At 39.2% G+C, this 487,550-nt stretch overlaps 5 protein-coding genes across 12 annotated transcripts in view; 4 read left to right on the top strand and 1 right to left on the bottom strand.

The window, feature by feature from the left end:
• The window catches only part of YAE1 (YAE1 maturation factor of ABCE1), a 5,618-nt gene extending 785 nt beyond the window's left edge, over positions 1-4,833 (top strand). For both annotated transcript variants that reach the window (XM_042834257.1, XM_042834256.1), the window contains exons 2-4: positions 371-674; positions 1,926-2,047; positions 2,904-4,833. In XM_042834257.1, coding sequence (XP_042690191.1) covers positions 477-674; positions 1,926-2,047; positions 2,904-3,333 — 750 coding nt within the window. In that variant the 5' untranslated portion in view covers positions 371-476 and the 3' untranslated portion in view covers positions 3,334-4,833. The remainder of the gene's footprint in view (positions 1-370; positions 675-1,925; positions 2,048-2,903) is intronic.
• A 26,732-nt stretch (positions 4,834-31,565) lies between these two features.
• On the top strand, positions 31,566-58,340 carry RALA (RAS like proto-oncogene A). The gene is made up of 5 exons (XM_042834234.1): positions 31,566-31,626; positions 48,361-48,513; positions 49,510-49,718; positions 53,006-53,180; positions 56,397-58,340. Exons 2-5 carry the CDS (start codon positions 48,400-48,402, stop codon positions 56,517-56,519), a joined length of 621 nt encoding a protein of 206 aa, XP_042690168.1. The 5' UTR covers positions 31,566-31,626; positions 48,361-48,399; the 3' UTR covers positions 56,520-58,340.
• A 16,835-nt stretch (positions 58,341-75,175) lies between these two features.
• CDK13 (cyclin dependent kinase 13) lies at positions 75,176-129,021 on the top strand. The gene is made up of 14 exons (XM_042834208.1): positions 75,176-76,380; positions 86,991-87,596; positions 94,152-94,322; positions 94,625-94,764; positions 98,856-99,026; positions 108,863-109,052; positions 110,408-110,464; positions 113,472-113,573; positions 113,686-113,763; positions 115,827-115,943; positions 116,948-117,079; positions 119,371-119,576; positions 122,508-123,062; positions 124,240-129,021. Exons 1-14 carry the CDS (start codon positions 75,176-75,178, stop codon positions 125,097-125,099), a joined length of 4,590 nt encoding a protein of 1,529 aa, XP_042690142.1. The 3' UTR covers positions 125,100-129,021.
• Positions 129,022-143,132: 14,111 nt separating this feature from the next.
• On the bottom strand, positions 143,133-150,757 carry LOC122168702 (M-phase specific PLK1 interacting protein). The gene is made up of 2 exons (XM_042834242.1): positions 150,291-150,757; positions 143,133-145,961 (listed from the first exon to the last, which is right to left on the bottom strand). Exons 1-2 carry the CDS (start codon positions 150,660-150,662, stop codon positions 145,758-145,760), a joined length of 576 nt encoding a protein of 191 aa, XP_042690176.1. The 5' UTR covers positions 150,663-150,757; the 3' UTR covers positions 143,133-145,757.
• Positions 150,758-152,407: 1,650 nt separating this feature from the next.
• Positions 152,408-479,606, top strand: SUGCT (succinyl-CoA:glutarate-CoA transferase). Of its 7 annotated transcripts, XM_042834223.1 has the most exons (15): positions 152,408-152,598; positions 154,589-154,640; positions 154,728-154,801; positions 157,707-157,792; positions 158,717-158,767; positions 163,789-163,909; positions 191,939-192,030; positions 196,844-196,987; positions 212,978-213,073; positions 270,935-271,006; positions 275,620-275,717; positions 286,678-286,780; positions 425,334-425,397; positions 446,369-446,414; positions 479,269-479,326. In XM_042834223.1, the coding sequence occupies exons 1-14, from the start codon at positions 152,478-152,480 to the stop codon at positions 446,392-446,394; spliced, it is 1,200 nt and encodes a 399-aa protein (XP_042690157.1). In that variant the 5' UTR covers positions 152,408-152,477; the 3' UTR covers positions 446,395-446,414; positions 479,269-479,326. The 7 variants fall into 7 exon arrangements, with proteins under 7 accessions (XP_042690157.1, XP_042690153.1, XP_042690155.1 ...); XM_042834219.1 differs by lacking the exon at positions 446,369-446,414 and having other exon boundaries at positions 286,678-286,762; positions 479,269-479,606; XM_042834221.1 differs by lacking the exons at positions 425,334-425,397; positions 446,369-446,414; positions 479,269-479,326 and adding exons at positions 340,186-340,271; positions 344,003-344,579.
• Positions 479,607-487,550: the final 7,944 nt, after the last annotated feature.

Genomic DNA, 487,550 nt, shown 5'->3' with positions numbered 1-487,550 from the left:
AAAGCAATGGTTTTTTAGTCAAGATTTATAAGGCTACGTTAAGCACCTGGCAAAGTGGGAAACTGAAAATCAAAGGTGGAAGTCATCATCAGTTATCAAGGTCAGAATATTGCTGGCAATTAGATACGCATATAATTTAGTGCACTGCTGAGAAGCTGTTTGGGACTGTTTGTTGGCTGCTATCAAAATTTTATAGCTCTGGATTGTTTCTGTCTGCTCTTCATGTAACTAGCAACATTTAGAAATGCTTATTTGGTGTGCGTCTGTTTGTTACTGATGTAAGAAGTAAAGAAGGGAAGAAATTAGCCTTAAATTGTCCTTGTAAATCACATAGGGTGCTTTACCTGTGGTGATTTGTCTCCTTTGACAGATGAGCTCCAGTGGTGAACAGCATCCAGTTTACACGTGGAAACAAATGTACAGGTTGAATAATCACCTCTTCAGAACTCGTGTTGCTTACTTTTGTTTCTAATCTGATGCTTAGCTGGGAGACTGCTGAGAGTTTCTCAGTATTTGCTTTACACCATCAACAAAAGTTAAGTGTTATCGCTGCTGCTATGTCCTGGGTACAAGTCGTAGCCAGTCGATCCAGTGAGGACGTATTTGATGAAGATGCAGACGAGATGTATCCAGTACAGAAAGAATGGAACAGCACCATGAAAAAGAGATTGAAGGTATTTCTCTAAGCATGATTTTTAGAGTCTTTTTAAGGTTTTTAGATTTGCCGATAACATCTTGCTATACATGTGGCTGGTTTAAGTGGGAAAACTAAGAATGGCTGTACAAAAGTTACTGTGGCTTGGTTTCTTCTGAATGTTAAGAAAATTTAGCAGGGAGTTACTGTCTTAGTAGCCTGTCAGGACAAAGTAATGTTTTACCAAAAAAGATATTGATTCCCTCTACACAACCATGTGATTTCTAAAAGGCAGTGTTACATTCTCATGTAACCCATTTGCTTCATACTTGCAGGTTAATCAGTGCTAACAAAGAATACAGGGTATTTGTTGGTGGGTTGGTTTGTTGTTGTTTTTAATATTTGGTGTGAACTACTAAGGGTCTGAGTAGATCTTTGGCTTATTTATTCACTTAGTGGAAAACACATTTTGTGAAAGCAGAGAACAAAACAAATACATAAAGCTGGGTTTCTCAGACATGTTTTCATTCAGACTGGGCCCACTAGGGCTTATCTTGTGGGTGAACAACAGAAGGCTGAAGAACATAAATGGAAGCTTTTGTGCATGCTGTTGGTGAGGAAGTATATAACAACTTTCGTATTATTCTCCAAGGAAGAATTTCCTGCATCTCTGTCCCTTATAAAGGCTGGCTTTTTTAAGGGGCTGCTTATCATTCTTAAATTAATTTCCCTGGTATTTTTTGAGTAGATACTACAAAAATCATAAAATCTCTTGAAGACAGAGCTGTATGTTGGCAAAATAATGTTCTTGGCTATTTCTGTAGCAAGGCCACCACTTTTATTTTCTCATGATCAAATAGAAGTTTTCTGTCTTATAACTTGAAAAGAGTTGGGAATTATTCTACTTTGGATGGTAAGGTGATTAGAGGATGAAGAAATAAATTTGAATTCTCCAAGGAAAGTTTTTTAAGGGAGTTGGGCATTGCAAAAAAGTAAGAGTGCTTTCCTGTAGACTTGTCTACAGCACTTTCCTTATTTTCTGACCTAGATGGAGATGTGTTTAGAAAATAACTCCATGTTAACAGATCAGCAGCATTAACAGTAAATGATTCTGTGCACTGCAAAAAATGTGTTTTGGTTTGGCAGTGGCGTAGCTGAGTGGGATGTTCAAATCAAAAAAAGCTGTGATTTAAGAGACTGGGTGCTTGTTTTGGGTTTTTTACTGTTGTGAAATGTTCATTGGTTCAATTCTGCACAATGTGAAAAGCCTACTTCACCACTTCTGTTATAGGAGGGCTATAGAGATGGTGTTGAGGCTGGGAAAGAACTTGCACTCCAAGAAGGCTTCAATCAAGGTTATAGACAAGGTGCTGAGCTGATGGCTACATGTGGCCAATTCAGAGGGACCCTGAAGTAAGTTATAAATCTCTTAGGAGTCTGTCCATGTGGAAGGTATGTGTGGAGGGTGCGTGTTCATATGTGGTTGTGCTTGGGTTTGTTTTTTAATGTGAAAAAGTGCTTTGTAAGTCAATCCAAAGCAAGCAGCGTGAGAAGTCTGAGCTCAGCTTTTGAATACAGGGAATACAAATGCAGGAAGGTGTATATCCTCAGTGTACAGGCAGGCTGGTAATAACAGGTGAGGAGAAGGTTGAGGTACTCAACAATTTCCTTGCCTCAGTCTTCACTGTCAGCTGCTCTTCACACACCCTTTGAGTGGATGGATTGGAAGGTGGGGACTGGAGGAGCAATCTCCCTCCCACTGTTAGCAAAGATCAAGTTTGCAACCACTTGAGGAATCTGAACATCCAAAAAGTGCACGGGTTCCCTTTGAGATGCATTCCAGAGTCCTTTGGGAATTGGCTGATGTAGTTGACAAGCCACTCTTAATGATAATGAGGGTGTTACTGGAGGATGTCAAGCTGTACTTGAACCAGCAGTGTGTCCTCACAGCCCAGAAAGCCAACTGTATCCTGGGCTGCCTCAAAATAAGCGTTGCGAGCAGGTTGAGAGTTTTGTTGTCTTAGAGTTGGCCTCAGCTCATTGATTCAACTTGTCCAGATCCTTCTGTAGGACCTTCCTCCCCTCAGGCAGATGAATGCTTCCCCTCAAGGAAATTCATTTCATCTACACAATTTTCCCAAGAAATGGAAATGAAGTGTTCAGAAGTTTCTGTATAGTGCAGATTTCTTGTCACATTGCTCTCTCCCTTCAACAGCTGGAAATGTGTGTGACTACATGCACTGACTTTATTTTCTTCTTCACTTTTCAGTGCTCTCTTATCCTGGTGTCATCTTAACGGACATGATTCTGCTCTAAGAAAGATAAATAACCTTCTAGAGGTTGTTGGAAAGCATGAAGAAGACCTACTTAACTCTCTGACTTCTATTCAACTACAACCAAACATTGGAGACATTTTAGATTCTGTTCAGGACATGGACCTTAGTCACACAGCTCCAGCTGGAACAGAGTGCAGGGAAGTTAATGCTGAAAAATATGAACATGTTGGCGGATGTGGTGAAAACTGTTGTAGAAATAATGGTGAGGATGGTTCCTTGTGGTCTGACTGCAGCAGGGAGAAACTCTTTACAGATCCTGACAAGTCAACTCTTGCTTGGGTTAAAAAGCAAACTGTTGGGTTGGTAGAACAACTGGGCTTATCACTGGATGTACTCCATCACATCCAGCAACTGGAACATTAGTTCTTCTGCCTCATGCTATTTCAAGTTATCTCAGCTGGATTGGATTCGCACTCTGTGGGTCCAGGCTTCACTTTAGGGAAGTTCGATCTGATACTTCCAAGCAGAGGTTGTAAGTGTTACCATGCTTTGTTTCTTGGCCCAAAAACAGCTGGTTGCAGTCAGAAATGTATCTTCCACAGAAAAGGGAGCTGATGTTTAAAGCTCTGCAGTGATTTACTATCATGTCTCTCATCTACGTCAAAATCTGTCCTTTCACCTCATTTTATCTATTGGTATCTGAAAACAGATCAGGACCTCAAGCAACATCTTCTACTATACAAATAAAACAAACAAACAAACAAACAAAAAGCAACCAACTGACCAGTGCTGGGGACAAGCTAGTCTTGCAAAATGGTCTGCTGTTGATTACATGCTAACCAAACAAAACAGGCTCTGCTAATTTCCAGTGTGCCAGGAGTTTCCTTTGTTACTATATTAAGAAAAAAAAAAAGTTCATCTTTTGCCAGATTTCTTCTCTCACCTTTTATAATCACTGTGCAGTGCACTTTCACAGTGGCTTTTTTTCCCCCTCTTCTTACAGTTCTATTTATTTTGCTTTTGCTGAAAGCACACCACTCTTTTCAAACATCAAACTTGCGTTGCTGTTCTAACAGAAAACTGGCTACTCTTACCCTTTCAAACCACATCACACATTTCTAGTCTAATGAATGCCCTTTTGTTAGTTTAGTATTTATTTGCGAGTCCCTTAATCTTGAACTCTCTCTTGTTTACAGTTTATTTCTCCAGCTCTAGAAGGAAGCCAGGTTTATTCACCATCTCTTGAAAACATGATTAGCCAAACACGTATCTAACAACTTAGTATTTCTGTTCCAACATTCTGTATTTGATTTCTTTTCCTTTTATTTGCTGTAAGGATAGGAGGCAGCAGATATAGTTACTTTAAACCAGTTTTGGATCACCCAAAAAAGGTAGCAGTAATAAAAAAGGAACCCCTTACCTTTTTCTGAGGATCAGGGCTCACCAAGCATTCCAAAGGGTGATGCTTCCCTTGGGGCTGCCAACCCTTAAAGAAAGTTAGGTAGGGCTGGACCCTTATGATCAACCCCTTCCAGTCACTCAGATGAATTGCTTCCAGCTGTGCTCCCAGGGCTGGCTATACCCCTTCACCATGACCTAATGGTTCCTATAGAAATGCCTAAACTGTAGCTGCAAATTCCTATGGTTAGATATTCACAAAGAAAAGATTTCCTCTCTCTGTTTTATAGTAATTAATCACTGAGTCAAGAATTTGTGTACTTTATTTTGCTTTTAAATTTCTTCTACAAAGTAGGTCTACACAGAGAAAACTTAAGTTTTGAACAACTGACTTAATTAGAACAACAACAACAATGGCACAGAGTGGTTTTACACTTTGAAGCCACAACCAAGAAGCAAGAATTAAGAACCGATTGTTTGGAAAAAAATAATGTAAATTTTTTAATAAAAGCTGTTATCCTGCCATGGAGTTGTTATGCTTTAAGTTTGGTTGCAATTCAGTATCACTTTCTGCATTAGATGAACAACAACAAAAATTAACTATGCAATTAAAAATCTCATACTGAAGTTGTTACTGAAATAGTGGAATTGAATAAGGCTATTTGCACATGTTATACATGACAGAATTGCTCAAACAGCTTTTTCTCAATTTATTTAACATAATACTGACACTGATAAATACTTTGTTTGTAGTGCATTCGTTATGTTATAACCTGCATCGCATAAATCAAACAGAATTTTTTTTCTATCCTGTAGTAGAATGTGATGAAACAAAACCAATGGTTACCAAGGAAAAAGTGCAAGTTGAAGAGTATTATTTGGATGCAGGTAGTAGTGCATAAACAGGAAACTCCATTCAGAAATTAAGTAGACAGCAGGCTTGCCAAGTTCTCTCCATCTACTACTGCAAAAGCAAGTTATGTTTGGGAACATATTGCTCTCTTGCTTGATTATTGAACAATAGATTTCGTGATGCATTTCACTTATCTTTCCTTGCAGCTTCTGTGCTAGCTGTGGAATTACTTCCTTCCACTCCGGACAAAGTTTCTGTGCTGACTGTAGTGTTACTTTTTTCCATCTCATCACCCAGAGTTTCCAGTTTGGCTGTAGAGAGTCTTTGTTCTGGGCTGTCTGGAACACTTTCCTTTTTTGTCTTAACCAGATCTTGCTGTCCAGCTACAGAAGGTCTTTCTTCAAGACTATCAGAATCAATAATTTGCTCACGCTGCAGTTCAGGTTTTTGTTTTGTGTCTACTTCTGTGCCATGTGTTTCACTATCAGCTCCCACCTTGGCAGCGTTCCTGAAAATAGCTCTCATGACAACTGGGACTGACATGCAGCTAAAGGAGGAAATGAAACATAATCACTACTACAGACTTCATCCATTCTTCAAATTAGTACTTCTTTTTTTAAGCTGTGGCTGACACGTAAACCATATGCTTTGTGAAAGAAGCTGCTTTTTGCATTGTGCAGCCTGATAGGCATTGCAGTGTAACTACAACATACCTGCATATGCCATACTGGAAACCTGTGCTGACGCAACAAATTCAAGAGATTCATCTTTCATGTTTACCAGTGCAAAGAGGTTTTGATTAAAAAAATAAATAAATAAATAAAAGTCAATAAATAAAAGGTCAAAAAAAAATGAAAAATGAAAACCTGAAGTAATGATATTGAAATATATTCATATTCACTGAGGTTTTTTTTAATTGTAGCTTTTTGTGTTTTGTATGAGATGGCTACAGAGCCTTTCTCTAAATCAGCATCTCTACTAACAGGTCTTTGTGTTTTTTTCCCCATTCTATCAGTGGAGGTATGCAGTTCCAAGAACAGTATCTAGTGTCTTATGACAAGGCAGACTAACTACACAAATCCAAAATGCAGGCTGCATTGATCTTGCTGTCATTAAATGTTTCATAGTTGTGTGCTAACCAATGCAAAACGAATGAGTGCTCTTAGCCCTTTGTGTTGCATGTGTTCATACACCACATCAACTGGCCTTTCCTGGAATTTTAACTTCAGGAAGCAAGCCAGAGACAGTGTTGTAGCCTTATCTTTTGAAAAAAGAAGCACTGTTTGATATTAGGTAGATGTTATTCTGTCCATTACACCACACACAAATTTTCTACTAGAAAGAAACACTTTTCATCATTACTTTTTTAAAATTTGTGTAAGAAAGACTTAAAAAACTGAAGTAACTCATTCTCACTCTTAAAACTCATTCTTACAGGGAATTTTTCTGATCAGCTGAGTCTATGGTATTGTTAATGCACATGATATTTGCATGGACTTGGTTATATGTCCACTAAAGGAACATCTAGCCTTTACTCTAAGTAGTAAGAAATAAAACTTTACCACTTCACAGATCTCGATATAAAGCCATCACTAGAATTTAGAGTTGGATCTTCGGGATGTAAATGAAGGCTGCATTGGACTTCTCTGGAGGTTACAACATCAATAGTCACTAAGCGAGAACAGCATATGAGTATTTCAAAATATACATACATATTTTTTTTTAACTAAAAATGATCTTACCTGGTTTGGAAACATCAAGAGAGTCAATTCTGAAACCAGTAGGTAGGGGGCCTGCAGCAACGCTCTTGCTTAAGACTTGTTTTTCCTTATATACTAATGATCAGTAATAAATGTCAAAGTTTATTAATTAACTGCAGGTCAAGACAGAATAAGGAAGAATAAGACAGAATTTGAATTTACTTTCCCTTTTATCCTGAATACAGAACACTTAAGACAACTACAAACAAATGCTACTTCATATTTTCCAAGGGTTTGCACACCATCAAGGGCAGCCCACAGAGTTTGTAACTGAGAAGCACAGTGCAGGAGCTGTGATAAAACCAAGCTCCTAGTCAGCCAAATAAAAAGGATAATACAAATTATTCCTCACATACCACAGGCTAAATTCTCTCTCGTCGGATGAATGAAGAAGACAGAAAAGCTGGTGTTCTTGTGTGGTGTCACTTCAAAGTAAAGCAGTTCTGAATCATCTGGAAATAGAATTACTATTTAGTGGTATTTCCTCATTAAGTCTGGACTCTCAGCAGAATTACCTGTCAGAATTTTACAAATACTGGTGCAACAGAATGGAATTACTCATTACATCAGCAACATATTTTATCCTTCCAGGAGATTTAAATATATATATTATATTTTTAATATTCAGAGTACATTATTAGAATTAAGGACTTTTGATCATTTAAAATGCTCTGCAAGAAATGACAGCTTTAGCAAGGGAGTAGTAAATCTGTTGACAACCAGTTTAGAAGTTAGTTCCTCTCGTATTCTGTCATTACTTCCAACTTACCTTCACTTAGACACTTGTCAGAGACACAGCTGCTAATAAGACTGTTATATGCCACCTGGTGTCGAAGAATCTCTATCACAGCAGGCACACACTTCGGGTGGGTAAATGGGATTTTACTCAGCAAGGCTCCTGCTAAATTTGATTTTTCGGGGCCCTTGTTTATGAAATAACAGTGCTTTGGGCAATCTGGAAGAGACTGAACAACAAATACGGCGACATTTGAAACACTGAAAATAAGGAAACAAAGAAATTAAGGCCCAACACTGCCAAGCAATTGCATGATCTGACAGCAAAGGTACTTTTGGAAGGCATGCTTATAGCAAGTTCATCACGTGTCTCTGCATTTCAACAGAAGTATAATCTATAGACAGAAGCTAAATGAGATCATTTTGCAAAAGTATATAAGTGCAATATATCCAAAGCTACAAGTCAAGTACTCAGGAGTTCAAGTCCAATTCTTCATAGCAGCCCTAGAGACTATAGAAATGTTTAACAACCAAAATCTTTGCTCCCAGGAGCAAAGCAGTGCTGGCAGTGATTTTAGGATCAATTAGAAGTGGAATATTATGTTGCCTACTTCAGGATACCAACTGGGGAGCTGTCATTTTAAGAACAGGGCTGGTCTGTTAATTAGCAAGGTCTAAATTAAGAAGAGCTGGATAAGAAAATAGAAGAGCTTTTCTGTGCATGTCTGTGTAACAGAAGGATTTCCACTGCATTTTTTTTATAGGGTTAGAACTCTATTTCTAGAAATGAATCAGTAAATAAAGTCTTAAAACTCAGAAGCAAAACAATCATCAGGTATTTTAGAGAACTGCTGAACAGTTAGGACCTGTCATGTGTCCTTAATGGAAATGAAAACTTCTGGATCTTGTAGACAAGAACTTCACTACTTGATTCTAATGTGGTGTAAGTTCACTACTGCTATCTTCTGTAGCAAAGTCACAAGTAACCCAAAGTCCAAGAACATAGGCAGTAAGCTTGGTGATAACAGAAGGGAAAGAAGTATTCTCTTGTTGCCATGAATTGCAAAAAATAGTGCTTCCAAGCAAGGAGATCTTTGAAGCTTGTCTTGTACACACATTTTGAGACACAGCATCTTAGCCACCATTTTCAATTCTAAAACAGCCTAAATGAAATATTTTTCTAATAAGATATCTTGAAAAGGAAGCCATCTGCAGTCAAATGGCCGTGGCTCTAAATAGCAACCGACATCACGGTGGTAATGCTTTACACTTCTCTTCCTGCCAGTCCCTCTAAAAGGAATCTGTATTTTCAGTGTTATTCAATCAAGGAGCCTGTTTCTATTACAGAGTTTTGCTGCATGTTTATCACCAAGTGCTGATCTGAGACGTGCTCCTCACACCAGACAGTAAGTTTCCTTCTTTTTAAAGCAGTAATGAGAAAGTTTTGAACAATAGTTTAAAGAGTAAGCATTTGGATTGCACAAAGACAAATTAGTATGACTTCAGCAGCCATGAATACAGTGCCTCATTAACACAGATGACGAGTTTGCTTACTTCAAAGAATCTGTTATTTCTTAAGCTATTTGAACTATTTCCTAAAGAGTACTGAAATCCTGTTGGGGTTCTGGGAAGCCCGTGTTGTTTACTATGGAGAAATATATTTCAGTATATTCACTGCACAAGGGCAACATCTGTCAAACACGCAGTATACTCACCACAATGAAACAGGAGTTGTGTGTGGACAAATCTTCTCTGCCTTTTTCTTTAAGGGCAGATTGAATAATCAGCTCATACAAAGGAGCTAGTTTCAAGGCAGTAATCTGAATTCCTGAAACCAGAAGATGTTTTTTATTAGCTTTTAGATTGTACATGAAAACTAATTTTTACAAACTAAAGAAAACATAAACACGTTAGCCTTCCTTCTTTCCTTTTTTGCTGATGGCAATCAACAACTTCAAGATATTTTAGATAGTGTTTAACAACTTTGCCTTGGCTTTAAAAATTGATGTACAGGTTGATATAGTACAGAAGATTTTCTACCCCAGAATCCAGTTTTAACTTGTACTACATTACCATGAGTGGTCACAAATTACTTAGTCTTAAAAACAATCGTAACGTGCCTGTGAGCATCTGTATCTCTTCAATGCTGGATAAGGACAGAGGAATAGGCTGATGAAACTTCAACAAAAAATAAGCTGACAAATCCATGCTGAGTTCATTGGTCAGTGGCAAAAAAGTAGGGTTGCTGGTGAGAAGAGACAAAAAATATTTTTATATATAAAACAAAGACTTCTAGAGCAAGGCCATAATCACGTCTCTAGTGGTTTACTCTCACCTGTACTCTTCTTCTTCAAGAAAAGTTTTGCATTCTAAGCACAACTACAACCCCTGTGTGCTAAAACAAGTTTAACGTGAACACTGGCAGAAGGGAAAAATGAGCTGTGGGGAAACTGAGGAACAGGGCATAAGAAGATTTGCTCTCAATCAGTCCGTAGTGACTTATTTTGGAGAATGACTTCAGGTTTTCCCTCCTGGCTCATACCGAAGTAATGAAATATGGTGTCAGTGTCTATGGTGGGCTGACAAACTACTTTGCATGATTTAGGTATAAATACACCTTAATGCATGCATCATTTATTCTAGAAATGTATTGCTTGTTGAATAGTAGGATGGTAAGTAATATCAGAGTGGCTTCTTCTGGCTTCAAATCTGTGAATAAACCCATAACTCTGTGCAGTTGACAGCTAAATAGCGACATAATAATTTTAAAGTTCATTTGGGAAAACAGTAAAAGCCACAGGTATGCAAGTTATAGCTTATAAGGGATAAAGACATCACAGCACAGAGCTTCCTCAGCAAGCTGTGTATCCATTCTATTAGCAGACTCTAAATGCAAGTTATGCTGGGGTCCACGCCAGCAATTTGTAAATCCATTGCCACATTCAGAAGCACTCTGAACCTCACCCATCTTCTCCAGCTTGAGAGTCTACAACCAGTGGAGAAAGAGGAAGCTTGTGGAGCACATCTGTGCCTTCAACAGTTACAACTGCTTTTGTTCCACACACCAGAGAACCTGTGGGAGAAAGGAAACTGACTTCCCCCATTTTAGAGTAGATTAATCCTATGCACACAAAACACTCATCAGTAAGGAAAGCTGAGATTCAACTGACAGCAGCTGGGCAGAAAAGAGAAGCTCAGACTGCGCACACTGCATGGCCAGAGCTGCCCACTGGTGGTTTCAGCAGTAGCTGGGCTATGCCATGGAACAGCTCAACCCACCACTTTGTTGGAGTTGTTGTTTCATGCTGGCTAGGTATTTGTTCTGTTTGATACCACTCTCGCTTCAATTTGCATCAGTAGGCAAGAAATGGGAAAGCAGTTTGCTGATGAACATTGCAACTGTGCTGGGCCGCATCACATAAATCTTTCACTTAACAGGAAATGATAGCAAAACAAACATCCTAGGTTTTCCAGTAAGAAACTTTCAATGCAGGGTGGGGACACAGTAACAATTCTGACTTATTTTTGAGTTTCATTAATGTCTTTTACTTAATTAAAAGGGTAATTATGAAAAAAATTGCCCCATTATATAATTATTTCCAGTTTCCTAGCTTTACCAGGATTGAGCTCTGCTTCCAAAATTTGATATGGAGAAATGTAAAATTCGATGTTCATAGGAGTTCCTGGGAAATTAAAAACAACCATGAAAACCATCAGTATACATGTCAATACAGAACATTTGTTAGGTATCTTGATGCAAAGGGGAAAAAAAAGAAAAGTACAGGATGGGCAGAAAGGATACCTCGTAAGAGGTATCTCTAATTACAGCAGATGTCCAAATCACAACGTTTTCTCAGTGTTTAACAGCTTAGTCCCCAATACACAAAGTCATCAGACATCTTTCAAAGGTTTTATCTTGCACAATAACCTTTTGTTGTGCCTTAAGAGATATTAGCTGAACTTCCAGCTTTTAGCAACTAGTCTGAAGTATAAGAAGAATTCATATAGCTGCTGTGCAACAGCATAATGTTAGCACTTACTAGAAGTACTTTTATGAACCGTGACTCACAATTGAAGCTCACTACTGATGAGGCATAAAAATTTACTGTATTTGCCTTTCATGCAACATCAGTATTATCTGGGCTGCTGCCATTGCCATCTCACAGTTACTCCCAAAATGTGGCTTCCCACATAACCTCAAAGTTTTGTGGCTTTGCTTTTAGGCAGCGGCAAAGGCAATGCTACAGTAGCTGATAAGCCACCTGGCCTCCTTGTCTTTCCTCCTTGGCTGTGTGTCCCTACAGTATCAGAGAGCGGAGAACCAGTGAGTCCATAAAGCACATGCACTTAAAACAGAGAATCTTTTCTATTAAAAAAAAAGAAATTAAAAAAAAATACAACAAGATCAGTGCAGTGGGGTGTTTCATTACAGTATTTTTGAACTATTGAAGGAAATAATAATAATAATCACCTCCAGTTCTTGGCACCAGGTGTCCTACTTTTCCATGAAGTACTTCAGTAACTCTGTTTACATCCTGTGATCTAGTTCAAAACATCTTGATTAGTGTTTCCTAAGTTGCAGTGCTGCTGAGGTTGATGTAAAGGATAATTTGCACTCTTAATCAAACAGACAGTGCTTTCTTGGGAAGTGGATATGTTTCCATTTGTTACGTCAGCTTCCAAAATACTGTCATTCCACTCATGCATTACTTAGGCTTCCAGCTTTAGCCCTGTACCTCAGTTTTTTCAGGTTGAAATTTGTTGAGTTGTTTACCAGAAATGAAGTGAACAAAAATACAGGCATGACTGGTTGAGCAAAGAGTGGCAAAATAACCTGGACAAACTGAAATAAATGGAGCCGATCTCAAATCTCAGATATGATTGTAAATGTACAGTTATGTAGGTGTGCATTAAAGCTCTGCAGTGCATTGACTGATCTCATAAAAGGGACAAATAATCTATTTAACTGAAGTAATATTAGCAAGGATGTGATGTCAAGAAGGAAAGCACTGCCTTCAACTCTGCTTTTCTGAACAGAATGAAAAAAAAAAAAAATCACTGTTGAATAACCAGAAGGTTTAGGGAAATCTGTTCACATCCATCTGTAAGCCTGCTCCTCAAAAGGAGAAATGAGAAAAGGAAGGATGGAGGGAAAGATACTGCACCCATTCTCCTCTCTAGAGCTTGAAGAGAAAAATGAGATACCCAAAAAAGCAGGACTACCAAAGGCATATTCTAGTGCTGCAAAAATAGATGGGATTATTAAAAAAAATGATTGACTAAAAAAATAAAATGATCAATGACTCTACAACATTCTGTCTTCTCGCAGCAGCTGTTTTCACACACACACACACACACACACACCCCCAGGCTGGGTGGCTAACCAGTTTCACTGCAAGCCTCTGAGATAAAGCTCAGGAGTTCAGCAGCTGATCTTGTTTGGTGTCCCTGAGGCTGGCAAACCACAAGAAGTCTTCCAGCTTTCCAGTGAGAGAAAACTCATTAGTTTTCCACATCCTGCTCTATAATTAGATCAGCTGCCTTGTTTTTTTTTTTTTTTTTTTTTTTTTTTAGCAAAATGCAGGGCTGGAGGTAGAAGTAAAGGGAAAGGAAGGAAGGAGTAGACTTCAAGTTACCTGTGTAGAAGAGACATTGAATAAAGATCTTTTTCAAGGGATTGCAATGCAAGGTAACCCTTAGCTTTCATTTCACTGGGAGAGAGAGAAGATGCATTACTGTGCTTGTAAGTACACGGAAGCTAAATTATGGATTTTAAGTCTTTCAAGTAACAATTAGTTGCAACCTGTTTCCTGGAATTTGATACAGATTTGACAGGTCTTCTAGAATCTTTCCAAATGCGTCATAGTTCTTCATCCTAACAATAAAAAGCAGTTAGTACCACGCCACTTAATGAGATGGATAGTAGGTTTTTCATACCTAACTTGTTAGAAAAGGCATCATTTGAAAGAATGACACAGTCTCCCTTCTTATCAGATCTGGCATGTAACAGTACTGTTTTGAGTTTTCTTAGAAGATACCAGGAAATGTAAATCCTTGGCTCTGCTGCAGAAAGCAATGTAAATATAGTTGACACTATTTAAATATGCATTACTGAAAGCAATAAATGTGCATGATACACAAATCTGACAACTCAAGACGCAGCTCATCAGCTGCAAGCACTCTCCTGATGTCCCAATGAATCTAGTCATCTAGTAACACTTCCCCAACACCGTGCACTCATACAATGTTCTTTTCATCAAAATATCAAGGACTGTATTAACAGTGCACTTCACAGCACCCTGCTGAACTCTCCATGCTGCAGTCACACTGATGGCCATGCTCAAGGCTTACCTCCACTCTCTGCGTGCAGGTAGGGCTGCACTGCGTGGCCACAGACAGACCAAGTAAAACCTGCTGGACTTTCACAATGGGACAAATCTTCCCACAGAGAAATGTAAGCAGGTTGCTCTACTTCATTTATGACTTTCCAACTGGACTGTTTGGGAAGTGGGGGAAAGAGAGGGGAAGCAGGCACGCAGGTACGGGCACACATATGGTGCCAACCTGTGCCTTAGGACCAACTGAAATATTGCACTAGGCTCTGTAGAAGTGATATTTGCCCTATATGTCATACCCTCACAAAAACAAGAATGCTGCCAAGTAGTTACCACTGGCACTGTGAGTGCTATCTACCATCACTCAGAACAGAACTGCTGGCAGTTAACGCCTCTAGGAGTCAAAAACCTACGAAAATGCAAGTTAAAGCTCCAAGACAGCAGTTTACACCTACAGAAACAAACGTAACTTCATTTATGAGGAAAGAGGACTAGAAAAAAAAAAATGATGAGTAAGGTGCAGGCCTGTTTTGTGTTTTTTTTTTTTTTTTTTCCTGAAGCCAACAAAAATACCAGTATTGAACAGCTCCATTCAGCTGGCAGCTAGAGCCCACGTACCGCTGTACAACGTTGCCCTCTACCACCCACAGGAGCAGATGCAATTTAGCTGTTTTCAATGAAGTGACTTGTGAAAAACAGTAAAGTTCAGATCATCTTTTTAAAATTCTATGTTATCCTTGAAGTTACAGATTGTGATCTGGAAATAACAGTGTCAACCTTCAAATGCAGAGCACTGAAACCAGCCTCCCACATAAAATCCCATAAAAGCCATCAGTCGGTTGTTTTCCCAACTCCAATTATCGTTTCCAGATTCTTGCATTGTTCTGTTACACAAATATTTGTGTTACTACACCCAAACCATCCTAGCCTTGACTTCTCCACAGCATTCAGGGAAACAAGACTCAGGAATTCCTTTCCATTCAAATGAGACTCCACACACAGTTCTTTACCTTAGGTGCTGCACCAAGTCATCACAGATCTACAACAGGAGAGAACAGTTTCATGTTTCTGATCATCACTCGTGAAACATCTCAGAGAACACACTGATAACAATAAGCTTATTCCTTATTGCTTTAAATTATAAATTATTAAAAATATTAAGTTAACATCATTATATTGTTTTATTATCGTAACTACAAGAGCTCTGTGGAAGAGGATATAATTAGCTGAAATCACTTGTTGGTATATTAGTTTCAGGGAAGAAAAAAAAAAAAAAAAAAGCACCTTTGCCAGTTTTTTCCTTTAATAGGCAGTTACTGTGCTAAAATTCCTGGCTATGCATTTCCCTAGTAATACTGCCCAGCATCAAGTGATTTTTATCAGTAAGCATTTGTGCTTTACATTAATTTGCAGTTAGTTTGGTCCCTTTTTTCCCAGGAATTTCAAGTTATTCTGTTTAACTAGCACAGGGCTATTGATCATAGCTTATGCTTCCACCCACAGACAATTAGTCTGCAGCAGCTAGTTGTTTTAACTGTGATCCAAATGCTCACTTGTAACACCAAACAACTGCACAAGATGTTATGTGAACTGCAGTGGTATTTTGCCAATACCTTAAATGTTTTGCAGGAAAAAAAAAAAAGATCCTTATTAGCAGGAATGCATATACTTAAAAAGAAGGAAGAAGGAAAAACAATCTCTGGTAACAGCTCCAAGACATTCAAAGACATCTGCACTGGTAAGGTATATTGCACTACATCCTGGGTTGGAGACTATTTTATAACCCTATATTTATGCAGGGTACCAGAAACTTCTTGGAAATTGGGCACGTCAGCCGAGTTTCACCTCGATATTTGAGGTGCAGTAATTAACATCTGTGCTGAGTTTAGGTGAGTTTAGGTGAGTTTAGTTTAGTTTAGGTGAGAGATTCAGATGCTTAATGGGGCACCCAGTGTCATGCAGAGACTGCCAGGTGTGACAAAAGCTTTCTGACATCATAGCTGAAAGCCAGGTGAGAGACTACAGGGAGGTGACAGCCAGAAAATTAACTTTACCACAGGAGCCTCTCCAAGGTGAGCCAGCTTTACATCCATCACCCTTCCATCCTTCTCCAGCTGTACTTCTATATAAAACATGTCTGAGGTTATGTAGCACGCAGTCCCACTGGGGCTAACATGAGAGTTAAGCCTAAGGAAAGAGGGGAAAAAAAATTCTGTATCTGAATGTCACTTGAAAAAAGGAAATGAGTGTAGTTTATTTGGTCGTGGGAAGAGACACCAAGGATGCTTTAAAAATAACTTCTCCTTGGCTCAGCTTATAAAAAATATCCAACCAGGCAATATAACCTTTCTCTGTTTCTTTATGCTGTTGTGTCAGCTTGCTGGAAACTGTTTATCTCAGTTTGCAGCTTTGGGACCTAGATATGAATTCCTTCTCTTCACTCAACCTCCCCCATAACTGCCACTTCCAATTAGCCTGTTAAGTCCACTCCAAGTGATGCATCTCAGAAAAACACCATGCTAAAAACGTAGTTGATAAGCCATCCAGATGGTATTCCTCACTGGACACGGGGCCCTGCTTGCTCATTTGCATTTTTTAATAAACAAACTTACCCTTTTTGTCTGGCTAAAGATTCCAATCTGTTCATCACAGAAAACAAAGATTTATCTGTAATAAGGGAAACGTTATTTAATTAAGTTGCAATGATTAAAAAGGAGAAACATTATTATCCTGCTCTAAACGGGGTGATTTAGGTAATAAAAAAATGATATCTCTTGCATGACTTCTTGTTATTAATGACAACTGTGATTAATGAGCGTTGTGCTGAGTAGAGCTGCTTCTCAGGCTTCAAGAGTAGCTGTAGCCTGAAGGCTTAGCCCAAAGATGAGTCACAAGTATTGTAACACATCCACCTCTGTGTTTGCACGTTTGGCTTCGTCGTGCAGAATATTGCCAGCAGAGACAATCATACAGTTGTCTGAACTGGGAAGGAATGCTAAAAAAATAGACTTTGAGATAACTGACAGTTTGTTACCATTCAGAGTCCTCTGCAACTTCTCCATGCATGAGAGCAGCGGAGCACCTGGAGCATTACTGGCAGGAGATGGACGTGGCTTATCCTAGCACATGGGGGAAAACGAGAGACAAAGACCCTTAAATAGCAGCCACAGAAGCACATCACTGCCTGCAAGTTTCAGCACTCTGACGCGCAGTCCAACGACACAGTACTTCTCTTTATCAAGCACAGAGGTGAGCTGTGATTGTGGCTCTCTCCAAAGGGGCAGTCCAGAGTGGATTCATGAAAACTCCACTGTGCAGTAATCATGCACTGGAGGCCTTTGGCGCAGAAAACCACTTTCCATTCCCTTTGCTTTTAGGCTGAGTAAAGGCTGTGGCTCCTAACATAAGCTGTTTTCATAGGTTTATGTTTTAGAAGGAATGAGTGAAAGTGAGAGCTCAGTAGGCACTATGGGGTGACTTGGTTAGAGTCAGGGTGTAAGCTGTAGCTGAACTGGCAAGTAAACTCCCCATATTCTTCTCTGAAAACTCTGTCACACTTCAAGTAACAAAGAACAGCCAGTGCTGAAACGCTTTCAGCATTGTCAAAGTCAGGACATCACTTTCAGAGGAACACTGAAGCATTAATTTAAGCATTAAAAATGAAGAAGCATGGAAACAAGTTTTTACATCACGCTGATAGCGCTTGCAGTAAGCTGCCGTTTACAGAGATGATTCTTATATATCACGAGCCACTGGAAAGGCAAGAAGCATGTACTGATTTAAGGTATATCACAGCAGAAAGAATTCCAAATAGCAGCTTAAGCACATCAGGATAGTTTTGCAAAAATAGCATTTTTTCCCAATTCTATAAATAAGAAGTTGTCTCTACACACTACAGATAAACCAATGATAACGAATGGAAATTCATTATCAAAGTATCATACTATGAGTACTAATTCCAGAAAAGTTAAAGTAATGCAAGAAACAACTACTAGGGTATCAAATCTGTGCTTTTTATTACTGTTAAGTCAGAAGCCAGGCTTTAATAGGCGCTTAAAATTTTTGTTGCTGTTGTTTTTGTAAGACAAGCAGTTATTGAGTTGTCTTGGCAACTTGCTCCAATGCGAGTTATCCTTCTCTCACCTAATCTGAGGTCCTTACCATGCAAAAATGGACAAGTTTCAGAGTTTCAGTCCATGGTCTTTGTTGATATTTTAGATACAACTGTTCCATTAAAGCATTTGTAGAAATAACTGCCACAGCACCTAAAAAATACGTCAAAATGTTCTAAATATAATTCTATGTATTTACATAAGCAACTAGAAAAGTTGGAGAAAGAAAATTATAAAATTTACTAAGATCATAGGTGTTATGTTTCAAAAGAGGAGGAAAGAAAACAATGGTTTAATTCTCAACAAATTTTGCATACAGATATCTAAATTTTGCAAGATTTCTGACAGAAGAAAGGAAGTTGAGGGCATAGGCAAGTAATCTCCATACTAAATACAGAGATGCTGCAAGACCTTCAGCTTGTTAAACAGCTTGACTTTCTTTACCTAAGCACGCTCTCATATGTGCAATATTGAGAAACACTACAGCCTTGAATGTGCCATGGGATTCAGGCATTGAGATTTCTGTACCCACCTGGAGTTCACTAAAACAAAACTTGCTGAGGGGGTAATCCCAAAATGCAGTGAGTTGCAATTTCCCCACTGACAGAGACCAGCTCAAGATGTCTGGAACAGTCTTCCTCACCCCATTAGAATAGGGAGAAGAGAAAATGAGGCCAGGAGAAACAATGTTTTCAGCCTATCACTGGTCTCTTTATAAACATTCATCCAGAAATTAAAGACTCAAATGAAGTTCTTTGGTTGAGATTTGGTTCATCCACGACCACTCATTGCTCAGGAATTAACCAGGAGCGAACTTCCTAATAAACCAGCCTGAGACAAACAGTGAGACTTCAGACTGATCAGTCAATGGCAATGAAAGCCCTGCAGCTTGTCCCACGCTGCACTGTACTCCTTAGTACCAGAAGCATAGCAAAGTGCTTCTGTGACAAAGAGGACACAGCTGCTACATTAGAACCATCCTCAGAAGCAGGCTGGATGGAGAGGACACTGCTGCACCTACTGCATACAGCAAGCAAGGGTGGTGAGCGGGGCCTGATAGTATCTTTCTCCTAGCAGAAGAAGAACAGAAATCCCAACTCACTAAAAAGAAGGCAATCTCATTCAGCTGGAGAAAGGAACAGAAACAGACCCCAAAAAGCTCTTGCAAACACCCTTACCAAGGGAAAATTCCCACTCACTCATGCCTTGAGGCCTGCAGAAGGGGAAAAGCAGGAATGGCTGCTGCCCACCCTGCTCCTCCATCTCAACCCACAGGAAACCAGGGCTCCTACTTGAAGCAGCTGCACCAGAGCACCCACAGGTGCTGTGCAATGCAGGTAGCTTGCTCCCTCACAGGGTGGGTCCCAGGAGCTGGCAGGCACTTTGTAAAGGCACTCACTTGACATTTGGTTACTGTTAAATGCTAGGTCTAGAGCAAGAAAAGCATGTCTCCTACATAAAACCCTGTATGGCTGTGTTTCAAATTGTCTTACAGCATGCCTTCTGTTTTCAGCTGCATCATCAGTTGCGCTGCAGTGCCTAACATAGCCTGATAATGAGATGGTCTGGGGCTTGTTTGTATGTACCTGAGTAAAAAGTAAATAGCCAGATGGCCTCTTTGAGATTACAGAAAAAATGGGCATGGAAATCTCAGGAGAGCTATAAAGTACATGTAAAAAAGCAGGTATTTGTCTCCAAACAGAAAGCTGTTCTGCAGGTCCTACTAGAAAAAGCCACTATGTCCCTGTTAAGAATCTAGTGCTTCACTCTTAGAGAAAAACATTACATTTTTAGAACTATTGTACACAGAATGTTTCTAACCAATGGAATCACAACCAAAATACTAGAACCATTGCTTCTACTTCCTTTCGAGAGGCAAAATAGAGATTCGCTCTGAGATTTCACCATTAAATGAATGAATGGATGACTAAAAGGACCTGACAACAGAGAAGATTTATTACTCAGACTTCTTTCCAGAATTATCTATGGCCTCTCAACTTATGAACTTGTAATTGGTGCTGCTGTCCCTGCTGTCTACAGAGGGTCCCATGCTAGGGTGCTGGTCCATGCCCTGCATGTGCCCGGTGAGCTGTAGGTGCAATTGGGGCAGTACGGGGCTGTCCTACTGGTGGCATCAGCATGGCTGCTGTCAGCACAGCCATTGCAAGCGATGAGGTAAGGAAAGCCCAAGGAGCCTGCTGCTCAGGTGTCTGTGGGTGCCAGGGAAGCTCCTGCTGTGGGGGATCAGTTGTAAACCTGGGTCCCACGTGAGGTGGAGGAGCAGGAGTGGCTGCTCAGTGGCAGCAGGGTGGGGGCCAAAGGCTGGCAGGGCTGGAGCAGCACTGGTTTGGGTGGTGGCTTTCTTCAAGCACTTGAATGGTGGGGCCTGTGGGTGCCACTTTCTCTGTGCCTTCTTCCTTGGCATGTCACCAAGGCAGTCATGGTGTATCTTGCTGAATCCACAAGATTAAGCTGATGGATGAAGCTTTTCATAGAATCAGAATTACAAAGGACATCCTCCAAGACCATCAACCTCCAAGATCATCCAGTTCAACCATCCATCTACCACCAATATTTAAGTACTAAACCACATCCTTTAATACAACATCTAAATGTTTCTTGAACACCTCCCTGAGCAGCCCATTCCAGCACTTCACAACGCTTTCGGAGAAGAAATTTTTCCTAATGTCCAACCTGAATCTCCACTGGCACAAATCGAGGCCAGTCCCTCTAGTCCTGCCATTAGGAGACTCTAGTCCTGTCACAGGAGAAGCAGCCAACCTCCACCTCACCACAACCTCTTCTCAGGTAGTTGTAGAGAGCAATAAGGTCAGGCCCCAGTATCGACCCCTGGGGAACACCACCTGTGACCGGTTACCAGTTGGATTTAAGTCCATTCACCACTTTTCTCTGGGCCCAGCCTTCCAGCCAATTCTTTATCCAGCAAAGTACCTGTCTAAGCCACGGGCTGCCAGCTCCTCTAGTAGAATACTGTGGGAGATATGTTTTCAGATTGAAAATTCTCAAATATCCATTCCTTCCCAGTATTTCAAGCTTAAAAATTCATTCATCGATGACAAAATAGTTTCCACCGTGACCCCACCAAATGATATTAAATTCGTCACTTTCAACCAGCCACAGAATTTCTGTGGAAAGCTGAGGACTGGGGAGATACGGCTATCTTAGTTTCAGCTGGGATGGATTTTCCTTCAGAGTGTGTGGTATGATGCTGCGTTTTTGGTTCTAGGAGAAAAACAATGTTGGTAACACACCAATGTTTATAGTTGCTGCTAAGCAGTTCTGTACAGAGCCAAGGCCATTCTCAGCAAAGGGCCCAAGGAGCTGAGAGGGAACAGAATTAGGACAGCTGACTTAAACTGGCCAAAAGGATATTCCATACCATATGCCATCACAGGAAAGGAATTTTGAAGGAGGTAGGAGCTCCCTGGCTCTTCCATTGCTCGGGGGGCTAGCTGAGCATTGGTTTGGAGGTGCTTGTGCATCGCGTGTTATATACCTGTATATGTATAGTCATAAGTCTTATCCTTTTCCTTTCCTGTATCTTAGTAAACAGTTTTCTCTCAACCCATGTATTCTACTCGGTTGTTTTTTTTTTCAATTCTCTCCCCCCAACTGGAAAGAGGGGAGTGAACAAACAACTGTATGGTGCTGAAACACCTGCCAGGTTACACCACAGTACTGACTTTGCTCTCCTCAGAAGAAATGTGAGGTAAACTTTTGGTTTCCTCGTCATCAGAAAAAGTTAGTGAGTCCTTTTCTTTCAGTATCCATGCTGCAGAAGCATCCCAGGCTGTTCCTTAATCCTGTACTGGAAGATCAGGAGGAGAGCCTGAGGACTCAACCAGCTCCTCTGGATCAGAAACAGAAAATGTTTCTGGTTCAGGTGGCTCAATTTTAATTATTCTTGTTTCAGTTTCACTTTAGTTTTCAGGTGCAGGCATTTCTGTCATGAGCCAATTTTTGCCCTGCCAATCGGCAGGTGAAATCCAAGAGCTGTCTGGGCGTTCCACTGAGAGATGCTCAAATGTCACCATGAGACCCACATGTCATCACAGTGACATCTCTGTGTGGCTCCCAAGGCCTGGCTGCCTGCAGCAACTAGAGCAGATGTCACTGACCAGCACTTGTTGCTGGTCCTGCACAGAGCCATGAGTGTTTGAACTATAGTAAGGAAGTGCATTTTATTTAAAGGGGATCAGTCCCCACCTAGGGGTTGCTCTGTCTTCCCTGTGTGGTCCCCTTCTGGCCCTTCTGGTTTCCCAACCAATGTTAACAAAAGAAAATAGCAATTTCCTCACAGTTTCTCTCCATTGCATTCAGATTTCAATAGCAAGGCTTCTGCAAGGCAGTAGCTGTGTATCCAGGTGATGCTCTGCAACATCAGCAGTCTCCCAGAGGCTGCTCTGTAGGTCCAACTAGAAAAAGGCACAAAGTGTATTTTGCTGATGGCATAAACAGGAGATGCCTAATTCCTATTTGGTTCCTACAATTTTATTTCATATTTTAGAGATTTAGAAAGCAAGCTAACAAAATCAGTGATGTTCTTTAAGCCTTTTAAATCACACCCCTCTCTGCAGGATCAAGTGCTTAATCTGTCAAGGTAAGGCTTGGTCTGGAGATGGTGTCTGGATGCAGGATGCAAATGTTTGAGGACAACACTAAGCTGGAGGAGCTGTTCTCTCCCTCCAGGGCAGAGGGGCCTTGCAGAGAGATCTTGACAAATGTGAGGGCTGGGCAGCCACCAAGTGCATGAAACTGTACAAGAGCAAGTGCCAAATTCTGCACAAATTCTATAACTCTATGAATATGTTGGCATTTCAGCCTTTACAAAGGAGGTGAAAGGTGATTAAGTAAATTGATGATGTAGTTGCACACTTGTGATAGATGTCACATCCCTAAATTTAGCTTGGCTTATGCTTTTACATATTCATCTGTTTTTAAAACTGTCATTAAAATCACTACAGGTGTAATCATGAGCTTTCACTGTGAGTTAAATGTGCATCCTTTTAAAAATACTTTCAGCAACTCTAGGGAAGCATTTTTGCTTATTTTTGCTTAAAAAAAAAACACCAAACAAGTATTGAAATGTTCTCTGCTAAGCAAGATCAGATATCATGGCCAATACAAAATAAGTAGGTTTCCTCAGTCCAGAACATGAGATCATGTGCACTGCCATACCACAGTATTTGGAGTATTTGGTATTTTGGGGGTTATTTTCATAATTTCATATTTTCATAATAATATGTTCATAATTGTTTTCAAACGTAAAAGCCCAGGTCCAGAGTCTCTGTGAATGTGACAACGACTCCTGTGGTTTGATCATGTTCTGAGTAAGGAGAAAAGTGAATTATTTGTTCTTGAAAAGACTGATCCCAAAGTAATGGAGGGGAGCAGAGTCATTCATGCTTTGTGTGCACAGTAGCTGTCCTGCAAACAAACAAGGACCTGAAGTGTAAGTAGTCACAGTTTGGCATGGTTGATAAGCCTAAGGTTCACTTTTAAAATATGCAATATTTTCCGCTGTGCTCAGCTGTATGTATTTAGGTAAACAATCTGAAATAGTTTTGCCACAGTAGGGATAGTGCCATTTTTTCATAACAAGACAAATATTCCAAGACAAGTAGAGCCCTTCACACCAACACAAAACTGCAACATTGAATAAGATCTTATGTGAGAAACAACTAAAGCACTGTCAGAAAGCTCCTCAGACCACGGTGTTCCAGTATTCAGAACTACCATATCGAATTTCCATGCTCCAGAGAAGAGTTAGACCTTAAATAATTAAGGGTGTTCTAAGTATAGCATCTCAGGGCTATTAGATACAATAATCCTTAACTGGGTCAGTTAATGGATTAAAAAAAAGAGCAATTGGCTAAGCAGCCAATAGCAGATAAGAGGAACTACGGCATGAATCCTGCATGCCCACCTGCTCTAGATTACTATCAGCTCATGCGTTCAGCAAAAACTGCTTCTAAGAGAAACTTTGATGTGCGCAGTTCCAAAATAATTTTCCCCAGATAAAGCTTCTGTCAGATAATGAGAGGTTATCTTACCCTCTTTGTACTAAAATTTATATGTTTCCTTAGAAACCTCCCGAGAATTCCATGATTATTGCCACTTTGTTTACTTTTTGTCATTTCTTTTCTGCATCTTGCTATATTCCTGGCACAGCAATAAGCTTGACAGCACGCACCGTGGGAACATTGGGATTAGTGTGAAAACATTTTCAGTAATTTCATACTTCATTCATTTCTGATGCTGTTTCCATTTCAGTGACTGGTACTTTGTTCTGCTGAGAAAGGATCAATAGATTTTCAAGTCATATTCCTGTATTCCAGTTAATTGTTTCCAGGAAGATGCTCTAGGTTTTCTACAGAAAAGGGAAAATGTTGCAGATTGTTGATCCTTTTTAAGGTTAACAATTTGGAAGATATTCTGTGAATACAATATTCAGAGCAACATGCATTTTGTGTTTTCATTTGTTTTTTTGCGGGGGGGGGGGGAAAGGGAAAAGGCACTTTCTTTATTAACCTTTCCTCCAGTGTTGACTTTGTGGTTTTTTTTTCAGCTAAGGAGTTAAATAATAAAGAATAAAAAAATCACAGCAGTATCTTGACTGGCCCACTTCCAGCAGTGTACTGGAATCACATATTTCCAGAAGCCCTCAGCTGAACTGTCCATCAGAGAAGAGAACGGCCCGCAGTAAGCTGAAATACAGAACTGGGACACAGAGCTGTAAGTGGAAACCAGTGTTTCCAGTTAGAAGTGCAGGATGTGTGAGGTATCGCTGCGATCATCTGAACTGATGCTTGGTCAGATCAGAGGTAATACTGTGTTTTTTCACAAAGTGCCGTGGGATTTGACAGCAATAAGCAGTGACATGGTTACAAAACGAGCATGCAGCAGGAACATGAGTCAGTGTTTATCAAAAATAATGATGCATTCAGTTCTTTCACCTATCCTAACTGTTCTTCCATCCAACCTTAGCTAAATCCGATGCTGCTTAGCTTTTATGAAGCAACAAGTTCATAGCCTAGCCTGATATGGTCTATAGTTTATAGCTATCATAATCCATAAATGCTACAGGATGTTTTTTCACCTTTCCTTAACTCTCTACATCATCTCCACAGTTACGGAGTGTAAATATTTTGTCCCTGACAGTAACATCAGAATACTTTATGTTTTATTTCACTACAGCCATATAGACTGAGCCAGTTCAGATCACAGCTTACTGGATACATTTCTGGCACCGCAGACTGAGGCATGTAACGCTGACAAGCTTTGACTGCTTCCTCCTTTCACTGAAAATGATTAAGATCTTTTTGTGCCAGATGTATAGACAGATATCAAAAAATTGGTTCCTAGCAAATGGTCATGGATGTTGAAATGCACTGACTCTGAAAGTGCATATCTTTTCCTCAGAGCAGTCTTGCACTTGGTTTCTGATTGATGCTAGCACTATACTCTCCAAGTATTCACTGCCTGAGTCTTTTCCCAAAGGTACAAGGGACATGTGACTGTGACTTAAACTAACCTCATGAGCTGGACACAGGATGGCTGGCTTCACACACAAACATTTTCCACTTACAGGGTTATAAAAGACAGCGTAAGTGATATTCATAACTGGGCATTCTTTGCTCATCCCACAACTCCCGTCTTTCTATGAGTTCTCATCATTTTTATAGCCAGAAGCAGAAATTGCACCATTATTGAAGTTCTTTGGTGACCGGAGCTGAAATCGGTGGAACCATTTATTTATAAGCTGCTCCAGTACTCCTTCAAAATAAAGACAAAGTGCATGTGAAGGGCAAATAGCCCGTAGGTTATGGCAAAATCAGTAATACATTGATATGTTGGAGATCCGCATTGAAAATGTTACTGCTATAAGGGGGGAGGAGGGAGAATGGGAGCTAAGAGCTAGTTGAGGAGCTGAAAATCATGAAAAGCATTGAGAAGGCAATTGAGGCAGAGAAGAGGTGAAATAGAGAAAGACAGAGCAACTGCGCAAAGGAGAGTTTTCCATTAGTAGGTCTCAAAGGTCGGGAGACAAAGTTGATTATCTCGTTTTTCCAGACTGGGAAAAAAGGAGATGGGGGAGAGAAAGTGACAGCTGAAGTCTGGATCAGAAACTAAGCTGCTTAACTGGCTCCACTGTAACAAACCTCCAACTGAAGTAAGGAGGAAGCCCTCAAAGGAAAAAAGAAAGGGATGAAGAAAGAGGCTGCAGAAACACAAGAGGAAAGACTCCGAAGAAGCACATAAAAATTGTGAAGAAGCAGAACTATGAAGAATGGGAGCAAGAGAAGAGGAGGGGTATGGAAAGCAGAAAAGGCATTAAAGGAAAAAGATGGAAGAAATATTGATATAGACATCTCTAAGATTAGGAAAAAAAAAAAACAACAATATTTTTGTGTTATTTTTTATACACAAGTGCAAAATGACTTCTACTTCAAGCTATTCTGAACCAGTATTGGTCAGGAGGTGATTGTGAGGTCTAAGTGTTCTGAATGAATATATATCAGGAACTGGGCTATATAATATGCAGACTGAAAAAGAATCAGCACTCAGTGGAAAATACTGGTTTCAGTAAAATAGTGTATGTGGGAGAAACACATTTTTCAGGAAATACGATACCATAATGGAGCTCAGTCCCAGCTACGTATTGTGTATCATTCTGTTTGGATTAAGCATCCTCTCCTCTCCTATTTTGTAAAATCAAGCTAATTAAACTATAAATACATGCAGCAAGCACTATAACATATTTTAGTGCGAATATGTAATTAGAAATTTGGTAATTCCTTAACTACGTTCCTAGTAATGTTTGTGTTTGTCCTCACATCCCATAAGCCATAGTGCTGCAACTGAATCTCAGATTTCCAGATTCCCAGTCACCAACTAAAGTTATGGCATTTCTCACTGCTCTGCTGAACAATGGCATGAATGACCAGAAACTCATTACTCTCACATTTGTTATTATTCAAGGCACTTCAAAGAATTTCTTCTATAGAGGCAAGGCTAAGAAAGCTGTGAGCTGTGAGCGCCAAGTGCCATGACTAGCCTAGATGGAGAACTAAGAATAACATCATTTGGAAAGCAAAGAGAGTTAGTAAAGGCAGGTATCTCATCAGCCTGCAGTTTATTACAGTAATTCCACTACCTTGTTTTTAGGTTGTATGTGCCTGCTTGCAAGTGTAGGGGGATACATGTGACAGGACTGGAAGTGCTCACTGATGATGGAAAGCCCCTCAGTCAGGTGACACTGAAATGCCCTTGCACTGAGTCAGTGTAGTAAGAGCAGCTGCCCACACAAACTTCCCATGTGTGTATGTCGATGTTTAGTGTTCAGAATCTGAACTGGATTGCTTCATTTTGTTAGCAGCTTGCATTTATCTGTGCACATCATAAATACATTCCCTGTACATGCTGTACAAGTTTCAAAAACGAAAATGAAGACCATCTCTGCCCTGTAGAGTTCAACTTCTACATATAGAAGGCAGACGAAAGCTGAGATGGAAGAGGGGCAGACAGTGGACTAGTCAAGAGCAGAGTCACTTACAAAGTGAGATTAAAATGAAAATTACCTGAATTCCAATTCAGTAGGCTGTCCACTAAACCCTGCAGCTGTAGAACCTGGCACCAGGCACGAAAATAAACTTGATCACAGAAGTATATAGTCCAGACATATGTCTACAGCTCCATCCTCTCTGTAATGTACAATTTCTTGTAACTGGCACAAGATGAAAGCTTCTAGCTCTTTCCTTTTGTTGGTGGGTGATTTTTCCCAGAATACACGGTGGATTTGAGCCTGGGTTTTTTTCTTCAGTCCTGCTACTTTTTGAAGCTCCATTAAATCACAAATACGTTTCTCACATCCTTTTGCATTGGTAATGAAATGTTTTCTAATAAATTCTAATACAGCTGTGCAGGCAGCATAAAAGAGAAGAAATTACCCGTAATACCAAGAAATCCTACCAACTCTGTACTGATTTTAGCTCAGGAGCTCAACACAAAGGCCTCCACACCCACAGACACTGCAGATGCCAGCCTAATTGATCTGCGTTGAAATTGGAGGGTATCCACAAAAACCAGTAGGTGGTTTTGTTTCTTTTCCATTTTGTTCTCAGCAAAATGAAGTCTCTCTCACCCTGGAAGATTTCTTGAGATTCCGAAGGAAGAACAGATGTTTTACGTGTGGCATGGTGCTGAAGACTGCACTTCCCAAAGATCAGGGTTCATTCGTTCATATCAATAGAAATCTAAGATAGAATGATAGTGTTACATTTGTTATGCTGTAGATACACACTGTGCAATGAAATGCATGCTATTGTAATGGGAACATGCATGTTTTGTTCTTAATTTTGTCACCTACGTAAGGAAGCTGCACATCACTGTTTTTTTCTGAAAGATTTGGAAGTATTTTCTGTATTCCATCTATTCTCAGCTTTCTGAAATAGCTGATATTCTTCTGTAAGTCGATTTCTTAGTTTATTATGGTGAATAACGAAAATGCTAGTGGCACATAATTAAATTTCTGCTTAATTACAGTTTGTAATTTTTCTCTGCAAGTATCTGATGTGCAGAACTGCTCTCGCACATACAGTAATACATCTAAAAACAACAAGAAAGGGCAATTACTACGTATATCCTTAGAGCTACACACAAATATCTGCCACACTGCCTACATGGCTTTGGGTGTCCACTGTGTAGCATTTAAAGAGCAGAAAGCATTGATGAGTTCAGACCTGCAATTACCTTCTGCAGCCCAACCCAAAGTTCTGATGCAGTCAACGGAGAGGAAGAGTTACAACGTCACTCTGACACTCCAATTGCTTTCTGACACTGAAAAGGCAGAATAATGTCCTAAAGTATCACAGGTTCTGTACAAATGCTTTCACTACAGTCACTTGTTAGCAAGCAAATGGGAGATATTCATGTAACACATTTCCATGGAAATGTTTATGCTAGTTTGAGGTCGAAGAGCTGATTTTTTTCCACTTGGTTTAGGCAAGGTGCCAGGGCACACATAAAGGTTGAAGGATTTACTATAAACTGTTCTTTATTGCATTATAATATGCAGTTTGGGCCATGGGAAAAACTCAGAATAGATAATCATTTGCTGTCTCAAACAAGATACCTATAAAGGGAGTTCAAAAGGAGAAAGGCTGTGCTTACGTTATCAAGCAGAGTGGTGCAGAAGAAGCGTATCTGTAGCATGAAACAGTTGGATTAAGGATCTGGTAACCACAATCACAGTGTGTGTGTTACAGAGGGAAGGTTATTCTGGAACAGCTCAACCAGCCTTGGTCTGCTCCCCTGGACAGAATGCTCAGTAGCAGTGTAAGTGAATCACGTGCACTCCTGTAGTGCACCTTAGCATCTCCTAAGCAAACCCTTTTTGTGTGCTCTCAGACTACTCTTCAATGCAAATCAAAGCAGAGTAAAGCAGGATAATCCACAGCTCAGTTTCAGTTTCACTCCTGATCTAACCACCATAATGCTAGTGACCAAAAGAATTTATTTATTTGTTCAGGTTTTGTTTGTTTGTTTTTGTTATGATGCAAACAGCTATTAAAGCAATACAAAGACTTTGTCAGTGTCAATAGTGGAGCTTCCTTCCTCCATGCAATGGAAGGGGTATGATTACTGATCAATAAAAGGTGAAGGGAGCAGGAAAGGGAAGACAACACTGACTGCACATACATTTTGTTAGCCATAAGTGACATCTTTCCCACAATTAACGATCCCTAAAACTGCATGATTTCAGGTGAATGTGGATGCTAAGGACAGAATAATCATTGGAGGCAAAATTAACATGTTAATTTTGGCTGCTTGGCACACTAGGAAGTATTGAACAGTATTAATGCCACTTGAACTACGACTCTTTCAACCGAGGAGCGCTGCAAATAAGCATTTATAAATGAATACAGTGTGTAAATATGCAGAGATGCTAAATTTGGACCAGAATTTCTTAAAGGCTCCTGAGCCAGAATGTATAGAGTCATGCTATCACTCCTCAACATTTTTATGGTCTCATTAAGAGACTAAGCCTAATTAGTATGGAGATGTTCCCCTGTGGTGAAATACCCAAAATGTGTCTCTTTTTCACTGTTCCGTTGACTTGGTATTATCAGCATTCCTTCTCTAGTTAACAGGATCCATAATTTCTTTGTGTAAATGAGTTTATTCTGGTAATAAATCCGAAAGAACTGCATCTGCATTGCTCTTTTATTGCTAACAGTTTCTTAAACTCTGAGGAGCGTGCAGAAATTAGCTCATACTGAAATGTGAGGCCAAAGAAACTAAAGCCAAAGGGAGGTGGCCTAAACACTGGCTAAACGTCTAAGATGTCAGAACCTGCACAAAGCTGAGCACAGAGAACAGCACAGAAGGTCTTAAAGTGCACCTGTACTGCAAACTGCACACAAAGGCTGCATTGTGCTAGCACGGAGGTGGAAGATTTCCATCAGAGCTGATAAAAACTCCAACTACCAAACCTGGAAACCACACACAGCCATTGTGGGGAGGAGGAAAGTGCTCAAAACAGCCTGTGTAGTTTCTGCTCATGTTTTTCCCCCATTCTCACCAGTATTCTGAAAAAAAAAAAAAAGCCCAGCTGGCTGAAGCTGTGATTGCCAGCTGTGTCTCCAGTGAGGCGAACACCAGAATGGCTGCAGCCTCATAAAATACAAATATGTACTTAGCAGCCCATTTTTATCATCAGGTTACTCTGCATTGCTCACGCCGTGTTTACACAAAGCTCCCATTTAAGCTGCTGGCTTTATACTGAAGGATGCAGACACCGGGGAGCTGCTATTTGAATTTTTATTATGAACATGGGAACTCTCCTTTTTCAGCCCCGTTTTGGTTGGGGGCTATAAAACCCTTCACGCATGGATGTTAATATCCTTGGATATTAAAAATAATAATAATGTAGGAATCTCGGTGCTTCATGCCCGTTGTGGAAATGGTAATAGTCATTATGCTCTACACTGAGCTGAATGCTGAGTGAATGCTGGTGTGGCCTGCACCGGCCCCTCAGGGAAGGCTCTTTTTGTTTTCCACGCCAAAAACCATGGCTGACAAATTCATCGACAGATGTCTGCGAATTATCTCCTTATTATTATTATTATTAAGCGAATTATCTCGCTTAAAAGATAAGGCCGGAACAGGCGGGAAAGGCGAGTCACCGGGCGCGTCACGGCAGCACACAGCCGGCTGCAGACCTCCGCCCGCCTCACCACACGGCCGCACCCCAATCCCCGCCCCGCCCGCAGATGAAGCCACGCCCCCTGCGCGCTCTCCCAACCGGAAGTCGCTCTCCCCTTTCCCGGAAGCGGGTTCCGCCCGCCGTTCCCCGCCGGCTCCTCTCACTCCGCAGCCCGCCCGGCCCCGCCCCTCGTCCCGCCGCTGGCCGAGCGCGGGGGCGGTGCCAGGGCTCCGCTCCGCGCCCCGCCCGGCCCCGCCCGCCTCACTCGCTCCTCCGGCGGGCAGCCCGGCCGCAGGTGAGCCGGGAGAAGCGAACGGGAAGGGTGGGGGGAGCTGCGGTCCGGCAGGGGCCGGCGCCTGTTCCTAGCGGCGGCGGGGGAGCGCCGCGGCCCGGCCCCTTAGCTGCGTCCTCTTGGGCTCGGCGCGGCCGTGGAGAGAGGCCTGGGGGCCGCCGGGTGCTGCGGGTGCTCGGCTCGTGTTGCCGCCCTGCGGCTGGGGGCGTCGGGAGGAGCGCTGCGAGGGCCGGGAGACGCGGTTTTCTGTCAGACGAAAGGTGCGGAGCGAGTTCCCCAAATCAAGGCGGCTCTCGGCTCCTCGGGTTGATCGGGAGTTTGGGATTTTAGTGGCGACTGGTGGCTCCCACGCCTTCCCTCTGGTTGAGCGTCTTTCGGAATGAAGGTGTGAAGTGGGCCGTGTCTGCCCCTGGAGTCACCCGTGGAGATGTCTGCGTCCGAGCCGCGTGTCTGCCTTGTGGCATCGCTGTGTTGCCCTGGCAGAAAGCACTCGTTGGTTCCCTGGCTCGAAGTGACCCTAAGCTTTACCTCTTCTTCTTAGCCTGCTTACTCATCTAATAGCTCAATATTTGGGTTCTGGGAACTTGTGAGCATTCATGGAAGGGCTGTGTAATCTATAGGTTCTTGCTGCAGGGTTTAATCCCTTTCATCCATGCTCGTGAGAGTTAAGCTTTTTTGTTGTTTTCTTTTCCCACCGACATTCAAGTGATAAAAATTAAAAATAAAGTGGCTTGATCTCACACAGAACAGTCCAAAAAGCATCCAGACCTCTGCATGAGAAGTGAGTTGTGGGATTAAATATGCTGTGTTACTGAATGGCAGACCACAGTCAGGTTTACTTCTCTAAACACAGTTGTGTTCTTAACCACCACTAAGCCATACATCGACATCCTTGCAAATATCTTTAAAGGGGGTTTCCCTGAAACAGGAATGTTCTGTCCACGGTGAGCCTTTACTCCTGTTAGATTTCGAATGCATCTGACTTGGAGGATAAAATTGCTGAAGCAGAGGATGTTCCTGCTTAGAACCTGGTGTATTCCAGTCACTGGGAGTCTCAAACAGTAATATAGGTATGGTGTCTTGTTACATAAAAAGTTGTTGAGGCAAACATCTCGGCTAGTTGCCACCAGCATTGTTTGCCCTGCAGCTTCTCAATTGGAGAAAAAAATAATTGTATAAAGAAAAAAAGTCTTGTAGCTCCTTGATTGGGTTTGTTTGTTTTGCCAACCAGGAGAGTGCTATAGGATAGGGTGGGCCTGGGAGTAAGCTACTGATCCCATGCATGGTGTGTTCTGGGCAGGAAGCTCCTCACCCCCTCAGGAGTGTTTACAGCCAAATTCCAGTGAACTCCTAGTACCTCCCAGCTATTGAAATTACTTAGAATCTAAATTGAGATGTTTTTTAAGTGAACGAGGCAGTGTGGTATGCTAGAGACAGTATTCTAATGAATACATTACAACCTGCCCACATCACACATTCAATTACCAGGTGGCTGTTTTAAGGCTCTTTCCTTTGTAATGAAGAATGGATGTGATGAAGGAAGGAAATAGAACAGTTGGTATAATTAGTGCAAATCTACTGGACATTCTGCAAAATGTTGTATGAATTTCTAAGGGAAGAAATTGTTATATGTTGTTATTCTACCTGTTGCAGAAAACCAGCTCAGGATAGTTGTGAAATGTTACTGGTGAAGTATGTGGAATCTGAAGTGTCCAGTCCTTGTGGATGTGAAGAGCTCAGAGTCGCTTAAACTGGAGCAAATCTGGTTTGCAGACAGACCAAGGAATTGTTAAATCCTGTTTTGCTTCTTAGCACGTTTCCTTAACAAGTTGGAGTTGGAGCGAGCACCTGCCAACCAAGGGTTTGTTGGTGGTCACTGCTGTGTGTCCAGGATTTTTGGTAGGCGTGAACCCATGTATCCAAAGGGCTGGGCAAGAAGGCTGAGTCTTAGGAGCTTTCCACAACAGTAAAATCTATTTTAGAACTTCCTACAGAAACAAACAAAACAGTACTGGACTTAGGGGTGGATGCAGATGGGAAAGAAATGCCATATAAGCTAAGTAATGCTGCTCTAGAACTTCTTGATGAAAGAGAATTGGTTGCACATAGGGTGACTTAGTCATTATTGCTAATGTTTTGCTTAGGATTAGTTTGGCGTCATCAAAATCCCCAGCACCGCTGGGGCATAGAATGGTGTGCTGTGCACAAAGGGGAAAGATGGAGAAACAGGTGTGTAGGAGATGGTAGACAATGTAAAGAGGAAGTATAATGAAAAAGTCACTGTAGAGAATTCAAAAGAAGCTATGCTGTAAGCAGTTTATAATGGTAATGCAGAGGGGAGCCAAGGATGCAGAAAAGGTAGCACACACAAGACAGAGTGGGTTGTATAGTAACTCAGCAGTCATTACCTAGTGGAATAGATGATGCTTATTCTGTGATATTGGCTCCTTAGTTCAAGTGATTACATTATAGATGAAATTCCTACCCGTACAGCTCATTTAATACGCTGTATTTTTTTCTCCAACAGAAAGTTTATTACCTCATCATTTGATGTGTCACTGTGGGAATGCTTGGTGCAGAGTGGCCCACACAATTTCATTAAAAACTGGCATGTAAATACACTGTATGACCAAATGAGTACTTCTGGAAATCAAAAAAAATGTGGTTCTGCAAAGGAGCTTTGCACCTGTGCTTAGTGGGTGGGTAGCAAGGAGCTGCCATGCACTCAGGCCCTGCTTCATGCATTGTTTTACTCCAAAGTCCTCTTGTCCTCTTCTGTGTCACTGTTAGACTCAATCTTTAACTCTGATTCTTGTCTCCCGCTGTCTGAGAATACTTATGTGTAACACCCACATGTAGGCAAGCAGAAATGTTTCCATCAACATTAAGTAGAGTGTGGTAAACATGGAATTCTTCCAAACGTGGAGGTCCTACTCAAAACAAGGAAAGCCATCTATGCACTGTGTTGTCCTTTTGCTAGTTCTCCTCTTGAATGAAGCACATCCAGCAGCACAGAGGAAAGCTAACCTGGCATTTCAAGCCTGTAGCAGGGTAGTCTGGTATCCAGCTTGGTACAGTAGACCTGTGCTCTCCTTAAAGGGCATTTGTTTAGCTGGAATTAACAACTTCCATACCTTTCCCTATGGAATTTATTTCAGACTTCAAAATGAAGTAACTGGTACAGACAGGAAAGCAGCATTACTGAGCAGTGCAATGTGCCCAGTGATGTCTGTCACGTTGGAAACACCGCTGGCTTGTCAAGTGGTGCCGTGGAGAGTGTTTGAGATGATGAACATGGAGGCTCAACTTGAAGCATGGGTGGGAGAAGCTTGTTCTTAACTATATCAGTATTACTGCAGAGGTCAAAGTAAGCAAATTCAGGAGCTGAATAAAAGTAATTACTGTGTGGCTGAGCTTTTTTTGGTAGCATAGTACCTTTTTACACAGTTTTTAGGCAGTTGACCACTTAATTCCACTTTTGCATATAACGTGCAAATTAAACTTCATTCCAAGCACCAGGTTTCTTGGATTTTAAGGAATAATGCTTTAAATCACACGTTCTAACATCTGGTTTCTATAAGGTCAAAATCTGTACTTAACAACAGCTAACTTGAGAGTTCGTTGCAGTGCTTCAGTGACTGGTCCTGTGTGGCCATCACCAGTGGCTCATTGGACCTTCTTGTACCTTCAGTCCTCTGACTTCTACATTTTTGAAATGGTCACTGCTTTTTAACTGTATAATACATCTTTTGGATTTTTTTTAGCTAAGGAAATTCATGCTGCAATATCAATGGTGCAGCACTAGTCTGTGTGAGTTTGAATTGCTAAAGGCTCCTTTCTTTCTGCTCCTGTTGTGTGTTTTTTCCCTGCTGCTGATCAGGCATAATGGCCGTGAGATTCCAGCTCATTCATATGCACTGCAGTTATGGTATATAATAACACAAAAGAACTTAGCCTGGGAAGAAAGCATGAGAGTCTGGATTTTGGGCTGCGTGGTCATTCAGAATTTGAAGAGCAGGTGCTTTTGGGCTAAGTACCAGGAATGGCTTTCTTTTGAGCAAGTTCACCTTCTAAAATTATTAAGAACTTCGTGTTGCAGTGAAAAGGGACGTCTGCATGTAACTTCAGTAGTGAAATTGTGTGGTCTGTGATGTTTTGGAGTACCAGAGAAGGAAGATGTGCAGCACGACTTGTTGAGATGCATAAAATGGTATTACTGGATTGTTTTTCCCTGTTAATTGAAGATTGCAGTAAGAACAATAATAGGTTTAAGAAAGCTGCTAGTCTGAATTACTACTTTGGTTTGTGTCATTACTAATTTAGTTTTAACTATAGTGCGATGTAAGGAACCATTTTTAGAACAGTCCATTTAGAAATACAGTGGCATTTATTTCAGGGATACTTAAAAAGTTACCTGAATGATGTCTTTCAGCTGCTGCACTCTTTCAGAGAAGAACTTGTCTTGCAGTCGTGGCTGTGTGCTGGAGCTGTTGCTGCCCTTTGGACTTGGCAGGGTTGTGTTCTAAACCTTAATTCAAGTTATATCTCAGTCTTCTTGTTTAAATCTTGTTGTGATAACAACTTAGATCTTAAGTTGTGATCTCTGCTGTTTACCCTTCTGCTACCGCTTTGAAGAAGGAAGAAGCCTGCTTTTAACCAGCACGTCTTCACCATCTCTAAGGACCCTATGCAGACATTGCTAACCAGCATTTCCTGCGTTCAGAACTAGGTGGGTTATGAGCAGTAGATGGATGATGTGCTGAGGCCCACAGGTGGTGATGCACGAAGTATTTTACACAAACCTATCCGTGTATTACCATGCAACTGGCTTCCTGTCAGCCACAAACTTTGAGTGGGCATCTATAGTTATTAGCTTTACTGGTGGGTTTATGGTCACAGTTACACCTAAAAATAATTTTGTAGGGCAATCACTGATCACCAAAATGCTGCTGTTTCTCAGCAGCTCTTTGTTCAGCTACCAGAGACTGGGATATGAACTGCTTTTTTTTTTTTTGATGGTGGCTTTGTTTGCTTTGCTTTTGGGAAACTTTGCTAGCCTGTTAACATACTTGGTCTTGCCAGGTAATTGTTGACTTGGTGCATGTGGAACTTTTGTAGGAGGAAAGCTTATGTGACTGTGTTCTGCTTTTAAATTGAATGAAGGTTAACCAACATCTGTTTTATTTTCTGTGTTGCAAGTGTTTGTGCTTAACAGCTTTAGGAGTCAAAAGGGGTAGAAGAATGAAATTATCCAGTAAAGACATTCTGTATAAGACATAGAAGTTAGAAATGAGCTCACATGTGCAGCATGCACAGTTTGAGTATTTTGAAGAACGTTGTGAAACGATATAAGCACAAGTGATTCTGTCTGCAGTTTGGCCAACTGGAAGAAAATAATCTTCTGTTTGATAAACAAAGTTTTGTATTGTAGTCTTTCTAAGTTGTTTTTTGTTTGTTTTTAACAAACTGAGGAAGAAGTAGTTATTGGAGGAGAAACTGAAGGAGGAACAATTTTGTAACCAAATGCTGGTGTTTTATGTTTAACAGAAATGTGAGCAGTGAGGTACAACATAATACAGCACTGAAAAGGCTATGGCTAACTCAGGCTGCTGTAGTTACTCTTGGATTTGTCAGCAATTTGAAGGAAAGATTTTCAGGGAAGTGTTTTTGTCAACAGATTTAGGTCCTTCCTGCTGGCTGCTATCTGGCAACGACAGGAGTGAGTTATAACACAAGAAACTTGTCCAGAGTTTGGGCAATATTCAGCCTGTACGTGTATTAAGGAAAAAGGCTGTGGAGTTAGATTCTGACTCTGCAGACCTGACACTATTGGAGATTACTGCAGCTGAATTGAAAGCATTCAAATGATCAGCTAGAAGTACAATGTTTTTGTAAGTCGTCAGTAGTGAAGGTTTTTCAGGCCAGGGGAAATCCTATATTACGCTGTGCTGTATTGAGAGGATGTTAGGTCACATACTGCCGACTGGAATTTACAAGTTCAAGGAAATGCAATTCACACTCGGGCAGTGTTTAGTGTTGCAACGTGTGTAGAATTAATTTGGTTAAATGTAGATGAAGATACCAGATTTCACCATAGGCAGACTTCTCTGGTACTTCTCTGGAAAGGCTGACCTTGAAAATAGGCTGGGTATAGCCTGTGGCTGCTACTGGAATGCCATGTACCTTTAATGTTGTGTGGCTGACCTGAGGAAGAGAGCCTGAGACCCACCTAGAGATGTATACCATCTTCACTGGTGGCTTTTCTAAGGTTTCTTGAATTTGGGATGTGACTGCAAAATTAATTCTACACTGGCACTTTGTGTGGAAAGTGGCAAATTGACCTGAATACTTAAAACTTCATCAGAAGTTCATGAACCAGACGCTGTATTTCTAGTGGCTGAGTGCTTTGTGATATGTTAAATAGCCATTAGCTGCCGTGTGTCATACAACTGGCAAGCATATATCGACCAAAAAGCAATTAGTTGGGTCTTTTAAATCTACTGGATGGATTCTTGCTGAGTTTTCAAATGGTAGACCTAATAGTTGTAGAATAAACGATATCTATAATTGGAAGGGATCAGACTCAGTGGTGTTTCAACTTCGTGAATGCTGGATTAACATGCAGCATCAGGTCTGTAACTGCTTTGTATTTGAATCACCTGCTCGAAAGGTTAATTGCAAGTCCTCGTGTGTTTGTCTCTTTGAGTCATGCATATCAAATCCTTCTGCCATGAATAAAACAGAAAAACGATCAGGATTTTAGGAAGAGCAAGTTGCACAGTGTGGAGTGTTAACAGGAGGGGGAGAAGATACTGAAGAAAATATGGCTGCAAAATTAACGCTTTTACTGTATCATCAGGAAAGAATATGTGCATGTTTGTAAATGAGTGATACCACATGTGACCAAGCCATGAAAGGACTGAAGTTACTTATTTTGCCAAGTCAGATTTCACCAGTAACATTTATTTACTGCAGCTGGATGATTCCTTGGAGGAGTAAAAGGAATGTGGAGTCTTGAAATGCAAAATGCAGCATACTCTTCTTTTGTTCGGTTCGGTTTGGCTGGTGTGCTGGCACAGCTTTCCACGAGGAAACTTGCTTCTTGCAGGTGCCACTTATTTCAAGACTTCTCTTTATCAAGTTGACTTTTCTGCTTAGAGAGCAGTGAAGCTGGCTGGAGCATCAGGCTTAGTGAGTGGGGATTTCACATTGTCTTTTTGGGCCTTAAAAAAGGCTGTACTGATAACTGCTTTTTCTAGAAAATGAACATCTGATGTTCTGAACATCTGAATAAAGAAGTACTGGATTGTTAACAACAAATGCGACACTTATGGTAGAGAAAATGTGTATTTATGGACCCGTACTAGCAAACCTGTATATTTCAAATACATCTTGTGGAAGCTTTCTTCAGACTTTGTTTAAACTCTTTACTTTGTCACGCCAAGTCAAAATGCTTGCATTTAAATCTTTTTAAAATACATTCAATAGATATTGAAGGGTAAATGTACAAGGACAAGAAAGGCACACTGTTGTGATTTGAGATTTCTTTTGAAATATGGTTGGAAAAAAAAGCTTTTTAAAAAGTACTGAACATGCTGTGAGCAACTTCCTGAAGCAGAGCTCTTTAACTGCTTTTCAAAGTGTACTGCTCATGCTGCACATTCTGGCGTGGTGCCTTTGAGAGAACTCCATTTTTGCTTTCCAGAATAGCTGAAAAGCAGCAGTTCTTTGCAAGTGTGTATGATGTATTGACTTGTCCCAGTCAAAATCTTGGCTTTTTAGCACGCTTTATTGCACCTGAAATGCATGGTGAAAATACCCCTGGTGAAAATACCCCTACCCAAACCCCCTGTTTTGGGTGGCACTAATCAAACGATGCTCACTAAGTGTTTCCCTTGGTTGGCCTTCAGTTGTTGATTCTGTTAGTAAAATCTATCCATGTAGGCTATGCCTTGTCACTTATGTTTATCTCAAGGTGGGAAAAGTTGTCTTTATTTGCTGTGGAAATGCTGAGTACAGTTCAATATTAGCAGCTGTTCTACATAGCGTCTCCCATGATTGAAAATTGGCTTCTGTTGAGATACTTAATTACAAGTATTTGGTATGGAAAGCTGCTTCTCTTTATGTCCCCATCTTCAGTCTTACCCTTTTCTTCCTCCTCAGTTCTTGCTTATGCTAGGAAATCTTGTGCATCGTCTTTCCTGGATTAACCTCTGCAAGTTCTCTAACCATAGCATGGATGAGTGTGAGAGCCTAGTTAGCAAAATGTCTGTGCCGTCTTGTACCATGACTGCTGTTGCAGTTTAAGCTCTTCTTGTGGTAAATTAAATTATATCAGAACAAGTACCTTAATACTCTAAATTAAACATGCAAAAGTGTGGGTTTGTATTGCCCAGGTAGCCAAAAAGTCTAACGGCCTCCTGACTTGTCTCACAAACAGTGTTGCATTGAAGGAATGACCACTGGTGAGGCTGCACCTGGAGTGCCGTGTTCACGTTGAGGTCCCTCACTGCAAGAAAGACATTGAGGCCCTGGAGTGTGTCCAGAGAAGAGCAGTGAAGCTGATGAAGGGTCTGGAGCACGGGTCTTGTGAGGAGCAGCTGAGGGAGCTGGGATTGTTCAGTCTGGAGAAGAGGAAGGAGACCGTAGCACTCTTTACAGATACGTGAAGGGAGGTTGTGGGAGATAGAGGTCAACCTCTTCCCTTGTGTAATTAGTGATAGGACTAGAAGGGGTGGCCTCAAGTTGTGCCAGGGGAGGTTCAGGAAAAATTAGGATAAGTTTCTTCTCTGAAAGAGTGGTAAGATGCTGGAAAGGGCTGCTCAGGGAGATGGGTGAATTACTGTCCCTGAGAGCACTCAAGAAACATTTAGATGTAGTGCTTAGGAACATGGCTTATATGGGGGAATATTGTTGGTAGGTGTGTGGTTGGACTAGCAGATGATCTTGGAGGTCTTTTCCAGCACTGGAGATTCTAAGGGAAGGCAGGGCATTTACATTTCATGTTAAAGCAGCTCTTCAGTGCTGTTCCCTCAGTGATTGGAATAGGGTACCAGCCAGGTACTGAACTGGAATCTGTTGTAAATATGTATTTTATTACAATTACTTCACAGCGTAACTTCAATTGTAGTATGAAAACGAGCCTGCTCTTAGGTTTCACCTAGGCTTGAGTCTGCTTTTTTTCCCTCTGATCTTTGGATCTGTCCAAGTAAACTATTCCAGATGTTCCATGGTAGCCATTACATAGCTTATAGAAGATGAGGAATCTTCAGCAGGTACTAAATAGCTGAGGAGCCCTGTAACACTTGCATTGTTCTTCAGTGACGTTTGTAGGCTGGAGCAAACAGTCCAGCTTTTCCCTTGTGCGTGTTTTCTCAGCTGTGATTGGTGCCAGCAAGCTTGTTTAGATCTGTCCTAAAGCCTGTGGAGGTTGGTTTTTGTCCAGACAGACTTCTGAGCTGCTTTCTCACCTAGTTGTTTCTAACATCAGTGCTGTCAGAAAGGTGAGGATGGGAATACTGGTCATACATAGCAGCGCTGCAGCCGTGCAGTTGGGTTCATTTGTGTGTTTTGTTAGCAGTTTATGTGGATGGTGATACAGCTTCATTTTCAGTACTCCGGAAGGTTTAAAATTTGATTGTGTTCCAGAATGTTTCTGCTGTTCAGTCCATCAAGGCTTTTCTGTGCCGTTCCATATCGGTTTCAAGGAGTGTTTGTGGAGATGCCCCCTGAGAAATCTACTTGCAGGATGCCTAGAGGGATTTTGGGAACAAAATGCTGAAGTTCAGAAATGTGGTATGCATATCTAGTCTCACTGTAGAAGCTGCTGCTCAATTCCCAGCTGTGGCTGAAGCTGGCAGCAAGGCTTGGTGGGAGCCGTGGCTGCAGCAAGGCTGTGAGCTTGGTCACTGCCTGCTTGTGGTTGAGTGACTGCTTGGGGGGATCTGGATGCGGGTGGTGATGCCTTTAAGCATAGTGCTGCTGCCATGTGAGGGGCTGCTGTTCTCTATAGCAGCCCGATATAATTTTTGGAATGGATTGGGCCTCAGTTACTTGATGAGGAGTTGTTGATAACGAAGTTGACTCTCCTGTTTTCAGTGTCTGAGTGTAGTTACAGCTCTAAGCTATCGGGAAGCTGGGAAATACGGGTCTCTTGCCTGAGGATGTTTCCTACTGCTGAGAGATTGATCTGAAATCAGTTTTCTGTTCTTCACTGTCCTTAGTAGAAGTATTAGGAACCTCAGTAAGTTTGTTTTGTGGGTGTGGGGGAGATTCGTGCCTCTTATGGTGAGCATTAGGCAGCTTTGGAAAGAAGGGTTCTTACTGAAACTTGAATATGGCTTGGCTGCTCGTTGAAGTCATGGGAAACTGAATCCAAATTCTCAGTTTGTGTCAAAGGATTATTTTTAGGAGAGGACTTACTGTGGCAGTGTTTCTAACTTCTTCTGAGGTACAGGCTCGGAATACCTGTTTTTTTGTCTAACGGAGCTAGTTATTTCCAGGGTTTGATAGAAAATTTGAGTTTGATTTCCTCTTTCTTTAAGCTGCTACTAAGAGTTTAGAGTGATGATTTAATTTTTGAAGTACTTGTTCCACCTTAATACGATACTGACGTTACTTTGTGCTGAGCTGAACAGATGTTGCATGTTTAAACTGCAATAAAAACACAAATCAAACTTGAGACATGGGGTGTTGCTTATTAGAGTAATGCTGATCTAACCTAAAAAGACTCCTTGCTCTCCAGGTCTTAAAACAGCTGGCAATGTGCTACATCCTCATGTGTCTTGCCTGTTCCTAGGTCGTGGGGTGTTTCTGCTGATGTGGTTTGAATATTGTAATTACAACCAGCTGTTGGGAGGGATGACTGACTAGGCTCTGTTTGCCTGGATTTGCCTCCTTCCTTGTCAAGGAACAATTTTGTTGCAGGAATATCTCAGTCATTCCTGAGTTGTCTTCCAGATGATCTGCATCCAGTACCCTAGTCAGTGCTTGATCCTTTTTGACCCATTCGTTTTGAAGTGTGATTTTGCTGCTGTTAACTGAGCTGAAGCTACTGGACTCGATAAGAAACGAAGTAACTGGATGAAAGCGTGATGTTTTAATAATAAATAAGACTAAATTTCTTGATGGTCCCTAAGGAAATAAAATATATTCAGTCTTTTTTATCATTGCTTTTCTGTTTTTTCCCCAGAATCTGAACTTTTGTCACTTGTAAGGCATATGAAACAACAGATTTGTGAGTCACTTTGCAGGAGAATTTGAGAAACTGGACCATATTGACATTTACTTTAGGACTGTTGAGTCGCAGTCGATTTTCACTTTAGAGGGAAATAAAGAAGTTACAGCTAATGTTTCTGGTGTGATACTTTAAACGAAGCTTAAAGTACATAATTACATAATAATAGGTCTTAGTTTAGAAAAGAGACGTTAGTTCAGGAGATCATAGGTTTCCATTATTACTGTTCAGTAAGCAATTGGTAAATATTTTGCCTTTCGGGAGGTATTCCAGGCAAAGCATTCTAATTGTAGTTCTTGATATCATACCCATAGCTCGTGTATTTCAGTGAAATCACTTGTGTTCCTCCAAATTTGTTGAATTTTAGAGGAATGGGTGGGAAAACAACAAAATCAGGTGCTGTGATGTGTAAGTTGTTATTGATGCTCTCTATGTGAAACAGTCCTCAGTGCTCATCATAGAAGTAAGGGTAATAAACTTAATGTTACCATCCTGCAAATCTTTACATAATTTTCCCTTAAAGAGAACAGAAGCAAAAGAATTGGGAGTTCAGTTTTGATGTCACAGCGTTATGAAGGCTATACTACTAATATAAAACTACTAATATAAAACTACTAATAGTAAGAAACTGTTTTGTAGTTGAAGGAAGACACCACTATCCCTTCTTATTAACTGGAATCTAGTATGCTAACTGTACCAATTATCTTCAAACACAGAGCTGTGTTGAACCAGTCTCCTTCACACAAATGCCTGCAGCAAATGAAAGTTCTCCCGTTAAGGACAAGTGCATTTTCACAAAGCCTGCATTCAGCCTTATGTACAGCACTGCAGAAATTGCCAGCTGAATTCGTGCCTGTGATGACGTGACTTAGTGTAATGTTTCTCCTTCCCTGGTCTGCGCTCATTGAGATTGCGTTCATGAGACTCCAGAGGGATCAAAATGGACAGCGTAACTTCTTGACCCCTTTTAGTCAGTTTCCCTTGAAAATCAGGCCAACTGATCATATAATCTACTCTTCCTTAATTTTTGGATTGTTGGCCAGGGTCAGGTACATTCTGGCAGGAGTAGACGCCTTGGATCTGATTGTTCACTAAGTTTGCTGAGTATTTGCTGCTAGCTAAAGGGAGATCTGTATCAGTGCTCCTTGTGAAGGAAAAGATGCAATGTGAGCTAGACATCCATTTATTTAAGCTGGTACACAGTAGGCCGTGTTTGCACATCTGTAAGAATGCTTTGCATAGTTGTTTTGGAGCACATTATTCTGTAAGAATTAATTTCCAAAGAGAATCTGAGAATTTGGATGACAGATACTTGCACCGGGGAGATCAGAAATTACTACTTGTTTTTTTTTCCACTGTCAGACATTTGCAAAGATATTTGGCCATTTAATCTTGTCCCTGGAGTTGAAAACCTCTCTTTGTACTGGTACCTCATCGTCCTACTTGTGCTTGTGAATCTGGATAGCTGCTCCATGCTTCAAGACTTTATACAAGAGTTAACATGATGCAAACACACTTAGCTTCCTTGTTCGGGTCCCTCTACAGGAACACTCTCCCGTCTGTTCCTCTGGTGGCTGGAGCTGCCTGCCATGTTTAGATCCAGTGGGCACACAGTGTTTCTTCAACAGAGGGCCTGCTGTGCAAGGTGTGCAGCTCTGGGAGAGTTAGCATTACGACAGGTAGCTGGTCGCTTGAGAGAGACACATTTTACACATCCAGCTACAAGTTCTTTTTGCTAAGCCGAGTGATCTTAGGTTGTTTTTCTCCCTACTCTTCATCCTTTGGAATAGATTTCTGCAGCTGGACTTTGTGGCTGATGCTAACACGAATTCTAGTTGGTTCTCCTTTAGTTCCTCTGTAATCTAAGCCCACCCTAACGTGGTCTACATCAATGATCCTGGCTCCAGCTGGAAGCCTGCCATGAGGAGCACAGAACTGGGGTGAGCACTTGTCTGCATGCAGATAATGAGCAGCTGTAGGGGTTTGCAGAACTCACTTCAGCTGAGCAGCCACTGGGACACATCTGTTTGTGCATTTCTGTGCTCGTACATGTTGTGAAGGGCAGTTTCCTAGGAGCTTATCTGCAGAATAGGTGAGGAGAGATCCATGGTGGTGGTTAGACAGCTCTCGCCCTTCAAGTGAAGATATGGGAGTACATTGTCGGGCCAGTTAAGCTTTCACTTCTCTTATGACTTGTTAGACTACGCAAAGAACTGTTTAAAAATAAACTGGTATATCTCATCAGCTTTATTGCTGGGTGGGGATTACCAGTGGGTGTGGTAAACAGCTGACCTGTATGGATGGATTACACAGCTGTTGACAACACCCTGCTTATCTCTGTGAGCTCCGCTGCTGTGTCGTAACGTGGGGCTCTGCTGCAGGTCAGCCTGTTTGTCTTTGGAACTCAAAACAATTTTTTAGTGTCAAGATGGAAAAAATAAATCGCACTACAACAAAATATGAGAGTGTGCTTTTTTGACCTACACACAACAGCATTCCTGCCACGCTCTGCCAGTTTTATCAGAGTAGAACAACCAAGAAAACAGATATGAACAAAACTTGTATTTTTTTATGAACACAAAGAAGGCTACATGAATTAAGGATAGGAAAATTTGCTTTGCATCTTGCGTATTTTACTGTTAAAATTGGAAGCTATGATCCGCTCTGCTTTAAAAGGCAGACTGGAAAAGGTAGGTATGTGGCAGTAACATCACTTTTGAGGTCTGCGTTCTCTCAAGTGCTGTATGTGCTGTAGGGCAGTCTCTGGATTGAATGCCACTTGCACAGAATCCTGCTCAGTTTGTAGGTTATTTCTTGGTCTTTTCTACTTTCCCATTCAGCAGGCCTGAATTTGCCAGTCTTGTATCTTTGTTGGATTGTGAAGAACTTGAAAGCAAACTGACCTCACCGAGCCTCCTCCCACCACAAAGTGGGGTGGAGTATTGGTGACAAGCTTATCTTTCAGATTTGAAATGGAGTAGCATGAAGTGTAGCTCTCTTTGATATCTCACTGGGATGCTGTCCACTGATGGTTATTGATGTCCTGATGACTGGTTGGGTCAGGTTTTTCTTAATACTGGGTTTTTCTTTTCTTTTGTCTCTTATGCTTCTTTGAAAAGATGTTATCAGGGCTTCTGAAAATGATCACCTGCCACAAGATCTTAGAAGAACGTTCAGTGGAAAGAAGCATCTTCACTAACTTGACTGCTTATAAGGATCTTTCTGTTTTGAAAGCAGTTTGTCAGCTGGACAGAGAACAAATGGCAGCTAATTGTATGCTGGAATCCTGCTGGCTGAATTGGAGCTTCTCATAGAATAGGAACATTCCCATTGATCAGTCTACCTAAAGATTACAGGTTAATTTACAACAAGTGTAACGGTGAAACATGACTCATATATTAGAGCAAATGGTGGTATTGATCTTGCAGAGACACATCTGACAGCGGTCCTGCTGAACTCATTTGAATTTCCTGCACTGTTGGCATACATGTGGAAGAATACTCTGCTTTGTTGCTCAGTAGAATTGGTGTGGCCATACCTGTGTGTGCTGGTGCTTCAGTATTTGTGCATCCGAGGGTATTTATTGCAATGTAAACTTGTCAAAATTAGCTCTGGTCAGTTGCTGGTTCAGAGGAGTGCTTCTACGTATTATTTGTATGAAACACATGTTACAAAGAAAGGCACAACTTTTGGTATACGTTCTTTTCTCTCTAGAGAAAAATGCAAAAGCAGAACGATATGGAGTAGTTCAAAATGTGCTGTAGTGGGTTGAAAATGTACCCAGCTTGGAGTTATTTTCATGTTCTCATGCTCCTTCTTGAGTAAAAAGCAAGCACTGGTTCTTCTTAAGCTTCAATGACCCAAAGCCAGTTTTGTTTTGTTCTTGTGCTCCTTTTAAAAAAACAAACTGTAATGTAACGTTAGTTATGTTTCTCTGCTACGTGTCTGTAATTAGTGCAGCAGCTCATTTGTGCTCATTTCACTTGGATAACCCTTTTGGAAGAAACAAGTTAAGCCATTCAGTGCATTTTCAGAGTTTTTTGACAGCGTAATAGGCAGCGTTACTGTTGTGATCCAGAGTTCTTCATGTAGATTTCTTCTGTGTTTATCTTTAATTGCAGGAAGGATTGGTTCAGTCTTTAATGACATTTCAGTCAGTATGCTTTTCTATGTGAGTGCCTCACAAAAACATGTTCTCAGTTAAGGGCTTTGGTGTAAGTTTCAAGGAAATTGTTGTTCTTGATGTTCCAGTTGTTTGATTTGCACGCAGTGGTGATTCACAGTGCAGGAGAACGTAATTTCAGTGTGAGATTGTCAGAAGTAAAGGCATCTTATTAGTGAGCTGTGTTATTGTCTGATGGTTCTGTGTGTAACCTGCGTTGCCATGTGAGTGCTTTCTGAGCTTTCTTGTCAACTGTTTGGTTCTGTTGCTGTTGTAGATGTGCTGTGTATTTACATCCTCTGTAACACAGAAGTCATTTTGGACATTAGAGCTTTTGACCTTAATCTCTGGAGGAAGAGGATGCTGATGAGATTTTAAGCATTCTTGTAAATCTACGCAGAGACTTTCCTGCATTTTTAAGACAGAATGTTTTGCCTTCCTTTAAACACAAATACAGTAATGCTGTTATTGGGATAGGGAAGGAATGAAAGGAAGGCGAGGGATGAGAACAGTTGGGGTTCTGCTAAAAACCATGTGATTTAAAAACAGAAAACCCAAAATCTAACGGGATTGTTTCCTGTATACGTGCACATGCACATTAGAGTGTGTGTGGGAATGAACTGTGACAGAGCCCTACAACATTGCCAAGGTGCAGAGACCTGTGTTTGACCAAGCAGCTGTGGGACTAGAAGAGCTGTTGTAGTACGTTGGGTAACTGTTTGTAGTCTGCAGAGACAAGTTGATTCTTTGCACTCTGCCTCAACTAGATTGTTCTTTCAGTTCCTGATTGACCTGCAGAAACAGGTTGTTTTTAGGATTGAAATGACACACTTGCCTGGTTTTCTCTGAAAAGTGCACGAAACCAATCCTTGTTGATGCTACTGTAGTCCCAGTGCCTGCTATTTGAGCTGGAAATTCCTTCAAATGTCTGTTTTTTTTCCCTGCAGCTGCCATATCTCACGCTTTCTTGTGTTGACTCACTGTGGTTTCCTTTCTACAATTCTTTCTTAGTAAACTAAGAGGAATTCCTGCCAAATGCCATGTCTGTAACAGAAACCATCACGTACCAAAATGTAAATCTTTCTCCCTAATTGTTGTTGGATGCTGTGAACCTGTGCCCTTTGCAGATGGTGATGGCTTTCTTGCCACCAAAAAAAAGAATGATGAGCTTGTTGTAATTTGCAGAATGATTTCCAGTAAGAAGTGGTTTTCAGTGAAGGTAACAGAACTGAAACCTAACTATCTCTAAATCTGAGCTGTGCAGGGATTTGAAATGACTGCATTTAAAACACTGTATGTGGGAAGGGGAGAACTAATGAAGTGATGTTTTTTCTTCTAGGTTTTCGTTTTATACCTGTGAATTTTCTGTAATCCAAAGATGGCAGCAAATAAGCCTAAGGGGCAGAATTCTCTGGCTTTACATAAAGTCATCATGGTGGGAAGTGGTGGTGTAGGAAAATCTGCTTTAACACTACAGTTTATGTATGATGAGGTAAGAATGTCCCCTATAAATTATCCCGTGTGACGTCTGTTATGTAGTGTTGTTACTTAAGCATTAATTGGCACAGTTATTTTCTGGAAAGGTCTAAATGTATATGATGTACAAATGTCAACTATTAAATTGAGCACAAATATTTTTGCACTGGCACAGGCTGTCCAGAGTGTGGGCACCTCATCCCTGCAAGTGTTCAAGGCCAGGTTGAATGGGGCCACGGGCAACCTAGTTTATTGGGAGGTGTCCCTGCCCTCAGCGTGGGGATTGGAACAGGGTGGGCTTTTTAAGGTCCCCTCCAACCCAAACTGACTTTGAAATTCTGAGTTTTTTCCTTTAGAGACACCTGTCAATATGTAAATATGCCTTTTTTTTCCTCCCCCTTGATTTTTAGGCAATTAGTGATTGTAGAGCTTGCTCCTTTAGAATATATTTTCACATTGGCTACTAGACCTGTTAAAGCTTCAGTACTGAAACTTAAAGCTTCTTTGCTTCAGGAAGTTGCTTGATGCTTGAGGTGACCAATTTTTTTCCTTTTTTTATGTTGCTGTTGAAGAAGAAAAAATCTTTTCTCATTTCCCTGCTTTTTTCTGTCAGTGAAAGTCATTCTTTTTGACTAAGAAATGGAAGCTGTGCCTTCGGTGTCCCTTAAAAATCAATACTAAATATACTCAGAAATGTCTGCTACTATAATGAAATGCAGCCAGATGCTGTGCTTAACCAAAAGTGGACACTTGGTGCACGGCCACTGATGTTTTTCAGTTCCTTTTAAAATTCCCTTGTAATGGCTGAAAAAAATAAAATCCCGTAAGTGGTTTGGGTTGATGGGGAGCCTGCTTTTAGCTATGTTGAATAACTTGAGTATTTCATGTAGTCTAAATACATGGGCTTACTTATTATTGTGACCATGTGAAATGTTTGTTATATCCATAAAGAAAATTGATGCATTTGCCCTGCGCAGACCTGGTTTTCAAACAGTAACATTTTTGGTTCTAGTTTGTAGAAGATTATGAGCCCACCAAAGCTGACAGCTACAGGAAAAAGGTGGTTCTGGATGGGGAAGAGGTCCAAATTGATATATTGGACACAGCAGGGCAGGAGGACTATGCTGCAATTAGAGACAACTACTTCCGAAGTGGAGAAGGCTTTCTTTGCGTTTTCTCTATTACAGAGCTGGAGTCATTTGCAGCTACTGCAGATTTCAGGTAGGTTACAAGGCAAGTTATTGTAACTATAGTGAGGTTCTTACAATTTTTTTTTTTTTTTTTTGCAGTATCATTGGTAGTCCAGAATAGATGACTGTAGTCACGTTACTTTGAATAGATGCCTAACCATACCTTTATTATCTTTGTGCCGCTTCAGATATCTTTGCTGCTCTGCTTCTGAATGCCAGAGAGATGACTGCAACAGAGCAGATGCCTTTTGTAAATCAGTGTTGCTTTACACTTACACTACAGTGCAAAGAATCATGTTTGTGAATAGGCAGCCTCTCCAGTGCTGAGTACTGATGGACAGCCATCTCCTAATGCTGCTGACTGCACTGTTACAAGCCAGATGCCACTGGTTTCTTGGCCACCTGGGCGCACACTGCTTGTTCATATTCAGCCCGCTGTCAGCTAACATGCTTGAATCCTTTTGGCCCATGTGGCTTTTGCCAGCCACTCTGCTCCAAGTCTGTAGTGATGCACGGGATTACTGTTACTGAAATGCTGGACCTGGTCTTTTCGATCTCATGCGATAGGCCTCAGCTCATCCAGCCACCTCTGTGGCACCTTCCAGCTCTCAGGAAGATCGACTCTTCCTCCCAGCTTGATGTCATCTGCAAACTTACTGTGGATGCACTCGATCTCCTTGTCCAGATTGTTAATAAAGACATTAAACAAGGCTGGCTCCAGCACTGACTGCTCTGGAACGTCACTCATTCTGGTCGCCGGTTGGATTTAGCTCCATTCACCACCACTCTCTGGGCCTGGCCCTCCAACCAGTTTTATTCAGCCAGCAAAGAGTGTACCTGTCCAAAGCACAGCTTCTGCAGGAGGGTACAGAGGGAGGCAGAGTCAAAGGCTTTAACAAAATCTTTGTAGATCACATCCACAGCCTCTCTCCTTTGTCAGCTAGGTGTGGATGAGGATTTAATAGGCCAGTTGTTTTCTTTATTTTTCAAGTGTTTTTCAAGCATGCAAGGTATTAAGACCCTTGTAATGGTAAGAGATTTGGACAGCATCATATTATGTGTATTTAAATTTGCTTGAGAGCCTGTTTAAAACACTTATCCCTCCACGTATCTACAAAGAAAAAAAATCTCATTGCTATATGATATTACAGTAAAAAAAGTCACCACTCCCCCAAAATTTTAGCAGTTCAAAGTTAAGCAAAATTGGAGGGAGATAATATAAAAGGAAATGATCTGCATCTCATTGAAATAAGCGTTCTTAGAGATGTTATCATAGCTCAGGTTAATTAGGACTAAGTATAGAATACATTTAAAATCTTCTGTAAGGGTGGAGGAGGAGTTATGCAGAGAGGAGAAAGAAAGCTTGTCCCCTTCTGGTGTGTGTTTGTTTTCTTAGTTTCCTTTTCTCAGTATGTGAGTGTATGTATTTGTGTCTTTAAAGAGAGAGAGAGGAGTCCAGACTGATTTACAGGCTTATGCTACTTATGGCAGTCCTGGAGGGCTGGTTAGTATAGCTGAGCTCTGGAGTGCAAAATGGCTTCTTCAGATGCCCTCTTCCATCTTCTATGAATCTAGAAAGAAGTCCTGTTTTTTAAGCCAGGGTGAGTGCTGACAGTATGTATGCTGAAACAGGAAAGAAGTGGAAGAAAAAAAAGCCCTTTGATGCAGAGATTAAAACTCTGCCCAGTACAGTTCTTACAGTGCTTTTGAGGTTGTTTTTGAAACTACTGAAGCCTAAGTGCTACAATAGGCCTCATAACAATGTATTCTTCCTGCTCTGTGTGAAAATACCCTGTGTCTCCTGAAAGGTTCAGTTAAAATACCTTTGGCATTGTTGACTAGCCTGAGATGATACCACCTAAGAGACGGATGCAAAAGAAAATGACTAAAGAGGAATTTGGACATTTTAGTGTTTCCATAGAATTTCGTCCTTGAGTGGCATCAGCAGAGCTGTTCCCTATTGCTATCTTCGATGGGTTTTCCAGGGGGCTCTGAAATGCCATCGTTCTTTTAGGTAATTTTTTTTCCAATAGAAGGCACATCTGCTAGGACTACATTTTTAAATGTTTGAAAGGCGATTTGATAAAATGTGTTCTTGCTTTGAGAAGAGGCTCCAGAGAATTTAAGTCTTAGGCTTCAATCTGGTGTATCTAGTCTTTTATCTGAAAGTCTTATTCTAACGGATTCTGTCATTGTTGCACTGAATCCTGGTGTTTTCACTCATCCTAATCCACTGGCTATTCAAGCTACTTAATATCTGCAAGCACAGGTGCAACACTTGCTCTATTTAGCAGGGAGGGAAGGAATGTTACTTTAATTACTTTAATCATTCTGAGAGATGAATGTGGTGTTACAGGCTGCCTCCAATGCATATCTGTTGGTTTAAAAGAAAAGAGAAGCTAACTTAACAAAACTAAATGCTACAAAAAGGAAAACATCTCACAGCAACAAGAGGATTCTGATGTGTGCCCAATCAAAGGATAGTTACAGGATCAGTTGACTCTTCCCACTTTCTTTCTGTTCCACGTGAAATCTGCTAATAGGCTTCACCTCAGCCAGAAAAAGGAATGTGGTTCTTTGTGCTTCTTGTTGATCTTCAGAAACTGTTCCACGATGGAGGGCTAAATTTCATTGCTAACTTTGTACAGCTTTCTGAGGCAAAAGAGAGAATGCTTGTCTTCCAGGAGCAATGTTCTTCAGATGGATGTACCAAAGCATTTGTAGTACTTGGCTCTGTTTATAAATTTAAACTCTTCATTGGAGTGGTTCAGACAGGATCTTTCCTTAAACATCTGATGTGCAACTTGTTATCCTTACACTGGCTTATAACTGCATTAAGATCTTTGTAGGGGCTGCATATAAGTGACTTCAGAAAGATTCCTGAAAGGAGATTTTTCTCTTGTTAAGCTTACTACCTAATTACTTAATTTCATCAGCTTTAGAAGTGGAACAAAAAAAAAAGTCGAGTGTAAGAATGTAGTCTGGGTATATTAAAAAATGTGATTGCTAATAATAATAAAATGCAGTGAGAAATAGTGTCAAGTAATATCTTTAATAAAAGGAGAACTTTATTAGTTTAAATTCTCACCTGTTCTACTTTGCTTAATCTGTTACTGATTCATCTTCCTGGAAAACCAATAGTCTGTCTTGGTTTAAGATGTTGCTGCTATGTAAGCTTCATAAAAAGAGTGAGCGAGTATAAAAGGAAAAGGATGGAGGAGTGTTTAAATCCACATTCTTATTCTTGTGTTCTAAGAACAGTACTCCAGAAAATACTCCATAAAGTAATTTATTTTTTGCTTTTCTATTTTTCTCTAGGGAGCAGATCTTAAGAGTAAAAGAAGATGAGAATGTTCCTTTTTTGCTAGTAGGTAACAAATCAGATTTGGAAGATAAAAGGCAAGTTTCTATAGAAGAAGCAAAAAACAGAGCTGACCAGTGGAATGTTAACTATGTGGAAACTTCTGCAAAAACACGAGCCAATGTTGACAAGGTAATGACTTGCCTCGTAACTCACCTAATAATAAACAATCTCTGTCAGTTTTTACTTTATATTTGTCTTCTATGGGTCATAGCCTACACGTTCAAGTTATTTTAGCCTCTTTACTTGGGGGGGTTGGATCTTAAAACAAATGCTTTTCTCCTGTAGCTTGTGATGAGTGCGTGACTAAGTTGCTTAATATGAAACAGTGAAACGGTGAGCGTGCATTAGGCATAGCAAGTTATCACATCCTAAACTGTGATGGGTTAAGTCATTAGACAAGACCTTTTATTGTTAAAAAGTTACTGAGGCAATTGTATTAGCCTTGTCGTCTTGTGTTTTCTGTAACTGGAAGATAAAACTGCTTCTAGACAGTGAGAATGCTGTCTGAGGAATAAAATGGCTTAGAAAACCAAGGGAGGGATTGGAATCCTGTCTACCCTCGTCTAACCACGTGCCTGTGTGTTGTGTTGATGAAGAATGGATTTACTCTTTTAGGTTCTAAATGGCCCAGAAGTGCCTCCAGAGCTATTTGGGATAAAGCCTGGATCAGAAGGTTATAAGAAAGCACAAAGATAATAAATTACTGATTAGTTCTAAGTATTTAACTTGCATCTTGAGAAGGCAGGACTTCTTGAAACACAGCAGTTGGAATAGCTGTCAGCCTTGTAGACTGAAAAAGTAATAGGTATCTGGCAAAAGTGAGAAGCTTAGTTTGAAGTGCAGATTTTTTTTCTTTCAGACCTCTTGACAGACTTGATGACCCAGAAATTTTCTAATGTAAATGCTTACATATGAGTAGTTGAAGCATAAAGCAGTAATAGGAGTACTGTTTTGCAATAACTTAAACTTTACTGTTGTCATCTGCCAGTTGTCATTGTGAACAAATGGATTGTTCAGTGCTAAAGTAAAAATGTCATGCTGTTCTGCAGGGAACATTAAGTCAATTAAATGTAGAGCAGTGCAGTTGCTTTTAGTTTTGGTGCATAATTGCAGTTAACATCCACCTGTTTCAGTCTTGCAGAAATTCAGAGGTCGTCCAAATCTGTTTCATCACCCTTTAGCAGCAGGGGGGCAAAAAGTGAATATTTTTAAGATATATAACCAATAACTTTTGCATTCACATGATAGGCTACTAAAGAGCTCAAGGCTTCTTTTTGGAGCAGGTGGCATTACGGACCCAGATTGATATGTATTACATAGAGTTCTGATCTGAAGATCTGTAAATGAGCCATAGAATGGCTTGGGTTGGAAGGGACCTCAAAGATCATGTGGCTCCCATCCCCTTCCTACAGGCAGGTTTGCCAGCCGTTAAATCGGGCACTAGGTCAGGCTGCCCATCCAAAGTGGCTGTGAACACCTCCAGGGATTGGGCATCTGCAACTTCTCTGGGCAACCTTTTCCAGCACCTCTTCACCCTCTGGTTAAAAAATTTCTCCCTGATATCTAATCCTTCTTCCTTCTTTTAGTTTAAAACCATTCCTCCTTGTCCTACCGCTGTCTGCCCATGCAAAAAGTTGATTGCCCTCCTGTTCATAAGCTCCCTTTAAGTATTGAAAGGCCACAGTGAGTTCTCCCCTGATCCATCTCTTCTCTAGGCTGAATAAGCCCAGCTTCTTTAACCTATCTTCCTCAGAGAGATGCTCCGGCCCTTTGATCATCTTCATGGCCTCCCTCTGGACCTGTATCAAAATGTCCACATCTTTCTTGAGCTGTGGGCCCCGGACCTGGATGTGGTGCTCAAGATGGGGTCTCATAAGAGCAGAGTAGGAAGGCACCCTCACCCTGCTGGACACTCCTCTTTTGATGCAGCCCAGGAGATACCATTGGCCTTCTGGGCTGCAAGCACACACTGCTGACTCTGTTAGGTTTTTTATCTACCAAAACCCTGAAGTCCTCAGCAGGGCTGCTCCCAAGGAGGCTTTGTTGGCCCTAGTGAATACCAGGTATTAGTTACTAGTTTTCTTAAAGCATCTGAAGTTACAGGGTTAATTATATGAACTTACGTTAGTATTCTATAAAAAATTGTTCTTTTCTAAATTCCAGAAGGGTGGGCTTGAGCTTTCACTCACTCTGGTAACAACAGTAAGCAAAGGAAGATTTTCTCACACTAGGTTACGTATCCCAGATGCTGTGATACAGTGCCAGGCTGAAGCAAGCTGACAGTTGCAGCTTACCATTAATAGAGGTTTACGTAAAGCAAGCAATTTCAACATGTAATATCCTAAAGGCACTTGTATTTTTTGATGGAGACACATAGTTGCATTGATTTTCCTCATATCCTCTGTAATGGAAGTTCATGCTTTTGCTGCGGTCAATATGAGATTAGTGTGATTGCAGATAAAAATACCTGCTGTGTTCTTACAGAAGAGATTTTCAGTCCTTGCACTGTCTGTGCTGCATAGAAATGGATCAAGCCCCCTGACAGATCAGGAGGGGAGTCTTCCTGGTGGAGAAGTTTTAGAACTGTTCAAATGATCTCCTATGATAACAAAGATGAAACAGTTCTTTTCTGTAGCCCTCTCTAAGGCAAGATTGTCTTAATGAATGAAGTAATTTAAGGCTCCTGTCATAGGCCTTAGCTTACAGTCTTTCCTCACTTAAATGAGTCATTGATACGTCTCCAACTTCTGTTTCCTACTTGATAATAATGTTTATGCACACTTTGAGATACCTAATCTGAAAATAGCTTATGTAGTTGTATGGTTGATAACCCGTGTTTAAAGGGAATGCTAATTCATTTTTTCTGCACTTTTTGTTTAAATTTGCATCAAGGGGCACAGTGACTGGGAAATGTTTAGTGTGTGCTACTAGAACTAATGGTAGCAGTGCTTCAATCTTTGCAGTTCATCACTGAATAGTCTCAAAATGTAAACTGATTTCCCTGAGTCTCCTCAGGGTGAGATGTAAGATGTAGATAGGAAATGGGAAAAAAAATAATACCCCAGATAGCAATATGAGTCTTGCTTTAATTCTTCTGACAAGGTTCATAAGCAAACAGCAGAAGCTAGTTGAACTACAGGTACCATGAAAGAAGCAGATGTGCATCACTTGAACTTGGCCTTGAAAACCAGTGAGAGATTTGTTGGGTTAGTCTTTGTTTGCTCAGACTGATGATGTGTAACTGATTGTATTCTCACCACCAGAAGTAGATGTCATCAGTGATAACCTGAAGTAACTCAGAGGTCTGATGGTGTTTTGGCATTTACGTTCTTCCATCTTTTCCAGGTGTTTTTTGATTTGATGAGAGAAATTAGAGCCAGAAAAATGGAGGACAGCAAAGAGAAGAATGGAAAGAAGAAAAGAAAAAGCCTAGCTAAGAGGATCAGAGAAAGATGTTGCATTTTATAATCAAAACCCCGAATTCCTTTCCTACTTTGACCATACTAATAAAAAACCATAATTTATCAGCATGCCATTGAAGGCTCAAGTGACTGAAATTACTCTAACATGTTGGAAATTGTAATGTACCACTAAAAGCATGAATTGGAGCTGCACTGAAAGTCAAATTCACTGAAAAAGATTGATGTGGCTTCAAGAGAAGCAAACCATTTCATGATCGCCTACCTTCTCACATTTCTTCTGAATGTAGTGTTTCATGGGGAGTCTTTTCTTTATTAGTAAACGGGGGGAAATATTACTTTGTGGTTTCTTGTAAAGCATACTTTTTTATCATTGATAATTGTCACTTTGTCTTGTCTTTCGTTGCCTTGAAAATTCCAGTTGTGAACGTGATACCTAACAGGAGGTGGTTTTGCCATGGAGTTGTGCAGAGCAGGAAAGAATAATGTACATGCCAACAGTTATGCTGAGGAAAATTCTACGTGGCTCCGCATTACCTGATTAACCTACAAGAGTGATGTAATCTTCTACATTGAAGCATTTGAACATGCCTTAATTTTAAAACCTAAAATAGCAGGTTGCTTAGTCAAGGGTGTATTTTCAGCTTGTTGCATGGAGATCTCCCTGTGCATCAGTGCGAGCCTGCCCTCTCAGTAGAGTGCAGTTCCATGAGTGATCTCGCTAACTAGCTGTCTGCTAGCGGTGTCTGTTCTTCAGATGTGTGCCATCCTATGGTTTTGTGAATAATACAGAGCATATTCAGTCATCTGTAGCTTGGTGAACTATATGGCATCTTATAGCTGAAAGGTCAGAATACGTGTAAGATGGAAGTCAAAAGCCTGTGGCACATCCGAGCCTGGAATGGTTGCTTAGAACTTAACGTACTGATACCTTGAAGCTTCCCTGTGCGAGTAGGTGTTTGTCTAGGTGTTCCTTGGGTTTAAACTCCCTGGAGTAGGGTGGGGTGGAGCTGATTCAGTAGCACTGCTGTATTTTGAGTTAAGATGTTGTCTGGGAAATTCCAGTGCCATCAGTTAATTTCTTTTGTGCTCCTGACACTCAGCTGCAGGAACACAGTGTGTTATGCTGAAGCTCGCTGCAGGTTTTGTACTGTTTAGTCTACTTTATGTTGATTTTAAAATGGGGAACATTGTAGCTACTTTTTCTAGTTAACGTTGATATTAAACAATCAAAGATGCTTTTGCAATACAGAAACATTTACCGTGGACATCCAAAATCCCCAAACAAAATGTACTGCCTCAGTTGCTTCAGAATAGCAGGAATACCTGCACGTGGTGAGTGAGTGTGCTGCATCTTAACTAAAAATATACCAGAAGGTTTGAGGGTTTTGGACTCCTCTGGGGCCAGGTGGGCTGGATCAATTCCACAAACTGTTACACTTTTTATACATGTGTAAGCCTATAACTGACAGTTTAAAATGTGCTCAAGCAAACTAGGTAACAAATATTTAACTTTCATGCTAACAGACATTCTAGGGGCTCAAGTCTTAGAAGTTATCTTTGTCACGTTAAATATTTATCAGTAGGAATTTTGTATGTGTGTTAGTAGACTGCCAAGTGCAGAATTAAAGTTACTCATGTAACTATGGCAAATGAGCCAGACATCATCTTCCTGTGTACTCATTTTGGTCTACTTAGCCAGGGAGTCTAACCACTAACATTGTGACTTTGCTTTGGGATCTGTCTGCTGGGAGCTGAGGTGTTATGAAGCCACCAGACATATGAAACTTGTCTCGGCTGATGCCTTACCCTGTCCTTTTCTTTGCTATTTGAGCCATTCAAAGATGAATAAACTTCCACTTTTTTTAAATACTCGTGCAGTGTTTATTGATGAGCACCGTGTGTGTTATGTCACTTTGCTGTAGTTGAGAGCAGTTGTCAAGCAGTCAAACTGAAATATTCCAGAGGTCTTTTTAGTGTATGCGAACAAAACAAAATTGTAGATTGCATTTAACTAGTCTGATTAAAAAATCCACTTTGTGAAAGCTGAGACTACGCATGTGCTCCCTTCTATCCAGTGCTAATTGGACCCTGCTTGCTATACCAGGGAATGTCAGAAAGCAGACAGACAAAATTGAGGTAAGTGTGTTCCAGAAGGACCTTTCCATAAGAATGGCAAGAGTTTGGCTTTTTTTGTTTTGGTGGGTTGTATTTTTTTTGTTGCTTTTTTTCTTTAAAGGAAATCCGGTATAAATCTAAGGGGGGAAAAAAAAAAAAAAAAAAAGTGCTCCTGAAGCTGTGTCTTCCAGCATTTTCTGGGATGATGTAAATTTGCTTCTCCAGCTTGCAGGGAAAATAAGTTGAACTGTGTGTAATAGGATTTGGTACATCCTGAGAGAGCCATCCAGTATGTGATCCATTTGCATCATGAACTCATGCTTTAGCCTACTTCTGTGCCTCACACTGCTAGGTTTACCTGCTTAAAGTGCTTCTTCAGTGAGCATTTTCTCTCCTCTTTCTCCTCCAAGAAGTCGAAGATGCTTTCTTACATTGGCAGGATTAAAGCTTTCCATGGGATTTCACTCCCCAGTTAGCTTAACATGCTGGTAATCCTACTGCCACCTTTTGTGTAATATGCTGTGTTATAAAACTGCAGGCCAGACAGATTTATACCAAGCTATAAAGTTGTCTTCCATTGCGTACGAAACTAATATTGAATTATGCTAACTCACTTTTTTCTTTTAGAGCTTTATAAACCCAAGGGACTTTCAAAAATATTGGGTAAGGGCTCAGCGGTCTGTTTGGTAGCTTCTGAAGCCTCCTGATGAGCACAGCTTAACAAAGGCAACTTCCAACAGTTTTCTTTGATTCTGAAAAAGCATCGTGGTGTGCAGGAAGTGCTTTCCCATTCAGAGGGACATCAGCGTCAGTGCAGTGCAGAGAATAAACACTGCAAGTTCAACTGGCAGTCGTAATACACTAACACACAAGCTGTATCTGAGCCTTACAGTCATATTAATCTGCAGGAATATTTTATCTATGTATGAAACTGGCTTACTGATAATCTTGGGTTCCTCTTGGGGACACTGAGCTTTGCCACTCTGACTTTGCATTTTACTAACACTGGTAGGAAAGGCACCAATGCTGTCAGTGCAGAGTTCAAGCTAATTTTTGCTCTAAACACATTGACCAAACTGGAATATTTCTGACTGAAGCTTCTATGTCAATAAAGTTCAAACTCTGAGATCTGCCCAGGGTCAGGCACATGATAAGACTTCTGATTTTCACAGGATCTTACTAACCACTGGTACAATCCATTTAGGGAGAATATTCAGAAGATCCATTTTTGGTACTGCTTGCTAGGGTTTTTTTTTTTTTCTTAACCTTTTCTTTCTTCCATGTATAATGGAAAAATACCAAAGCTTACGTTGTTGGAAAAAACCTTAACAGGGTTTTTGTTCTGCTTTCCACAGTTACTGGAGTGGTTTGCTATCACTGATTCAAAACAAGGTTGCCTTCTATCAAGATCCTGGATTTTCTTACTAGATGGAAGTTGCTGGTTTTGTAGCTGCCTTCAAGCAGCTGCACAGCTGTAGTTTTGCTGTGTGCTCCTGTTCGTGCAGACAAACCTCCTGTATATAAAATAAAAGAGTTTGGAACAACTCACCCTTGTGAGGAGTTAAGAGGGGAATGATGTAAGACAAATCTGAGAAGAACGAGAGCAGTGGTGGTTGCATCTCAGACCCATAACAATGATGTGCAGTGTGGGTGCTTGTTGGGTCCGTGCTTTGATTTGTGCAACACTGTTCTGCGATATCGAGGGTTGTTTTGGTTTTGTTTTGTTTTGGGCTTTTTTTGCCTGATTTCTGCTTTACTTAATATGACAGGGTGTTATAAATAAGGAATGGAAGGAGGGATAATTTACAACATAAAACTATGTGCTAGTGGTAAGCAGGCTCCAGAATGCTATTACAATGTCTGGAAAATCCTTCATTGCTCCACTGTTCCCTTTGCTCTTAGCTAACAGAGGTGAGGAGGAGGATGTGTGTTTGATAATGCCCAGCGACAGGAACTACTTTGGAACTTTTCTTGGAAGGAGAATCCAGCCTGTAGCAGACAGTCTGTTAGAATTATTTTTTCAATCATTTTTGTGTGCTTGATGCTAGAAGCTTCAGAAATTTGAGTTCCTACGTGGTTTGGCATTAGCTGCAGTTTAACTTAGTTTTCCTTAATTGCTGATATTCTAAGAAAATGTTGGTTGTTTCCTTGTAGTCCAGCAACACAGCATTCATTTTAAAGCGTGTTCAGAGGGCAAGAGCTCATCTCAGTGTTTATGGGTGGAGTTTTTAAGTGAACCAGGGGAATGGCGAGAGCCTTGTTGGATCTGGGAATAAAATCTGCTCTTTGCTAATAAAGCACAGTAAGGAGGCTGTCCCCACCGGGGCAAATGTGTAACAGAGGTGGCTGTAACTGCATGGGGAGAGGCAGATGTGCGTTCATCTCCTGAGCCAGTGTCTCTGGGTTGCCTGAGGATGTGTGACTTTGGAGGCTGATTCTTTAGGAAACAGTTGTTTCCAGTGGAAATGGCTGTATATATATACGTGTATGTGTGTATATATATATATATATATACATATATTATCAGAATGCAGATTTAGAATTATGCAGGTTCTCCACTTAATGAGCTTGCTTGCAGTCATGTTTTTCCTCCCAGTCTATCTTTCTTCTTTATGGCAGATAGCAAAGAGGGTGGAGGAAGCTGCTTTCTTCTAGGAGCCAACTGATGGGATGCAGCCTTCCAGGGGCACGTAGTTGGAAAAGGAAGAAATGGGAAGGCTTGTGCCTCATGGGTGTCCTAGCTAACTGGTGACAGCCAGGATTTTTAATGCTGTACTTTAGACGGGGACTGCAATTCTGGAGATGATGAATTGGTATTTGCCTTCAACCACTTTCAGCATGTCTGGTATGCTTCTGGTACTTTTATTTTTGGTTTTCTCTTGTCTGTTTTGAAGACTGCAAAAAATGGGAGACCTGCTCTGTAGAAGGCCGCTAGACTAATGTATTTAATATTAGTCATTCCTTTTGTTTTGTTTTGTTTTTTTAAATAAGCTTGAAACAGTAATCTTCTTTGGTAAGTACCAAAATGCCTACCGGAATGGCCTGGGGGAGTGTAAAAAAGTGATAAACACCATACCATTTCTACAGGTACCTGTGGGCTGTTGTAGCTGCTGCAAGTGTCAGAAGGGCCTTGAGAAGACAGGGCCACCTGCTCATAGATGCTGGTGGCAGACACACACTGCATGTGGTGGGCGAGAGGCTTGGAGAACTTGACTGCCCCTGTTCTGTTAGGTGAGGACTAAGTAGATAAAAATGAGGCTGTGGCACTGCTTCTGTTTTGCAGCGTTAACTAAATCTGCAAGGCAACAAGGGTATTTTTCATCAACTTCCCAAAAACTTCATAAATGTGAAGCATTCTTATGCCTAGCTGAAGGATCTAGATTGGGGGTGCTAGTGAACACACAACAAACCTCTCCACGTGGTCCTACCCTGAGGACAGGGGTCCACAGGCACGGCTGCAGAGCTGCCCTAATACTAGGACACTGCTGTCAGTGTATACTTTCTTTCAGTATCCAAAGGGGATCTCTAAGAAAGAAGGGAACAGACTCTACTAGAGTCTATTGTGACAGGACAAGGGGAAACTGTCTCAAACTGAAACAGGGCAGATTTAGGTTGGATGTAAGAAAGGAGTTGTTTATAGTAAGGGTGGTGAAGCACTGGAACAGGTTGCCTCTGATGTGGCGAATGCCACGTCCTTGGAAACACTTAAGGTTGGGCCTTTAGGGATCCCTTCCAACTCAGGGATTCTATGATTCTAGCTCCTGTCACTGCATTACAGAGAGGTTGCAGCATGGTGCTTCCCATGTCAGGAACAGCTGCTGCACTCACCGGGGCAATACCCAAGTCCAAATGGGACAGTGCTGTTGGCTCCTTAAATGCTTCTGTTTGCTGATGTATCAGCAGGCAGAAGAAACCATGTTTAGAACGAGCTCCTTGCTGTATTTTCTTAAATAATTTATAATCCTCTAGTCACATGAGTGCACTTATGACGATGGAGTGCAGAAGAAAATGTACAAATGTTTTTCATTACCTTGCATTATATTTTGATGTTAAGATCTTGATCCTTCTGTGTGAAAGTGAGATTAAAAACGAAAGTATTTCATCTTTCCATAATGCAACTAGATTATCCCTCTTGCACTCAGAAATGCTTATCGTAGTCGGCTGCGGTTATTTTTTAAGCAAAATCAGAAAAGAAGCAGCAAGAAGAAACCACAGAGTTAGGTGTTTCCACTGATTACCTTTGTTCTTCCTTCTCTTAGATGCTGCAGGTAGCATCTCTTGCAGCTAACACATGGCTCACGTAAGTGTGCTACACCAGCCAGGCAGTGCTGCCATAATCCAGTGGAGGTTTCAAGTCAGGTGCTTTTATTTGAAGGTAGAAATGAATGATGTTCCTTCAGCTGACAGTTCCTTTCCCCCCACTATGTGCCTGGAAGCACAGTGCTGACATCTGACGTGGGAATGGCAGAGACCAGACCTGACCCTCCTGGATCTGTGGCTGTTGGTCTTTCCAAGCAGCAAGCTGAGTGCTGTGCTTGGTTGCATCGGTAACGCCACAAACTGCTGAAAATTTCATATTTGCACCCAGCTCACTCACATCAGAGCTGTTTGACTGTAACAGGGGTGCTGTGGTAACACCAAGCAGCAGATCTGGTACCTGCGTCAGGACTAAAATGAGACAGCCCTGAGAAATGGAATGGAAAGTCCGATAACAGAGCAAAATACTTCTCAGGACCATTATGGAACTTGGAATAATGTATATGCTTGGAAATATTACGGCTTAATTTCACAAAGTCACAAAGTGACAGAAGACCTCAGAAGGACCTGTGTAACTTCTGTTACCTTGGTGTCCAACTGATGGTCGGATCAGGCAAGTTCTGCTGCTCACAGTGTTGGTACGCACGTAGATAAGCAGAATTCATCTTGGTTTGAAGTGACTGTGTCCAAAGGCACTGCTACCTGTGTAAAGCTGATTTTTCTGTGATGATGCATTTCACAGAGAGAAGAGGCTGAGATCAAGGACCACGTTGTAGTGACTTATTCCAGCCTTACAGAAAAAGGAAGCACTGTGAGTAAACTGAAGCAAGTGCCTTTTTTGAACAGAGGAAAGTTAGCTGAAATCAAATTGTCACAGCCGCCAGGCGCAAGGCACGGCAGCGTGCATCGCAGGGGGTTTTGCTGCACACACGGCACAGAGCTTGCTCAGTGCCCATCTGAACAGTGATACAGCCACAAATGGGGCTCTCTAGAGCACAGCACGTTGATGCACCATGGAATGTGTAGCGTGAGATTGATTCCCTTTCACCTAAAGCTGGAGCCTCTGCTTCTGCACCGCCCCTTCTGTGGTTTTCCCACTTGCAGTCACTGGTGAGGGACTCTTGAGACTTGGTAAGTACAGTGGAGATATTAATTTTTATCTTAATCTCTGCATTTGTTCTGTTGCAACTTCCTACATCTCTTTACTTTTTGACACATAAAATGTTACTGTTTTAGCATTCTGTTAGTGCTGGATGGCTGCAGGCCATTCTATATGTGGCTCTTCATTCATAATTAATGCAGTCAAAAAACTGAAATGGGCTTTTGCTTCGGGTTGCAGACTGAGGATTCTGACTGCCTTTGAAATGAAACTTGAATAAATGGTGTCTGCAAATCTATGTAGTGTTTTGTTGGCGAAGCCTCTGAAGGCTCCTGTACGTAATACAGGATGTCTGCTGTAAAGCTAGAAATGTCTTTATGGTTCTGCACCTTCATTTATAAAGCTGAATGCTTAACACCTCTGAAAATTAGCCTCCCAGCTTCTGAGGCAGAAGTCTGTATTTTAGAGTAGGATTCTCACCTTCCCAGTAAGTCTCAAGTTGTTCAAAATGTTACTTTTCATCCCTGAGACTGAGAGGGAGATCAGTGTGAATGGTGTTAGTTTGCCTCGAGAGCTGGGGGCAATGAATCTGAGGCAATACCTACAAGAATTCTTGGAGGATAAACAGACTTTTTGCAGCACAGATACTGCTGTTAACTCAGGCTCCAAACTTTGTCTTCTTTGCTACTTTGACCTAAGGAAGCTTTTCCTGTTTGCAAAACGATCTGCCAAAGCATTTGTATAAGGAACTAGCATGGCTCAAAACAGTCACTGCCCTTTTTGTTTAGGGCTTCACCCTGATGCCAAATGAGAAGCTGCAGGCTGTTTGCTGCTCCCTCTGCTGGTCCCAACACGTTTGAGTGAGTCAAGGTCTTGGTACGTTTGGACAGAGCTCAGTCAGCAGAGAAAGCACATCCTGTGTTAAGAAGTGACACAGAACTTTGAATATTTGAATAGGACTCTGCGTTTTGAGTCTGGGTAGAAGGAGGGTGGCACACAGTTTTCAGAGTGCTTCAGCAACAGATCAAATTGGTATCAACCAGTTCCAGTCCGAAAGCTTTGTAAAGAATAGCTTGCTTTCTCAAAGTAGTTCAGGCAAAAGCGACTATGCACATGCCTCCCACCAGCAGATAATATGTCTGTTCCAGAAGGGACTTTTCATGTGCTGAAAAGCCACAAAGCTCTGCTCAGTTTGTTGTTAGTTAGCAATGGTGCCTGCAGAAAGGAAATAGACGACAAAGCTTTGAAGAGATTCTGTTTGTTTCAAGTGAACTGCTTTAAAGCAAAGAGAAGAGATTTAGAGAGATCAATGTGCATACTGTATAGGAAAATGATTCTATTAATCCATAAAAAGCCTTGGGATATCTTGTTTCTTGTTCTCCTCATTATCTGACTGAGAAAATGTGCTGTGGGTCAGGAGCATTTTCCGTCTAGATGCAAGAGGGTGAAAGCGAGTCCCTGCTAATGAGCGTTGTTCAAGAGCAGAGAAACGTTTCTCAATTAACCTGCTTCAGTTCAGTCAGTCAGAACTCCATCCCAGTGTGGAATGTTTGGTACTGAACACTTACAAAAGCCAAAAACCTAACAGCAATTGACTAGCTGAAGATGTACAGTAGAAGTACTTCTTGTTTTCCACCAAGTTCACGGCCCTCCTATTACAGGCAGCCACATCACTCTTTCATTAACAGTGAAATCCCTTCCTTAAACTGATCAAGGCTGCTGGGCTTCACTGTTAGGTTTCTTCTACTAGGCCCCCAAAACCCCATTGTTTTCATAAGTAATAAATGCCCATTTGCAGGCTGCACTATGACTGTTTATAACTGCCTGCACTAACTCTGTCTTTTAGTGCAACTAGTTCTTCTTTCTGGCATTTTTCTTTTCCTTTTCTACTCTCAAACTAATTTACAAAACCGTACAACTTCCTCCCTGTCTTTGTTATGCTAGACTAACCATGCTCTGCCAGTCTCTCCCAAAAATAGGAACTTGGTACCACTGATCTTCATAGCCTTTTCTGCACCTGCTGTACATTCGTCATGCTCTGAGTAGAATGAAAGCAATGACTGACTGAAATAAGGCATTAATCTTAACTCTTTCTTGGTATACAGGTTGCATTGGCCATTTTCTATGGTAAATTCATTCGTGCCATGATCAGTTAAGGTCCTCATCCTTCTGTCTTTTCCAACTGTGGATATCCCAATTCACAGAAGTGTTCCTCTGGTTGGAAGAACAAAACAAAACACAAAACAACCTAACATTGTAATTCTGAACGTTGCTAGCTTTTCCATGGTGCATAGTCTTCCATGGTTTTCCATGGTGCACTTCAGTCTAGACTGACTGTCAGACTAGACAATCTTAGCACAAGGTACAAGTAAAACAGCAGTCAAGAAATAGCAGAGGTATTAGCAACTACAAAAAGAAAGCACAGTTGGACCTCTTACTACCTTTTTAAAATGGTAAGAAGAAATTTGCATATTTATTTCTTCAGGGAGTAAAAATAATGCCTGTCTTCTAAGATTCCACGCTAAGCAAAAAAACAGACACCCCACAAGCCCCCTAAGATAATAAACTAACTGAATTCATGGCAGGTATTAGAGACATTATAAGAGACTCCATTAAAAATAATAAATAAATAAAAAATTCCAGCTCTCCATATGCTTGGGAGAACAGTATTATTTTTGTAAGAAGAATCATAATAGCAGGGTGACATGGAAGACTAGAAACAAAACTTCAAAGATCTCTAGACAACTGTAGGAAAAGAATCATAGATACCAGGTTGCAGCTTTGGAGATGTTTGTTGTTTTGCTTTTTATTTCCAGTGTTTGCCACTGTTTTCATCTGCTGGGCACACAGTAACACTTTGCAGAATAACAGGTAGCTGCAAACACTATTCCTGAGGTGTAAGTTTTTGTCTTTGTTATGGAGCATCAGGCCAGACCTACCCAGAGTGCTGATTTCCACACCACTGCAGCAAACGCTGCTAAAATGAATCTTCCAATTTGATTCTCTTTTCCCCTCCTATTTACTCCTCACCACCAAGCCTTGTGAAAACAAGTCCTGATGAACCCTACACTTCCCAGTTCCTCACGAAGCAAGCAGTTGGCACTATGCTATCAATCAGTGCCTGCGATGCTTCCAAGGAAATTCATTTTATGGATTCTTTTCAGAAATGCTTTATGTCAGAATGCATAGATTTTTATAAGTTTTCACTGTCAGATCCTTAGCCTCCGCTGCTTGCTGGCTAAGAGCTGCTGACACTGGCATGACCACTGTTGGTAAATCATTCTGTAATCTGGCATAGCTACTTTCAAGGCGGAATAAACTCAATGTCATCAGAAACTTCGCTGCTGTAGGAAGCTTCTCTGTAAAGTCACGAGGCACATTCCACATGCAAAAACACCAGCTCACTACTGCTAATCACACAACTCTTCCAAATAATACATTCGTGCTCCAGAAATGCCATCAAATGCTCGGGAGTAAATTGGAAATTGCAGCCTGTGTTGAATTCCCCAGATCTGTCCTATGTAATTATCCACACTCTCCGCATCTGGCTCTGTGATGTATGGTTGTTGGCTTTATGGGCTTTGTTTTTGTTGCCTTTAATGTGCTAGCAGCCTGATGGGGTACTGGTTTGGTTGAGTGTGCTTGGGTGTGTGTCACACCATGCACTGAATGACCTCTTCATAGTTGTTGAATATTCACGAATGCTGTCAGCAAGAATGAACACCGGCAAAGCTACAACCAACCTCCAGGTCACTGCTTTCAGGCTCAACCTGGAAGAGCTCCACTCACAACAGCGGGCAAGAGATAAAGTGTGCTGCTGCCGAGCCCAGAACTGCACAGAGTTTTGATAATGCTGAGTGTCTTCATAAACAAACAGTTCTACTAAAAATAAATGCAGCACTGTCCTGGTTTCAAAAATCTTTCTTTGACAGCCATGTTCTGTGCTGAAATGGCAGTGTGTCAGCTGTTTCCATCGCCACCCTGTGGGACGCTGCTACAGAAAAGAAAAATGAACGAGATGTTCTCCACAAGAGAAAACCTGAAGTCAGTGTGTCTGAGTAGAGAGACACGTAATGAATGCTCTGAGGATAGTAAGAAATACCAAGTGGAACAGAGGTGAAGACTGGAGTTAAATATACCTGTAAAAGAAGGCTCACAGAACTCAGACAGGAGGATTACTTCAGCTTGGCTTAGGAAAAGAGGAGACTATCATTTTTGCATTCCAGGTATCAAAATACAACAGTGGAAAGTAGGTGCTTTTGTGGTTTGTTGTTTCTTTTGTGTGTGTTTGGCAGAGCAGATACGTAAGTAGCATGTATGTAGGCTAGGTAAAACCAATTAGATAACAGTGTGGCTAGAAAACTACCACAGCCATAAGAACAGATAACAAATTCTGCTTTCAAAGCACTTGGAATGGCATTCAAGATTATATGGCAGATACACCTAACAAAACCAAATCACCTGAAGAAACTGGTGTTGAGTTGAAGGCAGTAAAGTGGCAGCTCCAGTGAGGAAATTCAAAGTAATCATGTAAAATAAAAGGTAAGAAGGACAGAAAAAAAAAAAAGGTAAAACCACAGAGCTTGAGACCCCATTAGATTCTGAAATCAAGAGTCAAGAAGCTTGGAGGAAAAAATTAATGCACAAAATTGAAATTAATTTTAGTAGTGTAAGAGAACAGAATGCTTATTTTTCAGGAAGTCATAGCACTGCTTTATGTGTCACCTGTTTAACAGTCACCTGGCCTTAGACTTTTGTACACTGCTTTCTGGAGCTCCCTTTTAAGCCTGTCCAGCAATCACTCCTTAATTGCACTGTGAATTATGTTTCTCTTGTGACTGTTTTGACAAAAGCAAGTCAGCATAGCAGATAAGCAATCATTTACCTTGCAAAGCCCTCCTAAGTAATATTAAACATTACAAACATTTAGCATTATAGGAGATGTGATCAGTCTGACTGAACTTTCTAATGTGGTCATTATCTGCCCTCACCAAAAAGCAGGCAAAGTGCTGAGTGTCCCAAGCCTGGGGTGTGGGTTCAGCTTTGCAGCATCTCTGCTGGTCTGTGCACTCTTTAAGGAGGAAATCAGGCTGTGTGCTACCCATGAGAAACATTCACTTGCAATGTGATGGCTGGATAGATTTGTGTGTATTTTGGATGTTTTGTAGGTTTTCTAAATTGAAGCAAGCACAAACAGCAAATCAGTAGTTCCAACTACAGTTCAAGGTGCCAGCTGAGCCTTAGGAAGTCCAGATAAATAAACCAGATTCTGATCAACACAGCTGTTTTGAAAGTGTTGAGAATGGGAAAGGAAAATGAAAGGCTGTGTGAAATATTTAAGAATTGCTTCTCTCTGAATATGAAACATTCCTTTATCAGCAAGACAAAAAACTTCTTGGATTTCTAAAACCAGGATCTAAGGGGGCTCTTTGAATGGGGGAAGATGAATGATCCTGTCATAAAGAAGCTGCAGCTTCTAGGAAGGAGCAGAGATGTGGAATCCATGAACCTCTTAGAATGATGCAGAGCTCACTGAATGTGGATCTCCTCCAGATGTCACACAAGCAATGATATTGGATCCATCTTCATCAGGGCTGAGTGGTCACCACAATGGTATCAGGCAGCCTGCAGAGACCTCTCCCCAACCATCAAAGGGTGCTGGGGTCTGTACACCTTTCCCAGCCAGCTCACATCAACCATGAACATCCTGTGATTTTACTGTGAGTGCAACAGACCGACTGCAGCACCAACCTATGTGCTCACGTGGAGCACTCTTTTCCTGCAATCCTTCTATTGGTGGCCAAGGCTTGTATGAGCCCTGCTTTCCCATTTCCCACCCTCATCTCCCCTAAAGAGTTTGCATCAACTCTACTCTGAGCTCTGAGGAAAAGAGGAGGACAGAGATGAACCTGAGCGATGAGACCCTACGCATGAAACGAAAAGGAGGCCGGAGACCCAACATGGACCTGTGCTCAAAGAGCAGATGTTCCCTTTGGCAAGATAAAAGGCATCAGGAAGCCATTCCCAGGAAAGGGCTACTGAGCACCTCTGCCATTCCTCTGCCTTCAAAACTGGGAAGCTCTCCTGCCATAGGTCTCAGCTCCCCAGAATGCCACATTTTTGTCACCATGAGAAAGTATCACATTACCGTGGCGTCTCAATGTAACAAACCACTTCACTGCCTTATCTGCTAAGCCTGGGGTGAGAGCACAAGTTGCTGAGCAAATTGGTTTCCCAATACAAACAGAACTTTGTAGAAGTAGGTCGAACAGAAAACACTGATGTCTGATAACAGTGTGAACAACAGTAATAATTCATCCAGAGAAGAAGGATGGAACCTCTCTAGAAGAAGAAGTGCTGGCTGATGGGGAGCAGCAGTGCAATCAAGTCAATGTAGACATGCCTGAAAGAGAGAGAAAGCCCTTGAAGGTGGATTGACATCAAATGGAAGAATGGATTGAACTGGAGCCACCTGCAGCAGGGCAGGCCCACTACAGGCACACTGCTTTTAGGCAGCTAGGACAGAAATATTTTCCAGAACCATCAAGGAGGTTTGAGGTCAATTCTCCTACCTGAGCTCTTTTTGCAAGTGAGACTTGCGTTCTTTCTTCTTAAAGGTCTTGACTGATCCTCCTAACAAGAAGTGGCAGCTGACAGGGAGGCTCTGTAACAACATGCCCATATACCTGGCCCTTCCTGACAGCGATGGAGAGCCCATGGATGTAGATCCACAACTGGAAGAAGAACTGATTGAATTGGAATCACCTGCAAGAGCTTAAGCTGTAGCTGAATCACAGGCTCACTGCTCTCAGGCAGTCAGTAAACAAACAAAGAAAAAAAACCCTTTCTCTAAACATTGAAGGAGGGCTGAGCTCAGTCCTCTTCCCTCAAATGGCCATCCTGCTTCCACAAGGGAAAATCCCATGATCAGCTGATACAGCCCCAACTGCAAGATTGTCCCACAGGCTCACATGGTGCATCCGTTCCCTGATAATTCTTCCACTGACCCACGAAGCTTGAATGATCCTTGCTTTCTCATTCTTCCCCTCATCCCTCTCAGAGAGTTGATGTCAATTCTGCACCAAGCCTTCAGTAAGAGAACAGGCTTGGGACTGGCATCCACAATGCTGAACAGTGTCCACAGGAAGGACCCCAGCATTCCCGGAGCTTCCAAGTAGTGTCCTTTTCCTTTGGATAAAGGGAAGATTAATCAGGACAGGAAGAAGTACTGAATGTCAACATGGAGAGCCATTATCCTTGGTATCAAGTGTTTTTTTTTTCAAAACTGAGCAACAAACTTTTTTCTTTTTCTTTTTAAGTTAGAAAATAAGAGAAGAAAAATAATTCAAATATCAAACAAAGAAAAACAGTCATGCCTTAGATATTTTTCAACACTTGTCTATATTTGCATTGCCATGTGTCTTCCTGATTTCCCCAATAAAGAAATGTCTTTGCTGTGTGTTGTGTGGACCTGGCCCAGCTCTTCAGGACTGGGTAGGGGCTCACTCACATGGCATTTCAGGGCAGGTTTAGGGAATTACCTTTGTTTGGTGTCAAGACAAGAAGGTGGAGGGGGATCAGGACAGAAGCGGTGCTTCCTCGTTATACTTCATTGGCAGGAGTGAGGAAAGGGAAGGAGAGAAAGTCAACAACTTTTTAGTGTTTGTGGTTGAGTTTTTTGCAAAAGTGTGTGCAAGGAAGGCACTATCAGTCTGCCACTTCAAATAGCAGCTATCACCCACATCCAGCAGAAAGCCATGTCCTCTGCACCCCTGTGCCCTCTCCAGCCATAGGAGCCAATACAGCTACACAGACAGAGCTGCCTAGGGAACATGTGGCCATCCCAGCCTCAGGCTGCAGGGTGTGCCCAAGCTTTCTGTCTGTCTGTTCCAATTGCATGCATTAAACCTTTGGGGCCCAATGGGATTCATCCCAGGTTAATCAAAGTGCTGGCTGATGTCATCATGAGAAGTCTCTCAATGATTTTTCAATGCTCTTGGAAATCTGGAGGGGTTCTACTTTACTGGAAACTGGCAAATATTATCCAATTTTTTCAGAAGGGTAAAAAAGAAGGCCCCACGGATTACAGGACTGTCAGTTTCCACTTGGTGCCTGGCAAAATTATGGATAAGATCTAGGAATTATTTAAAAACACCTGAAAAACACTGCAGTCACTGGTCACAGCTAATACAGTTTCATGAGAGGAAAGTCCTGTTTAACCACATTAATGTCCTGGTCTGCACAATCACCAACTGCATGAGAATTAAAAACATAATTTTCTAGATTCTGCTTCTAGGACAGGGCAACCCATACAGACTGGGGTACAGGAGGCAGGAGAGCAGCTCAATGAAAAGAGATCTGGGGGTTGTAGTAGGCAGCAATCTGAGTCAGCAATGTGTCCCGGCAGCCCAAAGGGCCAACCATACCCAGGGGTGGTGCATCAGGAACAGGTTGCCCAAGGAGGCTGTGGATGCTCCATCCCTGCAGGCATTCAAGGCCAGGCTGGATGTGGCTCTGGGCAGCCTGGGCTGCTGGTTGGCGACCTGCACACAGCAGGGGGTTGGAACTGGATGAACATTGTGGTCCTTTTCAACTCAGGCCATTCTATGATTCTATAATCAGGGCCACACTGCCAGCCAGGCGAGAGGAAGGGGTTGTCCTGCTGTGCTCTGTGCTATGCAGCCTCACCTTGAGAACAATGTGCAGGTTAGGGCATTGCAGTAAGAAAACATAAAACTACAGGAGAACATCCAAACGAGGGCTACAAAGACGATGAAGGGTCTGGAGGGCAAAGTGTATGAGGAGCAGCTGAGGTCCCTTGGTCTGTTCAGCCCAGAGCAGAGGAACTGAGGGGAGGCCTGATGGCGGCTGCTCTGTGTGACAGTGACAGGGCTGAGGGAACAGCGTGGAGCTGTGTCAGGGGAGGGGCAGGTTAGAGAGTAGGAAGCTGTTTCTGATGGAATTCTAGAAGGGTCTCCAAAATATTGTTAAATTTCTGGTTAGTCCTGTGTGGAGCCAGGAGTTAGACTCAATGATCCTTGTGGGTCCCTTCCAACTTGAGATACTCTATGATTATTATTTAGTAATATTTAGTATTCTGGATAAAATGGGAATAGCAAAGAGAACTGTTCTCATGTACATACAGAAAAAGTACAGAATGTGTAAATTTTATGATATTTTGCTAAAGCAAGCAACAACACAGAAACAAACAAACAAAGAAGACCACAAACAAAACCCCACTTCAATTCACTACTTTAAAACTCTTATTTTTGTGTAGTCTCCCCTTTGGTTTCACCTAATTGCAGTTGTACAAATTGTTACGCAATTTCTTAATTCTGGTAAGCAGTTATTCAAGTTTCTCTGTGGAACAAAGCAGCAACAGACAGGATAACTGCTTGCATGAGATTCTCTGCACTATACAGATTTTGCTGTAAAACAAAGGATATGGAGATGATAATCCTAAATCTGCCTTGTACTTCTTGTTCTTAAGTGATCAGGCTGAGGAAATACCTGGCCTGAATTGCTTTAGTAATACCACGCAGAAGGAGTTTCATTCCCTTAGACACGTGGCAAGTAGCTGGACTCTCCTCAAAGAACAGGCACTGCCTGGATGTTTGCCTATGTTGTGCTTGAGTAGAGTAAAAGATTTGCTACCAATAGAATTAACACGTGAAATAATAATATGTGAAAAATTTTAGTTGGGACAAATGATTTAGCTAGGTAGTAGAGAGCTTAGAGCTGCTTCTTTGTAGTTGTGGCCCAAGTCTTTGTATACGTACAGAGCTGAAGAAACTCATTTTCTAATACAACTCTCTTACCAACAGCTTCAATAAGTCTCCTCTGCTGAGCTTCAGCTCCTCCTGGCTGAAATCTTATGTCTTTCAGTACAGACATATGCACAGAACTAACTCACTTAATTCAATAACTACTCTTCTAAAGACATTATAAACCACAGCTGTTCACGCCTATGAGAACTAACTCCCCTGTAATGCCGGTATCCACCACAGCATCTCGCTTTAAAGTTTCCCAGAACTGCTGGAGCTTGACAGCGAAGCTTTTTAAATTCTTATGCTTTTGACATTTATTTCAACTCGCCAGAAGATAGCAGCACGGAGGGAAGAACGGAGGGAGGCGCATCCCTCAGACACCGCGTGCCCCCATCGGATCGCACCACTGCTTCAGCACAGAGCTCTCACCAAAAGCCCCTACAGAAACACGAACAGGCTTTGCGTCCTACCCTGCTCACACACGTTAACTGAACGGCGCAGGTACAGACCACGGGAAATCTCGAGGCCGAATCCAGCATCAGGATTTTTAAGCTTTCCAGCTGTATGTACTTTCCCCGTGGCAAACCGCCAGAGCAGCAGCGATGCACTCTGCCCTCAGAAGAAGCACCGCGCCGAAGCTGACAGGACCCACATCCCTCCCTCGCGCCACCTTGCTCTCGCGAGAAGAAAAACCCCGCGAGAGCGCGGCGGTGGGAGGGATGAGGGCTCACGAGAGCCAGCCGGAGGAGAAGGGAAGGAAGATCTCGCGAGAGCGAGGCGGTGCGCCCGGCTCCGGGCATGCGGGTGAGGAAGGCGGCCTGGCGCGCGATTGGCGGGGCGCGGCTTCCTCTCGTCGCCGGCCTCGCGCATGCGCCGCGCTCCGCCGGGCCGTGTCCCCGGTGCGTGTGTATGCGTGTGTCAGCCGCGGGCAGCGCTCCCGGCCGGCGGCCACACGGCGCCCGAGAACCGCCGCGCAGGGTAAGCGGGCTCGGGGCCAGCGCAGGGCCGCGTGCCGCTCCGGACGCATCGCCGAGAGGCGGCCCGGCTTCGGCCTGACCCCGCCGCCCGGCCGGGGAGCGGGTGCGTGCGGGAGGAGAAGGAGGAGGAGGAGGAGGCGGAGGCGGAGGCGGCGGCCCGCGGGCGGCCTAACCCCGCGCAGCGCGGTCTGGAGCCGGGCGAGGCCGCGGCGGCCCGGGATGGAGTGAGGCGGAGGAGGCCTCCCAGGAGACACTTCCGCGTTGCGGGAGGGCCCCGCCGCCCCGCCGGCCGGCCTGCGACCCGGCCCCGGGCTCCCATGTGAGGCGGGCGGCGGGCGGGCGCCGGAGGCAGCAGCAAGCTAGCGAGGCTCGGCGGGCGGCCCGGGGCGGGCGCGGCGCCGCGTCTCCATGGCGCCCTGAAGGCGGCGGCGGCGGCGGCGGCGGAGTCCCTAGGCCGCGTCCTCGTCCTCGGCCGCGAGTGATCTCGATGCCGAGCACCTCGGAGGCGGCGGCCGGCGGGAGTGGGGGAAGCCGGGGCTGGGGGAGCGGCGGCGGCGCGGCGGCAGAGGCGGCCGCCGAGAAGAAGCGGCTGCATCACCGGAGACGGAAGCGCTTCGCGGCCCAGCCGCAGCCTCCCCCCCCGCCGCCGGCCCCGCACCCGCTGCTCTTCCCGCTCCTGCAGCCGCCCCTCCTGCAGCCCCCGCTCCTGCAGCCGCCGCTGCCGCCACAGTCCCTGCTCTTCCTGGCGGCCACCGGCGCCTCCTCCTGCTGCGGGGACGGGGGGGAGCGAAAGCGGCCGCGGGGCAAGCGGCGCTCGGGATCCCGGCACAAGCGGCGGCGGGGCCGCGGCGGAGGCGGCGGCGGCGGCGGGACCCAGGAGGCGGAGAAGCGGCGCGGTAGCGGGGGGCTGAGCACGCTGGTGGAGGAGTACGACGACGTGAGCTCCCAGTCCGAGGGGCTGGTGGGCGGCGGCGCGGCCGGCGGCGGAGCGGGCAGCGGCGCGGGGAGCCCGGCCTCGTCCCCGGGCGGCGGCGGAGGCGGGAGTCAGCGGCTGCGGGGCGAGGCGGAGAGGAGTGGGCGATCCCGCCGGGAGCATCGCAGCGGCAGCGGCCGCTCGAAGGAGCGGCACCGGGAGCACCGGCGGCGGGGGGAGGAGAAGGCGCAGCAGGAGGGGGCGGCGGCGGGCCGCGGGGGGAGCGAGGCCGCCTCGTCCTCCTCCTCCAAGTCCCGCAGCCGCCACAACCACGCCGGGGGCCAGGACCGGGAGGGACTCAAGAGCGGCGGCGACGGCCGCAGGAAGGGCTCCCTTGCCTCGCCCGGTAGCGGCAGGAAAGAGCGGGAGAGTAAAGCGCACCGCAGCCGGACTAAAGCGGCCAAAGAGCCGCCGTCGGCTTACAAGGACCCGCCGAAGGCCTACCGTGACGACAAGCCCGAGCCCAAGGCTTACCGGCGGCAGCGTTCGTCCCCCAGCCCTGGCCGGGATGACAGTCCACCGCTGCATCGCTCCTCGCAGAGCCTGCGGAGCCGCAAGTCGCTGAGCCCCGCGGGCGGCCGCTCGCCCCTCAGCCCCTACAGCCGCCGCCGATCCCCCAGCTACAGCCGGCACAGCTCCTACGAGCGCGGCGGAGATGTGTCGCCCAGTCCCTACAGCAGCTGGCGGCGGTCGCGGAGCCCCTACAGCCCCGTTATCCGGTGAGTGCGGGCTGCGGGAGGGGGGAAGAGAAGGGGGCGGTGGGTGGAGGAGAGGGTCCTGGACCGTGCGGGTCAGCAGGTGTCTGGTGACAAAAGCCCTGCTGCTGCTTCTGGGCTTAGAGAAAGGGGGTAAGTGGAGAATCCTCCTGCCCAGGCCTGGAGAGAAAGGAGATGCGGGCAGCACTTCTCTCCTGCGGCTGTTTCATGTGTCGGGAAGGCCACGTAGCTGGCAAGAACACTTTCTAAATACTGAGGGCTCTGTACTTTTTCCAATGTGAATGACAGTGGAAATACTTCTCAGAGAACAAGTTTTCCGAAGGACTGGTTTGATGTTTTAAATATTAAGAAATACGGGTATTCTCAGGTACATGCTTGTGTATTTTCTCTTCCAGGGTACAGGTTGTATCAAATGTTCACCAGCATATTCATAATCTAAAAAGAAACCAAGCTGGTGGGTAATTCCTGTTGCTAGTATTTCTTGATTTAGGATTTTTTTTTTTTTTTTTAGGGGTTTACACAAAGATTTAGTCTTTGTTTCACTAGGAGAAGAAGCCAGTGTCAAACTGTAGATAAACTGATTTCCCACTGTGTTATTCAGTGTGGGCTTGCAAATCATCCTCTTTGTGCAAACTTAGATTGCGAAGGTCAGTCTTGCTGTGACTTCGTGTTTTATGTAGAGAAGAAATGAGTGCTTTACCTCTATAATCACACGCGAGCAACACCACAGCATTAAAGCATTGCAAAATATTTTCACTTACTGAAATCCACTTACTGAATTTGGAGCATTTAGTTAGCATGTACTTATCACTGAAGACTTGCATTTCTCATATTGGAATTGTACTCTTGCCACATTGTGTATAACTTTATTTCAATTCACATCTGAAGTTAGCTTTTTAAATGTATCGAGTGATATGTTGGCAAGTGTTTTGTTTGCACCGCATTACCCGGAAGGTTGTCTGAGAACCATTCTCTGATGTTTCTAACGAGCACCTTGTGTCAGCTACCATTGAGATGTCCAGTGAAGATGCTGAAGCCATTGCTGTGTTTTGGTGGCTGTTGGTAGGGCATCCTGTCTGAGGCGTGTGTCAAATGCTGTTGAAAGAGTGAAGTAACAGCACTATGCCCTAACGTATCCTGGGCAGAACAAAGGTGCTCTTGGAATGAAGCAGAAACAGAAAACCAATCATTTTAAGGTACAGTTGTATGGAAAAGTTTTGTTAACAATAGATTGTTTCAAGCAGAAAGCACTGTGAGTGCTCAGAAAAGGAGCACGTTGTTGTTCTGTGAGAGCCTGTTCCAAGTAGTTAAGGATTCTTTTTTCAGGATGATTTGCGTAGTAGAATAGCAGGAACGTTTCTGGAATATCTTTATCTAAATGTTCTAGAAAAACAGTGTTTTCTGTCAATACTGATGTCTTGGAATGAGAAAGCTATTGATGATAGAGCTGCATGCAGTAGGCTTGTGCTTATGAGCAGCTGTATTAGGCAGCTTAACAGTCGAGTTAGTTTGAGAACCTTCCGAATGTGCTGGCTGGTAATAGAAGGTACAGGAGGTCTTGTAGGATAGTTACAGGGGAGATCTGTAGGAGTGTTTTGTTTACTTGGTTCTGTTGGTATTGGGCCTGTGGTTTGAAGCATGACAGCTTGTTTCCTGATTCTTGTGTTGCCTTTCTTCTAAGTGTATAAATCTTACTTGAGTTGCAGACCTGTTTCCAGGAGTTAGCTTTGTGACTTCATTCCTTCCTTCCTCCAGTTAAACTTCAATTTGCATCCTGTCTTTTATCTGCGCACAGATTAATTGTTATGTTAACTACTGCACGTGGTCAGATTTACTTGGGAGAGGCTGGAATGGCTGAGTGGAAGAGGAGGTTGCTCTGCAGAGAATATGAAGTTAGTCTGCTCAAACGTGGCATTAGTAATAATAATAAAAAAGACATTTTCACAGAAAAAGAAAGAAACTCGAGAAGAGTGAAGATAACCTTTGTTATATTTGCCTGTTGTGAAGAAATGCGAGTTGGTGTTTTCTTCACTTCGTTATGTGCACTCTGGTTGTCAGGAAAGGTGGAAGACAGCTGTATTGCTGTGTTAGCCATTCAGAGCTGTCATGCTTGTTTTTGTTGCTTGACTGTATGATATTGTGCTCAATGTGCTGGAAACTGTTGCTGTGTTGTTTAGATATCAATATAGCACCCGAAGTCTGGATAGAATATAGTGATTTCATGAAGGCAGCAGCTTCTTAGAGCACCTGTCTTGATCCAGGTGATTTAAAAATGAAATTCTGGGGTTGCATCTATCTGTGATGTCAGAATAGTAACAACTGTGTATGTTCCTTTGCATTCCAGTCTGTGAGTCTTTTTGTATTTCATGTATGAATCTTCAGCAGCGTTTTATTACTTATCTCTCTATTTTAGTATGTAGAAGGTGAGAAAGAAGTAATTCCAGCAAGGTTGGTCAGCTCCTGTCTGGAGTCCTGATTTTTTTTCGTCTGTATCTGAGCTGCTTAGGGAGGAAGTTCTGATAAACAGTAGGAGAGAAACAAGTGAAGTCAGCTTCACTCATATGAATTCCTGGTTTTCTCAAGCAGCAGTAACAGCATAATTATGTGAGTTGTGAATTACAGAAGTCGCTGACTAGTATCTCTCATTGTAGATGCCTGGAGATTGCTTCTGCTCAGAAGCAAAGACAAAAATACATGTTTTATGCTTGGAAAATTGTTTGAATGGTAGACTAATTGCTTTTGCCATTATAATTGCAGTAAACATTTATATTTTGTGCACACTGATTGCTTGAGCTATTTTCACTTCATGGAGAAAACTTCACTTGCTGTTTGTGGATCTGTATTATGTTTCTTTGTACATTGTAACATGCACTTGTTCTTAAGTGCGTGCACACTTTTGGTAATGAGAATCCTTCGATATTACAAAAAGCATGAGGAAGTTATTTCTCTACTGATAAATGGACTCTTATCTTTGTAGGACTTAGAAAATAATCAAAAAGAAACAAAACAAACAAAAAACTCAGCCCAAACCAAACAACAAAAATCCACCGTAAATGACAAAATAAGGAGAGCCTTTTGGAAACGAGCTTAGGATGAAATTGTGGGGAGTGATGCTTTTCTTCATTTCAGTCAGATCATATGCTATGTGATCACACATTTAATTCGGTTAGCTGTATATATGAGTAATTGCATTTTCCAAATTTGGATACACCTACCCATCTGCCTGGATGGAAGTAAGTAGGTGAGGCACTACTAGCATAGTAATACGGCGTGGTGTGTGGATGTCGCTTATAGGAAAGGAAAAATACACCATTTCTTTCCTTACTTGAACTCTGAAGCCATCCCTTTTTTTTTCTGTGGTAGCTAATGTAGCACTGAGGCTCTGTGAAATACAGATCGCTTCTGTGCAAAAGCAAAACCAGCACAGGGAAAATGGTAAAATATTTGTTGAGCGAGTAACAGCAATTCTACTTCATGCAGAATCCATGGTTTCATACGCCATGTAAAAAAAGCTTTGCAAGCAGTGATCTCAATGCTTTTGGATTTAAAGCGTTTTCAGATGTTTTGTCTTTTCTTTGGGGAAAGATTTTCTTTATAAAACTTTCACTCTTGTTCAGTAAAACTGTATTTTGGAAAACATTGGAAGTAAAGCTGTGTTTTCACTGTTGGAATAGCTAATTCTTCCAGCATGTTTGAGACTTGTTACCTGGCTGTGGATTTGACCTTTTGTGCGAAAGATGTTTTGCTGATTTGCTTTTACCTTGATGATGTGCCTTTCAGTTTCCTTGTTGATCTGTTTTGTTTTGTTTTTCCTTATTGTGGGAATTATTTAAAAAATGAACCTTGTAATGTGTTTATAATACAAAATTTGAGTTGGCATTGTTTTTTGCTGATTGATTTCTTTGTATGCAGAGTTTCCATCTGAGAGCACAGGGCTATAAAGCAGATTTAAGAAACAAAACATGTTTAGAATTTTTCAATGTTCTTACACTGTATGTATTGCAAACCCTTTTACAGATTTCTGGTTTGAAATGGTTAAGCAAGTTATGTAGTCTTCGTGTACAAAGCAGAATAAGATGTTGGTTGCAGGGCTGCTTAGAATATAAGGCTGAACTAAGAGCTTGAGAAAATAAAGAGATGTAAGATATTAAGGGGGAGCACCAATACTGTTAGGTGGAGAAGAGAAGGCTGCAAGGAGAGCTCATGGTGGCCTTCCAGTGCTTGAAGGGAGCGGATAAACAGGAGGGAATGGCTGTTTGTGAGGGTGACAGGACAAGGGGAATGGTTTTAAAGTGAGACAGAGGAGGTTTAGGTTGGATATGAGGAGGAAGTTTTTCATCAGAGGGTGGTGAGGCACTGGAACAGGTTGCCCAAGGAGGCTGTGGATGCCCCATCCCTGCAGGCATTCAAGGCCAGGCTGGATGTGGCTCTGGGCAGCCTGGGCTGCTGGTTGGTGACCCTGCACACAGCAGGGGGTTGGAACTGGATGAGCATTGTGGTCCTTTTCAACCCAGGCCATTCCATGATTTGCCTGCTGTTGCAACATGAAATAGCTGTACTACCAGCTGTAATGTTTTGTCGAGGAGGTTTATGTTACTGAATGATTATAAATGTCTTGGAAGATGTGTGGTGAAGTCAACGGATTAAATTTAGGTTTCCCCTCTCGAATACACCTTACCATGAACTGGAAGATGGCAGTGCCTGCTCCTTAATGCAGCTCACTGGTTGTTGATGGCAGATCGTGGCTGCGGAGGGTGTTTTAGCCCCGGTTGGCTCTATTTGCCTTCTCAGTATTCAGCTCTATATTCTGATGAATCCCTTTGTGTTCTGTCTTGTCTAAAACTATAGGACATAGGACAAGAATCAGTTTCATTGTTTCACTCTGTAGGCCTGATATGTTTGGGTAAAGTATTGTTTGTGCTTAGGTAACACATCTGGCTGCTGGCGCGTTTCATGTAGCCTACGCAGTTAAGAAGAGAGGTTTTCAAGTTTACAAACAGGAGAAGATAACACGTGGCTGTTCTGATTTGTTAATAAAATGTAGTTCTTTTTTTGATAAATACATGAGAGTGGAATGGGGAACAGAGAAGAAATCCAGATCCAAAGAAATGTAACACTGTGTTTAATTGCTAGAAAGAGGAACGTTGTGACAGTTTCAAAACTTGCAACTAATAACACTTAGATATTTTGAGTGTTTTTATACAGTGAACAAGAGTTGTGTTGAGCAACAACTGTTTTTTTTCTTGGTGGAAGAGAAGTGTACTTTCTTTTTGTCTTCTGAGATACACAGGAAAGCAGTGCCAAGTTCTGCTTTGGGATGAATTCCTTACTAGTGCTTTCTTCCTTTGTTTTATTTCATACGCCTATTCTCTGTATGATTTTTAGGTAACGTCTTGAAAATTTCTTTCTGGTTTCATATTTTAGCTAGACATAATATTATGCAATTACTGCAATTTTCCCTCTGCAGCTAATGAGGTTGTGCTCCTGGTCTCCTTTGTTGCTGTCTCCAGGGGAAGAAAAAAGCAGCTGTATGTAAAGAACTTCTTTTAATGCAGGGTAGTCCTACTGTTACTTATAGTTTTTAGGCAAATCAGTTTTCTTTTCCTTTTTTTTTTTTTTTCCTCTGTATATAAGAAATACCGAAACGTGTAGATGGTTCAGAAGTGGTTTTATGGGGGTGAGTTTGGCAGTTCCTCTCTCCAGGGATGTACATCTGTGTGGGGTGCATTCACAGTGCTTGTAGAAAGCTGCTGATGGATAAGCACAACACAAGTACCTGTAAATGGGGCAAAACTTAGGGGTGCTCTGCTGGCAGATGCCAGTGCTTTCACTGGCTGGGTTAGCTATGACTCTTACCTTCAGTTTGGTTCCTAATCTCTGCAGATTTGGGTGAGAAAATCTGGGTTGCTTCGTTGGGTTTGTTGGTTGTTTGCAACACAATTCCTAGTCTTCATAGCCACTGTCCTTTTGTTCTTGGTTACCATGTTAAAAACAAACCGTGCTAACTAACAACGAAACAATTGGTGGCAAATGTCAGATGAGGCATTTGATTATGCATGTGTGTATGCTTGTGTGTTTAAGTCCGGTGGAATATACAGAGAATACTGTGTAGTTCAGGTGCATCTCCTGCTGTTTTCCCAAGGTCCCGGCCAAATGTTAGTGTCTTGTTAAAACGGCAGGCAGTAGCTATGGTGTGAGCCTGGTGCTGTGGTGCTGGGGCTTTGTCATTTATTTGAAACGAGTGTTAGCTCTGAACAGCGTGAGTTGACTGGCCCTGTGTATAGGGTGGCATTTCACCATTCTCAGAGTTCTGTGTGAGCTTGTGAGAGAAAGCTTGTAAACATCCATAGCTTTGTTTTTGTGGCATTTAGAAGGTGGGAACTTGCATGTAAGTTTTGTCTAGACTGGGAGGTTTTCTTGGGACTTTGGAACTAATGCTGATGAAAGAAAATGGTAGTTAAATATTTGAAAAGATCACTGAACTTAGGGAAACAGCACTTTTGTTATGGACTCAGGTCACACTGAAATTAATGCCTCCTATTTATTTCTGTGAAAACCACAACAGATACAAAGAGCACGGCAACGCTTGATAGAACACAGTAGAACAAACTCTTAGCTATAAAACACTGTTTTTCAATGTAGTCACCATCATTAGTCAGTTTGCACAGATCAGCTGATTGAAATGCTCTTCATCTCATGGTGTAACAGCTGTGCATGGCAAATGAGATTTGTCTTTCACTTTGCCATTACCATTGCTGAAGCACACTGCTTACCACCTCACTGTGTTCAGATCTGCTGTGTGGTCCCCATAAATGTTCAGCAAGAGTCAATGAATGTCAGTGGATGCTTTTTTTTTCCAAATGGAGAAATTCAGAGACACACCTTTGCTTCCACGTCAGATACCATTTGGTCAGACTGTCCCTCTGCCGCCACTGTTGCACTACAACAAAATGGAACAGAATAGTGGTGGGGAGGTTCAGTCACTAGTGCCATGCAATCAGCATCTGCCTCTGATGTCATGGGCCAGCATAATAAAGTAGGAGGCATTACTTTCAGAGCAGCTCTTGTAACTTGAATTACTAGTGCTCTGACAGAGCTGTCTTTTACTTGTGGTTCCTTCTGTTCAGCTGAAGTTATTTGTGTTTCCTATAACTCTTGCCTGGTGGACAAGGTACAGCAAGATGTTGTGACAAAGGTCTTTGGGATGCCAGTGGAAGAGTTGGTTTATTATTAGCTTGGGAATGCATTCTGTAATGCAACTTGAACATCTCTTGCTGATATAAATAATGAAAAACTCAGATTAAAGCAGTGTAGTCAGCTTGTTGCATAACCATAGTTTTGATCTGATACCGAGGGCTGCATAATACAGTGGAACCGAATCCTGAATGTTTGAGTGCCTGTGTTTCTGCTCCTTTCCCTATGGATATAGTTCTGACATGACAAAGTTATGCCATTTGAGGTGTCATACCTGGGCGGGGGAACTTAGTGGGTATTTGTTGTTGTTGTTGGTTTTTCTGACTTGTGTGAGCAGCTTTCAGAGCTTATGTAAATCCTTGTTCATGTTCTCAGCTCTTTGCTGGTGTTGATAAAATATGCACCTCAAGCCACTGTCGATGCTTAGCTTGCCTATATGTCTCTTTTTGAAGGCAGTATATAGATTTACTGGCTCTTCCTTAGCAAAGTGTTGGTAGCTGACCAGATGAGTGTTTCTGGTTACTGTAATTCAAACAGATTTTCTGATTTCGTCCTTGGTAGTGATATGAATGAACTTATTTTATTTTGAGCTAATGAACTGGAACGGCCTTGTGATCAGACATGCAGTCTCAGGAACTGTAGTGTTTTAAGCTGCTGCTTCTGTTTTCAAGCGAATGTGGAATTCAACCTGTTCCTTTTGTTGACACGGATTTCTTTCTTCACGTTGGGCACCTTTCTAAATAAAATAACAAAAAGCATAGGAAAGAAAAAGGCTTGATACCCTAGGACGTGTTTTATGGTTAAAAATTGAATACAACTGAGGCTTGCAGATTGCAGTGGGTTCTTTGAAGGTGGGAGTGGCGTTGTACAGGTAATGGACCAAGTTAGAGATAGCTAATCCAGGAATGAGGTGTGCAAGCAGGTGTTTTCCTAGGCAGGTCAGTGACATTCTGGAAAATGATGCATCAGTGTGAGGGGTCAGTTTAGGACTCATAATGCTTATTAGCTTGTACTTGATGCTGGAGACATGGAATTATACTGATTCTATTTCCAGTGCAGATCTGCAGGCAGGATCCCTCCTTGAGATATCTCCTCAGAAAGGGAGATAAATGTGACAAGTGCTCTGGCCTTGCAGTCTGTGATGTGTTTTATTGTCTGCATAATCTCAGCCCCTTCTTATAATGACTTGTTGTTACAGAACTTCACCTATTTTTTTTAATTTATTTTTTTGGTTTTTTTTCCCCAGTTTGGGAAAAAATAGAAAAAAAAAATTAGAAAATGTTTTAAGTCCAAAATACAGGATGGAATTAGTTGGACCTGCAAAGTGACAATGAGAAGAATAACTACGGTGGCATTTCATAGTGGAGCAGAAATGCACTTCCAGGGGATTTTTTCTGAATAATACTGTTTTCATTTGGCTTTTGGTGGACATAGACATTAATATCTCTTCACCAAATTGTGATTTAACTGACAAGACTCAAGTAGTGATTTAGTATTAAGGGGCAGAGGGGAAGCAAAGTAATCAGTTACCCCAAATCCAAGTGCTACTTAGTGCATTCTTTTGCTAAAATCATTTTTCTCCCTTCTTTTTACTAACCCCCAAATTGAAATTGTAGTTGAAAATTCACAGAATTGAATTCTCAATATTTTACTTTCATTTCCTTTCATTTTACTTTAGTCTTATTACTTCATAGTGCTTCATAGTTACTTCGCAATTTTGCACCACCAGAAAATCCTGTAAGGTACCTTCTTGGCACAGAATTTTACTGTGTTTATTTCCAGGCTTTGTCTTCTCATGAGGTTTGAACTTTTAATGGTCTCTTGTAGCCATTTGATTCAATAACAGTTTTACCTGCTGAATGTGAAGCTTGTGATGCAGTATTCAGTGTGTTCTCCTACACGTTGGTTTGGAGTCTCCTGCACAATCTTGATTGGTTTGAGGAAAGTCTATTTTTAATAACGCAGGAAAAAAGTGTGTACACATGGGAAGTAACAAATACTGCCCATAACATAATAATGGTTTTATTCTGCATTAAGTATTTCTTCAGTTGAAGGGTTGTTATGTGATTTTAAGTTGATAATTAAAACTGCATTGATTATTCTTGAAATTAAATTTGACACAGTGGCGATTAGGCCTGACCACAATGATTGTGATTGGCTTTATTTTTATTTGCCTTAAACTTTGGGAAACTTCTACACGTTGATGCTATCTTTTGAACTGTGAAGTTTCTAGCTCCCCAGACAGTTCATTATTTTCACTACTCATTACATTTTACATTGTCTAGCGCATGGATTTTTTTTTTTTCTTGACTTAATTTCATTCTCCTCTGCAAGTGATGTGCCCAGGAAAAATAGATTTCTACCAGTCCTGAATCAAGATCATACTTGTAAATATTGTGAATTTGCTATTTTTTGTATTGTCCAATGAATTAAATTTTAGATGTTTGTTGTGGCAATAGACTTCACTAGTTGTTCTCATGCCCTGTGTCTCAGTTTCTTTCATTTGTTTTTTAATGAAGAATTGAATCAAAATTACTAGGAAATGAATGAACAATTTCATTAGATTGTATTTTTGTACAGCTGAAGTTTGCTTCTTAATTGTTAAGGTTCTTTCCCTCCTTCCCTGCCTGCATTCTGGTTTGTTTCTTTGCTAAGATTTTGTAGACAACTTCGATATTTTTTTTCCCTCTGTCTCATAGGCGTTTTTATCTGACTTATCTGATGTGGATGTGGCGTATTGCTACTTGTAGGTAATCAATTACCTTCAGTAGGTAAATAAATACGGAGTACGTTACTTCTGGAGAGGCAGGGGGAATGTACCTTTAAATTTTGGGAAAGGAAAGCTAAGGCTTATTGTTTTTTAGCTAGCAGCATTGCAACCTTTAGCATTCCAGTTGTTTTTTAACATTTTTATGGCAGTTGTAAAAGTGAAACAATTTATTTTTTTACAGTTCAGTGTTGTGTTTAGAAGCTTCTTGTGATGCTACAACGTGAATTTCATTATGCTAAATTCTGGTTGTGTAGGCAGCTGAATTTTTCTGTAATACTGCAGATACTAGATGCGTTGGCACACGAAACATAGCATCAAGTTTTCTTTAAAGGAGAATTACCATTTCTGAAAGGAGAATACCATTTCTGGTATGCAGTGAGGAAGCACGTTTGTCCTATGGGTGCATACAGTTGTATTTTGCAGTGCCTTACTGGGAGAAGCTGTATTTAAGAAAGCTTTAGTGTTTTCTAACAACCTGTTTAGATGTAGAATCTTGATTATTGCGTATTCCAAATAATTTTGGCAGGGCACTGCCTTTTCTGTTTTGTGGCTTTTTTTATTCTATAAACATGGTGAGAATGGTTGGTTTAAAAGAGAGTGAAACTGCACAACTTTTTACCTGAGTAAATATTTACTGTTTTTGAAACAGGCGGTCAGCAAAATCTCGAAGCAGAAGTCCATATTCATCAAGGCACTCAAGATCTCGTAGCAGACACAGGTTGTCCAGGTCGAGAAGTCGTCATTCAAGTATTTCTCCTAGCACATTAACTCTGAAGAGTAGCCTGGCTGCTGAGCTGAACAAAAACAAAAAAGCAAGAGCAGCTGAGGCAGCTAAAGCCAGTGCAAAAGCTTCCAACACTTCAACGCCGACGAAGGGAAACACTGACACTGCTGCAAGCGCACCTCAATTGAACAATGTAAAGGACCTGAAGAAAGTAAAAATTGAGCATACACCTTCTCCTACGAGCAGCGTAACTGTGAAGAATGACAAGGCAAAAGCAAAGGTCTCACTTCCAGAAACTAAAGGAGAAAATAATCTGATCGCAGACAAAAGTACTAAACAGAAAGCTACAGCGGTAAAAGAGGACAAAGCAACTGTTGTAAAACAGCAACCGGTCACTGTAAAAGAGAAAACCAAACCGAGCACACCGAGCGTAGTAACAAAGGAGAAGGAGAGAATTGTTGCACTACCAGCCTCCACACTGCCACCCTTGCCTTTGCCTCCCACGCTGCCTGAAGATAACGAAACTGATAGGTGAGTTGTGATGTAAATTTGCTTTTTGGGGATTGTCTCTTGGTTTTATTTATTTATTTCTGCTTTGGAAAACTAATGGTAACCAAGGCATGTCCAGCCTGTGGGCTGCACGCTACCTGGCACAGCTCACCATGCAGCTTACCCGCTGCTGCTGCACTCAGCCTGCCTAGGCCAGCTGTCACTCAGCACCAACAAAACATTGGTGTGCTCTTAACTCTATCTGGCCTGAAAGCAAGGCACAAGAAGGATGCAGTACAGGGTTAACTCAAGTTACAGCAAGTAGTTGTATGCAGTTTGATACACTGGCTAAACACTATTCTGTGAACAGCAGAATATATGCAGCTATCCTTTCTGTTATGATAAGGGAATTTGAAAATAAATTTCAAGGTTGCTTAAAAAAAAAGAAATGATCGTTTCTTTGGTACACTTGCATCTTCATTTGTGATCAGTATAAGTGTGTGACCTGCAGCTTTTCAGATGAAATGTGGGGAGTTGCACTCGGACATTAAACTGAAAACTTTCATCGTGTGTCTCTACTGAACTTTTATAAGCCCTGTTTTAGCAAGAGAGCAGTACCCCTCACTTCATGGTCATGCCTTGTTCATCTGATTGCTTTTCATTTGTGAACAACTGTTTTCAAGGGTAAAGCACAGGAATAATAAAACTTCATCAAAAATGTTTGATGAGCACCTTGAGAACTCACTGAGAGCTGCAGCCACTGCCACCAAACCAGACTGAGGCATTAATTTCACAGAAACGAGGCCCAATATCCCACTAGTTTATGATTTTGTTCCTTTCCTTTTTTTGTTTTAACAAAAGAAAAAATATATGTATACATGCTAACTATATTGTATAATTTATGGAGGCTGCTCCATAAGTAGTGCTTCCTAATTTACTATGTTGGCCCACAATGTCAGAGGCAGATGTTGGTATGACAGAGTAGGGATTGAAGCTTCCTGCCAATATTCCATTACATTTTGTTGCCCTGTGAGGAATGGCATTAGTGGGGCAGTCTGACCAAGTCTGGCATGAAGTTTGCCTGAAGCAGAGGCATTGTTGAATTCATCCACATGGGGGAAAAATGGCAACCACTTGCTTTCATCAACTCTTGCTGAACGTTTATGGAAACCTAACAGTGAATGTGAGCACGGTGAGGTGGTGGTGAGTGGTGCGTTTCAGCAGTGGCGACAGCAACAGTGGGTCACCTCCACTGGTGCAGGTGTTTGTAAGCTTGATATGCAGGCTTTTGTTCATCACTGATGAATATACATTGCTAATGGTGGTGAATATGTCAAACAGTAGTGTTTTGTAGCTGAGAATTTGTTCTATCATCTGCTGTATCTGTGCTTATTGTATCGATTGTAGTTTCCATGGAAATAAATAGGAGGCGTTACTTTCAGAGCAGCCTACATATATGTGGCCCAAGACAATTCCTCTTCACTCAGTGTGACCAAGGCAAGTCAAAAGGTTGAATGCCCTCTTTGCTAGATCAGGAGCACCCATGGGGTTAGTCTATTTGCTAGATCAGGCTGATGTAATTTGTTCTTGCTCCTTGGTTGCTTAAGGTGGTGATTATGAGTAAAGGGGAATGCAATGTTAAAAGTAATTTATCTGAGATGTATTGTAGAAGGAATCTTTCAATAAACTACACTAAAGAGATTACTTAAAATTGTAGATGGATAAGAACTTTGGGGATAATGCACATACGTAATTTTCAAGATCTCGAGTTCATTGCAAATGTAGGCATAGTTCTGGGGAAAAGATTAATTCAGTAACAGTATCTGAAAATCTTTCAGTAAGTTGGAATTTGACTTTAATTTTTATAGATCTCTTATTTTCAGTTAATTCATTTTGCAGATCACTATTATTTTAAGTATGTGTAACTGAGGTGTGATGTTCATAACTTTTAATCTGTGCTGACTTTTGAAGTGCTAGAGATTGGTCTGTAGCAAGGAAACTTGGGTCTGTACCCGAAGTGTAATCTGAATTTAGGCTGTGCTAAGTTTCTTTTTGGTCCAAACAGAATACTTGCTGTGATATGAATTGGAAAATGACGCTACTGAGCTGTCACTTATTATTTTTCTTTTGGTTTTGGTAGTGTGAGAAAAGTTGCTTTTGGTGTTACTCTTATTACTGGTCTTGTGCTATCCGAGAGATCAACTTCTCACAAGTAAAACCAAATTTCTTAGTACTGAATTAATAACTGATTTAGGTGTGATACATCTTTGTAAGAAATAAAAACTGTAAAAGAGAAATTCCAAACCTTTTAAACATTCATATATTTTGTATCTGTGAAAGTAATGTTTTCTCTTGCACTTGGAAAATTGCACTATTTAATTAGTGCAAGTTGTTACAACTAGTGGTGTAAATGTTTCTATTAGCGATTCAATGCAGTGTTACCTGTAAGAACACACAGGGCTTGGTGAGTCAGTATTACTTAATGAGATGGTAGATTTCTTTTTGAGCAGTAAAAGAGAATGTTCAGCACTCTAGCAAATGCCATTCCAGTTATCCAGAATCACACCTGTGTGGTGAATGTACAGTTGCATTTGACTTTGACAGAGCCATCCTCCATGGGTAAACAGGATTACTGACACCTATCTGAGGGATATCCACTGTTTTAACAGGCTTTGTTTGCAGGGTTAAATGTGATAAAATGATATGTGATTCTATCCTGAAGCTGTCTCATCACTTCTCATTATGAGTATTTTTTAATTTAATGTCTGTTTTAAGTATACCTAAACAGTTCTACTAGCACTGGGCTCATTTCCTTAAAAAAAACAAACAAACAAAAAATAACCAAACAACGAAACAAAAGACAAAAAAACCCCGACGTAATACTTGCAAACAAACTGCATCAGAAAGATTAGTGACAGGAAATAGAATGTCTTTTATGCTTCACTTTGTTTCACTTTTGGGATGTGACCGTAATCATTCTGATGTGAAGTCTGTAACAAGTCAGGTTAAACCATGAGTCATTAGAGGAAAATGATCTGTGTTTTTTGGGAGGAAGAAGGACCAAGGTTCAGATGTATTCAGTTACTGTAGGAAATTGTGCCAGCTCAGAAGGCTTGGTACTGCGCAGAACTTGCTTACTCCTAATGTAGTGTCAGTTGACGTTCAGTAGGAATCTGGTAAAATCACAAACAGGCACCCTAAAGAAATAGTGCTGCTGGGAAACTAATGACAAGGTTAGCTGAAAGAGAAGACTGTTCTGGTAGCCAGCAGTGTGTGATTTAGCAAACCTGAAAAGTGGCTGCTCTTGGCTGCCTCTATTTTCACGTACTGCTTTTGAAACTTGTTTCAGAACTTCTCATATATTGTACTTCCACTAATACTGAAAGTTTGAGGGCGAAATTGTGAGAGAAATGCAAATACTTGAACTTCAAAATTGAGGTCTTCATTATGATAACTACTTGCTGTGTTCATGCTAACATGAACAGAACGATGAGGGCAGTACATGCTTCCTCGAGGTGCCTCTTTGAATTGTGGCAGTGGCAGCTTCATAGGTGGTCTAAGATTCTTGAGGGTTCTGATTTTGTAGTGAAGGGACAGGCATAGTCAAAATGCTGGAATGCTTTATTAAATGTATAAAATTTGCTGATTGCAGTGAATTTATGAACGAACGTGTGCGTTCTCCATGATGGAAGATAGCAAGGTCTTTCCATTTATAGAAGTTCCTACTTTATCTGTGCAACTGGGTAGATAGAAAGTTGCAGGAAAAACACCTTTCCAGAAGAGTTTTTTTGAGAGGGATGTTGAGAATGGAACAGTGATGATTTTTGCAGATGTCGCTACCTTGGCAAATGTACACTGAGAGCATGACAAAAGATTTTCTTTATGCAATGATGGAAAAAACTTGATGAGAGAGTACTATCTGAGAGTCCTATCAGGAAGAAAGCCATGTCATTATTTAAGCAACAATCATGGGTTTACTTGTTATATTATATCTGCCAAAATGCAGCTGAAGGAAGAAGTTGGACAAAACAGAATCATGAGTTTTAAGAAAAAAAAATTATCTTGCAGGAAGCATTGCATGTTCAGAATTTACCCACTAGACTGTGAAGAGCATCTCTAGAATAAAAATACATTGCTGTGTATTCGGGGGGTTCTTCTCAAGACAGACTGTCACTGTCCCCTAAAAAAAAAAGTTAATCATTTAAAATAATAAATAAAAATGCCAGTTACCCATGGCAGAAGAAATCAATTTTCCACTTGATTTGTATTCTGATAACTAGAAACACATGGAAACTGGAGTGTGTCTGCAAATCTGTGAGTTTGGAATCTGCAAGTAGCGTGGTATGGACTGCCTTTCAGTGCTTTGCAGTAGCTGTAACCATGAAGTTAGTTTTCTCTGATGATCAAAACTGAAGTGAATTAGATTAGAATAATCTTTTATACGTGGTGTCAGTCAGACTAAGTGCTATACTTGTGATATCTGGCGGCACCTGATCTCTAAATAATACTAGTCTGGGCCCTAAGTGTTTGGGGCGGGATAGAAGGAGGGAAGAGGAGTAGTTGAGATGAATAGCAGAAGCCTAACCTGAAGCCCAGGTAGGTTTGTTCTGGCTGGTGAGGCTTGCTATAGAGTTATAGAATTCCTTAGGTTGGAAAAGACCTTAATGATCATCAAGTCCAACCACAGCCCATCTATACTGCTCTAACTCTAACAACCCTCTGCTAAATCATGTCCGTGAGCACTGCGTACAAACGGTTCTTAAACACATCCAGGGATGGTGACTCAACCACCTCTCTGGGGAGCCTATTCCAGTGCTTAACAGCCCTTTCTGTAAAGAAGTTTTTCCTGAGATCCAACCTAAACTGGTGCAACTTGAGGCCATTTCCCCTCATCCTGTCAACTGTCACCAGTGAGAAGAGACCAACCCCACTAAGCACCTTACAGATACTGGAAGAGAGCCCCCAGACTGAACAGCCCCAGTTCCTTCAGTCTCTCCTCATAGGCCGTATTCTCCAAGCCTTTCCCCAGCCTTGTTGCCCTTCTTTGCACCTGCTCCAGCACCTCCATGTCCTTATTGCATTGAAGTGCCCAAAACTGAGCACAGCACTCAAGGTGAGGCCTCACCAGTGCTGAGTGCAGGGCAGGATGACTTCCCTGGTCCTGCTCACCACAGCACTCCTGATCCAAGCCAGGATACCATTGGCCTTCTTGGCCACCTGGGCACACTGCTGGCTCATGTTCAGCCCACTGTCCATCACTACACCAAGGTCCCTTTCCATCAGGCAGCTTTCCAGCCACTCCTCCCCAAGCCTGCAGGGTTGCCTGGGGTTGTTGTGACCAAAATGCAGGACCTGACACTTGGCCCTATTGAAACCCATACAGTAACCTTGGCCCATCGATGCAGTCTGTCCAGGTCCCTCTGCAGTGCTTTTCTCCCCTCTGGCAGATCAGCTCTTCCTCCCAGCTTGGTGTTGTCTGCAAACTTACTGAGGGTGCACTCAATCCCTCATCAAGATGGTTAATAAAGATGTTAAATAGAAACAGCCCCAGTACCGAGCCCTGGGGGACACTGCTTGTGACTGATTGCCAACTGCATTTAACTCCACTGACCACAACTCCTTGGGCCCAGCCAGTGTTTCACCCAGCAAAGCGTCTGCCCATCCAAACCGTGGGCAGCCAGCTTCTCCATAAGGATGCTGTGGGGGGACAGTGTGAAAGGTTTTCATCAAAGTCCAGGTAGACCACATTGACAGCCTTGCCTTCATTCACTAAGCGGGTCACCTTGTCATAGGACGAAACGAGGTTGGTTAAACAGGATCTACCATTCATGAACCCATGCTGACTGGGCCTGTTCCCCTGGTTGACCTTTAATTGATCCATGATGGCTCCTGTTACAATTGGAAAGATAAACACAGCAGAAAGGCAATAGAGGAGTGCAACAGCAAAGGGGCTAGCATGGATGGAATGATCTTACAAAGGACGAGTGCTCACACACCTGTGAAGATCTAGGGGCACAGGAAAGACTCCATGAGTGAGGGAACTCCAATCAGAGATCTTTCCACAGGACAGTCAGCCCTTAAATGGGGTCTAAGAGAGGTGGAGCCAGGTTCCACCCCTTCTGGTTGCACAGCTGAATTGCCTTCACCTGTGTTCCCATGGCTGGCGGGAGTTCTTTCCTGAGGTGCTCATTCAGTGGTTTAGGCCATGACTCAACATTACCTACAGCTCCCGAGATTATCCATTCCATATCCTTCCTGGCACCAAGGTGAGACTGATAGGTCTGTAGCTAGCAGGATCATCTTTATGGCCCCTTGAAGATGGGCAATGTCATCCAGCATCAGCTTTCGTCAGAAATATGACATCTTACCATCTGATGTCGTTTTCTGCAGAATTTTGATCATCAGCTGTGCATTCGTCTGAGCTGTTTGCAACTCATTTGTAAAGCTTAAATTGAGTTTCTGTCAATTCTGGGAGCAATATTAGTGTATCAGCAGCTTAGAATGTACTAACAACAACAACAAAAAGAATTCCAGTAAGTTTTTTTTTTTGTTTTAATACCTGTGTTCAATGTCCGAGCAAAATTGTTTCTTTTTTAGTAGCTTGAGAGAGAATATTACAGTGAAGTCAGTTAAAGAAACAGAGAAGAAACTTCGCCATCTGCTTGCAGACTTGCCACTTCCACCTGAGTTGCCGGGAGGAGCTGAGTTAGGCAAAAGTCCTGAAGAAAAGAAACCAACAGTTCAGTTACACAGCAAGAGGAGACCAAAGTATGTTTATTACTTTTTTTTTTTTTTAATTTATTTTAAAGTCTGTCATGGGAGCAGAAGTGAGAATAGTTTCCTAAAAATGTATTCTGTTTGAAGTATTTCTGCTTTTTTGTAACAGCTTCCTTCATACTACATAGTCTTAAATCAGACTGCATCGTTTGTAGTAGTAGCTGCTGGTTAGTGGTAGTAAGGTTGTTATCTAATAATGTCTCATGAATATTTAGTGTTGAATTACTTTTATCCTTGTATATGTTAGCTGCATTTTTAAAAGAGCTGTATTCTTTAAAATCCTTGTTTTCTAGAATATGTGGACCACGACATGGTGAAACAAAAGAAAAAGAAATAGACTGGGGAAAACGCTGTGTGGATAAATTTGATATCATTGGTATTATTGGTGAAGGCACTTATGGACAAGTTTACAAAGCCAGGGATAAAGACACAGGTAGGTTAAAAAAAGTGAACTTACTCCTGCAATTCTGAAGTCAGTGGGTTTGGGTTTTGTTTGTTTTTATAATTGAATAAAATCTGTGTATTCTTTGTTTTTAATCTAGCTTTTGTCCATCTTTTGCTGCCTTAAAAATTATCTATTTGTAAAGCTGTAACTGAAAGTACATGCTGAGTAGTCTTAATCTCTATTTGAACTTGTATTTCTTAAACTTTGATGCTCAGTACACAGTTTGAGGTAGTGAAGAAAAAAGGCTAAGTACTCTGGGGAAACAAAATGGTACCACTGATAGAATGATAAAAAAATAATGAAGTTTGTAAAGAGGCTGCAAAGATGAATGAAGGTAGGTGTGAGATTTAGCCATTTTCCTTCTTTGTACTCTGATTGCCATTAGCTGCTAGTAGGAAGAAAACATATCTCAGTGCACTGCAGTCCTGAAGTGTTGCATATCAGGTATTTTTCTTACAGTATAGCTGGCTGCACAGCAGAGACATAACTTCTAGATCTCACCTTAACTATTGCTGAATTGAGCAAGCAATCACCATTATGGTATGCAGGAATGTTGTCACTGCTTCTAAATAGATAATAGTCAAATCTGTTTCCACAGCTGTGCTGTACCTTGCTTGATGGTTTTAAGTTCAGTCAGTAGTTCTTGTGACTCCTTGCCCTTCTGACTTATGTGCGTGCCTTCAGTACTGTCTAATTCCCTTCTTCAGCAGTAGCTGAAGCACGTACGATCACATAGCAGCCTTCTTTCTGATCTCCAGAAGAATGAACAGTATAATTGTTCTTTTTCCATTCTTGTCTGAATTTTCAAACCTTAGTTTTTCGAGTTGAACGGTCACAAATCAAATCTTCTTAAGTCCTACCTTTGGAGCCATTGCAAATCATTGCTAGCAGCTTCTTCCAGCCTTCCTGGTATTGTGGTCTTTGTACATTTAGCTTTCTTATTCAATTACTACCATATTGTCCTCTTTGGCAAGCTTCTGGTTGTTTGTCTGTGGCAGTCATTTTCTAACCTCTTGCAGAAGTTATTGCTCTCTATACTGGGTGGGCCTGTATGGTTAGAGCAGACCTTCCACCCTTCCAAACCTTCCAGCCTTGAATTCAAATTCTGTGTAAAGAGTGGCATTACAGCCTTCAAGCTGTCATATAATAGGCTCTGCAGTGGGTTTTTCAAGGCAAGATTGAAGAGAGTGCACAACTGCTCTTTCAGATACCAGTTCAAGCTGATGCCACATCTTTAAAGTGTGACTTTTGAGAGCAGAGGTGGTTTGAATTCATGTCCTTAGTGAATACTTCTGATGCTAACAGGAGAATTTACTTTTTTTATAATGGTGCCTGTCCTGCCTCTTTGTTGCAACAGCTACCAATAATTCAGTCAAAGCAGCAGTTTTTGCAGCAATTCAGTCAAAGCAGCAATTTTTTAACAACTAGTTTGCTCAAAATGAAGGACAGTTAATCAGTTTTCTCTTGTTTTTGCAGCTTTTGATGTTAGAGTGATCTCTAGTACCTGCACCACTGTCTTTTCTGGAGCTGATCTTATGGTGCATGGAAAACTGCATAATTATTCTTATATAAATTCAAAAGATAAAAAGATTTCATTAGATCCTGTGTTATTCCCATTTTCCTTACAGTTTTATATATCATCCCATCTTTTTGGCGTGATCTGAGAGGCAGTATCTTTTGAAGTTTAAGAACAGGTTGATATACTTAGGAAGACATAAGCTGCAACATTAGCATCTATCTCACTCCTATATCACAATCCTAGTTTTTGTCATACCTACTTTGAGTTGTGAGGTATCCTGTTATACTTTTCCTGTCTGAAGGATTGCTGTAAATCTAAGAGTATGCAAGTAACACTTGGGCCCCTTGAGGTCCAATGGTAACCTCTATTTTCCATCTCTGAGGGAAGGACTTGACTGTGCATCCTTATGGTCTGTGGGCCCTCTGCATTAAGGGACTGCCACAGTGTAAACTTGAATGTCCACTGTTTATCTCCACTTTAGAGATGTCACAAGTTATTATCCCTGATGACTCGTGTGCTGTTGCTTTGTTTCCAGCTGAATTTATCTTGAATCATAGTGGAACATGATATGTTGCATATGTTCAATACACAGAGGTGTGGAATAAGGTCTTATTAGATTTAACAGATTTGAGCTCAATAAATCTACTAAAAAAAAAAAAAAACCAAAATGATTGAGCTGATGCACATTCTTTAGATATGTGTCTTCCATTATGGCTACGTAATGCTCCTGCCGATTTGCAGAATCTAGCTTCATCCAGCTCAGCCTGCAATAAAGCAAATAAGGGAAATTTCTCTTCACTGTAAACACGACAGTGCCACTTCTGCGCATAGTAAGTGTACTGATAAATATTAGGTCTCTTCAGTTGTTTGCCTTGCATCTTGAACTATGTAGTATTTCTCTGTAGATACACGTGTGAGAATTCTAACTAAACTGTCATGTCTCACATTGCCTTCCTAAGGATTTTATTATAACACAGTAATAGCCTTTATTAGTAAAGATGTGATTTTTTCAGAACCACCATGATTGTGGTTTTGAAGCTTACTCAGTGAGAGTCGGTATACAGTATAAGATCTTCCCTTTGATGGAAAACATCTTCAGATACATTGAGTTTAGAGGAAAACTCTCTGGAAGGTCTTTTCCATGACTCGCGGAAAGAAACAAATGCTACCTACTTCAGAGTAGATGCTTCTATTGCTACTAAGTGTTTTAGTTCTTTTACTGGCCAGAGGAACTTCTGGTAAAGATACTGTACTCTCCTGGTGGCCAGCGTTCCTCAGTGCTGTGCCTCCTGCCATTTTAATTGAGCCTTCTGAAAATGCACCTCAGAGGCCTCTAACCCTGCACATCCATTCAGTCAGGATGTGCCTTCTGTGCCTCTTCCATCCAGATTAAGCTATTCTGCAAGTCACAGTATGTCCACAGTAATCTTTCTGACACTACTTTTTGCCTTTCTGAGTGTTGGTATCATCTGTGCCTTTCTTCTCAGCCTTGTGCTATATACAGATCAACTATTTTACTTGAATTTCTGCTCCTCTCATGAAGAACAAAGAGACCCTTTGTCCTCCCTTTTCTGGTAGCTGTCCCCTTACTGAACTTGCTAATGAGTGAGAAATGTTTCATATTCTGCCATCTTAAAGCCGAATAAGCTTTGCAGATCTTTATCAACAATAGTTCTTCAATAGGACCTAAACCAGTTCATATCATCTGGATGGGTAAATGATTTGAACTGATGGTTGCTTCTTCACTCCTTCGTTTTTGATGATGTTTTCTGGAGGTGGTAAGTGTAACAGCAGAGTTCCTTCAGAGCCTCTTCTGAATCAATAACTCAGTTTGCACTTGTCTTTGTCTTTGTCCCAGCAACTTTTTTCCTGAAACTTTGTTCTTGTACTTGCAGTATTTTGTATTTGTTCTTCAACATGCAAGGCACATTCTTGTTGTCAACAGGCTGAAAGTATTCAGGAAGGCTTACCTTATTTATTGGATTGATTGAAAAAGGGACTGTTTTGGAATCCAACTTCTACTTAATCTAGTTACAAGACAGCAAAGGAGGTTGTGACTTTGCATTGCTATTGGTGGCCTCCTTGTAGAACATCTCCATTCCCAAGGTACACACCAGTCTTTGTTTTCCTTTCTGATCAAACCCTTGGGAGAGCAGTTCCCTTTCTTGTATGTTCTCACCTGTGGTGGTATAAAAGCAATAAAACCATAGCAAACAAAGGTCTCTGTCTGTAAAGCTGCTGTTGATAACCACTCTTACATAGGGGTTTATTGGTAGACCTGGTGTGGAAGATCAGGACACGAGTGAGGTGTACATGTGGAAGATGGTTATTATAGAGGTTAGCTAAAAATTCTCATTTATAACTGTTTCTCTGTATCTTTGTTTCCCAGCACTAATTAATTTTGTTTCTGTTTGGCACAATGCATGAACCAAAATCTTAACTATTTCTGAGTGGAGATTATAAAACTAAACAGTAACAAATGGGATGGATTTTTAAAACAAAGCAATCTGAAGTCCCATAGTTTGGTTGCTAATCTTTTTCAATTTTCATTTTCTCCTAGGAGAATTGGTAGCACTAAAGAAAGTACGACTGGATAATGAAAAGGAAGGGTTTCCAATTACAGCTATTCGGGAGATTAAAATTCTTCGACAGCTGAATCACCAAAGCATTATCAACATGAAGGAAATAGTGACAGATAAGGAAGATGCTTTGGATTTCAAGAAGGACAAAGGTATGTGTGTGAACACTAGGGTGGCTCTTTCTGGTCATGTTCTTAATACAGTAGCCTACTTTCTCTGCAGCTGAAGTTTCATTTTTAAAAGTTTGAAACAGTGACACTTGGTACTTACTAACAGAAGTCCTTTACTTAGATCAGCTGTGCCTCTTGTTGATGGAAACATTTCTGTAAATATTTTGGGTGGCTTTTACAAAAACAAACTTGATTTTAGTTTGGCTGGAACAATTTCGAAGAATAGGTGTTTAATTTGACACTCATGGATTGGGGAGGCCAGTAACGAGGGGAAGTTCTTACATACTGGATGGGTTGCATGGTTTTGCTGCTTTTTTTTTTTTTGCCTTTTAATTTTCTCATAGTATTTTCTCATCATTTGGAATGTTGCAGGCCAAACACTGAAGAGGTTACTATTATTCTTTTTACTGCGTGTCAGTCTTGTTTGGATTGTGTTTGATTATTTTCTTTTTATAGTTGGGTACGTGTGTGTGTTGAAGGCTAGAAGGATAAATGTTGCTTTTTGCCAAATGCAAGGCCTACAGACATCTACTGTTTTGGTTCCTTCAGTGTTAAATCTGGTTTGTCTGAGATGCTGCAGCCTCTTTTTCTTGGAGAATCAAGGAAACAAAAGGAAAAGCATGCACTTTTGCTGTTTAGGACTTTTGGTACCAAATACTTGTTTGAAAATGTAGTCACTTTGTCTTTGGAGGCCATGTCCTCTCAGCTACAAGTCTTATAAACGTATCAGTTTGGAGTATTTTAGTGCCCTGTGGCACTAAAGGTAGGTAGATATATATGATCTGGTAGAGGAGGAAGTTTGAAGTCTGGAACCTGTACTTGTCTCCCTGTCCTCCTGAGTGTCTATACAGCATGTCTGGCACTAGTATGGAAAGGAAACAGTTAATGTCCTGCATAGCCAGCAGAACCAACATGTGATGTTGTGGTGACTCTGAAGATGAGTGTCAGAATTAGGCAGGAAAGAAGTTCTTTCTCTAATTTCTTCAGAAAGTGTAGTACCTCGAGGGGTGTATATATGGACAACATTTATTTGTTGTTTAAAAGCAGGAAATGTGTAGCAAAGCAGTTCCTCTAGATACATGTATGCAGTTTCAGTGGTCAGCATCCACTTTAAACTCTGATCTGCAACAGCCAGCTTAGGCTTTTCTTGTGAGTCTTGTATGAAGTTTTAATTAGGCCTAACCTTGGCTAATGAGACCATGTTGAGCCCTGAATAAGTTTATATTCATTAGTTAATTTTCTCCATTTCTACTTGGAGCCATGTGTAAGGTTGAATTGTAAATTTTTTGGTTTACTTCTCTATATTTTCAGAAGACTGCAAGGGAAGGACTTCTCTAGAGATACTAGAATAAAATAAATTTTTGAAATAGTCTCTTGGAAAGCATTAGCGTGATAATAAGTCTGCTATTATGGTTTGTTTCTGAAAGGATGGAATTTTATTTTTTCCAGGCTACTGCAATCTGCATCTAATGAGGAGATGGAGATTTGTAGCTGAGAAGTATTGGGCAAGTTGTAGTCTATGCAGAGAGCAAAAGCAAATGGGAAGTTCAGTGATTTTCATGGTAAACCATGGCAAATATTGACGTGGTAGTGGCATACATTATCGAAGCAAAAGTTACAGTTGAATCAAAGTGTTTGCCTTCTGATGAATATGCTTATGCTTAATGTATGTTATGATTGTCTTAACTTTGGAATATAGCTGTTAAAAATCCCTTACTGCTGAAATCTCATTTGTGAAATTAGGGAATGAGAAAATTCCTGCCAACATACGTTCCTTTAGTTGTACGTGTAAAAGTAATTTTTGTCTGAGACTGCCTATTATCTCCTGACCTGTTACTCATCTACTCATTCACTTTGGTTTTTAATTGGGATTTCAGAAGTTTAAAATGCATCAAATGGAGAGTCCTGGCAATTCAATAAATGTTCGTCACGTTTTATACAGTACTGACTTTAAGGATGTTTTTGAAGATAGTAACATTGGCCTGCAAACATCAGTGGCTTTACTTGTACCATGTTTTCCTGATGCTTTTGAACTGTTACGTGTTTTTAGTGGCCTAAGCTTACTGACTTAGGAGTAAAGTGTTGTTGAGTATATTAAACTACAGAGAGTGCAAGAAAAGTTTCTTACAGTGTTTTACCTCAGCCAGCTTGGGTTGTTATCTCAACAATAGCTTCTACAGAAGGAATTTGTTTTAATTCTGTCTAGACCAAACATTTGAAAAAGAAATGCAATACATCAAGTATCGAGTTGCAGATGTAAAGAGCATTTCCTTTGGTGGTAAAGCAGCATAACATCTTGATTCTGATGCATGAGTGATGTTGGGTTTGCAGAGAAGGAGTATCTGTTCTGTGCCTTTCTCTAGTAGCTCATCTGAATATAGGCTTTTTCTCTTCCTTCCAATCATTCAGAGCTTATACATAAAGTTAGGAATGGGGCACCTGACTCAGTTTGTGTGCTGTCTTCTGCATTTATCTGCGTAACAGTTTATTTTAATAGGTAAAAAACAACTGAACATACTGTTAAATCTTCCTTTGCTTCTCTGAAAACATAAAGCTTTATTTGGCTTGATCATACTGGTGAGCTATAGATGCCACTCAGTATTTTCCTAAAATATCAGAGCTGTGGTTATTTTTGAAGATGTTTTCTCCCAGTGAGCTAGTGCAGGAATTGCAGGTGTCAGCTTTTTGTGTTACCAGAAGCATTTTGATACTGTTTGTGCTTGTGACCAAGACTGCTGCTATTTGTGTTTTCCTTCACTCTTCCTTTTTTTTTGTCTGAGAAAATTTGTGGGTTTACCTATGCAGCTGTAATTGAAGGAAACGAGATGGGATTAAAACAAACCTAGAGTTATTTTTCAGATGTAGTAAAATCCATAGTTCTTTGCAAGATTAGTTGAGCCATTTTATCTAAGTTTGCAAGAAAAGTATTGGGAAGACCATCCCTCTTACTTTTATCTTTTATCATCTCTGGTTTGTTCTCTTTATTTTTCTTGGGACTCTCCCTTGTGCGCCCGAGATGGTCCTCTAGTTCTCCATCACCTATTTATTAACTGTGAGCTGTTTGTAAATGATCAACAATCTAATTATGGAACTGCCATGATTGCTTTTTGCTAAACTCTCTTAAGTGCCTGGTTTACCTTTTGTTGCACTGAATGTAAAGCTGCATGAGTATGGACTGGCTCCTCTTCCTTTCAACTGGAAGAGGCAATTGATATCCCAAGAGGTATCCCAAGGGATAATGTGGATGTTTGCTTGGGAGACTCTAATAAAAAAGAGGTATAATTAAAACAGGAACTTATTTGGTCTTGGTGTGTGTGAATTTCTTGTTTAGGTTTGTATGCTTGTTTCTGTAACTCATTCTAAAATCTAAGGTTACTTTAGGAAGGTTCAATTTTGAATTCAGTTGCTGTACAAGAGTTAATGGATTTTTTTATGCAGGAAGCCAGTATCTACCACAGTACTGTAATATACTTGTGAAGAGGACTCTGAGTCTGTGGAATGTTTTTGTATAACCTAGCTAGCTATTTTCCTGTATCCATCATGGAGTACTTTGTCTGAAAGCTTGTTTTTTGGAAGGAGTCCTTACCAGCAATCATGCAGTCATCAGAGAGTACTTCACTACAGGATTCTGTTCCTATGGTAGGTAGTTTTATCTGGATTTCCCGGGAACTCCAGTCAGAAATGGAAAATTCAGTAAATACTGGCTGCTTTGAGCCATTCAGAAAAAACAAGCATTAGCATTTTGATTTTGTTTTGACCTTACAGTTGGAATAAATTACTGAAGAGGTGCTGCCTAAATATGCATCTAAGCAGATAATCAAGTATTTTTCCTTTTATTTTCTTGCTGGTAAGTGACATTAGGTGAATGCTGGCCCAGCCATGGGGATCTCTCTTTTAGAAATATAAGGAGAGATGTCTCTAGAAGAAGGAATGTTTCTTCCTGTAGCCCTTTGATCAGGATGTCTCTTCTTCATTGACTAATGAGTCGTGCTCAGCTTGCAAGCATCTATGATGGAATCAGGAGTTCACATCTTCTCTGTCAAGTTTAAGGATTTGTCACTGTATTCATGCATGTTTGCAGGTATAAAAGGGTCTTTAGACGTTATGCTAGTTACTCTATTTCCATGTTGTTTTCCTCTCCTGCTTAAGCAATCTCAACTTCCAGTTATCCCTCCTGCCTCCTCTCTGATCCTCTTGCTGCAAAGCAGCTTGTTAGAGCTTAGGCTGTTAAATTCAATGCTTACAAAACAAAAGTCTCTGAATTTCCGAAGCCTCCAGATTGTCTTGCTGCTCCTGAAGTAGCTGATAGAAACTTGTTACCCAAACAGGCTGCCCAGAGAGGTTGTGGAGTCTCCTTTGGTGATATTCAGGACCCACTAGGTCACTTGCACTTTTCTGTGCAACCATCTGTAGAGAACCTGCTTTAGCAGGGCCTTGGACTTGATGATCACCAGAGGTCTCTTCAAGCACAGACCCTGTGATTCTGTATAACAGTCTTTATGCTACAGCTAAGTTATCAGGATTAGTGAATGTCTGTGAGTGGTTCTTTCCATTTCTGCACGTGTTACTGAAGGCTGGTTTGGAACGAGTATAGGAAAGTTATGGTTCTATTAGGCTAAGTTTGTCTTAAGCAGAAAAAATTGTTCTGTCTTGTGATACCTGAGTGGAAAGACAAGTATGGCAGTGATGCCTTATTTAGTCTTAAGATGATTAATTCATAGGCTATGTCTTTGGTGTTTCTCAAATTAGAAAATAGGTTTGTGTGACTTAAGTAGAAAGAAAAGATGAGCGTCTGTCTTCTTAAAAGCACTGTAACTTCAAGGAATTGGAAAATGTCATCTTAAATTTTGAAGCTCTGCTTGACAAGACTGTGTTTAGAACTGTCTTGGAATCTGGTGTATCATGAGTCCTGGAGGAGAAATGTTAAGGAAATGGAAGATTAAGTATAATCCAATTATCTCTAATCAATCAAGCAAAAATATTATCTATATACAACATAGAAGGAGCTGAGGGAGATTTATTAGTGAAATGAGAGTGTGCTCAGCAGCTCAGCGCTCTGTATGCCATTCATAGAATGAGACAAGGTTCCTTTTTTAGAGCATTTTTATTTATAGGATACTGTTGTAATGCATATATATACAAGGATTGAATTAAATTTTTTACATAATATGGCATCCCTAGATCCTCAGTGGCCGGATTGTCTGAACTGTAGCAATCAGATAATTTTAGGAACCCCAAAAACTTTTCTCATGAAACTACATTTGGAAAAATTGTCTTAAAAGCTGCCATTAGGTTAAGTTTTTGGATTATTTCCCTTCCCCCTCTGCCCAAAGAACTTGTATCTTAGTTTAGGAACAAAGGCATAACTTTATGTCTTGCCATACTGAGTCTGTGCTGACGACTGTCCAAAAACCAGACTGCTCATGTCACACAAATTGTTTTGTCACCTGAAAATCGTGTATTGTAGAGTTAGTAATTCTATCTACATAGCACAGTCACGTTATAGTCAAGCTTATTTAGTGTTTTCATCGAGGAAACTTGAATGCTGTTAGAGCTGCACAAAATGCATGTAGAGGAGATGTGTTAATCCTTCAGTTATTCTAAACCAGTACCTTACTTTCTGACCCTTTTCAATCTTCACTGACATAATGATTTAACAGATGAGTTTTCCTAAGCACAGAGCAAAGAAGTAAGGCTAGAACTGCTTCCCCACAAGTCTACTTTGTTTGTCATGTACCTCCCTAACAGATTCAGCTGCTGTTATCCCATATTCAGAACTAGGCTACCTTTCAGCTGTTCCCACTGTTGTTCTGCATGTGTGCACTGACAATAAGGAATCTTACAGTCTCAGAAGATGAAGAAATGAGGGATCAGCTGTATGCATTAGCAATGAAAAACAGGAGAAAATGCAACCCCCATCAGTGCTTTTTTGCAGCATGTGGAAATTGACTATAGGCTTCCTCCTGCCCCATAGGTACTTATCAGGGAGTGCAGGCCTTTAATAGAACAGCAGTAAGAAGAGCAGCATTAAAATCAGATAAGTAATTCTGGGTTCATTTGAATTGAATATACTGTACTGAAACAGAGCTGTAAGTGATTTTAGGATATTGCTTAGAGATATGTGGATATTGGGCAAAGCTAGCACAAAACAAAAGTGTGTCATTTTGGGATGTAACTTCCCATTATTAACTTCCCATTAACTCATGGCATCATAAAGGAAATGGTGATTCTTTTGTACGTAATGTTTTCCTTTTTGAGAAATGAATACTTGTGATATTTGTATAGCGTAAACTAAAGGGTGCCATAAAATCAGACAATGGTGTAATGAACAAACTTTTATCTATACACAGTTTACTTCTTGAATACCTACAGCTTATTTTCTTATTACAAAAAACTAAGTGTCAGACCTCCTGATCTAAAACCCATGGAAATTTGAAATGATCAAGTGCAATAAAGCAATTTTGTTTTTGTTGACTGAAATTACAGACATCAGAAAGTGGCACCACAGTTCTCTCAAATTAAACTAGCAGAAGTTTCACTTCAGTTTGCCTAGCAACTGTTTTGCAGCTATGATATAATAATACTGAAAATCAGGTTTGTAATATACTGCCAAAGCTAGTAGACTGATTTTAATAGTTTCTCATAACCTGTGAAGAAGGTTGAACTCTGACAGATCATAGAATGGCTTAGGTAGGAGGGGACCTTTAAAGATCATCTGGTTCCAACCCCCCTGCCACAAGCAGAGTTGCCAACCACTAGATCAGGCTGCCAGGATCCCATCCATCTGAGCCTTGAATGCCTCCGGAGATGAGCATCCACAACCTCTTTGGGCAACTGTCTCACCATCCTCTAAATAAAAAATGTCTTCCTAACATTTAATCTAAATCTACCCTCTTTACGTTTAAAGCCATTCCTCCTTGTTCTGTCACTATCAGACCATGTGAAAACTTGTTTTCCTTCCTGCTTGCAAGGCTCCCTTCAATCCTGGAAGACCGCAATGAGGTGTCCCTGGAGTCTTCTCCAGGCTGAACAAGCCCAGCTCCCTCAACCTTTTCTTTGTAGCAGGGGTGCTCTAGCCCTTTGATCATCATCAGGCCCTCTCTGGACCTGCTCCAACAGATCTGCATCCTTTCTGTACTGGGGGCTCCACTCTTGGACACGATACTTCAGATGGTTCCCCATAAGATGCAATAGGTTAGGGGCATCTTACTAGCACCTTGTCCCTTGAACTTAGTTATTCTATCCCACACCTTGCCATGGGTAGGCTTGCTATCACACCTTTCCCCCTTCAAACCAAGTTTAACAACCTTCAGTGAATCCAGCATGAATTCTTTCCCCAGTGACTTAGGTGGTTGATGCCATCAGCAGCCATCAAGCTAGGTGCCAAGGAAACTGCTCCATGGTTAAAATAATAATAATAATAAATTCCTGCACCAGCCTCTTAGCCATGTATTTTTTTTCAGATGGATTTTCCTGCTCCTCTCAGTATCCCTGCCACTGAAGGGATAGAGGAAAACACCACAATGTACTCCTGCTCCATCCACCAACTGTCACAGTTCACTGAAGTCCCTTTTGATGATAGCCCTCAGGCTTTTCTCAGTGACTTCACTTACTGTCAGTAAGGGAGAACAATCAGAAGGGTGAACTGGACTAAGGTGCCTCCTAGTAATGTCTCTGACCTGGGCCTTAGGGAGGCAGCACACTGCAGGTAGGAATACAAATGGGATACCCTACCATATGGTAGGTATATGGAATACAGTAAGTCAGGTCTGGCTGATGTATGTATGGAGACCTCAGAAGGGAATTGTACTTAATTCTTTCTTGGTTGAGGCAGTCTTGAGGCGTGGAGTTGACCTCCTTGCCCTAGGCAGCCTCTTGGGTGAACTTTCCACCACATTCTCACTTACTGTCCCTTGAGTTCCAGAACCTCAAACCTATTGCATAAGGGCATCTGAGAAGGTGAGGGGGAGTGTTTTCCTGTGATGCCAAGCAGGGGCCTGCTTCCATTCCTTCCCATCTCATAGGTCCTTTGCCTTGATGGTGACAGGGCAGGGGCTCTGCCACTTTTTGGGGTGCATCACAGTGCCTTTCTTGTAGATATGGCAGGGAGTTGCTCTATCAGTCTTGTCTCCTGCGCACATTCCCTGTTGCTCCTTAATCTCTCTACCTCGTCCTTGAGCTCTGCCACCAGGCTGAGCAGATCTTCCACCTTCTCACACCTCATGCAGGTGGTATCTCTACCATCCTGCCGGGGTAGCAACAGGCTCAGGCACTTGCTGCAGCCAGAGACCTGAACCTCGGCATTTCTGAGCGGGCACTCGGTCTGGGTAGGCTATTGGTATTCAGTTTTGTTGAGCTGACATCTGAAAGAGACATGTAGATTATTCTGGCACTGCTGCATTAGTATCACATGTCAGCCAAGCAGAACTAACACCAGTTGCTAGCTGTCCAGTTTTCAAAGGCCAAGATTAGGAGCCTCTGTGCTTTGCTATGTAGAACTGGTGAGCTGCACTGGTGAATGGTTTAGGTAGATACTAACTCAGCAGGCTTCTGTTGTTGTATGGCTCTCAATGCTTTTCTTTCCTTTGTTTTATTGAAGTGGTGGACTGTGTTGCATCTGAGTGATTTATCTTCCGCTCCACCTCCTCTGTGCACCCAGATGGGTATTTTATGAATGGTATCTTATTTCCTCCATCCTACTGTCCATAGCAGGACAAGAAGAGATGGATTAAAAGCCATGAACCTCAGTCTCTTGGGCAGTGGTCCATAGTTTAGCTGCTTTTCACTGATCTTTGTCTCAAGTTTTGCACTTAATGTGTAATTTTTACCTGTTTGTTTAAATACTAAATACTAGACACAATTTAAACTTGACAGCACTTTTCCCTTTCATTTTCAGCCACTGTGCAAGAAAGCACATCAGTTTGCCAAAATCTGGCTGTGAATGTATATCTTAGCAAGCTGAATTCCCCTTGCTGCTACAGGACATTAACTAGCTTCTGAATTGGAAGTTCTCATTTGGAAGCTAGAACCGTAGTGAATTCTTGTTGGGCAGAAGTTTCTTCCGCTGTAAAGTGGTAGCTTTGAAATCTCTTGGGGAGATATTTGAAAGTGGAAGATAGACAGATCCCACTAATGTAGGTTCTGCATTGCACCCAGTGCTCTGCAGGGTCTGCATTGTCTCTGCCCTAGAGTTAGTGCTAAACATAACATTGTGCTGGAGGTTGTCTGTTGCTGCATCAGGTGTATGTAACATTTCCTCTTTAGGAATACTTGTGTTTATGAAAGGCCTGTGGCTTTAATGGGTTTATCTGTGAAATAAGATGAGCTAAGGTGAGGTATGGCCAGGTACTGAGAGAGTGGTGAGGTGCTGGAACAGGTTGCCCAGGGAGGATGCTCCATCCCTGAAGGTGTTTAAGGCCAGGTCAGATGGGGCCCTGGGCAGTCTGATCTGGCACTTGATTTAGTGGCTGGCATCTCTGCCTTGTGGCATGTTTTTGATGAGTAGCCATAGGAAGAACTTGTGTTTATGTAAGATAAAGCACTGCATTGTAGAATTATTTGTTTTCGCAAGCGTTTAATGACTGGAATAATTATTTCCATGGAAAAGCAATATTATGAAAACACTTCATTACATTATTTTATTGCCATTGTAGGAAATGAGGTATAACGTATAGTTATACGTTATACCTCATAAACGTTGCAAAAACACATAAATAGTTGTGTGGAAAACAATTCCCACTTTCGAAAGTAGGGAGCAACAGTGTTTTTGGACTGCTGATAAACCAGCCTCTCTTCTGTTTCCTGTTTCTCCTTTCTAGGTGCATTCTATCTGGTATTTGAATATATGGACCATGATTTGATGGGACTGCTGGAATCTGGTTTGGTTCATTTTAACGAAAATCATATAAAATCATTTATGAGACAGCTGATGGAGGGTTTGGCCTACTGCCACAAGAAGAACTTTTTGCACAGAGATATAAAATGTTCAAATATTCTACTAAATAACAGGTATGAATAACACTTCTAGTATGTAAATGTTGTACGTTGGGATCATATTTAAATCTTTTTTATAATCTTTACAGTTCACCTGCTTTAATCCATGAGCCAAAGTTTTTTTTATAGATTGCCTAGCTGATTTAGAAATTAACTGGTAATAATCTGGTAACATTTCTGCTTGATACTGGATCTGGCAGTTTTCTTTTAAACTTGCATGTTAAAATAGCAAGGTTAAAACTTGTGTCTATTAAGTGAGAGGATGGGGAAGTTACCTGAGTTGAATTAAAACAGAGATTTTAGGAAATCTGTTTGTGTATTCTTTTTATCATCATTTCAAAATGAAGTGTGGATAGGCTGCTTCTTTGTGCCAGAATTCAGAAGCCTTCACTCTTATTAATCAGGATAATGCTTTACAACAATATTTGATTAGGTATTTTCAATCATGTTTTGGCTTGCAATTACAGCCACGATCAAAGGGAGAGAAGAATTTATAATCATAAGTAGTTTAAAAAAACCCCATATTTGTAAACATGCTGTTGCTGAATGTTATGTTGTCACATATCTGTTGTCACATATCTGCAAGTCTTGCTGTAATTTGAAATAGACAAAACTTTCATTTATTTGAAAGTCGCTCATAATTACAGGGAAACCAAATCAAAGCAAAGAATCCATGTAACATTGCCAAGTGTTTTCCATGTATGCACATTGCTTTATGTTTAAATCATCTCAGCTTTGTGGATGTAGGGGTTTCTCATTGAGTAGTGAAAGTGTTTGTGGTAAAAGCAAATGAAGAAAGCCGGGCAAAGCTCTGTATCATCCATATTTCTTCTCATGTATGGGAAAACTCAAGGGCTTAGGGCTTGTATAATTCAGCAAATTGGCTGCTGGCAAAAATAGAAGCCCTTATCTGGTTGGTTATCCTGTTTTGAAGGCCATATTTAAGCTTCAGAAGAACAAAAGAGTGCTTAGACTTGCTAGAAGGAAGTAGGGTTGCTGCTAGGTTTTTGTTGTTGTTGTTTTAGCTGTACAAATCCTTATGCTAGCAGTACTTCAACTATCAAAGCATCAAAAAATAAAGAAGTTTCCTCCATCAGTTTTTTTTTCCTGCAGTGTTGTTGGTTTGAATGTTTTAACAGTATGCACCCTAAATCTTGAGTAGCATTCACTGGTGTAAATTCCGCTTCGTCACTGTATGTAATTTTGCTTGCTTTCCTTTGGCAGTGAGTAGGTTAGTGTATTTATTAATTGAAGAGAGACGTGATTTGTAAGGTGTTTCCTGAAGCTCAGTTGCAGTTGTCTGAAAACCTGAAACTTGAACTAGTTTTAGCAGGGTTAACTCCTAAATAATTCTTTCCTTTTCCCACCAGAGGGCAGATAAAGCTTGCAGATTTTGGGCTTGCTCGGCTGTACAACTCGGAAGAAAGGTAAGATATGATTGTACTGTGAAAAAGCATTGACAGGTATGTCTTCTTTCATAACTCTTGAGTGTTGTGAGGGCTGGAAAAAAAACTATTTATTTGTCTGGAGATGTTATTGTACTGTAAGATAAGTAGCATTGCTTAGGAAATTGCAAGAAGTGCGTGTTATCTCACACAGCATACAAACACAAAGCTCCCTTTGTACAAGTGATTGCCCTTATGACTATTGAGGGTAAATAACTGTAGAGAGGAGCTGTATATTGTTTGGGAATTAAGAGTTGCAGTTTTAAATAGGTTACATCCTGCAGACATTTACTAAATGTTAGTTTATGGTCTTGTAAACTTATGTTCTTTCTGTTGATGTACCTAGGAGAGGTTTATTTAGGAACAGTGACATTTATTCTGACATAAATCCAATCCATTTACTGTCTTTTTTTTTTTTCTTTTTTTTTAAGCATTACTTTTGTGTAAGATTTAATCTTAAATTTGAGGAGGTTTATTGTATTCTTTAGGCAGTCAGTCCTGTTACATCTGTTGGAAACAGAGATACAAGTTTAAATAAAAGCTCTTCTGAAACCTCTTGTGACTTGTGCTTCTGTTGTTGATGGCTCTGTTACAATTGTACTCCAGGAAACAGGTGCACAGCCTTTATGATTAAGAATTTTAATATATATATTGTGGTGTTATGTATTTGTTACTTGGACTGAGATTTTCAAAGACAAGGTTGAATGTTAATTACATCGATATGTACGACGGATGGCTGGATATTGAGAATGTTAGGTACTTAAGCTTACTTTGAGTTCTGTGTGCCCAACTTGGGAAACTGTGTCTGCATAATAAGTTTTGAGTTTATTTTCTCACAGACCTCTGACGTTCTTCAGTGCAACAGTGTTATTTTCACTGTCTTCTGAGCTGTTATTTCAGGAAAGTATGCTCAAGTAACAATTAGGGAAACTGTTTGGAGTACAGTATTGGGGTAAGATCATTTGTAGCAGCTGGCAGGCAGTTAGCAGTAGAACTGGAGGGAATGGTCTCAAGTTATGCCAAGGGAAGTTCAGGTTGGATGTTAGGAAATTTTTTTCCTCTGGAAGAGTGATCAGAAGCTGGCATGGACTGCCAAGGGAGGTGGTTGACTTTCCGTTCCTAGAGGTGTTCAAGAAGCGTTCAGATGTTGTCCCAAGGGACACGGTGTAGTGGGAAATATTGGTGGTTGGTGGACAGCTGGACTGGATGATCTCGGAGGTCTTTTCCAACCTTGTTGATTCTGTGGTTCTAATTCACTTTCATTTTGGATGTACTTATAACTAAAGAGATGATGCCATCCTACCTAGCTACTTTAATCTTCCCCAGGCTGACTTCTTGTTGGTTTACTGTCATTATCTTTAATATCTTTTTAAATTTAGATGTTGGTTATAGAACTAAATGTTAAGAATTGAAAGAGTGGAAGTTCAACATCCTTATAATGCAAATAAGGTTTTACTGAATGTGAAAACAACATCACCTCATTATAGATAAATTAAACAAGACTAAAATGTACTTACTGTTGCTAATAAAATTGCTAATTGAGCTTGGGAAGATTATTAGAATCTCATGAGTATATTTTTTGCAATTCTTTTGGCATTCATTTTCCTTCTGAATAGCTTCTGACCTGCAGTAACGTCAGTACTTGATGTACACCAACAAACATATAAGTGATGATTAGGTTTGTGTATTTTACTCTTGTTTTACTGTTGTTGGAATGACACGCTTTTCAAAAGGTTACGGAGTTTAGTAGGAGCATGATGGAGAGGAAGTAAAATTGTAATGGAATTCCTATCAGTTATTCTAGTTTCTTCTTTAGGTGTTATTTTGGAGGCTTTAATATGTTTAGAGTAGAGCTATGACAGATTGTGTGAGAAAACAGCTGTTCAAACAAGAATGACAGTATACCAATATATGTATGTGAGTGGCTTATCTGTAGAGGAAGTCCATACCATGTAAATATTTTGAACATGGATGTTTGCTTCAGAGATAAATATATGCTGGAACTACTTCCAAAAAAAAAAACACGCCGTGTTAATTTTAATAAACCAAAATTAGGGGGCTTTATGAAAAAAGCTGGGACAATTTTGCAGAAATGATACCTGTAGTGCTAAGCACGTTGTAAGAGCTTGTAAAAACACTGCACTTAATGCTGCTCTGCTTTTTCTTTGGAGTTACTTAGTATTGGTAAACTCATGATCTTAAAACTGGAAGGATGTTTTTTACCACTCTTAAGAACCATCCTACTGTTGTCCCAGCCCATCCCCCTTCTTTAAAAACAAAGCAAAAACTAAGTGGAAAACAGCCCAACCCTACCATCTGCTATGACTCCTGTTCTGAACTGTTGGTGCTCTGTGTTGGCCACTGCACAGAAGATGCACGTCTGAAGTAGTGGAATCCTTGTGTTAGTGTGAGGATGGAAAGGATTATTCACGATGACCAGAACTTCTGGTTAGAGCTGTAAAGAATTAAAAATGTTGAAATAAAGGAATATATTAGAAATGGTCCAGACTTAGAATTCAAAGTTGTTGAAGGACATAGTTTGAGAGAAAGGCTTTGTTTCTTTCTTTCCAGAGAGGAGAGTGACTGATTTTCCCCTTTTTAAAACGTTTGTAGAAATCCTGTCTTCAGTATTCTAATAATTAGCAGTTATCGAGAAATCACTTTTTTATCAAAGCAGATCTTTTTCCTGAAGTGGCTAGCAGTGTGATAAGTGAACTGTTTGATTATCTGAAATACAGGATGCACATAGCATCAAGATGGCTTGCTGATTACTTGTGTATCTCTGAGGTCTCGTTTCAGACTGTTCAATAGCCTTGGTCAGATGGATGCGTTGCTTTTTTGCAGTTGTAACTTTGTAGAACTGAAAAGAAGGAAGGCAACGCTGTCCTTAAATAACACCATAGAATTATACCCCTCAAAATATCACTTTTTTCAGAAATGAGATTGTAGCAAAATGATAGTCCTCTTTTTTTCTTGCTCCCTCCAACAGCCGACCATATACCAACAAAGTTATTACATTATGGTATCGGCCTCCTGAACTTCTGCTTGGAGAAGAAAGATACACGCCAGCTATCGATGTCTGGAGCTGTGGGTAAGAGTTTGGTACAGAAGTGTAGCAAGCACAACAAGAAGCCAGCAGTGCATATTTCTGTCAGTCTGTACTGGAAGCCATAATGATGAAATTGTATGAAACTGTTTTACAGCTGCATCCTGGGTGAACTTTTTACAAAAAAGCCAATATTTCAAGCAAATCAAGAACTTGCTCAGCTGGAACTTATAAGGTAACTAGCAGGCACTACAGTGTGGTAGGTGCCTGGTAAACTGCCTATCTTTTTCACATTAAAAACAAAGGTAACACACTGCTGACAATTACAAGTACTTCATTATCATCCTGAGTGAGATATCAGTGGTTTTCAGGGGCATGTAGAATAAGTGTCTTATGTGTGGATGTGGGGAGGTGTTTCAGAATGCAGCTGGAGCTTTTCCTATTACTGAAGTTGTAAAAGAATGTAATTCCTTTTCAAGATGGCATCACAAATTCTTTACAGCAAATCAAAAGAAAACATGGTCAGTAAGGACAGCAGGTTTAGGAGCAGTGGGTGCTTTGTATGCTGCTTGCCTTAAGATCTTGCATTGAGTTTTCCCACATGTGCACCTGGGCTTTCATTTTTTTATATATTTCTCTTCCCTTACAAACTGCCAGATACTTTATGGAGGTGAATATTTTGTTTACTACATTATCTCAGTAAATTTTAGGATGGCCTGTATATAACTCCATGGAACCAGTGCATCTTGTTTTCCTCTTTATTTTGCAAGCAGAAATTGCTCTTGATTCTGATATCATAGGTGACCTCATAAGTGAGCAGACACCCTCTTCCTAAAAACAAGGGGGAAGGAGGGTGAGTCCTGTAGAACTTACAGCACCAGAAGAGGAAATAGTAAAATTATTTTTAAAATCAAAGTATTTTAAAATGTAAGTTATATACTGAAATGTTTTTCAAGATATATTAAATGTCAGTATGCTTCTGTGTAATATTTTTCTAGCTGATGAGGAGAAATAAAGTTTTTAGGAGGTGCAATACTACCAGTGATCATTCTTGGTAGAACGAAGTTCTAGATTTTGGAAGTCTTTGCTTTTGTCCACTAGATGGCAGTGAGAGGGCAGGCGTCAGAAATTTTACCTCCTGGTACAGCAAATCCAGATTTTGAGATTTCTTTCTGCTGGAAGAATGCTGGCAGCCAGCTGCTTGTAGCTATTTTTCCTCTCCATTTTATTCAGTACCATGCATTTGGAGACTGTTTAGGTGTAATATATCAGTTTTAGTTTATAATTTTATACACAATCTCTGTAACCGTCATGTTACAGTCAACAGTTGTACATTTTATTCTTTCTAGCTTTAATGCTCAAATATAGAACTGAAGTAAATTCTGTTAGGAAAAAAACAGAATTTATTTTCTTCCTGAAAGTAATGTACTCCAAACATAGGGATGTAATTAATTAATATTTAGGTCTCTTGCACAAGCAATTTAAATCAAATGAATGGAGAAGGGTGAAGTAGGGAAATACATTTCTTCAGCAAGTTCTTTTATTGACTGCCTTCATCAGAGGTCTTAAACATTGCAGGGTAAATTACCACTCCCATTGTCCTGCTGAGAAGCATGGTGTTAGGCTGTGCTGCCATCCTTGATGGGAAAAAACAGGCATGGATGGAGAGGGAGGACCGAGGCTAAGGACAATTCCATATATGGAAATAGATTAGGCCCAACACAGAAGACTAATAACTGTAATGAAAAAGTAAAGATAAAAATAAACAAGATTGAGCTGCTAAAAGCTTGTATTTACCCCTAGGACTTAAAGGGTCGGTTGTTTTGTGTTTTTTTTTTTCCTCCAAGAGCATCTTCTGTGTCAACTAAATTCTTGTTAAAGTTAATACTTCTTCAGGCCTTTGGTATTTCTTTCTTCGCTGCAATTAGGAGCTAACAGCCCAGCATCCTAGATCTGGGTTATCCACTTCTCCAGATCAAATACGTGAATGGTGTCCAGGCATAGTTAGTTGACTTTCAGAATGTAACCTTTTGTGCAGAAGATGCTTTAGAGTGGTTGGGGCACAGAAATAGTGGATTTCATGAAGTTTAGTTTGTGAAGGGTGGTTACCTTTCCTAGATAATTAACCATTCCTTAATGGTGTCGGGCCTTTCTGTAGAGAAATTTTAGCTAAATGAAACTGAATGTTAACATTAGATAATGAGTTTTGTATTTACTGTACTTCTAAGAATAAAATGACAGCTGTGCACACTTGTGCTTTTGGATCTCATGCCTTTCTTTCCTCCTCTTTTTGTACAGCCGAATCTGTGGGAGCCCTTGTCCAGCAGTGTGGCCTGATGTTATAAAATTAGCTTATTTCAACACAATGAAACCAAAGAAACAGTATCGTCGAAAACTGAGAGAAGAGTTTGCATTGTAAGGACAAAGGATGAGTTTACTCAGTTGTAACAGCATTACGTGTTGCTGGCATCTTTGTGAACTTAATGGATGTTCAGCCAGTTTCTAGAAAACACTCATGTGTAAAGAAACATGGCTTTTGAATCCTAGAAGATTCCTGCAGAGCTTGTATTAACCCTTATTTAATAAAGTTTCAAGAAGGGAGAAAGAAGGCCCTAAAATTTCAGCCACCTGTCAGCTTTCACCTAAGGACACATTTGTTTTCTGTGATTGGTACACCTGCTTGCTTTCCCTGTCCAAAAAACAGCTTGTAGTACTTAATTGTTTTTTATTAGGACAACTGCTTACAGCTAAATATGAAGTCTGGTTAACGTTACAGTCTTTTGGGTCATAAATTCATTCAACACGAGTTATCTGAACAGTCTATTCTAAAATACTGTGTACCATTGGATCTTTTTTTTTTTTTTTTTGCAAATATCACACATGAAAGCTATGGAAAGCAGCTGTAGATTCAATTTAAAGGGATTGTTCCCTTCCTTCGTCTGCTTCAGGGTTTAGGATCAGTATATCATCCTGCTTGAACTAACAAGGCTTTCCTAAAGCAGTAGAGTTGTTTTGCTTGGTCCATACAAAATTGCACCTCTCTGTGCACCAAATTCCATAGTGTCAAGTAACACTATAGTCTTGGCTTCAATTGTGTTGGGTTTTTGCTTTGTTTTTTTGTTTTTTTTTTTAAGAACAGTATTTCAAGCAAGTCAGCCACATACAGAAACACAACTGCCCACAGTCATCCCCACCTCTGCAAAAACAAACAAACAAACAGAAAAACCAAACCCATAAGACACTTAGGTTTCTATGTTTACAGAGATTGATAAAGATGAACTTTGTTATCTGCCTTTTAAAAGTAAATTCTTCATTTTAGATGTTCAGTTATTCTGGAGAGTTGTTCTTATGAAAACTTTGCACTGAAGTATGTGATTCAGAAAACAGGTGATGCTTTTTTCCACTGTGTTCTTTTGCAGCATCCCACCAGCTGCATTAGATTTGTTTGATTACATGCTTGCTCTGGATCCCAGCAAGCGCTGCACAGCTGAACAAGCTCTTCAGTGCGAGTTTCTGCGAGATGTGGAACCATCTAAAATGCCTCCCCCAGAGTAAGTCATTTCCATTAGTAATATTCTTTAACCTACAAAACAGCAGCAAACATGTACTGAGTTCATTAAGCTCGTTGTGTTTCCGTTGAAGAAGCTTGTTGTAGGAGAAAATTGTCAATATGTACAGTTGGTGATTCTGCACTGAAGTACAGTTTAGTGGCTCTTACGTCACGATATCAGTGGCTGTGAGGATCTGAGATGAGTTTGAACTGATGCTCCTGGAATTAGTGACTGTCATTTTTTAAAAAGGAATGTATCTGCTTATCAGTGTCCATGTTTTCCAAGGGTTTTGGGGCCCCTCATGAACCTGAATTACCTTCTTTGGTGGCTTTTTCAGGCGAAGAGGTATGAAATTGCTTCTGACAAGTCTTACAGTGACCCATGAAATGTATCAGTCAAATGCCAGTAATAGGAAAAGAATAGTTTACCCCATTCTGAAGGCCAGAGCTTGCTGCAAACTCCCAGAAGGAAGTAATATCTGAACAGAGGTGTTTCTTTCTCAGCTGCCAGCCCTTAAATGAGGTTAGGGAGGGGTGGACCCAGGATTTTGCTTCCACCTGTGCTCCCAGGGCTAGCTGTGCTTCTTCAACAGGTGCTCAATCACTGGTTCAGGCTGTGATCTTACAGTTCCCATACAATGACAGAATGACATTAGGCACAGAATTCTTTAAAGGTATCTGAGAGTTAAAGTAAAATACCATACGTGATTTACTGTGCCAAATGAGATGCCTGGTTCTCCAGAAGTGAAATATTTTGTGTGGCTTTTTATTTGTTCTTTTCTCTCCTCTGAACAGAGATATATTGCAATGTTCAGTAGTTCTTTTTTTTTTTACAGTGACTTGATTGTCACTTTAGGCATTGCAAACTTTTACTCAGGGCTCATTCCAATACAATGGAAAACATTTAAAGAGTCTGCAAGTTTAACTTTTCCCTTGAGATAGCTGCCTAATGACAGAACATTTAATAGTTTGACTAAATTGTACCTTCAAGGCAACCTTGCTGACTTGTTAATAATTAGTTACAAACTGAAAAAAAATAGTTCAGCTTTATCTAAGAATTTCATTAAAAATCTTTCAAGACTTACCTGTAACATATAGGAGGTAGTAAAGAATGCATAAGACTGAGTCTCTTTCCATCATCTGAACTTTACTAAACAGCAGTATTAAATATTAAGCTGTTCATTAAAATCTCAGAACCTTGTTGCTAATGCATTTTGAAGTTAGGGAATGAGAAGAAAATGTTCTCTTCTTTTCAGGGCCTTGGTAGTGCATCTATTCTAGAAACTGATGCAAGAAAATTAAAAGCAAACAAACAAATTGTCCTTTGGTATCCTTTTAAAAATGGACACCAACATTTGTTGTAGTGAAATGAAAATGATGACTCTTCTCAAGAAAGAATAAGGCTCCTCTCTTGGAAGAAACAGCTGCTCATTGCTGATTGCAAGTACTGTAGGATAATTCTTGTAGTTTCTTGATTGATCCAAGCTGTTGTTGACTAAATACCTGACAGGTCTTTTGACCTGCTGTTCTGTGGAGAAAGAGAATAGAAAGCAACTGTCAAAACTTCCTTTCCAGTGATTCTTATCATCTGTCACCTCATTTTTTTTCATGTTCCTGGGTGAGAGAACTGCTCAGACAGTTACTACTGATACGTAAAGGGAAAACAGAAGGACCTGTTTTAATGCCATATCTCAGCATTTCCATAAGCTATGGGGTGGGACTCTGTGTTCCTCAAGAGATCTGAATTGGGATACCTGTAGGGAGGAATAGTAATGGGAAGATTGAACTAATTTCCAATGGGTGCTGTAGAAGATATTTTTCCTCTGCTTTTGTCTGTCTTAAAGGGCTGGAGTACCCCTTGTTCTTCCTATCAACCTAAATTTGTTAGTGTTGAGTACTGTTTATTCCTGCAACATTTTTTTTCCCCTTTCTTGGTTGCCTGTGCTGTATGGCTGCTCATACTGGATAGCCATGTCTGCTACTGTGAACAAATGTAACTGCGCAGATGTGGTACTTCTACAAGCAAGAAAGTGACATTGATTCTCATAGTAAGGTGCACGTTCCTGTTCTCTGCCAGAGAGACCTGCACTTGTGAAGTAGGCAATTGAAAAAGAGACTTGATGCGGGAAAGCCTATCTGACTTTGGATGTTTCCTGATGCATTTCTAAATTCCAGCAGGCTCATCTTTACAAATGCTGTGCTATGCGTAATTTGAATATTTATTTTACCACTGTAGTTAAACATTTTTTAAAAATCTGGGATAAAACTGATATCTCTAATCATTCTTTGCAGCCTTCCTTTGTGGCAGGATTGCCATGAGCTGTGGAGTAAAAAACGCAGAAGACAGAAGCAAATGGGCATGACTGATGATGCAACAGCAGCTAAAGTCCCTAGGAAGGATCTGTCTCTAGGCATGGATGAGAGCAGAACCAACACCCCACAAGGCATGCAAACTTCTTCCCAACTCAAAACTCAGGGCAACTCTAGTGTAGCACTTGGTCAGTAATATTTTCGGTTCTTAAATTTACTTTCTACTTGGATTGCACCTCTAGAAATTTTAGGTGTTGTTTTCAGAGTACTGACTGGATTCTTGAGTCTCCTGGATTCTTGAAGGAGGGAACGGTATTGTAAGTTAAATCTTTGTGACAAAAGATTTGCCTTTATTTTTGGGAATTCCTTTTTATTCTTTCTTTTTTTAATCTAGCCAGAGCAACTATCTTGCTCTGTATTTTTGAGGAGGTTTTATCCCTTGTAGGAGATAAAAATCTTCTGTAATCCCACTAGTCAGTTTGTACTCTTAAGTTCATCACGGACTTCACAGGTTGAAGATACTGATGAACTGACAAAAGGCAGACTTTAAAACAGCCATCACTTCAAATAGGAGAGATTACCTCAGCGTGTCACTTTGGCCTTCGTGTTTCCAAGCTGTTTGGGCTAACCCAACTTTAAAAAAGAAACTAAACAAACAAACAAAAAAACCAACCACCCAAATATCTTATTAAAAAGTAGTAACTACCTCTGCAGCTTGCACAGCCGTTAATTCAGAAACTTAACTGAAATGTCTTGCTTGTGTGCTTACGTAGTGAAGAATAATGTGAGTAGTAAAGTAATGGTCTCCTTGTGTGGAAACCAGCTGAGATGATCAGCACTGAGTAGATACCTGGTAAGTTTAATTTAGGCCATTTTTAATTGTGCCAAGTGACCTTAAATCCTATGACACTTACACAGGTGTTGATCTGAAGAAAAACAATAAATGGATTCACTGAGCATGGTAGTTCTTGAATATTAGCCATCTTGAATCAACTCTTCATTTAACAGTGGAGCAGAGCTCCAAATGTAGTACACAAAGATAAATGTTAAACATGTACACATTGTTATTTTCATCATGTTTTTACTGCAGTTTATTGCTTCTTGTTCCTATTCATCCTGTTTCTTACTAAGAGCTGATAAGCTGGCTGTGAGCTTCTGCCACTCTACCACTCACTCTGGGCAGTGTTGGCAGTATTTCCAAAGATGCCTTTCTGCAGCCCTCGCAGTGTTTTCCCCACAAATGCAAACTGAGGCTTAAAGCCCAGAGGACAGTAGCAGTTTTCCTTGTGCTTCTGTAGCAGTTAGCCTGTTGGCCACCTGCTGTAATCAGTCATTAAAATGAAACATTAAAAAAAGAAAAAGAAAAAGAAAAAAAACTATTAAAAAGGAAAAAAAAAAAAAGAGAAGGAAATCTTTCAAAGCTGAGATACTGCTTACACATAATCAGGGAGAAAAATACATGTAGGTGTAAAAGAAGAAGACAAAAAGAGCTTAGACAGTTCAGCATATAGGTGTTTTCTGTATTAAGTGAAGCTCTTCTTGAAATCCTAATAAACCTTAGTTAAAATCACCCATAAGGCATGCTAAAGGATCAGGTGTATAAATGGAAAATGCATGCTTTAAGCAAAACTGTTGCTTTTTTTTGTGTCTGTGTGTGTGTGCCAAAAAGAGGTTAAAAATAGATAAATTGCTGATGTTCTGCTTCATGAATGAGAACCCTGGTTATTACATCTTATAATTTAACAGGAGCTGTGTACAGCTCATTCATTTTGTTCTGGTAGAAACTGATAGGTTTCCCAGAGTGCTGTCTGTGCTTGGAATAGACTTGAAACTAGTCAAAGAGTGTGTAACAGGTAGGTTAGTTACCCTTGGGGGCACTTTCTGCTGAATTTGCACCTTGACAAGCTGAGAGAAGCTTGAATGTAATTTGTTATCTTCCTGAGCATACCATCCTCAGATGCCACAAAATACTGTGAAGCCTGACAGCTGGCTGAGATCCAGCAGTGCAAGGCATTAAACGTTAATGGTTTTTATCTATTGCTAAATAGAAGATGGTTTTATTTTTGTATTTGGACGTATAAAATCTTCAAAGTCCTTAGAACCTGGCAGAGTAGAATCCAGGTGCTTGCATCCTGGTGTACATCCACAAGTAGGTTGTGACTTTTGCAGCACTTTCCAGCTGCGCTCTTGGTAGTCTTGCAAGGCAACTACTTAATTTTTGTGTGACTGTTTTTCTCAGGTGTGGCTTTGAATGTGCCAGGAATGAGTGTCTTAGTGTATTAGCAGGAAGGCAGAATGTGTGCACGTTGAGCTGGGTTACAGAAATTCAGAGAAAGACACATCCATTTTAATTTTCACCTTTCTTTTCTAAATCATCTAGTTATGGGGCATGCTGCTGCACTTCCCCTTTCAGAAGAACTGACACAGTGACTGCTTGAAATTTAGAGAATAGTTCTGTATTCTGACTTCCTTACTTACCTTCCCCTTCATCACCACCCTCTTACTTATGTCAAATAAACACCATTTTGTTTTTGTTTTTTTAAAAAAGGGGGTACCTTACAAACCTGAGTCTTCCTGCTACTCAGTGATTGACTTGTCCTTCAAGCTCAGCATTTGCTTCCTTGTGCTGATACTGCTAGCTTCTGGGTCATCTACAGCCTGGTCAATTGAGCAGGTGTTAGAATCCAGATGCTGAATTAGAACAGGCCAGAATGTGACTGCAAATGCGTTTTGCAGATGGCCACTTTTTAACAGAGGGATGTGATATGTCAAAGATAGGAAATTTTGTGGGGATTGGAAATCTTACAGCTGCCTAAAGCAGGTGGCCTTAAGCCCCAGCTTAGTTGTATTGTGGAAAATTGAGCTCCAGCTTGATGTATCTCATCTGTCCAAGTGCATGTGCGTGCCCCTTGGAAGTCACTTTCTTTATATTGGATCTTATATTCCATTTCCTATAGATACTCCCCCAAAGGCAGTTTCTCTGTAAAAGCATTCCGTTTCTGTGTTGTCCAAAACCACGCTTTGCCAGTTGTGACAGCCTTGTTAGATTAGTCTTAATTTTGAGTTTCTGAAATATGAAAATTCTGTATAATTCTTAAAAACACCTTTTTTGTCTTCAGCAAAAACAAGCACTGGACAGCAGTTAAACCAGAATGAAGTGGCAATCCTGCTAAACCTCCTACAGTCTAAAACAAGTGTTAGTTTGGCACAGTTTGCCCAAGTGTTGAATATTAAGGTAAACCCAGAGACTCAGCAGCAACTAAATAAAATAAATCTTCCTGCTGGAATTTTGTCAGCAGGTGAAAAACAGTCAGAACAGCAGCCGCCGCCGCCTCCACCGCCACCGCCGGAACAGGAGTCCCTAAAACAGCCGACCGTCACGCAGCCTCCTGTGCCACCTGCTCAGCTGAGTCAGCCCAAAGTGGAAACTGACGCTGCCCAGGCAGCTGTACAGAGTGCATTTGCTGTTCTGCTGTCTCAGTTAATAAAGGCTCAGCAAACAAAACAAAAAGATTTGGTGTTGGAGGAGAAGGAAAACGGATCAGGAAATGAAATGTCGTTACAACTCAGGCAGCCTCCAGAGCCCACCACGCCTGCATCTCTCAGCCGGGACGACATGGAATCTCCAGCGCCCGGTTACCCACATCTGATCAAGTCATTATATACTCCTGCAGGTACTGAAGGCTTTCATTGCTAAGCAACAGGTATCTTGAGCTGTGGAGGCAGCTAGTTTGGGGGTAAAGGGTTAACCTCTTAACATTACCAGTCTATGTGAGTACAGGAGAGGTTATTACGTCGATTTGGTCGCTTCCTTTGTTTGCATTGTGACTGTTCAAGTACTAGCTGCTGGGTTTGTGGCTTTTTTGTTGTAGGTTGGTTGGTTTGGGGATTTTTGGTGAGGCCTGGCTGGACTTTGTGTCTTACTGTAGTAGGTGCCATACCGACAGATTTAAAAAATGGTCCTTCTGACAGGTGTGCAGCACCTGCACTTTTTCTGATGAAACTGATTGCACTGATTGTTTTTTATGGCAGCTTGAGTTTTTCTCAGCGGTGCTGGTGTTGGAGAGGACTGGCTCATCTATTGAATTCAAAGCTCAAATTTACCACTTTTGACTGTGTGTTTAGTTAAAGCCTATTTTGAGGTGAAGGTTGTGGTTTTTGTTTGTTTGCTTGCTTGCTTTTTTTTTTTTTAATGCTGAGTAGAGCACTATTATCAATTTCTTAGTGCAGTTTCTGTAGCTGGTTGCCCATAACTTGTCAGTAACACACATGGCTGGATGTTTCCATTGGCTTATAGTGGCTACTTTCTTAGTTGTCTTAATGTTTAGAGCTCTGTGTTTGGTCATCTTGAACTGCTATTTCAGCTATAGTGGTTTATTGAGGTGTGCAGTGTGCAGCTGTTGAAAGAAACATTCTGAAGTGGCTTAGGAGCGGGTTTTGTGCAGCGGGGTGTTAAGGTTGTTTTTATTTTGCTTTTAACCTTTGCAGTTCTCTGAATCTTCTTTCCATGAAGACCTTTTCTGATATGTGCCATTTGCAGATGTTTCTGGTCACTCTTTGAACTTTCAGGTGTTTATCTGTTGCTTCAGGATTTTTTTTTGTTAAAGGAATGTGCACCACTTTTCTTAAACTTTGCTTGCTTGGTAATCTTACTATGAGGAGAACCTCGTATCACTTTCTTAAAGCAACCATGCTGTTGCCTACTCCAAAATGACCAGGAGTAAAACTTAACTGAGAAGTTAAAGAGAACTGAGGCAGTGAACCTCTCTGATGTTCTAGGAAAGAGCCCTTTCTGTTCCGGTATTGTTACTGCATATTTTCACTCCAAAGCTTTTATTTCTCATCTCATAGGTCAAGAGGACCTGGCTAGGCAGGCCGAGATGAGGCTCCTGAACCGAACGCCGGAACAGGAACGCCCTCGGATCCTGCCTCCAGACCAGCGTCCCCCGGAGCCCCCAGAGCCCCCTCCTCTCACTGACGAAGACCTTGATTATCGGACAGAGAACCAGCATTTGCCTATAACTAACTCTTCAGGAACAGATCCTCACGCAGGAGTGAAAGCGGCGCTTCTGCAGCTGCTCGCTCAGCATCAAGCTCAGGCAACGACAGAGGAGCCCGTACAGACGAGCGTGGATTACCAGGCTAGAGACTCCTATGTAGCAGGCCCAGACTACAAGGACAACTTTGCATCGTCTGCCTTCTCCTCTGCTCACTATGGCGGCAGCGATGGCATAGGAAGCGGGTCATCGGGAGCGCTGGAGCGAAGGAGCTTCCTCGGGAACGCGGATATTCAGCCTTTGGATAACTACAGTACTGCTTCATCTCACTCACAGGGAGGTGCCCCTGCCCCGTCTGCCTTTTCAGAGTCCTTTCCCAGCTCAGTAACTGGCTATGGAGACATTTACCTCAACGCTGGCCCCATGCTCTTCAGCGGAGATAAAGACCATAGGTTTGAATACAGCCACGGCCCAATCTCAGTCCTGGGGAACAGCAGGGACGCTTCTGTGGGGCCGGAGAGTACTCATGCCTTGCCTGCTAAGATGCACAACTATAGCTATGGAAGTAACTTACAGGAGAACCCCGGGGGCATCAGCCACGTGCACGGACAGACCTGGACATCCCCTGCACAAGGACCTGGCTACTCCCAAGGCTACAGGGGGCACATTAGCACGTCTGCGGTGAGAGGGCGAGGCAGAGGATTACCATTTTGAGTATCTGTTTTTCCTCAGGCACATCGTTTTTATCTGGAAAAACTTTGGTTTTTTTTGTTTTCTAGCTGCAGTTTAAAGCAGCAATTCAACAGACTTGAATAATATTAATTCAACAGCTTTATTTTTATGTGGAAAAGGGTCTTGCATACAGTAGGAAAAATTAAAAATGCTTAAAACTCATGCTGTCTGAAAAAGAGATGAATTGATTGTACATGTTCACAAACTAGTTCTGAATTTTTTTTTTTTTTTTTTTGTATTTTGGCAGTTTTAAGTGGATGCTAAATTTAGGGACATCAGCTTTTTATGGCACTCTTTCAGATCTTCTGAACTATGCACATTTGTGCTTTTTTTGTAAGTTTGGACCAACTTTTATGTAAAAAAAAAAAAAAAAGAATTTTACAACAATCAAAGCAGGGCACTGATTTATTTGGTATTTTTCTTTTTACAGAACTACCTTTAGTCAAAGGTCACTGTCAGTCATTGCACTGCTTTCAGTGTTATTGTGAAAGGCGTACTTTGTGCTCATTTCAGATAATAAAACACAACCTTTCTCTTGATGCAAAATTTTATAAATATTTGGTCGATGTTAATTTTTTCTTTCCAAAAAAAGAAAAGAAAAAAAAAGAATGGATGTTCTGGTAAAATGTTCTCTCCATCTCCCGGGCTTGTTTATATATAAACTGTTTTACTTGAATGGTAAGTGCCTTAACACGTAAGCTTAAGGTCTGCAAAAGTTGGAAGTACTCTATAAATCAATGCTACAGTAATACTGAAACCTAGATAGTTAATAAGAAAACCAGATAATAATAGGAAACTCAAATAGGTCATGACTTTGTGTTGTTTACTTCATGTGGACCAGTTATTTAGACATCTAATCCTATCTTGATCATCATCATTTCCAAATTGAACTTCGTAAGAAACTGCAAAAGTGAGAAGAGTGAAGAGAGCAGTTTTTCCTCAGCTCCTCTTTGGAGTTGTAGTAATTGATTTCCTTCCTCTGCCAAATAAACTATGCTTCTTATGTCCTTTCCAAGTGGTGAAAAAAATTCTCCTCTTACATGTCAACAGCAGTAATTACTGTGTGTGAAAAGCTGATGCTATCTCCTTATTATGACAGCTGCTGCATTATGGGAAGTAAACAAAGGACAAAGGACCAGTATTTAAAGCAGACATTTTACACTAGTTCTAATTCTGTAAACTCTTGATTGTGCCAACTAATCGTCCTTGTATCTGCTATCCACCCAGTATTCTAGAGTCGGAATCTCTCTGAACAACAGATAAAACAACTGTAGTTAAAACTCTTAATGAACCAAGAGCCACTCCTCAGTAACCATAACATGGAGCATGTTTTTTTTCCTGTGGTGACAAGCGGTCCCTCTCCTGCAGAGAGGAGGTATGGTTATATTTTGCATGTACGTAAAAGAATGTTTTTAAAGCCCATATTGGAAACAATTTCCCAACTGATTCTCCAGTTGACAAATCGGTACCTTATGTAACTGAGTGTTGAATTATTACTTTTTAAAAAGTAAAATTTCTACTTACACTATTTCAAATGTAGTCTTGTCAGTGACTTTTTGGACTTTCAGGATAGAAGCCAAAGTTGTCGATGTTTTGTTTTAATTTCAAAACCTCTTGTTCTTGTTGATGGCCAAGTGCCACGTTGCAGGGCATGGAGAAGGTCACTGTGCTGACTGTGTGGATTGAGGATCTGGCAGGTGGGAGATGGAGGTGTCCCTGTAAGTCTGGCAGCTGCCTTCGCCAGGCACAGAAGGGAGTCCTGCCCTCTGAAAGCAAAATCAGCCCAGGCAGTCAGGAACAAACGCTCGCGGCCGCGTGCTTTAGGAAAGTCACAGCTCGCCGGAGTGCGAGGCAGGTTGGGTTCCTTGAGTGAGGACCTCAGTAACATTTTTCTGCTGGTTGAATTTTAAAGGCTGAAATCATTATTCTCATTTAGGTACGGACAGCATCAGCTGAGGCTTATTTGTTTACTAATCGATAGAAAAAAAACAACCCCAAGAGGTTCAGACAGTTGTTTGTTGGTTTGTTTTTTGAGTTAAGCAAGACTTTTACAGCTCTTAGGCCATCGTTCTCACTAAAAACGTGCAGCCTCGTGTTATTCTACTGCACTTCCAATGTAAATTGGAAAGAAAAAAAAAAGCAGGCAAGTTCAAATGGAAGGTAGGTTTCAAGGAGGACTAAGTGGTTTGACTTTCAGTACTGCAAGTGAAGGCAGGCGGAGCAGCACCACTGCTGGCTGGCATTGCTCTGCTGCCGCACTGTTGTGCTGAGATGGATTTTGGTCTTCAGATGTAAAAGCGAAGCCAATGCAAGTAGCTGTGGCTGTGATGGATACAAAGGAGATGGAGTAGACAGCCGGCTTCCGTGTGGATCTAAACCAAAACTTGCACACTGTTGCAGATGCGTGTTTCCCAAATTCAGTGTAAGGATTAGCAGCCTGTGACCGAAGACTGTTAGCTTGGGACAGCGGTGCTGGTGTAGCACAGGGGGACAGTCAGCATGGGATGATGGCTGAGCAAGGAAGCTGCTGCCTTCTCTGCAGCCCGGGGATCTGCCTGGCTCCCCCTGGTCTGGGCCTTGTCTAGGAATTATCCAGGCCTGAGGGCTGCCCACCTTGGGTTGTGCTGGCCCCACGTGTGATTTATCAACGTTTCTTTTCTGTACCATATTAAGAGGTGCTCACATCAGTTGAGAATTTGACCCTTCTGAACAAACTTCACTTAGCAGAGCGAGTCAGTGCTAGTGCAACATTTGGCCTCGCGTGGCCGTTGCGTTTCTGCTGCAGTCGCAGGCATTCTGAAAGCCGTGTGATTTTCTGCGGAGCCATGGCTTTGGTTACTTCCCACCTTCCTTTGGGTTTACTTTTTCTGTGCTGCAATTCCAAAGTGTGCTACAGAGACCTGGACACCACATCAAAAAGTAAGTGTTGTGTGTTTGTGTTTCTAAAACATAGCAAAGTACTGTAACCATGGACCATGGAATAGCAAGCGTTGTTATTTATACTGAGCAGTCATTAGCCATACCAAGAGGAGAAACGTGAGCACGACCGGACTGCTGGATGTGACTTAAGGCACTTAGAGTATTAGAACACTTACAATCAGCCAAAGGAAAAGGAATTGACTTGTGTCGTGGATTGCTAGCTGTGACCTGAAACGGAGCGGTGTTTGGGAAGGGGTGTAAAAATACATGTCTTTAAATGTTAATATAATTCCCTGGGGGGGTGGGCGGAAATTAAATGGCAAATTTCTGTATTTTCTTATGTTTCCACAAAACGAGTCTGTGTTGAATTTTCTTCTTGCTGCGGCAGTGTGACAGCAGAGCTGCCGAGTGCTGCAGTGTTGAGCTCTGCGGGGTTTGGAGCTCTGCCCTTCTGCTGGTCCCTGCTGCAGGCAGGTTCTGGTGTGGCGCAGTTGCACTGGGATCTGTTTGGTCTCTGACAGTGGGAACACAGCTCTCGTCCGCGCACAGATTGGATCTCAGACCATGAATTCTGTTTCCAAGAGAGGAAATCTCATGTATTCCTTGCATTTCTCTTAGTTAATGAAACACACAAGCATTTTACATTTCTCCAGTCTGTTGTTACAGCGTTTGTACAGGAGGAAATTTGGCTGTTTCCCTTCTTGATGGTTGTGGGATGTTCTTCATACATGAGTGTTAAGAAGATAAAGGATCACAGGAAAGTGATATGAATTCTGTATTTAAAAAATGAAATGACCTTGGGTTAAAGTCGAACTAACTTTTGCTTATCAGGGTGAAGAATACTTTATTGCAGGAGTTATTTCAAGACAACGTAATTTAAAATAATCAAACTGTTATGCTTCAGCTTGCTTATCCTTCGTTATTTTAAGCCATTTGTATATAAATGTATCGTGTGGCTTGTAAATAAAATACATGAAAACTTGAAGTCTCTCATTGTTTTTCCTCTTTGGTTATCGAAGGGAATTTTAAGAGAGCTTTGGATTAATTACTTTCTCAAGATCCATGGGAACGTGATTTTTCAGTACGTGAAAATGTTGTTAGTTCTTCAAACAAATATTTCCTTCTCCACTGCCTTTTGGAGGAGAACTGCAGGTGCTCAGTGCTGGAGCTGGGCTCCTGGGCAGCGCATGGTTTGGCAATGGTGCTGCAGGCACGGCTGCATGCTGGGGTGCAATTCAAAGGGTGAGTGGGAGGCTGCTGCAGCTGCAACAATCTCCTACCTGAGTGTTTTTAGGGCATTCTCTGCTGGCCAAGCAGAAACACGGTTGCAGTTCTCCCCCTCTCCAGCTCCATAAAGAGGCTGGTGAGCATGCTGAAGAGTGGGATTCAGAAACAAAGGGTCAGGTATTTCCAGGATCTGGTGATGCAGTGTTGCTCCGGGGGCAGCAAGGCAAATAGAGCGTGGCCCCAGCGGTTGTGCTATGAGTGCCTTAGGCCTCGCTGCTTTGTTTTCGTGCTGTGTCAGTTAATATAGTGAAAAAGATGCCTTTTCCCACACATGCTGTGTTTTCATCCAAAGCCGAGTCACTTGCTGTACCTTCCGCATCGTTAGCCGCAGGCTGAGCAGGAGGCTGCTGCCTTTACACCAGCAGCTTGTTGATAAACACCCCGTGCAGAGGGTGAAGGGGAAGTCACAGGTCAGTGCTGGTCATGCTGACGTTGGGCTGACAGAATGTCTAGCAGCGGCCAAAAGGATCTTCCTTTCTGATAGTAAATATATTGGCAGCAGCTCTAACAAAAGCCTGGGCTGTTCTTCAGGCAGGCAGCTCGTTCCACGTTATGCAAGTGGTGACCTGCACACAGCAGATCAGATGGGTGCTGTGCAAAGGGCAACGGGAGTCATCCCAGCTGGATCTGTGTGAGTCAACGTTCTAAAAGCTGCAGCAAGTGAGAGAGGAGGGGCAGAAATGGCTGCAGTGCCACAGCCTGCATCAAGGACCGTATGTGCAAAGTCAGTGGCAAAGAACAGGAGAAAAAGTATTCCACCTTGCAGCCCGTGCTATTAAATGAGATGAATCAAGATTCGATGCTCCTATTTGTAAGGCATCCGGCAGAAGGGATTACATCCATGACATCCACCAGCTCCCCGTTGCATGGGGACGTCGGAGCTCCTGGCAGCCGCTGCAAACAAGCAGAGAAAGAATTTGGTCTGACAAACAAGAGCTGCTTCCTTTTCCCAGCTGACTGCAATTACCTCCACGTTGCTGAGGGCTCTCCTTTGAGCCCCCTGCATGTTGTGTCTGCTTAGTTCAGCCTCTTTTTTATTACCTGTGGAGGGAGCTTGCCATCAGTGTAATTCAACTTGGAAAGAAATTTGAGTTCTACTGCAATGTTTCACTTTCTTCAGGTGTAACAGCACTTGCTAATAGGCCATCCTCCAATCAGTTCTCACAGCTCAGTTTCAATTCTGCAGAAACAATTCCTCCGGGGGCACTTGGGAGGTGCTGCTGCTGTGGAGAATCCTCGTGATATGAATGGGTCTCTCACACGGCCTCTTTCAAAGAGGATGTGCAAAAACTTCTTCAACACCAGGAAATACGGTGTGGAAGAGACATAGAAGGGCTGCTGTTGCTTTTCTTTGTTTTTCTCCAGCTTTATTATCCTTTGTGGAGGTTTGGGGTGTCAGCTTCCCCATAAGAATTCCCTTGCTGTCCCCCACCATGCATGCTGGGCTTCCCAGCTCCCTGCACTTGCAGCCCTGCCAGGGTGGGCACAATGCAATGCATGGAAGCTCTCCCTCATCCTATCCCTCACAGCTGAATTTAATGGCTTGTGCTGAAGTTTGTAATGGTTGCTGGCTTTCTCCTCTCCATAGAGTGGTGGCAGGGAGATGCTCCTTACACTGACAAGTTTTGTTTCTAGAGATAGGAATAGCTTGTCCTCTGGGCTTCTCCTCTAAATTAAGAATAATAAGGCCTAAGCCAAAAAAAACCCCCTTCCTGTCAATAAATTACTATAAGTCAAGCCATCAGAATGGTCCAGCCCCGTGGCAAAGTTTCCTGCTGCATTGCATCTCTTCTCCAAAGTCTTTCTCTTCTGTTCTCCCAGGTAATCCAGTAGCTGTGTTGGTGCTCTAGAAATAATGACAGGCATATTTTTTCCCCCTTGTTCCTGTTTCAAATTGTTTCATGCAGCAGATTATGGAGAAGAAAGTGTATGAAGGGATCTTAGAGCTGCATGGCAAACTCTTGCCTTGGAGCTGTATTCCTTCTGGGAGGAAGGAGTGGAGCCAGGAGGAGGAGGTGCTGTGCAGGGCAACGTCTGCCAGAGCAAAGCAGGGAACGTGCTTAATGCTGGAACCTCAGAGCATCTTGCAGTGAAATGCAAGGGAAGAGCATTCATCCACACGTTCAAGGCCAAAAGTTCCCTGAAAATACCAAGACCATCTTCTCTATTCTTTTTTTTTTTACAGCGACCCACTTTAGTCTCTACAAGACGAAACACATCCAACAAGAATCTCTCTCGTATACCTTTTTTCTCCCCTGCTTGCCAGCCAGTCTGAGCCTTGACTTACTGTAGAAATGCTCCTCCTAGGGAGCAGAGGCAAATCTGGTATTTCTGGGTGAGAAAATCACTAAATGAGAAACTGGTACAAACTGAGCGCGGCGGTTCCCCCACCCGTAGGGGCTCCTGTCAGAGGTGGAGGGCTGCCTCTCAGCAGCACAGCATGACCCTTCCCACGTGTCCTTGGGCTGGTGGCAGCTACAGGAGTTACTTGTTTGGGAATCTGGGCTACGGGACTTGTCTGAGGTCACACAAAGCGTCCACAGCCAATAAAGAGTGGATTTGGGTTGTCCCGTGGTTCTACCTGGGTTACAACACTTTGCACAAGGATGAGCAGAGGGATGTTCCAGTTTGTGAAACTCCAACGCCTTTCTCTGCACTTAGGTGAGATAACACGGAGGTCCTCTTCCTTGGGGAGGCAGAGGAAGCTCTGAATTTTTGGAGGAGGTTCTTGTCCGGTAACATTACTATTCCCATGCAATAATAATAGATAATAATGTAAAAAACAAATATTGTTGTGTAACAACTGAAAATCCAGTATTGCTGACGTCGCCATATATCATCTTCTATTTTTCCTGCTGGAGAAAAAGATAATTTTCTCGTCTCCCCCAGTGTTTGCTGTTCCTTGGTTGCCCCTGTGCCGATGGAGGTGGGCTGCTTGCAGGGCCAGCGCTGCAGGGAGGTGGGGCTGCCGCCTCTGCTGCCCTGCACCGCTGCTCAGCCTGTTCATACCTTGTGAAGTCTCCATAAAGCAAGCTGTTACAGCGAGCTGCAGTGTGCTGTGGGACTGTGCACACCTCCCTGCCATCCGTCGTGCTACTGAAGAACAGCAGTTGTAAAAACGTGTTTATTTACTGGTGACAATTGTTCATCATTGGGGGAAAAGTCAGGCTAAGGAGTACAGCAGACATGGGAAGTGAACAGAAAGCTATTAATGATGGATAGGAGAAGGGGGTGGCAAATACTAATTAAAAACTTATCCGCAGATGGTTTGGTGGCTCCGCACCAGGAAGGTATCACTGTAAGCCTGGCAGGCTTTGTTAGGAGCTGTGAATGCTTTTCTTCACACATTGCTTCTTGTTACAGCCTGCAGATCCTGCTCTGACTTCCCCACGAGCACATACAGTTACACAGCACAGTGAAAGAAGCAGTGCACGGAGCAGTAGGAATTTTTATTTGCACACATACTTGCAATTACAACCTTGCCTTTTGGGCACAATGGCAAAAGAAATCCCACTGAATTTTGCAGACCTGCTCTGTCATAAACACAACTCTGTTTCAGCTTATGCTGTAAGACAAACCAGAGGTGGCTTTCTCTTTCAGCTGATCTCATGGCAGACTCTTCATTCTTTTCCTTCTTTTGTTGTAGATCACAAACATCGCCCCCTTGCAGCCTCTCAACTTTCACACAATTCATTTCAATATGGATTCTTGTATAATATGGAATTTATAGGAAAAGAATTCTAAAGTCATACGGTGTCACAGTGTGCAGTCAGTAGGCTGTAAGTAAATCAAGTATTCTTTTCGATTATTTTTTTTCTTAAAGCAACATTTATTTAAAAACATTTGCTGTTCTTTCTGAAACAATGTGAATGAAAAAGAAATGTTTGAGAAAATGTCAGCATTTCAAAGAAGGCTTAATTTTCACCAAAAGATTTTGGTGAAACTGGCATGACTGCGTGGAATGCGTGTTTCTTTTGGGTTTGTCTTGGAAGAGGAGCAACCAGCACCCAAGCGTTGGTGGTTTAGGTGTGATCATCTGTTATTTCTACAGAATTGAAAAGAAAAATGCAGTATGAGAGGGACTGGTTACACTGACAAGCTAAAACATTTTCAGACATCCTTACGACAGCAGAAGAGGCTGCAGGTGATGGTGAAGGTCAGCTGAGTGTGCAGAACAACACGGAGTTGAGGTCGTCACCAACACTGACCCAACCCGAGGGAGGCTGTTTCCAGGTGTATTTTGAGTGAGAACAAAACCCAGAACTGCTGCTGCTCTTTGCAAAGGGGATAAATGAGCAACCTGTACCAGTGTAACGAGGCAAACCCAGCACGGAGGATGTAGAAGCGTGCGCTTTGCTGTTCAGCAACCATTTAATGGGAGAATTATGCTCGAGTTCCAGTGGAGCCACTGCTTGCATGACACTGCTGGAGGATTCCAGAGGGCAGGAGAGAAACCATCAACAGCAGCTATTCCTCTGGACACCAGCAGCATCTTATTTACAAGCAGTTAGACCCAGGAAACTGGATTTTTGTGAAGAGCAAGGTTCAAACCACGCTGGAAAAGCTGACAGTTGCTGCTGCTCTGCACAGCAGTTGTAAAACCATTTGTAAGTGGGAAAGAAAAAGTTGCAGGTTGACATTAACTGTTCTCAAATCAGTCAGAAAAAGAAAACCAAGGTTGTGTTATGTACCCAGTGTTTTGTGAAAGGCCCACATCATACAATATATGTTGATAGAACATTGAATTCAGTATTTCAGGAGCTCAAGCACTACTAATGATGCATTACTGTTTTTAAACTTGATTTTTTTTTTAATTTTATTTTTGGTAGCTTTTAGAAAGTAAGATACATTAAAAAAAAATAACTATTACACTGATAGTTCTATGCTCTAGAAAGAGATCATGGCACTAAGTTTCCTGTGGAAACAAACACCCCACCAACCAACAAAGCAAAACACCAACAAACTTGAAGACTTGAAACCTCAACCTATGGACTGTTTTCTGTACAACACAGCACAGAAAGCTTACAACACTACGCTGTGTTTAGGAGCTGTCACTGTTTTGCAGTCTGAGTCCTAAATCAGAATAGCAGAAGAACGTTTGTCTCCAGGAGATGAGGAAGCAGGAGCTTGGCTGGATTATGCAGCTATCAGCTGCACCTGAGGCACTGGTCATAAAAATAATTAGAAAAGACTAACTAAATTAATGGCTAGCAGAGCTAAAAACTGCTTTACCAGTGATAATTGCTTGACAATCTCCCTCTGGAAAGAGCTACACTTCTGATCATGGCATAAATCTTTTCCATTTGCAGTGAAATTCAACAACACAAGTATCCCTCTCAGGCTCTTTGGAGACTGTGACCTCCATTTCTACAGCACTGTGCACTAAAATGTAGACTGCTGTATTGGTGTGAAATTGTTCCTGCTGTCATTGCAGATTTTACATTAGATAGAAGACAAAATCCAGTGATCTATACAAATACATGGATCATCTGTGAAATCACTGGAGATTCTCAACCATTCCAAGCCTTTCAGTCCAACAGCCTAAGAAGATTTCTTTCCTATTGTTAAAAACAGTGTTTTTGCATCTACTTGCATTCTTTGCAGCAAACCTGAAAACAGGAAAATGAAAGTAGCATTGCAGACTTAAATCAGAATCTGGAACATTTTGATGACTAGTGATAGCACAGGTGCTCAGAGCATCATTTCCAGTTGGGATGAGTTGGAAAGCACAGCTCCCTCCCTACTGGTACATCTTGTCCTGGGATGTGTGCATTTGAAGCCTGCTCTGGAAGTTTTTCTTGGTTAACAAGACTAGGGAATGGAAGGAGGGGGGAATAAAACACTGGATCCTCTTCACTCATTAGGCAGTGCTCATGCTTAGCAAGAGGTGTCTTCGTTACAATTTGATTCCAATGCTTCTGTGTTGGTTAACTTCACACTAAAAGTAACATTGCCAAGACAAATTTCTATATGGAGGACTAGAAGGGTTCAAAGCTGCTTCTAGAACTGTGCCCCACTTCTCTGCCTGCACTCATCATTCACAGTGGCCTGTCCAGAAAGATACAGTGGCAAAATAACTGAGTACTGACCTCTAAACCAGATAAAAAGGCATATTGAGTTTGGTACTATTCTCTAAAAGTGAGAGCTGTATCTTTAGGTTCACAGAAGGATTACACAGCCATGACATAGAGTTACTTAAGTCAGTTTCTCTAATCCAATTTGTGGATTCTTGGGAGCAAGAAGGGACAGCAAAAGGTGGCCTGGCATGCAGGCTCTCCTCCTCCATCTCTGTGGCTGCAGGGAGGTTTTTCAATGCCGTGGGTTTAAAAGCAGGAAAGACAGAGTGGCAGGAGTTGCAGGACACTCCCAGCCTGATCCTCTCCTTATACAACCATGGGTGCCTTTTGAATTCTTCAAATATCAGAGACCTTTCTAATGATGTGTTTTATGGCCTGGTTGAAGTGAAGATGTTGGTTTGGTGCAGAAGTCGTTGGGTGATGTTTACATCTTCCATTACGCAGGATGTCAGGATAAATACTTCATTCTGGCACCGACTGGTGGATGGAGGGGGTGATTTGGGATTTGATGAGATCTATGTATAGCTGACTAGGCAAATAAGAACAGCATTCAGTTTTATTTGCTGTAATCCAGGTTTTAATGAAAGGATGTGTAATCTGTATCTCTTAACAAGTTAGCGTCACTGAAGCTATTAATTTCACCTATCTTTGTTACTCAGTAGGCATGAATTTTGCTTGGTACCTAAAAAGCTTTTTGTCTTTACCTCTTTGAAAGATGCTTAGAATTTTGAATTAGTTAAAAAGAAAAAATAGGGAGAGGGAGGAGAGAAAAACAAACAACAACCAAAGAGGGTCCACCTGACCTCAGGACAAAGGTAGTGAAGCAAGAGCCTGAAAGGAATGTGCAGCAAGTAAAAAGGAAGAGGATGCAGGCAGATTACAGATGGAAGTGCCTTTGCTGAGCGTTTTCCAACTGAAGTTGCAATTTATTACTAGTGAGGTGACTGACAGCTTCTATTGTGAAATTTGCTTTTGGAAAAGCTCACTGGAGTTAGCTTTCCTGTTTCAGACATCAGTAAGTTCAGTTTAAAAAATACTTCAAACTATTCAAGCTGTGATTTGAAAGCAGTTGGAGGAGCTGCTTTGTTGGCAGAACTATGGAACAGTGGTAATCAGTCCGGCACAAACAGGACTGTGTGGTACAGATAGCTGTGAGAAGAGTAGCTTAGGAATTGCTTAAGTCATAGAAGAGTTTAAGTGTCCTAAGAATGGAGCAAAAGAGAGAAGCATGTGCTTCAAATGGAGCGTCAGCTGAGGAAAGAACATAGAAACAGCTGGTGGAAAGAGAATGTGGACAAAGGGCAAAGCATGTTGTGAAGTCTGTGAAGAAACAGAAAAAATGAGTGCAGGTCTTAATATCTTTCTTGAGCTTTCTACTCCTTGATGTCACTTTACAGGAAGGTGCAACACAGCGTGGACTTCTGCTTTCTGCTGAAACAACTGAGTGAGGCTGATGCTGAACCTCAGGGGGAACAAAGAATGTGCTTCCAAGGAGCCAGTCTTACACCAGAGGACCTCCTTGCCAAGAGGTGCTGGAGAGGGAAATCTGCTATGCTGAAGATCTTCCCCAGGCCTGTAAGTAAAACCCCAGGAATTGAACTATTTGTTTTTGGATTCTTACATAGCAACAGCCTAACTGCTAGTAAAGGTATACACTTTCATTACATGTGTTTCTGCTGTTTTTCTGTGATGCATCAGTACAGTTAGAATGAAACCAGAAACCAGCTTTTTCTGTCTGCACACTGGAAAGTTTATAAGACAGAGGAAAGTTGCTTTGCAGCTCATCTTCTAGCAATTTAAAAGCTTCTGAAATAGAATTTTGTACTACAGTAACTAGGCTAAAGCTGAATGTTCTTTTTTTAATTTACAGTAAATGATATATACTGAAAAGTCCCTGTGCACACAGACTTTTTTTCTTCTTAAAACTAACTTCTCTCTGAAACACACATCTGCTTCCTTGTCATTCATGGACTGAAAAATAGCATGCTCTGGGGCTGCTGAAGAGAGACAGTGCTTCATTCTGCACTTTCCTGAGGTAGTTTTCTTCCCTTCTTCCCTCCAGCTTTGTCTCCCATTGAGGATTTACTGTTTCAGTATACATACATATGCTGAGTTTTGGGTGTATTTGGCTATGTGTGTATGTGTGTGTGCAGCTTAAAAAAGGATCGATTCCACCACATGCTCCAGCAGACTGAGAGTAGAACCCTGAAGGACGTACCAAGCTTGATCTAACAGAAGAGGCAGCAAAAGCAGGCTTATTTCCATGGAAAGTCTACATGCAAAAGCCTTAAGATACAGTTGATTCAATAACCACTTTGTGGGGAAAAAAAAGGCAGGGGGGTAAGAGATAATACAAGACTTACAAAAGAGAAAGTCACGGTAACTCAATCTGATTAAGGTATTTTCTCTGAGTGAAGTTAAGGGCTGTTTGCACGCGTGTTAAAAAAAAATCTGTCAGATAAATGATAGAGATCTGATTAATGGGAGGAGAATTCTGTCACCTGCTTGCTGGGACAATCTTGTAGGTGAGTGAAATTAAACCAGGGAACGTCTCAACTGAGTGCTTAGAAAGCAGGTAAAATACTATTTCTTCCTCACCTCATAGCAGTGAGGGTGACAGGCTACAGCGAAATCAGTGTATGGACCAGCCAGTGATTATGCTGAAATTAAAGGCAGTCAGAAAATATAACCAGATGTAACAGAAATCCTGAAAGCAGAGATTTAAAGGTTCTTTGTGCGTGCTTTCTATATACTTGGAACTTCATTTAGGAAGTTATTCTAAGTGCAAGAATACTGCTCATAGCAAAGCTGTCTTCAGTTTCAACAGAGATGCGACTTGGCAGCTCACTCATCTGAAAACAGCCACAATTTCTCAACTGGGTCCACATACTGCTTTCTTAGCATCTGGAAATAACAACCAAATCATTTTGTTTGGTGTAATTTAATTGCCATAGCAACCAGAAGGCTACTACAAATTTACAGACAAAGAAAAAAGCATTAGGAATGTGGAATGGCCAGTAATCAATAGGTGTGAGCCTTGGTGCCTTCCTGCAGTTAGCAACACAGGGTGTAAGCCTGCCTCATATGCAAGTGTTTACTCTCTGTCTTCTTTTTTCTTTTTTTTTTCTTGTTTTGGAGATTCCTGAGATCTTAATCTGCAAAGTTTAACTATGCTTAAGAAAAGAGACACACAACAGAGAAGTGAAGATGCCTCTTTTCTGCCAATTCCACTGCAGGAATAACATATTAATTCCTAACATCTGCTAAGAGAATACAACTCAAAAGTGTGATTTCACATTAACCTAATGATTTTCATTAAGCCACAGGAGGCAGTGGTTTGATTTTAAGTGTTGTGCAACTACTACTTATAATCCAATTACTGCTGATACCACTCCCCAGTTGGCAATCAGTGTTTTTTGAAGTTCGTATTTGCTCTGTTTTTTGTGGTTTATGCTCTGTTATCAGCCACAGAAGCTGTCAATTAGCCTGATTCCTCTTCCCTTGTTGCAGCATTAGCTCAGTGTGATTCTTGAAAAGGGAATGATTTGCATCCGTGTAAGAAAGGGGTTGTTCTTCCACTTCTTATAAGTATTTACACTGATGTATCAACAGCAAGCTCAGCAGTCTGAATCATGCAGTTCCCTCATGCAGGCTAGAAGTATTTAAACTCGAAGCAAACACTTGTTGACTCTACAATAACAGCTTCTAGATATCTCAACTACACAGCAATTAGATTGTGGCAAAACACATGGATAGCAGGTTTAAATGTATTTTAACACAGCATTAAGCAGCATGATCACTGCTGCCCATAAAAGTAATACAAATTTTTGATAAATGCACTCTGTTCTAAAATAATTGTTAAAAATCTCAGTCTGACCTGATACCAAATTCTTTGCCTCCCAGTTTTCTGTCGCTACTTAAATCCTTGTAGTCTTCACCCCAGTGACACTGGGATTCAATGTAAGCTTAGAAAATGAAAGGTCCCTTGAGGAATCTATGCAGGGGGATGGAAGCAAGACTCACTTGTTTTGCCTATGTTAAAATTCCTTTCTATCTTCAGTCTGGAAACATGGTAGTAGAGTTTACACTGAATTGCAGTGACATCTTTACTCATGCCATCCATCTTGCCCTGTGCTGATCACAGTAGTCTCAAATGCCTCCAGCCCCAGCATCTTCACTGCAAAAGCTGTGTGAAGTGCAGCAGCTTCTTCTGGAAAATGGAAGCTCTTCCAAGTAAGAAATGAAAGAGACTGAGATCTTTGATCTGCAGCATGCAACTGCCACCATCACTCCAGTTCACACTGACATCTGAATAAAACAAACTTCTTTCTTCAGTAAGAAAAAAAACGAGTATAAATTCAATAAATCCTCCACACTCCTGTTTTGCTGTTACCTAAAAAACTGAGTACTGAGAATTAAGCAACTTTGGGAATTAATTTTAACATTCGAAAATTACTTCCCTGCTAGTGCTTGAATATGTAACGTTTTTTTATTACCAGAAATACTGGCAACATGAACTCCCAATGCAGGAATACTTTCTACTCTAATTGAAAGGAATACACACTAATCTGTCAAAATCCTTCTACATCCAGTGAACAGTACAGGCTACAGGTCAGTGCAATTTATTCTGTGTTTTATATAAACCAGAATTGTCCTTTTTATCACTAAATGGTGATTGGGTGACTCTGTCCAAAGCTCAGGTCCTGGCCAGCCTTGAACCTATTAGTAACAAGTCAGTGCTTCTCCACAAGAAAAACACAAACAAGCCAGGTCCCATGATCTGTGAAATTGTGCAGTTCTTTCAATTTTATCCCTTCTTCTGTCTTACTAAAGAGTGGGATGATTTTTTCTAGTATTACCAGCATTGGCTTAATTTTGGTCTTGCTGAAAGAGGGAATGGAAAAGCTCTTACTTGAATAGCAGTAGTGTTAGCAGTATTGAAAATGTCAATAATAAACTGCACAGGAGCAGTCCTTTTTAGCCATAGGAGTTACCCTGCTGTATATAAATGCATAAATGGTTGAGAAAAGGCATGTGTCATAGTCACAGGTGATGGAAGGCAGTGGAATTAATCTGAGATTTTACTGCAGAAGAACAGGCAAGAGTTCTAGGGGTTAAACTACAAATTACAATTTATAGTGCTGTTGGAATTTAAAATCCACTATGAGCTGTAAGCAAACCTCTGAAATGGTTTTAAATGCTGCAACATAGAGAGATTTGGTGAAACAGAAGGTCTGACTGTTTGGCTGAAACCACCACCTGGATGAGAGCAAATGGAAATAGCAAGAAAATAGAGGTAGATAAACAGTAAAGTGACCTTGTTCTGGCACTAAGCACCTACTCCCCACTGGACAATTCAGAACTCCAGGTTGAAGAAATGCTAAACTCCAAATCTGTAACGCACATATTTTAACGAAAATGGCAGAAACCAAAACTGATCCAGCTCTTTGTGCTTTGAGAGACACTCAGTCGAAAACAAAAGCTAGCCTGGGTGCTAGATTTGATTGTGAACTGATCAAATACTGCAACTACACTGAGCCTGCAGCCCGGAAGACCAGCTGTGTTCTGGGCTGCATGAAAAAGGGGCGGCCAGCAGCAGAGGGAGGTGATCGTCCCCCTCTGCTCGGCTCTTGTGAGGCCCCATCTGCAGCGCTGCGTCCAGGCCTGGGGCCCCCAGCACAGGAAGGACGTGGAGCTCTGGGAGCGGGGCCAGAGGAGGCACTGAGATGAGCAGAGGGCTGGAGCAGCTCTGTGTGAGGAAAGGCTGAGGGAACTGGGCTTGTTCAGCTTGGAGAAGAGAAGGCTGCGGGGACACCTCATGGTGGCCTTCAGTGCTTGAAGGGAGCGGATAAACAGGAGGGGGAACGGCTGTTTGTGAGGGTGGATGGTGATAGGACAAGGGGAATGGTTTTAAAGTGAGATGGGAGTTTTTAGGTTGGATGTTAGGAGGAAGTTTTTCACCCAGAGGCTGGTGAGGCACTGGCACAGGTTGCCCAAGGAGGCTGTGGATGCCCCATCCCTGCAGGCATTCAAGGCCAGGCTGGATGTGGCTCTGGGCAGCCTGGGCTGCTGGTTGGCAACCTGCACACAGCAGGGGGTTGAACTGGATGAGCACTGTGCTCCTTTGCAACCCAGGCCGTTCTAGGATTCTACAAACCATACTACTCTTAACATCCTTTAGTTTCCTTCCATTTAGTATGAGAAGCAGTTGAGCCATCGGACATTATATTACCTACTTCAGGTGGCACACAAGCTTCTGAGGGACTGGGAGATGGAAATCATTACATCATTCTTCAGCAGCCAGTGGATGCAATCCTTCATTTAACTTCCTAACATAAGCGAGTTGGAAAGAAGGAAAATTTGGGGAAAGGAGAACAAAACGTCTACTCTTAAGAATTTAAATGAATTAAGAATTTAAAGGAAAATGCAGTTTAAAACAAAATTGAATTCCCTGCATGACAAGCTTGGCTCATATATAAAAAGCACATGTATGAAGGGAACTCAGAGCAATTGCCAGCCACAGTAGCTCACTGCAAAGTTCATAAAGAAGAACGAAAGACCAATGGCTGATAATTTTCAAAATTCAATGTCGGTTAGATGTTTATGAATCTTGGGTGCGTGAGTGAAGCCTATGATGTCAATGAGACTTCTCATAAACATAGCTCAAAAGCCAATCTATAAAAGCTTTTCTTTAGGGGGTGAGTTGGAGAATAGATACTTGTAGACTCCACATAAAATGTATGCTTATTCTGCCAGATGTCTAATACACAAACTGAAGAGCATATAAAGATACCCTCAGCAGGAAAACAGCCTGACTGCAGAAACAGTGACCATTCTGCTGATCAGAAGCACTTCTTCCTCAATGTTTCCAGTTTTTACATTAAAAAAAAAAAATAAGGGTAAACCTCAGTATCTTAATGCTAGTTTTAAAAAAAGAAGTTTGATACAAACTTTAAAATCCCATTTTAATTGAAATGTAACATTTTAAATAGCTTGTTTTACAGTTTCAATGTAAAGCAGTGCATCTGCAGTGCCAAAGTTACTATTCTGTATCATAAAGCTGCAGTGAAAACCCAAACCTGAACCACCTTCAAGTATAGTTGTACATAATTTGGGATCACTCCACACCTGCTGTGTTACCATGTCACATAGAACCGTACTCAAATTAATTCAGTAATTTGTCATATGCAGCTGATCACTGAACACAGTAGCTAGCAAAAAAGAATTACAGATTTTTTTTTTTTTGCTAGAAAGGAGTAGTGAGTTATGCAGTACCTTTTATAATGACTGAATGGAAAATAAGTCTCAACGGACAAAGAATGCAAACACAACTGACTGGACAGAATGGGTGCTAACCCAAACTTCTGAAGAGTTCAAGGACTTACCTGAAAGTCTGCTGAGGAAAACGTAACACTCAAATTCTTAAGTGCTCATTACAGAAGAATACCTTCGTCAGTGAGACACAGAAACTATACTGCTTCATGGGCTCATGAAGTAAGGATGCATTTCAGATGATTTTTTTTTTCCTCATCATCAAATACTACTTCCAGAACCACGCTGTTGCTACGAAGAGGCTTCATAAACAAATGAGGAAGTGGTATATCCTATCTTTATTAAAAACATGTGGGAGAAAGAATGTTTGCCATATGGGAAAAGAAAGAAAAATCAGCGAGGAAGTTAAGTGCTCAAGCTTCTTGGATATCATAGGAAAAAAAAAAAAAAAAAGGCAAAGTTTAAACTGGCTTTAATATTTAATTTTTATATTTATGGTTCTAAGCACGTGTTCACACATTTTACAGCTATCCAACAACATCTTGAAATTTCACTGTAATTTCAGAATGTCTCCTAGGAACCAGAAAGTTGAATCAGTGCAAAGATTTTGGTATGGTGTGATGAGTTTAGTATTCTTATTGCGTCTAAATTCCTTGCAGGTTGTTGACCAAATTATAGGAGTCTTTAGCAGTGTGATGTACTTTTAATTGTTGGGTCATATCCTGAAGTGCATAGGTGCAACAGCTTAAAAGATGGCATTGTGGAAAGCCTGCACTGATTAAACAGTGCCTCAAGATTATTTCCTGAATTCACTTTCTGGAACATCTACCTTCACTGATGTCTGACACCCTGTTCCAGCAGCAAACAGGTGGCTGGCTTTGATCCCTTGGTCAACTGGAAAGCCAAAGTAGAAAAATGCATCTTTGCAGCGTGCAAGGGCAGCTGATATTGGTTACTGTAAAAAGAGTTCCATCTCTAACGGTCTCTCTTCTGTCATGAATCCTTTTCCTTTCTCCTTTCCAAACCCAGTTTCTTCTCATGTCTCACTGGGAACATGTCATAGCTTTAGTCTCTTAAAAACATCAGGTACTATCAGATCTACTTCACAAGATCATCAAATACATTACAAAAAGTGCATTGAATTACAGAGGAGAAAAGTAACAAAAAAGATGACTCGGTTAATCACTCTAACTTTGTGAGCTTTACAGAACCTGTGAAGGTAAAAAAGAAAGAAAACTTTATACTCCACCTTTCAAAACGACATAATTGATTTTTAAATTCTGAAGAGTATCTACAAGTAATCAAGTAATTTCAGTTCTGCTGGTACGTGTTACAGATGCCAATACTGACAACTACCACAGAAATGACAGTTTTGATTCTGGGACGATGATTTAAGAACTCGTGATATCAAGCAGGCATTATGTTCTCAGTTCTCTGAGCAGCCTTTTGAATACAGTACTGAAACAAACAAAAAAGCTAATCAAAGAAAAACAAGTGAAAAACTTTGGGTTACAGTCATAAAAGTTTAAGACTCAGCATATATCAGCAAGTTACCTACCCACTCAAACTCCCAATTCCAGTTTTAAGTTGTTCCTGAAGGTGGTATTCAGCTGAGACACTTTATAATGAAGCATTCCAAGTAGTACTACAGGACTACTATACCTCAGCAAAACACAAGATACTCAGAACAATATAATGAAATTCCTGAGCTACTCCACATAACCATGCTTCAGGATTACAAAAATATTTTCTAGTTTCCTGTGAAATATATAAGCTTAAAAGATATGCAAAAATATGTTTTGGAAACTCAAGTGGTGTTTCTTACTTAACTAGGTTTTCATCTTCCATATATCACCTAAAAGCAAAGATGAACAAATAACAGTAGGGTCAAACAACACTTTAGATATCCACTGCACTCTTAACATGGCACGTAAAGAACATGCCTACAGCTGGAACTATTTCTTACTTGCTCTAAATTACAATATTCACTAGTGAATTTAAGAATGGATCTTCCATACATAGACAAGACAAAAAAAAAAACAAAAAAACCTTGTTGTTTTCCTCTTGGAGATAAAAATATAGCATGCACACACTGAAAACAAGAATTCTCTAGACAACGATGCCAGCTGTAGGTAAAAAATTAAAAAACCCAGCAGAGATCAAAAATAAGATGCTACTAACGTGCTAATGTCAACTGTACAACAAAGCTCCATTCATTCTATGCTAATCTAAAGGTAAATCCAGAAAATACATTTGCATTTAATGAATTCTCATATTTCGTGTTGATTAGTCTAAAATTGCCACAGACTTGGTTATAATCCAGAAACACGTAATCTTCTTTCAAATGCTTTTTTTTTTTTGTTTTCTCCGAAATACAGAAGTAAATATTACAGAATAATGTTTAGCATTCAAGGTCTGGTTCAACAAATCAAACATTTGTAAGACAACACATCCATTTCCTGAGATGGCTGAAGTCATGTTTCAGTTTCACACTGCACTACAGTTAACAAAAAATACTATGCACAAGATCAGATGTTAACTACAGCATACAAGCACATTTACAAAGTCACCTAATGTAAGTGGTGCCACTTCTGTTAATCGGTACCCCTTAACAGAAGTCCTAAAGTCATCTTTATACATTACAAAACAAGGATTTACAAAATTTCCATTTTATTTCCAAGTCACTTCATTCTAAAAATGTTGAAACATAAAAAAATACCATCATTTAAAGGAGTTTACAATAAAAAGCTAACAATCTGGCATGGAAGAGATGAATATACGGAAACCTGTTGTAACAGTCACAAATCAGTCGCTGGTGATTAAAGAACACTTTGTTCTTCAAAGCTGGTAGGCACTTCCACGGAGCCAGAAAGGTAACTTATCCTACCACTGCTTTCCCCTCCCCGTACATAAAAATTTCCAATGGAATTAAAAAAAAAAAAAAAAAAAAAGATTGGATAAAAGGGTCAACGTGATAAAATAAAAGCATTAACCAATATCTTTACTATTGTTCATCTTGTGTAAATAAAAAGATTTTGTCCCAGAGTTTTCCTGGCAGGATGGAGTTATTTGGCCTTTAAAAGTGTTAACTGAAATACCTCCCTTTTTTACCAGTATATGTTGTTTGCTCACTGCTGTACTGTTGCTTTATGTCTGTAACAGAAACTGGCTCTAGGCCAGCCCATGGGTCCTCAAGCATTGAAGGTCTGTAATAGTTTTCCACATCATTAGACTCTCTTTTCTCTCTGCCATGCGCTGTACCAAATGGAGTAGATGTCCTGGGGGATCCCTTTGGAAGAAAACCATCAAGTAAAGAAACATTTAATAGACTAATTCAAACTAAGTTTCCTTCTAATGCAGTACAGCTTTGAAGCTTATAATGAATAATCTTCAAACAATAAACGATTACTTTTCACCTGCTGCTCCTAATCAAAAGAAATTGGCTTTATTGTATTTTAATTATCAATTGTGATTTACCAGTCTTCTTCAAAATATGTTCTCAGCATACCAATACAGAAAACTGCAGTAACTACAGAAAAGCTATTTGTCATAAGCTACTTAAGTTGACAACGTGTCTAACTCAAAAGCTGCACAGCAAAACAGAGCGTAGAGGATGAGGAAGCGTTGATAATGTTCACAAGAGCAGAAGTCAGATATTCAGTAGCTGAAGATCGAGCACAGCAGTATATAAACCACATTGCTACAAATGACCCGAGGAACTGTGGAAAACACTTTGTTTTAATCAAATTAGTGCTTGTGAAATTTGAGAAAACACAACTTTCTTTTAATATACAAATTTTGATGGAAATCAGTGATTAAACAGGCATTAGGTTAAGGGCAATTCATCTGGCTGGGAGCTTTTGATATTTTATTTCCTCCAAAGATCAAGGACCACCACGATTGCTTTTACAAATCTGCAACTTATAGAGGACTGAGACGAAGCAAATTGCTGTAACCTTTTTCTCCCATCTTCATCTATTGTTCTTTTCCTCAAATTCACTTCCCTAAAAAGTGAGGTTTTGTCTAACACTGCGTTCATTTAAGCTGGCTTGTTTTAACCAAAGCTAAACAAATAATATTACAGATACGCCATTAGTCCAAAAATGTGCCTGCTGCATTCTGAATGCCTAAGAACAGGATTCCTTGAGGCTAATGCCAGCTTCTGACTTGGTAAAGGACTGTAAAAACACAGATTAGTGGTGGGTGTTTCGTGTTTTTTTTGGACTAGCAGTGATGGTAATTGAATTTGACTCATAACCCCTACAGAATATATCTAAACAGATCATGTGAAGCAATTTCTGGGTAAAACTGAGCAGCAGTGCCATAAGAAGCGCTCTATGCTTAGCCTCAAGACACTGAAACAGCTTAGTCTGGAGCCTATTTCTGAAAAAGTACTTTGCCAGGACCCTGCTTGTGTGGCCCCAACAATTGCTTCCCTAGAACTCCTGAAGATTGATTATGGTGGATACACAATAAATATGGGAACATCCGTGTGCAATCTGCAGGACATTTGTTTCCAACGTTTCACCACAGCCAATCACATTATGCAGGTAAGACAATGTCAATAAAGTACTAAAAGAAAGAGAATTATTTTATGAAGTATATCATACCAAAAGCATGAGGATAAGGTCAGTACACATCTAAAACACTTTTTAAAGGACAAGGAGTCAAGTCAATACGTGCTAGCAAAAATGGCATTAATGCTGGACTGTATTATCTGTGATACATACAGTGACAGAACAAACTAATTCATTGGTAAGACTCTTTTGGGCAGATTTATAATTCTAGATTTCATTACAATATAATGCAGGCCATATGCAATGCTGCCATTTTTTTACATGCTTGACATCTAGCATCAGACTGTTACGTATTACTGTGCCATACAAAATCAAAAACTTTCAATAAGCATTACATTTAAATATATAAACACATTTTTTAGATTCAGAATACTATTCGTTTCATGTTTTCTCCTTTAGGGAAAAAAATCAAGAGGTGATTCCTTACATTATAGGCCTGTGGAAAAGGAAAACGTACAGCCCTACCTGTACAAGTAAAACTGATGCCAATGATATCTTAAAAATAATTTTATTTTACTGTCATTAGCGCCAATAACCTTTACTCACTGAACCTGTCTTAGGGAAATGGCCAACCTATTCGCAGTACCTTTTTCCAGTTAACAAATCTGTCTCCACATAGGGAAAACTTTTGGTGCTACTCACTGCTGAAGGCGGCAATGCTATCTCAACAAGAGTGACAATCACTTCTTTAATCAGCTTTCTTCACCTGATGTGATTTTACCTTCCGGCAGATGCACAAAGCACAGATATCATGTTTGTACCATTTGACAAGATTATTATTATTTATTTTTTTTAACTTTTTGTAAAAGTTTTCACTAGTAGTAGCTGCTGCTTCACTATCTCCTGTTCAGTACAGAAGGTGAAATGCTACCTCTAGGTAAGCTAAGAGGTGCTATTTGTGAGATTCAACAAACTCGTTTTCATTAAATTTAGAAGCAGGTGCACCCCTGTGGAAAAACAGAAAGCTCAGTAAAACATTGCCCTTGTGAAAGTTCTTCAAGTTTTCTGTTCTTTGGGTTTGAAGTGCAAAAGTGAGCACAGAATACTAGCAACAAGGTATCACAGAGAACACTGAAGTATAAACTCCAGTCCTTGGGATTTCAGTATGAGATTTGAAGGGGTCACTTAAGATTTCATCTCAAACGTGACAGTAACATCATGAATTTTAAGAGCATAGTAGTTCTCTTAATAGCATGTGCAGAAGACAAGGGAACAACCCCTCTGATGGAATCTGATGTTCAGAACGTGCAATAAAATCCCTCTACTGAAATCTACTCATGGCCTCATGGATTCTTGCACATCTCAAAAAAATAAGTACTCAAAGGTGTTGAGATTTCCTCCCTCCATGACTGCCTCTATTGCCTCCAGGCAAAATAACCCACGTGCACACACGTAGAAGTACATGCACACATTACCTTAGTCCTAGGCAAAGCTACAGACAGACAAATGTCTAAGTGTTAAGAAGCACTGCATTCAGGTCAATGCTTTTAAACTATTCACAAGGTCTGCAGAAGAAAAGAGAAGAAGCGAAAACAAGGCAACCTGCGACTGGATTCAAACCTCTTTACATCACATTTCTTTCTTAACACCAAAGATTGAGCCTGCCCACAAATCCTGATAGAAACACTTCTGGCTAGCACTAGCAGCAGAAGGATTTCTGCGTATTTTTCGCTCAGGTAACCAGGCTCTGGTAATTTAAGGCAGGCTTTTAAAAATCACTGAAGCTAATATCTAGATGGTGATCTTCTGTAGGAAAATTGCACACTAGCAACTAAACTCCCTCTTCCCAATGTCAGAGCCATTTTTATGCCCAAATGAAATCCTACTGAAAGGCAGAAACCCCACATATTTTCTTCTTTTCTTAATAAAAAGTAAAGAGGCTTAAGCAACCTGTAGGCCACCACACTAAGAGCCTTACATGAGAAAGAAAATGTTTCATGTTTATAACAAGTCTCTTTCGTCAGTTATGAGATTTTTGTAAGATAGTTATCTGCACAGCAAAACAAAGTAATCAAGACTTTCTGAATGAAAATGTCACTACATAATGCAGTTACATTAAGATTTCAGTAGTCTGTATTAAGGTTTGACTTCATCTTACATTTCAAAACATCAGTAGGAGCACCTGAAAGTTTTATCATGGTCTGTACTGCACATGATATTTCTTACACTTCTATGGGTTCTCTAACTCAGACATATAGAATCATAGAACTGCTCAGGTTGGAAAAGACTTTAATGATCATCAAGTCCAACCACAACCAAACCATACTACTCTAACAATCCTCTGCTAAATCATGTGCCTGAACACCAAATCCAAGTGGTTTTTAAACACATCCAGGGATGGTGACTCAACCACCTCCATCTGGCTTTATGCAGCAGAGTATGCTATCATCTTAAGATCTGCCATCCCTATCTGTACTAGCAGTCACACACCAAGTAAGCCACCCTGATTAACAGTGTAACTCACTGAGCCAGTTACTGCTAATATACCTTATATAAATGGAAGCTTCCAATGCAAGGCAAGGAAAAAAAAAAAAAAAAAAGGCATGTTATGACCTCACCAGATGCTCTCCTTTCTGTTTAGGGGAATCTCAGCTTATTTCTCTTTAGCAGATCATTCCTCACTTCTCTCTAAGCCTGTCCCAGAGAGCTCTTCTATGTGCACAGGGCAGCTCCTGCACCATCACTCAACACTGGCAAGAAAAACACAGCGCTTCCCGGCTGTTTTAAGGAGAACAGCTCAAAGGGAAGTAAATAGGAGGGACAGAGACGCTTACTGCGGTTTTGGTCGGTACACAATTCTCCCTCCACCCTCTCGTGCCGGAACGTTAGGAGGAAGGAACCTCGTGTCCTGGTGCCAGGCCTCGGGCAGCCCAGGGGCCCCTCCCATTTCCCTCACCAGGATCTCTCCGTCCTCCGTAATGTTGGAGGGGCAGCTGAACGCGCTGCGAGCCCCCTTCCCGGAGAAGGACGGAGCTGCTGCCCAGCCCTAGCCCCTCGCTCTGCCCGCCGCTCGCTCCCTCCCTCGGCGTCCCGCCCCATACCTGGTAGTGTCTCTGGTAGCCCCCGGGCGAGCGCTTGTGCTGCTGCGGGTGCGGGGCAGCTCCGGCCGGGGACCTGCCGCCGCCGCGGGGAGCCGGGTAGCGGGGGCTGGCGCTCTGCGGCCTGCGCGGGGTCTGCCCGCCCGGCGAAGGGCTCCCGAACCGCCCGCCGCCGCCGCCGCCGCCAAAGCCGGGGCCTCGGGGTGAGAGCCCGCTACCGTAAGGCCCGGGCCGGGGGCCGTAGGGCGGCGTGTGATGCGGGCTGCCGTAGCCCCGGGGCGAGGGGGGTATGGGGCAGGCGCCGCCGGAGGGAGGGCTCCGGAACCCGGCGCCCGCATACGGAGGCGTCGGGGATCGGAAGCTCTGCCGGTACATGGCCCGGCAGCGGTGGAGAGAGAGAGAAATAAAACCTGCGTAACGCCCTACGGACACGAGCGCGGCCTCGGCGGCGCCTGCCGGTCCCTCGCGGTTCCCCCGCCCCGCAGCACAGCGTCAGCGTTCCGGGCTTACAAGGTTCCGGGCCGGGAAGGCGAAGCGAGGAACGCACGTAAAGACGCGTTAGAAGATCGGAAAGTCTTTTAAACGTCGCTCGGAGCTGCCGGTAGCGCTAGGGTAGCTCAGACAGCGAGAACTATGGAACTGCGAGAATGCGAATGGAAATGCTCACTAATCCAACATGGAAATGCAGACATTGTACTCACTGATCTTTGCTAATCCTCTGCTGTTTTATCTTCTCTAAAAGACCAATTTTCTACCTTTTGTGGTATACAGAAGGAATGCCATGTCTACACGAGGCAAATTGATCAACGTAATATCAATTTCTCACTCTGGCTGGTGTCTTCATTATTTTCACACACGAATAGCCACTGTTACACAGATACTGAGTCACACCGGGATAGCTTTACTGATGAATTTCTTCTTGTTGACAAATCCTAACTGCTTCTAGGATTGCAAGCAGCCACATGCTACATTTCATTACACGCAAGTCCAGTTAACAAATCTGCTGCACAGCTGGTTGTCCCTGTGTTGTTCTTCAGCATGCAGGATCTTGGTGAAGAAGCACTTCTAAGACCATGGTACTTGCAGTGCTCTCTTTCAAGCAGTCAGAAGTGTCCTCACAGTTCTTTTTCCATGTAAATGCTGAATCTCTGTGCAGGATTTATTTTATTTTATTTTATTTTCAATGCTGCTACAGAGCAGGAAGGCACCATGGTTTTCATATAACAAGCCTTCCTCTTGGTCCCAAGCTAAAAATATTCTGAAAGTAGTCAGCTCAGGGCAGAGTTGCTTACAGTTTCAGCAAAGCGAACCCTTCCAGTTAACTCAGCCATAGACAGCTAACGCTCAGCTTATGATGCAACTGACATTGCACCTTCAGCACAGGGAAAATGAGCTGTAGGACCTTCCTCCTGCTAGTCAGAGTGTTGGCATACAGTAAAACTGCCTAGCTTGTGAGTATAGTGCATTCTTGTGGGGATATTTTAGTTTTGTTTAACCTCAGCAGCACCATATGCACCCACTTACCAGAAACATGCACCCATAAACCAGAAACAAGTGCCTAGGAGCCAGGTGTCACAGCTGAAACAAAAAGTCATTCTGTATAAATCCTGGGTTTTGTGTTCCAACTAAGCCACAACTAGAATTACCACTGCAGTACATTCCCCTATTTATACAGGCCAACCACATGTGCATAGCATGGAAGATAAAACTGAAGCTCGTTGCCACTTTCTGACCCCTTTTATCAGGGCCGGGACTCCCAGCAGGGCACCTGCCTGTACTGCCTGATGCCAAAGCAAGGAACTCCGCTGTGGTAGGCACCCTGTCAAGAAGAAAGCATTCAACAGAGCCATAGAGCACTAAGTTCACACAGCCCCTCCACTCCTTCAAGAAGATGGCCAAGAAAGCAGAGCTGCTCATTCTCTGAAGGCAACACACAACCGCCACACCAGACCCCATTATTCACACCTATTGCAACAGCCTCACGCCCCTCAAAAGCACGGCAGAGGCCCCCCGCCCTCCCGCGCATGCGCACCGCCCCCAAGCCGGGATCAATTTAACACCTCCCTCCCGAGGGCGGGAAGCTGTTGGGGCGCGCGCACGCGCAGCGCAGCGCGCTCGTTCTTGCGGCGTTCGCTGTGGCGCTCTGCGGCTGACGTTCGAGTGCCGATTCGAGCCGTGCCGCTCGTGAGGATGCTGGGCACCGAGCTGGCATGGAGGAGCTGTGGCCGCGGGCTGTGGAGGTTTTTGCGTCGTGCTGCCGGCGGCAGCCCCCGTGCTCTGGGCGCCGCCTCGTCCTCAGCTCCTCCGGCAGGTAGCTGCGCCGCGCCCAGCCCAGCCTCTCTCCCACATCGCGTCTTCAGCCCACGGCCGGTGGCGGGTGCGAGCGCTTCGCGGAGCGCGGCCGGTGCTGGGCTTTGCTCGGCGGCCCTGCTGTGCCGCTACTGGGCGCCGCGGTGCGGGACTGCCACGGTTCGCATCGGAGAGAGCAGCGGGGCACATCTGGGCGCTAATAGCCTTTTTTTTTTTTTTTAAATTAATTATCATTATTATTTTTTCTTCCTCTAAGGCTTCCAAATCGTACCGTCAAACAGTTCCCTTCGTTTGTAAAAGAAAAAAGCTGCGTCAGAGTCAGTTTCCATTGGCTTTCACGCTTCTCTGTTATTAAATAACGACACTGATAGCTGCATTAATTGCATAGCAGATGGAGGGAGCATGGAGCTGTGACCCCACAACAAGTGCACCCTTGGTGTGACAGCAAACTCTGGTTGGGGTGTGTTTGGTTGTGAAAGCGTCTGTGCAGCCAATGCTGGGACCTGGCATCTGAGGAGTGATGCTCCTCTGGAGTTGGAAGTGATTGGATTACAATTAATTTCAGATGGATTTGCATTCTTATAGAAGTATTCAGTGTGCTGAGCTAATCTTTTCTTATTTCCCCCTCATATTGCTTAGAGAGGAAAATTTGGTAATCTGACGTGAAGATAACTTGATCTGCTCTGCCACAGAGTGATCTTTCTGGCTGCTTACTCGTACCCTTACAATAAGCTTGCCTGTGGCTACCCCTGCTTTTATTCTGGGGACAGCCTGGTGGGTTGAACTAATGCATCTGAGCTGAGGGTGAATGAATCTGTTTACCCTCTAGCGAAGGGATCTTAAAAAGGAGTGTGGCTGTCCTGCTTGGGCTCAGTTCAGATGTGCTGGGAATAGTTTGTGTACAAGCAGAATGAAGGTAGAGTTGGGAGAATGGGTTTGATTTCAGTCACAGTTACTAGAATAATTCAAAGGGAAAAACAGTAGAGAGAATGGAAAATATAGAGGAATCTGGTCCCTCTCTGTTAACCATTTCTCCTAAACTGACAGTAAGGTCACAGTGAAGCAAATGCGCACTGTTCTGTAATAGATAGTAAGTGTATGTTGATGTGTTCACATGTGTAGCCAACTGGATAAATGTGCAGCTGTGTGGAGGATTTGTGATGCTTACCTGGCACTGGCACAGGTATTTTCCAGCACCTGGAGCTCTCACTGAGTTATGCAGTGTTGAAGAGAGTTGGCAGTATGAATTTTCCTCCAGGGTTTGAAGTGTGCAATATACATGGCTGCTCCTAGACCCGCCCATTTTCATCCATATCCTGCCTAGTCTGCACATTGCATCAAAAAACCAAACTGTGAAGCTCAAATCCCTCTGGAATGATGGCTGTTTCTCAGGGTTGGTCAGGTTGGAAGGTGTGGGGAGGGAAAGGAAGAAGGGGTGTTGATTTGCTAGCAGTTACCTTGCATGCTTAGTTATTGAAAATTGAAAGGCAGAACAAGTGTTGCCTTGGTTCACACACTGTGCCTTCAGTTCTATGACTTGCTTTTGAAATTCAGTGTCTTCTTTTGTGTGGTGCGAGTGCATGGGTCTGCTGCACAGGCCAGACCACTTTGCTGCTGTGGGTTCTGTACTTCAAGTTGATCTGTTATCTGTTAATTTTAGTTTGCTGTTGTGATGTTTGCTGTGCTTTTGCTGGATCTTTCATCACATTAGTCTATGAAAGCTATGTGTGTGTTAGTGGTAGGCATGTATAAAATACCTTCAAGTATTTTCACTGTAGAATTCTGAGGTGTTTGGAATAGGTTCTGCTGTGTTGACTGTAAGATTTCTGGATTTTGAAGGGCTTCATTGAACGGTTTATCCTATATTTGGAGGGAGGATGATGAGAGTTAAAATGACATATTTCTGATATCTTGCAAAATATCTTGCAAAAAAAAAAAAAAAAAAAAAAAAAAAAAAAAAAAGTAAATTACTGTTTTTTGTTTTTTGTCAGGTACCAGTAATGTAAAGCCACTGGATGGTGTGAAAATTCTTGATTTAACAAGGTTTGTGTTTTGTTTATGATTTGGAACACTGTCTAGATGCAAATACTGTAGGGAAAAAATCTAAGAAAATCTTTCTAAATTTTACAGAGTGCTTGCAGGGCCCTTTGCCACAATGAATTTAGGAGATCTAGGGGCTGAAGTTATTAAAGTGGAAAGACCAGGTAAGGTTCTCCTTTGTTTTCTATGTAGTAAGAACGTGGGCTAATTTAGCAAATGATTGTGTATGTATTGTTTCTGTATTTGGAACTGTCTTCTTTTACGCTCTTCCTCACATGTTAACAACAGTTTACTTTCTGATAACGTTGTGGGATGTTTACTATGGATTGGGAGCGTACAATTGTCTAAATATTTTCAGAGGTGACCAATAGTAAGTTTATTTGGTGAATGTATGTTTTTGGTGGTGGTGTGTGTATGGTATTGGGCTATGAGATGCTAAATTTTGTAGCAGCTTGTATTTTTGTGAAGCTATAGCTATCAAATTTCTGGAATCTGTTGACATAATTGCTCTATTTCTGGCATGGAAGTTTATTAATAAGTTTGCTTGCATGTCTGTGGTCTGTTTGCTTGAAGTTTAACACTGTACTCCAATGTGTGTGTTTTGTTCAGGAACAAATATACATTTAGGAAAGGTAAGATTGAAGCTGTGATGGTGGGTCATTTGTTTCTCCAGATACTGATGTACAAAACAGCACTGGGTCATCACTACTAACATGCCTTATTCTGTCGCTGAATTTGATTTCTTTTGAGTGTTTTGGACTTTGCTCAGGTTTCAAAGTGTCATGGGAATGCTTAGGTTTTTGGAGACTCTTGTGGTGAGAGGATAAAAGCAGTTGTAACTGTAGTATAGCCTCCAAAATTTGACAAACTACAGAATTACAAGTTTCCAGGGTTTTTCCTTAAGGTACCATGTTGGTTGGGTGTGGGTTTTTTTTTTTTTTTTTTTTTTTGGTTTGTTGGTGATTTCATTATATTTGGAGGTTTCAATTAAAATTTCTGCTTTGTTCTTCCCAGCAAGATAAAGAGAAATGATATAGCAGTTTATACTTTAAAACAAACAAAAAAACACCCAATAAACCAATACAAATTTAAGAATCATGGGGGTGGGAAGCCAAATCAGCATAGCTTTATGTCATGCTGGTTGGGATTATTTCATGCCCACAGTTATTTAGTAGCTATTAAAATGCTACCAGAAACAATGTAACTGCTGATACTCAGTGACATTTCATCCTTGATATCAGGCATGTCCAGCCTGTGGCCTGGCACTGCTCATGGTGCAGCCCGGCCTGTGCCCCGCACCATCATGGCAGTGGCTCTTCCCTGCCATCTCTCAGCCAGCCCTGCCCCAGGTGTGCAACTGTAACTCAGCAATGACCAAACATCTGTGCACTATTAGCCCTGTCTGGGGTGAAATGAGGACAGTGCAGTGATAGCTCAAGTTATGGCAAACAATTTCACAACTTTTGATGTGTTGGCTGAACACAAATCCTGTGAATAGCGAGAAATATGCAGCTGTGCTTTCCATCCTGATAGAGGAATTGGAGAATAGGTTTCAAGGCTGAAAATTATCAATTTATTGTTATATTTGCAACTCCATTTTCAGCTAACATAAGTTATTTACATGCTTTTGAGTGAAATATGTAGAGTTGCAATCAAGCATTCAATTCAAAAATCTGATTGGCAGTCTTTAGCAGACCTGTATAAGCCCTCACCAAAGAGGAATACCCTTCACTTCACAGTTACCTTATTCATTTCATTGTCTTCTGGCAGTAGGTTCATTTCTGAGCAACTGTTTTTGAGGATGTAGTACAGGAACAGTAAATTTGATCAGAAATCTCTGATGAGCACTCTGAGAGCTCACTGAGAATGGCAGCCATCACCTTCAACCACGGTGATACATTAGAGTTGCAAAAACAAGGTCAAATATCCCACTGGTTTTATGGTTTTGCTGCTCTACTTTTTTATATTTTAACAAAAATTGTTAAAAATTAAGATATTTTGTTGCTTATATGCATTAACTATGTAATAAATATTTTGGAGGCTGCTCCAAAAGTAACGCCTACTGTTTTATTATGTTGGCCCACAATGTCAAAGGTGGATGTTGGTGGTATGGCAGTATGGCTGAAGCTTCCTGGCAATATTTTGTTTGCCTTGAAGTTAGCAAGTGCATAAACTTGAGATAATGATAGAGAAATATTTTGTATGCTTGCTGGCACTCAGGTTCATAATTACATCTTAATTAAATTCAGCTTCAAATTTACTGGTTGTGGCTGTACTTTCATTTTAAGTGGATTGCTAGTCTTCTTGACACGTAAGAAAGGTTTAAAATTGGAAATTAGGCATAAGAGATTCAGTTACATTGGTGTCTGCACCAGCTTTAATGCCATCTTGCTTTTCTGTAAGGCAACAGAATTTCTGAACAGAAGTCAGTAGCAAGTGCTTCTTTTTGGTGATATTCCTCAGCACACAGCTGAGTGAGCTGTGCTGATCAGTGGTCTCATGACTTCGTGTCCATAGTGTTTCAGGAATGGTTTTTTGACTGTGTGCTGACTGAGAGCATCTGCTAAATTATTTGATATTGCCTAAAAGAGTGCTGCTGTACCTCAAAGCTGTGCCTTAAGTTAGAAAGGAATTAAGTACTGAGGTGTGACTGTGTGTTGATGTGCATACTTTAAGATGCAAGTAATCACAGAAGGAACAAAGCAAGCTATATTAAGAAGCCATATTATAATGATTACAGCAGTAACAAAAGCAAAACTTGTTTTGCTTAGTCTCATTCACTCTTAGGTGTTTTCTGAAGTGAATGCCCTGAAACATGTATACTAAAGTGGTTGTTTTTCCCTTCACAGAATCACAGAATCACCCGGGTTGGAAGGGACCTCAAGGATCATGTAGTTCCAACCCCCCTGCCTAGCAGGGCCACCAAACATACACATTCATTTCCCTTGCCTGCTAGTTGAAGTTTAGGAGGCTTAAATATTACCTAGTATAATTAATTTTTTTTCTTTTCTTTGTTTATTGTCAGTGTAATGTTGAATAACTACAAAAACATGGTGATATTTCTTTCAGGAACTGGTGATGATACTAGAACCTGGGGCCCACCTTTTATTGGAACAGAAAGTGTTTATTTTCTCAGTGTCAATAGAAATAAAAAGGTAAGTGAAGTGCTTCACTGGAGATTAGTCTGTCAGTTGTGAAAACAGTTAAAGACATAGCACTTCTCTTCCAAATTGTTTACTTTTTCTTTTTCTAGAAAGAGTTTTGTACAGTACATGATTGTTGACAAAAAACTAAGTGAAAACAAACAACAAAACCTTAAGTGAATACGATTAGCAGTCAGAGAAAACTTCCAATCTTTAATTTTTTTCCATAATCAGACTTTATGAGAACTTAGTTTAAACTCATTTGATTCTTAGCGTACCTAATGGAGCAATAGTTACATTGGCTTTAATTACATTGTCAAGGTGAATACATTTCATGAGATAAATGAAGTATTTTGAACAAAAAAGGCTGCAAGTCTCTGGTATGGTCCTGAGATTAGCTGAAGCAAATTCCAAATGCAAGAGTGGTCCTGCCAGTCTTCAGTTTCTGGTACAGAATTAACCCTGTTGAATTGAAGGGTGATGGTTACTGTTAGTATTTTAAGGATCACTTCATTTTGTGCGGGTCAGCTGAGCTCACCTGCCCTGCTTTGCAGCTAGAGGTGTGGGAAAGCAGGCATCATATTGAAGTTAGGTTAGCAGAGAGAGCTTGTGTATCTTTGGTATTAAGATAAAGTTACACAATAAGCTTTTTAGAGGCTTGCTGCCACTGAAACAAATGTTTCTTGTGTTGTCCCCATATGTATTGCAGTAGTAAGTGCTGTACAAACATACAGTAAGCAGGCCACAGTGCAGCTCCCAGTTGCACACCCATCAGACTTTCTCTGTTGCTTGTCTGGTTCTTAAGAGTCTGTTAAACTTGCTTTACTAACAAAAACATATTTTTAAATATGGAAAACTGACTACTGATTGTGCTTAGAAGAGTTCGGTAATCATTAGAATGGCTTTCTCTTAAGTGATTTTTCTTTTTGTCCCCAGAGTATAGCTATCAATATGAAGAATTCAAGAGGAGCAAAGTTGATCAGGGAGGTAGGTCTTAATGGGATGTCAATTTTATATTTCCTGTGTAAGAAAGAATAAACTCTACATTTCAAGTATTAGAGGTGTGATAATTAAAAATAGTTATGTATGCCATTAACTGTTTAAATTATGGGTAAGACGTGGCATATATTATCTCTATGGTTTTGCATTGAGACACTGTTCAGAGTAATTTATAATGATTTTAGATATAATAAAATTTGCTCAAACATCAAAAACTTCAGATGAAATATTGTGAGGTAAAGGTCTAACAGTTCAGGGCTTAGCTGTGGGTGTGTTAGATCTCTCTGTACAACTTCATCACTCCAGCTAGAAACATTGTCTTTGAAGGGAGCAAGGAGTTTACAGTGGGAGAACTGGGCTCCAGTTTTTGCTTATTTTTGTGTTACAGTATATTCATGGCTTTGGTTGCTGTATCAGAAGTGTTGTCCTGTAGGTCAAATGCCATTTTTGTCTAGGATGAGGGTTTTGTCAGTATTTCAGTTGAGAACACAAGGATGAATTCAGGTAATGATTTTTCCAGTAACAAAGTTTGATTATTCTAGTAATCTTTAAGCTAATAAATGCACCGTATTTCACACTCTTTAAAACTTGTACTTTCTCATCCCTTTTTGTTTTTTGAGAGGTGTAGGGCCTGTTAACTAGTTCTGCAGGGCTAAAGACCATAAGAGTAGCAACATATCTAAAACTGTGAGCTGGCTTCTGTTCCTGTTTGCTTCATTGTCAGTTCTAGTCACTCTTCTTTTCACGGTGAGTCTGTGTTGTCCTGAAATAAGTGGAATTTGTCTGGTAGGATTTATTGCCAGGAATGTTATATGAAATGGAAAGAGATTAAGTTGTCTTATACTTCTGAAACTTTTTTTACTGTCAGCTCTATGCAATCTTTGGAGTTTATGAGCAAAATTTACGGATTCTCCAGTACCCTCTCCTTGTACTCTTTGAAGAACACAGCCATTCATTTCTGTTATGAAGCTGTATGTTTATCTTCTAAAGGTTTTGGAAACAGATACGGCCATTTGGGAAAATATAGATGTATTTTTTTGGATAGTCAATTCTAAGTAGGAATTCTGAAAAAAATTCATTCCAGATAACCAGGAAAAAAAGTCTCCTCACCTTATTTGACCTTTCAGGAAAGAAATGGTGAAGGAAAGTAAAAAGTCTATTGATTGGTCTATTGAAGCAAAAAGTCTATTGATTCTGTGAATGTGGGCTTAGGATAGCTGGGATTATGAGTGAGGATGAGCTGGAGGAAAGTTGGCTGTAGTGTTTGCCTCTTCTTTGTGTGACTGCTACAATTTCAGGTTAAGAAGCTCCCTTTTCCTTATCTTAATACTGGTACAGGAAGGTGGCTGCTTGATTTAGCTTTTAAATGTACAACTGATCTTTTCATGATCTGTGCCATTAAATGGCTGAGTACTTCAGAATTTGCAACGTTACAACCTTTGAACTTGAGGCTGGACTGCTTGAATTCAAGCCCCACACAGTTTTTGTATCAACATAGCAACTATCCTGCCTTTGTTTTACTTGGCTTAATGGTAGCTTTTGGAAGTGCTTGGTGCAGAGGTCTTTACAATTTTTTTTTTTTTTTTTTTTTTTATTGCCTCTCAAATGGAACTGTAATATAATCTCTTACTTTTGGTCTTTAAAATATAAGAACATTATCTATAGTAAAAAGACTTTGTTGTCAGTTGTCTTTTGGTAATATCAAGATGTAGGTATGTAGAATTCTGAATTTTGCACAGTGATATGTTTGCTATAACAAAAAGTATTGTTTGTGTTTGCAAAAAGAACTTTGAGCTTGGGACATCAGATACAAATAAATATGAACTGTATCCTGGGCCTACATCCAACAGAGAAAAGTGATGAAGTTGAATCATTTTTCTTTAATAAGAAAAGTAGCGTGATTAGAATAATTGAATTAGTAGTGTCAAGTATGCAGGAAAACCTGTTAATCAGCAATCCTGGATTGGCACAGTGTTGACAAGACACTTGTCCAAAGGTCTACTCTTTCATAATTATGTGAATATTTTACAGAGTGGTTACCATAAAATTGTTCTTTAGTCTGTATTCTCTTTCTATATTCTGCTTGTAGCCTTGTTTTCCTTCCTATTGCTTTTAACTCACTGTTAACTGCTATTCAAAAATGAGTGTCTCACTGAGTGGAACTTATTTTCTCTTCAGTGATGGGATATGCACTGATACTGTGCTCTGACATATATGCCTTGCATTTTTGAGTATTACTCAGCAGTATTCAGCAACTTGTTTTAAGAAACTTAGGGATACATTTGTCCTGAGTATTTAGTCTTAACTAAACTCTATGTTTATTCATGAAGGACTTGGGGAAATTCCATTGGATGGGGAGCTGATGGCACTCTTCCTTCCCTCCTGTTCAATGTGGTTGAGAGAGCCATCATGTCTCGTGCATACTCTCACTTAACTGTGTATATATGCACACATTCCTCTTTATGGAACACTCGTTTAAAAACAAAAATCCTTCTGAAGGGATGAATAGTTTGCTTTGTCAAGTTAGTATCTTCGTTACGTGTTGCTTATATTCAAATTAATGATTACTTTGGTGTTCACTATGCCTTTTTTTCTGATGTCCTGACATGTACACATTGTGCACATAAGTGTCCAATCTGGGACATACAGTATTCTGTGTTCTACACTACTTTGCTAGTACTTTGCTAGAAGCTTTGCTTCTCAAAGGGCTTGCAGGACATGTAGTTTAGTGTGAAACTTCACTTAACAGAGGATTTAAAACCCTGTTGAATTTTAAGACTGAAAGTCCCTGTGTGCTTTAAGGCTGTGTGATTCTGTGCAATTGGTTTGGATGGAGTCTGAATACAGTTGATGCTAATGGCAGAATGCTGGGCAGAATGCAATGAACACCAACAGAGATATACTGTTCACTGCTGGCTTACATTTAAAGCCTGTTCCCAGGTGTCATGAGAGCACTAGAGGCCATGCTGACACCGTATTTGTAAGATGCCTGGAATGTTATGCTCATCTCATTCTCTGAGAATATATATGCTACTAACCTTGGCCTAAATCACTGTATCTTCACTTTGCACTGTAGTCATGCACGTGTGTTGCCACATCTAGACTTTTGGCACTTATTTACTTATCAATTGTTACAGTAATGCAAGTCATCCTCTTTTCCCCACAGTGGTTTGCAGGTGTTGGTTCTTCAGTATGAGATGGACAGCAGCCTTCAAATTAGCCCACGCTGTTGCTCTGTATTGGATAGGTTATAAAACCCAGTGAAAGCAGTACAAAAGTTATAATTGATTTCTTAGATTAATTTAGCTAAGGTTGTAATATTACCAAATGTAGAAGTAATTATGTATAGACTAAAAAGGATCTAGAGAGCAAATAAAGCCCCTTAAATCTATTTTACATGAAGACATACTATTAATGATCAACAGCCTGCTCCCAGTGCGTTGTCCTTTCTTTGCTTTGGAGGTGCTGTGTGGCACAGAAGGTTGGGACAGTCACAGATCACTCTGAGCTTCTTCTGTTTTTACTGGCTAAAGCTTCAGCTCTGTAAAACCTTGATCTTCTTGAGAACCTTCCTGTGATGAATGCTGGCTTTTTAAGTAACTGCTATGAAGGGCTTGTCATTTTCACAGAGTCATGAATTATAAACAAAACAAACAACAACACAAAAAAAGCAGCAATGCTTAGAATTTGGGGATTTTCTCATATTATTGCAACTGTTAAAAACTGGCACTCCTAGAGTTCCTTGACACAGACTCTTAAAAAATAATTTACCACATGCACTTTTACTGTATGCTGAAGTTCATTTCTGTAAATGTTACTAGCATCTCATCTGTGCATCTAGTTAAGCCATTCATAATTTACATGGCTTCTTGTCTGAATAGGAGTCAGTTTTTGTCTTTCTTGTGAAATATTTGCTGGCTTGGCTGTTTCTTTGGCCTTGAATTCAACTCAGCAGACTACATGCTAGAACAAAAATGCTTATGATTGCAGATATGATGACACTAATTAATGGAAGCTGGCCCAGTGTGCTGTGGATATTGATCAGACAACTGCAGGGTAGTTCCAGAGAATTTGACTCTGATCATCTTGAAATAACATTAAGAAATGAAGAGTTTTAGGTCATGCTTGTAGATGTATGTGCAAATGTGTTCTTGTCAGGGAGTATTTAAATTCCTGGAAAAAGCAACTGAACTGAAAAAGAACCTCAACCTCCACAACTCTGCCAAATAGTATATATTTATTTTCAAATGTAGTTTCTCTTGTTTCAGAAGTTCTTAATTAATATTAATTCTACTGAAATATGTACAAATATTTACATGCTTAACTTCTCTAAGAATAAAAAGATGTAATTTAAAGCCCATCAGAGTCGTAGGTTAATCTATAATCTCAGTAGGTTTTGGACTAGATCGTTTATTCAGATGTGATGCAGAAAATCCTGCTGCAGAGCTTTATAATGCTGTTCTATAATTGAGGTGACCTTAAGATGTGTGTAGCTTCTGTTACAGTAAGTATTATCAGTTGCTTTGAAACTAAAGAGAATCAACTAGAAAACAACAACAAAAAACCAAGAATCACCACCACCATCCTTTCTGTCCCCCTCCCCCCACCTCCAGCATTTTACAGAATCCTAAGGGAAACATGAAGGATAAAGATGCATCCTTTCTCCTCACTTTCTTCAAGCTTGGTGTGAGTATAAAGTGGGTGACTGTTCTGTAAATTTTGATCAAATATTTGGAAATCAGTATGACTCTGTCAATACAATTACATTGCAGTTTTGTCTCACAGATTTAGAATTTTTATAGTTTCTTTTCTATATACACAGCATCTCTAACGTGTTGTTTGCAGACATGCACAGTCTAACAGACCAAAAAAATCTCTTCAGGTTTGAATTCTGTTCTGTCAGAAAGACAGGAACCATCTTGACTAGTGGTACTTCGAGCTACGTGAGAAATATATTGAACTTTTGGAAGCTTGTTAACAAATCTTATGCACTCTTTTCTTTTCTAAAGCTCGCAGCTGTATCTGATGTTTTTGTGGAGAACTACGTCCCTGGGAAACTGGCTGAAATTGGCCTAGGTTATGAAGACATTGAAAAGATTGCTCCTCACATAGTATACTGTTCAATAACAGGTATTGTGACTTCAGTAATTTCTGTTATTTCCTTTACTCCTCTTACGTTGTTATGAAAGTCATGTGATTATTTAACAGTTTGTTATTTTGATGTTGGTCAAGATAAGCTGAAAGAGAAAATAAGTTTGATATTAATTGAAAAACATGCACAGGAAGAATTGTGAAGCAGTAACAGTGTCAATACTTGGTAAGTTGTTCAGTAGTGACATTACCACACTGCTATGTTCAGATAGGCTTGAAAGGAGTCTACTCTGGCTTGATTCCTTGTGTTGCTTTGAACAGATTGATGACTTTTTTTTTTCTGAGCAGTTGTACTGTACCAACTTGTGTGTGACAAGTTTCCAACGTGGTAATTTCAGTGCTCTTTACTACCCCTGTCTTCAGATTTATCTAGCTGTATGTTCATGGAAGAGCTGTATGTCCATGGGTGTTCTCCATTACTTTGCTGCAGACTGCTTGATGGCTGAAATGTAAGATGAGTTTTAGGTTTTTTAGAAATGGAAGGAGGAATGAAAAGGAAGTAGGTATGTGAGCATTAGAACCTGCGTATATATGGAATAACTTGAACTCTGAAAAAGCACTTATTTGAAAACCTAACACAAAAAATCTACTGAAATTAAATGATTTGTTCATGAGAAGTCTATGGTTCAACTACAAATAAAATACAACAAAGAAAGTTACAAATATTAGAAGACCAATTTAAAATATTAGTCGCCAACCAGGCTGGACTTCTTCTTAATTTCTGAATAATATTATCTTTACTATTTTAATTCCTGGATGTTTGTCATTTGGGAACCAGACAGATTTTTAGTGTGTTGTGATGTGTTTATCATGCTTTTGTGGCAAGTGTCCTAAAAAGCCAGTGAGAGCAGACAGGCAGTTATGTTCAGTGCTTGCTGAGAAACTCCTGTTATGTCTTTCTTTATATATATGTTTAATTTGGTTTGTGGTGAGTTACCACAGTGTTCTTAATATTTGCTTATGCCTGTAATCTCATTTAGAATTTACTGAGGGTTTTTCCTTTTTTCTAGTGGCTAGAAGTTTTCTAGTGTAATTAATGAAAAAATAAATTGATACCCACGCTGCAATTTAGTTGTTGTTACAGTTTGGCCTTTGATTTAATAAATCTGTTTATCTACTCACTGCACATGTCAACTTTTGAGTACTTTTATTTTGCTGATAGGTTGTAGGTCACTCAAAATTTAATGTTCTCTGTGTATTTCCATGGAAACTACACCAGGTCCAAAGAGCACAATGACACTGATAGAGCAAATTCTCAGCTACAAAACACTATTTTTCAACATAGTCACCATCATTAGCTATGCATTTTCTCCTGTGATCAACAAGGCCCTATGTGCTGTGCTCCTGACAATCTTCACCAGTGGAGGTGACCTGCTGTTTCATAGCTGCAAATCAGAAGATGCCAAGTCTGAACTATACGGTGAATGTAGTAGGACAGTCCAGCTAAGTTTGGCAGTGTGTTTCACAGTCTTAAAACTGATATGGGGCCTGGTTTTATCATGTTGCAAGAAAAAGGTTGTCTTCTTCACTGACTCTGGAAGTTTGAGCCCTCAGCTTAGTCAGCATCATGATGTAACAGAGTCGATGCTTGTTTGGAAGAATCCATTTCCTATCCCAAAGGGCAGAGCACGTCACTTCACCTGTCGACAGCACTGTCTTGAACTTTTTCTTCAATGGAGAATTCCCATTTCACCACTCCATGGCCTGCTGTTTTTACTCTGACTATAGTGGTGACTCCTTGTCTCATCATCAGTAATGATGTGTCCAGGAAACTTCATCCCTATGTTGGTTGAATAGGTACCAACAAACTTGCATAGAATGTACTTTATAATCCTGTGTGAGCATTTGTGGGGCCAACATGGTGCAAGTTTGGTTTTGTTTTTTTTTTTTGGTGTTCTAATATTATTCACTTTCATTTCCAACACACTGAAGCTGATACTCAACTCTGTGCACAGTTCTCTGCTTAGTCTGCTGATTTGTGTGGATGAGCTGATTGAGCCATGAATCATTTTGTGGCATAAGAGCTGTGCATGGCTGTCCAGAATGTGACTTTCACATCACAGTTGCTACTGCTGAAATGCACCACCCACAGCCTCACTGTGCTCTCACATCCACTGTTTGGTCTCCATGAATGTTTAGAAATTGTCAATGGATGTCAATAGGTGCATTTTTTTTTCCTTTGTGGAGGAATTCAGTGATATACCTTTGCTTCAGACACACTTCCATGTCAGATACTGTTCTGTCAGCCTGCCTCTCTGCTGCCATCTGTCACACATCAACAACATTTAATGCAATGTTGTCAGGAAGGTTCAAATTCTATGACTAGTATATCACTAACGTTTACCTCTGATGTTATGGGCCAAGACAATAGAATAGGAGGCATTACTTTTAGAGCATCTCTCATCAGTTAAAAACCTTGACTTAACTATAGGGCTAAGGAAAGGTACTTAGCAGTTTCACAGAAGTGCAGAATTGCCTAAGTGGAAAGGACCTTTTGAGATATGCAGGCCAATTCTCCTGCTCAAACAAGATCAGCTGTACTGGGTTTCCCAGAACTATGTCCACCTGGTTTTTGAGTATTTCCGCAGATGGAAACCTCTGCACCCTCTCTGGACGACCTGTTCCAATCCTTGATGTACTCACAGCAAAGAGTATTGTCTCATGTTATGGGGGGGGGTCATGTGAATTTTTGTCCGTTGCCTCTTACCTTGTCAATGGGTGCTTCTAAGGAGGTCCAAGCCTCTCACTCATTCCCTTCCATCAAGTACTTACATTTGTTGGTTAGGATTGATTTCCCCCGGAGTTTTTTCTTTTTCCAAGCTGAAGTCTCAGTTCTTACCCTTCCTGTGGGTGAGATGTTCAGTCTTTTATCACCTTCACTGAATAGCTGAGGCTTGCAAGGACACTCTGGACCCATCTTCTCCAACCCATGTCCCAAAGCAGGGCCAGTCACAGCAGTTACCCAAGCATGCGTCCCAGTGGCTTCTGGAGATCTCCGGGAAGGAAACTCCACAGTCTCTCTGGCTAACCTGTAGCACTTCTCTACCACCTGCTCAACATGGAAGTTCTTCCTGGTATTCAGAGGAAACCTCCTGTTTGTGCCCATTTTCTTGTTCTGACACTGGCCACCACTGAAAAAAATCTGACTCCCATCATTGCACTTTCTCTTCAGGTATTTATGTGCATTTATGAGATTCCTTTGAGCCTCCTTCTCCAGGCTGAACACTCCCAGCTCTTTCAGCTTCTCTTTATAAGAGAGACACTCCAGTCCCTTGATCATCTTGGTGATTTTTTGATCTTTGTGGCCCTGTGCGTGACTTTCTCTAGTAAGCCCGTCTGTCTTGTAGTGGGGGGCCTGGAACTGGATGCAGTACTGTATGTGTGGCCTCACCAATACAGAGTAGATGAGGAGGATCACCTTTCTTGTCATACTGTTGATGCTCTTTGTAATGCAGTGCAAGATACTGTTGGCGTCCTTTGATACAAGGCTGCCTGCTTATTTAAGCTGATTCAAGTGTATGCTAAATGACATCTTCCCTCCTACAGACTTTCCTTCTAGTCTCAAAGGCCCAGGACTCCTGGGGCTGGCTTTATAGGTAAAGACAAAGCAAAGAAAGTATTAAATACCTCTGGGTTTTTTTTTTTTGTTTGTTTGTTTGTTTTTGTGTCACTTGTAACCATTTTCCTTTCCCCATTTAACAGTAAGCCCACGTTTTAACTACTTTTCCTTTTGCTGCTATATACTTGCAGAGTCCTTTTTTCCTGCCCTTCAATCCTTTGCTAGATTCTCCAGGTCAGCCCTGGCTTTCCTAATCCTGTTCCTGCAATACCACAATTTCAAAGAAGGAAATGATTTATTTCTAATCTCTGTAGCCTGATTCAAGACATTACAGCTCAAAATATTTTTGTGGCATGGTTTCTGCATTCAAATATCCATTGACTGACCTTTTCCATTTGGGAGCCCTGGGAAGAAAACCACTAGTTGATTAATATAGCTTGGTTTTTAAAAAATAAAAAATTAGTGAAAAGGAGATCAAATGTAAAATATTTCTGACAAAAATTGCATGGTGTAGCAGCTTAGATTTAAAGATGAATGCCTATGGAAAAAGATCAGGAGAATTTTTTCTTATTATGAACAAATTAGGTTAGACAGATAGCATAGGAGATGAGTAAGAGCACTAAAACGTTTTTATGGGAGTTAATCTGCATACGTTGCAATTTATTACTGGCACAGTCAGAGGAGTTTCCCTACTTGAGCCATTTTCTTTAAGGGACTAATTTGATAAGCTTTGTTAATCTGAATATCCTGCATATAAAGCTTTAGAACAACTTGGTAAATGAACATGTATAAATCACTTGTATCAGTGTATCTGGGCAAGGTGGAATTTTGGTCGGAGCCTGGGTTATTAATGTGCATAATCACTTTGCCAATGAAAACACACACTGAAGAGTAATTGACCACATCAGGATGTTCATGTGAACTTAGAAATTAACTCACTTTTCTCTTCTGAAGAAGACAAGACATAATCAGTAATTGTTTGTACCTCTCAGCCATGTTGCTTACTTTTTAAATGTGTTCAAATGCTTTTGCCCTTCTAGTTTCTTAAAAGGAGAAGTGTATAGAACTAGTAGGACTCTTGGCACAGAAATCTGTCTTGAAACAGGGTCTTGATTGTTTTAATGTTAGGCGTTACAGTATTTAACCAAAAAGCACCAACAGGTTCAGGTGAGTTAATTGAGGCATCTGAGTTGGATGCCTACTTTTGTGAGAGATTGGTGTGGAAAACATTTCAACATTGCATTCTGAAAGACCCTTGAGAAGTGCTCGCTGTCCCCACTGTAGGTAGGAGCTATGCTTGCGACAGCATTCGCGGCTAAGGGTAGGAAATGAAAATGAAGTGGAATGACCCTTTAACAAACTGATTTCTTGCAAGTTGCTGAAAACTTAAAAGTAATATTTCAGGTGGAAGGAGGCTGAGAACGCAGTCCAAGATTATTTGGTAATGCCATAAAAAGTTACATGTATATAGAATGGCTCACTAGAGATATGAGAAATATGAGTTAACAAAGATCTAAAGAGAAGCATTGCTTGTCAGATGTAAGAGATGTGCTGGCCTAGAATATTGGATTAAATGGACAAGTTGTCTTCCCAAATGTTGGAAACTGTTAAGACAAATGATCTTGGTTACAGAAACTCCTATTACATCTAAACAGTGGGATTTTATCCATCATTTTGCACCTCACTTACAGGCTGTTCAAGAGATAATAGAAATATGTTAGTTCTCAAGCCCTTTCTGGTTTACAGGTCCTGTGAAGGGTAATGGATACACAATATAACATGAATTATGTTAGAAAGTCTTTGAACAAAGGATCGAGTGGTTTATGTGTTAACTTAGGCAGTTTCAAATATGCTTTTTAGAGAGATATTTTATGTATGGTAACTATTCTTAACTGACAAAAATGATGTTGGTCATTGTTAATGACTATCATGAACTCTGTTACATTGAGATGTGAGAATAGAGGGAGGCATTTTGGCATAACAGTTGATAATAAAAAAGTAACTAAGAAATAAATATGTCCAGTGAGTCAGAATCAGGGTGTTTCCCCAACTTTAATTTTTGATTTTCTTGTTTTTTTCTTGATGCACAGTCTACATGCTGAAGACATTATAGCAGATTCATTTAATAAATTATAAATAATTACTGTATTCTGCTTCCCTTAGCCATTTAGTTAACTCATTAATGTGACTGGAAGTCATCTGGACTGCCTTCGTTTCTTATTTTTGGAAGCATATTGCCTTTCAAGTTCAGGCATCATAGGTATGGAACGCAATCAATAAACAAGTAATTTGATGGAATCAGCTTCTCCCTACAGCATAACTTGTGTAGCAGATGGTCATCAAGATTCTTTTGAGTCTCATTCAGTTATTGCATGCAAGTGTAAGTAAGTCAAGTTGGATATTAAAACTTTCTTTTTCTTTAATATTAGGGGCCATTCAAAAAATGGAAAATAATTCCGACTAGACTCACTGTATTCTTTCCAGAGAGAGCATGCTCAAGTTATGGTATTTATTATTTTAGTCTTCTTTTAAAAAATAGAAGATGATCTCCAGTTGTTACACTTTGGAAGAGTGGTATTTTCACTTTTCAAAGACTTATTTGTGACAAATCAGTGTGAAAATATGGGTATTGGGTTTGTCTTAAGAGCTTAGAGTCACTAACTGGTAGTAAGTACTAACTGATACTGATTTTCTTTCTGAAGATTCACTGTCTAGAGCGAGCTGCACTTTTGGGTTACAATGTTCCTTGCTGGTTGCAATGCGAGTAGCAATTCTGTATTTATGGTTATATTAATTGCCAGGTCCTGGTAGTAGATCAGATGCTGAATGAGTGTATTCATTGTGATCTGTACTTGTGTCCTGTCACATAAGAATTTCTACTTTGTACTGCTTGATGCTAGCCTGATGGAGCTGATCTGTTCTTGGAGCATAATGCATTGGTTGTGTGGTCATGAATGGTTCATGTGCGCCATATGTAATGTAATAACACCTAAATACGTGAGTTGTTCTGAAAGTGACACTTCCTATTGATTTCCACTGAAACTACAGCAGATGAGAAGAGCAAATAAGAATAACCTTATCTGATAGAGCAAATTCTTGGCTACAAAACACTGATGGTGCTGACTATGTTGAAGAATAGGTGAGCATATTTGCCAGCAAAGAATAAGAGCCTGCATGCTTGTAAAAAGTCTTGTAAAAAAACAACACAGATGACCCTATTGCTGAAATGCATCAGCCACCACCCCACTACACCCACATCTACTGTTCGGTCTTTATGAATGTTCAGTAAGCATCCATGAATGGCAACAGGTACCATTTTTTCTGCATAGAGGAATTCACCTTTGCTTCAGATGTACTTCCATGTCAGACACCATTTTGTCAGACTGCCCCTCTGCTGCCTTCTGTTGCAACAAGTAACAGCAAGTAACAGGATATTGGTAGGAGCATTGCCATACTACTGACATCTGCCTCTGGCATCGTGGGCCAAGATAATAAAAAAGAAGGCATTAATTTTGGAGCAGCCCTCATATGTTCCTCTATATTCCATCCATCCAGAGGTAGATTGCAGCAGCCTGCTCTCTGTTTCCTTTGACATTCCTGTTATTATACGTGGGATTGCTGAAGACTTTGGTCTAATCAGTCCCAATTACAGCTCTGCATAGTTCCTCCTAGCTTTGTTTTCTCTTCACTTTTAGTGATCTGGGGGCTAGTGTTTCTGTTTTGCCCTGTGTCCCACCTGCAGCAGAGAGAATATTCTTTTTGTTATTCTCATGTATAATAGGTGTGAGCACTAAAAAATCAAAACTGAGCTCGAACATACTTAGTCTGTGGGGATAGTGGACCTGCCCCCTCCACCGTATCTTGAAACTGGATTCTGGTATTCTGGTCAAAGTGAAAACCAAGAGAAAATGTAATATTATTAATAATAGGAAAGCATAACCATGACAAAAAGCTTTCTTTTTTTTTTAAAAAAAAACAAAAACAAAAACAAAAACAAACAAACAAAAAAAACTATTTGCTATAAAGAATAGGAATTCTCAGTATTTTAAGCAAACAGCTGTAAGGTTGTTGTTGTTGTTGGCTTGTTCTCTTGCTATAGCTAAACAAACCAGCTTCTTCTTTGATTTTGTGCTTAGGAACAGAATGATCATTCTGTGAGAAGATGTTGAAAAGTCTTAGTTTTGTGCAGCTTAAAGCTCAGGATTGGACTCTGCTACCTAAAATGCTCTTTGTTATTGGCCAGTGTGTGGGGGTGACTGGTTTACCTGAATAGGCAGACATTGTAGCAGAACAGTGTCAGCAGAATGGCTGCTCTGAAAGTAATACCTCCTATTTTATGACATTGGCTCACGATGTTGGAGGTGGATGTAGGTGATATGGCAGTAGGGGTTGAACCTTCCCATCTGTTATATTTTGTTGCTGTGTGACAGGTGGCAGCAGGGAGGCAGTCTGACCAAATGGATGTGCGTGTGAAGCAAAGGCACGTAATTCAATTCCTCCATTGATATTAGTTGACTTTTGCTGAACATTTATGGAGACCGAACAACGGATGTGAGCACAGTGAGGCAGTGGCTGGTGCGTTTCAGCAGTGGCTACAGCAGTGTGAAAGACAAGCCACAATCTGGACAGCCATGCACCGCTCTCACACCACAAATTGAAGGGTGTCTCAGTCAACTCGTCTGTGCAAATCAGCCAATAGCAGTGACTATGTTGAAAAATACTGTTGTGCCCTTTGCATCTGTTGCAGTTTCCACGGAAATAAATAGGAGGCATTACTTTCAGAGCAATCCACACAAAATCTGGAAGACATACTCCTTAGAGGTCATATGATGTGCTACTTTGTACTCAGACTGCAGCATTTTTCTTAAATGAAGAAACTCTGTTGATATGGGACTGCCTCTTCCTAAATGTTAGACTGTTGTAAATTGTTAGTGGTAGTAAAATGAAAGGTAGTGTAATTTTTCAGGAGTCCGGGGTCATTTGTGGGTGAAGGGTTTAGACATAGGTGAGCCAGATGTTGTCTCCTTTTTGGTATTCTGGAAGTCCTGATCAGTAAACCAAGCTCCTTATCCAAACAGCTCTGATTGAACATATCCAGCCCTACTACAGCTTCATTTCTCAATCTTTCTCTTGCTTTGTGACTGCTCTCAAAGCTACAGATTCTGTTCTCACTCACAACTTGGCTATACTGGTGACCATAATCATAGAACTAGTTCAAATACAATGTATTTTGGCAGTTCTGTTGTTCATTTTTATTTAAGATTTTGAAAATTGGCTGGTTCAAGTAAACCATGTGCAGAAGTGGCGATTTGTTGCTCTCAGTATGATCTGTGCAGTTCAACTAAGAGACTCTCAGTTTATTTCTGGACAGGAGGGGGCACTGTTTAAAAGGACAACATTATTTTCAAATCAAGTCAATTTTTTTTCTTAATGCCTCTGAAGGCAAAACGTTTAGAAAGACACTGAATTTTGTAGGTTTCCTTGAATGATGAAAACCTCATCTCTTAGGTTCTCGAACCTCATCTCTGTTCCCCATCTCTGTTCCTTTGTCATTTTTGATGGAACTGGCTGTGCTTTTCTCTTGTGCAGGTTTTTCTGAAGCTAGTGCTCCTTAGCTTTTTTTCTCCTCTCCATCCCTTCTTTTCTAGAAAGCGAAGTAATGCTTTGTATCATAAGCAGTCTGTTTTGTGTGTTGCTTGTGACATTGCCCAATCTCTTCTTTCAATATTTTTTTTGTTTTCTCCCATTCCATTTCTTAAAGCATGAACACGACACTTAATTTTCTGCCTTTTAAAGAATTTGTACTCCTGCAGGCAGGAAAAGAGCATTCTGCTGTATTTATTTGTGAGATTGAAGACATGGTGATCTATTATGCAGAAATATTTATACCTCAGTCAAAAGGAAGGAAAAAAAGGTCGTTACTTTTTATTAAAATTTTATTATTCTGAGTGATCATACTTCAGAATTTGCTGTCTGTACCCTGAAGAATTTAGTTTTTAACTCTGATTTTACATTTGTAAATGAAAAATTTACAAATTTAGAATAATACTTTATAAAGTCCTAAACTGTACTGAACTGCTAATTGTATTTGGTAGTAAGTAGTTGTGTTATAAACAGACAAAAATTAAGTGGAAATAATGGAAGAAAAAAAACAACACATTGTGTATCATCTGAGTTTCAGGTGAGTCTAAATGTGGAATTGTTATATATGTGCCTTTCAAGTGGGTATATATAAAGGGCATAAGGCCAGCTAAGGAACACTTTTCTTCAAATGTAAGTATCTCTTATGCATCTCGAGTGATTCTAATTAATCTGAAAAGCAGAATGGTTCTTTACCCACCTACTTAAAAGATAGTAATAACTCAAAATAACCAGCATTTGCTACCTTGCAGTACATCTGTTTCGTACTAATGATTTGTAGCTGCTTCTTATGAGAAGATATAACATGATAATTTTGGTGCACATTCTACTTTGACTCCATTATTTTCATAACAGAATAAAAAGCCAAAAAACAGCACGCTTTGCTGGGCAAAGGCTAATCAAAGCAGGAATAATTTGAGAGAATTAGATGAGAAGATAAGCTGGGAACTGCAAAAAGGGGAAAAAAAAAAAAAGAAGAGGATTGGTATCATGGTTTTTTGTCAATAAAAGGGTGTTCAAAATAAATTTTCAACAGATCTATTGTTTTCTAATAGTAGGAGTTGCTGCGCTCAGAATGCTTTTTCAAAGAAGGCATTGTCAGAACAAACTGTGTGTCTTCCTTCCAGCAGTTCTTGATGTGGTTTGAGAATGAAAAGGCAGGTCTGAAAAACTGTGAACATTATACCTCTCTTAAATAAACAAAAATATCAGGTTTGCAGTCTGTATGAACTCACTGGCAGCACTGACAATGATTGAACAAAGCATTTGGAGGGGAAAAAAATATGCAACATCTACCTGAGCTTGACTTGATAAAAATAGTCTGCTCCAGTACTGAAAGGGAAATCAAGGCTCTGGAATGTTTTTTTATATTATGCATTTGGAAGATGGATGCATTAAAGACTTGTTTTGTTTTTTTTTTTTTTTTTTTGATAGCTTGAAGTTGTCTGAGTGAGCTGTTAAATTAGTAAGCAGGGTCTAGGGGTAAAATAGTCAATGAGGACACTTTTTTAAGGAGTGGAGTAGCACACTGGATTCACAGGGACCAGTAATTATTGGGATTACGTGATTACAATTATAATTGGACAATAACTCTTGTGGCATTTTTTAAAACTGTACTAAAGTTCTCAGAGTGTTTTCATAGACAAGCTAAGGTAATGCAATTTAGAACAAATAATAAAATTGATTCAAAAGTTGTCAATCTTGTATTTTACACTATATAAACAGTAACTATTTGCATTTCACCTTTGGCATGGAAGGCAGTGGTTCAGAACTGACGTTGCCATAAATTTGTTTTGATCCAAGTGGGTGATGGAGTAGCATGAAGATGACCCCAGAGTCCTCACGTGGTGAAGGGCTATGGCTTGTTTACTGTGGTCTTTGGAGCGTTAGGGGCAGGAGGATTCTGGAACTGATTTGCAGGTAGAAGACATTTTCTCTTTACACCATTTAAAGTCCTTCAAAATAGTTTCTGGGAGTGCGGCTGTCTCAGAGAAGAGTCACACAGAGCTGGCCTCAAAAGCTTTGCCTACTTTTTCCTCCTACAGCCAGAGATTCAAAGCACTGCCAGCAGTCCTTCTGTCAGCAGACTCCCATGGACAGTTGTGTGATGCAGCCCTGCTTTAATTGCCCAAGAGCTCCCTCAGAAGGTCCACAAAATAGAAGGGGGGCACAGGTGTATGATACAGCAGGATAAGAATTAGAAATTACCCTGGACAATTTGTCTGTACAAAGAAAAGTCAAGGGTAGAATTAAGTGTTGGAGCAAGGTCACTGTGTTGTGCATAATCAGAAATAATCGAGTCCTTTTAAGATACTATGGGGAACAGTGGGTGAGAGAAGGGTTCTCAGAAGATTTGGTTGTAATGGTGAGGAATAAGTAAATTTGAACAGGAGTCTGTGTTGTCATATTGATATATGGAAGACTGGCAGACTGAATTATATTAAAACAAACATGGTCCCAAAGATCTGCTCTACTCCACATTGGTGTGCTCCCAGTTGCTTCTGGTTGCCGTATTTCAGAAATTATATTAACAAGTGAAGAAAGCTGAGAGAAGAACTACAGTTGAGAAGCATTGTTTAGGAAAGGTAGTTCAGAACCCCCCACTTTTTTTTTTTTTATTAAGTTGTACTATTACTAGATAAAAGCTGCTGTGGCCATTTAACTCCCTGTTCCTAAATCATTCTGTGAATTTTCATTTGGTAGGTACCTAAATGGAGATGCTGATGGAATGTGAAAGCATCAACAAAAATCCTGCCCTAATGTGTAGAAATAGCTAACATTTTGCTTTTTTGCCAACGTTTTGCTAACATTCATTTCAAAGAATGAATATTAAGAAAAAATACTAAATTATTTCATAGGTAGAAAGTAAAATAAGAATTTATACATGGGTGCCAGCAAATTGGATTGTCTCTAGTTTTGGGAGAAAATGAATTTGAAATAGAAGAGCAGTGTAGGAAATAATAAATGATGAGATATAGTATTAGCCTTTTTCTCTATACTGCTAAATAAAGGAATTGTCTGAAGCTGGGAGACTGGATGTTTAAAAATAGTTGTGCATTGCAAAGAAAGTTTGCCTTTTTGTGCTCTGCCGAGTTTGATGCCTTATGTTCTTGAGAGCAAGATGGTAGCAGACTTAAAATTGGTGTATATAAATATACAGATGAGAACAGGCAGAGTTATTTCAGAGTGTTTGAGCAAGCTGGGAAAACTTCTGACCTCTTTAAATACCAAACTACGTGGTGTCAGTTGTTTGTTGTACACTTCAGGACTGAAACATGAAATAAACACAATCATAAAATTTAATAATGATCTTCTTTTTAGGAGGTTACATCACATAGTTTCTTGCAGATCTTACAAACTGAAAGAACTGAGTTGAAGACATCATTGCTTTCCAGCTCTGTGCAAATATGCTCGCTTGTAAACTACACGTTTACACAGATTAAGAACTGACTCCTTTTGAAGTAAAGAACCAGCTTCGTGGCATGCAGGAGAAGCTTTTAAGAGGTTACTGTACTTCCCATGTGTCATCGTTCTGATATCTAAGGCGACCATCAATATAGAATCAAATGTTCTGATGTAGTTAAGACTATGTTCAATCTATGTGGGAATTTCTGCAAGGCTTGGGAATAGAGCATTATTTTGTAAGGTACAAGAGTTAAATAGTGGAGCTGTGATCTCAGAAAAAAAACCAAAGAAGTTGAACAAAAAGTTATGCTTGTAGGCATGTTTGTAATTAAGATCCTATGATGCTGTGAAGTGGGGCAGTTTCTTGAAGCTATCATTCCTTATTTCCTCTATTCACCAAATGAATAAAATAGCCAAAAAGTCTGATGGGACAATTTTAATCTGTATTTGCATTATATTATGTTTGCAAGTAGAATTTCTTAACGTTTGGGAAAATTTTAGAACAAAACTGACTCTTCCATGTTATTATGTGAGTCTAAGATTTTTTTTCTGGACATCTAAGCAGATTTATGCCTCGTTCTGAAAAGTCATATAAGATGTCAGTGGTAATATTATGTGGTATGTAGTTCCCTAAAAGAACAACTTTGGTCTGTTTGTGTAATTTCATTCAGCCAGTCATAATACATTTAAATAACCCGACAGTGTTATGTAGAAAAAGCTGAGCTATCTTTAAACCAATGCGGTGAATTGGCCCTGGAGTGCTGTGCTGATTCAGGCTGCAGTGCTTTTGTGGCCTGCCCACCTCAGCCATTTGTTGTGGGGTAGCAGTATGTGCCATCAGGGGACTCTGTGTACTTCTTTAGGGCTAAAAGCTTTGTGGAAACGTGAAACTCGAGGAAAGATTCTATAAAGAGATGGCAATTAATTAAAGGAATGTGGTACTGTGAGGTGTCTGTGAATTGCCACTCTGTATTTAGTGACTAACATGTTCTAGGGACTTGCATAATTTTGATAATAAATGTTAAGACAGCAAAGTGCCTCTGGTTCCCTGCCTCTTGCAGTAAGCCACCTGTGATGTCCCCAGGCCTTCTTTTGCTTGGCACAAGCTGCATTCTGCAAGTGTGCTACGTCAGGGTTGGCACTGTGTGGCAAGCATTTCTTCCCAGAATGCTTCATATACGCAGTAGAAGCTACAGCCCTGACCATGTGAATCTTAGTTTTTGTGAATATATGTATTTACAGAATAAGCAAATGTTTTGTAGTAGGAACAGGAGTGGAAGACCTAGCAGTTGACTGCTTTATTTGAAAATGAGTTCTGAGGGCCAGTGGGAGCTTTTTTTTTTTCTCCCCAACCCTTAGTGTTAATTACATCCTACTAAAGCACAGCTACGTGTGCAGGTTTGTTAGGAAATTTAATCTTGATTTCTGCTCCTTACAAAGACCTCCTATATCCCATCTTCCCTTACTGTCCATTTTATATCAAGGCAGTTCTTTTACAAACAAGTTTTTACCTCTTCTCCTTTAATTAATTATTAGATGCTAATCAAATATGTTGTATGACTGTGTTAGGTACAGTAGTTTTTTCCACATTGGGGATACTGTTTTTACTTAAGATGGAGTTATGTTTTATTTTCATTTATTTATTTATTTTAACTAGAAGCAAAAGTCATTCTGAGAAAGTCTGTGAAACAATGACCTGTTAATTGTAGGCTTATAAATGGATGACAGACAGTAGGATTATTTTGAATTGTTTAATTGCTAAATATCTTTTAGTACTTCTCTTTTAAAGGTCATTTGTTTCAGAAGTCTAGTTAACAGGATTTGTAAAGTTGTTCAAAGTCCTCAGGATTTTTGTTTTTTTTTTTTCCCCATTCACACTGTAATTAAGTTGAAAGTGTCTGCTTAATCTAAGTGGAAGCTTCTAAAGGTTTTATATGTGCATTACCCCTAAGCAGTTGATTTTGGGAGTTCCATATACTTCACCTTTCGATTGTATTGTGCTCTGAAGATGAACTGTGTAAAAAGTTTAAAACTATATCTTTCTGTTCAGGAAGTCTGTCAGCTGCAAAGTGTTGGAAGCTGGGAGAGTACTCAAGAAAAATATTAGATAGGCTTATCCTGTTCATATTGGCATCTGTTTTTATCCATTTCTGGAAACAGACTGTGTAGCTAGCTGGGCCTTGAGTCTGATCTAGTGCATTTGTTCTCATGTTCCTGTGCTATTCTGTGCTTTTTGGACGCTGGCTAAACTTCTCCACCCATCAACATAGCTCAGATGGCATGAGCACAGATTTGCTGTGTTCCTGTACCTCTGGAGCATTATTGATAGAACTGTTGCCAAAGATATCAATGGCAGGACTAAATAACCCCCTTAAAAACACCTTTAAAACCAAGTTTCCAAAAGATTGCCGAGTAAAATGTGAACGCACAAGTCTGGTAGCTCTTAATTGGAGGAAAAGCAAAAAAAGGCTTGACTTTTCATAGAACTATAGAATAGCTCGTGTTAGAAGGGACTCACAAGGATCACTGTGTCCAACTCGTGGCTCCTCAGAGGACAACCCAAACCTCTCCAGTTCTGGAGTCTTAAGTTTTTTTGGTGGTGAGGGCAACAGTGCTTTTCAGCCTATTACACACAAAACTTGTGCACTCAATTCAGGAGCGATTGAAATATATCACTTTTTCTTAGGGTGTTTCAGAATAACAGCAAACTTGAATGATGTCACCTTGTACAGGACTCATGTAACTATGTTAGTTGGAAGATAGAGGACCAAGAGATAATTCTCCTATTTGAATTCCTGTCATGGGATATATGTTTTTCTCTGGGATCCCGATGTGCTGGTTTTGCAAGCAGCAAACAGGCATATTCAAAGTGGGGAGGCTTCTGTAAAATTCAGCTGCTTGTCAAACTTCTTGGAACTGAGCACGGGAGCGTTTTCTATACAACGGACTTCTGTCAGCACAGCTGTGCTGCTCAGGAACAGGAAGAGGTGTGAACACTGACCTGTGTAGCTGTTTTGACAGAAACCATTAGCAAATATGCTGTTAGATTAGCAAAACTTTTTTCTTTCACTGATCTGCTCAGGAGTGCATTTCCATAACAAGTTTCACGTTCTAGTGCATAGTGTAATTTGGCCCAGAAAGCTGCATGTGCACAAGCATTGCTTTGCCAGTATATGATGTACTTTTATCTTTGGAGTAATAAAGGACTCTGGCAAAGACACAGACTGAACTTCCAAAATCTACCAATAACCCAAACTAATAAAAGGGTGAAAATGGAAAGGAGGTATGTTCAAATAAAACAACATTCCGAGAAGCCAATGGGAGCTAACAGGCTCCCTTCTCTGCTGGTGAGATTGACATCCTTGTGGGGTTCAGCTCTGATATGCACCACTAAGAAGGTGGTCTTCATAGCTGAGGGACTCCATCCCTTTAAACTTGTGCTGCTTCTGTTGCTGGTAGACCATCACCAGGTGTATGTTTTCTTGTTCTGAGATTTAGCTAGCCTTTTGCACTTGTGTTAAAAAGCCTAGCAGTGCTGTTTTTTCCACTACTGTTTCTCTGGTCACACACAGCCTGAGTGTCCAAAATATTGTGAATTTAGGAATAAGAAACAGTTTCAACCGAGTGCAATCCTGAAATGCTCTTGTGTTCCAGTTCCTTGTTCGGTATGAGAAGTGTATACGAAGTTTAATGAACAAGTCATAATTCTTCCTTGCTTTAAGTATTGACTTCCAACTGTGCACAGAAATGATAGCTTTCTTATGACTTCACGCTTATGGCTTGTTCTTTCATCTACACGTAACCACCCTAAAATTAGCAGTATTTTGTATAAAATCTGAAACTTCAGGTTTTGGATTCTATCCTAATGAAGAGTACTGTAGAAGACTGCCTGTGAGTTGTAAAATTTGACACTGGGTTAGTTTACAGTGAATGAAACCAGATTAGGCACTGAAATCCTGAGTATGAACAACATAGCAACACAGTACAATTGTGGAGACACTTACTGATGGTTTAATGTTTATTTTTCAGTAGCTATTATACTTGGACTGGTGCCTAGCTAAGTTAACAGAAATAAAGCTGGAAGATTTTAGCCATAAGCCATGCAGTGAGCTTTAGTAAAGCAGTGTTTGTTGTGCTTGCGTTCTAATAATCTGTCGAGAAGACCCAAGAAAAGATCACCAAACATTTTATTTGTCGTTACTGAATTTTTCTTGTCTGGTTTTCTAAGGAATTTGTTCCAGGAGACTGTCTTGTCTTGTAAGCCTCTCTCTTCTGCTTTGTTATTGTATTAATCTTTTTTTTTTCCATGCATGAGACACTTTTTATATGACGATTGCAGCTTTTTGCTTGTTTGTTTGTTTGTTTAGCTGTTTCAAATGTGGAGGCTTTGAGATTTCAACAAAGAAACAGATCTCATTGTGTTTGTTGTGCCACTTCATTTTATTTTCTATGGGTGTTATTAGATTGGTAGGAAGACTGTAAGTAGCTGATTTTGACCTGAAACGTTTCCTAGTATGCATATGGTCTTCATTACTTCTGTTTTTAAAATCCTGTGATAAAATAAATCCCTTTGCCAGTAGCTGAAAAAGAAAACAGTTTCGGGTGTAGAAGACAGAATGAATTGAAAAATAGCCTGTATTTTGTCATCTGCAGAAACCAAAATGGTGGCAGTATCTGGCACTTTTCCATGTACTTGAACATTAAAAGCATTCTGTATCCCAGTGTTTATGTCAGAGTTGGCTGACACCCACTGATCTGCAAGTTCTCTTGTGGAGAAAACTTTGTCACTGTACGTTGTAGACCTTATTGCAAAGTAAGGTTCTAATGAGAACAGGACTGTGCAAAACAGTCCTCTCGTGAGTAAACGTTCTTGTAAAGAGAACAGAATAATCTGTTTGTGACAAATAGAACAAGAAGTAATTGTTTAAGTGTATACAAAAAAAGACTCCATTTAAACACTAAGAAAAGCTTTCTTATAGAGAGGATGGCCATCTTGCACTGGAGTAGAATCCTGATGGAGACTACACAGTCAGAATACAGCTACACTGTGGTTGTGACTTTTAGTGAGACTTGACCATCATTTCAAGAGGAGAATGTCTGAGGAGGGGGAAAGCAAAAACTGTAACCTGTTTAGAAGAGAATTACGTGGAGCTGTGACTAACAGATACTTTCTCATATAAAGTCATATTCTTTGTATGATTACATGGGCTTTCAGATATCGTGGAATGGACTGGATAGGATGTTAAAAATTGTTTAGTTCCAACTCTCCTGCCATGGACAAAGTCACCTTTTAGTTGACCAGGTTGCCCAGACCCCATCCAACCTAGCCCTGGACACTTCCAGGGATGGGGCATCCACACCTTTTCTGGGCAAGCTGTTCCAGCACCACACCACCCTCATAGTGAATATTGTGAACATTTTCCTCCTAACAGCTAACCGAAATCTACCTTTTTTCAGTTAAAAACTGTTCCCCTTGTTCTGTAAATACCTGAAAAAGAGTCCCTCCTCATCTGTCCTGTATACCCTCTTTAAATACTGAAAATATGTGTCTGCTTAGAGTATATAATGTATGACTGTCAGATTTTTATTTCTATCTAGGGTCTCAAATTAACTTTTTTTTGCAGTTTTGAAAAAATTCAGAAGATGATGTCCCAAAATTGATGAGTATTTTGTTCAGGTGTTTAGACACTTCTTTCTCTGGTATCCTGTTATAGGTTGCACCTTCCCTGTTTTGAAGGCATTTCTCATCTATGAGATTCGAGTCAGACAATTTGATGAGATGTTAACTGTCCTAAGAAAATCATTTTAGGTGGGAAAAAATGGATGTAGAATATCAGTTGTCCACTGCAGATACTTATTTTATAAAGGGAAAGATTCTTTTCTCGTATGACCATTCCCAAGGAACTAATTGAAATAATCTGTTAGCAGAAAAATATTCAACTTAGGCAGTAAATAGTGAGTTCTTGAATTAATCAGTTTTCAAGCTGTTTTAAGTAACCAGATCCATTTACTGTTTTACCACCTTGAATGATAAGTTCCTGTAAATGATCAGTGACTATTATTTGCAACAATGCATAGTTTAATCAGGGAATCTGCTAATGTTAAAAATATTCAAGATCATTTTCATATGTATTTCCAAGAGAATTCTATTGCAAATTTTCTTTTTGTTCACATAGGCTCTAACATACTTGTAAAATACTGCACCCTTCTGCTTCCACCTGATCTACCACAGCAGTTTCAGTTAAACTTTAAGCTAGGATTTACAGCTTCACCATGTCAAATAGAAAATTAATGTTATATCAGGACTCTAAATTAAGCTCATTTTACTGTTTGTGATGTCTAAAATCAGAGTTAGGTACTCATTCTTTGAGCTAAGTAAGGATTGAACTTGTGTTTATACGTATAATATGTGTATAAACCAGAGAGCTATAGTCAGTCTCTGAAAATGAAAAATCAGTGAAGTTATCGGGTTGGAAAGGGAGCCTGGAATTTAAAAAATATATTGTATTCCATAAAATTTAATCTTCAGGGATTAAATCTTTAGGAGTTATATTTCAGAGATTTGTTTTGGAAAGATTTGAGGAAACGTTTGGAAAAAAATCTACCCTTATTTTGAGCTTTTGACATGTTTCCCAGCTTCAGCTTGTAGTAGTTAAGGCCCCTTGAGGGACTGTATAGTATATCTTAAGGGAGAGTTCATGGTTATAATGCACAGACATGTATGCCCAGAGATGGATGCAAAGAAGCACTCAGTCCACGTTGGTTTCTTCCAACTGGACTCCACAGATTTGTTTGTCAGCAATACTGTATGCAGTCACAACGAGTGATGGTCTGTTGAGTTTTTAACCACTTCAGAAAGAACGTTGGTTGCTTCAGGTGTGAAATAAATGTGTAAACATGTAGTTACTTTAAAATTCTGTCAGTCACAAGATAATAATTCTGCAGGTGAGGCAGCACAGAAGTCTGTCTAGGCAGCTCTCCTCAGTATTTAGCTAGTCCTTGGGAGAGTGTTAAACCTGGATGGGTTAAAGGAAATGCCTGTGCTGCGCTGCTCAGAGTGGTTGGCCTCATTATTTTGTAATGGGCTTTTACTATGTAAGTGTTTGGACTCATAAGATCCACTGTACCAAGCAGGGTACAAGGAATGATTCCTTACCTTTACAAGCATGTAGCTAGGAATATTTGTATGAAGTCAAAACAGCAATGGGGAATTTTAGTTCTGCCTGAGGTTCCTTACAGGGGGTGAGAGGGAGTTTGAGTACTTAATCCAAGAGTATTCTGAGAGCTTAAGCTTTGAATGAACTTGTTTTTAGCAAATGGTCACTGAGTTTCTCTTGATTCCTGATGCCATCTAGAATAGCACCTCCGCTTAGATTGGGAAGCAATTACTGCCTTGAAATTCCTAATGTGAATGATAGGAGCACCCTTTTGATGCTTACAGTTTGGGTTATAGAGACAATTGCTTTCTCTTGGCTTATTTGACATGTTGAAGAGCAAGAAAACATGTCCCGGGAATTTCCAGACCTGCTTACGAGTCTGTTGAAAACCAGACTTGCATTGTTTGAGATGGTCTGTGTCTCAGAAATGTGGTTGGTGTTTCTAGAGGAGTCGAATGAGGCTTAGTGCTCAGATCACATAAAAATTGAATGGAGTTGGACAACTGGCAGAGCTTATTGTTTGTCCCCTTCTAGTCTTTCAGTAGCTAAATACTAGTGGAAAGTTACGATTGGATTTAATCATTTTATCTTTGCCTTCCAATTTATAACACATGATATTGTTTAATACTCAGATGCTTAAATCATCATGTGTAAAAGCAGTGAAGTAATTTATATATTGTACGCATTCACAGTCATCAGTGGAGAAAAGAAATTTATTTCTCAGATTGTTGGGGAGATTTTGTGTGCTGACTTACGTTTATTTTCTGCTTTTTTCATCTCTCCTGAGAGCTTGCTCTGACTTCACCTTCTTCATATCAGCCCTGATCTCCCGTAAGCTTGCCTACCCAGGAAGTTGTACTTCCTTTCCTTCTGACCAACACATGGCAAGCATTTTCCAAGTTGTTACTGGTTTTGCAAACTTCTTTGGCAGCTCTGACATTGCAAAGTTTCATATAATACGTCTGTTAGATTTTGGCTTTTCTCATTATAGAGAATTGCTTGTGTTCTTCTGCTTGTTTCATTAATCTTTATTAAGTAAAGCTGTAAGCTGTCTTTAATTGAATGTTTTCTTTTGGCAATAGAACAAGTCAAAAGGTGTTTCTCATTAATTTGTTATTCAGCAGGGATAGCCATCTATCTGGATTGAATTTGTGACAATGTTTAGTCCCTATTTGTAGAAATGCCTATGTTGAACATATTTTTCTATGTTTTGCTCAGAATATCCTATACACGCTCACTTTATAATGTCATTTCTCATGTGGGAATTGAGCTACAGGGAATTTGTCTGTGTTGACAGCATGTCTCCGTGTTGTTTTTTTCTCTCCTTTTAGTACAATGTGTTTTATATTTTGTCTTATAAAATTTTATCATGCTATCAGATCATGAAGAAGTGCAGAAATGATGGCTTTTGGTTTTCTCTAGCATATGATCTGAATGTTTTGCACAAAGATCATCGTGAGAAATGCTGACTTTTATTTTTATGACACAGTATAATAGTGTAGTCAGACTTTCCTGTAGAAGTTAATTACCAGGCCGTCAGCAGCTTGAAAGCAAATGGTATTAAAGAAATGAGAGCGATAGTTCCAGGTGTTGCACTAATGCTAGATTTTCCTTCCTTCCAGGTTCTGCGCCCTTAGCCATGCTTGCTTTTTAAATTATTTTTATTTTTATTTTTTATTTTTTTCTTTGTTGCTTTTTTGGAAGGTGCAAACTGTGGATGCTAGGGCAACTGTTACATTTCACCAAATACAAATCAAGTGTACGACAGCCTGAGGAATAAAGAAGTATTTTTAACCCTTCTAAAAAACCCATATGGATCAAAAGTTACCTGCCTAAAAATATTGTTTCTAAGGTGAATGTTGTTTAAGTGGAGATATTGCAACACGTTGGTGTCTGTTTGTCCCAGATGTTTGCATGTGGCTCCTAGTCAGACTGAACTGGTGTTATACACGTTAGGAATTTCTGTCATCGTATCATCAGTAGCCCCTAAGTAAGCAAACTGGAGTGTCCAAATGCATGTTCAGTACAGGACTTGGAATAGCATGTGATCTACAAACACATGGAAGTTCGTCTGGGACAAAGTTGTTTATTTGGTTTGCCTGCTTTCTTAAAATTTGTGAAGAATGCCTGCCATAAATGTAGCTAAAAGTCCCACTGTCATCTGGCAAAAATGAAATAAAGCTATGTTGTAGATTACATGGTATTATAAAGCTCAACCTGGACAGACACATTAGTCTGTTTTTCTAACAGATCTTTTTTTGGGAACAGCTTTTGCTAGCATTTTTAAATTTAATGTGACATTTTTGAGCATCTGGCATTTGGCTGCTTCACTAATAACACTTTTGTGCAGCCTAACAGCTTTTACCGTTGTTGCATTTTTCCTAATCTTCAGCCTGACCTTTCTCACTTCATAATATTTATTTCTGTCCCAGAACAGAATTATTTAGTGTGGATTCCAAAGCAAAGTGTGTCTTGTGTGATAAATATATTCTAACAATTTTGATTGTACTTAAGTGGATAAAGTAGCAGTCATTTGTTATGACATGTAAAAATTTGGGGAAAAAAATAACCCTGTATGATGCCTGTAAATATTATCATTTTTCCTGTGGTATGTTTCAAAGCTCGAGTGCCCTCACATGGCACCCGCACACTAATCGCAGGAATGGTTACCTTCATGATGTCAGAGGTGGCTTCTGTTTCACATTAATTGCCTCCATTTCATCAGGGCAGGAATGTATCTCCAACTTTTAATAAGTTTTATTTCCCAATAAAGAGTGTCTTTATTTTGCTAGGTCTCTCTGATCTTTCTTGTTACAAATGCTCAGTCCTTCCATTTGTCAGCAATTGCTGTGATGTGCTGTAATTTAATCGGATAGTGGCAGCAGTCTCACCTCTGTCTCTAACTGAAATGCTTATATATTGCCAGTGTTTACAGGAAGCTTACTTGCTGAGAACTTCCTTCACCAAATAAATCTTCAAAAAATTGCCTTTACTGTCTTACGTAGTTCTTCTGTAAGCCCCCAGCTTGTGATGAGGGTTTTAGTAATTTAGTGTTTATTTTGATACGTTTTAATTGTCTTTCAGATTTACTATGTAAATATTTTTGGGCGTCTTGAGCTTTCTCTTATTGCTCTGCATTGCCAATTTGCCCTTCAAGCAACTTCAGGCATTTTGAAACAGATATGGCCTGCATTATTATTCCATATTAGCTGCATTTCCATCTCATATGCTATTTTATACAACTTCAATTGTTGTGTGCTCCAGTAAATGTGGGAGGGGATGTATCCTTTGTCATGTTGCACATCTTGTTTTGAATATTCATACAATGTATGCTGCGCTGCATACTAGCAAAAAGAGATTCAGGCAGTCTTAGTTAAAAATATACTGTAACATTTCAACTGCAGGTTTGTCTTTAGCCATAAGGAAAGTTCTGAGTAAATGGGGATGCTAAGTGTATCACTTCAAGGTCACTTCTCCATTATTTTCTGATATGTCATGAGCAATACAGGATTGCCTGTGGTGGGCTATGGCTTTCACTTTGTACATGCATACCACAAGGGCCCTTGTTTTCTCTAAGCTGATGCAAGGCAGCCAGCTCAATTCATTCTTTATACTTGGGTCACGTTCTGTTTGTTTTAAGGAAAACTTCATCACTTAGCTGAAGAATCAGGACAGATCCAGGAAGATGTAGGTGTAAGTGAATTTGCTGAGAAATCAGTCCTTTAGTGAACGTTTGGAGTCTGTGTTTCTGGTGATTTTATACATATGTGTCCAACCTGCTGGTTCTATGTTTTTGTTGCCCTCTTATGTTTTAATAATAATTATATTATGTGCAGCCCAAGACAGTTTTCTTCTTCACTCAATGCGGCCCAGGCAAGCTATAAGGTTGGACACCCATGGACAATGACCTTTCTCTTAGGAGAAACTAAGAGGTCTGATTGGGGGTTACTGTGTCCCACAGTCAGTTCACCCATTGAACTGATGCGTACTTTGCAGCAGAGTAAAGCAGATTATATGCAGCAATTGTGAGATCTGGATAGAGGATGATGTGGCAGGTATCAGATCAATAGTATAGAATAGGGATTTGGGGGGGCTGGGGGGGGAGGGTACAATTTCCTCTTTTTTTTTTTTCCTTTTTTTTTCCTTTTTATTTCCAGATTCCATTTTACAGGAATCGAAAGCCTTAAATATTGTCTCAAACTCAGACAATGGAGATATGTATATTTTGAGGCCAAGGATTCGTGCAGTCGCTTCTCCAACTGAAATTATTTCGGAAATACTCAGTTAAGTTCTAACTAAAATTCTCTGGTACTACAATTCACTAGAAGGCAGTTCAGAGTAAGAGTGTGCTCAGCTATGTTGTTTTACCTTTCAGAGACTGCCTCTCTGAAGCCTATTCTTTCTGTAATTAGCAGAAACTGTCTTTTTAGGGAAAGGTGTTTTGTGTACTGGTTAAAGTTGATAAGGCCTGAACTATGTTATACTAAGCAGGAACCTATTTTTAGGCTTAACTGTATTTGATTGCAAACTTGTGCTTTTGCACAGTGAATTGAAATGTGAACACAGTGTTTTTGGACAAACACATGCTTCAGATGGTATTTTAATAACTTCGGTGTTTTGTTTTTTAATATACATGTACATGTGTGTTATGGTGAGATTTATCAACTAGACTAATGGTTTTCTAAATGTGTGTTCTCTTTCAAGCCTTTTCTTCTTGTATTCCTAGTTATTTCTAAAACATCTGCACAGGGTTCCTCCATTGACCTGTGTAGTTTACTCAATAATGTTCAGCTTTTGTTTTCTTTTGTCTAGATAATAAGACCTTTCATTTTGAGAAGTAGTTATTTGTCAGTTAGATGGCTTCTTTTCCTCCCAGGCATTTAACAGGCTCTGTGGCACACCATCTACAATAGATTTTTGCCTCTACACTAGCTTTTTCAATTCAGACTTCAAATCAAGACCAGAGTCTTGTATCTTCCCTGTTTAATTTTTTGTGACTTTTGAAAGCCAATTAGACACCCCTCTAGGACCTGTGGAATTAACCAGGGAGGCATCAAATAATTTTTTCTGTCTTGAAATCAGGCTGTTGTCATATGTGGAAAAGGACTTAAAATCAACATTTCTAAAATGCTGCTAGAAAAATGTGTGAAATTTTGCCTGTCACCTTTCCTCAATTTAGTGTTTAAAGGATGGATGTTTGTCATTGCCAGAAGAGCAGTGCAAAAAACCATAAATTCTCTGTCTATGTACTAGATGTTTAATTTTCAGATGTTTTCTGTTTATGAAAACATTTGTGTGAGCAGACGTGTTGAGATGACTTTTCTTTGTTAATAGCTCAGACCAGTGCGTAATTTCTCACTGACTTCAATATGCTTTTCACTATTCAATTAAAGTTGTTTTGAGTATTTTATTATTGTTATTATTATTGAGCAAGATTTGGTTTTTGAAGTGGACCCACACATATTTAAATGATTTTAATGCTCCATTTCATCTCAGTGAGATAACGATGTATGCTTGGAGCCACTCAGAGCATTTTTGTGTGGACCCAACATTTTATTTGCAAGTGGAGTTGTGCTTGAAACACTTTTTTTTTTTTTTTTTTTTTTTTTTTTTTTTTTTTTGTGAACTTCTCTGTGTTGATATGAGAGGAAAGGCCACTAATTGCTCCTTAGGGTCTTCTAGTCAGCCATTGTCAGAGAAACGATTTTTAATAACACTGGATAAACTAGTAATTTTGGCTTCTCTTTTGTGATTATTAAAGTCAGTGAGCTGAAGATTTGAATGTAAGGAAGTTGTGAATCCTGTCTTCTGAAATAATTGTTTTGTGGCTTTGTTGATAAAGTCCATTTGCTGGCTTTAGTATCCTGATGTTCCTTGTAACACTGAGATAGAAGCTGAGCTCCTCCTTAGCCTCCTTGGCTCCCGGATGTCCCAGAAAAATGTCCTAGCAGATAATTAGGTATTCTATAGCACAGTGATGGAAATCAATTTATTTGTTGGATATTGTTTTGCTTGGTATGAATTAATGAGCAGTAATTGGAGTAACACAGTACTTTAACTGCAGTTCAGAAGTGATCATTAATATCTTGCAGTGTATTTTAGAAGCTGCTTATGAATTTTGTACTAAATAACATTGATCCAAATGGAGGAATTGAAGATGGCTGCCCTTATGTGTAACAACTTTTAATTTTGTGCTGCGAGCAATAAACCCAACCTTGACTGTCACATCTACCAAGCAGGCTACCACAGTGTTATTTAGGGAGAATAAATAAAAGGAATTTGGGAGACTGAGAGGTTTTTTTCTTGTAATACATGATGATCTATCTATCTGTCTATCTATCTATCTGTTTAGTTTTATGCTGTCTTCACAGATCAGAGTATTATAGAAACTTTGCATTACAAGTGCTAGCCATAGTAACGGTCTTGACTGTAACAGCTCCTAACTGTTTGCTCCTTTAATTAGGGTATTTCTGCTAGAGATTTCTGAAAAGAGAAAAGAAAGCAGGAGAAAACTTTTGAATTTGCTACCTCTTTAAGGAGTAGAAACTTAAATCTCTGACTCGTAAGGGCTTTGACAGTTTGTATTAGTTTAAATAATAGAATTCCAATACTTCTGCTTCATAGAATCATAGAATCACCAAGGTTGAAAAAGACTTCCAAGATCATCTAGTCCAACCGTCTACCTACTACCAGTATTTCCCCACTAAACCAGGTACCTTAATGCAACATCTAAATGTTGTATTAATGTAATAATAAATGTAAACATCTATTCAAAATGTTTTTTTGAAGACCTCCATCAGTGGTGGTTCAACCACTTCCCTGGGCAGCCTGTTCCAGCACTTGAGCACTCTTTCAGAGAAGAAATATTTCCTAATGCCCGACCTGAACCTCCCCTGGTACAACTTGAGGCCATTCCCTCTGGTCCTATTGCTGTTTATCTGGGAGAAGAGACTGGCTGCAACCTTTCCACAACTTCCTTTCAGGTAGTTGTAGAGAGCAATAATGTCTCTATTAAGCCTTCTCATCCCCAGACTAAACAATCCCAGTTCCCTCAGCCATTTCTTCTGCGGTTTGTGCTCCAGACTCCTCACCAGCTTTGTTGCTCTTTTCTGGACATGCTCCAGGACCTCAGTGCCTTTAGTGTAGAGAGGAACCCAAAACCGAACTTGCTCCTTGCTCCTGCTGGAAACACTATTTCTGATGCAAACCAGGATGCCGTTGGCCTTTTTGGCCACCTGGGCACACTGCTGGCTCATGTTCAGCCAAGCTTCCACCAATACTCCCAGGTCTGCTTCCTCTACACAGTCTTCCAGCCGCTCTGCCCCAAGCCTGTAGCGTTGCCTGGGGTTGTTGTGGCCAAAGTGCAGGACCCGGCACTTGGTCCTGTTGAATGAACTTTGTCCCATTGGCTTCAGCCCAGTGATCCAGCCTATCCAGATCTCTCTGAAGGGCCTTGCTACCCCAGCAGACACTTCCTCACTGCTCAGTGTCATCTGCAAACTTACTTAAGGTCGCTCAATCCCTTTGTCTAGGTCATCAGTAAAGATATTAAACAGGGCAGGCCCCAGTACCAATGCCTGGGGAAAACACCACCTGTGACCTGTCGCTAGCTGGATTTAACTCCATGCAGCACCTCTCTGGGCCTGGTCCTCCAGCCAGTTCTTTACCAACAAAGTTTGTACCTGTCCAAACCACAGGCTGCCAGCTTCTCCAGGAGAAGCTTCCCTGTTGACTTCCACTTTGTGTGGTGGTGTTTGCTAGTTCTGTGAAAGAAAGAGCAAAAGGAAGTTAGCCTTGGCTCTTTGCATTATACAGGCACAGAAGTATCGTAATGGTCTCTAATTTCAGCCTTTGATTGTTTGACTGTATTGTGATTGACAGGTGATAGTACCTGTCAGGTAGGTCAAACTGAATTCTGTATTTGGCAACCTCTTCAGCCGATCCAGGAAGATCTCAATGAAAATTTCATAGTGTTTTTTGGAAGACATGATGAGGTAAAGTGGAGATACCAAATCTGTCCAGAATTAAGATCAAATGCATCACCTGCACAGGATAGAAACAGACAAATTAATCTTAACATTGTGCCAGGAATAAGTAAAATAAAATAGCATTAATTGGTTTTACAGTCTGGACAACTTGTGAACAGAAGCTGATGAAAAATATTGGTTCCTTTTTATTTTCAATAGTAAGAAGTGTTTGTTGCACTTGTCCTCGGTTGAATTACTGTTTGCTGTCTTTCTGTTTTAGGTTATGGACAGACTGGTCCAATGGTTCAGAGAAGTGGATATGACTCCATTGCAGCTGCCATTTCTGGTCTCACACATATCACAGGGCACGAGGTATGGCTCTCAACTTTTAAATTTAGTAGAATCTGTGACATGCTCCATGTACTAATCACATTGTGGTGTTAGCTAGCCTTTGTTAACACCTCTGCTATGTATGCCCTCCACAGTCCAACAAGAGGCCTTATCTCTGTGAAGTCAATGAAATGGTAGTACTATTGCCCATGCAGTATCTCATTCCAGCCTGAGAAAGTAAGTCAGTGCCTGAGAAACAGAAAATGGAAGAAGATTGGTATCCTAAATTTCCAGTGAATAAGTTATCAATACTTAATCTGTGTGACTTTCAGTCACTTCAGTAACTTTAACGGGCAGATTAGCTGCTGGATAATGAAACCACACTTTTGTGGAAAGCCTCTCCTGTGCTTTGATATAACAGATGCATCAGACCTTTAAACGTTGGAATTGTAAAGCCATCTAGATAACTTCTAGCTTTTCAATCACCCTGCCTGAAAATTTGCAGGGACATACCATTAGTGGCTCTGGAAAAGCTTTATGTGCTGCTGTTCCCACTGATATCCAAGATTGTTGGATCATACAGCAGTGCAGGAAGCATTACAGGGGTAGCTTAGTATCTGGATTACACTAATGCATAGAATATGTATCTTTACCTCAGAGAAAAATGGTTTTAGGTACGTGAGTGATGGAAACTGCAAGTGCTATGAGAGCAGTATTACTGAGCGACACTTACGAAGATGGATTTAATTAAAAGATTGTGTTAAGATCTACACTGCAAATTCAGATGTTGGTATCGCCTCCCCTGGAACTGAGGCAGTGTAAGCAAAAATCGTGTAATCATTGCTGGTAACAGTTTCATCTATTCACTAGGGACTTTTAGCAGTTAATTCAAATCTAGTTATTCTCTGGCATGATTAAAATAAACATGCTAAAACATGCCTTATTATTGATTTTCCTTTTGCAGTTGGTCATATATTTTATCAGTTTCTGAATAAAGCATTTTTTGTTGTAGAGAGGCCAGTTTCAAAGACTTGAGTGGTCAGTAGCTCTGAAGATGCATGTGCCTTTTGTTATAGTGAAATTTGACAAAAATAGTTTTAAAATCATACTGTATGGTTGCTTGAAAATTTACTATTTTCAACTAAAACTCCCATGTCCTACATTTGTGCATGTAATTGAGTATTTCTGAATTCTAAATAGAGCCAGCTATGAAAAAATGTAGCAAAAGCTTATTTCAGGCAATATGTGGAGAAATGACCAAAGTAAAGAAGAAAAAAGCATTTTGCTCACTTTTGTGGCTTTTTTTTTTTTTTTTTTTTAAATTAAACTATTATTTTTTGCCTAATAACAAGAATTTGTACTTGAAGTCCTTAAAGCAACATGTTCCTTTGGAGCATACCCTAGTAAACTAGATTACAATTTTTCTTTCTTTCTTTTTTTTTTTTTTACAGTAAATTGAAAATGTGTTTAAAACTGATGAAGAAAGAAAGAAAAGTTATGATGTTTTTGTGTTGTCTAGCAGTAGCTGTACTTAATCAGCATAATAATATCAGTATAACAGTGCTCTGCAGAAACTTCTTTTAATAGACAAACTGAGTAGTGTGCTTGCAGTGCCTTAAAGCTCTTAGCTGTAGTAGACAAACTACAAAGTCGGGGAGCAGAAAAAAGACATCTATGTACATCAGTGAGTTGCTTAATTTTAAGGTACATTAATGTGTGGATAGATTGGTCTGAAAGTAATACTTCTTATTTATTTCCATGGAAATTACACCGGATACAAAGAGCAAAATGACTCTGCTTGACAGAGCAAATTCTCAGCTACAAAGCAGTATTTTTCAACACGGTCACCACCATTAGCTACTCATTTTTGCCAGCAGTGAACAAGAGCCTGCATGCCATGCTTCTCAAAATCTGCACCAATGGAGGTGGCCCACTGTCAGTTCTGCCACTGCTGAAACGTTCCACCCAACACCTCATTGTGCTCACATCCACTGTTTGCTCTCCACAAACATTCAGGAAGCATCAGTGAATGCCATTGGATGCAATTTTTTCCGCACGGAGGAATTCAGTGACAGAGTTTTGCTTTGCATGCACTTCTGCGTCAGGCGTCATTTTGTCAGACTGCCTCTGCTGCCACCTGTTTATGACAACAAAATGTAACAGAATATTTGCAGGAAGGGTCAACCTCTGCTGCCATGCCACCAACATCCACCTCTGACATCGTGGGCCATCATACTAGGATAAGAGGCAGTACTTTCATGGCAGCTCTTGTATTTACAGCACCACACAAAGCATTTTAACAATAGAACAGTAAAATTATGTTCTGTACTTGACATTTCTAAAATTGATAGAATTCATAGCAATAAGGACTGCGTTTTAGAGAAATTAAATACTGCAAATTTTGCTCTATTTCAACCATCTGGCTACTGATTTAATTTCTAAGACAGTTTGCTGCTGCTGTTGACTTGCTTTTATTGGATACTGAGCAGCTGTGCTTCTATACAGTAACTCTCAGTATTATACTATGAAATCTCTGTATTACTAGCACAGGAATTTGAGTAAAGCTTAAACCTTCATTAATTTGATCACGCACGTAACATTTCCTGCAATACTGTGTATAACACTTACTTTGAGGCAGTAGATCACAGTGGAAATGTTTATTTTTTTCCAAGTTATATTTTAGGTAGTGAAATAAATAAAAATGTGATATGAAAGTGGAAAGGGCCAAAAGTACACAGTAATATCACGTTTAACACATGGAATAGAATTGTTGAATGGAGTGCAAGATTTGTGCATTTTTCATCTGATTTTTCTGAGAAATGAGAAAAGATTCCGACGTGAGGAAATTTTGAGAATCTTGCCTTTTTTCCTTTTTTCCTAAGAAGTTACTGTAATTGAAATCACTTGATGCTGGCTGTTTTGAAAGGCTTTCAAGTAAAGTTCTCTTGTGAACCTTGAAATCGAACTGTAGCTTTTGCAATATTGAAGAGTTAAAGGCACAAACAGCTGTACTTGTGTTTTTGTTGACTGAACCATATTTATCTACTGTAGAATGCTATCTTTAAATAGTGTTTTTATGTGCAGATAAGGAAATCTGGATGGAGTTCCAACTCATACATCTGTACTCGATTATTTCTGTATCAGAAATGCTGTGACACCTGTGGAATTTGAGATTCTAGTGTGTATGAAAACTTCAAACCCATTTTATATAAATCTGTACCAGAAATTCATTTTGAAATGAAAGTTGCTGCTTCGGGCCAGATTCAGTTAATTTTATTTTATTTTTTTTTAACTGTAAATTAAAATATGAAAAAGGACTGAGTTCATACCGATGACAATTTTATTGTCCTTAAAGACATAATTTATAATTTATTATAAATGAATTATTATTCCAGGGCATAAATTATGTTCTGGAAGACATAACTTTATTGGTTAACCGTCACATTCAAGTTTCTTATTTGATGAACAGAAAGCTTTTGCTTTAACATATTCAGCGTCAAATGAATATTGCTTTGAAAATGTCATGAAACTCATGGGGGCAATAATTTGAACTTAAATAAAAACAGCTTGGATACAAGTGCCCTTTACATCTCCAAGTGGATCACTGCATTCAGTGCTAGGTAGCTTTATGGTGCTGCGGCGTGTTCAGTAAGCATTTTTTGTTGTTGAAGCAGCATTTTTTATTTTACTGGACACTAGACAGCAAAACATGATTAGAATCTACAGTACCAGAGGGGCCATTCTTCAGCTTAAAAACAAATGACTACAAAAGAGTACACGTAGTATATTGTTCAGAGCTGTTGAAAAAAAATATAGCCCTTACTGGTTAATATTAGCTGCAGCAAGTTATTTCCATTGTGTAAGGACTACTGGACTTTTATTAATACTTTTACAGTGCATGTCATTTCAAACCAATTTCCAGTTATAGCGGATCACTTTTTGTAGCACTGATGTAAAACTGGGAAGAAAAGTTATGTCAAAGGGCAAAAAAAAAAAAAAAAAAAAAAAATCAGGAAAGGAATCTTCCAGAATACATTGAGGCTATCATGAATAAAAGTGTAAACTAGTGGCAAGTTTGCAACAGCAAGGCACTGGAGTGAACTTCTGTATGTTCAAGCACTTTATGTGAAGCTTCACTGTTCACATAAAGCAGCTTCCTATCTCTTGTTCCACAGGACAGATATGAAAATGTAAATGAATCTATTTCACATTAGTTAGAGAATGCATCCTGTCACAGAAAGGCACAGGTGGACATTAGAAGCTGATTTAGGGGAGGAGGGGGATGATAGTTGCTGAACTATCTTAATAGGCACACTGAGGAAGAGTGGAAATTGTGCAAACTGCTGCAGAAACATGTCTGCTATGTTAAAAATAACATAGCAATATAGTAGTTTGACTTCTTAAGTATAGGAGTGTTCCGTAAGAGGAAACTGTGAAAATATGTGCTGTGGAAATCCTTAGACCTTTGGCTTCTGTTTTGTTGTCTCTAGCAGTATCTCTGTCCTCTGAGCATTTGTGTGTTGAAGTATTGATCAGAATAGAGCAAGAAGTAGTGTAGAAAGTAATTTACAGTTTACAGGCTTTGCAACATCTTGATGCATGGGATTGTGTAAATACTGCAAGAATACCTCTTTTTCAAGGGTAGCCTTTATGTTTTGGTTCACTCAAAGATGCTTTTATCTATTGTTGCTTGTGATGAGGAAACATGTAAACGCTTTTTATGATAAGAATTATGTGGCATGTACTAAAACAAACTAATGCTTTGCTTATTCCTTCTTCTTCCTTTTCCTTTTTTTTTCTATTTGCTTTCTGTTTGTTTTTATTTCACTTGGAGTGTTGCCTTCCTTTTCTTTAGGGTGGTGAACCAGTTAGAGTAGGAGTAGCCATGACAGATCTTGCTACTGGCTTGTATACGTGTGGAGCAATTATGGCTGGCTTGCTTCAGAGGCATAAGACGGGGAAAGGAATGCACATTGACTGCAATCTCTTGTCATCTCAGGTAAGAATTTAAAAAGCAAACAAACTACTTTTAGTTGTTAAGATGTTTGAACTGAAATCCGATATTTTGATATAAATTAATGCAAATTAATAAGTATAATTTATGACAACGATACTAATGAAAATAAATTGTGTCAGTGACAACTTCCTCATTATGCCACTCTGGCAGTGCCCATTTCATACGACATGGTTATAGTTGTTACAGCAGTATGTCTGTTTTCCAATTTTTAGAGAAGACCTCCATGTTCTTTTAAAACAGTTTAATCAAGGCTTTGATCATGCAGAGATAGCAAGCAGTTGTAGTAGGTGGTTGAAGAAAGACGAGTGTAAATGGTGAAACCACCATTGGAAGGGAGGACTTGGCACTGGGCCATGAAACCAGCAGAGTGATTGAATGGCTTGAACAAAATTGTCAAGTAGTCAAGGATCACTGAAATATAAAAGTAATCTAATCTGAGAAGTCTGCCTACTGACTCTGGAAATTAGGGAATAAAATAAGTGTGAATATGCAGTATTTTCTCTAGACCGCTGTAGAGAAATCTCATCAAAATTGGAAAGACAGAGACGTGATGACAGCTGTATCATATACAACTAATCATGAGAACTTGAAATTGCCATTTGAACATCAGTTATGTCATGATTCTTTCTTCTGCTGTTGTTTGGCTTTTTAATGGACTCCTCTGGATTACTATTTGGCATTTTATCAAATGCTGGAAGTAGAAAGAAATGAGGCTATGTGTTGGTGCAACTCCTAATTCATCCTTTGTCAGCTTTGTCAGCACAGTTGCCCTTGGAATTATTTTGTTTAAGGCAGCTTTGGCTGTGCAAAAAAAAAAAAGCGCTCTGTCTTTGTGATATTTCACGTTATCCTTTATGCCACTCATTGGCATATAAATGACAGGGAATGAACACTCAGATATCTGTGTGTTCACAAAACAAAGTGAACAAAGTGTGCATGATATGTGATTTTTGGCCCTTATGTGCTTAGCTGAAGAAGTACAAAATGGTGAAGAGATGTTTATATATATACTTTTTATATATTATTTTATTCTGTACTTGTTATTAAATTGTATTTATATAAAAGTTATTAAAGAGTAATTCCACACATGGCATTCTAATCGCCAAATAAATGTTTCTTTTTTTCCCCTCGAAGTTGGGTGCACTAAACTGAAATACGTTGATATTTTGTAATAGACTACACTTATAAATTGTTAATCAGAAAATACGTATTTTGTATAAGATAACCTTACCCTGGTCCAAAATTTGCTCTAGGATATTCGCCTAAGACTTTAAGGAGAACATTTATTTAATTGGAGAAAATTATTTTTGGATGAGATTTTGGGATAGGAAACAAACCAATGTGATCAATCCCATTGAAAACATGTTAAAATAGATGTAGAAAAATGCAGCTGACAGACAAGTCTCCCTGGGAACATCTGGAGTTCTAGTTATCCTGGTTTGTTTTCTTCTTTTTCTTCTTCTTTTAAAAAAAAACAAAAACTATTTTTACTTGTAAATCTTGAAAGGTCAGTGTCATCAAAGATGAGAAAAGAACCAGTAGAAAAAAATCTAAGTAATCAGTGTAAGAAAAATTGCTCTCAATGCTTCCGTTGGTAATATTTTAGTTGGTAATATTTTAATAATGCTTCTGTTGGTAATATTTTAATAATTCTACCAATTACTGTGGTAGAATCGGGTTGTTCAGAGAGGTTATGGTTTTACATACCAAGCTGAGATATCTAAGGCAAGGTCTTCCTTGTGTGTTGAGTCTTTAAAAGAGTGAGTCTTTGGAATCTCTCACAGATACCATCAAAACAAGCAACCTGAAACTGTAGATTTTTAGTTTGCTCTTGTTGATGTTGATTGTGTGATCTCATTGCCAAAGAAATGCTGCTTCTCCTTCAGTGTGAGTTTCACTGGAGTATGGTCATTTTTAGTGAGAAAAAATCTTTTTTCCTGTGTGTTGAGCGAAAGTGCTGCTGTAATGTCCTGCTGTTCAATTAGGAGAGCAGGGACGTATATGAAACTTGTTGCTTCCGTCAGTGTTTCATGCACTGAGCTAATATGCTTATCCTTTTGTCCATCCTTTCACCTGAACTGGGAATTCTGACTCAAGACTACATATATAAATATATATATATATGAGCGTATATGAACATATAAAGTATCTTATAAATAATACCTGTCTATAAATAATATCTTTCTATAATAAGTGTATAATATATTCCTTGAGCATTATTAAGGGCTTTCAGAAGTCGTTGTTGCTGCCTTCCACTACTTAAAGGGAGCCTATGGGAAAGCAGGAGACTGTTAGGGAGGGTAGTGATAGGACAAGAGGTAATGGCTTTAAATTTAGATTAGGTATGAGGAAGAAATTATTCACTGGTGGTGAGGCATTGGAGCAGGCTGCCCAGAGAAGTTATGGATGCCCCATCTCTGGAAGTATTGAATGTCAGGCTGGATGGTGCTCTGGGCAGCCTGATCTAGCTGGGGGTGAAGGGGGAAGGGGAAAAAAAGAAGAAAGAAAAAGAGAAAAACAACCTCCAGGAGTTAAAGTTCTTAAATAGATTGAAATCCCTGAACAACATTTGGATAATTTTATAGGAAAAGCCCTAAGTATGTGCACGACCACTTGTGTCTCTGCTGTCACTTTTCTACATGCTTTATAGAAAGGCAAGTGGCTTTCTTTTTTTTTTTTGTAGGGTGTTGCTTTTGATGCTAATTTTCTGCACAGATATGCTAATGACAAAGGGCATGAAGTGAATTCAGCTATCAGTTACGCTTTTTAAAGAACTTTCCCTCTGAGTGGCAAGTTTGTTCGTTAATTTTCTGGTTCGTACAGAAAAAGTATCTGATAAATGAAATCCCGGTCTCTTAAAATTATTAATGTTAGAATATCTTAAAAAGACCTTTATTTCAAATGTTACATGTCAGACATTTTTGTCCAATTGCTCTATGCCAGTCTGTGACTATAAAAGAAGATTTCTTTTCTGTGCAGCAAAACAGAATTCTAGAATTTTACTGAGGAGATGCAGTGACCGCTGTGATGCGGTTCTGCAGTGAGCACTAACTTTCTGTATCTATCATCTATAAACTTTTAACCCGTGTCATACAATTCCTTTGAAACTTTTGACTTTCAGATGATTTACAGTTGTCAGCTCCAGACCTTTCAGCGTCAGCATCTAAATGGTGTCCTTTAGATGATGCTAGTAAATAAGAAGGAAGTGGGTTTTGGATTTGGTTCCAATTATGCAATTGCGCCTTTTCTTCTGTTGTGGCTTGAAAAAAAAAAAAATCTCTTGGAAGTTTTAATATCCTTCCTGTATTTAATTGCAACCAGGCTCTAACAAATACTGTAATAAGTTGGTTTCTCTTGGACTGACAATATGCAAGAAGTATTTTACATTTAACTTTTCTGCAGTTTTGGAGCGCGTTGTTTTTGCAGATTCCACAAACAGGATAATGCAATTAATATTGTTTGTGTTATATAATTGTTCATCAGACATTTCTGTGCTTCTGATTATTAGGTTTTAATTTGAATTTTTTAAAGGAAACTTCATCTTCAAATTTTAAAGTGACCCTAGAAAATTGGCATGAGTTATTTTCTACACTGTATCTCTAGCTCTAGTTTGACAGTTTGTTCAGAAAACACTGAGGTTTAGAATCTAGTAGTTTTTGGGCTTCTGGATCTCTTTTTCCCAAAATGCATCTGTTTAAGGTATATATATATTTCAAGTGCTTAGAGTGGTCTCCATTAAAAGTTTTCGTGACATGTCTTTTACAAACTGCTAGTTGTATTTGAAACTGACACTGATTATATGCTGCCTGGAGGTCACATATGGCATCATACAGCAGTAAGCTGTATGAGAAATTGCAGTTGTGGAACTCAAACACTGTGCAGGTATCTTGGCAGTAATGCATTGCTTTTCTACCTGCTAAGTTATAAGTTCTCTGAATACATAAATGTATAGGAACTGTGGAGTCACAGCCTGAACCACTGATTGAGCACCTGGAAGAAAAGAACCAGTCAGCCCTGGGAGCACAGATGGAGGTAATTCACCTGTGTGATTGGAAGGGGTGGAGTCTGTCTCCACCTCTCTTGAACCTCATTTAAGGGCTGACTGAGGCTAGGGGAGGATCCCTTGCTGGAGTTTCTTCATTTGTGGAGTTTTTCTGCAAGCCTAGATTTTTTGGAGATGGGTGAGCATTCTTCTTTTTATAACACCTTCTCATTGTACAGGTCTTGCTGCTCTTACAATAAGGGAAATCTGTTTTACTAGAGGTCATTGTTTCTGGTGATTTCTGGAGCCATCAATAGGGCTCTTACACAGTTGTCTTGTTTTGGCTGTGATTTAAGTGAAGAGTTCTTTATTACGAGCTTAGAGAATGTTATCTTGCAAAACAGTGTTCTGTCATGTAAGAAAAGTGGGTGTGCTTTGTATGGAGACGTTCTTTTTCACTATGCAGCTCTGATATGGAAATATAACCAAGTCTAAATTAACATGACTGTCTCTTTTGCATCAGGCGCTTTTCTTGGCTATTATTCTCTAAAATTTCAATTGAAGATCTCAGCTTAATAAAGAGCAGACATTATCTCTCAGAGTTTTAAGTAGCCAGAATGTCACTGAAGTAGTCCTGGGGACCATAGTAATATGACAGTAACTCTATTTCATATTGGCCTCTTTGGAATGTGTTGTGACTTCTAATTAGTTGTTGGAGCGTTGTACTCCAATTGGTTTTCAGATTTGATGGCTTTCTTTGCTCTGTAAACAGAATTCTTAGCCAGATTGCAAGGGAATCTTCTTCTTCATTTGCTACTTGACAGTGAAGTCTTCATATTTTTGTCTTTGCTGCAATTATTTATTGTGCTAATGAAATGAAGTCTGAATGTCTTGCAGCTTCATTTTCCTGAGTTGTAAATTAGGACTAGGAGGTGCATACAAAAAAATGCCCCTTTAGTACATAGAAAAGATAGAAACAACTATCTGGAATGGGTAAGGGAGAGAATCAGAAGACAAAGGAAGATATTGCTTTTAATAGGATTATTATTTAGATAACCTTTGAATATGGATATGACTTTGGAAATGGTATCAAGATGTTTGTTGTACTTAATTGCCAACAGATCACATTTTGGGATCATGCTAAGTATTAGGAGAAAAAGGATATCCTGGATGTTTTGAAGTATATGATAAAGATATAAGCAAACATAGCAGAATAAGCACAGATCCTGCCTGCAGTACTGCACGTGGCTCTGAGATCCCCAGCACAAGAAGGGCATAGGCCTGTGTAAACACCTCCAGAGGAGGCCAGGAGGATTATGAGAAGGCTGTGAGGCAGAGGGAATTACAGCTGGTCAATCTAGGGAAGACAGGGATCTGAGGCAACCGTAACCAAAGGGTAGTCCTTGTTTCCCCTAGGACAGGGCTGTTCTTCTTCATAGCCTCTGGTATGATGCTGTATTTTTTTTAGGAGAAAAACAATGTTGGTAACACACTGATGTTTCTAGTTGTTGCTGAGCAACGCTGTACGGAGCCAAGGCTGTTCCAGTTTTCTCAGCTTCTCCTACTGCCCTACCAGTGAGAGGCTAAAGGGGCACAAGGAACTGGGAGGTAAGAAAATCAGAACAGGTGATCTAAACCAGCTAAAGGGTTATTCTGTGTCATATGACATCATGTAGAAGGAAAGCATGGAAAAGATGGGAGTTCATTGGGCTTCCTTCCACTGCTCAAGGACTAGCTGGCTGTTGTTTGACAGATGGTGAGCAATTGCTTGTGCATCACTCATTATGTGTATACACAAACGCATTTTCTCTCTCTTTCTTTATCTGAGTGAATAGGTTTTATCTCAACTCACAAGTTGTACTTCTTTTTTTCTTCTTTTTTCCCACCCATTCTAATAGGAAGGGGTGGAGTGAGCAAACAAGTGTGTGGTGCTGAGCCACCTGCCAGGTTAAACCACAACAAGGGGCCTACAGGTAAGATGAGGAGGGACTTTTTACAAAGACATGTAGTGGCAGGATGGGCAACTGAAGGAAGATAGGTTTATATACGATGTTAGAAGAAAATCCTTCATCAAGAGGGTGGTAAGATACTGGCACAGGCTAAAATGCCTTTTTTACTGCCTAGAAAAGCTATGGAAGTGCAGCTTTAAAAGTCTTCAAGGCTGGGTTGGGAGAAGCCCTGGGCAATTTGATCTCTTAGGAGGTGTCCCTCCCATGAGGTTGGAGCTTGAGGGCCTTTAAGATACCTTCCATTGTAAACCTTCCTATGATTCTATGACCGATATCCTTAAAATTCACCTCTGAAGTTTTTAGAAGTCGCTCTCTACCTTGGCCAGATTTGGACAGGGCCTTTCAAGATTTTTTGCAAAGAAAGCTGAAGAGCTGTAATTTGATGGAACAGGTTTCAATTTTATGTTACAGAAAAATTGTAATTAAGTAAAACTAGTGATTTCAGTGTGCTGTTGAGCCTCTGGAGGTCTCTTAAGCCTTCACAAGCCTGTCATTTTTGTGTATGCTGATGGAATAACTATAATAATGATAACTAAGGTTTGAGCAGTGCTTTCTATGATGAGACCATCTCAGGTAACTTCGATTAGCTTTTTTTATTTAATAAAGTGAAGCAATGGAGAATGATGATGCAAATTTGGACTAACTACTACTTATTGGTCTGATGAGATTTTGGCTGCCATGACCGTATTTCTCCATGTTTCTATCATTCTGTATGTTGTTATTTCTAGCTCATAAGTGAACTGCAAAGTATTCTGGTTTGAGCCAAAACACTGTTAATAGTATTCTGGTATGTTGGTTGTTGCTGAATGATGGGCATGCCTGGGGCTGGGCTGGGCAGGGCCAGATGACAGGGAAGAGCTGCCACCATGATGGTGCAGCATGAGTGCCTGAATTAATCTGAGGGTTATTCTATACTGCATGACATGCATCTCTGCCTGAAAGTCAGACTTGAGCTATATGTAAAAATGCCTTGCCTTCTTTGGAATGAATGTTTGTAGTACTAGATTTCTATGATGAAAATTATATGAAAGTACTTTAGTACAAAAAAATTAAGTATGCTTGAATAGTTAAATTTTCTAACTCTAATGAGGAGACACTTTCAGAAAGAGATGTGCAAACTTGTCACTATTGATAGTGTTATGCAGAAATGCCATATTTCTGATGCATTGATAGTGCTAACTCATCTCTCAAATCAAATAGAACTTTGGACAGTTTCTTTTTAACTTGTATCTGGCTTAACAACTGTCTAGGTTAACCCCATTTGTGTTGCAGGCAGCATTACAGTGCTTGAAAACAACGTGAACAAATTAACTTGTTAATTTTATTTTTCTAACTTCGCAGCATTTATCTTGTGCATTAAAATTTGTGCTATTTCTTTCAGTTCCACAAGTTTGCTTCTTGTATCATCCTTGTATTCCACTAGCACATTAGTAATTAATGGGCAGTGTTCAAAAACCTTGTGGTGTTAAAATTATGAAACTAAAATACTGGTACTGCTCTACTGAAGTAATATTATTGTACATAACTTCTACTCCCCATCTTCCTCTATTTCTGTACGCGCAACTGTAGATTTGTTATTGCACCATATGCAAAACCAGCAGAAAGTAAAGGTTCCCCTTAAAAATCCTCTTGTGGGATTTTACTGGAAAAGAGGTTCTGATAAAAAGAAGAAATACTTTGCTTTTTTGATGATGTCGTCTTATCATACAAGATGATGAACATCATAGAAACCTTGGAGTTGAAAAGTATCTTTAAAGATCATCTAGTCCAACTTCCCTGCAGTGAACAGGTACATACACAGCTAAATCAGGTTGTCCAGGGCTTGATCCAGCCTCACCTTGAAAGTCTTCAGGGATGGTTGCCACATCTCTGGACAGCCTGCTCCCAGTGCCTCACCGCCCTCACTGTAAAAGGCTTTTTCCTTATTTCTGACCTAAATTCTAAAACTTCATTCAGAGCAAACAGTCTGCTTGATGTAGCTTCTGTGTCTGGAAGTTCCATGTGTTTTCTCCTTAATCTTTTCAATCTCTTTTTGTACAACAAAATGGCTATTTTGTATTAAAGGAGTGAAAGTTATGGATAGGCTTCTGAATCGTTCTGCAAGGGAAGTTGCATGACAAAGTGGTATGTTTCTTGAACAAACCAGGATGAGGAGTTATTTTGATCTCCACTGTCTTCATGTTCCATTATTAATAATTTGATATTTCCCAGTGTTTCCTGTTCCTTTCTACTGTTGCAGCAATACTTAACTGATTTAGTATTTAAGAGTTTTCATTTTTAGGAAATATCAGTATATCTGCAAGTGCCTTGGGTACTGTTGTGTTCTGGGCTAGTTTAAGACTGACTCAGTAAAATTCAGCTGTCCTGAAAACCTTGATTTTTGTCACTGTTCCATATGTGTCCAGCCTTCTAGTTTTATGTTTTTGTTACCTACTTTTTCAAAGTTTTAATATATTTATTAAATAAAGGTTTTGTTCCTTACTTAAATATATTAAAATATAGTCAATGCGATACTTTTTTGCTTACAGTAATTAAATATTTTATGTGGCCTAAGGCAATTTTTTTTCACTTGCTGTGGCCCAGGTGTGCCGGAAGGTTGAACAACGATGGAGGCTGTTACAACCAGGAGAGATTTGACTGTGTTAATAGTGGATAGTGTTAATAGTTAAATGTGGAGTGTTTGCACACTTCTCACCCAGCCAAGTTCACCTGGCTCCTTTCTACGTACCAAGGATGTCTACCAGAGAAGGTTAAAAATCTACTTAAAGCTACTGAAGCTACCATTATTTTGTGGAGGGATGATAATGTGCAGAGTGGGTAGTAATGGCTTCATCAGAAGTCATGCTTTTTAGTTTTTTTGTGTAAGTGCTGATGAGGTGAAGATGAGTGCTATAGATGTACCAGCTCAGCACTGTAGATGCTAATTAGATGTATGCATACTTTCCCTTGTACATGGCACTGTTTCTAATCATAAGATCAAAAACGAGAAGTGCTTTAATACAGCTCCTTTTGGGTGTTGGCAGCTTAGCATGGAAAACCATTTTTCTTACTGATTCAATGAAATAGTAGAATCCTTAGCAAAGCGTGTGTGGAGTCCAAATTGGAGCCTCTAGGTACTAACTACCCTGTTGCAATTAATAAGAAAATCACTGAAGTTATTTTGTTGCCTGTTCTCTCAGGTAATTAGTTTGTATATAAGCAAAGTCTGTATGGATATTTTTTTTTGCATGTTATGCTCTTTTTTTTCCTCAACCATCACATTCAGCTACAGCTTTTAAGCTTGGATTATTTTGCTCTTTGCAAGTATGCTGCAGTCCTTTGCATGGGTAGAAGCCACACTAAGAGTTTGGTTTGTGCTGCTTCTAAACAGAAAATGAAATACAGCCAGCACCAATAGAATTAAGCCTTAAGTATTTTAAGTTATAATTCATGTTAAATCATAGGCTCTTAGTGGGAAGTGCTACAACTAAGAAATAATATTACAAAATGTATTACAGTATTTTAAAAGTGTGTAAGATGTAGCAAAATAAACTTTTTGTATGTTTCATTTTTCATGGTCCTAGCATAATGGCATAAAAACATAGAAGATAATGCATTTATTATATATTCTTCCTTCACAGAAGGTGGGGAAAGGAGAAAATGATTTTAGAAGTGTCAGTTATTGTTAAGGTTGTCTGATATGTCTGTTATCAGAGTCTGGTTTCAGTTGCTAACAGCTTTGCCAAAATTTTAACTGTTTTGGCTGAATTTTTTATGTCCTGGAATTGCCCAAAATTGATTTGTTTTTTAAAGTTACTGTTAAAGTGATTCATCTGTTTCCAGTAACTAGTTATGGGAAAATACGTTGATGGGTTTTTTTTTTCCCTCCTGAGAAACTCAATGTCTTTATTCTTTGGAGTGGAAACTTGAAATTCAGTGGATGAATCACCCTTGTTTTAAGGAACTGCCTTTTGAAAGGAACCCAAGATGGCAGTGTGTGCAATGTGCAGGACATGTGGTGTTCATAAAGGCCAACAGGGATTCTCTAGGAGATTCGGTGGAATATTTGGGCTGCATTTTCCCTTAAAAGTTAGCTGTAAATTTTAAATACGTACCTACTATTTAAATGAGACAGAAGGTCATATACTACTTCCCCTATCAAACAAGTGATTGAAAGTTGTTTAGTAATGTCTTTTTTTTTTTTTTTTTGAGTTACTGATTCCTTAGAACTGTTGCTATGTTATTATGAAGCTGAAATAGGAACTAATCATGGAATCTTATGTGTTGGAAGGGACCTATGAAGACCATCTAGTCCAACTCCCCTGCAATGGACAGGAGCACCTAGGTCAGGTTGCCTGGGGCCTTAACTAGCCTCGCCTTGGAAGTCTCCAGGGTTTGGGGCATAAACCATAACTAGGTAACCTGTTCCAGTGTCTCATAAGTTCTTCTAGTACCTTACCATTGAAAATGGTAACTTTACTTACTTTTTCAGGAAAAGATAATTGAAATGTGGCTTTAATTAAGAAAATTGATCTTTCTTTTGTAAACATACTCAATTCTTCAGCTTTACAAAAATATTTTTTCCTCTTTCATGTCAGTGCTATCAGATTATATGATCAAGACTTTTGTTTCTGATGCTTCAACTAAAATTCTTTTAAGTGATATATATATATTTATATATATATGTTTGCAGTGGGGACTAAGGAGGTAGGAGTTTCTTTGCCACTTCTGCTTGGAACTGTGCTGATAATAATTGTTTTTTGAAATTTCAGGTCCTATATCTATTAGCTGCATCAAGACTTTGCTTTTGTTAATACTAATTGAACTGTAATCAAGAGGTCTCAGCTGGATGCTGTAGCTGTGAGAAGCACAGAAATGTTCATTCTGGTCTTCTCTAGCTCTAGATAGCTAGTTAAAAAGATCATTCATTGATTTTTTTTTTTTTTTTTTTTCTCTTCCCTGTTGATGCATTCTACTGAACTCAGTTCTCTGCTATGCAAAAGCATCTTGTTTCTGTATCTCATGTATCTGTATCTCTGTATTTACATAGTTGACAGGTTTTCAATAAAGCAAATCTAGTTTTTAGACATTTTTTGTACTGAAGTGTTTCAGTGTGCTACTGTGTCAACTTCAGCTTGTTTTGATCTCTTTTTTCCTGCTGAAAATTCATGTCTCATGTCTAAGATAGGGTTTTAAAATACTTTGGTTTTTTATTGCTTGTGTTTTCATAGTATTTTTATTGTTATTAGTTTATTAAGCATTCCCTAATGCTTAATTTCTGTGAATGTGATTTACTGCGTGCCATCATTTCTAAAAGGGCTGTTCTATCAAATGGTTATCTTTAATCAGTGAGTCTCATAAGCTGCATGTGATTATTGGCACAGTTTTGGGTACCTACTTAAGTGTCTGAGTTGAATACCCTAAAATAGATCCTACTATTCTATAGCATAGTGAGACCTATTCTAAACTTGTAGCTATTGGTCAGTATGGGTTTGATTTCCTCTTGATGCAGTTGTGGTTGGGATTGTTCCATGTGCTGGTTCTTCCATGCCAGGAGTTGCATTTTGTGGAGAAGTAACTCACAATCAGTTAATAGATGTTCACATTCAAAGAATCAGCACAAGCAGACAGAAAATTGTTTTCACCCAGAGTGCTGGTGCTCATAGTTTGACCACAGACATTTTTTTGAACGGGTGGAGACTCTTTGACAGCAAACCTTAGGTTACATGATCACAGTCTTGCATTTTCAGGTTCCTTTCACAGGCCTCTTCAAAGTCACTTACGGAATTAGCAAATTTTTTGCTCTGCACAAATTGAAAGCAACTGCAGCACTACAGGCTATGGAAAGAGAGGGAAAATAATACAGGACAGTTAGGAATTCAAATGTGGAATTCAGAGGAAGGTCGGATCTCCTTTGCACGGATGTAGGGATGCTAATGATGAATTCCTAATACCTTCCTCTTTGTTGGCAATGACTTTGTGTACTTGCAAGCAGGGCTGTCTGCCTGCCATATAGACGTATGGTGCACTCATGCTGTTCTGAAGTTCCTGCTGAGCTCTAAACTTCAGGCTGGGAGGGAGTCCCTTATCTGCCCAGGTATCAGGTAATGCTCACTGACAGCTCGTGGCAATGTTGAGGCCTCTTCTGTGGAAGATGATTGGCCTTTCAACAATATAAGGCACTGAAAGTTTTCAGGATGGTTTTTCCTTACAGAGCTTTAATATTTGGGTTACTAATTTCATAGTATATTGTAAAACAATGATCTTTACTGCTGTAAAACACCTTTCTCTAAGTTCCTGGAAACTTACATGTCCTCCCTAAGAAAGAGCAAATAAAAATGAGAAAAAATATGCATCAACTTGAGTAAGAATCACCATCTTTAGGTATATAGTGAAATAGACACAATGTTGGAGAGTGAAGAAAGTAACAAATTTAATTAAAATGTGTTTTTTCTCCTCTTTACAGTTACTGTCTTTTGTTGTTCATTATACTTGTTGAGCTTGCACATAAATGATGGGCTGATTCAGTGAACTCATTGTAATAAATTGTTTGATGTGCTATCTTGAAAAAAAATCGTTTGAAATTCTGTCTCTTTTCTTTGTCTATTCACCTTGTGGCTCTTGATATCTTGCTTCCCATCTGTCTGATTCTGCCATAGTTTGAGCATAACTTTTCAGACTTTAATGCAGGTCTCTTTTTGTTCTGGTTTAGATAAGTGTTTAACAAATGTGTGATTTGGCTGTCAAGACTAATAGCAGAAAAGAATCTTAAGGAGTGTTGCTTTTACTGATGTGAAATAGAGAAATGCCTATCTGTAGAGATGTGGTTATACATATTTATGTATGTAATCTGCCTCTGCAAGCAAATGAATAAAGAGATGTATTATTTGTATTAGATATGTTTTAATGTTGCCAGTCCAAAGGTTACTTTTATAGATCTCTTATTACTGAAGGGAGAGATGATTCGAGAAAACAGTTTTAAACCTATATTTAAAAGTCTATGACTGAACAGGTAATACAGATCAATCTCCAGTTTGAGAAGTTGTAGCTATTCTGTGCAGAAATTACCTGTAAGCTACGAGATCTTTTCTGAGTCTTGAAATGCAGAGGAGTTTGGAGAAATATTGGTTTTGTTAACAATATTTCTACGGGGGATATCATCTCTGTAGAGAAGTTTTTTGAGTTGTCATTTATAATGCTTTTAGTTAGAAGTTTGCTTCTGGATAAGTTCTGGGTTTCTTATTAAGGACATAAAGCATTGATGCTGGAAGATCTTGTAGATAGCATTATGTCGGTGAGCATAAGGGGATGTCAGTGAGATCAAGGGGAGTGAAATGAGCCAGGAAAAGAAAGAAAGGGAAAAACAGAGTATTCCTGGGGCTGCTGTAACAGTTCATGAGACTGTAGGAATAGCAGCAAGTGTTCTAAGTCTGCTAAATTCATTAGACAGTTATTACTAATGGGGCAGAATGCCACGAAGTTTACTCAACTAAGTATGTGTATGCATACAACACAGAGTACTGAAATACTTGCTTTGATGTGGTTAATAGAAGTTTATTTGTATAATAATGACGATAATAAAAATAATACTTCCTTCTGACTGGGTAATTTGACTGTAAACAAGATATGCAACTCAGAAGAAATTCGGAAGGAACTTGAAGCCTTTTTGCTTCATGATTTACTGAAGAAAAATTGTAAACAATTTTAGCAAGATGCATGGATGCATGTATTAATGCAAAAGATGAACACACTGACTGAAAGGGAGATGTTTTTCAGACTGTGGCCTTAACCTGCTCCAGACAACTTTTAGTTCTATACGTGCACAGTCTTTGACAACCTTCTGACTTCCCTGGTGTTTGCTGGCTGTTGCTTCTGAAACAAGCCTTTAAGGGTGCAATTCCAGTGCCCAGTGAATGCTGTGTTTTAAATCTTTTTTTTCTATTGTATTGGGTACAAGTGCTTTGGAGAAATGTGTACCTCTTTGTTTTCCACTGTTAAAAGAATGATATACACCTCAAACAATTTGCAAAGCTGTTACAAATATGTATTATTTGAAGGTTAGAATTTTTCTTGCGGAACTTCCATTTCTACAGCATAGACAGCAAGTGCAGTGACATCTTGACTTGATTGAACCTGGTATTAATGTGGTAGGATTTGTGACTTGCACAGTTACAATTCACTATGTCCTTCTCACAATTAAGATTTATCTAGCATTTCCATCCAAAAGTGGGAAGACTAAATAGGCAGGATGCCTTGTGTCTTAGCCTGCTGTAGCGGATGCTTCTCACCCGTGGGCGAAATTTGTAATACAGCAGTTGTGTAGTGCTGCACACAGTTAAGAACAATATCTTGCAATTAATGTAGTATGAATTTTGTCATTGTTGCATAACCATTTGCTGTGGTAGAAAAATATCACTGTGGTGTTACCTCAGATTGAAAAATGAGAGGAACAATGAGATTAGGATATATGTTATTAATAATTTTTTTTGTGACTCATCTAACTGTAATAATAGTGTTTCATTCTGTGTTACCGAGGAAAGTTGCAAATGAGAAGGAAAAGTCCTTTCTACATACTTCACAGGTCCATTTCCTTTATTGCTGAGATTTTTTTTCTACTTAGGGCTAGAGTAGACAGTGTTTAACATTTTAGCTGAATGAAGTGACACTGATAGAATAAGCTGCAGCTTAATGGCTACAGAGTGTTTTCCAACAGTGCTCAGGAGTAGTGTGCTGTGTTTCTAGTTAGTAGTGTTTCAGAAGCAGCTAAATTATCATTTGCTGTACATCTTCCTAGGTTTTCTGCCAGTCTGAATCAACATAAACTTGACTTACTATTATATATCTGCTTTAAATGTGGAATTGATGTACTCATGCTGCCTTTTCAGAGCACGTGAAGGAAGGAAAATGAATTTTTTAAAGGAATTCTGATATAATGCACATATTACTGGTGGACTTTAATTTAATTGCTCTGCATTTTGATGTAGATTAGTAGTGACAGAATAGTGTAAACACTGAGCTTTGTATGAAATTTCAGACATCTCCTCTAGATAGAATTAAATCTTTTTGGAAAAAAAAGAAGTTGGCTTACCATAAAAGCAAGCAATTTTACTTACTTTCACAAGTATTTCCCAAGTATTCAAGTGCGAAACAAATGCATCATCTGATGAATTAGTGAGAACCTAATTTTAATGCTTTCATGTGTTACTTGGATTCAGATACAGTCCCATGCAGTTCTCCCAAAGAAATAGTGATGAAGAATCTAACAGTGACTATGGCAGAACTACTGATTTCATGCAGTACTGCATCATAACGTTTCATTCTTTTCCTAGGATATATTCGTGCTTTACGCAATGTTTACCCTGATATTATGGTTACTAAAGTTTGCATGCTGTATTTTTCAGTGTCTTCTATCAGTTTTTTGTCTGTCTTACTATTAACTCGGTAACTCATTCCTTATCTTCTAGTGTCAAATGACCTACCTCTTCATATTTCAGGATATGTGGGGGTTGAAGAATTCTGAAATATTTTCTGTAACTTGAAGGAGAGCAGGAGAAAACAAAGATCTTGTGACTGAGAAAATGTCTTTGTGATTTAAGCCTGGGTCTGAGATTCAGGAAATGGGAGTTGTAGCTCACAAATTTGTTGTGCTTCTTTTTCCCTTTTAAAGTTTGGACAGGACACTTTGTGCCTGTTGACCATTCTGCAAAGTGTTTAGGGTAATACTGCCTTATTTCTAAAGGCAGTTTAATGCTAGATTTGCGTGGCATTACTAGTGTTATGGAAACCTGTTTTTTTTTTCTTTACTGTATGAGTTCTACTTAAACAATCACTTTCGTATCTTTTTCAAGCTATTCATAATATGCGATATGTAAAAGATGCTTTTGTGACATAAAATAATTTACCTTGTGTAGATAAATGACATTCAAGTACGCACAAATCTTAAAGAAGTTGCCAGTGAACTTTGAGGTTTTTTTAATACTTCACTTTTTTTTCTATTTCCAGGTTGCATGTCTTACTCATGTAGCAGCTAATTACCTTAACTGCAAAATTGATGCTAAACGCTGGGGTACAGCGCATGGCAGTATTGTTCCATACCAGGTAAACAAAGCATGAGGTTTATTCTGTTTTTGAAATTCATCACTTTATGTATTATGAGATTGAGAACTGACTGACTTTTCCCATGACCTGCTGTATTCTGTAATGTATCTGAGTCTAGGTAGGACAAGGTTCTGTTGTTCATTGTAGTTTGAGCATTTTGCATATTTCTTCGTCAGCAGTAGATTAGTAACAGAACACTGAAATAGATCAAAAGGGTTTAATGAAATTGGATGACCTTAAAGCTAGCACGGTGCCTAGATTTTTTTTTTTTCATCTGACAGAGAAAGCAGGTTTTCTTTTTCATTTTAAGGATGATCTGACTTTCATACCAGTCACAAACTGATTTTTTTTTTTTTTTTTTTTTTTGTCTCTGACTTATTTTTACCTTGTGAGTTTCCAAAAACAATCTTGGAAAGTGGCTATGGAAGTCAGGGAGTTATTGTACATTAGACATTTTCCACTGAGTTTCCTGCAAATCACTACTGCTCATTCAGACAGCAGGTTAGAAAAAAAATTAACCAGACCTCCAATCTCCACAATAGAGTTCATAGCCTGCTACATCTAATGAAAGGCTGAAATTCCTTAAAATAACATGACCTTCATCATATAAACAAGCAGAGGAAAAAAATTTGCTGCAAGCTTTATGTTCTGGCTTGTATGGGAAACTCTTCAAGTAAACAAAACTTTGTTCTTTTCTAGCTAATCGTTTGGTTGTCTTGATGAAGATTGTACTAGCTTAGGGAGATCTGGGCATATATACTTAATCAGTCTATTCTTTTTTTTTTTTCATAGTTTTTGGCATTTGTTATCAAAACTCATGTTTGCATCCAGCTAGGCAGTCTGGATTTTTTTCATTTCTGGCTAGACCCCTTTAAATCTTGATAAGGATAGTTCCAGCATTTGTCTGGGAAAACTGACATCCAAACACCACTCAGTATTTTTCTTGGTAGAAAATGAGAGGAACTCCATGCAAACATCAGGGGCAGGCCTTCTCAGGTATAAAATGCTAATCAGTTCTTTTTGTAAAGACTTTGCCTACTTGAACCAGGAGACTTTTTTCTTTTTTTTGTGCATGTCCCTGCCTAGTCAATAGAATAGCAATTTTTGGACCAGCTAGAGTAGATTACAGATTGTCTCTGAGAGATGTTGAGATGACGTGGCTGTTTCTGCAATGCTGATTTTGATCCTTGAGTGTTTTTTATCTCTGTGTACTACTGTTACTCTGGTGAGCACAGCAGGATGTCCATATTTTTTAGACTAGCTCTGCATGCTGTGTAATGCAACGTGACCCAGCCTTACCAAGCATCCACTACACAAGTTGTTCCACATTTTTTGTAATGTGACCTTTTGGTGTTACCCTTTTTGAACTTTGGTATGTTGAAAGTACAAAACAGACCTGAAGTGTCTGAAGTTTGTATAAGCAAAACCAAAAACCTGACTAAACAAAACATTTTGTCTTCACCGTACTGCGTTTGGTTGAATAAATGAAGCTTGGATCCTTTTAGTACTTTTTGCCATTTTTCTTTTGTGGCTTGTCTCAACTTTCTATGAGCTAGCATGGCTATGATTTTGATGGTGACTTTAAATTTATTGTGCTTTCTACAGTTTCTTTCTCACTTTACTTTGATAGTTAAGTTAAATTTTAGGAAATTGAAACTAACCTTCACTGTTGTGATCGTGTTGCACTGATAGGTGCTTCCATAGCTTGTTTACCATATAGTTATAGAACAAAACTCTGAAACTTGACAGTCACCCCCTGTCATAGTTATTGAATTTATTGTCTTTTGCTTACTGAATTAATATGTGACTATAACAATGCTTGTTTTTATTAATGTTTGTTTCAGGGTATTTTGGCCAAGTGAATAACTTATTCAAATAATAAAAATGACATTTCAGGAAACTGAACTTGCATATAACTTGGAACAAATTTGTGGTAGCAAAATGTTATTTCTTCCTATGGTCTCAATCTTAATTTATTATCATTTGCTGTAGATTGTATTTGCATGTTGGTAGTGAATTATAACTTTGAAGTGAAGCAGAGCCTGAAATCCTGCTGAAAAAAAAAAACATCAGACCATGATAAATTGTGGAAGTATGGGTTATCATGGAATATACTTTTGTAGACATTAAGGCAAAACCTAGGTATTTGTGATATCTTTTTGTGACAGAAGCCTGGTCAGAGTCACATCTAAATCTAAAAAATCTGAAAAGACAAAATCTAAAAAAAAAAAACCCACAAAAAATATTTTAAAATATATGTAATTAATACTTAATTGTTTTTTTAATTGTTGTGGTAATTGATCTAGTGCTCTGTTCAAAAACTCAAAAAATTACAATAGCATTCAGCATATATCGTTCACTGAGTTCTAATTTCGTAAGTTTGGCAGGAGTATCTTTGCAAATGGCTTCATTTTCTGTTCTGATACACGGCCAAATTCAGCTTTGTGTGTGTATTTAGATTTTTAACTTCACCAATTCCCTCATTACTTCTTCATGGTTACACTAGTGGCATAATTTTTTTCCTGAACCCTTGTTAACCCTTGACTGACCTTTCTTTTTGTATTTAAAACTAGGTTTTCTGCTAGGTTTTCTCTTTCCTGAAATTACCAGGATGTGCAGCTCCTTTGAAAATCTGGTCCTTAACCAAAGAGGTGTGGAGTTTGGAGAAGGGTTTTCGTACTCTTTTAAAAATTTTTCTCATTTTCTGATAGTGTTCTCCTTTAACCATGTGAGATGCTGAAGTTTTCATTTCTGCTTGCTCATCACCAGAACTCACAGAAAAGAAATGTGAACTTCTCAGTGCACGATGTCTTTCATGGTGCGTGTAAAGCTGTCTGCATGGAAGCTTGCCAATCAGTTTGCAAAGGTTTTCAATAGAAGCAAACTTTGCAATGTGCCACAATGGCAAAGAAATCTGGATTCTAATTTACAGAAGAAACTAATTTTTACAATGCTGAACCCTTCATAAGAAACCATGTGCTTTGAGCATATCTTGCTTCAGTAGGCCACCGCTTTGATCCTCTGAAGAGGAACAATATCTTGAGCTTAACTAGATTCCAGTTTGCTTAGCTTCAAATGTTAAAACACAAACCTTGAGTTCTGGTCTCTATCTTAAATGTAATTAGTACATTTTTTAAACAAGTTTCTGTAATGAGACAGGTTGTTTAGCTACAGCTGCACCGTGATTATCCAAAGGAAATCAGGAGCTTAAAAGCATCCGGTTTACATAAATGTGCAGAGAAGTAAAGTTGTGTTACTGTCTTTCATTTGGGGTGACAAGGTCTTTCCTCATTCTCATGGTTTCACCAATGAACTATCTTACCTGTAATGTGACTGAGATCTGTACGCTCACTTATTTGTTTTCCAGTTGGAACTGTGGGAATAGATAAATTCTCCTCAGAGAATCTTTCATAACAGTGTGTTTACAGGTAGCTTGTTGCCCTTCCATCAGCCACCTGGATAGCACTTTGGCATGCAGACTTCTAGGTAACAGCATGGACTGCTTGCTCTTGGGCCATAATGATAAAAGTTGCTTTGAAAACTATGAGACCAAGCTCTTACAAATCTCCACCTAGCCAAAAATTCTCTCCTGTAAATATGATTTTATTACTCTTCCAAGCTTTTTCTTAGCATTCATGAGAGCTTCTCAAATATCCTTTGCATTTTCAGAGTGTGCAGAGGGCACAACCTTCTGCATAGAAAGTGAAATCACAAGACAGGAAACAAATGATTGTTTTAGTCGGTTATCTTTCCTTTGTCTGTGCAGTGCCATAACTAATCACACCTAACATGAGTGGATTTATATCTAAACATCACTGAGATTTTCTAAGGATCAGCCCTTTGTTGTGCTAGCTGTAAGATCTCCTTCATGTGAGGAAATAGTTCCTTTGTCAAAAGCCTTTCAGTTTAAATATGTGATGAAAACCAAAATATAAGTTCCCAATGAAGTAAAAGGCATGAAAGTGGTGGGAAGAGGAGTGTAGTCACGTTATGTAAATATCTTGGCATCATTTTTATAGTCCTGCATCTCATTCTTTCATTGTGGAATCTTACAGTGTTTGAGATTCTTATAGTAAACATCCCTTGTCCTTTATGTCTCATCACAAGAAAAAATGCAATAGATTATTATCTGCCCAGCTGATCTGGTGGAGGTGCTTTTCATGAGTGTGGATATGTATGTAGTGGATAGAGCAGCAAAATAATTTTAGTCATTCAGAAATGTTATGCTGCTTATTCTACACAAGATCCTAGAAGTGTAGTCACTTTCCTTTCTGCCTTGATTTGTTTTTATTTGGATACCTCTGCAATTAACATGCCTTGGAATTAAACTCAGCTAAGGTTAGAACCTGAATTATTTTTAAGCTTCTGTTTTGTGTGTGAAACTCTTCTCTTAAAATCAATTTAGATTTATTTATTGGAAGAAAATCTTTCTTGTTTGCAGTGGCTTGATAAGGTGGAACTTCTCCAGAGGGAAGATATGAAATACAGATTTCTGGGGGGAGTTCTAAGTTCAGGAAATAAAGATGACCCTTCTTGCTGTCTGAACCTCATCTACTTAGTATTTGTTGGACTTTTTAACCTGCCTTGGGGGCCCCTTGTCCTGTATTGTTGTGATGAGTAATGAAATGTCATTCCTGAAAGTACTGCCTATTTGTCATGAAAATTAAATGTATTCAGATTGACTGAATAGAAACTTTGTGTTCTCAAGCAGGAAAGCGTGCTTTCTCCACTGTATGGAGTCTGTTTCCAAAGAACAGTTTGGTTATCCTCAAGATAAGTTTTGACTTATACCTGGATATATACGTATATTTTTGGAATGGCTTCTTTCTTTTTTTTTAATCTTCCAGGAAGAGAAAGCTATAGAATCCTTTGTCATCCGAGGTCTTACAAAATAAGAAAGCAAAACTGAATATGTAAGTGTTTTAGTTTCACTGTCCATGATGAGGGCCATTTGGATGTTAGGAGGTTTTAGAGTAGAGTTTGTTTCCTTACCATTTTAGTCAATGGAAAAGTATAGAAATCATCTGTGAGACGTCACGTAGGAAACATTTATGAAGAATGAGTTCCAGTTATTCAAAACTAATAACATTATATAGTTATCTTTCTGGTGATTGTCTTTCAGGGAGTTGTCAAGCCTCTCTTGGGCAGAGCTGCTGTCTGGAAAGGAAATCAGTGGGTTTGCCTTGGGCAGTTTCAGACATGTTCAATGTATGATGTGAGGTGTACTTACAGTTTTGTTCATACATACCCATCCTGTCACAGAAACAGCACTTCAAAACCACTCACCTTGTATCTGTGTAGCACAGCTTCTTACCTTTACACAGGTAATTTTCAGATAGAAATGAAATGTATTTTTAATTGAAAAACATGAAATATATATATATTTTTTTTTTTTCTTGAAGGAAATAATTCTGTGGCTTTCTGCTTTAATCAATGCCTGCAAGGTAATTTTTTTTTTTTTTTAAATGAGTAACTTGAAACTATTCTCAAATTCAAATTACATGTAATATGATTATTGTTAAGGAACAATAGCTGGTAGTTAATATCTCATTTTTTTTATCTCCTCTAGGGAAATGCCACAGGAATTTTGTCTCTTATCTGTAGTGCTCATTGTTTCTTCCATGTTCTTCCATCAGTGGGGTGAGAGATCTAGTCTGTATTACAGCAGCATGGTTAGCCTCCAAACATGTTGCAGGGTTACTGAATGCTACACCTAAGAATATCCATGTCAAGTTGTAACCTTTAGGAAGAAAAGGGTAACAGAGCCCAGATCTGTAGATTGATCTTCATGTTGTTGCTGGTCTGGAAAGAACAAGTAAGATCTAAGAGCTCAGGGAATATATCTAATCTACTTCTTAGATTAATAGTAGAGGAATAAACTTCACTTTTGCTGTTCTGAAAGCACTTCTCACAATCATTGCAAAACCCAGTGCAGCCTCTCAAAGCAGAAATGTTTAAACAGTCTGAAAGAAAGAGAACTCAAACTTGCATATGCAACATCTCCCAGTGATTCTTGCCATAATCATCCTGAATATACAAATGGATGTTTGTGTTGCTAGAAACACTGTGATCTGGTGTATGAGGTAATGTGCAAGCACAACAAATCTGCTTTTTCTGGCCTGTATTGGTGAATGATGCACAAAGAAGTCACTTTAAATGACTAAAATGGGTAAGGAGTTTGCCAAAGTATCTACCATCCTAGAAACTTTTGAAGACTATTTCCTTAAAAATTTGAGAAGGTTGGTGACTTATGGAATGATATTGAGTCTTAAGATACGGCACAGATTAAAGCATATCCAAAGGATGACATTAACTTCATGAAGGCAAAAATGAATAATAGTAAAAAGCCCTCAAACACTGATCCTCACATGATTGCTTTTATTATGTGAAGCTTGTGACAGTTTTGGTTGGAAGATGTTGATTGTTATGAAAAGAGATGTCCACTAGATGTCATTCATGTAATCTAGTTTTTGTTGCAACATTTTTAAGAATCTGTTTAGGATGGTAGGTACAAAGTATCAGCATTATTAGCTGTTTTTGTATATGCTGTGCTACTGATTTGATGTATAAGTTTGGGATGTTACAAATAATGTTTGTATTGTTTTGCCCAGTGATGGGTGTGACACTTATTAGCCTAGAACTCGTCTTCACGTGCATCTCTCATGTAAGAGCACCAAGGTGAGCTGTGTATGGTTTGTAACTGTTCTGCAGGGAGATATAAGATCACAGAGGTGAGGATGGTGAGTCTCTAAGGAAAGCAGAATTTCCCTGTGACTAATAAAGTCCATTTTACGCTTGTTCTTTCGTGTGCTCTTTACACCTCAAAGTGCAGTTTGCTAGAAGAGCGAGTGCATATATATTAGGAAAAGCAGCTGGAATCTCATGAACTCACACACACAAATAGATTTATATACTCACAAATCTTAGCTATAAAACCAAAATGTTGTATCTAAGATATTTCAAACTGAACCAATTCAAGCAAGCTTAGATAAAATTGCATGGGCAGGCAAATCTGAGGTTCATTTAGTCAGTCCTTCAGGTAGGCTGCTGGGATCTGTACAGGTGTAAGTTTGTAAGCAAGGCATGGTTGAGCTCCCTCCTCGCTATCTCTCTAGTCTGGCGCGTGTCACTAATTGCTAGACAGCTTCTGGAAAGCCACATCTGTACTCTCATTGAACGTGAACTGCTGGAGTATTGGCTTCTGCTTCTTCACACTTTCAAATTGGAGTAGCTACAGCAGCACTGGAAGCCAGAGATCACCGCTTCCTCCAGCCTCCCTCTCCTCTTCCATATGGAATAAAGAATTTCTCTGCCCTGCATAGTCAGCCAGAGGGCAGGATGGGGAAGTGATAATCCTCTTGGAATGAGCACTTGTATGAAAAATGATAAATGCTGCGTTGCATGGGGATTAACACTTGCTTATGAACTTGCTTGTAATGGAGTAATGCTTCTCTTTCAGCAGTGTGAAGGCTTGCTGTACTTCTAGGCCTGATTAAGAACCTTCACTACTGCTCAGCCAAGAGAACCATCTGCTGTCAGAAACATAACTGCATTAGGATTTGTCTCACTTCTGCATATTGTCCTCAAGAACGCAAAATACTTTCACATACATCCACTTCCTTACAAAAATTCTTGTTCTTGCTGCTTTCTTCTCTCTCTCATTGTGAGACTTGAATTTCTGCTCGTGTTTAATGCATCTGCGTGAGATCTGTGCTTTGTTAGCATGAATGTGACCATCCAGAGCTGATTTAACTGATGGTGTTGCTGTGTAAAAAAAAAAAAAAAAAAAAAAAAAAAAAAAAAAGTATTTATGCTCATGTTATTTGATGGGAGGGATTACAGTGTCCTGTGGGAGGGTCACAGAATGGGTCAGTCTGCAAGTTACTTGTGTTTATGAAGCTTCCTTGACATCTCTCTGTATACTTAGTACTGAGCACTACTGAGTGAAGATTTAAGGTAGAACCTGATTGCTGCTTTGTAGGATGGCCCTTTCTGCAGTGAGCTAAGTCATGCAAGATTTGGTTAAGTTCATTCCTTAGGACTGATACATGCTAATGAATTTGTTATGTGTGGTTGTTTCCTCTAACAGTGCTGCAGTACTGCTATGATATGCACAGACCCCAGTACAGTAGTAGCTATGGTTTTCCAGTGTAAGCAGCTTCTGGGAACTTAACTGGAAAGGAAGAACTTTTTGAAAGAGTCAAATGACTTGATAGCTTCTATTCTATCTTCAAAAGTAGTGAGAAGTTTAAGTCCTGTTGTCTTAGAAAAGTAAAAACCACTGAAGTTTTTCAGTGCTAAATCTACGTATGAAAATGAGTTTCAAATTACAGTCCTTTTTACTGTGGTTTCTTCTGCCTTTTGCCATATTCAAATATAACGTTGCATGATGCCATAGCAGTTTTTTTTTTTTATTTTTATTTAAGTGAACTCTTCCTAATAAGCCTTGATGGTAAAAAGTAGGGATTTGTAATCTGAAGCTTTGTCTTTTAGTAAGCCCCTACTAATACTAAAATAGTTTACTGCTTAAGAGAAACAGAATTTTTTTTCTACAAGACTTTAATTCACTTATATTGCGAGTAATAAGGGCAAAGGTAAGAGTAAAGTAGCTGTTTTTTGATAAAACCATACTTCTTAACAATCAATTAATACACAGTATTCGCTGACTGGAATTTTCTCTTGTTGTGTGAATTATTCTAGAGTAATCAATCCTGTACCTATACCCCCAAGGAGATCTCAGCATGTTATCTAACCTAAACCCTCACCTTTGTTGAGTTATATCTGTGTAGTGCTAAAATGCAATGGAAAGCATAGCAATAATAGCGGGGTAGCAAAGTCCTAGGCTGCAGCATGTGAGGATAAGTACAAATGAGGCAGCTGTGGATGTAGAAACAAAGGAAAAAACCTGCTCACCTTGGAAAGACCTCAAGTAGGGAGGGATCTTCAGCAAGATGCCCTTATCTCCACTGCCAACCCATAAATGTGATGTGGGAGTGTGTGGATCCTGGCTTCATCCCTTCTGGTCCCTCAAGTACATTGCATGCATCTGAGCTCCCCTGGGCTGGTCCCTGCCTTCCCACCAGGTGTTTAATCACTGTTTCAAACCATGACTTAGCATTTCTGCTGCCATCTTTTGATGGTATATGTCCCAGTTTCTCTTCATTGGAAGCCTTGAAGTAGGTTCTGTGTTCTTGCTAAGCAGTTGGTTCTCCACGCTTACTAAGAAGAAGGAAAGAAATAGAATGTGTTCTAGATTCAGGAAACACCTTTTTACTTTCTTGCTAATGGTGTATTGCTGCAGTTCATCACCATATTGTCTAGAGCAAACTTCTAAGTTTGTGTGTTTTTTTTTTTTGTTTTTGGAAAGCTCTTACTGGGTTTAGTGAGCTTTACAAACTTCCACCCATTAGTTTTACATACTAGTTATCTATCTTTTCTGAAGGGCTACCTGGTGGTGAACTCTCATTCCAAATAAGTTGTCAGCAAAGGTATGGAAGACCCGACTTGTATGATTTTATATTTCAGAAAGCTATCGAGGTCAAAAGTAGAAGTTAAATTATCTTAGTCAAAAGGCTATTCTTTGCTAGATAAAAATGTAGAAACAGACACAAGGTTAACCTTTAATTTGCGCTTCAGCTGGTACGCAGAAAGTTAATATTTGTGGTTTTCATCAGAACAATCCATTGTCGCATGAAGTGGCCAAAATATATACAAATAGCAAGTTGTGTGACTTCAACTAAAGGAGCCTTTGCTGAGTCTGTAATCTATTTAAAGCCTAGCTTAAAGACAAAGAATATAAGATATTATAAATTCTGAAATCTCTTCATGCCACCAATGTATGATAACGTCTCTTCTAAACAAAGATTCTTTTGACCTTGTTAAATTTATCCTTGGAATGTGGGGTTAAGATAGCGGCTAGAGGCTTTTGACCATGGATAATAGCTCAAAATGCAACCAAGACTTTTGTAGTACACGCAAGTAATTAGCTTAGCTTAGCGGAGCAGAGGTTGCATTTTAATTTAGCATGAGGCTTAAAACAATGGTCTCCAAACTTTATTTTAGTACTTCCACAAAACCGCAAATAATCATTTTTTTCCTCTCTGCATACATGCTTACAGATTTTATTTGGGGGTTTTAAATGTAAGAGTGCATGTGTTGAAGTAGTTTCTACAATATTACTTATTTGATTTATTTGTTTTTAAGTAGCTAGCTTACATTCAGCAGTTTAGCGAAGTTGCAGGCTAAATGAGAACTAGAAATTAAGATCCCGTAACAATCAGAATAATGAAAGAAGAGGAGATCTCTGGGCAGGAAGGGTTTGTGTATGAAGAATCTGGTCAGTTCATTTCAGAGAGCGTTATTAGTAACAGCACTTTTGCACAGTTGCTTTGTCTTTTCAAACTTTTCACAGATTCTCATGTATTTTTTCTTTTCCCTGTCGCCTAGCAGTTTTAGATAATAATGATGAGAAGTAAACGGCTGCATCGTTTCTTTTCTCATGTAGCAGGAGCTGAAAGCATCTGAGAGTATCACTGTTTTTTGTAGTTGTTTCCTGTCCAGCTTGTGTGAGCTTCATCAAACATTCATCATGTAAGTTTTTCCTGAGATTTCAAATGGAAACACAGATGATTTTGTGATCAGTGTTCAGAATGCAGCTCTACGCTTTCTTGCATCATGCTTTGGATGTTTCTAACACCTTCATGTGGTTGGATACTGCTGTTTGGGTCAGTGTTATGACCCACTTTTAATACGAGGCTTATTGAAATCACCAATCCAGGTTGCAGCAAGGCACTGCATATGTGGTCACCTACCAAGTTTCTACTGCTGTTCCCATCACATTTGTCTGTGCTTTGAGACTTGATATGAATAGGTCACATTTGTGTGCTTCACTTCCCACCTGTAGAAGAGTTTTCCTCTTCCTTCTCCTTTTCTCCTGTAATTAAATAGTAAGCTCCTCAAAAGAGATTTTTTTGCTGTCTTTCAGGGTCTGTTTGCAGATCACTGAACAGTGTCACGTAAAAGTATGAGCTGGCATTAATTCTTAAAGCAAGAAACGGTCACAGAAAGACAGCCATGGATGGGGCTACCCCTTCTCCATGTAAGATCATCATGAACACTATTATTGTCCACAGATACTTGACATCAGAACACCACAGGCAGTTTTGCTGTTCATTATGTCCATGGCATACAAGGCAAGAAAATCACATCAAGGAAGAGAAAGATCAGACATGAAGAAAAGGTTTTTAATCAGAGAAGCTAGATTCATTCCTTTTTTCAGTTGTCTTCTATATCCTTGTTTCTAGTTTCTTTAGGCCAAATATTCCCAGTTTGTTAATTCTTTCCCCTGAGATTTTGCTTTCCAGAATTCTTTGCTTTTCTCTGTGTTTTCCCTTCAGAACACATCACTTCTGCAGCAGCTAGAACCAAACTCAGTGCATTATTGCAGCTTTATCACGAAGTACAAAGAAAGATTATTTTGTTAACCTTGTGGTTCTGCTTGTGTTCTGAAATACCAGCTTAATGTCATTCTCCTGTTTCAAAGGGGGCTGTGTAATTCATGTTCTGTTTCTGAAATGTGACTTCTTGATCTGATCCTTTTCTTCTCTATTGGTCAAATGAATTATTCATGCCTAATTCTAGAACTTTCAAATTGTTTTTCCTTGTTGATTTCTGCCAATCTTGTTTTCAGGTTTCATCTTCCAAATAGCTGCAAATATTTTCAGTTTCCTTTCCAGTACTTGCAATTCCTTCTAGTTTTGTCGACCCCAAATTTGATAAACTTATTTTCTCAATATCTGGATTATTACTGAGAATATTGGGTGACTTATAAACACTTGACAGTAGTCTTACATTCATAGCTCCCTTGGGTTATATTCAAACAGTTGATCACATTGTTTCTCGTATGGCCTTATTTAAATTGATAATGCCCTGCACTGTAATTTGTAGAACAAAGAAAGACATCTAAGTCAATGCCTTTGTACTGCCCATCCTCTGCTTGTTTTGAGGGATGCACTTATGTTTCTTCTGTTAGGCAAACACGGCGTATAATTTGCTTGATATAGAATTCTGTGATTTTATGATTTTATATATATACATATATATTGTTTACATTCCCTTGATGTTTGCACATTTCTTAGCTCTGGTTTATCGCTTCTTTCTCCAAGGTCTCCAGGTTCAGTAAGGAAACTGCTACTATGCAGTTTCCTCACATTTCTCTGCGAGGTTTCTAAAAGAAATCTCAGCAGCTGTGACTTTAGAAAACACTGGGCTACAAAATAGATATATGCACAAATGTAGTATTTTAATAATCTAGCACAAATCTTGTTTGTATGCTGCCATGTTTCTGCTCTTTTTTCCTTCATTTGCTAATGAATTGATTGAGTATATTTTTCGGTAATGCATAATAGATCTAGTGCACATTATTTTAATACAGATGATAAGCAGCAACACAGTACTTATTATAAACACGAGACAGGGCCTGTTGGCAAAGAGAATCTCTGCTTGTGGATGGTGAATGTTCACAGGAATCAAGAGGGAAACACTTTCAGATGATATTGTCTACTGAACTGATCATCTTCACAAGGCTTAATTCATCATTCAAGTCAAATTCATAGTCGTAGAATCATAGAATGGCCTGGGTTGGAAAGGAGCACAGTGCTTATCCTGTTCCAACCCCCTGCTTTGTGCAGGGTTGCAAACCAGCAGCCCAGGCTGCCCAGAGCCACATCCAGCCTGGCCTTGAATGCCTGCAGGGATGGGGCATCCACAGCCTCCTTGGGCAACCTGTTCCAGTGCCTCACCAGCCTCTGGGTGAAAAACTTCCTTCTCATATCCAACCTAAACCTCCCCTGTCTCAGTTTAAAACCATTGCCCTTGTCCTATCACTGTCCACCTTCAGCTGTTCCCCCTCCTGTTTATACGCTCCCTTCAAGTGGTAGAAGACCACAGTGAGGTCTCCGTGGAGCCTTCCAATTTAGTGACTGAAGGAACTGGGGCTGTTTAGTCTGGGGAAGAGGAGGCTGAATAAGAGACATTATTGCTCTCTTCCAGTACTTGAAAGGTGATTGCAGTGAGAGTGGGGTTGGTCACATCGCACTGGTTGGGATGAGGAGAAATGGCCTCAAGTTAAGCCAGGAAGTTTAGATTGGATATCAGGAAAAAATTCTTTACAGAATTAATTTACAGTTAAGCACTGGAATAGGCTCCCCAGGGAGGTGGTTGAGTCACCATCCCTGGATGTGTTTAAAAACCATTTGGATGTGGTGCTCAGGGATGTGATTTAGAGGTGGGTTGTTAGAGTAGTATGGTTAGGTTGTGGTTGGACTTGATGATCTTGAAGATCTTTTCCAAACAGAGCAATTCTATGACTCTCTTCTCCAAGCTAAACAAGCCCAGTTCCCACAGATTTTCTTCATAGGAGAGGTGCTCCAGCCCTTTGATCATCTTATTGGTCCCCCTCTGGGCCCTAGAGCTCTGTGTCTTTCTTGTGCTGGGAGCCTGGATGCAGTGCTGCAGATGGGACCTCACAAGAGCTGAGTAGAGGAGGAGAATCATCTCTCTTTTCCTACTGGCCACCTCTTCTTTTAATACAGCCTAGGATATAGTTGGCTTTTGTTAACTGTGATCTCAAGGACACGTAGGACCTTTTGATAAAACTTTGTGCTTTGTGCAAGAGCCTACGTGCTGTGCTCATAAAAAAGAATCTGCAGCAGTGAAGCTGCTCCGCTGCCACCACTGCTGGAACACACCACACGTTACCTCGCTGTGCCTCACATCCACTATTTGGTCTCTGATTTTTTTTTTCACGTGGAGGAGTTGAATGGTGTACCTTTGCTTTAGACACACTTTAATATCAGCCACCATTTGATCAGACTGCGCTTCTGCTGCCATCTGTCACATGGAGGGAAACATGACAAAATATTGATTGGAAGGCTCAACTTCTACTGTCATATCACCAACATCTGCCTCTGATGTTATGGGCCAACATAATACAGAAGGCGTTTCTTGAAATCCCAAGGTGTGTTTTGCAGTCAACATGCCCAAGGGATGAGATGCCGTCCAAAGAGACCTTAGGCTGAACAGTGGGCCCAGGACAACCTTGTGAGGTTCATCAAAGCCAAGAGCAAGTCCTTGCACCCGGATTGAGGCAACCCCCACTGCCAATACAAACTGGAGGATGAAAGGATTGAGTACAGCCCTACTGAAAAGGACTTGGAGGTACTGGTGGATGGTAAACTGGGCGTGAGCCAGAATGTGCCCTTGTAGCCCACAAAGGCAACTGTATCCTGGGCTGTGTCCTAAGCGGCATGGCCAGCAGGTTAATCCTGCCCCCCTACTCTATGCTGATGAGGCCTCACCTGGAGTACTGAGTCCAGATGTGGAGCCCTCAGTACAGGAGAGATGTGGACCTGATGGAGCATGTCCAGAGGAGGGCCACAAAAAATGATCCAAGGACGGAACGCCTCTCCTATGGGGACAGGCTGAGAGAGCTTGGGCTGTTGAGCCTGGAGACAAGAAGGCTACGGGGAGACCTGACATTTTCCTCTCAGTACCTAAAGAGGGGCTGTAAGAAAGAATGCGACAGACTCTTAAGCTTTAGCAGAGCCTGTGGTGGCAGGGTCAGGTGAAATGGTTTCAAACTTAAAGAGGGTGTTTTAGGTTGGATATAAGGAAGGGTGAGGCACTGGAACAGGTTGCCCAGGGATGTGGTGGATGCCCCATCCCTGGAGACATTTATCCCAAGGCTGGAGGGAGCTCTGGGCACCTGATCTAGTTGTGGATGTCCCTGTTCATTACAGGGAGTTGGACTAGATGACTTTAAATGTCCCTTCCCACTCTAAGGATTCTATGATTCTATTTTCAACTTCCTTTATCAAAACAGAAGGCACGGCTGCATAGTCTTAGTTGTTCAGAGCCACGTGTTTAGCCAGTATATTGAAACGCGTACAATTATTTGCCATCACTTGAGTCAGCACTGCAAAGCATTGCCCTCCCCGTGCCCTGGTTTGGGTCGACACAGCGCTCATAGCGTACTGACGGTCTGGTTGTTGGTGAGCAATGGCAGCGTGCCTGGAGCTGCTCTGCAGAGCAGAGCCACTGCCATTGAATCGTGGGTCAGGGGTGGGCCACACTGCAAGCTGTGCTGGGCTGCGTGCAGCCCGTGGGCCATGGGTTGGATGTACTTGATGACATTATGGAAATGAGGTTTTGATGTCTGAGCATTAACAGATGTACAGATCACATCATTGCTTGGCATTAAATTGGCGTACCACGACCTGAAAATCCTGAGAAAGGCAGAATGATAATCATGAGATGCATCAAAATTCACGTGTTTTGTGTCCATTTTGCTGGTTGTTTTCCTTACTTTTTCCACATGAGTTCCAAAAATTGCTTTGTTGTAAAAAGTAGGAAAACAGTTGACTCCATCACAGTCACCCGAGTTGATTCAGCAGCAGGCTGAGGGTTGTGTTTGTCTGCTCACCATTTTAGTAAAAAACTTACTCAGTTAATTGGTTTTTGCATCTTTGATTTCAGCTCCTTAAGGGAGTCAAGATGCTGTTCTTGATGTAGTGAAATGTAACTGTCCGGATGTAATTGGTGTTTTGTATTTTTCAGTAATTTGTATCAGACTCACCAAACTCATAGCAATGTATCATCTCATCAGAAAGAGGAGGCAGTGTCTCCCTAAAGCTTCAAAACCCAGCTAGAGAAAAATATAAATGGTTTCTTTTGTAAAACAGCTCATGGCTTTTAAGCCAACCTTATAATTTTTGGGCTATCTCATTTTTAGTATGTGGCTTGGCATACTGTGAGCATTCACTTTACCATCTGCTGTAATTCCACCAAGAGATGTTTTCCTTGACATGCCTACCCCAAAAGTACTTCTGATAGCCCTGCTTCCAAGCTCTGAACTCCACTTTCTAGCAAAGAAGCAGGCGTTTTAGCATGTCCAAAGGCCCTTAGAGACAAACATCTTATCTGTTATATTTAAAATGGTATTTAAATTCATTGTAGTTGTAATTCTGATGCCATACTTCAAAAATGTCTTAAAGCCTATATGTAAAATATTTGTAATGAGAATTAGGAATACCGCAGACTGAGCGTCTCTGGAACCATTATGAAAGTGGCTACAGTGGAACTGGCAGTGGTTGGAGATTGAGTAATGGTATGATGGCAGTTCCAGTTCAGGCAGAGAAGACGTTGTGATTGCCACATGTGAATTAATATAGTACTGCTTTTTGCTGTTGAGGATTAGCACATTTTTTTTATAAAAGAATATTTGAAGGAGGAGAGAGTAGGGGAAGAGATGAACCCATCTTGCATACAGCTGCTATTCTATTTTGATGATTTAAAAATCTGCTATAGCTGGGAAGCATCAAATCTGAGATTATAATATTGCCAGTGCATGTGACAGGACTTAAAATACCAGGTTAGAACTGTGCCCTTCAAACAAATAACCAGAAAAAGAGCAGTAGGCAAGCAAGTCTGTATTCCATTTGGACCTAGATTTCCTGCTCAACAGCAGTTTGTACTGCAGCAATTTCTTTTCTCTGTGCATCCTTTATGAATATGAAAATAGGGGAAAATGTATAGAAGAAAATAGAGATGCTGGAAGTGATAATCTGAATGCTAGAAGTTAAGAATTTGTTTTTCATCATTCTTCCTGATGCGTGAGCCAGTAACTAAGAGTAAATGCACTCTTTTTTTCCTTTAATCCTGTAACATGAGACTTACAATATTTGAGATACTTACAGGACATACCTTACTGCAAATTCAGGTTAAAAAGTGGTGTGTTCATCATTAAAGTCTCTTTTCAGAAAGTATAAGAAATGAATCTTCATCGTTGTTCATCGAAATGCACTGATTTTTCAATGGTCAGCAATCTCCAGTGAGCTGTATCACGCTTACATCTCATGAGTAGGAAAGGAAATCTTATTGTTAAGCCAGTATTGCTCTTTCAGTTTACTTTGTCAATAAAATGAAGAATACAAACGTGCTAAAATGAGGAGGAATATATGGGCTTGCAGCATCATACTCTCATCTTGTGTAAATGCAGCTTGTGGAGATGCAAAAATGAAAATCTGTCCAGCTAGAACATAGCTCACTTAAACTGAGGCTACAGTGATCAGAGGAGGAAATTGGAGTATTGCATGGCTGTAATGTATGGCTTGACATCCAGTGCCTGCTCCTGTGTAATTTACTTGCCTCTTTCAGTCACCTGACTGAAGCCATTAAGTGAGCCACAGGGTAAGCCAGGAAATTCAGCCCTCTGCTTTCCGAGTCCAAAGCTCTGTTGTTTCCCCTCTCCCCGCTCTCGTTCTTCACAGCTGGTCAGCACATGCATTCTGTTTGCTTAGGCCAGGTAAGGCAGCTATGGGAAGATCCATACGGAGCACATGCAAACCTGCACTAAATTTCTGGAATGCAGCAACAGGATGAAGTTAATGTAAAGCAAGGTTTCTTTAACGTTTAAAGTTTGTAAAACTAATAATAATAAAAAAAAGAGACAACAAATTCACTTTACAGCCTTTCCTTTTCTCTACTACTACTAACTGAGCGGGCTTGGAACTTGGCCAGAATATTACACATTACTCGAGAAGATTACAAAGAAATCCCAGACATGCACTAGAGAGCTATTAAATTTAACATTTCTAAAAGATATTTTCAACAGCTAAATACTTGCTGGAGCATTGTTTTCCCCAACCTTCAAAAGTTGCCACAGCTCAGTCACAGATAAGAACTTCCAGCTTTTTAATTGATACATAAATTGAGTTTAAAACCAAATCTATAACATTTCCTGTGGTAAAGGAAATAGAGACTCTTCAGTTTGGTTTGCCCCTAATTTGAAAATCATGTTCTCAGGAAATCCTGCGTAATTATTTTACGTAAACAGGAAAAGTAATTATTTCCTTGGGGCTATGTTTGTGTGTAGTGGGGATGAAGAAAAATAGCAGAGATTCTGGAATGCAATGTGTTAATGAAAATATTTTAGAATAAAGGAAAATATGTTTTAAATAAGGTGAATTTCTTTCTGGATAGACGAGTGTGAGGGATTTTTAGATGCTTGGCTTTTTCCTTTACTGTTTCATCAAAGTTCAGTAATGGGAACACAAAAAGATGGAAAGATGACAAATTTGTAGCGAGGGTGCCTTTGTGTTGCTCTTCAGTTGCTCTTGTCTCATCTGTCAAGTTGCTCTTCGTCATCTGGAAATGAATGAATTGTGTAAAGCCATTGTAAAAATGCTGCAGGATTTCAACCCTCACATCCTTCTCTTCTTGCACTGCCGAAGGCCCTTAATTTACTTTTGCCATTTGTAATAGTTCATTTGAAGGTTGAACTTCCCCTCCTGCTCCTCATGAGCTTTTCTGATTTCACTTAGTGTTTGAACAAGATATATTGGGCTGCTTTTTCTCTAGAGTTAGTGTGAACTCTGTGCTTCTTCATGTTGTTTTTGTTTTCAGTTAGAAAACAGCGTTACACATTTTATGTATAAATTGTACAGTAAGTGGTCTGGGATTTTTTTGCATGGGTGGAAACAATCTGCAGAGTTTTTGCAGGAATTGAACACTGTTTAGTTATAAAACTTCTGAAATAAAAAGCAAGGGAATTTTGGAGGAACTATTTGCAGATTATTTCTTTTTTAAATCAGGATGGGATTCAGACCATCAGTTAACAAGAGAACTAGACAAACGTGCTGAATACAGAGAATAATAAAGCATGGGAGCAGGTGCATAGTTAATTTCTTTGGATTTGTTTGTGGCATTTTCTAAAAAGTGTAAAGTTTGGTGCATTAGTTTGAGAAACTGTGGTCACAAATAGTCGTGGCTTCAGGGGAGAATTGAAAGCAGTGTTCATCTTAGCAGAAATTCTAACACTGAAGTTGTTCCAAGAACATAGTTTGAAGTGGAACATCAGGTTAGTTTCCTCCTTTCCTTCCTCAGGGAAAAATTGTGAGTAAATATAGTAACTAGGAAATTACTGGTATTTCTTTGTATATTTCAATGAAGTTGGAACAGGTTTATACAGCAAGCATCTGAAAAGGTATTTTAAGTACGTTGACCTCAAATGGTAATTATGAATTACCTGTGTTGCTGTGAGAGCAACTTCGTGCATCTTACATATACAGGAAGACTTGCAGAGGGAGGATATTCTCAGGAACATGGAATACTGCTTGAAATTTGTGCATGATGAAGTCATACTTGTGTTAGATTAATAGCGTATTTATCTCTGCTAGGTAATCTGATGGGGAAAAGCAGTTTAAGCTACTATTGAATAGTTCTCCTTCACTTCTATTTTCTTCATCTCGTATTGATTTTAGAATTTATTTCCTTCAAAACCACACCAGATACAAAAAGCACAATAACACTATTTGACAGAGCAAATTCTTAGCTACAAAACTGTTTTTTGACAAAATCACCACCAGTAGCTGTGCATTTGTGACAGCAAAGAGCAAGAGCCTGCATGTTGCGCTCATAAAAATCTGTGCCAGTGGGGGTGGCACTCTATTACTGCCACTGCTGAAACATCACCACCACTTCACTGTGCTCACACCCACTGTTCTCTCAGCAAGTGTCAGTGAATGTCAGTGGGTGCAGTATTTTCTACATGGAACAGTTCAGTGACACTCCTTGGCTTCAGGCACGCTTCCATGTCAGACACCGTTTGATCAGGCTGCCCCTCTGCTGCCATCTGTCACACGGCAACCAAATGTAATGGAATGTTGTCAGAAAGGTTCAACCTCTACTGCCTTACCACCAATATCCACCTCTAATGCCACGGACCACCATAATAAAATGGGAGGAATTACTTTCATAGCAGCCCTCGTATCTAATCCTAAGCCCTCCTTCCCTTTTCTTCTTTGCCATTCAGGAGTTGTACTTGAACTCAGATCATGAATTTGAGATACTGACACGAGGGAAGTTGTAGCAATTCCTTTTTGTAAGTTAATTCACCTTTTGCAAGTGAATTTTATTCAGAACCCTTGAGTATAATTCCAAAGGTAGAATTACTAACTTTATGGGTATATTTAAATGGCTTTTAGCCACGTGGGCAAATTTGGGCTATACCCAAGTTGCCTTCATATAAAGAAATGTTTGGATTCTCAAAGAGTAAAAGAGAAAAAGCACATGTCCAAATAATTTGTTGCAAAGACTTGAAAAGCCTTCACAGTCTTTTTAATCAAAAACTTTAGCTGAGAACTGCAGGCTAGCATTGCTATGTGTATTTACTTTACAGGTATAGGGCTAGTATAGATGCTATTCTCAGAAGTTATCCAGAAATTAGAAGACTGGAATCCCTCAGAGTCTTCTAAGTTTATGCTGTTTTAGTCATCTTTGTTGGCATTTTTAGCCTCAGATGCTAATTCTTGCAAGCACTGTAAAGTTTCCTCTCGTGCAGAATGATTTCAAAGTGAAGCTTCTTTTTCTGTTCGTTCCGTTCATCATTATGCTCTTCCAATTTATGACTATCCAATAAATAAAATATCAGCTACGTGAAATAGCAGGTGTCCCTTGTCATTTCTAAGTCTTATGCTTCATATTCAAGCAAAGATTTTCTATCAACAAGTGGAAGAGAAAAATAAGGAAACGAATGAAAAACGAACTTTAAAAAACAACAAGAAAAACAGGTGAAATAAAATTCATTTCTACAGTGATGAAAGCATTTAGATATCACATTTTTACTGGAAAAAAAAACCCCAAAAATCAAAAACAAACCAAAACCAAACAAACTTCCTTTAGAGCAAAATTAACAGAAACAACTGCAGGCAATTACAGGCTTCAGTTTGTTGAGGTACTTAAGCATGTGTCTCTCTTAGTAGTCGTTTGACTTTAGGGGGATTATTCACGTTCATAAAATTAGATGTGCTTAAGTAACTTGGTGCATCAAGGTAATAGTGGCTATTTTAATGCAATAACCTTCAACGTAGATTTTCTTTGGTTGCTGGGTTTTCCAAATCATCAGTTGATAGACATTTTGTTGTGTCACTTAGTAGTTTGTCAAGGCTTAGTAAATGTGTGTATCCGTACATACTGCATGGATAATATTTATTCTGTACTCAGAGGAAGCAGTCTTGAAAAGGTGAATCAAAGTTGTGATGTTTTAACTGCTCTCACGTAGGTTAAATGTATTTAATAAATCTTTGTTTTATGTTACAGGACAGCCCACAGGCAGGAGTACTGAATGTTTCCTGCCAAATGCTCTTTGTGAAATTAGCTAATTTGATTTATAGGCGTGATGCACACCGTGACAAGTTTGCATCAAGGAGCACACAGATTTTATGTCTGTCATCTAAAGAATTTTCTTAGCTACGTACACATGTAAGTGATTCTGTGATTTAGGGATTCAGTGCATTAGATGATCCTGCCTCATTAGGCTCATCTTCAAACATTTTTCTTTAGGGCTTAACAATCAGAGAGATACAAACTTGTTTTGGAGATACAGTGCGTTTGTATTTTGAAGAGTGGGTGTTAACCTGAAAGTAGTACAAGGACACGGAGCAGAGAGTAGCTAAGATTTGCAGACTTGGGTTACTTAGGAAATAAAAGTGAAACATAATTTTAGGCAAAGGTTTGCAGTGGGACCATTTATTTAGCTTAGAAACCTAGGCTTTTGTTCTCATGTGCAGAAAGAGTCTGCTTTAGCTCAGATTCAATGTAGTCAAGTTAGATTACCTCAAAGTAAAAGAACAAATGAAGAATAAAGCTTAACTGCTGTCATAGCCAGTGTTTAAACAGAAGAACCTTTTCTCCTACAGAGAATTACGTACTCCTATGGCTAGTAAAAAATAGAGGCATTTGTACAGCTTCAAACAAGTAAGCAATTTTTAAATTCAGTGTTGACTTATTCTTTTGCTTAATAATAAAACTCAAATAATATGTCTGGTATTACTGACTATCACAAGCAATCAATTAAATGATATTTGTTAACTTAATATTCAAGGAACTGCACAACAGGCTAGAGCGTGGAATCTGCTTTTTTGTTATGGGATTCTAGCTATCTATCTGGACTTTTTTTCCTTCTCCCTTCACACTAAAATGCCTTTTCAGTTACTTGACTAAGTGTATAGTATTATATCGTCATGGCTAAGATTTTAAGTTGGAAATACTTATTGCTGTAGTTTTTCAGGTTTCTATGGCTTCCTGCAAAAAAAAAAACCACAAGAAAACAGACTTAGGATTCTGTCCATTCTTACATTCATACTTTTAAGAACTTTGGAACTTGTAATGATAGCACCAGTTAAAAAGTATATGAAGCAGGTCTAGGAAAGAAGTATAAGAAGATTGGCCATGTGAAATGGATTTTTTTGTTATGCTAAAAATGCAGCTGTTTCAAGTGGAAAGCAAAAAATATCTGTAAGTGGAAGTGAATATATCCAGTTTGTCAGCTGACTTCTTGTGAGGTCATCAAACCGAAGAATTTGGCACTTTTATTTCTGTTAATTGGGTAATGGGGATGCATAGTTAGGTCTCCTCAGTTAATGATGGGAGTGTGACCCATGTGTACAGGAAGGAGCAAATAAATAGGAAAGGGTTGACGTTTGCATATCTGATCTAGATAAGCTGTGTAAATTATGCTCACTGCATCGATTCATTTACGCGATCTTACTGCCTCTTGTGCTGCTGAAGCATAACAGGATAGAATGCTATGGGGCTACAGAGTAAATGTATAATTAGGCAAGAGAGGTTTTTTGTGAAAATAAATTGTGCAAATGACATAATCAAAATGGAGTGTTATTCATTGCAACGGTTATTGAGATATAGCAGATGTAGTTAAAATCTTGAAGCTCGTGTGCAGTTGGGAGTTATATTTGAAATTGCTGCATATATGGATGAGTCTTTTAAACTGGGATCCTTTCTTATTTCCCCTGCCTTACCCGGTCCATTTCAGATGAACAGTTGCCATCTCTCTCCTCAAAGTTCTCTTGAGAGAAGTTTAGTAGAATGCTAACTATGTATTATAAGCTGCTATATCACTCTTTTAAGATATTGAGGGATCATCTGCGAGAACAACACTGTCTGGTTAAAGAAATTAATGTGAAATAAGGCTTGCAGGTTGTCCTTTGAAGGATTCTGGTAAACCCATATTGTTGATCATTTATAGCGATGTAAACCAGAATTTGGCTTAGAGGAAAAGCCACTGGAAAGTTGCTTTCTGTTGTGTCAAGGAACAATGCTTAATCAATAAGGAACAACACTAAGTTTCAGTAATGCAGAAGTTGATGGAAATGAGGATCTTCCTCATACCAAAATGAGGAGCTGAAGCTGGGGTGAGCTTAATGGGAAATATATATTAAAATGCAAACAAAGTTATTGTTACATATTTTAAGTGAGCTGTGGAAGGTTGTCAGAATGGAGGTGATGTTCCAAGTTCTGAAAAATTCATTAGATCTTCAGACCAAGATAACAGAATGATTTGAGAAAGCATGAATCTTCTTGATTTATTGCAAATCATATGGCTGAGGAGTACATGGAACAAACAGATGCAACTATTCACTGAAGTTGAAATAGAAAATAGAGGAGAGTGCTGAGGTGGAGAAAATAAAAGTATGTAGCTACAGGAAGACAAACATTGTTGGAACAGTGTACACTGTACATACTGTACTGTAACATGCTGAACAGTATTAGACATCTTTGTAGAAGACTAGCAAGTATGTATATTCAGCAGCTAATTTTGTAATCTGTGTAAGTTCTTAGGTGGAATTTGTCATTGATTTGTATAGTCTTTTTATTGAGTGTGCTTGAGAGGTAAATTGTCATAAAATATGGTATTAAATTTAGTTGTTTCTATTTACTTAAAAATTAAGTGGGGCAGGTGAATTCAGAGCTGTTTTTAAGTAGCAAAAATATATTTTAAGGAAGTAAAACCAGAGAGTTCATCTTTGACAAATTTATAATTTGAAAAGAGTGCAATTTAAACCAAAGTGAACTGGAAGAATGCTTTTGGGCTAAAACCTCTGAATGTAGGGTGACATCCTGAAGTGTGTTTACGTTTAAATTTCTGACTTATGAAAAATGAAGCTTGAAATAAAATTACTGAAATCCTTCATTCAGGATGTATGGTGTTATGAGTACTGGCATTTGCAAGTGTCAGATTTGGATCTCATTCATATCATTACAAAACTTCGTGCCGTGCTACCTAATATATATAAGATTAGCACATATATATAGTTTGAAATGCTATCTGTGAGCATGTTTGCTTGATTTACTGTAAGTTGCATCTGACTCTGACAGATACGTACTTCTGTTGCAATTAATTCGTGCACTTGCATAAGTACCCTTGGTGAGAATATGTACTCGAGCTGCAGACAGTGTGTTGTTGATGTTGTTGTTGGTTTTGGATGCCTCTATTTCCAGGCATATCCAACTTGCAGGCTGCAGGTGACAGTGCAGCCCACACCCCCTGCTGCTTTGTCATCATGCCCCCACTGAGCTGCCTGGCCCCAGGACTTGGAGAGGGAGCAGTGCAGTGTGGATAAATAGTATATATAGTATGACAGTATGCTTAATTTGCAAGGAAACTGTATCAGTTTTCAAATATTGCAATTTGGAAAGACATCATATGCAGAAACTTGCTGCCAGACTTGATGCATATCAGAGAATGCTTCATTAAGACAAAATAGTGGAACTGAAAGAAGTCTGTTACCTCAACAAAATACTTCAAAAAGCATCAAAACTCAAATGGACTCTGTTATAAAAGCTAGGTAGATTATAGAAAATCTGATGGCAAAAAAAAAAAAATTAATCAGAACCATTTCCTGATGGTGAGTTCTTTAATCCGTGTATGGAAAGTATGACATATATAACATGTCCTGACTGGGAAAAAAAAATAAAATCTAAAATTAATTTGTTCACTAAGTTTAGTCAGGTAACTGAAGAAATAGGAAAATCTATTAAAAAAACAAACAAACAAACAACACTTGGAGAGTAAAGCTGCCGAGAAATGATTTATTTGGTGCTAGTGAAAGAAATACAACTAAATCTCTTGATTTGTATGAAGCAGGAAAAAAATACATTAAAGCAGTTTGCTTTAACCTTTGTCAATGTATCTGGTATTGCTACCGATGATGCCCCAGTGATGGATGGTAAAAAACACAGGGACTTATAAAGTTAATAGAAAATAATGCATTTACCACCAGTAACTCACATCTGATGAAATATCACTGCATCAGAGATCAAGAAAATGTATGTACAAAAGCTTTAAAAGTGGATAATGTCATGCAAATCATCCTCATAGCTATGAATTTCATAAAGCCCAAGGGACTGAAATGATTGCCAGTTCTAGGAGTTCCTTAGAAGTATGGATGCTGATTATGGGGATCATTTGCCTTTCTGAAGGAAGGTGGCAAAGTCGGGGTAAAATGCCTACAGACTTTGCAAAGTGAAATCCTGTCCTTTATGGAATCAAAAGGAAAATTTGTGCCATGAAGATTAAAAATGGCTCACAGATTTAGCGTTTTTGGTGGATTTGACTGCTCATTTAAATGAGCTAAACATGCATCTTCAAGGTGAAAACCTCATTATCTGTGCTATGTTTCGGACAACAACAGTGTTTGAAATTAAATTATTGCAAGCTCACGTAGTAATTTCATGCATTTTACTACATTGGCTAAACACAGTCCTATAACAGTGAAAAATATGCTGTCTTGCTTTCCATTTTGATAATGGTATTCAAGGTCTCCAAAAAAATCATCATCCTTTTCAGTATTTGTGACTCCATTTTGAGTTGCCATGGAACTTGCAAATTTTCCCATGGAACTTACAGAGTTGCAATCAGATATTCAATACAAAGAAAAATTTGGTCGTGTCTCTTTACCAGACTTTGATAAGCCCTCTCTTATCAGAGAAAAATATCCCGTGCTTCACGGTCACACCTTATTCATGTCATCACTTTTTGGTGGTATGTGCATTATTGAACAACTATTGTTAAGGATGAAGCGCAGGAAGAGTAATATGTCATCAAAAATCTTTGATAAACGCCTTGAAAACTCACTAGGAGTGGCAACCATTGCCATCTAATTGGCCTGATTAATTAGTTTCACAAAAACAAGGTCAAACATCCCACTGGTTTTGTTTTTGTTGCTCTCTGTTCTATGTGTTTTAATAAATAATACATTTAAATAAAGTTTTGTTATTTATATACATTAATTGTATTATATATTTTATATGTGGCCCTTGTGCAGCCCAGGCAAGCCATAAGGTTGGGCAACCATGCTCTATTTCCTAGTTGGCCACTGTTATTCCAAAAATAATAGTTGAAAAAAAATATTTAATAAGAAACCATTTTCTTCAGCCACTTTTCATGTAAGGCACAAGATCTGTGGTTGTATATTCTGTGCAATCAGTACACATTAATGGAAACATTAGAACATCTGATAGTGTCAAGATATAAAGGAAGAAGATGTTCTTGAAAAGAATTAGTGATTGAAAGTGGTAGCACCTTAAACCTGATGTAGAAAACCATTCTCATGCAGAGTAACTTAAAGACATGCTTAATTTGACTCGTGAATTCTTACTGAGGACAGTGAGACTTGATGTATCGCACAGAGCAGGAATAGGCATAAGAACATGTTTTATAAGTGTTTTCTAACCACAGAGGGTGGCATGGGGTTCATACTGCTATCTTGTTAAGTACATGGTAAAGCTCAAACAAAGTATTTTTGAAGGGATACTTAGAAGCAAAGCAGGCACGTTTTTTTTTTCCAAACACAATTTGTACACTTAAAATAGAAACCTCTTCTACAACGTCCAACCAAACTGATAAAGAAATTGCACAGTTCTAGAAATTGTTCACATGAATGCATCTGAAAATGTTCTGGTAATAGAAAACAGAAATATAAATGAAATGGTAGTCATCAAGAAAGAAATAAGCGTTGTTTCTAAGACCAAAGAGATTTCTTTCTTTCAGCCTGAATGCTTCCTCATGCATTTTCTAGTTTTAAGACTAATTGTTGGTATTGCTGTGGTAGTAGGAGTGTTTACAGCTGAAAGCTAGCTCAGATTCTCTGTGTTTAATCTGCACTTTCTTCTTTAACTGCAGTATCTTTCTTCTCTCCCAGTTATAGTACGGTCTTTAGTTATCTTATGAAAGACAAAATAAATATAGACATAAATGAATGGAGATCCACTTTTCTGTTTTGGTAACCATAACACAACTGTTTGCTCCCAATAAATACTTGTGGAAAGCTGCTCTCATTTTGTTTCTGTATTTGTCTTCTTAGCCAATGCATGTTCATCTTTCATAGAAAGTTTTTCTGATCCTATGATATGTTGTTGAGATTCTAGTTTCAAAGAAAACACAGTTTATGTTGGAATTGTTGAAGTAGTTAAACTTATTAAGTGCTTAGAGAGTTCGCTGGAAGAATGACTCAGCTTCATTCACATCCTGGTCAACGTCTCCTTCTTTCACACTGTTGTTTGCTTAAGTGTATGAGAAATCTTCCCTCTCACTTAAGTGCTATGTCAAAGGATTTTCAGGGTGGCATGCACCCAAAATGACAATCTGTGGAAAAGGTTGCTGTGAATTTTATTTAAATTTGGTGTTTCATAAGTTGGTAAATTATTAGAAAAAATAAGATTACTTTAGACTGCAGTTTTAGGGTTTTTATGCATGTTGCGTTAATAGCTGAACACTGTCTCTAAAGTTCAATGCAAGTAACTTTTCACTGGTTCATTCTGTGCTGTAGAGATAGGTACAGGACACTAGTGACTGTTTACATCTTTGATACCTAATATTTTATTAGAATTTGGTTGTGACTGGTGGCACAGAGTCCAGTTGGAGGCCTGTATTTAGGCGGCATTCCTCAGCAGTCGGTGCTGGGTATGGTCTTGTTCAACATCTGCATCCAGGACCTTGATGAGGGGATAATGTCCACCCTCAACAAGTTTGCTGATGATGCCAAGGTAGGAGGAATGGCTGACACACCTGAAGGCTGCACTGCCCTTCAGTGAGACCTGGGCAGGCTGGGGAGTTGAGCAGATAGGAACCAGATGAGGTTTAACCAAAGCAAGTGTAGAGTCTTTCACCTAGGGAGGAATAACTGCATGCACCAGTACAGGTTGGGGATGACTGCTGGAGAGGAGCTCTGCAGAGGGGGAGCAAGGTGTCCTACTGGAAAACAGGTCGGCCGTGAGCCAGCAGTGTGCCCTGGTGGCCAAGAAGTGGCATCCTAGCGTGCGTTAAAGAGTGACCATGCAGGCCAAGGAAAGTGATGCTCCCCCTCTACTTTGCTCTGATCAGGCTTTACCTGGAGTACTGTCCCTGGTACAAAAAAGACAGGGATGTCCTGGGAAGAGTCCAGTGGAGAGCCATGAAGATGATAAGAGGAGGCCCGGAGCACCTCTCTTATGAGGAAAGGCTGAGCGACTTGGGTCTGTTCAGCCTTGAGAAAAGAAGACAGGGGATCTTATGAGTGTCTAATAAATATCTAAGGTGCTGGAGGCAAAGGGATGAGGCCAGACTCTTTTCAGTGGTTCTAGGACAAGGGAAAATGGCTACAGACTGAAGCATAGGAAGTTCTATAAAATTGTGTGTAGGAACTTCTTCACAGGCTGCCCAGGGAGGTTCTGGAGGCTCCTTCTCTGCAGAAGTTCAAGGCCTGCCTGGATGCCTACCTGTGAAGGGCTGCTCTAAGGAGCCTGCTCTGGCAGGGGAGGTTGAACTAGATGATTTCTAGAGATCTTTTCCAGCCCCTACAATTCTGTGATTCTGTGATATTTAGTGCGTATCTAAATATTCTATTTTCTATTAAGTGAAGGCAAAGTATCTTCAGTGTCTATAAATGAGGAAGAGAACATAATACGTCTCAGGGCCCAGGTGGGATTATAGCAAGCAGTAGCTGCAGAGATCATCCAGCTTTGTACCTCACATTCCCTCTAGTGATCCCTCTAGTGCCATCCCTATAGCACCCCAAATGTTGTTCCCCAGAATATGGGCAACAGAAGCAGAATCACCCATGTGTATGAACACCAGCAGATGTGTCTGCCACACAGCAATAGTTCAAATACTCAGACAGGATACTTTGCCTACAAAGCTGCCCTTGGATGAACAGTTATAACTCATTTTCTTTAGCCTCTTTTGGTAACAAATGTGGAATCTTTCTAACAAACTCATTTTTTGAAGAGTTCCCTGGAAGAAAGATTTGGCATCATTCACATCCTGGTCAGCATCTCTTTTCCCCACAGTGACATCTGCCCAAGTATATGAGAAACATCCCATTTTATTTGGTTGCAAAATGCAAGTCCAAATTTAGCACTGATTTCACTTTCTATGCGTAACCCTCTTTGGCTTGTTTTCCTTCCCGAAAGGTTAGAGCCCAAGCCAGGTGTACAGCTTCTGCAGTATTCTGCAACAGCTTTCTTACTCCAGTGATCACATACAAATGCCATTGTATTTAAGCATGGGTAGCAATTGTTTAGGCAAGGGAATCATTTTCTGTGATGTTTGTGCATCTTTTCCTACTCTAATAAGAAATGACCTGTTGTCATCATGTCAGAGAAGAACTGCCTTTTAAGATAGAGTTTTTCCCACACATCATCTTCCTTTGATTGGTTTTACAGTCCACGAAGGACAGACTGTAGCCAGTGAAGTCTAATCTTAATGTACATATATTTTCCTTGCTCAGATTTTAAGGAAAATCTGTCTAAAGGTGATGAATACCCCAGAAATTTCTTAGGCTGTTGCTTGGTATGGGCTATTGAATTGGATTGAGAACTTTCACAGTGGATTATGGGTAACAGCAGTTAAGTAGAATTTGCACTTTATTTTGTATAGTCCCAGTAGAATGTAGATGGGATATTTCATGTGAAAGCCTACAAGTGCTGTTCAGCCTTAAACTGTGTACACAGAGTGTGAAATAAAGAACATACCTAATACTGACCCATCCAGAGTGTGAGGAACATGTAAACTTGAGAAGTACATTTAGATGATGAATTTGTGTCCTTAATGAAGGGATTGCTTTGAGTTATCATTTGCCTTGTGACTTGTATTTGTTTTCTTTAAAGACAAATAATTTTCTCGTAGTGATTTTTATTATTTACTGTAAGCAACTTCAGTAAATTTGGAATTTGGCCTTAAAGTAGGTGTTCTCTTTCATGCTAAAAGTCTCTGGCTGCTTTGTACTATATAGAAAAGATCCACTTAAAAAATATTTCTGCAATTCTAAAATTTATGAGTTCATAGGGTGTTTCTGAGATCCAAAATCAATCAATCAATCAATAAACCTAAAAGAATGAAATTTTCTCCCAATGAAATTTATATATTATATATATATATAATTTTATAGCTGTATATATATATACATACATATATGTATATATATATTATATCTGTATATTATATATAATTTTATATCTGTATATATATACATATATATGTATATATATATAATTTTACATATATATAATATATATATATAAAATGAGAAAATTTCATTCTTTTAGGTTTATTGATTGATTGATTGATTTTGTATCTCAGAAACACCCTTGAAATTTATGACAACAAATATCTTTTAATCCTTCTTTTTTTGAATGGCTTTCATTAAGAAATAGCTACAGCTCTGAACTGCAATCAAAAAGGGGCACAAAAAAGGTGCTGTGGGTGATACTGAAGAACAGACTGGTAACCCTTTCTCATTTTTTTTCATTTTTTTTTCCTTCATTTTTTTTCCCCCCCTATTTTGCTTCTTCCTTGTATAACCTGTCATCTTCGTGAGCACCAACAAATAAGTGATATTTTATCACCGTAATATAAAGTGCTATAACTACATTGTTGAGTTAATTCTTAGCACGGAGTGGCAGATCATTCTCTGCACTGGGATGATGTGCAGTGTGTGAAGGATATGCTCAAAGAATACTCAGTTTTACTGTGCACACAGTGACGCTCCAAGTTACTTGGATTTTTTGGGCACAGTGTAGTAAATGTCAAGAGCCTTTGAAACATTTGAAGCAGATGTTCTGCTGCCAAACTGAAGCATTTGAACTCAAAATGAAACAGTTCCCTTAAACCTTGACATTAAGTCTTAACAGTTTCACTTCCCAATTGGACGTGGTTGAAGAAGATAAATAATAGAACTGTAGCAGGATAAAATATTTATTCTCCCATGAGGTGGGGAAGGAAAACATGTTTAGCATTTGCTTTGCAATTTTATTTGTTCTGGCTCATTTCCCTCTCATGCTCGCATATATATATTTCCAGACACATGTTAAAAGCAGCAGCAAGGGCTTGGCCGGCGCCCGGTGTCCTTCCTCTCCCCTTTACTTCTTTCTGGATTTCTCTCCCAACTTCCCTTAAGCTGCCCCTTTGTCCTCATGTTCCTTTTGGGGAAGCATTCATCAAAATGTTCTCACTTGTCCAAAATCCATTTACCTAACCAAACGGATCAATTCCTGTGAAGACCAGCCTTTTCAAATAGCAGTACTGTATTTGAACAGCTCAGTGAGAATGGTTTGCGTTGCCCAGGCCGTGAGTTCTGCCATTCCCATTGACACAGGGAGCAGTGTGGATGTTAAAAGTCCATGAGAATGAAATTATTTTAATTAGAAGTCCACCTTCGTTTTTAAAATGCCAGTCTGCATTCCCTATTGTGAACACGTCCTCATGTTGGTCACTTTATCTGCTATTCAAGTGTTTGTCGATCATATTCCATCCTATGTACATTAGTATTGTGTGCCTTGCTAGCTGAATGATAGCATCACATTATAAACAGTCAGAACCAAATTACAAGCTTTTAAGTCCTGTCGGTCACCTCACTGTGATGAAACCTATGGCTCTAATTTTGAGTGCTTCTCCATGCTTTGTAGCCCGTGCCTGCCAGCAAGGCTGCTTTTCTCCCCTACCTTCCCCAGGGTGCCAGTGGTATTTGCTACACCTCCCTGCTCAAGTGGTGCTGAGGGAAGATCTCACAATTGGCTGCAGTTTCTTTTCAGCAATTCTCCCTCCCGTGACCACTTGCCTTCATCTGTGAGTACATCAGGTTGGGAATCATGCAGGTCTGGGACAGCGGAGAAAATAGTGGGTAGTGCTTTCTTCCTTTTTCTTCACTACTAAGAAAAGATGATGTGGACCCTGGTGAAATCACTACCACTGCAATGATGAAGCAGTAGCCTTTAAGAAATGACTGAATTTTGGTCAACAAGTGTATTGTGCCTGCAAACAAATACGTGAATACATGTATATGAGTTAAGTGTACTCTGGTGGAGAAATTATCTGTGCTATCTAGATGTTTCCTATCATTCCAGTTAGGTGCCAAAAAATGTTCCTTGCTTCTTCTTTTCAGGAAAAGGTTGACGAAGGATGGATTTGTGGCATGTAGTTTTGTTTGTAAACTAATGGTTAACAATGTGATCACTCTGTGAGCTGTAGGCAAATGCAATGTGTGCTTGAAAGCAGTGTGCACTTTTTTAAGGAAAATTCATCATGAACATACATTATTAGTATGGTACAGCATGTCTTTTATTTTTTGATTATGGGTAGGGTATTTTTGTTCTATAATAAGGTCTGTGTAGCAGAATTGGCAAGAAAACTGAACCATGTACTTGACTAGATCTTGGAGCCAGAACGCACAAGCTCACTTTCAGTAGTAACCTTATAAAGCAATGCTGTTTAAGTGATGGAGCGATACTTAATGTGGTCTTTATAATATCTTGTGCTGTGATTCTGCATTGCTAGTTGAATTAGGCTTTCATCTGCACCATTCCATCTTTTAATAATCTGGCACTTCATTTGGTTTCCTACTGCAACCTTGTTAGCCTGGTAACAAATGTCTTCTGTACTGGCTGCAAAGCAGCTAATGTTTTCTTCAGATCAGCCTCTGTTTAACCCCTTATAGAATAAAAAAAAATCCTGTGAACTCTATGTGTTCATCCTTTTGAAGACTTGGTTTGGTATTTTGCAGCAGTATTGAGTGATCTTCCCTGAGGTGGGTGTAAAAGCACACACCTTTGCAAGGGTGGAGAAATTCCATGAAATTCTGCTCAAACTGCTCTGTTTCTATATTTTCAGTGGCCTTAGAAACTGAAAAAAAACCAAAGCTTGGAACGTTTTTGATTTATTTTTTTTCTTCAGGGTATGTAGAATGTGAAGAGTGTGTTACTGATGAGCAACCGCCTTCCAAGGGCTGTCTCAGTTTAAAGTTAATTTAGGAGATGTACACACACACACAGGCACAAAACAATTTTTATTTTAAGTTGTATATCTGTGTTTATGTTATATAGATAAGATACAACATGCATACATGTGTGCATGCATACATATACACAACTTGCACATTTGTAAGACTTAGATATCGCCTACCTGGATGGGGGCAATTATTATAAGGATGATTATAACTATACAAGGATCTACACACAAATACACATATTTACGTATTTTACTGTAGAAATAATAAATACTTTTATCAATATAGTCATCATGCTTACTTTTTTCCTCTATTACACTTTTTCTTTTTTCCTAAAACTTAAAATCAAATGTTTTTTTCAGAATAAATCTAGTTATTCTTAAAAAGACAGCAGAGACAAAACTGAAGTAACTTGTTCAAAGTCTTGTTAGAAGTGCCCAAAGAGTCACCAACTGACTGCATGGTTTCCTCCACTAGGCAGCACTGCATTGTTTTGGTAAGGTCAGCTGCATGGTAGTTAAAGAATAGGTTTGTATGCTCTATCCTTGTTAGGAGGATTGTAGGGAGATGTTCCAGGTTTTCCCCATGAGGACAACCAGTGAAACGAGATGTGTAGCGTCTACTGTTGGAGATTTTCAATAGGAGGTTCATCACAACTCCAAGTAACCTGTTCAGAGCTCGGGGCAATCCTGCTTTGAGCAGGAGGAAGAGACTACAGACCTCCTGAAGTCCTTTCAGACCTGACGTCCTATGATCCTGCAGCCAGAGCTGCAGGTGAGTAAAAGGTCTTGCTCTCCTCAGTTCTGTTGTCACGTGGAACAGCAGGAGAAGGGAAAAAACAGTGCAGTGCTTATCCTTGTTGCATTATGTTGTGTGGAAGGCAATGCAAGTGGCGGTGGCTGATTGTAGTGTGATTTTAAAAATTGTAGCCGAGTGGCAAAGGCAGGAAAATTATGTGCACCATAAAAGGAGTTGTTAGGAGAGAAGAGTAGGCAGGAGTAATTGGCAGATGAGGAAGAGGAGACAGGAAGACAAAAGAGGCTCCCCACCCTCCTGTAGTATGAAGAGGGTCGCCATACGTCTTGTATAAAACGTTTGGAGAGATTCTCTTTAATCACCTGTGACGTGTGTTATGGCTGTGCCTGAGAACATATAGCAGCTATGGTCTGAGAAGAACTGCCTAAACCTCTTCAGGATTGTTTTGGAAGTCAAGTATTACTCTTTGCTGTTTCCATGACAATGTTTTCAGTAATGCATTTTTGAATGGAGACTTTATAGGGAACAAATGGGAAATAAGAATGTGACTCCAGCCCTTTGGAAACAAAGTGCAATAAAGATCAGGAGTTACTCGAGGTGTGAGCCAGATCCCTGCTCCAGCATTACTGTGATTTAGTTGTGCATCTTGGCTCTGCATGCTGTGGTGTGAAAGCCATTAGTGTGGCAGGGGTGGGTTCCGGGGACCTGCTGTGCTTCCACTCTGCAAGATGAAAGGGCTGCACGGTGTGATGCTCCAGCTGCATCTTCCAGAGCTCAATTTTTTGACAGCTTTAACCTGCAGGTAGCATGTAGAAGAGAATGACAAGCAGCACTATCCCTTTAGCATGCAGGAGCTTGTGGAGGCTGAGGCCTGCTGTGCACTCAGCAGCGTGGGACAGCGATGCTCCTTTTGGCTCTCCAATGTGCTTTGCTGCAATGCTGAGTTACACTGGTTATGTGCCAGGGTTGATTGTTCCAGTGTTTTTTATCTGCAGCAGTTTATCACCTAGTGTGGGTTGTTGTAAAGAAACTGAATCCTTTCATGTGGTGAAGATCTTGCAATTTCAGAATTTCTTTTGTCTCAGCAGAAATAAAGTCTATTTCTTAGTACCATGACTCCTTGCTCCCAAACAAAAAGACTATTTTCCACAAGCAAAAATTAGTGAAATGATGCTTTGCTTTGATTTTAGTTTTTTTCCATTTTGTAACATATTTTACTGTTAAATATGAAGGAAATTAAAATGGAAGTTAGTTTCAAAAGGAAAACATTTGTCTCTGAAAAAATCAAAGCAGCCTGTGTTTCAAAATCACTGCAACTTTCAATTTTGTTTTTCATTTTGAAACTTATCTTGTTTTTCAGCAGTACGTGTTACAGTGAGTTTTTCTGCTGATAAGTAAACATTTTCAGTAGGACCAAAATTCAGTCCCAGAAGTCCCTCCTAGTTCTACTCCTGAACGTATGTATTGGATGACAGCTGCCATACCCCTCAGTGCACTTGCAGAAATAGAGAATAAGCTTGAATTAGCAGTGAAAATTGCTCAGCTGGTTCAACGTAGCTCCTGATAATTATGTTAAAAAATAAAAGCGGGTTTTTTTTGTTAAGCAGAAGAAATTGTTCAACTGCTTTTCAGCCATTGTTGCCCTCAGCTTGACATTTCGTATGTTCACATATGTTTGATTTTTAGTTTAAATACCATCATACAAATGAAACTGGCTTCCAAGTATAAAAATCAATAGAACTCTTGTAGAATAGATCCAGTTTCTGATAGTTACAGTAAATGTTTGTGAGAAGAGAAAGGAGGTAGAGTTGAAAGCATAAACCTGTTTTTGTGATAAACCTGACTGGCTATAAAAGTTGTCTGCGCTGATTCACCTCGGCTCTATGGGATGCACCCACACTGGGGCAAAAAAAAGTTCAGTTCCCTAACAGCATAGATCCTTGTCTGCCCTGTAACAGAGCAGCCAGTTTTCTGCACTGTTTGTGGCTTTAATATTGAGGGCCACAGTTTTCTGTGGACTGAGTTAAGAATACCATGTGCTTTTCACTGAAGACATCAGATTGGACTTCAGCTTTCCAGTCCATTAGAGATGACTGCATAAAGCTGCAGCCTAAGAAATGATTGAAAAAGAAATGATTCTAAAATGCTTCTCTTTTCTATCTGTGTAGTTTGTCTGATTTTTTTTTTCCCTCTGATTGTTTCTAGTAATTTTTTTGTTCCTCAATGCCTGCCCTTTTCTTGCAAACATTTCTATGTTTTCTTTTGTCCCCTTTGGACTGTATAATGCTTTAGCATACATATAAGATTCATTAATTTTCTCTTTGCTGTCATTTGCCATAATTTTATCAGGTTTTGTACAAAAAGTGCAAAGCCTTCTGCTGCTGACCTGGCAGAAAATGCGAAGATTGGATGAGCCAAACATCTTTAAACTCCTTATGTCTAAAATTAAAGAGTCCCATGCAAGTTTTGTCCACTAATAAATAAAACAGGAGCTGTCAGTTTGAAAAAAATTGTATGTAGACTTCATCCGGAGTATGCAGTCTGGTACAATTTATTAAAGATGCTGTACTGCAAGATGAAATAAAACATGAGCAGGAACTGTGATTTTATCTGATAGGGTTGCATGACTTAGATGTTTTAGGAGCAGCTAAATTTTTAATCAAGGAAGTAATAGCTGTTATCTGGTGACATCTGTGTAGCCACAGCAGACAACAGAATGAATTTCAAAAGTGTAGAAATGGAAGATACTTGGGTATGAAAACATGAAATGTAAAGAAGTATTTATCGAAGAGTATGGAAACTATACAGTTTCAAACAGGAAGGAAAAAGAGCCAAAGATAAACATTTATCAGGCCCTTCAGAGAGTAATATTTTTTGAGAGAACGTTATATCACCGTATAGTAAAATCCCATGGATTTCAGATGGGTCATCCAGGTCCTTGGAACTGTCTCCACTTAACAGTGTAGCATAATTCTGAACACTAAAAAATATTAGTAAGTCCTTCCCCAAAATGATAATAGAAAACACTTACACTGTGTTTCGGTAAGGCGAAGGAGTGACACTGCTGTAGATTTTTAGTCCCTTATGTAAGGGAGTATGCTTTTCTCAAAGCACATCTCTTTATATATTTATATTCTCTGTATCCAGGTACACCTATAAATATAACTCATAAACAAATGATTTCATCTGAAGTTGAAATGTCACTGTCGCAATACTGGCTGAATGGATTCAGACAGGCACTCGTTCTGACCTTTTAATCTCACAGCCGGCTTTATGTTTTACCAGGAGAGAAGTATGCAATGGGGAAATTGCTTGTGATGCTCTTTTCAGCCCCATGGGATGAGTACATGTATAGGTTTCCAGTCCAGGCTGAAGTTACAGTCGTAAATAGTATTTCACGATACAGGAAGGAATTCATAAAATGATGTAGTTATTTTTGTGATTCATTAACTGTAAGCATCCAAGACGATGCATTATGAGATGTGGTAGGTAAGCTTTCATTAAAATGGCATGTAAGTGTCCTCATTTGATTCTGTGGCCTAGTTGTATTCCAAAAAGCATTTGAGTCTGCACAGAAGTTTTGAGTGCTGTGCAAAAAGACTATTTTGGAAGTGATATCGAGATTTCATGGTGATCTGCAAATCTAGAATCAGCTCAGGACATTATTATATAGCTTGGGTTGTCTGACAGTTCTGGGGGTTGTTTGTAAGTTACAACATAGAATTACTCAGTAGAATTGCTCAGGTTGGAAAAGTCCTTCAAGATCATGAAATCCAACCATAACCCAACCACGCTACTCTAACTAACAGCCCTCTGCTAAATCATGTCCCTGAGCACCACATCCAAGCAGTTCTTAAACACATCCAGGGATGGTGACTCAACCACCTCCCTGGGGTGCCTATTCCAGTGCTTAACTTGTACTGATTGCAAGATTTTATTGAGCATATGATCCACAGTGAATGAACTGATGTGATTTCAGAGCAGTGGAAACAGGTAATGAAAGATCCATCTGGATTGATACAGTTTACTGGTAAATTTTGCTAACTTGTGACCTTTTTGTATTAATTATATAGCTTCGTAGAACTGTGTTACTTTTGCATCAAGCAATTGCATTTCTTCCATATCTGACGTACGTCCAAGAGGAAAAAACTTTCACACTTTCTCTATCAAGTTTGTTGCAGATGTGTGAAACAGAGTGGCCCCAAGTGCTTTCTCTGTGAATAAAGAAGACAAGAAAATCCAGCTCTGTCACACTCTCTTGAAGTCAATCTTTCTTATTTTTAACTGCAGCTCAATGTGATAAGCCTTTTGAAGTCTGAAGGGTAGTTATTATATGAGAACAAAGCATAATGGAATACAATCAAATGAAACAGATTGTAGCTCTTAAATTACTGAGATGAAAATTGTCCCAATGTGAAACACACACAAATGTGTTGTAAATTCAGGATAATTTGAATCATGAAATTAATCCAAGCCAGGAACAGTTGACTCAAATGTTTCTTGTAATTAATGAAAGCAGGACACTGTTAATTTAAAAATAATGGTAATACAAAAATTACTACACACCCCCTAATCCTTCTTCCTATGGTAGAAATGCGGTGACATTTTCCTTTGACTATTGTTCTGTGTATTTTTTTGCAGTGTTTTCTTCCAGTTGACAGCAGGGCATTTGGGCTGACGGATTTATATTAACCTTTCCATCTCACAGAAAACTCCTATCACATGGAGGCATGGAAAAAGATGGTCTTTGCAATTGCTTCACAAACCAAGCTTGGTGATTCTTGGAAGTTAGTTATATTGTTGAGATCTGTGAGAAAAATATCACAGTTCACATGACCAGATTGGCAGGAGCTCTGCTGTAAATGGTTGTACTGCAAGTGGGGTTACTGTGATGGCACGTAACTATTGTGGGAGCTCAGGTGGGCTATACTAGCAAAACATTTCTTTGTTTTACAGTGTAGACTGCTTTACTATCACAATAATTGCTCTACCATAGCTTTGCTGTCAGAAAGGGCTTGGATTTGTTTCCTAAACTGTTGGTAAAAGTGAAGTGTCAGGTTAGAGGGAGCTTATTTGGCTTCTAAGAAAATCAGAACATGAGATGAATCAAGTGCTTTCAGTAGATTGTATTACAGCAGCACTGGAGACTTCTCTCATACGTGAGATACGCACAGAGATTCACAGCCTGAACAGGAGCAAGATTCGTTTTTCATAAGGACATGCTAAGCCTAGTGCTACCTTTAGTCGTTCTAAGATGGAACAGGGGAAGTCTCTCTTTAACTAAGATGCATGTTCTGTACAAAACCTGGACCTATCAGCAGAATTGCATTTTAAAAGAACTTTGAACTGAATTTTGCTCTAGCTTTCTGTCCTCTTGGCCACCAAGTGTCTGTAGCTGCATTTATCTTAATAAAACAAAATAGGTTTTGGTTTTCCTGCCAGTTAGGGTTACCACATAAACTATTTGTTCTGCTGATTATTAAAAAAAATACAAAGTTCATCCTGAAGCATATGAAAGAAGCTCTGCTAGAAATCTTTTGTTTAGTTGCTGATCAGCCATTTATTTAAACATATTTTGTTTGTTTAGCATAACTCGCTACAGTATTTGAGGCGGTCAGAGAAAAATATTTATTTTGTAAAATAAAGTTTTAGCATCTTACATAAATGTTTATGTAAATAATATAGAATGTATGTCCTTAAATCGATATCTGACATCCAAGTTAGGCCGGCTGCTATCACCCAACAGCTATTAGCTAAGAAGAAAAAAAATAAAACAAACAAACAAATGTATTTGTTTATACATCTTCTGTATGTATATATATATATATTTCAGAACGATGCCTAAGTACTGAGATTACATCAATTCCTATGGCGCTTGTTATCTTGATGATAGCATGGCCAAAAAGGAAGCGGTTTATATCTCCACCCTAGAAGTATAGTATCTCCAGAGCTGTGTGCACTGTGGAAAATCTGGGTGGGAAAATTTTCCTTCTCTGAAATCTCCTCTGTAGAGAGGAAGCACACTTCAATTTTGACACCAGATTTAGCTTCCACCAGAAATAGTTACTTAAAAAAAAATGACAACAACGTTTTTTGCATTGCACAATGGTATTATGCATTATTGAAAGCAAACTGGAATGAATGTGTTCTTTTGTGTATTGAAAAGAAAGTTGAGGGCAAGATACGTAATTATTAAATGAGAGAGTGTAAAATTCATTCTAATTAGAGAGTCTGTTTTTCCATGAGGATGCAAATACAATAGAGTTGGGTAATGTGGATTGCTTTGCACAGCAGCCTATTCCTCAGGCAGCATTGATATATGGAACTTAGATGCTTAAAGGAAATACATATGTTCTGTGCAGCAATGCCATGTTCTTCTTTCACTGTTTGTTCTATGGAATATTAATACTTTCAGTTTAAAAATTTGGAATTGTGAGCAATAAAAAAGATATTGCTGTTAGGTGGAAAAGAAATCTAAAAATATTAGGAGTATGCAATGCTGTGGCATCTGAATGGACTCTATAGCTTGCCAGAAAACGTTAATGAAATCTAGTAAAAGACAACTGAGGGAACAACAACAAAAAAACAACAAAAATGAGAGAGAGACAGAGGGAGAGAGGGAAAGAGAGAGACATGACTAGGAAAAGTTGAAGACTATACTGGGGAAAGTCCAACCCTATTTAAATGTAACAAAATCTTTGATCTTAATTTCTGCTTCTTTATTGAACCTCCTATTGTGAATTCCCAGGGCCATTGAGTATTACATTCGTATAGCTGACTTGTGGATAATCTGTTGGTTCTATTGGATGCACCTAGAGCTACATTGATTTTCTTGATACGTTTGGGTCTGCTGCTAAAGTCCCAAGACCAGAGAGTATGCTGTCCAGCCATCTTATTTCATATAAGCTATTGCTTCAGGTGCCTCTGGAAAATGCAAAGGTTTAAAACTTTCAGTGGTGTAGAATTTCTCACTAATAACCATTTTATTTTATGTCTTTATTCATCTTCTTCATAGTTTTTTTTTGCGTGTGTGTGCTCCTATATCTTAATTCACTAGTATTGTCATAAAAAAACAGAACATGAGATTGAGGACATACTTAGCATGTGTAAGTGGGTTTAATTTATAAGATGGTGTCCTTTTATTGTTGACTTGAAAGCTGGTTTGCAGTGACTGAAGTGAATCTGGTAGAGAATTTCAGTCATGTAATCTTTATAAAATGAAAAGAACAAAGGGATTGGTAATGCTGAGGAAGGTTCTTTCCAGATATCTTTTTATCTTTCCATTTGAAAACAATTTAGAATAAGTTTGGAGAAAAATAATCTTGCAGTTTTTAATCATAAACAGTTTTATGCTATGCGATCTGATACAGACATGTGAATGACATTAAAAAAAAAACCCAACACTTTGTTATCATTCCATGGGGAAAAAAAAAAACCTGATTCATTCGGCCTTGAATGATAACATAGCATATGTGGAAAACAGCAAGATTTGGATGATGTGTTGCTTTGTGGCATCAGTCAGAGCTTTGTATGTAAACACTTGAAAGAGAAGGCCAAGAAAATTCACAATAGACAAGATTTAAATGCTTTTATATTTTAATGTACTCTATTGTTCACTGGCTTAAGATGATATAAGGACGGAAATTCAGAGCTAAGAATCCAAACCTCAAGTATCTGGGCATAAGGCAGTGCCAGCCTTAATTTTACATAACCGTATCCTTTTGTGAGTAGACACTGGTGGTTTGATCCTGACTGATGAGTTACACAGCTCTTAGCAGCCGAAAACAGAACAATGATTTTATTTTAATACTTGCCTTTGTTTGGTGAATAGACTTTTTAGAACAGTCGTAATTGTTTTCTTTATGTTTTCTTGCCAACTGAAATAAAACGAATCCTAATAAATAGTGTTCTTTCCCAAAAGTTGTCCTTAAAACTGTGCTATGCAACGTTCTGTGAAAATGGAGATGGTGAGTTATGAAAAGAAGCCAGTATCGTGCTTGGATTTCAAGGATTTATAACAATTCTAGGTATGCTATAGTAGGTATATTTCTACACAAATTTGATTAAAAAAACAAACAAAAAACAAAACCAAGAAACCACCAAGCAACTCAGAACCTTAACTGATAAAGGAGGTAGTTATTAGTACTATTGACAGAATAATGAAAGCATTGCAGAGCTTTATAAATGTCCACAGATAATTGAATTTCTGGTTCTACTTTTCTTAAAAGACTTCAGCTTCCCCTCATTCTTGGAAACGAAGATAGCAGAAGTGCTGTAAGATCCTAGCTACTCTGTAGGATGCCAGACTGTTCAGGCAAAAGGCAGAGAAATGGCAATGACCTCAAATCTTATCAGAAAATTTTAGCCTAACGACATTGCTCCAGGGATTCCAAAGGGAAGGATCAACAATTCTTTATCAGTCTTCAGTCTTTAGCAATTCAGAAGCCAGATGTGACCTGCCAACAGTAAACAGTAAAATCTGGTATCTGATAAGGTGAAGCTGACCTGAGGGAACGATAGCTGTGACTTTCTCAGACGTGTTTTGGTTCTCTCAGTGGCAGGCAGAAGCCTTAACAAGGGTGTTCAAGTCAGTGGCACCCTTTCTGTCTTTGAGATTTGGAGGCATGCAGTGGGCGAACTGAAAGGTGAGGAGATAAGTCTAAAATCATGTAGTTTTTTGGGTTTTTTTTGCAACAGGTGGAGCTTGAGTCTGAGTTCTGAATGGTAGTTTAAATTTTCTCTGAATAGAAATAACTGAAGGTATGGGAAATGCACATTCCAGATAAGCTAGCCTCTTGAGTACTGCAGTGAAGTGGAAAGGTCCCTGACCCATGGTCTGAAAAATTACAGCCCATGAGACAAGGGAAACTGAAATGTTCAGTGATAAATCTTTTGCATCTCAGTGTAAGTGAGAATATCACTGAAAACGGTTTACACATGAAACAGAAAAGTCCTGAGCTGGGCAGAGAAAAAAAACTGTTTGGTGAATATGAATGACAGTGTTATGTGGAGTGACAGGGAGAATAGCTATGTGGAATCATAGTGCCATGTTAGATCCACAATACAGTTCAACCATCAAGATATTGCTGTAGAGAATTGCTGAGTGCAGGAGTTGCATAGCTGCAGATTTATTTGGCAACTCCACCACTATTATATCACTGTTGTCTCCTATAGTCTCTGTAGTGAAGCATTGATTGGGACTGTCTCTTAGTGAAGGGAAGCTGCTGCCTTTCCCATCTTGGTGTCCCTCCTTGGATTCCTCAAATACTTCCTCACAGACACATACGACCATTGATTTTCCCCATGTGGAGCATGAGACTGCAAGTTCCAAGACCAGGGATTTCCCTCTGAATTTCTGATGCAGTGTCTTCCGTTCATATTACAGTATTTACTTCTCTGCTGTTGTGACAGACCTACTTGTGACAGTATTTTTTTTTCCAGCTGCTCTATTTGTTGTTTTGTTTTTTTTTTTCCAGCCAAGTTTTCTGTATGATACTACATATTTTTTTTCCACTGCAGAGCACCTACTTTTCTAAGACCAAGTACAAGAATCCATCTTGTAAATTCATGCTCAAATCAACTAAAGCACTGTGTCTACTCTGGCATTGGATTAAACACAGAGAGCTCTTGAAGGTATTTTACTAAATAGAACTAGAACTAGAAGATACTACTAAATAGATAGAAGATACTTACTAAATAGAACTAGAACTTTACTAAATAGAATAGAACTCTGATTTTAGGAAGAGAAGGAAATTCTGGGCATCAAAGTGGCATTTCTGCCACTGCAAAAGCATTTCAAGAGTAATTTGTTGCCCCTGGAAGCCAGCAGCATGCTTTGCCCAGGTCTCTTGTGGAGTTATGGAGGGAGCTAATACAGGCTGAATAGCTGCAGAATCCCCATTTATCTTCTTTCACATCTGGCATGGCTTCTTCTCTGGGAAGGAAGATATTCTTTATAAAGAGCTTACTGCATATGTGCACAGCTAGTACTTAAAGAATCACGGGTTGGAAAGGATCTCAGAGATTGTCATGCTCCAGCTACTAGACCAAGTACTAGATTGCATGCCCAGTGCCCCATCCAGTCTGGCCTTGGACACCTCCAGGGAGAGAGCATCCACAACCTGTCTGAGCAATCTGTTCCAGCACCTCATCACTCTCAGTAAAAAACTTCCCCCTGATATTCAGTCTAAATCTCCCATTAGTTTAAAACCATTCCACCTTGTCCTATCACAGTCTATCTGTGTCAAAAGTTGATTTCCCTCACGTTTATAAACCGTCTTTAAACTTTGGAAGGCCTCAATGTGATCTTCCTGAAGCCTTCTCTTATCCAAGCTAAACAAATCCAGCTCCCTCAGCCTTTCTTCATAGGAAAAGTACTCCAGCTCTTGGATCATCTTTGATACACTCTGTACACTAAGTCCTTTTTAGCAGCACTGCTTACAGGTAATGGAGGCATTTACTGAGACTGTGGAATTATGTATTTCTGTGATTGCTTCAAATCTGGAGGACTGAGAAATGCTGACTTCCCAGAAATGGTGTTCACCTTTTGAAGTGAAAGTCTGAAAGGTCTGCTGAAACAGAAAGATTGCCTGCTCTCTGTTCAGAAAGGGCGGCATTTGCCAGTTAAACAAACTCAAGTCGTCTGGATAAAAAGTCCATGAAGAGGGATGCGAGAGAAGAATGTTTTACATAGATATAATCTGGACATCATTCTCATTTTTTAAAAAAATTAAAACTTTACATCCCTCTAGATGATGTGAGAAGGGAAAGAGAAACAAGTCATTGTCTCCTGAAGCTGTCAGTCCTTTTGCAGACTATTTTGTAGGTGGCAATGTAGCAGTGTAAATGTAGAAAATCGTCAACTGAAATCATGGTTGTCTTGAATTCTTTCTCCTTGTTCCCTGAGTTTATGATTCCTAAAGTGACTTGCAGACTGGCAGCATGTTTTCAAATGCATTGAAGTAGAGGATGGCTGCTGCTTTACAAATGGAGGTACGCTGCTGTCCAAGAAGGTTTAATCCAAACAGCCTTAGGTACCAGCATGGTGTCTTGCTCCAATTTATAGGAGGGAGATGAAGTTCTTGCCTGTACTTGAACAAGTCCAGTTGTGTCCCCAGCAAGTTTTGAGACACTGATGTTAACAGAATAATATCTTACACGTGCGTTCTATTAGCAGAGTATTCAATTTGTATATTTATTTGCCAGTATCAGTGCACTTGCAACAGTTTAGGAAGATCTCAGTTCACACTCTGTTCACAAACTGGACAGATGCAAAGGCAGTTAGCCTGAGCAACCTCTGTTTCTTCAGAATCTCTACTAGAGGTACACAAATTATCTAGTAAATCTTGGACTGCCCAAAACACTCAGGGTAGCCAATCATATGCCACTATAGTCTTTCTGTAATTTTTCCTGTTCATCCAGTTTTACAGTCAAAAAGATTCTGAATGGGCTTTTTGCAAGGGAAGGGAAAGTCTATCCTGTCCTCCTGTTTTATATGAGGGTTTTCATTATGTGTGAAAAAAATACAAGTCTCGTTCTCTGGAAACTCCATTTGTTTTTCAGAGCTGTAGGCTGTTGATAACTCAGTGACTCACTCACTGTAGTTGACTTCACGTTCTCTTTGGCATCCAGTGTTGAACTGTACCTTTGATGAATTTGAAGCCAGATTTTATGGCAGCTTAAGGTTGCTTGGTCACTTGGCGTATTTTGTTTTAACTTGTGCAGACTTTGAAAAGAAAAAAAAACAACACAAATCAAGTAGTTGAAGAAATGCAGTCTTTGTCTAACATGCCTTATGCTTCAGTACATAACATGATGTGAAAACTGGCATGCACGCTTCTGTAACTTTAGCAATCTTTCCCATTTCTAAGTGCAGCTTTGTCAATGTCTAACAAAATGACCAAGCTTTGTAACTATGAAAGTAAGGGTATATTGGAAGGAAATTGAGTGAACGAGTATCCCACTGTTACTGAGAACAGGCTGTGGTTGTCATAATGAATATGGCCATTGCAATGAATTTTGTTTCTCCTCTCCATGTCTTACTTTCTGGTAGCATAATTAAAGGAAGCTGTAAAACATCCTAACAATCTCATGAGCACCCTAGTGGGGAAGCAATAGTACCCTTATGAATCTACATATCCCTTCAACTCTTCTGTTTGCTTCTGTTTCATAGTGGAAGCAGTATATGTTAATGAGGGAGTGCTGTGCTGGTGCAGTGTTACATAACCATTAGCAATTATCTGTGGCAAAAATGCAGTAACTTTGCATAATTGCTCTTCCTCATGCCATAGTGTTTGGCAAAGACAAATACAGTCATATTCGTAACCTTTTAAGTTGCAACAACGGTTGACTGATGTGAAAGACAAGGGTTTAGGTTGGCAGGGGAAGTAAATCAGCTGGTTACACCAACAAGATCAACCTCTATGGCATCAAGTAATCTTCAGAGTCATCTAGGATCCTTCCCTAGATAAACCCTGACTCCTTTTTTAGTATGGTGAGATCAGAATCATAATTTGGGTGTTCACACCCTCTCTTTTTTCAAGACTCGGAGAAGTTGAAGTTGTGCAGAGGTCCTCAAAGTTTGTGACAGCGTAATGCAAGATGAAAGCCTTGAAACAAACCTAGCAATTAGTAAGAATTAAGCTTTCTTGTTGAAGAACAGCACAAGGCACCTGTGATTGAAGACTGACATGGTGTTGGTTTTTTTTTTTTTCCTTTGAGCCTGCAGGGAAAAGAAAGTGGGATTTTTCTGAAAGGTGGGATTTTCTACATTCCCTCCCTATATCCCTACTTCTCCATCTTTGCCTTCTCCACAGTTTTACAAGCATTGATATCTCAGTCATGTTTTGGATTGGGGAGTGCATGGAGATGGAGCTGTGTCAATAAAAACCAGATGTGTATTTTAGTCTGAGTGAAGCACACTATATGCTGTGTTGATCCCGTAGAACAAATTCTTTCCTAAGGGATAGCTATTATCCAAAAGCATTCTACAAACCATAGATGGCAACGGTCTCTGTTAGAAAACAAAACAAAACAATATCTACCTGGATTTCGCAAGGCCTTTAATATGGTCCCACACCATATTCTTATCTCTAAATTGGAGAGATATGGATTTGAAGGGTGAGTTATTCAGTGGATGAAGATTTGGTTGAATGCTCACAACCGGAGCATTTTGGTCAACATCTCTATGTGCAGGTGGAGGTCAGCAGTGAGTCATGTCCCCCAGGGATCTGTCTTGGGACTGGTGCTCTTCAGCATATATAGCGGGACTGAATGTGCCTTCAACCAGTTTGCTGATGAGACTCAGCTGAGTGGCGCAGTTGGTAGAAGGATATCATCCAAATGGACCTGGACAAACTTGAAAAGTGATCCAACGTGAAGTGAATGAGGTTCAACAGGGCCAACTGCAAGGTGCTATGCTTGAGTTGGGACAATCCCAGATATTTTTATAGGCTGGGAGAAGAATTCAGTGCAAGTAGCCCTGTGGAGAAGAATGTGGGGGATCCTGATGGATGAAAAGCTGAACATGAGCCAGCAGTGTGTGCCTGCAGTCCGAAGGCTGGAGCATCTCTGCTGTGAGGAAAGGTTGAAGGAACTGGGCTTGTTCAGCTTGGAGAAGAGAAGGCTGCAGGCAGACCTCATTGTGGCCTTCCAGTGCTTGAAGGGAGCATATAAGGGGAGCTTATAAGCAAGAGAGAGACTGACTTTTTACATGGCTCAATAGTGATAGGACAAGGGAGAATGGCTTTAAATTAAAAGAAGGAAGATGTCAGGCAAAAATTCTTTAGTCAGAGGGTGGTGAGACACTGGAACAGGCTGTCCCGAGAACTTGCCCCATCCCTGGAGGTGTTCAAGGCCAGGTTGGATGGGGCCCTACCAGCCTGATGTAGTGGTCAGGAACCCTGCCCACAGCAGTGGGGTTGGAACTAGATGATCTTTGTTGTCTCTTCCAACCTAGGCCCTACTGTGATATTTCCTCTCATTTCTATGAGATCGGTTGCTAGAATGACAAAATTAAACAATGGTTAAATATTTAAATATAAACCAATTAAATATTTATCAGTACAGTTTGAAGTTGGCAAAAGATATAATGTCTAGATTTATAACTGTGTAGATCTGCAAGCTGTAACAATTGAAATAATGCTAAATTTGAGGTAGATGATGATTGAAACTGCAATATTGTGATTTAAGATGTCAATATTTTTCAGACGCATGGGGAGCAACAAAAGGATATTAGAGAAGAGCTGAAGACTGAGTTTTATGATTGTAAGCAAGGCTATTGTAAATGCATTGGGAGATTAAGAGGAAAAGGAGTAATGCTCCACTCATCAAACATTATTATTATTGTTTTCTCTTTTTAAATTGATCTCACTAGCATTATTCCTATGGTCTGTCAGTGCTTTTTTGGCACACATTCAGGACTAAAAGTAGTGTGCATCCTGAACGTGTGACGATTGTGATTTCTAAATCTTTGATTAGAGATAAAGTAGCATTTTGAATCCAAACAAACTACAAGCAATAAACCTTACTTAGTCTGACTTAAAACCACAAATTAAGCAAACAGAAGAGTCATGACTGAAGTATTTGAAATCCATTCTCAGTTCACCATACTGTGCCTACTGAATAGTATGTAGGACCACATACTGTTTGAGAGATGAATTGAAGAAAAATCTCCAAAATAGGGCAAAGGCAGATTGCGGAAATGAAGTGTTGTTTCTCTGGCTGTTCCCACTCTGTTCTGCAGCTAAATGGCAGATTTCACTTACAAGTTCTGTTTATTTTAAGTTGTGGAAGTGCCAAGCTGTGAAGCCCTGCCAGTTCAGCCACACTGTGATTGTTAAGTCCTCACTGGTGTCTGTGCTGATTCTCACCAGTGTTGGTGATAGTTTGATCCCTTGCTCTTCTTGGCTGGTCTGTTGTCAGGCAAGCCCACGAAATATTCAGCTCAGAAATATTCAGCCTCCTTTGCAGAAGGACAGGAGGTTATAAGGACTGTTAAGTTAATGGCACTGGCTGCCCATCCTGTGAGTGTTCATTTGCTTGCACTGCGTCATCTGTTTGCAGCTCGAAATGCCAGGCTAATGGGCTCATTCTGGGTTACCAAAAAGGCAGTCAGTATACAGAGCTGACCTTTGGAAAATGTACCACAATATCACTTAAAGCCAAAGAGCAGGGAGGGAAAAGGGACAAAAATAATGAGACAAATCTTGCTCTCATGGTTTCTGCTGAAAGCAGAATTAGGATCTTGTTTAGAATTAGGTTCTAAATAGCACTCTTAAAACCTCCTATTCGGCTACTCATATTTTCCATACAGCTATATCTTATGATTTTTGGAAGGTACAAGAAATATTTATCATTTCTGCTTCAATTATGCCTGAAGGCCTGTATCAGGATCAGGCTGTGTTTGTATGTGTTGTTTTTCAAAAGAAATGTTTTCATTGCATTCTTTAATTTAAGAGTGAAACAACAACAACAGAAGAGTTTGCCATCTTAAAATTGTGTGAAGTATTGTGTGAGAAGGGAAAAGAGGAAGAAAACATAGCTTGGATTGAGGCTTTTGAAAGATTATTGTGAATGTTGAGAAAAATATTACTTAAAAAATAGCTCTGTAGTGCCCTTTAAAATCAGTAAGCGTCTATTTTAATTCCCATATAAGTAGTAAGTGGCTGCTGTCTGTATATACACTTAAATGTTGCTTGCTGTATAAGACCTTGTTTGCTTAATTTCAACCTAACTGAATTTTTATGGCTGTGCTATAAACCTCTTGAAACTAGTGGCTTAAATGGAAATGCTGACACAACATTAATTACACTGGCTCCAGCGCGATACTGCAATTAAAGTTTATTTATTTTCTGTGTGCATCTGTGTGTGTGTGATTCTATTGTTGAAAAGTTAATGGAAAACTAATGTGGCAATGGAGGATGTGATTCTGTGCCTGATATTTTATTTTTCAACGGCAAAGAAGGGTTTAAATGCCAGTTTGCAGAATGAGAGGCATTTTTAATCAAGGTATGGGTTAAGCATTTAATATTTTAGAAATCTGTGAAAGTGGCAAGTTTTCCCTTTAAAGTGGTATACTGCTCTTCCAGGAGTTTTTAAATGGGTTTTTGAGTGGTGAGGGTAGACATATATTGTGCTCAGATTGGAAAACAAAGGAAATTGTTGCATTTTCTTGAAGCGTGTGTTGGTTGTTGTTTTTTTTCTACCTCATGTTTGTAGTAGGGAACCACATTGTCTTGTTTTATTGTACTTTATGGGTTTTTTTAATTTAATTTAATTTTATTTAATTTTATTTTATTTTATTTTATTTTATTTTGAGATGGTTGGGAGGAAAGTTTTTCATCTATAAAAGCAAAGGTATGCAATCTAAAGTTAACATTCGTTACGTTATTGAGTACGAAGTAACAGCTATGCAAATCCTTTGAGTAAATAGTATGCCTAACTGATACATTTAGATTACAGATTTATGTGTAGCATCCATTTGTAGGAGTCCTGCCTACAGTATAGTGGTTAGGACTCAGCCTGGAGTGGAAAGGCTTTTGTTGCAGGCTTCGTTTTGAGCAGTTTATTTAAGTTCTCACATTAGACATCAATGGGATAGGAACCTGGCATAGTCTGAGAGCAGAACCAGGTTGTCATGCCTCCTGAGTGAGTGCCAAGGCATCATGTCACCAAATACAGATGTCCCTGTGTGATGCTGTCATTTTGTGTTAACTTTGCTGCCCCTTCATGCAAGTCGCCACAGACTACATTTAATGGTTCTCATTGGCTTTGCTATTGGATCAGCTGGGCACAAAGCATCTGGCTTTCCATCAGTCCCAGTCTCACTACAAACCTTTTCCACCTCATGGCCCACAGTCAGACTTCATTCTCTGCAGCTGAATTGCTGCAGACGTAATTAATACTGATCTGCCTGGAAGACTGTTTTAGTTGTAAAGTTGCAGCTTCGTGCATCCTTTGCCATGACAGTCGAGAGAGAGTTGAGTAGTGTGGGCTGAAAAAAACAGAGGAAAGAAAGGGAATTCTTTGTTTGGAATGCCTGTCTTCAATTTGCTCAGTGGGAGCATTCAGCATACATTACTACAGTCCATGAAATTTACATTTTTTATTTTCACTGTTTGCTTTCACTGGAAGAGAGTGCAAAGTAGGCAAATAGTTTCAAAGTGTGTGGTCTGTATGATTTATGTCTTGCTCAGAACTACCTCTGACCAAACTTTTTTGGTCTTGCTCCCATTTGTTATAGTATAATTAAATATTAAGTTTTAATAAAAGGATTTTGCCCTTCCCTCAAAAGAAAAAAGCACAAAGGGTATCCAGTGGTACTGCACAACAGCTGATGTTTTTTTTTTTTCAAACCAGTGCAAAGGCAGAGAAGGAGTGTGCCAAGTTAATCCCATCTGGAAGGAAAGTAACTGTTATGGATCCCAAACAAACCTGAGGATCTCCTGCTATTTAGAATTCGTGCAGCAGTGTTTGCTAGGGATGGAGAGTGACAAAAGATCTATATATGTACATACATTTGGCTGGTAGAAGAAGAAAATCTCTGTGCAGGTCAGAAAGATTTTGAATACATCACCTTCTTAATTGTCTTTAATCTGCCTTGAGAATAGAGAATTCTTGTCCTTAAATGACACCGTTCCTCCACGTTGAATTGAATGTCATGCTGGAAACTTCAAAGTGTAATTGAAGACAAATTATGCAGTAAATTAAAAGTAACATTGCAACTTCTTTGTGGTTCCAAGCCTGCAGGAGACCAGTTTTTCTCTGGGATCACACCCATTGATAACAGGGAAATACTTCAAGCATGTAAATGGAGACCTTTGCACTGTCCCAGAGTGTTTTGCCGAGTATGAATTCATTGATTTCTGTTCATGAGCAGAGACTGCTGCAAATTGGAAAGTGGAGAGGGAAGGAAAGAGTAGTATATGAGAATCTTTTAAAGTGTTGGTGAGTTTCTAAGTTTCAAAACTTTGTTTGAAAAAATTGTTTTAGCTTTTTCTGGTTTGCAGAAACCACCACTTTGGGCAGGGTTGTTGATGTGTGTGAGGGCACTGCAGAGGGGCATGGGTAGGCTGTATCATTGGGTTGTAAGGCTAGATGTGGGATGCTGCACTTGGATTATTGTAACCCCATGGTGCAACTTGTAAAAGGATTGGGAAACAAGGTTATGAGGAAGAGCTGAGAGAAATGGGGTTGGAAAAGGGAAGGATGAGAAAGACCTTGTCTCTCTCTATGAATATCTGTAAGGAGATTGCAGTGAGGGGGTGTCGGTCTTGTTTTCCAGATAATGAATGATAAGTTGCAAGGCAGTGATCTCAGATTGTACCAGGGGAAGCTTAATTGGAAGAATTTCTTCATGGGGACAGTGGTCAAACATTTGAAGGGGCTGCCGAGGGCAGTGGTAGAGTCCCCCTCCCTGGAGGTATTTAAGAGAAATTTGGAAGGAACATGGCTTAGCGATGGGACTTGGCAGATCAGGTTGATGGTTGGACTTGATGATTTTGCCCAGCCTATGTGATTCTATGATTTTGTATTCACTGTTCTAGCTGTACCTTCATGATGCTGGTGTGTTCAGGAGGTGTTCACATTTGCATCAGAGATTACCAAAAAACAAAACAACAACAACAAAAAAAATCCAAACAGTGAGATGGAAATATATGGTATGCAGAATGATGAGACCAAGCTAACTCTGGAATCTAAGGCCATTCCAATCTCTTAGATCTCTTAATGCATGTTTCTTCCCAGGCATTCTCTTTTTCCCCATGTGGCTAACAAGTTCAACAAGATGCTGATGCTAGTCTAGAGGTGCGCAGAGGCACTAAGACAAGTCTGCAGATAGACTTACTTGTATGAGCAAGAATGCCAAGCACATGCATCGTGAGACAACCCTAGTGGGCCTTCATTTATCTCCACTTATTTTAAGACATTCTTTAACCTGAGATCGTGTCAGCCTTCCCAGTTGTGCATCCTGACACATATCTGATGGCCACAAGATCAGACATCATTATACTCAATTGTTTGTAATCACTAGGCAGTCTGCATAGCTCATGACATTTGCAGTAACATTTGAATATCTTTTTACACCTCTGTGCCTTGTATTTTCATTTCTCATTCAAAAATGGTCTTTCTTCCCTCGCTCAAACTCGGAATTCACTATTTGTCTATCTCTGACATTCACAGTGATCTTTAGGGACATTGCTGAAAAGATTTAAAAAATGAAAGTGGTTCTCAGCTCTCCCACTCTTCCTCTTCCTTCAGCTCTCAGGCTGTAGGCCCCAACTTCCAACAGTGCCATGTTTTGATCACCGTGAGACACTGTTGCATGTCTTCGCCATGTCCTGCTGATGTCATAAGTCACCTCACAGGCTTTGTTCTGAGTAAATAGGGGGACCCTGTGTCCACAACTGCAGTCATTGAATGACAAATGCCATTAGTGACTTAACTTGGAGCTCCAGAGCTGCTTGCTTTTTCTTTTGAGGAGGCATGATGGATTGCCTGCCTACCAAGATGAGGCAGTTGATGGGAAACTCCACACCATTAAGCTGATGGAGGTGGGCCTGCCTGAGGGTGATGAAAAGCCCATGGAAGTGGATGCAGAGGTGGAGGAAGAGCTGATGGAAGTAGATCAACCTCCATCAGGGCAGAACCATCACTGACCCATTGCTCTCAGGCAATGAAGGAGGAAACCCAGAACCCAACACTACCATTGGAGTAGCAATGTGGAGTCCTTTTCACCCCCCCCAAATGGGCACCTCAGTGTTGGCACTGAACCTTCTCTTCCATAAATTCTTTGTTAGCCAAGGGAACCTCAACTTCAGGACCACTCTGCAGGCTCACGTGGGACATTCATTTTCTGGGAATTCTTCTTTTGGCAGTCAAGGCTCCCATGAGCCCATCCTTGTTGTCCTTTCTCCCTCCCTCACTATAAGACCTCTCATCTCTTCTTCACCAAGAGGAAGAAGGGAGGGCAGGGAGTGGCATTCAGTGGGCTGCTGTGCCAGGGTGACTGGAGGATTCCAGCAGAGGGACCTGAGTTGCCTGGGGCTGCGAGGAGCTGTCAAAGTGACAAAGGTGGCTGTTCTCATAGAGAAGCAGAAGACTTTGGTTCTCATAGGAAAAAGGCTGGTGTTCAGCATGAGGGACTTCGTGTTCATTTGGACAATAAATGATTGGGAAAAAAAAAAAGAAAAACAGAATGAACAATACTAAAAAAAGCCTGAACCCACAAAAATAATCAAAATAATAAACGTTCCTCTGTTTTTTTGGAACTCTGTGGATTCCTGTGTTCCATCCTCATCTCCCCAGAACAGGAAAGACATTGCCATGTGGGTTGAGGGCCCATTCCAGGGCCTGGAGGAGCTGGGGAGGGGGCAGGGCACCTGGCATCCCAGGGCAGGCTGAAGGAGCTGCCTTTGGTCAGCATTAAGGACAGAAAGCAGAGGGGGGTCTGAGTGCTTCCTACAGCTGCTGCTGGGAGCAGGGGGGAAAATGAAGCCTGGCTTTTCTCACAAGTGCTCTGTGGTGGGAGGAGGAGAAGCACCAAGCCCACACTGTAGCATGGACAACTCTGGAACTGGTGCCCAGTGGGGTTGGAGAGCACCATCACCCCTAGGGAATCCAGACTTGTCTGAGCTTGGCTGAATAGAAGTCCTCTGCAATGAAGAAAGGCTGTGAGATTTTAGCCTGCAGAAAACTGTTGGGATACTTTATTGCGGCCTTCTGATATATCTAGGAGTTTACAAGACGGAGAAGGACTTTTACTAGTGCCCTGTAGTGATGGGACAAGGGTTTAAAGCAAAAAAGGGTAAATTTGCATAGATAAATGTAAAGTGGAAATCCATCCCTATGAGGGTGGTGAAGCAGTGGAACTGGCTGCCTAGGGGAGCTGTGGACGCCCAGTCTGTGGAAGTGCTCAAGATTGGGTTGGATGGGACTTTGGAGCAACCTCATCCAGTAAAAGGTGTCTCTGCCCATGGTGGGGCATAGATGTTTTTAGAAGGTCTCTTCCAACACAAAGCATTCAGTGACTCTAGGATTCTATGATTCTATTGGCATAGAGCCATGCTGAGACTGGCTTGTTTGGCCTCAGATTACCTAAACTGGTCTTTGCTCATTCTGACAATAAACTGGTGAAGTTTTTCTTGCATCCTTATTGTGTAGTCTATATAGCATTTTTGGAGAATACTTGTAAACCACTTGGAACATTTCTGACCTTGGATAGAGTTTATATTCTACATGTCTGAGGAGTTTTGGCACATGAAGTATCTTAGATATACAGGGTGGGATGTTCAGATTGCCGAATCTTAATGAAGTCCTTCGTCATCCATTAGTTGATGACAGGTGTTGATGCACTCACACACAGGGTCTTGACTTCTGTCTTTCAACACCTATGTGTTACTATGCTGTTCTGTATGCATACTGTTCAAAGCAAATTTTCAGGTGCTCTTTTCCAAGCCTATCAAATCATGCTGAAACCTCCTCTGCTGTGCTCACAATCTTCCTATCTTTGTCACGAAGTAAGTGTGAACTAATTCTTCAGTCTAGTTTTTGGTTCCTGTCTTCTCCAAGGGTATTTTCTATTGCTTGGGATATATAGTACACAGGAGTCACAGTTTAAACTGTGATCACACTCCATATAATCTCCTCAGAAGACTTCATTCTTTACAAGAAGCGCAAGGGTAAAAAGACTTTTGCCTTGCATGCGTAGGGCCTTGTATTGCACTAATATGAAGTGATTGGATGTGATAGACAGTAGTTCATCAAAACAAAATCTCATTAACGTCTGTTTGCACTTTGCTTTTACTCTCCTTTGTATAATATTATGGAGCTTTCTGTGACCAGACAGTAACCTGTGGTAACCTGTAGTGTGCGTACATTTGTGGGTCATGAATAAAACCATTGTTATCATCCTAAAATGTTGGCATCAATATTGTGCTAATAACATTAGGATATTTCTGCTTTATCAGCAGCAGTGACTGACAAATTATCAGTCGTTTTGTAATGGGAAGCTTAAAATAGCAGCTGAAGACATTTGAGTTAAGCTTCGTGGAAAAAGACACTGCTGCGTTTATTGTGATATCATTTTTTGTTGTGTTAGGTTGACATGATTGTTGATTTGGCTTTTTAGACATACAGTGCAATTAAGAATAATCATTTTTCCCACACATTCCACAAAGCCACTGAAGCCCAAATGCTAATAGCCAGGCCCTGAAATTTCAAGTGACTTCCGCTGCTCCCCAGGCAGCCCACGGTGCAGACGCATGTCTCATGGTGGCATGCAGCTATTGTGTGATCACAGCCTTCTGGCATAGATGTGAGTCTCAAAAGAAGCTGCTGATAAATAGTAAGCTGTTTCAGATTTGCCCATGTCACCAGTAAGAGTAGATTTTGGAGTGTGAAAAAATGGGATCTGTAGGTAAGCGCATGTGGGTTTTGCAGTCTGTAACAGACATTCAGACTGGAAGTATAAAGAACGTGTAAAAGAATTTGTGTTTAGTGGAAGTGGTAGGTGGTCGTACCAATAAAAGCTATATTGTGTTACATATGCACACAGATGTGTGTGTTTACACCATAATTGGTGTGAAATGTATGCAGTCGCTTTTAGACTTCAGAGCATCAGCGAAAGCAGATCAGATTGGGATACGGGGGGTCAGGAAATAGATCTTTTATACATAAAAGAGAAGGTAGTAAGGCTGTAGTGGCAGCTTTGGTTCATAACTATTGCTACTAAAAAGCATGCATTCTAAAAAAATCAAATGAATGTTTCTTACATATTGTTAGAGCAGGCTGTGTCATGACTGTTAGACAGAAATCTGCATGTATATTAGCTAAAAAATGTTTATGCAATTATGTACAACTTTCTTTCTTGTATTCTTTTCCCCAACTTTTTCTCTGCTCACTGCTTTTCTAAGTGTGAGTATACAGTACCTATGTATTATGCATGCTTCTAGACTTTTACTGTCCTGTGGTCAAGTCAGTGACTTTTTTTGTGCATGCTTGGCTCTCAACGCTTGCTGAATCTCATCTTCATTTGCTATGAATCTTAGATCCAAGTGCTTAATTAAATCTCTGAAAAATACATTCATAAACATAATCAGTGACTGATATTATTTTTCAGGAAATGAAATGTAGAGGAAGTAAACAAATGCTAACCTAAATACCATGTGCAGTTTCTTTCATTTCAGTGGACATAATTTGCCACACAGAATTTGAAAACTTTGACTGAGTCAAGTGGTTAGAGACTACTGGCATAGATGCAGTTGTCTCTGTTCAAAAGCTTGCAAATTGGACTGACATATTCCTGTTTGTGAATAGAATAAGCCACACTGATGGGAGATGCTTATTATTTTTTCTACACTAGAGCACTTACCTATGTGGTTTTTTTTAGCCAAAATGTATAGTAAGAGTTCCAGCTTTGGATCAAGCAGTGTTAGCTGATGAGAAAATTGATCTGAGCGAATGGAAGATGTGTTTTTCTCTCTGTGAGACATTAATGTGAGTCACCATTAGTGCATGAGCTGTGCTGTCCTCTTCCACTGAAGAGCAAAAGAGGTTTTCCTAACTGCTTTTGATAACTGCAGCAGGAAGAAAGGAGAGGAGTGGAAGAAAGGAGAATCCATTTGCATTATCCATTGTTGGAAGATGCGCAATGGGAAAATGCTCAGCTAATGCCAGTTACAGATTTTCTTGGTCCCAGTGAAAATCTTCAGTGGAGGTGATTTAAACATAAAGCATAAAGATGCAGTAATGAAGTTATTGTTAAATATATATATATATGTATATATGTGCATAAATCCTCGGTGCTAGAGTAGAATTTCTGTTTTCCCCAGGAGCTCAATCTTGGAAACACTGACAGCAAGCCACTTTTGTAGAAGTAGAGTCTGGATGGAAATGTTAATTTAAGGAAGGCATTTGAACATTATTTACAAACTATCACCTAAAAGTTATGTTTCATATTTTTGTCACAGCTTATCGACTACCTTTGTTCTTCTAGGCTTTTAAGACCGAGGATGGTTACATCGTGTTGGCAGCTGGAAATGATCAGCAATTTGTCACTGTGTGCCAGGTAATGATATGTGAGGTTGCCAGTACAAAAATGTGTAATAACTTCAATGCTATATAGGGAAGTAATTATTGACTGCTTCTTCATTCCCCTCGTCTTTAGAAAATAAATGAATTCAAACTCTCTGCTTCTAGCTGGTTGTTTATGGGACTGATGAAGTCCTGTGCTTTGCTTGTGTATTCAGAACACCTCAATTCCAAACTTAGTGGGTGCCAAGCCCCTTTTGAAGTCTGTGCCACTGCACTGCTAGTTTGCTAAAACATGAACCAGCCAATAACCTTCCAGTTATGGCATGGTGAATGTCATGGAGATCGCACTGGTGCCTTTTTTAGGAGAAAATGTGACACTGTTTTCCATAATACAGTGGTAGACACAGTTACTAACACAGCCAGGTTAGGGGTCAAATATTCGTGTGCCACCTTAATAAGTAGCCAACCCTGTTGTCCTTTTGTGCACTGCTATGTACAGGTCTGTGCTCACAGAGAATCTGGTGGACTTCTTGGAAAGAAACATTACAGACTGTGGGCTGACTTGGCATTGGTACACATATGATGTTGAAGAAGAAAGCTTCAACAGAACTGCCACTTTTAAAGATCTGGTATCCTACTTCTTTCGCATCAAATAAACATGATTGTCTGGCAATTCTTGAAAACTTTTAAATTAGTTCTGGATTTTTCATATATTCTTTTCCTGTGGCTTTAATGCCTGGAATTGTTTTTCCCTGAGCTGTGAATACATTTTAGAAGAGAAGGAATGACTGTAGGGAACAAAATTGTTCGTAAAAAAAGAATAGTAATGTTCCAAACAAAAGACCCCACTGACATGTAGGCTAGTAGAAGAGAAGAATTGCATGTAGTATTAGACAGCATTTTTTAAAATGAGAGTTCTGCCTTTTTCCTGTCATTGTGTAGTTTCTCTTGGAACCTGGATGTTTAGCTTAAACTAATTGCGTTGAATGAGCTGTCAGCCTCAGGAAATTGAGCATTATTTTCTTCCATTTGTCCACTTCAGCCATTTCATATTTCTGTGGATGTTAATGACTAATAACTGGAACACGTAGTAAGAAGCTAGTGAAGTTGTGATGTTCTGGAGCTATCTTCTCTCGTGGTGTGTTTTGGGCAACATGTGCATGCACAGCTATCTGGAGGGACCTGCTTTCTTTTGCTTGGATTACCTTTCTCAATAAGTATCAAAGTAACCTCTTCAAAGTTTGCTCAAAGGGTTTTCTTCATATGCGTGGCAAACCACTAAAGCATGGCCACTGTATTAACATGAATAAAGACTAATGACTGAATAAGCATCTAAATGCCACAACTCTGTTTTATCAAGGACTGATTGTCCCTTAAAATAAGTATGTCCAGAAAGCTCTAGAACATTACTTTGAATGTCTTCTCAAGTGCTTTATCACCTGAACAATTACACACCCAGTGTTAGTTAACATGCCATCCTGTACAGCTGAAAGTCTGTCTTGGTCATTTCCAACACTATGGGGTGAGTTAGGATGCTTCAGGAATTCAGGCCATGCTTTCATGTCACTTTAGGTTGCAGCTGAGAGAGTTATGGTGGGGCTGGCTGCTATGTACTCATTCCTTAAGGAGGTGTACTGGTGCACCAGTAGATGAGGCTATGATTTGTATTACTGCAGAATCTGAAGAGCCTGAAGTTAAGTGGGCTCTATTCAGCAGGCTGCTGATTCTAGTATTTCTAGAATTGAAGGGAGGAAATATAGCACATGGAAAAATTACAGTTATTTGCATTTCAAAGAGAATAAGCTATTGGAAAATTTATTTCAGGTTGTAGGTAGTGGTCAGTTTTGTCTATAAACCAGCTATCTTATCTGAGTTTAAAAAGAACATTCGGTTTTTTTTGCCCTTATTGAGTTCTTGTATATATGGATTTTAGACTGTTAAATTGCACAGAAATTGAAGAATGTGGAGGTCAGTGGAATGCTGTGAAAACTGTTAGAGGTATGTTCTGTGTTAAGGCAAAGGTGATTTGGAGCTTAAAACACAGTGGAGGGAGAGCCAATAAAGGAAGAAGACTTTATAACAGGAAGGCCCTCAACACCCTAATGAACCTTTAGTAAATACAGAGGCAACTAATTCAAACATTGGGATTGCTTTTAGAAAACTTTTTTGGGATGAGTTGGTGCTGAAAATACAGAATTTATGGGAGCCGTTGCCCTGAAGGCACATACTCAAGAGATATAACAGCTGTCTCAAGCTGTAAACAATTGCAAACATTCTGCTTCAACCGTATCTTTTCTGACAGGCAGTTAGCAAGTAAGGAAAAAAAACCCCAAAAACTGGAATAATTTCAGAATCAGTGCAAACTAACTGTAGGTTGTTTGGGGACTTGGGGATGATTGCTGAAAAACTTTGTAATGCTGCTGGTTGAAGCGCATTTCAAAGCAATCAACTGTTACTAAAGCACATCCTGGCATGTGGCTGCTTCAATCTAAATAGGAAAACTGAGCAAGAGTCTTCAGAAGACTGTGCTTTTGTGTACAGCAAAGAAGAGTGCAGTTTTGGGGGGAAAAATGCAGGGTGTAAACTCTGAATGTGCATCCTAAATAAATCTTCACTGCAGAGGCCAACTATTCTGCAAGTGAGGTTGCAGGAGAAATGAAGAACAGTTTTCATTGTAAGTGGTCAGAGTGAAATGAGGACGATAACTTTGGTGGCACAGTACAAATGAATGGCACATTAACAAATAGCTTAGCAGTATGCATTTGTTGGACACCAAATTGAGAACATAACAGTCACACTGCTTTATAAGAGATGGATATTAAGTTGTCACTGAAGTCAGTAACATTAATTAAAACAAGATAATGAGCAACTCAATGTGTTAGTTTTTCATGTAGCATCAAATGAAGCTATAATTTTCTGACAGATTTCTCAGTTGCTTGTGGTCTTACAAGTAAGTATTCACTGACATTTTCTGAATTTTTTTACATTGTTTTTCTACAGCAGTTATTTTCAATACCAAAATAATTGTATCAACAAGAGGGAATAATTTAAAGGGGGAGCCAATAATATTGTTAAAGAAGAAGAAAAAAAGTTTCTAAAAAAATTTCTAGAAGAGGAAAAAGTTTTTTAAAGCTAGATTGTGGTATGCCATGGTTTTCATAAGCTGAATGAAAATAAATAGAAAAGACAATATAAGCAAATTAAATGTTGATGGAAAATTGATGCTTTATGTTATTTTGCACATAAAAATGTGCGTATAGATATGCAGTATGGTCCTGGTTCTAACATAGCTTTGTTGATACCTCTGTTTCCAGTCTCAGTTTTGTCACTCTGGGTGACAAAATGGCTGAGGGTGGCTATCTGTATTGAATGTCTCTGAATATCTTTTGAAAGATATTGACCTCATCATCAGCTATTCACTTGATACTGAAGCCATATCCATATTCTTTGCAGTGAAGTGAGGAGTCATTAAATGGTAGTGACCTTGGTCTGAACCCATCTTGAAGGAATTACTATAAATATGAGTGAAGTTCAGGGGAGGCTGACAACAATCTGTGTATCACTAGCATGTGGCTGTGCACAGATGTATGAATTCAAGGAGTGCCTAGGCAAGTTAATAAAAGCAAAATCCATTGAGGACCACTAAATACATGACAGTCTCTTCCTTTATAAGCTTCTTTTCTACCTTCCTCTGTAGCTGATGTTACTACGTTATGTTTTATTCAATTGTAGAAGTGAAATTATGTTCTATATGAATACATTATTGCATGAGTAAATAAATTACATACTAGGTATTGGTAGTCCATACATCTAATCTGTCTCATAAATGCCCTTACACAGAATCACAGAATTGCAGGGGTTCGAAGGAACCTCTGGAGATCGTTGTGTCCAACCCTCCTGCTAAAGCAGTTTCCTTAGAGCAGGTGGCAGAGGAAAGTGTCCAGGCAGGTTTTGATTATCTCCAGAGAAGGAGATTCCACAACCTCTCTGAGCAACTTGTTCCAGTGCTCTGTCACTCTCAAAAAGAAAAATTCAAACACTTATTCTTGACATTTAATTCCATTTATAACGCAATTCACATTGCCTTTTCTTGACAGTTAAATTTTTGGTGTACCAGGTAAGAGTTAAAAATAGAAGATGTGTTTTTCCTTTCTTGGAGTTTATACCACCAATTTTCTTTGTCAATTCTTTCTGAAAAAATTATAAAGACAAACTGTGACATTTTTTCTTTTTGACAGAACTTAGTGAAATGAAAAAAAACCATTCTTAAACATAGCTTTTCTTGGTCTAGCATAGGAAGCACAGTCCTATTTATTTTTCTGTGAGTTGTAACTCATTGTAGGATAATCCTACAGATCTCCCCAGCAGAACAGTAATAACTTAAAAATGTTTCCATGTTCTGCAGTATGATCACAAGAGTCTCTCCAAGGCAATAGTGACTAAGATTTGTTCAGTTCTTTGCTTTTTCTGTACTTGTTGTGTAACACTGAACAGGAGTCATTGTTTTTTCTTAATTTCCTAACCTAGATGAAATAGTAATGAGAAGTAGTGCTTTTTGGAAAGATATCTTAGTTCTTAAAGAATGTGCTCAGCTTTATAAATGTCTCCTACCAACCATATTTCTTTCTCTCTTCTATTTTCTCTTAGATCCTGAATCTGCCTGAAGTTATTAAGGATTCCAGATACAAAACTAATGAGCTGAGAGTCCAGAACAGAAAAGAACTTATTGACATATTGTCAACTCGGTGAGTTCATTGGAAGAGAAAAAATGATATTTACTCTGTTAACACAAACAGCCAAGTATAAGGAGCCCTCATCATATGAAATTTTTACTCTAATCTTTGGAAATACTTTTACTTTTGGGAAGTATTGAGAACACTTTTCAGATGTTAAGTGTACTGTCTTTTGCACACCAACTATCACCTGGGCTGCTAAGAGGCCAAGCCATAGTTCTGAGTTTCTAGAAATCATTTAACTTATTTTTAACCATGAGTTCAGTAACTTAAATTTCAGTGAAACAATCAGTGTGTTTTGCCTTTATGCCAGTGTCACTGCTGGGAATGAAATGCTTGAAGCATATGTTGCTTTGGCTGTCACTGGGGTTTTAAAGTTTTCACAGTGAGTTGCTGTATCCAAGGGATTTTCACTTGATGCTACTCTCTGTAATGGTTATGTATTGTGGTTCTCTGAGCCTCAAATTCTCCCTGGGCAAATCCTTTTGAAATAAAAAAGACATGTACTTGCTGTTCTCCGTGAGAATCATCCTAATAATCGCTTTAGTTAAAGATGGTATGGAATAAAACTCAGGAATCTTTTAATTGAGACTTTAAATAGTGTAGCTATCGTCCTCATACTGGCTGAGAAGACCTTTGTTCCAGGTGACTTTGCATTTTCAAATGACTGTGGTACAACTGAGCTGATTGTGGCAACTGAAATGACTGTGGTAACAAAATGATTGTGGTAACAAATGAACTTTTAGAACTCCTCCTTTATGTGCCTTCCAAATGCACTGTGGTAGCACAGCGTAACCCAATCTTCATTTTTAAGCACTTTGAAGGGCATAGATATCTTTTGAAGTACTTTTTACCCCTTGCATTATTTGCACTTAATTCCAGTTTCAAAGCTGATTCATGCAAACTCATTAGTTGAAGTTCGTTTTGTTTAATACTCTGGTATGTCCGACTCAGGGATGTTTTGCCATCCACAGATAAATGTGGTTAATTCTGAATGCTGTTATTTGTTTGTTTATTTTAAAATAGACAACACCTTCATAAGAAACTAAAGCTCAAGGCATATTTGTTCTTTGGCTGAATTGCCAGATTTCTCTCTCTTTTTTTTTTTTTCTCATGAGCTATTAGTTCATCAGATTACCTCATTGCTGTGTCATTTACTGCAGTGTATCTTCTTTTTGGTCGGAGTTTATCTTGTTCTATTAGCAACACCTAGGCTGAATTTCTGTGTAATTCATGTGCAAGTAAAGCTGTGAATGTGTACACGCTTTTGGAAGTAGGTGCTTCCGATACTATTGCATTATGTCACGATACTGTGAATTCATCTGGGTTTCATTTTTGAAACACTGACTTTAGCAAACATCTTTGACATTCACTGAGGTTGAATGTGTTTCCGTCCACGTTTCTTGGTAACTTTGCTTTTATTCACTTACGCACAGTTGTTTGTAAAATTATATGTAGTTCATTTTGAATTTTACTTGGAGTATTAAATGAATAGTTTGTCAGTGCTGAAAAATGTCAGCCCTTGAGAGATAAAGGGAAATGACAAAACAGTAATGGCATAATTTCACTGAAAAGTATCTTAATTAAGTCATCGATTGCTTGATTGTATTGTGGCTTCCAAAACATTGAGAATATAAACCTAAGGTGCCTTAGTTAGAAAGAAACACCTGCAGGCCCTCCCTCACTATATCTAAATTACTCTCCAACTTATGTTGAATTTATGGCAACCATACCTGGAACAGCTTAAAAGAGTTGTGATTGTCATAACAGCGTATTCTACTACAATCACTTCAGTGGAAATGAACCCTTGTGTGATGGAAGCTGAAAAGGAACAGGAAAGTCTTTTGAGGATTTAGGTCATTTATCCACGTCTCATTTTGATGCTGTGTCAGGCAGGTTGCCTCCAACCTGAGGCAAAGCAGCTTTTTTCAATGATATTGCAATGGAAAAAATGAGCCACTTTGTTTGATCTGTCAGGCTGAGCACTAAAAAGCATGTAAAAATTTGCATGTATGTATGAGAATCTGGTGATTTGCATGGCAGATACCTGGTTGCTTGGCTATCTTGTTGCTGTTGCAGTGTGCATATGCTTACTTACTTTCTAAGCTGTTGAGCTGAGATCCCACCAGAGCCTAGACTAGGCTTCTACTGACTGTAATAACCTGTCTCCAGAGTTATGAGTTGCGTATTTATCTCCTTTTTTTATTCATTCTCTAAATAGTCTAACTGCAATTCATGTCTACCTCCCGAGTGCTTAGTAAGTAAGCAGGAACAAGGATTCTTAACATCCTTCTCTTACAGAAAAGGACTTCCAGGCTTTATTTAGGAGATGTTCAGACCCGCTCAAAAGGTCAGGAAGTCCCAGAAGTCCTGAGTGTTTAATTCACTGCATGTGTAGAGTTGAAATTTTTAAAAACATCTGAAGTCTGAATACCAAGGAGACAGTTGATGCCTTTCTTTTTTGAGGGTAAATGTGAAGCAATTGAGATTTTTTAGCCACAGTCTGATTCTGGAAGTGTGTACAAAGGAAACATTGGTACAATTGGTCAACGTTAAGGAATGCTGTTTTTTAAAAGAAAGCTGTATCTTGGGAATTCTTGACTCGACCTATAATTTAGGTTCTACTCACCACCTGCAGTAACCATGCCAGATTTTAAGGCAGTTAGATAAGCATGGGGATTATATAGCACTTAGAAAAAAATGGCCTTTAAACAGCAGACTTTTCAGAAAGGTTTGGAATGACCTATTCATCACGGTCAGATGTCCTGAGCTGAGTGAGAATTCGAGGTGGGGATGAATATTGTTTAAGACATAAATGTAGCCTGAAACAACACTCTGAGAGGTGTGAATTGCTCCATTCATTTCAGAAGGAATTTTCTCATCCCTTCTGTCCCCCGAGAGATCTGAAGAGGGAGGCACATATGTCCTCAGCTCTTCACCCCAGTCTCTTGCATGATGCCTGCTACCAGAATCTCAGCTCCCTCCACAGAGGACGCATGAAAGATAAGAAGGGGAGAGCAGGTTGGGGAGATAAATTTGTACGGCCATAAAGGCAGTCAGACCTCAATAAAAGGGATCAGCAAGTTGACCTCTCTGGAATGATAAGCGTATTCTGAAAGACCTGGCTCTCACACTGAGTAAGAAGAGGGAATTACAGAAACCAGCCCTAGAAATCTTGAGAGGGGCAGTGTTTTCATTTCCCATCTTATGTGGGGAAGTGAGTACAGTGCTGCAAAAACCAATGGGTTGTAGGATATTGACAAGGAAGTACCCCACGGGGCATTTTGTACTTGCTTTGCTACTGTTATTTCTGCTGTTATTCCTTTCCGATCTATGCTCCCCTTTCCTGCTGGGCTCTTTTTTTCCTGTCCTTATCTTCTTTCTCCGCTTCCTACTGCTCCCCTCGTTTAGTTCTTTCTCCATCCACTGCCCTTGTGTGATTTGCACAACCACATTTGCTTTAAAATATAATTAAAAAAAAAAAAAAAAAAGTGTTTCAGTGCCTTGTGCATCTTCCTCTTTATTTAGATGATGTTTTCCCTAAATGGCAACAAAGTAGAAGTCTGTCATAATCAAATCGCCTCTGAATGCGTCTCTTTCTTGGATATGCACCAAGAGTCAAATTTAAATGACCCTACCTGGGTGGAGGTTAGATTCAATGGCTACTGCAGAGTCCCCTGGGACTCCCTGCTCATGTGAGAACTGACAGACTACAGAGTGTTTCGGTTTTTATGTTTCCAGTGGAAACCTCTGGTTTGTGACTTAGATGCACACCCATCCATGAGAACCAAATTTTAATTACAGCTTCCATCCCCCCACCACTTTTCCTCTGCTTTCACCTTTGTTTCCTCTGGAAATGAACAGTACCAGACAAAACATGGCTTATTTTGTGTATATAAATAGAAACATAGATACACATGCTGTGACATACATATGCAGTGTACGTATGTGATTTGAGACACAGCTGTGCAAAAGATGGTGTAATGCCAGTTTTAAGAAGCTGTGTTAGTGAAGGGAGCTCAATCTGTTGACCTCCTTCAAATTACTCTGGAATTTGAACATTAATCCTACTCTGCACCACAGTAATGTGGACACATTTTAAGACAGTGCAGCTAAACGTGTAGCACAGAGTAGTTGGGAAATTAACCTCTAAGTGGAACCGAGTGCGTGAGGTTGTAGGAGTGAATAGCGGGCATTCCTCAGCCTTTAAAGCAAAGCAGCTAGTGTAATAAGGAACACATAAATTCATCGTGATTAGTGCTCCTGCAGCTAAAGCTAAATGAATCCACACTGTTTCAAGAGCTAAGTTATTGTAGACTTGAAATCAGAAGTGTTAGGGCTGGAAACGACTCACAGTGGAACTTCCATTCCTAGCACTTGCATTTTAAAGCCCTTATTCTTAACTGCACCACAGCTGCACGTTGTGTATATAAGCGTGAGGGGGAAAGGAATTAGTAAGAAGGAAGCACAGTGGAATCTGATCTCCCAGTTAATGAGATCTTTGCTAAATTGTTTCCACCTAATAGCAGAAGAGGAGGGTGCTTGAAAGCGTGTTTGTAAGATGTGTAATTTGCCTGACAAGGAGCACGTTTTGTGAGACATACCCAATGTCTGTAAACCACCTTCCTTATCAGCAGCCCCTCTTCTTCTAAACCTAAAGCCCTGTGGGCTGAAGTCACTGTTGGTAACTTTACAGAATGGATATCTCTTCAGAAAGGTAGCTGCCTGAAATCGGAAAGATGCCTGAGCTCAGTGAGAGCAGCTGGTGAGGTTTGCTTTCCCTCGTCATCTGCTTTACCTTTGGTGCATAGATGCCTTAGCTATATGGAAAGCAGCTTTGAAGCTGCCATGATTTGTCTTAAAATTATTTGTTTTAAATTGTCATTAGGTTCACATTAACTTTTATGAATTGGACTGTAAGAGAGATCCTAAATGTCTCAAACTTTTCAACTGAGAACTGGATAAGCTAATGAATATTTTCTTTATCCTTTTTTTTCTCACTATTTATTAAGCCTTTCAGCTATTTAAAAATGTGATTATGAAGTTTGAGATCCTTTCTGTATATAAATCTGCTCTTTTTTTCTTTCTTTCTTTCTTTCTTTCTTTTTCTGATAGCATACATTATTAGCTACAAGGCTGCTGAAATCATGGGAGATCTTTTCATTGATTTTTTGGATGAATCTGTTAATATGACCCTTGTTGGATCTTTACTTCCCCAGAAGTTAAAAGAATAGCAACAAAATCTATATAACTTTCTATTATTCTTGTAATGCTTTAAGTGATATTTGTTTTCCAGTTGATTTCCATTTCCTTTGTTGTAATTGCAGAAGTTGCAGTCCTTTTGCTTACTTGAGAAAAGGAGAAGGCTTGGAAAAATGAGTACATTTCTAGTGTCTGTAGTTTAACATCTTCTGAATAATAGTAATAATAAAAACAGTGAAACAAATTCTGGAGAATGTTGGGTTTTGCTACTTAGGAATCAGCAGAAACACAATTTACAGTATGTATGTATTTCTTCTCTCTGGACATTTTCCTCTCACTTAAAAATTATGTATGGCTTTAAAAGGTCATGCAAAACACAAGGAAGGATTGTGAATATACATTCATGTATGGCACATAAGGTTGGAGAGTAATTAATACTTCTATTATGGACATTCTTTCAAGTATGCAGACATTTAATACAAGTTTCAAGGTGGATTTTTGATACATATATGTATCTAGGCTTTTTTTTTTTTTTTTTTTTGTGGCTGTCACAGTCCACACCGTGTGGACATTCATCCACAGATGTGAGACATCTTTTAAAGTAGTTGATGTATCCATCAGCAAAATATGTCAGTGGAATCGTGTTGATCCCAAGGATGTTTAGTGTCTCTTGTAGTTTCCTGAATGATTAGTAGCTGAGAAGTGACTAGTTAGACACTGACGTGGAGATGCTTACAAAATATTGAATAACTATTTTGAAAATTGTATTTACATTAAGGGATAATGATCTGTTATTTGAATTTTCAATTATTTTATTTTATTTACTTTTATTTTGTATAGTATCTTCCAGAGATGCTAATGCAAGAAACTACAAGCTATGTAGGCCGCTCTGAAAGTAATGCCTCCTGCTTTTTCCATGGAAAACAAAACATATACAGAGAGCACAATGATGCAGGGTAAATTCTCAGCTGCAAAACACTATTTTCACCATAGTCCCCACCATTAACCATGCATTTTTGTCATGCTTATAAAAATCTGCTCCAGTGGAGGTGACTGTTTCTGGCTGCTATGATGGTGTCATTGCTAGGAAAATATTGCTCATGCAGTCCATCTTTCATCAGTCCAAAGAAATGGAAATCAGAGTGCCCTAATCCAGACTACATGGTGGGTATGATAGGACAGTCCAGCTAAGGCTGGCAATGTGCTCCATGGTCTTCAAATTGATGTGGTGCCTGTTGTTACCGTGTTGCAAGAGAAAAGGTTGCCTTCTTAATTGCCCTGAATCTGGAAGTTTGAGCCTTCAGCTCAGTCAGAGTTGTGATGTAGCAGTCAGAATTGATGGTCTGTCTGGGTTCCAGGAAACTCAGAAGGATCACTCTCTTCCTACACCAAAAGACACTGCACATCACTTTACCTGCTGTGGGCTGCATCTTGAACTTTTTCTTTGATGGGGAATTCACATCTTGCCACTTCACGTTCCAGCTCATACTCCTAACAACAGGTCTCATCTCTGGTAATGATGAGACCCTGGAAAATGTCACCTTCAGCCTGATATTGGTTCAGTAGGTTGTGATGAACTTACATATGGTGTTCTTTCTATTCCTGTGTGAGAGTCTGTGGGAGCTGCCTGCCACAAACTGCAGTATTCCAACATTGCCACTCTTGTTTCCAATGAAGCTGGGGGTGAGCCAACATAAAATTGGAAGCATTACTTTTGGGGCAGCCTTTTACTGTGTTAACTACCTCTTAAAGACATGATTAGTGCTGAAGGGAGAAAACGTAGATATTTGAAACGTAATGAATTTTGATAGAAAGAAACATAATGCAGACTGCAGTCACGCTGCAAAACAAGGATGCTGTGGTGAACTTGGAAGTGAAGAGAGGGTTTTTGTGGTCATCTATGTAAATAAAACCAACCAATCAAAAATAAAAACTGTCACAGAATCCTAGATGTTGCAGTTATGTCTCCATTTGGCTCGAATTGTTCTAAATTAATTAGATATATTCTTCCTATAGAAAACAGTGTTTTGCTTCTGCAGTTGTTCTAAACTTACTTTGTATGGAATTGGATGGCTTTGTTCTTTAGAGGAGTGTAAGAGAATTTACTTCCACATAGGATATAGCAATAACTATGTTTCCTAGATAACACAAAAAATGGGGAATATATATGTAAGGAATGTACACAAAATGGATTCATTCATGCTATATAGATGTTCATTTTACTGAAAGCTATAAAACATACTTGGAAAGGGCGTCAGAAACAAAATGACTTTTCTGATGTAACATGTAAGACCTACTATGACAGCTCATAGATAACTGGCAGTACACGTTTGACAAGACCTGATGCACTGCAGATGAGTTTGACATCTGAGATGTGATGACCACCACTAAGTGAATAGCTTAGACATTGTAGCTGTATGTTGGAGCACAGAAAAGGCTAAAAATATTTTTATAACATATTGTAAACACAGTTTATATTTATAAACACAGACTGTATTTAAAGGAATGTTACTAATGCAGATTAAACTGAAATCAGTTTGGTGCAGTAGAAGCAGGTTTTAAAGTCTAATAGAAATGGAAGCGTTTTCATGATGATATCCAGAATTATGTCACTTCCAGACACCTCAGGCTGATAACTTGCATAGTAGAGTGCTGGAAAATCTTTTTGCTTTTAACTTCTTCTATCACAGCATCCAGAAATTGTATGTTTTGCTGTGGCATAATTTTTGATAATCTGAGGAGCCATTGCTTCAAAATTGCTGAAGTTTATGGCATATCTTATGAGTTTCACTAGCAATTATTAGAAAAGAGAAGGGAGTTTAGGTCTTGTTTTGTAAGAAACAACTGCACTTGTGGTTTGCAAAGGAAATAATGTAAGAGCTTTTTTTTTTTATTTTTTATTTAAATTTTGGACTTTTGGAGGCTATTCCTTATATGGTTCTATAATGGTTTTTGGATTACCTTACTGTGTGCATAGTTTAAATTTGGAGTTCTTTCTTTAATGGTGCCTGCTGAATTTAAAAATGTAGGAAAAGAAGGCATTGAGTAGGATTTCTTCCTGTGAAGTAGCAATTACATTAGTTCAGCCCGTGATACGTTTTCTGCTCTTATAGCGTTTTTAAGCCTGAAATATCCTTAATGTTAACTATTGCAAAATCTGATTCCTCATTTCTGTATCATGATTTCAGTAGCTTCCCAAGAACTGTGCAGAGTCCTACCTAAAATGCAAATAAAACATTGTGGGGAACCACTACCTGCTTTCAGTGAAGAAAAGCTTAGTACAGGCTGCACAGTAAAGATTGCACCTATTGGTTTCTTCATTTTTTCCCCAACTCTTTTCAAAATGAGTATGAATTCAAATATTACTCAACACCTAAAAGTAAGCTATTTTGAACATGTAAAATACTAGTAAGAATTGGGAGCAGCTAAACTACATAATTGAAATGATTGTACAAATAAATCATAGATAATTTAAATGGCACTTTTGTGATTATGTGTATAAAAGAGCGTTTTAGAGGGAAAAGGGATTCATCTGGAAATAAGTAAATTGGAGTGCGAATCACCTGCCTGAGTTCTGCAGCAACTTGGAGTCATTGAGGTTCTATGAAAATAGACCATTTTTTAGCCTTTTATGTATTTCTAGCAGTGATTTTATGTCTATATATACATCAATGTATGCTTTCCCACTGAAAGACAGATGACATCTAAATTTTTTAGTTTAGAACAGCAGATCATGTGGCAAGTAGGGAAATACAGAAGGTAATATGGAAGCATGTGGGGTTTTAAAACAAGCAGTAAGAGCAAAACTCTATCTAGGCCTCACAAATTCCTGCTGATAGATATTTCTATTTTCAGGAGAGAATTTCGGGCTTTTACTGCTCTTGCAAGTTTATGTTGTCTATACTTGATATTTTGGAGCGCTGAACTGCTGTCAGTGAATGCTTAGTAACCTAAACTGCAGGCAGTGTGCATTTTTTAATCCATGTCTTATCTTCTATCAGATTTCAAAGCAATATTTTTCCCTTAGTAATGAACAACAGATATCACAAAATCACAGAATATTAGGGATTGGAAGGGATCTTTAATCCCATTTAAGTTGGAATGTCCTTTAATCCCAAACTATTTTTTTTTTAATGAGAGTTTTATAAACTCTTTTTTTGTTGTTGTTTAATGAGTTTTATAACCTCTTTTTTTTTTTTAAATAAAAAATGTAATAATCTTCTATTTTCTTGAGAAATTATATTTCATTGTCTTTACAATACACTTTGCATACATACTCATTTATTCTGATTTTCTGTGTTATCACTCCTTCAATTTCTACCACTATTATTTGTCATCTTCACACCTACTAAGGAGGAGAAAAAAATTCTATTTCTGAGTAAGTGCAGTACAAAAGTTGGGTGTTTCCTACCTGTAGTGAAAATTGTGTTGGATATTGGGATTAACTCCCACAAAGAATGGATAACTCACTTCTGCAGGGAAGAAAGATTTTTCCAGTAAAGCCTGGATCCGTACCAGTGCCATGTATTAAATAAAGTCAACTCATTGCTATCAGTTCTTTCTTTTCTTTATTCTGAGCATCATTAGAATCTGAGTAGTCTTCAGCTGATCTCTGTGCATATATAAAAAGATAATTTGTAAATTTTCTTTGTAATGATTTAATTCTTTTCATGCGTTAGGGAGGAGCTTGGTCTTTGCTTATTTTGACCTATTTCTCTTTAAAGTTGTTTTTTGCATAAGAATATGCTAGAAATATAGTGGAGGCTACTGATATTGTTCCAGATAAGACTTGGTTGAGCATCAGAATACTAGTAATTCAAGAGATCAAGATTTCTACTCATTTCATTTCTGTTGGGCCTTTATGCTGCATCCCATTTCTTTTCAAGTTTGTTCCTATCATGACAGAGATCTTTCCTTTCTAATAACATGGCCTACCTCTGTGCCATTTAGGAACTCCAAATAAGTTGATTTGCTTCAAAATTCCAGAAAGCTACAGAAAATGCTGTCCCTCAGTAAATGGTAGTGCTTCAAGGTGTGTTTTCTTCACATACGTAACTCTGCCAAGCAAATGAGAGTAGAAAGTGGACCAGAAGAGAAGAAATGCAGTAGAACAGTGCTACCAGTCTGGAAAATGAATGCTTAAGAAAAATAAGCTAAGCTTTTTGTGTATGATGACAAAAGGACGAGAAGCAATCCATTCACCAGCATAGTCACAGTGTGTATTTTCTGAACTGGATATCCTTAGGATAGATTATACAGTCATAAGGCAAATAAACATGTAGTCAATGTTGTTATCTGACCAAAAAACGTGGCTGTTAGCCCTGACATATGTTTTGGATGTAATGAAGGAAAAACACTCTGGTGCTTTAAATCAGCTTTTATTGAACAGTGTTGCATGTTAGACTATACCCACTTTATAACTTTTTTTATTGTTAAATATGTACATAAAAGAAAACAAATGTGAAGCACATTACTGTAATTAAGGACTGGAGGGAACCCGTTGATCCTTATTTGAAACTGCTGATAAATTTAGCTTTACATCATCACTGGATTTCTTCAGATTGAGTAGATAGAAGTCAGTTCAGCTAAGTTCTTTCCCCTGTGGCCTTTGGATTTGCATTTCTGAGGAACACATGTAGTACATTTTCATTATGGTATTGAAATCAGTGGGGAAGGGTATGGAAGCAGTGAGAGGGGGAGGAGAGATTCTATACCTTTTTTACAATCTGAAGCACTGAGTCGAATCCACATGCTTCTTATTTATTCTTAGGTTCTCAGAAAAAACAACAGTCGAGTGGTTGCAGCTCTTTGAAGGTAGTGGAGTTCCATACGGTCCAATCAACAATATACAGCAGGTATTCTCGGAGCCTCAGGTTGGTTTTCAACAAGTCTTTTCTATGCATTATTACATGTGTTTCACAAATTCTAAGTAATGATTGCTTTTCCTGTCACTCAGACCTCATTTCAGCTATTTTAAAATGGAATTTGAGACTTTTATTGGGGATTGAGCGTAACACCAATAAGAAGTTGTGATAAGAAATAAATACAGATCTCTGAATTACTTACATGCTTGGGAACACAGATGCTGCCATGATGTTTTAAACCATAGGTATTCCATGTCTTGAATGGCATGTCAAAAATGTCTGATAAAAGAAGGAAAGAAACTGTAATATTTAGTAATCACATTCTGTCAGATACATATTTTCTCTTTTCTGCACGTTTCCTCTGGATATATATTCAGAAAAGTACCTTTCATGTTGCCCACAATCGATCACTTTTGTGTACAGAATGTGGATAACTAGAATTTTTAGTTTTTAGGGGGGAAAAAAATGAAGCATAAAAATCTAAACAATATTCTTGCTTTCTAGCTCAGCTAGAGTTAGGATATCTGCATATTCACTGATCCCTCCCCTTCTGTTGGGTTAAAGGGCCTAACAAACTGTCTTGAAGAGTGAGACAGTAGTTCCAGCTTTTCTATTCTGTTATTAATCTCCTTAAAATTAATTTCTAATAATGTAGGTAACGAGAAATGATTGGCTGCTGAAGAGGAGGGGAAGCCAAACTTTTCTGTCCCTTGTCCGTTGTCAAGAAGTGTTTGTCAGGAGTGCAAATCAAATGGTAGTTTTTTGGAAAGGCCAGGCAAATGTCTATCCTAAAGCAATATGTTTATTATATACATTTGTTATAAATACGTTTATTGTACTTTTAGAAGCATAAACCAACACTTATTAGGCCACCATGAGGACAGAAATGTCTTTCTCAGATAAAAGCACTCCTTTACCTTAAAATGATTTAGTACCGTGCTGCAGAGTATGCATGGGCCAAATTTTTCACTTCATAACTTCCACGGGGATTAAAATTCAGCTTTGAAGAACATACAGCTAGAGTCTTTATTATGCTCAGAACATGGCTGTCTTGGCTGTGCCTGGGGCAACATTAAAAAGATGGCCTGTGGGGATTTTTTGTTAAAGCATCAAACTTTAAGAAGTTGGTTCCACTATGAAACTGCTTTTTAAAAGGTCGTATGTTGTGGTATGGCAACCTCCCAGACTGAAATAAGATTGGCTCCGTTACCCTGTTCTACTTAGAGTTCATTTAAATATTAAATAACCTGACAGAGTTAGCTTGTCCACAAAGGTACTACAGTGCTTTGCAATAAAGGCTATTCAAATCATCTTCCCATAGAAGGACTGATACTGGTACTGATTTGTGTGTGTATGGTGGGCTTGTTTGTTTTTTATTCTATATAGAACTACTTGAAAAAGTTGTCTTTTCTGCACCATCCTGTGAAATAAATGGCACTCAGTCACCATGCTCCTGTCACTATTGGAAATGAAATAAGAGTATATGTGTTAATGTTGCGTGTTATACTTGTGTTTGATTTCTCATACTGCCTTCACACACACAGAATGGCCCAGGTTGGAATGAACCTCAAGGATCATGAATTTCCAATGCCCCCCACCACAGGCAGGGCCACCAACCTCCACATTTAATACTAGACCACTTCCTAAAGCATTTTCTGTTGTTGTTTTGTTTTAGTGAAGGGAAAAAAAAACACAAAGCTAAACAAAACAAACAAAAAACCCTACCCACTTCTTTCCTTTTATTTCTGGAAATAGGAAATTTGTTGACATCTTAAGGTATCTTATGTAAAGTCATATAAAGTAAGTAAATATCTTTATATAAGTGAAGTCCCCAACACATCTTTAAATATGTGAGAGGCCATTCAGGTCCAGAAGCTTTTTGCCATTGCACTTTGTTGAGTGTGCCTCTACCTGTTCATCCTTCTGCTGTTGCACAGACAGCACGCAGCTGGAATAAACACACATACTTGCATATAGCTTGCATATAGCTTTGCTCTCTTATAACCTCGTCTGTAATTTTGGTTTCTTAAGCCTTGGTAGTGCATTGGGTCACTGTCTAAGTTTAAGGAGAAGTCTATCTCAGCATCTGAGAATGTGGAATCCAGGTGTTCTCTGCACTGTGAAGTCCCAGTTACAGCAGGGAAGGAATGGCTCACACCAATGAGAACATGCTATAATAGCAGCAAGATGTTTCTTATGTATAAAACTCAACTCAATCGTTAAGTTCTCGATATCATTCTCTGTAATGATCCATAATAATATTTTTGTTTGATTTACTTGTGATTGTTTTCCCCAGACTCAGTTTAGATCAGATAATACATTTCTAGGAAAGCTGTCATTTAGCTAGTAATTAAAAGCCTTAAAAATACTGTAATAAATAAAAAGAAGGGTAAGTACTTGCACCAAGCCCAATACGCTTCAGTATAAATAAACTTCTGATAGATAGTACTTAGATTTAATTGAGCTCTTCCATTTTGGTATTAGCTAGCAGAATAAGATCTGAATGCAATTCCATTTTTCAATTTATTGCCACTTTCTTCCTACTACTCTGCAGACTTTGTTAATCTGTAATGAAGTCATCATTCATTGTAAGCACAGTCTGGCACAATTAGTGACCAGTCATAGATAGAATCACAGAATAATTAAGGTTGGAAAAGACCTTTAAGATAACCTAGTCCAGCCATCAGCCCATCCTCACCATGTCCACTAAGCATGTTCCTTAGTGCTGCATCTACACATTTCTTGAGTACTTCCAGGAGCAGTGACTCCACTGCTTCTCTGGACAGCCTGTTCCAATGCTTGACCACTCTTTCTGAGAGGAGTTTGTTCCTAATATTCAACCCAAATCTCCCCTGGCACAATTTGAGGCCATTGCCTCTCATTCTATCACCAGTTACCTGGGAGAAGAAACTGACCCCTTGTGCCACCTCAGCTCTTAGAGATGCTTCCAGTGGTGCACACAGCTGAAGCCAGCCAGAGACAGAATCTTTAAAATTGTTGGAATAACACAGAGGAGGAATGGAGGCAACTTTAAGGAGGTAGGAAGGGCCAGCTAAAGGAGATGACTGAAATGATCTAATGGAATTTAATCAGCTGCAGGTGTGTTGTGTTTTCAAATTTTATTTTATTTTAAATAACTCAGAAGACCAAGAGGAGTTTGTATAACTTCTATAAACTGAGATAAAACAACACATTTTTTTATCCCAGGACATATTGTTAATGTCATTACAGCTTCAATCATACTGACAGTAAGCTGCCAAAAACCATGGATATACGTATGTTTTCAACTATGCTGAAGTGCCAGGTGATACTCTTTTTTTTCCCATGAATGGAGTGAAATGTCCACTTTTCCCACCAGTTGTAATCATTTATTCATTTGTGAAGCTAAAATGGATACTACAGGCAGTTGTACTGCTAAGTAAATCAGTCTGTGGATGGAAGTGTGTGCTTGTATGTGTGGTTCTGCATGTATGGTTAAAGGGGCTGAGAGAAAAAGGGGCCAACTTGATAGTAAAGGGGACAGTTTTCTTAAAAATGAGAGGGAGGAAATATTAAAAAAAAACTGTTACAAACTTTTAATAGTACAGTATAAACTATTTCCATGAAGCTTTTTATAGACAAACTGTTTCAAGCTATTAAAAAAAAAAACAACAAAAAAACAAAAAACAAAAAAACAAAACTATGTTCTTTTAACAAGACCAAGATAGTACAAAACATTAAAGGAATTCTTAAAACGTTTTAAAAACTTACCAGTGACCTCAGTATGGTCCTATTTAGGATACTCTGGGGAACATGTGTATGAAATACAATGTGGTTTGAGGTTTTCCAAACAAAACAAACTTAAAAGAGAATGCAATTTTAATAGAAACTATTCAGATTCTTTTCAGAATGGCTTTTTGTTTGTTTTCTTTAAAACATCATTCTCCCCCGATTTTGTAACATGATTTCTTTCACAGTCCTTATACAGTGTCATTACTTTAATCAAGTGACTGACTTGTATTGGAAGCAACAAACCCAAAACTATTATAAGCAGTTTGTTAGCTAATGTTTTAGCAGACTAAATCAATGCTTGTTGATGAATTTTTCTGTATCAATGCTTCCAGCTGAAAATAAATTTGAAAGCCGTGCAGTGGTACTCATTTTTTTCCCCCTCTTTCAAAGCAGTTACAGTCATACCACACAAGTTGAGTACATCAGGTGTAAGACATCACCCTGATGCATCACTTCTGAGAAATATGGGGAGGGAAATATCGGAGCTGAAATATCACAGCTGGCCCTGATTTCAGCTCCTGCCAAACACCTGCAGACTCTAAAAGGATACCAAAACAAAACTCCACCCTGTGGCAAGAGGCCATCCCTTAACAACCCTTCCCTGACTTTGCATCACTATAAAAATTAATATAACATTTTTTACAGAAACCTTAGTCTTCCTGTCCCAGAAGACTGTTACAGTTCCTTTAGACGTTTTCCTGAATGTGCCTGGGGAAAAAAAAAAACAACAACCCAAAATAAAAAAATCTCCCCCAAAACCAGGAAGAAAACCAGAAACCATATATTCAAATATATTGAATTATTGAAAATATTTGATACCTGGGAATCATCTGACGTTTTCAGTTTATTATTTGTGGAAACTCACAAAGCTGGTAGTTTTTTTTTATTAACCTCCAGCTCATCTCTTATTTTGGAAGTTGTTCCACTTGAAAACATCCTGGCAAAAATTTCCTTGCATCTGGTGAAAGCTTCTGCAACTGACTAGTGTTGTGAATGCACAGAACAGAAAAAGATAGTACGGTGTTTTTATTTATTTTTTTAAAGAATCTCATCTGTGGCTGTTGATGTCTTATTTGGTTGTTTTTGTCTTTTTTTTTTTTTTTTTTCCTCCCTACAAATATGGTGATGGATTTTATGGGCCACGTTTTTAATCGTTATTTCTTTGTTGAAAGAGACTTTTATGGCCCGCTGAGCGCTATCCTGATTCAAATGAAATTATATTCATGTCCATAATGCTGCAGATATTTATTTATTTGTTTGTTTTTACAAGAAGAGGTTTCTCTAGCTGAAAAGCAGTTGGATGAAAGCCTGAGGTAATACACTGTGTCTAGAAGTAATTCTTAACAGGCAAAAGAAAAAGAGAAAATGAATTTTGCGTTTGTCTATTAAGTGCTAAAACTGGTTGGAAATGTTTGATGGAATGCTTTTTTTTTTCCATTTAAAAATGCCAGCTTATTGAAAGTGAAACGTACACACAAAGTTATCTGCAGTTTAATTCTGTCTTGAAACAGAGATGGAACTCATTCCTGCCTGCTTTGCTAAGTTGGAAGTGTGCACTTTCACAGCTTAGACTTGGTGTTTCAAGACAAATTATGTACTTCAGTTTTTAAATTCTGTGTGGTTGAAGAGATGCACCAACCATACCAAGTCCTTCAAAAGTAGCTCGTTCATACTAAATTAAAAATAATTTCAAGCTTTTTGGTCCGGGGGAAATTTAGGGAAGTGGACGCTGTTCTGAAGTGGATAGCATTAAGGAATGGACACAGTTTGAAGAAATAGAATGGAAATTCTAGTTCTAGTATGCAATTCACACATAATACACAGAAAGCCTGCATAATTGTGTACGTGAGGAAGCTCCATATCCAGATGTTACAAGGAGGGCTCAAAAAGAGACATCAAGAAGTCTTAAATTTTTAGCTGTAGTGAAAGGCGATCCAGAAAAGTGACTGTGGTGTAGTGGATGTGCATTTTTGTTGTCCCATTTCTTTTAAGGATGCGTTGGAGATGCTGGCTGTTAATAACAAGGAATGAAGTCCCAGGCAGTGCATGCAAAAGATAAGCTTTTGCCTGCTGCCGTGTATTCTGGTCCTTGTTGGGCCAGAAGTGTTCAAAACTGATCATTAAACGTCTGCTCCTCACTTGTTTTGAGTGCCTGTGTTGTGACACTGTATGCGAAGCATACAGCATCCATTGGAGGTGAATGAAGCTCTTGTAAACATATTTGGTCACTTTAAAATGTGGTATCCTTGAAAAAGACCTAACATAGCAGTTTTATCCTTAGATTTCCCAGTGTTTGTGTTTCTTACCTGTGAAACTAGGACTCAAAGTAGTATGTAAGGACAGGGAAGTTATGCTTCTGGAAAGTATAGCTTTATATACTTTATAGCTCTCCCTAAAGTGAAAGCATCAGAGAAATAACCCTTCAGGAAGATGTATTTTTTTAGTGTGATTTGAGTGAGAAATATTAAAGTAAGGCCTGGAACTATACCTTACGTAAGAGAAATAGGAATACATTTGAAACTTGTTTACTGCACTGAAGAAGGGAGAAGCCAGACAGAGAAAACAAGTCTGAGCGTGCACTTAAAACTTGTTGTGTATTTCTTTTGTGCAAGCAAGTAAGCAATGCTTAATAACTCTTCTAATTTCTTTTAAAATGCAGATGTCTGTGAACTTTGTCTCTTAGCTGGTACTGTTTACACATTTGTTCAATTGGAAAAAGGGTAGCATGAATGTTTTTTGGTAACGGAGAATAAGTTCTCTGAAGCATCGTGTTAGTGACCTGTTTTCACAAAGAAGTTTATTGTGTTTAAAAATTACATTTTAGTCATTGTAATTCAAAGAGTCACCTGGCTGTTTTGGAAACACCCTTCTAGGAGGAGACTAGCCAAAAAGCTGTGTTTTGCAGCAAAAGCATAGTGAAGAAAATCTATTTTTTAAACTTCATAGGCTTTGTTAGGTCTCAGCATCAGGAATCAGCAATACCCATGCCTCTCAAACTCCTAGAGTAGTTTCTGTCCCAGAAAGAGTTGCATATTGCTTCCCTGCCATTCACTAAATGCTGTCAATTCTTTGGTTTCAGAGAACCTGTATTTGATGTCTTACTCTCCTTAAGGTAATGCCATCCAACATTAGCCTGATGTAGTTGGGTGTAGTGAGTTCAGTTATTTGTAACTTAGAAATCCCTCACTGAGCAGGAGCTTTTGTTCATATAAGCTGTGAAACTTGCAGGTCTTTTAATTTAACTTTTAATTAAGTCAGTTGTTGCATTTATCCAAAGTTGGATGACTCTTAAGTCTGTTATGTGTATAGGCATGGTTAAGTGCATGTATATTCTATGAAGCCTTGCAGCCTGAACAGAGAGTTTGTACACTGGAGTGATTGACTCAGTTGATTGTTTAAAAGTTTCTTCATCAGGGTGTTTGCTGAATCCCTGATGCAGAATAGTGGATACATGATGCAGAACATGGATATTCTTTACTTTCCCGACTGTATGTAAATCATGTTTAAGAAAACTTTTTATTTTTTTATTTATTTTAAGATATTTTTCTTAAGTAGATGCGTATCTGCTTACTAAACAAAATTTATAGTAGGGTCAATGATAAACACTGTCATTTCAGACTGATTTTCAGGTTTCTTTCTCTCTCTCTCTGTACTGCCTCCAGCAAAGAGTTACAGTTTGGGCTTCTTACTGTATTTTTACATTTTCAAAAATAATTGTCACCCTCTGAGGGCTGGAGCACCTTTCCTTCACTATGAGGAAAGGTTGAGGGAACTGAGCTTGTTCAGCTTGGAGAAGAGAAGGCTGCAGGGAGACCTCATGGTGGCCTTCCAGTACTTGGAGGGAGCGAATAAACAGGACGGGGAACGGCTGTTTGTGAGGGTGGGTGGTGATGGGACAGGGGGAATGGTTTTAAACTGAGACAGGGGAGGTTTAGGTTGGATATTAGGAGGAAGTTTTTCATCAGAGGGTGGTGAGGCACTGGCACAGGTTGCCCAAGGAGGCTGTGGATGCCCCATCCCTGCAGGCATTCAAGGCCAGGCTGGATGTGGCTCTGGGCAGCCTGGGCTGCTGGTTGGCGACCTGCACACAGCAGGGGGTTGGAACTGGATGAGCACTGTGGTCCTTTTCAACGCAGGCCATTGTAGGATTCTTTGGTCTATTTATGAAGATAGATGTTGTGGACTGACTTATTTTTTCTTTATTGTCTTGTTGTATGACAAGGCCTAGCCTCCTCTCCCACCCCCTCTCCCCACAGGAAGCCATTGAACAGTGAGGAGTTGCTGCTTGACTGAGATAAAAATAAAGAATTTTACCAAAAATGGTAAAGGAATGTGAGATAATACAATATAAAAGGAATCAAGAATAATAAATCAAACAAATGGGAACAGAAGAGCCTCCTACGTATATGCTGCAAGCATGGCAGTGGGGAGCAAAAGAGAGCATTGCATCACTACGTAACTGTGTATCTCCCTCCCAGAAATCATGCGGGAAGTAGCAAAGTGCTCTGGAGACTGTAGTCCTCCCTTAGCAGCTGTCCCAATTCCATCACTTTATTGCATGATGTCATGATATGGAATACCTACGGAAGACCACGGCGATGGGTTGAATTTTTCTTTCCTGTCTCAGAGACCCTAAAGGCTAGCATTTGTCATTGGTCTGGTTTGTGGCAACCAGGCACGGACTCAGATGTGAACGATCCAAATCATTTATTACAGGTTCTAACATCCCTTGTCTACATTCACAACTTTCCTCTTTTAACTTGCCTTTACATGTCAAAAAAACTTTCCACAAATGCTCCTTAAGTGTGCATGCAGGCACTTTTCCAGTCAGAGCCATGAGTCATTCCTGGCCATGCACTCTTCCTCCAATCAGGGTAATTATCATGTGGCCATCACGAAGCTTACTTGACTTGCTTTTCTCTTCTTCTGGAGCTGGCCTTGGTTCTCAGCGTTGCTTTCTCATGCTGTTTGTCTTGATCCACAGCTGCTGCCCTGAATAGTCTTTCTTGTATTCTCACAGTGGTTCATTTTCAAATGGAATGGTTTGTAATCAGTACAACTAGAAACGGTGCTGCTTTGCAATATGAGTTCTGGTTTGCAGGCACAGAAGTACTTATAATATTTTCAAGAATGACATTCAGCAATTTGCATTTCTGTAGCTGCTTCCATTTGAGAGATTCTGATGATGACAACTGTATTCCAGCAAGGAAGCAAACACAAAGCAATTGCAGAAACTATGTAGATCACGTTTTGGTTATCTTTTGATCTTCAGCTGATTTCTCTGAGTACTCAGTTCAACTGAAAAATCTTAGCTCAGTTCATGACCCTTTTCCGTCATCCTGAAACTAGGTGATTTCCCCCTCTTCAGACTGAGTTCTTCTTGGAGTACCACTTACTGCAGAAGAAGTGATATTTTCAGATGATCTCCTGCAATGTTCACTTGTTATTATACTTACGCAATAACTTTTATTTTTTAAATACTGTTTTATGTTTCTTGCTGACAAGAAGGAATATTTGAGTGAGTATGTAGGCTGAGTAGGAGTTCAGATTTCCAACTAATACAAAAAAGCATTAATTAGTCAGTCAAGTGTTCCCTGTTATTACCATTTTCCTTCTCATCCCTAATTGATTTCATGTAGGTTTTATAATGATTCCAGTAGAGAGTTTGTAAAGAAGTCTGCAGTATCTCCTTGCTGTTCTTGGTCACTGCGGCCAAGTCTTGTTGCCACTGTTTTGAAGAACTCATCTTAAGCTTAAAACTGACTCAGCATTTGAATTTCAGTACTCTGAGCAGTCAACCACATGCTGAAATTTTCTCCACACAATTTCAGTTGGCTACTTAGCAACTGTAGCATTTAATTATAGATTTAAATCAGAAGTTGTGACATTTTGTAGTATGTGTTTTGGGGGTAAAACTTCTATTTAAGTATAAATCTTGATTAATATTGTTGGTGATCTCAGGTGTTTTGAAAACTGTTTTAGTTCCAAAAAGCCATGTAAATGTATGTCAATTAACGTAACAAGTGCCTAATCTTGAACAGGTTTACAAAAAGGCCTTTGGTGTAACCCAGCTGAATTGTGGTTGTCAAGAACGGCACCTCAAGTACATCGTATCTCACATAAGAGAAAAATGTATTTATAATTTTATACATGTGTGCAATGGCCTATTAAAATAAACATTTCTGTTGGGAAAGAGTCACCTCAGTGCAAACGTAGTGCACTGAAGATGATTAATAGTAGTACTATATATGGAGATCTTGAGTTACACATTGAAAAGGCAAAGAAAATGATACTGCTGGAATTTTGAGCCAAGTTTAGGAATCGCATGAGAAGGAGACAAAGATAAATTGAGATGCCAAGCAGACAGTATTTACACTGAGGATCCCAGTTTAATATTTGAGAAAGAACAAGTAGTAAAAAAAGCATCTTTAAAAGCAAAAACCAAAAAATCCTACTGGCAGATTGTCCCTATTGTTTTGGCATCCCACTTTACGATTTAAAGGCCACTTTTTCTGACTAACCTGAAAATTGTGAAGAATTGAGTTAGGAGACTTCTAGAAGCCTCTTAATATTGTGACAAATGAGCAGGGTGGCAGGAGGAAGGCATTTCCGTAATACATCTTCTTAGTCCTTGGTGTGAGACTATTTCTTAGAGGTTCCAGCCAGCATTCATCTGAGCCATCATAACTCAGAGATTAACCTGATCCTGAAATGAAACCTCTACACAGGGCTTCATAAGATAAAAGGGCTTGTGAAAACTTGTGTGAAAAATATGACTTCAGTTCTTTGAGGCTCTGGTCATAGAAATAGAATCATGGAATCATAAAATCATAGAATAGTTTGAGTTGGAAGGGATCTTTAAAGTCCTCTAGTCCTATTCCTCTGAAATGAACAGGAACATCTACAGCTAGATCAAGTTGTTCACATCCCGTCCAAGCTGACCTTGAATGTCTCCAGGGGTGTGAGATCACCCCAAAAAATTGTCTGAAAACTATAAACTACAAGGATCTCTCTGATCTTCTAGAGCTAACCAAGGCTTTGTCCAGAAGAAGAGACTGGACAATGAGCTTTAGTGATCAAATGTATCACCTAAACTTCTTTTCAAAACTGTTACAAAGTATTGGGCATACTTAACACATGATTCAGGAAATGTGATTTCTGGAATTATAATGACCAGCAGAATGGTTATTTCCACTACAGAAAGAGTACTTCTTTAAAAAGAGAATGTAAGCAGCAATACAAAGCAAGCAACCTAGCAAGAAGACCATATAGTCAGTGCTGAACTCTGGTGAGGCCCTTGAGGGAACTTGCTTGCCATGTTCACATTTGAGAACGAGTATCCAGAAGGATGGCATATAGGTGCATAATCAGTGGCTCACTGTGCTTTAGGGATCTCAAACTTCAGATTTTGTTTTGCACTTTACTTTTCACTTTCCAGAAATCTGTTTTCAGCTTTGTCATCAACCGGTTGGTTGGTTTGCAGTAATATTGAAAAATACCTCTTAAGCTTGCCTGTGCCTTGGTTCATAGAACCACAGGAGAGGCTGCTTCTCCTGAAACTGTTAATCCGTGAAGAACTCTATCTGTTGACTATCGAACCTGTCAGTTGGACGTGTGAAGTCCAATAAACTGTTTCCTACCAACCTTAATGGCTTGGTACCTGAGGGTTGATTTTTCCTTTGCAGATACGCTTCTGCCAAAGGTATTCTTACATTCCCCGATGGAGCAGGCAATAGAACTGCTTTTTCTCACAGTCCTGAATTCACATCCAAGGTGGACATAACTAGAAACATCATTTAGTATCTGCGTATCTGATTTTTCTTTCTACTACTGTATTCTATGGGGTTACAAGTGAAAAAGGGGAAAGATCGAATTTTTCTACTCTTTTCTGTCACGCTTCTGGCTATCCATTTCACTAAAACAACTAGACTATAGTTGTCTCTTCCAATCAGCAAGATACAGACTTTGAGTTTTAGAGAAACTTTGGCGTTTAAACTAAATCTGTAATGCCAGGTTTTGTGGCTAAACAAAACTAGCCATGAAACAAATATTCCCATTTGCTTCTTCTTCCCCCTGCCCCTGAGAAATCATGATGTCAAAAGAGAATAATGTTCACTGACAACTGAAGCATAATTTTTGTAATGATGTTCCCTTGGATTTAGGAACTACTTTGTACAGGTACTAGGAACAGGCAGTCTCATCATTTTCTGAAGGAAGAGGGCATCCTTCAGGCTCTGGAGTTACCAGGCCTTTATCTTCTTATTATTCCAGTAGTTTCTCTTGATGTTCTTGCATATCTTTCTTGTTTGTACCAAATGTATCCTAAGCATGGTTTTTATGAAGTAATCTGTGGCATTCCACAGTTTCCCCTATAGATTCATTTTTGACCTTTAATCTATGTCTTATGTAGGAATTGGTGATCTGTCACTGACTTTCTTGAGCTATTTTGGACTATGTTATCTGTTCAGATTGAGCACTTTGATAGAAAACTTATTTTCTTTTTTTTTATTATTATTATTTTTCTTCTTACTTGTCTGTTGCTATTGAAAAGTACTGACAGAAGAAAGGGAGGCTGAAATTGTGGAGTGTGCAGATGAGTTAATGCTACTGCCTTCCACTTTCATGGCATTTTTCAAGATATTGATTCTTTATTTTTAACATTTCCCTTGAGAATTTAACTTTGAATCCCATTGTGTTTCACTCTCCATACAATGTGTATTTTCTGGATCTGATATATTTATATTTATGTATACAAGTTATCCTATTTCATAAGATGTGCAGGAACTTCAGTTACATCGATGCAGTGTTCTGTTACAGCTTATTCTCCATCCTAAACTGATAGATCTGAAAGAGGAAATGCTTTGCAGAGCAATCCCTATTGACTGTAATGACTTGCTGCATTTTTCAGTCTTGTCTGAGGATGTAAGAACATGCCTATAATGTCAATGTCTACTTGAGACTTTTCTAAGGCATCTGTTTTGAAACACTGAAGATATATCCTCGATGTAGAATGTTTCTTTTATTGCCTTTTTTCTGTCATATGTTCTAAGACTAGTAAATAGGCTGCTATAGCTAGGGTTAGCTTTAAATGTGTTAACAGAGATGATATTTCTTATCTTCGTGGTGTAAACTCAAAATATTAGGAAATTTGGACAATGAACTTAGGGGGTAGAGACATTCAGGTGTATCCTTTCAAATTTAAAAAAACTAAAATGTTCCTGCAACAGCTCTTCTAGTTGAAATTAAAGGTACAGAAAAAAACAGAGTAACTGCTAATCGAGTAAATATCTCAACTCTATCCTATGTCACAAGCAGGTTTAAAAAAAAAAAAAACACAGCAAATTATAGATTCCTTGTGACACCATGTGCTATTACAGAACACTTCAGTCCAGTCATTTTTCTTATTTTAGAGTAAAATGCAAACACATTCACTCTTACTGCATACATTTTACCTCTCTTTTCATATGACTGATGGAAAAATAAACATTAAATGAAAGCACGTGGAGGTAGTTTGTGTCTTTACAAGTCATCTAGGAAGGGGTGTAGAAGGAAGCGTTACTGTCATTTCACAATGCAAAGTACTTTTTCAAGCTTGGCTATTTTAAAATATATATATGTTTTGGTTTTTTTTTAACATACCAGATTTTGCATCTATAAGCCTCCACTGCTTCAAAAGGAAAGACAGATGTGCTCATCATACTGTAGATGTACCTTCTCTGAGGTGATTGCCTGTGCCTCATCTTGACCTGTGTCAAGTCAAAGGGGCAAAATCCAGTGATGCTGTTCTAGCTGAACTGTCTAGATGACCATCTAAAATAATCTCCAAAGTTGGTAGGGTGACTGCAACACAATACTTTAGTTATGCCCTTAATTAAAAGGTAATATAAAATATCAGTCTCCAAATGATGAGGATATTAAAAAGAGAACAGAGTGTATTGTGGAAAAAGCAGTGCAACTGCTCTACTGATGGCCATAGAATTGGTTTGTTCACCTTTTTTCTTCACTGCTCCCTCTCTGATGAAGCAACCAGTACATAGACCAGCCTTACTAATACAATTTGGCATGAGTATATAACATTAGGTCACCAATTTGCTTATTCAGGCTGCTTTTGGGAAGAGAACTGAAAGCCTAGTGCTAATTACTCAGTCTTAGCAGCTCAGTAGGTGAAAACAGGATTAACAAAGAATTCAAAAATCTATTTTATATTTTGCAAATGAAGCAGTTGGGTTTTGGTTGTTTTTTTTTGTTTGTTTTGTATTTCTGTCTAACTTTTGTCACGAACATTTTTTACTGCATTTGTACGCATCATTTTATCAAATGAGAGGAAATGAATATTATACAGAAGTGTAAAATCTATACGTACAAGTTTCAAACTCGTAATTGCTATGCAGAAAGCATGGCTAGGAATTATTTCACCAATTACAGCCCACAGTCTTGTTGCAGAGGAGTCTTGCCTGCTGCTGTGTGCAGTTACTTATGAAAATGCCACATTTGCCTGTTATTCTGGAATAGGCTAAAATTGAATGTAAAATAGACTGCAGCTTGATTTAGCTGTATTTGAAATCATGATAGAGAATGAAAGGTAATGTGAAACTTGTTATAGCTTATAAAACTTCCACCTTTTTATTTTTCTTTATGGTAATCAAAGTATGTTATAATCTCCTCAAAGCTGTTGTGTCCCAAATTCCTGCTTTATCTGTACTTTTAACATTTGTTCAAAAACTGAGTGATTAAAAAAAAACACCAACCATAGGCTTACAGAGATCATTGTGATTTCTCTATTTAGTAGCTGTGTGTTTTAATTGGTTCAGGTGAGTGATAAAATTCACCCCATTCTGCTTTAATTCTCCTGTCGTGGAGTCACTGCAGCTGCTCTCAGGAGAGCAGAGTACTAAATATATTTGCTGGCTTCACGATGTTTTCTGTTACGAAAAGAAAGCATTTTTCCTAATATGCATAGCCTCATACAGGCATGTATCTTCCTAGCAAAAAATATTTAACTGAGAAACATTTATTTACTGCTTCCTTGCAGAAATTGATGTATGGTCCTGGCTTTCTTCTGATAGATGAAAATATAGCTTAAAAGAGGTGGATTTTTTTGCAATTTTTAAAAATATTATGTTTGTTTGCTTCTTTTGTATTCTATCTTAGTTTTCTTGGTTTTATTTTTAACAATTGCATTCACTAGAATTGATATTTTTTTGGTGAATTATTCATAAGGGGAATGGTTCAGGTACAAAGGAAATTATTTGTAATTTGCATCAAATTCAGCAGCTTTAAATATTGTCGAAAGCTTAAATGTGAACAAAATATTAAGGAGATGGTGAAGTATTTTCTGTTAAATACACTACATCTCAGATCAAAAGGGAGATCTGAAGAAATGTTTTCTCTGACTCATGGGGATGATCAATGGTGTAAATGTTATGATGCTCTGTTATGCCCATGAGACTATTAAAGTGAAAAAGAGACTATATTAATAGCTTAAAAGTTAGAAAACTCTGAAAAGAGGAATGCTATCAGTACTGAGGTTGCATTAATCTCAGTCATTCCTTTTTTTCTGATCTAACGAGCTGAAAACCACATGAGACCTGCCAGCACCTCCTTTGGACAAGCAGAGCAGGGAGGGCGTCTATGGAAGAAGTCTAGAAGTGGTTCACAGGAGGGATGTATGAATTGGTTTTGGTTCAGTTTGAACACCTCGAGAAACCTAAGCAAGATCTGCTCTTCCTGTTCACGGTGTGGACAAAAAGCTTTTTTTTGTTATTATTTTTTCCCATGATCTCCAATTCAGGTTGGTCTAATTTTTAGGATCATACAATCCTTAGAGTTGGAAGGGACCTTCTACCCTGAGACTGGCTGACAATTATTCACATAGCTCTGATGTTTAGAATCTTAAGAAGTAACTTCATGCCATGCATAAAATTCATCTCTTTTTCTAAAATTTTGCTCGCTTAGCACTCCAAAAATATTCATAAGCATTTTCCATGCACTTTGGAAGCTTTATGCCAAAGCTCCAGATTTTTCTGTAAAAAACTACTTTAAAAAAAAAAAAAAAAAGTGAACATTCAGCTTTCAGATGCAAAATCCGACTGACCTCATAATCCAGCTTTCTGCATCGTGGAAGTAATAAATGTTTTTGATACGGTTGCGTTTACTTTTTTTTTTTTTTTTTTTTTCAGATGACTTGAACTCTATTAAATATTTCACATTTAAAAACACTATCCTGTTTTTTTGAATTAGTACTGTTTTTACTGTGCCATATATCAACATGGATGATGAGTATGGGAGATGAGTAACAGAAGATGACAAAGTAGAAAAAGCATTTTTTTGAGTCATTCATTTCTAGGCATAAAATTTTTCTTAGATTGTGTGAAGTGTGTCTTTTTGATCAGGTACACAATTCAAAGCTTCAGCAGAGTTATCTTCATAGTTTGCATGCAGTGGCAGAAGTTTTTTGTTGATTTGTTCATGTGGATGCAAGAAGTTCTTGGGGAGTTGGGCGCGTTTTCTTGATTCCAAGTGGAATCAAAAAGGGAATAGCACCTGAGAGAGAAATTTCTGCAGGAATATTTTATGAGCCCTTTAGCATGGCTTTTGGGATATGTTTTCTTGTTCCTGAGTAGCTCAATGCCAGAAAAGAGTCCATTGTAGTAATGCACAATGTATGGATGTGTTTTCAAAGGAAGGTGGGATCTCCACATGCTTGTATTTACTTTGGACTTTTCCTGAATTCAGACAGCTCCAGGGACTTGAATCTGAAAGGTACCCGAGCATTTGTGACCTGAGTTCATCAACCTGCATTGTCATCATGCAGTGTTGCAGTAGTGTGACTACTCATGCTTTTGTTACAGTGTAATGGTGTAAACTTAATTATATTTAATATTTTCTTTTGTATTATTGGATTTCGTGTATTATTCCTCTAGTAAAGATTTTTCATACGTCTATTTATGTAGCAACTGACTCAGATGGTTAGTCTGTGCTGTCTAGGAGCAGTACAGCAATGTTAATTAAAAGATACACATGAATGCAAAAGGCACAAATGCTGCTACAATAGGTTAAGTTCTAGCTATTATACTGTGCTGACTCTCCTAAAATTATTTGTGCAATTTAAAGATTTGTGTACTTTTATGAATTGGAAACTTCATTTATTTCATTCAGTGATGCATGGAACATGCAGTACATTTTGTGTATTTAGCTTTTGTATGCCCAATAGAATATACTATAGTCTTGTTTTCCCAGAGCCCATGCTGATGCCAGTGCTGTTTAATCTCTTTATTAATGACCCGGAGAATGGGACTGAGCTAACTTCAGAAACTTTGCAGATGACACCAAATTAGGGAAAATAGTTGATGTTCTAAGAGAGTCTGACTGCTGTTCAGAGGAACTTTCACAGGTTGGACAAACGAGCTGGCAGGAATCTCAGGAAGTTCAGGAAAACCAGATGTGAAGTCCCAGACTTGATGTAAGATATAAAAACCATGTGCAACAGAACAGCTGAGGGCCTGACTCAATAGAAAGCAACTTTATGGAGGAAGACCTGAAGATTCTCATGAACAACATGCTGAATGTGAGGCAGCAATGTTTCCTTCTCAGAAACATTCATTCTGTGCTGCATTGAGTTGATACAGTTGTAGCATCAAAAGTGCACGTTGACAGAAGAGGCAATGAACAAGTTGCAGCAAGGGAAATTCTGATCGGATAGGAGGAAGAAAAGTTTCATGGTGGTGATGGTCAGGCTTTAGATCAAAGAAGCTGTGAAATTTCCATCTACTAGGGAAGGATGATAAGTGAATGAACTAGACTGTAACTGGTCACCTGACTCTAAAGTTGACCATGCTTTACAAATAATTTGGATTAGGAGGTACCAGAGATCCCTGATGATTGAAATGATCATATCCATATACTTAACATACTGTTGTGTTAATTATGTCGAAGGAGAAAAGTGATGGCATCTGACTGGGCAGGCAAACTAAATGTGTAACTATGCAAATAACAGTTTTGTTGGACTGCAAGCAACAGCTGAAACTGAAAAGAAGATTATCGATATTTCAGTGGTTTAGATGCATGATCAATCTGAAATTTCAATGGGTCTGTTTTTGTTTATTTCTCATTTCTACCATCTTTCTTGACTATTCCTACAGTGGATACGTTTTTTACACGACAGATTGTATCCCTTTGCCCACACTTGCAGAATAAGGAAAAAGGGAGAGATCTCCCTGCCTAAAGATGTATCTAGAATAACTTTTTCTTGTCTGATTTAAAAAAGTAGAGGAGAGCAGATGCATAAAGAAGCATGGCTTTCTAGGGTGCATTGCATCAAATTTTAAAAAGTGCATGAAACAGACGGTTTTATTTAAAGCATCCTAAGCTGATAAGGGGAAAAAATGGGGATACAACACACAGGCTGCCAGTGCAGTTCTCATAATTTAAATCTGGAAGGCTGTACAGTACATCTGTTTAACATCTTGCAGTTTCAAGAACTCTGCCTTGAAAACCTTCTGTCACAGTGACACATGAAATAGAAGGTTATGTTATGACTTTCAGATGCAAACCTGTAGAAGTATTATCTAATAGCATACCATCTTTTATTAACCCATTACTTCTTCTCACCAATAAGTGTCTTTAGCCAGCAGTTTTGGAGTAAAATGCAGCATAAAGGAGAGAAACATCAAATCTGGCTGCAAAAATAATCTTTTAATGACTTTAAATGACTTATTTGCCATACGTAAATTGTCATTTGGCTTTGCGTATCTGTGTGGCTCCTCATCTGTTTTCTCTACTGCTCTCAATATCTTTGAGCTGCAGCACTTCTTTCTTTGATTAAAGAAGTGATACAGATTATATTATTTCTGAAAAACTGACAACCATTAGATGGCAAAGAGTAATTTAAATGGTTTTAAAGTTTATGATACCGTAAGCAACAAAATAATAGAATGGCTTAGGGACTATATTCTTGATTCAAGGCTATGAAATTAAAAGAAATAGGATTGTAATGGTTGTCTTCTAATATTTGCTGCTGCTGAATCTCAGAATTTGTAACATTTATCAACCTTTGCTTATAGGACAAAGCCATAGTAGAACAGTGATGTTGTTGATACCTTCTTGATGGAACTGTGCTAGGAAATGTTTATTAGGCAAAGACTGAGGTTTGCTTGCTTTTAGAAAACGTGGTTAGAGCAAGAGTCATTCTTCAGCATGCTGCACAGGAGTTATCCAGAGTCTGCTGCAAAACGCAGGGGGTGCTACGATCCACTTACTGTAAAAGTTAATTTAATGTCTTAAAACAGGATTTGTGGCAGACTGTGCGGTTGGCCTGCTCTGACATGTTAGCAGCGCCACGCACAGAGTCAAAGAGAAATGAGAGGCTTTCTCTATGGCCAGGAGACATTCGGCACCTTGCAAGGATGTGCAAACATTCATCCAGACTTAACTGTCGGAGTCTGGTAGTTCCAAAATCAGAGTCTGGAGCTTGATTCTAACACTTGCCACTTCCACAGGCATTTGGGGTGACTCTGGTTGAGTTTTTCAGCTACATCCTGCTGTGGTTTCTATATTTGCAAAATATGGCTAGTAATATTTACCTTGATAAAGTTTGCTTCAGTCGTTGTCCGCAAAGAACTTCTGAAATCCTGGCTTGAAATTTCAACGAGTGCTGCTATTTAATATGTTGCATTTAATAAGTGTGATTTGCTGGCTGTCTTTACGAGGCACATATCCTGCCCAAGATTCAGCAGTGATTTCTTTGCTTCGAGGAGCTGATGCCACGCATGCAGTCGAGACATCACAACAGTGAGCTCTGCTGTGTGACCTGTGAGTGGGTGTGTGAAAGGCAGATAGCATTTCCTTCAGAGACATACACACCCTCTGACCCAGACTGGAGAAGAATCTGCTTTGCAGAAGGTTTGCTTCAAGGGATTTTCCACATGTATTTTATTATGTTAATGCTGATAGTGGTGACAAGTTGCACATTAAGTAACTGTTTCTTCAAAAATGTGCTGTTTATATTCTCCTTAGGAAAAGTGATGTAATACTGGGTTTCTCAGATAAACAAAGTCATTTGGTTATAGAATATGTTACTATTACGTATGAACCTTGGTCTCTTCTGCCCCATATGTACTCATTTTAGGCCCCTGGCTTTATATGATGATTACCTGCATGTTTAGGGACAAATGTATTCATATTCACTAAATTAGTAGCCAGTGGTTTCCACTAGGGAAATAAGTTTAGTATGCTGTTAGTAATTTGGTTTCGAAAATATCAGCAAGGTCCTCAACGTAAGTCAGTGAAACATGTGGTCCTAATCACTCCCTTGAAAAGGAGACATGGTCTATTTTCCATTAGGAATGGTGCTTACAGCAAATAAGTAAATACAGAATGAAATTTACACGTGTATTATAGCTTTGGTGTGTGTGTATGCGTTCAAACATATATGTGTGTGTGTATGCTTAGGCATATTCCCAGTGAGTGTAACATGATGACTGCTGTAATGCAGCCAGGATTACAGAGCAAGTTGGTTGGTTGGTAGAAGAATTGGAACATGCAGCTGTGCTTTAACATTTTTTTTCCTCAGTCAACAAAGTTCAGAACTTCTATTTGCAATGTGTAATTGGCATAGGGGAACCACAGTAAAATTTCTTTCAGAGGTGTTGGCATTTTATGAACTCAAAGAGCTACACTGATGTAAAAAAAAAATGCAGCTTCCAACTCTTGTCCTGTGCTGTACCAGTGCACGTATCCCAGCCTTGGCTGGACTGGTTACATAGAACATGACCTGGGAGAATGAAAGTAGAGAGATCTGCCCATCAGCGGGCCCCAGAACTGCTTTGAAGGATCTGATTTATCCCACTGAGTCAGGAAGGCACCAAGGGTCTTTCTGTTGGCACCTTAACTTCTTCCCTACTTGGAACTGTAAATGGATAGATACAATGGCTGGCAGAAATTCAATCTGGTTTGTCCCTTAGCGACATGTAGGCCAGGTGTGAAGCAGAATCTAAACCACAGCTTTTCCAACCTGACGTTTGGAAAATCTTGATGCTGCCATGAGCAAAATCTAACCTATAGATAAGGATGTTTATTGAGATAGCAGAATGCCTGTGAAAGGACACAGGACTCCTTCCTGGTCTTCAAGGCTTGGTAATGTTTGTACTGTTACATCTTTAATCAATGCTGGGCATTTATTTGTTTTTAATTTGTATGGACCATTGTGTATGATCTCACTGATTGCTAACCAGGAACTTCCTGAGCAGATACAGTTGCAAGAGAATTCACACTAATCAACACTGAAATTTCATTCACAGAATTTTAGAAGTCATTGAAGAAAGGAAGTTTCGTGGTGTTTTTTTTTTTTCACAAGCACTGAAGCTGCTTCATAATTCAAAGTCATGTTTTAGTTTTATTGTTCTTGTACACTTTCTCTTCTCTAACTGGAAAAAATATAGGATCCAGACCTGTGTGTTTCAAGGCTTTGTGTGTACAATTTACATCAAATAGATTAAAATTTAACATCCTTTTTTCTTTCTTTCTTTTTTTTTTAAATGAGATAAAAATGTATATTAATTAAAATTAAAGTATGTTCTCTAGGTAAAGATCACTTTTCCAAGCATCAGTGTAGATTTTTATCTACTTCTTCTCTGTTGTAAGAATTCAACTTCAGTTTTAATGTCACGCCAAATCTGGCGTTTCTGGAACAGACAGATCCAAGTCTGCATTATCAAAATTCTTCAAGGGTGACTGTTCACTTTGGGCCTTTTCTTCCCAGCTAGGCAGAGTTCATTATCACAGAATCCTAGCCATGCAGTGTGCCAGGTTTTGCTCTGGCTTTTTCTTTTCCATCACAGGTACTATATTTCTCCAGAAGGGTAGCTCAGACATTTCACCAAGTCAAACGTGGTCCTTATGAAGCTTCACCTCTGCAATGTTGTTAGATTTAGATGTGAAAGTTGTTCCTCTGACGAAACACTGTCCCATAGATGGCATATATAACCCAGTCCCAGTACTGAGTACTAAGTAAGTGCCCACACTACTATTTGTGTTTCACCTCCAGGAAGCAATTGTAACACTTATCAATTCCTACCTGCAATCTAGCAGATCATTCAGCCACAGTGCAGGCTGATCAGGTATCATTGTTGCCCACCCTCATGTAGAGATGGAGTATGTTTAGCTGTCCTGTATCTGCATGGCAAGCTTTACCATGGATGCATTCCCTGTGTCACATTTCAGAGGCTGAAATAATCATTACCTTAATGTTCTCCAGTTTCTCTTGCATTTATGCAAAGTCGTGCATCTGGTACTTTTGGCAGTAGTTAGAGTTATGCAGGTTTTCCTGCAGATCGTCAAGATAAATCTCTCCTTCTTCCTCTAACACTTGCTATATTGTCATCACCGATCCCCAGTCTTGTGCGTTATTCGTGGTCTTGTTTTCAGATGAGGGAGAATATAAATGTATTCATTCTTATAACCTTCACTCAAATCAAAATTCACTGTTCAAGAAAATGGCTTGGGCTTATCCGTAACATCGATGGCGTTTTCAGTATGTTCTTAAAATACTTTAAGTGCTTAACAGAGTGGCAGTGTGTGCTAAGTCTTTCCTGAATCAGGACTATAATTTTTTATGTCAGTTGCAGGAGACTCATTGCAGAATCTTCTTGGGATGGATCTAAATAATGTGAAAGCCATGGAAAGGCTCCTTTGTAGGGAAGCTAGGAGGAAATGCATATTTCTTTTCATCATAGGAATACATTTACCACTTCCTATTTTACTTATACGTATACTTGTATATATGTGTATGTAGATGGGAATACTTTGAAGTACAAGGCTTGCTCTGAAAGTAATGCCTCCTATTTTATTTTATTTGCCCACAACATCAGAAGCAGATGTTGGTGGTACAGCAGTAGGAGTGGAACTTTTCCCACTAATGTTCTGTTACATTTTCTTGCCATATGACAGATGGCAGCAGAGGGGTAGTCTGACATGGAAGTGCATGTGAAGCAAAGGTGTGCTATTTTTCCATGTAGAAAAAAAAAATGGCACCCACTGACATTCAACATTGATGAACATTTATGGAGACCAAAGAGTGGATATGAAGACAATGAGGCAATGGGTGGTGGGCAACAATACACGAAATACAAGCTGTGTTCCAGATGACGATGCACAGCTATCACACCACGAAATGAAGAGCTTCTCAATCAGCTCATCCATGTTAATTGGTGGTGGTGATTATGTTGCAAAACAATACCTTGTAGCTGAGGATTTACTTTATCAAATAGTATTATTGTATTATTGTAGTTCTGATGGAAACAAATAGGAGGTATTACTTTTGTAGCAACTTATATATATAATAAATTACATTTATAAATTATGTATACATAACGTAGATTCCTCAACTTGCAAGTTGTTATAACTTTAGCTGTGCTACAGCAGAAAATTTATTCTCTCTTTTCTCTTTAGTACATTGTGACACTACAGAAGTGTGAGTTATTTTTTAAATCAATTCACTATTCTTTTAGCTTTTCAGAAAGAATAATATGGAAGTAATGTGTATTCTTCTCCATGGCTGCTCATTGCCTCTAGTATTCCACCTGAGTGTTATCAGTACTAGGACATGGTTTGTGCCTTTGGACTAACTGGGGAAAAGGATTGAGAATTTAAAGTAGACAGGAAGAGAAAAGAACTATTATCAGTTCTCGATACTGTACAAATGTCTTTGTAAAGATCTTTTCCAAATGTTTAGGAGATTTGGGCTGTAACTAGTTCATGGAAGAGTATTCTCTACATTTATGTTGTAGACTTCATCCAAAGGTTCAATGTACGTTAGTTCAAAGCCATCTGAAAGAGACAGAGCACCAGATTTTCAGAGACAAGGGGAAGGCGATTAGAATAACTCGTGAAGTTAGTTTGTAGAAGCTGTAAGGAAGATGCATTTTCAGTCCCTGCTAAAATCCACAGGAGCTGTCAATGTTCAGTTTCTGAAAATTGGGCCAGATTTTTCAGTTTGAAAGAGGGAGACAAGCTCAGAATGCTTCCCAGCCTAAGGATCATGGGCAACATGTTGGCCTGAAGTGTCTTGCTCTTGATAAGAAGAGATGAAAAATGAGGTAAAAGTTTATAGTAAAGGATATTATTCTTGTAGCAGGATACAGGGGTTCAAAAAGAAGCAGCTTCCTGTATGTTTTACATTTGCTTTTTTATGCAGGCTTTTAATTAGAGACACTGATTTTTATAAGAAAGTAAATCCCAGAGTCTCAGTTCTTTCTTAAGAGAATATAATTCTCTTCATTCACTTTGTGAAGTAGATTTTTATTATTATTTTTAATAAACTGTGTCAAAATAAGAGATAAATTTTTAATGCTGTTCATTGCCATTGGTTAATAATACTCACCACATGAACAGTTCAGCACTGTAAAGAGAACAGAATGAGTACTGTGTGCCCAGCAGCACAATTTCCACTCTAATGGCTTTGACAGAAATTGTTTTTTCTTTTTTGAGTGCATGGAAAAGGTGAGATAATGTACCTTTCTCACTGACACAAAAGTTGTTCAGATTGAGTCGTGTCTGCTGTGGCCAAGAGCACATGGAAGACCTACCTGTGAATTTTTATCTGTGTGACTTTCTGTCTGGAGCAGTATATACCATGAATGTCACAGAAAGTAGTGCAAATGATCCTATCATGCAGTTGTGTCAATTAAAGCTGTCATTCTGAACGCCCTCAGTAATTGAACAACATTTTTTTTGGTTGTGGTTGTGAATTCAAAAAACAAATTTGGAAAACTTCTAATATAAAACCGTATCTCTAAGCCAAAGGATGATGCAAAGTAACCAAAAATATAGCTGGTTAGAGGGTAGAAACTTTTTAAGGAAAGAAAAGGAAGTAAATCATACTGCAATACTTTTTTTTTTTTTCTCAGTTATTGAATGTTTATTTATGATTTCCCACTTCACTGTTTTGATGCCAATATTTGGTTTAAGCATAAGCCTTTCAATGTAATAATCATCTGCATAAAAGCATTTCTCCTTTCCGTATTCCACTTCTTATCTGTACATGTGAAAACTATCTGCTGAAAAGGTGTGGATGTTCCCAGGTAGCTTACCAGTAAATGGAAACAGAAGGGCAGTGAATGGGCCATGCATCAGACCAGTGGCAGTCAAGAAAAGAAACGGGATCTCTTGTGTTACAGGATAATGTTGCTTATAGTTTTGGTTTGGCTTTGTTGGGTTGTTGTTTGTTTTTGGTTTTGATTCGTTTGTTGCATTTTTATGTAATATTTCAGATTGTTTTCACTGTGTCTGTGAACAGGTAAATTTTAAAATCAACAAGATCAAACTCCTGTGAGGTAAAAGTGCAAAATACGGCTGATTTTTGGTTGTTGAATTATTAAATCTTTATCATTTCAGTTTGGACTTGCTGTTTATTTGTAATTTTTCCCATATTTAAAGTAAAACAAAGAGAATGAAAAAAAAAAAGATGATGAAGAGCAGGGAAATAAAAATACCCAAACCTCACTCAACTTACAGTATACCTTTCTGCTGGATGCAAGTGAAACAAGGCTATTCAGGGACACGGCTTATTCAGCAGAGAATTCTGTGCTCTCAGTTCATGTAATGAACTGGAGAGAGCATGTAATGAAAACTCTTGTCAGGCAATGAATGATTTGTGAGTTTTTTTATATTTTATTTTGTTTTATTGTATTAGTGTATTTGAACTGAGACTTTCAACGTTAGTTTCCTATCAAAATCAGTGTCTCTAAGAGTTGACTTGCCTGTCTAATGCTGGGCTGAAACTGGAAACCTGTGCTCAACTTTTGGCTAATATATCACATAGTGCTGAGATGACGCTCCTGTCCAGATGGAAATATTCAGTTCGTTGTTCATCCATCGTGATCAGAGTGTGTCATGGGGATTGGTCTGTTTGTTCTATTTTTGTTTCTTCCCTTTTGTCTTCGCAGTTAAATAGATTTAAGTGCATAAATGATAACTACGGCTTTAACCTAACATACATGTCTGCCTGTGCAATGTTTTTATCAGTAACACTTTTAGGAGGATGAGAGCAGAATGTACCTCATCCCAAATCATAGTCTAGTATCTACCAGGTTTGCATCCTTCTCCCTTCTTGTCTTCAGGCTATCTTTTCCCCAGGTCCTCTATTTTCTTCAGGGGTTTAATTACTGTATTTGTTTTCCAGTTTGGCAATACGGTTGGATTAATAGCTCATGGTATTTAGGGGACTGTGGTATTTGATGGATTGAGCATAAAACTGTCTGGGAATATCGTGGGTTCTGATTGTGATGTGTTCGTATTTAGCACTAGGAAAAATGACTTAACAGTGCACTCCAAGAGGGAAAAAAGTTTAGTTAACATAAGTAAGAACATGCAATTAATTTTATGATAATAATTGAAGATGTGATAGCTATGTGTTGAGGTTAGAGGAATGTCAAGATAAATCCTGGGCAGGATTCTAGAGTTAGCTCACATTGGTAATGTGATACCATTAGCAAAAGCTTCTTAATTTTCACTACTCGATTTCTTGGTGTGAGAATTATTAACTTTTATTATATATATATAAGCAGGGTAGATCAGAGAGCAGGTAATTAACTTTGATTCCCATTATTTTCACTGTTGAATTCTGATGAGGAAAGAGAAAACTTACAAAGTAAAGGACTGATTTTAACTACAAAGAAAATACCGATGAATCCTGACTTCTGGAGCGTATTCTGTGAGATTTTGGTATTAACAGTTTAAGTTACATCCTGTCTGTGTTCATTTGTCAGGTAATACCAAAGGAAGGAAGCAGCATTGAACTACCTATTAATTCAGAACGAAAATGCAAGAAAAAAGGAAGCTGTGCAAATTATAAATATAAGATTTGTGTCAAATTTGTGTGAGAAATGAGGTTACGTGTATAGGTGATCACTAGCATAGATTCATATTACAGCTGCTGAACATTGTAGAGAATTAGTATGTTGGCAAAAACGTAAATGATGAAATGCTTCCAGCACTTTATAGGTGTAGGTGTGTATCATGTAACCTTGAGTGCTTGTCTTTTTGACTTTTCATATTACTAATTCTAATATGGTTTAAACCTGCAGGCTGAGATTTGGTGTGTAGTCCTTGTGCTCTCAAAGAAAAGATGAATATACTGCTCCAGTGTGCTTAATATATTAGCAAAACAGCTTTTGCTACGCTTTGTAATACTACATAGAAATCCATCCAAAAGAGAAGGAAAAATGTTGGTGAATGTGAATAAATAAGAAAGTGATTAGGTTATATGAAAATTGTTTAGATTCTGTTGGAAGTTTCTGTAGTCTACTAATGGCAGTAAGTACAGTTTAATTATTAATGCCAAAAAAAGGAGACTGAACATGGAAAGTAGAAAATTTTTCTACTTGTTATCACTTATGATTTTCTAAAAGCTATCCATATGGGTCCACTTGGTCTGGAATTATAGGCAAGTTGGTCTGTAGCCAGATGCTCCATCTCCTTGAGCTCACACCTCTCTATAGAACTCTAATGTTCCCCTGAAGAGTACTTTTTTTTTTTTTTTAACCTCTCTAATTTAGGTTTGGCAGTTGAAGCATGATGGCGATTGAATGTTTTGAGAATGAGCAATAAATAAAACCTTAAAACTTCCATTGTTTTGTCTCTCAGTTGCTGTGCTATGCAGTTGCATAAGCATCCGTAGGCTAATGTAGTGGAAATCAGATTGGATTACATCTGCTAAGGTCACATTTTGGTTAAGATTACATTCCTCTTTTTTTTTTTTTTTCTTTCCTCCAAAGCTACAGCTATCCTCATTTGTATCATAAATAGAGAAATATAAAGGAGGAGTGCTTTATTTTATAAGACAATGTCCAACAAGGAATTGGTTGTGTTTCAGAAGATAGTTGGGCTAATCTAAATGACACACTTGCAAGGAAAAATGGTTTCTCTTTCCTACCTCCCACCCCTTGTAAGTACCATGTTATTCTCTTCTTCCACCATGACAACCTGTTATTGTGCCTCTGCCTCTCCAAGTTTGATCTTCCCATCATATGGCTCCTTCAAAATATTCAAGCCCCAGTAAGCCAGTGGGATTTGTGCCTCTTTGTCAAAGCAATCCAACAAGGTAAAAAGTCACTGTATTGTGAAAAACATACGGTGTCTCTATGGTGGCTGTGAGTTCTTCACCTTTGGCAGAGCTTAGAAAGGAGCAGGGGAGAACATGTTTTTTGGCTGCTAGTAGTGGAGGTAGTAGGGTCATGGGATCTCTTCCAGTGGAGTTTCAAGGGAGTTTCTTGCATAATACAGAACCAGAACTTAGAGAGAAGACATTTAGATCACTGTACAGGATGTGGAAGTCGTGTTTGCATGAAAGGCTGGAGTTTTGTTGATTGGTTGTTTCTTGTACTTTGGTGGCTCTGTGTGGGTATCAAAAGATTGAAAAATACTAAGGTGATATAGTAAATCTGCAAAGTAATAGATGCAGAGCAGTCTTGAACTAAAATCAGATCACAGAACTGGGCACATGGAAAATTAATCTGTATCTGATTCATACTGAAGATCCAAACTGGGAATCATAAGGTTCCTTCTTCCATAATATTTTCTAGAATGCCCTAGTGTACTTTTTGTACAACGCAATGTAAATGTTAAGTATTACTGCTTTATTGCTATTAAAAGTCTGGCTCATTTTCCAAAATATTTGTATTTTATGAAGTTTGTAAAATCACACTGGAAATTTAATATTAAGCTTCCTTGTAAAGTTTCTGACTTTTCCTCTTCTGATTATACTATAGCAACCATTCTCATAGTATTCTGTGAGTTCTCCTTCTTGTTTTATTTAAAGCCATAAAAAGCACATTAATTTTGAAGGAGGAGGCAAAAAAATTACATTTTCTGAAATTCCAGAAGCAGCTCAAATCAAGATTTGACTGAGGACTCTTCCCTCTTTCCTCTTTTGTTGTGTCCATTTGAAATGGAGCTTGGAGTTGGAGCGCATTATGGCAGCAAGGGAATACAAACTACAAACTGACTTACAATAGAAGATTGGTCAGATAAGTGCTATTGCATTCCCCCGTGTATTGTGCAAGCACGTATGTACTTCACAATTTCTGCCTTTTTTATCTCCCAGTAGATATATCTAAAGAATGAACCAAGTGTTCTCAATGCTTTGTTCCTTCTTCAGCCAGTGCTGCCTATGCTTCCGTGGCTGTGCTCTTCTAGGAACTGTTCATAGATTGGTGTCTTCAGCTGCTCTGGACCATAGTGTGTCCGAGCCTCCTGAGGATAATTTTATTACAGAGCTTCAAGTCCTGTTCAAAAAATCAAACTGCTTTGACTGGAAAAAAAATAATTATATTGTTTTCCTGACAAGAAAGCTCTTGGCAAAAGAAATGACAGTCAGGCTTCATGAGCGTTTAATTCTAACATGCCATGTGGATGCTTTTATTTTCAAAGGAGGCCATTTTGTGGTTTGCTGTTCAAAGAGACTAAGTGAAACAACATAAAGATGTGCTGTTTGAAGTAAGCATGTCTGCAGAGGGAGCAATAGCTTTTTTGCTAGTTACTGATCTTTTTTTCTCAAGCCCTAAATCTTCAGTAGCATATCAAGCTCATCTCTGTACTTTGTCATGCTGTAGATCTGGCCAGAGGAGGTTTTACCATCTGTGTGTTTGATTGGTGTTTCAATAGTACTATTGCCTGTGGCAACTGAGAGAATCAGGTAAAGGATTCACCAATGTCAGTATGGGACATCTGGTCATCTAGAAATCATGACTCTTTAGACTCTTGCATGCTGAAACACTAGAAACAAGATGCAGGGTGAGGAAACAACATAACAGAAAATAACTGTGAGATACCTCATATGTTGCCAGGTTGATTTTTCCTGTATTTTAGGTCTAAAGGCAAATGGGCACAGTTGTCCTTGCTTGGTTGTTTGAATTTAAAGGAAAGAAAACCTCATTTTTCTGACAATTTCCAGCAATTTTATATTCTCTAAGACTCTCCTCTATATGTGGAAGGACTCAGTGATGAATCAAGAGACCAATTCATTTATATTTTGTGGTTTCAAAGTTGCCTAGGAAAGATGGATTGATGGATACTGACTACTGCTGTTGAATAGAAGATGAGAAAAATCTTTTAGAAGAGATCCCATGCCTCAGAAGAGCCTCAGTTCAACTGTCTGAACTCTGTGCACATAAATAATAAGCTTTTGCTAAAGCCCCAAGGCTGCTAGGTAAAAACTGCAAATCCTGATAAATTAGTTATAATATATGGTCTTCTGAATAGATGAGTACAGACTTGGAACCGAGGCATTTTAGCAGTCCATTAGCCATTTTCTTTGTCTTGAATTCAGAGGAAAAGCACATCAGTCACATAAGCAAAAATATATTCATTAAAATGGGAGAATATTTTCTTTGGAAGGAGCTTTGGAGAATGCTGCTGATATCAGCGATTGGTTGGTTGGCTGCCTGGCTATAGTGACAGGATTTTTTTTTTTCAACTGCATAAACAATCTTCTACCTCCAAAAGCAAAACACAGAAATCTTAGAACTTTCCTGGACGACGTTAAGCAATGTGACTAACATTTCCCTCATGGTTTTTGTTCTTTGTCTTCTGCTCTGTTGAGGAAGAGGATAGGTACCTTAATAATGTATGATTTCATATTTTTGCTGCCAGATGTGTTTGTTACTTTAGGATTATATTAGGTAAAGGCAGAGAAATTGCTTTGCACTTTTTTCCAATGCATGTGAAAAGAGCTGGAGTATTTGGAATGCTTAGTTCTTGCAACTCTTTATGTTCCATAATTTCACACTCTTGCAGACCTGAATCTGTAACTCTAATTCACTGTGTCTTGTAATCCCATTAATTACAAGCCAAATGGTACTGAATGCTACCTTTTACAAGAAATCTGTGGAAGTTTTAAGAAGCTTAAGGCCAATCAAAAACAAACGAAACCCATGTCTTTTGTGTTCTAGATGCAAGATGAGGAAAATAGGCATAAATATACTTAACAACCTTATTTAGATGCTACTTTAGGCTGAAAATTTGATGAATTGTGAAACTGGTTCACCAACAGGTTGTTTGGAGTTGACTGTGCTTCTCTAAATGACAGTGCAATTTTATACGGCAGACTTTACATAGCAAGTTTCAAGGCATCTGATCTTTTTAACTGGTCTGTTGTACTTTATCATATAGAAACCGTTTCTGGAAATATTTTGTCTCTGACATGTTATGCTGTTAATTATCAAGGTAAACATATTTCCTGCTTAAACTACAGCAGGAGTCAGAAAGGGGTTGTAAAATAACCGTTCTGTCCTCACCCTTCTACCTGCAAGTTTGCATGGCTGTATAGCGTCTGTGCTTCAGAGACAGTCAGAGTTTGGCTTAATGTTTTAATTAGAATTATTGATTCCTGAAAAGATATGAAAGACATTCCGAGGGTAGATTTTGAAAATAGCTGTTGGGTTGTTTTTGTTTGTTTGGTTTGTTTGTTTGTTTGTTTGTTTGTTTTAGTATCATGGGAATTGCTGTTTTCCATGACAGATTTTTTTCCAGGGAAAGTGCTGGTCATGTTTTTGAACTACAGAATCAATAAAATGCAGTCTGAACAAATAACCAAATAGCTTTACATATTGAGTTGTTAAATCCATTCAGAAAATTTGTCTTGATAGGTGTGCAGGATGTATTTTCAGCAATGTTAAATGAGATTTTAGTAGGGAAGACAGTTTCAAATGTCTGCGATAGTGTTGTGAAGTGAGCACTGCTTGTTGTTCAGCATTGATATCAATTGATCTTCATCCATAATAGTATCTGCTATTGCAAGCCTAACTTCAGGATGGAAAGTTTTCTGTCAAAATCTTTAAATCCAGCTGGTTGTGATGAATAAACTCTTGTGAATTCAGGTGTCTTCCCGATTTCTGTTTTTAGATCCTATTATATGGATATTTAGGGAAGATCTGTTAAACTACAGATGAACTAACCAACCACATCATTGCAAAGATGGTGAGGGGAACACACAGCTATTTTTCTCCAGAGTTTGCATTGTCCTGCTGTTCTTTCCATCGTTGCCAGAATCTTTTCAGTTCCCTACTAGTATAAGACTCTTAATACATTCTTTCCAGTGATTAATTTGCATACTTGTAAATTTGGTTGGTCACACACTTTTTCTGTGTTCCCGTGACCCAAAGATAATTCTTTCCTCAACATAAAATGGTAGGGTGGAGCTAAGTTGTACGATCACTTTTTTTTTTGCAAAAAGGAATGGATTTTCAACTTCATCTGACAGAAGTCATGCCAAGGCACTCATCAGCTTTGAGTTAGAGGAACAGATCCCAATATACTCCAGGCTGTCATTTTGGAAGACTAAAGTTGGATGAAATTCAGAAGCAACCAGTTCCTCACAGTTGTCTTTCTTTTCTTCTTTTTGCTTACTGTACTGAGTGTTTTGGTTTTTGTCTGAAGTGGTATTTTGAGTCCTTCACCTACATTTCATGCTTGCCTTCTAGTTTAAACATAACTTTAGCACATTCCAGTTGGAGGAAAACTTTGGTAACTCTTTTTACCTGGTGGTTGGGTCACTGACTTGTAAACTGTGGCTAGTCTTAGGAAGGGTCGGAGTCTCTTTTTAACTTTTGCATGAAACAAACAAACAAAAAAAACCCAACAAAAAACAACATAGCATTTTCACTGATAAAATTGAGTTATTTTTAAATTTTCTGATGACAAAATAATCAGTAAGAGAAACATCAGCCAGAAGTTTGTATCTCCTCCCAGAATAAACTTTCCAGGCATTTGGAAACTTAAAAATTTTTCCCCAGTATATGTCAATCTAAAAAGTTATATGTCAGAGAATATACATTCCAATGTGCCGTTCTTTCAGCAAGAAGCAAAGCATCTCTTGAAGAGCCCTGGTGGTCTGTGTATTACCCCTTGTATATAAGACAACAGTAGATCAGTGAAAGGACGTGGGATAAAATTCTATCCCACTTTATCCTGGTCAGCGTTGAAGTTCCTGTTGATCTGTGTATGCTGTCTTGTGTCTTAAACTATGTTTCTACATCTGTCATCCTCAAAAAGGGGAAAAAAAATACCAAGTAAGAGTTAAGATAAAATCTAGTCGCCATATAATTCAAAGCTATGCAGTATGGTGTGCAGTGCAAACAGATGGTGGGCTCAAAGTAGCTCTATTTGATCGAGCAGAAGTACAAGTGAAACATTATTGGAAGTTGAGACACTACTGTCTGAAGTATGGTAAAACTAGGAAGTACCTGCATCAGGTGAGGAGATGGCTCTTCATGTTCTTCTTAAGTAGCTGAATTTTGAAGGCCTTGTTTCTGTTTTATATTGCATGCTGTATGTTGTACATGCTGCAAAAAATATTTATATTGTGATCCAGAAAAGTCCCTTTCTGAAGTACCAAAATTCAACACTCCTGTCTCATAAAACAGAGAATCTCTGCTTTGTTTTACGTCACCCTTTCTCAGCCCTCATCCTGTTCTATTTCTTAGTATTAGAGCATGTATTCTGAGAGTCTGCATGCCAGGCAATGGGATAGGAGTTGAGGAAGAAGTGGCATTCAAAAAAGGGACTTAAAGTATTTGAAGGAGACAGCCAGGGGAATGAGGGAAGAAGTGTTCCTTGCAAACATAGTTGGCCCTTTCGTAAATATTGTCTCAGTGCATTAGAAGTGGCTTCTATGAGTTTTAGAGTGGCTCTTAAAACAATACACGATTCTAGAAGAGATGACTACTGCAGAATGTCATCATAAGCCATTTGCAGCTTGGAGTGGCCTGTAATGCTTAAAGTTTGTTCGCTTTAAACTTCAGTTGCCAGTTAGCCTAATTTGTGCTGCTGGAAAATACAGCTGTTCTGTTCTATTACTTCCTAAACTTGAATTTCTTTATTGAAATCATTGCTTCAGTTAAACTAAGATTGGTTAATGATAATAGGACTGCAGAAGTACAAATAATTATCGTATTTTTAAAATAATAATAATAAAAAATCTTTAATTCTTCTTCCTGTCCCTTGTGTCCTGGAGGCAGGAACAAAACTTTAAAAATGCTTTCTTTAAGTAGCATAGAGACTGAACTGTGTTTACCTGTTGTTTTATTTAATTTTGCAGGCATTATGGCTATATCCGCAAACCATCCATGTTTGCCTTTTCAGAATGTGATTATTGCTCATAAAATAGTTTTAATTGAATGCTTATGTCATGAATAGCTTGTAGCATGCTTAAAACTACATGCCTCTATTTATGTGACTATTTATTTTTTAGAGCTCCCTGTATAACAATACTGGGAAATGACCAAAGGTTTTTTGTTATTCATCTGGGTGATTTTAAAAGATATTGCTGTAGTATTGGACTATTGGCATTGTTGCTTAGGAATTAAAACTTAAAAAATTATCCCTTCCCCCTTTCAAACAAAGCCACATCTAAAAAGGTCACAAAATTAAACACAATTCAAGTAATCTCCTTGCTGTATCTGAGATTAACGTGGACACAGATGTTTCGATTTATAGTTCAATCTGGCATAATATATATGTTTAACAAAATCCTGTTTTGTATTCTGTAAACACTAATGTCTGATAAAAGCACGTTGGCCTTTTTGCCATCTACTTTAATCAGAAATCTTTGAGCTTACAAAATACAATTCTGACATTCAAAGTCCTGAATTAACTCTTTTGTCGTTTGGCCACAAGTTTTTTAGCCTTTTCCCTACTCTTCAAATGGTAAATCTGTTTGTGGTTTTTCTGCATTTAAGTTCTTGTGGATAATAATTAGACTTTATTCTTGCTGTATTCAAAGATGAAATGATTCAACATTGTCATTACTACTCATTTCCAGGCCACACAATTTCTGAGATACCACCTGAGAAATTATTGACACTGTGCACATACCATGACCATAGCGTTTGCATTCTGCCTCTGTTTGCCAGACTTTAGCCAACCTGTCTGCAAAGGTGAATGACTGTGATGTGATCAGAATCTTAATGTGAGGTCATGAATAAACAGACTATGTCCTCCAATGCCATCTTTTTTGTCAGAAGGAGTTTCCTTTTTATCTACAAATACCATTATTTAAAATATGATTTGCATCCTCTGAATTACAGATGTCATTCAGAGATCAGATGATCTTTATATCCCAAATGTGAAGTTTTATTTTTTCTGACTGTCAGTATGCCAGGAAATTTTGTTTCCAAGAAGTAATAATGGATTTACTCTAGAACACAATTAGGATAACTAGTATGACATAGTATAGCATCTACTAATGAAGCAATCCGCAACAACCAAGCTGAGAACTTGAGAATGTGGAGGACCATTTCCAAACTTTTGAACTTATTTGAGTTTATTTACTTGTGGTGAGGAGGTAGGTAGTGCTTTATAATATGGTTTTTCACTTGTACTGGTTAATACGTGGTCTACTGATGTCCTGCATTTTTGTTATCTTCAAAGTCGCAGGGTTTAATCTGGCAAGTTCTTCTTACTCTGTGCAGGTCTGTTGACCTTGGTTCCCATTACATTCGGTACTAAGTGCAGAACTGTTCCCTTACTCCCTCAGCTATGATAGAATCACAGCATTTATGAAAGATTAATGAAAACTCATATTGCTGAAATGAAGTGAGGGAAGCAACAAGTTGGTAAGTAATGCAAGAAGAATAATGGACTTGAAAATAAATACATAAATACATAAATACATAAATAATAAAAAAGAGTACATATAAAATTGTATTGCATGAAACAATATTTGCTTTGGGTTTTGGAAAAAAATAATCAAGGATCATTATTTCCCATGCTGCATTGCAAAATTAGATATTAAGTATTACTTCAGTTGGCCTCTATTATCAACATTTTACTGAAGTGTGTTTCAGAAGAAGAAGTTAATGTAAAAAGGAAAGTAGTCTCATGTCCATGTTCCTGTCCATCAACTTTAGTTTGCCAAGACAGAATCCAAATCCAGCAGTGGAAATGTTCAACTTGTATGCTTGTTCCAGGCCCAGTGCTTAAATATCCATGGAATTGAGAGCTGTGCTGAGACAGCAGGATGTCTAGCAGCCTGACCACTGAGAAGAAGGCCTTTGGAGGCTGGGGCTGAGGAGTGACAGGGGGATTAGACTTTCCCTCCCTCCCTCCCTCTCCTTTGCTTCTCTTCTTCCTTTCTTCTCCTTTTCTGATTTTTTTTTTTTAATTTTTATTTTTTGTATCTATTTTTTTTTTTTTTTAAATGAGAGTGACTGCATATTACAAGTCAGCTTATACTTGGGCCAGTACAGTAGTTCTGGCTAAATTCATGGGAACGTCTAAAAGGATAAACTACAATGAGGTGGAGAAGAAAGCATTCAAAATTCATTCTGGCAGAAATTGGTTAATTAAGTCTGTTTAGCATTACACAAGACTGTAGCTTGGCCAACCTACTATCTTTGTTAAATATGTGGCTTCCCAGGAGTAAATCTGGACGAAATGTTTTAGTATTGTTTAATTCATTTTATCATAGCAAAAACACAAACACTGTGTGATTGGATATACTGAACCAAGGATAAATACCTGTTTGCATATTTTCCATGAACCTCTTCATTTATACGAAGTAAAAAAATTATGGATAGAGTTGTTTATTTTAAATTCTGTTTTTAGGGGAAATTGAAGTATTTCTCTTTGTTATGCTCCATCACCACCCACAGATACAAACAGTAAAAACTGTATGTGATGTGTTAATGACAGTGTTTAAAAAACATTGATTTTTAAGGAGAACAAGCGAAGGCTGTACTCAGTGACTCAGATGACTTGGATAAAATATCCCTCATATTCCTTCTAGCCTCAACAATGGGTGCTAGACCTAGACTAATATCGCTTCAGATGTTATTACAGATGAAATAAATTTATTTAGGTCCTTGGCAGTATTTTCTGACTGCTGAAAAATCTAGAGGAAGTCTGATTCTGGGCACCCAAATGGGCAAAAAGCATGTATATAAGACCTCAGAGGTACAGGAGAGGGAATGTAGTTTTGAGGACTGTTCTTCAGGAAAAATAAGTAGGACTAAATTAATGAAAATAGAGGAATAATTTAAATTTTAAAGAATTTAATGGTACAAGGGGAACTTAACAGTTTTCCAGCTCAAAATACAGTTACAGAGGAAAAAAAAAATATAATTTGGTCCGGTGAGAGTTCACTTTCTGCTTTTTAATTCTGTCTGTTAAGAATAGAGGCACACTCAGTATGAAGAAAAATGTTAGGAAGGGTTTCCAAGTACTCTGGACTTTTCAAAGTAGGGAATGTAATGGAGGGGTTATCAGAAAGTAAGTCAACATAAAAAAATCAGACCATCATTTTTCCAGCCTTATTGCAGAGAAAGCTGGGGGCCTTAACAACTTCTTTCCCTCAGTCTTCATTGGGAAGGGTTCTACCACACCACCAAAGCTGCACAAAGCAAAGGTAAGAACTTGGAGAGGGAAGATCTGCCTGCTGTAAGTGAAGATCAGGTTTGAGACCATCTAACGACGATCAGAGGGCTGGAGCACCTCCTTGTAGAGGACATGCTGAGGGAGCTGCAGCTTTTCAGCCTGGAGAAGAGAAGGCTCCAAGAAGACCTTACAGCAGCCTTCCAGTACCTGAAGGAGGCCTGCAGGAAAGCTGGGAGGAGGGACTATTTGTAAGGATGTGTAGCTACACATCAAGAGGAAATGGCTATAGGCTGGCAGAGAGTAGATTTAGACTAGATGTTAGGAAGAAATTCTTTACTGTGAGGGTGATGAAACATTTTAAATTTTCTGTCTGTGCCAGTTGCGTGTTTTCTTCTACTTTCTTTGTGTAATGAACATCTTTATTCTGAGCACAGCATGTGAACAAACATCTTACATTAAACTGGCTTGCTGTATGGGGGTATGGGACTGCTGAATTATGGCCTGAACCACCTGAAGCGAGCACTGAGTCAGCCATGGGAGCACAGGTGAAGGTAATTCACCTGTGCTACTGGAAAGGGTGGAGCCTGGCTGTGCTTCTCCTAGACCTATTTAAGTGCTGAATGGCACTGAGGAAGGATTTCTTCCTGGGTGTCATTTCTCATGGAGAATGTTGTGAGCCTACAGCATCGGTAAGCATTTTTCATTTATTATCTTCCTGTTGCAATAATCTTGCTTAGCCTAACTTTTCTGCATGTTTTTTAATTGTAACATCTGTATGTTCATTGATAATACAGTGGGTAAAAAAAGGGTACAAGCTTCTTAAAGAGTTGTAAGTCTAATGGAAGTAACATCACTGTTTAGTATTGTAAACCTCTAACTATGAGAAGTTCAGATAGATGTGTTGATTTACAGTTGTACGTAGATCTCAAATATCTGTTATTATCTTGTCCAAAGTCTTGGCCTGGGTTATTCTTGATTTGACTCTTCTTCACAGATTTTACCAATTCTGTCTCTTAGTCTTTATTATTTTTGTTTTTCAATCAACTTAACAGTCAGAATAGGATAAAGAACTTTGAGTAAAACTGAGCGTAGTAATATGTAGGTATGGAAGGCAATATAGAAATTGATAAACTATTCTAGTGATGCTCAATATTGGTTGCAAATGAAAAGGTAATGAATGACCTCTCAGTCATTTTTTCGTCTGTTTTTAGCCCTCTATTTTTCCTTTTTCCAAAATGTGGTGCCTTAGAGCTCACATAACAAGATTTTACTTTGGTAATTGATGAAACACTCTTTTTGTCTAGTATACGTCTGTGGACTTTTTTGAGTTGTCATTCTGTTGCCATGCTTAGGACAACACCTTGAGTTAAAGCCAAAGATAGCTTTGAATCATTTGGTATCAAGGTACTAATGAGCTCTGCAGACGTTTCAAATACAGTTTTTCCCTCTTTAGCCAGGTGTGGCTTAATCCAGTCTATTTTTCCCATAAGGAATGTGATGTCCAATATATAACTTTCCTTCATACTGCAAAGAACGTTTCCAAAAGTTTTAAGTCATGCTTCTTGTGACACAGAAGAGATTTTGCTGATTCCTCTTTTTCCTCACGTCATATTACTGCCCATTTTTATCCTGCAAATTTGATGGCTTGACAATAAGTACTTTTTGCTCTGTTTCCCATCATGAACAATGCTAATTTTCATATTCCAATTTATCTTCGTGTGTTTTCTTTCTTTAGAAAATAAATTCTTCAGGATTTATACTAAAGGTTTCTTCTTATAAAATCTAGCTGTGACAATGTGAAAAAGTTATGTTCACATTCCAAAGAATTAAATAAAGGTTCTAATACAACAGTAAAGGTATTGAAGTCCATTACAATTGAATTTATCAAGAACTCATTCTTCTTTATCAGTGTGCTAAGTGGAAGCATGTAGGACATCAGAAGGATCTTGTATGAATCTTAAATAGTTTGCTACTTCATCTTAGGGAATAGTGCATATTCTACTCTTGGTCTATGTGCAGCCACATAATTAAGCTATAAGATTGTTGTCTAGTAAAATTCTTTTGCAAATATCATAGGAGTTCTGTACTTCCCACAAATTCTAGGAACAGCGTGCTAGCTTTTGCTTCAGTAGTTCTGACTCATTCTGGAAAGGATAACTTTTTCTGTGTCCAATTACTGGAAACTGTTGGTTCTGTTATTTTAAGCTAGTTAGTAAGTTTTTTCAATAAAATTTGTATAAGCTCAGTAAAGTGGTTGTTTTATATATATGTATATATTGATTCAGTAAGACCTCTGTAACACATTAATTTTCTTTAATAATTATTCTGGTTAAAGTTTAGCTTCTCTAAAATGTCACCTGCACTCATGCTGAGGCTTTATTTGCTGTAGTGTGGCAGTGCTATAGCATTCAGTCATTCCAAGGGTAATGGAATTTAGGTTTCTGATTTCCTCTTTGAAGGAAGTCTATGGGTTTTCCTTCAGGCCGAAGACATGAACTTCCACCTGTAATCTTAGTACAAACATATTTTTCCTTGTGGCATCTGTAGTAGTTAAAATAAGAAATTGAAGCAAACAAGACAACAAATCCTGTTATGTGAAGTAAAGAGGATGGATGTCTCTTGAATATTTTCCCAGTGGTGCTTCCTTTAGTGGTGTCATAAAAGGGTTAAATTTACAAACAAGTTCCTTTCATTGCTTCTCTGCCAGCTAAGGTGTCAATCCAAAATGAAAAATGCTTGGTTAGATAGACTGACTATTGAAGTCAGTATTTTCAGAATAATGAAAATCTTGAGTACATCTATGTGTTAGAAAAGATTTTTCCTCTGTAAAGAAAAGATCACCTGTTTTAAATAACAGGAATTCCCACCCAAGCAAAAATAACCTCATGGTGATTATTTTGTGATACTGCTAACATTTATAATTTTTCCCAGAGATACATGGTTCACACCTTGGAATTCATGGTGAGATATTTTTCTTTTGTTTTAATTTTGACTCTTGGTGATAATTCCACTGATAACAGAATGGCATAACCTTTCTTTGAGTGGGGAAACTTATTTGTGTTTCACTAGAAATGTTTAGTTAACAGAAGCACAAGAAACTAAACCACAAGATCTAAAAAGGGAAGTTTAAATGTATTTTTTATAGGAGCGGATCTGTAATAAAAACAATAAAACCCAGTGTTTAAGCTTTATAGAAATAATTTAATGACCAGCTGCAGCAATAAACACCTTTCCGTTTTGATTGGGTCTTAGCTCCTCCATCCAATGATTAATTGCTTCATGAAAGACAAACACATTACATTATACTATAACATCCTGTTTTAAAGATTCCACTAGTGAAGTTTAAATGCCTTTGAACCTGTTCAAACTTGAAAAGGATTTCAAGGAGCTTCCATTTATCATTACATCTCGCATACGTTCAGGATCTGGGCAGTAACTAGCCAACATTTCCTTTCTCATATTCAGCTTTGGCCTTTCTCACATTTATATTTAATTTAGGTAAAGCATAACACAATGCTGTGGCGTCACAAATTGTTTTTGTTGGAAACACCATGGAAAGTATAGAATGAAGACTGTATTTCATATAAATTGTGGGAAAAACTGCAACGTACTAAAAAGTTGCCTAACTAGCTCCTATGCAGGATGGGCCATGTGTTGACGTTATTATTAAAGCCATACTCATAGAAGGTAACAGAATTGCCATGAAGACTGTGATTTTAAATATATATATATATATATATATATATAGTAGATATAAACTAGGTTTTATCTGATAAATGGAATATTAAAAATCCCCAATTCATCTGCTCCTATTTTTACACAATTAAAAATTGTGAAAATAATTTTTCTTATGTGAGCTTCTTGTTGTTATCAAAGAAATGTAAATTAACAACTCAGATTTCTTGAGGAAGGCAAAAAAGGAACTGCATATGACGCTAGCATCGCTGTGCTAGAGCAAAGATATTTGTATCAAAAATATGAGCTGCTTTTTTTTGGATTTTGTTTAACTTGGAGGTCTTGTAACCTCTGTTTTAAAGTGTTACCCGTGTTTTGTTATGGAGTTGCTGGGTGACTTGAGGTTGGAGAGGACCTCTGGAGGCTACCTGGTCCAACCCTCCTGCTCAAACAGGGTCACTTAGGGCACACTGCCCAGGATCATGCTTGGGTTTTTGAATATCTCCATCCAAGGTATATCTCACATCCAAGAAGTAGGTGGTACTACGCCACCACACTGGGCAATCTGCTCCAGTGCTTGGTCACTCTCACAGTAAGAAAAGTGCTTTCTGGTGTTCAGAATTAACAATCTCTGTTCTAGTTTGTGCCTGTTGCTTCTTATTTTGTTACTGAGCACCACTGGAAAGAGCCTGGCTGCATCCTTTGTGAACCATTCCTTTGGATATTTCAATATATATTGATTAAATTCCACCCTGATAATTCCCTTTTACAGGACGAAGAGCCCGAATTCTCTCAACCACTCCATGTATGCTCCAGTCCTTTAATCATCTCAGTGGTCTTTCACTGGACGTTTTCCAGTACGTCCATTTCAAGCTTGTAGAGGGGAACCCATTAACTATTTGGGATGATTTTATGAAAAATCAACACAATATAGCACTTCTTCCTTTAATGGTTTCTTTGATGTGGGTAGTGTTTAGTTACTGTCCAGTCCCTGGAAGCTCCCTTGTCACATTGGCCATTGGGAGAAACAGATCAGGCTGTGATAAATCTCTCTGCTCATTACATGACCTGAAAAGAAAGACTGCTTTACTGTGTAATAGCCTGTATGTATTTATTTATGCTTTTCTGTTTTCTATAGTGATAAAAACAGTAAAGCCAATCTAAAGCTGTATATGTGTAATCTTAATTTATCATGAACTTTATAAAATGAATCTACATACAAGTTGCAGTTGCACTCCATGTGTTCATTCATTTACAGCTCTTTGTAGAGCTTTTTTTTTTTTTTTCCTATGTGTGAAACAGAGTGCCTGGGCAGATTGGTTACTATCCAGAAAAGAATTTATTGAGTTTTGATAAACATTTGTATTACTATTTGCACAAATGATCCTACTGGTTACATTATCCTCTGTCAAAGAAAGTGTTAACATCAGTAAATTTCATACTCTGGTTTTATCAGTGTTTAGTTTTGTATGTTAGATCCAAGACCTTTGGGAAAATAATTTGGAGATGTTTTTGGGAAGGTGCTGTTTATTTCAGTCTTTCTGTTTCATATCCCTCCTATTTCAGTGAATTCATATTAAAAAATCTGCTACTTTCAAATTAAGAAAAAATTGATGCTTGTTTTAAAGTGTCAATCATATGAAACTTTTAGGTTTAAGGAATCTACATGGGTAAGTACACCTATAGTATCTCAGTCCTTGTTATTAGTCTTCTCTTGGGTGTTTTTCATGTTTTTCAGACTTCTCAGGTGGAGTATCAAGAATAGCAAACAGTTGATAAATATATATTTTTAATTGAAGCATTTCAGTAGTCCTAATAATTATAAACATGTCTGAGCCTGCATCCATGAATCCTTTCTGCACAAGGTTGTTGCAGATTCATCCACTTAATAGTGTGAGACCACAAGAGGACACAATAATTGTATGTTTTGAACTGGTATGGAGAACTGCTTAAAACAAATACTCATTGCATGAAGAACTCTGCTCAGTACCACATGGAAAAGATGGAAATAGGAATTGACAGCACTCAGTTCAAAGATCTTTTAACTTCTATTTGTCTGTTTTAATATCAGCAGTTACAGTAAGTATAACACAAACGTGACAGGTCTGACCAGGAGCCGGCCAGATGCTGCTGTGGAGGACTGGTCCTGCCCCTGAGGCTTTACCAGGAATTCTCAGAATGCTAGAAGAAAAAAACCTTCATCTTATTGCAGTTCCCAGCTTCTGGTTTGGGGATAAAAACAACCCATCTACCTGAAGATTACTTCTTTGTCCAGGACTGAGAGTGTCCTTTTCCATCCACTATTTATTTACATTCAGTAAAGCTCAGATGTAGCCTAGGATATGGGCCAGTTTCTGCAGTACTGCAGAGTGCTGTTAGTCCATCTGATGCTTTAGAGGAAGACAACCCCCTCTCTTTCATTCCTTCATAATGCACCTGGCCAGTTGTGCAATGCTAACCAATGAACAGCTGCTAACAATGAGGAAATTGTGCTCATAAGAAGTAGCTCGTGATCTGATGGTTATTCTCTTGGGAGAAATTGAAGCACTTGGGACTTTCTTCTTGCCTGGATGTTTTTTTCATTTTTTTTTTTTTTCTTCACTTGAAATAGTTGTCTCTGTACTGAATTAAACACTTTTATCTTCACTGTTTATGACTTTGTGGAACTGGTTTCTTTGGAGGGAATCCATTTCCCCATAATTTCCTCTTCACCTCCTGTTTCCCACTCAACCCCCACCCCGTTCATCTGGGAGGATTAAGGATTTTACAGCTGAGAAACATTGGGATTGGTAACCTTTTCTAGCAGTAATGTGTCTGCATTGATGTTACCTAAATATGTGTGTGTGAAGGGGTGTATTTTACAAAAAGTGTGTGCATGTAGTCTGTAATCACTATATTCTATGAAGGCATTCCCATTTACCGAGTGCCCTTCCAACAAACATCTTGTAGTACTTTGGAAAAAAAAAAAAAAATTAAACCAAACAGGATATGAAAATTCAGTGCCAAAAAGCCAAGTCTTTTTAGGCGTGAGTGAAATTTAGCTAATAACATAAATAGTTTCATCTATGAAGGGAAGTCAGTTCTCTGGACTTGAGAAAATAAGCAGAAACATCTAAACTCTGATGCTGTTTTAATTTGAGAAAAGTCTGCCATCCTTCACAGCCTGAGTTAGACATATGCTTCTGGGAGAGCAGTCAAAGGAATCCATATAAATGATGAATGTCGTGAATCATTTTCTTCTTTTAACTATGAGATTCTTGCATTGACTTGTCTTCAATCTGGTAAAATCTTCTAAGCATAAACATTCACTACAGAATGATTAGACAGGAGCTAGAGAAGTAATCAGCAGTCCTTCTACCAGTCTAGGTCTATATAAAAGTTGCTTACAGCATTTTTTTTAACAACTTCAGTTGATTTGGATGCTATCAATGGGCTATTAGTTTATAAGCTTATTATATTGGTACATATTTCTCTGTATGCTTCTCTGTTTCATCATGAGAAGGATCCAACTGGAATACTGTCACTTTCATTTCTCATATTAAAGTATTTTTTACCATCTCACTGCATTTCTATACTGGCATAAGCTAAAACTGTTTGTGGCTTGAAAGTATGTTCTGTTATAATACAAACGTGTATGCTATTCGGTATGAAAATATACAAAAAAGGATGATTTTCAAAAATCTGGCTTAGTTGAAAGAGTTTTCATGAATGGATACAAAACAAATGATCAGTACCAGACGTTACTCATCACTGTGTTTAGCAATGGTCATGATATTTAGTAGAAAATCTATTAGGATTACTTCAATTACAACTCCTTTTCACTGTTCTTCATCTTGAAATAGCCTACAGCCCTCAATGAGCAGAAAGTTTAATGAAATTTAAGAAGTTAGCTCTCTTCTTACCTCATTCTGTAATGAGGGAGGAGGGATGCCACTTGAAGTTGTGCTCCAAAGCTTGTCACTGGAATATCAATCATAGAATCATATATGGCCTGGGTTGAAAAGGACCACAGTGATCATCTGATTTCAACGAGTGATAGATTGAAGTTAACTAAGTGGGCAATGTTTGCCTGAAGTTCCTGATATTGTGTTTGCAGGCTGGATTTCTTTTAATTTGCTTGTTCCCATGACCTGTGAACCTGTGTGTAGCCAGTTCTGAAATAACTGTGAACGCTTTATTCAGAAGCTTGCACTAAATCTTACAAACTCATCCATAATTATGTCCACAGATCACAATATCTGAAAGTGTTCCTTACAAAAAACAGACTTTCTTGCAACACCTCCGGCTGCCTACAAAATGGGAATTTCTGATCAGCGGAACCTAAGAATATCTTGCTGTGACCAAGGAAGCAAGGACTAAAACCTAAAACTAAGCATTTTACGCCTGTCCTTGTTGACATGATTTGGGTCAGTCGCAGAGAAAGCATTTGAAGTCTTGAAGAAGTTTCTGGCCTACCACATAGCTGATGAAAAATAATGAAGACCATCTGGCCTTCATAATGAGTGAAATCATCTATGCCAGCTTCAGAGAGGGCAGTGTTCCATCACTGCTAAGCATGCAGTAGCCTAGCCAACTTTGGAATATGTACATTTCTTGCCAATGTGCTCATAGTTTATACCCATCCTTCGTCCCATCTCATGTTCAGTCTTTGTTTTAGCAACATTATAGTGTAGTTGATGGCAACTCATTCTCTGTAGTACTTCGATTCTCTTTGAACAAGTATGCAGTGAGGTGGCAGAAATTAAATTATCGCTAGATTAAATACAAATGTTCTTTTTGCTAGGTTTCTCTTCAGCCTTTGCCTGATTTAAATGCGTAGTGTATTCACAGTCCATGCAGGATAGCACAAGAATAAACTTATTCTTTTGGGAGGTAAAACAGCATTTCAGTGGCTGTGTCCTTTGCCTCACCTGGATATCTTTCTGACATCTTTGTTATCCAAAACTTTCCAGTGCAGCTGAACTGCACAGAAATGATGCTGTACAACTCAAGTCTGCACTGGGAGTTAGATGCAATGTATTTCCTTTTAAATATTATTAATGATAATATATGTGAATTCTAGTGATTTAAATGAATCTTGGTGATTTCATTATGGATTCCTTATAGAGGTTTGCATCTAGTCTTATTCTACTCTGATGGGTAGGAATACTTTGGAATTCTTCAGTCAGAATTCACATTTTATTTTTCACACTGAAAACTGTGAGAGGCTTCTCTTCTGTCACATTAGGGCATAAAACCCCCAACGTCTTAATGAAAAATAAAGGTGGTCTGAATCACTTCAATAATAATGAGGTTATATAAATATTTTTTTAATTTTGGCTTTCTTATTTTTTTTTATTTGGAAAACAATTCTTTACTGAAGTCATTTTTAAGTAGTTTTGGAAGGATGACATGGTCAGGATTCATACTGAAGGATTAAACTCAGGATTATTATTATTTGTTAAATGTATGTTAATTTCCATAGCTTCCTGCATACAGAATGGAAATAATTAAGCCTTACCAAATAGCAGCTAACCCCCTGACCCACTTTTCATCTTGATGTGGTTGACACGAGCCACTTTTTTGTCTTCGGCATTCCTACTTGCAAATTTTTCTTCTTCGTGGGTCATTCCTATTGTATTCATCTTCCTGATCTTAATTTCCTCAAGAGCTCGTATTAAATATATGCTATGGTTTGGTATATTTTTTCTGCCCTGTAAAGGTACTTTTAGATATTCAAGCTCACTAATCTTCATTGCTCGTGCAGTTAGACCCACTGAAGTCAAGGAAACTGCTTATGTCAATAGGGGCATGCAAAATCAATCCTTAAACATCCCAAGGTATGAAATTCGAGCTTGTTAGCACAGATTTGTTTGGGGATTTTATGTGAGAACCTCTGTGCATCTGTCTAGTCCCTAAGGCTTTTACATCATTTCTCTGAATTAAGTTAGTATAATCCACACATTTTTTTCCCCCTCTCTCTTTTGTATCATGGGAGAGTGTAGTAGTTTTCTTAGGATAATTTTAAAGATCGATCTACAGCAAGTCTCCTGAAAGAACTGTGTAGTACAGAGTACTTATGAGTATTTTGGAAAACAAAACAAAAAAAACACATCTATTTGGTCATTGCTTTTAAAATAAAAGGATCTCCTCAAGAAATTGATGGTGAATTTAGAAGATTGGCTGGAACCTAGCACCTCCTTTAAATTAAATGTAACTAAAGGCCCCTCTGCATGGCAGGAGTGTTGAAGTAGATGGTCTTGTAACGTCCTATTGAATGCAAACAGCTCTATAATTCTTTTTCATCTTGAATTGTTTGCTTGAAGCAGTGTAACTTCAAGGATATACATCAGGAACTAGCTTCTAATCCTCTTGATGTGAGAGGTAAAATTTTTATTGACTTCTTACTAAACAGATTTGACTTTTACCCACTTGAAGTTGCTATGATTTTAAAATACAGTTAAGTAAAGCTGCCTAAGAGATTGCACCACTCCACCACACAAAATACCTTTCTGGAAAGCTTTGGGAATCTGTTGAGCAATGGTCAACTTACAGTGATATAACGTGTACTTTTGAAGCAGTTATAGAAGGTCGAGAGAAACGATGAACACTGCAATGAAGACTTTAACAACTGCCCTACATTTGTGATTGGAAAGGAGGAAATGTTAGTTGCTGGTGAAAGGACAGAATTCTTGAGATTTTTTTCATAAACCTTATCATCAGATGATATCATCATACACTCACAATCTTTGTTTTGTCTTCCCCAAAGGATCAGGATTCATCTTAAAACTTTCTCTTGAGGTCCATTTCAGCCAAACATTTGCTCTGTTTTAATTCACATGCAGGTTAGAGAATGAGCCATCACTGAACAGATTTTGAGATACCGATCTGGCAACAGTTTACCTCATTTCTCATTATTTTCCTGTCATTTTGTTATGATGTGTTTTTAAGAACATCCAGCTTTTTGTTGCAGGAAAACCATTTCCTCGTGCAAAGTAGAACATGCAGACCTGATTTATTTCTCATTCCAGCTGCAAGTATGTTGATTTGTATTTAGTAGAGTTAACATCTTTTTTTTTTAATTTTTTCCTTCTATCTGTATTGCAATATGATCTGGAAGACCAGACTGGCATTCACAGTAGTACACATTAAAATTAAGTGGGGGGCAGTGCGAGAGAAGAGAATTTTGTTCTGTTTTAACACCATCTATAGGATCCATCTGTAAGTTTGGACTTTGCTGCTCATACACACTCCTTCAGAGGGAGGTATTCACCATGCTTGCTTATTCTCCTCTGTGCAATCCTGGTCACCCACTCTCTTAGTCTCTCTGTTAATCTAATAGAAAAGGGACTGCATGCTGTGGTTGCTAATTGTAGCAGAGAATTAGATTTAATGGTGTAGAAGCCCCTTCCTTCTGTTCCACTGAACAGCCCTTTTTTGTCAGATGTGTTGAGAAGACTGTTTTGCTTTATGTAATAAACGTCTACTGCAATGTTCACTACTTTTGCATGGTGTAGTGACTGCTCTGCTTGTTATATCATCTTCTAGCCTCCTTTGGATGTGCTGGCTTTAGGTTTCTTACATCTCGTAGTGGGAGAGCAGGTTCCTGAGTGTTGTGGTGTAAAAGAGCAAGTGACCAAGCACCATACAGTTGCCCACTCCCCACCTCTTCCAGTGGGATGAGGAGGAGAATGAAAACAAAAAAAACAGAGCTCGAGGTTGAGACAAAACCACTCACTAAGACAGAGAAAAGGAAAGAAGAAAATAATTATGACAAATATATACACCATATAAACGTGTGCAATGGGTGATAAACAACTGCTCACCACCCACTGACCAATGCTCAGAGCAGCAAAAGAAAGCAATGAACTTTCACCTCCTTCAGAATTCCTTCCTCTTGATGTCGGATGGTGTGGGATATCCCTTTGGCCAGTATAAATTAGCTGTCCTAGTTCTGTTCCCTCTCAGCAACTTGGGCCCTTCACTGAGAATGGCCTTGGCTCTGTACAATGCCACTCAGCAGCAATTATAAACATAGGTGTGCTACCAACATCAGTTTTCTGATGAACCAAAGCATAGCATCCTGCCAGATACAGTGAGGAAAACAATTCCATCCTAGCTCAAACTGAGACACTGAGGACCTGTAGACTTTTGTCCATAAAATGCTCATACCTACTGATGATATCTAGGAAATGAGAAAGAGACCATCTCTTAGGTGGGCATGTCAGTGGCAGTTTCATGTGTTTGAATACTCACTATCTTCAAAATGTAAGGGTTTGCCACTCAGATTTTCAGATTGATACATCTCCAAGTATTCCCCAAAATTGAAACTTCTCTGGATTATTGGTTTCAAAGGATAGACTGATATTCCTCTTCTAGCTATTCTTCTTTGAGCAATGTTTGGTTTCCAGCTGTTGGACATGCTATGCTTGCTGCAAAGATAATTTGAGTATCTGTGATCAGTTTGTACAAGTTTTTGAGAAATACTAATATGCAAAAAGAAAGGAGGCAAATTTATTTGTGGCTAAAGAATTAAGACAAGTGTTTGAATTTTAAAATAGTGGGATTTGTTAAAACTTAGACTATTAATGCTTTCAGTCCTTCTGAAGTTTCTTTTATTTCCACATGGAAAATACTTTCCCTGTAAACAGAGATAGACCTGAACCAAAGTGGTTGATGTCAGTGTTTCCCACCTGTGCATTTTGTATATAGAAATGAAATCTCAAACAGATTTTTTTTCATATGTATCTGTCACTGAAAGTTGCTCTGTTTGTGCATGGATTTTATTATTTGTCTCCTGTAGTTAGTTAAGTCTAATAATTGTTTTGTTCTTTCCATTATTCTACTTTATTATTTCTATATATGGAGGGCAGTGGAATTTTGTCCTAATTGCAGTAAACAAAAGACAAATGCTGAGAGTTGAAATGATGCAGTGAATGACAGAACTGGATCCAAATAAGCCATTATTGTACACTTAGAGGTATGTTGTTTACTTTAAGGCTAAGGAGTTGCATGTTAGCTAGTCAGCTGTGATTTTTAGGAGAACTTGTGAAATTGGCATTTGCTTTTGCAAAGTAGCATACATTAGATGAGTTAAAAAATGAGCAATGAACAGATCTGGGACATGCCACCAGCTATCAAATATTTTCAGGGTATTTTTCCAGAACTAAATAGAGAGCAGGTAGGTCAGGAATCTGGTAGGAAAGACCACTCCATTCTTTGTCTTCCTCCATTGTTAGATCTTAGATCTAGATTTAAGGATTATCTTTATGCAAAGTTGTTTTGCATTTGGAGCTCTGATGACTTGAAGACTTCTGCCAACATGTGTTTAGCTGTCAGTGCGTGCAATTCAGAAAGGGTGCTCAGCTCCTGATGTGGGGTGCAGCTGAAACCACCTGTGCACCTCATGCATTGGAGAATAGGATGTAAAAGTGACATTTTTTCTCCTGTCCCCCAGTACGCTCCTTCAGGCACAGGGAATCTTGCCCTCCAACATAAGCTAGGTTTCCTTTTCTTTCTCATCACTAAGTAAAACCACAAGCAGAACTGCTCTATTTAAGGAATGCTTTTACAGAATCACCCGGGTTGGAAGGGACCTCAAGGATCATGTAGTTCCAACCCCCCTGCCTAGCAGGGCCACCAAACACACACATTCAGATCAGGTTGCCCAGGACCCTGTCCAACCTGGCCTTAAACACATCCAAGGACGGGGCATCCACAACCTCCCTGGGCAGCCCGTTCCAGGGCCTAACCACTCTCCTTGTATAGAACTTCCCCCTAACATCCAACCTAAATCTTCCCTCCTTCAACTTCAATCCATTTCCCCTAGTCCTGCTGTTGTCAGCCCTTTTGAAGAGTTTACTCCCCTCGTGGGTGTAGGTTCCCTTCAGGTATTGATAGGCTGCAATGAGGTCACCCCGCAGCCTTCTCTTCTCCAGGCTGAACAAGCCCAACTCCCTCAGCCTGTCCTCATAGGGGAGGTGCTCCAGCCCCCTGATCATCTTAGTCGCCCTCCTCTGGACCCTTTCCAAAATCTCAATGTCTTTCTTGTACTGAGGGCTCCACACCTGGACACAGTACTCCAGATGGGGCCTCACAAGAGCCGAGTAGAGAGGGACGATCACCTCCCTGTCCCTGCTGACCACCCCTCTCCTGATGGAGCCCAGGATCCCATTTGCCTTTCGAGCTGCCAGAGCGCACTGCTGGCTCATGTTCAGTCTCTCGTCCATCAGGACCCCCAGGTCCTTCTCTGCCGAGCTGCTCTCAAGGACCGCTCCTCCCAGCCTGTACGGGTGCCTGGGGTTCTTCCGGCCCAAATGCAAAACCTTGCACTTTGCCGTGTTGAACCTCATTAGGTTCACCCGAGCCCAGCCCTCCAGCCTGTCGAGGTCCCTCTGAATGGCATCCCTTCCTTCCACCGTATCAACCGCACCACTCAGCTTGGTGTCGTCAGCAAACTTGCTGAGGGTGCACTCAATTCCCTCATCGATGTCATTAATAAAGATGTTAAAGAGCACCGGTCCCAAGACAGACCCTTGGGGGACACCACTTGTTACCGGCCTCCACCTGGACATAGAGCCATTGACCACCACCCTCTGCCTGCGGCCTTTCAACCAGTTTCTTACCCATCGGGTCGTCCACCCATCAAATCCACTTCCCTCCAATTTGGAGATGAGGATGTGGTGGGGGACCATGTCAAAGGCCTTGCTCAGGTCCAGGTAAATGACATCAGTCGCCTTCCCTTCGTCCACCAATGCCGTCACTCCATCATAGAAGGCCACAAGATTAGTTAGGCATGACCTTCCTTTGGTGAAGCCGTGCTGGCTGTCTCGGATCACATGCTCATTCTTTATGTGATCGAGCATGTTGTCCAGGAGGATCCGTTCCATGATCTTCCCAGGCACGGAGGTGAGACTCACCGGCCTGTAGTTCCCCGGGTCCTCCCTGCTCCCCTTCTTGTATATGGGAGTGACGTGACCCTTCCTCCAATCATCCGGGACCTCACCTGACAGCCACGACTTCTCAAATATGATGGAGAGCGGCTCGGCAACCACCTCAGCCAGCTCCTTCAGGACCCTGGGATGCAAGCCATCCGGCCCCATAGACTTGAATTCATTCAGTCTAAGGAGGCACTCTCGGACTTGCTCTGCCCTTACAGTGGGGAGGGATTTACCTCCTTGGTCCCCACATAGAGGTTTGGGGATGCAGGGTTCAGGGACGTGAAAAAGACTAGAATCCTGGCCACCAGTGAAGACCGAGGTGAAGAACTCATTCAGCACCTCAGCTTTCTCTTCATCTGTTGAAGCCAGTTCTCCTTTTAAATTTACCAAAGTAGGTACGCCCGTTTTGGCCTGTCTCTTCTGGCCAATGTACCTGTAGAAGGTTTTCTTATTGTTTTTCACGTCCCTTGCCAAGTTCAGTTCTGCCTGCGCCTTGGCTTTCCTGATCCCACGTCTGCAAGTCCGGACGGCATTCCTGTGCTCTTCCCAGGTGACACAGCCTTGTTTCCAGAGCTTGTACACCCCTTTCTTCGCCCTCAGTTCTCTCAGCAGGTCCTTGCTGAGCCATGCTGGTTTCCTACCTCGCCTGTCCACTTTCTTTTGACACCTTTCTTTCAAGAAAGACTACAGGAAAAGTAAAGCATCAAGCACATCATTCAGCATTGTGAATTTGTAAGAAGATTTGGAAAAAGCCATCTTACTTCTTACAGGCTTCCTTTTTTGTAGCTTTTTATGGGGTTCAATATTATGATATTTCAAAGACATTTTAATATACAGGCAGTCACTTGTATTGGCATGAGAATACGATACATATGATTATATATTGGCAAATAGGTGCAAGTTAGATTATGCAGAGGGAAGAATTTGATGTTAAAAGGCATTCTGGGTTTTAAATATTAATGTTTACCAGTAGGCATTGTATTCCCCAGGATTCAATTTATAGCAGTGTTTCTCTTTGCACTGTAACACCAGTCTGAGTTGAAAATTATCTGTATATTCAGAAATTATTTTTGGTCTCCTTCAGCCTCCTAAGTATCAACAGACTTGTAATTACATATTCTTTTTTTTTTTTTAATGTGTGGTGACCCCTAAGCTATTTATGCAAAATAATTTTGAAACTGTGTGCTAACCTTTTAGGCTTTGGATGTATTTGATGTGCTGACAGATGTGCTGTGATACTGGAGGTGGCAGGAACCATAGGGTTGTAGACCTCAGCTTGGCCCTTTGTATGGTCTGTAACACGCCAAACACTGAAAACCTGTTGTCATGTGGGTATGAGAGTATAAAAACACTGAACATTCATTTCCTTGTTGATTCTGAAAGGGCCGAGTATTTACATGATAGCTCTTTTTCTTGGGGTCAGTTATTGGACAAAGTATTCAGTGTCTCTGAGAGATGGCTGATATTTTTCACGGCAGGCTTTAAATATTGCTGCTCACTGCTGTGAAAGACTTACTAATACACTCATCGCTACGTTAGCCTTCAGGGAACTATTCATATGGGGGTTACTTGAGCAGTGTCAAACTTTCATGAATAGTACATGTATTCATTTTGAATGGAAGGTGCTGTCTGGCACGGTCCCAAAGCACGAAACATGTCAAAACTATCTTCATTTATTTGCAGGATCAACCATTTAAAAGCACGGGTTCCTTACTGTCCCGTACGTTGTACGCTCTCGCAGTCCTCGACTGGGTGAAAATATCAGTGAAGTAAGCAAGTTGTACAAACTTCAGGATATCATTAAAGCATGGAGAGGACCAAATGAGTGTTCAAACAAGAAGAGTTGTACTCCAGGCAAGATTCAAATGCTACATCAGCTGAATTCCTCTTGAGGCCAATGAACGTCATTTAAAAATGAACTTGTATTTGACACTTGAGGGAGTTGTCCTCTCTCTGAGTATATTCCAGTGCAGTGTGACCATTTAGGGCTGTTCCCATGTATGAATACGTTTGGCATTTGAGAAATAGCTTTTATATTTGTCTGGATATTTATTAGCAGTTCTTTTTCGCATTATTTTGAGATTCGTATCTGATATTAAGTTTGGACAAGCTGTCTTGGATGATTTTTGTTAAACTAAGTTGCAAAATGGCTGCGAATGCTGCTTTTTCACATTCTTACCAGATCACAGATTATTCCTGTCACCGTATCTTTTGACAGAAAAGAAACAGCAAGTCAGCCACTTATTTATGTTGGGAGAAAAGAACATTTGCAGCATTTCCCTCACTGCTGAAAGAAATAATTTGTCCCTTGTTTCATGAAATCTTACTGCTTTTGCAACTTTTAGATTTACAAAATAAAACGCCTCTGGAGTTTTTCTCAGCAGAAGACTTTGATGGGATTTTGAAAGGATGCAGTAATTTGTTCAACTTTCACAAGAAAAAGTCCATGTGCACTTATCCTTTAAGTCAGAACAACTTTCCAAAGATTGGTATAGTTTTGCCAGCTGGTCTTCACTGACCGATACTGCTAGAAGACAACAGCTGGGAGTGAGGCTTATCTGCACATAAAGTCAGAAGCATTTTTGCATTTGTTTCAGAAAAGCCTTTTCTTTTTAATTATCTTTATTTGTTCCACTCTTGCAGATCTTTTTCAAACAGAACTGCTTGCTTGTGGTTTCTCTGAGTTTGCTTTCCATTTGATTTCAAGCTCATAGTCTGTAACTGATGATCCATGATGATTCATATCTGTAGTGTCATGTATCATCCAATGTCCCAACTTTTCTTCAAAGAGGGAGAGAAAGTAATTTGTGTCTGCCATCACAAGCTATTTTGTTTTCTATTTTCCTAAAGCGCTTGGTAAAAATACAACTGATCAGTGCAATAGGTAGGTGTTGAAAAGTTGGAGGGAGAATGACACACCAATCAGTGCCACCTCATTCCTACTGTGTTCCTGTGCATCAGTTTATGTGCCAGTGCTGGCCAGTCTTTCTTGCAAGTAGGCCTTTCTCTCAAGGTCCTACTCCTTGCCCAGTTTCCTGTAATTTGTCTACACAGCCATTGCTTTTCTCATATACAGCAACACACAGTATAGCAACTACGCGCCTTGTCTTGTTTAAACTGTTGTGGCTATTCTTGCTCTGAAATGTCATCTCAGCATTCTCAATGTCTCTAATTTTCAGTCTGCTTGAAGTGCTTTTTGTGCCTCGCATTAAGCCAAAAACAATTCTTTTGATACTCGACTCCGTAGATTACTGACAGCCCAGTTCTGCTTTACTTTCTGATGTTATGTAACACTACACCACTCAAAAATTCTATTTCAAACGTGACTGCCAAGCATGGATCCTGCAGCCCACAGCCATGTGAAGCAGAGTTCTGTTTCACAAGTGGTCCCTTTGAAGTCAGTTGAGTTACACATGCTTACATCATGTCTGAACTTGGCCCACTGTGTTTACAACATGCATATTTGATATTGCACAGTGGGTGTACATAGCTTTCAAAATAATAAAATCTTTATTACTTTGAGGAGTGTGCACATTAAAGAACAGATTTTCATTTACACGAAGGCTCCACATACTCTGCTGGCTATGCAAATAGCATTAAAGCTAGCATAAATTCAACTAAAGGCCCACAGAAAATCCATTTTCACAACCAAAGTTCTGTAAAATAGTGTTGCACGTAAACTGAAATACAACTTTTCCCAGAATAGTTATTTTAATTTTGAGGCAATATTTTCACATTTCTTTTTTCTTTTTGTTTTCCAGAGGTTTTTTTTGTTGTTGTTGTTCCCTCTCCCCCAGTGGAAATAACCATTAAATTTTTCTTATTTTTAATGTATATTACACCATCTCACAGTAAATCTTTTATGATGAGCAGCTGACCTGTTTTATCCCCAAGTGTTTCAAATCAAATGTTACCCCTTTTTCTAGTTACCTGTTTTTCTAGCTCATGAGACAGTAAAAAGTCTGCTTATTCCTTGAATCACTCTGAAGAAGTAAAAGCAAAAAGTACTAAGCCAAATACATAATGTCAGTTGAAATATGTTTTGTTTTGGACTCCTGGTTTGTAACATGCATACAAACATACCTTGCATATGTAAAAGGTAGAGGTGGACTGTGTCTAAAGCTTCTCCAATCTGTTTTTTTTTTCTTTGCTTTCAAGCTCCAGCTCTGATCCAGCTGCATAAATAAGGCTACAGAAACAATCTCCTGAAGCTTAACTTTCTGCATATAAAATAACGAAGGGCTAGAAGCAATATAAAGGTATTAGCTGCTACCTTGCAAGAAAGTGAAAGTACGTAGATCACTTTGTATTTAAAACACAGGACAGGAGCTTAGGAAATCTGGATCTGTATCCTAACTGCAGCAAATTCCTTGCCTGACTCTTGATAATGTGCATACCTACCTGTTGATCTGTTGGTCTGTCTACGTGGTTATCAGTCCATGTTGCAAACGTGTTGTGAGAGTAGCACCACTTACCCTTCCAATACAAGGATCTGCCTAATGGTTGTAAGAAACTTCTAGGGTGGGGAAAAAAGTATTTTCTGCTGTTATTACAAAAGCCCCAGATTTTTTATGCTATTCACCCACAATAAGAAGAGAAAATGGCTGTTGGAAATCTCAGGAGAGAATACATTTATGTGAAATCTAGCTATGTCTATACAGTCATGTTCAAAGACAATTAAGCAAGTGGATTTCCTGTTTTGGCATAGGGTATTTTGTTTCTTTTGAGCAGAATAGTATAATATTTATGCAGTGGATCCACACAGAGCTATTTTACAGCTTTCCAGTATGATTCCTGAACGCATCCTTCTCATCTTCTTCCTTTTTCCTTTTAACTGGTAAAATAAGCAGTGTATTGGAATTTTTTCTTTATGTCCTGTAGGCTACACTTAACCGCTGATGTTTTGGTAATTTGTGTTTTTAATGGATAGAGGGTTTTCCTTGTGGGTCATTTTCACAGAACAACTTAGGTTGTCCAAACATATTCTGAAATACATCAGAGATTATGATTTCAAAACATGCATGCCTACGGCCAAAGTATGAGTAACACATGAAATTTTGTTCCATTCCATGAACAAACCACTGTTTTGTGGTGTAATACAAAACATATCTAAGCAGTTTAGATCACTATCAGGCATTACAACGTTAGGTTTTCTATTTATGTGACTACCCAAAGCTCATTAGAAGCTCATTTTGTAGCTCTAGGGAAGTAAGAATAAAAAGCAGTGAAAAACAGTACATTGTATTCTGTTCTAATTATACTCTATTTACTATACTTACTAATATATATCAAGTGCATAATTTTATAGTTGCAGTGCCTGACTTCCCAAGCTTGTGAAGTCCAGAATTGTTTATAAAATGGTTGCGAATGCAACTTAGCTGTGTAACTTTGGTTGCATAGACAAACTGGCTATTTATGCATGCATAGTGGTTGCTGGTCCCTTCGTGCCACCAAGAACCCTTAAAGCAATTTCAGGTTCCTATTCTCCACCTGCTTTCAGGCCTGCAAGGAAGCCTGCAGTTACCATGCTGAGAAGGATCATTAGGAGGGAACTGGTGGTTCTGAAATCTCAGAAATCATTTGAAAATGAATAAACTGTCAGATTCTGGATGTGGATATTGACTTCTGAAAGCTACATTCTGTCTGGGTGAGTCTTTTTAGAAAAATTGCAGCAGTTGTTGTGCATGTGGTGGTTTCACGTGTCAGACCAAATTTGTGCCTGGTGGGCTGGTGAAAACATATAGGGTGGGGTAGGTAGTAGAGCAAGGAGTGGGAGCAGGAGGTGTCCTTTGTAAGGGATAGTATTCTCAATTGCTGTTTTTTGCCAAGTTTGTGGCTCTTTTGAAATGTTGGTCTCAGCTTTTAGTGAAAGGATGAATGCAGAACACAGCCACACACAGTTAGTAAAGCTTCTGCAGCTAAGGGCAGAAAGAGAGAAAATAAGTCCAGTAGGTAACAGAAAATGCTAGGTTTTGGACAACCTAGATAAAAAGAGATGATAACATTCACCTTTCTGTGTTCTCACCTCTCGCTGGAAATGATTTTCAATAATAAAAGGATATGTTGCATAAACCCAACCAAAGATGAGTGTTTACAATTTTTTCATAATGTAAAATTAATGAGCCATTCTCCCAGTAGTAAAAAGCTTATCCCGGGTGTGCATTAGTGGCTTATAAGCTCACTTCACAGATGGTTGAATACACAAGACTGAAACACACCCAAGACATGCACTGGATCATAGTGAGGCACCCTCAGTCATGGCTTACACAATAAGCAAGTATTTAACAACATTCCTGTTTGTACAAAAAGAGAATATTTAACAGCATTCTTGTTTATACAGCACTTTAAAATAAAATATGTAAGCTTGTTCTTCTAACAGAATATGTGCTTTAAAATAAAAGCTGTGCATCAGAAAATTCCTTAAGATCCAGAAAGCAGGAATCTCTTACTCATGCTCTTTGCGTAACGTGGTACAGCAATGAAATGGAAGTACCATGTAGTAGACTGAGAACAATATGCCTGCTCCACAAAATAAATGTCTGTTTATTAGTTTATTATACAACCACAGATAGCAAGAAGGCAGCACTAAATGAAACCACAGATACTTGTCCCCAAAAGAAGGGTGCTCTCACTTCTATCATCTTTTCTTGTTTATTGTAATTAGTGAGAAGCTCTGTTTTTCTTCATCTTTAGCCCTTTTTCAGGTTTGCTGTTATGCACCTTGTTATAAATTCCTTGGCTTCCAAGCAAAGTTTTATGGGCATTGAGTATTGTGTTTAAAAATAAAAATTCTGAAGACCCATATGTTTTGAGGTACAATTCCTTTCCTCAGAGGGTATATATAACACATAAAACAAAAAAGCCTATTTTATAATGGAAATCTGAAAACAATCAGTGAGTCTCTTGTTCAAAGTAACACCGGGTTTGCTTTAATTTTCAACAAATTCAATTTTCTTTAAAGTGCCGTTTATATGCCCATGTTGAATTGTAATAGTTAGCAGTAATTTATTGGGGATATTATTCCAGGATTTCTTTTTTTTTTTTTCTTGTCTTCTACCTTTGACCCTAGAGATATGGTAGAGGGGAAAAGGAATGCATGCTGCAGTATGACACAATGTACAGTGCGAGAGAAGGAGCATTGCAGCAGGAAGGTTATGTTGTAGATTGATTTGCTTGTTGTAGATTGATTCACTTTTTTTTTTTTTCCACATTGGAAGTGATTTTTTTTTTTCAATGCATGATGAAATTACTGTCTGTTAGTGATTGCTTTTTCTGTTAAGCTATCCTCAAAGCCACTGATTTTTATGTGATTCTAGGAGAGGGTCGCTGTAGCCCAAAAAATTGAGCAATTTCATCCCAATTCAATACTAGTAGTAATAAATGGGAAGACTCCACTGTGAGCTTTGGGTGACAGCAGTAATAATGTTCTTTTTCTGCTTGTTCCTCTGTATAAGCTAAGATCTCTTTGATAGGTCTTGGGAATTTCTTACTGCTTTTTTTCAGGCAGAGCCTTGCCATTATTTTCTTGTAGAATTAAGTTTTTAAGACTGTCCATGTTTTCACGAAAACTAATTCAATAAGAACAAAAAAATTTCTAAGCCTTTCAAAAGGTTGTATTGGGCTGTTTCTTTTTTTATTTTTATTTTTTGCCTCCTGTAGTATGAGCTCTGATGTAAAAATGGAGGGAAACTGGCGTTTACAAATTGACCTGCATCAGGACTTATTCCCATGTTTTCATAGCTAAGTCTCAGTAGGTGTTGATTTAAATGATGAAGTTATGCATCTTCCACCCCTAGACTTCATTGTGTGAATGGTAGTGAGGCCATTCAATGCCTCACTGAAGTGAGGTTGAAATCTCATCTCTGAAGTCAGCCTTAGCCTTTTTATAAGTGAGACTGACCAGACACAGCTATTTTTTTCTTTTACTTTGAGATTTCTTTGCTCCAGAAAACAGATCGTGTTGATATTTTGTTATCAGATGCAAAAAGGGTTATTGGAAATCTGAGAAATACTTCAAGCATGCTGAAAATTACAGATTAAGGAGTTTATTCTGAAACACCTCATACAGTGATTCAAGGAAAAATATATTGCACTGCTGGCTGTCAGTCCTTCTTTACAGACCACTGCAGGAAAGGCTGCAATCCACAGGAGGTAAGATTCTTTTTTTGTGTGCCCTGGCAAAAATTTGATAATTCACTTTCTCTTCCTTCTCAACTGGAAGATCATTTGCCTAACATGTATCTTTGTGTATATACGGCTTGCCAGAAACAGTAGTGCCACTGCAGCTGATGGAGCAGTTTGATTCCCTCTGGGCCACTCAATAGAGCAGTTCCTATTATCCTGCGCCGTGTGAGTTGGCTGTCTGCCTACAGTCAGGTGAACACTATTTCTTGAAGTGCTTCTCCTGCACTTCTGCCACCTTTCCATCATTGCTCCCGCAGCCTTTCGGTGATGCAGCATGCTCACAGCATGCTAGAGCAGCAACCTTTGACTGTGTGCTATTGCAATGCATCACCAGAGACAGCTACACCACGGGTGCTTTCATCTTCAGCAGTGCAGCTGATCCAAGAGTGCCTTAGTGAAATGTTGAGGCAGAAAAAATTCTCTCTGCAGAATAAGTGATAAAAACATGTAGGTGCACTGTCCACATTGCAGAGGACCATGCAGCAAACCTTGCCTTTTGTGGGATCTTTTCTCACAACTCTTGTATTCCCTTAGTATCCCTGAGCTATTTTGTGTTCTTTCTCATCTTGCAGTGGAACTGCAGAATCACTGGTTGAGAAGTATTCTTGTTTTGCTTTAATCATTAGGTGGCTTTTAAGATGTGGGCAGAATCGGGCATGGAAACAAAGACGGACATGGTGGTGAAGAGCAGTGCTTTGGCAGCGAGCGAGGCAGTACGGGACAGCGCTTTATGTAATGGGATACAAACGGAACGGCAGGCAATTGGCACCGCAGGAGAGCTTTATGTAACGCGAGAGATAATCAGCATGTGGCTGGCATCAGGGTTCAGTCACAAATACAATGAGATGCGAAACAATTGCCTTGCCTTCTCTGCTTCTCTTGATGAGGTTACTGAGGGGAAATCCCGTTGTCCTGCATTGAATAGGCATGTGATATTAGATATATTTACTGGAGGAAGACAGGGATCCAGTTCCATTGTGCTGAGCCTTCTGTTTGTCTTAATTTATTTTTTAAAAACATGCCCTTTGCTCACTTGCTACTGCTGGGGGGACAGGCTACATAATTCAAAGCTTTCCTGAGAAAAAACGTAACTTATTAAGAGCTGCAGCGTGAGGTCTTTTGGCAACACTGTAATGCTACCGAGCGGCAATTTAGTAAAGCAGTACAGTGCTACAGAAGCCTGTGAAATACCAGTGATTTTAAGAAAAATAAGGGGATATATTTGCTTCTCTGCTTCTCTTTTTTAATCTTTAAATAAACCCCCAGTGCCCCTTGTGTATTTCTTAAGTGGGCTCAACTGTTGATTTAAAAGAAGGAGGAGATGGTCTTTATGGTTAGGCATTTCAGTTTAACACCCTCTTTAAAAGCAAGGCACTCGAAGGTTTTGTTTTAAGGTTGCTCTTTCCGATCCAGAGGCACTGGAAAAGGTTGGCCGTCAAAGGCTGATTTCCCCCTCACCAAAGTTTCCTTGGTATGGCTCCAGGAAGGCTTTAGGGCATCCTGATTTCTGTCCATTCCTTGGCGTATATTATTTCCTCTTTCAGTGAACAGATGTACTATTTTCACTTGCTTACAAAGATACGTTTCACGGTATTTTTATGCTGCTCTGAGTTTGTATGTGTCATGTGAATGAAAGCAGCATGGGTTACGCTGCACCAGTATCTGCTGTTTCTTCCTCACTGATTCATCCTATTGACCACTGTGTCCTGATGAAGTCTTGTAGTGCCAGAACCTGTCAGAGTAGTATGTGCTATGTGTACTGTTGTAGATTGCAGGAGTAGGGTAGAAAGAGGGAATGATCTGTAAATATTTCTAATCATGTGATGGTGTCACTGGATTACCATCTGGAACATATGGCTTATAGGTCTGATTTTCAAAATATGGAACTCATGCAAATGTGGCTGTACAACAACACATACCCAAACACGTGCATTTCTGAATTCACTAGATCATTATACAGATGATAGGTTCCCCCCATTATGGTATTAATAATAATGCTTAAAATAGGCAGGTACGTAATGCAGTACTCCAGTAAATGAAAGCATATAATGCTCATCTGAGTGAAAGAAATGCATGAATGCATGCATTAGTTACTGTTTGCACCATGTGTTGTAAAAATGTAGTGCAAAATTTGAATAATCAAAATTTGAATTAAAATTACTTGTGTAGATAAATGCTGTATATGTGTAATGTAGATGCAGTGCACGTGTGCAACAGAAACAATTTGTGGCATATAAGATGGACTCAAAAGTGGCCAACTGTAACTTGCACTGTAGACTTTCCTGAAAAGTTTTCTAAGTGTTTTGCTTAAGGAGTGGGTTCTATAGTTCATTCTGAGTAGAATGCAGTTCTCTTCAAATGAAGGTGAAGATTTCCATTCACTTAAAAGAAATGTGGATTCCACTCTAGGACTCAAACTCTTTTTTTCCCTCCCTTCAATTCTATTTTGGGCTTTTATATTACGGAATGTCTTCTGAGCAGAGTTTCTGAACGTGCACATAATTTTTCACTCCTGATAGGTGTGTTTATTTCAAAATTCTCGATCTAAAATGTGCTTACGTGTGACTTGCTTTGTTACTTTTTGATGGCTGTAATAATGAAAAAAGGATTTATTCATAATGGCGTGTACACAGATGATAGTTCAAAAAATGGACAGTATTTTTCCCCCATACTTATAGTGAGGTCTGGTTCAGTTCTGATACATTGGTGTACAGTTGATATAATTGCTTAGTGGATGAACCGTGCTGGTTTTAAATCCAGCTATGGTTCACGAAGCATCGATTGTTATCACAGCAATTACATTTCTGTTACTTATGACATCAGCCTGTCTGTCCCTCTGCTGAGAAGTGAAATTCCAACTCACATGTCAGGCTGGTAAGGAGGATGTGAGATGTGCTGGCTCTGCTGGGGGAGTTGAGGAATATAGGACAATCACATTGACAATGACACTGAAGGTGTCTGGGCTCAGAATTTTTTCTGGATTTCTTCAGGGTACACTTTGTTCCACTTTTAATCTGGAACCTTTCAAATCAATATATTTCCAGTACAGAAAAGCAGTAGAAAGGAATATAGAGTTAATTCCCAGTTTTGGTTAAGATAGCTGTGCCATCAAGTAGAATACTTCATTTGCATCTTGTTCTTCCTCTCATTATTTGTTTTTCTCTCTCTCTCTATATATATATAGAACATGTTTTCTTGGCTGCATAGGGATCTTGGTGGCAGTCAGCACATACTGGAAGAGTTGCTGTGTTTCATTTCCAACCTTAGTTTTGGCTTAAATAAGCTTTCTTTTTCTAACCTTATTTTGAAATTTTAGAATTTCTCTCAGTTCTAGTGTTTCCATGTCTGCTGACTGAAAACACAATGAAGACAGGCAAAAAGCACCATATAGAAAAAATGTAGCTGTTTCTTAAAGAAGTGCTTTGGTGCACATTTTGTGTAAAGTGTGAGATTTGTTTTACTTCCACTAGTTAAAACAAACTAAACTGCTTTGCAAATGTAGAAAAGATAGCAGTTGGCAGACCTTGGGTTATTCAAGGCAACTATCCAGGGTTATTTCTGACTAAAACATGATAGTTTTCCACCTAGAGCTAATCTATCAGCTAATCTATGAGCTGTAATCACTCTTGAAGTGTAGAATAAGAGTGACCCTTTGCATCTCTGTTTTAAATAAACCTTGAGGTTTTAGGCAAAGATTTGGGCTCCCTTTTACCCAATGAAAAATGCACACTAGATGTATAGATCCAAGGATCCCAGTGATGATCCAGAAATGAGAATATTCCATGTTGAAGGAGATGTAACATGCAAGCTTTAAAGAACGGTGATCATGGCAGATTTGGAATGTTGTCTCCAAATTTGGATGTGGTGTCAAGGTGTGCTTGAAAATTTTCCCTTGTTCCAAAGGGTTTTTAGTACCGTATGGAACTATACTTAGACACCATCAGCAAAAAGCTTTTATACGGAAAGTTATTTATTCATTTACCTAGTTGCTAGCTGGTCCTAAGTTTTGCTTTAAACAGTATCAGTAGTGTGGACCTTGAAAATTAAAAAAAAAAAGAAAAAGAAAAAAGAAAAAAAAAGTAATTTTATTAAATTCTATTATATTTCTTTTTATTAAAACATATATTTACGAGTAAACAAAGTATTTCTTTGTAAATACTTTGGGAAACTTGTCAGTAGGAAACAGAATTTAATGGCAAGCAATGTTCTTTTCTATTGCTTTTTGACCACAAAGAATTTTACTCAACTCTTGTATCTTCTGTCCTCAGAAACGTTTTTGAGTCCCTTAGCATTGCATAGTGTTTGAATGTTTTTAAGAGGCTTTCTGTTTTTAATCACGTGGTATTTTTCATTTCTGTTTTTGTCTCTTTGATCTTTGTGTTATTTTGTATGAATCAGTTCAAATGGTATCGTCAGGTAAACATTATTTCATGTAAGCACTATTTGTTTCTTTTTCCTTCTAATTTATCATAATGATTAAGGTTTTAAGTTTCTAGTATTTTGTTCACTCCATAGCTCTGGAAGGAAGAACAGAATACATTTTACCTGCTGAGTCTCTTTGCTATATGCCTCTTTTGGTTGTGAATGCAGCAGCTGACCAAAAGTCTGTTAAAGCACTTGTAATTTCAGTCTGAGTTAGTCATTTATGCAAACACGTGATCAATCTTATGAATATTTACAGTCAGCACTTCAAAACTTGAAGTATGTTTTTTAATTCTTTTTACTTTTCTGTCCCTTATACTTACCTATTAGTCAGAGTGAGTAACTCCAGAGATGTATTTGTAGTATAAAAGACACCTTAACAGCTACTAACACCGAAACACAGTGCAAATCTTTATGCTGCCCATGCTCACATGACACTTGCTGGTTTTTTCCTCTTTTATGATTGTAACCACAGCACTGCAAAAATTACTGATAGAATTAACTGTTAGTTCAGCATCATCAGAATACTTACATTCAGAGTAATTACAGGAAATACTGAAAAGAACCCAAACTGGGGGGATCTTATGACTGCATGGCAACATCTCTGAAACGAGATGTGAAATACACTACTTTCTACATTACTGATAGTTATGCTGCTGTACCAAAAAAAATGTTTTTTTTCTGGAGTGATGGCTGCCCCTCTCACCCTTCCACATTCAAAATACAAGGCAGGAGACCAGGTTAGAAGTTGTTTTTCCATTATTATTGTTATTTTTAAAAGTTTGATGGCAGTGTTATCACCCCTTGACGTTTGGATTCTTATCGGGTGGAAGTGTGCATATATGAAAACTCTTCAAGTAATTGCAGAGATTTGTGTTGCAGGGGTAGCTGTCTGGGATCTGCAGTCCCACACCTGTAGAATTCCATGAGCCCCAGCTATTTATTGCCCTACGAACCTTTGCTTTTGCTTTTTCCTTTAACTGTTTTAGGTCAATTGAATGTACAGCCACAGCCTGTGGAAACGGACAGATGCTACATATGTGACAATATGCTGCCAGAAATGGAAAAAACACAAGAAAGGGCAGCCTTGGATGTTGTATCCAGCTGCCTGCTGTGAGTTTTCCACTGAAGCACTAGAGGGATTAACAAAATGCACTGCCAGCTTTACATGAGCTGGAACAGGCTTTAAAATGGAGATTTTTACATTCTTCTGTCTACTCTCCCAACCCTCCGCCTTTCTCTTTTTTTGGATCCCCTTCTGCCACTGGCAGTGAAGTTGCTCATATACTTCAGGTTTGTTGTTCCCTTCTTCCAGGTGAATTGAAAGAGAGGAGAGGAGGGAATCTCCTAAATGAAAAACACCAATTTTGTTTGGTCATATAAAGCTAATGTTCACGGGAGATTCAACAAAATGACTTGGCTGACAGAAGTGTTTATTCTGAGAGTGAACATTATGAGAATGAACTGGTAAAAACAGAGGGAACATGCCTTTTGGTGCTGCTATGGGTTAAGTCTCAGCTTAGAAATGTAGCTGCAAGATAGGTTCTGTAGATAGTGAGGCCTGAAGAAGCATCTCTGTGCATGAGAGCACAGTTGTGCTCTGTAGATTGGAGAACTGACTTAATTCCACAGTTTGTCTGTCTATCTGGTATGCAGTCTCGTGCACATCTCAAATGCCAATATTAAATGTGCTACTTGTCCTTAAAGACAGTGTCTTATAATTCTTAGGGTGCCTTTAGAAATCATTCTGTGAGTGATAAAGAGCCATAAGCAACTAGGCATTTCCAGAACAGAAAAGGAGGCTGTTCTTAAGTTGTCGCTCACTTCTTTTGACTTATTTAACATCTTCTGGGATAAATGGTGACAGTGAAGAGGAATAGATAACTAAATCTGAAATTAAAAGTTTGGAAAGCTGAAAGCAGTCTGAGAATTCAGATACAAGCTTAGTAGGCATTGCACAGTGGTACTTTCTCCATGCAGAAGTCTGCCTTGTGAGGTTGCTCTTTCAAGGCCTCCTCGGGACTGATGCGATGATAAAGAATTAATACAAGGGAGCAAGCATTAGTCGGGTACTCACATGGGTAGGTCACACACACATACTAATGGAGCTATTCACTTCCATCATTGCTTGCAGGATGAAATCCTGTATGTGTTTTGCCTAATGTGAATTGCTTGGCTGAAAAAAATGTGGTGTCAGAAGCATGTAAGTAGCAGTTAGTGAAAACTGTCTAGCTGAAGATTACATCTTTGCACTCGATCTGTTTTTCACTTGCATAATCCAAGATTTTCTCTGTCAGTATCCTTCAAAGAACAGAGAGAAAAGATTTCATTTTGAAAATCTTCCCAAGCTTTTACTCGAATGCAAAAATATAACCATGAATTCATGAATTACAATGCTTTGCTCTAAATGTTGATTGAACAGCCTCTTCATAAACTTTTTTACGTGTTGTCGTGCAATTACTTTATTGATTATATAGATAGTAGCGTGCAGTGTGTGGTAAGAGTCATTTTGCTTTTTTTTTTTTTTTTTTAATAAAGAATTAAGTTAGTATTCTGTTTTTTATGAGTGATCAGTGGGAGATCATTAGGACAGGAAGTAAAAGTGTCAGGTATATAGAGAGTGATCTGAACCCTGTTACTTCAGAGCGTCTCCTGCAATAAAAGAGCAATAAAATCTCCTTGAGGCATGGCTGTGCTTCAAGACTTTTATGTGGTAGGCTGGGAGGGCAGCAGTACAAACTAAAAAATGTTCCTTGTAAGTCTACAATAAAATCTATTACTGGCAATCATCACTGTGGAAGTAGCAGCAGAGTCTTGGAAGTCTGGTGAAGACATGCTTGGTGCCAGCTTCTGAAAATCAGGCCATTTTATGAAAGCTACATAAATTTGGAATATTGACCTAGTAACCATTGCTGGTAATCTGCTTTTAACCATCTACCTCATGGGTGTATTTGTTTAACAGCTCAGAGGATGAAAGCAGATATCTGGACAGTTTTGAAGCCTGAATATTGTTTTGTGACTGGCAATGAATCCTCCAGATTATATTTGAAGGTTATAGGCAAGGCAGAGTACTAAGTCAAATTCATTACTTATATTCTGGGATGAGCACAAGATTTCAGAATTTAGGGATTTTGGGCTTAGTATTGAAATGAGAACCACCTTGAAGCAAAGGAAATTGAGAATAAAATCAGTCTCAGTCATAGGCTTCATTTTGCCAACCTAGTAGTATTTGTTTTTTGTATTTTTATTTTTGAGCAACCTAATTCCTGTGGACATATGAGGCAAGGACAGATTGTTACAGCTGTGGAATGTCTGGAAAACAGCTCACTTGAAATCAGGATAGTTTTGCAATTCTGTCAATTGGAAATATTACCATGGAGTTAAAAATAGAGAATGTCTGGGGGGCCATGAACTGAAACTGAGAAACATGTCACTGTCCTGAAAAGAAGTGTACATGCATACTCTTAGGAATCAAGAACTGTTTGGCTCGGACTGTTCTGGACACTGGTAGGAGGCTGGCTGGAAATGGATGCAGAGAAAATGAAATTTGAGAAAGGCACCAGAGCAGATAAGAAAGGAATCCTTAGTTGCAGGCAAGATTTTGTCAGAGTGAGAAGAGCCTGAGAAGAGGAAATGGCCTTTAGTCAGACAAAGAATTTCTTGCGCTGTCAGTAGAGAAAGGATGACTTTTATCTGGTCTATCTGGTGTGCAGGGAAATAGAACAATAAACTGTTTGATATAACAAAAAATTACCTGTATGTTACCATATGTTACCATTTTCCCTGCTTATCTAAAACAAAATTCTGAATTGGGATTAGCCTCTTGGGTCAGTGATTACATGTAACAAAAAATACATTAATTTCTAGTAGTAAAAAATCTATTAGCAACAAAAAAGATGTATATCACTTTTTGTACTTCGTCTTTTATTCTCCTTTAGCATGCTTCCAACATATCAAGAAGGAAATTTGTTTTGTGTACAGACAGCACATGATTCAAAAGTCAGAGTGGGTCATAAAATAGGGCAGCCTTTGCCTTTCGCCATCTTCTGAACTTCAACCTGTCAAGCACTGCTAAACCATAACACAATAAGAATATGCCTGTGGGCATGTATCAGGGCTGTTGTTAGAGTGCAAGAAGTACTACTGACCCTTAGTATCCTTAGCAAAATTGTCAATTCTGTGGAGTTATTTTGGAAGGATGGAGTAAAAGAGTAAAAAGCGGGAAGTGCACGTGTCCTTTTAAATAAACAAAACAAAAACAGCTACTATTTAGAGTAACTGCAATAGCATTTTCAGCAGCTTTTATTATTTCTGTATGATCATGACTGTAGGGACTCTGTGAGATAGACATTGACTTTTTCTGGGTAAGCTACCAACTTTTGACTTCTTTCTCTTTTTCCTATTTTTTATCTGTTCTATCCTATTAAGAAGAAACAAATAAGTCTGGTAGACTGCCTGTGCTATTCTGTCATGTTAATGGGCTGGAATAAATGAGGATAGATTATCAATACTGAAAAACATGCCCAAGTTGATTGGGTGTTTCTTTAAGCCAAATGAGGGGAAACCGTTGCTTTAGGATCTGAATATGATTCTATGTTATGAGTTCTGTTCTTAGTGACATGTATAAGTTGCTCTGAAGGTAATGCCTCCTGTTTACTTCCATAGAAACCAGAGCAGATACAGTTACACAATAGCACACTTTGACAGAACTCAGCTTCAAAACAGCTGAAGTTGGAGCCTTCTGCTTCGCCAGTGCTGAGATGTAGCAGCCAAGAGTTGATGTGTTGTCTGGGTTCCAGGAAACCCAGAGGAATCCCCCCTTTCCTATGCCAAAAGTCAGTGCACATCATTTTACCTTCTGAGTACTTTTTGTTCAACGGGGAATTCACATCTTGCTACTTAGTGGACCGCCATTCTGATTCCAGCTCATAGTGGTGATATCAAGTCTCATCACTGGTAATGATGCAACCCTAGAAAATGTCACTTTCAACCTGGCATTGGCTCCATGTGTCCTGACAAACTAGGATATGGTGTTCTTTCTGCTCCTGCATGAGCATTTGTGGGACCCACCTGGTGCAAACTTTGTGTTGTTCCACCATCATTCTGAACACGCTGAAACTGATATTCAGCTCCTACACAATTTCCTGGTTGTAAATCCACCAGTGTGTGTAGATGAGTTGATTGAGATGCTCTTCATTTCATGGTGTGACAGCTGTCATGGCAGTCTGGAACGTGGCTTTTCTTTCACACCATTGTCACACTGCTGGAACACACCATCCACTGCCTCACTGTGCTCACATCCACTGTTTGATCTCCATAAATGCTCAGCAAGCATTGGTGAGTGTCAGTGGGTGCAATTTTTTCTGCATGGAGGAATTCAGTGACACACCTTTGCTTCATAGTTCGTTAATGTCAGATACCATTTTGTCAGACTGCTCCTCTGCTGCCATCATTTATATGGCAACAAAATTTGATGGAATATTGGGAGGAAGGTTCAACCTGTTCTACCATACCACCAACATCTGCCTCTGATGTTGCTGGCCAACATAGTAAAATATGAGACGTTACTTTCAAAGCAACCCTTGTATGTTACAGAGTTTGTCAATTAACACAGTAGCTTACTGTGGGCAGAAGGAAGGAGAGATTCTGGGGATTTTCTGCATGCAGCCATCTATCATAACTTCTGGAACAATGATTACGGTACTTAGGAGTTGGTTTCATTTACTCACCAGCGTGGACAAAAGGAATTTCTGGACTGGAAAAGTACATCTGAACCAAGAAAATTCTCCTTTAAATTTATTACTGTCCTTATTGCCTGGTTTGTATTTACTGTATCCTTCTATCCTCTTTTCTCTTTCTCTTGCACCATAAAAATGTCTAAGTATCTTTAAAGCTCATCTATATCATTTACTTTGATGATTTCACTTGGCAACTCCCTCCATGTGCTCACTGCTAGTACTCTTAGAGAGATATATTGTATTGGAATTTGATCTGAATTCATTTTTTATTCCTGTAGTGCTTTTTTTATTTACTTACATTTCAAACTGACCCAGTCAGCAGGGCAGTTGGACTGTTCCTTTGGACTTTGTCAAGCTTTTAAAGAATTTTGGATAAGAATAGCACTTTGTGACTTCAAACCATGTGAGCTGTTACTTTGGATTTTCCCTTGTCAGTTCACTCGGTTTGGAATTTTATCTGCTTTCTACTATCACTTCCTTGCAACAAATTTTGACAAACACTAGTAGGAGTGCAGTGGATTAATTCCATGTCTTCCCTGCCCCGTTTCTGACAGAGGTCAGTATCTGCCCCAGATTCTATTTGGGCAGATGCAGGAAGAGGTTGTAGTTGAATTACCTTCTGCATTCATATATTTTGTCTGTTGCCTTTGTTCTTTGTTCCTTTTCTTCCCTATAAATACATATAGATTCATTTAGTTTTAAAACCTTCCCATAATAGGATCTGCTTTATTTCATGTCTGCTCACGTGCAAATCTTTCTTGTGGACATTCGTGTTCTTTCTAAATACAGGTGGACTTTCTTTTCCTAAAATCCTCCCCAAATGTAGCTTTTCCTTTTGCTTCTGAAGGGTTATCTCCACCTGGCTGATGTGGAAGCCCCTCAGTTCCATCCTACTCTTTCCATGATTGTTTTTTCACTTTCTCCCTGTTGAATTGCTGTGGTGCTGTCTCCAGAGAATAGCAGTGACTGATGCCTGGTGTAATGATGCATCTGTAAGTGGGATCCTTGATAAAATACGCCAGCAAGGGTGTCTGAAAGTGATGTGCTGCTAGTGAAGCCTTTGGCAAGTCTTTCACTAGCGTACCACATAGATAGCTCCTTCCTTTATGAGTGTTTGACAAGCAGTAGAAACAAGTACAACAAAAGAGTTGGAGAAAGTAGATATCATAGTGGAGGCCCAACATTTGTTAAACTTAAGCTTAAAAAAGTGTATGTAAAAGCATTGTAAAACATTACTTTTTTTGTGTGTTTTGAATGATTTCCTTGTCCTTTGTGAGTATATCCCGTAACCTAGTTTACTTCAGTTTCCTTCTAGCTGACTGAAACGTGGTCAGTGAATATTTAGAAAGTGGACTAAACAAGAGTTTAAGTACATTTTCCGTTGTTATATTATAGTATTAGCAAATTTTTCCAGTGGTAAACTGTATTATCTGAGGAACATATATGGATGGCATATACATACACGTACGTAGTCCTGTGTTCTTTTTCTTGTACATTCGCCAAGCCTTACTCATAAGTGAGCTCTAGAGAGTCTCTTAAAATCAATATGTAGACAAACATTATTTCATATTATTATTGGCCTTCTTTTTTTATGCAGGTCTTGTTTGCTGAATACATTTAGTATTCTTTCCATATATTTGCTTCCGCTAACACTGCATTTCATTCCTACATCTATGTTTATTTGTTAGAGGTGTGTCCTCACAGCTTATTTGATGATGCAACACCAGCACTCTTGTTTAGTTCTTGCTTTGTTTTATAGGCACATGAGTGATTTTTTTTTTTCATTTCATTCCCTTTTCTGGGCAAAACAGAAGACATGTATGCTTTGAATTTACCACAGTGCTTAAAATGCTATTAAAACTAATAGTTTGGAAGTAAGGAAATCACTTGTTTGTAACACAGGGTTCCAGTAATTTCCATGAAGCCATGTTAGCAGGGTGTTGAGTCATTCATAGACTAACTTTTCCTTGCCAGTGTATTCGGGTAATTCTAGGAAATGGGCTTTCCCAGAAAGAAAGGCTGGAAAAGTTGAGTATCCCCTTTTGTTTGCCTTTAGTCTTCAGCCCTAATAGAGCAGGGATTGTATTCTTGTTGCACTTGTGCATAGCTGAGTATGATGCTGTAGGCATCATACTATGGGCACTGGAGTATTGCTCAAATACATTTGCTGCAGATCATATTATGACATTCAGCTGTATGTTTCTGACACTGATGCTATGCAAAGGTAATTGCGTAAGCTAATTGCCTATTGGCATAACTTTTCTTACTGCCTGTTACTGGAAGAAACAAATTTTCTTCCTGTTCTCTCTGAATAATGCACTGAAAACAAATTACTTTTAATTTGAACTTCCACAATTTCTCTGTGGATGTGCAAATATCTGCCATTAAAGAAGGTTGAGAAGGCAGGAAATTTTGTAGCTGAAATGATTATTCCAAAAAAAAAGTATTGCAGTAAAAGACTCAAAGATCGAAAGATACTCACTTGTTTTGGCGTTGATTATTGAATTACCATCTTGAATATTTATCTTTTTTGCTTCAAGGAGAAGTGATGCATCTGTAATTTTAACTCTCTTTTACAGATGTATTCAAATTAACTCAAATCCCACATCTGTTCATTTTTTTGTTGTTGGTGTGGAAAACCGAGGTTATCAGTATTTTATTCTCACTTAGTAAATGTTTGGAACAACCTTAGTTCCCATTAGGAGGCTATTAAATTGACTCTGATAAGGAACTGGGAATCAAAAGTTTTTGGTATCCTAGTGCTCTCTCTTGCATGTCTGTAAGCCCTTAGGAAATTCACCCTTCTAAAAATCTGAGAAAAAGTTGTTTTCTTTATTTTAAGGTGGAGGAATAAGTCACTGAGAAATCTAAGCCCAGTTCCCAAGCACTGTGTGTGCATGATTGCTTCTGAATTAAACAGACTGGTTTCCTGGAGAGTTTGTAAGTCAGGGTGAAAGTGGCCTATCCAGAGCAAACTGTGGTAGTGTAGCCTGTGTGCACATCTTTCAGCTCCCAGTTCTCAACCACATACTGTCTGCTAGCTGGAAGAACTTTCTCTGGGTTTGCTGAATTTCCTACAGCGTTAGGATGCAATCCCATGGTCAGTGAGGCTGTTGGTCAGGAGTGAAATGGTTAATACTTACTCCAAGTGCCACTAAGGCGGTCCAAATTAAGGATGAGCCACAAAGTTGTTATTACCTTCTTCATAGGAATGTTTTGAGATGATTATAAGTGTAAGCAGATATTTTTAAAAGGCTAATTAAACGGGAATGCATTGTATTAAATTTCAAAACATCTATGCTCTTGCAAAAACAAGCAAACAAACAAGAAAACCAACACCCCAAACAAACCATTATAGCCATATCACCTGGTGGATCTTTTAGTTAGTTTTCAAAGTTTAAATCCTTTTACTGACCCACTGAATCCTGTTGGTACTGCTTTTGTACGTATTGTTTTCCAGGAGGATTTTTCTAATTGTCTTCTTAATTTATTTTTTTTTTAATTATGATCTTCATTAAAGAATGTCATTATAATGTATTTTGCTCTAAGTTTCACAGGGCTGTAAAAAAAAAAAATCACTTCAACTTATAGGAATAAGTCATGACGGTACCCAAAGAGGCCTCATAGAAAAATACTCATGCATTGTGGAAACGAACTACAAACATTTTTATTGGAATAGAAATATGAAACCATTATCTTTATCTCAGTGAAACCATATTTATCTCTCATATGAAACCTTATCTTTATCTCAGTGTCATTTCTAGTGCCATAAGCCCCAGTTATTCTATCTGCCTGCTTCTCATCCTGCAGACATCTGAGAAGTACGTTGCCTTAAACTTTCCCAACATGTATCCCTTCGTGGTAGCTTTTCCAGATTTCAAATAAACTGATTTAACACCGGTTTTGTTTGTTTGTTTTCTTCTGAGACAGCCTGAGACCATTATTTGCTTGTACTAATTTTGCAAATAAATACTGAGTGAAGGCTTAAACTTTGTGTTATATGTACAGTAAATGCCCTACTAACTTTCTAGCATTACCAAAAAGCATTTGTATGTCCAGAAGATTGATAGTAGCTTTTCATTATTCTTGTTTTTATCACATAGTTAAATTATTTTCTTATATGGGATTGTTAAGTGCTAGATTCTGGTGAGGATTATGGATACTTTGCATATAAATGTTCCAGGATACTATATAAATCCTGGCGTAGCATTTCATAATTTAAAAAAGTCTAAAACCTGATAGACCAGAATAATGGAATTACTCACTTTGTATGATTCATACTTTTTTCTTACAGTTCCTGTAATACTCAGATTTCAATAAAATTCTGAAAGAAGTGGAAAACAAGGGATAGATAATCTGTGAAACCTGAACAAGATACTGTACAGTTTCATCAGTTATTTACCTCCCATCCTACTTCCACCTCACTCCATGTCTTCTTCCATGTCTAGACTCACCTTCTGGAGCTGGAAAAACCTGACCAAGGGTACAGCTACACTGTGACTGTGATGCAATGCAGAGACCATTTAGACATCAGGAGAAACAGCAATGTGATAACTGATACCGCTTATTCCTGCATTATACAGTGTCAGCACTTCAGTGCAGTCACTGAAATTTTGGGGGATCTTTCCCTAGCTCTTAGTAGTCTTTTTACCAGTTTACACTATCCTTAGGAAGGATCAAAATTTATGTTCAGAGACCATCTACACCACTGTGTAGTTGCCTGTTGCAAGCTCCATGTGATCACACGTATCTCCCTGCAGTACTGTATGACACCAATCCATTTAACAGCACTCAGAAATAACGAGCATTTAATTCTGCATAATTCTGAACTGCAAAGGTGAATGAAAATATTACTATGTGGCCTCTGTGTTCTTTGTACACTGCACGTCATTTGAAAGGTAATGGAAATAGCTGCATAGCAACAAATTTAGTCTATAGACATCTTCCATCTGTTCAGTGAACTTCCACAGTCGCTGAATGGAGATCCATATTTAGTTCAAGAAAAATACAGTGTTATATCATTCTCACTGACAAAAAGTAATTGCAATTAGCACATTTTTCATGTGCATCTCACTGTGTGGTTTGTTTCATGGTATACCATGTACCGTATTTTCAGTTTTTCCACAGAATGATTTAAAAATGTATTGGGTTTAAGAAGGCTGATAGTTTGTGGCTGGAGATTCTCCCTGGTAGCACTGTGCCATGAGATACAACTTCTCTTCTTCAGTCTGCAAAGCAGGAGCTCAGCAATGAAAAATCTGGAGAGTACTGCAGAGTGAGATCAGAATTTTCTCTCCGAAAATCATTCTTTAAATTTCCACAAGCAGTGCATACATAGTTGTCAACAGTTAATGGGCTGGTTTGTCCCAGTTCCCTGACTAATGGGGCAAGGGGATCCCAGGACCCACACCCTTGGTAAGGGGAAGGGGGAAAAGGGGAAAAAAAGGTAGGGAGATGGGCCTAAAAATAAAACAGCGGCAAGGATCTGAGGAGGAAAGTGAATCTACTAAATATGATATCAGAATGAAAGATAACACAATATAATACAATATAATTGGAGTTGAAGCAAAAATGAGAGAGTGTCACTGTTTTTCAGTTGAAAAATATTGGCTTTAACTGATGTATTAACTTTCTCAAGAGAAACAGCTTTTACACTAAGGCCACTTATCCACCATTCCAGTAAAAACATCTCCTTCAACTTAAGATGATCACACATTATCTCTCAATTGTAGGGGGAGGATACTTGCTGTATATGCATCTCAAGTTAGCTGTGTCATCTCCTGCCTTACAGCCAGGACTGTGTTGGAGTTCCTTAATTTCTCAAATGCTTCTGCTTTGAAGAGCAGCAGTTCTCACTGATATAGTGTCTCTTAGTTACTGTTAGACTCCAGATCACCTCCCTCTCTTATCTAGAGACAGAGACATGCAAAGTCACTGATATTGCCCTCTCTTCTTGGAGGCTAGATTTGCTGAGTTTTATTTCTGTATAAGAGACCTGGGCCTGGCTTGCTTTACAAAGTTCTGTGAGGTGCCAATTTGAGCTTTCAGAATGTGAAATAAGCAGTATTGTGTGGGTTGAAAGTTCCTCTTGGATGTGCTTATCACAGTTTTTGTCTACAATGTTTTCAAAGTGGAACTCCACAGATACTTAGGCTTCTTTCAGAAAGAATTGAAAATGCTTGCCTAAATATAGGTATGGAAAAAACGTGCACTTGTGTTTGTTAAAGTACTATGTGTTGTCATACACTTTGGAGAAGAGGGATAACCCAGGTAATGGAAAACGCTCATTGTCTTCCAGTGCAGGCCAGTTTGGGCAGCAAATACAGGGAGCTATTTTTTGGGTCTAACAAGTAACCCAAGATGATGAATTCAAGATGAGGAGAGTAGCAGGAAATCTGTTTGGACTTGTAAGATGCAACACAGCATTGGATTTATTGGCATTGGACCAATTCCTGAAAACCCACAAGGGAAGGAACTACATGAGATTTACCTTCTCTACAGTAAATGGTCTTATTAGGATGTACATACCAGACCTGGGATAGATTCATGTTTCTGTGTGTCTGCATCCAGTCTAACGTGAAATCCAGAGCAAGAGGGAAAGAAGCAAGTCTGTGTGCTGCAGAGTCAGAGCTCATAAGCTTAGATGAACTTCTGGATAAAAAAACCATCTTAATGTGAAAGGTGAGCAACCGGACATGTTGATAGAACATATGCACTCACAGACAAAAGTATTCAATAAATACATGGACTAAACAACATGTATAATTTTTCTTAAGAATGCCATCTACACTCAAATGCTAATACTACGATAGTGGAACTTAACGATATATATCTAATCTAGATGAATTTTAGGATTTTTTTTCCTAGCACCTTCCTTCATTTCACATATGTTATGAGGTCATAGAAAGAAAGACTCAGTTGAAATGAATATACGCAATGGGACGGAGTTAATGTTGCTGTGGGAATGTCAACTCTGAATTTCCTGCTTTCGCTGTGATCAAAATATGGAATTAATGTTACACTAATTACAGGTTTCTAACTTTTTAAAATGTAATTAAAAATAATTTGTTAAACGTAACCCTTTAAACCCAGGTGCCTCTGCGATAGCCAGCATTTGCCTGTGCACAGTCAAAGGAGTTTTCTTTCTAACTACTCAGAAGGGCATCATTCTGAGCTCTTACAGAACCTCTGTCCGAGAAATAGGTTAGTACTTATGATGGAGAAAGTAAAAGATCAGGAATAACAACATTAATGAATTAATTTATATTTACGATATACAGTTACAGAATAAAAGGGGCTATGGATTCTTGTGGAGAACTCTATCCTTTCTGTAGGTTTACTAATATGCATTTTAAACGTTGCTTATAGCAGTGACCATTCCAGCTTTTTGAATGTCGTTTTTGTGTTTGCATAGGGCCTGCTGTAGTGTTCTGATGTGTCTGACTTTGTGAATAATATAAATATTTGTGTTCACCACAGATGATGTTGCTATTTAGTACTGACATCATTGCTGTTAAATTTTGTGGATAATTCTCATAATCCAAATGAAATATATTTACTGGTGGAGTTTATAAGAGATGAACTTCAGATTTCAACAGAATAAAAAAGGGAGTTGGGCTTGTTCAGCCTGGAGAAGGAAGAAGTTCTCCACTATGAGGCACTGGAACAGGTTACCCAGGAAAGCTGTGGATGTTTCATCCCTGTAATTCAAGGCCAGGCTGGATGGGACTTTGGGCAACCTCATCTAGTAGAAAGTATCCCTGCCCATGGCAGCTTGACTTGCACTGGATGATGTATAAGGATCTATTTTGATGCAAGCCATTTCATGAGTCTATGAAAAATTGTGTGTATTTGATGGTGACTGCATTCTTTTGTCTTGTGCTTTATTGGGCTTGCATCTACAGATATTTGGTGCAGAAATTTCAAAAATTCAGTTCCCAAAATAGCAGGCATGAAATCTGGTCTCAAGAAAGCAGTCAGCAGAGTCTGACTTTGTTGGGCCGAGCGCTTCACTCGGAAAAATTGGGAATTCAGATTGCTCAATGTTATATCATTTGCTATCACAGAGAAGCATGTGGCTGTTGGCACACATTCAGTGAAATGAGAATATTGTTTCATTGAGTGTTCTTTTGAAGTTTCTTACTTGCTTTTAGACCTTCATCTCCTCTATTGGTTGAGTCTTATTTGAGTAACTAGCTGAGCTTGTCTGACACGAGCCTGTTTTTTTAAAAAGAAGTAGCTAGTGTTTTTTACAGGAAGATAAGCTTATGGTTCAAATCAGTTTTACAGTGCTCTTCTGGAGAGCTGTGAATATGCTGTAATCTGGCTACCTAATGGCTGAGGTGAAGACAAGTCTGAGCATACATGAAGGATCTGTCAGAGCATAGTTATTGAAGCTTCTCTTTAAACCATTCCCACATTAACATCTTTCTAATGCACATAAAATGAGCAGTGACCACCCCATGGTTCATGGAGAGCTGCCTGAGATCACATAATGGCTCGATTTTCAGCATCCCACCATGCAGGGAAACACGTTTGAGTTACTTTTAGGGCAGGTAGCAACACTTGTTTCATCCAAAGTGCACTTTATGTGATACGGAACCTGGTTGGCAGTCAGCAAAACTGTGAGTATTGGTCATCTATGGGTTAGTTAGTGGAGGCACGTGTACCGTGTGTGTATGAAGCACTCAGTAAAAGCAGATGGAGATCTGAGAGAAAAACTGTGTCAGCCAAGGAGGCTGGCAGTGGAGCAGTGGAAATACTTGTTGTCCCTTGTCACGCTGATAAAGGAGAGTTCCCTTCTTGCTGCTTCTAAATATTTAAACTCTGGTTATATTCTGACCTAGTTTATCTTGTCCATGTGAACTAAACTAAGAGCGTGTCACTAGTTCTTAAAGTGTGCTCTGACTTTTACATATAAGGGACTGAATATTTTCTAGGTGAACTTCCCGTAAAGAAGCCTAACCTTTATGGTAACAGTGCGTGGCTGCCACTAAACTAGATGAGCAGAACTGTGCTAATGAGCTCATTTGCCAAATAATGAAAAGTGTATCTTTGTAGTGCTTGAAATGGTGGTAGGACTCAAAACAGCAGAGTAAGGTAGGAGTGGATGTATTGTTTATATAAAGTATGAGGAAAATATTTCACTTATACTAATCATTTTCCTTGAACTGTTCAAAACAATTGACTTGTATTTGGGAAGGCAACTAACATACACATATTTGTGTGACAGTTTGCTGCAATGCAAACTTCCAGCACTCTGGACTGTTTCCAAGAGCATTTTGGAAGCAGGAAGCTGTACTTTTAGGATGTGGCTAAGACCTCCTTCATTAGTCTTGGTTTTTAATTACAGGGCATTATATCATTTTCAAAAGGTTGCTCTTTTTATCTGTCTAAATAAAATGTTTGTACGTGCACATGTAGACCTAGCTAGCAAAATATGTTGTTTATGGAGACAAAACCTTCAGATTTTGATTGGCTGCTGTATCAGTAGACTGGAATACTTACTTACAGCTGTCCTCGGAGGCCTTCTATAAAACTGCAGGTGTTCAGCTTTAGCAAATAGTTCTTATTATATGGATAGACTTTTGGCAGCTAGTAATGATATTTCCTGAAATTGAAAAATGATTTTCTACCTTATACACTGGTTTTAAATTACTGGAATGTTGGAGGGGAAAACAAATCAAGTAGTACTGAGTCTGTGCTTGTTGGTTCTATATATTTTCCGATTTGTATATTTCATAGTAGAATGCAAGTTGTTTTTTTTTTTTTCCTTAACTGTTGTGGTCAGATTTGAACTCTCTTCCAGCAGAACTCAAATTATGAGGAATTAAGGAAGTGTCTGGCAACAGAGGGTCGTATCTCCTGTTTTGCAGAACTAGCAACGGGCTTGTAGTCAGTGTAGCACCAAACTCGGACCTCAGGGGGCGTTGTAAAACTTTTATAAATATCGGACACTATTGTAGAATACTGCTAAGAATTTTTTTTTCATATCACTGAGTGATAGTGAGGAATATATACTGAGTTTATGAGTATATATTTAACTCATTACATACCACTTGTGTAGAGCTAGAGGAAAATGGTGGATCACTTTGTTAGTCACTCTCATTGTGTTGGACAAAACATGTCACGCTTGCGATCTGTCTTTTACTGCACCAAGTCAAATTTGGATTGTATTTCATTATTCAGATGTTTCTCTGGATAATTTAGTGTTCAGGCTTTCTTTGTATATGCTTGTTTAAACTTCACAGTGCTAGTGCTTCAGTGCCCGAAGACTGATGGCTCAAGAATCTCTTCTCATCATTTTATCTATTTACAAAATACTGAGTATTCTAAGTGTGCTGTGACATATGACATATGATGTGACTGTGTACCTTGTAAGCTTTGTAGACTGAGCTCAAGTCACTTGAATCAGACTATTTCTATTAGAGGAAGCACTTATCCCTAAAAAAGTAGTGCTGGGATGTTAAGAGAAAACTTTCAAGGGTGTAGGTCTCACCACCAGTTTTGTTTGGAGGTCTTTGAATGTGGTGTGAATTATTTATGGTACAGTTATAGTACAGTTGGACTACAGTTGCTACATTTTTTGTGATGGACCAAAAATATCAAGTAAGAAATAAATAAAAATTTCTAGCTGCAGCAAACACAGGCTATTCAAACCAGTTCAGCGTGCCCAGGAGACCATCTGAATACTGAAAGGGAAACTCAACACTGAAGTTGTTTTAAATGTTTTGTTTGTTTGTTTGCTAAATCTTTGAACTTATGCTATTATGTTTTTCAAATACAGTCCAGGAAAGTAACTTTATGCCTCGCCTGCTGGGAAAAGCAGTCTGCATATTTAAAACATTTACAGAGACAAGGAGACAACAAATATGGGCATTAAGCTTAAACCTGAAACGGCAATATCATTTTATCTGAAGCTAATCCATAAAGCTACAGACATGAGAGTTATTGCTGATGGCATAAGTATGTGGCCATGCTCACTGCAAAGGTTCCTCTTTATCTCTTTATCTGTATTCTCCCTCACGTTTCTTGTAGCTCTCCAGGTTTTTTTCATCATCTGTAAGTATCATTTTCAAAGGCTTTTGCTTTTCACGTCTGTGTCAGTATTGCAGATCAGAATGTGACAGGGAATACCTGCTTGCATACTTCCTTTAAACCTGAGCCAGTAGCGCTGTGAGATGTTAGGGAGAGCACTCTTTCATCTCAAACCATCCACCACTTTAAAGTGAAAGGTTTGTTGATGTAATCCTATTTTCAATCTGTAGAGGTCACCTGCAATGTACTGCTCTGAAGATAAATGCCTAGTACTGTTTGATGTTAAAGGCTTTTTTTAAGGCAAGTTTAGTGATATTTTGTTTTGCTCGGATGCTGTTTTGAAAATTTTGAAGACTTCAGCTGATTTTAAACCACTGTTAACCTTTTATTTGATTGTTAATAATCCAAACTGATATTTTTAAATTATTTCAACGTGTTTTAGGACCTTTTGTTTTGTTTTCTAGGGGGAGGGGGAGTGAGTTTGAGATAATCTGTGATGTGAGATGGAGACACCATCTTTTAAATGATGGTTACACAGGAATATAGCCCTTTGGCTATCTGTGACCAAGGCAATACTGATTTCACTGTGAGAAGGACTATATTCTGCCAGTATATCACAGAGGAATGAAACAGAAACCTTAGTTCATAACACAGTTCTTGCACAGTCATGAAACTCACATCCAGGATTTTTTTTTTTTTTTAATCTCTTATATACAACAAAATGCAACGTCATTTTTATGATTGAAAATAAAAATCTGTGGAAGTCTTTATGAAACGAATCACCACAGCATGAAAATAAATAGCCTGAATTGCATGCCAGGGATTTTACATGTAGTAGGTCTGTGTATAAGTGGAATGGAGACTACAATTTTGTTGTATTTTTTTGTGTGAAGTTGTGTGTGGTTTAGTTCTGGATATGTGAATTTAACAACCTAGATCATAAAATTTATTGTATTGATTGTGGATTTGTTAGTGAAAACCTATCCCAACTGAAGTTAGTGAGGAAAGTCCAGCCAATGAGTAGGATTCAACTCCTTGCTTTCCAATTTCTGTTAACATGGTTGGTGCAATATCTTAGGATGCTTTCCAAGTTTATTAACACAAGAAAGTATTTTCTGGCTAAAGTGTAATGATGAAACCTCCTAGAGAAACATGGTTTGCAGGTTTTGTTGCTATAGGTCATACTCTTTTTTCCCCAAGAAAAAAAGGCAGAAATTTATTTCATAGCTTTTGCTAGCAAGGCTACATTAACATGGGCTTTTTGTTCCCTGTAATCCTCACTGTTATTGGATAGATACAGGCTGGCAAAGACTTTCTGTAGACTCAGTGGGAGAATCTTAGCCTTTTGGTTACATCTGAGGTTATGGCACATTTTAACAGCATTCTCCCTGTCTAGGCAGCAGAGTAAACTACTCTACCAGCCTGAAAGTAGGCAACTTTCACACTGGTAGATCTACACATTAATGTGAAACACTTTGGGGCATTTTCAAAACCAGGCTCTTGTTGCCATGGACCACTGCTGCAAGAAGTACTGCTTACCTCATGTGGGCAAAGAGCAGTAGCTCTTTGCTTGTAATTGCTCGATTTCCTGACCCACAGTAGTCACGTGGGGAGTTCAAGTTAGGTTAACAAGAACAGGCTGACATACAGAAGACTTCATTTCACTGGCTTTTATGCTGACTTCTGTCCTTTTGTTATCGGTGCCCTTTTGTTCATTTTTCTTTCTTTGTTTAATCCTCCTGAGAGCTCACCTGGCAGCGGGAAAAATTCTTTGGGCTGAATTGGCACGGCACGTGGTTTTTAAGCTCTTTGCTACTTCAGGAGGAACCCATTTGCCAGGGTTCTGTCACTTTCCCTCTTTTGCTCTTTGTAATCAGACCTTTCCTTACCACTCCCCACATATGGTGCACACAGTTGCAATGACTTGCATCTGTCGAGAAGTGTGACTTTCTTAGAGCTGATTCTCCTGTTCCTTTGTGCATGAGCCAAGAAAAGGTCTGTGTGTTACACAAGGCTGCCAGCACCCTTCTCCCAGGAGAATATGTGTGGTCCCTCCACATTCATCTGATTTCCTACTAACCCCAAAGATCAAGAATGTTTAGACTTCTTCCTGTCTCTTGTGACCACCACTATCAAGAAGACTTTGTCCGCCCAGAAAGTTAAAAAACATTGCAGTTACATTTCCAGTTCTATCAGTGATAAACTATGGAAAACATCAGTGTCATATATTGTATTTAACATAAGGAGCTGTCTGACACAGCGTATCCTTGAAATGTTTAGAATGAATAAGAAAAACTTCACATTCACTTTAATAAAATCTCCATTTAACCTCAGAAATGGAGACTGTACCGTGAAGTTTTATCTCTCAATTTTGTTCACTTGTCTTGAGCTATGGACCAAATGCTACGTAGTAAATAGCAAGGAGCCTCTCTCATTTCTGTGGCTTTTCCTTGTGCTGTGTGTGTTCCCATCTAATGAAGAAAATAAAGGTTATTCCCTAAGTTCCCATAACATGGGGGCCAGTTGACATTGTTGACCTCTTCATTTCACTCCCTGTGGCAAAGTACGTTAGTCCTAATTTCACTTTAGACATTTAAATCATTATCTCACCTTGATCTTTTGCTGAATAGTAGGCTGGCCAACGAATGACCAAAATCAGTATGGCGAACATCCTTAGGTTAAAGTGAGCTGATATACACAGTAGCCATCTGGGTGCCCCTTCCAACTTCTGCTTTTCCCTCTTGTGCTCAACCATAGGATCAATAGCTTTGACTTAAATCCTGCTCAGACACTCATTATTTTGATGTTAGGCAGTTTTCTATAACAATAATTGATGACTACTAGTATGCGCTAAAGAACATGAGAGATTGATGTACTTTTCTCTCACGCTTTGTTCCAAGTCCACAGGAGATTCAGAGTTTGTAGAGGAGAGACCCTGATGTGCTTTTGCATAGAGGCGTTATGTGAAGTAGGATTGATTGTCTCACTCTCAATAACATCCATATGGAAGTCTTTGTCTGAACATTACTGTGAGAGCATGCTGGAAAAGTATTCTCCTCTTATTTGTCACCTCTACAAAGTTATATCCTACCATTGGTCACTGAGCTGCCTGGAATTTTGATCTGATTTGGTCCACCCATTCCTGTTTCTTAAATGTGCAATTAGAAAATGGGCCACAGCCACAGCCTTGCATGTGGTGAAAATTAGCTCTTCAATTAAAAGGAGCTAAAATTCTTTATAGTTTGTTGTGGCTTCCTTACTTCTTTGTGTTAACTAGATAGAAGACCGCTTAAAAATATCCTACGTGTTTTGTATGATTTCATTTGCTCCTTACAGGCCTCATCTCAGGCTGTAATTCTTTATTTCTCCTAATTAGTTGCTGTGGAAATGATTATGTCATAAACACAAACAATGGGAATGTAAGAAGCAGATGAATTCTTAAGAAGTAAAGATTTGTTTTCCCGTATATGGCCAAAAACCCAAAGGAGAGATATTCTAATACTTTCTACATTGTCTTTTATCTCAGGATTTTACAGTTCTTCTCAAGTATTGATACATTAAAGTTTTTTGAAAAGCTGCTGCAGAAGGGGTGTTGAAACCTTTCATGTTAGTTGTCTTCAGTAACTCACAATCAAGTAATTGCTGCTTGCAACTGAAAATAAGCTTTTCTTTGCAAAGTGAGCCATTGGCCTGAAAGCTGAATGAACTCATCATCACGGGTTATAAAGATTCTGCTGACCAAGTTATTTACACCTGTGCAGTCCAATTTGCTTCAAGGCTTGTATTATCACTCTGCCTTCAGATTCTTTCCCTTGGGGATTTGTGGTGCAGTTCCATCATTTTTGATAGTGTTGCTTCACTGTTGCTGCTTTATGTGAAAGAACAGTAAATGATTGTATTGAAGGGGAATGGGATGGAATGGAATCTGCAGCTGCGTCAATCTCAGCTATGTTCTGCATGACCATCAAGAGCAAAATCAATAAAAATATATTTTTTAGCCACTGAAGTCAGCATATGTGGCTGAGTGTCCTCTGGAGAGTGAAATCCATCACTCTACACAAGCCCACTGTATAGCAGTGTTCTCCTTAAGTGCTCAAAATGGGGCTTGTGTAGAGTATGAGCCATGTGAATTCACGTGTGGATTTCTACCGAGGGAGAGGCTCTTTGAGTCAGAAGATGCCTTTTTGCATAGTCACTTTTCAGAGTTGTGCTGTATTTTGGCATTCACAACGCTTCTTTCAGAGAGCTGAATATTTATAACTGCTGATTTTTACAGATGGGAAAACCAAGGCACAGAGAGATTAGATGACTTGTCTAAAAGAACACAGTCTGTTAATGGTAGAGTAAATGCAGAGCTCAAGATTTCTGATTGCCTCCTAGGCCCTACAGGACATTTCTAGAGCAATACAGAAATGATGTAATATGCAAGTAGAATTGTTTCCAAACTAAAATACATGTCAGATTGCGTATATTGTCAGCAACAGCTCTTTAAATGTGTGAGAATTGATTGATTTTAAGCGAGTGTGGTCTTTTCTGTAGTGACTATAAGGAAGGGATGTTTGAGTCCTAAAATATTTTCTTTTAAATGATCCTGCACATTGCTGTGGAATAGAAATCTATGGATCTTGGGCTTCAGGCTAAAAAGTTTTTGAAACTGAAGCTGTAAGTGTAAGTTAGAAAGTAGGATCTTCTTGTCAGCTTATTGGAATTATACACTAGCGTATTTCCAGAGTCATGTTGCAGTATGCCCATGACAGCTATATAGAGCTAAAACGTATACTAGAAAGATACACTGAGAAGGGCAAAATGCTTTTGCATAGGTTTTGTATTATTCGCACGGCTGGAATGTTTACAGCATAGCAGAGTGTAACAAGAGCAAATGCTGAACCACATCAAGCAGTTCCCTTGTTGTGCATGTCATTTAAATATCAAATCTATAAGGGCGTTTGCTGTGTTCTTCACACTCACAAAGACCACAACTAAGTGACTTGAAAGTATCCCATGAGTTTTTAAAAATGCGGACAAACAACCCTCTCCTTTTGATAATTCCAAATACATTGCCCCACTCCATTGGTTCTGCAACATCTGGTGTTTCATAAGGCATTTTTAAATGTCATCTCCCTTCCCTGTTTGCCCACACCCTTCCCGCTGCACCTTAACCCCAGCATAGCAAGAAACTTTCATTTCTAGAGAAATGTGTGGAAAATCTTACAAAACAGAGTCAGTGAGCCGTGTCTGTGTAGGCTTGAGCCATTTCTTAACAAGAAAGTCGAGTCGGTGGCATGGAGCAGCACTAATGTATAGGGCAGTTTTCATGAGGACGATGAATGAGGTTCTGGGCTGATGCAGTGGAAAGGTGTTATTAAATGATTCTTGCAGAAGAGATTACATAGAACTTAGTGTTAACTTAATAGAACAATCCTGGCATTACATTTTGTTAAAAAGGGCACAAAGCAGTTTGTCAGGAACGAAGGACTGCAACCCCCCCTCTTAATTCCTGGTTTGTGTCCAAATTTTGAATTGTAAAACAAATGTAATTCCTGCACTGTTAACAAGTTATCAAGACTTCTGCCTGTGGATAAGCATGCAAGAAGCAAGGCAGGCAAAGGGCAAGGTTATTCCTCTGTGTCACTGATCCCTAATGGGGCATTTTAACATTATACATTGAAGTTCTTCTCTGTCTGTTGCAGTGTACCGTTAATAGGATGCTATGCTCCTAGAAGGCGAGTAAAGATGCAAATCTAAAATTAGCTGGAGGAGATTGACAGAAAAATCCCAAAGCAGGGGGGTCTTTCTGAATACCTGGAGGTGGCAGGAGCATGATCATCTTGCCTAATTTTAGCTATCTATTCAGTTATGCTTATGGTCTAAGCAGGTTGTACAGTCTGATTTCAGGGAAGAGGAACAGAGCACAGGCACCTCTAGATGGCAGTTCATCCCACCTGTCTACATGGGATGAGGCACTCACTTTTCATCTGATTTGGCTTAGTGGGGATGAATTTCACCTGTACTAGTCAGTCGGCCCAGGGGAAGATGCTTCATAATCTAATGAACATAAAGTAAAACATGCACCTGTAGGCACTTGGAATCAGTAGGGGAGAAGGTTTTTCTCATCTGTGTGAAAAGGAACTGAAGAGATGTACCTGGAACCATTACTCAGTGAAATTGTCTGTTTTGTCAATGCACTGTAAATGTACAGCCAATCCTAACATCTAGCTACAGAAGCAAAATTATGCTGAAGGATTTCTGTTATCTTCTTATTGCATAACTGACGAAAATGGGAAAGTATTTATTCAAAATGAAAATTGTCATGTTAAAAGGAGACAAATGCATGATATAGAGGTAATTTCTGGTCACGGTCTTATTAAGGCTATTAATTAGGCTATTCTGAGTTCTTGTTCTCCCAGTGCCATTGCCATACCACTTCTCCATGGGCTACTGTAGACTTACATTACCGAATGGCATTAGCAGCCTATCTGAAATTTTTATGCAGCCTCTTACAAATCTCATTCTAATTTCTGTGTTAGCAGAACAGCCTAAAACACTGATACTGCTTTGCTGTTGCTAAAGCAAATGTCAAAAAAGAAATAATACTAAGAACAAAGAATAATAAGCGCTCTCTTCAGCATGGGTTAGAAGCCTGACCACCTGCCTTAGCTTGTACATAGCTTGTACCTATGTGCTGTCATCTGCTTTTGTAGCTAACTCATTCAGATTTTTCAGTTTGTGATGCAGTCATTACTTTCTCCTACCTAGATGTACTGTTTATAAAGAGCACGTCTTGTTTAAATTCCCAAAGCAGAAGTTACAGTGATTATTTTTGCTCCCTGTAAATAAAGGGGCATGTTTCAGACTGTAAGATGCACTTTTAAAAGTAAAGACATAGAAAGAACTGCTCACAAACAGGCTTAGTCTGACAATTAGAATAAGGCAGAACATTCCCATAGGGATAGTGAAAGCAAACATTCGAGTTGTCATTGAGTTTAATAGGTTTAACAGTGGGTTTATGTAGGAGCTTACAGTGTTGAAGTACAAAGTCCTGGAACTGGGCACCTAAGGTGGAAGCGTAGTGTTTGCTTCTTCCAAAAAAGTCTCAGTCTCTTCCAAATTCTTGGGTTGGATTCATGCCTTTTTGGTAGTTTGTGGCATATTGCTATGATTAAATAGAAGTAACGAAGATGTAAACTTTGCCAGCTGCAACCTTTAGGAATCATTCAATTTCTATGCCTGAACCCTTATCCCAGTCTCTGATGCCCCTTGCTTCACTTCAGTGATTCACCGTGATGACTGTGATTCCACCCAGCATCCCCTCAGTACCGCAGAATCCCATTACTGTACAGACACTGTTCTTGTAACCCTGAAGCTTGAGAAACAAAGGGAAATGGTGATTCCCTTTGGACCATCATCTGTGTGATCTTTTGTTCTCTCATGGTTTAGTCTCTCCTCTGTACATGGCCGCCACTTGGGACTTCTTTGGCTTTTGTCCATTTTATTCCAGTTAGAGTTTAGTTCACACATCGTTATGAGAAGCACTGGTTACAAAGATACGCAGCTCTTGTCATAACAGAAGTATTTCATATGCACCTGCAGTTTGACATTTGTGTTGGGGGAATATTGCAGAGTGAATAAAAAGCCTGAAATCATTTGCTTTTTTTTCTGACTCCACCTGCTGTGGAGTTGTTTTGTTGTGTTTTTGGAGGAAGGGAGTTGAGGGGCTTTTTTTTGTTTTTTTTTCTTCTTTGTTTTTTAAAGAGCAATCTGAAGTTTGTAGCTGTAGGGAGAAGGTACATTGTGGGTTACAGAGCTGTAAGCAGAGAAAAAAGGTAATTCTATAAGACAGATGGCTATTAGCATGGTGTAAATGCCCTATTTTCACATGTAAGGCGAAGAAGGGGTCCCATCCTCAGGATGGAAGCTTCATATTTGTAGTAGTGCCATGGCAACGTGCAAGGATTAATTGTCTTGTGTGCACTGTTTGTAAGAGCAATATCAACAAGAAGTCTTCTTCTGGAGCTTTCTTTTCCTATTCTGTTTGATCTCCTTTCCACCTCATCAGATACACTGGCTTCATACGGACCACCTTTGCTATGGTTTGCACATGAAAGCCCTGGAACCTGCTCGCACCTAACCAGGGAAGATCAGGTGCACAAAGCCCTTTTCGCTGCACGCAGTTGTCCCAGCACACCTCCAGTGCATCCTGGAGAAAAGAAGAGGAGGTGTCGGGGCACGCTGCAGCTGTGCTTTGCAAAGTCTCAGCCAGGTGCACACCGAATTATGGAGCTATAAATGGCTTCCTGATGGGGTTCCCTAGCTCGCCTTCTCCACGTAAAACTGAACAGGAGAGTGTCTGGCCTGATAGCATTCACGAAAGTAAGAGATTTGGCCCTGAAACATTTCTTGCTGCTCACTGCAGGAACTCAAACGACCCAGAATGAGAATGGGCTGGTAGACTTCAGCAACTGCACTGAAATTAAGAGTTCGGTCTCATGTATCCCCATTAAGTGAAAAGACAAACAGTTTAGGTTATGTTAACAATGCCCCTGTAATGGAAAATGTTGATACTTAGGCTGATGGGAATTTTCTCTGATTGATCTTCTGTAGTCAAGAAACTGTTATTGGAAACTGATATTTCACACCTCTGTGCCATGGCGATTGTTACTGATTGAGTGCTTTTATATCATAATGTCTGGGAGTAGAGAGTGCCCAAATACAAGTTAATGTTAATTCATCTTGTCAAGTAAGTTTTTTCATGATGCGGTGTGGCTGGAAAGTGGTCAGTTGTGAGCTTTGCTTTATAGCTTAATTCAAGACAAATTAACGAAGCAGTTTCAATATTTCATTTTTACTAGCATCAGAATTTCTTTTTAGAGATTTGTGGGTGTTTTTTTTTGTTTTTTTTTGTTTTTTTTTGTTTTTTTTTTTTGAGGGGGATAGGTTGTTTTTTGGGAGCAGGCTGGCTTGGCAGGTAGTCATTGGTTATTTCCATTGAAAACTGAGTGTTAAGAAAAGAGTTGCATTACAGTAAAATAGCTCATAGTACAAGGTAAACTGTATGTTTCCACAGAACATATCCTGTGATGAAAGCTTCTTTCTTAAGTAGTCGATCTCTCTAAATAATGCATTCTTTCCAGACACCATTACTATTTTGTTCTTTGACAGGTAATAACAAACTTGCTCCTCAAAGAGTGGGGGGAAAAAAAAGAAAAAAAAGAAATAGAAATAGAAAAAGAAATAGGAAAAGAAAAAGAAAAAGAAAAAAGAAAAAGAGAAAGAAAAAAGAAAAAAAAAGAAAAGAAAAAGAAAAAGAAAAAGAAAAAGAAAAAGAAAAAGAAAAAGAAAAAGAAAAAGAAAAGAAAAAGAAAAGAAAAAGAAAAGAAAGCCATACACCCCCAGGAAGGCTTTCAAATGTAGATCCTGCTTAATCTGGTTTAATCTTTGTTTATATAAGTTTATGTGTGTTTTGAGAGCTCATTTTTCTACTTTGAAGCACCCTTCTGTATTTATTTCTCTGAAATTTTTTTTTGCAGCTCTCATACTAAGAGAAGAAACAATGCTGGCAGTTAATTTGTGTATATAAGCTAAAGACATTTTGAAACACATGCATTTTTGCCAACTGTAGTTAGTGATTTTAGCTGGTAAGCTGGTACCACCCTCGTAGAACAGTGAAAAATAACAGGATCACAGATGATGTTTGTGAAATCACTGCCTGAGTTTAAATATGGTGCTTTATCTCAAGATATACAGCTGCGGAACGATGTAAATTATGTGTAGCATCCTCCTTGCGTGGAAAAGCCATGGAACAGATAGGCTAAAAGAAAAAAGGAAGGGGAGATTTAGGGAGAGGATGTGACTCAGGGATTCGGGAGCCTTCCAGATCGATAGAGCAGCCCCAGCAAAAGAATGACATCCAGCTGCAGACGGACAGATGGAGAAGAGGCCAGTGAGGGAGAAAAAGAGTAAGTGGACAGAAAAACTGGGTCAGAAATGTGGGGTGGAGTTGACCCTTTTTGTATTTCAGAAAAACTGGATTTGGGAACAAACAAGTTTGCAGTAAAGGCAAATGAGGAATGGTTCTCGGAGTGAGAGGATTATTTGGTGGGCCTGAATTCTACTTATTGACTTTTTTCTTTCCACCTGTATTTTCAGTGAAAATAATATAAATATAGATAAAATAATTTAATTGTGATCTGCAGTGATGTTCTGCAGTCAGCTAGGTATAATCCTGTCATCACAAATCAAACTATTTTGTTGAGTTTTAACATAAATTGCTTTTTCCTTCTTTTTCTTTAACAATGTATTTTGAAACGGGAACACAGTTTAGAAGGATTCACTTAGGCTTTTGTTAAGTGATTTAGGTTTCTTTTTCAGCCAAACTATTGCTTATTTCATCCTGAATTTGTAAATCATGTTCACTTGGGCTCAAAACTAGCACGTCTTTCACTGAAAGTGCTGCCCAGCTGCTTAAAGCATGAGATGTTTTGAGGGCTCTTTCGGAAGAAAAAAGCTGTGTGAAATGCATAAGTGCTTTTAAATCTTGTAGATATCATCTAATCTCAGTGACCCTGGATCCAACCTGAACTCTTCTGTCGTCTGAGATCTTTGGTTGTTTGTTCCTAGTCACTAAAAGTAGGTTGTGCTGTGTCACCGAGTGCCTGAATATGAAATACTGTGAATGAAAATAACTTTTTTGCTGTTTCATGCTTTGAAAATGACTTTTAATTGTTCTAAGTGCTAGGTGCATATCCTTAAAAAAATGAGACACTGTAGAAAGGGGGCACTCAAAGTAACTAGTTACTTGTGAAGAATCCACTCTCTGTGTATCTGCCTTGATCCCTGCAAAAATGGAAATAACTGAGTGTTTCCTTAAAGTCGCACATGCAAAACTGGGGCTCCCAACAAAAAGATAATCAATAAGCTACATTCCACTGATTCAGAGCTAGAAACCTCCTTCTCTTTTTCTAATAGCTGTCCCTTGGCACATTCATATGTGTGTGTTTCTTAGGGGCCTGTCTGGTAATCTTTTGCTAGTTTTAAATCACAGGTTTCTCCATGTGCAGGCCAAATGTTACAGAAGATACTGAAAGTTCATGTGTGCACACAAACGCACAAATTCTCTCAAAGGCTTTAAAACATCCACAGATATCTTTAAAATGCATACACTAACAGAAGTTAATAGGCTGTGGTACAGGAAGGAGTTTCAGGGCAAAAACAAGTTGTCAGATATTCATAAGATCATTTTAAGAATACAAAGTTGTGATTTTTGTACTGGTTTCAGGGACCCAAAAACTCAGGGAAATTTGATTTAAGTTTCAGGTTTTTATTTAATAATGTCTAAAATATTATTGTGGGATCATAGAATGTCTTGTGTTGGAAGAGACCTTAATGATCATCCAGTTCCAATCCCCTGCCATGAACAGGGTTGCTACCTGCTAGATAGGCTGCCCAGGGCCCCATCCAACCTGGCCTCTTTGCTTGAATACTGCTTCTAGCTCCAGGAGGCTATTTTTATTTTTATTTTTTTTTAATAATTATGGGGTTTTTTTAGTGTTCTATGCTACAGTTACACTTGCCATTCTAACATAATTTTAATTCACTTACTACTCATAGTATATGTTGCCAATTTCCTGATTAAAATAAAGACAGTTTTGTAGTTTGGGAAATGTGAAGTGGTTATATGGGCTTGAGGAATGTCATGGGAAAACTATAAAAAGTCAGGAGACAGAGTCATATTTCTGTCCTCTGTGTTTCTTCACCTAGACTACGTTATGAGCCACCTAAGAAGCAGTGTTTGTCACCAAAACTCTTAGCACTTTCCCAAAGGAGATACAGGAGAGTATCTGAGATAAGCACAGGGTGGAATGGATTTGCAGGTGAACATTGTTCCTGAGCTGAAAGTTACATTGAGCTTGCTTTTCATAATCTGAGGAAGGAGAATCTGGTCTTAGTATCTGACAGTGCTGCAGAATACAACTAGTTTTCAGTCTGTCCCAAGTTCTCCATGCAACTCTGTCACTGAACTCCTTTGCTGTGCCACTTTACTCCTAGGCATTGCAGTGTTATGAAACAGCAAAATTGAATGGTGTTTATGTAATTTGTGTACACATGTACACACTCAGTCTACTCACCTACATTTTGTGCATATGCAGGAGAGCTACCGAATTATTGGATTTGGTCCTAGTTCAAATTTGAGGATGGATAATACTGAGACTATTCTGCCAATTCTGCCCTGATTAAGTAAGTAAACAAAAATGCAGGCTTTCATCTGAACTTAAAAATTGTAGTATTTCTTTTGAAACTCAAATGAAACTAACCAGTAAACAATAATGAATTGTAAACAATAATGTAAACAATAATGAATTTGGGGACTGGAGCACCTCCCCTATGAGGACAGGTTGAGGGAGCTGGGCTTGTTCAGCCTGGAGAAAAGAAGGCTGCAGGGTGACCTCATTGCAGCCTTTCAATACCTAAAGGGAGCCTAAAGAGGGGAGGGGAATCAACTCTTTGGAAGGGTTGGTATGTGTAGGACGAGGGGAAATGGTTTTAAGTTGAGGGAGGGGAGATTCAGGTCGGACATCAGGGGGAAATTCTTTACCCAGAGAGTGGTGAGGTACTGGAACAGGCTGCCCAGAGAGGCTGTGGATGCCCCGTCCTTGGAGGTGTTCAAGGCCAAGTTGGATGGGGCTCTGGGCAGCCTGGTTTAGCATTAAAAGTGGAGGTTGGTGGCCCTGCATGTGGCAGGGGAGTTGGAGATTCATGATCCTTGAGGTCCCTTCCAACCCTGGCCATTCTATGATTCTGTGAATTTTCTTGCTTGTTAGATCTGCTTGCTGGTTAGTTATCAGCATTAGAGAACTGAATTAAATTTACCTCAGTTATTTAAAAATCTTTGCATCACTTCATTACTTAGACAAGAATCTGTTATGGGTATGTTTCTTCTAAATTTATCTTAGACTTCTGAGTAGCAAGCTTGCCATAGCAAGTTGGCTGTGGCAACGTTTCGTAATACTGTTGTCCAGCACTATTTGGGTAGTAGGGAGAAAAAGAAATTATCTTAACCTTTTTAAACTAAGATTACAGCAGATTTTTTCCAACTGAAACAGAAGAGGATACGTTTGCTCATGTGAGGGTTGTTCAGCTTCATCTTGCTATTCTGTGTTGTTCTCTGTAACTCATACAGTGTGGAGATAATAGGGAATATGCAGCTGCTGTCCATGTCCCAGGAATGAAAGATACCAGATAAAAGGTTCAAAGGAAATACGAGAGCAAATTTTGGATAAAGGGTGATACCACATCCTTAGAATACATTGTTATTTTGTTGTGACTGTCCTAAGGTTCAGATCTCATGTCAGTGATGCAGTTCCTTTGAAAATTGCTACTGATCAGAGCAAGGTCTAGATTTAGAGGGCGGAGGTGGGTATCCATAGTTACACCAAAGGAAAGAAATCCACTGTTGCTATAATGGACACAATCTGTATAGAATAATAACTATACAATTTCTAATGTGTTGTCACATTTCAGGAAGGTGACCCCTTTCATCTTTTGTCAGCACGTTGGGAGTGGGTTTGATTTTTATTAGAATAGGCTATGGTGATGGTCATCATCAGTAAATGTAGGCTCTTTCTGGGGCAGTGAAGTTTATTGCAAGACTGAGTTTTAGTTTGTTCAGATAATTCTGACAAAGTAGCTGTTTCTTAACATCATCCCTATGATTTTGTTTTAGCTCTTTAGCTATGACAAAGTTCTCTGTAAGAGGTCTGTACAAGCACAGAATAAGGCATATGGCCTCTGTCTGAAGAAAAATGGTTGAGTATTTTGTAGTTCAGGGTGTTAAACTGTAATTGACTTAGGATAACTGGGCAAATTGACCTGTTTTGTGAGGAGGATTTGACAATGGAAGATTTAGCATCTTTACACTCAAGAGATAGTGATGTGTTATCTTACATGCTCAGTGTTGTATTTATATATTGCACACTTTGGACTGCATAAGTAATTGGTGTTTTTTGCTGACTTCACATATCTTTCAGTGGAGAGAGGCAACATGTTAGTGAATATTGATGGGATATTCATTATTACACTTAGTCATCAGCAGTTATATCACGGTGATCTTTTCTAGAACACGTACAACAGTGTGTTTAGTGTAAAAAAAAAAAAAATTGGATGACTAAAAGATGAGAATTAGCAGAGAGAGTAATGATATATCACCGTGGGAAATCAACACTAGTAGTAGCAGGCACAGTGAACAGCATTGGCATTGACGTGGATTGTCATAAGCCATATTGAGAACAGTAGCTTTCCACACCATTGGCTATTGCTGGCTGCCAGCAAAGATTTGGGTAATATTCTGGTATTTTTTCCATAGTTATGGAAATGTAGCTCCTGTGTATAAAGCAGCAAAAAAGTAAACAAATCAAAAAACAGCTCAACAGAAACTCACATAAATACAACGTATCTCTCAAATCCAATGAAGCCAAAGAAACAGAAATATAGTTCAGCCTCTGCAGAGGCTGTTGGCATTATCCAGTAGTCAGAAAAACGGCTAGTGTGAATAGACCAATTTGTATTTAAAATACAGATTTAGGGTGTCAGATAATGTCTCCAGGGATGAGGCATAAACCACAGCGATGGGTAACCTGTTCCAGTGCCTCACAACCCTCACAGTAAAATGTTTTTTCCTTATCTCTTACCTAAATCTACTTTCCCTGAACTTGAAGCCATTTCCCTTGTTCTGTCACCGCAGATCCTGTTTAAGAGTCTGTCCTGTTCTTTCCTGTAGCTCCCCTTCAGATACTGAAAGGCTGCTATCAGGTCATCTCACAACCTTCTCTTGTTCAGGCTGAACAGCCCCAGCTCTCTCAGCTGTCCTCATAGGAGAGGTGTTCCATTCCATGGATAACACTTTACCTGAGATAATATGTAGATTGCAAATCATACATTTCCACCAAAAATAACTTCTCCTTCTGAAAATCTATTTTTTAAAACAATTGCATTAGCAAGTACTTTCCAGAATTTAAAGGTATATTTACTAGAGTCAGCTTTTTGTGAGATTCCAAATGTTATGAGCAAGGTGTACATGTCTGTAAATATATATGTATGTAAATATATAAGGGCTCCTCCTAAACTAACACCTCCTATTTTATTATGTTGGCTCACAATGTCAGAGTTGAATTTTGGTGATCTGGCAGCAGAGGCTGAACCTTCCCACCAATATTTCATTACATTTTGTTGCTGTGCAACAAATGGCAATCTGACCAAATGGCATCTGACATGGAAGTGCATATGAAGCAAAGATGTTTTATTGAATTCCTCCATGTGGAAACAGTTGCACCCACTGACACTCACTAATAATTGCTGAATGTTTATGGAGACCAAACAGTGGATGAGAGCACAGTGAGGTGGTGGGTGGTGTGTTTCAACAGTGGCAACAGCAACATGAAAGACAAGCCACTTTCCAGATAATCAAGGACAGCTGTCACACAATAAAATGAAGAGCAACTTGATCGACTCATCTGTGTGAATCAGCTAATGGTGGTGACCATATTGAAAAATAGTGTTTTGTAGCTGATGAGTTGCTCTAACAAATAGTGTTATTGTGCTCTTTGTAGCTGTGGTAGTTTTGATGGAAATAAATACGAAGCATTGCTTTTGGAGCAACGTGTGAAGGTCAATGTTTGTCTGTGTGTATATATATATATTACAAACACATTGTATACACATACAGTGTGTGTATACACACGTGACTATGAGGGAGACCTGTGGGACTTAACACAAAATATAAGCCAATGCAGTGCAAGTTTGAGAGAAAGCTGCAGCAGTTGTTCGGATCCTTGCCCAGTGGAAAACTCTTCAAATATCCAGAAATAAAAAGGAAAAGCCCTAGCAGAAGTAGCCTGTCATTAAGCAGCCCAACACAGATTTTGACATTGTTTAGTGACTTGATGTAGAATTTATCAACGGAATCAAGTACCTTCATTTGCTCCCTATGGTCTTTAAATGGTACATTTGTTGTTAAAAAAACAGTCTTGATTATGAGGTCATTGTATACAGAACATTGTATAACAGAAATATGATTTTTAACTTCAAAGGACACATTTTTAAGTGAGTTTAATCAGTCTTCCACTGGCATTTTTTAGGTTTGTGGATAGCTCTTTTCACCAAATGAAATATGACCTGTTTTTCATATGATAGAAATATTGTCTTCTTGAACTGAATTAAACCCTAAATGTAAGGTGTTTGTGTAAGAATTGATATTTGATAGGTGTTATTCATAGATTAAAAAAACAAAGACCTCAAAATCCCAAGGTCGGAATATTAGAGTAGTATTATTGAACAGTCTGAGTATTTAGGATATGATATATGTGACAAAAATTCTTTGAAAAGAACTTCTATGAAAGGATCAGCCTTAAGAACAGCAATGTTGAAATGTGATTTTTATGTAGGGTTTGTTTTATTCACATTTGGCAACAAGAAGGGGAAAAAATACCTATTTTTATTCCATGGCACTGAGACCAAAATTCTAGATTTCTTTAAAACTCATTGTAAATGGGGAATTTGGTGGAGGCCATGAACTACTTTAATACATATTCCATCATTCTGTGCTGCATTTTTTTCTTCTTTTTATTCACTTCAGCATACTGAATGATTGAAAATCCAGCTACAGCTAGCATAGGCTTCATTGTTGGATGTGAAGCCTTAGATGTGCACTGAATGGCAAGTGGTGTACCCAGAAAATCTAATGCTGTCTGAAGAGAGAAGGACTTGGGTAGTTGGATGAATACTTAATTCCTTATATCTGTTTTATGTCTCCAGTCAGCCTGGAAATACAGATTTCCTAGGGAAAGGGTTGTATGGTCTTTCCAAGAACTCTGCACTTTGCAAAAGAAAAGGTTGGCTTCTATGTGAAGTGTCAGCAGAGAAGGAAAAACAGAAAAGAAGGAGAAAAAAAAATACTGTTCAGGAATCTCAGCAGAAAAGTGAGCTTTAAAAAATAACATTCCTACTGCCACAACCTTTCAGCCTATAATAAAGATGAAATCCTCACATGACAAAACACTATTCCCTTGCATCAGAAAAAGAATACTGTTTTTCAAAGACTTTCATTTGTCCCAAACAGTAATTACCAGCACTCTGGAATGAGATGAGAAGTTATTTCTGTTCTATAAATTGTCTAATAAGGATTTGGCTTCCTTACCTGGAATCTGATATGTGGAACTGTGAGAAAAGAAGAAAAAAAACACCACCAACAGAAAACTTACTCTTCCCCTTCAAAATTTTAGGAGTAAATCTGCAGATTCTGTCAGTCATCTTCTTCCATCTGTTGTTTGTTGCATCCGTAGCTTTTTACATTTAAACAATTGTCACTGTAAATTAGTGCTTAGCAGCAGTAGATACTTATGTCAGCAATCAGAAGTTTTCTAATAGGAGAAGGAAATTAATATTCTGCTTTGTATTTTTGAGGGTTAATACATATGGTCACCATACTATACTGAAGTTGCAGTATTTAATTTTTCTGTTTCATGAATACTTTTTCTCAGTTGGGATAGCTGTGGAAAAAAGGAATACATGGAATACATTATATTTGATCTCTCGCTGTTGAGTGAAGGAAAGGCAAAAGCATCATAGCTAGGCATGGAAACCCATCTGTTTAGTTTGGTGGAATAACTCCCTTTTGGCCATCTCTCTGTTTATTGTGTTGTAACATATTCTGTTGATTTTTCCATTCTGGCCTCTTGCACATGCACAGATTTAACTGAGAAATTAAATGATCCCTCTTAGGATGAATTTGACGTATTTGCACAAGTATCTTTGATTCTAATAATAATTTTTTGATTTTAATAAGAATTTTTCAAACAGAAAGCTGTGAGTGTAGTGCACTTGCTAGTACCTCTCTCCTGTTTCACTGTCTTCATTTACATTCTTATTTTAACTGTTGTAGCACTCTTTTTATATGTACTATAAGCAATTTCAATGAATGAGGCTATGAACGTGTGCCTTTGCTGTTTAGAGGAGACCCCCATTTGTTTGCCAAAAATTCTCCCCTTATACAAGACAGAATATAGGTTTTCTATATTTAAAATGAAGGTTTTTCATTTATATATTCTGTAGCTGAAAATCACAGTGCCATAACTGTACTGTATTCAAGAGATAGATTGTCATCCTTCGTAGAAGATGTGACTTCAGTCACATGAAGTTGTAAATCATGCAGCTTTGTGAATTGCAAACAAGTGGCCAAGGCTATTTTATTTTAAACTGCTACAATTTCCCTAGAAATCCCATTATGGATGTAAATGAGCCACTTATTACCAAAATATTGTAAAACCTTTTTAGAGTAGTTCTAACTGCAAGCAGGCACAGTCTTTTACGCCTGTTCCACATTATGGGCCTCATTTTAGTTGGAGCAGTAAAGATAGGCCCTTGGATGTACTGGCACTCAATCTAACTTTTTTACCTTGATTTATATTTTGGGGATTGAAAGTTATGTTTTGAATAAGGCAGAAGGGGAGGTTGAATCTAGGTCTTTTGGCCATACAAATTCACTATCCACATAAAACATTATTCCGTAAAACAGCCTCCTGTCTGAGGCCTCACAGAGAGAAGCATATATTTTCTTTTTTCTTTTTCATTATGAAGCCTGAGTTTCAATCAGAAAGGAAGCAGAAGATAGAAGATAGTCTTGCTAAAAATGTGTAAAAAATGATGTGTTCATGCCACTGCAGAATAAAAGTGTCTAATGCATGGGTGTCCAATCTTTTGGATTGCCAGAGTCACACTGAGTGAAGAGAAATTGTCTTGTATCAATATACAATATAGGTAATTTATGTAAGTAACAAAGCTTTTTTTTTCTTTTTTTTTTTTTTTAATTAAAACATAAAGGAGATCAACATAAACATAAAATTAATGAGATATTGGATCTTGTGTTTTGTGAAACTAATGCATCAGCATCTGGTTTTGCAGAAGCGGTTGCAATTCGCAATGAATTTTCAAGGAGTTTGTCAGAGATTTTTGATAAAGTTTTGCTTTTACTGTGCTCTACCCTTGAAAAGAGTTCTTCACATGTGTACGTACTGCCAAAAACAGATGGCATGTATAAAAAGTGACAGTGCTGCAAGAGATATCTTTTAGTGGCACCAAAGATGCCATTTATCCAGTGAAATTATATTTGCTATCAGTAATAATAGTATTCTAATAAAAATGGCATGTTGAGCTACATCTGCAGCATCAGTACTTTCCTTTATCATCAAAGCATAAAATTTGAAATTTGCAGCTTTATTCTCCAAATTTTTTTTGATAAATTTTCCCATTTCTTAAATTTGCCTGGTAAGACAAACTGACTGTAGAAAAATGGTTGCTTTTTAAATCAAGGCAAATTATATGTGTCACACTTTCCATACGTCATCAAATAAACTTAGCATCAGTAAATGTTTTGTAACTAGCTTTGATAACAGAGACCGTTTGAGTTTGAACTTAAAAAAAAAACCAAACAGTTGTTGAGATGGCAGACTTTTTTTCTGTTCCACTAATTTGTCTTTACAAAACATTCCTTGATATGCATCAAACTTAGCAGCATGTTTTTGCGAATAACTTCTTTTCAAATTGCAATCTGTGGAAAGTGACTTAATTTTCTTGCAAATTAAGCTTAGTGCCATTTGCCTTGACAAAAAAATGCTCGTCTGTCCATTTTTCATTGAACGCTCTCCTTTAATCCCCAGTTTTTCTTTTCTTTTGGTTCTGTTTACTTTAGAAGCAACGTTAGGTAGGCTGAAATATTATTACTGATAATCACTGTGTTTGACTTCCCAGGCAGCACAAGCACATTTAATGTGTAATACAGTACAGGTTTCGTTGCCACTGAGTGTGTATGGTGGGCACCATTGGCAGAGTTAGCACTGCACTGCACCCTTCCCCATCACCATTCCACTGTTGCCTGTGCAGTCCTTTCTTGAGATATGTGCAATTGGTTCATGAAAAATATTGCTAGAAATCACATAGTAATGGTAAAAGTTTATGATCCTGTTGGGCTGCCTTATTAGCTGTCCTGGGCTGCCTGTGGATTGAACATGCCTGATCTGCTGAAACTTGAGAATCTTCTGCAAAATGGAGCTTTCATCTTCACTGTTATCACTTATCCTTTTCATGGATCACATTTACTGCTAACTTCAGAATAATGTGGATAAAGCCCAAAGATAAATTGATCTATTTCTTCTTGACTTATATACTGCACTAGAATATGAACAGCATATTGGACTATTCTTGGCCTTCATTTTTGGTGGTGCCAAATTTGCTCCCTCTTCAAAACTATGCGTATTAAAATAATAATGCCATGAACTCATACAAACTCTTATTTTACTGGTATGAATAACCTGAGTTATTCATTATTATGAGTTCTGAATTAAAATCCTCAATTTTTAGGTATGTTCAAACTTTTGTATTTTTTTTAGTTGTGTGCATATATGCTGTTCTGATGTCAGAAATGCTATTAGCTATCCATGTTTGCTTAATAGATATGAGATCGCAGTGGAGGCACAGATAGACTGATGGCTCATTTTATGCAGGCTGTAAGAAATAAGACATACTTTACCCAGACACTCATATAAACTCCTTCTCATACAAAGGCTTAATATAGAACAGATATAGAGCAGATTTCAGCAGGAAGGAAGAAGCCTCTTCTTATAGCGCTAGCAAGACATTCTTTTGACATAAATGTTTGATCACCCAACATGTAGCAAGTACAAGCATTCAAATTAATGATGTTCAGTTAAATGTAACATCACAAGCATTGAAAAGCTTGAGATACGTGTTCTTCCAGAAAGACTAAAATGAGATTTTTTCTTAACTTCTATAATTTTAAATTGTTAGTGTCTGCTCATGTGCCAGCAAGTGCACTTGGGTGCCTCTTGTCTGATCAAGACTGTTGCCTTCTGTGTTCTTCAGGAAAAGAAAGCCACCAAGCACTACAAGAGGTGACATCTGAACTGACAAGGTGCTGAACTGGATTCATCAATCTCTTATTATTTACACTGGCATTTTAAAGGGTGATTTTCTTTAGTGGGTTGTTTTTTTTTTTTTTTTTTTTTTTTCCTCTGTAGCTTACTTTTAAGACTGGAAATGGGGTGGGTGGGTAGATTTCAGCTGGAACAGAGTTGATTTTTTTCTTCACAGTGTCTGGTACGATGCTATGTTTTGGCTGTGGGAGAAAAACAATACTGAGAACACACCAATGTTTTAGTTGTGCTGAGCAGTGGCTGCACAGAGACAAGGATTTTTCAACTTCTTGTACTGTCCGTCCAGCGAGCCAGGGTTGCTGAGGGGGCACAAGAAGCTGGGAGGGAATAGAATCAGGACAGCCAACCTAAATTTGCCAAGGGGATATTCCATAAAATATGACATAGTGTGGAAAAACTTTAAATCTGTGTGGAGCTGGACATGGGGCAGCTGCTGCTTGGGGATTGGCTGGGCATTAATGGACAGGTGGTAAGCAGTTGCTTTGAGCATCACTTGTTTTGTAAATATATTACATTATTATAATTTCTATTATTATTTTCATTTTCCTTTTCTATCTTAGTAAATTGTTTTTCCATCTAAACCCATGAGTTCTACATACTTTGATTTTTTTTTTTCTGATTCTCTTTCCCATCTCACTGGGAGTGAGCAGAAGGCTACATGATGCTGAGCTGCTTGCCAGGTTAAACCAAAACAATAGTCAGAGGCCAATGATGGATTGAATTTTCTGTTACCAAGACACAAACAGCTGTATTTCATCCTTATAATTACTCCATAGGTCATCTTCCTTTGTTTGGGATAGCTTCTGGACAGCTCCAAACTGTCCAGCTCCTTCCTCACAGACAACACCACTCACCTATTTCTCCTGCCCTGCCTGTCCCTTCTGAAGAGCCCAGAACAGTTAATAGTGTCACAGGTTTTGCTTATGCTAGTGATGTTGTAATTCTGGGACTGAGCCAAGGCTTCTAGCTCCTATTCCTCATTCCTTATGTGCATTGATGTAGAAATATTTCAAATGTGCTTCTCTAGACCCAAAACCTCACGGAGCAGACTGAAGGATCTCACTAGCACACAGTCCCTCAAGTGTTGGCAACCCATGGATTATCACTAGTGAACCTAATTTTACCCCTTTCCACCTTTGAATCTAACTTAGAGCTTTATTGATCAGCCCTGGTTACTCTTGTGCAAAAAGCCTCTTCCAACTTTAAGAATGGTGCATACCATCAGGCACCAGCAAGTTTGGTGTTGTGTAGATCATCTTGTGACTGAGAAACCCAAAATTCTGCTGGTGACACAACCTTTGGTGCCACATGTTGATCATCTGGGTCTGATGGGTCCAGACCATGCTGGCATCCAATGGATGTGGAGTCACAGAATCACAGACTACCCCAAGGTGGAAGGGACTCACAGGGAATATCGAGTCCAACTCCCAGCTCCACATAGAGCCAACCAAAGTGCAAAAAATCCTTGAACTCCAGCAGCTTGGGGCTGTGATCACTGCCCTGGTGAGCCTGTTCCATGCCCAACCACCCTGTTAGTGAAGAACCTTTCTTTATCCCCCAACCTGCCCCTCCCCTGACACAGCTCCATGCCATTCCCTCAGCCCTGTTGCTGTCACACAGAGCACAGCTCAGCGCTGCCCTCCGCTCCCTGTGAGGAGCTGCAGTCACACAGGTGTAGGCATTGATAGATATAATCATTACAGGCAATGTAAATGTTTTAAATGACTGCAAGAGAGTCTTTTTAGAGACAACTGCAGGATTCTTTCTTTCTTTCTTTTTTTCTTTTTTTCTCCCCTGAAAGTCTGAAGTCTTTAATCCTAGCAAGTGTAGCTGAGATTGCTGATAAAGACAATACATCCATTCAGAGCCCTTCCCTTCTCTTCCTTCCTTTGCAATTCCAGAGAACTATAAACAAACGATGTCAAATGGGAGATTACCTTTCTACCTGCCCAAATCCCTCAGGAACTCACACAGCTTTGCTACATTCAAGATGTCAGAATAATTATACATATAATCCATAAGATACGTTCTCCAGTAATTCCCAAATTCCCATAAAAGTTCATCCAGCCCACACTGCATTGCAGCTCCTCCTGTCAGGTGGTGTTCTCAGGAGGTGTCTTCAGATGTTATAAAATTCTTATATATATCCTTTATGTGTAGAAGTCACCTTTGAAAAAAAATATATTTATAAAAAAATTCACTCTGGCAGAGAGAAAAACAAAACAACCAAAAAACACCAAGTTTAAGTCTTTGCTAAGTTGATCTAAATTATTCTGTAGTGCTCTCATAAAAGGCATGTGTGCATCATCTTAAAAAAATTCAACCACAGTATTGAATTGAATTCAACCACACAATCCGGTATTAATGCTTAAGATATTTATTTTTCTATCAGTATCTTCTGAAAATAAAACACATTAAACACAAAGCCAAATCTGTTTAACTCCATAGCATTCATGCAGTGGCAAGTCTCTCTGCATAGAATCTGAAATATTAATAATTTCTTTTTTTACCTCCACTTACTTTGCATACTGTTGTTGCTGCATTTTGAAGTATCATATTAACACCACAAAAACTTTCCATTATTTTGACTTTCACCATCAACTTTTCCAAAATAGTTAATTGAAGTTTTCATAGAGTAGCTCGGATTGTATATATGCACTGCCCATATTACTTAATTTTTGTGTCATAAATTAAAAAGCAAAACTGCTTTTTTCTCTCTGGCCCTTGTGTCTTTATAGTTAGAGTCATGCAGTCATGAATAACACAGAACGAGTTGTTTATTTATGGACATGTACGTATAAAGTATTGAAGCAATCCAGGTTACTAAACATCTTGAATACTTACAAAAAAAAGAGATCTATACTTGATTTGAGGTTAAATGGAAATTTGGTGTGGAAATCAGCTGTAATTTTTAGGAGATATGCTATGATCTGCATTAGTTGGAGCTTCCAAGTGTCTGAAATATCCATGTTCATCTACATTGTCTTTCTGTTCTTTGGTGTGAGGAGTTAAAGGACCCTGATATTGTTAATGTGCTTAAGGTAGTCTTCTACTTGATCCAGATTGACAAAACAGTGCTAGTGATTCTGATCAAAACAGAGATCAGCTTAACCAATTGGTTGAGGTACTCACTGAATAACCATTAATATTATAGAAATGGTTAATTTCCTACAGATTTATGTATTTTCTCTATGTATTTTTCAGTATAACTGACAGTTGCTCATGCAGTAGGTTGTTGGAGCAGTGATACTATCTGCGTATTACTAGCACATAATTCAGTCCTGATTTGTTCCACATAGCTGTTGAAGATACACTGAGGAAGAATTGATACTTTTAAAATCCCACAGTACCATTATTACTGATAGGTTTTGCAGAGGACTACCAGCAGAGTCCATGATTGTGTTGAGTTCTAGGTGAACATAGAAGCACCGATCACCAGTAGCTAAGGAGCTTAGGGTGGGGTGGAGGTATCACACAAAAACTGTGTGACCAGTGTGATATTTGGGATAAATGTCATTTCCACAGCTCTTGGCTTCTGCAGCTGCCACACAGCTTGAGGAATCCGATGGTGGAGGTACAGTTTCCTGTCACTGCTTACTGGGCGTACCTCTCCAGGAAGGGCTCAAATAATTTTAGAGCACTACTGTGACTGCAGAGGTCCACGATGATGGGAAAGGATGTCTGTCCTACGCTGATTGATGGGTGGAGAATATTCATCAGTCTCCTAGGTGGTGTCACTTCTGTGTCCTGGCTTAATTCCAGACTATGCTGTTTCTTAAAGGTTAATTTCAATTATAGGAGAATGTCCTTGGCCTTTGATTAGCTTCTCTGTGGACTTAATTTGTGGGAAATTTGATACTGGGTTGTAGTTGGCTAGAACCAGTGTCTCCAGGGTGGGTTTCCTTTCCGTGGATAAATAGAGCAAGGGTATCTCAGAAATAGGAGTTTGGCACCTTTTGTGAGTGCTTAATTAATTTATGGCATCCAAAGGAGGTTCTGTTCATTACAGAGGTTCAGTACTGTGCATAAGTGACCTCTTCGTGCATAGATTGCTCCATAAGTAATGACTCCTATTTTTTCCCATGGAAATGACAACAGATAGAAAGAGGATAAGAACACTGTTTGTTCTCTGCTACAAAACACTATTTTTCAACAGAGTCACCACCATTAGCTGATTTGCATGGATGGTCTGGGCAAGATGCTCTTCATTTAATGGTGTGCATGGCTGTCTGTATTGTGGCTTATCTTTCACATCACTGTTGCCATGCCAGATACCATTTTGTCAGACTGCCCCTCTGCTACCATCATTGCATGATAACAAAATGTAATGGAATATTGGTGGGAAGGTTCAGCCTCTGCTGCCTTACCACCAACATACACCTCTGACATTGTGGGTCAACACAATAAAAGAGGAGGCATTACTTTCATAGCAGCCCTTGTACTTTGCAGTGTGTAGATGACTGGTGTGCACTAGACAACTTATGTAGTTGTCTGCTGATATGAATTTGCACTGCTCACTTTACTACTAAGAATCATGAGTTAAAGAACTATGCAACTCATTTCTGTGTTCTGCTGGTTCTATAATATTTTATGTAATGAATTTTAAGTTCATGAATTCCATGTACTTCTCCTGCAGTCCTCTCTCTTTTGGTATCAATAATGTCTATTAATCTTCACTTATTCTTTTCTTACAACATAATCTTTAATAGTTTTGCAAGCTTGCTTTCACGTCTTCTGCGTTCCAAACCAAATTGAGCTGAGGAAAGTTGATTTCCTATAGTTTGTTATATTAGTGCTGCTTTATATCTGCTAGCCTCCACGATGACAACTGATGGTTACCCAGTACAAAGCTAACATTTTGCTACTGCAATTGTACTAACCAACCCTTTGCTCAAGGGTGAAGAGATTTGGCAAAGTGAAGAGGTGACATCTCAAGGCAAGGGAATTTGCAGTTATTATTCTCTCTTTTTTATAGCCAAAGGTGTTTTTAATTGATAGTGCCATTAGTTGTGATGACAGAATTATGATATTATTGTGCTACTGTTATCATGCTATTGAGTAACCCACTTACAGACAAATACAAAAGCCATATTATTTTTTTTTCCATCACTAAAAAAAATTAGTGTTGTGTCAGTGTGAAAGAGAATCATCAGATTACAATTCTGCTTTTAATACTGTCATCGTATTCAAAATCTGAAAGGATGAAGGAATTTGGGATTGCATTCAAGTTATGTTTTGACATTACACTGAGTCTGGGATACTGACTCATTTTTCCAAAACATTAGATCAGAGTTCAGCACCTGAGTGAGTTATTTTCTCACATGTGCTTTATAATTGTTTTGAATAAGAAGTAAAAATTGGGAACACAGCTTAGTAAACTTTATCCACCTCAACACAACAGCATTTTTTTTTATTATCTGAGGAAATGATCTTCTAAACTGCTGCTTCTACTATAGGCTGGTAGGATTCTTTCTGTTTTGCTTTCTTATATGCACGCTTGAAAGATTATTATTGGAATGTGAATTTCTGATTTAACAAACTTCCATTTCATACGTTCCCATCCTTCAGAAACAATCCCAGTTTTAAGGATTTATGTTTTTACTGGCTTCAGCTCTAATGTTCTTTATTGTAGCAGTCCCTGTTTGACATATACTTCAGATGATTTTAATCTTCACAATTGCGGGAATTCCATTGTAAAAAGATGCTATTCATGTCCTCCAAGCATTGTTCAAACATTACCACCTTAATAAAAAACAAAACAAAACAATTTTTCAATGTTCTCTTGGTGCAGGCAAGACCATTCTGCATCTTGCTTTCATCTCAGCTTGTAGGCAAGCATTGGTTTTAAAATCTGTTCCCTAGAGTAGATTGCAGAGGAAAGCATCCAGATGGGTTTGGAATGTCTCCAGAGAAGGAGACTACACAATCCCTCTGGGCAGCCTGTTCCAGTGCTCTGTCATCCTCAAAGTAAAACAGTTTTTCCTCATGCTCAGGTGGAACTTCCTTTGTGCTCTTCGCCTCTTGTTCTGTCACATGGCACCATTGAAAAGTGCCTGTCCCCATCCATTTGACTCCCACCCTTAGGATATTTATAAATATTGATTAGATTCCCACTCCAGTCTTCTCCAGGATGAATAGTCACTGTTCTCTCAACTTCTCCTCATAATGCAGATGCTCCAGGTCCTTAATCATCTTTGTGGCCCTCTGCTAGACTCTGTCGAGAATTTTCCTGGCTTTCATGAACAAGAGCCCCAAACTGGACCCAGTATTCCAAGTATGGCCTCATCAGGGCAGAGCAGAGGGGAGGGATCATCTCCCTCAACCTGTTGGCTGCGCTGTTTTTAATGCACTCAAGGACACTTTCTCAGCCACAAGGGCACACTGCTGGCTCATGGTCAACCTGTTGTCTATCTGAATGCCTAGGACTTCCTTTGCAGAGTTCTTTTCCAGCAGCTCAGTTCTTAACCTGATGCATGTGTTTATTCCTTGCCAGGTGTAGGACTCTACCCTTGTCCTTACAAGTTCCTCCCTGCCCAACTCTCCATCCTGCCCAGATCTCACTGAATGGTAGCACAGCCTTCTGGTAGTATCAGTCATCCCTCCCAGCTTTGTATCAGCAAACTTGCTCTATCCCTTTCTCCAGGTCATTGATGAAGATGTTGAACAAGGCAGGATCCATGACTGACTCCTGTGAAACAAGCCTCCAACTATGTGCCACTGACCACTACCCTCTGAGCATTCTCTGTCAGGCAGTTCTCAGTCCACTTCACTGTACATTCATCTACCCCACACTTCCCAAGCTTACCTAAAAGAATGCTATGGGAGACGGTGTCAAAAGCTTGCTGAAGTCAAGGTAACAACATCCACTACTCTCCCTTTATCTACCCAGCTGGTTGTGACAGGCTTCCAGATTGATCAAGCTTGTTTTCCCCATGGTGAATCCTTGTTGACTACTGATGACTTTTATTTTTCTCCCAATTGCTTGGAGAATAAGTTTTTACATCACCTTCCCAGGGATGGAGGTGAGGTTGGCTAGCCTGCAGTTTCCCTGGTTCTCCTTCCTGCCTTTTTAGAAGTTTGTCTTCCAGATGCAGTAATGTTACATTATTTGAACTGTTGCACTAATAAATGAAATATGCTTAAAAAGTAGGTCTCAGTTTAAGTGGAGCCCTCTAGAAATGTAGCATGCAGTACTATTAAGTAAACATGAAGATGAAAACCTAACTTTATTTAAGTCGGTGGAGATACTGCTGTTGACTCCAAGTATCCTGAATTTAACAGTTTTCAAACAGTAACTTATGAGGTCACCGATTTAAATACAAGCAGGATTGACTCAACAGATGTTAGGAACATACGCTGAGTTTCTCTTAGGGATTTCTGATAAATATTAAAAAAAAAATAAATAAGTCTTGTCCTGCAAACAGCGTTATGTGATCTTGGTATAGTTTGGGAGTTTTCCTCTTCTAAAATGTCTGAACCTGCTTGCTTCAAAACCATGTACCATGTATAGCATTTATGTACGGGTATTTCTGTATGATTTCAACTTGCTCAGCTGTTTTTCATAAAAGAAAAAGGATTAGTGCTTGCAAGTAACCAAAAATGCTGTAAAGCGAGAGATGGAAGTATGATAATGATTCTGAATGTTTCACTTTTTAGACTACCTTAATTAAAAAGACTAAGAAAATGCTAAGGTAGTGATTTCTGAAAATGAGGCTCTTTCTGGCACCCCACTTAATTCTGTAAGTCAGATTTGAAAATGCAAGCTGTGTACATGTTCTCCCATTACTTTCATTGAAACACTGAGCTGAATCAGTTTCCAAATAGCACATTGCAGTTAACTTACAGACAATAGCATTTTCTGCTAATTTCCAGCAGTATTTCCAACTGTGTGATCAATATTTTAACTGCACCATCCTGTTATACATTAAAGAGCAAGAGAGACTATGCCCATTAATATTTTCTTGTAAGCTACGGGTATTTTCAGAGTCCATTTTCAGAGCAAGTAATTTAGACTAAGACACAACGCTTGTAAAAGGCAACTGTTTACATAGAATATAGTAGAATAGCAGCAAGATAAGAAAAGCTTTTTCTCTAGGACTTGCTTCCAAATGTGAATGGCAAAGGCAAGATACTTGCCCAAAAGCCTAGCATCTCTGCTGTAATAGCTTACCCTACCATTTTCTTAGCAAATCCCATTTTCTTAAGGTTAATTGGTGCCCAGTCTCATTAATCAGGGACTGCAGCTTTTGCCAAATACCAGATAGGTATCATTCACCTCTGCCCTGCCACATTTCAGCTTAAACTTAGCAACTCCCATGTGCAGCTCAATTAAGTGGGATTACACTTCTCTGTTTATTTTTTTCTAAGTCCAGAATGTAAAATACAATGCAAGTAACTGAACTTGATGTGTGGAGATATGTGCTCCCATCAGTTGAGGTAGGAGTGCATTCTAGAAATTGAATGTCAGTTAATTGTGCTATTGCATTCCAGAAAAACAAACAAACAAACAAACACCACACAGACTTGATTCTTAAGATGTTATTGCATTCTTTTGACAGGTTGCTATTTAGTCATTGGCATTAGCCTATTAAGAAAGTGTAAATAAACGTAGCAGAGTTAGGCCACAGGAGTTAGATGAAGTTGGAAATGCTCTGTTTGGTATTGAGGTGTGGTAATTCTGTTTTTGCAGTGCTGTATTGACCTGTACGTATCCCTTCCAACTCTAAAATAAGCAGCTGTAACTCTTAAACTTTAGAACAAGATATAAAAATAGCTTATTAGAGACATCATTTCTGTGCTAACCATTCTTGGAGAGTTTTGGTTCCTATGCCTTCACGGTTGGATTTTGTCTTCTTCTTTCTGAGGGAAATGTGTCAGCTATGGATTTTCTTTTTTGAGTTTTTGCTTAGGGAGATCATAACTTAAAGGAGAATCCTTCTGTATGTTTTCATTTTTCCATGGGAATGAATTATGTTTTAGATATTTGCAGTGTGAAAAATCAAAACTAATTTCTTATCTCTTTCTCATATTAAATTACTCTCTTTATTTTAACTTGCGTTATCTGAGAACCTATCCTACAGGGATATGAATCATCTCCCTGTTCAAAAGGTAAAATCAAGAGCTTATTCACAGTATTTTCCATGATCTGCTTCCCAGGCTTAGGTTTTCAAATAGAGTTTCCTTTAAAAAGTACTTCCGTCTTGCAGTCAATTTCCTGTGGTACCGGTGCTGCTGAGAACCACAGGTAAAGAATTATCTGAAAGTTTGTGGACTGTGATGTGCAGACTGAGCTGGGAGGAGCAGAGGAAAAGGAGGGAGAGTGAAAGTTCCTTCCTTTCCTAAAAGTAATTGTCTTGATGTGATGGAAATCGCAGTCACCTGCCCAGCAGTGGAAAATCTTTAGCTCTAAGGAAACGTATGGCATCATCACTTCATTACAGTTACCAGCAACCTCTTGCTGAACAGCAGTTTCGGTGAGACTGATAGAGACAGGGTTTTGAAACAACAAAAGTGCTAAGAGACTGTAGCTATAAACCATACTGATTTTATGGATGAAGCTACTGCATGAAAACTTTATGGATCTGAAAATCGTACCTGGAGAAGATTTGAGGCTTAGAGGTGGGGAGTTGGAAGCTTTTGCTAGTGTAGATTAAGTTTGGAGATAAGGTCAGGTGGGTTATTTTAGATCTGTGTGAATATAAATGGTATCAGATTTCAACCCCAGGTTTTATTAAACTTTGTTCCTGATTTACTGGACTTGTGGTTAGCATGGCTGAAAACTTAAAGGAACTGAAGTCTTATTCAGCTTACTCAACACATTTCCAATGGAACCATTAACTCCATCTCAATTGCTTGTCTTTAAAATTACTCACCTTGTTGAGCTGCACTTCTACAGCTCTTTTCCACATGTTTTAAAAGAGACTCCGAGATTCCTTTCCCTAAAATTATGTACAATCTTCTGTAAATACATCTGTTTTTTAAACACAAAGAAAAATGATTCTTACCATGATAACTTTCAAAATACCACACAAAGAAAGATTGTAGCTATTTTTTGTTTGTTTGTTTGTTTGCATTGTTTTGTGGTTGTTTTTTTTTTCTCTGTTTGCTCGTTTGTTTGTTGGATTTTTTTAAGCTATGCGTGCGTATCTCTACCCTTTCTCTTTCTAATTATTCCTTACAAACATCTGGTAGTTTTCTGCCTGTCAAAATTCCTATTTCTGTTTTATTAGCAGAACACCTGTGTGCCAGCTGAGTGTATACAGACATTTCTGATACTAGGAATGTTATTGCCAGCCCTAACTTATAACAAACTTGCGACATAATAGGCCAATGAGATTCCCGTTTCTCTCCTGTTATTATTTTACAGATCAAAATAAGCTCATAAACCCCATTACATGAAGTACTACCTTATTAAAATACTGGTTTGTTAAATGGCTGGTACTTCAGTACACTACAAGCAAAATACAGTATAATGCACCCTAATGAATATATAGTATTCCTTAATCTGTTTTATTCTTTTTATTTTACTTTAAGAAACGTTACTTTGGCTGCTTTAGCCCAGGCTAATCCTGACACGAGGGATGTTTTATGAAAATCTCTTAATGAGCTGAAAAATTAGTATAAAATATAAAAACTGTTTGAGAATATGTCAGAATATGTCAGTGAGCTGCATGTTAACTGTACTGCACTCTTTGGCACTTTCTGGTCAGCTTCTGTGATACCACAATGTGAACAAGAATCTAAAGTGAAGGTGAATCAAATAGCACTTCTTTCAAGCAAGCAGCCTTTTAAAAATATTTTTTAAATACCTGCAACATTGTAAAGAGTTTCGTGCTAAAATAGCCATAAAACAATTAAAAGATGTAATATGTAAAAGAAGATCCAGAAAAAGGCCTTGTGAAGTTGCAAGCTTGTCTGCTTTTTCTACCTGTAGAAGTTGAGCTAATAAAAGATATTGCCTCTTTCTGCTCTGTGTTCCTTGCTGTTATTCTAAGAGCATTTTGTATTTGGAGCAGTGTATCTGCCCTAGAATCTCAGTAGGAAAACAGAGATCTCTTTTGTCTCAATCTACCAGTTTGTCAAATGTTGTTCATAGCATCTCCAGTCGTGCTTCTCCTGGCTGTTCCATCTACGTGCTAAGTGGAGATTCTTTATCCACGTTACAACCGTGCTATTTGACAGGAGTTGTCCAAGCTATCTCCTCATCACTGCTAGCTCTACCTTACATACCCTCGTTCTGCAGCTCTCAGCTCCAGCTGCCTCTCTTCAAGACGCACAGGCTGTTCCCACAGTCTCCTGACTAGTTTCCTTTCTAATCACCTGTGCATTTCCCAGCTGGGCCATTTACGTCAGTCCTGGCAGTCCGTTCTTGGCTGTGCTTGCTGATTCTGGTTTGAGTTCTGAATTCTGGTTGTGATTTTTTTTTTCCCCTCTCTCGTTACCATCAGAAGTCTCCTAAGCAGAAGCTTTTCCAGATCCTTATTTTTCTTTTCTTTATCTTCATTTTACCTTCCTTGTCTTTTGTTTCTCTCATCACCCTTTGCGTTATTTGTCATCTTGGGCTGTGTGAGCAGGTATGTTGCACGGTAGGAGCAAAAATCACCGTGCAGAAGCAGCAAAAGTGAGATGGGAGATGATCAAGGAATTCTTGATGATAGTAAGCTTTGAAAGAGACAATATAGAAAACTATTTATTACAGCCATTACCCTGTGAGTGAAACCATAGGGGATTGAAATAAGACTAGGATAACATCGTGATTAATAGTTCTATAAGAAGCAGACTGGTCAAATATTTCAAAGACCTGGAGGGCTGAGCAGATTTCTGATGCTTTTTATTCTTGGGAGAGAGTGATGAAGGGAAAGTTTAAGCCAGAGAGGCTGTTTTGTGCAGGGAATGAGCCGTAGGAAATGCAGTGTACTCAACTACTCGGAATAACTGAAACTCATATTGGAAAACTCTTATGCAATGGAGGGTTAAGTTTGAGCCTATAATTCTTAGAAAACATGTTAAAATTCATATGAAAAAGATTTAAAGACTTTATTTTAATTGACCTTGGAAACACAACAGGTCATGGTCTTCTGGGGATTTAGAACCAGTGTTCATTAGGGAACAATACAAGTTTAGAAGGTCAAGAGCTGCTTCCTAATCATAAGTGCAAATGTTCTCATGTGTTTAATATGAACTGAGAAATACTTTGCAGTGTGTTGGCCTGGAAGAAATTGGAGAGCAAGCCTTAATATATAATGTTTATATTAAATATAATATTTTGATTATATTATTTAGTGCCTTTTAAAAAAGTGTGATATAAGGCCAGACGTAGATATAACCACATACTTTTTGTAATAATGAGATCAATAAAGAGCTGAGGCAATGACCTTCCCAACGTGCTGTTGAAAATTTAATTGTGAAGACATGGATTCTAACTAACTTGTTTTACCAAAACAGGAAGCGGAGGGGGTGCAACGAGTTTCCCACGTTAAATTTAGGAACAGTCAAAATAAAACAAATGCTAAAATTATCCAATTTACTCTGGGCTTTGTGAAGAAGAATAGGCAAGTAATTGTCAATTATGAAGAGGGATTGGAATGCAGATTGTAGAGGGATAATTAATTGAGAGACACTTCGTTTTGATTAGGGTGGCTTGAATAAGTGCAATCTGAAGTGTTTTCAGGACTGTTGTGGATGGGCCAGGGACTGGCATGCAGCACTAATGGGGTTATGGGCTATATTAAATTCTATCATGTTACTGAAAATAAAATAAAGGATTAAGGAGGAAGAAAGGGTAGACTTATGATTGAGAATTAGGTTGTTGTAACAGGGGCACTGGGTTCTTTCCCAGCTTGTGCCATACAGTTCCTGTGTGGCCTCTGGCACGCAGTCATCCCTGAATTACTGTCCACCTCAGGGCATTCTTGCAGGGTAGAAAGCAGCTTCCCTGCCAGCACGATTATATTACTGCTCCTTCATCCCTGCTCCAGGTTGGCATCAGGGGCAGGGGAAGAGAAGGGGATTAGTGGGTTTGTGATTGGTACTTCTCCTCTCACAGGGCTGGGTGGTGGAGTGGAGCTAGGAAGAGCTTGGCTGCGATTCAGTTAGTGCCACAGCACTTTCCCAGTGTTTCTGAAAAGAAACGCACATGGCATCTCATTTTTTTTTCCTTCGTACCCCCTTCATTTCAGTGTCTCTTTGTAACCCAATAGAAATGTTTGCAAAAGGTAGTACTTTAATTATATGAGGCCTGTATATCTAACACAAAAAGCATTGCTATCCTTGGGCAGGAAATGCGAAATACAGTTATTACTTGGCTTAAGGTAGTGAAAACTTGATTTCCATCTCATTTTCATTTTGGTTAATTTTGGAAACTGAGTCTTTGAGAAGGGGATGTACCCTCTTCACCAGCATTCCCTCAGAGGAGAGCTGGGGTCTTCAAGCAAGGGTCCAAAGTGGAGAATGTAGTTGCTGGGAAGAAGCATCATCAGTGCAGAATGGGGAAGCAGGCTGCCTACCTTCCTGCATGAACCATTTTACCACAAACAGATTCCTGGTCTGACACACAGCTTTCAGCAAAATCAGCTAACAATTGCTACCCAGACATGAGTGTCTTTGGCATTCAGCAAATTACTCGCACATCAGACAGTGCTGATTACTATCGGAAAACAGTATAAATAACACATTTTATATCAGACTTGTAAAATTATTTATTCCCCCTTTTGCTGAGTTAGTTTACCAGAAACTTTAAGTGTGTGATGAAGTTTAAGGAAATCATTCTGGCTGCCAAATTACAAGCAGACAAATGCAGAATGCATGTATCATTCTAAAACTCTTTGGCTGCTTCTGTTTTCACCTGTTTGTATTGTTGCAACTCCTTTCTGCTAGTGGAATTTTAATTTCTGATGTGTTCTAGCTTCTGTACCAATCCAATATGAATCAAGCTTAGCATTCTACATTTTTCTGTATTTTACCTCATCATATCTATTCCTTTGGTAAAGATGGTCACAGATTTGTTTATCAAATTACTCAGTACCTAACTTTTATTTGAAATTTCAGTGCATTCATTTGAATGGTATTTACAAGGAGAGTGATTTGAAGAGTAGATAGTTATTTAGCTAGGTAATGGTATTTTTTGGCTGGCCCTGTTTGGTAAACCTTTAAATAGATATATCAGGAAAACAAATATTAAGTATAGTGTATCTTTGCAGTTGTTTAGAATGTGAGAACTTTTTAGATCCTTCATCTCAAAGTAACATTTTGAGATAAAGTTCTTTTGTACTTTATCAGAAGATGAATATCAGTATTTAATTTCCAGTTGAAATTAATACATCATTTGTCTCCAGTCTTTATTCTTTTAATATTTTATCTTGAACAGTGGGTTGAAAAGTCAAGTACTTGCATGATATCATTGCTGTAAGTCCCTTACTTCTAAAAGGCTCCAAGAACTCTACTATACCTTATTATTAAAAAAAAAAAAAAAAAAAAAGATTTTAACTGATTTTAAAATTATTGTTCTGCAAATATAAGCTAATTGCGCATGTGAACACTGTAACTAATGTCCCAGGAACATTGGGCAGTGGTAAATTACTGGTGTTCTTAGAAGTGTTTCAGGTGTTAGGCTTTTGTGTCCACTCAGATTGACAACAAAGGTTTTGTGCCTACACAGCGCCTGAAGAAACATGCCCCAATATTTCTCCTTGATGCTGGATGTTCCTGTGTTCATGTGTTCATCTCCTTATGCCATCCAGTGGTACTTCTTCAAGACTGAGCTTGCTGAACGTTCTTGAAGGTCTGAAAAGAGGAAAGAAAGGGAAACACCTTGACGAGTCAGGTAGATTTCAGAAAGGGGCTGTATAAACAAAGCTGTTCTGAGCCCCAACCTGAAATAATGAAACCATTTGAAAATTAAGAATACTAAATTTAAATGAGTGTGGGAAGTGCTCCCTGCTTTTCTTATCTGTTACAGTAATACCCGCAGAATTCACATTTTCCTGGAGACTGAGAGTTGTAGTATAGTACATGAATATTCAGGTAAAGGATAATTTCAGCTGATGAGATCAACATCCTGCCGTAGATTTGCTCAAGTCATAGCTGAAAGCATGAGACGTGGGAAAGATACAATATCTTCCACTGCTTAGAGACTCAGTTTCTTCTTTAAAGCTGTTTCTCTGCCTTTGAAAGGAAAAGCTTCTGAATTCCTGAAGTAAGACGCATCCTAAACCATATGAACCACTTTCCGTGCTGACAGAATTTAGTTAAAGCTCATTATGTAAAAAGGTGCTATAAGGAAACTTTATAGAGTGAACGTTCTTTATTAACTGGAAGCTAAGGTTCAGCCAGTTTCCATTTAATCCTCCAATATTGCCTGCAGCAGTCAAGTAAATTTCATAACAGACTCCCTCCCCCAAATGAAAACCATGTGACTGCTTCATCTGCTACTCCTTTCCCAGTCCCTCCACCCAACTCTCTCCTTGGTGTTATAAAGACCCATGCAAGAATTCATAGAATTAAAATAGGATAATTAAGTGTCTCTTATTAGTTGCTTGGCGTTAACACAAGTTCCATCCTTCCTAAACTGGCTGGATTATGGGCAAATTGACGTGGATATATGGCTATGGAAAGTGTTAAAAAGCATGGGTATACATTTTGTATTTATGGAGCTTCAAAAATTGTATTTGGACTTCTTTTCTCCATAGTGAAATTAATTTAAGGAGTGGAGCAAATATGCAAAGTGGTATGATTTGCTAAGTAGTCAGTTAGTTTTGTACCAGGCAAGAAGAGAAGTCTTGTTTTGGGGCTTTTTCTAGTAGAACACTTAATGCCACTGTTTTTAGAATAATGTATTCATTGCATATTGTCCAAATAATTGCAGGTTTTGTTGTGTTTTGGTGTGTTTTTTTCCTAACTTATATAATCAGAGACTTCTCAGAGAGGGAATTGTTTCTGGAACAACTGTGGATTTCCTTCATGACCTTAGCATGCTAACACATAAAACTAACTACCAGCAGACATTAGCAATCAGGCATCATGGGGACATCTGTCCTTCCACTAGATTCTTGCTCTGTCCCTCAGCATGTGCCACCGTTGGCTGCTGACCTTGTAATTTCAGTGCTGCAGAATTACACAGACATTTTATTTACTCCCCAGTTTGTTCAGGGAACAGCTATTATTTTTCTTAGAGTGATGGCTCTATTAATCCATTTTCAAGGCTTAAATGCATACTCTGTACGTAAAACTGCATGTCTGAACCACCAAATACAAGTTAAAATATTCAAGAGAAAATTCTCAAGACATTTTTAAGTGCATTCCAGAAACAATTTGATGTCTGCTGTTCCCAGGAAAGCCATGCTAAGTCCCATTAATCAGCAACTACATTTAAGCAACATGGAGTTGAACCAGTTAGATTGCCACCACATCCTGAAAAAACAACTCTCATGTTTGTTTTTTAAAATATGACCAGACTTGAAATAGGGACTGAGGTTCCACTGAAAAGTTTAGTTATAGACTTATGGCATAAGGACCCTAATGCTTTGTCTGCTGCCAGATCTGTAGTGATAGTTAAGAGAAAGATTGTGATGTTATGATCAGGTAATGATCTCTTGGCTCTGAGATGTCATTGCAGAGAAGAAGAAGACAATGTAGCTAGACATCTGGGATTCTCCAGTGATATTCAAAGGTGAAAAGAAATGTTGAAAATAAATCAGATTCTGAAATGTCCATTCAGTGTCACTGTAAACGTAGGTCAAAACTAGTATGGAATAAAGCTAATAGAGAACTTGGTTAAATGTTTTAATTGAACTCATTTTCTTTAATAAATGTGAATAATGTTATTGAATTTTTGAGACATAGATTTGTATTCTTTATCTTGATAACCCTATTGATGTAGCTAATTTCTGAACTTCTATCTTTACATGTGTTAGAGCAGTTTGTTATTCCTTGTGGTGATTTTAGGGAGCATTTTTTAACATGTATATGTACAAAGCTAAAGAGAGAACTAACAGATCTCTGTTGTCATTTGATCACAACTGTCAAATTTGAACATATGGTTTTCATGTTCTCAAATTAATTTAGAAATCTTGCCATTAGCAAAATGAGGAAAATGCACGAAAGACGTCTCAGTACTGTGCAGTAATATGAGGTTGATGAACTGTTGCTTTTTGAGGGCTTTTTTTGTTTTCCAAAATAGAGCAGTTTTTCTGGATCATAATTCATCAATAGCCTACTGTTTCTCAAATCTGAAAAGTACAATTTTATCATTTTTACTGCTATGAGAGACATTTTGACATTAGATTGTTTTGAGTTGGTTTCTTATTCTGCAGAAATTTACTATGGGAATAACAGGCCTAAGATGAAGTTTTTGCAGGGTTTCTGCATTCTTTGCTTGTAGTCTCAAATGATTTTGTGGTTGCACGTATTTTTTTAGATGAAATACATCTTTTAAAGCTCCAAGCATACATGTTACTTTAACTGTAATTTGAAAGAACTGTTAGTATCAGTTTCCAGCTTTGACAGCTTGTGCAGACAGAAAAGTATGGATACTTTAGGAGAATTTTTCAGGCAGCTAACTTTTGTGACAGAGTTGTATGAGTCTAACATTGCTCACCTAGAAGTAGAGAGAAAAATATTCTGCATGCCTAAGGGTTGTGTATTGCCTGACACTTAGAATTTTTACCTAAGTAGATGAATGATAATGCACAAAATGTATTTACTACTCCAGTTTTTCAAGAGACAACTGTGAATGTCCATCTGGGATTAATCATGAACAGGCTACAATGCAAAACCTGACTGAACAGCAGAAACCCAACATGTTTCAGTTTTGCTGAGACCTGTTTACATCAATGCAAGCAGAATTTGTTGCCTTAAGAGCTAATCAACATGCAACCCTAGATTACATTTGTGCTTCTCCAGGTCCCCAGTTGCATGCTTTACCTCTTTGTGAATTTATTTATAACTAACTATAGTGAACCTTTAAGCAACTGTGGGTGCGTGTCCTTTTTTAGGACATCAAAACCATTTTGGAGGTTTTGATGGAAATCTTTGCTTGTTATGCTTTGGTTCACGTTGTGGAGCAGCCTTAGAAAGGGCAGCTGAGATTCCTACCTCATTTGCTTTTTGGCCATAATAAACTGCAGTCAAACTTGGTCACCTACAATTTACTAATCAAGCTCAAAGTAAATAGAAACTAAACATGTTGCAGCTCTATACGGGTATCAGTTACAGAAGGAACTTATTTTATGGAACTCTTTTGTGTTTTTTTTCTTAAAGCTGAAAATTGTCCCAGCTTAGCATGGTTTACCTTCATGAAGTTAAGTAAAGACTCCATTGTCTTGAATAGCTGAGCAATTATAATGATAAAAAAAAAATAGACACCAAACTTACAACAGTTCTGCTGTCTTTGATGTCGTCTTCTGCAGTAATGTGTTTATGCAAGACAAATAAGTGAGCTATATCCATGAGCCCTACTAGAAAAAGCTCCAGATTAGTTCTGGAGGTGGCATGGGTATCTCTTTTCTCTTGAGATATGTGTTGATGGATTGAAGGAGAATGCAGGCAGGCCCTAACTGTTGATTGCCTTTATGCAGAGAGTCTTGACTAAAGAGTTTGTCTGTGCTGAAAGGGGAAGGGGATTAAACACACATTTGAGCTGTCCTGTTGTACCTTATACACTTAGGATTCAGGTGACATTTTCTGAATGCATAACTGCTTTTTCCTTCAACCCACCGCATATGGACTTGCTTCCTTTTCAACATCCCTTTCAAGCTCTGCTTTTTGTTGACCTCACTTAAGGAAAACAGTGGGAGTAAAAAAGCAACTTAAAAACCTGAGCAAACAGATGTACCCAACAGTTGATTGTAACACAAAGAAACTAACTTTATGCACTCCATTGTATTTAAGACACAGGTATATATTAGAGTCATAGAAACTTTGGAGTTGGAAGGAATTCTTAAAGGTCATCTCATCTAACTACCCCTGCAATAATTTCAAAACGTAATAGTAAGATCAAGGATAATAATAGTTCTCACATCATTCACCAGCCCAACTGTAATCAATTTTACAGCTACATCCTTCAGTTGCCTTTCTTAAAATCCTGTAATATCTCAAGTTGGAAGGAACACTGAGTCCAACTCCAACTTTCTCTGGTCTATATGGAAGGAGTACTTCTGTACTCTAAGGAGTAGAGGAGGTTTATTGGTCCAAAAGTAGATCTGGGACAAGAATCCTTTTGCAGGATTATAATGTAATATAATAATTAAATAATGTAGATTATTAGAAGCATTTGTTGTATTCAGAAAATACAGTTGTATTACAGTTGTATGGGAACTGCTGAGTCACGGCCTGAACCTCTGATTCATCACCTGAGGTGAGCAATGAGACAGCTAGAGGAGCACAGGTGAAGGTAATTTACCTGTTCTATGTGGCTCCACCCCTCCTAGAGCTATTTAAGAGCTGGCTACCAGTGGGGAAGGATTTCTTCTGGAGATCTGCTCTGCTGGAGTTTTGTAAGTGAGCCCAGGATAGGGGTAAGCCTTCTATTTATTCTCCTTTTATTATCATAATCTGCTTTGTCAAACTCTCTTGTTTATTTCATAATTATAACATCTTAATATTCATTGATTATACAACAATGCAATTATCGGCGTTTTAATCAGAAGGCCCATATCATGAAATTCTGATGCAACAATCTTAATCCAGGTGGGATTTTGTGCTTCTTCTTAACCCAGGTAGGATCTAGTCTCATGAAACCACGGAAGGTTTAGATTAGATGTCAGGGAAGTTCTTCACGGAGAGGGTGGTGAGGTGCTGGAACAGACTCCCCAGTTAAACTGTGAATGCCTCATCCCTGGAGGTGTTCAAGATGAGGCTGGATGGAGCCCTGTGCAATGTGATCTGGTACAAGATCTAGAGGTTGGTGGCCTTCCCTGTGGAACTTGATAATCTTTGAGGTCCCTTCCAACCCGAGCCATTCTGTGGATCTATGATTCTATGAAATAGCTGGAAACAAAAGGCAACTTTGTATATGTATATTTATTTGATTTAATTTTGTCTCACCTCTATACATTTTGTATAGTTTGATTCTTTTTCACTCTGCTTGCTTAAATAGTACTTGCTAGAGTAAAGGTCTTATACAAAGATCTTATACTACATTTGTAGTAATGCATAAGGGAAATTTCTTCTGGCAAATGTTAATTGCTAGGCAGCTTGCATCAAACAAGTACAAGATACATTGAAATGTTGCTAATTGACAGTATTATGAAGGTCCAGAAATGCTTCAGTATGAATACGTGTATAAATCACATAAAAAATCTGAATATCTGCTTACATTTAAATGTTTGAAAAAAAGGCTCTTCTTCCATGAGAGATTATAATAAATTCTGCTTTTAACACCATAAAGTCCTACTACTGACGTTATACAACAGGTGCTGCTGCTGAGGTAAAAAGTCCCCATCACGAAAGTTAGAAGTCATACTTAGATGTAGCTTCATACACATGAAGGTTTCTACGAAAGTAATGCCTCCTATTTTATTACATTGGCTCCAGAGGTGAATGCTGGTAGTGTGGCATTAGAGTATTATTCTAATGGAGTAAACTTACTGCCAGTATCCCATTACATTTTGTTGCCATGTGACAGATGGCAGCAGATGGGCAGCCTGGCAAAATGGAACCTGACATGGATGTATACATGAAGCAGAGGTGTGTCATTTAATTCTTTGATGAGGAAAAAACGGCACCATTGACTTTCATCAATACTTGCTGAATGGTTATGGGGACCAAACAGTGGACATGAGCACAGTGACGCAGTGCTGGAAAGTGACAGTGGATCATCTCTGCTGATGCAGATTTTTGCGAGCACAGCATGCAGGTTCTTGTTCACTGCTGGAAGAAATGCATAGATACTCGTGGTGACTGTGTTGAAAAACAGCATTTTAGTACCTGAGAATTTGCTCTATCGTGTTACTGGGCTCTTTCCATCTGTTGCCATTTCCATGGAGGTAGCATTTCTTTTGGCATAGCTGCAGTACCTGCACTCTAAAATTCCTCACTGGGAATTTTAGAGCAAAAGAAAAATCAGGCTACTCCTTGCATGGCAGGTCTGACCCCAAATGGGAAGATAATGTTGAAGATCAGTGCAGAAACACCATTTTCAAGCTTTATCAGGTTCTCTGTGGTTTCAGGGGTACAGGTAGAACATTCTAATTTTCTATCATTTCTACAGCACGAAGAAATGAACAGTGCTTTCTTAAGATTTGTTTCTGTTAAGTAGTTGATGTGTAGTTTCCAGAAGAATTGCATTTTAATACAGAAACGCCAAAAATCTATAGTATGATAGCTGGTGACATGACTGGAGGCTATTTGGTTAGTCTATACATTAGTGTTCAAAACTGATATTTCTCTGTTTCATAAGCTTTGGATTTGTATTGTTATTGTTAAGGTTAATGGCAGAGGGTCATTAACTTCAAAGCAAGAGAAGTCTGGGAACACTTCACAGTCTGTAGAAAGTGTTTTCTTTAAAAGCCTGTGTTGGTTTTTGTTCACGGTTTCATCAACAGAATTCAAATACTAATTGCTTTTATAAGGTTACGTTCTCACAGACCATCTAGTGCATATTATTGTCTAAATAACTGCATGATGTAGTATTTTCAGAACTTTTTTTTTTAACTAAGATTGTTTATGGAAGAAGTCACCTTTTTTCATTTGTACACTTATTGCTCTGAAATACCTTGCTGGCCTTTGAATTCCTTCGCCCTACTGCAATTTGAAGAGAAATTTTATGGTTCGATATTAAACTCATGAATCTGAATGTTAATAGTGGAAAAACAGATAAAAATAGGCAAGTATCAAACTTCTACAAAGGGGTGGAAGTTATGGATAGAAAATGGGAAGTTGTTTTCTGTTCAAGTACGCTTCCATGTATTCATTCTGCAGGTAGTACACTTAAATGCCATCTCCTTGGTACGTACAAGTAAGAGTTCTCTATCTCCAAGACTTTTGTGATAGTTCTTTCAAGGCCAGTGCTAACAAGACAAGAGTGTAAAATGTAGGGTAGTTGCTGGTGATGGAAGTTTCTTTAACAGCCCAGTACATGAAGCACTGAGGAAAAAACAAAAACAAAACACCACTTTGTCTGAACAGCCCAAACAGTGCTTTCCAGCATGGTCTGCTCTCATTTCTTCACTGTACGCTTCTGACTTGCATCAAAATGATGTAGTTTGAACCACAATCACCATTTCCTTTCTAAAGAGCTACAAAGATCCATGCAAGGAATAAAGGAAGGAGAAGGAATAAACTGCTGGTGAGGAGAGTTTTAAGGAATCTGCTTGTGGCAGGTTGAGGATCTATAGGGAGATGCTCCCATCTGGATCTACTTTACAGTGCTAAGCAGGTGCCAATGTGAAGTGGCATTCTTCTGTGAATGTGCAAGCTCTGCAGTCCTGGGAAGGGGTAAGTACTGTGGGCTGACAGACAAGTTCTAACTAAACAACGAATGATGTATACATAGACCGTAGCACTTACATGGCAGGTGAAAGATGGATGGAGTACTTGAAAAGAAGGCTCTCAGGAGCTCAGTATGGCGTGCAAGATTGGGAAATCTATACCGATTGTGTGCTTTGTCCTGGGAGAAAGAGGTGAGGCCCACAAGGACCATCAGAAACCAAGTGATGTATTAGCATGATGGTACAGTGCTGTTAATGCTTCCTTTGTGTAGTATTAGCCCAGCAAAGTTTGTGAATACTTGAGGCTTCCTGAGTGCTGAAATTTCTTTCTATAAATACATTCTCACTGTAACTTGCATGTCTGTCAGAGAAAGCACATATGATTTTTATAATAGAACTATGAGAAGCGTTCTTGGTACTCAGTATTGTTAAAGAGTGTGCATTTCAAAATAACAGTCCTTCTGTGTGTTGGAGAAACACCTCAGTATGTTTTGATCCAAAACTGCAACTCATGTGACTTGTTCTTCCTACACCACATGGCAAATAAAGATACTTGTGAAAAACTTTGGTTACTCAAAGCCTCACAGAAACTGTCAGAGTTTTCTCTTTGTCACTGCCAGCTCCATAGGAAAGACTGGGTGTAATCTCCAAATGTAATGAACATCTGAAATATCTGAGATTAGTATGAAAACAATGGCAGGGGAAAGGTTCTTCATATTTCTTCTCTGACAGTCTCCCACTTGTGGTATGCATTGCTTGAAGGCCTGGCAGTCCAGCTGTCCTAGCTTGTTACCAAAATACACTTACATTTATTTGCATTTACAAGTAAGTTTTCCACAAAGGAAAACATCTGGAAACTTCTTTAGTTGTTGTTGAATATGAAAGCTGAGTTAAAATGGAAGAAATATAACACAATAAAAGGAAGGTCTTTTACCTTATATTCTTGACACCAAAATAGTATGATTATGAACAATTCAGGACATTCATCTTCCTTTTTGCATTCACTTGCATTAAAAAAATAAATAAATGAATTAGTCTTGTACATGCTTTCTGCATAAAGAAAATGTAAAAATAGTATTTAAATGTTTAGTACAATATTTCTAATAAGCTGAAGTATGAAAAAATATGGAAAACCAGTGATTTTTTTAACACCACTGTTTGCAGTAAATTATTGGCTGAACAAAGCGAAAAAATGGACTGTTGTGGTAATAAAATCAGCCTGTTTCTATAGCACCTTCCAGGTGACCAGTGTGGAGCTATCAGTGTTATACATTAAAGGTAAGATACAGCTGGAGACAGGTTCTTTTGATCCCATAGCCAGTGCTTTGAATACAGTGCATCTTGCTATCAAAATGAGCCAGGTCTCATATCTGAATAATGATACAGCCAACCATCTTTGCTTAAGCATTTACATGTTTAAACCCACTAAAAAGATGCTATTACCATCACATCTCAGTTCTTAGCAGAAAAGAAAAGAAACCGATTTTTGAGCAGCCTGAAAGCCTCCTGAAGTCAGGATTAGGTCTGCAAACTTGTAAAACAGAATTTATGCAGTTACTTACAGACCTGTTTGCTTTAATTTCTGCATATTTTGACCTAAGTTATAAATCCTTGTTCTCTTAGTCTCCCTGCAATTCGTTATTAATATTAATTATGCCATCCACCAGTGAACCCTTCTGAAATGCTTCTCCACAAGAGTTATGAGCACGATTGTTTTACAGGAGTTTGGTCCTCTGTTAGAGTAGAAGCACTTTCTTTTGCTCTCATTGCTTTCCAGTGCATCAGATGAAAACTCTTGAGATTTATATCAGATGTTTGTAGCAGCTGTCTCACATTTACCTGGACTGTGAGTTATAAATTGAATTTTGTACATTTTCTCAAGAATAAGTATGTGTTTAATGATTAGACAATGGCAAAGGTGTTTCTGCTCTGTCACAACCAACTTTCATTGTTTAATACTTTTTGAATTATTTAATGTCTCTTTGTGCATAATACTGTGGCTAATTCAGCAGCAAGGACTTTAAATTTTGTTTTGTAGCACTAGGTTCCAAAGGAAACAAAATATTAGTATGGGATCTTTACTCTTAAGATCAATCTCCTATTACTTCAGTTACTGAATGTGAAGGATAAGGTAAAAAATTGAATTGCTAAAAACATTAATCGTTTGGTTCACTTAGGCTACAAAAACAAGTTGCTAAATAGAGTCTCAAGAAGGAAGATGGTGAGGCCAGCACTTTCATTAGATGTCTGAGAGGAGCTCACTGTGGTCGATGTACTCTGTGCCAGCAAAATAAACTACTAAAAGATGTCTAGAAACTCATCTCCAAAACCTGGTGAACTCTTTTTATGTTCATTTCTGAGATGCTTTTATGTTAATGTGCAGGTTTCATAGTTTAAGAATGTTTTCAGCATTGCAGTTAAAGAATGAGAAGTAGGATTTTCATTGGGGTATTTACACAGAGGAGGAAAAACCTTTGTGGATGAGGTTGTCTTGAACTGCAGTAAAAATAGATTGCTGCTGTAGGAAATTAATGAGTGTGGCTTGTCATACAGGAGTTGAGGAAAAGCTGACAAATGAGGACTCAGACTGTTTAGAGACATCTGTTAATGATGTCAGTCATACAAAAGGTGTAAAGGGACGAGAATGAAATGTACAGCAAAAGTGAAGGAGGGTCAACTGAGATATTCTGGAAAGCTAATAGAGTGACAAACTTTAGAGTTAAATAAAAAATGATGTGGCCAATTCCCTGCTTCCCTGAATGCATACAAAACCTGTACATATCTGTATACCAACATAAGATGTGTAATGGAAAAAATAGGTGACCTGAAATTCTTGGCAAACAAAGAGGATCTTGACATAGTAGCCATTACAAAAGAATGTTGGAATGACAAAAATCAATAGGAGAGTGTAATACCTGACCATAAACTAACAGGAAGAACAGATTAGGTCATAGAGCTGAGGGAGCAGTATTAGTGCTGTACTTATTGAGCCTTCTGATCAGGAAACGGATATTGAGTCCAAAATGTTGAAGTAGATCAAAGAATCAACTAAGCCTAATGAGGTAGTAATAATGGGGGACTTCAACTACCTTCTGCTGTTTGAATGTCACAATGGGATAAAGCATAAGGGAAGCAATTTCTCATCACTCTGAGTGATAGCCTTTTAGGAGCATTCCATTCCAGAGGATGCAAACTCGGTGGCAATTCTTGACTTGAGTAACATACAGGAATGAAGGTAAGAAATTCTGAAGAACTGTACCAAAGAAGATTTAAGTCTTTAACTTAAGTCATGGTCACTGTAATACTTAAGTTTGATATGAAGGGCCAATAGTTAGGAATAGGTTTAGAGAACTACCAATAGATTGGAGAATGTGAAAATTCTCTAGGCAAAAGGCACTAAATTAAAATTAAGGAAATTAAGTCCTTAGAATCTATATGGAATCCAGTTGTAGTATTCAGTAATAGACTGAGAAAGAGATACAGCAGGCAACAGAGTAGAAAGTATTTGAACATGGTTATGGAAATCAGAATTTCGATAGACCAATGACAGGAAACCCATATTTAGGGATGCCTATAAAAAGGCCTTCTGCCACAGCAAGTGCCTAAAAAGCTGTGAAACTGTAGCATAAGAATATCTTTTGTCAAGAACATCACCTCACACCACAAAAAAAAAAAAAAAAAAGGGGGGGGGGGAAGTTCACCAGAGCAAAGAGTAAGACAGTGGCAGATATGAGGACTTCCCAGTGAACTGTGGTTTTCTGTTGTGTTGCATTACTTGGTATCACTGATGTGGTGGTAGGTAGATACAGAACTATGACATACTAAAGAGTCTACTTTGTCAGAATAAGAGAACCAGGAGTAAAGAACTAAAATTAACAACAAACTGGAAAAACAGCAATAGTAAAAGCAGATCTCACTCATTCAAAAATTTCTAAAGAATGCTGGTTTTGTTTGAAGTAATACTATTCCAGGGTAAAACTGTGATATGCTTCAAGCACGTAGACAGGGGAAGGATGATGGATCTCATCTACCTAGACTTCTGCAAAGCCTTTAACACTGTCTCTCACCACATCCTTCTCTCTAAATTGGAGAAGTATGGATTTGAAGGATGGACTGTTCGATGAATTTAGAATTGGTTGGCTGGACGTAGGCAAAGGATTGTGACCAACAGTCCTGTGTCTGGGTGGAGGCCGGTCACAAATGGTATCCCACAAGGGTCATTCTTGGGATCGGTGCTTTTCATCATCTTTATCAGTGACATAGCCAATAGAATTGTGTGCACCCTCAGCAATGACCCCAACCCGAGCACTACAGTCAATACACTGGAGGGAAGGGAAGCCATCCAGAGGGACCTGGATAGGCTGGAGAAATGGGCCCATGAGAACCGGGGCAGCCTGGTCTGCTGGTTGGTGACCCTGCACATAGCAGGGGGTTGGAACTGGATGAGCACTGTGGTTCTTTTCAACCCAGGCCATTCTAGGATTCTATGTGACGTTGATATAAGAAAGGGTTGTCTTGCCGGTACAATACTTACATGTGAACTACATGTTAGAAGCTGTTTTTGGAAACAGAATAACAAAATTATTTGGAATGTAAAAGGACTTTCTTTTGCAACACGTCTTGAAAATACTGGGGATATTGCATTGGAGAAAAAAAAAAAAAAAAAAAAAGAGGATAGGCTGATAAGCAAAACATTCTGCTGCTTAACACCATTCTAATAATTCTAAGTGGAACCAGACATTGGGTATGGATACATTTAATATTCTTTTCAAATTTCAAATGAGTGAAAATCTTTTTATTTGGAAGGAAGTTTTTAGGATGTGGGATGTGATCCCAATATGATATTCTGTTCACAACATGCTCTGTTACTTCTTTAGGGGGTGATTATGGCCATGGCACTACGTTCAGCATGTACAGGAAAAACTGCCTTATTATTTTCTTGTGGTTTGGAGGCACGAGTAGTAATTACATTTACCAACAGCCAGCTATTTTTTTTGAGGTTACAAAAACACAGAGAAAAGGGTTACATCATTTCCTTTGTGGCCCTGGAAATCCTTTCCACTTAACTCAAGATAAAGCTGTGAAAGAGTAGTGTCTGCACAAATGCATTGCCTTACATTAACTAGACATTTTTAAACTGTTTTGTGCTTGTGACTTGTAACATATTTGATACATTCCTAATTCCAGCATCTCCTTTAGTTTGGAATTTAGAAGCTGATTGCAACCTAGCTAGTAATTTGAATGGTTCTGAAACCTTGCTGGTAGTTCAGAGTAAGACTGCCTTGCCATGTGTTTGGTTACATACATAATCAGTTATGTTACATCTGAAATGGACTCATATGGTATGAAGTGAACCTTACGATGATTGCCATAATTTGCCAAATGTTTAGTAGATAGCCAAATCGCCCATGTAAAAGTAGACAGAAACTGTTTCTGTTTCTCTCCTACCAGCCTTTGTGCTGCTGCATCAGTAATACAACAAAGTTTTCTACTTCTTTTCCCTGCAATAGAGCCATTTGTTTTGAGGGATGAGATGAAGATAAATGCTGGAGGGAATGGCCTCAAGTTTTGCCAGGAGATGTTCAAGATGGACATTAGGAAAAATTTATTCTCTGAAAGAGTAGTCAGGCACTGAAACAGGCTGCCTGGGGAGCTGGTTGGGTCATCGTCCCTGTATGTGTTCAGTAAACATTTAGATGTTGTACTTAGGGACATGGTTTAGTGAGAACTGTTGGTGATGGGCGAGCGGTTGGACTGGATGATCTTGGAGGTCTCTTCCAACCTTGATGATTCTGCGATTCTACCATTCTGTGATTCTATCCTTCACCACTTTATTTATATGAACTTGTAAATAATGGATTTGAACTTTCAAGCAATCAAAAATGAAGCCTCTATTTGAATCTCCATTTTCCAGCTTGCAGGTCTTTGGCATGAACATGAAGTTTAAAAATGTACTTTGCAGCCGTATTTTCTAGCAATTGTATTTATTTTGAAATTCCCTTTATTCTCATTTTCTGTTCTATATATCAGTTAGCTTTTAAGTGAGACTCAGAAGAGGCTCAAATACGGCAACCAAAATAGTAATATTGAATTGAACATGCCTAATTGTAACATAAATATTTATATAGAGAAGTAATGTCAGTTGAATAATTTTTTTTCAACATGGTGAGAGTATAAGAACTGGAGTTAATATTTAATTCTCTTTGTGAAAGCAGATGGCTGAGGGAATTTAACTCAGGTAGAAAACTTTTAACCACTTTTTAGCTTATGGTTATTAACAACACTGGGGAAAAGAGCAAAATTAATCATTGAAGTTATTATGTCTGAATTACTCTGAGCTTTATAGCAGCTGATTTAAGTATCCTCTGTAGTTGTTCTCATGACAAGCTAAGAGGAAATGATGAAACAATTGAGAATATACATGATGAAATGTATTAAATTACCCTCGATTTACCTTACACAAGTAAAATATTAAGATCTTTCCTTAAAAGATTCTGTGAGGACTTCCTTACATATTGGGGGAATAATATTAAAGTAATTTTAAATTAAATCCTTTTATTCTCTGAGTTTAGAGGGCAATTGTGAGTTGTTCTATTTGCTACAGTTTGAATAAAGTCAAGCAATAATGTGTATCAACTAAATAAAAATAATTTGTAAAGATTTCTGTAAATGTTATCCATCACCAAATACTTTCCTTTTATAACGTGCTTGAATTTGATTTTGTCTGCCGATAAATAAGTAATTCTAAAGTAGAACTGTACCAACAAATGATATTTACTTTTGTTCTGCATTACATATATATGACATATATATCATTTTACAATTTCAGTTTGCAAGGAAACTTGACTTAAAAAATATTTAGCAAAGGATTGTGTGGAAATCACACTAACATGGCATAACTCAGAGCAACCCTGTATTTTACTGATGGCAATAGGATGCACTTATTTTTTTACTATTTTATGTACTTTTTTTTCCATGTGAATATAACAGAATCATAGAATTGCTCAAGCTGGAAAAGACCTTAAAGATCATCAAGTCCAACCACAACCCAACCATGTTGCCCTAACAACCCTCCCCTAAATCATGTCCCTGAACACCACATCCAGATGGTTTTTAAACACATCCAGGGATAGTCTCCCTTCCTGAGGAACCCATTCCAGTGCTTAACAACCCTTTCTGTAAAAAGTTTTTTCTGAGATCCAACCTAAGCTTACCCTGGTGCAACTTGAGGCCATTTCCCCTCATTCTATCACCAGTGAGAAGAGGCCATCCCCACTCTTGCTGTGAGCACCTTTCAGGTATTTGAAGAGAGCAGTAAGGTCTCCCCTCAGCCTCCTCTTCCCCAGACTGAACAGCCCCAGTTCCTTCAGTCTCTCCTCACAGGCCATATTCTCCAAGCCCTTCCCCAGCCTTGCTGCCCTTCTTTGCACCTGCTCCAGCACCTCCATGTCCTTTCTGTACTGAGGTGCCCAAAACTGAGCACAGCACTCGAGGTGAGGCCTCACCAGTGCTGAGTGCAGGGCAGGATGACTTCCCTGGTCCTGCTCACCACAGCACTCCTGATCCAAGCCAGGATGCCATTGGCCTTCTTGGCCACCTGGGCACACTGCTGGCTCATGTTCAGCCCACTGTCCATCCCATTTGAGAGGCTTTACCTTTGCAGTTCTTAGTATCAGGAGGAAAGACATAAACATTTACCATTTAAAAAAAAAAAAAATAAAATAATCCTATGTGGAATGTCGCAGACAACAGTCTGAGATTACACTACTAATGCTGCCACTAAGCAAAGATTAAAAAATGTTGACATCAGACTTTCTTTTGATGTTCCTACTTTAATTTCCAGGATGACTATATTTTGAATAAAATGAAATGACATGAAAAGGTTATTGCTGAAAGACAGGCTGCTTGTGATTTCCTTATAATGATCTCATTGTAGTCCAGTGTAAAATGCCACCCAAACATTAATTTGATTCACAAAAACTCAAGTGATAATAGGTAATACAGTAATAGAATATTTCTAGCATGGAAAGTGAACCATATGGAAGAAAAAGTAACTTACAAAAATGATTCTACTTTTAGCTATCATCTTTCATACGAACATCTTTATTCATAAGCTCCTTATGCCGAGCTAAGGTAATGAATGAATAGAAAGGGGATAGGGGGCTCTGCTACATAAGGAGGATCATGATTGTGCGTAGGATATGAGACAATGGAGGAGAAGGCCTTTAAGTTCTATCTCTTCATTTGCCCTCAGATTTCCCTTGTTTCTGATAGCAATGGATGTGAGCCTTGCGGTCTTTCAAGGGTTAGATTTTAGTAATCTTGTTTTACACCTTTCCTTTGCAGCTTTGAGAATGTATAGCAGAAGGAGTTGGTTAAGTGGTTGGTCTTTTGGTGTTTTTTTCCCCCAGTTTCTTGTTGAGAATTTTAACAATGGGACATATGAAACAGGAAGTTACACAGTTCTTTGAGACTCTATTGCTGATGTGGAAAAACAGATGTATTGCCCACTTTATTGGGGATTCAGTTATAAGCATTGAGTTCTTCAAAACAAAATACAGAACCAAGTATACTATTATAGGCTAAATAACTGTAGAAGATAGAAGTGTAATGAATAATGAGAATTTCAGTGCTTTAGAGAAAAATGTATCTGAGGAAAAACCATATTTGTAATAAAAAGGGAAAGAAAGTTTGATTTCAACTTCAACAGTCCCTTTTAAAAGGCAATAATGGAGACTCTCAAAGATACAGAAGGCTTTTACTAGTTGCATTTTAAGAAAGAAATGGAATTTGTGCATCATAAAAAGAAATGTTTTAAAGTTAAGTCTGCAAAGTTAGAATAAGAATTTAGAGATGTCAAACAGGAAAACGTGCATTTTTTTTTTTGAGTCCTGAGTTAGCTGCTGGAGAGCCTGCATGTTCTTCCTTAACCAAATGGTGTTACTTGTAGGTCCAGCCTTTAGTTTACTGCATGAAGAAGCTAGTATGCACCTTGAATGAATGTTGATTTCCAGTTCATGTGTGCGTTTCATTGCGTTGGAATCACAAATAATTAATAACATGCATAACGGAATCCTATAGAAGTTACAGAGAAAGAAAGCCGAACTTTCAATGCTGTTTGATTAAGGGCATAACTGGAGAGATTCAAAATATGAGTTAAAATGATTAGTTAGATTTTCCCATTCTTTCGTTTGGAAAAAGAATTCTGAATGTCTCACTTGTCTGTCTAGCAGAATTAATGATTTGATGCATTGCCAAATGATTAGACCAGTGAACAGATTTTCTTCCACCAGCATTTTTTGTTGGAAATACCTGTATTTTTAAATGTCATCTAAATAGTCTCAGCCATGAGCTCAGAAAAAACTGACCTGACCTTTTGACACCACCTGTTCAGGAATGGGAATTTCTTCAGCATGCTATTCTACGCAGATAAAAGGTTCATAAAATCTGACCTGAAAAGAATGGTTAAAATAATTAGTTTTGTTTAGTCTAGGAAAGAGCAGACTGAGGGAGGATGGAATTACGATCTTCCAGTATGTAAAAAAAATGCTGTAAAGGTGCTAGAGATTTGTTTTCTGTATCAAGTTGAGAAGACAAGAATGAAAATGTTTATGTGAAGTAAAGACATTTAGATTATGTAAGAGGAGAAAATTTTCTAATGTAAGAATAGGGGAATATGGTAGAGCCTGTATAAGAAAACTGTCATCTTCTTTACTGGAAATTTTCAAGAATGCTGTCTTTATTACACCTATCAGTAGTAGTTGAGGATGTTAATGCTGTTCACATTACAAGGTGAATAAGTAGATGAATTTGGTAATGGATGTGCAAACTTTTAGCGTGCCTGGGCTGCGCTGAGTGAAGAGGAATTGTCTTGAGCTGCATACAAAGTACGTTGGTTGCTCCAAAAGTAATGCCTCATATTTATTTCCGTGGAAACTGCAATAGATACAAAGAATATGATAATGCCATTCAGTAGAGCAAATTCTCAGCTGCTAAGCACTTTTTCAGTACAGTCGCTACCATTAACTATGCATTTCTGCTGATGATAAACAAGAGCCTGCATGCCGCACTTGTAGAAATCTGGACCAGCAGAGGTGATTCCCTGTCACCATCACCACTGCTGAAATGCACCACACACTGCTGCTTTGTGCTCACATCCACTATTTGGCCTCCATAAAGGCTCAGCAAGCACTGATGAATGTCAGTGGGTATAATTTTTCCGCATGGAGGGTTTCAGTGACACACCTTTGCTTCCATGTGAGACAGACCCTCCCTGAGCCTTCTTGGAGCTAAGCAAAGCCGGTTTCCTCACGCTGCCCTGGAATGAAATGTGCCATGGACCTTCCCCAGCCCTGAGACACCAGAACAGGCCTTAAATGTGAAATGTAAAAATGATGAACCCTGCTGCTCACTTCAGTTTTTTTCTGTCCAGGTCAGAAACAAGCCTTGGAAAATAACCTAAGGTTTTAGGTGTATTTCCATGCCTGCATAGAAGCTTCTGCTCTATATTTGAGCTTTTGTTGAGTGACTGGTCATAAATTCTTTCACAAATAGCTCATTCTTCAACCATTCTAGTTAGTTCCTGCTCTTGTCTTCCCAAGAGCATTACAGAATCTAATCTCAAGAAAAGTTTTATCTTGCTTTGTCCTTTAACACAACTTGAGAATAATTTCAGAGTTTCTATTAGCTTGATGCATTACTCAATGTGCCCTTTTTCAAGCACAAGGACGTAGGTTGTGCAGTGAATGTTAGGAATTGTTTCTGTATAGCTGAACAGTCAACATCAGTAATAGGAGGGCTGCTCCAAAAGTAATGCCTCCTGTTTATTATGTTGGTGAGGTCTCCCCATGGCCTTCTCCAGACATTTTTTTTTTCCTTTTTCCTACTGCTTGTGTAAAATCTTGATTCTTTATATAGCTGTTAGCTGATTTTTCTTAATAAAAGTCCCTTGATCCTGCTCTTTTACTACTAATTAAGTAATAATGCTACCAACTAAACAAAACAGGTTTTGTTTATCTGAAAATTTCAGCTTCAGAGACACAGACTGCATTTAAGAAACTTTGCATAGTTGCTTTGAGCAGAAAAAAATGGGCAGATCAGTAATTCACATATTTTCCTTTAAGTATATATATTTTTAGCAGACAATAGCAGCATTCTAAAAGAATGTCGTTCTCCAGTTCTCCAGACATGAATTTCAGCAGGAAATTCAGCAGGATTCTGAGTAACATTAGCAAGGTTCTATTGTGTGGGATGTGTGTCTGTACCTACCTGGGCATACTTTTAAGAAAAGGATGGGAATAAAGGAAAAGTTCAACTGGAATCTGTGGGATTTCAACCTTTATGCTCTTTCTTTCGTAGAGCATACTTCAGAAAAGTATTTAAACTCATTCTCAATGCCCACTAATGGCAGCGGCTCAACAGAAAACTGTAACTGTGTAAGACCTGCAGGATCAGGCTCCCAGGGCCTCTTCTTCCCTCAAAATGTTTGTGCTCTGGGAAAAGATTAAGTAGCTTTAGAACAGTAGTATAATGTAATCAGTGTACTTAAGTATGATATAAACATATCAGATATATGACATACTTGATCCTATTGTTGCATTAACTCTTTATAAAGAATTGGGTACAATCTGATTTCAGATGTCTTTCTGGTTTCTTTTTCCCCACTGATAGCTCTTACAGGGTCCAATTAACCACACTTGCACTGGAGAGGAAAAAAAATTGTAACAAAAAGAAACAAACAAACGAAAAAAAACACTCATGGGTACAGACAGCTCTGATGGACTAAGAAATCTGCTGAAAACCTGTGTTACAGTGGATGCCAGGCTAAACAGGAGCCGGCATCATGCATTCCTCATGAATAAGGCAGACAATATGCTTGGCTGCTTTGTACTGGTGAGTCTGTCCCTGGATTTCTGTGTCCAGTTTTGGAACCTCCCATTTCAGAATGGCTGCTGAGAAACTCGTGTGGATTCGGAGAAGAGCTGCCAGGATAACAGCACTTGGGGTGAGGGAGGGAGCTGGGCTGGTTTAGTCCAGCAAAGGGGATGCTCCGGGGAGCTTTCATAGCATCCACATCTGCTAATGGGGAGACAATCAACAGAGGTACACAGTAGTATAAGATGATATAGCCCAAGGCAACAGCTTCAAATAAAGGTTTGGCAGGTTGAGACCGGATATTAGGAAGTAATGTGTTTTATTAGGAATATGGCACAGTATGGGAGCCTGTTACTTGGGCGTAGTGAAATCTCCATCCTTGCAGGATTTCATTACATGTTCAGGAAAAGCTGCTGCTGTCCTGACTGCTTGTTGGCAGTAGGCACATGTAAAGCGGGAGTATGGACTAGATGTTATCCAGAGATCCCTTCCAACCAGATTATCTGCTGTCCTGCATCAGTCGTTCATGTTTCTGATGAAATTCAAGGTTGAGAATTCCTCATTGTTATACATGCAAAGCTTTGCAAAGCCAATTAAAAGCTTGTTTGAAATGTTTAACTCATGAGTCCAACCTTTTGTCTTTGATTAGGCCACACTGAGTGAAAAGATATTGTCTTGGGCTGCATATGAAATATGTAGGTCCCTCCAAAAGCAATGTTTCCTATTTTTTTTCCATATAAACTACAATAGGTACAAAGAGCCCTGTAACACTGTTTGATTGAGCAAATTCCCATCTACAAAACACTATTTTTCAACATTGTCACTACTGATAGCTATGCATTTTTGCCTGTGATGAACAAGAGCTTGCATGCTGCACTCAAAAATCTGCACCATTGGAGATGACCCACTGCCACTGTCACCACTGCTGAAATGCAGCACCTACCATCTCACTGTGCTCACATCCGTTGTTGGGTCTCCATAAAAGATCAGCAACAGTAGATGAATGTCAGTGTGTTCATTTTTTTTTCCTCATGGAGGAATTTAATGATGCTATTTCTTTGTATGCACTTCCATGTCAGACGTGGTTTTGTCAGACTGCTCCTCTGCTGCCATTTGTTACACAGCAGCAGCACGTAACAGAATATTGGCAGGAAGGTTCAACTTCTGCTACACCACCACCGTCTACCTCTGATATCATGGACCAACCTAATAAAACAGGATTTTATTTTGAAGCAGCCTTCATACATAATATAGTTGATGTACACAAGCAACAAAGCATATTTTACTTTTTAAAAATTGTAAAGCTGTTTGGCTAGTGGGAGGGTTATCTCTACAGGACACATATATTAAAAAACAAATACCAGTTACGTGATTAAGGTGACAGCATTGAATGGATGTCAGAGTAATAAGTGAGGAAACAAAAAAGACTGCTTATTGACTTCGCAGGTAGATTTCCATTAAATAGTAAAAAATTCTGTTGTGAATTGCTTTTCCTCTGTTTGAGTGTTTCAATATACCTTTGTTTTCTGGTTGAGTTTAATAACGCAGAATTGGAAATTGTGATGAATAATCATCCCATGCAGATAGAGGGTTGTTATGCCTTCTAAGCAGAACAGAATTAACATCAGATTTATGATGGCTTTCCCCAGTGTTTGTAAGATCTATTGGGACAGCATTATGTAGCGTGATCTATCATAAGCTCAAAGACACCTGAATATGAGCAAAGAAAACTAGAAAGCATCATCTCTGCATAGACTTGTAATGCATATGGCAGAGCAAAAGTGAAAGTGGTTCAAGGTTTCAATTCTCCATGTTGCTACCAATTGTTTGTCTGTCAGTGGTAGAAAGTGTGATGTGCTTTCAGCTCAATTGCTTCTGCTTGATGTTGGATACAGGAGCCCAAAGGTATGTTAGACATGTCAAGTCTTAGTGAGGTTTTTATTGAGATGCATAGAGAACCATGTCAAACATCAGGGCTTTCATTTTATAAGCTATGCAAATTACATGAACTGTAGCTCCCTGGATTTTTTATATTCTCTAAAAGAACATGGAAATATATGTGTCCTTTTTACTTTTGCGTTTAGGACCTAGTTGATCATTTTTTTTATTACACACACACACATATATATATATATATATATTTTTTTTAATAGGTGCTGCACAATGGACTTGTGATGGAAATGGATCACCCAACAGCTGGGAGGATAGCTGTTCCAGGTTAGATGTTTAATTCTTTTCTCTAAATGGAGCTTGAAATTAAATGTTACATGACATCCTGAATAGTTCTGGAACTCAGCTGAGGACATGACACATCTTCACATTTCACTCAAATGAACAAAAGTTTAAACAGGAAGACATTTGCGCTCATATTCATTCCAGTAGCAGAAAAATTGGTTAAAATGTGTGTCAGAATAGCTTCTGGTTTTCATCGGCCAGTTGTCATACAATTTGAACATGGATTTGATAATATTTGCAAACTCCCACTGCTAGAAATATTACTGCTAAATCGTCTGCATGAATATGTGTATCTGGTTTTGATTTAGGTCTATTTTGCAAGTTACACAGACGTCTTTTAGGGACATTTCTGTTGTTAAAAATAAAGAAGGAAGAAAAGGGAAGTTCATACCAAAGGTTTGATCGCAGTATTTTGTTTAATGAAATTAGACATAAAGATCGGCAGTGATGAAGTCTTAAATAGCTACTTTGAATTTCCAAAGAATATGAAAGTAAAATAGGAGTATCTTTTTAAAGTGGATCAGGACTTTGAGCTAGTTTAGCTTTACTCACATTGGAGTTGTGAAATGGGGTTAGGTTCATCACGGGCAAATCCTCATCCAGATCCTTGAGGTTGGCTCTGTTTTGATGACTGAGCTTTATCTAACAATCTGCTAGCTCTTTGGCCAACTTTTCCTAATTTTCTATGCTTCTCTATATCCCAAGCCACGTTAAGAATTGTTTCCTTCCTCATTCGGAGCACCGTGCCATTTTTATTTTTATAACATATTCTCCTTACATTGTGACTTTCTGAGCCAAATTCCATCCCCTGACACAGCATCCAGTTGTCATCAATTTCAGTTGACTTGAGCACATGTAGTGGTAAGAATAGTTTGACCCATAAAATTTATCTTAATTTGCACATCCTGGAATCTTACAGGGATGCCGAAAGAATTATTTGAATGAAATCATTCCCACATTAGATCATATTTTCTGCATGAATAGAGGGGGTGTTTTGTGTGTGTGTATGTATGTGTGCACTTTGTATTTGTTCTTTATCACAGTTTTCATTCCACATTTGATCCCACTAGGTTTGGAAATGTGTTTGACCATATTCAGAAGTACTTCTCTAATTTAGATGTGTGTATGTGGAAATAGTAATCCTCTTGTTTCAGTTTCTAACAGAAATGTAATCCTGGTTTATTTATCCAAAATGGAAAGAGTAACAAGGGTTTTGAATTAATTCTTCTTAAGGAAGTGGGCAAAAAAGCCTCGCAGATGGTAGAGAAAGTGTGTAAGGTTTTCTTGTTGCATACAATGTATAATCTATCTTAGAGAAAGCAAATACTCCTTAAGGGGATAGGTTTAACTGCAAGAAGAGGAAGGAGATGAAAGGAATGTTCTAATGTCTGTCAGCAGCGATAGAGAATATTGGCAAGAGAGGGAATTTTTACATAGATAAGCCATAGTATTTCCCAAATCCTCAGTTATTTTTTATTTTATTAAAACTCAAACTGGTGACACTGCACTGAACTAAAATAAATCATCTTAATCTCCAATGATTTGGCATTTAGATGGGATTGTATGAAGGGTTTGTTGTATTGAAGCAGATGGCTGAAATGATGATTGCGTATTTGAGCAGGAAAAGGAGAAATTGTTCCTTTTCTGGCATGGAAAGAGGAGAGACAAGAGAAGGAAAGGTGAAGGACTGCTTGGTGTGAGTGGAGTGGACCCTTTGGTATCACCAGAAAAACAGAGAGTTACCCTGTCTCAAAACTAGATTGCATAAGGAGTCTATTGCTGTTGACAGTGGGTAATGGAATCAATGATATATCTATAGGTTACAGGAAGAAGTGTGTCATCAAGACCTCCAGCAGACAAACTGTTTCTTGATGACTATTTAAATTAGAAACAACTTTGTCTTTTATGTGATTATATTTGAATATTGGGTAAAGGGTAGCTTTACTAAGCTCTTAGTTTCTGCTTAATTGAATGGATTAATGAAGATATTAATGTGAATGTTGGAACTGAGTAAAGTAAAAGTATCCCTCCTTAAAGAGACTCGAGAGACTGATCCCAAAATGAAGTGGGTGACTGTTATTTCTTAATCATATACGCCAGATTTTAATATATATTAATTGGATTGGACATCACTCTTGAAGCTCTTGACAGAAGTCAGACTTGAGCTGCCAAGAAAAGTTGCAAGTGCATTTACATACACTTAGTGAGTGCTTGCTGGCATATTTCAGCTCTGAATGTTGTGACAGACCTCTGTCTCTAGCAAATTGGTTTAGACTAGTACTTCTCTAGGTACTTCCTGGCATTGTGAGTGGCTTCCTATCGTTGAACCCTCACTTGTAGATGCTGCATTTATTGAAATACTATTGTGCCATTTACTTTAATACAGGCTATGTTTGTAACACTGGACTTCATTGATTCATAATCCCTTTTTTGCTTAAATGTGTTTTGAGTACTCCTCACGTGGTTACTGAACTTGATTCTCTTCACCCCTGTTCAGTGCTTTCCCTCTTTCTTTTCCTAGCATGATATACTGCATGCTGATAAGCACATTCTAAGGTACTGGCTAGCTGATGGAACTGGAATGATAGAAGTTGCATTATAAAAAATACTTCCATTCATTCTCTTTAAAATGTGTATTGACGATAAGAGAGATACAGATCTTGTCATTTGATGTGTCTCCTACGTTTCCTACATTCACTGAAAAATGTCTTTAGGATATTGTTTCTCATATTCCTTTAGAAGTATATTGATGTTGTGATATTATTCAAGAACTAAGTTGTTGAATACAGATGCATATTTTTGTCCTATAGTAAATTGCCATATACCATATATACAGTATATGCAATACCTTGAGAAATCCTTGCTTGAATCCCAGAGACCTGGCACTGTACAGCACTCACTGTGTTCTTTGGTAGAACTAATGCATCTAATTGTAGGATTATACCGATGAGTCTCTTCTAGCTCCATCTCTGAGGTCATCAAAGCTCTGAAGTCAAACAAAGCTTCATCATCTTTAGTTCAAGGGATGGCCTCCAGTGACTGGAGCACTCAACTCCAGTCCAACTCCAGAAGAACAGGGGCTGTTCTGACCTTGGTAGAAGGTTGAGCCTGCACAGCAGCCCACAGGGAGCTGAGAGGCGCTAGGATCTTCACAACAGTGCATGCTGGGAGGATGAGGCAGTGAATGCTCAGACTGTATATCAGAAAACTGTTTTTCACCATGAAGGCAGGCAGACAGTGGAGCAGCTTGAGCAGAGAGGTTGTGCAGGCTCTGTCCTTGGTGGTTTTCAAGGAAGTACTTTATTTCACCCGAAGCAACCTGGTCTGACCTTACACCAGAGCTAGGTTTGTGCAGGAGCTTAAACTGGAGAGACTTCTTAAGGTCTTCCAAATGTGAATTATACTCTTAACCTGTAACCAAGCCAGTATCTCCTCACTCAGTTCCACTGGATGTAGCCCTTTCCATAGAGCTTTAGAGGAGAAGGAACATATCTTTGAGAAAATCAGAGATGTAGGGTACATAAAGTACTTTTGAGAGCAAAAATTAATGGAGGGAAGTGTTTCACAGAGTACCACATTGCTGATGATTCTGGATAGTGCAGAGACAGTACAGCTGAGGAACTTCAAGAAGCTTTAGTGTCAGAATTAACCTTGAACACCTTTGCTAAGGAGGAATGGACATTATTACCAAAGCATAGTAGCAAGTGAGTTTGCAGCAGCCACTAAGTAATTTATTCTGAGTTGCTATGTGGAGTGTAATGGATACCAACCCATGCCAATTCTGTAGAAAAAGCTAATGGATGCAGTGCAGTCTTGCCCAAACTTTCTCCATTATAATACATGGTATCTGTTCTAGGAAACTTAAATAATAATATTATCATCTCCTGCATCTAATTATGACTTCTAAAAGTTACCAGTTGATTTTTTATAGTCAAAAGCTGGTTTTCTGTTGTTTGTGTTTTTTTTTTAATAACTTTGAAAAAAATAAATGCATTCAGCTGTACCAAAAAAAAAAAAAAAAGAAAAGAAAAAGAAAAAAACAAACTTGTAGAATTTACTTTATTAACTATTAGGAAAGCCTGTGAAAGGAACCTTCCTTACTTCTGATCCCTTCTAGGCCTTAGTGAACTGGAGATTTGGATATAAGCCCACACTTTGGAATCATCTCTCATCAAACAGGAAATAACATAACTGTAGAAATCATGTAAAACATCAATTCCGGACAAAACAGCTATTCTTAGTTTTGATAGCGTTCATATTCTGTGTTTTCCTTATCCCCATTTCCTGAGTTCCTGTTCTTTGGCCCATGATCTGCATCAAGGATGTCTTCATTGCTCTGAAAGGGCAGTCTTATACCTGGCTTTGCGATTTCCTTTTGTGTTCTTGAGATAATGTGTCTGACCCAGCCTCAGTTAGGAAAAACAGTACAGGATTCCTCCTTGGCATAGCTTTCTTGGACTTAGTTCAAGCAATCCATGTTAATTAATCAATCCACTCAGGAGAACTGTCCCTTTTTCCGGTCTTCTCGTGTCACTGTACATTACAAATATACTATTGAAACAGGAAAGACATTTTTTTTCAGAGATAGGCTTTTCCTGTTGTATGATTCATTAAATTGTGTCATGGTTCCATGGAGACTAATTGCCATCAATCTCTTAGAAGAAATTTTTTGAGGAATTAAACTAGGAAACAAGAAATCTTGTAGGATGTCCTTATAATGCTATGGATTTTTTCCCTAACCTTGTGCAAATAATTTATCACTCTCTGTGTCTCACCTTATTAATCATTTGCAGTTTTTCAGGTCATAATTAATGGCTTTAAATACTTTGAGTTATAAGGAAATGAAGTCCGTATTAAAAATGCTGTTTCTTTGTGTATATATATATGCTTACTTTATCAGTGTAGAAAATAACTAGTTAAAAGTTATTAACAGTGGCATTTCTGTATGTTTGCTCAGCAGATATGTGTGTTAATATACATACTATGTTTTTATATATGTACTGAGGGAAGCTTCAGTAGGGCTTAGATAAGTGACGGAGAAAAGCGACTTCTGTTTGGGAGAAGTTAGCAGGAAATTAAGGAAGTCTGTACTACAATCCATCGTTTCCTGCCTCTAGGAGATCCCACCATATAGCGACAACAGCCACAGCATAAAAAAAAAGAAGCCCAACAATGTTTTTTTTTGTTGTTGTTCAAGAACCTCTGCTTGAACTTCTGATCCTGTCTGCTTCTCATCAGGCTGCTTTTTCGTATGCATCTGTGCGCACGCGTGTGTGTGTGCACGCATGTGCATAACTGATGTTGATTGAAAAATTTTAATTTCACTTCACTATTTATGGCACATTGGAGACCAACAGCTTCACCGGCATTACTGTTACCTCATTCACCTTTTTTAGTCATCAGTGCTGACTGTTTATGTCTTTTACATTCACAGGACTTATTTCAATTTTGAGGAACTCAGGACCGTTACAGGAACTCAGCAGACATGATATACGACAGCTCACTTAGCCATCCTCAAATACTTCAAAAAATCTTAATATATATATAAACAATATATTCAAACTGATTGCAAAAGCAGAAAAGAGATGGTGGGAATATGTTATGGTTTTAGGATTATGATTTAGGTTTTGGATTATGTAGAAAATGTTAGTAATGTTTTTAATGTGTGATACTGTTACGTGGAGTCTTTAAGATTTCTTTTGAGCTATAGCAGAATGAACAAGCCTCTTCATAGCTTTGCTCCTTTGTCACGTGTGCCCAGAGCATTTTTCTACAGTATGTTTTAAAATTTGTTAAATCTGCTGTAGCCACAGAAGATTTTTGTGCCACAGATAATTTCAAAGTTAATTTTTCAAGGGAGGAAAGACACCTCTCTCTTACCTACTTATGGGCTGTGATTATTGGAGTGGATGTCTTTCCTACCAGGCTCAGGGTAAGCACTCACGTGCCACGCACTCGAGTCAGGCATGCTTTGTGCTTCTCAGGGATAGGTTGTCAAAGGTGTTAATATTGTCTCATCTGGACTCTCATCTTGGCAGACCAGAGGTTTTTGAAGCCCCTTCTTAAGTTTTGCACATATGGCAACGTTGGCAAAGTTGTTTTTTTCTTGTTTCACATGTTCCTTTCCAGGACTTGATGCTGTGGTATTGGGAGATGAAATAAAAATACTTCACTGGGAGTTGAGAGCATTTTCCCACCTGGTACCTAATGTAACAAAGTCAAGTGCAATTGTGATTGAGGTTTGGCTCGGTGTTGATCAGTAATTATGCTTCTACCGGAGAATATTTTCTTTATATGTCCGTTGTGTTGCTTTTAAGTTGAACATAGCAGTTCCTTATGGAGAGTAACCTATCACCTTGCTGCTACATGGGAGGAAAAAAGAGGTTGGAATGTTATCTGAATATCCAAAAGAAAGCTCATTAATTTCACTTCGATGGTCACAGTCCTAGAATTCGGCTTTCTTTAAAAGTAAAAATGACTTATTTTTCTCTGTTTAAGCTCGTTTCCCACTTCTTTCCATACAAGTAACAGCAACAGGCCCTCACTCTGTAACAAGCACGACCAGGTGCTCACGGGGCACAAGGTGTGTGATTGTAAAGATAGATCTGCGTGCCTCGTGTGCATTGTAAAACAGCCAAATTACTTCAACACCCATAAATTGTGAGTATATCTTTATGATCTCTAATAATTACTGGATATGAAAAGGAATCCACTGTCAGCTAAAAAAAGTTCGGTTTTATTAAATGCAAAAATATGTTTTAAACATTTAGACAATTTTGCTTAGTCCCTGGGATATGGAGTGCACTAATCCTCGTTTGTGTTTCCTCCATGTTGCTCTGACCCGGGCGCTGCTTCCCGTGAGTGAAAAGCACAATTTGACTGAAGCTGTTTTATGTGAACCAAAACTGAAAAACTTTATGGCCAGCAGTGGCCATCAGATCACGTAGTTTGTGTTCGTGCAGAATTGGCCATGGAATTCCATGAATTCACTTTTTGTGTGTTTGACTGCAGCGGGTCTTATCCACAAGCCCTCAAGAGATGGAGAATTTATCGAATATCTGTTGTTTTCTTTGAATACCTGGTCAGATTCATTATTAAAAATAAACAACAAACTTGCCTTTTTTTTTTTTCTTTTTTTTTCTCCCCCTAATCCAAAGTGCAGCAATTAGTCTTATTTGTGTCTTTCTCACATATGTGAGAGCTTTAACTACTTGTGCTCCCCCTGTGAAAATACTTACATGACAGAAGTCACATCTGGATGACTTTTTGGCAAACAGTGTTGGGTAATTTGCACATGTCTTTTAAGGTATGTTGTGTAAGCAATGTGCAGCAGCCTTGTAACTCTGTCTTTTATATTGCAGTTCTGCACATATGCAGAAAAAAATTGCAGGTGTACAGGTGTATGGAGTAATATTTTTTGCTATCAAAGCAAAGAAGATACTGTACAAGAAAAACTAACAGAAAATGTGAGGGATAGACAGCAGATTAACTGTGTTTTCCCTGCATTTTGTACATCTGATTGAAAGTAATTGTATTTTCTTAATACATATTTTTTTCTGACAAAAAAAAAAATCTTGTAGTTTATGTTTGTGTATCTATAGGATGGGCTGCCTTTGTTTAATTTCAGCTCTATTTGAAATATTTCCTATCATTCCCTTAGGGGTGAGTGTGTATCTTTGTGATTATTGTTTGCTGTGATTGATAGGTTCTTCATGTGCTTTCGATTCCTGAAAACTGCAAGTTTGGCAACACTGCCAGCCTACATGGTGCATTCATTCCACCTGCTGTGAGCTTACCATAGAGTATGAAGAAGCAATCTGGTTCAGACTCCATTCCTGTTTCTTCTCTCTTTGATTTGAGTTTCATAATCAGTACCTAAATTTGATTTAGTTACCTCCTGCTCCAGTCTCTGTTGAGGGTAGTGTTTCTGAGTTGTTTGTATTTGTCAGTGTTATGTGGAAAGAGATGCATTCTGGAGTGAAAAAAGTACAGTTTTGACCGTTGTTTTATGCATTTCCCTCTTGATCTCTTCATCCATTTGTGCTACTAAACAACCATGACGGTACTATCAGGTTTGTTCATATCCTTCTTTCAGATCTCTATTGCTCCTCCCCAACTTGATTCACTTGTTCAGCATCACAAAGCTCCTGCTTCAATTCCGTCGATGCTTGCGGAGCATTTATAGAGATCGAACACTGTATATGAGCACAGTGATTTGATGAGTGGTGCATTTCAGCAGTGGTGACAGACAGTGGGTCACCCCTGCTGGTGCAGATTTTTGTGAACCCAGCATGTAAGCTGGTGAAAATGCATAGCTTGCAATGGTGACAGTGTTGAAGAGTAGTGTTTAGTAGCTAAGGATTTGCTCTATCAATAATTACATTGTGATTTTGTAGCGGCTCTATTTTCCATGGGGATGAATAGAAGCCATTACTTCAACCTAGCATACATGTATTTATGTATGATTATATAGGAACATCCCACATATGTGTATTTAACCTTTTTTTTAAATCTGTAACCTGTAGAGAAAGGCAAATTTTACAGTTCTCTTAGTATGAACCTTGCAACTGTTCCTCTTCATCATGCTTCCCACAGGTCTTCCTTGCGGTATTCTGCCCAAAAATTAATCCCATGTTGGATCAAAATCTCATTTAAAGGGACCATTACTGCCTAAATTAGAGATATGAGGTGTGTATAAGCAGTTGAAAGAAAATTACGTTGATCTTTTTGACTGCCATGCTGCATTTCAAGCTTTTCTATAATTTGCTTTCCAATTTAATCTTGAAAAGTGAGGCAGCATGACTATTTCCAACTCTCAACTACCATTTACATACCTGGCTAGGTAATACTAGCTTGTCTTTCAGGCTATTCTTGTTCAGATTCCTTTTTATCTTAATATAAATAGAAATGATGTGTTTTTTTTTTTTTTATTTTGAGGTTTCTTATCTCTCTTATGTAGCTGATGAAGACACAATTTATATTAATTTGAATCCAACAACCTCTCCCAACTACTCTAAAGCTAGTTTTGCTACATGTGTTGATCAGTTCACCTGAACTTAGAATCATGGAATCACCAAGGTTGGATCATTCAAGATCATCCAGTCCAACCATCCACCTACCAATAGTATTTCCCCACTATGTCCCTTAGTACAGCATCTAAATGTTTCTTGAATGTCTCCATGGATGATGACTCAACCACTTCCCTCAGCAGCCCATTCCAGCACCTGACCACTCTTTCAGAGAAGAATATTCCTAATATCCAACCTGAACATCCCTTGGTGCAATGTGAGGCCATTCTGTCTAGTCCTATCACTAGTTACATGGGAGAAGAGGGCAACCCACTATATCACAGCCTCCTTTCAGGTCAGAGGAATCGAAGGTCTCACCGGAGTATCCTCTTCTCCATGCTGGAACTTCTCTGGATTACTTGAACAGTGAGAAACTCCCAAGAGTTTCTGCAAAAAGCCAAAGGGTTTGGTTTTTCTTCCTGATTTTTATTTAAATGAATTTATTGACTAAACTTGATCTAGATTTGCAAAAACGGTGTTTTTTTAAATTCTGGCAAATAAAATTAACTTCTCCATTCTGTCACTCTGTGTCAAAGATTTAAACCAGGACAGAACAGGTGTGAACTAGTTATTCCAAGGTCTACTGAAAAGATAAGGCATTGGGTCAAGATTCTTTTAGAAAAATGTTTTTGACACCAGGTCTGTTGAGATATGAACAGTGTCTCTGGAGAAGACATAGAATCCCTGTTTCTTTGGGGGTCTGAAACTAGGCTGAATGCAGCCTAGTGTTAAAAAAGGGCATTTTACCTTTATGAAAAGCAGATAATTTTTCTATTAAAAGATATTGACGTCTGAATGATTTTTAAAATTTGTGCCAGTTTATTGCTTTAAATTAAAGTTGTTTCAAGACTGTGAGCATGACAGGCCAATAAAAGTTTTAAATTGACTTTTGTGTAAGTTCTTCTTGGGTTTTGAACTGGATGCAGAGATGAATGAAGTCTGAGGCTCTCAGATTAGAACATGCTTTTAAATATTCTTTGCAAGCTGTTTTTAGAAACAACACGACATAAAATCAGATGCAGTTGTGAAGAGAGGCAGTCCAATTTACAAAGAAATATGGGGCAAACAAAATTTCAAATCTGAGCATGCACAAATATAATTCCAGTTGCACAGTCCTAACTTGCAGGCATGGAAAACACAACTGCATGCACACGTTTGCTATTCCCAGCTCAGGAACATAGACATAATTATGCAAGCTTGTATCAGTTCATGGCAACTTGATGTTAAGAAATTACAAGATTAACAGTAAAAAGGTGCACTGAAGTGATTTGTGCTGCACTGACTGTGAGATTTAGATTACTATGTGAGTAAATCTGTGTTGAAAACTGTTGGAGCACCCTGAATTCCCAAGTTGTATCTGGGAGTTTTTCTCTTTCTCAGGGAACAAGGTAGTTACATTTTTAGTTGAGCTGAAGACTTTTCCTTTGAGCCAGGTCAAGTTCTGGTAACATCATGCAGCCATTTCTGCTTTGCTTTTCTGTCCATGCAGTCTGTTTTTCAGTATGATTTCATGTGTGCTTTGCCTCTTGGGACATAAGGCTTTGTGGAAGTGCTTAGAATGTGTCACAAAAAAATCTCTTTGCAAAGCCGATTGCTTTCTTCAGAGTTATATTAGTGGTTTATATATTTGATCATGTGAATGCGCTCCTTACTATTTTGGATGTTCAAGCCAGGTGTTTATGTGATTAAATGAAGAGTGTGCTGTTCTGTTATTTCCTTTACATGGGAACTTGTTTGGAAATCCAGCCTTCACCACCTAACAAATAACATATTAGGGATCAGTCAGTTTGACAAAGGAGGCAAGCAATCCAGTTCTTATGTTTTTACATTTATTCATAGCTGGGGAAATGAAGAAGATAAAGCAGAGCATAGTTTTTCATGTTGTTAGCATATTTACTTCTGCTGTCTTCCTGGTTAGCTAGATAATGTTTAGAGTTGTAATTCCTGATTTTTACCTCCAAATTTTGGTTATCAATATTCCCTGAAAATCCACTGTATGATTTAATAGTTGTTTTATTTTGAGAACGAATGTGTATTATAATAGTCTGTATCTCTGTTTCTCATTTTTGCTTGGATTTCGTGAGAGAAAAGATCAGAAAGTGTTGAAATGTCCTTTTGTCATTACAGGTTCAGGTATCATGCTGTAGCCTTCACCAGTTCTGAAAGGGTGTTTTAAGAATTTGTGGATGAAGTGTAATTTCACTATAGTTGTATAGCAATTTAGATCAGAAGATAACATTTTAACCTGTCATTATTTTTCAAGTACTTCTGTACTTGTCTAGACTGTAGAGAGAACTACTCAGTAAGGGGAGAAACAAAAGAAGAAAGTGAAGGAATAGATCAGAGACATCAGCCCATTTGGTAGAAAACCCTTGATGTCTTGAAATGAAGCAACCACCTTTTAAGAATCATTATTCTGTCCTGTTCAGTGTCTGACAAAATGTTGGCTAGTGTGGAAATACCTTGGAAATTTCCTTCAGTTGATCTTAAGGAAGCAAGCAATACCATGTTTACTGCTTCAATATGACTTTTAGATTCAAACTGTTAATCTATTGTTAAAAGTGTACACAGCCAACCCTGCAGGACACATACAGCCATGGACAGCTAGTAATGTGGCCCCGTCTGACATTGTGCTGGACACATCCTCTAATGAAATATAGATTTTACCCTTATAATTATATCTTGCACCTGTGTAATTCTGCATGAAAGTATATTATATATCATTATAGAACATAACAGTTTTGAAACCTATGGAGGTCATTTGCTGTGAGTGAAAAATTAGGCAATACCATTGCGTAAGATTTACCAAGGAGGATTTAACAGTTTCACCCTTTGAAATATCTAGTATATAATGGTACTGTTAGTATGTGAAAAGAAAGCTAAGCCCAGGTAATCTCACACTATTCCTTTGTAGAATCTGTTTATCCTTGAGTAGTATTTATTTTGAATTACAATCAGCTGTGGTATGAAAGACAGGAAAAAAACATTATTTATTTATTCATAAGCAAGATTTCAAATACTGGGGACCATCAGGGAATTTGTGTGCTCTGATGACTTGCGGAAATTATCTTGTTGAAGAATGTTGTGGATAATTTTCAAATTAAAGATGAATTAAACAAATTCATCTTTAGCTGTCTCATTTAAAACAAAGCGTGAAATCCTCTGCAAAAGTTCTGTGTTCCTTTGGAAGACTTAGATTCTGTTTTCAGGAGTTTTGTTCTAAATTTAACTTGTTAGAAGAGATAATTGGAAATCAATTAAAGTGTATCATATGTTATGGAACCTAATACATGCAAGACAATGTAAGCATATCAATTTGTGGTACATTTTACAGTACTTTTTCTGCTAATTGTAAAGAGATGGTAAAGGGATCCAGTTTGGGAGGTTATTTAGAAAGAGATAAGATCAAAAATTATACCATAATTTAATAAATTCCCCTTTCTTTCAGTACTTCATGTCTCTACCTGAAGTAGTTCAGTGGTTCAAATTCTACTTCTGCATTTGAGTCTAATTATTACCACCCCTTATGCCACATAAAGAAATAAATCCTACTCCCATTGATGAGTGCATTTGTACTATTACTCTGGGGAGGAAGAACTGTATAATGTTTTAATAATCGTACTGGCATAATAGCTAATTTCCACTTCACTGCTGCTTTTAGCTACTGAACTAGTAATTCCTGTGGGCCAACGACACTGATCTAGGCAGGAATGCAATCATACTTATTTCAGAGGTCATTTCTAGGTGCAGATGTAATTTGGTGTGCAACTCACACAACCTTTGAAAGACTTACGACCTTAGGTTGTATGCTATCTCCTTCCACAAGTCTTATATTTCCAATCTTTCCTAAATACTGCAACAGTGGACTGTAATGACTGGGGCATGCTGACAGAGAAAACTGTTTTGTCCTGAACTTCAAGACATAATGGACATACAGGTCATTCACTGTTGGTGTTCTCCCACTGGTAACATTCAGCCTGCAATAAAATACAGGATGATTGAATAGTTGCACATCTATGTAGATGTAAGAGAGCTGTGTAATAGGAAAAAAGGCAAATTATTAAGACAGTGTACATTTGCCAAAGCCACAGCATTGACCACTTACCACACAGGATACGGTGTGAAATTTTATTTTCCAATGCTATTGCATCTATTTGGCAAAAATGATAAAGTATATTCAGCTAGTTCTTCTTTCCTCTATACTTCTGATTTATAGGTTCAAAGGATGGTTATAAGACATATGTTGTGGACCATGGTTATGTTATACTCACAGTGCTGAGGATTGTTGTGTGTGTGTGTGTTTGTGTGTGTGTAAAGAAGCAAAATTACTACTTTTTTAAATTACTAGTTTCTTGTTCCTTATTTTGTTTCATGTTATTTGTGTATTACAGCTTGCTCCTCCCTCCACCCAGGCTTCTCTGGCACGCTCTTTTTCAGTTTGTCCCAGGCATCAGTAATGAGGGCACATGCCTTCCACATATTTATACTCTAAAGGAGATCCTTGGCATAGGAAGTGCTCAGAGTGCCATGTACGCTTTGGATCAGGTGAAATTAATTTAACATGAAGGGATATAATCCATCCACCTCACTACCGAGAGTTGCTTCTTTTTTTATTCACTGTAATTCTGAAATATCTTCATTTATGTCATTCTTACCTCTCATGTCAACCTGTCTGTCCACTCAGCTCCTCCCAGAATGATTTCCTAGCAAGGGAGAAGATTTTCTTACTGGCTTTGATGCTGTATATTTCTTCTGGCTTTAGTGTTCTGGACATATACCACAGCCCACATCAGACGGATATCTGATAAGAGGAAGGCTTTGGTGAAACCTCTGTTGTATGCTGGTTCTCTGACACACTGGAAATGGCACTCTGAACTATGAAAACATCCAGTCCGGGCTGGTTCATAGAAACAAAAACCATTATTCTTTCCCCTACAGTCATAATGTGTCCAAGACCAGCAGAGGTTAAGAAACTGGGTTTGTTTGGCAGATGGTTCTTGTTATTCTGCCAATTAAGTCAACAATAGGTATTCATAATCCTAGGGAAGCTTGGAGGTCATAGAAATTACAGAGTGTACAGAATAGCTCATGCACAAATAGCTGAAAAAGAAAGCGATCTTTTGGGGATTTTTTCCCGTCCTTTTATTCTGCTTGTCCTAGAGGCTGTCACCAGTCAGTAACATTGTTCATTGAGTTTTCCCATCGTTCTGGCTGCAGTGCTTAAGGTCCTGAATAGCCCAGACTGTGTCTCATTGTTGCAGAGATGTTCTTCTGCAGTTTGTTTTATGCTCTGCTTTCAGTGCTTTGTATAAGTATGAAAATATTTTTTCTTGGCAACTAGTTTGAAATAGTGGTTGGAGTGCTTGTGATATTCAGAGAGAATGGGCAGCCTCTGTGGAATAAAGAGCAACTGCTGTGGAGCGGCACATAGCGTAATGCAGGCTTTTGTTGCCTCGCCAGTGTTGCATGTATGAGCTGGAGCAATTCATTAGATGCTGACTTTCTGGCCTTCTCCAGTATATCCTTGCTGAGCAAGGCATGGAGCTGGTCAAGAGAAACACTGATCTCAGGAGGAAAAAGAGATCTGGGGGAATCATCAGTACTGCTGATGTGTACTGTGAGAGTGTGTACTTGTAGCTGGGATATTAATTGCAGTTAAAGGATATCTGCTGGTAATTCTCTCAGTACAGTGCATTGGACTTTACAAATAGGAGGTGCTCTCACTTATTATCCCTTCTGCTGTAAAGAACACTACAACAGAACAACAACTGTCAATTGGGTGAGACCAGCATCAAGAATAAAGCATAGCTTCAGGACAGCTAAGGATAGAAAACAAGTGCTCGTGGGGCCATAAGAAGCCATACGCAGTTGTGTAACTTGTTTAGAAACCTGAATTTGCATACAAAAAAAAAAATCCTTACTCAGGCATAACAGCACTAATATGTACTCAATAAAACATTGATTGGAAAGAGTGAAAATGAGAAAGCTGTGATAAATCTTTATTGTCACTTCTGGTGAAAAGCAAAAGTAAATGAGATGTTCTTTGTCCCAGTAGAACCTAAAATACTGTAACATCTGACAGAAGGATTTAAATACACTGTGACCCCAGAAAGAATGTGGCTGTGTTCTCATCCCAACCCAAGAAACAAAAAGGAGAGTAGGTGCCTTGCCTGGCAGCTGTATGCTCTGGCATCTATATGTACTTTTAGAGATATAAAACACTGCTTAATGAGAGACAGAAAAATATATAGGCAAATGATTTCAGCATAGAGGAGGAGCTGCTGAAAGAAACATATTTAAGCCTTGAGAAATTTCTCAAAATGGCAGGGGTATCTTTCATGAGATAAACAGTTCAGAAGACAGAAAGAAAATTGTCTGGCTCCTAGGAAAATGTGCAGAAAACAGAGTGTAAGCAACACATAGCTCACTCGTGTTGCAGCTATCACAGGAAACAACAAAAAATGCAGTAATAGAGATGGAGAAGACAAAGAGTACAGTTAAAAGAAAGATGTCTCCTGACTTCCTCACGTAGATTCAGAGGAACTCATTGTACCATGGAAGACGGATGCCAGCCACTCTGTTTATGTTTGGAACTACACTATCAGCTGGTTATTGGTCACATTCATGTGTAGGAGTAGGGTGAGATACTCGTGATGCATGTGTGAATATTTCAAGTTGAAGAGAAAGAGAAAGTTTGCTATAGTGGAACTATGACATAAAGTTGACAAATTTACTAAGAAAAGACATCATTATATCTATTAGATCTTCGGAGAATTACTCAGATGCCTAATTAATGCTGTGGAAAATTTGGAGTAAATGGAGGATCTTCATTTAGCCAAACCACTATCTTTGTAAAGCAGTTGCTGCTTATCACCATCAATGTAGATTGTACTGTCTAATCTATCATCTGTTTAACAGTTTGTGATGCTGAGATTGAGTTTTACTATGAATAAATGAGTCCTTGAGCAGTATGACAACACTGACCACGCTTTTTGTAAGATAATCACCTGGTCTGCATGTTTATAACTGAGTCTGGAAGGAATACTTGGACAGGCATCTAATGACAGAGTTATTAAAAATGAAGGATATGACAAAAAGAGAGCCAATGTCACTATGTCAAAAGCAGATTGAAAGTAGACACACAGAACAAAAAAACCCACAAAACTGTGTTTTTCTCTGTTAGCTGATATCTTCAGAGTCTGAAAAACACTCAAAATAAAAGGAGTCCAATCATTTTAGAGACGGTGGATTTCTAGAATAGAGACCTTTAAAGCTGTTGGGAAAACCAAAAAGCAGAGATAGTTCCTTCTCTGTAGGGCAGCTAAAGCAACACTGTTTTGTTCTGAAGGAGATTGAGAACAGTAGTAATGCAGATCAAGCAGCATGGAATATTTGTTTGAAGATGAGATATATAAAGGAAAAAACAAAGCAGTTCTTTTTGAAATGCAGTTCCAACAGTTTACCTTTTGGCTCCTGATAGCAACGCTATCAACTTTCTTCTCTCAGACTCCACCTGGATGTGTTTCCAGGGAATTCACTAGCTATGAAGATGCACAAAACAGGCCATATCTTCCAGAATATGATAAACATGGCTTTATTGAAACAAAGGCTGCATCTGCCATGGTAGGCTTCAAGCATTCCTTTGAAGAGCAGGCAATAAATAAGTAAATAGTGGAATTCTATAGCAACCATGGCAGTCTGAAGGAGCAATTGCCACAGGAAGATGTTGCATTTTACCCTCTCAGGGATGAGCTGTAAACACAAGATTTTGGATTTTGTCTAAAGAGGACTAAACAACAGTCCTGGAAATTTTCAAAGGAGATAGAAATACAAATGTGTATGATATGATGGAAATGCTTATAGAAATATGCATGAAATGAGACAGGTGGTTTGTTAGAACAGATGTGAGCAGTAAACAATTTGAGGCACTTAGATTTCTGACTGACAGTGGGGGACTGACCAGCTTCAAGAAAGGCTAGGTGTGGTAAAAATGCCAAGTGGGAAAAAAAAAAGAGAAAAAGAGTAAAACCTGTTCTGATGTTCAGACAAGGCTGGCTGGAGAACATTCAAGCAAAGACTGTGAAGGGAATTGTGGTACATCTAAAAGCATACTTTGCAAGGTCTGGACTGCAAGACAATGTCTGAAAACTAAACATGCCTGGCAGTATGTTTGAAACAATTTAGCACAAAATAGGCCACGTTAGCTCTAAGAACATCAGAATAGTACATTTGGCAATGAAGAGCTCGCAAAGTGGAAACAATAGACCATGCAATGAATAAGTGAAGACTGATGAAAGCAGTCAAGAACTCGATGCCATTTAGTGACCATGTCTTGCCCAGATATCAAAAATTTACTTGCAACAACAACAAAAACTAAAAACTAGGGGTAGTAGCAGAGGGTAACCTGTTTAAACAAGTCTCACAGAAAAACAGAAAAAATAAAAGCTCATCTCTACAGGGACTTCAAATTTGTTTCTACTTCCACACTTGTACCCATTGCAACATCAGAATAACCCCAAACATGAGAAATGCTTTTCCATTCTGCTGCGAAAGCTTGGGCCCAGGAGATCAGATACGGCCTCCTTGCGGGAAGGTGACTGACCTGGCAGGATTTCTTTGTTGCTCCTCTGTGCTCCTTCTGGCAGAAAAAAATGTGGTATGTGCTTTGTGTGGGTTAAGTAAAATTTCATGTTCAGGACACTACTCTGGAGAAACAAGCATTTCATTAGGCAGCTGCCCAGAAGCAACTTAATATGGAAAAGCGAGAAAGCTTGAGAGACTTTAGAGTCTCTAAATAGGGTTTTCCTTGCTGTTTCACACAGTTCCATTTGTGCAGAGACAGGCTTTCATGAAATGTCAGGCTACATTTTACCTCACATACATTGCTGAGGCCGAGAAGTCTGCTGTGGCTGAAATCCCTCCTGCAGAGAAAGGATACCATCCTTGCAAACCTTGCTAGCCAGTAGTTTCATCACTTCCAGCCACTTCAGGATGGAAACTTTTTGTCCAACTCTCAACATGGGATGACTGCTAGTCTGCTCAACTTTGTATTGGCCTCACTTTCTCCCTACATTTAACAGTGGTTGTGGATACCTTTGGATACATCATGGAGCTTGCATTCTGAGCCCTGTCAGCACGATGGTTCAGCTTGCCTGCAGCTCAGGGCGATTGGCCCCACTCCCCACACCTGTCCTTTCCTTCTTTGTCATAGGAAAGGCAGTGTGACATCTCACTGACAGTACCACAGCTGTGTGCTGACAGGCCGAGCAGGGCTCACCGCACATCTCTTGGGAGGTAGTTCATAGCAAAAGGTGCATATCCTTTTACTATGAAACTTCACAAGACTTGTGGGACCTCTTCTCTTCATCTGTATGTTATACAGCCTGCCTGCATATTCATATTGTACTACCATTGAAACTGAATGTGAATGTTTAACTGTATATTAATGTATGGTTAGACATGAAGAACTTGGCACATTACCTGCAAGGTATGTTCAACATAAATTACACTGGGCACTTTTGTATCCTACTAGGGAACACAAGATGTTCTGATTTAGTACTCCAGCATAGAGTAAGCTGACCGTATTAGAGATATTCTGAAATTCTTAATAAAAGCTTTTGAACCAATCAAATGATCTTTAAAGGAGCATTGGGAAACTGCCATTTGAGCCTTGTAAAAGTAAACTGGACCAAGCATTAGCAACAGATTTAAAAAGAAAAGAAAAAACAAAGGAATGACAATTGGAAATAATTTGCTGTTGTGGGAGTAGGGAGCATTAATGATTTTTTAGGCCTTTGTTTAATATTAAATGACTTCTTTGAAAGGTGGTTTTTTTCCCCCCCCCCTCCTTTAATGTAATGAATTCCATAGCAGTGATGAGTAAAGTATTTGGGGACTTTTACCAGGGAATGTTTAGGAGAGATGATGAATGATTATTGGCTTCAGCTACTAATTGACACAGTAATTCTTGCCAAGAGATTTCTCTCTGCTTTTGAAGCTATATTCTAAAAAGGAAAGAGAATTGATTTGTCAGATAACTCACTCATGTTAGGAGACTAACTTAAGCAGGATGAAGGCTTCTAATATCTCATTTCTCTTAAGACATTATCTTCTTCTTGGCTTTGTGTTTTTGTTTATTTCATAATGGGAAAAGGATGTGCAATCTTAATATACTACCTATGAAAATAATTTCAGGATGCAGTTCTTGTCTGCTGAAGTTGGTGAAGCTAGAAGAATATTCTGGCAGCTAGACAGACTGAATACGTTCATTTAAAAAAAAAAAAAAAAGTTGGATATGCACAAATGGTGCAAGCTTCCATAGCTACCTTTTCTATAAAATCACTTGCTTTCACCCTGAAGAGGTCAGACAGGTTTATGAAATCAAACAGGGCCTCGGGCCATGTAGCATGATTGTGAGCTAGTCAGCCTCTCATCTGTGCCAAGTAAATTTTGGAAATGATTCTCCTTTGCTGACAGTACCCTCATTACTGATTGTGTAGAGTAATTTATCAGGCATTTCTTAAAATAAACCGTTCATTTATGCTAATAGGACTTGGCAGGGAGGAAAAAATTGGCAGGACTTGAAGTTCCTAGTGTTTTTCTTTTTTAAAACAAAAACTGTAAAGTCCTCAGTACTTTGAGCAACCGTTATCACAGCCGTGCATAGAGTTTATTAAAGTGACAAGTAATTGCATAATAAATTTTCAAAATGGGAGAAAATAATTCCTATGTTAAGTTTACAAAAGCAAATAGCTTGGTAGCATTGTAAAAGCGTAGTCATTAGTTTCATACATGGGCATTCTTTATTGGCTAAGCTTCTGGCATTAATGAATCACTTAGCATCTTTTCCATGACTCATCTACTCTGTGTGCAGTACCTCATCTTGAAATATCTCTTTGTTCCTTACCCTTCGTGTATGTTCTGCTTAGTAGCTCCCTCCAAGGAGATGTTTTCTTTCTGCTTCACAGTGGGGCTTGATCCTACAAACACCCATGTGTATCAGTCACTACTGAAACAAGCAGTCCTACTGCCCCTCTGGAACTAGGCAATGCATGCAGTTACTCATATGTGCTGAGGTTTGTAGGAGCCAAGTACAGTCACCATATAGAGCTTAGCTGCTATCCCTTCCAGCTAAACTGTTTGTGTGGAGATCATTATATGTGGATCAATGCAGTTTGCATTCAGTTGTCTTCAAATAAGAATTTTCGAATGCATTAGTTCCTGAAAAAGCCATCCTCCTTCCTAGCCCACAAGTCAACTTCCAAAGCTCAAAATGAAGAGAAAGTATGTACTGAAACTCACAAATTAGGTCTGCAACACTGATAAAATGACAGCTGCAGCAAATTGTGACTCACCAAAAAGCAATGCTTTAATCCAATGCCTGCTAAATTGTAAGGGGAAGTCTTCTGTTAACTTCTCTGGTGGTTAGATCTGGTCCTCATTTAATAAGACAAAACTAGATCTCCAGTTCTACATAAATTCTGTGATAAATTTCCTTTTTTTTTTAACGTATTCTTTTCCTCAGCAAACAGCAAAATCTCTTGCATCTTTGAACAAAACCGAGCAGTGATTTTTTTTTATTGTTCCTTTTTAATGAAAACTAAATATGGCGATGGGTAAATGCAATTAGTACAGAATATACTGTGCTTCTTGCTATAATGACAAATTGAGCATGACACATTGACCCCAAAATTTCCTTCATGCCACAGCCTTTAATTACAAATGCCAGAATCTCAAGCTCTGCAAAGACAAACAAAATAACCAACACCTTGAATTGGAGACTTAGTTCTGCGTATTTTTTAATAATTTGTTTTTTTAATAATCCACTAATTTTCAATGAAGCTATGTGATGACACAACTTAGACAACAACTTTAATTTTTTTCAGTCTCAGGATGTCGTATCTGTCCATAGATAGTACAACACTGCAAAGGGTAAGCACTCATTAAAATTTTACAAGTCTTCTACTTTTTAGAGTTGAAATTTAAATTTTAAATTTCACTGAACATTCTCTGAACCTGGCCTTTTCCACTATGTGCCTATTACTCACCATTATAATTAGAATGTCGCTGCAGTGTTTCTAAATGTTTCTGTTAATGCTTTCCACTTCTGTCTGCATTCTTTTCATATTGTTTCCTGCCATTAATGCAATAAAAATGTCAGCCACAAATACCAGATTGCTAATGGAAAAGCAAAACAAACTAAAACCACAACCAGCACCACAGCTGAGAGATATTATTTTTCCCTGATACTTCAAATTGTTACGAAGTGCACAATTAATTGAGGTTGCACATACAGTGTATATTACTAGCTAGGTTATATGTATAGTTCATATAGAGAGATCAGAGGATTCCCTCGGAAGAGGGGCAGTCAGCAGGACAAGGGAGGTGATTCTCCCCCTCTATTCTGCCCTTGTGAGGTCCCAGCATTACTGCATCCGAGTCAGGGGCCCTCAGTACAGGAAAGATGTGGAGCTTTTGAAGAGAGTCCAGAGAAAGGCCATGAAGTTGATCCGAGGGCTGGAGCAGTTCTCCTATGAAGATAGGGTGAAGGAACTGGGCTTGTTCAGCCTGGGAAAGAGAAGGCTGCGGTGAGACCTCATTCTGGCATTCCACTATTTAGAGCAAGTCTATAAACATGAGGAAAAACAACTTTTTAAAGGTTTAGATAGTGATAGAACAAGGGTGAATGTTTTTAAACTAAAGGAAGGGAGATTTAGATTGAGTGTCAGGGGAAGTTGTTTTACTGAGCGATGAGGTGCTGGAACAGGTTGCTCAGAGAGGTTGAGGATGCCCTATCTCTGGAGATACACAGTTCAGCAAGGCCCTGAGCAATCTGACCTAGTACTTGATCTAGCAGCTGGCAACTCTGCCTGTGGTAGGAGAGTTGGAAATTGAGGATCCTTGAGGTCCCTTCCTACCAAGCCATTCTATGATTCTATTATCGGAATTACTGAGGCTTACTGTCAGTGGGTTTTTTTTATGCACAGAAGTGTTTCTTGCATATGTTTTGGTTGGCTGATCAGAGGAAGGTGGTCTCTCAATTAAGTGAGAGAGCCATAATCTGTACTTTTGGCTTCCCATGCTCTTACAGAAATACCTTAATTTTTGGTGTAAGTCTCACCTCGGTGTCAGGGAAGGTTATGGAACATATATCATTGAACATATAATCATGGAGCAGTTAAAGGTGAACCAGGGGATCAGGCCCAGTCAGCATGGGTTCATGAACAGTTGATTCTATTTGACAAACGTGGTTTCATTCTGTGACAAGGTGACCCACTTAGTGGATGAAGGCAAGGCTGTCAATGTGGTCTACCTGGACTTCATTAAAGCCTTTGACACTGTGTCCCCACATCATCCTTGTGGAGAAGCTGGCTGCCCACGGTTTGGATGGGCGTACGCTCTGCTGGGTGAAACACTGGCTGGATGGCTGGGCCCAAGGAGTTGTGGACAGTGTAGTTAAATCCAGTTGGCAATCAGTCACAAGCAGTGTCCCCCAGGGCTCAGTACTGGGGCCGTTTCTATTTAACATCTTTATTAACCATCTTGATGAGGGATTGAGTGCACCCTCAGTAAGTTTGCAGCCAGCACCAAGTTGGCTGATTTGCCAGAGGGGAGAAAGGCACTGCAGAGGGACCTGGACAGACTGCACTGATGGGCCGAGGTTCACTGAGGGTTTCAATAGGGCCAAGTGTCAGGTCCTGCATTTTGGTCACAACAACCCCAGGCAACCCTGCAGGCTGGGGGAGGAGTGGCTGGAAAGCTGCCTGATGGAAAGGGACCTCGGTGTAGTGATGGACAGTGGGCTGAACATGAGCCAGCAGTGTGCCCAGGTGGCCAAGAAGGCCAATGGCATCCTGGCTTGGATTAGGAGTGCTGTGGTGAGCAGGACCAGGGAAGTCATCCTGCCCTGCACTCGGCACTGGTGAGGCCTCACCTCGAGTGCTGTGCTCAGTTTTGGGCACCTCAATGCAATAAGAACATGGAGGTGCTGGAGCAGGTGCAAAGAAGGGCAGCAAGGCTGGGGAAGGGCTTGGAGAATATGGCCTGTGAGGAGAGACTGAAGGAACTGGGGCTGTTTAGTCTGGGGAAAAGGAGGGTTGTTAGAGTTTGGGTAATATGTTTAGGTTGTAGTTGGACTTCATGATCTTTAAGATCTTTTCCAACCTGAACTACTTTATAATTCTGTTATGGATATTCTAATTATTCATTGATGGACAGGCTCCCAAATTGCTTCTGCTAATTAAGTTAAAAGGTGCAGAAGAGAAAGTCTAGATGTCTGTTTCGTCCAAGGTAACTTGCCAGCATATTCTGAGGCACTCCCATAAAGCTTTCTGTTTGGGTGCAGTATGAGATATGATGAATGAGTTCTGCCTGCTGGCAGGTTAGCATAGATTTTCTTGGTTTATGTGAAAAACCTGGGTATTCCCTACCTATTTATTCAACCTCTCAGTAAGTGTATTTCGATATATTTGCTATATTTTTGAGGTTCATTACTGTTACACAGCTCAGTAAGTTCAGCCTGTAAACTTTTCAAAACAAGGGTTGTTTTATGTTAATTGTTTGTGAAGTTCTTGGTTCAAATTGCACCTCTGTCTCAAAAACAGTAGTGGTAACTCAAGTGTGTACTTTGAAGATGCCTTCACGTGTTCCATTTTTTAAAGAGAAAGTGATGGAAAATGGTGAGAGGTTCAGAATACAGTGGTACCATGGTGCTTCCCAAAGTTAAGTCCCCGTTCCAAAGCCCCTTGGTGGCATAGGAATTGACCATTACTGGAGAGTAGCCCTGTTTATTTGTTAGCAAGTCTTCACTGCCTGTGGGGAGGCAGCGCTGAGTTGTGCTGTGCAGTGATCAGATGTCATCACGTGTAAGCATCAGATAAAAATGCAGGATATGCCTATACTGTGTATTTACCTTCTTCCCTTTTCCTCCCTGACTAAAAAAGCATTTTAAAATGTCTGTCAAGATGCTTTTCCAGGAGCCTTTGCACAGTCGTGTTTAATTTGACATCACACGATTAAGAAAAAATAAGTGCCGCTGAATTCTGCTTTCAAAGTCTCAGCATGGACCTTCCAGCTACAGTAATATTTCAGTAGTTCCATCTGTTCCATCGACAATAGGACTGAAAACTGTTAACATTCATGAAGTTCCGTGTTCAAGACCTTTCATTTGAAGATACAAATGTAATACCAGGCAAAGTTAAAGTTGAAAAGGTTATCCTTTATCTTCTCAAAACAAAGGCAAAGAAATCCTAATCTAATTTACTTTGCATGGGTATATGATATTTTTTGGCCTCCCTAGAAAATGACTGGTCCTCATTTTTCTCCAGCTGTAAGTAATATGACTTAAATAGCTCAGTGTAGCAGCTCTATTATTTACTGGTCAAAAACATTACAAGTGATTGAAGGGTTTTCTATGAAAGAGGTGGCTGGGAATTGTTCTCATTTGCTTCCAATTGGAAGTTTAATTCTAGTGGCATATTGCAGGGACAATGTACAAGGGCTGCTCCAAAAGTAATGCCTCCTATTTTATTATGTTAGCCCATGGGGTCAGAAGTGGATAATGGTGGCATGGTAATAAGAGTACAGCCTTCCTTCTAACATTACATTACATTTTGTTTCTGTGCAACAAAGGCAGCAGAGGGGAAGACTGGCAAAATGGTGTCTGACATGGAAGTGAGTGTGAAGCAAAGTTGTGTCACTGAATTCCTCCATGAGGAAGAAAAGGAATGAGCTGACATTCAGTGCTTGATGAATGTTTATGGAGACCAAACAATGGGTGCTAAGTAGTGAGTGGTGCATTTCAGCAATGACAGCAGTGATGTGAAAGACAAACCATGTTCTGGATGGCACAGCTGTCACATCACGAAATGAAGAGCATCTCGATCAGCTCATCCATGCAGATCAGCTAATGGTGGTGACTGTGTTGAAAAATAGCATTTAGTAGCTGAGAATTTGCTGCATGAAATTATGTTATTATACTCTTTGTACCTGTCATAGTTTCCATGGAAATAAATAGGAAGTGTTACTTTTGGAGTGACCTGTGTAAATCCACAAACAGAAAATTAGGAAAAAAAAAAACCAACAGCATTTTCTTTTGTAGTTTACATTTGGGATGTTTTCTCAAGTTCATGAGTACTTAGTGTGTTTCAAACTTTCAGGCTTTACAGAAATTATTTTTGCATGCCAAGCTTCTCACATAGTTATGATTTTTAGATACTGCTTCCTGGTCTAAAAGTAATCAACCTCACTGAGGCAGGGTAAACCATATGAGAGACCAGACAGGGATATCCAGGAAGTCTCAAGACCCACAGAGGTTGTTGTTAGCAAGATGTTTTTTACACTCTGGTTTCCCCAGTGGAAAGGGAAAAGGGCTGCAGGCCATAAACTTTTTGAGATCCAAGATAATTCTTTTGCATGACACCTGAAAACCTTGAGCAGCATTAAGTAAGTCAGCCCCTAACCTGTATTGGTGCATGCATTTATTTATCTCCAAGCAAAGGACTCGACCTACCTCTAAAGTTTCCTCTCCATCCAACTCCCCAGCCTGTCCAGGTCTTGCTGCCATTCCTCCCAGCTCTGTATCTTCAGACTTGGTGAGGGTGCACCTCTATCCCTTCATCCAGTTCGCTGATGAAGATGTTGAACAAGATCAGACACAGCACCAATCCCTGGGGAACACAAAGAGATTTCATTGAAACAATTTGAAATCTGGCTAGTTAATCTTGTACATTGCAAGCAGAACAGAAACCTATTACAATTACGTAGCACCGTGTTCAAGCAATTTCACATGAAAGACAAGTGCAATACTGAGTAGTAGAGAAGGCATGATGCTGATGAAGCCTGATTGTGATCCCACCCTAGTTTTTGTCTGCTTGTGTTTTTATATCCTTTTCCCTGTGTTTAATATTGAGCTCCCCTCTCTCGCTCCCTCCCCAATGAAAGGAATTTATTTAAATACCAGTTTTATCTTTACATGGTCTTTAATCTTAAGTCGTCAAGACAGTATTAGAATAGGAGCCTACTGGTGAGATTGACTGGTGGGAAGGAAATACTGAAATTATCTACATTTATATTGTCTATATATGATCTGAAGAAGTGAATCATGCTGGCCATAGTGGGCTCGGTGCTGAACTGAGACCAGGACACTTGTGTCTTTGGCTGAGTCTTGAAAAGCCTCAAGGAGACACAACCTCTTGTGAAATCTGCTGTCTGAAAGCAGGCTGTGCTGGAGCACTGGGAAATCCCTTGTTTTCTTTCAATTATGGTATTGCCAGGTGTTATCTGAAACAATAGTAAGGGGGAAAAAAAGGTATTATTTAAAAATTGACAATATCACCTTAAAATGATTATTTTCTGAATGTTTTATATGACTGCTTTGGAACAGTAACACATGCACATATTCCTCCAGCTGTACAGTAAAATTTATGAATCTCACACTTCTGGCACCATTGGTATCACTGTAAGGACAATAGTTTTGCATGAGTAATTTTGGTATTGTTGCATTTTATGGCTTTTACAGTGAAAAGGGTTAAAAGGGATGGAAACCAACAACAACAACAACAGCTTTTATTTTAACTACATCTTTTTGTTTTTAAGCTAATAACATCTTACATGTGCTATTTAAATATTCCTAGAGAATACAAGTTCTATTGTCTGCAGCTTTATCTAGAAGAGAAATTCATTGCTAAAAGCTGTTCTTCTTGGACGAAACCTTTTAATCTCAGAGGGAATTGAGAATCTATCTCAAAGCTGCTTTCCTTCTCTTTGTGCTGCTGTTCATCAGTGATGTTCAAGCCAGTGCAGTTGACTTTTGTCAGATGTAGTCCATTCAAATTAGCTTTTTTCTTTTCTTTTCCTTTTTTTTTTCCAGTCTTTTGTCAAATCAGCTGTTGGCTCATTCGACGCTGTCCCTTAGCTCAGTTGTTTCACCCCTGTTCCCAGCTACATTATTTATGGAGTCAGCCACAGCTGGCTGAGCACCTTATGAAAAATTCTAGTGATCATATGAACTTTCTCAGTTGCAAATGGTGATTCTGCTTTGTGTCTGCCATCTTCTTGCTTTTGCGGCATTTCTTTTAAGTGATAAGCACCTCAGTTAACTTTTCATCACTTTTAACATCCAACTCTGCTCTTCTCCTGCTGCTTTCTCTTTTATTTTCTGCTCCATCCTTCAATTTCTTTCTTTGCCTCTGTAGATGTATCATTTCCCTGCCTTAGGTTGCTCCTTCCCCTTTTCTTATCTTAGCTATTATCTTTTTTCTAATCTGTAGCTCTCCCCAAGCTCATTTTAAGCATAGCTCTTGCATACTCAAGAAATTAAAGTAATCAGCGTGGGACAGCTAGAAGGACTTTATCTCATTCTATTTCTTTCATACGACAATAACCAAAGTTTGGCTCACTCAGCATATAAGAAATGGGAAAAAAACACTAACAAAAACAAAGCAAACAAAAAAGCAACAAAAGCTTCCCCTTCTGATGATTTCTTTTATTGATTTAGTACTTCACTACTACTTCATCCAGAAAAATTAGTTGAAAATTCTTTTATCCTTGCTCTCTCTTTTACTAGAACTCTCTACAGAACCCCTGATGGTGAAATTTTGGTTCACGCTGTCTTCCCCCTGAAGTATCACAGTTCACTTCTCAGTCCCAAGAAGTGCATTGTGTTTTCATTTGGGATACAAGAGAGATCCTTGATGGTTGGAAAACTGTGCGCCTATGATAACAAACCACTTTGAATGGAAACTTTGCATTCACATTCTCAAGAAACAAGTATAATTGAAGAAGGACCTTTTAAGAATTCTGTGAACTAAATTAAATGCCCCCCTTTTTTTAAGAGCTGTGAACTCAAATCCTGCCCTTATGATTCACTATTGCATTTTCGTTTCTCTGAGTGACCCAGCTGGAGTCTTGCCTTTTCCTCACTACTCTGCCAAGGAACCTTTGTGCTGAATCACTGACTATTTCTACTGTAATTGGATTGGACTTCTAGGGTGAGGGGTGTGCTGAATACTTCTATTTTTTTTGCCTGCTAATTGTTTTCCCTGTTTCATGGGGCATTTTCTTGAGATTTTCTGTGCTCCTGTAATAACAGATTGGAGCTGAGCATGCAGAAAAATGAGAAATATTTCCAGTTGTTTTATTTCTCAAATGTTGCTTGTCAGCTAGGAAACATTCAGAAAATTCTGAACAGTTTTTCTCCTTGCTGAAGAGGGAGTTTTAGACTACATTAAGACTTCCTGTAGCTAATTACAAGGAGTGCTCCAAAAGCAATGCCTTCTATTTTATTACACTGGCTCACCATGTCAGAGACATTGGTGATATGTCGGTAGAGGTTGAACCTTCCTGTCAGTATCCCATTTCATTTTGTTGCTGTGTGACAGCTGGCAGCAGAGGGGCAGTCTGACCAAATGATGTCCGACATGGAAGTGACAATGAAGCAAAGGTGTGTCACTGAATTCCTCCATGTGGAAGAAATGGCAGCCATTGACATGAACTGATGTTGAACATTTATAGGAGCCAAACAGTGCATGTGAGGCAGTGCGTGGTGCAGTGGCAAAAGCAAAGTGGAAGACACAGCAAGTGCCAGATGGCCATGCAAATTTTTGCGAGAGCAGCACACAGGCTCTTGTTCATCTGTGCTTAGCTAATGATGATGTCACCATGTTGAAAAAGAGTGTTTAGTAGCTGAGTCAAATAGTGGTATCGTGCTCATTATGTATGTTATAGTTTCCATAGAATTAAATAAGAGGCATTCATTTTGGAATGACCTATCTAAATGTAAAAATATTCTCAAACATTTTTCCTCACAGTTATTTCAGCCAAGATTTGTGTTTATCCCTTTATTGGTCCTTTTAGAGTAAATAAGAAAGAATAGAATCGTCATGCTTAAATTGCCCTATTCCCTCCTTCCCAGGCAAATCAAAGGTGTCTCAGCAGCAGAAAAATGAAGTGCAATTGTGTGGGAGAGGAAGATGACATGAACCAGTATGCTGGCTTTTTTATTAGGAGCTCTGTTCCTTCACACTGCTCTTTGCAGCAAAAATAAGAAATTTTTAGCAGATGGGTTGACGTTGTAGTAAACTTTGCATTGAGGAACTGTTTCCAGAAATGCATGTGTGTGTGCACTAACACACAGCCTGCTAAAACTACACCAGCAAAGGATGGAAGGAAGAGAAGGAAGGCAAAGATGCAGGCATAGCTGAAGAAGACATGCATGTAAGTGTAGTTGTTCTGTGAATATGGCAAAACATTCTGTTATAGATAGAAAGATGAGAGTCACTCATTTTGGGGAGAAGAGGACAAAGAACAAAAAATGTAAGAAGCTTGTGGCTTCAGTGGCTCCTCGATGCTAAACAGTCCACTTGTGACTTGCTGCAATAGAAAAGCAGATCTTCTACAGAGATAGGAATAAGAAGTAGTATAGATATGCCCACTGTGGTGAGGAAAGGCAATACAAGGTTATCTCAGTATCAAGTACCATGGATTTTGGTCTCAGTTCTTCCACCTCTCATATTACCTTTGAACTTTAACACTTGCTTCTCGACCAAGTTTTAAATGTTTGATTAGGAGCGTGTCTATGTGAATGTGAACCTGAGGACATTTGATTGTTTTAAAGTCTTTGAGAACAACTCCGGGAAAAAAAATAAATATATAAATAAAAAAGAACGAAAGTGTTGTCTGATAAAGGAAATCCTTCACTATTCATAAAATATTTGGGTTATTTGAGAAAAGAGGAAATTGCTAAGGATTAGGTTTACAGCACATGAGCATGTCTCAGAAGTGCTACTCTGTAAAGCTTGTCAAGGAAAAAAAAAAAGGGGGAAAATAAATCCCAGTAGGCTTCCAGAGTTTTGCATCCTGTAGTTTATTACATCTGTCAGTAAAAGCAGAAAGGATTATGGAAGTAGATTTATTAATTTTATGAAATCCTGGCACGAAGGATTGGTGGCCCTCTGATAGAAAATGAAGTGGAAATATTTTGCAAAAGACAGACATTGTGTGTACTTGCAGTGAAAAGTTATTACTGCAGCAAACGTGCTGCATATAAATCGTTGTAGCAAATCTCCCTTGGAAGTTACTTGCCTTAAAGTCTATGGGATTATGTTTTATGTCTCCTTGCATAAAGGAAAATCCTTGGTTTCAGTGGGTGTTCACATTCCTGAGGCAATGTACAGAATTAGAATAGCTAATCATAACTGTTTGGGAAAAATTTCCTTTTGGTGTTTTAGAATTTGTTATTAATGGCTTAAAGGCACATTCTCTTCTCAGTTGAAAGGCTGATTTTCTCTACTTTCAGTGTCCCATCCTTTGTATAAGGTGTCGTTTGGAAGACCTTAAAATATTTGATCCTTTTCAGGATCTGTCCTCTGCAGGTTGAGAGGAAACTGAGAATAGGACAGTAGACTGTGTTAAAAAAAGGTGTTAACTGAAACACGATTGGACCATTTATAAAGGCAGTCTGTTTTTCATTTCAAAGGCAGAGTTCATCACATATGAGAGAAAAATACTGCTATTGGGATCTGAATTGCTGAAAGCCTTTTTTTTTCTTCTTTTTTTTTTTTTTTTCCCCAAATTTCTTAGGCCATATCCGTTATTTAGCATTTTTAGACTACTTGCATAAAATCTCTTCACAGACTCTGGTCTGATGTAGTAGTTGGGTATCACTTGCAGTTTTATCACCTGCAGAGATGGCAGCTTTCTCTCTAAATATTAAGCGTGTGCAAAATTAAGTATTTCGGGCATGGTTAATGAAGTTGCATTTCCACAGAGGAGAAGCTTAATGACTTCTGGGACTTGTCATAGAGGCTGAAATGGCAGCTTTACTTTTGCCTTTCTTCTAAATAACTGGTATTGTGATATGGCCTAAGTATAGCAGTCTATTGCCTTTTTAAATTCTGTTTTATTTATTTTTTTTTAAACCTCAAGTACTAATTAATTAAATTCATCTAAAATTAAAGTTTCATCGAAAATGAAAAAGTAAAATCGGCTTCATTGGTTCCAATGTTCTATTATTTATGCATTTATTGTGTCAATTTAACTGAAAAACTCCGCTCTTGTTTGCCTAACATACTGTAATGGATCTGTTACTGTTGCCTTTAAGCAGTATACAAACTCATAAACCTTGGCAACTTCAGAACCACTTAAGGATTATTATCCAAGTTCTACAGAAAAAAAGAACAATTTCCCAGTGGTTACTCAAAGGCCACTCATGACAGCGAAAATTAATTAATTTCAGATGTGGATGTCCTTGACTACCCACTCATCACTGGCCCATCTTTTCCTCCTTGCAGAGGAGATAGGCATATGGCCATGGAACAGAAAAAGCTGAACAGCACAATACTATGGAAAGTTTAATAGCCCTTAGTGGTTACAGCACTGCATAGAATCATACAATCATTGAATTGTTAAGGTTGGAAAAGACCTTCAAGATCATTGAGTCCAACCACAACCCAACCATACCACCCTAACTCTAACAACCCTCTGCTAAATCACGTCCCTGAGCACCACATCCAAACGGTTTTTAAACACAGTCAGGGATGGTGACTCAACCACCTTCCTGGGGAGCCTATTCCAGTGCTTCACAGCCCTTTCTGCAAAGAAGTTTTTCCTGAGATCCAGCCTAAACTTACCCTCGTGCAACTTCAGGCCATTTCCCCTCGTCCTGTGACCAGTGAGAAGAGGCCAACCCCACTCTCACTGTGAACACCTTTCAGATATTTGAAGAGAGCAGTAAGGTCTCCCCTCAGCCTCTTCTTGTCAAAGTATCAAAGGCTTTACTGAAGTCCAGCTAGACCACATCGACAGCCTTGCCTTCATCCACTAAGCAGGTCACCTTGTCATAGAATGAAACCAGGTTTGTCAAACAGGATCTACCATTGGTAAACCCATGCTGACCGGGCCTGATCCCCTGGTTCACCTTGTACTGGTCTATGATGGCTCCCCAGATTATCCATTCCATAATCTTCCCCGGTACCAAGGTGAGACTGATAGGTCTGTAGCTACCAGGATTGTCTTTCTGGCCCTTTTTGAAGATGGGTGTCACATTTGCCAGTCTCCCATCCACCAGGACATTTCTGGTTAGCCAGGACTGCCAAAGGATGATGGAGAGTGGCTTGGCAACCACATCTGCCAAGTCCCTCAGCACACCAGGGTGCAATCCATCTGGCGTAATCCATGGACTTGTGAGCATCCAGCTTTCGGAACAGGTCCAAAACCATCTCGTGGTGGATTATGCAGGGCCTATTCAGTTCCCCATCCCTACCTACCAGTTCAGTGGGCTGTGCGCCCGCCCAGTGAGCAATTAGTCTTACTATTAAAGAATGAGGCAAAGAAGGGATTAAGTAGCTCAGCCTTATCCTGATCCTTGGTCAGCATGTTGCCCTCAGCATCCAACAAGGGCTAGAGATTCTCCCTAGCCCTCCTCTTGCTGTTGTTGTATTTATAGCAGTATTTATTGTGTTCCTTTACATTAGTGTCCAAGTTCAGTTCTAGTTGGGCTTTGGCTTTTCTGATTTTCTCCCTGCGCAGCTTCACTACATACCTGTAATCATTATAAGTCGCTTGCCCATTCTTCCAGAGAGCGTAAGCTTTCCTTCTGCTCTTGAGTTCCAGCCAAAGGTCTCTGTTCAGCCATTGCTCTGCAACTGCAGTTCTCCTTGCAAGTGTTCTCTGATTCTTCACAATAGCCTGAATTTTTAGTTAGCAAATACTGTTATTACTGTATAATGGCTAGGGAGATCAAGTCGTCTGGGGGCATGCTGAAATATCTTGCTGCTTCATAATTTGTGTGCCAAGTTGGTGAAAGTGGTAGAATTTTATGGTTTTATGTCCAATGGTTATTCTCCATCAGATTTCTACTGGAAATGTCAAAGATACTATTTCATGCAGGTCAGGCTTTTTTTGGAAGGAAGTGATCCAAAAACATCTGCCTGCTTTTGTTGGTTATATTCTCCAAGTGGGCAGAACGCATCTGAAAATCTCATAATCTCACTAATGAAAATATTTATATGTGTGCTACATAAAGATGATTTATGTGTGTGACATCTATGGAAAATGTCATATAGAACATCTCATTGTATGAGTGCAAGCATGTAGGAATCTATATAATCAGTATATCTAAGTGTGTAAATAGGATACTTACCAAATTGTAAGAAGTTGAAATCTGGGTTTTCTGGTATTCTATATATTTTTTCTTCAAACTATGCATGAAATTTATACCAGCAATGAATGTGAAATACAGTTACAGTGGAAGTATGAGACCAAGAACCAATAACATCCCACCAGAAGCACTGTTTATTACAATTACTCCTTAGGCACAATGTATTACAGTTCTGTAGTTTTTCCTACTTTTTTTTTTTTTTTTTTGGTCTTTTTTAACAATTCTAAAAAGTATGTTGCTACATTGAAGAGAATATTTGATTCACACTTAAAGGCAGATATCACACCTTACAGTTCAATCTTGTAATAAACTTAAATCCTCTGATATTTCTATCAAAATTTCTGAGCCTTGGAAGAGGCTGATTTCTAAGTATTCGCGTTCCTATGCTACAGTACTATAGTGCAGTCTAAGAATTTCTCCATGTGATCATAGGGCTATTATTATTATTGATTTTACCATATCTGGATCAGTATTCAGATGTAGATGAACTTAAGTAACTCTTCTAAAAGCTTAATAATGTTCCTTTATTTTCCCAAATTCACAGTCACTCTCTCTTTTCCTCCATTTCCTTCCTTCCTTTCTTAAGAGGTTTTCTGTAACTATAATTTCTCCCTGACAAGATAATGTTAACTTGATGGTAGCTTCTAAGGAAAATAGCCCACCATTTGTGTATTCTTATTCTGCATTTTGTTCATAACTCATATATACCAAACTGAAGGATTTAAAGTCAGCAGTGGCTTACTGTGCCCACAATGTCTGTTTGTGGTCTTTCTGAAGGGGACCTTATTTCTGAAGTTCTCAAAATATCTCTATATAACATGTAGACTGAAAATATCTAGGTTCCTAATGTTACGTTTTACAGTGTGCTTGAAAGATGTTTGTAGAATCTGGTCCTAAGTCTTTCATTTCAAAGTGGCACTATTTATGGCCTTTAAGTTAATTGGGGGAGTCAAAGCTTAATTTAAAAATGAGATCTGAATCCTGTTAAAAGCTGTTCAAGTTGTAAAATATACCTTACTATGAAGGATAATGAGGAGATATCCACTGTTTTAATTAAGACTAATTGGAAACACTGTGATTTTTCCTTCAACCCACACTCCAAGAACATCCAATGTGAGCAGCTTCTGTGAAGCTTATGGGTTTGTTTGTACGCAGATGTAAGGATTATTTGCGTGCTGCCATTCACCAGTGCCTTCAACAGCAGTTTCCACATGTCACGGAAAGCACACCATATAAACAGACGTGTTTTCTCCATGTATGCTGTGTCTATAAACTAAGCAGAGCATAACTGTTTTAATAGAAATGGGCCAACATTCAACAACATTTTTAAAAGGATTCAGAAAGCTTTACAAAAGAGGACTGCTACTGCGCAAAAATAATAATTAAAATAAACTTCTCAAACCTGATAAGTGATAAGGGATACTTTGGATTTGGTTCCACAGCTGACATTGCATTAAAGACTGAATTTCAGAGAGCGTGCTTTCTTCACGCTGATTAGGCCTACCAGGGGCATCTCGAATCCAAGAGCAAAGACATTATGAGTTTGTGTGCAGACATTTGGGAAAACTGTTGCTCTGTTTCTCTCTAGTCACATTCTAAGTCAAAACTGGTTGGAGGAAGAGTTGGGGGGAAGAGTACACTCATCTGAATTAAGCTGTCACAGTGCCATACTTAACAAGTTGAGTATCTAGACGTTTTGTATAGAGAGTCCACTACTATTGGTTTACCTAGGAGAATGAGTGAAGATGCCAAGGTCATGTCTTTCTTCTGTGTCATCCAGTAAAATAAAGGTTGCATTTCTTTAATTAGAAATCTTGTTTCTGATATCCAATACAGAAGACTGTAGTACCCTAGGATTGATTTTACATCTACATAAATAGCATATTTCCACAGAGTTCTAAATAATGCAAAACTAAATAAGTGACATCAGACAGAACTGTGAAAATTATTTTACTCTGTCTTGAAGTTCTCACATTTTGTTATTTTATTTTATTTCTTTATCTGAGTCTGCTTCTACTTTTGTTTGTGGTTACCCTCTAGGAAGGCTGGATAAGTCAGGCACAGAAATGACAAAAAATCATTTTGTGTGTTGAATTGACAGCCTATCTTTCAGTATAAATTCAGATTCTGCTAGCACTTTTAGAAGTCATTAGTGCTTTGCTAAATTTTCCCACACCTGCTTAAAATATGTTGGTTGCAGTGCATGCTGCAAAGTGGGTTTACTTGGCTTCTCATTAAGGATAAAACCCAGCTGCAGAGTTCTAACAAATCCAGAGGAAGAATTCAGCTAATATACACTGGTTAGTCAGAAGTGCAGGCTTATCTTTCTTTGTTTCTCAAGTATTGCTTTCAATGTACAATGTGTAAATGGTCAGCTTATGTGAGAAAAAGATCAGGGAGTTTGCTGCTTAATGAAGGAACTGAAAAAGTGCAAATAGTCAAGAATGTGATGCGTTCATATTGTTGAATATTTAAGGTCAGTAGAACATTTTGGAGAAGCAGTGGGAGAAGGAGAGAGGGAGAATAAGGTTTAGGGTTCAATGGAAAGTGCTGTGGGGAGCTGTGGGCTTTGGGAACAAGAAAGAGCATTGAAGGTTGATGAGTAATTGAGTTGCATGGGATGTAATATCTCATGGCGTATTAAGTTGCTTATGGTGATTATCCTCAGGATATTAGAGTAGGCGTTGGTTAATGGGAGACTAGGGAAGGGGATTTGGGAAGAATAGGGGAGTATGCATTTGAGGAGCATGGGATAGTGGAGCTAGATGGCAAATTGTTAGAGGCTGGGAGAGTGTCCTGGGAAACTATTGGATGTTCTTGCTCTATTCACATACACTTCCAAAAACAGGAGGAGGACTCATGAACTGAGCCACCATTGGTGTTTCTCAGTCTTTATATTAGCTTTTATAGTCTGTATGGAAGGGGAGATGCTTCCCCAAGCATCGTTAAGTGACAAAGGAGAACAGAAAGTACTGCCAGCAGGGAAGATCCAGGAATAACCTAGACCTTGCTGTGGTAACAGCAGATTGGTCAGGATACCTTAACATAAAGGCAGGTAGGAGTTAGGATGTGGTAGGAACAGGAGGTAAGGATGGGAAGTGTTTGTTACAGCCCAACTTTATCCCATGTTCAAGTTCTGTATTTTCTCAAATTGCAATCTGTTTTCCTGAGCTCTCAAACTTAAGAAATATTTACTGCCCTGGTTCACTGTTCATATTGCCTCGCTTCATTCTCTCCCTTCACCCAGCTAACTTTTCTGGTAGGTTTACTAATGCTTTTTGGGGATTTGGTTAAAATATTTCAGTGTACGCTACAGGGCTCTTGATTGGGTGATACTTCTTGTGGTGTCTGCAGCCACTGACACAAGTGTAAAAACTGAGTTAAATCAACAAAAAGCATTGTGTAACAATCTAGATCTTCTTGAAAACTGAAGTTGTTTCCAGCATCTTCAGTAAGTTTTAATACTGTATGTTTGTTAGCAAATGGGATTTTGACTAGAGAGCCCTAAGATGAGATGCAAGCAGAATAATTTCTGAAAGGTTTCCTCCATGTTTGTGGCTGGCAGTCTGATATGTGCCCCCTGGTGTACCCATAGATTTGGGGGCCAGCTGTTTCTTGCAGCTTGCCAGTGAAGTCTGGTTCCCATCAGTGATGTCAGCCACACCTCAGTGTGCATGTCCACAGCAATGAGAGGCATTATAGTGAAATGTTACATACAAGCATGTATGATTGGAAACGTTTTGAATTTCTGTGTGTTTGTAAAATTAGAATGATCCTAAGATATTTAGTCAAAGTGATGGTTCATTTTTCACCCCTAAGTTTGAGCGCTACTTATTTGGAGGAGGTGCACAATTCATTGCATTCAGCACAATGGCTTCTGCCTTCAAAGAGCAACTAAATGCTAAGCTGTTCTGGAGCCACTAAAATCTCAATAATGCTTCTTGACAGCTAGTTATTATTTAATTTTAATCAAATTATGTTGCGCAGACATGCTTTAGTAAGGGAACCTAAATATTCCAATCAAGATCAGGGCTATAACATTCAAGGGTGTGCAGACAGAAACCAACATGTGTTTTCTTCTACATTGTGGGAAACAGTTTCCACCCAAGAGTTTGCTAAAAGTTTAATCCTGCAATTAGAATGCTCTGTGCCCAGAAACTATCACTTAGAGCGCAGCAAAACAGATGGATTTAGAATTCAAAGAAAATATCTCCCACAACAGAGCGATGCTCAATTTATCAGATATCACTTGGGGCAGTGGTTCATACTCATCTGAAGTCGCTCTGGGAGACGGGATATCAGGAAATTAATATTTGTATTTCATTCCAGTACAAAATGGAGCCCGTTACATCAGACATAAACAAATAGTAAGAGAGAACTCCAGTCTCCAGAAGACTAACAAAACTGTAGGAAAAACAAAAGGGTATGGCAAAGAAAAAGTGACTTGCCTGTGATCACAAAATCGTTTGGTGACAGAGCAAGGAGCCAGATCCTCTGCTTAGATTCTCAGCTTCTGCAATCTTCGGAATCTTCAGCTTCTGTTCTGCAATTGACCTTACTACTTCTAAATATTTTACTAGATTATTATTAGCTTCTTCTGACAGTTTTGTTTGCTTTTTATTTAACGTATTTATAGCTTTCTTTCGTGTTTGGTGTTGTGTGTCAAAGTTGCTATCTGGAGAGTAAGTTTAAGGAGAGGTGTTGTGCTACTGACCCTACTTATGTGAGAAGAACAGAAGAGTAACAGATCTATAATTCAGGCAGATTTAAATGTTTCTATATCACAGCAAGCAGTTCTTCTTAAAAGATTTATGTTATTAAAAAATATACCAACAAGGATTACTTGAAGCAAAAACAGCAGCTGGCTTTGAAATTAATGAAAATAATCTGCAACAGGTACATATATAAAGTATGAAGTAATTCCTGGCATTCTTCAGTTGATACAGTATCTTAGAGTTGGGAGAAAGAATTAGAATCCAGGAAAGCTACTCAAAATATTTTATTTTATGATTTTTTTTTTTCCCCGCAAATGGATGAACAAGCATTACAAACATGCTCTACACCTGTAAAATCTAGTTATATGGCAGGTAACCAGGGAATATTCTGTGTTTTAAAATGAAATCTGCACATTGAATCAGGCAGAGAACAGCTGGCTTAGAAATCAGCCTGAGAATCAGAATAATCTATGAAAGGTATTTGTGTTAGCATTAAACATTTTTGCATGCTGTCAGTACAAAAGATAGCCTCTGAGCTTTGTGGATTAAGGAAGTGACTGGTATGACCTTCTGGAATTGGGCTGCCTCGTTAAGAATGGAAAACTCAATTAAAACTTAGTTATGAGAAAGCTACGTGAGACCTTGTGATTTACTACTGCACAATGCAGGTTTATGTGTTAAAAGGGAGAATTTTCAGTCAAATTTCTGTTGAGTTGTTAGAGAATAAAGATATGGTCGTGCCTGCAGCAAGTCATTGCTTTTTGAGCAAGAATTCCATTCCAGTATGCATGTGTATGTGATACACAATAGAAAGGAAAACGAGAAAAAGAAGCTTTCTCTAGCAGTTAAGTAGAAATACACTTACAACATTAGCTAAAGCACAAACCAGGGTGTGAAATTCCTGTATGTAAGAAAAAAGCGGTGAAAAAGAAATGGTTAAATCATAACTGTGTTTAGGGGGAATCTATGAGCACTCACTCATTACAGCATCTCTAATTCTAACGTTAGGATGTGATACCATTTGTTCTACGCACAAATGGGAATTGACACAGCTATTTTTAATCCAAACTGCTAGATGTATGTGTGTAAAATGAATACTTTCCCTTGGATTTTGCTTGAAACCAAGTCTATACAAAATCATTTATGTTTACTCAACACAGGAAATTATAAGAGAAAATTAAGTAAATCAGATTATCCGAAAAGCTAAAATTAAATGGAAACAAAAACTGTTAATATGGAACAAACGTGCCCACACACAGATTTACTCCAAAATAACTAATTGCATGAAGTAAAACCAACTGTTACATTGGTTCCAGTTTTTTGTGAGTGCATAAGCCCTGGGACCTCTGGCAATTAAAATGTAATTGTTATTGTGATGCAAATATTTAAATCCATTGTGATGCCTTTCAAATTGCAATGGTAGTGTGAAGTAGACAGGGCACTGCTGAAAAAGAGGCCAGAGACTGCCAGCCCCTTCATATTTAATAAGGATTTTTAGGAGATTGCACTTTCCAATCATATGAGGTAAAAGAAAGAGGAGAGTTGAAGGTTTTGCAGTGAAAAAGCAGATTGTGGAAAGCAGAAGAAATACAGTAAATGAAAACCCACAAGTGCAAATGGCAAAGGATCAAAGGTGAGGGGCTGTGTAGGAGAGAGGTGCTACTGATGCTCCCAGACATTCAGGGATGGAAAAATTCCATTAAAACTAAGCACCTGCTGCTTAAGATTAGGGTTCAAAAATTACAAACCACGTCAGTGAAAGCATTTTGCTATGCCGTTTAAGGGGGATCTGAAGAAAGCAGCCAAAATATCAGGAGGTGGAAAAAGAGAGAACGGGGAAATATTTTAATGAAACTGATCTGTGCACATTTAAGATGGGATATTGCTTATGCGAGGCTGGTTTCAATCTGATTTTAATTTTTGTTTCCCAGCTTTTTAGTTGTCTCCTTGGGCAAAAAGAGTCTGTTTAGTTTAGAAAGGGGATAGGCAAGCGAGCTTTGGATGGCTTCCTAACCTTGTGCCTCATTCCTCTTCATGGGTGTGTCTGACTTAAATTTCTGTTTCTTAATCCTACTTGAGTCTTTGCGGGTGAGGAGAGATGATTTCTGACTCTTTTGCCCGTTGTAGGGTAGAAGGCAACATTGAAATCCCTTCTGACAGAGCAAAGGCTGGCAAGTATTAGAAACCACAAGAACTTTGATACAGAACCAGCCTATACTTAACTGCCCTCTGCACACTCACACAGCATGCCCACACAACTGAGAGCCAGGCTGGAGGCTGCTTGGTCTCACAAGGCTGCTTCTCGTGCCCCGCGCTGCTTTGATATTTGCGAGCCGATGAGCTGAATATCACATGTCAGGGGTTGGCAACAGACAGTGGAAAGACAAAAAGCTGTTCCCAGTGCTTCACACGGAGACAGTATTGATCAAATTGTCACTTAGAAATCTGTGGAAAAAAAATAGCCTAATCCCCAGTATGCTCCTTCTCTAGCTGACTCCCAAAGCCCAATTTAAGCACTCCGTTTCCCTTTAAAGAACTTAAAATTAACCCAATGATTGCTTTTAAATAGGAAATAAGAAATCAGAAGTGGCTAGAAAGTGTTCTGTGGAGTTTTTCTTTACCCTTCTCAGTGAAAGGATATTCACTCCTCATCTCTACTTGGAATACCGTTTGTCTTTACATAGTCAATTTGAGACATCCTAGAAGAGAAAGCTGATATCCTCAGCTTTTTCTGGAAACTGGGACCCTGTAAGGATGTCTCAAGGATGACACTCAGAAACAAAGTCTTCCCAGTTTGCACAGTGCTTTCCGAAACTCTGCCAGCATTTTTAGTAGCCTATGCCTCAAGGAGTCTGGGCACCTTACCCAAAAAGAGCTAAAAATGTAATTTGCAGTTCTTCAAGTAATCCAAAACAAAGTATCAAATCCCTTCCCATCTTCGTTTGCCAGGGAAAGTCCCCATGCAGTGGAACTGGCCTCCTTCTGCAGCACAGGGGACAGCAGATGTAAATGGAGGGTGGAGTGGGAGAGCGATCAGGCTGTGCATAGTACTCAGCCCTACTTAATCACAGATGCCTTGCTCCAGAGTCAAGTTCCAAGTATTTCCATGGTGTTCAAACATAGAATTACCTGGCTGTCATTTGCTCTGGAATTTCAACCACCAGAGTTTCCTTGGCTGTTTTGCAGCTGATGACTTTTTCCATCATTTTAATACTCACTCAGCAGATACTTACTTGGTGTGGGTCACTAACCAGGCAAGAAAGTATCAACCGACTGCTGGATTTTCCAAATGTGAAGATTTGTGTGCCTGCGTACTGTGGCCACAGAGGAACAGCGTCTGAAGTGTAGAATAAATGTGTGTGGCAGTAAGCATGATGCACGTGAGAAACATGTGATTTGACATCTGTCTGAGCAGCTTATCTTTCACTTTGTATCACAATGCATCCCTTCTGATTCTTATTTTTTTTTGCCCCAGAGAAAGGGTTAAGGAAAAATCAGTCAGAGTAAGAGTTAGAAGTGGCTGTGAATAGTTCTGCTACAGGTGGACGTAGAAGGCTTTCATTAGTCAATTTCTTAACAGGTTAAGCTGGACGTTTTAAGAATTAATCATTCTAAATTAATGACTAAATCATGTGTACTACTATCCAGATGGGTTGTGGTGAGGCCAGGGAGCTAAAGCAGAGTTACTGCTTCTGTCACAAGCCGTTTGGGCACCCAGCTTGCAGTGTTCTGGCTACCAGCTATTTGATAAAGCCACCATCGTGGTGAATTTCAGCAGCAACAGGCAGCAATGCCAGGTAGACCTGTGGAACAAATACCTTGAATTTTGACTTGAGACTAAGGAAAGATGATCGAAGTCATCACAAATAAATCTTTTAATATCAGTTCTCCTTTCAAGCTGTAGTTAGGAGAGCTTTAGAGGTGTAAGGAGGCAACATGGAAAAATGTTTGTACTTCATTGCAGTAAACTGTGCCTTGTCCTGATGTCCAGATGTCCTGATGCTTCCAGAAGGATGTGGAAATAACTAGGCAAGGACATCAAAGATGGACGTAGAAAAATGATCCATAGGAGCTGGATAATCACACTTGGGATATGAGTGATGTCAGGATGGTTGGACTTCATAAATGCATACGGAAAGATTGCTTAGAAGAAGGTTTAGCAAAGTCTTTCAAATTTCTGCTCAGAGAAGGTTTTTGATTTTATTTTTACCAGTTGACTAGAAAAAGCGTAAAGTTTCCTACCCTGAAAAAGAGCAGCTTTAGCAAGTAAGAGGTAAGAAAGAAAGTTATATCCAGCCTTAGGCTCACTCCATATATGTTTTTAAGTGTGGGTTGTTTTGGATCCTTAAATTAAGAGACTCAAATCAGCTTCAGGTATGCAGGCTTCAGCTGGCCACCTGAGGAGCAAAGAGGAGCTCATCTGCGAGGAAATGTTAATCTCCTCCTACTCTGATGGTGCACAGCTGGCCAGGAGGATGGCCTTTGGGGTCTCTGAACAGCCAAAGAATCTAACCTATAGCTGGAGGCAGGACGCAGTAAAGGTTGGATTGGTGCAGTGAGGAGATGCAGACACTTTCTGGGTTGTCTGACATGCTTATCCCAACATGCAAAATCATGCAAACCACAAGGCATGGGGCTGGGAAATGGTTTTCCCCATGCTCAGTAGGAGGGCTCTAAGGAGCCTCTCGCCTTCCTGCGCAGCTGGGGCATGACTCACTGCCAGGATCTTGCGAGCATGTTGCAGTGAAGTGGTTCTCTGTCCTTTCTAGGGTCTCAATTCAAGTGACATTCTGATTTTCTTTTCCCACCTCATAGGACACTAATCACTGCTTACACCTCTCAAGATACAGTGGTGAAGGCCTTAATGTCTTAGTGAAACAATACATAGACTTCTCAAGTGTCAGAGGAGGCTCAGGTAGTCCATCTTAAACACAGCGCTGTTGTATGTAAACATCTGTGCTTAATGGGTGTTTCAGAAATCCCAACCTCTTTTGCCCAGAAATAATCATTATGGTCACACAGTCTGACTTCCTGCATGGCGCAACCCGTTCAGGCTCACCCCAAAATTTCTGCATTACAATTTCTGTACCTCCACATCCTGTGGCTAACCCACATCCTGTGTTGGGATTCTGTATTGGGTTCTGTATTGATTAGATTATGACTAGAGACAAATTTTTAGCTTGCATTTTCAGTAGTTTATGCTTGCCTCTCTTTAGGTTTTTCGTGCTGGAATTTTACAGGGCTTCTCCCAGTTATTCACCTTTGCCATTAAGTTCTTTAGCTCCTTCCTGCAAGAGCAATTTACATTATACTGGAAGTCTTTAGTATCCTTGCCCTGAGCTTGCACCTTCCATAGTGCTGTAGAAAAAAGTGTCTAGAAGAAGTTGTTCCATGTACAGCAGGACTAAATATCATTTTCCTTTGGATTTCTATCCTCTATAAACTCTATGTGGACTTAGGATGACCTGACCTTTCCTTATATCCTTTATGCCAAGTCTCCCTAAGGAAAGACAGGTGACTCTTATGCAGCTGTGTCTGTACTTATCGGTAAGTGCTTTGCAGCCAGAGTATGTAATATCTGAGTTCTTTTTTTTTTTCCCCCGATGTCATCAGGACAGTAATTTTGGTATCTGTCCTTCAGCAGTTGCCAATTTTTACAAAACTGGTAAGAGCTTAATTTTCCTTGGGATTTTTACACTGGTCGCGATTGACAGATTTCAGAAGTTTTGGGGGGCAAAGGGACAAAGCAGAGAAACAGATGATTAGAAAGACAGCACAGACATGTAAATGCTTTTCCCTCGGAAATGAAGCTACAGATTCTTACCTAGGGAATTCATGGTTCTTTAAAATTGCTACCTCTGAGTATTCTTACTCCTTGTCTTCCTTCCTGTCTTTTTTTTTTTTTTTTTTATTTTTTGAGTCTTCTCTTAAGGTCTTTGGGGATTTCATGAAAGAATGTGAAAGAATGGAGCCCTGTGAGGCTGTACAAAAAGTAAGGCCAAATTTTCATTGTTCAGAGGTGATATGTATGGGAAGCAGTAGAGAGCACCTTACTGTCATGTTCTTAATGCTCTAATGTACTAAGAGTCCTCTCTCAAAATTGTATTGAATTATGCAGTTATGCAGGATTACTCTCAAAATGCAACCAGAATGACTAAAAAATGACCGCTTTTATCCCAGCAGTCACGCATGATTAATTGGGTACAGACAGTATGGTGACATCTTAAAATACAAGGTATATATAAATGCCGAGCAGTATTTTTACACTGATGTTATCCAGAAAGTTGGCTGATAGAAAACACATAAAACGTTTTTTAATGCGTTGCAGTATGTGCAGCTTCAGGTGAAAAGAAACCTTGTAAGCATACCTAACAAAGAGTTTTAAGACCTTTATAATGGATGCTCCCAGTGCCTAAGTTTGGGTTTAAAGTGATCTGATTTTTAGACACCTCTCTATGATTATCAGAAGTAAGCTATTTATTTATTTATTTACTCATTCATTTTTGTGCTCTGCCTGTCAGTTCCATCACCTCACAACAGTTCAGTTCTTAAATTCTTCACTGTTGTGGCGTTGGATAATCCTCATAGCTGTCCTATGGCTGTCAGCATTTGCCAAATGAGGAAAGGTAAACAGATGGCTTGTAGATCATAGAGGCATAGAATCATAGAATTGCTCAGGTTGAAAAAGACCTTCAAGATAATCAAGTCAAATCACAACCTAACCATACTACTCTAACAACCCTCCCCTAAATCACGTCCCTGAGCACCACATCCAAGCAGTTCTTAAACACATCCAGGGATGGTGACTCAACCACCTCTCTGGGGAGCCTATTCCAGTGCTTAACAGCCCTTTTGTAAAGAAGTTTTTCCTGATATCCAACCTAAACATCTCCTGGTGCAACTTGAGGCCATTTCCCCTCATTCTGTCACCAGTGAGAAGAGACCAGCCCCGCTCTGCTGCAGTCACCTTTCAGATACTGGAAGAGAGCAGTAAGGTCTCCCCTCAGCCTCCTCTTCCCCAGACTGAACAGCCCCAGTTCCTTCAGTCTCTCCTCACAGGCCATATTCTCCAAGCCCTTCCCCAGCCTTGTTGCCCTTCTTTGCACCTGCTCCAGCACCTCCATGTCCTTATTGCACTGAAGTGCCCAAAACTGAACACAGCACTCGAGGTGAGGCCTCACCAGTGCCGAGTGCAGGGCAGGATGACTTCCCTGGTCCTGCTCACCACAGCACTCCTAATCCAAGCCAGGATACCATTGGCCTTCTTGGCCACCTGGGCACACTGCTGGCTCATGTTCAGCCCACTGTCCATCACTACACCAAGGTCCCTTTCCATCAGGCAGCTTTCCAGCCACTCCTCTCCAAGCCTGCAGGGTTGCCTGGGGTTGTTGTGACCAAAATGCAGGACCTGACACTTGGCCCTATTGAAACCCTCAGTTAACCTCGGCCCATCGATGCAGTCTGTGCAGGTCCCTCTGCAATGCCTTCCTCCCCTCTGGCAAATCAGCACTCCCTCCCAGCTGGTGTTGTCTGCAAACTTACTGAGGGTGCACTCAATCCTCACACCCCTGTCAAGATCATTAGTAAAGATGATAAATAGAAGCGATTCCAGTACCAAGCCCTATGGGGACACCATTCATGACTGGCTGCCAACTGGATTTAATTCCACTGACACAGCTGTCTGGGCCTGGCTATCCACCCATCCATCCATCCATCCATCCATCCATCTATCCATCCATCCATCCATCCAGTGTTTCACCCAGTAGAGCGTACGCCCATCCAAACCGTGGGCAGCCAGCTTCTCCACAAGGATGTTGAGGGGGGACAGTGTCAAAGGCTTTACTGAAGTCCAGCTAGACCACATCGACAGCCTTGCCTTCATCCACTAAGTGAGGCACCTTGTCATAGAATAAAACCAGGTTTGTCAAGCAGGATCTACCATTGGTAAACCTATGCTGACTGGGCCAGATCCCCTGGTTCACCTTGTACTGGTCCATGTTGGCTCCCCAGATTATCCATTCCATAACCTTCCCCGGCACCAAGGTGAGACTGATAGGTCTGTAGCTACCAGGATTGTCTTTCTGGCCCTTTTTGAAGATAGGTGTCACATTTGCCAGTCTCCCATCCACCAGGACATTTCTGGTTAGCCAGGACTGCCAAAGGGTGATGGAGAGTGGCTTGGCAACCACATCTGCCAAGTCCCTCAGCACACTAGGGTGCAATCCATCTGGCGTAATCCATGGACTTGTGAGCATCCAGCTTTTGGAACAGGTCCAAAACCATCTCATGGAGGATTATGCAGGGCCTATTCAGTTCCCCATCCCTACCTACCAGTGCAGTGGGCTGTGCCCAGGGAGCACTTACTATTAAAGAATGAGGCAAAGAAGGGATTAAGTAGCTCAGCCTTATCCTGATCCTTGGTCAGCATGTTGCCCTCAGCATCCAACATCCTCCTCTTGCTGTTGATGTATTTATAGCAGTATTTATAGCAGTATTTATTGTTTTCCTTTATGTTAGTGTCCAAGTTGAGTTCTAGTTGGGCTTTGGCTTTTCTAATTTTCTCCCTGTACAACTTCACTACACACCTGTAATCATTATAAGTCGCTTGCCCATTCTTCCAGAGAGCGTAAGCTTTCCTTCTGCTCTTGAGTTCCAGCCAAAGGTCTCTGTTCAGCCAGTCCAGCCTCCTCGCCTGTTGGCTCATCTTCCGTGACTTGGGGATTGTCAGCTCCTACACCTTTAAAATAACTTCCTTAAAGCACTCCCAGCCATCCTGGGCTCCCACACTCTCCAAAACTACCTCCCAAGGGACTGTTTCCACCATGGTCCTATAGAGGCTAAGGTCTGCCCTCTGGAAGTCCAAGGTGGCAGTTCTGCTGATTCCCCTCCATGGTTCAACAAGGAGTGAGAAATCTAGTATCTCATGCTCACTGTGCCCCAGACAGCCTCCAACCTTCACATCCCCCACAAGACCTTCTCTGTTAACAACAGCAGGTCCAGGATTTTGCTTCCTCTTGTTGGCTCCACTAGCTGTGTCAGGAAGTTATCTCCCACACACTCTAGGAACCTCCGGGACTGTTCCCTTTCTGCTGGCTTATAAATCCAGCAGATGTCTGGGAAGTTGAAGTCCCCCATGAGAACAAGGGGGAGAGACCTTGGGACATCACCCAACTGTCTGTAATGTGTCTTGTCCACCTCTTCATCCTGGTTGGGTGGCCTGTAACAAACTCCCATGACAATGTCAATTTTATTGGCCTTCGCTTTTATTCTGACCCATAATCTCTCAACCCTATCATCATCATCATTAGTTTCCATACATTCCCATTCTTTCTTAACATAGAGGGCTACATCACCACCCTTCCTGCCTTGCCTATCTCTTTGGAAAAGTCAGTAGCCATCCATCACAGCACTCCAGCTCAGCAGGTCATTCTACCACGTTTCACCTGATGGCGACTATATCGTAGCTTTCTGACCTCACAGTGGCCTCCAGCTGCTCTTGTTTATTACTCATGCTCCATGCATTAGTGTAAAGGCACCTGATCTGGGCCTCCTTTTGAGTGGCAGTAGCCCTAATATCCTCTTGACCATACTCAGGTGTTTCTGTAGCCACCAACCTCACACCAACTCTTGTATTGTTCCTACAAAAAGGTGGGTCGTCTTCCTCCTTCAATAGGGCACGAGATTGTGGGATCTTACTAGCACATTCCTCTCCTACAAGTACTGTCACATTACATACAGGCCCTATTCTACCTTCCTGTCTACTTTTACTGCACTGCAGATTGTTTACTAATGTTTATTGATTTATTGATTTATTTATATCTGTGTTTGTATGGCACCTAACACAGGATGTACTTTTTTTTGCCATTTGAAAATGTTTGTCCATCCATTCCTATGCATCCTGCCAAAGTTTTCTACTCTCTCAGCTGTGCTGGGTGCCAGTTGAATACTTTGTGTGGCTGTATCTTATGTAGGGGAGGAAGTGGAACCTGCAGTAAAAGAAGAAGGAGTGAGTCTGAATATTATCCCCTTAATTTTTTTTTTCCAGTTCTATTATGAGTTGTCCTTAAAAGCTCTAATGTAATGTAAAAGGAAAAGATTTTTTTTCCAGAGATTAAAAAAAAATGTATCCAAGAAGTCTCCCAAGATCTCAAGCTTCTGTAGCAAGAAACCAAAAAATATTGGAATTCTGCAGTACTTTTTTACACTGTATTTTACTAAGGAGCAGAAACTCAGTAAAGGCATCATGGCCAGGCTGCCCTGTACTGCATGCTCAGGCATCACATGCACATCTCAGCTGAGTGGTAGATCAACAGAGGTCAAGGCTGGAACAACAGGAAAGAGAACCAAAGTTCAAAATGTATTCTCCCACACCTACTCTTGGTAACACATCCCTGAACACATCACTTCTAACTCCTGAGTGTCTTTCATGTAAGCCATGAAGCCCATTTCTGTGATGTATTTTGTATTGTTTTTCTTTTCAGTACTTTAAAAGTTACTTCTCATTTTCTGCTGATCCTGCCCTTGCAGTGGTTGGTTTCACAGCTAGCTGATGGAACACCTCAAATACTTGAACTGTAGTGTATATAGGATCTGGGTGCAAATGTGTTGGTTCCTGGCCATCTTTTGATTGTTGGTGATATTTCATTGGAATTCCAAAACTCTTACATAGCAACACCATGCTGGGTGAGGTACAAGTTCTTGGTTTGTGTGATGCATGCATGTATATAGACTAATCTGTGAGCTGAGGTAGAGCTAGCTAACCAGGGGTGTTGAATTTCTTGTTGCTCTCTTTTTTTCAAATGTAGAATATGTGTTGCAAGAATAGATACGCATACCTTAGTTCAAACTTCCCCTTTCTTTTTCTTTGTCCCACTTGAATTATAACAATAATCATGCCTTTTCCCTGAGCTTGGCTATCCTCGGGTCTAATTCCCTCTGCATAACTTAAGAGTTAGATTATTTCAATATGCTTTAAGCTGTGCTGTGGGGAAAGTGTTATCTGGTGACTGGCTCACAGTACTACAGGATTGCTATTTGTCAGGAAAAAGTTTATTATCTTTATTCATTTTATATGCTGTTCTTTGTTCTTTTAATGTCATTCTAGTTCAACTTCAGTTTCTGCTACTTGTATAATAAAATTGACCTTGATTCTGCAGCTCTGAATCTCAGAAATGCAGAGTGACACGTTCCAATGTACATCGTGTACTTCACCTGCTTAAATGTTCAAAGATATTTCATTCCTATGGAGTGAACCTTAGCATGGTCTAGTTTAAGTGCTTTTATTTCATTTTATCTTCTGCTTTAATGTATTTATTATGTCCCAACTTAATAGCTCTGCTCAGTGTCTAGCAATGCTGTAACAGATAGGCACCAAAGAAATAGAATTTACTGTGATAGTGTTGAGTTCAATTTCTGGGAAATGCTCAAGATGGCCGTCAAGGTACAGCTGTCAACATAGTCAACACTGATAAAAATTTTGATTTCTTGTAGCACTACTATCTTTGAACATTGCATGTTGCGCACAGCATGTATTTTAGCAATGTGCCAAAGTCAAAGTAGTAATAATAAGAAGAATGTCAGCCTGGAATTTAAATGTGGTGAAAGCTCTTTCCTTTACTGGCAATAATAAAAGCAAAAAGCAAGAAACTCTTTTTAATTTAATGAGACAAAGGTAAACCAAAGCTACTCATTCCTTCCCTGTTTTCTTCAAGTGACCATAGCTGTCCCTTTAACTAGATGGCTCAATTGAGAGCAGCGCCCTGCTTACAGCAGGATGGGACCAACAGGTGACCTCTTCCAGCCAGTAACTTTGCTTCTATCCCAGCAAAGGCTTGCTTTCATCTGCAGAGCTCCCTGTAACTCACCCACATGCAAATGCTTCTGACCTTAATTAAAGCAGTTCACCTCCCTCTGCCTGAAGGGATGGTTTCCTCATAAGGCAGTTGTGTTTAATTAGCATTTGCATAGCATTCTGCTGGTTGCTCTCTCGGAGTGTTGTTCGGTAGGAGCGTGGGATTGCTGAAGCCTGACTGGCAAGCTTTGCACCCTCCTAATTGACACAGAAGCCAAGGAGAAGTTACACAAGGAAAGAACAGAGAATCGTTAATGATGGATCATTAGCAACTAGCTCCTTTGAATGAATGTAGATAACTTTATAACTCTATCAAAGTGAAAAGTAGCGTGATGAATGATGCGTCAAACAATGAAAGCTCAAAAAAGACACTGTTTTTTATAATTGCTGTGCAGTTTTCTAGCGTGTTCTACTTTGTAAGACTAATTTCTTTGGGAAGCGTGAAGCATTTTATGCCTGTTGTGCACTTAATATCAATTTTGTTTTCCTCTCATTAGAAGTCTATTCAATGTCTTCTGCTATCACTGCAAAAACTGCTGGGATTTAAGACAGGAAATTTTTACACGAGCAAAAATTTGCACAATCAAGTGGAAACCATGTACAAATACTGATAAGTTCCTGTGGGAGTCTGATGATTTCTTTGTATAAAGAAGTGAATATTCTCAGCTACACATGCCAGAAATAAGATTATTTCTAATTTGTTTTTAGTTTTTATAGGAATTGCCTAATAGTATTGCCTATTGCCTAGGTATTGATCTCTCACACGGGATTTCCTCTGAAAATTGAATTATGTTCAAACTGAGTTGAATTTGGGAGATAAGTTAATAGAAGAATTACCCCCGATTTAGCTCTCACAAATGTTAGTGTGTGAAAGAAAGGTAAAGAGATCAAGAAGTCTCAAGGACTGGCCTTAGATTCTGCTATAACAACATAATAATTCCTAAAATCTTGATTGATAGGAAATCTGTAATCTCCTTATGAGACATCTTTCAGCATTTCACTGTCCCTCCCATGACTAAAGTTTATTTTCTAGTACCTAACTTTGCTCTTACTTTTGCAGTTTAAGTCAGTTAATTTCTGTTTCATCATGAATATGAGGAAGGGTTTACGTTCATGTTGCAGAAGGGTCACAGAATTTTTGAAGACAGTTCAGAAGACAGTATTTTTTACTGGCCTTTGCTTTGTTTAGTCATTCATGCCTTTGCTGATCATTGTGGTTGCTGTTCTGCAAGAAATTTGGGGTTCATGGCTATGCAGTGGAGGGCCCCCACTAGTCACCATTCCAGCTGTGACCTGCCATCCCTAACTAGAGCAAAAGGATTATTTCACGTGTCCTGCAGGCTTCTCTCTTTTTCATACATCCCCACATGATGCTATAACCTTTTTCGCAACAAAATGATGTTAACTCATACTCACTTTCTGATCTAGAGTGACCCCTAGCTTTTTCTACCTTGCTGATTGTCCCCTGCCCTGTATTTATGTAATTAGATGTACCTCCTTCCCCTCCTGTTTTATCAGACCATTTCTCTGGTGTAGCCTGGTCATTGTGAAAGCTATTTCACAGTCAGTTTTAACTTGAACTCCTCTGAAACCTGAGCAGGTACAATGTGAGTTCCATCAACTGACCCACTAAAAAATACTGATCAGTGCTTCATTCTCAACGGATTCCTGTGGAGCTCACTTGAAGCATTCTCCTGTTTTAGAAGGCTCCCAGTAGCTGTTTCTGAACATGATTTCCCACTCAGAATTGTACCTGGCTTTGGATTTACCTAGACCATGTTTCTTTATTGAATTTAAAATGTGCATCTTCTTGTCTGCAATTACTGAAAAGGGAACCTCAGCAACTAAAAATGTCCAGATTATCAGCATGTGAAATTAGGTGGGATGTATCTCACCCTCAGTGCTTCTTCTGGCAGACATAGAAGAGGATGAATAAAAGTTATGTATTCTTAATAGATACATCCTGAATACTTTCAGTGTGATTCTTTTCTACATTATTTAATGTCACTTGAAGATTAATGATTTGATCTGTAATTCCCCAGTTCCCTCCTTTCCTTTTGAAGCACAGGAACTATACCTCACCTCTGCTAGGAGCACACTCATTAGGAACATACCCAATCAGCTTGAAAAAAAGTTTTCCTAAATATCCCTTCTCACACCATTCTCACTTTGAAACGAATACCTGTGAATACTGTGTTAAACATTTGATCACAAGTGAACTGCTTAGGGAAGGCTGTTGCAAAAACAGCATAATTTGGCACAGCATGTGACCTTATTCAGCATTTCTGCTCAAATAAACAGTAGCTCAAGTAGTCAACTTCCTTACTCATCCTCTTATAGGATGACTTCTTGTGGTTTGTTTCCCTTGCAAGCTGATGTTCTGTTATTCCTTTAGAACTAAGCCAAACTGTTCTGTCTATATATTTCTTTGCAAGTAGAGCTGTAGTGATATCAGGGAAGGTGTAAGTACATGTGGCTTTTTCTGTAAAATCCTTATGAGGGTACAATAAAGGCCGTAAGTATGAATAGAGAAATTTTTCTGGCTGTTGTCAAAAGCATCAAAAGTTGTTGAATTATTTATTAAAGAAAAAGTTTTTACTGACAATTCTGGAGATTTTTATCCTCTGTTTCTCTATGAAACAGTCTTTTTGATCTCAGAGTAAATGTGTGACCTGTTCCTTCTTCTGAGACTAACAGTAATAATATAACTACTTGTCTGCAAAGAAATGCATTGAAATCCTTCTTCAGTTCACTGCAGAGGATTGCTAAAAACTAAGATCAGAATACCTGAAGTAGACACAAAATTTTTTGCATCATTGCCAGCTTCCCTAAGAGGTTTCCACCTTTGAAGTTATTCTTGCCCAAAGTAAAGAAACCATTGTTAAGTTTCATATGCTATGTGAAGTTTCATGCTGCTGCCATGTTTGTTTTTTATTGAAAACATAAAACAAGGTGAGGAATACTGTTTCTGAGCATGGTGCCAGTCCTTCATCACTGCAGGGTAATGATGAATGCTGCAGAGGTGCTTGAATTGTCTCTTGCTGGAGATGGTGCTGCACATGTGCTACTGGAAAAGCAGTAACAGTGCCTTTACATGACTTTTTCTTGGATTCTAATATTTGTCCTGCCTCCTCTTGTGAACAGTGTGAGGATTTCTGATGCACATCCCACTGTGTGGATTTAGCAATGTCTGTGTTGTTAGGCTAGCAGAGTGGTAGACCTGGGATGTAATATTAGTCTGAGAACACCTGAAACACATACTGCTGGAAAAAACTTTAATGTTGGACAAATATTCAGCAAATCTGGCTTATTGCTGCATTACTGTTGACGGGAATTTGCTTAGTCTTTAATTCCAGAATATAACTTTTCTGTGGTAAATAAGTACTGTCTTGTGGTTTAACCCAACAGGTGGCTAAGCATCACATTCATTTACTAGGAACCTCCTGCCCAGTGGAATGGGGGAGAGAATCAGGAAGAAAAAAAAAAGAAAGTAGAACTTGTGGGTTGAGATAAAACTATTTACTGTGATAGATAAAAAGAAAAGGATAAAGTTATGACTATATATGTATGTATAGGAATGTACATAACAACTGATGCACAAGCAATTGCTCACCTCCCCCTCACCAATGCCCAGTTAGACCCCAAGCAATGCAAGAGCCAGATGAACTCCCACACTCTTCAAAGCTCCTTCCACAAAATGACATATGGTATAGAATATCCTTTTGGCCAGTTTAAGTCAGCTGTCCTAATTCTGTTCCCTCTCAGCTCCTTGGCCCCTTCGCTGAGAATGGCCTTGGCTCTGTACAGAACTGCTTAGCAGCAACTATAAACATCGGTGTGTTACCAACATTACTTTTCTCTTAGAACCAAAAACACAGCATCATACCACACACTCTGAAGAAAAATCCACCCCAGCTGAAACTAATACACACTGTGTTAAGACTGCTTTGAAAATTACTTTTCTTTAAATTGACATAAACACTTCAATAATAATACGGGCAGTAAATGTTGAAAATAATTTCTTTCCTATCTGTTTGTTTGTTGCTGTTGTTTTTTTAACAGGGCCAGCTGTAAGATATAGTGAATTTGTTGTGTCACATCCCAAACCATCTCCGCTTCTTGGACAGCATACAGTGGAGATACTGAAGGGCATGCTTAGGTATGAAGATGATGCCATAGAAGAACTGCTCCGCGCTGGTGTTGTGGCTCAGCATGAGGTCAGATAAGGAGCATTAGCTACATTCCTTCACACTGAGCTCACATAGCTTTGTCCTCTCTTTGCTCCCTTCAGCTCCCCTAATGGGACTCAAAGAGAAGACATAATTTAATTCTTAATTTACTTCCATGTGTGTTTGTGTGATTTTAACACTGATGTATCAAATAAACAATTTCATACTGTCCAAGTGGAAGGTTTTTTTGGGGGAAGGAGGGTTAAATATAATTATATGGCCCTATGTGGCTACTCATTTTCTGTATATCATATGGGAAATGGAGTTCTTATCGTAATTACAGTAATTGCCTAAGTGTTTGTCCCCAGAAAGATATTATGTTAGTGAGAAGAAGCAGAAATGTAGTAATCCTTGCATTAGACTCTCCCTTTGCAGAAAGCTGGCTTGCACAGTTACTTCAGTGGAAAATCAGCCATGTACAAACTACTGGTTGATCTAATTGATTCTGAACAGAATCGTCAGTCGTGAACTTTTCGTCTCCATTGTAAAGCACAGGTAAAGTGACCACTGAAAAAGTCTTCTGTTACCTGCTAATACCAATTACTGGTACGTCTTCATATTACATTGCACGATCATGACAAACTCAACATGTTAACAGAAAAAAGCTGGAACTGATCCAGTTCTTCAGTTATGAAATGAACTTCTTCTAAGAGTGATTGAGAGATAAACGATGATTGAATTCTCTTTTGTAATTTTATTCAAGAGGGCCCTGAGTGCTCTTTAATTAATTGATCCACACAAAATTGCATGCCAAATGTCATATGCCAGAACTTGCCCAAGTTTTTAGTCTGGTTCTGTGAATAGGTACTGATATTTATCTCTTACACTAAATGCCATCCAAAATGCCTTTCGCTGTGAATAAAACATAGCTTAAAAACAAATAGCTGCAAAACTTCTGTCTTAGTCCCACCCATGTGATTATAAGATGTCAGAGTAGACTAACCTTCATGAGAGTTAGTAATACCATAATCTGTAGTAGGGCTGTTCTTTGGGATGAGGCACCTTGTATTGTGAGAAGGTGAAAAAATTTGATCCACTACAAATAGTAAAGAAAAAATTAGAGAAGACCCATTTCTTCTATGCAAACCTGTACAGAAGAAACCTATAATTTGGCTGTATTTCACTCACAGAAGAAACGCCATGCTCCTCTATCCCAGCATACAGTTTACAGCTTATGCAAACTGTCTATGGGCAGGCCTAACTTTTGTAGCGTGCATCCTGGGAATGAGACAAAGCCTTTCTGCTCCTAGAACTAAATAAAACTAACTCGAATTGACACTTAACAAATAATGTCTGTATTTCTCCCTAAGTATCAGAAACAATCCTGGCATTATAACTAGCTTTTCACTTTGTTTCCACTCTAACAAACAACATCCTCTGCATTATATCTGAACTTCAGGCTCTGTATTACCTTCTAGAGGAAAAAAAGAGGTCATTACGTAATCAATTTGGAAGTGGAACCCTACTGTGGTGGCTCATTTTTGAAGCCCAGTGTGTTTTGGTTCATTTGTTTGTTTGTTTGCTCTTTGTTTTTTTTTTTTGTTTTTTTTTTTTTTTTTTCAGATCTTTTTTTTTTTTTTTTTTTTTTGCATTTCTGGCAGCAAACTCCATACTCTATCCATGTGCTAAAGGCATCATGAGATTCTGGAAGAGGGACTTCTTAAATAAATAGAGAAATAAGTCTGAATTGAGAATAGGGAGATGATAGGCGAAGAATTGAAACTAGATTGGAAGAGGTTTTGATATAATCTGTCTTCCTTTTTATCTAAGGGGAACATCCCCTATTTTAAGGAGAAAAGCAGAATTTTGAATTCAGCAACACATAAAACGGGTAATCGAATTTTGTTTACTAATGCAAATTATTCAACACTATCGGAAAGCATTTACAAAGGAATTTCACAGTTCTGTTTTTTGAAGGCTCTCTTCTTCCTATTTCTAAGAACTGCATACATAAGATACAGTAAAATATTGGATAGTTTTGTTAAAAGATTTTTTTTTTTTTAATTATTTTTCTTCCTGTGGTTTTCCAAGCAATGGAAATAGCTAATCACCACATCCTTACCTACAATAAATAGGCAGAGCTTCTTTGATTTTAATGCAGCAAGCTTGTTTAAGTCAGCAGAATATCTGGCTGTTAGCTCCATAAGATATTTCTTGCAGAGTTCACACTCGAGCAGTGTTTCCCTTTCTTCTTTTCTTAGCGTTTTCCTCTCTGGTATGTTGACAGTCAAATGCCTAGGGAGATAATCAGAGACATTATGTTGTCTCACCTCCAGCACTCACTGCAGTGGGAGCAATCCAGATATAATTTTGCTTACTCAGTGTTTGATTAAGTCATACTCTCGAACACAAACTGTTGCTAACTCTTCTTCTAGTTGGAAGATGGTTTGTGTCTGGAAGCCTAAGAAGTCCTGTGAGCTTCCAAGATCTGATCATGAAATTTTGCCCTTTCACAAGGTCTGGCCCTTTGATTTTCTGTAATTTTATGGACTTCTAAAAGTCCATAATAGCCAACCTAGTATAGTGCCATGTTGCTTTAAAAATGAGTAAATAAATGCAGTAAAAGAATTTTTAAAAGTTACTGCTCTCTTCAAAGTAATATTCAGGAATATGTGTCTTTGGAGCTCAATTGCCAGATACATTTTGACAATCTTTCATTCCAAAATGGCTTTCTCTTGTCATGCAAAGCTGGAAATCAATCATCACATGGGATTCTGAACCTCATAAGCTGAGATCCCTCCAATTTCAGAGAATGGATGTAGCTCTCTCAGGCAATGATTTTTATTTTTCTCTGCTTAAATGGGAAAGAAATCTGCTGCTGCTGTCATGGTGTGAGTGTGAATGGGTTGGCGTTATTGACTTGATTGAGACATCACTGTATTAAAAAAAAAACAACAAGAGAGAGAGAAGACGCACCTATTGCATCTGTTGACTGGTTCAAATCCAAACCCACATGTAACTATCTGCCAGCATGCTGTAACTGCTATTTGAAAGGGACAACTTCATTTTGATCAGTTCTGACTCTTTGGTCCACAACCCCTTTGACTCCTTTCTCTGCATTGAGGAACCCCATTGTCCTTCTATTGTCTTTACTTGAATATAGAAAATGTGTCCTCAGCCTCCCTCATATCATCTTCCTTTTTTTTCTCCATGAAGGCTAGTAAGGCTCTTCATCAAGTATAAATCACCCATAAAACAGCAAAAACGGTGGAGTCAGGCTGGCTTTGCAAAATCTGAGGATTGAGCTCCAGTATATTACGGTTCACCAAAAGTTATTTCAGTTGAACAACGCGCAAATGGACAGTGATGGATTTTTCCTGCTCCTATACAGTTGTTATTCATGGTGTCTCTCCCCCACCATCTTCCCATACAGCTGGTTACCTCCTGCATGGTTTTCTGAGTGCGTGCGAAGTCCCTGCATTGACTGCCTTCAAAGAATGCTTTAGAGTTGACATCCAAAAGCATTTTTGTAAGAGCTCTCTTAACAGTATACAAAGGCCTGTGAATCCATGTTCATGTGAAAACTGCTCTTTTGATAAGCATCACCTAATTTTGCAGGAAGGCAAATGCTCATTTTCTTCTCGAGTTTATAAAAATGAACAGAAAAAGAAGTTATTTTGTTATTTTCTTTTTCCTTTATATATATATACAAACAAGCAGAGAAAGGGAAAATATCCCCATTTGTGACTTAAATACAAAATATAAAGGTCCTTTTGTTTTAAGCTCATTGAAATAGTCTCTCTGGATGATTGTTGATATTAATCACTGTTTTGGCCTTACTTTTTAAAAGATTAAAGCTCAGCCTGAAGACGTCTATCAGCGGTGTTCTAAGGCTAAATTAGCAGTTGTAATAGTTATATAGCAAGCATACTGAGCAACTAGAGAGGACATTTTCATTAAATCAACATACAGCTTTGCCACTCACAGAGCACTGTAATGCCTCAGCGTGGTGAACCAGGAGGTAACAAGCAGTTAGGCATCTCTATGACTAAAATGGTTGTGATTTCTTTTAATATCTACATGACAAGACATAGTTAATCCTTTGACCTTCATAACGTTACAGCAGTGTATTAAAAGGTATTTATTTACCCAGAATGTATTAAAAGCTATTTAATTGTGAAAAGATAGAGGAAAGGTAGAGTACTTTCAGAGTTCAGGAATGCTGGCACAGCTGCTCACATTTCATGTCAATGACATTAAGCAGTGCCAGATACAGTACTTTTCTTAACTGCTTGTACATTGGATTTAATGTGCCCTGGTGAAATACTAAACGCTATTAGCTGACAAAAAAAAAAAAAAAAAATCCACCCCAGAGAAGTTCCTGCAAGATCAAGTAACCTCCTACACAGAGGGCTGCATGATACTGTTCAATGTGACAAAAATACACTGATAACCAGTGATAAAGTCACCTTTTTCAAGTTGACAGCCATTCAATTCAATTACCGTATGTTTCTGTTGTGTCTGGAATTTGGATCAGATGTGTGAGAAAAATGCCTGGAATCACATATGCCAAGGACCCATGAAACTTCTGCAACAACATTTTTGGCACAGGCTGTGTCAAGCATTGAAGGAGGGCCAAGCAAGAGCTGAGATGGAGACAAGTTGCTAATTTCTGTTTTTTGTTTTTTTTTTCTGTTCTCCAGTGCTACAGATATAACCAGTGAGTCTTTAACTAATAAGAAATCCATAAAAATCATAGTGTAAAGGGTGTAATTCTTTACAAGGCCCCCATATTGGTCTAATTTAGCAAGCAGTGTCACACTCCTTACTTAAAAATACTCAGAAAAACAGACCGAGGAAGAGTCCACACCACTTAAACTGCTTCTGTCTTTCAGCTATTTCACAATTCATCTGTGTAATTATTACTTCAGACTGTCCAAAGAACCTTTAAAATATGGGGAGAAATTTGAAGATGTGTAACCTGGTAAAGGATTGCATACGTAGCTCTCATCTCTTGTGGATCCATTGGAAGCTAAGCTTCCACACTAAAAAGTAACGTATAAAAATGCAGGGTGATGTATTTTCCACTGAGTGTCTTCTTATGGAACACTGAGCTTCTGACTAAACCAAATGTAATGTGAGAAAAGTGACAGTTGTCTGATTTTTTAAAATCTTTTTATCAAAACCCTCTATCTCCCAAAGTCTAGAGTAAAGGTTTATAGGTGAAAGACAGAAATACTCATTCAGCAGTGCCAAACAAAGCTTCCTGTGAGTTTCTTGTGCCCCATTTCACCTTCAGGCCATGTGGCCACAAGGACTGCTATTGTGTATTGCGTGAGTTTATCACAAGAGTTTATCATGCTGCTTAATGGGAAATGCAATCTAGCTGGAGAAAACAAGATCATGAAGCAATCACACTGCAAAACAGTAGATGAGTTACTGGGGAACCATTTTTCTGAATTCATGTTTTCCAAAACAGTTCCCATCGTCTAGTTGCACGTACTCCTGTGCAGTATCCACTTCATGGATTCTCCATTCCCTAAGGAGCATGTTTTCTGCGAAAGAGTTCGATATAGAGAAAGGACCTTAAGAATAGAGCACACTGTGCTTGAGACTTGTGTTTAGGTACATCTGTATGGGCATAAACCTCCAGATTTTGCAGTATGGTAAGTAACTGGAGCCCTTGTGTGCAGCCCAAGTCTACCTGTACGACTGCAGAAAGATGCTAGCTGAAACAGAATCTCACCTGGCAAGAGTGTATGTGACCAAACAGATTGGCAGCAGAGCCTGGTTGCCATCTTGGATCTGATGAGGTGGGAGAAACCACCATGGTAAATTGGTAAGAGATGTTAACTTGTTAACAAATTTGCATTATTGAATACTTCTGAAGACTATTTACTGCCTGCTTTACGGGGTTTGCCTTCTTCAGATTGTCTCCTTATGCACAGGTTGTCTTACCTACTTCACAGTTACAACTGTTGTTTGCAGAATTTTAGGGCACACATCTGATTTCTAAACGTGTATTGCTGGTTTCCAACACATTGAACCAAGAAATTGATTATCCAAAGGATGAAAACTGGAAATACACATGAAATGTAGAAAAATTACAGATCTATTTTATGCCATAAAAATGGTGTGATTGAAACCCTAACCCATTACCCTTTGAAGGCAATGAAGGAGAATTCTCACTGATTTCAGTGGGCTTTGAATCTCAACCTAAGACTACAGCATGAATTTTGTATATTTTTGAATATGCCAGATTGTGTCATTTGTGTATAGATGAGCTATTAACATATTTTCTCTCTGGAAATGCTTTGGAATAATCAGGCATATTCCAGGTACACAAACACTCATTTCTTTAACTTCCCATGGGAAAGGCTTTAATGTTTTATTATGCTCTCATCCAGAAAATTTAAATCCCTAGGGGTGGGGTTTGCATCTTTGATAGGGCTACAAAATTGTTCTCTCTCTCATCATTTCATTTTCACTTTAAATTATGATATTGTGTAAAACTTCGGTACTTCTTAAACACCCGTGAGGTTTTATATAATATATATAACTGCATTAATGATCATACTGTTATCAGTTCTATTGTGTGACGTAAGTAGAAGATTCATTTAGAGTTTTGGAGAGAGGAAACAATCCTAAACATTTTTGTGAGTAGCTTATTGTGGGAAATGTGGACTACAGCCAAACTTAAATACTCAAATACTCAGAATCAGACCTTAAAACAATCAGGAGCAGTTTAAAAATTCATAGGAGATTTCTAAAGTAGTTTGGTAGAACAATATATCTAGACATGATTTTAAAAGGAAAACAAGCAATAGCAAGTTTCATGATAAATTTTATGGAGCTGGCAACATCCCTTGTACATTTACATGTCTTTGGGAAAAAAATGCAGGTAATTGCTGGCTTTGTTACACGCCTGGAATTTGTCCAGCTCAATTCTCTGGGTTTTTGGGAGTTTTATTTTTTTAGGAGTTTGTTTTGTTTTTTGTTTGCTTTTTGGTTTTTTTTTTTAGGCAGTTGTTGGAATTGATTTCTACCAATGATTTCGCTAGCAGTTTTTTTTTAATATCTAATTGTCCACAGTACCACCTGGGCATTCAGTCAGCAGCTGAGTGCTGGAATTGAGGTGATTTTGCGTGATGCTTTGAAATAGAGGCTCTTTAATGTTATTCATGCATTTGAATAAGTTGGTTATGAGCATTTGCTCTGTAAGGAAATAAGCATTATGTGATTTAAAGCTATCTGAATTGGACTGATCAAGTGTATTCCCTTCTTGTCAGTAAAGTCAGAGGTAGTTCTTCAGATTTTTTTTTGTGCTGGAGAAGGAGACAGAAGCTCAACTCTTAAGATGAGAAGATTGATAGCAGAAGAGAGAGGAAAAGATCTTGAAATGGTGGGATTTGTCTTAGATCTGTAGGGCTTCATAGCACTTAAGGCTTTATCCTCATATAAAGAAGACAAGTGCAGTCTCTGTTGGTCTAACTGGAGGCTATCAGAGAATCTGTGTGCCACAGATTTCCTGTTTGATGCTGGACGAGTCCCAGTCCCTTCTTTTAAACTGTGCATGTGCAGTTTGGTGCTTTCCAATCAAAAGGACAGACTGGTGATTGTGAGCTGACCTGATAGTGGAGGCCATCTCTGTTTAGACAGATGGAATCCATTGTCTGTCTTGCAGAGCCATTGTGTTGATTTTAGTATGCATGTGTTGCGGCACAGCAGAGAAGTTAAATTGTTTTGCAAAGTGAGGACATTCTATTTTTCCCGTAAAACCAATATGAACAACCGCAGTTTCCCAATCTGCCTTTACTGAAGCAGAGTGAAGCCTCCCCAAAGGGCTTGTGAAAGACCTCCACAGATCATTTTGGTATAAACAGATAGTATCTTTGTACCTAGTGATTGCTTACATATAAAACTGAGATCATGAACTGTTAGAGTTTGGCCTTTCTGGCAGCGGCTGCAAAAAGTTCAGGAAGTTAATCTCATTTTCTGACTGGGATAGTGACTTTAAGGTTAGGCAGATTAGCTGTGATGTATGTTCCCAGGAAGGACTACTGGCAGCATTAGAGGAAATGGAAAAAAATATGGTTTTACGTACAAGGTGAAAAAAATAAAAGGACAAGGCAAGAAAAGGAACACAAGTGAAAGAAGGAGAGGGAGGAGAGGAGA

This window comes from Centrocercus urophasianus, unplaced genomic scaffold (assembly GCF_019232065.1).
Source record: "Centrocercus urophasianus isolate 14NV4802_14NV808 unplaced genomic scaffold, USGS_Curo_1.0 seq_44, whole genome shotgun sequence".
NCBI lineage: Eukaryota > Metazoa > Chordata > Aves > Galliformes > Phasianidae > Centrocercus > Centrocercus urophasianus.
This window is presented reverse-complemented; position numbering and strand designations above follow the sequence as displayed.

Bases quoted from the DNA above. Each gene is read 5' to 3' on its own strand.
- CDK13 (XM_042834208.1), top strand. From the start codon at position 75,176: ATGCCGAGCACCTCGGAGGCGGCGGCCGGCGGGAGTGGGGGAAGCCGG. The intron at 94,323-94,624 runs GTATGTTTATTA...CTTGTTTTCTAG, and splicing joins CACAGCAAGAGGAGACCAAA to AATATGTGGACCACGACATG. The intron at 117,080-119,370 runs GTAAGTCATTTC...CATTCTTTGCAG, and splicing joins TCTAAAATGCCTCCCCCAGA to CCTTCCTTTGTGGCAGGATT.
- LOC122168702 (XM_042834242.1), bottom strand. From the start codon at position 150,662: ATGTACCGGCAGAGCTTCCGATCCCCGACGCCTCCGTATGCGGGCGCC. The intron at 145,962-150,290 runs GTATGGGGCGGG...TTTCTTCCAAAG, and splicing joins GCTACCAGAGACACTACCAG to GGATCCCCCAGGACATCTAC.
- SUGCT (XM_042834218.1), top strand. From the start codon at position 152,478: ATGCTGGGCACCGAGCTGGCATGGAGGAGCTGTGGCCGCGGGCTGTGG. The intron at 158,768-163,788 runs GTAGGTCTTAAT...TCTTTTCTAAAG, and splicing joins GAGCAAAGTTGATCAGGGAG to CTCGCAGCTGTATCTGATGT. The intron at 286,781-425,333 runs GTTGGTTTTCAA...TTTTTTTAATAG, and splicing joins AGGTATTCTCGGAGCCTCAG to GTGCTGCACAATGGACTTGT.
- RALA (XM_042834234.1), top strand. From the start codon at position 48,400: ATGGCAGCAAATAAGCCTAAGGGGCAGAATTCTCTGGCTTTACATAAA. The intron at 48,514-49,509 runs GTAAGAATGTCC...TTTTGGTTCTAG, and splicing joins TACAGTTTATGTATGATGAG to TTTGTAGAAGATTATGAGCC. The intron at 49,719-53,005 runs GTAGGTTACAAG...ATTTTTCTCTAG, and splicing joins GCAGCTACTGCAGATTTCAG to GGAGCAGATCTTAAGAGTAA.